The sequence below is a fragment of the Suncus etruscus genome, chromosome 3 (genome assembly GCF_024139225.1).
Source record: "Suncus etruscus isolate mSunEtr1 chromosome 3, mSunEtr1.pri.cur, whole genome shotgun sequence".
Classification (NCBI taxonomy): Eukaryota; Metazoa; Chordata; class Mammalia; order Eulipotyphla; family Soricidae; genus Suncus; species Suncus etruscus.
Window position 1 is genome coordinate 34,030,122 of NC_064850.1, and position 576,716 is coordinate 34,606,837.

The following is a 576,716-nucleotide window of genomic DNA, read 5'->3' on the forward strand; positions in this document are numbered from 1 at the left end:
TTCTTCAGTATACAATGGGAAGTCTAGGTAAGAGTGATAGGGGTTAAAGTGCCCCAGCACTGCATAAAGTCCCTTGAGCATTGCCAGAAATCATCTCTGAGTATCTGAGCACAGAGCTAGGAGTAGGCCCTAAAAACCAAAATCAAAAGAAGCAAAAAAAAGAAAAAGAAATGGAAGAGTATCCTATGACTTTCAGCCTAAAATAAAACCCTCATTGTATAATTGAGGAAGCAGGACATTTTCAGCAAAGAGAAGTGTTGAGATAGGCCAGCAGAGGTTGAGTACAAATAAACTGTAGAGTGGACACTCTGGACAAAATTTCAGGGGCTTTGAAGTCTGTGCAGGTGAAGAGGACATCATGAATAGTTATAAGTCTACTACTTAGACTCTTGCAAGCATGTTAGACCTTATTGGCTAAAAGGACTCACAATGCCTAAGAAGCAAACCCCAATTTTAGAAGGTTCATCACCAGACTTTTATTTCTTGCACAGGTTGCCAGGTAGTAGCCTGCACACAATCCCAGAGGGAGCAAGGAGAGCAAGACTCTGGTCCAAGGGGTGGTGTAGCCCCCAGAGAAACAATTAGTCATGAAAGGAATCATCCTGGTCCCTTTCACCCCATCACACAACTAGGCTTCTTAGTTCCATCATCACAAGTAACTCCTGGAGAGGAAGTACAGCTGTGAGCCCGACCTGGGTTCATTTTCCTATCCCCATCTCAGGCCAACCTGAAGCCAGATTCCTAATCACTTGCCATCAGTTTCTTGATTTATGCTGATGTTGCATTCTTGAGAAGTGACAGGTAATTTAAAAACCTGGAGAGCAAAAACGAATTTTCTCACCAGGCATGAAGGGGAAAGTCAAGCAGGAGAAACGCTCAAGGAGTCTGTAAAAGATTCCAGTCATGTAAATATTTTTGCCATATTGCGTTAATAAGAGCAATAAATAAGCAGTTTATGGGGAAAATTGGATAGATTAAAATTTATTCATGGAACAACAGGAAGAAAAAAATAGCCACTGAGTAATGGAACACAGGCTAACATAGAGTGCGAAGCCAAGCAATCAAGTCTTGATTTTTTTACTTTGGCTCATTACTGGTTTTCAATACTATGGAATCTCTTGGTTTAATTTCACTCATGTTTCTTTATCTACATATGGGATTTTCACTCCTCTACCAGTGCTGACAATTCACCACTAAAAAGACCCCATTGCTCATTCCTCTTAGCCTAGATCCCTCCTCCCTGGAAACCTACAGTTGTCACTGAATGTAGGAGTTGGTTTTGTTGTATTTCACCAGCTTGTTTGCTTTATTAATTTATATTCCACACATGAGCAAAACCTTCCAATAATAGTCTTTTACCTCCTTATTTCACTTAGCATAATGACCTCAGGTTCCATCTGTTTTGCTCCCAAAGGTCCTATTTCATCATTTGAATGGTAGAATTCTATTCCATTGCTATATATATAGACCCTTCACCTCATCACAGAATTAAACATCTTAAATCCATCCAAGTATTTTTTTTGAGTGGTTGTTTTCAAATCCTTGCTAGTGGGTATGCAAATTTCCTTTTCTTTTTCTCCTTTGGTTTTTGGGTCACACCTGGCAGTGCTCAGGGTTACTCCTGGCTTCACGCTCAGAAATTGCTCCTGGCAGGCTTGGGGACCATATGGGATGCCGGGATTCGAACCAATGACCTTCTGCATGCAAGGCAAACATCTTACCTCCATGCTATCTCTCCAGCCCCGCAAGTTTCCTTTAAAAAAATTTTTCAGGACTCTTCATCTCACATCTACAGTGACACCAATTTACTTTCCTACCAATTGTTCCATATTGTAAGAATTCTCTTGTATAAAGTCTCTCATATTTGTTGTGTTCCCAACCAAGCGTGACCTTACTCTTGGTGGCCCTGAATAAAGTTTTTTAACCATTAAAAATGGTTAAACAGAGTAAAGCATACAAAGTCTGTTTTTAATAATTATAATTTTAATAATTATTATTACTGTATTTATTAATTACCAATTAATTATTAATTAATTAACTAATAATTACTAAATAAAAATAACCATCACAAAACAAGTACATATTAAGCACTACCTGAAGGCCCAGCTACAAATATATCCAGAGTATGGATTCGATTCAATTTCATGTTTGCCTGAGAGAAGAAGCCCCTTCCTATTCCCACTTTACAGCTGAGGGAATAGAGAGGCTCTGAAAGATGGCAGTACTTCTTATAATGGTTCCTTTTCTGTGCCAGTTGGTTGAGCTAAGGTGCTCAGATATCTGGCCAGACAATATTCTGGATATTTCTATAAAGGTGTTTGGGATAAGATATACATTTCTCTAGTGGAGTGTGACAAAAGTGGCTGTTCTCCACACAATGAAGAGTCTGAGCCAATTCACATAAGGGCCAAATAGGAAAAAAAAGTCTTGCATCTCCCTGAATAAGAGAAAATTCTACCAATAGACTCTTTTGAGCATTGTCTCTCCCTGGTCCATAGGAAACTGTCTCTGGACTTGAACTGCCACCATTTTCTTGTTTCCAGACTCATCCACCAATATTTGAACTCACCAAATCTCCACAATCACAAAGCCAATTACTTATTTAAAAAATCTCTTTCTCTCTGGTTTTGTCTCTCTAAGGCATTCTGCTTTATATTCCTTTTTGTTGTTGTTTTTTGGATTCAGACTCAGTGGTGCTCAGGACTTACTCCTGGCTCTGTACTCTGGAATCACTCCTTACAGGGCTCTGAGGACCATATGGGATTCTTGGACTAGAACCTGGGTTGATCAAATGCAAAGCAAGCATTCTCTCCACTGTACTATTGCCCTGGCCCTACTTATACTCTTGACTCACTGGTAAATGGTTGAACTAGTTTTCCATCTTGTAGTTTGAGACCAGAATCAATACACTTGATGGTTCTGTCCTTTTCATCTTCTCCAAGCATTCTGAGGCTACAGTGATTATTCTCCCCTCTCCTCCTCCTACTTTTTCATACTGACTGACTGCCCTGGCCCACAATACCAAATACCTTAAATGTCTAGATCCTGCAAAGGTGGCCGTGAGTAGTTTTAACTTCCACAATTGTCTGGAAGTTTTTGCTTAAAAAAAGTGCGGGGGGTGGGGGAGGGCTGGGAGAGAGCACAGAAATTAGGAGCATATGCTTTGCTTTGCATATACCTGACCTCAGTTTAATTCCTACCGTTGTATGACACCTCATCCCCCCAGAAACTGTCATGTAGGACCTAAGCAACAACCCCATACTCAGGCCTGGTTGACCAAGTACAGCAGGAGTGACCCCTGCCTGGTAGGCCCTAACAAACAACATTGAGAACAGATTAAACTGTGTGTTTTAATTTTTCCCCTGAAAATATTTTATGATATCTCTTTAAAGAACCATACTTTAATATTTAAGTGGTATGTGTAGCAATGGACAACCATTCAACTATAGGAAAAGTGAAATCTTGCCTTTTTTTGGGGCAACATAAAAGGGTTATCTATGTGAAATAAAGGAGAAGGATAAAGACAGTGACCAGAGAGTCTCTCTCATATATGGGCTATAAAGAAGCAAAGTAAGGAAATGAAGTCCAATAAAAATAAATCCTTAGGGGCTGAAACAGTGGCACAGGGTGTAATGATATGCCTTACACCCACTAGCCTCGGACAGACCATGTGGTTCAATGCCTTGGCGTCACATATGGTCCCAAGCCAGGGGCAATTTCTGAGTGCATAGCCAGGAGTAACTCCTGAGCATCACCGAGTGTGGCCCCAAAACCAAATAAAATAAAATAAACCCTTAGACTCTGATCATATAGAACTGAGGGGGGCAGGGTGGGGAGTTGGCTGGGGTGTGGCAGGGCCATTGTCTTGGGAAGCTCATATTGGCACTTGAGTGGTGGACAAGGTATAAAACTATATATGCAGTAATAGTCTGTAAACCAACTTACATCAATAAGAAATAGTGAAGATAAGTAAAATGTTCTGAAAGCACACTTTTAGTACTCCTTTTGTGTTTTATTTCATTTATTTATTTTTATTTTCTGGGCCACACTGGTGGTGATCAGGGCTTACTTCTGGCATTGTGTTTCATTCCTGATAGGGCTTAGGAGTCTATCAGGGATGCCAGGGATTGAATCCAGGTCAGCTGCATGCAAGGAAAGCTCCTTAATCCCTGTGCTATCTCTCTGGCTCCTTATTTCAAACTCTTTAAATGAGGAGTTTCATTTAAGAAGCAAATGTACTTACTGAACCAACTCAATATACTGGCTGGACTTTTACACAGTGGTCTCTAAGGAAGAAGGTTGGAGAATAAGTTAGGATAAACTCGTGGAGGCCACAAATGCCTAGACAAGTTGCTTAGATGTTATCCAATGAGAGAGGTCAAGCTCTTGCTCTCTCTGTATTGAACTTGCAGGTTTTATTCTCTGCAGATTAGAGGCTATATTCACCTAAGTAGGCTACATTCACTTGCTCACTCTGAGTGTAAAAATTATTGTTTAAAGTGTCACTTGTGGGTTTTTTATCTCTCCTCCTCCTTCCACACTCACTACCCTATGTAATTTCTTCACTCAAGGCCCAGAATCCTGAATCATATGGCCTCTCTATATGGCACAAACTGAGCCTAGCATCGCATAGAAGAAGCTTTAGGGATTGGGACTATGGTTCAAAGGGCTAGAGCATATGATTTTCCTGAGGGATCCCGCTGGGTTCAATCCCCAGCATACTGTGGTTCCATAAGCACTGCCAGGAGACCCCCCATGCAACTATATGCTGAGAGTTGAACCCGAGTTGAACCTGAGTACCTCTGGGTAGCATCCAAACAAAAGGAGAGAAAATTTAGTACTACATTCTGTTGAAATTCAAAGGATACATAGCCCTCTTCCACACATCTAAGTGCTTTTCAAATTGGTGAAAATAACAACAGTATATTATTTTCTTCTAAACCACAGTTTATCTTAGTAGAAAAAAAGGAATGATGTCTTAAGGTTTCTAATGATTTTTTAAAAAATCAAATACAATATTTTGGAGGAATTCTCACCTTTAATGGTTTAAAAATTGTGCTTTCTAGTTTGGGATTTTTATTTTTCAACTGGTTTTACATCCAAAACAAAAAACAAAAAATGTAGTTATATTTGACATTATTAATTTGCAGGTTTTATGATTGGGTGATCATTTCTCTTTATTATATCTCTTTATTTTTCTCATATCATTAAGAAAACAGCCTGCTAGAATTCTTTATTATCCTTTATAGTTTTTTCTCTGGGGTATTATTTATTATATTTTTTTCATCATCCTATGTCCATCAGGAGTCTCTAGAAATAATAAAATCCTGTTTTTACTGATGGTAAGTAAGGAATACTTTCAAGTTGAGGAACTTACTCCCATCCATGAGCCTGTCACTCAAATCTGTAGCCCAGCAGAGAATACAAATGGCCAGTGACCATGAATTTGGAATACACACATTATCTAAACCTAGGGGTAGCAAGTGTAATGTCATTGCTTCCTTGAGTTACCAAACTGGTGACACTGTGTAAAATAGAAACTATCTGTATGAATGAGAATACATATAAGCATGAGTTTGGTACATGTATTTTCAAGTTCCCCATCACCACATAACAAGCAACCTCAAAACAATGGTTTGAAACAATGACCTTGTTTTTTTCTCCCTCATAGTTAAGAGAATAAATCAAGCTCTGCTAGGTGGTTTTCTTTTAGGGTCTCTACATGGTTGTGGTTGGCATGTGTATGGAGTTGAAATCTTTTTTTTTTTTTTTAATTTTTTGGTTTTTGGGCCACACCCGGTGTTGCTCAGGGGTTACTCCTGGCTGTCTGCTCAGAAATAGCTCCTGGCAGGCACGGGGGACCATATGGGACACTGAGATTCGAACTAACCACCTTTGGTTCTGGATCGGCTGCTTGCAAGGCAAACGCCGCTGTGCTATCTCTCTGGGCCCGAAATCATCTTGAAGGCTTTTTCACACACCCACAACCCACCCACCCACCCATACACACAAACACACACACACACACTCACACACACCTTCTCCTTGGCCTGCAAGTACCCCTCTTGCTGGGGACTGTGACGCACAGATAGCTTTTTAGCTTTTGCTTTCTAGTTCTTTCTTTTTAAACGTTTTAATATGATTTGTGCATTTATTTTTAGGCCACACCTGATGCTACTTGGAATGATTCTTTTCCATCTCTGTGCTCAAGAGTCACCTATGGTAGTGGTGGAGGATCCACTTGAGGCATAAAAATGACCAAGCTACACAGCTTCCCCATTAGTCTTAGGAGGTGCCAAACCAAAGAATCATGACAGAGCTGAAGCTCTTGGAGTATGTGGACACAGGACATCTTCAGATGCCCCAATATTGACATCCCAGTTGGAGCACAGGAAATTAGATGGGAAAGTTAGCATAGAAGCCAACTAATCTCAATTAGGAAAAACATAGAAAATCCAACTAGCAACAAACTGCTCAGTAAATTCTAAATGAATTCAATAACAGTTTTCACAATTTTTTAACTGAACTATTTTTTGATAATTCCATCTGCCATTTTGTTGTAACAAGCAAAATACAATAAATTGTTCTGTGCTCTATTAAGGGGACTGGGTTGGGGATATGTGGAAAAACTAGGGACATTGGCAGAGGGAAGGTCACACAGTGGCATTGGTGTTGGAACATTGAATGGCCCCAAAAAAGTGTATTATGAACAATTTTATAAGCTACATGTTTAAATAAAGTCAGGAAAAAATCGTCCCATGAAAGTTTATAATATGACATGGGTTTCAGACAGCGAATACTTTATTCTAACTTCTGTATAAGTTACATGATAATTTTCCCTAAAACTCAATTTCCTATTTACCACCATACAAGTCTCTTTTAGCTACTCTCTCCATGTGGGGACTTAAATCTAGCCAGACTTCACAATATATATATCAGCCCAGAGCTCAAATAAAGGGGGGGGGGAGAAATAAGGGGGCAGGGAGTTCTACTACACTCTACCATAATCACTTCTATTTGACCGGGTTCTCCAAATGCTCCTTGCTCCTTCTCATGGGTAAGAAACACATCATGCACACATTTGTGATGATTGGATTGGCATAAATGTCATCGTTGGGGTACTGCGTCCTACCACATAGGCTGTGCATGCAGTATAATTGAGCCATATGCTTATAGAACCCCAAGGGGAGTAGCCCCTTCCTTTCCAGCCCTCCCTTAAAGAGCCACTAGGGGGAGTGCATCTTCATCCATTGGCCTAAGTTTCATTTTCAATGGTCTCATTTCCTCTACTCCCTCCTCATTGAGAAAAGAAACTAAATCCTTGATAAGAACAAAGTCAAACTTTTGATTATGGGAAGCCAATGACTGGTCCTTGGGACATGGTGGCCACATTCCTCATGGAGGTTTCCTCGGTGATACTTGTTCTGCAGTTATCTCATGACATGGATGCATAAACAGAAAAATGTGGCCTGGTCAGACCCAACATCCCAGGCCATGAAGGGTCCCATGCAGGGAGGCAGGAACACATGGGTGTCCGTCCTCAGGGAAGGTACCAGTGGGGACACTCGTGTAGACTTCAGCCTTGGACAAGAATTAAGCAGCAGCTGATTTTCTACACCAGGCTGGGGAAAATACATCTCTGTAAAAAAAATAAAGCAAAGCCTGATGGAGTGCAGCTGCCATCCTCCCAATAATTAGATTTGGAGGCTGATTGCTGAGATGGATGGGAGATATCATATGGTCACTGCTAGAAATATGTGCCACCCTTGTCTAACTCTGCTGCTAGACGCTGGACTTCTGAGCAGACGCACACGTGTTTGCTTTTAATTAGAATGTGCTGAAGGCACCCTTAGCTGTGCTGAAATAATGAAGAAAAGCAACACAAGACAAATCAGCTCAATAACTAGTCCAAACATTCTATTTTATACCCTTCAGTTATGTTAATGGAGATTTGCAGTATGTCCCAGTTGTAATAATAATCACGTGGGCACCATTACATAATGATCTAGTAGGTAGATTCAAGTATATTATAATTAATTACAGCAGCAAACCCCCACACACAGGTCAGAGGATTACTAATTCATTTACTCAGTCTTTATTCTAACAAGTATTTTCTAGAGCTTATATGATAGGCCATGTTCACAAGGGTTGATACGTATCATAAACTTTTTCAAGGTTTTCAAATATCAGGTGGGAGAGAGAGAGAGAAAAAGAGAGAGAGAGAGAGAAGACAGGGTTAGCTGCTTGTCATGCATGTAACAGACTTGGGTTTGATCCCCAGTGTCATATATGGTCCCCTGTGAAATACGAGAAATTATTCTTGAGCACAGAAACAGGAGTAAGCCTGAGCACAGGTGGATGCGACTCAAATAGCCCCTCAAAAGTATCCCAAAATGGCAAATATACTTTGTTTTTGTTATGGGGGCCACATCTGGCAACATCCAAGGCCTAGTCCCAGCTTGGTGCTCTGGGGCTTATGCAGTACCAGGTTTTGAACCTTGGCCTCCTGGATACAAAACATGTTTTCCAGTTCATTGAGCAAACTCTCTGATTCCAAGTGTTCATGTTTAAGATAGTATATTCTTTGGTCAGAGTGCATGAAACTCAACAGCAAGTCTTGGAAAGGAAAGTGTATAATTTTAAGTCTTGCAAAATCTACTCCATGTGAAGGCAGAGAATCTGGCCAAGATCTTGACAAATTACATTATTTTTTGGTGCACAAGAAGCAAGCACAGCTGCCTGAAGGAAAATATGTCCTGTGATTGTGTGCACAGACCAAGACCAAAAGGCAGCAATCTCCAAGTAGAACATAAACAGGAGGGTTACTGGCGGGTATGCCAAAGATCATGGCAGAATATCAACTGTGAGATAACCCGAATTCTGGCCAGCACTGGGAGTGATAGGAACTGTCACGTACCTTTAGGTATTCAGGAGAGATTAATCCCTTGGCTGACTAGTCTCTGATGAATGATGAAAAAGAATGCAGACCCAGTCATGGAACAACCTTGGTCTTAACTGGAGGGGCAGGCTCTCAATGAGGTAAATTAACTCCAGTGCACTTCGAGTTTATTTACAACTCAGCTGCAGAGCTCCATCTCATCCATATTCAATCAGAGAAAATTGTGGCACATCCAAGGCAAGATGGGAGCCAAATTTGGGGTGAGGCGAGGGTGACATCATCTAAAAGGGCTGGAAATGAAGTGTAAATTTGAATATCATCTGTCTATAAGTGATAATTAAGGCTGGGAGACTCAATGCACGCCAAGAGAGAAAGTCAATAAAAACGAAAAACAGCAGTGTCCCAAGTCACACGTGTTACTTCCAAAATGGGGATCTAAAATGAGGAACCAGGTGGCGAGGGATCCTGGTGAATGATCACAAAGCAGGCATAGATCACCTGTAAGAAAAACTTGTTCTCAGAAAAGTCACTCAATTACTTGATGGTCGTGCAAAGTAGTGTGTTTCAGCTCAATTCTTCTTCCAAGGAAATACAAAATCACTCGATTGATCCTGGGATATACCATATCACCACCCTCCCCCGCTAACACAAATCCCTGGCTCCCCCAAAATAGATCATGTTAGTAAATAATGAGAAAGAGAATCATCAATTCAAGCTGACATTTGCTTGTCCCTTTCAAGCCTGCTGTTAAATTTGGGCAGGAAATGCAAGTTGCTTTTATCTGGGTGTGGATGATTTCATTCATGCAGTGAAGAAATAGTTTCTCTTTTCTCAGCTGTGTTTGAACACTTTAATGCTGGCATAACTAAAATAAGATGCAACGTAATTCAGCTGAAATGGAGACGAGTTCATAAGGAATTATTCATTGTGAAAAGGGCAGCTTTTGCCCTAATCATCCCTCTGGAGATCTATGACTTCGGGCTCTCCTGCACTTTCTCCTCACCCCCCTTTAGATGAAGAGCTCTCCAGACCCTACAACTTTCCAAAAAAACACCTGTTCCTTAACAGTATGACTAAGCATGGGATGGGTGTTATGTGTCAACCCCCCCAAATTTATATGTCGAAACTCTAACTGTCAGGGCATTAGACTGTGACTGTATTTTTGGAGATAGGTTTTTAAAGAAGTAATTAAAGACCAGAGAGATAGTACAGGGGAAGGGAAAGGCGCTTTGCCTTGCATGCAGGCAGCATGTGGTCAATCTCTGTAGCAATAAGGTTTCCAGAATCTTGCCAGAAATGATCTCTCAGCACAGAGTCAGCTGGGTATGGCACCAAATCGAGAGAGAGAGAGAGAGAGAGAGAGAGAGAGAGAGAGAGAGAGAGAGAGAGAGAGACTGAGGAAGGTAATTATGTTAAAATAAAGTCATTAGCATGGGCCCTTAGCATATTTGCATATTAGACTGTGGCCTTATACAGGAGATAAGAACACAGATACACACACAATGTTCACACAAAGACACAGAGTAAAAAGCACCATGTCTGCAGTCAGAAGAGAGACCTCTGAAAATATCAACCCTTGACCAAAACTGGACCCTTAGAATTGTGAGAAAATGAATTTCTGTCATCTAAACTGCTGGTATGATCCTTGGTTATGGCAGCCCGAATGAGTTAACATGGTGGAATCAAAATAGAGCCAGAATAGATAATTTTCACACAAGATCTTTATCTTGGATTAGTCTGTACTATAATCACCTATACATTGAATTATTCCATTTTCTATTGAGCATCAGCAATGATACATTTTTCATTTACTATTTTAAAAATTGGGAGAAACCATCTTTAATTCTGAGGGTCACAGCAATGCAAATTGAACTTAATTAATAACCAAACTTGTCTTCTGCCTCTGTTCCATTCTCTGTACAACCCTAAAATATAGGAACTCCCACAATTGGCTTTCCTCAAAGTACCCTAATTTGGTTACTCACTATAAGCCTTTGGATGGATTCCTTATTGTTCTCTCTAATTCTGCTTACTAAGATTGAAGAATTTTAAATTCAAATGACAATTATTCAAGGCCTCTGGCAGAGTGCCTGGCACATTAGAGAAGTTCAACAAAGGTTGCCTTCATCCTTCCCCAGGCACGAGCTTGCTTTTAACCCACAAAGAAATGTTTCTTGCATTTGATATTATGTTGACTTATTTATTCATGCCCTTCCTATTCTAAAAGGATTGCAGGAAGCTCCTTAAGATATTTCCAGAATCAATTAGTTGTCATCAGGGAAAAATTGTGTGAGAGTAGCCAGGATCGCTGATCACTTTCCTGTATCAAATTGCCCAGAATATACTGAGGGTAGGTGTCTAACGCATCTCTTAGGTGCATGACCCCAACATGCAGCTAAAAGGGGTGATGACTTGCTAGGGACAAAGAGTTAAGATGTCATCTTCTTTTATGTCCTTTGTGATTTGACTTCGGCCCCCACCCTAAAGGTAGGGTCAAAGTATCTTCAGGAATGAATGAGTAGGTCACGCTGTTGCTGCTTGAAATTGAAAATTTAAAACATACAGGGGAAAAATACAAAGAACATTATAATTAAACCTCCATAGTCTATATTCAGAAATAGAACCCACTCGTTTTTCGTTGTATTTTTTTTCTTTCTTTTTTCAATGTATTTTTTAAGGAAACAAAACACTACAGTTAAAGTCATGTTTTAACTAGCCAAACGTGGAGTTAACTTCTAAAGCATTCGAAGGAAGCTTCTAGAACATGTCAATGTCAATATGCATACCTAAGGCATATGTGAGTCTGTGTGTGTTTCATGTCTGTAGAGAGACCCACATGACATGGTATGAACTTCTGGTATTACTCTCTTCCAATCCTACATTGCTTCCTTTGAAGAGGGCACATTGTTAGGTCAGGGTCTTAGACATTCCTTGGAGATGTCTTGTTATAAAAGGAAGTTTCCCTCCTCACTTCCATGGCCCATTCAAAAATTAAAATATTAACTTCAGTGACTTAGAATGTCACTACACTTTGGGTTAGGGTCACTAAGGAAATCATCTAAACTGAGGCCTCTAGGATGTATCATAATGGCCTATGTACTTACAGAACATTTAAATGAACACAGGGTAAAGACCAGAGAAAAGAAGAGAGACCTCAGGAGAAACTAACTTTACCAACATCTTGCTCTTTATGCTTTTACGCTCCAAAGACAGGAGATAATTCATTTTGTTGTTTACATAAACTGGCCTGTGGATCTTTATAACAGCAGACCTAACAAACAAAAACAGATGACTAAGTCTTCCACAGAAGACAAAAGTCACAATATTTTTAGCCTAATGGTGGACATTTGGCTCACAACTGAGAACATGGCTCTTCCATAGGTACATAGGTACATAGGTCTAAGAAGATCTCTGGAGCAGTAATCCTTAGAAATAAAGCTGCTGTGTTATGGGTGGGGTGTGTGTACATTTTCAAAAATTTAAATTGTTGCCAAATACATAAAAATTACACATAAAATTGTACTCTCAACAACTATGAATGAGAACTCTAGTTTTCCCACTTGCCAAGCAACATTTGATATTCTTGAGCTTTAAAAGTTGTGCCAATGTGACTGGCAAAAACAACAACAAAAGCCAAACGTTTAAATTGCACTTCTATAATTAGATAAAAATAGAATATTTTGTTATTCACATTGCTCCTTCATATTTCCTACCCATTCTCAATTCCTACTCTGTCTGGGTTTCCTCTGGGTCTTTTTCTACTTGATAGGTAAGAATTATATACATCTTCTGACGGGAAGTTATTTTGTAAGTACCTTCCCCAGACTACCTCTTGTCTTTTAATCTTATTCAGAGTATTATTCTCACAAAAGATTTTTAATTAGGTGTAATCAGATGTACCCTATTTATTGTCTCTCTCTTTTTTGTGTCATCTTACTAAAACAAACAAATCAAAACTTCCCTCTCCACAATTCCTAATGGTATTCCCTTTTGTTTTCTTCTAATAGTTTTAGTCATTTCCTCATGCTGAAATCTTCAGCACATCTTTAATTTATTTCTGTGATGGGAGTAGGTAGGAATTTTCTTTTCTTTCCTATTCAAAAGTTAATTGTCCCAACACCACCTACTGAAATATCAAACATTCAAATCATTAGTTAAAAAAAAAAACACACCTCAGTTATCCATCCCCAGACTGTATCATTTTAAGTAGTGTCATTTCCTGGTATATCTTCCAAAATGTATTAGGAGGGAAATGCACTCCTAGATAAGTAAATTAGTTGACCTACATGCGTATTTGGATATAAGCCAAGCAAATGTTAGAGGTTGTCTGCCAGAAAAGTGGCTTTGGTATTGGGAGAGTTGATGTTAAACCCTTCTTCCTGACAGATATGGAATATAAGACTAGGTGTCTTAGAAGGCCTCTCTGAGTTTGTAATGATTAAAACATCAGTGGCTCTAGAAGCCTTGTCCTTTCATTGTCCCTAGCAAGTAGACATCTAATCCATCAGACTAGTACCCCCTGCATGTAAGTGTCTGAAGTGTTTGTGGAGAGGATACACATTTACTGAATTCTTTCCTGCTTTGGTTTTTGACCATATGCATATAATGCCAATTCAGAACAATCATATATTTTTTTAATTTGGCCAGATCTGGCAGTGCTCAGGGGTTACTCTTGACTCTATACTCAGGAATCATACCTGGTGGTGCATAGAGGACCATTTGAGATTTGGGAATCCAATTCCATTGTAAGGCAAACACCCTATCCATTGTACTATTGCTCTGGCTCTTACAATCATGTTTTAAATAAAAAGAAAGCAATATCATGTCACTAAATTATTGATTTAAAGACCAAGAGAAAAACATTTCTGAATTTTTCTGTTTAAAAAAGAAATAGAAATATGAAAGCTTTGGAGAAGTAATTCAAATAAAAATTAGATTTCACCTTACTCAGTCAAAAATGAAGACCATAAAAAATGAAGCCATAGGTTTCAAACATTTCTTAGCCACAAAATACTTTGTTCAGACCTTTCTCAAGAGACCAATGTAAGAGATATGAAAAGAAAGGAATCTTGTTTAAAATGAGAGTCCCCACTGGGAACTTTGAGGGGCTCTGTGGGATGCCCCTACGCAGGCTCCTCAGAGCCCCTTGAAAAGTGTCCTTTCTAGTCTATGGATCTGAGATAAATTATAATGATCTTTCCTGCTTTCCTTATGTAGTAAAATGACTCCACCAATTCTCAGCATCATGGGAGTACCTTGGCCTATAGATGTTCCTAGGGAAACTATGGTTTCTGTGGTTCTAGCAGAATTTGGAAATGGAAGTGGGGAACAGCTGAAAATCAGCCAGGGAGGGTTGTGCAGGAGAGGCCCAAGGAAGCAGGCTGCAGATTAGGGGTGATGGCAGGTGGGGTTCCGTATGCCAGGGCATCTATTGGCAGGAAAAGCATCTGCAGGAGGCAGCAATTATGCACTGACAAGACCTTTCTAAGTTTGGATCTGGGAAGCAGCAATGGAGAGTTTAAGGAGATTTATGTTCTACTGTCTGTGCTTTGGAACCATTACTTGAGCAGAATGAGCATTGGAAGGGCATTTTCAATGGCAGTGAGGCTGAGTGGGAGAAAGTTCCAGATGTCAAAAGAACAGATGAAGATGGACTAGCCTGAAACTACACTACAGAGAAGCAGCAGAAAATTGACTTTGAGTTGGGTGATGTTCAAAGGAGGAAAAGCAGTGTTTGGAGTGGGAATTCTTGGAGTAGAGGTTTGTGCCATTGTGAAGGTTCAGATGACAGATACCACCTCATACAGTTGAAAGAAGGGAGAAGATTTTGGGCATTCATTGATGAGCTCTCTTTGGAAACAGGTTTATTTTATTTATTTATTTTGCTTTTTGAGCCACACCCAGTGACACTCAGGGGTTACTCCTGGCTATGCGCTCAGAAATCACTCCTGGCTTGCAGGACCATATAGGACTACATAGGATACCCGGGGGATTGAACTGTGGTCCATGCTAGGTCAGCTGTGTGCAAGGCAAGGCAAATGCCCTACTGATGCACAACTGCTCCAGCTCTGGAAACAGGTTTATTTTGAAGTACCTGTGAGGTGCCATGCTAGAACCAACTGTGCAGGAGGGATGTCAGGGAGTCAGCAGATAGATCTAGGACTCTCCTTTAAAAATGGAGTTTATCTTTTGGTACAAGGAGTGATCAGAGGGCCTGGCAGGTGACACTCACAGTGATTTTCAGTCAATCGGACCAGCAGTTCAATGAGCAGGTTTGAGGATATTCTTCTATAGCCCTGAAGTGATGGGGACCATTAGGTTACCCCAGAATTGCTTGGAGGATTATGTGAAAGCAGGAATTGAACCAGGGTTAGTTGCATACACAGTAATCCCTGTACTATTTCCCTGGTCTAGATTTATTATTATTAATAATAGCAATTATTATTTTAATGTTAAATAATGAGCCATAGTTTCATGTATGCCCCATAGTATGGGGCCTGGGCTAGGATATTCTATGATTTTCCAATAAAAGTATTAGGGATGTACAACATTATGTTAACTTTAGGTGTCTAATACATAATTCAACATTTGTATATATTGTGAAATGATCACCCTGTGCCCATTTGCCTTTTTTCTCTCACAATTTTCAAATCTGCAGTATATACTTCTTTATTATTTGAGAAACACCCTCAAGTAGTGCCCAGGGAGCCTTGGTCAAGTTGACTGCTCAGTTCAGTGCTACAGGCTACCAGGCCATATATTACAGTGCTTGGGATCCTGCAGGGCTATACCCAGTGGTGAACAGTGTTCCATGTGTCACAAGGGATATAACTCAGGTTCTTGTTCATGCTAAGCATGCCCATCTGACCATTGGGAAATATCTCCAGCTTGCAGCACAATATTGCTGCCTTGTCACCACACAGTCATTATGCTGTGGCATAAATATGTTTTCAACTGCAAGTCTGTAATACTTGATCCATTTTCTGCTCTTTTCAGGAAATATTTTTTTTATTTAAACAACTTTATTACATACATGATTGTGTTTGGGTTTCAGTCATAAAAGGAACACCACCCATCACCAGTGCAACATTCCCATCACCAATGTCCCAAATCTCCCTCCTCCCCACCCAACCCCCACCTGTACTCTAGACAGGCTTTCTATTTCCCTCGTACATTCTCATTATTAGGATAGTTCAAAACGTAGTTATTTCTTTTTTTTTTTTTTTAAATATGGAACGCTTCACGAATTTGCGTGTCATCCTTGCGCAGGGGCCATGCTAATCTTCTCTGTATCGTTCCAATTTTAGTATATGTGCTGCCGAAGCGAGCACAAACGTAGTTATTTCTCTAACTAAACTCATCCCTGTTTGTGGTGAGCTTCATGAGGTGAGCTGGAACTTCCAGCTCTTTTCTCTTTTGTGTCTGAGAGTTATTATTGTAAGAATGTCTTTCATTTTTCTTAAAACCCATAGATGAGTGAGACCATTCTGCATCTCTCTCTCTCTCTCTCTCTTTCTCTCTCTGACTTATTTCACGCAGCATAATAGATTCCATGTACATGCATGTATAGGAAAATTTCATGACTTCATCTCTCCTGACAGCTGCATAATATTCCATTGTGTATATGTACCACAGTTTCTTTAGCCATTCATCTGTTGAAAGGTATCTTGGCTGTTTCCAGAGTCTTGCTATGGTAAATAGTGCTGCGATGAATATAGGCGTAAGAAAGGAATTTTTGTATTGTATTTTTATGTTCCTAGGGTATATTCCTAGGAATGGTATAGCTGGGTTGTATGGGAGCTCAATTTCCAGTTTTTGGAGGAATCTCCATATTGCTTTCCATAAAGGTTAAACTAGACGGCATTCCCACCAGCAGTGGATAAGAGTTCCTTTCTCCCCACATCCCCACCAATACTGCTTGTTCTCATTCTTTGTGATGTGTGTCAATCTCTGAGGTGTGAGTTGTTTTGATTTGCATCTCCCTGATGATTAGTGATGTGGAGCATTTTTTCATGTGTCTTTTGGCCATTTGCATTTCTTCTTTGTCAAAGTGTCTGTCCATTTCTTCTCCCCATTTTTTGATGGGATTAGAAGTTTTTTTCTTGTAAATTTCTGTCAGTGCCTTGTATATTTTGGAGATTAGCTCTTTGTCTGACGGGTATTGGGTGAATAGTTTCTCCCACTCAGTGGGGGGCTTTGTATCCTGGGCGCTATTTCTTTTGAGGTGCAGAAGCTTCTCAGTTTAATATATTCCCATTTGTTAATCTCTGCTTTCACTTGCTTGGAGAGTGCAGTTTCCTCTTTGAAGATGCCTTTAATCCAACGTCCTGGAGTGTTTTATCTATGTGTTGTTCTATATATCTTTTTTTTTTTTAATTTTTGGGCCACACCCGGTAACACTCAGGGGTTACTCCTGGCTATGTGCTCAGAAGTTGCTCCTGGCTTGGGGGACCATATGGGACACCGGGGGGATCGAACCGCGGTCCTTCCAAGGTAGCGCAGGCACCTTACCTTTAGCGCCACCGCCCGGCCCCTGTTCTATATATCTTATATATCTTATGGTGTCAGGTCTTTCATCCATTTGGATTTAACAGTCATACATGATGTTAGCTGGGGGTCTAAGTTCAAGTTTTTGCAAGTGGCTAGCCAGATGTGCCAACACCACTTGGTGAAGAGGCTTTCTTTGCTCCATTTAGGATTCCTTGCTCCTTTATCAAAAATTAGGTGATTGTATGTCTGGGGAACATTCTCTGAGTATTCAAGCCTATTCCACTGATCTGAGGGCCTGTCTTTATTCCAATACCATGCTGTTTTGATAACTATTGCTTTGTAATACAGTTTAAAATTGGGGAAAGTAATTCCTCCCATATTCCTTTTTCCAATGATTGCTTTAATTATTCTAGGGTGTTTATTGTTCCAAATGAATTCCAAAAGTGCCTGATCCACTTCTTTGAAGAATGTCATGGGTATCTTTAGAGGGATCGCATTAAATCTGTACAATGCTTTGGGGAGTGTTGCCATTTTAATGATGTTAATCCTGCCAATCCATGAGCAGGATATGTGCTTCTATTTCCGCGTGTCCTCTCTTATTTCTTGGAGCAGTTTTATAGTTTTCTTTGTATAGGTCCTTCACATTTTTAGTCAAGTTGATTCCAAGATATTTGAGTTTGTGTGGCACTATTGTGAATGGGGTTATTTTCTGAATGTCCACTTCTTCCTTATTACTATTGGTGTATAGAAAGGCCATTGATTTTTGTGTGTTAATTTTGTAGCCTGCCACCTTGCTATATGAGTCTATTGTTTCTAGAAGCTTTTTCATAGAGACTTTAGGGTTTTCTAGGTAGAGTATCATGTCATCTGCAAACAGCGAGAGCTTGAGCTTGACTTCTTCCTTTCCTATCTTTTTCTTGCCTTGATATCTTTTTCTTGCCTAATCACTATAGCAAGTACTTCCAGTGCTATGTTGAATAGGAGTGGTGAGAGAAGACAGCCTTGTCTTGTGTCAGAATTTAGAGAAAAGGCTTTCAGTTTTTCTCCATTGAGGACAATATTTGCCTCTGGCTTGTGGTAGATGGCCTTAATTATATTGAGAAAGGTTCTTTCCATTCCCATCTTGCTGAGAGTTTTGATCAAGAATGGGTGTTGGACCTTATCAAATGCTTTCTCTGCATCTATTGATATGATCATGTGATTTCTATTTTTCTTGTTGTTGATGTTGTGTATTATATTGATAGATTTATGGATGTTAAACCAGCTTTGCATTCTTGGGATGAAACCTACTTGATCATAGTGGATGATCTTCTTAATGAGGCATTGAATCCTATTTGCCAGGATTTTATTGAGGATCTTTGCATCTGTATTTATCAGTGATATTGGTCTGTAATTTTCTTTTTTGGTATCATCTCTGTCTGCTTTAAATATCAAGGTGATGTTGGCTTCATAAAAGCTATTTGGAAGTGTTCCTGTTTTTTAGATTTCATGAAAGAGTCTTGCCAGGATTGGTAGAAGTTCCTCTTGAAAGGTTTGAAAGAATTCATTAGTAAATCTATCTGGGCCTGGACTTTTGTTTTTGGGCAGACATTTGATTACTATCTTAATTTCCTCAATAGTGTTGGGTGTGTTTAGATATGCTACATTCTCTTCATTCAACCGTGGAACATTATAAGAGTCCAAAAATTTATCCATTTCTTCCAGGTTTTTATTTTTAGTGGCATAGAGTTTCTCAAAGTAGTTTCTGATTACCCTTTGGATCTCTATCATATCAGTAGTGATCTCTCCTTTTTCATTCCTAATATGAGTTATCAAGTTTCTCTCTCTCTCTCTCTTTCTTTGTTAGGTTTGCCAGTGGTCTATCAATCTTGTTTATTTTTTCAAAGAACCAACTTCTGCTTTTGTTGATCTTTTGGATTGTTTTTCGGGTTTCCACTTCATTGATTTCTGCTCTCAGCTTTGTTATTTCCTTCTGTCTCCCTATTTTTGGGTCCTTTTTTTGAGTACTTTCTAATTCTATGAGCTGCGTCATTAAGGTATTCAGGTATGCCCTTTCTTCTTTCCTGATGTGTGCTTGCAAAGCTATATATTTTCCTCTCAGTACTGCTTTTGCTGTGTCCCATAGGTTCTGATAGTTTGTGTCTCCATTGTCATTTGTTTCTAGAAAGGTTCTGATTTCCTCTTTGATTTCATCTCAGACCCACTGGTTTTCAGTATTAGGCTGTTTAACTTCCAGGTATTAAAGTTTTTCTTTTGTGTCCCTTTATAGTTCACATATAATTTCAGGGCCTTGTGGCAGCGAATGTAGCCTGCAAAATTTCTATCCTCTTGATATTATGGAGGTATGTTTTATGTGCTAGCATGTAGTCTATCCTGGAAAATGTGCCATGTACATTAGAGAAGAATGTGTATCCAGACTTCTGGGGGTGGAGAGTCCTGTATATATCTACTAGGCCTCTTTCTTTCATTTCTCTTTTCAGGTCTAGTATATTCTGGTTGGGTTTCAGTCTGGTTGACCTGTCAAGTGTTGACAATGCTGTGTTGGGGTCTCCCACAATTATTGTGTTGCTATTGATATTATTCTTCAGATATGTCAACAATTTTATTAAATATTTTGCTGGTCCCTCATTCGGTGCATATATGCTTAGGAAAGTGATTTCTTCCTGCTGTACGTATCCCTTGATTAATACAAAATGTCCATCTTTGTCCCTTACAACTTTCCTAAATATAAAGTTCACATCATCTGATATTAGGTACGCCACTCCAGCTTTTTTATGGGTGTTGTTTGCTTGGATGATTTTCCTCCAGCCTTTTATTTTGAGTCTATGTTTTTTCTGACTATTCAGGTGCGTTTGTTGTAGGCAGCAGAAGGTTGGATTGAGTTTTTTGATCCATTAACCACTGTGTATCTCTTAACTGGTGCATTTAGTCCATTGACATTGAGAGAAAGAATTGTCCTGGGAGTTAGTGCCATCTTTATATCGAAGTTTGGTGTGTCTGTTGGTCAGTCTTGTCTTAAAGTAGGCCATTCAGTTTTTCTTTTAAGAATGGTTTTGAGGGCCCGGAGAGATAGCACTGCTTGCCTTGCAAGCAGCCGATCCAGGATTAAAGGTGGTTGGTTCAAATCCCGGTATCCCATATGATCTTCTGTGCCTTCCAGGAGCTATTTCTGAGCAGACAGCCAGGTGTAACTCCTGAGCACCGCTGGGTATGGCCCAAAAACAAAAACAAAGAATAGTTTTGAGTCTGTAAAGTTTCTGAGCTGTTGTTTGTCTGTGAAACCATGTATTGTTCCTTCAAACCTGAAAGTGAGTTTTGCTGGGTGCAGTATTCTAGGTGAAGCATTTATTTCATTGAGTTTTGTCACTATGTCCCACCACTGCCTTCTGGCCTTAATGTCTCCGGTGACAGGTCTGCAGTAAATCTCAAGGATGTTCCCTTGAATGTAATTTCTCTTTTTGATCTTGCTGCTTTCAGAATTCTGTCTATATCTGTGGGATTTGTCATTGTGACTAGGATGTGTCTTGGGGTGTTTTTTCTGGGGTCTCTTTTAGTTGGTACTCTTCGGGCATGCAGGATTTGATCACATGTATTCATTAGCTCTGGTAGTTTCTCTTTAATGATGTTCTTGACCGTTGATTCTTCCTGGAAATTTTCTTCCTGGGTCTCTGGGACTCCAATGATTCTTAAGTTGTTTCTGTTGAGCTTATTATAGACTTCTGTTTTATCTGTTCCCATTCTTTGAGTAATTTTTCCATTGTTTGATCATTTGCCTTAAGGCTTTTTTCCAATTTCTTCTGTATGGAATTGTTATTCATCTCATCTTCCAGTGTACTAATTCTATCTTCAGCTGCTGTTAACCCATGGGAAAGCTCAACCATGTTTTTCTTCAGTTCATCTACTGAGTTTTTCAGACCTGTTATTTGACCTGAAATTTCAGTTTGGAGTTTTCTGATTTCTATCTTCATATTCTCTTGATTCTTATTAGTGTTCTCTTCTATACTTTCTTTGAGGTCTTTGAACATCTTCCATATTGCGACTCTAAACTCCTTATCTGAGAGACTGACTAGTTGGTTGGTCATGTTTAAGTCATCATAGTTGCCATTGTCATTCTCTATGTCTGGCACTGGCCTGCATTGTTTCCCCATTGTCACACTTGTATTGTGGGTTTTTCTACATGTTGTGGTTGTATTCAATGATGTGCACGGCTGGGAAGCGAAGCTGAGCAGCCGTGCTCCTCTGGCTCCACCCTTTCTGGGCTTGTAAACTCACCTCCAGGGAAGGCTCCGGGGAAGGCGAACTGTCTGCAGATGAGCCACACACAGGATGAAATCAGGCCAAAAATGGAGCACAGCACAGAAGACAGGCAGATAGAGGTGCTGGCATCTGAGTTCCAGCAGAGTTCAGCGGCTTCCCCTTTCTGGGCTTGTAAACTCACCTCCAGAGAAGGCTCCAGGGAAGGCGAGCCGTCTGCAGATGAGCCACACACAGGATGAAATCAGGCTGAAAATGGAGCATAGCACAGAAGACAGGCAGATAGTGATGCTGGCATCTGAGTTCCAGCAGAGTTCAGCGGCTTCCCCTTTCTGGGTGTGTAAGCTCACCTCCAGGGAAGGCTCCAGGGAAGGCGAGCCATTCACTCACTCGCTGGGTAGCTTCAGAATGCAGTTTTTTTTTTTTTGGGGGGGGGGTTTGCTTCCCAGGGCTCTGAGGAGAACTTCAAGGAGTCAGAAAAGACAGAGAAGCACAGGACAGGGCTCCCTTCAGGTCTTCAGTTTCCTCAGAAGAAGCACAGCAGGGCAGAGACTCTGCAGGTGGAGCAATCAGCACTCCACCTGGCAGTCCCCACAGTCAGCCATTTCTTACTCACTCACTCACTCACTCACTCACTCACTCACTGGGTAGCTTCAGAATGCAGTTTTTTGGGGTTTTGCTTCCCAGGGCTCTGAGGAGAGCTTCAAGAATTCAGAAAAGACAGAGAAGCACAGGACAGGGCTCCCTTCAGGTCCTCAGTTTCCTCAGAAGAAGCACAGCAGGGCGGAGACTCTGCAGGTGGAGCAATCAGCACTCCACCTTGCAGTCCCCACAGTCAGCCCTCAGGAAATATTTTTAAGGCTCCATGAGAAGGACACAGCTGGGAGCCACTGTTCCACTTATTCCATATTTTGATCCATAAAAGATTGAAATGGGTGGTTCTGGGAGAAATCATATGATGCTTTAATCCTTCTTACCTGCACAGGGGCAGAGGAGTAAGTAAAGTAAATGGGCCCATTAAAATGGTGTTCTTATCAGTAAAGATGAAGGAACAGGTAAGAAGTCTTCTCCAGGATCCATAACAGTATTGCAAGTATTATATTTCCCTTGCATGCAGTCAACCTGGTTCCTTGACATCCCATTTGGTCTCATGAGCATCACCAAAAATAGTTCCTGAGTGTAGAGCCAGGAGTAGCCCCTGAGCATAGCTGAGTGTGGCCCCCAAACCAAAAATCATATAAAATTAAATTTTAAAAAGGAAGTATTACAGACACATCCCACAACTTCTGCTTTACTAATGGCCCAGTTCTGTTTTTTTCCCTCCTTCTTTAATCTCTGCAGAGACATCTAAACTCTAAATTTTGTGGCTGACAACTCCAGGGACTTTTTGGAAGCAAGGTGGATCACCTACCCATGTGCCTCTGTACTTACAGATGTCCTGGCAGCCATACCCATCATCCAGAGCTAATTGCCATATCTGCCCATTACCCAGTACCATAGACTCATCTAAATCTCAAAAGAGAGGCAAACTAAGCCACAAAAACTCATGGAAATATAGCAGTTATATATATCTAACTGCTGATCAGATTGGGACCCTTAGGAAGGGGAAAGGGCAAGTTTCCTGCTTTGCTTTAGCTTTGCAAACTGCACACATAGACACACCCTACAACTGCTGCCATAATTTCTCACTAATCTCTGTATCGATAACAAATCACCAAAACTCCAGGTATGCTGGTTTTGTGGCTGACAACTCCAGAGAATCTTTGGAGCCAGGGCAGTCTGCCTTACCCCACACCTGCCTTGCCTGTTCAGACATAGTGGTTGACATCATATCCATCATCCTCATCTGCATCATTGTCATTACCATCCTCTAAGGCAGCTGGCTTGATTTAGCTATTTGTACCCTCATTGGCCAGATGGACACTAACATCCCAAAGGATAGAGTCCAGTCCAGCAGTGAAAAACAGAATCCAGGGCCCTGGTAGTCTGGCTGCTTGGAAAACCATTAGACAATCTGAAACCTTGCAAAAACCTATCCCTAAAATTCTCACACTTGTTAGGAAGTTCAGGGATTAAAATTGCTTAGTTAAAATTATAAGGCGATTCCATTCTAAACCCTAAAGAAATCATTCTAAGAACATGGAAAAAGAAAAGGAGAAATGCTTGTTTCCTGAGGGAAGTCACTTCAGATTTGAATCATTTATTTATGTAACAAGCTTTTCTGGGCTGATGAAGAGAGCTGTCAGTCATACTCACCAACCTTCCTCAGGTTCCAGGAAGCCTGTCTTTGCCTCTTGCTTCATGTTTGAGACTCATGACCTCCTATTAGGGTTGGTCTCTTGTAGAACTTGTCCTAGAAAGGAAATCCTCTCATCAAGAACCTACAACTAAGGAGAAACCACAGCACATTCATTTTCATCCCCAGGAGTAACTGTACTTGTCTGAATCTTTGAACAAGATGGGAATGCAAGTGGACAGAGGCATAGTATCTCTCTTTTTCAAACCCTATGTCTCTTCGTGCCCATTTCCATTTCTAGCTATTCCTCACTGGGAATTTACAACCCCTGTTGAGAATGATTTGCCTTCCTGGACTTCTGGGGATCCTCTCTCTCCTCTTAGAAGCCCTCTTATCCCTGCTAATGTTAACAGTCCCACAGAACAATAGACAGTTTCTGATGTTCAGGTTAGTTCCAATCTCCTTTTTCTGGGTTTCACCACAGTTGATTCAGGGGCATTCCTAGGGCTCCGGCAGGAGTATCTATCTACCTTTGTGCTTCATCGTGCACAAGATGGACTGTATTTTAAGTCAATTATTGGTCAGTATTGTAAGTCAATTATTAAAGTCTATCTCACTTTCCCAGGACTCTCAGGGAAATCCAGTGTTGATAAAAAAACAATCCCAAAGCCTTTGTTTAAAAATCTTAGATATAGCTACGCCTGCGATTTTTACCCAGACAACCCTTTTGTTGAGTCAATCTCTTTCTGCATAAGTGCACTTGACTCATGGCCATTGTCATATAAAACCTAAGTGATTGATACACTCACTCAGAAAATGAGCAATACTCTTAAGAAAAAGGAATTTCTGAACATGGAACCTCCAGTTCTTTACTGTTGTTCTTAGATCAGTCACGTGCTGTTGAAACTGATTTCCCTCCTTATTTAGATTGAAGATGGAGGGAAGGGAGAAAAGTTGCGTCATTTCCTATACAGTCTGTGGGTGCCTCTGCCTGCAGGGGGCGCTAGACCACGGAGTCTGTCTAGGTAGGTATGTGTCATGCCAGGCCTATTTTTGGAAGAGCCCAGGCTGATGCCTGACTGTTAATCTCAGTCACACCAGGCATCTGCGAATTAAAGCAACTGAAGTGCCAAGTCCAATTCACATGCAGGCAAGGCTGGCTGGCAGTGAAGCGAGGGAAAAGCCACATACATGGTGGAGAGTACACATGAGCGAAGCTCTAAGGTAAGCTGTGTTGCTTTGTAGTATGTGATCGCAATTTAGCTTGCACGTATATTTCCCAGAATCCCCTTCCATGACACAGTTGAACCCCGGAGAAATTAACATAAGGTTTGAAGGCCATAATGCAGCAGTGAGCAGCCTTTACGCTTGGATGGCTGGACACCCTGTATCCTTTGCCACCGGGCATTGTAATAGGAACCCCAATGTTCACTGCTGTAGAGCCACATACATTCACTGCTATGAAACCCCACACACTCATTGTTACAGGATCCCACACATTCATTGTTATAGGGCCCCAACACTTAGTTCCAGGGTCCTACACATTCACTGCCATAGGGCTCCACACATTATTTTTTGTTAGTTTGTTTTTGTTTTTGTTTTTGCCACACTCTATGGCTCTCAGGGATTACTCCTGGTTCTGTACCCAGAAATCTCTCCTGGCAGGCTCAGAATGCTGGGGATTGAACCTGGGTTGGCTGTGTGTAAGGCAAACGCCCTCATTACTTGTTCTGCTATTGCTCTGGTTCCTCCCACATCTATTGCTATAGTGCCTCAAAATTCATTGGTACAGGCACTTACATGCCACTGCCACGGGCCTAAAAATCCACTGTTATAGGGACCCTATGCACCCATTGCTTTAGGGCCCTGTGAACTACTCCATCTTTCAAGCTTTACAGCTTATATACTGACTCACTTGTTACAGGAGGAGCAGGCAGAGAAAGAGTTTTAGTAGCATTCAGGCCCCAACTCTCTAGACAACCTCACTCCAGTTGTGACAATCACCCAATGACTTTCTTTGTGATCAGAACAAAATTAAACAGAGAATGGGGTTGTTTCTATAAAAACCAAACAGAGTGTAGAGAACTAGCTTCAGGAACCAGATGTCTTTGAGGCAACAGGGGAGAACGAGGCCAAGACCTCTGAGCACCTGATCTATAGTCTCCTTGCTGGGGCAAGAGGCCTGGGAGTGAAATTTTAGGGGACCAGGCAGGAAGAGTGAAATCCAGTTCCCCCTTAAAAGCACATCAAAGAAAACAAAAATGTCTCAAGGTGAAATCACGGGCATGTGTTTTCTATGTGTTTTCCACTAGATTGTTAAGAATCAGATATAAATCATGGCGTGGAATCAGATGGACCAATCCCATAGCTAGCTAGTCCCTACTGGGGATAACTGTTTCTGATTAGCTAGGAGTCAGCTGAAGACCAACAATGGGTGCCTTGCAGGGTCTGGGGAGGACAGGAAATTAAGCCACCTGGCATTTTGCCTATTATTCTTACACTTTCTTCTTGCTATAAATCCATCAACTATGAAATGGGAAAAATATATAAATTGGGCAGAGTGGGAGAAGTTGGGGTGTATGACTTTATTCCATTTTTCCCTCTGTAAGAGTGTCCACAAATGTTCAATATTCACTCCAGAATGAGAACACCTGTTTTATACCAGGTGCTATTTTATAAACAGGCACCACATGCCTGGCGGGAAACTAATGTCACATTTTTCCCTTAGCCAGAGCTTTGCTTTCTTCCATGGCAATGACAAGAAACCTGTTTGAGTTGAACAACCAAACCAAGGGCGGTGGAGTTAAAGATAAATGTTATGAAAGTTGCATAAAACATTATATCAAAACCCTTGGCAGTGTCAAAAAGCAAGATTTCTGAATCCAATGAGTAGCTGAAGAAGAAAATTTAATCCCATTTTTTCACTTTGCCAATTTTATAGCACTTCATTGAAAATGGAATCTCTAAAGAATCCATTCAAATTAGCTTTCCAGTTTCCCCCAAAGAACCTGCTTTAAAATAAATTGAATTGGAGCATGTGACATAATAAATGAGCATAAAATTCATGTTAGCTAGTCTGAAGAAAAAAAACTTCTTGTAATAAAGAAACAAATAATCTCACATGACTGAGATAAAAATAATCTTTAGATTGTCAGAACAAAAATAAGGGGATGTGTTATAAAAGTGATATGGTGCATCTGCCCCTAATGAAAAGGCCTTGAAATTTGTAATAAATGACAGATATAGAATTCTTTAGGCACAAAGATGATACTGGTCAGGAGTTGCCTTCATAAATAATGTGACAGCAATGAAAATTTCTCTCATGGGACCAAGTTTCTGTACAGGGGACCCACCTCGGATGAGGAACAAGGTCAAATGAGCTCATGAGAGGGTCAAAACAACCCTCTGTTCTGTGTAAACATAGTGTTGCCTTCCAGAGAGGCTTAATTTTCTTTTATTTTATTTTGGTTTTGGGTCATACTCATCAATGTACAGGGGTTTCTCCTGGCAGTACTTGGGGGACCATTTTGGGGTGCTGGAAAGTGAACCTGGATCAACCACATACCAGGTAAGTATCCAACTTACTGTACTATCTCTCCAGTTTCCATTGAAATGTTTAATTTTGCTCAAACATATACCTCACAAATATTCATTTCAAATCTCTTTGTAAACTATATTGGGTATTTTAACTATCATGAGTACTAGATTTGATAATCTCCCATACCACATGCTAGAGTTCTCTTAAAGGCCTGAGAGGGAATACAAGAATGAATCAATCAATAGAAAAATGTATTGTTTAAATCAGGTTAAATTTCAATTTACTAATTCTACCTTTAAAAATGATAGTTAAGTTGGAAATTGCTCTTTAATATAAGAGAGGTGTATGGTAATTTTCTTCCCTATGAACTTCAAAAAGAAACAACAGCTTGGTTTGTATTAAGAGGAAGCTTGATGGACTCTTCTGAAGGCCCTGCATGAAAAAGATCATACAAAAATGCATCTTATTAGGATCCCTATATTAGCATTTGTGGTTATATCTATTTGGGGTAGCATTGTTGGGTCACACCCAACTGTTCTCAGCAATAATTCTTGACTTTATGCTCAGGAGTGACCCTTGGCAGTGCTGTAGGGCCCATATGAGGGTGCCAGAAATTGAACTGAGGTCAGTTGCCTGCAAGGTAAGTGCCTCATCCCTGTACTATCTCTTAAGTCTGATTCTTTATGAATAATAATATTTGACTGGATGTTTATTCTATGCCATGTTTTATTACAAGGACTCTGTAGCTTCCTCACTGACTCATCACAATTTATGAAGGATTACTATCATAATCCAGTATTTACATCCAAAACAACCAAGGCAAACTTTGAACCCCAAGAACCTGGCTAGGCAATATCAGTGCTGTGTTATAGACACAGATAGTCTTGGCTATCATTAATGGGAAAAACTCAGCTTCAACAGAGAATGATGTCATGTCAAAGGCTAAAAGAGCATTGCAGAAAAGTACAAGTGTCCTATGTGTGTGTGAAAGGGACATACAACTAAACTGACAGCAGCCAGGAAGACCTTCCTTATGAGGAAGTTACCTGAAGACTCTCAGGCTGATTCACTCTGGGAGGATGAATGATGGACTAGAAGTAGGAAAGTTAGTCAAGCAGATAGGTAGGCAGGCAATAAGGAACAAAGTGTGACCAAGGGACCTGTAGTATCTACTGAGGACAGTCTGATCAAAATTCAACTTGACCTCTCACAGCATTCTTTATTCTAGTGATTGTAATTTTCCCTTCTACTCTTGGAAAGTCAAAAATTCTGGAGTTAAGCTTGGTATCTTCTCCTCTACATCCAATGTCCTTAACCCATACCAAGTTTACTTGCCCAGTGCCCCTACTCTAACCCAACACTCACCACAGATCCTATCTAATTGTTTCCCCATTCTACCCCCTTTCCTGAATCTAAATCGCTGTCATTTCATCTAAGACTTGGCCAGAAGGCACAGCAGAGCCATTATGTATGAATTCAAAGTACTGTCTGATTTATTCAGGCCACCTCTGTCCTCTTTTAAATACCTGGCATGGTCTGCTTTGCTTTGGGGGCAAAAGCAAGATTTTCTGCTTTGGTGTTCAGGCTGACCCTCTTTCTTGATAAATGCAGTATTTGCTTCATGAATTATTCTGCTTATTGCCTGAGCTATTATTACACCTAAATAAAGTGCCACCATCTCCTTTCCCCACAATGCTCAGATGATCCTACTGCCCATGTTTGCTGTCCAACCCCTTGACTGTGGTCAGCCTCTTTTTGGTCTTTTTTACTCACTATGGCCCTCATTCAGGAGGATCTTAGGAATATGCTCTCCCTTCCTTTGAATTTGCCACTCTCCTCTTCATTCATTGAGATTTCAGTTAACCTTTAATTAATCAAACCTTACAAGCCCATTTACCCCATGGATCTGACCTGTCCCCTTTGATTTCTCTGTTCCAGAGACTATTCTTATATGACTACATTGGATTTTCCTCCCCACACACACATTTTATAGCCTTCATCTCAGTACTCTGTATGTAGCTCTCTTTGGAGACAGGGCCTCTAAGGGAACCTCCACTCTGAAGTATGTGATTGTATTTGCAGAGAATATCATTAAAAATAAAAGGTAGAAGGTGGTTAGGATGTGCCCCTAATCCAGTGTCAGTGGTGCCCTACTAAGAGGATGAGATTTGGACACAGACATACAAAGGCATACAGTGGAGACATGAGAAAAAGGGTCTTGGAGAGAATCTAATCTAATACCCTGATCTTCAATGTTCAGCAAGTTCCCTAAAGACAGAAACTAGGTCTGGATTTTTTGTTTTTGTTTTGTTTTTGGGCCACACACATTTGATGCTCAGGGTTTACTCCTGGCTAAGCACTCAGAAATTGCCCCTGGCTTGGGGGGACCATATGGGATGCCGGGGGATCGAACCACAGTCCTTCCTTGGCTAGCACTTGCAAGGCAGACACCTTACCTCTAGCGCCACCTCGCCGGCCCCAGGTCTGGATTTGTTTAATATGATCTCACCAGAGCTCAATTCAGTGCCTAGGTACTTAATAAATACTTGCTGCTTGAATGGTTGAATGAAAGAATAAATGAATGAATGAATTAATGAATAAATAAGTGAAGACATGCCAGTCATCATGCTGTAGTTTCACCTTGAAAACTTTTATTATTTGACCCCAGAGGGCATCCAGAAACAAAAGCACCATGCATTGACTAATGTGGGCATTAGCACACATTCTGCTAGATATAGTGAATTCCTGGAATTTCAAGTGTTTGGTCCCTCAGGTAGACACTGTTCAGTGAAATTTCATCTTGTGGATTTTATTTTAAATAGACATACATTTCTCTTTAGGAGAGACAGAGAGAAATAGAGTGAGAGAGAGTGAGAGAGAGAATTCTAAGACATATAAATCCAACATCCTTGCAATTGGAAGAACATTTTGTTTGTATCCAAGTCCGCTGATGAACTACATGCTTGGTTTAAGCTTGAAAATGTCCTTGCTGCTTTCTGTGGGGACAATGATACACAGATCAGCATGGAACTGTGTCTACGAGGGAGGGATACCCAGAGAAGGTCCCTCAGAGTCTTCAGAGTCCTCCTCCTTTTGGAAAAACTCATTATTCACTTAATTATTCATTCTGTTTATTTACTGTATAGTTATTACACATAAATATGGTGCAAATCCCCAGAATCCTCAAACACCAGATGCCAGTTTCTTTCTGCAGTCCCCAAAGACATAGCCAAGCCATCACTGTGAGAATTAAAACAACAACAACAAAAACCCAATTAAAATTGTGCCAGCATGTTCATTTCCAAAAGAAAAAATCCTGCAAATGAATATGCTTTGAGTCACTCCCCTGTTTCTGTAGAGGAGCAAAAAACACACGCTGAAAATAAAAAATCAACTTAAAAATAAAAACTGGCCTTGATTTTATATTTAAATCATAGCTACAGTGAACTTCGAGTCTGTACAGGAAGGGCATTGGCTGTCAACATGGAGTGTTTCTCCCATTAAACAAATCGAATAAGAGGGGGAAAGAGACATTTTGCTTCTCAGTCTTTTGATGAGTCTGGCATCCAGTGATATGGGGGGGGGGGTGGAAAGAGAAGGCAACATGGTGACGTAATTGTTGAAGTTTTGTAATTCTTGTGTGGCCCAAACTCTTCTTCCTTTTGATCAAAGGTGTTGAAACTAAGGTCTATCTTGCCTTTATGGATATGGGGAGGGAACCCAAAGTGAACCCAAAGGCCATGGTCTTCCTACAAAGTCTCACTCCTGCTGGAAAGAGAGCAGGAGACAAGCTTCCTGCCAGATAGGGCTGGGGAGCCAGAGAAAAGGAAATGTAGTAGGCATAGTCCTGCCCAAAGTGCCAGTTCAGCTGAAGGATGTAGATGTTCAGTGTTGAGGTTCAAAGTCACCATCCAGGCTCAAACCTCAGGTCTTCTATTTACTCCTAAAACTCTTCCTAGGGCCAAAAGGGGATTTCTTCAAGCTCTGTATGTAGGAACCCAGAGTTTACTCCCATATACTCTGGTTCCTCCAAGCTACTTCTCAAAACATAACCCTCCCAAAACAGAAAGACCCTTTCTTTCTCTGCTCTCATCCCACCTCTTGAAAATGACAATGATCTTTTTTTTCACTGTTGGCACCAGAATGAAATGTGACACAAGGGTCTCAAACTCAATTTACCTGCGGGCCGCAGGAGGCAAAGTCAGGGTGATTCTTGAGTGCAAAGTCAGTAGTAAGCCTTGAACATTGGGGTGTGTGACCCAAACAACTAAAACAAACAAAACAAAACAAATTCCTCTAGGGCAGGGTCACAAAATGTTGTACAGAGGGCCGCAAATGGCCCACGGGTCGCGAGTTTGAGACCCCTGCAAGAGCAATGATAGCTGCAGCAGGTGATTATTCTCAGTGCCAGTGAGTACCAGTACATAGGGCTCCACAAGCCCACGCATGACCATGGCGCTGCTTTTGCTATTTTCCATTTCCAAGGTAGCTGAGAGACTACCCTTGAGTCACTAGAATATTGCTCTTCTTTGACACCTCAGGGTTGATTAAATCCATTGTTTCCTATCCCATAATGCCTCACGGTCATTTTGTTACCTGTTGCAAATTTTTCCTGGTCACGTCATCTAATTTGGGGTCCTTTTTGCTGAGAGGACAAAAACCATTTTCTAATCTATCAGGCAACCACATCATAAAGTAGCAGGCTCAAGAAACACAGAAGGTCTTCATTAATAATAGATGGACTCCAAATGCCATATAATATTTTATTATTTCTTTCTGATTAACATAAGATTAATAATCTGTTGCTGCTTTAAGAATTCATGGGCACGAGTGGCTGGGATATTAAGTTATTGCTTCAAGTAGACATGTTAAACAGTGAAACTCAGGCTATCATAAAAAAATGTGGTAAAACTGAGAAAAGCCATTGGAAAGTAAAATAAGATCACTGTCTTAGACTTCAATTTTCAAAGCAGCTTCTCTTTCAGATCAGCACAAATATGATTTTATTCTCAGAGGCCCCCAGTTAAATTGTGCACCTTAGCCCCTTCCTCCTCGGCAGGCATTTCAAGCAATGTTGCTCAAATGCCTTCTTTAGAGCAGAGGAGAGGATACAAGAGGAGATGAAGAAGTGGGAGTGGAGAGTGTGGAAAATTCAGTGCATGACCAAGTCAGGCACCCAGAAAATAAGAAACTAGAGAACCCCCTTTAGATGAACTCAGCAGCCTCTTCCCCAAATATTCAGGTGATTGGAATTTTTTTGTTTGTTTGTTTTTGGGTCACACCCGGCAGTGCTCAGGAGTTACTCCTGGCTCTACGCTCAGAAATCACTCCTGGCAGGCTCGGGGGACCATATGGGATGCCAGGATTCAAACCACCATCCTTCTGCATGCAAGGCAAATGCCTTACCTCCATGCTACCTCTCCAGTCCCAGGTGATTGAATTTTTTAACTTTCAATTTTTATTATAGTTTCGGCAACATGATGATGAGAATAGTGTTAATGTTTTTTTTATTTGAAATGCCTCACGAATTTGCGTGTATTCCTTGAGCAGGGGTCATGTTAATCTTCTCAGTATCATTCCAATTTTAGTATATATGTTGCTGTAAAGAGCATGTGTTAATGTTTTTGATATTGATGTAAGAAGTTGCTGCACCAAAGTGTTCAATACTCTCCTATCCTCTAGTCCATCTCTTTCTCCTTTACTCTCCTTACTGCTTAGTAATATGTTTTGTCACCCACGACCAAGGATTTTATATAATCTATTTCCTTATTTTATTTCACTTAGTGCCAGAGATGAGTGAGACCATTTGGTATTTGTTCTCCTCTCTCTGACTTTTTTCACTTACAATGTGGCCCTCCAGTTCCATCCAAGGCTCAAACTGCACGATTCCCTTTTCTTCCAACTTCATTGTATTCTATTTTTTTGTTTTTGTTTTTGGATCACATCCAGCAGCGCTCAGGGGTTACTCCTAGCTCTACTCTCAGAAATCACTTTTGGCAGGCTCGGGGGAGCATATGGGATGCCGGGATTTGAACCACTGACTTCTACATGCAAGGCAAACATTTTACCTCCATGCTATTTCTCCGGCCCTGAACTTCATGGTATTCTATTGTTATACATGTCACAGCTTCTTTAGTTATCCATCTATACTTGTACATTGGGTTATCTCTATGTCCTGGCTATTGTACTTTGTGTTGCAATGAACATAAGTGTGCATATATCTTTATTGTTGTTGTTGACTTTTGAGCCACACTGGCGGTATTCATGAGTCATTCCTATCAGCTTGACCATATGGGATGCCAGGGATCAAATCCAGGTCAATCACATGCAAGGCAAATGCCCTACCTGCTGTGCTATTGCTCGGCCCCTACATATTTTTTTGAGTTAATTATTTCTTGCAGTTAAAAACAAGAAGTAAAATTTCTGGGTCATATAGAAGCTTTATTCTTAGTGTTAGTGTCTAAAGTCAAAGGACATGAGAAAAACTCCACCCCTATGCATCCACAAACTGCAGAGGCGAGAGCAGGGCTCAGAGATCCCACAAGCCAGGAGTTCGGTTCCTCTTGTACTGGCATGTGGTGGGCACTGGGCTGAACAGCTAGCCAAAGACCCCCCGGACTGACCACATAGTTCGGGGGACAAGATCCCCCACGCCAGAATGGCCTTCATGGCCACACCTGGTAACCTGGGCCCTGGGGGGATGAGTGGGGAGGAAAACTCCACCCCTATGCATCCACAAAGTGCAGAGGCGAGAGCTGGGCTCAGAGACCCACATGCCAGGACAGCTAGCCAAAGGAAAAATCCCTTAATCATACCAGACCTCCTACAGGGGTGTCTTTTCTTACTGATAACCATTTTCTTTTTTTTTTTTTTTTTTTGGTTTTTGGGCCACACCCGGCAGTGCTCAGGGGTTACTCCTGGCTGTCTGCTCAGAAATTGCTCCTGGCAGGCACGGGGGACCATATGGGACACCGGGATTCGAACCAACCACCTTTTGGTCCTGGATCGGCTGCTTGCAAGGCAAACGCCGCTGTGCTATCTCTCCGGGCCCGTGATAACCATTTTCAAAAGCATGCGGGTGCATTTGCGCCCGCACAACAAATACCCTTTTTAACATCATCCAAAAATAGTCCAATTCTTGACTATTTATAGGAAAGCAAATGGAATACTCTGTATATGGAGGATAGCACTCAAATAGATCTCGAAGTCAGTGTATATGTGAACGTTACTTTCTATACAGTGGTCCTCTCTGATTGCCAAGCCTTATCCATAAATAATTCATCTATACAATGTATATAGCCCCTCTGATATATTGCCCCTCCCCCACCCAGAGGCCCTTCTACTCCCTCATCTCCCAACCCGGATTTGTTATCTTCCCCTTATTTAACCCTCTTTACCCTCAGTTCTTAACTCATTAGGCACCAAGACCGACCTCCTGCCCCAACAGACTATCATCCTGCTCCTCAATGAAAGACACCCTCTGTACCCCCCATCTCGTGTCTTGGCAAGAAAGCACAACCAACATGCCTGCTGCCTTAAGCGTTGTGGCCCCTCTCACCCCCATCAAATCGTAGACTGTTGCATGATACTGGAAGAAGCTTCAGCAAAACCCCCAGCTCAAGGACACTACAGGACCCTGAAATGCCGCAAATCATATCTCAAACTCTAGACCAAGGTCTGTGATACAAAAAAGTGCCTTGGCTTTCACTCCCCACAAGAATAGCTCAGAAGACCTAATTGGGAGGCCTATATTATCTATGTAAGCTTAATACCTTTATAATAATGCACCTTAAGATATGTATTCCTAAACATACAGATAGCCTACCCCATCACTTCTTTTCTTCAAATACCTTTTGTTTTTTTCTTTTGTTTTTTTCCTTTTGTTTTTTAATTTACTTTTTAATATCAGTTTTATCTATTTGTTCTATTTTTTATATATACATATTTTCTCTATCCTCACCAGTTTTGGTGCTGCTTGGTACAATAACCAAGAAAATGTCTTGCCTGGGATAAAAGCTCAGACCACACCACAGATACTGTGTGTGTAGCCTGTCATCCTTACCCGGAATAGCACCAGCAATACAAAAGGACACCATATGTTTTTGTATAGGCACAGTAAAGAAGGGGAAATCATAGACACAGAAACAAGATCTTATCTTCTAAGGATAAGAACTCTCACTTTTTATACAAGGGTGCCTCCCATCCTGGAAATATGTCATGTGGATACAACTCAGTCTCAACGAGATCGGACAGTGTTAGTTCATTCTCAAACCCCAGATCCCAGATGTAGAACTGAAACAGATCCCTGCAACACCACCAGGAACTAAGCACCGTTAGGAGATATACTTGTGCCAGTGTTAATATGACAACGAGGACAGCGAGGAAAGTGACAACTTGACCTAAGACCAGGAGGTCCTATCACATCACCTAACACTAAGTGGAAATCAGAAGATGTATCGTCCTTTGAACTATGAAAAATAAGAGAACTAACTACAGAAAACTGACTTTAACAACCGTGACTGGGCAGAACTTACCTTGAGACCATTATGGAAAATCCTACCCTAGGCTGTAGCCCAGGACTCTTACAAAAATCAAGGTTTCTTGGTACAGAGGCCAAATTTTGACAACAGAGACTGAGCAGAACCTTTGGAACCATAATTTCCTAGACTTCGGCTTAGGAAACAAGCAAAAAATTGGAGCACATGATATAGAAAACTGAACACACCAACAATGATGAAACAGAACCTCTAGAACTGTAAGGACTCTGTCCTAGGCCTTGTCCTAGGACCTGCGCAAATACCAAGATTGCTAGCTACAGTGGCCTGATTTCTCATCCACAACTGAGAGAAAAGTTTCCTGACACCACAAAAACAAAACAAACAAACAAAAAGAAACCCCTGGGATATGGCAATGAGTATGAATGCAGCCAGTGGTTATTCCCATGACAATATACTTCAAGAGTGGAGAAACCCCGAATCTCTTAGGGAATTTCCTTCCTTTCCCAATACTTACTGTGCCTATGCAAAAAAAAAGAAAAAAAAAAGTGGGGGGAACACCAAACCCTGCCACTCCAGCATTCCTTTTTCTTGTTTTGTTTTGTTTTTGATATTATTTTCCTTCTCCTTTTTCTTCCACTTTTTTCCTTCTCTTTCACTCTTGTGGATATTATTTGGTGATTTATTTTTTTTAGTAGTTGATAACCAAATTTTTCTTCTCTTTTCCTTAACCTTTTTATCTTCAACAGAATAGCATAACTTGAATCATTCAGCCTCATAAATTGAGGGGGGGAAATGATGATACCAGGACCAGTCATATGCACATGTAGTTCGAATAAAAAATGACCAGACTGGAACACCAAACCCAAAGTCAATGACAAAATAGATACCCAATCTACAACAAGCTGTAAAGTGGAGACCAATTACACTAGTATTCTGGGGGATAAAAGAGGGAGATATGGGAGACATGCTGGGAACAGGAGGGGAGGGAGGACAACATTGGTGGTGGGAATGCCCTTCATTCATTGTCACTCTGTACTGTAAATAATTCTGTGTAATGCACTTCAGTCACAATAAAAAAAAAAAAAGAAAAAAAAAAAAGAAAGTCAAGGGACATGACTATACAATTGAGGTAAAGCAAAGCCAGGCTTTATTCCGTCTACCAACAGCTCTAAACTGACCACTTCTCACAGGAGGCAACCCCAAGTGGGATAGTGGCTAGCTTATATAGGATTGTTACAGGGAAGTTACCATATATGATGACCATTAAACTTATTGGCTAGCATCTAAGGAATTTTCCACAGAGCTAGCATGTGGCCTTGGTAGGTTATCTACCCTCAGAAGATGTCTCAGGGTAGTGTTTGTGGTATCTAACAGCCTTGGGTGTGTGTGTGTGTGTGTGTGTGTGTGTGTGTGTGTGTGTGTGTGTGTTGTGTGTGTTGTGTGTGTCTGTGTGTCTGTCTGTCTATCTGTCTGTCACAGTTGAGAGATGGAAACTTAGCTTTAAATGGAACTTCAGCCTTAAAACAGGAAATGGATCAACAAAATGGAGTACCTTCTGCTCTAGTCTTCACATCTAGCTTTTGAGAAATTTCTATACTGCTTTCCATAGAGGCTGAAATATGTGGTTATTTTCAATCTCTTTGATTGAAACAACTTGTCTTACCTGTTGAGAGAGTATCTGATTTACATTATGATTTACATTTACAGTTCTATCTCTCCATAGTCCTCTATACATGTTTCCATAGTCCATCAAATTGCTACATATCCTATCAATTACTTGAACTGACATACTGGAAATTAACATTTTTAAAGGCTCTACAACCCCATGCCATAAAAGTATAAATTTATTACTATTGTTACGGAGCAGGGATCAAACCTAGGGCCCCACATATACACTGCTCCATATTTAATCTTTGACTAAGTATTTCTATAGCTTCTTTGGGCATGGTAGCCTTGATTTATATAACAAAGTCATAGCGTGACTTTGTTTATTTATGTATAATAGGAATTAAGCAGCTTATTATCTAAGTCAACCTCCTCATTGAAACAAAGAGGAAATTGAGTTTAAAAAAGTGGTTAACTTGCTAATGCACAAGAAGCAGGGATTGAGAGTAAGTAATTGAATGTTCTGATTCTTAGCACAATATCTTTCATAGAAATTCATCTTTTCCATCAATGCATCTAGACACACTATGTGCTCATATAGTGCCAGGCACTAAGGACAGTAGATTTCCAAAAAGGACCTAGGACTTAGTTTGTGGGAAGGTCATGATCAAGATTTGAAGACTGATATGAGAAATGAAGCAATGACTTTGCAACATGGGGAGAGCAATGAAATTTTAGCTGTTGGGGTCCAGAAGAAAGTGTGATTGCTTTCTAAAAGGGTTAGGACAATTGTCATACAGGAAGTAATATCAGCATGGGTCCTTGAGGATCTGCAAGGTATTTTCTGAAGAATATTTATTTAACTCTCAAACTTTATCTAAGAAGTTCTCACAATGGTATTTTTTTTAAGTATGGGCTGATGTTTTCATAATAAGTTGTTATGTTGATGCTAATGGCTTTATTTACCTCATTGGATCAGGATCAGGGTCTCAGAACCCCCAATGTAAAGGTTGGCAGTACCCTACCACTGTCCAGTCAGAATTTGTGCAAAGATAGAAGCACAGTTTAATATGGCAGCACTTATCCTATGGAGTTACTGACAACTTCGAACACGGCTGTTGGCTATGGCTAGTCATTGAAAAGTAAGAATTAATTGAACTTGAATATTGATTAAAGATTACATTTAAACAGCTACCTATGCTGATAGTAATCATGCCAGAGAACAGGTTTTTTTTTTTGGGGGGGGGTGTTCGGGCCACACCCAGTGACGCTCAGGGGTTACTCCTAGCTTTACACTTAGAAACCGTTCTTGACTCATGGGACCACATGGGAGGCTGGGGATCAAACCCAGGTCCGTCCTGGGTCTGCCACGTGCAAGGCAAGTACCCTACCACTGTGCTATCACTCTGGCCCCAAGAAGTGTTTTATTTATATATTGTTCAGGCTCTGTGGTTTACAACACTGTTGATGATAGGGTTTTATGCATGTAACGTTCCAATATCACACCCTCCACCAGTGTCTTCTGCAAGACCCTTAATCCTGTTATGAAAAATTCAGTTCTGTGGACCAGATCTGATTCTGCTGCCTTTGGTCAGATTTATTCCCTGCTATTTCTTCATATCTCACACATAGTAGAGATCATTCTAAATCTGTCCTTACTCTCCATCTGTTGTGATGTTTGCACATAAGCATACCAGAGGCCACAGTCTCAGCTGGGGCACACAATTTGGTACTGTGGTGCTCACAGTTTAGTGGCAATGGTGTTCACATTTGTGCTCACCAGAGTTCACACTTTCTAGCTATCACATTTGTACTTAAACTCTACGTCGTTTGCCTATCTATTATTGGCCACTTCTATTCTTTTCATGGCTTGTCTCTATACTAGTAGGTCTTTTGAGATGTGCCATGAAGACTCTAGGAGCCACACCTAAGGGGTATATGATGCCTTAGCATTTTCTCAGTGCTGTGAAAAATTATGAAGTTCAAAAGAAATATAAAGACTTCCTTTCCAAAGGGTCTAAAACTAAGGGATTTCTTTCCTTGAAATGTATATCGAGAGGAGTATAATAGAAAAGATGGGGTCTTTTCCTTTTGGCTTTTTGAAGGTGCTCCAAATGCAATTTAAAAGCAGGAACTTTAAATTATATGAGGTTTCTTCTTTGTCAGAAACCAACCCAAATCATTTAATAGGCTCTGAACTCACTTCCCTATGGCAAAGGCTTGACCCCAGGGGGCATTCTTGAGAGTTCAGAGAGTCTTATAAAGCTTCCCCAAAGTGATGGTTTTCAAAGAGTTTTGCTAATGTAGACCATAATAAAAGTATGTGTCCCATTTGCCTATTTCTAGATTAACACCTAAACTTTTTGGATATGCTTAAAGAGTGGTCAGGGATAGCCTTTTCTCTCTTCAGTAAGATCTAAAATTTTAAATGCACTTTACATTTTAGGATAATTATGGTTTCACTGGAATATTGTACTGCTAGTACAAATTTCATATACATGTCAAATTCAGGTTCCCTGATTGTTAATATTTTACATTAGTGTAGTACATTTGTTATCACTAATGAACCAATATGCCTACATTACTATCAGCTAAAGGTCATTCTGTATTCAGTTTCCTGGGTTTTTATTTAATAACGTTCTCCTGCTTTAGGATCCCAATCCAACCATCACATTTAATTTAGCTGCTCTCTCCTGAAGGCTGCTATGAGTTTCCCAGATATTTTTTGGTTTTCATGGTTTAGACATCTTTGAGGTGCCCTGGCCAGGTTTTTTTTTTAAAGACTGTCTCTCAGTTGGAATTTATCTGATGTGTTTCTCATGGACAGAGGAAAAAGAATGAAGGAATTATGAGTCTCAGGGAGGAAAACTAGAAAAGTTAACACATTGTAAGACATCAATATGGTAGTTGGTGTCGATGTGATTCATCACTGCTAGTGTTGACCTTAATAGGCTGGCTTAAAGCAATGGTTATAGAAGTTCCTACAGGTCATACTGTACCCCCTTCCTTAGGGTTTGCTTTGGAAGAAGACCCTTAAACAGAGGCTACAGGGTAGAGTTAGAACTTTCTTTGTTCTTTTCTTTGGGGGAGGGAGTATACCTGGTGGTGCTCACAGTTTACTTCTAGTTGTATGCTCAGGGATAATTCCGGGGGTGAGGGGGATTGCGGAACTATACAGGATACCAGAAATTGAACTCAGGTCAGCCACTTGCAAGGCAAGTGTCCTATCTACTGTTTTATTGCTCAAGCCCAGCAAGCACTCTTTTTTTGAGAGTAGAGTACCTACTTCATTCACTATTTGGAATTACTCAACAAGGAAGAGTTTTCTCTCCCCTTCTGTTGATTAATCTAACCCTTTATTTGAATCAGTATGAACTCATGGGAATTTATTTTGTGTTTTGGGTCATACAAAAGCCAATACAACTTTACTGTGTTGTTCAAAGTGTTGACTACACTTGAGTGCATTGGTAGAAGGAAAGAAAGAAGGAAGGAAGGGAGAGAGGGAGGGAGTAAGGAAGGGAGGAAAAGAGAAAAGGAAGGAAGGAGGGAGGGAGGGAGAAAGAGAGGGAGGAAGAAAGGACATAATGAACAAGCCTCATCTCTTGTGTATAATTCAAGTAGCTGGAGGAAAATTTCAGTAAAGAAATTTACTTGAGCAATATTTCTGCCATGTTTGACCTTAGAAATATTATTTAAAATCAAGGTGTGTCTTCATCTTTAAAATAAAGATGAGGAGTAGAGGAGATAACTCAGAGGGCTGAGGATTTGTTTTCTATGTGTGAGGCTCAGGTTTGATAGCCAACAGCTCCTGGCCTACCAGTCACAAGTCGGTGTGAACCTTGAGCACAGAGCCAGGTGTAGGCCCCTAAGACCATTAGGAGCGAACCAAACCCCTCCGTGTGCCAAAAAATAGAATTCTATACTTTTATATAACTTTACATTGCTTTTTAATTTAAAAGCAAAAGGAGGAAAATCCAAACCAGGATTTTTACATTATAGGATTATTATACTAAAATTTAAGAATGTATTTCCATTCACGTAAATCTTGGTTAAATGTTTTACAAAATTTTCTACAAATTATTAAAATCATTTCTTATAGTTATATACTGTACCATGCTGTTTTTCTTTTCTTTGAAGAGTTTCCCCAAGGATTAGTAAGCAAAAAATAGGTTTTCAGTTTGTTTTCATATAAATTAATCTGCATTTTCATGAAGTTAATGTTTTTGTGATTCCGTTTGAGTATTTTACCAATTTAGTCATCTAAGAGAAACTGAAATTGAGGTATCCATATTTATTAAGCTAGATTGTCTTAAGTCATATTTCAATTCATGTGGCCAAGCCAATTAAAAACCGGTTTATAAGAAAGGGACTTTATAAGCTGCTCTTTCTGCTGCCATTAGATTTCAATTCATGTGTGTCGACTCTCTAGTGTTGCATTTCCAAACAAATTTCTCAAGAGCTTTAAGCTAAGAAAAAGGAAAGTGAATAATGACTTGTTTTATTCATCTTTAACTGCAATTCCATAATGAAGCAGGGACAGTGAGTCGTGTGACTCGGCAAAAGCAGTTTAGAAGTTACACAGATTTGTGAGTGCTGCCCAAGGACCATATGCATTTTCGTTTTAGGCCAATTTTGGAGAAGGTAAATTGAGAATTAATATTTAATACCTACTAAATGCTAAATGCCTGATCTTGGGTGGCCAGTGAATCTGGATAATCTTATGTTGTGTAAAAAAAAAACATGTTGGGCCCAGAATAAAATGCAGGGGCTTAGAAAATCTTGCAAGTATGTGGTTACAAGTTCAAATCCCTAGTCCCACAGGCACCAAGAATGCTCCTGGTAGCTCTTCTGTTAGAACCCGGATGTTCTGTTGTCTATCATCCCTGGCTATCTCTAGCCAAGTGTGTGTGTGTGTGTGTGTGTGTGTGTGTGTGTGTGTGTGTGTGTGTGTATGTGTATACCACCAAAAAGAAAGCAACTATAGGCAAACACTACAACTAAAAATGGTGTGAATATTTGGTGAGCATACGAGTGAGCACCAAAGCAACCCCATGATGACCGTAACATGTGCACCCCAACTTAGGGCAAGTGTGCAAGCACTGCAGCTAAGAGAGTGCAACCCTCAGTGAGCACCACGTTGAGCATGCAAGCACTGCATTCTGATGTGTGGCCATTTCCCACTCTAACACATATAGAGGGCACTATGGCCAACAATGTGTGTGTGTGTGTGTGTGTGTGTGTGCGCGCGCGCGCGCGTGCGTGCGCTGCAGCCACGCATACATCTGGCTACTGCTGATGACGACAACAACAACAATGAAAATATCATGACTATCATCACCATCGCCATTAGCATGATAATCAAACACATTGGGGGAAGAGGGACATCAAAGAATAAAAGGAAAAGTGATCTGTACATCTTTTGCTCACCTTTAGATGAAGATATAGAAGAACAAAGGACTAATGGGATGGATTGGAGTGGAGAAAAAGTGTGGGCAGGCATAGAAGCCTTGTGAAAACTTGCCTGATTTTTACTTTCACTGAAATCAGGCAAGTTTTCACAAGGCTTCTATGCCTGCCTTGGTGGCAGAGGGATGGAAGATGGAGATTTGAAATTATTTAAAATCATCTCAGCAGCAAGCAGCTGATTTGAATGACAGCTTGGATCGGGAGGTATGTAGAAGGAGAATAGGGTGATATCATTCATTAAATTAGAAAATACAGAATGAAAAACTCAGTTTAGAAAATCAGAGACAACAATGGGTCTGATCCTAGTTCAATGAGTTTATATGGAAGTGGTATGTCCACAAGCAAGTGAAAACACAGATCTGCTGGGTTGAGCAGAGACTAAGATTAAAGAGAGTTATTAGAATTGGGGACTCCAGAAAGTGGCTCAATAGTAGATACCTGTTTTGCAGACATGAAGACTTGGTCATGAGCCCCAGTACCACCCCACATACAGAATGTGATCTAGGTAAAATTGTTCTTTGGGATTCCCAATGCTACAGTTGAGGGTGCTATCCTCTATCCACTGTGGCCAAGTGTGTCTGAGCACCAGGCTATGAACACAAGCCTGGGGTTGGAGCAATAGCACAGCTGTAGGGTGTTTGCCTTGCATGTGGTCAACCCAGAATTGACTCAGGTTCAATTCCCCGGTATCCCATATGGTCCCCCAAGCCTGCCAGGAATGATTTCTGAGCTCAGAGCCAGGAGTAATCCCTGAGTGCCACTGGGTGTGACTGCAAAACCAAAACCAACCAACAAAAATAATAAAGAACACAAGCCCTGCAGATATGCACATGACCACAACAGAAAAGACAGGAAAGGGGAAGTTGTAAATTTAAAAAAAATCAAACTTTTAAAATGATGTGGAGTCATAAATAAAAGCAACAGGGGCACGAGAGATAGCATGGAGGTAGGGTGTTTGCTTTGCATGCAGATAATGGTGGTTCGATTCCTGGCATCCCATATGGTCCCCGGGCCTGCCAGGAGCGATATCTGAGTGTAGAGCCAGGAGTAATCCCTGAGCACTGCTGGTGTGACCCAAAAACAAACAAAAAAATTTCAAAAATAAAAAAAGAAAGGCAACAGCAACCATTTGGGGAAGTAGATATAACTCATCCTTGAGTATGCATGAATAAAGCATGATCTCAGAAAACATGAACATGTATGATGTCTGCAGAAAGGGAGACTGGAATAAACAGAAACCAGCCCAGAAAAACCAAGCAGCAATGTCAGGGAGGTCGGGAGGGAGGTCTGCAAAGGCAGTTCTCATGCAGACCCAGTGGGGCAGGCTGCTGGCAGCTAGGATCTCTAGATCTGAGGTCCTGATGGGCAAGCTCCTGATGGTCATTGCCATGAAGGGAGACAGGTGTTGATGATCGGAGAGGTCAGTAAGGGCAGGTGACTCTGAGCCAAGGTGGGAAGATAAGTGGAAACAGTTTCCTCTTTCATCTCCAACCACTGTCTTCAATGCTGTCTGCTTGGGGTGGGAGGGGTGGTCACACTCAGCAGTGCTCTGAGTGTATTCCTGTCCCTGTGTGCAGGGATCACTCTTGGCAGGGGTAGAAGAATTATATGGGGTACCAGGGATCAAACAGGTGGGGTACATGCAAAGCAAGAGTCTTACCCGCTTTCCTATCTCTTTTGGTCCTTCAACAATTTCTTGTTGATCTTTATGCTTTTGCTGCCCCAGGGAATGTAAATGTGACCAAAGACTCTGGTCTCTGGTTCTGAGCTTTGAGCACTCAGGGGTCTGGGTCTAGAAGAATAAGAGCCACTCCTTCCAATGCTCCATTGAAAGGGCACAGGATGCCCCTCACAGAACCCAAAGAACACGCACTTCACAGGCTTTCTATGGCTTCATCCTCTTCTCTCTTGAGTGGTTCGGTTCATCTCTGTTCTTGCTGCAAACCCTCACCTTGTTTTTGGGGTGAGAGTGGGAAGAAGTGATGTAACCCTGAGTCAGGCCTCTTCCAACAGCCCTCGGGAGCCTAGCTGAGGGGTGCTAGATCCCACATACACACATGATGTCTTCCCAGCAGACATGGACCCTTCCCACTGCAGACCAACAGGGTCACCTAGCACAGTGTTTTGGGCCTTGGGAACAAGGAAAGGATCTGGGATGGGAGAAGAGGCAAGGATTTGAACTAGGCTGAGAAGAATCGAGGAAGAGAAGGGTTGCCACTCTTTGCCCCTTTTTTTGTGCACCTGGGTGCTCTCTCTCCTTTCAAGATTAGTCTCCAGCCAGAGCAGCCTTCTCACTGGGCAAAAGCATGCCAACCCCACTCACTCAGAAGATCTCCCCCTGGACCCTTGCCCTAGCATACAAGTGCTACCACAAAGTGGGCTGTTCCTGGCCTAGACTTGAGCCTCTTTCTGGGGTTTTTGGACTTGGACATAGAGAACTACTAGGCCAGAATCCTTTTAGAATGGCAGGAGGCTGTCAGAGTCCGAGTACAGTAAGCTTGGTTAACCAGTGGTCCTGGAAACCCAGCTGCCTATGATGCTACTCTTGGTGGATCCCATAAGTTAGACTTTCTGTCTTCTGGAAGTTCCTCTTTCTAAGCTAGTTTTAAATGGTTTCTGCAATTAAGACCCAAGGGAGTCTGAATGAGCCAAGGCTAATAGCTAATCACTGGTCTGGCTCTTTTCTTTCTCATCAATTGGAGGAAGGGACCCCTCTTTACTCTTATTATGTTTCCTGGGAGAAATGATGTCCATCAAATGATTGGAATCTGACACTCAGATATTGGGGCAATTACTGAACTACTAGCATTTTGTTGGTAGATTATTCTTTTTTTTTTTTTTTTTTTTTTTTTTTTTGGTTTTTGGGCCACACCCGGCAGTGCTCAGGTGTTACTCCTGGCTGTCTGCTCAGAAATAGCTCCTGGCAGGCACGGGGGACCATATGGGACACCGGGATTCGAACCAACCACCTTTGGTTCTGGATCAGCTGCCTTGCAAGGCAAACACCACTGTGCTATCTCTCCAGGCCCAGATTATTCTTTACTATTACCACAAAATAGCTGGCAAAACATTCTTATTTATATATGGAGTATAGAATGACTCAACTATTCAGCTGATGATAAAAAATACTTGCCGAACAAAACCCCACTCAAAGCTTTTCATCATCTGGAATAATCTGTACCCAAAAAAAGGACATGGTACTCAATGACACCACTGGGCCACATGACTACTTCCCCACCCCTTCCTGCTCTTCTTGTGGTGTCTGGATCTCACTCACATCTGGCTCTGACACTCATCAGACATGGTGGTTTTTTTTTTTTTTTGGTTGCTAGGGAGGCTTGAGCATCCAGCTTCAGAGCTTGCTGGGCCCTGTGCACCTTAGAGGTGGTGCTCAGAGGCATTCTGGGTGTAGTGATGGCTGGGGTGTGGGTTTATGTGTCACACTTTATGGTTCTGAATCTTTTAGTTACTGTGCATACCAGGGGACACACTCTTTAATTGCAGTACACACACACACACACACACACACACACACACACACGCACACATGCTCCAGATTTCATTAGTCTTTGTGTTTCACTTTGTATCTGTGGCGGTGCTGAAGCTGGAATCCAGAGATCACACATATAAGGCAAGTGCCAGGCCCCTAAGTCACATTCCTGGCTCCTAATGTTACCCTTTACTTAGGGACTCCATCTGGGATACCAAGTCACAGCTGTTACATCTCTTGAGGCATCTCTTGGAACTATTTTAAGTTATGGATTTATACTTATTAACATATTTTATTATACATTTTAATTTCTTTTTTTTTGTTTTTTTGTTTTTTGCTTTTTTGGGGATCACACCCACCTCGCTCCAGGGTTACTCCTGATTCTGTGCCCAGAAATCACTCCTGGCAGGTACGGGGGACCATATGAGACACCGAGATTCAAACCACCATCTATCCTGGATTGGCTGTGGCTACTTGCAAGGCAAAAACACCCTACCACTATGCTATCTCTCCAGCCCCAACATTTTAATTTCTATTTATGTTTGGATGAGCTTTTGTTTAATGTTTTGATTTTTACAAAGCAACATTTTTTACTTTTAAATGCTTAATACTTAAACATTTTGAACTCTAGGAGATGGCCTGTAAATATTGTTAGTGTCATGAACTATGAACATGTATAAACCATTAGTGTTGACATGAGCACTTAAGTAAGTGCTGGACATCTAACATCACAGTTTCTGTTTCAGTAGAGGAGAGCACTCAAAACAGAGCATCCAAGGGTGCCCCGGGGTGGGAAGGCAAAAAATAGACAGTGTTAACACAAGTGGCAGAACCATCTAGAACTAGGGGAGAGGTAGCAAAGGGCAGGTGGGTAGCACTTGGTCATCCAGGTCCTGCCATCCTAAAGGGTCCTGCTAACAAGTGTGCTCCCTGTATCTCTAAACCCCACGGCTGGATATATTCTAGATTGTTGGATCCTCCTTGTGTGCTGTTCCTGAACTGTCTGGCAGACAGAACCTCTTAGAACAATTGTTCCAGGGGATCCTATAAAGCAACAATTCTAGGGATTGTCCTTGAGGTAAAACCTTCAGAGATACTGCTCCAATAATGGGAAAGGACAGTTCAAAGAGGGACATCATCTTCCCATGATCAGTGATTACTAATCAGGCTTGTCTCCAGGCCCTCCCTCCTCCCTCACAGAGATCTCTGTTTAAAGGAGAGGTTACCTATCAACATTGTATTACTTCCCAGGTATCCCGAAGCCCCCATGTTCTCCCTGGTGCCTCACTTCCCCTAGCTAAGCTTCTGCTATGTCCTGTCACCCTGTATGTATGCCAGTTCCATTTGTTCTATATACATATTGTTGGAATGTAATGAAGTATCTCTTGTCATCAGCCTAGGACCCATTCTTTCCCTGTCATCAACTGAGGGGAATGTCCTTGTTCTGAATAAAATGCACTGGGAGATAGAGGCTGACTCTTGCTGATCAACAGGGTTGGCACACCAGATGCTCTATTTTAATCTGGCAGTCAGTACTCTGAGGCCATTTTACAAAGACAATTTTAACTCGATTCCTTTTCTTAAGAGAAGTCTTTGGTTTCTTCTTCCCCTACACCTTTGCTGTGCTCAAAACCAAGGAAACACTCAATAACATGGGGAGAGGGAGGCTATTATATTTCTTCAGCCAAAGTCTACTTCGTGAAGGAAAGTGGTACCATTGGCAGAAACAAGTCACTGTTTCCAGATCTTAGGAACAGATGCAGATTAGGGCATTAAAGGTAGGGATAGGAAGACTATCAAATGAGTGGAGCACCCCAGTCTATAGTATGAAAGGGAATGTGGGGTTTAGAATAAAGAGGAGTATCAGGGAACACTCCAGGTGCAGTCCTGAAAGCCACCTGGAGAAAGACTTCCTGTAAATACGACCACTCAAGTAATTATCAGTACTGGAAACAACGACTAGGAGTTTAATTGCAAGAATGCAACATTGCATCATTAGTGATGCTTGACATCTAAATCATTGCAATCTGCCAGTGATCCCAGGAGTTCACAATAGCTCAGCTTCATTTTGTCCATAGTTCATGGCGTACTCGAAGTCTTTAAAGCTGACATGACCATCTGAGTCCTGATCTACTTCCCTGGAAAAATAAAACAGAGAAACATATATAAGAGCACATAAGAATTATTGCTTCATTATATACCTATGTTAGAGGCACGTTTTTGTTAGTTTTGGGGACACATCTGGTGCTCAGCAGTAACTCCTAGCTTTGTGCTCTGGGGTTACTCATATGATGCCAGGGATCAAACCCAGGCCTTTCATATGCAAAGTATGTATTTGGCCATGGCGCCATCTCTGTCCTTAAGAGGCATCTATTTTTGTTGTTGTTGTTTTATTTTATTTTTAATATTTTTATTTAAACACCTTGATTACAAATATGATTGTAGTTGGGGTTAGTCATATAAAGAACACCCACCTTCACCAGTGCAACATTCCCATCACCAATGTCCCAAATCTCGCTCCTCACGCTCCCCCCCCACCTGTATTTGAGACAGGCTTTCTACTTCCCTCATTCATTCACATTGTTATGCTAGTTGCCTGTGTAGTTATTTCTCTAACTGAACTCACCACTCTTTGTGGTGAGCTTCATATCATGAGCTGGACCTTCCAGCCCTCATCTCTTTTGTTTCTGAGAATTACTGCAAAAATGTCTTTTATTTTTCTTAAAACCCATAGCTGAATGAAACTATTCTGTGTCTAGCTCTCTCTCTCTCTCTCTCTCTCTCTCTCTCTCTCTCTCTCTCTCTCTCTCTCTCTCGCTCTCGGCATCTATTTTAAGGTAAATATTGATATCTATTTCTCTTTTATCTTGATATTACGATGAGAAGGACAAGAAGATATCCATTAAAACCCTCAGAAACCATTCAACACATCTGAAGAATGAAGCCAATTGCACAAGTTATGAAAAGCAGGCTTGATCATTCTGTGATCTGTTGCAAAATAACTGTGCATGACATGACAGAAATGTGTAGCCAACAACATTCAGAGAATAACTAATAGTGATGGGAACACTAATTGCCCTTCTCCACCACACTGACTACATGTTCCTTCTCAGGGAATTTGTGTCTGGAAGCTCCAAGGGCAATTTGCAGACAGAGACAATAAATTTAAAATGTTCATCAGCTTTTCGAGATTTTGTTGGCCAGGTTTGACATTCAAAGCAGGTCATTAAACCTCCAAGCCAGGGCTTCAGTCTGCCCTTTGGACACAGGATGGTGGTAGTGGTGGTGGTGGAGCACATCTAGCCACCCCCAGGTGGCTCACTCCAGCTCCAGAATTTCTCTCTGGCTTCATTCAGAGCCTCAGAAGCTCAGTTAAATCCTCATCAACACTGATTGGCTTTTCGGAGTGGTAAAGATGTGAATTTTAGGCTGGCTGACACAGAGTGGGGGAGGAAGGTGGCATTAGTGGATTGTCCTGGTGTGTCCACAGAATCATTGCGATGGGGCCAGGTTCCTTAGCAGAAAGTGAAGAAATGCACTGGGACCAGGCAACAGAAGAATAAAGTGACATACTTAACTTTTATCAAAGTCATGGTACTTTTAAGGCATATTTATATTTGCTCATTTTTCTATCTCTGCCTCTCAGGGCATTTTCCTTGAGCAAAAAGGAAGCATTCCCACAAATGTACCAGGTGTTCTAACAATTTTTTAAAAAGCTGCCAGACACCCCTTGTTGCAATAACTTGAGATTATTCCCCATTTCTTTCAATATCTTAATCTCATACAAAGTTACATTAAAAAAAAGTTTTAGGGGCTGGAGAGATAGCATAGTGATAGAGCATTTGCCTTGCACGTAGCCTATCCAGGACTGACAGTGGTTCGAAACCTGGCATTCCATATGGTCCTCTGAGCCTACTAGGAGCGATTTCTGAGCTCAGAGCCAGGAATAACCCTTGAGCCGCTGGGTGTGACCTAAACAAAACAAAACAAAACAAAACAAAAACAAAGGTTTTGGATTTTATTTGAAGTAAATTGGGAAAATACAGGGGAGTTTTAATAAGGCAGTAAATTAATCTTATTTGCTTTAAAATATATGATGTGGTTGTTTCATTTCTGACAATAGCTGCAGAATTTATTTCTCTGGAGAAGAAAATCCACAATTATAAGTGCTGAACAAAGCACACCCAATAATTGCATGAACACACTGGAAAGTGCCTCTGAACAGATAGAAGATAAAAAGAAAAAAATAATGTAAGAACAATAAAAAACAAATCACTAAGTATGTTTCATGACTTTCCTGATTTTCCCCAAGGGTTGGCTCCAGTCAGTGCCATGCAGATTAGCTAATACTGACCTAGAGGTCTATAGTCTCGCTGGTTAAAAATGAGTAGAGCAGTCTAGAGAGATAGGTTAGTGAGCTGAAGGTCATGGATTGCAAGTAGGCCAGAAATGACTCCTCAGCACCAAGCCTAAAGCAGTACCTGAATATTGTCAGGGGTGACCCAGAAACACCAAAAATTGAGGAAAAAAGAAGAAGAAGAAGAAAAAAAAAGACATGAGAAGCTATGTGCCTTTTGGTCACGTGAATTTTTTTCTTTGGGGAAATGTCTGTTCATTTCTTCTCTCCATATTTGGATGTTGTTAGATTTTTTTTTCTTGCTAAGCTGTTTCTTGTATATCACAGATGTTAACCCCTTATCATATGAGTATTTGGTAAATGGTTTCTCCCATTCCATGGGAAGTCTTTGTATCTTAGTCACCATTTCCTTCGAGGTGCAGAAGCTTCTTAGTTTATGCTCCATATCATCAAGCATCAGGAAGATGCAAATCAAAACAATGATATATCTTACCCACAGAGATTGGCACACATCACAAAGAACAAGAACAATCAAGTCTAGAGTTAAAAGGGATAGAAAGGAACTCTCATTCACTGCTGGTCGACTGGTCCAGTCGTTTTAGAAAACAATATAGATATTTCTCAAAAAAACAGAAATTGAGCTTCCATATGACCCAGCAATACCACTCACAGAAATACATCCTAGGAGTACAAAAACACCATGTAGAAAAGCGCTCTGCATTCCTATGTTCATTGCAACACTATTCACAATAGCCAGAATCTGGAAACAACCCAAGTAAGTGCCTGAGAACATATGAGTGAGTAAATAAACTTTAGTATATCTACACAACGGAACACTATCTAGCTATTAGGAAAAACAAAGTTATGAAATTTACTTATTCATGAATGGATATGGAAAGTATTATGTTGAGAAAAATGAGTCAGCGGGAGACAGATAAAATAATCTCACTCATTTGTGGGATATAAGAAAAGATAGTATGGTATTAATACCCAGAGACAATAGATGAGGGTCAGGAGGACCAGTCCATGGTAGAAAGCTTGCGACATATAGTAGAGCAGTGCAGTTAGGATAGAGAATGACAATGATTATTGAAAATGATCACTGGACAAGAACTGGTGCTGAAGGAGATAACGTTATAGACATGATACCCCTTCAGCAACAATATTGCAAGCAACAGTGTCTGAAAAAATAGGGGGAGAAAGTTGGGGGAGAGAGACAGAGAAAGAGAAAGGGAAAGAGGAAGAGAGAGAAAGAGAAAGGTGTCTACCAAAGAGGCATGAGGGAGGAAAGTAGAAGGGAAACTGGGGACTTTGGTGGTGGCATTAAATGTGCACTGGTAAGGGTGTTGTACACTGTATGACTGAAAAGCAATCATGAACAACTTTGCCATTCTAAAAAAAACTGTATAATGAACAATCTTGGGGTTTAAATAAAGTGATTAAAATAAAAGAAATGAGAGGTGAGAATTTAAGGCAAGGGGAAAGGAAGGAAGAGGGGTTTTACAAGAAAGCATTCCTAAAGAGAAAACTCAACACTATGCATATAATACTACTCTGATCTTTAAATGACATATAGGTAAAAGACTTAACAGATATTAGTAGGTACCTATTCATCACAGAACAGAGATAACCTGGAGACAAAGCTACATTTTAAAAAAGATTTTATAGGTGTCTGTTGCTGGAAGTTTATTTGCCAGATTTTAATAAATGCTTATAGGAGGACATTAAAAGACATGTTAGTATATAGATCTGAAGGCTGAGTAATCCCAGAGTATGATTCAGGTCAATGAAGAAGAAGAATGGGATAGATGATATAATTTGCTATATTGCTATTCCTCTTCTTCTTCTTCTTCTTCTTCTTTTTTTTTTTTTTTGGTTTCTGGGTCACAGTGGGCAGCGCTCAGGGGTTACTTCGGGCTCTATGCTCAGAAATTGCTCCTGGCAGGCTTGGGGACCATATGGGATGCCAGGTTTTGAACCACCATCCTTCTGCATGCAAGGCAAATACCCTACCTATCTCTCCGGCCCCGTCCGTCTTCATTTTTAACTTTAATTGTATTTATGAAGGACCCACATGGATGCATCTCAGTTGTCCAAACAAAATATTTATTAAAAAAAAAAAAAGGAAAATGTGTTGAACAGGATAATGAACTCCAAGTTACAATTCTTTATGGGGAAGACACAAACTATAGCAACCCATGGCATGCTTTTGTGGACTTCTGTGGTTGATGCGAATCATATTTTGTTGAAACAACAGATGGTATCAACCATGACACAGAGTTTTTTAAAGCAAGAATTGGCCCAAGGAACAGAGCCACTAATCACTATAATAGTTTTAAAGCAGGCTTTTAAAATATTGAATTCTAAAATAAACTTTCTGAATATTTCATGCCCAAGTCTCTGAACTCGGTAATGGTTCTGAATAGAGTGATGATAATTTTTCATTCTTTTGAAGTAGAGAAAATCCCTACTTCTTGGCCCCAGGGCAAAACCATGATGCAGTGTGTTCGTTAGTATGAAATGATTGCAGGCGGCAGAAACCATTCTTCACATTTCTTCTTTTGGTAAAATATACATGACAATTTCATGCTGTACAGGACCCAACACACAATGTCAGATGTCTTTGGAGGGATTAACAATAATCAGCATCACATGTTGCTGATGACAGAAAAGAAATCATCCCTTTTATTCAGTTAGATTATTGATGAGTCTTAATATTGCCTACATATTCCACCCCACCCCCCACCCAAGGAATGGGATTAGATAGTCCTTTTTGCCTTTCCTCTCTGAACTGGTAGGCTTGAACTATAAGTCTCAAAGGGTGAGTTAAGTGGATAACCTTAAAAAGTAATGTTCAGAATACACCACTACCAGGATTTGAGGAGGCAGTATGTTTATTCACTTAGTGAGATGCTGATGCTTACAGAAAAGGGGACCTTTGATTGATTTTCCCAGCAAGTAACCCATATTGTAATTGTATTAACTTCTTTTTTTCTTCCTTGATGTTTTTGCCAGAGCTTTCCATCATAAAAGGGGCACTGTAGAATCAAGATGTATTAAAATGGAAAGGTTGATTTTGGAGGTACAACGTAGCATTTTATTTTTGTCTAGAAAGGGGGGTGTTGTTGTTTTTATTTAGAGTGAAATCTGTCTTCTGTTGGATGCTCTCTGTGATGTTGTTCCTGAACCACCTGGCAGATGGAACCCCTGTAAAGCTATTTGTTGGGGAAGGGGGGACTCCATTGAGCAACAGTTCCAGGGATTCTCCTTGAGGTTAAAAGCTACAGAGACATCACTGCAGCAAAGATGGAGATGGACAGCACAAAAAAGGGTGTCATCACCTCATGATTCTTAATTGGTTTTGTCCTTGGGCCTTCCCTTCTTCCTCCCTCAGAGAGCTCTGATTATAATACCTATCAATACTGCCTTGCTCCAGGGTACTCCTAAGCCCCAGGATTCAAGCTGAGCTTCTCCCAGGCACCTCACATACCTGTTACCCTTCAGATATCTCAGTTCCTCTCTTGTCTCTATAAGCTCTGTTGTAAGAGAATACACTGTCCCTGTCATCAACTTAAGACCTGTTCTTTCCTGTCATAATCGGGGGTGGGAGGATGTCCTTGGTCCCCAAATGCACTGAGAGGAGGAAGTTGACCCTTGCCGGTTGACAGGGTCAGCAGAGTCTTCAATGTCTCTTCATCATCTATGGAGACAGAGGTGTCTCTTAGATCTGGAAGTCTCAGTGGGAGTGAAAGGAAAAGTACATTTCAGAGCCACAACATAAAAAGCAAATGTTCATAGTTTTTCACGGCAGTGGGAATGATCCTGAAAAGAGTGCCTTAGAGCACCAACACTCAAACAAGGAAAGGTACAGTGTTGCCAGAGGTCGGACTGGCTGAGTGCTTGGGTGTTATCCCTATCTCCTATTCTTCATGTGTAAATTTACCTGATGGTAAGACCTGCCCATTTCTGGGAGGGGTCTTTGGAAGGTAAGAAAAGGTTTGCCTCAGGGGCAGGAAGGAGGATTTGGAGGGAGATTCAGCAAGAGAGAAGGAGGAGAGCTGACAGGATGAAGGGAGAAGAAACATGTTGAATGCAGGGCTGATTATGAATCTAGCATAAAAGGTTATGATAGAAGCCACACCTGTTGTCTAGGGCCTTGAATAAAACTAATGTCTCCTGAAACATGACTGCTGTGGATCATTTCCTCACCATTATTCTGAACCCTCAAAACCTCCTGCTGGAGATAGTTGGAGGTGTGTGGCCAGGGCCGGCAGAGAAAGGCCCCTCCATCCATCCCATCATCATCCAGCCCCATCCAGGACTTTTTTTTTTACTACACTTGGGGATGAAGAGTAAGCAGCAGGCTAAAGTTCCCTGTTTCTGGTAACACAGACACTAGAGGGAATAGTTTGGTGTCTCTAAGATAGTTAGTGCTAGAGTATTTCACCACCATTCCTCAGCCCAGTGAGAAAAGGACTTGAAGAGAGTGAAGACTTCCTATTGCTTTTGCCACATCATATGGGCTTCGCCCATAACAGAGTGAAAGAAATTGTGAAATTAGTATTCTGGAGACTGCAGCTGCCATTATGAAATACCTCCTACCTCTAAGGAGGCACCAAAAGTTTGAGGTGGGCACTTAAAAACTTTCTTATCACTGTTTCCACAAAGCCTCACAAATGAACCATAGGAGGGTCTGGGGAATTAGTCCAGAAGACAAGGCTTGCCCTGCAGAGGTGTCATCAACTGCAACCTGGGTTCAAAGCACTGTATCATATACAGTGAACCATCAGTGGCTACTCTTGAGCAGAGCCAGAAATAGCCCTTAAGCACCACTAGGTGTGGTCCCTAAGCTCCCAAACAAATGAAAACTAACTTGAATAAAATTAAAAAAGATACTGAGAAAGCATCACCTGTGGAGGGGAACAATGCCAATAATGGTTTGCCAACACAATGATATTTACTAAACACAGAAAAGGAAAATGAGGCTGAAAGCAACAGGAGTCTAGGACAGGAAGTGCTGCACAGGTAGAACTTGGCTGGGAAAGGCTCTCTCTTGAGTCTAGCTCAGCCTGAGACTGGAGGAAAGCAGAAATGCAGGATGGGGATGCATCTCCAGGCTCTGTCAGCCAGTGAAGTGGGGGCTCCCTAGTAGGCCTGGGAGGAGGTGAGGAAGGCATCTAGTTTTAGAACTGGCATTTCAAGGAATTCGCAAAACCAGTGGAGACACACAGGAGGGAATCACCTGGTTAATTAACCAGGATAGCTGCTGCAGAAACAGGGCTGTGATATGTGGTTTAATCTCTTGGAGGGCAAAGGGAGGCTGGAATGGTGGAAGGACTCAGGATCATCAGGGTGTAAGGTAGGAGTGGATGCAGGAAGAAGGGGCCCTGGTTAGAATGATCCCTAGAACTCTTCCACACAGCTTTCCTCAGTGGAACAGACATCAAAAGTCCATAAATGCACCTTTCTGGTCACAGTAGTGTATTGCCAGCAATCAATTCCCTCATCTCTACTTATTGGGTACAACAGTCAAGGGTTGGAGGTGGGAGTGACTGTCTTAAGTTGGGAGGCTAAAGATGGACTTAGGAACCAGACCTAGTTTGAGAGAGTAAGGACTCAAAGTAGGGTCTTTATTAAAATAGCTGACTTTATTCAGAGAAATGAGAGCTCCGTATGCCACTTTTCCTGAGGGCCAGTTGCTACCTTACACCTTCACTGACCACTCTGTGCACAGTTGTCCCCCTGCTATGGTGCCTATTAAATGCACTTTTCTAAGGAAAATTGTTAAGAAAGATCACTCAGGTGCTCAGGAAAGAGAGATATCCACCATTTCCGGTCTTTTCAAGATTCTCTAAGGACTAGGGCAATTCTCTGTGGAGGAAAGATCTTGGAGCCAAGCTTTGCTGCCCCCCTTCTTATACATACACATACATATGTATACACACTCACGTGCGCGCACGCGCACACATACACACACACACACACACACATATACACACACACATACAACTAGCAGCACCATTCCAATGCACTCTGCCCCAGTAGTTCTTACAGTTTGTGGCTGCCCCAAGGAAAGATCCTTCTTCCCCTGGCCTTGGCTTGCCTTCGTTCTTGGTTCGGCTCTTGCATATAGCACTTAGATTATTTCCCAAACAACCTTTATACAAGACCTCCTGGCAAGCTCTGCTTCCAGAAAGAAACCAGGCAAAGACTTGGTAGAAATCTCCTCTGGAAGTCCTCGCTTAAAGCACCACCAGCCAAAGTCTGTCACACCAAGCTCCCAATCGAAGACCAGGCAGCTCACTGCTTAAACGAGATCAGGGTTTTGTGCCATGTGCATCAGTGATGTTTAGAGCAGATTAAATAATGCCTTTAAAGAAGTGCTCTGAAGCGTGAAGTTGCAGGAGATTGAAATGCCAGAATTATCTGCAAATGAGAGCTACGCTTCCCCTCACTGTTCAATTATACACGCCTTGTTTAGTAATACTGAGTCTGCCGACAATCAGCAGCATTATTAGGCTCTGAGTTCTCCTGCGTGAGGACAATATATTCCTGGATATGAGAGTTCCACGTTAGGGTTGCAGACGAGCAGCTGTGTGCTGTCTGTGAGCAGATGGTGGACTTGGCCTTTTAGGACAGATCTCCCTAGATGCAAGGAGGTTCTAGACCAGGCTTGGGACACAGAAAGACAAAAACCAGAGAGGACTGTAGCCTTCTTAGTGTGATGGGTGCTGCTGGTAACTCCCCTAGTATCTAATCCACCCCCCTCTGCGTGTCAGTGGCTGTATGATTCCAGCCCCCAGCCCCCAGATGCCTCATACCGGATCTGACAGACTTGAGTAGGCAGGTATATGTGGGGGAAGGGTCAGGCACTAAGTTCTCAGGAAGTCATAAAACCAAGATGGTATTTAAAGAAGTTACTCTGTCACTAGTCCTAAAGTAGCCAAAAACATGGCTGGATCCACTTTGTGGCAAAATGGACGCAGGAACTGAGGTCTAATAAAACTAAACTGGAGCCAGTGGGGGCCTGGAAAAAACTGCCTGCCCCTGTCCTCCCACCTGCCACACCTCCTCTGCCCTCCAGAAAGAAGCTCCAGCAGGGACAAAAGGTTGTGGTAAGGCCATGAAGGTAGACACCGAAAGTTTCTCATTTTTCCCTTGACAATGTTATAGCAATAGACCATTCTCCCCATAGCAAGCTCTAAGTGGTGACAGAAAACCTATAAACCAACTCTGCAAAGTCAAGCAGGGTGCTTCCCCATTCTGGGGGTTGGCCCCATCTCCATCTGTGATGTGGACTCTTGCCCCCATGGAGAAGCCTGGATTCTCTCTTGGCACATATCTTTTCCTTTCTCTCCCTTCCTCTCCTCTCCTCTTTCCTTTTCTTTCTCTTTTTCCACCTTCTATCTTTCTCCTTCTCTCTTATTCTCTTTCTTCCTCCCTCCTCCCTCACAATCTCTAAATACAACTATTTACTTCCCTATTCATCTCTTCCTGAAACTCTTTCCTAGAAAGCCTGGGTAATATTTAGGACTGACTTAATTTTCCTCCAAAGAGCAACCCCTCATTCCAGCCTGGATTCCATGGCTCCCCGAGAAATTGGACAACAGGGATCATTTTTCATGGTGGGCAGGCAGAACAAGTGAGACTCAGATGTGGTTTGAGAGCTGCCTCATGGGGCAGGTGTGACGTGAGGTCTAGATCGTGCAGGTGCTCAGAGCAGATGCTCATCAGTCCTAGATTTCCCCAGGTACTGTCCTGGGTGACTGGCGAGGAGAGGAGAAGCAGAGGAAAAAAGAGGGAGAGGGAGAGGAGAAGGGTGAGGGAGAGAGAGGAGAGGGAGAAGGAGAGGAAAGAGAGGGAGAGGGAGAGGAAGTAGAGGGAGAGGAGAGGGAGAGGAGAGGAGAAGAGAAGAGAGGAGAGCAGAGAAGAGAGAAGAGAGGGAGAGGAGAGAAGAGAGGAAGAGGAGAGAAGAGGGAGAGGAGAGGGGAGGGGAGGGGAAGAGAGAAGAAGGGAGAGGAAAGAGGGGAGAGGGGAGAGGAAAGAGGGGAAAGGAGAGAGGAGAGATGAGCGGAGAGAGGGGAGAGAGTGAGAGAAAGAGAGAGAGAGAGAGAGAGAGAGAGAGAGAGAGAGAGAGGATTCCCTTTCGAGGCTTCCACCTCTCCTCCTCACTACACATAAGTCAGTCACAACATGAGCAAATCCCTAGAATCTCACCTTCATCCAATGATTTAAGGCCTAATTGGTCAATGAGTGCATTGGCCTTCCCTGCTCACTACTAATTGGTTAAAGGTCTGGTTCGACCACAACAAATGGCAGGCTCTATTTGAGCCTGGAGAAAGAAACTGCTATCATTGGATAGCTGGGATGTAGAGGTGAGACTTGGTATCACAACAGCACTTTTCCTACCATGAAGCCGTAAACTTCACAACAGCTGATAAGCCAATGCTGCACTGATTCCAAAACGTGGGCATGTGCTTACACTGTCAACAGTGATAGGGCAGGAGAGGTAGTATGGGAGAAAAAGTACTTGGCCTTGTGTGTGACTACTCTGGCATATCCTGGTTTAATCCCTGGCACCACATCTGGTTCCCTGAGCTCTGACCTAGGAATAGGCCCTGAACACCACAGGTAGGGCCAAACCTACCCACCTCCAAATAGAATACATTTTTTCTTTAAGATTAAATACAAACGCCAAATGCCAAAGAAAATTGCTCTCTTTGCACTGAGGAAATGAGGCTGAAGAAGAAGAGTGAGGGAACTGGGACCTCATGGAAACTAGTCTGGAAAGGGCGCAGTATTGAACTTTTAATCCAGCCCAACAATTGCTCTCTTGAGGCAGCCTGGGGTGGCTAATCTGCCTCTCGCATATGAAAGTCTTCACCTGTCAACTCTCCTGTCTGAAACCCTTCCCAAACCATTTGGGATCTAAAACTTGCCAGACAAAGAGAAGACACTGATTATAATGATATTTTTTGAGATAATGGTTCCATTTTGAAAGGAACTCCTCACATATTTCAGCTTTTTTTTCTTTAAGTATTATTCAAGATTCTGGATAAATTCCCACAGTTCTGCATGTGAAAGAAGTTACTCTCGCTGTAGCCAACAGATGTGTGTGGGAGGAGGATCACTAGTCAAGAGTCCCAACTCTGATAATGTGCTGAAAAAGGCTACTGAAGAGGCCAGCAAGGATTTTCCCAGAAAGAGGACCCTGACAGATTCTCCAGCCCAAGAAAAAAAAAAAAGGACAACTGGATTAGAAATGTAGTCCCAGCTGGCAAATGTGATTAACCATAAATAATGACTCACTTTCCTCCACTTTTTTGTTCAGTTTTAAAAGTGAGGAGCCTTATTTAAAGCAAGAAATACTTTAAAAGGCGGGAAGAATGGAGTTTCCATCTGTTTGATTATTGACTCCTTGTGAGCACATGGTAAATGCAATCAACGTGGAGCCCAACGTCTCATTTCCGCCCGGCAAGCAGTTTCATATTCCCTCTCTAGCAAGTGTTCTAACAAACTTGCTAACAAATAGTGACATGATATATATATTTTCCCCCCTCAGTGTGAAATTTCTAGGAGAGAATTGTGATAGAGTGACAAAAGCATAGGCCAGGCAATTTCTGGATGAAGGATAAAAGGTACAATGAGCATCTTTTAAGTCATCCAAAAAAAAAAAATCTGTTCATTCACAGGTCATTTCTACACCCCACACCATATCTAGAGGTCTCCACTGAAATGACCCAGTGCTGACCTTTTATTTCAACCAGGATATTGTCCAGCGGGTGACCTTGGACAAGTCACCTGGGCTGCTATGAATTCAACAGCATCACATGTCAAGTTCACTAATTGGGTTCTCACTGTTCCTGTTCGTTGAAGCTTCAACATGGGGTGAAGCCCTGGAATTATGTTCCTGCTGTTCTTATACACCAAAGGAAGTAAACTAAGTGCAACCCATTATTGTTAGCCATTTTCAGTCTTTTATTTAAAAAAGAAAAGTTTATTTTACCATATATTCCTGCATCTTCCTACAAAACTAAGAAGAAAGGATCAAAGAAAGGCCAAGTGGTCTCGGATGCATTGGCTGGGAAATAAATAAAGACAGAACTAAATATCCAGCCAAAGTCAACAATAATAGAATCAAGGAACCTAAACTTTAACAATCTAACCTTAAGGGGCCTGTTGTACTGGCAGTCCAGAGGGCAAAGGGTGGTGGTATAAGATGCACTCTAGGACCATTGATGGAGGGAGGTTGACACTGGTCTTGGGAAGGGCCCTGACTCATTGTATAACTCAAATTCAACTATGAAGGATTCTGTTGATAATAATTGTTTAAAAAAAAAGTAGTTGATGGGACAGAGATATAATACAGTAGGTAAGGTGCTTGCTTTGCACACAGCTAACCTAGGCACAATCCCCTGCACCCCCTATCGTCACTCCTCTGAGCCCATCAGAAATGATCCCTAAGCATAGAGCCAAGAGTAAGCCCAAGCACTATCAGATATAGCCCTCAAACAAAATTATCATCATAATGAAAATTTTAAAAATAAATAAGTAGTTGGTGTCTGTAAAAACAAAAACAAAACCACAAAAAACCACTGCGGTTGGATAGAGCAGATTTGGTTTCAGAGGGGGACCATGGGCAGAAGCCAGGCTGTTGAACTAAATGCAGGAAACACTTCTTGGAGAGTAATCACGATTCAAGTGCTTAAACCAGGAACAATCTTGGCCCAGTAACCAGAAGGGGAAGCTCCTTGAACTAGAATTCAGGGAGGAAAAAAAGATGAGAACCAGAAATAGGAGGAGACTCTTGCTTCTTTTTCCTTCCTGCAGTGACAATGAGACATGAGAAAGACTCAAAGGTTCAGTGACAGGGCAGATGCAGATGTCAAGGGCCTGATCTCAGGGAACAGACCAACACCCCTGAGGATTCATCAGCCCAGGGCAAAGCCTGGATGCCTTCTCCCACTGGCCCTCTCCCCACTTTCCCAAGCAGACCTGTTTGAGAGTAAGTGGGTTTGGGGGAAGGGACAAGAAGTTGGTTGTCATCTCCATGAGCTCACACCTGAACAAATGTGCTTCCCAACCCCCCCTCCGCAAAACAAAAACAAAAACAAAACAAAACAAAAAAAACCTTCAAAAAACAGGTGTAAAATATTGCAGACATGTAAATAGGGGCAGGAGGAGGTGGCCTTTGACAGATGGAAACAGGAACGGAGATAAAGCCATTTATAGTTCGAATATATAATCAGTTAGGCAGAGACGCCTGGTGTGGTCTTGAACTTGATTAGGAGATAAAAGAAAGGGGACAGAGATGGCCACCACTTAATCTCTTAAGAACAGCTATTCTGAAGAGCTTTTCACAATGCTCAATAGACTTTTAGCAGGTTATGATCTGGCTAGAAAGAAAGCATAATGATGAGGAAAATTATGTTTTCAATAACATGCACTTTCCCAGTGCAAGTCCCTGCACAAAGGAGGCAATAAAATGGACTGTGACCACTCTAAGCGATGGTGTAATGGCTTCGCGCACACATGTGGCCTCCCTGAAAGCAACAAGTTCATCTCCTCAACTGTAGGTTCAGGAATGAACTGAACTTTTAAGGGTAATGCGGGAAGATTGCACACTTCAGGATCAGAAGACTGAGTGGTAGCAGGCTTAGAGATGGGCTGAAAGAATAAAGCTTAATGAGCATCATTTGGTTAATGCAACAGAGAGAGTTGAGGTTGAAATAAGAAATACAAATATGAAGGCATTTGGAGGTCGGAGAGATAGCATGGAGGTAGGGCTTTTGCCATGCATGCAGAAGGACGGTGGTTCAAATCCCGGCATCCCGTATGGTCCCCCGCACCTGCCAGGAGTGATTTCTGAGCATAGAGCCAGGAGTAACTCCTGCTGGGTGTGACCTCCCCCCCCCCCGCCAAAAACCAAAATAAATAAATAAATAAATAAATATGAAGGCATTTATAAATTATCTTCTAATAACATTGTTAGCCACTGTTTGTTAGGAAACTTGCCTTTTACTTTCATAAGCATTTTTCCTTAGAAAAAAACACCAAAAGCCAAATAATGCTTATTTTTCTCTGATAGTATAATGTTTTCAAGTAGCATATATTCCTTTTTTTTTTTTCAAGTAGCCTATGTTGTTAATGTAGGAAAAAAGGAGGCTGGAGATTTTTGGTTTGTCTTTCACTTTTTTTGTCTGTTTTGAGCCATACTTGAGGATGTTCAAGGGTTACTCCTGACTCTGCACTCAGGAATCATTCTAGGTGGTGCTCAGGGAAGCACACGGGATGTCAGGGATTGAACCCAGATTAGCTACATGCAAGGCAAGCACTCTAGCTGATGTACTATTTCTCTGGCCCTCATTTTTTTCTTTTTTAAGGCCCTCTGATCAACTGCATCTAAAATTTTGAAAGGTTAATATAGTAAGAGTCAAATAGTTGGTTAAAATAATAGCAACACAAAATATAAAGGCTCAACCAATAAAACTATGGTTAAAATGAAATTAGTTATAATTAAATGAATGCCTGAGGAAAGTGTGCAGAGCATGTACATAAAGGAGAAAAGAGGCAATTCAAATTGGTGGAGAGGAAACAAGTTGGAAGAAGAGAGTCTTGCTGAAATCAGCCCCCCAGCATGAACAGCAGGCTCTTCTATATGTTCAATGAAATTCTTTTTGTCAGTTCGAAGTGACAGTACAGCAGGTAAAGTGCTTGCCTTGCACATAACTGATAAAGGTTCAATTCCCAGCATCACAAATGGTTCCTTGAGCCCCATCAGGAGTGATCTCTGAGCACAGAGCCATGAGTAAGCCCTGAGCTTCACCAGGATGGTAACAAACAAAACAAAAGGAAACAAAAACCCTCTTCAAATCAAAATAAACCCCAAACTCCAGGAACCAAAACCAAAACAACAAACCTTTCATCTCTTTCTCTCTCCCTGACAATATGGCCAAACTAACTTTATCTGTCCCCTCGGGGAGATGTGACTGATGTTCTGATACTAAGGTAACAAACTGGGAAGGAAGATACGTCAGCTCCATGGCATTGAAGTGCTTACATCCTGGAGTGTATAGGAGATCTCTGTCCCACATCCCCCTCAGGGCCTGCAATCTGGTCCAATCTCAGAGGAGATACTCACTGTAGTTACAGAGACAGGCATACCATCCGTGCCTTGTAGTCAATCCCCAGTGTTAGTTCTTGTCATTCCCTCTTCCATCCCTTTGGTGGGGATGTTATTGCTGAATACAGCTTGATAGTGGTGCTTTTTGGGGCCACACATCAGTGGTGGAGCCTGCACCTTTGCTCACACATTCTCTCCCCTTCGGCTTGGTGCTTGCACACAGATTCAGTGGGGCTTCAGACTCTTGAGACTGGGCACATGAGTGTCGATTATGGTGTCTGCGGTGCTCAATGACTGTGACACTCACACTTCTTTTAAGTTGCGGGGTGCTAGCTGGGGGAAGAGGAGTGTCACACCTCATTTGGTGGTGCTTATACTTCCTGATTGTAGCACGGCAGGAAATCATCAGCCAGGGGTTGCAGACAGCAGAGCTGCAGGCTTGCCCTGAACACATGTGTGACACATATGGGGGTTTGGACTCATGACCACCTGCTTGCCAGGTTGGTGCCCCTGTTTGGAGTTTGGAGACACTAAGTTTCTCCTCCAGAACTAGATATAATCTTAGTTATAGGAGCATTATTTTAAGATTCTATCAGGTAAGGGTTTTTTTTTAATTCTATGAGAATTTTAATTTGGTACAGAGATGCATCAAGATGAAGGCTTCAAACTGTTTATTCTTTAGCTTTAAATAATCCACTTGGGAAATGATGTCTTCATGTCTAGTCAATTTCTCATTGATGGATATCAAAGAGCCAGGAGAGAATTTGGCTTTGGTGCAGTGTAATAATATTAAATTATTGAGGCTTTCATTTATGACATATGCCCAGCCTTTAAAACCTCTTGGTCTATGGACAATAATAAATAATATAAAAAAGAGTAATGTTCATAATGAAAGAATCTCCCTCTTAGCTATTAGTTATATTCTATTAATAAAGTCTTACTGCATAGAATATCCAGGAGTAATTTCAACTTGGCCATTTCAGCTGAAGGAAATGAAGGATCAGAGTGTATGAGATAAATGTTTGGAAAACTGAGAAATGCATTGAGTATGTGAACATACCCAGACTGATCAAATCCCAGGCAAAGACAAGATATCCCATGTGCAAATTCAGACGTGTGTATGTGTGTGTGTGTGTGTGTGTGTGTGTGTGAGTGTGAGAGAGAGATTTTAGGATAGAAACCTGAAAGTGTTCTTTAGATAACAGCAAGAATCTAAGAGTTGGGTTCTGTCCCTAAAATCATTACTAAAGTTAATATGAGTTGAGGGCAAAGGGGAAGAAAGCCATGTTACCATTCTGCTAATAATTCAAAGAACTGAATATAAATCTGGTCAGAAAAGCAATATATAGAAACAGGAACCATTTTGCATATAATAATAAAAAACCTGCCACCAGGTTGGAAACAAAAATATTTAGAATCCCTTGTTCTATGCTAAAATAAACTGCCAATACATTATGGTACTAAATAGTCTTACAAATTCAAACCATAGATTCAAATAAATTTAAAAGATGAAGATAAGGGGCTGAAGTGATAGCACAACAGGTAAGGCTCTTGCCTTGTACACGGCCAACCTGGGTTCGATCCTCGGCATCCCATATGGTCCCCTGAGCCTACCAGGTGTGATTCCTGAATGCAGAGCCAGGAGTAACCCCTGAGCACCACCAGGAGTGGCCCAAAAGACAAAAAAAAAGAAGATAAAAATGAATATTAAAATCAGTTTCTGTTTGCTTGTTTGTTTTGGGGTACTAAACTGAGAATAATCCTGAGAGGTATAAACATTCTGTGCTGAAAGGTGGGGAACACTGAGATAGAGAGGCATCCTGTTGATGTGAAAGTGGGGGTGATGGAGAGTGATCTGAGTGATCAGTATCAGCAGAGCAGCACTGGGGAGAGCAGATGCAGCCACAGCTGGAAAAGAGGTCCTGCTGGAACAAAAAGTAAAACAGGCGTCTTGATGGTGCACTGCTGCCAAAGGGCATGAACACAACACTGACTTGGTGAGTACTGGTGTCTGCCTCACCCACAGGTGACATGGAAAGGAGTAAAGTGAGGGAATGGACAGATTCTGATGGAAAACAGCCCTAAGAGTTTGATGCAAAAGTGAACTGACCAAGGAGTATGTGGGGTAGAAGGGCTGGAGGTCAGGGAATAAAGAAGAGGGGTCCTAAGGACAGAAGTAGAGAAGTATTGGCACTTTAGAGATTGTAGCTCCTAAAACTTAGAACTATATACAAACTTGTAAAAATAATGTGTTCTGGGCCCGGAGAGATAGCACAGCGGTGCTTGCCTTGCAAGCAGCCGATCCAGGACCAAAGGTGGTTGGTTCGAATCCCAGTGTCCCATATGGTCCCCTGTGCCTGCCAGGAGCTATTTCTGAGCAGATAGCCAGGAGTGACCCCTGAGCACTGCCGGGTGAGGCCCAAAAACCAAAAAAGAAAAAATAATAATGTGTTCTTCATTTAGAAAAACAAATTAATTGGGTTCTAAGTTGGGCTAGATTTGAGACTCCTTCTGAACATACAGACACACACATATAAACATGTGTATGAAGCGTCTCTAATGGGTTTCCTTGCCCTAGAGATGAAGATGAGAAGGCTATGAAGACCTCACTGGATCCCCATTGCTGTCAGGAGCTTGTGTCCCTCAAGGCCACCTAAGGGTGGCCCACTCCTCATTCCTCCCTCTGCTCACAACATCATTGTATGTCTGTGCATGGGAAGGTGGGAACTCCCTACCAGAATTTTATTACAATCGTGGGCACCTCTGGGAAAGGACACTGGTGCCTGTAAGGCGACACTCAGTGCTGCAGAGCACTGATACAATGAGGTCTTGAGGTCTCCTGATCTTCAGAGACATCTCTAAAGAGCCAGGCACCCCCATACACCATCAATCTTGGAGACCACTAAGCTGGATGCTGGCGGAAAGCTCAAGAAGTGGGGGAATGCAGAGGTTTCAAGCTGAGAACAGAATGGAGCTCGAAAACCTACAAAATCCTGAAGGAACTTTTGGGATGCTATGCGGGGGGGGGGGGGTCTCCCTAGACCTGGGAAGTAACCAGGCTCTTCCAAAAATAGACAAATAATCACCTATGTCAAGGATTCCAACGCTGGGCTCCTGCTGGCAGAATGACACTTTTTGTGGATTAAATTGTTTTTCCTGCTTCTAGTCAGGGCCACATCATTGATTACTGACTATTTCAGTCACTACAAAAGATCCTGCTCATCTTTAAAGACATTAAGTACTGATCAGGGCTGGCTAAGTGAGTTAAAAGGTTGGTGCCCTCCTAGCAACAACTCAAACAGGCTATGTCAGGATATTTATTAAACAAATTAAGTATTTGCATGATGTTCAAGCATAGACACAAAGTCAGAGAGGAAGCCAGTGTCCAATGATGAAACAGAATTTACACTGGGATGTAAATGCTTTTCTAGTTTTCTACTGGTGGAAGCTGGAGGCACCTAGAAGTGGGAACAGAGCATATTAGTTGTGCCCATGGCAGCAGTGTCTTCATGGCTACTCATACAAATTTGTGTTGCTGTAGCTGAATTACAGTCAGGAAGGAAAGTTCACTTGGATGCCAGATATTCTCTTGCTAGTGGATACAGCAGAAGTCCTAGAAAGCAGTTATGAAAAACTGGGGAAATCATTTAGAAAATCTCCCTCGAAGCCTATCAACTACAGGAAATGCACATATGGTGACTCCTAGAACTACTCCCATTAAAAAATTTTAATGTCATAATAATCGACAGGCCTGACCTAAAAACTATTTCCTTTAGCGTAGGTACATGCTCTGGCAAAGGAAGTCAGGTTTTCTAGAATCTAGGGGTATTCTATGCTGTTGAGTCATTTGGATCACATTATTATTAGTTTTCCTCATCTGGCTGTGCTCTTTAAATTGGCACATTCCATGTGCTCACTGTCATTCTTAGGCCATGGCGTGGATCTAGAATTAGTGGAATTAAATCAGCAAGTGCTGAGTATAAGAAAAATATATAAAGGTAAGTTTGGAGAGAAAGAGCTCTCATTCATCAACCTATCATCTATGTCCAACTACTATGGTCATTTCTGCCCTTTCTTTCTAATTATCATAAGAATAATGAAATTAGTGACATTGAGACTACAGGCATATTCAAGGAGAAAACTGCACTCTTCAAGCAAGTGAAAGCAGAGATTAACAGATGGGAATATATTAAGCTGAGAAGCTTCTGTACCTCAAAGGAAATAGCACCCAGGATACAAGAGCCACCCACTGAGTGGGAGAAACTATTCACCCAATACCCATCAGATAAGGGGCTAATCTCCAAAATACACAAGGCACTGACAGAACTTTATAAGAAAAAAACATCTAATCCCATCAAAAAATGGGGAAAAGAAATGGACAGACACTTTGACAAAGAAGAAATACAAATGGCCAAAAGACACATGAAAAAATGCTCCACATCATTAATCATCAGGGAGATGCAAATCAAAACAACTATGAGGTACCATCTCACACCCCAGAGTTTGGCACACATCACAAAGAATGAGAACAAACAGTGTTGGCAGGGATGTGGAGAGAAAGGAATTCTTATGCACTGCTGGTGTGAATTACGCCTAGTTCAACCTTTATGGAAAGCAATATGGAGATTCCTCCAAAAACTGGAAATCGAGCTCCCATATGATCCAGCTATACCACTCCTAGGAATATACCCTAGGAACACAAAAATACAATACAAAAATCCCTTCCTTACACCTATATTCATCGCAGCACTATTTACCATAGCAAGACTCTGGAAACAACCAAGATGCCCTTCAACAGACGAATGGTTAAAGAAACTGTGGTACATATACACAATGGAATATTATGCAGCTGTCAGGAGAGATGAAGTCATGAAATTTTCCTATACATGCAGGTACATGGAGTCTATTATGCTGAGTGAAATAAGTCAGAGAGAGAGAGAGAGAGATGCAGAATGGCCTCACTCATCTATGGGTTTTAAGAAAAATGAAAGACACCCTTGTAATAATAATTTTCAGACACAAAAGAGAAAAGAGCTGAAGTTCCAACTCACCTCATGAAGCTTACCACAAAGAGTGATGAGTTTAGTTAGAGAAATAACTACATTTTGAACTGCCTAATAATGAGAATGTATGAGGGAAATGGAAAGCCTGTCTAGAGTATAGGTGGGGGTTGAATGGGGAGGAAGGAGATTTGGGACATTGGTGATGGGAATGTTGCACTGGTGATGGGTGGTGTTCTTTACATGACTGAAACCCAAACACAATCATATATGTCATCAAGGTGTTTAAATAAAATAAAATATATTAAAAAAAGAATAATGACAATTAGTATGTACTGCTTTTAATTTTATTATTACTATTCTTTTTTTTATTTTGGCAGGGATTGGCTTTGTGCCCAGGGGTGCTGAGCATTTTGTGCTCCTGGTGGTAGTCAGGGTCCCACATGTGGTACCAGAGATCAAACTGGGTTCAGCAATGTACAAAGTATCTTAAGCACTGCACTATCTTTCCAGGTCCTATCTTGCAATTTTATTTATTAGTTTATTAAAAAATTTGACTTTAAACACTATGGTTTCCGACTCCCAGTGTAGTATGAAAGTCCCTCCACTAATGTCCCTCCCAGTTTGGCACCCATCCCCAAAGCCTGCTTCTTTAGCAGGCTCAAAATAATTTACTTTATATTGCTTGTTAGACAAGATGGCAAATAAAATTATCAAAAAATTGTTCAGAAAAAAAATCAGTGAAAATTGTTATATTTCACAATGGTATATTAAAGTCAGTATCTGAGGATTATTGAGCTATTTGTTGCTAATTGTGCCTTCTGTGTTATCATTTTTGTTTATTGAGCTTAGTTGGTTCCTATACCACCTTCCTATCTCCCCCCCCCAAAAAAAAAAAACCTATGGGGCCGGGCGGTGGCGCTAGAGGTAAGGTGCCTGCCTTGCCTGCGTTAGCCTTGGATGGAGCGCAGTTCGATCCCCTGGCGTCCCATATGGTCCCCCAAGCCAGGAGCAACTTCTGAGCGCATAGCCAGGAGTAACTCCTGAGCGTCACCAGGTGTGGCCCAAACCCCCCACCCCCCCCCAAAAAAAACCACCTTCCTATCTAATTTGCTGTGGTCCTACTGGGCTGTCATTGTAAAATTTGGAGGTGTTGCGTGACTGTATATGTGGCCATGTGTTCCAGGCACTATAAAACTGGGACGAATCAACAGTTTGGTGTTTCTTCTGAGATTAGTTGTGAAGTTGTACAGCTGAGCCATTTATATGTTGGAGGATATGGAGTGTGGGTGGGGTTGCTAGACCTTTCTGAAAAACAGGGTTAGTTGTGAAGCTGAGGTTAGTTATGAAGCTGTGAAGCTGGGCCATTTATATGCCAGAGGATGTGGGTGGGGTTGTGGGGGTTTAGGCAGTGTGGGGACTCAGCCCACTCTTATCCCAAGAATAACCCAGAATTCTCAGCCTGGAGACTAGTCTACATGACAGTTTCATCACTGATGTTTCTTCTGAGATTCCTATCTTGATTTTTGTTGTTGTTGTTGTTGTTTTTTTGGGTCACACTCGGCAGTGCTCAGGGGTCACTCCTGGCTCTACGCTCAGAAATCGCTCCTGGCAGGCTCAGGGACCATATGGGATACTGGGATTTGAACCACCATCCTTTTTTTTGCATGCAAGGCAAACACCCTACCTCTATGTTATCTCTCCGTCCCTATCTTGATATTTTTAACACAATTATTATCCTTCTGTGGTACAGCTTTTATCATCTTCAAATTTTGTGTCAATGCTATCTCCTTTTACTGCTCATTAATTTATAACATTACAGAATTCCAGGGGTACAGTGTAACACCGCTATGTATAGAAAGGGTTCACTGTACCCTTCACTCCAACTTCCAGGGACATACACCACAAGAATTCCCCTCCCCTCAGTCCTTCCCAAATGTGCCGATGAGCACCTTCACTAACAGGACCTTTCCTTAGAAATCATTGCTTGAGTTCATTTACTAATTCGTCAGATATGCAAGGCTTTATTGGTCCTGAGAATGTAGAGGGGAACAGAAAAGAAACAAGGTCCCTTGTAGCTTTTCATTCAGCCAGAGAGAATGAAATAATTTCTTAACTATTCTATGTGGAAAGGAAGTGCTAAGTGCCGGGAGGAGAGAAAGAAGGTGCCAGGAGGGAGCAAGATTAAGGGTCTGTCTATGGAGAGCTGGAACATTGGTCCTTGGGGAAGCAGATTGGGTATTGAGATGTGAAGAATAGCAAGAGGTTCATTAGGACGTGAGGCTGGGGAAAAACTTCTAGGGAGAATAAGCATGTGCAAGGGCCTTGTGGCAGAGAAAGTGAAAGGTACATAAAAGATACCGAGAAGTTTGTGTGGACAGAGCACAGAATGAGCCATGACAGGCAAGAGCACAAGTGATTTGGAACTCTTCTGGATCACAGATGCCACAGAAGAATTCAGGGCTTTATGGAGCAAAGTGCTTCAAAGTAGCTCATGGCTTAGAGGGAGAATTTGGAAGTTCATTTTTGCTGCTTCATTTGAGATAACCATGTTCTAATTCCCAGAACGTGTGGTTTTGTTATGCAGGAATGGAGAAGGTGGGCTGTAGACAGAATCAAGCAGTCAGCTTTTTAAAAGTAGGGAGATGGTCCTAAATTGGCCAGATGGGCACCAATGTCTTCTCAAGGGTCTTTGAAAATGAAGAGGGAAAACTGAAAGACTCAGCCAGAGGGAGAGACAGGAAGATACTAAAGGACTATCTTGGAAAAGGAAGAAGGAGGCCACGAATCAAGAAATGACTCTAGAAGGGGGCTCTAGAAGCTGGAGAAGGTGAGAAAATCAACCCTCCAACCTAAGCCTTTTGACTTAACGGAGGGAGTTCAATATTGGCATTCTCACTCCAGAACTCAAGGTTGGCACATCTGCCTAGTTCTTTATCACTAAGTTGGTATAAACAAGTATTGGCAAGAGTATGGAAGGAAAGGACTCAGTGCCCTGTGTGTAGAATGGACACTTTGAGAACTGATGTGCATATTCCTTACAAAATTAAGATTAAGGGGACCTGAGAGATAACACGGAGGTATGGAATTTGCCTTGCATTCAGAAGAACAGTGGTTCGAATCCCAGCATCCCATATGGTCCCCTGAGCCTGCCAGGAGTGATTTCTGAGCTTAGAGCCAGGAGTAACCTCTGAGTGTTTCTGGGTGTGACTCCCCCCCAAAATGTACTGCAATATTGCTCTTATGCATTTATCAAAAGGTGTGTAAACACTAACCTAATGGTATCAACATCCCTGTGTTCACAGCAACATCCTTCTTTACAGTTAAAATACAGAATCAAGCCTAAATGCCCACAGACACATGATCAAATAAAGAATCCATGACCTATATCCTCATTGGAATATGCCTCTGCCAGTTAAAAAAGAAAAATCTAAAATCAGGCCTTTAAGGACCACATGGACAGACCTAGAGGTGATGATGTGAAGTGAAGTCGTCAGAAAGTGAGAGACAATTACCAGATGGTTTTGCTCCTGTGTGCAGTATAAATAACTGAAGGAAATAAACTTGGGAAGCACAACAAAAATAACTTAAGACTCTGAAAACTGGGGTGATTGTCAGATGGAAAGGAGACAGTTGGGGAGGGGTGAAATGGGAGAATGGGGTCATCTGATAGTGTGACGGTGCTGGGGTGGTGGGAGAAGAGGGATGCATGGAGATCTGAAGCTGTTTCACAGAATTGTCAATGAACAACACATCCAAAACCATGTCCAAAGATCACCGATGTTGGGTGGAGAGATAATACAGTGGTTAGGTAATACAGTGGTTAGGCTAGCATGCCTCTGACCTGGGATCGGTTCCTGCTTACAAGCATCCTGAGGAGTCCCTCAAGCACCACTAGAGTGGCCTGGACATCCCCAGCACTGCAGGACTGGAGCACTATCACAGTCTCAGGCACTTGCTCTGGACTGTTTATTGACCTGTTTGGCCAATAATTATGGGTAGGATCTCCAATCTCCTGACCATGTGATCCAGTCTCTCCAAGAGAGAAAGAGAAGTATTCAAGAGTTTGGTTTGGGATAGTTGTGGTCTGCTTGTTTCTTTGGTTTGAAGGCCACACAGTGTTCAGAGTTTACACTCTGCTCTCTGCTCAAAGATTGCTACTGGTGGGCTATCTGGGGGGGGGTGGGGGGCACATGAGATGCTGGAATTGATCTGAGGCCAGCTGCAAGGCAAGAGCTTTACCTGCTATTATGCTATCTCTTTGGCCCCTAGGATATTTAAGTTTTACATGCCTTTGACAGAAAGAATTGGAAAATAGTTATTTAAGTGGCATTTACCCAACAAGTGACATAATCTTTAAATATATTGGACTTCTCATGACCTCAGTTTTATGACTTATAAAAAGAAAACATGTTTTAAGTTTGATTCTAAATCTGAGTTAGTTATGACTCCTTGAGTTTCTAAGTTTGGAAAGAAGTAAATAAGTTTTTCCCCTCAGGTTTCTGTCAGTATTGGCAATTATTAGGGGAAAAGTGGTATTCAAAAAAAGAGATTAAAATTAAAGGGGTAAAATATTTATTTTTTCCAAATAAAAAGCAACACCAATAATTTAAAAATATCAGAAATACAATTTTGAAATATTATAATAAGAAATATATTGAATTTATATAAAGAAAGCTACAAAATTCCACTGTACATATCAAAAAGTATTTGAAAAATGTAGAGGGATGTACCATACGTGTATTTCTGGATGGAAAGCCTACACATTGTAAAACTGCCAGATTCTTCCCAATTAATTTATAGGTAGAATGCAATTTTCATCAAAACCCCAAGGGAGGGTTTTGGAACTGCACAAAAATGATTTCACCATTCATCTGGAAAATAAAAGGGCAAGAAGAGCAGGGAACAATTTGAAAACAAGAAACCAGGTTTTCGAACATTTTGTAAGAATTAGAGGAAGAAAGTGCATTTCTGGTGGAAGAATAAGAATAAGGAAGCCAAGGAAACAAGAGAAAGAACCTGGGAAACTCTGCTAATATGTCAAAGAATTAAATATGGATCTGGTCATGAAACATTATAAACAGGAACCATTTTGCATGTAATAGTGAAAAAACTGCCACCTAGTTGAAAAACAAAAATATTTAGAATTCCTTGGTCCATGCTAAAATAAAGTGCAAGTACATTAAGGTGCTAAATGGTCTTACAAATTCAAACCAAAAATTAAAATAAATTTAAAAGATGAAGACGAGGAGCCAGAGAGATAGCATGGAGGTAAGGCATTTGCCTTGCATGCAGAAGAATGGTGGTTCGAATCCCGGCATCCCATATGGTCCCCCGGAGTCAGCCAGGAGTGATTTCTGAGCGTAGAGCCAGGAGTCACCCCTGAGCTCTGCTGGGTGTGACCCAAAAACAAAAAACAAAAAGATGAAAATGAATATAAAAATTGGCTTCTGTTTTGGGGTCACACCCAGTGGTGTTCAGGGTTTATTTATGAATCTGGGCTCAGTAATTTCCTGACAAGCTTGGGAATGTTGGGGATAAGATGTAGATTTGTTATATTCAAGGCAAATGCCCTGCCTGCTACTCTTCCTCCAGCCATTAAAACTGGTGTCTTGAAAAGGAAAATGTTCTCTTGAGAGGGCCTCCCAAGTAGTGCTCAAGAAACCTAGGGACCTCATCAGTGATTCTTGGCTGACTAAGCCACTGGTTTGATGCAAAAGTCTGAGGATGCAAGGCTGCTTGGGCCTTCCTGAGCCAGAATATACAGGTCACCCAGAAGTGCTGGACATCTCTGAGGCTTCTGTGGTTCCCCGGGGGCCATGAGGTACTGAAAATTGAAGCTAGGTCAGCTACATGTCAGGCATGATATCTAACTGCTATACTATGTCCCAGCTCTAGAGAAATGCTCTTAATAGAAAAGCCACAGAGGAACTGAGAAAAATGAGAAAGAAGAGAACACAGACTTAAACAGATGAAAACCTAACAGTTTTTTAAGTAAAAAAAAAGCCACAAAAATAAAAGAAAAGCAATAAATTACAGTTAAAATGAAATGGAAATAGGTAAATATTCTCACCAAAGGAAACAGACAAATGATGCAGACAGAAAATTCACAAGCGAATACAAAAAAATTAAAAAACTGGTGAAAATATTCACTGACTACCAAACCTTGAAATAAAACAAAAATTAAAATTATTTCTACCTACCAAGGATTTGGAAATTAAGCAAGAACATGGTAGGAGGGTGGGGGATGATTTGGTAATTAGACGATGTTAAAAAGAACCAGAAGTCAAAAAACGGACAAGGTAATTCAGATTCCTACATCAAGGAACCTCTCCTAAGGAGGTAACTTTGAACGTACAGAGAATAATGTTAATTATAGAGTTATTTAAAAATAAGAGTGGAAATAGCAAAAGTGAGGAAAAATCATGGCATAGAAAGAAAATGCACTTTTCTTCAACAACGAAAACATGGCAGAGAAATAGGAGAGAAAAAATATGCCAAAATATCAACAACAAAATCCTCCTGGTTTGGTAGGAACAGCATGGATTTTATTTTTGATTCCTTTCCTCTTTTTCTAAACGATTCTAGTCAGAACATTTGTTACTTTTGCAACCAGAGACCCCCTCAGTGGAATGGCTGCATGCACTACCACATAGGCACATGCAGACAGAGCTAAATGTTGGAGTTTTAGAGTCCCTCATACACATGTGTGCGCATACACGCTAAATACGCATTCACACAGAGCCAATGCTCAAGTCCAGATCTCCACACATGGACTCACGCGCCACACCTAAAGCAAAATGCATGAGTTTAGATTCTCCTATACATGTTTGTACACACACATCCCACACTCATGTACTCATAGGTATGTTCTGGAATCGGCTCACAGCCTCCTCATCTATTCTGCCAGTTCCCTGTTATATGAAGTTCATGGCTGAGGGGAAAATGCATGTTTGAGAGTGTCAGTCAACACAGAACACTTGAAGGGTTTACACACATTGTGTTTATAAGGAAGGAATGTAAAGGCAGAGGTCACAGACACAATTGTGGTCTCGTCCGTGGTACTAAGTGTTATTCTGGGGGTTGCAGTCGTGTTCTTCGGTGGCAGGTTTCTTAGGTGATCCCTTGGGCTGAATATTCGGCTCATTTGACACTCTTTAGTAATAAATAAATTGAACCATCAATAAAAATGTCACTGGAAACAGAATCCAGAGGAAAACAAAACTTTTCTTTGTTTTAATGGAGGCACATAGATCACAAAAAAAAAAAAGAAGAAGAAGAAAATTGGGGGCCAGAGCAGTGGCGCAGTGGTAGGGCATTTGCCTTGTACGCGGCTGACCTAGGATGGATTGCAGTTCTATCCCCTGGTGTTCCATATGGTCTCCCAAGCCAGGAGCAATTTCTGAGTGCATAGCCAGAAGTAACTCCTGAACGTCTCAGGGTATAGCCCAAAAGCAAATAAACAAACAAACAAATTGAAGTTCCTTCTTGAAGTGACAATCTAGAGCACTGGACAGAAGAAATATACTACATAGGAACTTTCTAGTTCCAGTTCCTTGTTGTTGCTTCTCTGTCTCCTTCCTGCCAATCTGCAGGGAGCCTAAGGGCTCCAGGTCTGCATCTGTCAGTCCCATCACTTTCGGTACATTTGAAGAGGAACCCTTCTAACTTTACCCATCACTTCCAAGACCCCAATATACTCAATGTGGACAGGGCTACCTGGCCTGGTCAGAATTTCCCAAAGCAGATAATACGGCTTATCTTCCCCAGGCTACTGGTATGGTCCAGGAGACTTGGGTAAAACTGGGAAATGTTTTCTGTTTATTCACTTAAAGGAGGTAGATTTCCATGGTGGGGGAGGGTGTCTCAATGATTTTCTTGTCTGTAAAGGTGGGGAGTGATGTAAGCTAAATAAGCTGGGAATCTCAAGGACAAAAACTCTCTCCTCTACTTGTGGTAACTGCTTTGTAGAAACAATAAATATGTTTCAGCTGTTTTGTAGGCCACAGCAATGTCACCTTTTGCCCTTTTACCTTCTAAATACCTAAAAAGGCCTAAGACATGTGTCAAGTTATGGTTTAGGAAAGAATTTCAAAAACAAACATCCTCATAATCATCATTCAGGAAGAAAAAAGGCATGATGACTTTCAGGCCCTCCACCAGTCACAACTCATACCGTATTTTTCAAGGAACAGCCAAGATAGAATTTTCTAGGCTCTCCTTATACCTCCACAAATACTCTCTGAAACAAAGGAAAGAGGAAATAAAAGTGAGCTCTGCTCCTTCCTCCCTTGGACCTAGGCCTGGAGTAAATAAAGCCTTTCTCTCTTTGCTTGGCTTTCTAGTGCCAAGGCACAGGTCCACATCCACCTTTACCATGACAGCAACAAGACTTTTTTTTTTCTTTTCTTTTCAGGGATTTTAGAAACACTCAACCTACACTTTATAGAGGAGAACCCTGAAGCTCAGGCTTTCCAATGATGACCACCTTCTCAAGGGAACATGCCTTTTGTAATGGGTCTCCTTTCCTCTCTCTCCTCTGTCAAAGAGAAGTAGAAAGACAGGAAGAAGTGCAGAGCCCCATTTCCTACTTCCTGGATTCGAAATATTCAGGATACTATAAACCACCCCTTGTCTTTGGCCAGACACATAGCAGCTGTGTGTTAGCTGCCCACTATGTGAGGCTAAACAGATGAGAACCAAGACAGAAACAGAAGCAGCACTCCTTCCTTCCTTTTTTTCTTCCCTCCTTCCTTCCTTCCCTCCCTCCCCTCCCTCTTTTTCTTTCTTCCTTTCCTTCCTTCCTTCCTTCCTTCCTTCCTTCCTTCCTTCCTACCTTCCTTCTTCCTTCCTTCCTTCCTTCCTTCCTTCCTTCCTTCCTTCCTTCCTTCCTTCCTTCCTTCCTTCCTTCCTTCCTTCCTTCCTTCCTTCCTTCCTTCCTTCCTTCCTTCCTTCCTTTCTTCCTTTCTTCCTTCCTTCCTTCATATTTAAGCACCATGGTTACAAAATTGCTCATGGTTGAGTTTCAGTCAAACAATGTACACCTCCCTTCACCTTCACCAGTGCACATTTCCTGTCACCAGTATCCCCAATATCTCTCACAGATTCCCCCCTCCCTGCCTGCTTCTGTAGACATTTCACCTCTCTCTCTCTCTCTGTCTCTCTCTACATATACACATATATACACACACTTTTTTCCCTTACTTTTATGACACTGTGATTTGCACAGTTATTGAAATTATTTGCACTGTTAATGAAGGGGTAAATTTTATCCCCATTTTTTTCCCAGAATCATCAGTTCCAACTATCATTGCATTGTCATAGTGGATTCTTCTCTACTCTAACTGCAATCCCGGCTCTTTGTTGCAAACAGTAGCACTTTGAAAAACACCCTGAATTCTGATGAATGGGAAACCATCATCCTTAGAAACATATTTTGTATAGAAATAAACCTGACCAAACTCAGAAGCATGAAGTAACGACTCAAGTTACATATCTAGTTGGCCACAAAAAGGTTAGAAAACCAGGTCTCTTGATTTATAGCATACTTTGAGGTCCCCTTATGAATAATTCTGTGTTTTCTGAGATCATTAGTACCTTTGTCGAAAATCCAAGTCAAATACATTTCCCCATATAAAATACACTTTACAAAGAAAGAAAAGCAAAGTGTGCAGACAACCACCATCACCTCCAAGCTATGTCTGGAAACGTGGTAGGTAGTTCTAGGAAGAAGATAGCAGAATTCTCATTGCCAACAATAATTTTCCATTCATGTGAGGGATCTGGGGTGTCCTTCAAGGTTGGGTCACTCTGCAGAACCATCAGCCTGAAGCTTTTTGCAGCCACATTCCCTTCTAGGCAGAATGAGGCCTGAAGCTGGATGACCTACTTATGCAGGAGACATCACATGGAGCAGCTCCCCCACAGTGTGACAGAGGAGTACAGGGATCAGTCTCGTGATCTGGGGGTAGGAAAAGAATGAGTCGCATTTCAAAATATTGGTGCTTCATGTTGTGCCGTAAGTGTGCCTCTGAAAATATTCTGTTAATGATGTTTTTCTCCTACAGATGCCAGGTTGTGCTTAAGAAAAGAGCCCTTAGTGAAACTCGAGTTTAATAGAAGCACTGCTATCAGAATTAGAGGAACGTTGTTACAAAATCCTTGTAAAATTAATACTACACAGCTAGCTAGAAACTGGAGTCTTCAGCAATGGTGAGGAAATAAAGCACTAGACAAGAGTGAGTGCTTCAGAAAGAGGCTGAAGATTAGAGCATTGACTGATTTGACAGAGCTTCTACCAAGGAAAAGAGAATCAGTGCAAATTGAGGGGAAACTCAAATGATGAAGAAACAGAGATGAACACAAAGCTTACAGGAGTTTTAAGAACATGATAGTAGAGCTAGTTTCTTTCAAAAGAAAATCTTAGGGGCCAGGGGGGGTGATTAAGTCAGGGAAAGAGCCTGCTTTACCGGGGGGAGGTTGCAAGTTTGATACCCAGTGCTGCAAAAATATACTGAGCTCTACTGTTTGGGAATCCCAGTGCTGCATCTAACAGTGGGACATAATAATATGTGGAAGCATAGCAACTGGACAGACCCATGTGAACACTGCAGCCAAGGTGTGACCCCATTGAACATGAGTGTGAAGAATATCATAACTTAAGTGTGTATCCCCCAGTGCAATACTACAACATACAAGCTCATGGGTACCACCACTAAAAAGTGTCTCCCCTCCAAGACCCCCAAAGAACAAACGGGCAAACACATCAGCTAACTCACCTCTGAATATGTGTGCACAGCAACTTTACATATAGTTCCTGGCAAGCACAACTCTGTGTGTGTGTGTGTGTGTGTGTGTGTGTGTCTGTTCACATGCGAACCACCATCATTGTAATGACAACAATGGGGAGGGAGGAGGAAGAAAGATCATCTTAGAAAACTCAGATCAAAAGATCAAAAAAAATTCATTAGTCAATATTTTCCCCTAGATAGAAAGGGCTCTTGATTATAAGTATATTTCTTTAACAGGACAAACTCATTTTAGTTCAACATTTGCCTGGTATGTTTATTTCTGCTTTTCTGTTCTTCACCAGTGACGCCATCTCACTGAAGCTTCCTTTAATTTCAATACTATTGTGGTGAGCTCTGCCTATATTTTTCTTTAATTTAGACACAGGTTTCCATTCCATTCAGAATCAACCTTTGTGAATGGGGGCAGAAGGAGGTTGAGTTTCATCTATTCTGCATGTGGCTGTCCAGTTTTCCCAACACTATTTGTTCAAGAGGCTCTTCTTGCTACATGTCATACACCCAGCCCCTTGGTCAGGAATTAACTACCCAGACATCTGAGACTTTTCCTCTGGGCTTTTTATTCTATTCCATCAGTCTGAGAGTCTGTTTTCATTCCAGTATCTTGCTGATTTGTAGTATAAAGTCAGAGACTGCAACATCTCCCATCTTTTTCTTAGAATTGCTTTGGCTATTTTGGGAGCTTTATGGTTCCAAATAAATTTCAGAAGTATTTTTCTATGTCCTTGAAGAATACCATGGGAATTTTCACGGAGATTTTGTTGAATCTGTGAGTTGCTTTGGGTAGGATGTTCATTTTAATGGTACTGACTCTTTCAATCCATGAAGAAAGACTATGCTTCTATTTCCTTTTTTCTTTTAGTATTGATTTATAGTTTTCACTAAATAGGGTTTTCACCTCCTTTGTAAATTGATTTCTAGATACTTTTGTACACAGTCATAAATTGAAATATTTTTCTTATATAAGTCTTATGTATAAAAATGTAACAGATTTTTGTGCATTGATTTTGTAGCCAGTTTCTTTACTATATAGGTCTATAGGGGGTTGGAGTGATAGCACAGTCATAGGGCATTGGCCTTGCATAGCTGACCCAGGACAAACCTAGGTTCAACCCCTGGCATCCCATATGGTCCTCCTCATCAGGAGTGATTTCTGAGTGCATAGCCAGGAGTAACACCTGAGCATCACCAGGTGTGGCCCCAAAACAAAACAAAACAAAACAACAAAAAACAAAACCAAAACCCAAAGAAAAACTATATTGGTCTATAGTTTCTAGGAGTTTTAGGGTTTCTATGTACCTTATCGTATCATCTGTGAATAGTGATAATTTGACATTTTTTAAAACAATTTGAATCTCTTTCATTTCTGTTTCTTACCAAGCTGCTATAGCAGTTGAATAACAGCAGAAACAGAGGACTGGAAAATAGTTTAAAGATTTCTCAAAAAAGTAAAATAAGACCAAAAATTCTACATAAATCAACAATCCACTCCTGAGCATCTACCTCAATAATGTGAACATATTTGCACATAAGATATAACCAATGCCTATGCCCATTACAGTATTATTTACAATATTAAGATCTAAAAACTACCCCAATGCCCAAGAATAGTTGAGCAAAGAATTGTAGTGTATATATATATATATAGTGTATATATATATATACACACACATATATATACACACACATATATACTATGGAATACTATTCAGCCATGGGAAAGAGGAAATCTTTCAACTTGCTGCAACTTGAATTAAATTAGAGGTGTTATGCTAAGTGATTTTGAAAGAAAGAGACAAAAACCAAATGATCTTGCTTATATTTGGAATACAAAAAAATAAGACTAATATTAGCAAAGATGCCATGCTGATGAAACTCCCAAGTAGACTGGTCTTCAGGCTGAGATATGTGAGGCCTTTCAGGAGGGGAGCAGGTCACGTTCCTGCCCTGCCAAAGTCCCAGAGGCCTCACACATACTCTATATCTTTTGACATATAACCCATTCAATTTTATAGCTTTATGACTAAACTCAAAGAGATGACAAGCTGGTGAAAATATCAAGTAGAATGGACTCCAGTCTGAGAATCTGGGACCATCTTAAAAGTGGAAGCAGGCAGACTCCTCCCAGCCAGTCCCAACTCATCTATTCTGCCAGAAGGCCTAGCAGCTACACCCACAACCCACATCTTCCAGCATATAAAAGGTACAGCTTCACAACCAGTTGCAAAGAGACACCAAGCCACTTAATCATCCCACTTCCACAGTCCCTGGAGCATGCAACCACATACACAGCTATGCAATACCTCTAAGTTTCATAATATTGATAACCCAATAAGAATACAGAAAATTAGGTGGGAAAGTTGGATAGAAGCTCTCTATGCTTAATGAGCAAAAACAGTAACACAGAAGGTTTAATGAACAACAAACAGTTCAGTAAATCCTCAATGACTTTAATAACATTGTTGTGAAATATAACAACTTTCATGGATTTTGTTTTACTGAAACATTTTTGATAATTACCTTTGCCATTGTATTGTAACAAGTAACAAAAAATAAAATAAATTATTTTGTGCTTTATAAGGGGCAGACTTAGGAGTGAGCAACTGGGGATAATGGTGGAAAGAGGATAGAGGATCACAATGGTGGAGGGACTGATGTTTGAGCATTTAATTCCTAAAAACAACTGTACTATGAAGAACTTTATAAACCACAGCATGTAAATAAAATTTAAAAATAAAAAGGAAATAAGCAAAGGAATATAAGAAAATTCCCAAAAGGAAATAAACTAGGAGATAGGGATAACAGAATAGTAAAAGAAACAACAAAGGTAAGGATGGGTGAGGATAAAGGACTCAGGACAGTGCTGTAGACATACTGATAATCTTGCAGTAGGACTTGTATATTTGTACTGCAAATATAAAACAATAATATTAATGTTATTGTAAATCACAATATTCCAATAAAATAGCTGATTATGAAATAATAATAATAATAAATATAGAGTTCAATGAATGCCAAATTATGAGTCTATTTCCTATTGCATCTGATCCAGCTATACATAAAGAAAAAGGGTTTTCTTTTCTTCTTTTTTGTTTTCTTAGTTTCCACTCAATGAGTCCTAAGACTTTAAGCTTTTTGTGTTTGTGATTTGGATTCTAGGTTCACTGGGCAGCAATTCCCTTCAGCCATCAAGGATGAATAGTGCTTTTTTCTGACTAGACTAAAAATGTGGCTGGAGGTAACCATAAGTGAAATCTTATTTTAAAAAAGAATGTGGTGGTAGACTTTTCATAAGAAATAAAAATCATTTTGAGTCAAAATAGGAAAAATATCCCAAAATGTTCCCATAATCATTCATTAAATCATTCCTAATAGTTTTTGCTTACAGAGAATTTTTGCATATTAAAGGGCAAAAAGATAAATTTTTTTTTTTGGTTTTTGGGCCACACCCATTTGACACTCAGGGGTTCCTCCTGGCTATGTGCTCAGAAGTCGCTCCTGGCTTGGGGGACCATATGGGACGCCGGGGGATCGAACTGCAGTCCGTCCTATGCTAGCGCTTGCAAGGCAGACACCTTACCTCTAGTGCCACCTCTCTGACCCTGAATTTTTTAAAAGGTATCATTTTTCATTTCTAATGACTAAATCAAAGTATAAAATAAAAGTCAATATTGTTATGTCAGAGGAGTGGCATAGTTTTTTAAATATAAAGTCAAAACAAAGATACTCTTATCATATATATTTAACTTGCTACTAGAGAGATTTACCATGGCAATAAGGCAGGAAAAATATTTTAAGATTGTAAATATATTTATATATATAACACAAATAACTACTGAAATTATTATAACCAAAAACTTTAAAGAAATATACTAATGCTTTTAAATACAAAACTAAATAATATTTCTCATAATAATATATTCCAAAAATAACACATTCCTCTGCGCGTGCGTGCGCGCGCGCGCGTGTGTGTGTGTGTGTGTGGTTTTTGGGTCACACCCGGTAGCGCTCAGGGGTTATTCCTGGCTCCAGGCTCAGAAATTGCTCCTGGCAGGCACAGGGGACCATATGGGATGCCGGGATTCGAACCCATGACCTCCTGCATGAAAGGCAAATGCCTGGGGGCCGGGCGGTGGCGCTAAAGGTAAGGTGCCTGCCTTGCCTGCGCTACCCTTGGACGGACCGCGGTTCGATCCCCCGGTGTCCCATATGGTCCCCCAAGCCAGGAGCAACTTCTGAGCGCATAGCCAGGAGTAACCCCGGAGCGTTACCGGGTGTGGCCCAAAAAAACCAAAAAAAAAAAAAAAAAAAAGAAAGGCAAATGCCTTACCTCTATGCTATCTCTCTGGCCCCAATAGCATTCCTTTTTAAACAATAAAAGTTATTGGAAAAACTTGGGCTCATAGAAAAAGTATAGGGATAAAGGAACCGTGCTCGCTTTGGCAGCACATATACTAAAATTGGAATGATGCAGGGATAAAGGAACCTGCCTTACATGTTGCCAAATTCTATGTGATCCCCAGCACTACAGATGGTTCCTGGAGCACTGCTAGAAGTAATCCCTGGGTACAGAGCCAGAAATAGGCCCTGAGCAGTGCCAGGTATGATGCCCTAAAATATTGAAAACTCTTCAAAGAAATTTCTCTTACAAGGATGAAATATAATATCTAATTTATCACATTACATATTCACTTGCTAACTGACTGAAGGTGGAATATATATATATATATTCAGAATATACATATTTTGGTTTTTGGGTCACACCCAGCAGTGCTCAGTGGTTACTCCTGGCTCTATGCTCAGAAATCACTCCTGGCAGGCTCGGGGGACCAGGTGGGATGCCAGGATTCAAACCACCAACCTTCTACATGCAGGGCAAACACTTTACCTCCATGCTATGAAGGTGAAATATATTGATATAATGAAAACAAAACTACTTATAATGACTCCTCTCAATATTTTCCTACTTTATAATGGCATAAAAGTGACAGGCATCCAGTAGAAGACCTATCCCTGTACTTCATATTTTGGACTTTAGTTTTCTGTGAACATTAGTTGGCAAAATACTCAATTGAGATACTGGATGTTCACTCCCAGTCAACAAGCAATTGCTTTATAGAGTGCACTGTGCTGCCTTGTTTCTTGGGTTTTACATTCTGTGGTTCTGTATCCATTGTATCATGTTATAAGCTCTGTGATAATATAGGTTCTGGGAATGACAAAAGGAGACTAAGGCACACAATAGTGTTTGATAGTTCGATAAATCAAATGCACTTTGTACTTTGGAGATTTTAAATGCATGATGGGTTTATCAGCCCAAGAATAAGTCAAGGATGAGATGTATATAATATACTGCAGAATTAGAGTTTAGCAGCTGCCTGAGAAGGAAGAGTAGGTAGGTGGGGAAAGGCAGGAGTGGAACCATGGCAAAGGGATATAAGAAACTTTGATTTCTTAAAAAAAAAAAGGTTTATAATTGGTTCACAATATTAAAGAACTTCAGGGCTATGCTATACATCTCTATAAGAACACAAAAGTCACCACACCTACTACCAAAATTTAAGTGCCCTCCTATCCTGTGAAAGGTCCCCTTTTCCTCCACCCACTTCCTCCTTTCTCTCTGGTAACCAGTACAGTTTTTGCCACATTCAGGAGTGTGTTTTGGTGGGGGGTGGGAGAAAGGGATTGTGTGTGTTACAGTACTTTTTTAAATTTATATTCCATAAAAGTGAAACCATGTGATAATTGTCTATTACTTCATTATTTCACTCAGAAGAAATCCCTCTTTTTTATACCCCCCAAGATGTCAATGTAGTATTCCATTTAGTATACATACTACTATATCTTTCTCAGTTATGTGTCAATAATGGGAATTTTGGTTGATTCCCAGGTCTTTGGGATTGTGAATAGTGCTATGCTGAACGCAGGGGTGCAAACAGCCTTTCAAATCAGTGTTTGCATGCCTTGGCTAATTGCCTAGGGATGGCTTATCTGGAATATCCATTCTTAGTTGTTTTTTTTTAGTAATTTATTTAAGCACATCACAAACATGTTCATGTTGGATTTCAGCCATAAAATGCACATCCCCTACACCAGTGCAACTTGACCACCACCAGTGTCCCCCCATTTTCCTACTCCCCCATCCCCTGCCTGTCTTTGAGACAGTTGTTGTATTCTCTCTCTTTCTCTCTCTCTCTCACTCACTCACTCACTCACTCACTCACTCACTCACTCACTCACTGTCATGTTGTTAGTATAGTTATCTCTAACTGCATTTACTATCCTTTGTGGTAGAGATGAGGGCCAGAAAGACCAGCCCATGATATGAAGCTATTCCTTCTTAGTTTTTAAAGGAATCTCAGTATCATTTATGATAGAGTTGGCACCAAATTATCTTGAGACCAGTATTGAAACAGACTTCATTTCCCCCTATACTCTTGCTACACTTCTTTTTGTTTTGTTTTGTTTTTGTATCATACCTAGCAGTACTCAGGTGTTACTCCTGGCTCTGCACTCAGTACTTACTCCTGTCATTGTTTAGAGGACCAAATGGGATGCTGAGGATCAAACCCAGGTTGGCCAAGTGCAAGGCAAATGCTCTACCCACTGTACTATTGCTCTGGCCCCTTCCTACACTTCCTGATTACAAGTATCTTTGATAGTCTATTATCACCAGTGTAAGATGATATCTCTATGTGATTTTGAACTGCATTTCCTTAATAATAAGTGATATTAAATATTATTTCAAGTTGTCTTGGAACACCTGTTTGTCTTCTTTGAAAAAGTGTCTATATAGGCACTTTGCCCATTTGCACAGAGAAAATTGGTTATTTTTTGTTGTTGTGTGTAGATTCAGGACATCAACCCATTGTCAGATGTATGATGCGCAAATACCTACTTTCAATTGCTAGGTTACTTTTCTGCATGGGGGTAGTTTCTCACCAAGTAAAAGCATTTAAATTTGATGTAGTACTACACAAAGCCTTTGATAGTGATGGTTATCTTCGTTCTCTTTACTTGTGATGAAATTTCATGTGCATGTGCGTCAAAAATTATTAAACTGTATATTTCAAATGCGGGCAGTTTATCTCATTGTCAATTATATTGCAATAAAGTGCTGAAAAAATGCTGTAGGTTAGAAATCATTGATACCATCATCTTTTAGAATCACAAAACCCATTCGAGGAAATGCAAAGGTACAGCGAGAGAAAAATGGCTCTGTAAATGAGGGCTCATCAATTTGCCATAAAGCTTTTCTGTTATTAAACATAATCTATATGAAGGTCATGGAGATAAAACTAATACTCCCCCATAGTAGAATAGGAAATGAAACATGCGACATTATTACAGCTGTACAAAAACCTATGATTAAAGATGGCTAGAGATGGGGAACAGCCACAGGAAAACCCATCACTTGTTATAATCAAGGAAGGAATGATCAGTCTAAGAGCAGAGTTTCTAAGTACATTTTTTTCCAAGAATACTGCTTATTTGTTTATAATTCTATTATTATCATCAGCTGTCTAAAGCTCTCTCCAAAATATATGGGAAGTCCTGCACTAAGGAAACCAACTAAAAGCAATCCAAGAAAATGTTCTGCAATTGAATCTTTCTAATCTCAACATTCCTGGGTATGGATGCTGCAGTTGACCCACTGGCTTGCTCCCTTCCCCGGATACTGTATTGCTCAGGTTCTTGCTTCAATTCTTCATTTTGATGCTGCACACGGAGTTTCAGTCTCTATGCTGCCATAAGACAAATGACACATGGAATTCCCTCAGAAAGGCTGTTAGAAGACTTCCACACTGTTCACATTTAAGTTCATCCAGTCACATGCTATGGGAACCTCTACTTCCATCATTATTGCTTCCTTATCCCCAAACTCTAGCCTCTTATTTGCAGGTCCTCAATTCCTATGCACCAGCCTAGGTTTTGGGGGTATAAATATAAATAGCATTTATATAATATGATTAGAGGGAGAGCCACATCCAGCAATACTCAGAACTTAATCTTAACCCCTGTGCTATCTCTCTAGCCCATGATAATTCATTTAAGTGTCAACTGGGCAGTGCCCAGTCACACATGATCATGCATGGACCTACATGTTGCTGAGAAGGTAGATGTAATCTTTCTTTAAATCAGGAGACTCTGAGTAAGGCCTTCTCCAACCAGAGGAAGAGAGTGAGGTTTCCTCAAGCAGCAGGAATTCTGCCTCAAAAACACCACACAGTCCCCTCCCCTTATTCTCTCGCTTTGCCTTTCCTCCCCAACACAAGAACTAGATATAAACAAGATACACAGGCAGCTCACCCACTCCCTTATTATTTCTATTTTTCTGTAAGACTGAACTGCAGAGAACTCTTATACCACTGCAACTCACAGGCCAATCCAGGGAAAAAGAACAAAAATACATATTTCAACCCACCATGGAGGCCATCACATAGACCTTTCTGCCACAGACAATGAAAAAAAAATTTTAAGACCATAAACATTTAGAGCTTGAACAACAAAGAATAAGAGTCGATAAACAAGGGAGGGTATTGTTTGACTATCCTAGTCAAACTATCTATCTAGGGGAGTGTATCTGAATGGAGGGGTAGGAGAGGGAAATTCAAGCAGGTGTGTGTGTGTGTGTGTGTGTGTGTGTATGTGTGTGTGTGTATGTGTGTGTGTGTTGTATCAGAAGGAAGTCAAAAACCTGAAATAGGGGCCAGAGAATCTAGCATGTAGAACACTGGGACTCCTCTATTTGACAAAATTATTCTTAGCAATAATCAGATAATAATCAGTGAGTTTCTTTCCTTGATTAATTCTCCAGTTTTAAAATAAACCATTAACAATGCAAATATATGTGTGTGTATATGTATGTCACTTTACCAACTGGTATTCACTACTTAGCAAAAATAGCTCAGGGGTAAATGAAAATCAATGCTTCCTAGATAGAAATATGGTGCCTCACGTTCCTACCTGCCACATTTTGAGCACAAATGTTAACTTTAAGAAGGTCACCTAGCATGGTAAGTTAGTAAAGTAAGTCCATCAGAAAGAGGGCAGGCTTAAATCACTCACACAGTTGGTTTTCTTCTTTCTGCTGCTACCACCCTGCTCCTGCTGTCTACACTGAGCCTACATTTTAAATGCAGAAAGTGATGGGAGGCTTTCACATAGCCTCTGATGCCTAGTGCTGATCTCTAAAATGCCTAGCCACTTAATAATGGTTTTGCCTTTAGAATGATTTTTAGAGAAGCATTTACAGTGAAGCCAATATTCAGGATGATCAGTTTACAATAACAGACAGCAGGATAGGATTTGTGTTCAATTTCTTCTTCCCTTATTTGCAGATTTTATTCCCCCAGTAGATCTCTGTAGGGATCAGAACCTCACAATGACTGACCAGAATGGTTTTAGGTCCAACTGTCACTTTCTTGTCAAAAAGAAAATAACTGAGAGGATGACTGGTAGTTTGAAAGACTTTGTAATCCATTCTGTGCAGAGGGAGATGTTTTGAGGAAAAGCCTTATTTATTTTATGCTGAGTCTCACAGGTAATGCTGATTGTTGGTGTGAGACCCTGGATTTGGTGTAGATAGCTAAGACCCACCCATTTCTGGGAGGGGTCTTGGGAACCGGATACTAGGTGTGACCTTACCTGCAAGACCCGGCCCATTCCTGGGAGGGGTCTTGGAATAGGTAGATAAACCCGGAAGCCAGGGGATTTAGGGCTTTTGCCTTTTGGCCCTGATGGGCTCTCGGAAAAAGATGACTGAATTATAAGATGCAGGGCTAAGAATGGCCGAATGCTTAAAAGGTTATGAGATAGGCCACACACACGTGGTGGCTAGGGCCTAAATAAAGATGATTCTTCCTGAAGCCTGACTGTGAGTGAGTGATTTCGCGTTTCACCTGGGCCTGGAACTCGCCGGCTGGATGGGGGATGAAGCCACGTGGCTGGGGCCTAAGCACAAAGGCCTCCATCCATCGCCATCCAGCCACATCGTTAATTATTTCATGCTACACTGATTACTTTCTCTGTGGTAAAGGACCAGCAAAAGAAAAAAGTTCCAGCCTGTTGCAAATGGAAACTTAGAAAATTTATTATTTTGGGGGGCCGGAGAGATAGTATGGAGATAAGGCGTATGCCTTTCATGCAGAAGGTCATCAGTTCGAATCTGGCTTCCTATATGGTCCCCCGTGCCTGCCAGGAGCAATTTCTGAGCATGGAGTCAGAAGTTTCTCCTGAAAACTGCCAGATGTGACCCAAAAACCACACAAAAAAAGCAAAACAAAAATTTATTATTTTTTATTATAATTTTTTCATAATTTATTGAACTAACATGGTTACAGAATATTCATAATTGGGTTTCATAGAATGCACAGCACCTTTCATCAGTACAGCCTTCCTGCCATCAATGTCACCCATTTCTCTCTCTCTCCCTAATCCCCTGTCTCTCAGACAGGCATTCTGCTTTCTCCCTTACTATCATTGTCATAATAGTTCTCATTGTGGTTAGTGCTTTAAATGAACTCACAGCCCTTTGTGGCAAGCTTCATGCCATGAGCTGGTCCTCTGGGCACTCATCTCTCTTGTCTCTGGATATTATTGCCATCCTATCTTTTATTTATCTTATATTCTGCAGATGAGTGAGACTACTCTATTCTATCCCTCTTCCTCTGGCTCATTTCACTCAGTGTAATAGCCTCCAAGTCCATCCATGTAAGGGCAAATTTCACGACTTCATTTTTCCTAACAGCTGCATAATATTCTATTATGTATATGTTCCATAGTTTCTTTAGCCACTTATCTGTTGTTGAGCACCTGGGTTGTTTCCCAACTCTGGCTATTATAGTGTTGTGATGAACATAGGGATGCAGAGGGCATTTCTGTATTGCATTTTTGTGTTTCTAAGGTATATCCCTAGGAGTGGTATTGCTAGATAATATAGCAGCTCAATTTCCAGCTTTTTGAGGAATATCTCTATTGTTTTCCAAAAGAGCTGGACTAGACAGCATTCCCATCAGCAGTGAATGAGAGTTGCTTTTCCCCTGCATCCACACCAGCCCTGGTTGTTCTTGTTCTTTGTGATGTGTGCAAATTTCTGTGGTGTGAGATGATACATCATTGCTGTTTTGCTTTGCATCTCCCTGATGATGAGTGATGTGGAGCATATTTTTATGTGCCTTTTGGCCATCCGTATTTCTTCTTCTCATTTCTTAATTGGATTAGATTTTTTCTATTGGTAACTTGTGAATCTTAAGTATTAGCCTCTTATCAAATAGGTTTTGGATGAATAGTTTCTCTCATTCTGTGGGTGGCCTTTGATTCTAATCACTATTTCCTTTGAAGTTCCTTTGTATGTCTGGGGGTCATTCACGGAATACTCAAGTCTATCCATTGATCTGAGGGTCTGTCTTTATTTCGACACCAGGTTGTTTTAATGATTATTGCTTTGTAATACAATTTAAAATTGGAGAAAGTTATGCTTCCCATCTTCTTTTTCCTAAGGGGTGCTTTAGCTATTTCAGGAGTGTTTGAGCCACTTCTTTGAAGAATGTCATGGGTATCCGTGGGATTGCATTAAATCTGTACAATGCTTTGGGGAGTGTTGCCATTTTAATGATGTTGATTTCCCAATTCAGAAAACTGGATACACATTCTTCTCCAATGCACATTGGTCATTCTCCAAGATAGTGCACATGCTGGCCATAAAACATACCTCCATAAAATCAAGATGATAAAAATTGTACAAACTACTGTTTTAGATCATCATGCACTGAAAATAGAAATGAATCAAAATAGACACACAAAAAAACTTTAAAACCTGGATTTTAAGCAGCTAACTAATGAACAGCCAGTGGATCAGAGACAAAATCAAAGAAGAAATCAAAAGATTCTTGGAAACAAATGTGAATGAAGACATGAAATATCAGAATTTGTAGAATACAGAAAAAGTGGTACTAAGAGGAATATTTATAGCTTTGCAAGCATTCATCAGGAAGAAAAAAGGGGCCTAAATAAATAATTTACTGGGACAGCTTAATATATTGAAAAAAGATTAAAAAATGAACCAAAATAAGCAGGCAGAAAGAAATAATGCAGCTTAGAACAGAAATAAATGAGCTAGAAATACAAAACACAACCCGAAAGATCAATGAAAGCAAGAGTTGATTCATAGAAAAATAAACAAGATCTACAAACCATTATATAAACTCACAAAGGGAGAGAGAGAAATTTAATAGACATAATTAAAAATGAAAATGGGAATATTACTACAGATACTACAGAAATTACTACAGATACTACGGAAAATAATCAGAGATCACTTTTACACATTCTATGCCACAAAAATGAGACTCTGGAAGAAATGAATAAATTCTTGGGCTCCTATAACCTCCCAAGGTTAAACCAAGATGATCTGGCATATCTGAATAGACCTATCACTTTGTAGAAATCAAAATGGTATGTTTGTTGTTGTTGTTGTTTTTTTGTCACACCCAGCAATGCTCAATAGATACTTCTGGCTCTGAGCTCAGAATCACTCCTGACAGGTTTGCCCTACTTGCTATATTATCGCTCTGGCCCCACTTATAAAATTTAATAAAATTACATGAATTTCTAGAAGAACAGAAAGCAAGCTCAAGGGGTTAAATCATAGGTGTTATATGTGAGAGACCTGTGTTGGCTTCCTGGCAGCACATGCTCCAGTAACTGAAGAACTAAACTGAGCGTGACTCTGACTACTGCTCTCACATGTGGCCCAAATATATGGGGCTGAATCATGTAGGAAATTTGCTTTGCATGAGGCCAAAACAGATTTCATCAATGCATCCCAGATAGTTCCCCAAGCACTGCCAGATAGAATATATGAGCATAGAATCAGATAAACAAAAACAAAAACAAAAAATTCTAAACAAATGACACAGGTAGGGGTGAGGGAGGAAAGGGGCATTGATGGTGGGAATGCTGCACTGGTGAAAGGGGGTATTCTGTTTATGACTAAAACCCAACTACAAACATGCTTGTAATCATGGTGCTTAAATAAAGATTTATAAAAAAACAAATGATTCTAAAAGAATAAAAAACATACATGGGGCTGGAGTGATAGCACAGCAGTAGGGCATTTGCCTTGCCTGCTGCCAATCTGGGATGGACCCGGGTTTGATCCCCTGGCATCCAATATGGTCCCATGAGGCTTCCAGGAGAGATTTCTGAGCACAGAGCCAGGAGTCCTGAGTGCTTGCCGGGTGTGACCCCCCAAACAAAACAAAGCAAAAAAAGCATATAAGATAAAAATCATACTTTCATATTATTAGCTTGAATTGGAAATTATATTGTGATAAATATTACCAGTATGGACATATTATAAAGAAAAAAGTATGAAAATTGGGTATGTTGTTTAATTCATTGAAAATTGGTTATAGGCAGCTAATTCATAAGCTCACTTCTAACTTGTATAATTTGAGGGGCTCAGTTTCTACAATAAATGTTCACAGAAACACTTTGAACCAGGGTATGTAAATATACATTATTTTTACTGTGATAAGTTAACTTATTATTTATTTGAAAATTTATCTAATCTAAGTGGGATTTCCAAAAATGTTATTTATAGGACATAATATATGTCTAAACTATTTCTTCATTTTTTTGTTTTTTGTTTGTTTGTGTAAAAAGTAATTGTAACGAGCAAAGAAAACACAGAATGGGAGGGAAAATGTGAGGTTAGAGGCATTTCAGTGAGCTGCATTTATCCACTTTTAAATCTTATCTAAAATGAGCAAACTGTTCCTATGTTTTCCCAGTCTTTTAAACCCTTTCAATAGAAGTCAATTTCAGCAATGTAGCCTATAAGTTATAGTTACATTTAAGTGATCTTACCATGAGAGAAATGGATTCTGGAACCATGAATTTTTTTAGGCACAGCTCTTCTTTAAATGGAAAATAAAATTTTAAATGCCTTCTCAAACTTTAAAGTCTTTTTTGATAGCCTGTCACATCTGCAAAATCATCACCTCTGTTGCTGATATTTGTAGAATCATGGCGCACCTACCACAATGAACTGTAAAAAAACGGCTCCTTCAAGTTTAAAACATTCATTTTCATCCTTTGATCTTAGCACCCATTAAAAATCCTGCCACATTGCTTCCTGGTATGGAAGCATTGAGATCATTACAAACGCTGAGCGATACAGATGCATGTGTAGTCTTGCTGGTCCATTTCAGGCTCTAACAAGCCAGGACCAACCTGCCTTCTGATTTCTGCAGAAACATTAAACGTCCTCTAGATTAGATGTTCCTTTTTCTTGTCCACTCTGCTGTCATTGTAATTTGATGGAACACAGCTGTACAGGTCTGCTTTTACCATCCTCATATAACACATAAGGATGATAACACATAAGGATGATCCAGAATTTGACCATCCAGAATTTAATCCATCTTACTTCATTCATGTTTTTCATTATAATGAATTTGACCATCAGAATTTAATCCATCTTACTTCATTCATGTTTTTCATTACAATGCAAAGTCTACTACGTTTAGAACCAACAACAAATATTGGATTTTCTCTGGTAATAAATGCACATAGATTCATATTCTGGCATAAGTCTCCATACCACCAGAATGTGCTCCTTATACAAAATATAAATGTGTCCAATACATACCTGCAGACAGGGAGCAAGTGCACTGGGATTGGATTCACAGACATGTGTTTTTCTTTTTTGTTCTGTTGGTGGGGATCAGTGGAGAGATATAGTCCCCAGAAGTGCTCTGGCTGCCACTGTGGAGCTCAGGGGTAGCACCTGTCAGTATTTGGGAGACCATGTAGTACATGGAATCGAATGAGGGACTTCCAATGCAAAGAATGTGCTCCTGCCTTTGATCCATCTTTTTTTTTGTTGTTGTTGTTGTTGATAGTATTTTTTTATTAATTTTTTATTTTTAATTATGAGAACAAAGATTCAAAGAAAGATGACAAGGTAAAGTTACAGTGGAAGGACAATCACCCATAAACAGAATTCTCAGTAGTCTCATTGCTGATATCTTAACTTTGAACTTTCAGCCAAAGAACATTAAGAAAAATAAAACAAAACCCATGTACAATTACTTTGTCCCTCAAGTCCCCAGATTGTAGTACATAATATTTCTTAGCAGCACACAAAGCAATCTAAAGCCATAAAACTTATGTAACTCCTTAAACATTGAAGGCAAAGTACTTTTTTACATTTCCATGCACATGCATATTAGTTTAAGTTAACCTCAAAAGTTTAAGTGGGTTGTTTTTCTTAAGGATTAGAGTCAAAGGAGCACAGTAAAAACGGTGTTAGAGTGGCAATTATTGTTTGCATAGGCCCACCAAAATATGAGGGACATGGAAAGGAAAAGCATGGCCTAAATACAAGGAGACCCTACCCCTGAAGTTTCCTGGCATAAGACCAACTCTAGGCTCCAGGCAAACTAGTTTTTCCAATCCAGGTCATTGTCTATAGTGCCAATACACTTTTATTTTCACACAGTCTCTGTTGTTGGTATCATGCTTCTGTATTAAAGATCCTGGAATCTGCATATCCTACACTGCAGTCAGGATGGTGCACAGCGTCCTCTCGTTTTACCTCACAATTAAAGGGCAATGCAGAGAACCCTGTCCTGTAAGCAGGTCATTGTTGTTGCTTTGATCCATCTTTTAATCCAATATTGGTACTTTTGTTCTTGTTTTTGTTTGGGGGGGGGCACACTCAGCCACACTCAGGGCTTACTCCTGGGTCTGAGGTCAGAAATCACTCCTGGCAGGCTCAGGGGACCATTTGGGATGCTGGGAATCAAATCCAGGTCTGTCCTGGGTTGGACACATGCAAGGCAAATGCTCTACTGCTGTGCTATCACTCCAACCCCTATACTTTTCTGTACAAGCAAATATATTAAAACTTATTGAAGGAGGGCCCGGAGAGATAGCACAGCCATCTTGCCTTGCAAGCAGACGATCCAGGACCAAAGGTGGTTGGTTCGAATCCCGGTGTCCCATATGGTCCCCCATGCCTGCCAGGAGCTATTTCTGAGCAGACAGCCAGGAGTAACCCCTGAGCACCGCTGGGTGTGGCCCAAAAACAAAACAAAACAAAACAAAACAAAAAAAAACCCAACTTACTAAAGAAACAAATGGCTTTTTTTGTGTGTGTGGTTTTTGGGTCACACCTGGTAGTGCTCAGGGGTTACTCCTGGCTCCATGCTCAGAAATTGCTCCTGGCAGGCATGGGGGACCATATGAGACGCCAGGATTCAAACTAAAGACCTTCTGCATGAAAGGCAAATGCCTTACCTCCATGCTATCTCTCCGGCCCCAGATGGCTTTTTTTTTTAATGTAACAAAGAAATTTGATTTATTATTTTTGTTTTTAGGCCACAACCAGTATACTCAGGGCTTACTGCTGTGTTTGGAGCTTGAACCAGAATTGTGGCTAAAAGGTCACAATCAAGGCAAGTGCCTTACCTCCTAAACTATCTCCTTGGCCTCTGATGTAACTTTAAGTTAAGGTGTTGATATTTCAGTCTTAGATAAAAATGTTTATGCACAGTTAGTAGGCTATAGTATAGCATAAACTCATCTTTCATACATCCTAGGGAAAATCATGTGACTCGCTTTATTGCAATATTAGCTTTGTTACAGTGATTTGGAACCGAACCCATAAAAATCTCCAAGATGCATCTGCAATCTTTCATAATCATATGCAGTTTAGACAAAGTTGCTTGTCAGCAACAAAGTTGAAAATAATATTCCTTCCTTCATCTTACCTTCATGTTGACATGTCACATAAACAGGAGTGTGAGGGTCACTTATCACTCTGCAATGAAAAAATATGTTGCCAGTTTTCATAGCTCAGATGAGTCTTCCTTGTCATGAGCCAGTTCCTAAACATGCTGAGCTTTGGGGTCTGTGGAACTAGTCCCCTTGTTTTCCCCCATTATAATTTCTTTGTTGCTGTTATTTAATTGTTCTGGGATCACACACTTGGCTATGAAGATCACTCATTTGGGCCAAGTGCTGATTGGGGCCCTACACTTCCACTTAGTGGGCTTCATTCCTTTAGTTGTAGTACATTTTGGGGGCTGCTGTGCGGTTCACACACATGCTCAATGTTGTAGTGCATTTTCTGGCTGTGCTTTTATTGTGGGGTTTGTCAGGGGCTGCATACCTCAGTTGTGTGCTTACACGCACCTGGATGGGGGCTGGAGATGGAAACTTTATCTAGGATATGATATCAAAGACCCTCCAGGATTGTGCTGAACATGTGTGGGTAGCAGGAAGGATCAAACTCAAGGTCCACACACTAGCAAGGCAGGTAATTTAAGTCACCGAGTCACCCTCAAAACTTTAGGTTGGGGCCGGAGAGATAGCATGGAGGGTAAGGTGTTTGCCTTTCATGCAGAAGGTCATCGGTTCAAATCCCGGCGCCCCATATGGTCCCCCCGAGCATGCCAGGAGCGATTTCTGAGCTTAGAGCCAGGAGTAACCCCTGAGTGATGCCGGGTGTGACCCCCCCCCCCCAAAAAAAAAAACTTTAGGCTGACTTCATCCAATATTTCCAAGAAAATACCTTTATTTACCAGTGTCTCTGTAAGTGGACCTGGATTTACATTTTGGAAAATCAGAAAGATATTTATGAATAAGCTTATAAAACTCCACAATCTAGATATGAAATATCAATGAACATTTACTTAAGTCAGCTTATAATTTTTGGTGGGAAGGAGACTTTCAAATGATGCTTGGGTGACCAATGAGGTAATTCTTGGCTAGCTGGGCTGCTAGTCCAATGAGAGGACCAGAGAATCCTGCAGTGTTATGGCTTACACAGGCCATACCTATGGTACTAGGGCATCTCTAAGGGCTTCCCCCACCAATGCTCAGGGGACCATGTGGTGCTAAGATTAAACTGGAGCTGGTTGCATGCAAGGCACATACCCTAACCCCTATACTATCTCTCCAGTCATTCGACCTGCTTTTAAATCCAATATTATTTCTGTTTTTTAGATTTTTGCCTTTTGAATCTGATATTTCTGTTTTTAGATTTTTGCCTTTTGAATCTAATAACAAGACTGAGGTCACCAAGATAAAGGGGTAGAAAAGGGCAAGCAGAGAAGGGGCAGGAAAGGGAAGACAAGGCATAACATAAGGACAATGGCTGAAGGATGTTACTTTGGAGGTTGTGAAGGTGCAGCTAAGTTTTATACCAAAAGAATAAATGTTAACTCTATTATAAAACCCTTCTACCTCAGTAACTATATCTATGTAGTTATTAAGATATATGACACATGTGTCTTTAACTCTAGGCCTTTAATATGTCACCATCAATGGTAGACCCAAACCAATACAGAGCAAGAATGATGAGAGTTCTGTGGGAAACAAACATGAACATCTGGCTGCCATTTAGTTTGTGCTCTTGCTATAGTTAGAAAAGAGAAGTCAGGTTCTAGAGATAGCACAGGGGTTAAGGTGCTTTTGCCTTGCACATAGATTAGATTCCTGGTACCTCAAGCACTACTAAAATATTTTTGAGATAAATCCAGTCATATATTCTAAGCACAGCTAGATATACCCACCCACCCACCCCAAAAAAAACCCACCAAAATTGAAAGAAAAGTCTCTCTTCCTTTTTTTCCCCAAAAGTTAAAAAAAAACTTTTTATAAAGTTTATTTTAGCTTTAGTAAATCAAGGGTGAAAATAACTAACAAAATGATTTTACATATTAACCAAAAATATTCTAAGATCTGAAAAGAAAGATAAGGTTAACTATGGAAGCCTAAAAAAATAAGGTATAAAAATAAGTTTTACATTTCACATATTTTGAATCATTTTTTAGGGTACAACTGGTAAGCTACAGAACAGTATATATGATAAGTTACTATACAATTTGTGTCACCTATAAGCCATCATCTTAACTGTTGATCCTATGATTTGGCCATCAAGACAATTTCAATTGCTATATAAGCTTTGACTGCTTGTTCTGAATTTTTAATACATCACTGATCAAGGGCCAAAAATGAACATCTCATGACCTTTACTACCATGACCTGCAGACCACACTTTGAGGGAATCAGGACAGAGAAAAACCATTGACATTTGCTCATGCATAGCATGAGATACCAGAGTGATGTGGGGAGTAAGCAGAAGAAAGGAAGAATTCAAGGAGGGCATATAAGTCATTCAGAGCTTGAAGCAATGGATGGTTGATGCTGCAAGCTGAAATATGTTGGGATGTGTTAGGTTTCAGACTCAAGAGTTATCCATTTAAATTGAGTCACTCAGTTAGGATGAGAGTAGGTATGTCTGGAACTTAGGGAAAGAACCAGTCCTTCCACAAACAGAGGTGAGAAGAGAAGAGACTAAGCAAAGGGAAAAAAGCTACTTTGCCACAGATGGTTCTGGCATATGCCCACGAGGCTGAGCCTTGGTTTAGTTATTGCAAATGTTCCACCAATAAGCTAAAGCAAGGACTACATCCTCACCTTTGATTCCTTCATGCAAGACCTGCATACAGAAGCACTTGCTACATATGCAATGGATCGATGAATCAAAGACAAGCTAGCTATAAATATTACAGCATTTATTACTCCAGTACTAAGATTTTTGGGGCACTTTAATTTAATGAAATACTTAATGATGATCTGAATGAATAATTTACTTCTTCCGAACGAAGAGTGACACCTTCAGTGAAGAGAGGTTTTAACTGTTTTTGTACCATGGGTCCTTGTGGCAAGTTTGATAGATTTTATGTTAAATACAAAAATAAATCCAAGTGGATTAAAACAGGTATAAAGGCTAGCCAGAAGGTACAGTGAGTAGGGCACTTGTCTTGCATGTGATCAGCCTGGGTTCGATTCCTAGCATTCCAAAATGGTTCCCTGAGTCTACTCAGAGATAATCGTAAATAATGAGTCAGAAATAACCTCTGAATACTCTTGGGTATGATAAAAAAAAAAAACAACCATAAAATGAGGTATAAATGGGTGGGGAGGAGGGAGATTTGGGACATTGGTGATGGGAATGTTGCACTGGTGATGGATGGTGTTCTTTACATGACTGAAATCCAAACACAATCATGTATGTAATAAAGTTGTTTAAATAAAAAAATATATTTTTTAAATTATCAATGATCTAGACAACAAAGGGATAGTTGGTGGGCAAGTTGGATACTTGCCTCAAATGCAGTCAACTTGGATTTGATTTTTGGCATCCCTATGGTTCCCAGAGAACCTTCAGGAATAATTTTTAAAAAATATTTTATGTTTTATTATAGCACGATGATTTACCAAGTTGTTCATAATATAGTTTGTTCAAGCATTAAATGTTCAAACAGTAATCCCACCACTAGTGTGACCTTCCTTTACCAGTGCCCCAATTTCCCACGCACCACTCTACCCTGACTCCTCGTAGGTACAAATTTACTTCATGTTGTTTGTTACAATACACAGGCAAATAGAAATATCAAAACTTTGATCAACAAGGGTCTAGTTGAAATAATTGTTGTATCTCTCCATTGTGCTATTAATGTCTGTGTCTAAGAATTTCCTGAGCCGTGATTGGTGCCAGTTGAGCCTTCTCTATTACTGTGTAGGCGCACTAAGCTTGGCAGATTTCTATGGAACTTTCCCATCAAATTTCCTGTGATACCACTGGGCTGACACTACTAAGAAATAATGAGCTGTTGCACAGCTGCATGGTCCAGGGTCTACAGATCTGAAACAAATTGGGTGGCTTGGCAGCTTGATAAGGTTAACTTGTGGAGCTGGGCCATTTCTGTTGGAGGGGGTGGGTGTGGCTTTGGGCTCCTGTGGTTCACGCAGAAAGGAAAATCTGAGAAGGCCCCAGAGCAGTGCAGACCAGACTACATGGAAAGAGTCCATGACTGTGATTTTATTCTGGAGCTTAGTAGAGAAAATGGGCCCTTCTCTGTCAGGAAGATGGCAAGGGTGAGGGTGAGAGGGATCCTTAGTTGTCCTCTATTTTGAAAAATATACCATGAGTATTTTCTGAGTGCAGAGCCATAAGTAAGCCCGGGGCAACTTTGTCTCAAAACAAAACACATTGCAGCAATGATCTAATATAGGGGTGTATCATGACAATAACTAGCAAGATCAAGGGATCAAGGAAAAAGCCCAAGTGTTGGGGTACATGCCATGCATATGAAAAAACCCAAGTTTAACCCCCCCATTATGATCCCTGAGCACTGCTGAGTATAGGACTATAGACCCCCAGGTACTGCCAAGTTGGGAATCTCTGACTAGGGACCTCTGACACCACTGGTCTGAGCAGTATCACTGGACACTAAAATACTAAGATACTCAGAGCACTGAGTATCATGAGGAGTGGTGCCCAGCACCTCTAAGAACTGGCTAGGAGAACTCTCCCCAACAAAATACAAGATGTAGGAGGACAGACGGCATGGGAGGAGTCAAGGAATGGAACTCACTGCAACTGCGAAGTAATGAAGTAAACTACTCCATACTCCCATGACTTCTACTAGAGATGGAACCCCAGGTGAGTACTTCATTGCTAACATCCTGGCCCTCATATATATTTTCTCTGGCTATTATTACCATACTATATTTTATTTTTCTCATATCCCACAAACAACTGAGATTTTCTAAGTCTATCCCTCTCCCTCTGACTCATCTTACTCAGCAGAATAATCTCCATATCCATACAGGTATAAGCTAATTTCATGACTTCATTATTCCTAATAGCTGTGTAGTATTCCATTGTATAGATGTACCAAAGTTTCTTTAGCCACTCTTCTGTTTTCAGGCACTTGGGTTGTTTCCAGATTCTGGCTATGGTAAACAGTGCTGCAATGAACATAAGAATACAAAGGGCTTTTCTACATGGTATTTTTGGGTTCCTAGGAGTACTAATGCTTGATCATATAGAATCTCAATTTATACCTTTTGAGAAATATCCATATTGTTTTCCAAAAATGCTGTACCCAGTCTACATTCTCTATGGTGTTTCTTTTCTCTTTTAAAAATTATTTTATACAAATACATGCATTGGCGCCTAGTAATACAGCAGATAAACACTTAACATGAAAGAGAAAAACCTAAAAACAGAGCTTGAGGTGTCTTAAGCCATGACAAAGCACTGGGGGGCATAAGGAGGGGAATCTAATAATGTCAGTATCAGACAGAATAGGCAACTGCACCTAACTTCCAAAGCATCACTTTGCCATCAAACTTTGAAGTCCACGGGACACTAAAACCCAATCCTAGCCTAGTTACCATCAAGAACACCACGAATCACTTTACCTTGATAGCATCAGTCAAAGTTCTTTCAAACAACTTATATAACCTCCCTCTTCTGTTTGTTTTTTTTTAAGAACCCCATGTTCACTAGGAATTTGGGCATAAGGCTAGCATAGAACTGACCAAGTTTGAGTCCCAATTCCATATGGTCCCCCAAACATCACAGGGTGCAGTCCTGGAGGCCCCTGAAACTGCCAAGCTAGCCAGGATATCCCCACTACCACCTCCTCAGGCACTTGTGCTGAACTGATGGCCAAATGGGCCAGAATAACACACAGGGCCCTGAAGAGTGCCTAAGGCCTATTCAAAGGCCCCTGCTCCCCAATAAAGCAAAAAGAAAACAAAAAGACATAATAGATGAACATTTTCAAAACAAATCAAGGGTATTCTTGACTCTTTCTCCCAAATTGTAACTTCTTGCTACTGATGCCACAATTTGCTCCAAGCATGCAATAGGGTAGATGGATGCTTACTGCAAACACAGCTGTAGTTCTTGAATGGCCCACTAGATGGCAAGTACTCCTCCAGGGGCAGGAGTTGTATGTGGCAGAGAACAAAGACTCAAATAATAACATGAAAAGTAACACTGATCTTATAATGCACTAGAGAGAAGCAAACTCCAAGGAGGAGCAGAGATACTGAGACCAGGAACAATGGATAAGGCAGACTGAAAGAGCAAGCACTAGGAAGCTCTAGAAAGCAATCCCTGTGCCATCTGGGGGAAGAGCATGGTTGGCAAAGGGTAAAGTACAAGGAGCATACTTGAGTATGTTTGAGGAAAAGTAGGAAGTGTGGTTGAAGCAATGTAAGGAAGCAAGAAAGAAATAAAGGATGTGTATGTGTGTGCATGCATGTGTGTACACACAGATTACCTGAGCCTACTGGCCACTGTAAGAACTTGGGCCATTATAAGTAAGATGAGAGATCCTGGAAGGTTGGGAACATAGAGGGGCCTGACCTAGGTGTATTGGCAAAGAATCCCTCATTCTGAGAACAGAATGCTGACCAATCAAAGCCTTTGATTGGAAGTGTTGGCTGGAAGGTCAAGCTGGCAAAGCCTGAAGAGAGTCCAGTATAGAGACACTGATGTGGTTTTTGAGAGATGGGTAAAAAGCATGTGCCATGATGGCAGGGGTATTAGTGCAAGCACCACACAAGATGGTGTGGCCACTTAATGCAAGTTTGGCCAAGAATATGGGAAGTTTGGCAATTCTGTCTGCCTGGGATGCCCACCAGAGGCCCATTGAGAGAATGAAGTGAGAACCCTCAAAACAGCAGATGAGTTAGAGAACCCACCTTACATGTCACTAATAGCAATGGGTTAAATAAGAGACAAGACATTATAAAACCATGGACAGAAGAGCAACTACATGGAGTTAATCACCATGCTAACAGCCAACATAGCCTGCAATATATGAAAAAGGAAGTTTCAGAATGGATCCATGCATTTTCATGACACTAGTGTGCATCCATCAGCCACACACTTGAGTTTCCTTTCATACTCTTACATACTCTTACACCAATATGGTCTCAAACATGCAGGAAAGGACCAAGAAGACCTGAATTTTCCCCAAGGAAATCTGTACATGTCTCTTCTCACTATCTTCTAGCCAGTCATTGTTCTTTGGCATGCCAGTGGAGAGCAAAGTGGGGTCATTTCATACATTTTATGGCTACAAACCATGAACTGCACCAGCCAACAGACAATAGAAGTTAGACTTTATTGTGACAGCTCATTCTTCTGCATAGGTAATGGGGCTCCCTCCATTGTGGCAGAGTAGCTCTTACAGATAACATGATCCAGATCTCTGTAATGCTAATTTGGCAAGGATAGCTTCCAGACCCAAGAGAACATGAACAGGTGGTCCAGCTGACCGAGTGGGTGTGATGGCAGAGAGAGAACCGAGGGCGGGGGGATGTCACTCAGAAAGTCAGCCTCTCTCTTGTCTGGCATTTTTCCACATGTGAAATAATATCCAGTCTAAAACAATGAACGGTAAGTGGCCATTAACATAATTACTTGTTGGATGAATGATGAATGAATGAGCAAATGAATGTGCTACATGTGGCATCTCTTTATCTCAATGAAAAGGAAATCCTAAGCAGTTCTCTGTGGAATTCTTTGCTTCAAAGCAGGCTGCAAGATCTAATGGTGACCCCTCGGAGGGTGCCTGGCCTTCAAGTGTGTGTTAGGAACACAGGGTGAAGAAAACCTTGGCAAGAAGCGGAAAGCAAAGGCCCTATCTTGACCGAAGGAAACCTCTGAAAAAGGTTGTATTTCCGATCACCATGGGACATACACTGCCTTGTAACGTTTATTTCTTGGAACAGCAGAAATCATTTCATCCAGGAGAACACAGTAGGGCTTAATTATTTTTTTCCCTTTTCTAGATTCTCTGCCAAGTACCACAGAGTAAAACAAAATGACAGTGTGGGGAGACAGCTGCTAAGTAATATCTTTGTTGTATTTCTAGTAAGATAGCTACATCATTTCTGTCGCCAATGTATAGCCATATTAGTTCTGAAATAAGCTATTATGGTTTTTCCCCCCTCAGTGGACTCTGACTGCTATAAGCAATACATCATTTCTAATTGTAAATGTGTTCCTCTTATCCCCCAAAAAAGTTTATTCCTCCTGGGATAAACTTTTAAAGACTTCTGAGCACTGCTACTTGAATTGGAAGCCAGTGGTTTGATGTGTCTTATGAGATTTGAGCTTAATTTGTCCCCTTTTGAGAGGCCAGGTACTACAAAGAAGAAATGAGGAAGGTCTTGGCAGGGGCAAAAAATTTAAGGAGTAAAATGATCACAGGGGGGAGGCAGAGAGAGTTGTTTGGACAGAGCACACAGGTGAAGGGTACGTTTGGAAGGTGATCTCACTAGTGTGATACCAAACAGAAAAATCAATTTGCCCTCTGCACCTTGTAACAGCAAGGTCTTGGCTAGAGCTGATCTTGACGATTTAGCAAATCACTGGGCCAGGAGGAAGAAGAATACAGAGGACCAGAAAGAACCTGGGAATGAGGAGCAGAGCTATGAAGGCAGCTAAAGGCTCAGCTTTAGGACAGGAGTAAGGTAATGGACAATGCAGCCCCATGTTCCATTTCCAACATTCTATCTGGTTACCAGCATTGTTGGAAATTATTCCTGAATACAATATGTTCTGAGCACAGCTGGGTATGGCCCCAAAACAAAATAAATTCTGAGATCTAGACCACATAAAGGGGTGTGGTCAGGTCCACAGCAGGTAGAGGGGGCTGACATCCATTCACAGCTGTGGTAGAAACCGTTGCCTGAGACTGTAGTGGGCGGGAGAACTGCACCATCACCCCTGGGACTAGAGGGAAAGAAAACTACGTTGGGGTACAGTGGTCAGTGACTGAGCAAAATCAGTCCATTCTCCTCCTCCCACAGACCACCACAGCTATAGTAAAGTAGTCCATGGAGCAGGAGACAAATAACACTGTTGCTTAGGTGCTTTCTAGTTTCTGGAGAAATGGGACACTAGGCCATCTACAGAGTATTAAGGAAGAGCTGGGTAGGTTTCTGAGGAAAGAAGCCCACGTCTCAACACGCATCTGCAGGAACCATGAAGGGATGGCTGAGTGGAAGTAGAAGGACTAGGTGGCACAGAGGGCCCATAGACATATACCTGTGTTTGCTGCCCCCGCTGCTTCTGTTGCCAGCAATTAGCAAGCAGGAAGTAAGTGGAGTGTTGAAGGTGGGAGTGATGGAAGAACGGGGGTGGAGGTGGAATGGGAAACTGTGGGTACCTGTTGAGAGGTTGTTAGATCACATGCTCAGTACATAGACCAAGAAGAGAGGTTTTTATCCCTATGCCTGTGTTCCAGATGGCTCTGCTCTTCTGTGGCTCTCTCACTCCATTAAACCAGAAATCTGGCCCAAGAGGATGTCCACTGATGGCTTACACTATTCCCCCAACAACCTTTAGCCCCATTGTGGGTACTCAGGGCCTGTTCTCTGACCACACAGCCTGTTGCCCACCTACAGGCCTGTGCAGTCCTCTTCCTTTTGTGTGCTGAAGACTCGGGATGGACGATGATCAAATATAACGGCTAGCTGTTCACTCATTTCTGTGTGAGGTTCTCCCACCCCTAGGAAGAGCAACGCTAGATATAAGAGGCTGGCATGCCCACATGCAATAATGACACAGGTCCCCTCAGCCAGTTTCAGATTCTAAATCCAGACTTTCCCTTCTCCTAACTGTACTGTCTCTGCCACAGGTGGAAGGCTAAACACAATGGATTTAAAAGGCTGCCTTGACTCTGTGTGTGTGTGTGTGTGTGTGTGTGTGTGTGTGTGTGTGTGTGTTTGCCTTGCACAGGGCCAACCTGGGTTTAATCTCTGGCATCCCATATGGTCCTCAGGCTAGGAGTAATTTCTGAGTGCAGAGTAATTACAGCCAAAAGTAATCTCTGAGTTACACAGAGCCAGGGCTAAGAACTCTTGAGTGCCATCAGGTGTGGCCCCAAAACCAAAACAACTATATAAATAAGGTTTTCCTCAACTCATAATTTGTTTGGTGGTGGTGGTGGTGGTGAGGTTTGCTCAGAGTTTATGCCTGGCTCTGTGCTCAGGGATCACTCCTGGCAGGCTTGGAGGACCAACCTGGCAGATTAAATGCATGCAAGGCAAATGTCCCACCTGCTGTACTATTGTTCCAGCCCCTTGATTCATAATTTTTAAATACGGGATTTGGACAGCCATTGGCACTCTTTCTCCAAGCTGTCCCAGTGGTGGAATGAGTCAGTGAAAAAGATTATGGAAGGTCTATCTGACTTCTAAGTTAACATAGCAAAATAACTGTGTTTGTTAAAAATTTTGGTTGCACTACAAGTGCAACAGCCTTTAGACTCAATCCTACATTAAGTTCCTCCATGATTGAGGAGTTGAAAATAAAAATTTAAATTAAAAAACCCTTTAAGATATTTTCCACAAAACCACCAAAGTATTGGTGTATTTATTCTCTATTTGCATATTCCCGCCATCAATCCATTCTGGACTTTGCCCTACATCCCTCTAAACAACACTGCTTGACCACTGGAAGGCACTTACAAAAGATGATCAGGGAGGGAAGAGAAGATGCAGCCATTTTTTCTTGCTTCCTTCTGCTATGGCTTCCTTAGGCTGCTTCCCTCTAAACTCTCCCCCTACCAAGTGGGCTCTCTCCACAGCACCTCCTGTCCCTCCACTCAGGTAGTAATATTACTCCCTTATTGCTTCAGCACTGGGAAGGCCAACAGTTCCCAAGTTTCCAAGAACCTTAAATGATGTTGTTGGACCTTTTTTAACAAACCTTTTTTAACAAAAGCATATGCTTTTGTTAAAAGTTCTTTCAACTAATACAAATCTTGCTGTTCTGATCTGGTAATAATGAGGACAGGCTAAATATTTGTAATAATAGGATCATGTATGTGTCCCTAGTCCTAAGTCTTTACCTATGTAGGTCTAATCTTATTGCTGGTGACAAATCAAAGCCAAATCAAATCAAAACAAAACAAAATCATTCAATTAAAACCTCTTTGGTTTAAGATTCTAAATAGGATTCTATTATCTGCTAAACTCAGATTGAAAACATTGTCACAAGAAAGAAAGGGAACTCTGTAGGTTAAAAAAAGCATAATAGCTTCCAGGGATAAGTGACTGCCAAGAATCTGTGATTTAGTTGTTGTGAGATTGTAAAACTGAGTGGGACAGGTGCCATAAAATCTGGGGGTGTGAGATTTCTATATGAAGAATTTTAAAAGGGATGGATATGCCCCACAAAAAAAACTAAAAAACAAAAAACAAGGGTGAGATAGGGTGACATTAGTTCCATCTTTTTCAACTCAGGTCAAACCTCAATGGCCTATGACCATAAGGTAGCCTATAAGGATGTCTATACTTGATTAGCATCTGACTTGCTCTGAATGTTGGAATGAGAATTGTTACTTCCAAAAAGGGAGGTACCATGTTCCCTGACTTCAAATTACATTACAAAGTAACAGTGGTTAAGAGAATAAAAACATGTAATCTATGATACAGGAGTAGAGATCATACAATGATGGAGAAAAACATCTTTTCAACAAATAATACTGGACTACTATATAATAATAGTTAATAATAATAATAAAACTAGGCTACTGCTACATGCATAAAAAAGAAACTATTATAAACCAGTTCACACCAGAGCCTTTGCAAGACAGTGACTCGAATTGACCCAGCTCTTGGTGGACTTTAAGGAAAAACTATCAGACCAGGGAGACACCATCCTGTCACCATGAATAAAAAAGACACCAATAAACCAAAAGGCAAAATGTCTCAATACAATGTCTTTGTGCTTGGAAGAGCACAAAAAGCAGCATCCCTACTTGAAGGTCAACTTCATTAAATTCTCCAAGAAATGCTCAGAGAGATAGAAGACTTATTTATAAAGTCAAAGCTTGAAGATATGGCCAAGACTGATAAGTTCCACTATGACAGGAAGGTGAAGAATTACATTCCTTTCAAAGTAGATAAGAAGTAGGCAAGAAGACCCCAATGTTCCAAAAAGGGCCCTATCAGCTTTTGTCCTGTTTTACTATCAATATAGCCCAACTACAAGAAAGAACTCCCTGGCCTGTTCCTGCCAAATAATTGGGAGATATGTGGTCTGGTCTATCAACCAAGGATAAGTAATACTATGACCAGAAATCAGCAAAGCTAAAGGAGAAATATGAAAAAGATATTGCTGCATACTATGTCAAGGGAAAAAGTGAAATGGAAACTCAAATGATAATGCAAACAATAATGTGAATAAATAAATTAGTCTACAGCCAATTAAAATATTTTACACAGTATATAGCACACATACAAGCAATCTAGCAAAATCAAAAGAAGACATATGCACATCATACATTTGGGAAGAAGTTAATATTCAAAATATTTCTATGAGTGGGAAGGTTGCACTCGTGAAGGAGGGTGTTTTTTTTAATTGAAACCCAAATACAAACATGTTTGTAATCATGATGCTTAAATATATTATAAATAAATATTTCTATAAAAAATTGATTGTAAGAAGAAACAATGGAGAAAATCAAACACCTGGAGATTAAACAATATGCTACTCAACAACAGTTGGATCAAAAAGCAACTCAAGGAAGAAATAAAAAGATTCCTTGAGACAAACGATAATGAAAAGACAACTTGTCAAAACTTGTGGGACACAGCGAAAGCAGTAATTAGGGGGAAACTCATAGCAATACAGGCTTATGTTAGAAAAGAGGAAAATAACAAAATCAACAATTTAAAGGATCACCTTATGGAACTAGAACAACTGCAGCAAAAAAATCCAACCACAACGAGAAGTCAAGAAATAATAAAAACCAGAGCAGAAATAAACAACATAGAAACCAAGAAAACAATACAAAAAAATCAATGAGTCCAGGAGTTGGTTTTAGACAAACCACTGGCAAGACTCACCAAAAAAAAAAAGAGGAAAATCACCCAAATTAATAGGATCACAAATGAAAGGGGAGAGATTACAACAGAACCCCAAGAAATACAACATATCATGAGGTCATATTCTGAACAACTATACTCAGTTAGGCTAGAGAACCCAGTAGAAATTGACAGATTCTTGGAAAAATACCAGCTACCGAGACTAGAATCTGAAGATCTAGAAAACCTAAACAGTCCAATCACTTCAGAGGAAATCAAAGATGTAATTAAGAAACTCCCTAAGAACAAAAATCCAGGTCCAGATGGTTTTACAGGTGAATTCTATCAAACATTCTGAGAAGACTTATCCACAGGCTCTTCCAAACCATAGAAAAGACAGGAACCCTCCCCAACTCCTTTTATGAGGCTAATATCACACTCATTCCCAAAGACAGCAAAGACAGCACCAAGAAAGAAAACTACAGACCAATCTCACTAGTGAACATAGATGCAAAAATTCTCAACAAAATTTTAGCAAACCGAATCCAGCACTACATCAGAAAGATTATACACCATGACCAAGTGGGTTTCATCCCAGGGATGCAAGGTTGGTTCAACATATGTAAATCAATCAACATCATACACCACATCAACAACAAGAAAAACAAAAACGACATGATCATATCAATTGATGCAGAGAAAGCATTTGACAAAATTCAACACCCATTCATGTTGAAAACACTCAGCAAAATAGGGTTAGAAGGAACCTTTCTCAAGATAGTTACAGCTATCTATGAAAAGCCCACAGCCAACATTATCCTCAATGGAGAAAATTTGAAAGTATTTTCACTAAGGTCAGGAACTAGGCAAGGCTGTCCACTCTCTCCACTCTTATTCAATATAATCTTAGAAGTCCTAGCAATAGCAATCTGACAAGAGAAGGGAATCAAAGGAATCCAAATTAGGAAAGAGAACTCAAACTATCCCTCTTTGCAGATGATATGATGATATACATAGAAAACCCTTAAGAGTCCACACTAAAACTTCTAGAAATAATTAACCAATGCAGCAAAGTGGCTGGCTACAAAGTGAATACACAAAAGACATTAGCATTTCTCTAAACAAATAATGAAGTAGAGGAGAGAGATTAAGAATTCAATTCCATTTAGAATAGTAACAAAAAACATTAAATACCTAGGGATCAACCTTACAAGGGAAGTGAAGGACTTATATCAGGGAAACTTCAAAACACTTCAGAAAGAAATTGAAGAGGATCTAAGGAAATGGAAGAACATCCCATGCTCATGGGTAGGTAGAATCAACATAGTCAAAATGACTATCCTATCCAAACTCCTATATAGATTTAATGCAATCCCCATCCAAATTCAGACATCATTCTTTAAAGACTTAGAACAATCAATCATAAAATTCATCTGGAACCACAAAAGACCCAGGATAGCCAAACACATACTAAAAATACAAGAAGCTGGGTGGCATCTCGCTTCCTAACCTGAAGCTATACTATAAAGCCATAGTGATCAAAACGGCATGGTACTGATACAAGGACAGAGCCTCAGACCAGTGGGTTAGAAAAGAATTTCCAGACATAAGCCCCCAGACATATAGTCAACTAATATTTGACAAAAGAGCCAAGAACTTGAAATGGGACAAAGAAAGTCTTTTCAACAAATGGTGTTGGTACAACTGGAAAACCACCTGTAAAAAATTGAAAATTGACCCATACCTCACCCCATATACAAAAGTCAACTCAAAATGGATCAAAGACCTCAAAATCAGACCCAAAACCATAAAGTTTATTGAGAAAAATAGGCAGAACATTCAAAGACCTATATATCAAAAAGTCTTTGATGATAGATTGCCAATGGCAAGAACTTTAGCATCAAACATAAACAAATGGGATTACACCAAACTAAAAAGCTTCTGTATGGCAAGAAACCATACTTAACACAAGAAGACAGTTAACTGAATGGGAACAAATCTTTGTACTCAACATGTCCGATAAAGGGCTGATATTCAGAATATACAAAGCACTCAGAAAGATGAGCTCCACAAAACCAAATAAAGCCATAGAAAAATGGGGAGATAAAATGAAAAGACACTTCACCGAAGAAGATCGAAAGATGGCCAACAAACACATGAAAACATGTTCACCTTCACTCATCATTAGGGAAATTCAAATCAAGACAATAATGAGGTACCACCTTACACCAGTGAGGATGGCTCACAACAAAAATAATGGAAACAATCTCTGTTGGCGGGGTTGTGGTATGAAAGGCACTCTCATCCACTGCTGGTGGGAATGCCGCCTAGTCCAACCCCTATAGAGAACAGTCTGGAGAGTGCTCAAGGAACTCAGAATCAAGCTGCCATTTGACCCAGCAATTGCTCTCCTGGGTATCTACCCCCAAGTCGAAAGGACATTCATCCCAAAATATGTGTGCACCCCACTATTTATCGCAGCACTCAGTATAATAGCCAAGTCTTGGAACCAACCTCGATGCCCAACAACAGATGAGTGGATCATTAAGATGTGGTATCTATCTATACACAATGGAATACTACATGGCAGTCAGAAATGATTCAATCACAGACTTTGCAGCAACATGGATGGACCTATAACATATTATGTTAAACGAAGTAAGCCAGAAGATGAAAGATAAACACAGAATGATAGCACTATTCTGAAGCACCTAGAAACTACACCATATATACAACTAATATTCAAAGATCAAATAACAGGACTTAACAGGGTAGAAACTCCAAACACTGTAACATCACACATATACTGGGCAGAAGTGCCCAAAACACATGAAAGAGGAACAACATAAACTCTCAACCACACATTAAACCATAAAGAAACCAGCAACTGCAGAAACAGCAGCGTAGAGAGAACAGGTATGTAACCAACCTGTTACTGCAAAGGCTCATAATAATCTTTTAGGGATCTTATACAAGATTACATGTAAAGATTACCATGGGAAATCACTGACTCCAATGAAGGTATTTCAAAATAATAGGTGTTAATGCCTTAAGCTTAATATATTTAAAGTAACCTCTCAGCTTTTCTGTCCACAGGCGTTCTTGGATACAAAGGATGGACAACCTAAGATGGCATCTCAGAGCTAAGCCACACGAGATACCATACCCAGGTTGCATTACAAAATTGTCTCGATAAAACTTTTTAACATACCCTTTCTCTCTAGGGTATACCTTCTTTTAGGACCTGAAGCATGTGACCAGCCAGACCACTGAAGCAGCAACTGTGACCTGCAGACTTATACTACAGTGCTTACTTGTTGTGTATGTAAATATTTTGGGGGATTACTATGTTGCTCACCCTAATCTGTGCCCTACCCTAGGGTGTGACCTGGCATTCTGGCATCAAACATATTCAAGCAAAATAACATACCCCCACTCTTTTCACCTCTCTTCTCACTACTCCTTCCTTTTTTTTCTATTTAATCTTATTTTCCCCTTTCTTCTTCTGCCCCTTCCAAATACTCTCCCCTATCCCCCTTTCAGGAATCCGACTATCCCTTCACCCCTCAATCCCATCCAGATTTTACAACTTATTAAAACTCTTCACCCTCAGTTCTTAATCTATTAGGCATCAAAACTGACCTCCTACCCCAATGAACCAGTACCCAGCACCCAAGCGAAGGGACATCCACTCAAACCCACACCTCGTTCCCGGCAGGAAAAGACAACCAACACCCCTGCTGACTCATGCTGTGTGGCCCTCCCTACCAACTTATCCTAACGTGGATACTGGACTTAGCCCTTAAAGGACTCCCAATGCAAGAACTTTACACAAGACCCCCCTCCGTCAAATCTTTTACCAATCTCAAGAAGGGCAGGGTGTGCGATGAAAAGGCACCTGGGAACCCACACCCCACAAGAAAATCTCAAAAGGCAATGGGGAAACCTATACTTTTATCATAAGTATAAGACCTGTATAACACTACCTCCTTATTTTTATTTCATTTTACTTAAAAACATTTTTCACTATACATATGTGAGCAAATATATTTTTTTATTTTTATTTTTATGTTTTTTTGGGTATGTGACTTGTTTCTCTGTTCTTTTCACCCCCAAATGCACTGGCAATATAATGAAGCACTATTTCTTCCTCCAAAGGCACACTAAAAAAGGGGAAATCTCACGTATATAAACAAGCTTTTATCTACTAGGGATAAGAACTCATACTTATTTACAATACAGGGAAATCTCCCACCTTGAAAATATGTCATGTGGATCCATCTTAGACTCCAGGAAATTAGACACCGACCATCCAGACTTGAATCCTGAACGTTAGACATAGAATGACACAGTTCTTCACAACAGCTACAGGAACCAAAGCCCATCTGGGACATCCTGAATACTATTCGGAACTCCAACATGTGCCAGTTCTAATATGATATCCTGACAATGAGAAAATTGGGAACAAATGGACACAAAAACAGGTTATCCTACCTTACCAACTAATGATAAAACAAAATCAGAAGACTTATCACACTATGGGCCATGCAAAAGCCAAGAACGTGATCTACAGATGACTGGCTGATAGAACCATGGCCGGGCAGTATGTATTCTGGGATCAACAAGAAAGCCCTAGTCTAGGGTTTGGTCTACGTCCTGCACAACAATCATGACCTCTAATTCCAGAGATCTGACTGAGGCAATTCCAACGGAATGGGTCTTCTGGAAACATAATGAAAGACAATATCCCAGGCTCCATCCGAGTTTCAGCGCAAGGGCCAAGACCACTAACCACAAAAGACAGATTAAACTGACATCGAAGAAACAGAACTTCTAAAATCACAAAGAAAGTCTTCATCATAAGTTCCACTCCTTGACCTGTGCACAGACTGAGATCTCTAGATTTAAGGTCTGTTTTTATCATCCAAATTGGAGCAGAAGTCTTCCATACGCCACAAAAATACCAAGGGGAGAGTAAATGAACATGAAAGGAGTCTATAGATAATCCCATGACAATATATTCCAAGGGTAGAGAAACCCTGTATCTCTTAGGCCAAGGGGATTCCTGTTTCAGATGACCCCAATATTTACTGTGCCTATGCGGGGGGGGGGGGGGGGGGGGGGAGACAAAAAAACACTAAATAATCCTTTTTTTAATCTTGTTTTTGTCGATTTCTTTGTTTTGGGGTGGATATTGAAGTAGTTGTCCATTTTTTTATTTATATATTTACTTTTTCTTTTTTTTCTCTTCTTCCTTTTCGCGCCTTGTCATATTTCCTATCTCTGAACCATGGCAACTATGTGGTGCATATTTTTATTGCTGCAGTGCTCACTGGATATCTTATTTGATTCCTCTTTTTGAACTGTTGTGGTGTCTCACCTTCTTTTTTTCCCCTTCGTCCTTCAAACCAAGGATGAGAGCCTCTAGAATGACTCTGCTCATAGTTGGCGTAGTCGATTTTTACCCCATAATATTACTTTTCTCTTCCTCAAACAAAACCACATAACTTGAACTTTCTAGTCCCGCCTCCCAATTAGAGGGGGCAGTAATGGAGGCACCAAGACCAAACAGTTATAAGACCACTAAGTAATAAACTAGACACAGAAGGGACCACGCATTCTAGCAGCCCCTGGGGGGAGAGTGGAGGATATGGGAGGCAGGATGGGAGCGGGTGTGGGAGGACAATTCGGTGGTGGGAATTCCCCTGATTCAATGTAAATATGTACTTGGAATATTACTGTGAACGATATGTAAGCCACTATAATTAAAATAAAAATTATATTAAAAAAGAAACACAAAAATCTCCATGTCCATGTCCTGAAAGCATTAACATGGTAAAAATGACTATCCCCCTAAGTTTCATAAAAACTAAATGCAAGTCATACCAAAATTCCAAATGCAATCATTAAGGACATGGAAAAAATATGACACAAATTTGAAAAGAACCACAAATCTCCCATTCCAAATAACCACAGAAATCCTGAGAATAGAAGATGAGAGGCATTGCTTGACTTTCTTGACTTTCAATTATTTTACAAAGTTGTTGGGCCTGAGTGGTAGGGCGTTTGCCTTGCACACAGCTGACCCAGGACGAACATGGGTTCAATTCCCGGCATCCATAGGGTCCCCCCAGGAGCAATTTCTGAGCACAAAGCCAGGAGTAACCCCTGAGCGCCACCTGTGTGCCCCCCAAAATAACAAAACAAACAAACAAAAAAAAAACCCACACTACAATTATTTTACAAAGTTGTATTAACCAAAACATTGTGGCTCTGAAGTAAAATCAGACTTTCAGATACATAGAATAGAATCGATAGACTACAAATATATATGTATGTTTATTGTATATAAATATACAGATATGAAGACAGTTCAAGACAAAGGAGTCAAGAGTATAATGTAAAAAATGAAAAACCTCTTAAACAAATAATGAAGAAAAACCTGGTTAGAAAAGAAAGGTGATCTGTACTTCACACCATATACAATAGTTAACTGAAAATGGATTAAAGACAGATGTTATCCTCAAATCCATAAAACACATTAGGAAAAAAGGCAAAAAATTCCATGACAGTTACTTCTAAAGTGACTCCACTGACTAATAAAACCAAAGTGAAAAAATAAATGAACAAGCTACAGTAGGCTAAAACTTCACTAAAACTACTTGAAGTAAAAAGACATCTTATTCAGTGTGAGACTTTGGGAAGGAGAGCAGCTGTTCTCAGAGCTTACTCCTAAATGATTCCTGAGTGCAGAGTCAGGAGAAACACCTGAATCACCTTGCACTGCTACACTAGGAGTCACTCCTGGTGAGGCTTGGTAGGGTGCTGGGGATAGAACTTGGGTCAGCTGCATGCCAGACAAATATCCTACCTGCTGTACTATCACTCTGGCCTCTCTGGGAGAAAATATTTTCACCATACATCTGACAAAGGGCAAATGATTTAGATGGCAGAAGATGCAAAGAGCAGCATCTGGCATAGGGTGGAAAATGATGACTTCCAAACTGTTTTTGTGCTTCTGAATCTGGGTTCTCTCAGTAGACAAACAGAGTAATGCTCACAGGTATAGTCAAAGAAGTATTACCCTCTTATCGAATTAAAGGTATAGAAAAGTTGCTTATTAAAGATAAGGACTTTTCAGATATATTCCTGGAAAGTTAGAGAGAGGGGAAGTATGGAGTATAAGTCAAAAGAAATGAAGACCCAAGCGTAAGGGAGAGAGAAAGTCTGTGAGCACTAGAGACAAGTTCTCCCAATCAAAGCCTGCATATGAATAGAAGAAACTATCTTAAACATTAAGAAATAGAGCGCACTGGGTCAGAGATAGTACAGAAGCTAAGGTGCTTGCTTTTCATGTGGCTAACCCTGGTTCGATCCCCAAAACTTCATGTGACTGCTGAGCACTTAGCCAGGAGTGAGCTCTGAGCACAGCTAGCTGTGGGTTTAAAACCAGAAGGAAAATAAGTATGAGTACAGAGTCTCTATTGGGTTACAAATGGGATAGAGCTAAAAAAGAAGCTCTGCCCTTCAGATCAGATTGGTCAGTCCCCTGAGTGCTGACTCTGGCCTACAATGACACACATTCAACACAGCATATTCATTCTGATCAATAGTAGACATCTTGGGAATATGTCACCAAAGAATTATATCTGGAACAAACACCAGAACATCTATCATAGAGGGCTTTAGAATTTGAAATCAGAAAATGATGGGCTAGCAACTTCATATACTGGGTACTTGAGATATTTTATTTCAAGGAAGGATTTTTAAGGGGATGCATTTTGTTATAATATGTTTAAATGTAATAAGAAAATATTTATTTTTCACAATCCTTATAAAATGTTTCATATAATTGACATAGTTGATCATAATATTTTTTATTCCAGATAAGTAAAAGCAAAGTTATTGAAAAATGAAAAGATAAAAAGAAAATGGAAGAGAAGAGGAAAAAAGAAAGAAAAAAAGAAAAAGCATAGGAGCAAGCTCATTTGGGAAAATTATTGTATCACCAATGAAGTCATTAATACAATGGCAGAAGGTTTAGTAAGCTATTGTTGTTATATATGCAATCTTTTAAATTGGGGAGTCAGGAAGGATTATTTCTTTCCCTTTGCATAATTCACTTCAGAGGCATTGGTTTTGGAAGCCAACCTCTCTGCTGTCCATTTAGCTGCCCTCTGTCTGCCCCCTCCAAAGCAACTGTCCCCATTACATCTGCCTTACTATTTCCCCTGACACTGAACACAGCGTGGGGAAGTCTTTGGAAGCCTCCCTTTCCAGAAGGAACAAGTATCAATGCAAGCAAGGACTGGCATCTGTTAGCCTGTGAATCTGGACTGTTAATTATGTAAGACAAACACGATGCATTCAAGAAAATAGTACCCATTCATCCGCCTTTTTCAAAATGAAAAAGCACTACATTTAATTTGTGGTTCTCTGCATTTTAAATAGGCAACTCAATGAAGCAATAAATGTGTTCATAATGAATAGATTTTTCTGCATTGGGAACTCTTAATGGCAGTAACATAGCTGAAGATTTAACCTGGTGAACATCAAAGTAAACAACAGAAACACATAAGGATAATTTGAATTGGCCAGAAAATGATGTTTTGGTAAGGGAAAAAAATCCCTATTGTTGAGAATAATTTTTAGTTATGATATAAATGAATCATTGTGTAGAAAGACCAGACTGGTTTAATTAAATTGCCAATATCTAAGATGTGATCCAGCTCTTGGTACCTTCTGCTCACCTCCTAGTCTAATTGCCATTCCTGGTCTCTCAGGGCTCCCTCTGGCCTTCTACTCACCCCGCCTTTGACTTCACACTGCCCTCTCTTTTTTCACCCTCAATCCAAATTATCATCATTCTTCTCCTTCTAGATTTTTTTTTCAAGCACCATAGCAACTTCCATTTCTGACTGAATCATCCTACATCTTCAACTTCTTCCATACTCTCTCCATGTCTCTCATCTGAATTGGAACTCATTTCTCTGCCAGAGAGAGACCTTCCCTTATCTATTTCCCAAATTACCTTCTTTTCTTCCAAAACCTCACTCTGTTGATATTTCCTTCCATTTGTTTCATCAGCCTTCTGTCTCTCTCAGGTTACTTAAGCAGGAATTATAGTAATATCTCAACTTCCTTCTTCTGATTCTCCTTTCTCTCACTTTCCTCTTCTCTTCAAGTAACTGGGACCAACTACTTAACCAACATTTTCTAGATAGAGACCATGACTCAACAAAATCCTCCTGGTTGCAAAAATGAAGATTCCCAATCTTTACCTGATGGAAAAGAACCCCAATCTTCACTGTATTTGATATATTGACATTGTTGGTCACCTCTGGTTTTGGAACATTAGTAACTTGGTTTCCACAGCCACATTTTCTGGGGTCTCTCTGGACACTCCTTTCTACTATCTTGCACTCTCTTTTTTCCTCTTCTCTCCTTCCTCTCCCCTTTCTTTCACTTCCCTCTTTCTCTCCTCACTCCATGGGTACACTCCATGGGTCTCACTTAGGCTTCCCTTCTCAGAGAAATCCTGAGTGAGTCAGAGCTCTTTCACTCAGACCATACCTTCAGCTATTCTGCTTCTATACAGATGACTCCCAAATCTGTGTTTAAACCAATCTTCCTGCTTAGCTCCCGAAGCAGCCAACCAAATATTGATGGTGTGTCACCTCATGGACAGGTCAGATGGGACCCAAATGGAATTCATCGTCCTTTCCTTTCTTCTTTTCTTTTCTTTCTTTTTTTCTTTCTTCATTTCTTTCTTTTTTGTTTTTTGGGCCACACCTGGTGATGCTCAGAAATCTAGACACACCTGGCCAGATGCTCAGAAGTCATTCCTGGCTTGGGGGACAGTATGGGACACTGGGAATCGAACCCGGATCCATCCTGTATCAGCCACATGCAAAGCAAATGCTCTACCACTGTGCTATTGCTCCAGCCCCTTGTCATCCTTTTCAAACCCGCACTCCATGGACTTCCTTTGGGGGTGATTATTATCTCTACTCTGTGGTTGGATTTTCCTTCTTTGGTCTCAACTAATTATCTAATTACTTAGAACTGTGCACTTCTCTATTCTGGCATGTCTTACATACACTCACAGCTGTCTCCACTACACAAGTCAAGGTTCCATCAGCTCTGTGACCCAGACCAGTCCTGCTACTAGCCATCTCCTCTTGATCGCCCTACAGAGATTTGTCAGATGCACTGCGTCCTTTTTATGCCTTTCAATCCCCCAAAGGAAGAACTTTAAGTACTGACTGCCAAAAAACCCTCAGTAGTCAATACTTCAGCCCCCACCCTGTTTTACATTCTAATTGTGTTCTCCTTTTGTGTTTGCTTTTTCATATACTCAAGGCCTTCAGCCTCTTTTCATTGCCTTCACCTTCAAGATTCAGCAAAAGAGAGAGCTCAACAGGCTAAGAACATAGTTTACCTGTGGGAGGCCTGGGTCTGATCCTTGGCATCACTAGGGATGGCCCCTGAACACAGAATGAGCCCCAGAATACTGATCAATGTGGTTCCTAAAACAGCAAAAACCATCTTTCTTCAAAGAGAACCAATAGAGACATACATTGTTCTTAATGTCTTTCCTGAACAGGGCCAGGGGAGTGTGCAATGTCTTCTATATTATATGACGCTTTGACCATACTCCAGAAAGAAGGTCCGCTTAACCAATTTAAGGTTAAGTGCTATTAGCTTGGGAACAGCCCAGGCCTACCACATTCCCCCTGTACCAGCATGAGCCTAGGATCTTCTGGCACTCTCTCCAAGAACTAGGTCAATGTTTCTAACTTCTGGGCTTCAAAATTCCAAGGCACTCTTAAATATTAAGGACACTAAATCTGTTCATGTGGGCAATATCTATTGATATTGGACATGCTAGAAATTAAAATAACTTTCTATTCTTCCAAAAACAACAATAAGCTGGAAAGGGCTCTGTGGCTTAAAATACTTGCCCTGAAGCCTGAAGCCACAAGCTTAAATTCTGGTGTGCTCATGTGTATCTTAGCAATCCTAAGAATTTTGCATAGAAATGGGCCTGGAAAAAGGATTTGGGGCTAAAAAGTGCCCAGGGCCTCATGGAGTCTTGTCTGTGCTACTGAATGCTCAGAAGTGAGCCTGACATAACCATGGTCTGGCATCCCCAAAGGGGAAAAAATAAATAAAAATAACAATAAATCTATCAGCCCATCATATCATCACACAAACAATATATTTTAGTGAAGTCTAAAATTTCCCAACCCCTCTCCCTCCAAAATAATGAAAATAGATTTTTATCATATTTTTCAAGTCTTTTAAATGCATTGATTAATAAATTACAGTTAGATTCTCATATCTGCGGTTAAATTTCCTCGGAGGCGATATGGTTGTAGACATAAAGAAAAATACAGCCTCTCACAGATAATGTAGTAGAAAGGGGAGGAGTAATTTAATAGTCTTTTCACATAATTGTAGATAGTCCTTTCTGATAGTGCATTATAACTCAGTAAGTGGTAGTTTCTTAAAGACTAGCTGCAATGTAGAATTAGAAACCATATCAATTAACTTTTCATACTTTGTTATATTAAAATCCATTGGTGTGTCTTGTACTTTCAATGGATCTTTTACCCAAGCATGATTTTGCAACACATATACTGGTTCTCTGAAAATTGTTAATTCAATGAGCAGTACAGATTTTTTAAATGTTAACACCTTCTCACTGGGCTTTATTAAAAGGAAACTACATTTGTTAATATCATCACTGAATTCACTGGGATTGAGAAATGGTCAAGATCTAGGTGGTGCATACAAGTTTCTCAGATTCCAATTTTCACTTGAAAGCTTGAATGTTCTCAGTGGCGACAAATTCTGTCATTGGTTTCCTTGAAATGACAGCCTCCCTGCATTCACTTCTGAGAAAATGTTGACCAAATATTCCCATCTGCATAACGGCAGTTTGTCATTCATTCTTTCAAACAAAAAATGTGTTCCACTAAGACAGCAGCCAGTTCAGTCTTCAAAGTGGGAAGATGAGACAAATGCTTCTCCTGATGTCCAATGAACAAAAACAGGAGAGCCAAATGGCAGGGATGCTGCCTGGAATATGAAAAAGTGGGACTGGGGCTGGGCAGACAGTAAGGGGCTAAGACACTTGCCTTGAACATGAGCAAACCCGGTTTGATCCCCAGCACCACATATGGTTCCCCAGCATGGCTAGAAATAATCCCTGAGTACTACGGGGTATGGTCCCAAAATTTAAAAGAAAAAAAAAAGGGACACTTGAGTATTGAGGTTTCATTAAAGTTCTTTTTACTAATTCATAAAAGATATTCTTTAGTGAACTGGACTTTAACTGTAAGAATACCATGATTTCTAATACTATTTGGCCTGGATTCATGCTAAAACAAACAAAACATGTCAATGATTCATGTGATTTTATCTACAACATTTGCATCATCAAGGCAAATGCCAACAGAGTGAAGTAAGTCAAACCATAAAACTATGAAAAGTTGTGACCTCCTTGAATCACTGAGAAGAGCTAAAGGTAGATGACCATATACAAGGAATGGGACCACAAGCCAGCTTGAGAGCCCCAATATGAAACCCCCAACCACTGGGAGGCAGGGAAATGTGGAGTCAAAGAACCTAGATTTGAAAAAGCAGGCTCTATTATATCCCTTCCACCCTCTCCCCAGTAACTTATTGACCCCTTAGAATTTTTGTCCATCAATATGAAGGAGGAACTACATCCAACTTATAGACATGACAAGGCTGGAAAGATATGGGCTCTATCAAATGGTAAGCACACTATATGTGACTGGCAGGGAACATGCACTTCATCCACAACAGACAGCTACTCCCATCATTAAAGTCATTCTTCTGTAAGCATCAGTTGAAAGAGAAGAAAGGAATCCAGGACCTGGTGTTCTTCCTCTGCCTACCCCAGAAATGAGACTGAGACAAAGTGGAATTCCATCATATTTCATAGGCATCCGTGAAAGATTGTTGCTGTAACTGAAAAATTCCTACCCTACTTGCAAGGGACTATTTAGGCATAATTGCAAATCACATTATGGCAAATGGCAATGGCATAATTGCAGTTACATTATGGCAAAATCGAGTCATAGTAGAAAATGATGTCATCCTGAGATGGATATAGAAGAGAGCAGGCCAGGGTCTATGCTTGGAGTCCCTTCACCTCCAATTCTTCTGCAAAAATTGGCCTTCAATGCCTAAAGCAGCGCCATGTCAACACCCCCAAGAACTTCTCATCTGAAGTGTTTGGTGACAGGACCTATTTGCCAGGCCAACTCCTTACTCTCAAAATTCTACTACTCGTTTATGCTCCAGCTACTCTGAGAACCCCAGGAACCTGACAACTCCATAAATTCCTGCCCAGTTTGCCCTCTTCAGTTAGAATGGCCATTTTTCTCAGTTCTGTTTCCTTTTGCTTTCTTTACAGCACATCACAAAGCCCAAACCTGGATCCATCCAGCATCAAGTTTTCAAACCAGGTTTTACCCCATTCCTCTCTTCAGGACTCAGCTCCTCCAACCATTTACCTTGGCCTTTGCTTTGACTCTTTCTTCCCCACACAGGTATGGTGTTAAATATGTGTTTGAAGTCCAAGAAACTTCTTCAGCATTTTCATCTTTTTAAAGTTTACAGTAGTTCTTTCTACTTTATTTTTATGTATGTATGTATGTATGTATGTATGTATTTATTTATTATTTATTTTGTGGTTTTTGGGTCATACCCAGCAGTGCTCAGGGGTTATTCCTGGCTCTAGGCTCAGAAATTGCTCCTGGTAGGCACGGGGGACCATATGGGATGCCGGGATTCAAACCGATGACCTCCTGCATGAAAGGCAAATGCCTTACCTCCATGCTATCTCTCCAGCCCCAGTTCTTTCTACTTTATTAACTCTTTAACAGATCAACCATCTGCCTTATCTTATCCAATGAATTGGTTAAGATTATCAGTGTTGGGCTGGAAGGTAAGACGTTTGCCTGGCATGCAGAAGGACTGTGGTTCAAATCCTGGCATCCCATATGGTCCTCCGAGCTTGCCAGGAGTGACCCCTGAGCACTGCTGGGTGTGACCCAAACCCCCTCCCCAAAAGAAGATTATCAGTGTTTCCTTAATCCCATCCAAAAATGGGGAGAAAAAAACAAACATTTCCTCAAAGAAGAAATATAGATGGCCAAAAGGCACATGAAAAAAATCACTAATCATCATGGAGATGCAAATCAAAATAATGAGATATCTCAGACCACAGAGACTGGCAAATGTCACAAACAACAAGAATTACCAGTACTGGCATGACTGTGAGAAGAAAAAGACTCTCATTCACTGCTTGTGGGAATGTCAATTGGTCCAGCCTTTTTTGAAAACAATATGGGTAATTCTCAAAAACTAGAAATTGAGCTTCCATATGATCCAGCAATAGCACAAATATCTATATGTACTATTGATCCATATGATTCAGCAATAGCACATATGTCCTATGGATATAACCTAGGAACCCAAAAACACAATACAAAATGTTCTCCACACTCCTTTGTTCATCACAGCACTATTCACAATAACCAAAATCTGGAAACAACCCAAGTGCCTGAGACCATATGAGTGGATAAGGAAACTCTGGTACATCTACACAATAGAATACTATGCAGCTATTAGAAAAATTTGCTTATATAGAGATGGATCTGGAGGTTATTATGAGTCAGAGGGAGAGGAACATAGAATAATCTTACTTATTTGTGGGATATAATAAAAAAGTATATAATAATAAATATAATTTATATATAAATATATAATATATAAATATATTATATATTTATATATATTTATATATAAATTATATGATAAATATATAATATATAATTTAAATATAATATAAAATATAAATATATAATATAATAAATAAAATAAATAATAAAAAAGGATATAATTTTAAAAAAAAGTATGTTAATAAAATCCAGAGACCACAGAGATGAAGACCAAGAGGAACAATCCATGCTAGGAAACTTGCCATATATACTGGGAGAGTGTGGTTAGGGCAGAGAAGGGACCTCTATGACAATGATAGTTAAACTGATTGCTCTGGACAATTACTGGGTGTTGAAAAGGAATAAAGTGATATGCACAAGGTACCCCTTCATTAACAATAGTTTAAACCAAAGTTTTTAAGCGGGGGAGAGAAAGAGAAAGGAGGGGGGATAAGATGCCTGCAGACAGGAGATGGGTTGGTGGAAGGAAAATGGGACACATTGGTGGTAGGAAATGTTCATGGATGAAGGGTTGCTGTTCACTGTAAGATTGAAACTCAATCATGAACAACTTTGTAATCACAGTGTTTCATTTAAAAAAATAAAAACAAAAGTATAGAAGATAAAATAAAATAAAAAAAAATAAAAAGGGGTCAGAGAGATAGCACAGTGGTATTTGCCTTACATGTGGCTGACACATGACAGACAGGCCTCGGTTCGATCCCCGGCGTCCATATGGTTCCCCAAGCCAGGAGCGATTTCTGAGTGCATGCCAGGAGTAACCCCTGAGCGCCACCAAGTGTGGCCCAAACAAAAGATTATTCATGTTTTTCATATGACTAAAACCAAGGCTTCCTTTAAAATTCTCAACTTATCAGTGTAGTACTTAAAATTGTCTGACTCTTCTTTCCTTCACTAAACCAGTGAAGGTTTTCTTTTCAACTCTTTTCAATTGCTGGCCTATGGTTGTAAAAAAAAAAAAAAAAAAAGGTTGAAAAACACTGGATCTAAAACTATCTTGTTCTTAGCTTGACTTTTGTTCAGGGAGCCACACTCAGCAATGCTCAGGAACTACTCCTGCTGTCATGTTTTTTGGGGGGGTGGGGGGGAATCATGCTGTTCATGAGACTCTAACTGGCCTTCTGCAAGCAAATCATGCACATTAGCCCTTTGATCCAGCTCCCTGGCCCCATCCTGTCTTTTAAGCTCCAGGCTGCACCCTGGCTCTCTACTCTTTTCTCTGTATGGAGCCTTCCCACAAATGACCTCATTCAACCTACTATTTAAGCCAAATGAATCATGAACTGATACCATCTCACTTAAGATGCCTCTGCTGAGCTGAGACACCACATGGACAGAAGACTCTCAGTTCAGACAGAGCTGTATTCCAAATTCTGCCCCTGCACTTAGCAGCTATATCGTTAGGAGATACTTCACTTAATCCTGTCTCCTTTGCCATCCCATGGGGAGAATCATATCACTGGTGTCTAGCTCTTGAGTTCTTTGGAGATCAATTGAAACAATACATACGGAAGCACAAGTTAACACTCAGTGAAGTCAGTTACTGTCGTTATTACTTCCTGAAGCTCCCAAAGCAAGTCAGAGATTTAAAACAAAACAAAACAAAACTAACAACATATTGATGACCTCATGCTCTTCCATACAAGAATAGTCAAAGCAGCTCTTATCTCTTAATGACTGATTCTTAAACTCAGTCTGAAAGTCAAAGAGTAGTGACCCCACATCATATAAGAAAACAGGTTTAGAGGATTTTATTACTCTGCTGCAAATGGCAGGAAAATGACGTCATTTCAAATCCTGGTCCTTCCGGATTCAGAGGTGTCTGACTTCTGGGTTCAAGTCCCAAGATTAAATCCACAACATTTATTCTGAACTTCTATGATGTGCCAGGGAACTGGCACCTGTATGGAAAGTACAGCCAGATGCCGGATTCATTGCCCTTGTTATCTTCATGCTACCAAGATTATATTCCTGGATACCCAGTGGGCATTGGGCATAGCTGGCTGGTGAGTCTATGAGTCAGCTTCCCATAGATAAGGCACCATTAAGTCCCTGATCTGGATACATGACTAAAGCCAACTCCTAAGTCCAATTTGGTCAAAATTAAGCAGGTAAAAGCACCAGTATGTGATAGACTTCATAAGGCTGGGAACATCTCTGTTTGCCGGTTTTTTGTGTTTTTTTGTTTTGTTTTGTTTTGGCTTTTTTTTTTTTTTTTTTTGGTTTTTGGGCCACACCCGGCCATGCTCAGGGGTTACTCCTGGCTATCTGCTCAGAAATAGCTCCTGGCAGGCACGGGGGACCATATGGGACACCGGGATTCGAACCAACCACCTTTGGTCCTGGATCGGCTGCTTGCAAGGCAAACACCGCTGTGCTATCTCTCCGGGCCCTGTTTTGGCTTTTTTTGTCCAATGCTCTGGGGTGGGAAGACTTCAGAGATACAGAAGAAAAAAAATATGCAGAGATACAGCAAAAAAAACCTAGAAAGTTCATCTTTAGGGATTTTTTTTTTGCAGTGATTTTCTAAATAAGGGATCAGATTATGAGAGTTTTTTGATCTGCAGTTTCTGTAATTATCATGCATAGCTTTTGCAATACAAAAAGCTATTCTTGTAAGACACTTTCATTGTTAATGATTGCTCATGTCTTTGTACTCCAATTGTTCACTGTTGTAAACAGTTCTGGACAAGAATGGTTGCCTCTTCACTGGAGAGAAAAAGAACTGGGAAAATAATGGGAGTGGGGAGAAAGGGTAAAATTTAAGAGCATGTAAATCACCACAGAGTACAAAATATTTCCCGGTTCTGAAGGAGCCAGACACCAGAGAGTGGAGTCAACTACAGTGGGTTTCATCAAGATGACTGGATAAACTAGATTATATTTGCCCAATTCTATGTGATCATTAACTCAACCTCCTTGAGATCTCTTGTGAATTAGGAACTTTTCTCTTTCACTTTGTTACCAGTGAGAAAAGCAATCCAATTCCCAAGGATTCTTGAAGATCAGCATTCAACCTAGTTCCTGGTATCTTTCCTACCAGGCCCTCTTCCTTCTTTCCCTGAAACCCCCAGGCCAGTCATAAGTTTTTTGCTCCAGGAATGCAAACTCCATGGCCCTGAGCATGGCGGATCTGTGCACACTCCAGGTTGCCTGTGTGCTGTGCTTTCTGAAATGTCTTTTAGCACACAGTGGGATTCACTGGCTCCCACTCTGGGCAATCATTCTAAGCTTCCATTCTTGCAGATGTGACTGTGTCCTCTTCTCTGGCACTCTGAGCCTCCTACCTCTTCACATCAGGAGTGTCAGTGTGAACAGTGAGCACGTTTTTAGAGCCCAGCATAGCAATTAAATCAGAAACTGGGGAAGGAGCACAGGCAGAGAGTCAATCAAATTTTCCAGATGACTTTCAGGCACCAAATACTGGAGAAGCAGCTGCTTTAGGGCACTACGAATGTTGGCAAGAATTGAAAAATGGTTAGAAAATTGGGTTTCTCCTTAACATGTTTTTTAAATAATCTAACTCCATTCCAAGCTTTTGCTTGCATATATGTCAACCCAGATATATGCATGCCCATATGCATAAGCCAATAAATAATTAATTTCCTTTAAGTGGCTGATGACATCATATTTAATTATTCTTGTTCTGATTTTATTGTTTTGGATACACCTGGTACTCCTCAGGGTTTACTCTTGGTCCTCAGCTCAGGGATCACTTCTGGAGGAAGTTCACAGAGGGGAACTTGTGCAGTGCTGGGAATCGAACCCTATCAGCTGTGTGCAAGGCAAAGTGCCTTAGCTTCTGCGCATCTATCTGGTTCCAGGGCTCTCTTCTTATTAGTGAGGTGTTTAGTAGCTAAATTTACACCGAAGTTCTGGGTTTATTGTGGAGAAGTATAATAACCCTAGAAGTCAAAAGCAGTGTCTGGCCATGGGCCAGGCAGCTATTTAGAGAAAGTCCACTATGGCAGGAGGCTCTCTCTATGCTCAGGTAAGTCACATTCATTAACTCTGTTTAGAGACCCTAAGAGTTTATGACCATACTTAGTATTGAAGTTCAGGCATTGAAATGTGCAAAGGTCTCTACCCTTGACCTGTTCAGTCCCTAAAGCACATTCCTATCAGCCCAGCAGTGATTTGTTGGTGTTATGATATAGGCTTCTTTTTTTTTTTTTATTTAATCTCTCCATGGCTGTTGAAATCTTGGCTTGCACCCAAATGCCCCACTTGGGTTTTGTTCAGGCAAGATTTCTTCCAGCTGCTTTATTTGTTTCATGATTACAAGTATGAGCTTCCAGAATGTACAAGATTGCAAGTCGAATGAAAGGCTTCGGTTCCCAGTTCGCGTAAAGAGATAAAATTTGAAACCAAGGAAACAACGAAACATGGCTCGATGAAGGGCTTCAGAGAAGTGAGACTAAATAGGGTCCCTACTGAAAGGGTGGCTCGGGCCAAAATGCGAGAGGAAAGAGATGGTGTAGGGTAATCACGGTAATCATGGGACCTCTGCGCTATATTTACAGTGACATTTGCAAAGGGACTTAGACTTCCACGAATGGCAGGCCAAGCAAGCTGATAAACAGAAAAATAAGTCTGTACTTAAAAATTAGAAAAAGTGGAGGCCAGAGCAATAGCATAGTGGATAGAGCATTTGCCTTGCATGTAGCTGACCTGAGTTCCATTTCCTCCATCCCATATGGTTCCTGGAGCCTGAGAGGAGTAATTTCTGAGTCCAGAGCCAAGAGTAACCTGTGTGCCACTGGGTGCAGCCCAAAAACAAAAACAAAACAACAAAACCACACACACACACACACACACACACACACACACACACACACACAAACTCAAAGAGCAAAAGCATACACAGCTATCTGCAACACAAAGCCAAAGAGTAGAAGCAGACAAAGGTCCTTTGGCAAATGTAGTCTGGTTAGTACGAGAATTACTGTTGGAGTCTTACTTTGCCTTTAAAAGGAAGAAAATCCTGAAACAGGAAGTGGACATAGTTGAGAACTTAAAGCTAAGTAAAATACAATGCACAAAGCATAAATACTGTAGGGTCTTACTTCAAGTACCTTGGATAGCAAATTAATAGAAATAATAAATTCCTATTATTAAATTTAATTATTAATAAATTAATTATTGGTTAATCTAGTAATTAATTCCTATTATTAAAAGGTTAAATGGTGGCTGCCAGATGCTTAGACCAGGGAAGAATGGGGTATAACTATTTAAAAGGCAGAGAATTTCCATTTTGAAGAGAAAGTTCTAGAGATTGATTGTAAAAAATATGTGAATATAGTTGACACTACTACTATTTAAGGTAGACTTAAATAGTTTAAGGTAGTATATATATATATATAAATTAAAAAACACACAACCACAACCCCATAATCCAGCTACTGTTGTAAGAATCAACTGAGTATATCTAAAAAAATGTTGGCAACTTGACGACTGGTCCTCATTCAAGCTTAGGGAGCAATTAGGATCCCCAGGGGTAGGTATGAAGGGAAAATGCTAATGGAATGAAGGTAGTGGCCAGATGAAAGGAAAATGAGACTTCAGAGGAGACTGAAGATATTTAGGTCAGAAGGCCAGAGAGTATATAGTGCAGCACTGTTGAGTTTCAGCCACCAATCACTACTCTCTCTCAAATCATCAAATGTTAAAATGGTCTAGAAATTTAAGTAGTCAAAATTCTAAATCGCAAAAATACATGGCTAGTATTTTAAAAAGGCTAGATCCCTAATCTCCGTAGAGCTGCAAACATGTTTGCCCTGAATGTTTGGTAGGATGAAAGGTAGGATGAAGCCATGTAACCAAGTGAGCTCATGACTGAGCCCAGAGCTATGAGGCAGGTACAAAAGCAAGTGCAAGCAATGGTCAGATCAGAAGCAAGCTAGACTCTGCAGTAACTGTGTTGCAGGGGATACCATGGAATACCAAGGAATCCCATTCAAAATATAAGACCTCATGAATTTCCTCCTCTTCCCAGAGATCCTTCCACCCCCAATGCCTGGGCAATGAGGGGCTTATGTACAAACCACTGCCTAGACCCAGTGCTCCCAGCACTGTTGACAGAGCCTATCTAGGTTATGGAATTCACCTGTTACCCAAGAGACCCTAACAAGTCTGCAAATGAACCCCCCTCACTGCCTGCTTACTGGAGCTCAATCTATAGACACTTGCCCACTTCAGACACCTAATTTGAAAATGCAGCATAAGCATAAATGGTAATTAACACACAAACAGAATATTCTCCGCCATTAGCATCTCTGCTGTGGAGAACTGGCTCAATGATAGGCAAACTTTGTCTGTCTTCTTCCTATTACGCTGTCTGAAATGCAGGGTCTGATTTCCTAGTTTGTTCTACTAAAAAGACAAAAATGAAATATCCCCAGAAAACAATCTCATGAAGGAATCCTTCTAGATTTTAAATTCTTCCCCTCCCTATGAACCCCAGCTATCATTAGCTTTTGTCTCATCCATAGCTTAGGCAGCAGATTTTAATTTTTTGACCTGGAATCAAGCACACAGAAGAGAAGAATATTCAGATATACCTATATATCTGAAAGGCACAAAAAAGGAGATGACTTTTAGTATAGGACCCCTCCCATCCTGCCCCTGAAGGCTCAAATGCCAAATAGAACTGGAAATTTAAGAAGGACAAAGGTGAGCTTTCAGAGCTTTGTTTTTCACTGCCAATGCCATTTTCAAGTAACAAGGCAGCGTCATGAAATGTGGTCATACCCCTGGCCGCCACACTCCATCTATCTTTGGAACTCTGTTCATCTAGCAACACTGAAACTCTCTCTCCATTAAGGCTACTTTCCCTTCAGCTCCTAAAACCCCCAATTCAACTTTTTGTTTTATGAAAAAATCTACTTTAATACTTTCATTTCATGAAACTTTCATTTCATGATACTTTTTTGATACTTTCATTTATTTACAATGTGGTGAGTTTTTAAAAATCTAATTTGGGGGGCCGAAGAGATAGCATTGAGGTAATGTATTTGACTTGTGTGCAGAAGGATGGTGGTTCAAATCCCGGAATCCCATATGGTCCCCCAAGCCTGCCTGGAGCAATTTCTGAGCATACAGCCAGGAGTAACCCCTGAGTGCTGTCAGGTGTGACCCAAAAACCAAAAAAATAAAAAATTTATAGGGGCCAGAGAGATAGCACAGCAGTAGGGCATTTGCCTTGCATGCGGCCAACCTGGGAAGAATGTGGTTCGATTCCAGGCATCCTATATAATTCCCCAGCCTTCCAGGGGCAATCTCATTTTTCTTTATTGCTTTTCTTTCTTTTCTTTTCTTTTCTTTTCTTTTCTTTTCTTTTCTTTTCTTTTCTTTCTCTCTCTCTCTCTTTCTTTCTTTTTTTCTTTCTTTCCTTTCTTTTATTTTTTATTTTTTTTGGATTTTGGGTCACACCCGGCAGTGCTCCGGGGTTACTCCTGGCTGTCTGCTCAGAAATAGCTCTTGGCAGGCACGGGGGACCATATGGGACACCAGGATTCGAATCAACCACCTTAGGTTCTGGATTGGCTGCTTGAAAGGCAAACACCACTGTGCTATTTCTCCGGGCCCCAGGGGCAATTTCTGAGTGCAGAGCCAGGAATAACTCCTGAGCACCACCAGGTGTGGCCCCCAAAACAATCAAGTTTAAAAATCTAATTTGTATATATATATATATATATATATATATATATATATATATATATATATAAACAAGCAGTTACTCATGGGGTCAAAGTGATAGCACAGAGGGAAGGATGTTTGTCTTGCATGCAACCAACATATGGTTGCATCCCATATGGTCCCCAAGTCTGCCAGGAGCAGGCCATAGAGCCAGGAGCAACCTCTGAGCACTGCCGGTATGCATCCTCCACAAAAAAAAAAAAAAAAGCTCTTTTTTATTTGCTTTGTTTGCTTATTTGCTTGTTTGCTTTTTGGTGATCATACCCAGAAATACTCTGGAGTTACTACTAGCTCTGTACACAGAGATCACTCCTGGTGTGCTGTGGATAGAACCAGGGTCATCTGTGTGCAAGGCAAATGCTCTAATTGCTGTACTAGTGCTCTGGCCCCAGCAGCTGCCTTTTTGTACTTAAGATTTCATTTGTTTGCCTGATATTTAATTAAATTACATAATTACAATAACAAGCTCCTAAATGGGCTTGGAAACAAACTCAAATACCATAAGCAGGTTGGGGAACAAACGTCTCTCAGTGCATTGCAGAAGGCACTTGCCAGCTTGCTGGAAGCTGGTGACCCAGTTAAGAGCTGTTTCGGCTATAGAAAGATACTGCTCGCAGTTACTGGGCACCTACTATGCATCAGGCAGGGTGCTAAGCACAGAATCACCTCATCTCCAGCATCCCCAAGGCCTTTGTCATTTTATGTTCAGAACAAGGAGTCCCAGAGAGACTCTGGCCTTGGCTCCCCATCCCAGCTAAGAAGGGTTGAGAGCTTCAAGTCCATGCGAATCCAAAGCAGGTTCTCTCTTCACCTGCCACACAAGCACTTCAAAGGCATATTAGATAAAAGGTGAAGACAAGAATAAAGACTCAGCAGTGAGTCTTTGTTTTCAACTGCAGCATACAAAGTGACAAAATATGCTACATCTGTTTTTTTTTTAAGACTCTAATTTTACAAACAAGGGATGCACTTAACTCCTCACAGAAAAGGAATATAGGTAGCACAATCTGCGATTGTTATTTGTTTACATAGAAATGATTTCTGTTGATTCGAGACAGAAGAGTTAGGCAGAATTTGTAAGGAGAGAACGGAAGTCAGACGGTTTAATTATGCTATTGGATTAGCACAAAAAAAGAGAGAGAGAAAGGAAGCTGAAAAGTTTATAGAATATAATAAAAGCTAAGTGTGTTATGTCTCCAGATAACTCTTTGAATTAAAAGAGATCAAGCTGGCACATCTAAAATAATGCAGCATGAGATAGTAAGTGGCTAATCAAAGGGGTCTCATTACAACACCCACACACTAAAAGCAAACTACAGTTCCATTCAAAGTGTTTCCCCCCAAAAAATAAAGGATGAATTTGTGGTTGTCTATTAGAAAAGAGAAATGATGGGGCCGGGCGGTGGCGCTCGAGGTAAGGTGCCTGCCTTACCTGCGCTAGCCTAGGAGACGGACCGCGGTTCGATCCCCCGGCATCCCATATGGTCCCCCAAGCCAGGAGCGACTTCTGAGCGCATAGTCAGGAGTAACCCCTGAGCGTCACCGGGTGTGGCCCAAAAACCAAAAAAAAAAAAAAAAAAAAAAGAAAAGAGAAATGAGTGACATTTCAGAGGCAATACAGACAACTGTGAAAACAATCCCCCACTCAATAGGAGGTATTTAAGATTCCCAAATTCGAATAAGAAGCATGGAGCTCCATGGAACGGCTTTGGGAGACCTGCCTGGTGCTCTTCACGTTCCTACAGAGAAGAGGTCACTCAGGGGTCCCCTCAACTCAACCAGAATGGTGGCAGCTCAACTATTGCTCTAGCCCTCAGGGATGCTGTTTGGGCCTCCTTCATAGAACTCACTGAGAAGCCACCCTGCTATATAAAATATACACCTGGCATTCACCCCCAAACTCCTGGTATTTACTAACTGCTGGGCACAAGCTAGGGGGTCTAGTTAAGTTACACAATCCTCCCAAGTATGATCCCTGAAGATAATGGTATTTGATTGTAAATAAGGCTGATGATCAACATACACTATTGATCATCTTGGTAATGGGAGGAAGAGCTCATTGCTGCTCTCTTGACTGGCCTTGAATGATGAGACTGATGGAGACATGTGAGAACACAGAGTAAGATGTTCTAGTATCAGGCTAGAACAGAAGCATGAGAAAGTACCAGAAGGAGGAAAGTGGGAAAACATGAAAAATGATAAAAAAAAAAAACTTATCAGAAATGAGAGAACTACATGGAAACATGGGAGCCTACTAACAGGGTCATTTGCTAAATGCCTGGGGATTGTTGTTTTTCATTCTCCATTTGGGCTCTTATTAACCCGACCTTTTCTATGACAAGAAAAAGTTCACATAGCAAGTCAGCCACAACCACTGGGCCTGCATTGCTTTCTGGAGACATCTGGTGCCATTGTCTGAGGCTTCTCTAAGGTCTGTTATCTCAGGCACTTGCTCTGCTAATCTTTCTAACCAAGTGCATGGGAAGGGGAACTCACAAGTTCCTCTGGAAATTGGGCAGGATTCTTCCACTTCTTCCTCCTCCATTAAAGTCCTAGGAAGACAATATCCTGAATCGCATGTGAGAGGTGGGGGGTACAGGCTGGAGTGTAGAGCATAGAGAGAGCGCTTTTGATTCTAACACTTCACTGGAAATAATGATGTGGAATCCAGGAATCCTGAGAGCCAACTTCTGTTCATGGCTAAGAAATGAAATAAAAAACCTGGATCACAGGTTATTTCAGACCAGGGACAATGCATCAAAGGCAGCAGGCAGTGTTTTATGTTACAGGCAATGGTGGTTGGGTAATATGTTCACTGATTCTTTCATCTTCCTCTCTTAGAGGGGCTGTGCCTGTGAGCCTTGTTTTCAGCCAGTGGGTCCCTGGGCTCCCTCCATTCTCTCCCTCTCCCAGATCACTTATTTTGCCAAAAGAGAGGTGCCATGTTGTGAAGATACACAAGTAACTTGACTTCCAACTTCCAGGACTCAGAGGGAAAGAATTTGGTGAGATGTGGTAAGAAACAGAGGTCTCTGGTAAATGAAGTTATTACCACTGAGGTGGGAACGTCAGGGGGTTTCTTGAAGCAAATATGCAGCTCAAGTCAAGTCTTTCAGTGCCAGTGGCGTAGGCCATAGACCCCAGTGATCTCCCTCCCAGGTGGGTGTTAGCTAGAATCACAGGTGATGTAACTTCTGAAAATGGATATGAAAGTGAGATACCAGACTGTCACTGCATTTATACCTCATGCTACTTAGAGGATACTCGTGATTTTGAACTCAGGGATCACTTCTGGCATGCTCAGATGACTATATGAGGTAATGTAAAGTTAATACCCTACCTGTTGTGCTGTTACTCCAGCCCAATGGTCTCTGTTTTGGCGCTATCAGTGCCATGAGAATTTGTGACTCAGAAATAGATGTGTGAGCATCAGTCAGTCAGTTATTTAGTGACAAGTAAGGTCTTGGTCTCCAGAATAGCAACTTTTCTTAGTTAAAAAATTCTAGCTCTTTTTACTGGAGCATATATGTCTAAAGGTGGTTGTGATGCAATCTGACTTTTCAGCCCCTACCTTAAAAAAAAACCTATAGTCAAAAACACAAGAATTACACAACAATGAAAAAAAAGGAGGCGGGATTGTTACTTAGATAATAAAAACAAAAACGAAGAATAGAGCAAGTGTATAACAATGAAATCAAATGTCTTCTTGCAAAATTATAGGAATTGGGAAAACAAAGCATGTGTTTGGAATTTTATCACAGTGGGTATCTGTGGGAACTTAATGATTTATTCATTTAAAATGGTAAGTTTGGAGCAATAGTACAGTGCATAGGGCACTTGTCTTGCATGTGGTTGAGTCGGATTTGATCCCCAATGTCCCAGATAGCCCCCTGAGCCCTGCCAGGAGTGATTCCTAAGTGCATAAGCAGGAGTAATTCCTGAGCTCCTCCAAAAGTGGCTACAAAACAAAAAATTTTATGTCCAGCATGAACTAACATTTAAAGCTTCAAGAAACTATTTCTGAAATACAGATAATGGATACTGAATCCTTATTATGGGCTATTTTTCTCAAAAGTGAGACCCATCTATTCACATTTTCTATATTCTAGGACCCAGGAACAGAGTCTGTGCCCTGCAAGAGCTCACAGAAGATTCTAGATGAGGATTGCTGCTGTGTGTTGTGACACATGGCAGATATTCTGGACTCTGCTCTGCTATTCTGTATCCTGGACTTTGATCCTCTTCATCCATTGTTCCCTGAGGGCACTTCTTCAGATGTGAGCTGCCCCACTCACAAAGGGTAGGGCCAGAGGAGCCAGGCCTCTCTGCTTTGCTCTGCATGCATCTTCTAGTCCACGAAACACCCCCCCCCCCCCGCACAACACATAGTAAAAATCACACTACAAGCCTGTCAATAGGGAAACAATGTAGGCTAACACCATGCATAGAGAATGAAGATGGCAGCTCTGATGACCCAAAAACTGCCAACCACCTAGTTAGTATCTCAGATAAGGAGTTCAGAGAAGAAATATGGAGGATGCTCATAGAACTCAAAGAAAGCATAGATCAAGTTGAATGGGCCACAAATAAAAATCAAGAGGATATGAAGATAGAAATTAGGAAACTTCAAACTGAAATAACAAGTCTGAAAAACTCAATAGACAAAATGAAAACCTCAATGGAAAGCCTTCCCAATAGGGTAACAGCAGCTGAGGACAGAATCAGTGAGCTGGAAGATGAGATGCATAACAACTTCATACAACAGAAGAGATTGGAAAAGAGCCTTAAAACAAATGATCAAACAGTGGAAAATTTACTCAAAGAATGTGGACAGATGAGAAGATTCTAGACAAAAGGTTCCTGAGTAGGATCTCAAGGACAATTTCAAAATATGGCACACAGCCCCATTCCTAGAAACTCAAACGAACACCATAACAGAGGAGCAGGGTACAGAGAGTGAGGGTGCTGTGTGTTTAAACACCAAACTGGGTCTGAGATTTCACCTGCTGCTGGCTCTCTCCCACCTGGAAGCACAATAATCCCATAGAGCTGGTTTGTTCCCTTGGTAAAATGGTTTCCAATCCCCAGACCTGTTAAGAGGTCTGGAGGCCTCCCCACAAAAAGAAGACATGAGGACAGAAGAAGGGCAGGTGACCATCACAGGCAAAACAGGAGGAAGGGTCACTGAGAATTTAGATGGGAGCGGGGGAGGTCATAGTGCATGGCTGTGGGGCATCTAATTTACAGAGGAAGTGGCTTAGGAGCCAGGACACAGGACAGAAGTTCATGCCTCACATGTACCTGACTTAGGGTCAATTCTGAGCACTACATGGTCTACCCAAGCATCACCAGGGCCAGTTCTGGAGGCTCCCAGCACCACCAACATGACTTGACTATCCCCAACATCATGGGGTCCAGTTATATCACATCCTTAGGGGTGCATGTGCACACACACACACACACACACACACACACACACACACACACACACACACACACGAGAAAATAGCTTATTCAATACTCAGGAACTTTAAAGAGGCCTAAATGGCCCTCTTAATTCACTTCTCCCCCTTCACAGCCAGAGCAACTCTAAAATTTAACTTTTTCAAGGTCAGGCCACCAGAACGGGTACAGAGCGAAGGTGCTGGGTTCAGTTTTGAAAGCCATTATCTTCTGTTGGAGTCCTTGGGGGGAGTCAAGGACACATCTACATGAACCACAGCGAGTCGAAATCAAATTTCTGAATGCTAAAAAGCTTGCGTTATTACTATTGCTACACTATTCTGGAAGCTATCAATCTGGGCTTTTTTTTTTTTTTTGAAAGGATACAATCAACTAAGGAAAGACAGGGTAGAAGTAAAATAAATAAATAAATAAAAACCTATCTTGGAATCTATTTCAGTTGCTACTGTTGGGGGGGAAGAAGTCTGAATATAAACTCTGGCAGGCATAAAATAAGCTTATAGAAAACACTAGTTGTGAAATCTGAATCAATGACCTAGAAATAAATCTCCGAGAGGGAGAAGCGAAATTTTGAAAGAGTAGAATCAAAGAAAATAAAAATGCTCTTTCCAAATGGCTTGTAAAAATAATGTTTGGGGGTTACATTGTGGAAATAGGTACATTTTAAATCTCCAGGTATTAATCACAGACTGGCATTTCGATGCACCACACTAGTCAGGGAAGGAGGCAACTTCCCTCTGCAGCATCTCCAAAGAAATCTGGCTGGAACTCGCTCTTCCCCTTCCCTTGTCCTTGTCCCTTGTCTAACCCCAATGTCGTCTCTTACCTGTGGCAACGCAGAGGTCAACACTTGGTACTATGGTATGAAAATCAAGCTTGGCCCTTTCTATTTCTCACTTCTCTTTTCATCTCTTTTTTTCTCCCCTTGATTTTTAATTTATTTTTTATTGAGGTAAAATTGGCTTTGAGGTGTTAATGTTTAGAAGTATAAATGCTTGTGTTTTAGGGGAACACCAGGCCCATTACCAAAAGAACCTGTGTCAATTCCACCTTCACCACTTCAGTTCTGTGGTGGGAGTATCTGGGCTTGTCTTCACCAGACACTGTCTTTCCCTCTGCTGTGTTTCTTTTTGTCTTGCTTAGGAGGAAGAGCACCTCATATTTGGTTTTTTTTTCCCTCTAACTTTGGTTTCTTTGCATGTTTGTTTGTTTGGGGGCCATGTGGCTACACTCAGGGCTTACTTCTGGCTCTATGTTCAGGGATCATCCCATGTCATGTTCAGGGGACTACATGGTGACAAGGCTCAAACCAGAATTGGCCTCGAGCAAGACAAAGTGCCTTCACTCCTGTACAATTTTCCATCCCTCCTCTGACTTAATTTGTTTTGCATGAGCTCTTCTTGTTCCATCCCTGTTGCAGAAAAGACAAGATTTTATATTTTTTCTTATAGCTGAGTAATATCCATTGAGTATATATATCACAACTTTTTTTTATCCACTCACCTATTATTGTTGGATACTTGGGTTGTGTCTAGATGTAGTTTTTGTAAACAGAACTCTATGAGCATAGGTGTGCAAATTGCTCTTCAAATTAGCATTTTGTTGGGTTTTTAATAGAATAAACAGTAGGAATAAAATTGCTGAATCCTAAGTTCCATTTTACATTTTTTTTTAATTTTCATTTTCCATGCTGCTCTCCAAAGAGGTTGGACTAATGTATATTTCCATCAACAATGGATAAGTCCCATGTCCTTGGAAAACTGTCTTCCTTTCATTACAATAAAACTAAAAGCCACTGGCTCTCCTCTGACCATTTGTCATCTGACTTCCCTTTTACCTAAGGCATATACACAGGCTTTGCCTGGACCACTTCCCTTTCTAACCTTCTATTACTACTAACATGACACCATGTTACCTAGGCACACCATGGTATTCCAGCTCTGGGATCTGACCCTGAGAGTTCTCTGTGCACTGATTCCCAATCCCAATGAGTTTTGTGTCTATCATATTCTTTCTGAGTAATAGTTCTAAGATTTCACTTTCCTTCACATGTCCATCTCCTTTATCCATGATATATTAATACAGGGGTGGCGAACAAATTTAACATAAAGAGCCAAAATTTTAAACTGAGAGAGTCAGAGAACCACACCACGTAGTGACCTGCCAAAACAGACAAACACTTACACAAAAGCATCTAATTTTAACAATAATCTATTAAACACATATTGCATTTTGTCATTTTGAGTGAGGGTGAAAATCCTGCAGTGATGGTGCAGGTGTTCTGCGTCCTCCACACTAAGAACCAAATGGCAAGATGTGACACAACATGTGACACACGGGTCCCCCGCTCGCTGGCATACAGCCTGGGGGCGGGACTCTGTGCTAGGAGATCTCTCTTCAGAGGTCCCTCCTCAGAAGCAGCAGAACAAAATCCAAACTTGGCAAAGAGCCACAGCATACAAAATAATAAGAGGCAAAGAGCCACAGTATACAAAAGAATGATAAGAGGCAAAGAGCCGCATTCATTTTGGCCAGGAGCTGCATGCGACTCGAGAACTGCATGTTCACCACCCCTGCATTAATGTATCCAGGATACATTAATCCTTACTAATTTAAGCTTAGTCCATTACAATGGCTTCCTATAAATCAATCTCCCTATTCTGGTACACTCTATACCCTGTACTCAAGTGAAGACATTTCTCATCATGTCCCTTTCCTTTTTCTTTTCCAAGACATCTCCTGCTGAATTCAACCTGAGTGGTCTTTACCTGAGCAACTTTCCCCTTTGCAAGTGAAATCTAATACATTCTCTAAGATTCAACATAACATTCTCAGATATGCCTTCCCTACCTAATCCCATGCCCTAGTGAATTTTAATTTCCTCGCCAGTCATGTGTGGATCACACCCTTCCATAACTGGCTTATTGCAACTAAAGAGTAGTTCTTGTAGAGACAGAACTACTAACTGGGATGGGGGTGAGAGCATCAAGTGGACTCCAAAGATATTTGCCAAATTTAACTAAATTATATCACAGTGAATTATATCACTGTGAATTATATCACAGTTCTGACAAAGCATGATTTTAATTATATGAATATTGAGGGGCAATAGAGCATGTGTTGCTTCAACTGCAACCATTATTTAATTTCTTAAACTATAATAGCAGAAATGGATATACACTAAAACATTTTTATTAGAAAAATCACTGGAGTACAAAACTGTTAACCATTTTTAGTTTTCTCTCCTCTGACATTATAGATAGAAATTATCACTATGAATAGTAAGGTGTCTTTGGGCATCTGAGGAGTTAAGGACTGATGGCCATGGCAAGACATGAAGGATGAAGTGTCCACAAACCTTGGGTCAGAGACAAAGTTTCCAAGTGTAAAATGAAGGAAGCTTGAAAAATCAGTAATTATAATCAAATTTTAGTTGTGTTGATTAATCTGAAATACACATAGAAATCTACAATACATACACTGGAAAAGGAATTATATAGAAGGAACAGCTAAAGGTCTTTTAAAATTTGAACAATCACATCCTCCAACATGTTAACTACATCACAGAGTGTCTCTCTTACAATATAAAGGATGCTCTGAAGAGCTTTGCTTATATATTGTAACTGCCTTCCTTTCATGCAACCAGCTATCAAAATAAATGATGGTTCTGGGGAGAGTAAACTAGAAGGAAGTTGTTATTGTAAGAGGTAATGCTCCAAAGTCACCTACAAAAATTAAATTAAAATCAGACCTTCCTAACTTGGATTTGATAGCCTCTGCTTTCCTTCTTCCTATTTATGTGAATACTGTTTTCTATTCGCTCACTGAGTAATTATTGAGCACTGTCCAGAGCCCCTGGGGTACACTGATCCTTGTCCACAGGGAACGTTGGGGGGTGGCTCACAGGTGTGGTGTAAAGAAATGAAGAATGAAGGACAGAAAAAATTATAAGGGAAAAAAGAGCATATGTAGAAATGTTTTAACCTCTTCCTACATTTATGAAATGCAGAATAATCCAACAACATAGTGCTAAAATAAAATCCACTACCAATTCTGTCAATGTGATCATGGGCTGGATTCAGTATTCTAAAGTCTGAATTTGTGTTCTGATATTTACTAAAATAGCAAATTTGATCAAATCTATTGACAAAATAGAGTTGGAAAAGCAGGTATGACCTGGGATAAACATTTTAAAATATTCTCCATTTTGCCTTCTTTGGAAACATCTGAAGAACTCAACAGAGTTTTGTATCACTGAGATAAGCCCACATGGAAAAGAAATGAAACCTTTCCCATTAGAAGGGGGAAGCGCCTTCATTGTGCATCTCAACAGCTCTTTCCAGGTAAGATATTGATGGAACACAAGACCATCAGACCTTTCAGCAACTGAGATCTCTTATTTGTAGCAGTGTCCCTGCCAGACTCCAGATTATATGTGAATCTAATACATTTAACACCATTCCAATATTTTTCATAAAGACTCGCTTCTAAACCACACAAAGAGCACTTAGTGTCTACAGCTTCCTTCACCCCATCACAGTTGCAAACTTCGTATCATAGATGACCACTTAAATGTCTATGGCATAAAAGGGTCAGAGACAAAAACTGAAAATCAAACCCTCAACAACCCCCATGTTAAGGACTGACTATCAGGAGACAAAGGGCTGGCTTGTGGGGGAGGTTAACGTTGGGGGGGGGCTTTCAGATGGTCCCACTGTCTGATCTTTAAACAATTCCTTTCCCATCATCTACTGATGCCTACACATCTCTGTAGCACTGGCCAGTGGCTGTGATTCCAATTTGGTTTTCTGTTGTTGTTTTTGTTTTAAGCCACACCCAATGGTGCTACATGAGCACCCTGCCCCCAAGGCTGACATCCAGGAAAAAGCTGGAACAAAGTTCCTCCAAGTGTGCAGGAAATGCCTTTTCAACTAAGGGATCCACAGAACAATTTGGCCACTAGACCTTCCCAAGCAGACACTCAAGAAAAAGAAAGGCTCCTTCCCAGACTGGAGCAACTGCACAGCAGGAAGGGTGTTTGTCTTGCAAACAGCCAACCTGGGTTTGATCCTTGGCACCTTATACAGTCCTCTGAGTACCACCAGGAGTACTTCCTAAGTGCAGAGCCAGAAATAACTCCTGAGTATCATCTGGTATAGAACCAAAACAAACAAAAAGAAAGTTTCCTTCCCAATTGCCTTCCAAGGCCTCATGGGATCTGCAAGTTAGGCTACTCTGTACCTCACAGGACACAATAAAAAACTATTTTAGGGGGGTGTCACACCAGCAGTGCTCAGGTCTCATTTCTAACTCTTCAGTCAGGAATCACTCCTGGCAGACTCCGAGGACCATATGTGGTGCCAGAGATTGAGCCCAGTTCAGCCTCATGTAATGGATAAAACAATAAGAAGCTCATGGCCAAGAACCTGAGTGTGAGAATCTGCAGGACTGAGGCCACCTCCTCTTCCTCCAGCCACAGTAACATGAACAGCATGAACAGTCATATCGATCACTGAAAGCAGAAAGTGACACAACATGGGTGGGGTGGGGGAGCAGGTAGCCTCCAGCATTTTAAACATTATTTTAAATGAGGGATTGGATGGTGCAGTTCTTTTAAACTATAGGTGGACCAATGGTGCCAGGGACCAAATGCACACATTGCACTGATCACTGGCACCACATGACCTCCTGAGCATTGCTGAGTGTGGCCCTGGGGGCCCCAAGCACTACAGGGCAAACACTAATGGTACTTGGCTCCACAGAACCTGAGCAGCACTGCATTCTTGGCTCCAGCCTGATGGGCCAGAAATCACTGGGATTAGACCCACGACCCACTGAGAACTGCTGGGAGACCCAAAAGCCAACATGAATGTAAAATGATAATATCTTGTGAGAGTGACAGAACTGGGGCTTCTATCGCCCTCAGAAGGCTCATGCTGGAAGGAAAGTCAGAAGTCCCAAATCCTGCTGAAGGGCTTCCTGGGCTCAACTGGCAACCTTGAGATAGTCAGAGAGTCCCACTCTGGACCTTATTACTCTTCCTCCTGTGGAGCAACTGAGAGTATTTGATGAGGGGCACTGTGTGGTCTGGAGAAGACATCATCCTCTATCCCACAAAGGTCCCACGAATGCTGGGGCACTTGCAGAGACCGGATCAAGCTAAATGACTTTCCACAACAATGTCTGAAGTCATAGAAGATGCTCCTGGCACAGAGTCTGTATAGGAAGAGACTGTGAACAACTTCTAACATTGTGAGCCGAGCCACAACTTCAGAACTGCAAAGTCATCAATATTCTCTCAGTCACCCACATACATTCCTTCCTGTGTTCATCTGTGGGAGTAATCCCTCATCCTGAATTCCTTAATTCTCTTATTTTTCAGCTTTCTTTGCCCAACTGAAACCTCTCAGTAACTATTATTAAGTATAGCCAAACTCTAAAGAACACTAGAGTCTTCATTCTTTGAAGGGGTCTAAGATTAACCCTATAGTTTAGGGGGAGGCCCTGGGAGGATGGTGGTAGAATTCTCTGTGGCAGTTCAGGGGCCCTTTCTTTTCATTTGCATAAAGATAGTAAAGGGAATAAGCCTCTTGCTTTGTACACCAGAGACCTGGTTTGACAACTGCAGGAGTGACCCCTGAGCTCAGTGCCAAGAGTAATCCCTAAGTATGGAGTCAAGAGCATAGAATCAGGAGATGGTCTTCAGTATAGATGCAAAAGTAGTCTCTGAGTACAGAACCAGGAGAAAACCCTAAATATAGAGCCAAGAATAGTCCCTGGAATAGTCCTTGAGCACAGAACCAGATTAAGTCTTGAGTACTGAGTTAAGAGTAGTCTTTAAGCACCACTAGGTATGGCCCAGTCCCCCTCCCCAGCTATAGTAGATTTTCAGAGGAGCATTCAGTAACATTTTTTCCTGAAAAAGCAATGCGGAGCCTGTGGTATTGGAAGAGTGGAGGCAATATCTGGGTAAGCACTGCCCTTTTTTCTTAACAGCTGCTGTGTGTCATGCCATCTCCCAAAAGTACTAGACAATTTTCTATTGATTTTTTTGGCTTCTATCCATAGTGGCCCTACATTTATCCTCATTCTCAGTAACATCTACATTGTAGTCATCTTAAATAGCTAAACTTTGGGCCCACCCATTGGGCTGCCTTCACATTGTCTTTAAAAACAACCATTTCCTCACCCTTCTTCCAGAAAGCATGGCACAGGTAGCACCCCTATCTGGTTGCCAAAACCATGAAGAGCCATAAAGGCCATGTGAATCCAGTGTCCTCACAATCATGTCTGCCACAGACTCCTGGAAGTGGCCCAGGACCACTAGCTCACAGACAAAGTGCTTCATTCCTCACAGTATATCAAGTAGTGTAAGTGTTAGCACATTTGTGTCAATTCTTCTGACCCACCGATTCTATAGGGAAAATGCACACATGCCTAGTGAAATGACTGACAACACAGAAGACTGTGTTATAGCAAAAACAAACAAACAAACAAAAACAAACAAAAAACTTAAGTCTCAAAGAGCCTGGGGCCTTTAAAAATGATCAGTAAGTATACCCAACTTTTGTTCTGGAGGGATACACTAATGCGAATTTCTAAAGCTGTTCACTCTCTGTAACACCTCTACAAAATATTCTGGGACAAAGGGCAGTCTGGGATTCACTTCCAAAATGTACAGAAACAAGTAGGTCCATACAATAATCAGAATTTCCATGTTATTTAGTACACTTTAATTAAATTTTTAAATTTTATTTGAGGGAGTCTTCTGGGGGACATTCCTGGCTGTGCTCAGGACTTACTCTTGGCTCTATGCTCAGGGATCATTCTTGGTAGAGTTTGGGGGGAATTCTATGTAGTTCTGAAGATCAAACCCAGGTCGGCCACAAGCAAGGCCAACTGTCTTATCTGCTGTACTATCTTTTTAGTCATTTTGTTTATATTTTTAATGTTAAAAAATGTTTTTTTTATTTTGAAAAATTTAAACAAAATATATCAAAGGATTGAAAGAAAATTTGATTACACTCTTGATCCCTTTTTATCTTTCATTTTCTCAACCCACATACTTGCACATACTGTAACTTCTTTTTTTTTCTTTACTTAAACATCTTGATTACAAATATGATTGTGATTAGGTTTCAGTCATGTAAAGAATACCCCCCTTCACCAGTGCAACATTCCCACCACCAATGTCCCAAATCTCCCTCCATCCCACCCCACCCCCACCTGTACTCTAGATAGGCTTTCCACTTCCCTCATTCTACCATGATTATGGTAGTTCTCAGTGTAGTTATTTCTATAATTGCACTCACCACTCTTTGTGGTGAGCTTCATGAAGTGAGCTGGAAGTTCCAGCCCTCCTCTCATTGTCTCTGAGGATTGTTGCAAAAATGACTTTTATTTTTCTCAAAACCCATAGATGAGTGAGACTATTCTGCGTCTCTCTCTCCCTCTGACTTATTTCACTCAGCATGATAGACTCCATGTACATCCATGTATAGGAAACTTTCATGACTTCATCTCTCCTGATGGCTGCATAATATTCCATTGTGTATATGTACCACAGTTTCTTTAGCCATTCGTCTGTTGAAGGGCATCTTGGTTGTTTCCAGAGCCTGGCTATTGTGAATATAAAATGGTTTTAAATTCTATCTAGAATCCAGAATCTATGTTGGGATATGTTGGGAGCAGAGGCTCAATCATACCCCAAAAGGAAGAAGCTCATTGAGTCTGACAAATAAAAAGTTCAGGCATTCTGAAAGTGGGTATAAGTACAGCAGATTTTTCTGACTGTTCTTAATTGATTTGGAGATTGATAATCTTGCTCTGTAATAGGAGCTTGAATTTAACCAATAATTCTAAAAGGGGTCTGTTTGGTTGGAGAGCCATCTTGATATGGTACAAGCTTATCTTCCAAGCAAGGCATTACATTATCCAACAATCTGCACCATTTTCTTCCCAATCAGCCAGTTTCCCTATGTTAACAATACACTGGTCTCATCCTTTTATGACCCTATAATTTATCTCTTTCCTTTAAGTCCATTATATTCTGCACATTACAAAGGAATCACCCATATTCTATCACCACCTGCATTTTCTTGCAATTCATACTTTCTCCCCTTGACTCTTTTTTTTTTTTCTGTTAAGGAAAAAGAAAGATTGGGCAGTGCCTTGAGTGTCTAGAGCTAAAGAAATGATGGAGAGATGGCTGCTTTGTTCTCCACTAATTCACCCCTGGGACAGGCTTCCTGTAACAGGAAGAAATTCAGTGATCATGAGCTGAGTTCCCAAGCTGAGGGCTAAGTAAATACTGCAAAAGAAGAAATGAATGTTCTTATCTGTCCCTAAAGACGTTTCAGGGGCTCCATAGGATGAAAAAAAAGTCTCAAATAATGAACTTAGTTTAATTTAAGGTGTGAGATAACAACTTTTGCAGTGTTCCTATGAAACAGATGCTTTTCCCAGTTTAGTCATTTCCATTTGGACTGTAGCTACTGACCATCTGTCTCCTGATGACTGAAGTCAGAGGGCCAAGGAATGCACTCTCTGCACTGAGTCCCTATAGGTTGGAGTTGGTGAGATGAAGGGAAGAAGCAGAGACAACCCCAGAGACAAACAACTGCAGCTACAGGAGTTGTGGGTCTAACACCATAAGGAACTTCAAAGAGTCCAGAACAGCTGGAGCATCAGCTGAGTCAACTCTTCAGACAAAGCAGACTGGTAAAGGGGAAACACTCAGAAGGTACCTACAAATAAGCTCTGAGAGGATGAAGACACCCACAAGGAGAGAGGGTAACAGGCACTGTCTCAGATACAGATGGGAGTGGGCCTCAGGAGTGCCAGCTGAGAAGAAGTCCAAGGCTAAAGAGCCTCCAAGAAAATGGACCAGCAGATTATTACTGGTGAACCTAGGAAAAGATCCAGTAGCACAGTATAGGCTAGAAGGCTGCTGTGAGTTGGAAAATGAGGAGATTTAGGTGGGTGGTAGGAAAGAAAACCATGAGCAGAGCCCAGAAGGGATCCTTGACTATTGCTAGTTCTCTCAGGTGGGGGAGCTGGCGTGTGTGGGAAGGGGGTGGAGAAAACAGGAATGAGGAGACAAGGTGATAGCGGTCACAGCTGTCTCACAGGATGCTGGATCTTTGACATGTTCTCTCTGGGAGTTGTGGGCCTGCTCCTGCTAAGGAGGCTTATGCTGGAGAATAGTGTCTATCTGGAGTAGGCATGTGCATGCAGGTCACCTATGTGGGGCTGGCTCCTGGTGGTTTCCCCAGAAAACTACAGATTATCCTCATATTGCCACATTTAATGTTACTAAACTGGGGTACAGAAGGTACAGTAAACTGAGGCAAAGAGGAATGGAAAATCAAGGAAGTGGTGTGAGACTCTCTTTCCTAAGCAGTACCACTGACTGGTTGGCAGAAATCAGGGGAATTTCTCATCTCAATGTGCACATCAATGATTTTACACAAACACACACACACACACATGCAGCATCATGTGAGGGCATAACTGGTACACCTTTATGGCACTGAGCACCTGAAGTGAGCAAAGAAAGATGAGGAAAAATGCCACCAGGTCTCTGTTGAGATCATGACCCAGAGTCAATGTCTTCGGGCACTGATGTGCAGGTTCTGCTCCAAGGCAAAGAACTCAGAACAATTTCCATCTCATGTCAACACTGTCATGAGAACAGGATGAGGAGGAAAGGGTGAGTAACTGAGGGCAGATGACCAAAGTGAAACTAGAGAGAAGCCAGGGTTTAGGGAAATAGAATCAAAAGAGAAAAAGAGAGCAGATGGGGATTACAGTTCATGACTGAACTTTAAAGGCAATTTATAGGAAGTGGACGGTGATATGTTGGTTGGTTTGAGAGCAAAGCTCTACATTATTGGGCTGGTGAAGGACTCAGAAGCAGAGCTCTTGGCTTCTATGTGCGAGGCCCTGGTTATATATTCTGTACTACAAGAACAATGACAGCAACAGGGTACATTATCTTGGGGCTGGGGATCTAGGTCAAAGGATCAGAGCGCATGATTAGATACCTGAGGTCCCCCACCATTGCAGGGTGTAGCCCCCACTGTACCTGTATAGCACTTCATTGATTAGATCACTGAACAATTTGGCCAACACAGCGGCAAAAATTAGGAGTGGCCCTTGGGTTAAATGAGCACTGCCTGAGAGCCCTCAACCCCCTACTCCACTCAAAGGTGCATAGGAGCTTATTTTACAGATTCTCAGGACGCCTTTGCCCACAAGTTAAGATATCTAAAATAGCAAATATATGTTATAATCATTAGTGTCTTAACATTATGTCCCAGCTTCACGGACAGGGTTTCTTCATTCATTACTAGTGCAGCCTCTGATGGTGTCTTTGAATCAATGGGATCTGAGCCTTAACGAGATGGTGCTCTCTCTGAAAGGTGGGGCAGTGGCTGAGTTCTGCTGCTTTAATTAAAAGTGCTCAGCTTTAGCAATGAGCACACTCTAAGTACTATCTCAAAAGCCAAGTGTCTCAAAGGTACCTCTCAGTATATTAAGACACCAAGTAACTATTTTGAGAGCCAACTGTGCATTTTAATTTACCATTCTCCAAACAGTGAGCAGTAAGAACTCTAATAGGCAGCAAGAGCTATTATGCTCTATCATGAGTGATGACATTCGAGTCCCCAAACTAAATACTCAAAATGAGACGAACTATTACCAATTTTTCTTTAATTGTTCCTGCGTTTGTAATTAATTCTGTGCTTTCTCTCGAAAACTATAGCATATTTATCACCTGCCAATGGGTAGAGATAGTGGATGATGGGTGAGATTCCAGAAGCCAAAAAAAAAAGACAGAAAAAGATGGAGGATATTAGCTTGCAGCTGGGTCCCCGCTATAGAGGATTTTGAGACAATAATCTTTCACCAGATGAACTCTGTGGTAACTGTGATATTTGGACTTTGTATTGCTTTCAGGGTTTACAAGGTCAAATCTAAATTCATATACTGGAAATGGGTTCTATTTTCACTGCTGAGTATGGGATGAATCGATTTATTTACTTATTTTTAAATGCGTCTACTGGCCTTTAGAAGCTATTATTTACATAAAGGTACTTTTGAACTTTACAAACATGTTGGATGCTACATACTATACAAATACCTTAAATAAAGGTATTAGAGATATACAAAGGCAACCATCTCTACCCAAAGAAAATTAATGGCAGAATTCATTACTAACGGCCTTCCTAAATCAGTTTTTTTTTAAAAATGATCATTTTCCCAGATTTGTTTTTATCATACTAAGTCAAAATACATTTTCTAAAAATATTAAATCACTTCAGTACCTCAACATTTTCACTGCTTTTTATAGAGTCTGAAGTACATTTTTATAGTAATCAATATGTCTAGATTGGTAGTAGTTATTTTCATGGTTATTACCACTCAATGTTTAACTATCTCTTTTAAATTGACCTACGAGAATAGTTAACAAATGAGAATATTTATTTTAACCTTCTTTGAGGTTTAAATTCACTTTTCATCTTGGCTTTTCTCATTTTCACCTTGGACATGATTACTTTATAAGACATATGTCTCTTTCTTCCTTTAATTGCTTTTTGTACTTCCTCTTAAGTTCTCCTTTTTTTAATGTTGGTTGCTAAGCAATGTGCATAACATTAGGCTAGACACTTAGTACCATTGGACATTGTCTCCTTGGTATTATTTTCATTATTTTCATCTATTTCTTGACTTCATTAGGGATTGACCTAAATTGTAACTTCTACTTTCTTTGACATTTCTTTTTACCAAAACCTGTTCTATCTTATGTCCTTTGATCACTACTCAATAGCTTTTGTGTTCAATATTTAGCGTCCCACATCCTCATGAACAGACTCCCTATGACTGTTTTCCTTTAATTCTATTCCCTTTGTCTTCTTTCATTTGTATTTAAAGACATCCAAAAGACACCTCTTTTTTTTTATTCCACCCAAGGAGTATACCATTCCTGGAGGTACTGCAATACCAGGTCATGCATGAAATGGATGGAGCAAGCGCTTATTTCATATCCCAGTGCCAAAAATCCACTTACTATATTGTAGTTGGATAGACAATGTATCAGATATTAAACTGATAAGAACAAATACTACACTTGATCTTAGCCAAAAGGCCAAGAAGTGATCAAAAGACACCTTTTCTTTCAAGAAATGCAGATCACTTCCTCTTACTGTCTTTTCGTCATATTTTGCTGTTCTGGATGCTGTTTCCTACTGGTGCCAAAGCACCTGTTATTGTTCTTTCCTCATGTCACTTAGTTACTTTTGTAATACATAAGAATGGTTCTGGCCTCATTTTATAAATTACATCAGTCACTCAACATGGTTTGTTTTGCAATAAGCTACAATGCATTTAATTTATCTGGCTGCCAAAAGAGTCCCCTAAAATTCAAACAAGAACACCAAATACTATTTCAATTACATACATCACTTCTTTTACAAATACATCAGAATGCATATTTCAAAAGATACAAAGAACACGTTTACCCAAACCTTCTTTAGAGACTTCCACAAGTGGGTTCACAGAGACTCTTGCTCCTGATATTATTCTTGAAGACAATGATTTTTAAGCAGGTTGAGAAAGGGGTTTATGGTTCAGTTCTGGGCATAACCTTATAAGCACAAATCCTTATAAAAAGAGAAAAGTTGGGGCTGAGGATGTACAGCTCAGGGGTACAGCATTAGCTTTTCTTGTAGAACATGCTGCATTCAACTCCTGATACTAAAAGGGCAAATAAATAAGATAAATTGGACTTTGTCAAAATAAAATTTTCCTCTCTTCAAAAGTAAAATGTTAATAAACTGGAATTTGTGTCTGGAATATGTAAACATCCTACAACTCACATGTTAAAATATAAAATAAAATTTAGAAACCTGGGAAAATATGTGAACATTCACTTCAGTACCAAAAAATATGCCAAATGAGGCAGGATGCCATTGGAATCATGTCATTAGTCACTCTGGATGTTAAGTACAGTGAGGTAATATTGTACAGCCCTTTTAGAAAGGGCTTAAAACAAAAGAAAAATGCAAAATGATCAAGTGCTAGCAGCAACAAGAACATCTAACATTTCCATAGCTTGCTAGTGAGAATACAAGAAGTACAGTCACTTCATAAAACAGCTGCCACTTTCTTATACAACTAAGACAGAGTTAGTACAGTAGCTAAGGCATTAATTTTTCTGCAACAGACCTGGGTTCAATCCCTGGGACCCCGTATGGTCCTCCCAGCCCAACTAAGAGGGACCCCTGAGTCATTAATAAGTTCTGAGTACTGCCAAGTGTGACCCCAAAAGCAAGAAGTAAATAAAACACACACCAACCACATGCTCAGAAATCACATTTAGTAATCCAAAAGAAATGAAGTCAAAAGTCCAAATCAATGTCTGAACACAAATATTTATGGCAATATGATTGATAATTGCAACAAATGAGGGGGATGACCCAAATATCAATGGGAATGGAAAAATAAAGGGTGCTGAACCCTCTAGTAGGCTGTGACTTAATAATAAAAGGAACCAACCATGGACACGGGAAGCCACAGGGATGGATTTCATATGCATTATGGGAAGTAAAAGAGGCCTGATACAAAAGATTATTAGACTCTATGATTCCATTTCATGACAATGGAACAGGAAATAATAGAGGGGCACAAATAAAATCAGGTGCAGACACTGGAAATAGAGGGAGGAAATTGAAAAGAACAGAAATATTTTACAGGTCAATTGTGATGCTGCTTATGAAACCATATACGTATATCTATCAGTGGAAAATTGTACAATCTGTAAATTATGCATTAATAAACTTGATTTTAAAATGTTGGCTGACAGTTTTAAAAAGTGAACAAAATATTACATTAGAATAAAACTGAATCAGGGAAAAAAAGATAAATAGGGCTTTTAAGAGAGAGTATAAATCTTAGAATTGTTAAAGAACTTGCTCACATAATGTTCAATGCTTGTTCAGACATTTTTTTAGAGAAAAAAATTTAAGTATCAAATCCCTATGACATTTTGGTTCTACTACATTCATTTAAAAGAATGATATTGTAGTTTAATTTTTAAATGCCAGCATTTACAACACTCAGGGAATTACATAAGTTGCAGCCATTAAACTTTGAGAACCAGGTATGTGGCTCAACGGGACACTCGCCTCGAGTTTCCCAGGAAAACATGCTGGAGATCTGGGTTCAACCAAGCCCCAGAAACACAATACAGAACAAAACAAAACACTTGCTTTGAAGAATTTTAGCCATCAATCTAAAACAAAAACAAAACCATGGTAAGAAATCTGTTTTAAGAATCATTTGAGGAGGGGGGATGACTCAAAGGGTTGGAGGAGCACTTACCTAAATGTGCTTTAGTAAGCACTCTCATTATTATTATTATTATTATTATTATTATTATTATTATTATTATTATTATTATTATTTGCTTTGGGGTTACACCCGGTGATATTCAGGATCACCCCTGGATATGTGCTAGAAATTGCTCCTGGCTTGTGGGACCATATGGAACACGGGGGGGGGGGGGGGGATAGAACCATGGTTTGTCCTGGGTCAGCCACATGCAAGACAAACGCCCTACCACTGCACTCTCATTTCTTGCCAATTGAATTACTTTATGTCTTGGTGTTGGCCTGTTAGGGTCTATCTTTTTTGCCTCCTGGATTAGTACAGGTGTCTCTTTCCAGAGGGTGGGAAAATTCTCTGCTATTATTTCCCTCACTATTTGTTTTTCTCCTTTCCTCCCCCTCTTTTCTGGTAGGGTATTTATTTTATCTCTGTTCATTTCTTACAATGTTTCGTCCATGATTTCTTATTAAATTCTTTGTCATTGTTGTTTTGTAGTTTTTCTTCAAGTTCCTCTATGCATTCTTTTAACTGTGTAATTCTGCTATTATGGCTTGCTAACATACTTTTTATTTGCCTTAGTTCCATTTGTATGGATTCTTTCATCTTCTGTAAAAGTTCTTCTTTGAGCTGGTTGAATCTTTCATCTATAGATTTCTTAATTTCACAGGCTAGTGATTCCTAGATTTCCATTGCTAAGACATTCATTGTTGCTTTTAGATTCTCATCTATTGGGCTCGTGCATTTTTGTGGACTTGGAAACTTGATAGAATTTCTATCCATTTCCCCAACTGCTAGAGTCTTCCTTAGTTGTTTTGAATGTTGAGTTTTTGGGTTGTTTAATAAAGTGGTCTGCTATACTAACTGGATTAGAGATGATTAAAGGTATAGCTGATTTTGAGTTTATTTTTCCATAGCCAGGTGAGCTTGTCTATGTATGATAGGGGTATTACAAGCTACTTCAGTATTTTGTTATCCTGTTTTATGAGTTGTGGATTATCTGAGAAAATTAAGTGTTTGGTCTAAGCTGACTAGAACTATATGGAATAAGTTAGACTATCTTCGCGGGTCTGGCAGAAAGGGGCGGGGGATTTCCAAACCTGGAAAACAGGAAAGAGGTTGCATGTGCCTGAACAGGGGCTTGAACCTAGACCCTCAGATGCTCTACATACTGAGCTATCCAGACCCACTCTACCACTCTCATTTATTATTATTATTATTATTATTATTATTATTATTATTTGGTTTTTGGGTCATACCCAGCCATGCTCAGGGATTACTCCTGGCTCTATGCTCAGAAATCACTCCTGGCAGTCTCGGGGGACCATATGGGATGCTGGGATTCGTTTGCAAGACAAGTGCCCTACCTCCATGCTATCTCTCCAGCATCAGCACTCTCATTTTTATAAGAAAAATAAGATGAAGAATTCTGTAAGGCACTATCCTGGAGAAATTATTGCATATGCACACGCAAAAAAGATACATGTATTCACTAAAAAACAATAAATAACTAAAAACCACTTAAATGATCACCTATAGGTGACTCAGAGAGAGCGCATGCTGAATCATCTGTCATTGATATTTTACAAAGAGTGACAATGACTGAAGTACACAGTTGCATATGTTATTACAGTTGCATCTCAAAAACTTGAGGTTGAGTTAAAAATCAAGGTACTTTGATTTTTGAATACTATACAGCTATAAGCAAAGACAACATATTGCATTTCACTATCACTTGTATGAAACCAGAGGGCATCATGCTATGAGAAGTGTCAGAAGAAGAAAGACAAGTTCCAAATGATCTCACTCATATCAACTTTAAAGAAACAAGGCTCAGGAATAGACGGTGGCCAATGAAAACAAAACTCTGAGATGCTGCCAATAGAACTAAGGAAGCCAACTGGGGGAGACACATATGGAAAGCAGGGATGAGGAGGGATGTAGGGAAATGATAGAGGGATATTGGCACACTGAGGGGGTGTAGTAGAGTAGCACTAAAAACACAGAACATGAATATGAATATTATGGTAAGCCATGATACTGCAGTATGAAATTTGGATTAAAAACAAATACTCTTATCAGCTAAAAATATGCATTAATGATTGTGGCAAATGTTAAGTCTGAATAAAGCTAGATATTTAAGATGCAAGCATTACATTATGTTACTTGCAAAGCTTTTCTGTTTAAACTATTTACACTGAGCACAAAAAGGGAAAAGTACATATTTGATATCTGAAATTTGGCAGGCGTCTTGGTTTACTGTGAAAATTGACAACATATAGCAAATACAGAATTCCCAGAGCCTAAAATTCAGGAAAGTCAACCAAGTCTGGAGATTAAATATACACCCCAATAACTCTTCAGTTAATTTTTGAATCTTCATCCTAAGGTCATTTTGGATACCATCTTCAAGTTTTAAGAACTGCTAAGAATAAAAAGTATGAAATCTATCACATTTCTAACAGATTCTTTTTGAAGTATTTAATAAATTAATCCATCAACTGTGTTAATAAAAAGGCAACTATCCATGTTTTTGTGCATCCTGAACATACTCTGAGGTAATCAGAACAGGAAGAATTGCTGCCCTGGAGTTTCACCATCAAACATGAGAAACAGACAATAATCAAATGAGTCAAGAGCAGAGACAGTGGGATGCATGGCATGAAGCTATGTAGAGGAGGTGGACATGGGTGAAGCCATGTAGGATAGGTAAGACCTCTCTGATAACACAGCACTTAAAAGGGGACCTGAGCCCGAGACCAGGAACAAAAGGTGGCCAATAGAGTCAAGCACCCGATGAATGTGACCACCTGAACACAATGAATTAGATTCCAGATTCCTGAGCCTCTGAGAATATGAGGGCATTCATTCTCATACAGTTGTTCAAATGATGGAATTTATTTTATTGTATTGTATTTATTTTATTTTTATTTATTTATTTTGGTTTTTCAGTCACACCTGGTGATGCTCAGGGGTTACTCCTGGCTATGCACTCAGAAATCGTTCCTGGCTTGGGGGACCATATGGAATACTGGGGTATTAAACCGAGGTCCGTCCTAGGCTAGCATGCGCAAGGCAGATGCCTTACCGTTTATGCCACCGCTCTGGCCCTCTTTTATTTTTTTTAAGGTAAAATGAAGAAGTGATTTGGGGTCTACCCCTGAACATTTAAATAAGAACCATCCTTCAGACACAGTGCATCACTTCTCATATGTTAAGTAAAAACAGTATAATGAAGGCCATGAAGGTAGCACAAAAGGCTGAAATCCACGCTTGGACTATTGGAGGCTGAGGTTTGATCCTGCATTACATAGTCCTGCAAGAACCACCTAGAGGAACATGACCCTCAGGCCCCCAGCAAAAGATAAGTATTGTGGTACTACACTCAAATATATAAGGAATCTTTAATGTATTTAACTGTTAAATGACAAGTAATGACACCATTAAAAACCAACATGTCTCTGAATTCTGTATCATTTTGAAAAGACAATGGATGGGTTATATATCTTTAGGAAAGGTATTATGGAATGAGTTTAGGCAGAGATCTAAAAAGCAGGGACTAGTAGGCCTTGAGTGACAGCACAGCAGTGAGGGTATTTGCCTTGCATACAGCCAACCCAGGTTCCATTCTCCGGCATCCTCTAATGCCCCCTAAGCCTGCCAGGAATAATTTCTGAGTGGAGAGCCACTATTTTCTGGCAATGTATAAGGCAAGAGAAGCTTATTTTAATCAGAAATCATGTATATTCTTACAGTGAAGCAAACTCTGTCAGTTATATTAATTATCATCTATATCCCAAGTGATAAATCTTTGGGACATTTAAATCTATGTCCTAAAGTTACTGTCCAATAGACAAAGGCAGACAATATGGTCTACACAATGATAAAAAAATTGAAGGAAAGAAATAAAATCAAAAGTGATGTCTTTATTTATATTTATCTTTATTTTTAATAAATAATTTTCATAACAATTAATAATAATTTAATATGTTATTTATATTCATCTTTATAAAGCATGATGCAGAAATAGCTCCTCTGTGGTCCCAGTGTTACCACCTTAGAAGATACTAATAGGCAGTCTAAAAAGACGAGGACCACAGCAACCTTTAAATCCTCCAGTCTAGAAGAAACAGGAAGGAGGAAAGCTTATGAGATCAGAAAAAGATTTACATATAATCATTCCGATGTTTTTTTCGAATTTAAGAACTAAAAGCAACACAAAAAAATATTGAAGTTGAAAAGAGACTTAGGAAGACAAGGTAGGGGGCTGGAGTGATAGCATAGAGAAGGCACAAGCATTTGCCTTGCACACAGTCGGCCCTGGACAGACCTAGATTCAATTCCTGGCATCCTGTACGGTCCCTGGAGCCTGCCAGGAGCAGTTTCTGAGCATAGAGCCAGGAGTAAACCCTGAGTACCGCTGGGTGTGCCCTTCCCCCCAAATCCTAAAAACCCAAACAAACAAAAAAAGACAAGGCATTTTCATTATATTTTTACAGAAATTGAGGAAGCATCTTTGTTACCCATGATATAGAACAAAAGGAAAAATAGAACAAGGGGGAAAAAAAACCACTCAATGAAGATGAGACGTTTACTAAATCACATCCAGAAGATGGAATCCTTCTTTAGTGCTGATTAGTGATGGAACCCTGAACAAGATTCCTTTTTAGAGAGTGTTGGGAGGGTGTTCATGTAATCCTCAGGGGGGTTGTAAACCACTTCTGGCAAACCCAACTAACTGATCCAGAAAGTTCAATCTTTGGCCTAGCTGAATATCAGGTCAACCTTGGCTGTGCTTGGGAACTTCCAGGTCCACAGCCTATGGTACCAGGGACTCTTAGGCCTTACCCAGTGGTGCATGCTCAAGTCCAAGCAAGCAGTGCTAAAGTTTAAACTCAAGTCGCACCTCTGAATTCTACACTATATATCCCCAGTCCCAGACAAGTTTCTCCATTCTTCTGTATCTCTTTGCCTCAATCTGTAAGTGGTGGAGTGAGAGAGTAGCGAATCCAGAGTGGGGTCTCTTACATGGGGTTCCCCTAGCCCCTTTCCCTGTTTTCTGGTGTTGCTGTGATATATAGGGATCACAGACTTAGTTGTGGTACTGGCCTATTTGATCAGAGTATTCCAGACATTGCATACTTGTTCCAGCCCTGGTGATCACAGGGGCAGAGTCACTGGGAATCACAGTCATGAGGCTATGTCACATGTAGCATCACATGTCACATGTAGCATCACACCAATAAGACCACATTCCCAGATCTGTGGTATGAGTTTATAAAAACCTTTGGCAACAGGGGCCGGAGCAGTGGCGCAGAGCAGTAAAGCATCTGCCTTGCCGGCACTAGCCTAGGATGGACTGTAGTTCTATCCCTGGCATCCCATATGGTCACCCAGGAGCGATTTCTGAGCACATAACCAGGAGTAACCCCTGAGCATCACCGGGTGTGGCCCAAAAACCAAAAAAAGAAAAAAAATACCTTTGGCAACAATATGCTGGGAACTTGGAGTTCAAGGGAGGTTCCTAATCCCAGTAGCTGATAGAAGAGATTCACTAGACTTAAGTGTTTTTTTTTTTTCTAATATCTTTAAGCACCATAATTACAAACATGTTTGTAGTTGGGTTTAAGTCATAAAAAAAAAGAACACCCTGGGGCTGGAGAGATAGAACAGAGGTTAGGTGTTTGCCTTAGACGCAGAACGACGGTGGTTCAAATCCCGGCATCCCATATAGTCCCCCGAGCCTGCCAGGAGTGATTTCTGAGCATAGAGCCAGGAGTAACTCCTGAGTGCTGCCAGGTGTGACCCAAAAACCGAAAAAAAAAAAAAAGAACACCCCCTTTCACCAGTGCAACATTCCCACCACCAGTGCCCCCCATCTCCCTCCTTCCCCACCCCCTGCCTGTATTCAAGACAGGCATTCTACTTATCTCACTCATTAATATTGTCATTATATTTGTTAGTGTAGTTATTTCTCTGTCTTAAAAGTATTTAGTACTACAATCTGGTTTATGCTCAATGCCTGCCTTCATACTGAGAATCTGGCATATTGGTACATGCCGAGCAGTGATGGCCTACATGATTACCCAGAAATAAAAGATTTGGACACTAAATCTAATATACTTCGCTGGTTGGCAGCATTTCAAACGTGTTGTCACAACTTGTTGGGGGAAATTAAGTTTGTCCCATGTGATGTCGCAGGGAGTGTGGACTCTTGGATGCTGACACCTGGTTTTCCCCTGGTCTTTCCTCCATGTGTTTTTCCCTCTGCTAATTTTTGCTTTTTATCTTTTCACTGTAAAAATAAAAACAAACTCTAGAAAAAATGTATTTTCATAAATCTTAAAGGCAAGTTCAAGAAAAGTGCTGGGCAAATGTAATATTGTGGTGAAAACCACACTGTGATGCTTCTTCTCCTAAAAAACAGATGAGAAAAGCATAGAGGTTCAACAGCATGTTCATTAATGCACATCACTATTTCCTGGAAATATGCTTTAATGCCACATGGAAAATATTTAACTTACATACCCTAAATAATATTTCTGATAACAGCAGTAAGTGGTCAGAAATACACAGGTATGTCATTCAAATAACAATAGAAGACAAAGCATAACTTAAATGTCAAGATCAAGCCTGAAGATATAGGTATGGAGATAAGCACTTGACTTTCATGCAGTCAACTCCAGTTCAACCCCAAGTGTTCACTCAGCACAGAAGCTAGGAGTAGCATGTAAACATCACCAGCTGTGATCACCAGCAAACAAATGAAAACAGATTTCTTTTTTAAAAATAATAAAATGCTAGGATGAATAAACATTGGCAGTGCATCATGGATTATTTTTATTATTTTTTTTTTATTTTCTAGCACTTCAATCTGCTGTTCTGCCCAATAAATTAATATTTGGAAAAGAATTTAAAAGTAATATTTGAGAGAAAAATGACATACTTTATGATATAATTTATAGTTTCTTTCTTTGGATAGTCAGATCAAATTGCTCCATGGGCAGTGGTGGGAGGATGAGGAGTGGCGAATATAAAGTGCTAAGAGAGATACTAAAATAGGAAACGGTGTTAGACTATATTAATGTCAACTCAAACTCAAAGAAGCTAGTAGAAAGCTACCATCACAATGACCCTTTCACCTGATAACAAATTGGTTCATATCAGGACTTTGGTTTGGTGATGTTGTGGATTAAAAGGCCAGCAGACAAGAGCCAGGGCTTCTGGTCCACGTGGTATTACTAATGAATTCTGTCTACCAAATAATATATAATTACCAATTGTCCATCCCTCTTGAGTTTTGTTCTTGGAGAGAAAACATTTGAAGAAATAGGGATTTTTCCAAACACACCCTAAGAGGACAATATTACCCTGATACCAAAATTTGGCATCACACACCTAAAGAAAACTACTATCCCTGAAGAATATAAATGGAAATATTCTCAGCAAAATCTTGAACCAAATTCAACAATTTATTAAAAGAATCATATAGCATGACTAGGTGGGATTCATTCAAGGGAGGCAAGAAAGGTCCAACATATACAAATCAGTTCATGTAATACACCACCTCAACAAGAGGGAATATTCAAATTCTCTGAAAATATCAAGATGTAAGAAAAATGGTTTTTTTTGGAGGGCTGGAACACCAGCTCACTCCATGAAGCTCACCACAAAAAGTGGTGAGCACAGTTATAGAAATAACTACACTGAGAACTACCATAATCAAGTGAATGAATGAGGGAACTGGAAAGCCTGTCTGGAGTACAGGTGGGGGTGGGGTGGGATGGAGGGAGATTTGGGACATTGGTGGCGGGAATGTTGCACTGGTGAAGAGGGGAGTTCTTTATATGACTGAAACCTTATCACAATCATTTATGTAATCAAGATATTCAAATAAAGAGAAAAAATTAAAAAAAAGAAAAATGTTTTGACAAGGCTCAACATCCATTTATTAGCAAATCACTCAATAAAAACAGGATAAAAGGAAGATGCCCCTATATAGAAAAAGCCATAGGCAACAAACCTGCACCCAACATCATACACATAGAAAAAAAAAAAAAACCACAAAAAAAATCTTCCTAAAAATCAGGGATAAGATAAGGATCTCCACTTTCACCCACATATTATTCAATGTAACAGTAGCAGTTACAGTATTTAAACAAAAAAAGGAAAGAAAGACACTAAAAAGACCCAATTTAGAAAAGAGATCAAACTATTTGCTAAGAACACAGTAATATACACACACTATCCTAAAGACACAATTTAAAAAATATATAAGAAAACAATAAAATAACAGGCTACAAAAATAAAAATCCAAAAATCAGTTCCATCTTCAGAACCAGAGAGATAGTTCAGAAAGACCAACGCTTGGGCCATGAATATCTGAGGCACTGAGTTTGATCTCCAGCTCTGCAAACTTCCTGAATACTGCCAGGTGTGGAGCCAGTGGTTGTCAGTTCTTGCCCAGTTTGTTGATATGAATGGCAAATGTGGACAACATGTCAAGACAATAAACCAATGATCATGGCACAGAATCTTGGACCTTTAATCACAGGTTAAAATTTTAAGTCTGTACTTTGCAGCACTAGTAAATTTTCTCAAGTGTAATATTTCAACAGTAAATGCACAGATCAATAACTAATGTGTTCATGCCAGACTGGAAAAAGCTGACATAAAGAAATAAATGATGTACATAAATTAAGACTATTCTTCTTCATGGATATACACAAACATTCCATACATCTCAGCTCACGCCAAATACAATTTACCAATAAATGCTTTTGAAGTAATACCAGCACTTGATTTTTTTAAGTGAGCTCACATAATGGCTGCACCTTTTTTTCCTCCCACACACAAAACATTAGGCATGAAATCCTCGAGGATTATAAAATAACAGTCTGGATATTTTAGTAATTGAATTTAGTGTGGTAACATTGTACTCAAGTATGAAAAACTTTATGAGTGAAAACGAACATCACTTCAATCAAAAATAATTTTTTAAAAGAATTGGAACTTGCCCAAAATGGATCATTTCAAAGGATGACACTTGTACCTCAGTAGTCTGATATCCAAAGGGCTATGCATATGTTTTCCAGAGCAAAGTGAGAGAAAAATGACAAGGAAGCTCTTAGGCATCATGACTGCACACAACATGCTACTGGGAGCTCAGCGATCTTTGAGAGCTCAGAAATTTTAGTCTATGCCTAGTTCCAATGGGTCCTGTCCTGAGAAAGGGCTCTACCTAGTCACACACAAATATCCTATAAAGAATATTAGAAGACTGAACCCATGTGTGTGTAAAAAATGATAACAGCACAAACAAATAAACTTACATTAAAGATATTGATAATTAACCCAATAACAAATATTTTAAAATACCATTGTCTCAATAAAGAAAAAACTATATTGTAATTTTAGCCCCATTTTTGCATTAAAATAATTTTTGTTTGTTTGTTTTTGGGCCACACACAGTGATGCTCAGGGGTTAGTCCTGGTTATATGCTCAGAAACGTCTCCTGGCTCAGGGGACTGACCATATGGGATGCAGGGGATCAAACCCAGGTCTGTCCTGGGTCAGCCAAGTGCAAGGCAAATGCCCTACTGCTGTGCTATCACTCCGGCCCCAGCATTAAAAGAATTTAATGTGGGGCCGGGCGGTGGCGCTGGAGGTAAGGTGCCTGCCTTACCTGCGCTAGCCTAGGAGACGGACCGCGGTTCGATCCCCCGGCGTCCCATATGGTCCCCCAAGCCAGGAGCGACTTCTGAGCGCATAGCCAGGAGTAACCCCTGAGCGTTACCGGGTGTGGCCCAAAAACCAAAAAAAAAAAAAAAAAAGAATTTAATGTGAGAGGAGGGGAGAACTTAATGTACTAAATGAGGTGAGAACATGGGAACTTTTAAACCTAATTTAGTGGCTGAAGAGATAGCACAGTGACTAGGGCATTAGCTTTGCACGCTGCCAACCCAGGTTTGATCCTGTCACCCCATATGATCCCAGAGTCCACCAAGAGTGATTCCTGAGGGCAGAGGTGGGAGCAAGCCTTGAGCACATCTGAGTGTGACCCAAATGCCAAAACCAAAAACAACAAAAGCAATACAATCTATATAATACTAACAACAAAATACTCACAACTCCAATTAAGAGATAAAATGTTGAAGCATTTTCCTTGAATTTGAGAATAACATCACCAATGTTCAGGCAGTACAACAATTAAATTAAAAGCATGAAAGTTGAAAACTAAAAAAAAAAAAATCCAACCTTCTGCTGCCTACACCTGAATAATCAGAATAAACATAGACTCAAAATCAAAGGCTGGAGGAAAATCACCCAAGCAAACAGCACCCTTAAAAAAGCTCGGGTGGCCATATTAATATCTGATAACACCAACTTTATACTCAGAAAAGAGGTAAGGGACAAAGATGGACACTTTGTACTAAGCAAGGGATATGTGCAACAGGAAGAAATCAGACTATTAAACATATATGCACCCAATGAGAGACCAGCAAATTATCTAATACAATTATTGACAAATCTCAAAGAAGACATCAATAATAACAAAATAATTGTGGGAGGCCTCAACACGGCCCTGTCAACACTTGATAGATCAACCAGACTTAAACCCAACAAAAACATACTATCCATGAAAAGAGAAATGGAAGAAAAAGGTCTAGTAGACATATATAGGACATTCCACCCCAAAAAACCTGGATACACATTCTTCTCCAATGTACATGGGTCATTCTCCAGGATAGACCACATGCTGACACATAAAACATACCTTCATAAAATCAAGAGGATAGAAATCTTGCAGGCTACCTTTGCTGACCACAAGGCTCTGAAATTAGATGTGAACTACAAAGGGACACAAAAGAAAACTTTAACAATTGGAAATTAAACACCCTGCTACTGAACAACCAGTGGATCTGAGATACCCAATACCCATAAGATAAGGGGCTAATCTCCAAAATATACAGGGCACTGACAGAACTTTACAAGAAAAAAAATCTAATCCCATCAAAAAATGGGGAGAAGAAATGAACAGACACTTTGATAAAAAGAAATACAAATGGCCAAAAGGCACATGAAAAAATGCTCCTCATCACTCACTAATCATAAGGGAGATGCAAATCAAAACAACAATGAGATACCATCTCACACCACAGAGATTGGCACACATCACAAAGAACAATCAATGCTGGCGGGGATGTGGAGAGAAAGGAACTTTTATCCACTGCTGGTGGGAATGCTGTCTAGTCCAACCTCTATGAAAAGCGATATGGAGATTCCTCCAAAAACTGGAAATTGAGCTCCCATTCGACCCAGCTATTCCACTCCTAGGGATATACCCTAGGAACACAAGAATACAATATAGAAACCCCTTCCTCACACCTATAATTATTGCAGCACTGTTCACAATAGCCAGGCCCTGGAAACAACCAAGATGCCCTTCAACAGATGAATGGCTAAAGAAACTGTGGTACATATACACAATGAAATATTATGCAGCCGTCAGGAGAGATGAAGTCACGAAATTTTCCTATACATGGATGTATATAAAATCTATCATGCTGAGTGAAATAAGTCAGAGGGAGAGAAAGACACAGAATAGTCTCACTCATCTATGGGTTTTAAGAAAAATAAAAGTCATTTTTGCAACAATCCTTAGAGACAATGAGAGGAGGGCTGGAACTTCCAGCTCACTTCATGAAGCTCACCACAAAGAGTGGTGAGTGCAGTTATAGAAATAACTACACTGAGCACTACCATAACGATGTGAATGAATGAGGGAACTGGAAAGCCTGTCTAGAGTACAGGTGGGGGTGGGGTGGGATGGAGGGAAATTTGGGACATTGGTTGTGGGAATGTTGCACTGGTGAAGGGGGGTGTTCTTTACATGGCTGAAACCTAATCACAATCATATTTCTAATCAAGATGCTTAAATAAAGATATTATATAAAAAAGAAACTAAAAAATAACATGGCACCATTTTTGCTGTTAAAATTATACACATAGTTATTTATGGATAATAAAAAAGATACACAGCTGACTAAACTCAAGCTCCTGGGATAGTTGGAGGATTGAAATAACCAAAATCTAGCCTTTTATTTCTTTTAACCAATTGAAAGGCTCAATTTTAGTCCTAAGTATTCTTATTGCACTGTATACCAGATTGATTATAAAATACTTTTTAAAAAGTTAAATCTAACCATTGACTTTGTCAATCATCATGTGATGCAATCTAAATTATTTTTGCTTGAAAAACAAACATTTAGAACCTCCAGGTAACTTTTTAAGTCTTGTTTAGCTTTGTGGGTGGTATTTTCATGCAAATAGGTAAGAGTGGGTTTTATATTTTGTAGAAGTTTTTGTTCCTATTTTAATGCTTTTTGAATAGCAGTATATATATACACATATATAGTGTTAAATTCATCAAAATTCTCCTTTAAAACTTTTAAGTTAATACTTTTGTGCAATTGTGTTTTAAATAAAGCCAGGACAGTGTTAAAAAATCATCTGCATAGAAATACTCAAAATTCTATAAATTTCAAAAGGTTGCCAGATGTAAGATCAATATACAAAAGTTATATTTCTCTGTGATTATTTCTATAGCAAGTAATTTTTAAAAACCATGATTTTCAAATGCTACATTAAACAGCATCAAATGCCACAGAATACCTTATTATATTTTTTCATTTTCTAACTTTATTTAAAAAATGTAGTTGACACAGTTGAACATAATATATTTGTTTCCATATAAATGAGAGAAACATTATTGAAAAAATAGAAAGGAAAAGAAAAAGGAAGAGAAGAAAGTTTTAAAAAAAAATAAAAAGTACAGTAGTAAGCATATGACAGTGATAGTGAGAGAGAGAAGATAGAATGTTTATGAGACAGATAAGGGTTTAGGGTAGGGGGGAGGAGGAGAACATTGGTGGCACAAAGATCGGCACTCGTGAAAAGTAGTGCACATTCTGTAACTGAAACCTAAGTATGAACATTTCTATAACTAACTACAGTGTTTAAATAAAGAAATTAAAAAAAATGTTGAGAGATGAAAATTCAATCTCAATCTCACAATAAAAATAATTATGACAGATGCTAGCACCCCTATCTGCCTGTCTTCTGAACTGTGCTCCATTTTCGGACTGATTTCATCCTGTGTGTGGCTCATCTGCGTTTGGCTCCCCTTCCCTGGAGCCTTCTCTGGAGCTGACCTTACACGCCCAGAAAGGGGAAGCCGCTGAACTCTGCTGGAACTCAGATGCCAGCACCCCTATCTGCCTGTCTTCCCTGCTGTGCTCCATTTTCGGCCTAATTTCATCCTGTGTGTGGCTCATCTGCGGACACTCGCCTTACCTGGAGCCTTTTCTGGAGGTAAGCTTACATGCCCAGAAAGGGGAAGCCGCTGAACTCTGCTGGAACTCAATTGCCAGCACCCCTACCTGCCTGTCTTCTGAGCTGTGCTCCATTTTCGGCCTGATGTCATCCTGTGTGTGGCTCGTCTTCGGACAGCTCGCCTTCCCTGGAGATGAGCTTACACGCCCAGAAAGGGTGGAGCCAGAGGAGCACGGCCACTCTGCTTTGCTTCCCGGCCCTGCACATCATTTAGCCAATGAATACAACCACAACATGTAGAAAAACCCACAATACAAGTGTGACAATGGGGAAACAATGCTGGCCAGCGCCAGACATAGCGAATGACAATGGCAACTCTGATGACTTGAACATGACCAACCAACTAATCAGTCTCTCAGATAAGGAGTTTAGCGTCGCAATATGCAAGATGTTCAAAGAACTCAAAGAAAGTATAGAAGAGAACACTAATAAGAATCAAGAGAATATGAAGATAGAAATCAGAAAACTCCAAACTGAAATTTCAGGTCAAATAACAGGTCTGAAAAACTCAGTAGATGAATTGAAGAAAAACATGGTTCAGCTTTCCCAAGGGTTAACAGCAGCTGAGGATAGAATTAGTACACTGGAAGATGAGATGAATAACAACTCCATACAGCAGAAAAAATTGGAAAAAAGCCTTAAAGCAAATGATCAAACAATGAAAAAAGTACTCAAAGAATGGGAACAGATAAAAATAGAAGTCTATGATAAGCTCAACAAAAACAACTTAAGAATCATTGGTATCCCAGAGACCCAGGAAGAAAATCTCCAGGAAGAATCAACGGTCAAGAACATCATTAAAGAGAAACTACCAGAGCTAATGAATACATGTGATCAAATCCTGCATGCCCAAAGAGTACCAACTAAAAGAAACCCCAGAAAAAACACCGCAAGACACATCCTAGTCACAATGACGAATCCCACAGATAGAGACAGAATTCTGAAAGCAGCAAGATCGAAAAGAGAAATTACATTCAAGGGAACATCCTTGAGATTTACTGCAGACCTGTCACCGGAAACACTCAAGGCCAGAGACAGTGGTGGGACATAGTGACAAAACTCAATGAAATAAATGCTTCGCCTAGATTACTGCACCCAGCAAAACTCACTTTCAGGTTTGAAGGAACAATACATGGTTTCACAGACAAACAACAGCTCAGAAACTATACAGACTCAAAACCATTCTTAAAAGAAAAACTGAATGGCCTACTTTAAGACAAGACTGACCAACAGACACACCAAACTTCAATATAAAGATGGCACTAACTCCCAGGACAATTCTTTCTCTCAATGTCAATGGACTAAATGCACCAGTTAAGAGACACAGAGTGGGGCTGGGAAGGTGGCGCTAGAGGTAAGGTGTCTGCCTTGCAAGCGCTAGCCAAGGAAGGACCGCGGTTCGATCCCCCAGCGTCCCATATGGTCCCCCCAAGCCAGGGGCAATTTCTGAGCGCATAGCCAGGAGTAACCCCTGAGCGTCAAACGGGTGTGGCCCAAAAAAAAAAAAAAAAGAGACACAGAGTGGCTAAATGGATCAAAAAACTCAATCCAACCTTCTGCTGCCTACAAGAAATGCACCTGAATAGTCAGAACAAACATAGACTCAAAATAAAAGGCTGGAGGAAAATCATCCAAGTAAGCAACACCCATAAAAAGCTGGAGTGACCTATCTAATATCAGATGATGGAAACTTAATACTTAGTAAAGTTGTAAGGGACAAATATGGACATTTTATATTAATCAAGGGTATGTAGACCAGGAAGAAATCACTCTCCTAAACATATATGCACCAAATGAGGGGCTAGCAAAATATTTAATAAAATTGTTGACAAATCTGAAAAATAATATCAATAACAGCACAATAATTCTGGGAGACCTCAACATGGCATTGTCAACACTTGACAGGTAAACCAGACTGAAACCCAACAAGAATATACTAGACCTGAAAAGAGAAATGGAAAAAAGAGACCTAGTAGATATATACAGGACACTCTACCCCCAGAAGCCTAGATACACATTCTTCTCTAATATACATGGGACATTCTCCAGGAAAGACTACATGCTAGCACATAAAACATACCTCCATAATATCAAGAGGATAGAAATTTTGCAGGCTACCTTTGCTGACCACAGGCCCTGAAATTATATGTGAACTACAAAGGGACACAGAAGAAAAACTTTAATACCTGAAACTTAAACAGACTAATACTGAATAATCAATGGGTCCGCGATGAAATCAAAGAGGTAATCAAAACCTTCCTAGAAACAAATGACAATGGAGACACAAACTATCAGAACCTATGGGACACAGCAAAAGTGGTACTGAGAGGAAAATTTATATAGCTTTGCAAGCACACATCAGGAAAGAAGGGGCATACCTGAATAGCTTAATGATGCAGCTCATAGAATTAGAAAGTACTCAACAAAAGGACCCAAAATTAGGGAGACAGAGGAAATAACAAAGCTGAGAGCAAAAATCAATGAAGTGGAAACCCGAAAAACAATCCAAAAGATCAACGAAAGCAGAAGTTGGTTCTTTGAAAAAATAAACAAGATTGATATACCACTGGCAAAACTAACAAAGAAAGAGAGAGAGAGAAACTTGATAACTCGTAGTAGGAATGAAAAAGGAGAGATCACTACTGATATGGTAGAGATCCAAAGGGTAATCAGAAACTACTTTGAGAAATTCTATGCCATTAAAAATGAAAACCTGGAAGAAATAGATAAATTCTTGGACTCATAATCTTCCACGGGTGAATGAAGAGGATGTAGCATATCTAAACACACCCATCACTATTGAGGAAATTAAGACAGTAATCAAATGTCTGCCCAAAAACAAAAGTCCAGGCCCAGATGGATTTACTAATGAATTCTTTCAAAACTTTCAAGAGGAACTTCTACCAATCCTGGCAAGACTCTTTCATGAAATTGAAAAAACAGGAATACTGCCAAATAGCTTTTATGAAGCCAACATCACCTTGATACCAAAACCAGACAGAGATGCTACCAAAAAAGTAGATTACAGACCAATATCGCTGATGAATACAGATGCAAAGATCCTCAACAAAATCCTGGCAAATAGGATCCAATGCCTGATTAAGAAGATTATCCACTATCATCAAGTAGGTTTCCTCCCAGGAATGCAAGGCTGGTTTAACATCCATAAATCTAGCAACATAATATACAACATCAACAACAAGAAAAATAAAAATCACATGATCATATCAATAAACGCAGAGAAAGCATTTGATAAGGTCCAACACCCATTCTTGATCAAAACTCTCAGCAAGATGGGAATGGAAGGAACCTTTCTCAATTTAGTTAAGGCCATCTACCACAAGCCAGAGGCAAATATTGTCCTCAATGGAGAAAAACTGAAAGCCTTTCCTCTAAATTCTGGCACAAGACAAGGCTGTCCTCTCTCACCACTCCTATTCAACATAGCACTGGAAGTACTTGCTATAGTGATTAGGCAAGAAAAAGATATCAAGGGAATCCAGATAGGAAAGGAAGAAGTCAAGCTCTTGCTGTTTGCAGATGACATGATAGTCTACCTAGAAAACCCTAAAGTCTCTACGAAAAAGCTTCTAGAAATAATAAACTCATATAGCAAGGTGGCAGGCTACAAAATTAACACACAAAAATCAATGGCCTTTCTATACACCAATAGTAATAAGGAAGAAATGAACATTAAGAAAACAACCCCATTCAAAATAGTGCCACACAAACTCAAATATCTTAGAATCAACTTGACTAAAAATGTGAAGGACCTATAGAAAGAAAACTATAAAACTCTTCTCCAAGAAATAAGAGAGGACATGCGGAAATGGAAGCACATACCATGCTCATGGATTGGCAGGATTAACATCATTAAAATGGCAATACTCCCCAAAGCATTATACAGATTTAATGCAATCCCTGTAAAGATACCCACAACATTCTTCAAAGAAGTGGGTCAGGCACTTTTGAAATTCCTTTGGAACAATAAACACCCTAGAATAGCTAAAGCAATCATTGGGAGAAAGAATATGGGAGGAATTACTTTCCCCAACTTTAAACTGTACTACAAAGCAATAGCTATCAAAACAGCATGGTATTGGAATCAAGACAGGCCCTCAGATCAGTGGAATAGGCTTGAATACTCAGAGAATGTTCCCCAGACATACAATCACCTAATTTTTGATAAAGGTGCAAGCATTCCTAAATGGAGCAAAGAAAGCCTCTTCAACAAGTGGTATTGGCACAACTGGCTAGCCACTTGCAAAAAATTGAACTTAGACCCCCAGCTAACATCATGTACGAAGGTTAAATCCAAATGGATGAAAGACCTCGATATCAGACCCAAAACCATAAGATATATAGAACAACACATAGGCAAAACACTCCAGGACATTGAGTCTACAGGCATATTCAAGGAGGAAACTGCACTCTCCAAGCAAGTGAAAGCAGAGATTAACAGATGGGAATATATTAAGCTGAGAAGCTTCTGCACCTCAAAAGAAATAGCGTCCAGGATACAAAAGCCCCCCACTGAGTGGGAGAAACTAATACCCATCAGATAAGGGGCTAATCTCCAAAATATACAAAGTACTGACAGAAATTTACAAGAAAAAACAAACATCTAATCCCATCAAAAAATGGGGAGAAGAAATGGACAAACATTTTGACAAAGAAGAAATACAAATGGCCAAAAGACACGTGAAAAAATGCTCCACATCACTAATCATCAGGGAGATGCAAATCAAAACAACTATGAGGTACCAACTCACACCCCAGAGATTGGCACACATCACAAAGAATGAGAACGGGGATGTGGAGAGAAAGGAATTCTTATCCACTGCTGGTGGGAATGCCGTCTAGTTCAACCTTTATAGAAAGCAATATGGAGATTCCTTTAAAAACTGGAAATCGAGCTCCCATACGACCCAGCTATACCACTCCTAGGAATATACCCTAGGAACACAAAAATACAATACAAAAATCCCTTCCTTACACCTATATTCACTGCAGCTCTATTTACCATAGCAAGACTCTGGAAACAGCCAAGATACCCTTCAACAGATGAATGGCTAAATAAACTGTGGTACATATACACAATGGAATATTATGCAGCCATCAGGAGAGATGAAGTCATGAAATTTTCCTATACATGGTTGTACACGGAATCTATTATGCTGAGTGAAATAAGTCAGAGAGAGAGAAAGAAAGACGCAGAATGGTCTCACTCATCTATGGGTTTTAAGAAAAATGAAAGACATTCTTGCAATAATAACTTTCAGACACAAAAGAGATAAGAGCTGAAAGTTCCAGCTCACCTCATGAAGCTCACGACAAACAGGGATGAGTTTAGTTAGAGAAATAACTACGTTTTGAACTATCCTAATAATGAGAATGTATGAGGGAAATGGAAAGCCTGTCTAGAGTACAGGCGGGGGTTGGGTGGAGAGGAGGGAGATTTGGGACATTGGTGATGGGAATGTTGCACTGGTGATGGGTGGTGTTCTTTACATGACTGAAACCCAAACACAATCATGCATGTAATAAAGTTGTTTAAATAAAAAAAATTAAAAGAGAAAAAATAATTATGATATGATAAAGGTGATTTTTAATGTCATGGTGGTATTTATATAACATCATACAATGTATCTAATCTACACTGTCTACCTTAAACATATATCTCAATTAAAATACTTTACATGTTTATATAAATGCATTTAAGCTATACATATGATATATAATATACTTGATGTATGTATACATACATACATATGCATTTCCTGTGAAATATATAAAAATAAGCCCAACAGAAAAAGAGAAAAGTTTGTTTGCAATTCATAGTAATAATTAAACACACAAATGCTATAACCAGGCACTTTGGATTTAAACACTAACTTGGCCATTTGTATGAAATATTAAGTCAATGAATTGACTTCTATACATTTCTGTTTCCTATGTAAAAATACCTGATAATTTAGGACTGGCATCACAACAAAATTTAAAAAGGCATAATAAGTTCTAGGGATGCTGATTCCATTCTCAATGCAATGTTAAATTAAAATGTGAGCAGTAACTTTAGCTTTTAACAAGCCTGTCCCATAATTATAATGGAAATAAATAAAGACTGATTAAAATAAATTCAGTGGCTTAAGAAAAAAGTAAAAAAGAGAGACTTGGTCTACTGACATTCGTACTTTATGAGGTCAGGCCGTATTGGTGCAGCACCAAATAAAAAACCAATAGAAGAGAGCAGAAACTTTAAAAATGGTAAACTTTTTTCTATGACTGAAAACCTACTACAAGCATGTTTGTAATTATGGTGCTTAAATAAAGATATTATTAAAAAAAATTTTTTTTTGGCTTTTGGTTTTTGGGCCACACCCAGCGGTGCTCAGGGGTTACTCCTGGCTGTCTGCTCAGAAATAGCTCCTGGCAAGCACGGGGGACCATATGGGACACCGGGATTCGAACCAACCACCTTTGGTCTTGGATCGGCTGCTTGCAAGGGAAACGCTGCTGTGCTATCTCTCCGGGCCCTAATAATTTTTTAAATAAAAATAAATGATAAACTTTGAAAATGGTAGGAATGCCATCTAGTTGCAGCCTTTATGGAAAACAATATAGAGATTCCTCAAAAACTGGAAATTGAGCTCCCATATGATCCAGCTATACCACTCCTAGGGATATACTCTAGGAACATAAAAATACAATTCAAAAAATCCCTTCCTCACACCTATATTCATTGTAGTGCTATTTACAATAGCCAGACTCTGGAAATAACCAAGATGCCTTTCAATAGATGAATGGCTAAAGGAACCGTGATACATATACAGAATGGAATATTATGCAGCCATCAGGAGAGATGAAATCATGAAATTTTCCTATACATGAATGCATATGAAATCTATTATGCTGAGTGAAATAAGTTAGAGGGAGTGAGATAGACACAGAATAGTCTCAGTCATCTAGGGGGTTTAAGAAAAATTAAAGACATTCTTGTAATAATGCTCAGAGACAATAGAGATGAGGGCTGGAAGGACTGGCTCACAATATGAAGTTCACCACAAAGAGTGGTGTGTGCAGTTAGCAAAATAACTGCACTAACAATTATCATAACAATCTTAGTGAGAAAGAGAAATAGAATGCCTGCCTGTCTCGAATACAGGCAGGGTTGGGGAAGGAGACAGGGGGGCATTGGTGGTGGAAATTATGCACTGGTGAAGGGGGGGGGTGTTCTGTTTATGAATGAAACTACAATCATGTTTGTAATCATGGTGTTTAAATAAAGATTTTATTTAAAAACTGGTAAACACATGGAAAATCCACAGAGAAAAGACAGCAGTGGATTAAAAAAGGCTGAAAGTATTAATCACCCATTCATGAAAAGGTGAGATTATGTTCTCATATAGTATGCTATGATAAAGAATCATCATTAGAGAAATTATTTACTTTTCAAGAGCAGAATTTGAAATGTATAGAGAAAATATGGTTTGCTCTTTCTTTGGAATAAGGGTTACTTACTAAGAAACAATCATTCCACTACCAAAAAAAAAATCCATTAATTTTAGCCATTTTGTTTCACATTTCAAAATATACCTAAAGAGAGTAAAAATGTAGAGGTAGGGGTCAGAGAAATAGTAATCTCTGACACAACATATAGTCTCCTAAACCCTGCCAGGACTAACCTCTGAGCACAGAGACAGGAATAATCTCAGAGCACAGCCAGGAAGATATTTACTAAATGACAAAATGTCATTTAAACCACGACAGCAGAAATTTGGGTAAAAACCATGAGAGATAAATAAGCAATGAGACCAGTAAACATCTGAAGATACTACAATTGGGTTCAGGGTGAATCGGTGAATACAAATGAAGCCCAAAACGAGATACTAAGCAGTTCGATAAACCATCAAGTCTGCTATCCTACCAGGAGATCTGACATAAGACATTCATATGGAATTGCTAGAAATAAGAATAGAAATGGGGGTCTAAAATGCCTATCGATAGCACCCCAGATGAGCCCCACCAGAGTTATCCCTGAGCTCAGAGCCAGGAGAAATCCCTGAGCACTGCTAGGTGTACTCCTCTCCTCCAAAAAATGTCCAAAATGTCCATCAGGGGAGAAGAGATAAAAGATTAAGTGACATGAATAAATGTTATGCACATTTTTAATTATTAATAAGGATAAATATTAGAAAGATATTAAGTAAGAAAAAGAAACAAAATAACATACATTTGACATTTCATTTGGATTTTAAATGAAGAGAAAATGTTAGGGAAGTGCATGGGACTTATGAATATACATACATATATGTACATATACACATGTGTATACTTGTATTTTTATAGAGATGAATAATAAATACCTGATGGGAACATTAGTTCTAAAGAAGGAAAGGCTAAAAGACAGGATAAAAGAGCATATAATATATTGAGTTAATGGAAATATTTTAAATCTTGGGTTGAATGTGCTAACATTATATTTAAATACTTACTTAAAATTAATCATGTATTGAAAAATTATACTTAATAAAAACTACACCCATTGCAAATTTACATATTGTCAACTTTTACCCCCAATGACTTCACCATTAAATTTAAGCAAACTCATGGGACCAGAGAGATAGTACAGAGAATATGGTACTTGCCTTGCATACAGTTGGTCTGTGTTGGATACCCAACAACCTCATGTGGTCCTCCAAGCACAACCATGAGTAATCCCTGAGCACAGAGCCAGAAGTAAACCTTGAGTACCTCTGGGTGTAGCCAAAAGTTAAAAATAAATAAATGTATGCATACTTTTAGTATGACATTTTGGAATAATCTGCCACAACCGTTAATTTATTTATATGGCCTGATGGAAAGACTTGCATGAAAACACCAGTCAGAAATAGGTAGAAAAGCAGTCTGCAGCACTTTCATGATGCCAATTTAAGAAACTACAATCATCAGTTCTTTGGTACAAAGGTGAAAGATATGAGAAAAATGCCAGCACAGGAAGCTACTGTAAAAAAATAAATTCCAAATTTATCAGGTATTTTTATATAGGAAACAGAAATGAATAGAAGTCAATTCATTGACTTACCATCTCATACAATTGGAAGAAATTGAAGAAATCTTCCATTTATTATCTCTGGTTACAAATGGAGAGCACATCCTCTCCAAATTGGGATGTTAACACCAACATTCAAAGGAATAGGACTTTGGAAGATGACTAGGTCATGAAAATGGACCCTTAGGATGGGATCTGTGTTCTTATTTATAAAGATCTAAAAACCCAGGCATTTATTAAGGCATTTGCCTTGCCTCCCTCCAATCACAGTTGAAATCTTTAGCACCATATATGGAACCACCAGGGGTCACTCCTGAACAAAGAGACAGTAATAACTCCTGAGTACCACCAAAGGGCTTTTCTGAGCAGAGAGAATGGGATAGCTAAGTCCAGAGTTCTCCTGAGCAGAGACAGGAGTAACTAACTCCTGAGTACCACCATGGGGCACTCCTAAGCACAAAGCTAGGAACAGCCTCTAAAAGCTAACGGACTGGGTATAGTGCCGCATTCCTTGGCCCCCACCACCAATGGAAGTTCCCAACTCCATCTACTATATAGATGACAAATGAAAAGAGCAGGGGGCAGGCCCATACTATGCCCATACTATCTTCCAGGATCAAGATTTTGTATGTCTTATTGCCAGAGCAGTAGGGAATAACATCTGGGGTTCACTCAACCCAGATTTTGGCTCCATGATAGCATCTGTGTGGATTCTGAGAACACTCCATGCATGGGTGGACAGACCTATGTTCCAATCCTGACCCACCAAAGTATCTGACCTTGAGTGGGTTTCTACACATCCATGTGTAAAACAAGAGACTGTGCACTGTGTGCTCTTTAAAGAACTTTGTTTTAGAGAGAGTCTGCAGCCAGCTAAGAAACAATTCTCATCAATTTCAACAAAACCATGATGTAATTTCCTTTCACCTAGCATCATGATACAGAAACTAGTACTCAAGACTGTGGACAATGACAATATCTGAAGCTCTAAGGCAGTGGTCCTCAAACTGGCCCGCGGGCCACATATTGTATTTGTATCTGTTTTGTTTCTTCATTGCAAAATAAGATATATGCAGTGTGCATAAGAATTCGTTCATAAGTTTTGTTTTTACTATAGTCAGACCCTCCAATGGTCTGAGGGACAGTGAACTGGCCCCCTGTTTAAAAAGTTTGAGGACCCCTGCAAGGAGAAGTGTTAATATGGGACTTCCACGTTATTTGCTTACATGTAAAGACACACATGGGTGAACAAACCCCCCAAAAAGCATAATTTCTGCATTAAGATTTAAACAATAAAAAATTTAAATAACAAATTTTAAATGTAATGCAAAAGAATATGAAAGGAAATTAAAGTCTTGCAGAAACATTGACCATGCCACATAAGGTGATTTTAATTTAGGAAAATTAAAGAAAAATTAGCAAAATAAAAAAGAGACAGTACAGGGGTTAAGACTTGCTCTTGCATGTGGCTGATTCTCGGTTTAATACATGGCACCACATGGATTCTGGAGTACCACTAGATGCATCTGGAGGCCTCTGATTATGCCCTGGAAGTCTCTATACTGCCACAGGATGTGGCCTAGGTTATCCCCAAGCAGCACCACATCATCCTCAAACACAGGTGTTTAGGCACTGTTCTGGTCGGCCAGGAATGACCAGGAGAGTTCCCTGGGCCTTCTGAGCTTAAAACACAACATCCCTCCCCACAGTAAAAAAGACTGGTCATTATTACAGATAAACTACAGGCAGAGTTGGAGGAGCACACCAACACATGCTCAAGTGTTGACACACATAGACCTCCTTAATCTAATCCTAGTGTTTGGACAAGACAGAGTCTTGCACTTTCTTTTCTTTAAATTCCTTTTAAAATCTGCAAAGGATTCCCCCACTAGCCAGGGGCTATTTCTGAGCGCTTAGCCAGGAGTAACCCCTGAGCATCAAATGGGTGTGGCCCCAAAAACCAAAAATTTAAAAAAAAACTGCAAAGAAAAAAAAAACCACATATCCTAAATATATATCCAAAGAGATCCTATTCACCAAAAAAAGAGAAGACAACAGGTAAAGATTTTGTGTGATTCATTAATGAAAAAGTATTCTCATCCAGAACATGTAAAGAATTTCTATAAATCAATAGAAGAAAAGACAACTCAATAATTTTTATGTGAGCAATAACACGAATAGGAAATTGACAAAACAAGGAACCCCCTGCAGCTAGCAGACGTGATGCTCCATGTTACACTAGTAATGTGGAAAATGAAAACTACAGTGCCGCGCCTTTTCGCACCCACCAAACTGGGAGAACATGAAGGCCACTTAGAAAGCAAGTCACTGTGCATTCCTGCTGGACTCTGATCCTGCCATTTCACAGCTAGACACAAGGGCCCACTTGTCTCCCACAGGTGGAAGAGGATGGTTACTACAGCACTATTTGTAGTAACAGTAAAAGAATCCACCAATATTTGTAGTAACAGTAAAAGAATCCACCAATTGGGGCCCGGAGAGATAGCACAGCGGCGTTTGCCTTGCAAGCAGCCCATCCGGGACCAAAGGTGGTTGGTTCGAATCCCGGTGTCCCATATGGTCCCCCGAGCCTGCCAGGAGCTATTTCTGAGCAGACAGCCAGGAGTAACCCCTGAGCACTGCCGGGTGTGGCCCAAAAACCAAAAACCAAAAAAAAAAAAAAAAGAATCCACCAATTGGAAGATGATATGTAAACCAGGGGATACTTAGAGAATGGGAAAGATATTTGGGGGTGAGGTGGGGAGGACTTGACTTTCCCAGTCATGACAGTTCTGTGCATCCCCAGACGCCCTCTACTCCCCTCATTCGTTCCTCTGTTGACTTGTCTAATCGGTGACCATCTCTCTCTGCAGGTGTTAGGAGCACAGAGTTCCCTGCACCCCAATGCAACAAGGGCAGTAGACAGTCCTAGGGTAATTACAGCACCTGTGAGAGAAATGGAAAATGTTCCAGTCTCTGGCTATGCTCTAGCAGCCCAGCCCTCCTGTGCAACTATATGATAAAGAAAAGGTGATGGTTTTACTGATGACTCTCTAACACTCATGTCTATTTCTCTCTGTATTCTAGATGACAAAAGAAGGTTGCTCATTATTGTAAAATCTCAAGAAAATACTATCCACCATGGAAAATACATGAAAGATACAGATATTGATGTGGATGCATCTTAAAAACCAAGTGATGAGAGGGGGAAAAAAGGAAGGTAAGGTGTAATAAGAAAGAAAAGAATTCTAAGAAGGATATAAAATAGATGAATATGGACTGAGAAGAGAATACAGCAGGGAAGGTGTCTGACTTGCAGATCACCAACCTGGGTTTGTTCTCCAGCAGTGTCTATGGTCCCACAGCACTGCCAGGAGTGATCCCTGATTACAGGAAGAGGAGTAAGTTCTGAAAAAATCCAGGAGAGACCCCAAAGACAGAAAAGCATGAACCAACAAAATCAAGAGAGATAGTCAAGGAGGTAAAAGTAATAAGACTCCCCATGCTCTTCCATGAGTCAGGAATAGCTTTGAAGCACTATTGAATATGGCCCAAACACCCTTCCCCACCAATGAATACATTGATCTTTGTTACAAAATACAAAGACACAGACGAATATCATAAAACATAAAGACACATTGTATGATTTGGAAATTTCAGGGTCCTGATTATCTTTGTGGCAGGGGAAGGAAAACAAATCCACAGGGCACTTCAATCATGCCTGGAATGCCATATGTGGGTTCTTACTCTCAGAGGGACCTATGTGGGTTTTTCTTGAGGGCACACACCCAAGCAATGCTCAGGAGGCACAGGGCCCCTCTCGGGAATCCATAGCCATCTGGGCTGGCAATAAGTGGGAGGACTTGAGAACCCAATGCTACACAGGTACTTCCTATAATGCTCAGAGGACCAGGTGCTTGCTTGGCATATGCCTTAACCCTTTAGCCCCTGTAGTACTATTCTGGGCCCATATATGGATTGTTTTTCTTGCTTAGATATTTTATATGTGTGTACACATACATTCATACACACAGCCCATATGTAGAACTCTGAGAATAAGTAGAGATAAAATATGCCTAAATAGCAAGTGGAGAGAGAGGTTGGCCATGCCTGGAGAGAGATGACATACAGCAATAACCTTTTACAGTTTCATGCTAAGCAGGAGGGAAATCTATTAGGTCACAGAATCAGGAAGAGTTAGGGGAGGATAAAGCAGATAAGCATCCAAGGAGTAGAATGCTAGCAGCAAATCACAGAAAGCCTTCTAAAACTTACTTTCCTTGCCATAATGGAGTCTAAGCAACTGCCTTTTTTTGAAAAGAAAAAAAGAGCAACATCCTTTTATTAATTTTCTGATGGAAGATTCTACCAACTGCTCTTAGTCATTCCTTTGAATGTTGTATGAATCACTTGAGAGTTAAGTAGAAAATCTGTCCATATAAGTACAACTACATATGGTGGGAAGACATAAGAAAAGGAAGAATTTGAATCATTTCCTGGTGCCCTGATCTCAATCAGACACCCTGGATTACAATCACGATAACAGAACTGTCTACAAAGCTGTGCCATGTGTGTGCTTAGAATGATAAGTTTACAATGTTCTTGGGTTTCATTCAATGATGACTTTTCACATCGTTGTGATGTGAAGAAAAGAAAACTAACTTCTTCCAGGACACAAGTATTCAGAGAATACTGTACAGATCAGTGTCTACACTGGGCCACCAAATTGTGTTTCCAACGAAGAGGAACAGATGAAAACAAAGTGAACACATCAAATATCACTGGCATTTAAATGAGCTGTTGCCACTTTCCTGTCAGGAAACAATTTGGAACCTTGGTATAAAGAAGTTGGAAATGGCAGCTGCCTGCAGGCTGAAACCACGGCTCTAACCCAGGAAAGTTGCTTCCTAGAGAAAGTCTATTACATTTTCTGCTGCAAGGGCCTGTAAGAGCCCTGTGGACTTACCAGCTTCTCATGCCTGACAAGGACTCAAAAAGTGTCTGTTAACTGGATTTAACCGATAATTGGAAAGAAACCCGGAAAGATGTGGGGACCTAAGAGGCACCTCTGCAACAGCCTAGCATGACTTTGCATACTGGGCATGCTCAGGAAACCACACAGCTTGTGAAGGCCAATGACTTAACTCTTCATCCCCCTGTTCACAAGATTTACAAAAAGAAACAATTTTTTTTGTATGAATAGGACTAACAGAAGTAGTCTGAGACAGAGGTGATACAATACAACACACCTATGGCCTGTTGCAGCCATCCATGGGGTGGCACCAATGAAGACTCTGCCATCTTGCCCCATCTCTCAAAGCACACCATAGCTCCCCCTCATCGTTACAGACACTCTAGGTTCTTTCCGCCTCTCCACCCTGCCAGGCAGTATCAAACAAGTTCAAAACCCTTTTGGTTGTTTTCTGGATGGCTCTTATTCCAGGTGGTGATTAATCTGTTCATCATTTAGGTTACTTCAAAGGTTGCTTCTCAAAATACACCTTGTGGGCTGGAGCGATAGCACAGTGGGGTAGAATGTTTGCCTTCCATGAGTCGACCTGAGTTTAATCCCTAGTATGCCATATGGTCCCCCTGAGCCCACAGGAATGATTTCTGAGTACAGAACCAGGAGTAACCCCTGCACACCACCAGGAAGGGCCCAAAAAACAAACAAACAAAAAAAAATACATACCTTCTGGGAGCCAGAAAGATAGCTCAAAGGTATAGAGGTCATGCATCACCTATGAGAGCCCTACGTTTGATCCCAAGCACCCCATAGTCTCCCCATACACTAGAGGGTGTGGCCAACGTAAAATAACCTTCTCTGACTTCCTATCAAACACTCCCCAAGATAAAAAAAAGAAATATATAAACACACACATACATATATATCACATATACATACATTATCTTTCACTTTCCTTACCTTAATTAGCTTGTTTTTGTCAGTAACAATTTACCTCTTTACCCACAGAACTAAAACTTTTTGTTGTTGTTTTGTGTTTCTAGTTTGGGGGGCCACACCCAGTGGTTCTCAGGGCTTACTCCTGGCTCTGTGGTCTGATATACCTGGTAGGGCTCGGGAGACCACATAGGGTGATGAAGGATAAAACTGAATTCTTTAGAGCAGAGGCATAGTCTGCTCTGTTTGGGACTCCCACCACTGCAGCTGGAAAGACACGAAACAACCAAGTGTGCTTTTTATTGTGGACTGAAAAGACTCAGAAATTCCCACTCAATTCAAACCTCCCACCCAAAGATTTCTAAGACTTCTAAGAACACAACAAATATAATCCCCATTTTACCAAACTCACCACTGTAAACATTGTGGGTTTATTTATTTTGGATTTGGGGGGCACACCCAGTAGTGCTCTGGGGTTACTCATGGTTCTGCACTCAAAAATCGCTCCTGGCAGGCTCGGAGGACCATATGGGATGCTAGGGATCAAACCTGGGTCTGTCCAGGTTGGCCACATGCCAGGCAAAGCCCTACTGCTGTGCTATCTCTCCAGCCCTGTGGATTTATTTTTGTTTGCTTGTTTCAGGGTCATACACTGCAGTGCCCAGGAGTTACGTTGAACTTTATACTCAGGTATCACTGCTGGCAGGCTAAGGGGACTATCTGGGATGCCAAGGATCAAATCTGGGTCAGCTGTGTGCAAGGCAAGTGCTAGCCACTGTACTATCCCTCAGATCCCACTAGGTTTACTTTTAAATATTGGCTGGAGGAAGAGGTTAGAATAGGGAATACACAGGATGAATATCAGAGAAAGAGAGAGAAAGGGAGGGAAAGAGAGAGAGACCACAACAGAAGTGAAAGTTGTTTTCTAATTTGGGGGGGGGGTCACACCGGCAGAGCTCAGGCTCTAGGCTCAGAAATCACTCCTGGCAGGCTCAGGGGACCATATGGGATACTGGGATTCGAACCACCGTCCTTCTACATGCAAAGCATAGGCCTTACCTCCATGCTATCTCTCGGGTCCCTAATCTACTTATTTTAACCACACAGATCTGATCCATTAAAAACTAAAAATGGGAGCCAGAGTGATGATAGTACAGTGGATAAGGCGCTTACATGCGACCAACCTGGGTTCAATCTCATCACCCAATATGGTCTCCAGAGCCCAGCCAGGAGTGATTCCTGAGTGCAGAGCATGGAGTCAGCCATAAACAAAGTTAAGTGTAGCCCCAACCTCACCACCAGCCACACACACCCATAACAAAACTTTAAAAAAATAAACCGTCTCCCTATTTTTATGGCAGGCACTAATTTATGAAAGTGATATGTACATTCTTTTTTGACCTAAATTATGACAAGCTCATCTAGAATGGCAAGAATGATCTCAGTTGGGTTACGGAGTATTCTGGTCATTTGAGAAATTGGAAGCAGTGCAATACAATATGAACATCAACCTGAATGACATTTTTTATAACATCTGATTTCTTCTTCCAGCCAGGAAAAGGACACATGACACCTGAAGTGGGTCATTAGGAGTGAAAGTCCCGTGGACAATGCTGAGTGCAGATGCAATCCTGTCTCAGTAACCCAAATCCCCTAGTACAGGCATCACTGGTGTTCCCTGTACGTGCATTTAAAGGAGAAAGTGCTTCCTTTAAAAACAAACTCAGGAATCCCTCAAGCACCATACTACTGGCTCAGTTTCAGAATCCAACCATGGTGAGTTATTTTGTCTAAGTTAAATCTAAAACATTACCCTCGTTTTTCAAGCAGATCTGTTATCACTAATAGGTTTTAAAATAATGAAAAGTCACAGAAGCATAAAAAAAAAAAACTCCTATAAAACCAAAGACCATTCTGTCTGTGATGAAGTTTCATTTTGAAAACTTCATGCATTTGAGAACAAAAATAACCATAGATTCCTGGAAGTAACGGCCATTTTCCATGAACAAAACATTCCCAGGACATGGCAGCAGCTGAGAAATGACAGAGACACGGTCAAATAGAAGCTACTCTGCTATTTGGCAGATAAAACCCTTTTCCATAAAATGAGAAAAAGAAGAAAAGGGGAGGAGAGATTCCAGGTGCTTGCAAATGAAGAACACAAGGGTTTTTTGTTGTGTGTGTGTTTTTCTAAACTTTAGGCTTGTGAAAATATTAGCAGTTTTTAAATCAATGTTAGCTTTGGATTACACTCAGGAAAATGCAAGAGACGAAACAACTATCATATTAGGACAACATAGACAATCACAATTTATTGTCTACTTTTCAGATCCTTTCTAAGGAATTGTAAAATCCATTCAAAATCACACCCCTTCAGATGTGCACAAGTGGGAGCAGACTCTTGAAAGCTAAACGCAGGAGCAAAAGGTGCAGCTTTGGGGCAGAAGCCATAGCACAGTAGGGAGGGCATTTGCCTTGCAACAGCTGATCCAGGTTCAATCTCCAGCATCTCATATGATTCCCTGAGTCTGGCAGGAGTAGTTTCTGAGCACAGAGCCAGGAATAACCCCTGAGCACCACTGGGTGTGAGCTCCCCCAAAATGTGTGGCTTTATGGCATTCTTAATAATGAGGGACCTGGGGGGGGTCCCAGAGGTACCATCAGGTTTAATAATTGGAGAGTTTTTTGGTTGGTTTTATTGTAGCGGGGCATATCTGGCAGTGCTCAGGGATTACTCCTGACTCTGTGCTCAAGGATCTCTCCTGACAGGCTCAGGATGGATGGCAGGGATTGAATCTGGATTGGCCACATTAATGGCAAGTTGCCATCCCTACCTGTTGTACTATTGCTCCAATCCTAACTGGCCACCTCAGCAGTGTCCTTTGGTCAGGGTACGTCAGAGGATGAGCTGAGACTCAGAGTGGAGAAACAGATGTGCCTTTATGAAGGAGTGATGTCCATGTGCAAAGGGATATAACCAGAGGGACTGGGGACAGGAAGTTAAAGTCTGAGGTTTCTGCCCAGAAGGAGAAGATGTGGCAATGGAACATAAGATCTCCTGATGCAGTGGTTTCCAGGAGAGAGATTTACTAGAGCCACCGGGAAAATCCTCACCCGCACCCAGAGTGGCTTGCATGAGTGTCACCACAGGGCAGATGTCCATGAGATCTCCAGTCCTCACTCTGCATCCCTGAGTCACAGATTGCATGCTGTAGGAACTGGAAGAGCAGGCACAAAGTAAACTATATCCCTGCACTGTCAAAAAGACAAAGTCATGGACAATGAACTAACCAGATCACAGAGGAGAGAACCTCACCCACAGGAAAGGCAGGGATCATGGAGCAGGGTACAGTGGAAGGAACATTCCAAAAAGGTACGTCATCATAGGCAATGGGGTAATATGCAAGAAAGCAGAAGTGCTGGAGTCTGGGATCTCAGGGAAAAATGTTAGAAGGATTGCAGAGGGTAGCAGGCAGCCAAAGGCAAGCAGCCTGGCTAGCGGGGCAAGTTCGTTAGCATGTATGCTGAGGCAAGAGCCTGACACCTCTGGACTCTGAAGAAGGGCAGACAGTTGACAGCAGAAAGACAGTGAAAAAGCCAAGGGACTTGCTGATTGAATGGATTGAGAGCAAAGAGAGAAAAGGAAAAAATCAATGATGACTGTAAGAATGAATCTGAGAAAACCATGGTGTCGCTGACAGAAACAGAAGAGCGAGCTTGGCTTGAGGACGAGGAAAAATAATGACTTTCACTCTAAACAGGATGGACTAAAGGTGATGACAATCAGGGCAAAACATTCTCAGCCATTTATATTAGCTGTGACTTTGGGGACACACTTTAACCTCACTGCACTCAGTTTTCTTACCTGTAAAATAGGAAGACGTCGAGCACCCAGCTCATTAGGGTACAATGAGGAGTGAAGGAAGTAATGATGATGCTCAGCACTCATTAAAGCTCTCAAACAATGATGGGCCCGCCATCATCATTATTCAGTTTATCATTTGACAAATAACCCAATAACTCTTTTTTGTCACATGAAGTCATGACTATCTGATACACCGCTTATCAGGGTTTTTTTTAATTTTTCTTTCTCCCGATACAACTGAGATCATTTAAAACATTCCAGTCCTTGTAAATGTTCCATGGCATTTGGGCCTAAGCAATTTATAACCTACGGTAGGCTCAATTCTGTGACAAATTCATCACTGCAAACCATTAAAACTGGTATGTCAGCGGGCTCATCTGGATTAGATGTGAGCTTTTGATGCCCATGGCTTTCCTAGAAAGCAGAACCCAGTGGGCTTAAATAGAGCTTCTTCACGCTGAAAAAAAAAATGGTATATATTTTAGATATATCACATAACTTAATACTAATTTGCAGCATGCTAAGGATCCCTTTGAGATAGCCCATGAAAGATCACCTCAAAGACTTCTGGCTTGCTTTGTCTGTTTGAGTTATAAGAAAGTCAAATTAAAAGGGCCGGAGCAATAGTGCTATAGGTAGGACTCTTGTCTTGTATGTGGCCAGCCTGGGTTCAATCCCTGGAGTCTTATATGGTCCCCTAAGCACCAGGGTGATTTCTGTACAAAAAATCAGGAATAATATTTTAGCACCACTGGGTGTCACCCAATAACAACAACAACAACAACAACAACAAAATCTGATGAAAGAGACTAAAATTCTAAAGTAATAACATGGACACAATGGAAACATCAGCAGGGTGAAAATTGAGGAAAGGTGAATCTCAAACAAGCCTGAGAACTTCGCATCAGAATTATTAGTAGTAGCAGGAAGTAGAACACAAATATTTATCAAGCACAGAATAGGTAATGCTAATAAAATTGATAGAGCGATGAAAATGATGAGCAAATTAATTGCTTTTTCCCATCTTTATTTTTTGCCATATTATCTAACTGTACTATTAGTTTTAATGTTCTCCAAGAATAGGCAAATATATATGTTATATGTATATGTCTTATATCAGTCATTCATGCCAATGATACATAGATTGGGATCAGGATGCGGTGTGAGGAAGAGAGAACCAAGTTATTTAAAGGTCAAAGTATTCCAGGAAAGGAATCTAAAGTCCAAAGAGCAGACCGTATTGGCCTATGTCTGTTTCCCCCTTAAATAGGCTCCAAATTTGAAGAACTGACAGTTCTAGACAATCCCACACAATAGAAACATTTCATAATGGAAAAGGAAATGGTACGGAGAGACTCAAGCCAGTCAATCCTGTGATTTGTTTGAAGGTCTAGCAAAAGGTCGAGATGGGTAGATGGATTCTGAGAAACATGCACTTCAATTATTTAAGCCATAAATGTTTCCCATTATGATGTTTAAACAGTTCCTGGCCATCTAAAATACAGGTGCTTTTTTTTTTTTTTTTTACCAATAATGCTGTTGTAGCTTACAATGTTGCAGTCTAAGGTTTTTGATATTTCATCAAAAGATTTTATGATCAAATTGCCACAAATCAGAGACTTTTATAAAAAGGCTGTAACCGTTCAGCTGAAGTGTTTTCATATAACCACAGGCTTAGACCTATGAAAGGGCTGCAGCCATAGATTACATTGCTCTGTTTTTGACTGAAAATTTATGGGCTGTCCGGATCTTTATTCTATTGAAATTGAACTGGAATGGGCCCTTAAATAAAATGATTCCTTCAGAATCTTGAGGCGGGAGTTGATTTAATTGATACAGCGGTTCCAAATCCCTTCCCAGGGTGCCTGTGAGGCAAGAGATGGAAAGAGATTTGGAAAGTCTCCCTAGCAGGCTTGCAGAGCAGGGAGGCGGTTCTGGTGTCTCCATTCTGGAGCCAGGTTGGTGGGGTCAAAGCCGCATTCCTTTGTTTGTGTGCCTTTAGCCAAGTCTCTCAGCCCACCATGCCTCAGTGAACTCATCTGTCCAATGAAAGGAAGGAGTTTCTGTATCCCCTTACAAAACCACTGCAGCAAAGGAGAAAAGGCAGCTCCAGCAAGCAGGGCATTTGGGTGTGGCCTGAAATCCTCCTGAAAGCCCTCACTCGATGTCTGCTCCCCTCTTACATCCTCATGCTGATGTCTGATGGCACTTTCTAGCCTCCTGGTCTCTGTCCCTTCATCCAGGTTTTACTATGCTGTTCTTTTGCCCCAGTGCCTCGATTCCTGGGGAATCTTCCAACCATGAATCTTGTGCTAAGTTCCTTGAGGGTTCTCACCAGGATTGTGTGACCTTTCCCCTCTCCCAGGCAGAACCCACTTTTATCTCACTTATTGCTGGAAAGATTGAGTCCTGGCCGATATGTTCTTGCAGCCTGCACTCCTACCCCCCTCCCAGTCCCCTTCCCTGTGCACAGCATACAACATGTTCAAAAACCATCTGAGTAATGGTGCAAAGAGAGTCACCTTCTCTTGCCATATCACTGAGTAGCTCTTCTCACCACTATTTCTTGTCCTTTCTTTTTTTTTCTTTATTTAAGCACCATGATTACATACATGATTGTAATTGGGTTTCAGTCATAAAAAGAACATCCCCAGTGCCCAGGATGCAAGAGCCACCCACTGAGTGGGAGAAACTATTCACCCAATACCCATCAGATAAGGGGCTAATCTCCAAAATACACAGGGCACTGACAGAACTTTACAAGAAAAAAAACATCTAATCCAATCAAAAAATGGGGAGAAGAAATGAACAGACACTTTGATAAAAAAGAAATACAAATGGCCAAAAGGCACATGAAAAAAATGCTCCTCATCACTAATCATCAGGGAGATGCAAATTAAAACAACAATGAGATACCATCTCACACCACAGAGATTGGCACACATCACAAAGAACGAGAACAATCAGTGCTGGCAGGGATGTGGAGAGAAAGGAACTGTTATTCACTGCTGGTGGGAATGCCATCTAGTCCACCCTCTATGGAAAGCGATATGGAGATTCCTCCAAAATCTGGAAATTGAGCTCCCATTCGACCCAGCTATTCCACTCCTAGGGATATACCCTAGGAACACAAGAATACAATACAAAAACCCCTTCCTCACACCTATATTTATTGCAGCATTATTCACAAAAGCCAGGCCCTGGAAACAACCAAGATGCCCTTCAACAGATGAATGGCTAAAGAAACTGTGGTACATATACACAATGGAATATTATGCAGCCATCAGGAGAGATGAAGTCATGAAAGTTTCCTATACATAGATGTACATGGAGTATATCATGCTGAGTGAAATAAGTCAGAGGGAGAGAGAGAGAGAGAGAGAGAGAGAGAGAGAGAGAGAGAGAGAGAGACGCAGAATAGTCTCACTCATCTATGGGTTTTAAGAAAAATAAAAATCATTTTTGCAACAATCCTGAGACAATGAGAGGAGGGCTGGAATTTCCAGCTCACTTCATGAAGCTCACCACAAAGAGTGTTGAGTGCAGTTATAGAAATAACTACAATGAGGGGCCAGAGAGATAGCATGGAGGTAAGGTGTTTACCTTTCATGCAGAAGGTCATTGGTTCAAATCCCGGCGTCCCATATGGTCCCCGCGCCTGCCAGGAGCAATTTCTGAGCACGGAGCCAGGAAAAAACCCTGAGCACTGCCGGGTGTGACCCAAAAACCACAGAAAGAAAGAAAGAAAGAAAGAAAGAAAGAAAGAAAGAAAGAAAGAAAGAAAGAAAGAAAGAAAGAAAGAAAGAAAGAAAGAAAGAAAGAAAGAAAGAAAGAAAGAAAGAAAGAAAGAAAGAAAGAAAGAAAGAAAGAAAGAAAGAAAGAAAGAAAGAAAGAAAGAAAGAAAGAAAGAACTACACTGAGAACTACCATAACCATGTGAATGAATGAGGGAAGTGGAAAGCCTATCTAGAGTACAGGTGGGGGTGGGGTGGAATGGAGAGAGATTTGGGACATTGGTAGTGGGAATGTTGCACTGATGAAGGGGGATGTTCTTTACATGACTGAAACCTAATCACAATCATATTTGTAATCGAGGTGCTTAAATAAAGATATTATAAATAAAAAAAGAACACCCCCCCTTCACCAGAGCAACTTTCCACCACCAAGGCCCCCCATCTCCCTCCTTCCCCACCCCCTGCCTATATTCGAGACAGGATTCTATTTGTCTCACTTATTAACATTGCCATAATAGTTAGTGTAGTCATCTCTCTAACTAAACTCACCACTCTATGTGGTGAGTTTCACAGTGAGAGCCATTCCTTCCAGCCCTCATCTCTGTTGTCTCTGGGCATTATTACAATAATGTCTTTTGTTTTTCTTAAAACCCATAGATGGGTAAAACTATTCCATCTCACCACTATTGTTAAGGAGGAATATGAGAATTGTCTGTACTATTCACCATCATGGCTACCCTCTGGAATAAAGTGTGATTTCTGAAATGCAAAATCCACATAATATCATGAGATATTATATGAGAATGCCTGTAATGTTATAAGAGAATGCTGTAACAAATGGTGAAAGTAAATTTTAGATCTAAAATGGAACCGACCAATCAGTACTCCCAGTGGGGCAGGATGTCTCCTACCACCATCATCTTTCTCCATCAAGGAAGGCACAAATGAGCATCTCCAGGTTATGCTCACTTGTCCATGAGGAATTATTCCTGGAGGTAGCCCAAAACATATAGGTTCTACCTCTTTCTCTAGGATAGTGGAGACAACTTCAGAAAAATATGAATAAGCAATGAGAGTGCCTACCATGGGCCAGATTGAAGGATTGGATAAGCATTTACTCATTTAATCCCTAAACAACTCTATGATGTTGACTCTCTTAATAGCTGAGATGTATGGATGAGAAAGCGGAGGAACAGAGAAGCTTAGCCAGATCCCAGAGTCTACTGTTGTAAGCATGACTAATGTGAACTCATCTTCCCACATGAACCATCCTACTCAGGGGTGCAAGAGAGCTTTGCTTGAGTGCTTGGGATGCTCAACTGCTAGAGAAGAAAAGAGGGTAACAAAATTCTCCTGGCTACAGGTCTAGCAGGGTCCAGCTCAGCAGAGAGAACTGAGCATGTGAAGTGAAATTTCAGGGTCAAAAGGAGCTCAATGAACTCACACTTGATATGCACTGTCTCCCCCCACCCCCACCCAATCCTAAGGGTTTCAAGTTAATAGTAATTAAGTCTCTGGGCATCGGTAATAGAGGAATCCAGAGAATGTCCCAGAAGATAATTTCATTACAGAGCAAAAGACAGCCAGAATATTGGGAATCATGGCAGAATCCTGACGAGAGAAAAGAAAGAAGAGAAGGAAAAGAAGAGGGAGAGGAAAGAGGAATGAGGAGAGGAGAATAAAGAGAAGAAGAGAGAGGAGAGTAAAGAGGACAGGAGGGGAGAAGAGGGGAAAAGAGTAGGAGAGGGAAAAGGAGAAAACAGGGGAGAGGGAGAGAGACAGAGAGACAGAGAGAGAAAAAAGAGAGAGAAGTGGGAGTTTGGAACAATTTTCATGTGGATCATGAAAGAGACACTATGCTGAATCACACAGTGTAGAGGTTGAGGACCCAAACACACAGGTGTCCTCTTGGCACCCCAGTCTGGCTCCCCAGTGCTCTCAGGATAGAGGTCCAACTTTTCAGCTCTCACTAGGCCCTCCTAGCCTGGTTCCTGCCTTCCTCTTCAGGCTCCTCAATTGACTTGCACCCTTCTGGGTCTCCAAAGTAAAACAGACTCGCCACATCAGACAACCCTTCTTCCTCTCAGATACACCCTGCCTGGGATACCCTCATTCTTTAGCCTTTGGCTGGCCACTATCATTTCAGGGTTCAACCAGCTTCCATCACCTCTAAAGTCAGCTTCAGCGCCTGTCCCCAGCCTACCTCACACATCTAATCTGCCTGTTCCCCCAACCCCACCACAGATCAAGTATCTTGGACCTAACCCTCCACCCAAGACTCAAACCCCTCAGAGGTCAGCCAGCGCCTGCTTGGTCATTGTCCGTGTCTTGGCAATGCAGTCAACTTTCACACATGCCTGTTCTACAAACCAAGCTACTATCTGAGATTAGACGAGCATGGAGCAGGCTCTGCCCTGAGTGATGGGCATGGAGAGAAGCAGAGATAGATACAGAGGGCACTAAAGAGAGGTGAAGGCCACATGTACCACTTGGGATCCAGGGAAAGTTAGAGACATCCCCAAGTATCTAAAATTCTTCTCTGACTTCAAAGCTAGACCAGCATGCCCTATAGTCATTCCTGCTGAGTGGTGCCTATTCATGTCACTTCAACAGGCCATGGGGATTCATGAGTCCAACTCCACAGTGCCTCTGTCATGGTAAGAGGCAGAGGGTTGGGCAAAGCGTCTCTCTTTCTATCTCTCTTTTTCTCTCTCTCTCTTTCTCTCTCTCCCTCCCTCCTCTCTCCACCATATCATATGATATATCATCATATATCGGAGAGAAATGGAATAGCTCAACAAGATGAGGGCACATTGGCATGGTATCAGAGGTGGCAATGATGAGAAAGATGCTCCCATAAGGTTATTTTGTTTTCATCGTTAACAAAACTGAACCTAGGTCACATGCTGGGAAGCCGGCTGGGGTGTTGGAGTGAGGGGGGTTGGGAAACAAATTAATCTAAGGCTCCTCATTTTGTAAAAAGCTCAAAAGCAAACAGCTTTTAGCCTGCTAGTAAAATAAATAAAAGTGAAGTCCAAGGAATTCAAACACACACACACACACACACACACACACACACACACACACATCAGTGAGGGGAGGGAGTGGACGACCAGGGAAAGCACTGCTCAAAGCCAAACAGAAGAAATACAAGGCTGACCAAACAAAAGCTAAATCAAACAAATAGGCATTGCCGGGTGCCCTGGAGGATTGCCAAGGAGAGAAAATTTCAACAAAGAACCTGTCCACCACCCGTTTGGAAAAACTTCACTTCCAGAAAGACTGAGAGTAGGGAGTGAGGGGGAGGGGAGCAGAGGGATGTGAAGAGGAAGCAGTTTTCATGCTATTTGGGAGTTCTCCCACTAACCCAAGAACAGGCCCCAAACCAGACACAATATGGCAGCCTCTGCCCGTCGATGCAAGTCTGGGCCATAAAGGAAAAGCGTGTGATGCTGTAGCCACCCACAGCCTTCAGGATTGGCAGTGAGAAAGAGCTATAAAGACTCTTGGACCATGCTGAAGTCTGGGTGAAAGGAGGCCACAAGGCCCAAATAGAACAGCTGGAGCGACCAGCTATAAATTTGCTGCAAGCAATGGGTCTCATTCCCTGTAGGAGATTAAAAATTTTCCCTCTGGAGTCTCACCATAGGGCAGTAACCCCACACTGACCCAGTTCTACCTCTCCTGTGCCAAGCACAGACCTAGGCCCTGAGAAAGAACTGTCCTGATAATCCTCTCAACCACCCATGATCCTCTTGGCTTTAGAGCTGCTCAGTCTCCAGTGAGGGAAGATCTTGATCCAAAGTATCAGAGCCACATAGCGAAGAAGTTGGGGATTCAGACTCACCAAGGTTACTCTAGTCTAGAATAAACTCTTCACCAACAGACTTGTCCCAAAGCCCAACAGGAGGAAGCAGAGAATCAATGAGCTCCTTTGAATTGTGGATAAGGTTTGTGCTAGAAAAGATGCCAAGTAAACCCGGGGGGAAGGCGGTTTCTTTAAAAACAAATTCTAGACTAATGTGAATTTCTTCCACTTATTAAAAAAAAGTCTTGAACTTTTATTAGCCTTGAAAGAAAAAAAGGTTGGAGCAGTGTATGACTGAAACTCAGTCATCAACAACTTTTTAACTCTGTTACTCATAGTGGTGCAATTAAATTTAAAAAGAAAAGAAAAAAAAGAAAAAAAGTATCCTGGCTCTTTAACAGCTACCATATCTGTCCAACAACTATTTAGGTCGTTCAAACCCAGAAGGAGACTCACAAAATAAAGGGAGAGCTGATAATATATAGCTCAGGCGGTTCTGGGGATTGGCATTATCCCAAATGCAGGCTTCCTGAGCCTAAAGTCTGAGAGACTTGAAACTCTTAAATTTCCTTAAGATTTCTCCAGCATAGCATGGCATCCCTTCCAATTCCTATATCGCTCACTTTATTGAGATTTCTGTACATTAATATGTGCTTCCCCCCCCCACATGACCTATTTTTCCAATGGGATTGAGAGGGAGGGAAAAAAATCACAAATGCATATTTCAAGCCGCAAGCATATTTAAATCCACCTTATTTTGTCATCTATTTTTCAGCCTTTCTATTCGAGATGAAAGATAAAAACTTGTGTGCATGATTAATTGTGATGATGAAAGAATGCTAGGCAGTTGCTTAAGAAACGAGCACAACAAAGGCATAAACTACTGCAGGCATCACCAGGACTGGAATGACACCACTCTGTGTACTCCGTTTCCACGGCAACCGGCAAGGGGAAGATGAATGTTTCATAGTCACTCTGCTCTGCAGTACACGTCTATAAATCACACTTGCATAAAGAGCACAAGATTTCTGCTCTGGGCTCTCCTTAGAGCTGGTTTATTTTCCTGTTACTGTATAATTAAGGAAAAGCAGCACAAAACAATGAGGTCATTTTTAGTGGAGAACAAAACTCAGAAATTACGAATATACCTGCGGCATGGGATGCCATTCATCCAGCGGGGAACGGAGCAGGTTGGGCTGCCCGAGAATCCGAAAAGCATCTTTCTGCAGATGACAGACACGGGATTCCGGATTCAGTGCTGGGGTGAGAACGTGGTCTACACTCCCAGGCCCACTTGCACCACCACCACCACCACCCCACTGCTGGGCTTGCAGAAGTGCTGAGGGGCCCCATTCACAAACTGCCTTGGTTACCGTGGAAGTTTGCAACTTAATTGTGCAGAAATGAAACTCCAGATTACTGCCAAAGTTTATTGAGGCTGAACAAGCAGACACTTGTTTTTATTTGCACTGAAAATAATTCATCACATGGAAGTTAGGATGGAAAAATAACACACTGGAGTGGGGAAGCAAGAGACCTGAGCTGTGATCGAGGTCTTAAGTTTGCCACCTGATGCCTTTTCTGGCAGCCTCTCAGCATGAAGATGAGAACAATGATGTAAGTGCTTCTTCGAAGGCTCTGCCACCGCAATTCTGTCATTCATCAGTCTCAGAGGTCTGAGTGTACACTCTGACCTAACCAATGATGCTGCTTGTGCAGCCTCTTCAAACAAACAAATACATAAACATACATGCACAGTTATACTTTCAAATTCAACATTGGCTGAAGTATCAAAATAAGAGTGTTGTCAAGCCCCGTGGCCTGACATGCATTGTGGCTCAGTGAAGAGTGAATAAATGCTGCTGCTGTGTAGGCCCTGGGTTCAATGGGGAGGGAGAGTGGAGAGATAGCACAATGGGAGAGCGACTGCCTTGCAAGCAGCTGAGAGAGGGGGGGGGGGGAGAGAGAGTTTGTATATCTGTCTGCAGTTGTCTGTGACAGAGATGGAGAATGTGAACAGAGAGAATGTGTGTATATATGAGAGAGTGAGTTTATGTATTGAGAGACGTATGTCTATGTATGTGTGGATATATATGTGAGAGATACAAAGAACATGGAACATTTGGAACTTAAGCACCACACTGAGATCTTCCTCCAATTTTCTTTCAAACACAAAGTAGCAGGAAACTGTTAGGGTTTTAAATAACAACATGAAAAAATAGAGGGAAAGACAACCCTGTACCTGGAACTTATGATTAAACAAAGGCCATTCTTGCTGAAACACTTTCTATTCCACAGATGGTACTGCTTCCTTCCTCGGTGGGCTTGCTCAGGGTACCAGAGTACCCAGCTGTGCAGCAACCAACTCCACCATTAGTGAATGAAGGAACTTTGCCACCTACCTGGACCACGCCTCTGGGCAATCTACTCCTTTTCTGCATCCTGGGTATCCCAGCAGATGCATACCAGCACAGGAGCATCTCAGGGCAAGCCTGCGGGGAGGGCAAGGCTTCTAGCTCCGTCCTAGGAATCTGGTGGGTTTCAGGACCACTGAGGAAGCTTCAGTTCCCTTATCATCACCCTCCAGGTATGGCCTCTGGGGTTCCACCTGACTCCAGGGATTCCACCAAGACTAGGTTAATTCGTGAAAGGAAGAATAGAAGGAAGTAAGAACCTAGTGCATTTATGGAGCAATTCCACCCCACATGCCTCCCGGGGCTGCTACACTCTAGATATCTCACTAGTGGGGCAGCAAGTTTATAATACCCTCTTGGAACTTCCTAGTCTAAAAAAGCTCTGTGGAGTGGAGCAGGTGGGTCACTAACCCCCCAAGCCCCTCAAACCCATTTGTCACCATCTGAGGAGGGCAAGGAAAATAGCACTTCCTTACACCAGCTCTGGGGAAATGCTATCATCTCCATTTTACAAGGCTGGAAAACAGAAATTTCTCTCCAGGACCAAAGCACAGTTCTGAACCGCCCAGGGAAAGCCAAGCTTGCTCTCTGCTGGTGAGGCCTCTGAGTATCTGGGTAGGACATGTTCAAGGCATTTGTCCTACTGGAAGTTCGAACAAAATGGGGGAGGTGTTCAAAAAAGAATTCAGGGGTTGGAGAAATAGCACAGTGGTAGGGTGTTTGCCTTGCACGCAGCCGACCCAGAGCAGACAGTGGTTCGAATCCCAGCATCCCATATGGTCCCCTGAGCCTGCCAGGGGCGACTTCTGAGTGCAGAGCCAGGAGCAACCCCTGAGCATCGCCGGGTGTGACCCAAAACACAAAACATAGAAAGAGAGAATTCATTCAATAACACTGAACCCCCTAAAGTGAGCTAAAGTGCTCACTGAGAGGACAAATACAAACACTGACACACATTTCAAATATTCTTGACATTGAAAATCAGTGCCTGCAGTAGAACAGAGAAAACATCTCTGGCATTCACCCTAGTTGGCACCTCCACTTCCCAGACAGCAGGCAAAAGGCTCTCTCCAGACCCAGTTCCCCAAACCATGAGGCAATACCATGGGGACCAATTCCTTCTTTGCAAGCAGCAGCTGAACATCCATCATCCTCTCCTTCCGCGAGATTTTGGTTTTGGCTACTAAGTTTAAAAGGAGCAATCATTTGGACAGATATTTCCAAAACTAATAAAATAACACTGGGAATGGGGTTCAGCTTAAGCTCACCTTCCAATTAGTTTCTTGTCAGAGTTTATTGCGCCACCAACTGGTTAAGGGGTTCAACTACAAGTGTGCTTGGCTCGCAACTGGCTTTGTTCATTAGGAGGGATCATACATTTATTTCACATTTAATTTCTGGCAAAGTAATTTATTTCAATCACTAAATAAAATTAGAAATGCTTTTCCTTCTCAGTCAAATAAATAATAATCCACTTTGGCTTTTTAACATAAGAAGGTATACCTTGGTTAGTAAAAGGCATTAGAGAAAATGAGATATATTCACTTAAAAATAAAGCTAATTTGATTTATTTTACCATAACCTCACTCTGAAAGCAGACTAAGAACTAGAAAGAAAGTTAAACATTGTGAGACAAAAAACTAAATAGCACTGAATCTGATACTAGCCCACAGTATTTATATCAGATACTCGCTTAACTGAAAATAATTCGGGAGACAATTTCACGTTTTAAAAATTCTGAGCTTTGGGGATCAAAGAGATATCACAGTGGGTAGGGAACTTGCCTTGCATGTGGCAAACCTGAGTTTAAATTCTAGGATCCCATATGTTCCCCCAAGCACCACGCAGGAGTAATTCTTCAGAGCAGAGCCAGAGGTAAGCCCTAAGTGTGGCTGGGTGTGGCCCCCAAAACTTTAAAAATTAAAAATAAATAGATTAAACTCTGAGTTTTTTGTCAATTCAAGATGGACGCTGCTCTAAGCAATTTCACCATTTCCTTTTGCTTTGTTTAACTGAACCACATATATCAATTGATACTGCTATCAGACAGCACAACTATTGAATTAGTCCATAAAATTAAGTATCTCTGAAGAACTAAGTCCACTTCCCCACCACATCCACCATCACCAAAGCATATAAGGTATGGTTACCTGTTTCGATGGAAGGTGAATCCTGCCACTTGTTGCTATGGAAAATGTGTAACCAAAAAAAATTTGTCTACTAAAGAGTACAAAAGATAAAGATGAAGAAAGTTCCATCCAATTAACTGTGCTTTATGGTAGAGTTAAAAGCTTTCTGATAGTTTGAAATTACCATAATAATTTTACAATGAGATTTTAAATCTTTATATAAAGTGAGAGTTCAGTTCCTACTTTGTAAAGCCTCTGAGTTTAAATCTTCCATTGTAAGTCCAATATAGAAGACAATAAACACAGATAAAATGAAGAGAAAATCAAATAAACAGAGATAAAATGAAGGGTACCTGCTATGTCAAATTTAGCACATAATTTTGACTTGCTACACCTGAAATGTTACTTCCATTAAAAAATTAAAATGTAATGAGTAAACTCTGCATGTAAAGTAAGCATGTATAAACTTTGATCAACTTCACCCTATTCATTTCATTCTGACTTGCTTATTTACTTATTCAAGTACTCACGTATTGCCTCAATACTCTTTAACAAACAGTTAAATACCTATAAAATAGGGATCAAGAGTGAGGCTGTCTATTACAATACCACTCTTAGTGATATAACCTAGGAACACAAAAACACAATGCAAAAAATGTCCTCTGCAAACCTATGTTCATTCAGCACTATTTACAATAGCCATAATCTGAAAACAACCCAGATGCCCAACAGATGAGTGGCTAAAGAAACTGTGGTACATATACACAATGAAATACTATGCAGCCATCAGGAGAGATGAAGTCATGAAATTTTCCTACATATGGATGGACATGGAAACTATTGTGCTGAGTGAAATAAATAAGAGGGAGATTGATAGACAGAACAGTCTCACTCATCTGTGGGATTTAAGAAAAATAAAAGACATTATTGGGCCAGCCCACAATATGTACTTACCACAAAGAGTAGTGAGTGTAGTTAGAGAAATAACTACACTAAACTATCATGACAATGGTAGTGAGTGAGAGAAATAAAATGCCTGTCTGGAAGATAGGCAGGAGGTAGGGGAGAAGGGAAATGGGAGCCATTGGTAGCGGGAAGGTTGTACTGGTGAAGGGTGATATACTTTTTATGACTGAAACCCAACTATAAACATGTTTGTAACCAGGGTGTTTAAATAAAGATATTATTATTATAATAAACAAATAAATAATAACCAGAAGATAAAAATATAATATTATGAAATCTCAAAAATATGTAAGTAGAATTTAATCAAATTAAAAAAAAAAAGAGTGAGAATGTCTTACAGTTCCTTCCTCTTCTACTCTCCTCGGTTGGGGACCTTGATTGCCATCTCCAAGGCAAAGAAGACTCTGATTTGAAATCAGGAAAGGTTGATGGGGAAACATTACAAAAAAAATCTTCGGTTAAGACAAGCATCTGGTATGGGGCTGAAAGAAGGCTCATGGAGTTGGCACACATGCTCTGTGTGAGGGAGTCCTGGGTTAGAACTCCAGCAGTGCATGGTTCCCCAAACAATGCTAAGTGTAGGGGGGAAAAGCATCTTCACTTTATTTATTTATTTGTTTGTTTGTTTATTTTGGTTTTGGGGTCACACCCGGCAGTGCTCAGGGGTTACTCAGAAATCGCTCCTGGGAAACTCAGGAGACCATATGGGATGCCGGGATTCCAACCAATGACCTTCTGCATGAAAGGCAAACGCCTTATCTCCATGTTATCTCCGGCCCCGCATCTTCACTTTTGTTTCCAAATATGTCCTTGGAGCTAGGGCTGTGAGTCAAATGCAAGCAACTGGTTTTGGGTTCATTCCCAGAACTTCCAGGACCACCCTTTCAGTTCTATGAACTGTAGCCCTGGTTAGCCTTGAAATGATAATAAACAGCTGAATGTGTGTATTCTAAAACATGGCTCTTGTATGAGACAATGCTAAGTGCCTTCAGAGATTTTTTTACCTCAACTGTAAATTCTCTGTGGTGAATTCAGATACTGGTATTCACATAGCAAAAACACCTGGCCTTGGGTATTATTCTCATACTATGTGTTTTTTTTTTTTAATATCCTGCAGAGAAGTGTGATTACCATGTCTTTCCTAATTCCACTGATTCATTTCACTCGGTATACAATTCTCCATTGTCTATCCAGGATAAGCAAATTTCATGACTTCATTTTTCCTAACAACTATATAGTATTCCATTGTACAGATGTGCCATAGTTTCTTTATACAAACAATAAAAATGATGGCTGAGAAGAGCAATTTAAATAGAGAAGAGGCCATTATGACAATAGTAGTAGAAAATAATTACTCTGTTTTTTATTTTGTTTTGTTTTGTTTTGTTTTGGGGGGCCACACCCAGTGACACTCAGGAGTTACTCCTGGCTTTGCACTCAGAAATCGCTCCTAGCTTGGGGGACCATATGGGATGCCGGGTGATCGAACCACAGTCTGTCCTAGGTCAGAAGCAGTGCAAGGCAAACACCCTACTGCTGCGCCACTGCTCCTGAAAATGATTATTCTGGACAAAAGCTGGGAATTGAAAGGAAGTAAAGTGATATATGCATGATGCCCTTTCAATAATAGTAATGCAAACCATGTTGCCTAAAAGGAAAAGGAAAATAAAAAATAGAGAGAGAGAAATGTCTGATATAGAGTCAGGCTGGGGGTAGAGATAGTTGGCAGGAAATAGACACTGATAAATGGATGCATGTTGGATCACTGTATGACTAAAACTCATCTATCAACAACTTTTAACTGCATCTCATGGTGACTTAATTTTAAAAAATTTAAAAATACTGGCCTTAACAAGTATCAACAACATGACTGCCATTGGATCAAAAATGTTGACGAGGATATGATTGGGATATGGCTCAGTGGTAGAGCATGTTCCTCAAAAAAAATTTTTAAATAATCTTCTGGTTTCCTGACTTTTCTTTTTTAATATAAAGATAAAATAACGGAAAATGAAGTTCTGTATGTCTCGAAATTAGCACCATGAGTTCAACATTTCTGTACTGAGATGTATATACAGGCAGTTTCATTCAGTAAGTGCTGTCGGTTGTTGCTGCCTTGGGCCCTGGGATGACCCAAGCAGAAGACAGAGCCATGGCAGAGCCAGGTCAAGGAGAAGGTTCAGGCAGACACTGCAGCAGACAGGAAGGTAACTTGAGAAAAAGGACAACACTCAATCTGGAGGGCCAGAGCCAGGAACAGCTTTCTAGGCTGCTGATACGAATCTGTCTGCAAGCAGAGGCCAGAAACAAGGAGGGCAAACACCAGAGGAAGGTTTTGGAGCAGAAGCAGCAGTGGGATGAAAGCAGAACAAAGGAGAAGATTCAGGAAGAAAGGAAAAAGAAGTGGCAGGTTCTTGAAAACAGAATGGGAGAAAACAGGAGATGAAGTAGAAAGCAAGGTCACTGCAGACCAAGCAGGAGAGGAGCAGGTCCTATGTCAAGGGCCTTTTTTAATTTTAATTTTTTATTATTATTATTTTGCTTTTGGGGCTACACTCGGTGACACTTAGAGGTTACTCCTGGCGATGTACTCAGAAATTGCTCCTGGCTTGGGGGATCATATGGGATGCCAGCAATTGAACAGAGGCCCGTCCTGGTTCAGCCACGTGCAAAGCAAATGCCCTACTGCTTGAACCACCACTCCAGCCCCTACTTTTATTTTTTTTGGTATTTCTGTGCTCAGGAGTTACTCTTTGCTCTGTACTCAGTGATCATTCCTGGCAGGTTTGGGGGACCAGATGTTGTCCAGGGATCAACCCTGAGTGAGGCAAGTGCCCTACCCACTGTACTATCCCTTCCAGTCCTGCCAGAATCCTCTTAAGAACACAGATTCTTGCTTACAGGACTGCAGGGAGACCAGAACCCAGGAGCCTTGGACACTGGCCCTGCCCAAGCCTGAGTTCTAAGTGAAGATAAAGAGAAGATGCTAACATTCTGAGGACTAATAGTGCAGCTAAAGAAAATAATGGTGAGGCAGCTAGAAAGGCAGAACAGTTGCCTACAGTTGACCTGGGTTTGATCCCCACTCAGTCCTGCTAGGAGTGATACCTGAACACTAATGTGAGTGAGTGTGTGTGTGTGTGTGTATGTGTGTGTGTGTGTGTGTGAGAGAGAGAGAGAGAGAGAGAGAGAGAGAGAGAGAGAGAGAGAGAGAGAGAGAGAGAAGAGAAAAGAGAAAGGGAAATGGAGAAGTAGAGAAGTGAGTGGAGAGAAGGGAGAGAAGGAAGAAAATATAGATGGGGTGCAAAACAGCTCAGAAGGCAGAAAGTTGATGGGGCCCCCACAGAAGAGAATTCAGCAGCTATGTTTATCCATCAGTGCCAGGGTAGTAAAAATACTAAGTTTCATGGGTGGAAAGTGTGGGGGGGAAGAGGTGAGTGATCACAGGCTCTGTGGCTGTTCTGGCTCTCCTGGGATTAGAAGAAAGATTAGGAAGGAAGGCAGGCAGAGGTGAGGACAGAGCAGCTCACAGCAGTACATACCACACATCACACTGCATACAGACACACATTTCTCCAAAAGTGGGTGGCAACACAGCAGGGCAGAAGAAAAAGAGCTAATGGGGTGACATAAGATGAGGAGTGGGGGATGAGAAAATAAAGCAGGACTCACAACAGTGGTCGAAAGAATCTCCAAAATGAAGGAACATTGAATCCTATCTGATAAAGAATCAATGTGAAGTGAGTTGAACACTCAGCTCAGTTAAAATATTTAAATCCAATCTGCATACACACACACACACACACACACACACACACACACACACACACACATATATATATCTGTATAATACATAGACTTAGATGATCTGTTTTGTAATTTGTTGTGATATTTTTTTTTTTTGGCTTTTGGGCCACACCCAGAGTGCTCAAGGGTTAGTCCTGGTTCTGTGCTCAGAAATCACTCCTGGCAGGCTCATGAGACCATATGGGATGAGGGAATCAAATCCAAGTCAGTCACATGCAAGGCAAATAAATGCCTTACCCGCTGTACTATCACTCTGCACCCCGATGATCTGTTTGTTCAAATATTTTACTCCTGTGATGCGAGGGTGTAAAGAGACATCATGTAGAGGCTTCTGAGAGTATCTCCAAGTGGATGGACTGCAGCAATTAATTCCCTTTTGAGTGTTTTTGTAAACAGTTTACTTGTTTACATTCAGATAATCAAAGAAAATCTGAAGTGAAACAATCCAAACCAAACCAGCTCACACAAATGGGAAAACCTAGATCACTACACAAGCAATTACCTAAAATATTCTGGGGGCAGGGAGTCATAGTACAGTGTGTAGAGCATTTGCCTTGCACATGGTCAACCCAATTTCAATCTCTGGCACCACAAAAGGTCCTGGAGCACTGACAGGAGTACAGAGTACAGAGTCAGGAGTAAATCCTGAACAACAACCAGTGTGGCCACTCCCCCCACCTCAACCCCACACACACAAAAGGAAAATTATGCCTTGCCTTTCTCACATCTGTGGTTGAAATCAGGAGAGGATAAAGGCAGATTTCCTCCCCTAGGATATATTTTGCCTAAAAGAGATGAGGTGGGGTCAGCATCAACAATTCAGAGCACAGACTCCTAAGTCCACTTGGCTCAGGGGTCATGACCAGTCCTGGACTGCTCCAACCTTGCCCACTCTGCAAAATGGGAAAAGAGCCTGATTTTTGAGTTTCTGGCAATCGTTTCTTCATCAGTTTCTGGAGCACAGTAAATACTCCGCTAATGCTGGTTGCCAGTGATATTGTGGTTCTACAATTAGATCCATCAATATGGCGCGTGCTATAAATGTTCCATGGGAGAAAAAGTATGGTGGACTGAGAGAAGTGAAGGCTACGTGGAAAGAGTTCAGTAAAATCAGGAATTAACATTTCAAAGTAAAGCTAAATTACCTTCATCATCCATATTTTACCTCGAAGGGTAAATTAGTGATTTTCACACTTTAATGTGAAAATTGATTACTCTGGGATTCAATTAAAAGATATACTTTTTGTTTGTTTGTTTGCTTGTTTTGGAGGGTCACACCCAACAGTGCTCAGAGGTTACTCCTGGATCTATACTCAGAAATTGCTCCTGGCAGGCTTGGGGGACCAAATGGGATGCCAGGATTTGAACCACTGACCTCCTGCATGCAAGGCAAACACCTTACCTCCATGCTATCTCTCCAGCCCTTAAAGGATAAACTTTTGATTTGGAATATGGGGCTGGGATCAGGCACTGCAAGTAAATTGACCACTTCTGATTCATAGTCTTTGGAGCACTCTGAGAATAGCAAAGATGTATCTGTTAAGGTTCTTCCATGGAGAAGAACGACTGGATGTGGGAAGAGAGGCTGGGAAATACAGGGATTTCTGCAAGCTGGCCTTAAATATAAAAGAATGTCTCAGTTCAGAAACTTGTGTTCCCTGCTATTATGAGTGCAGAATGAGCTAAGAGAAAGTCATCTAGGTCAAACAACCTGTCCTTACAACCTGTCTAAGCTAGCAGTGCCATAAGCATTGCAACCACTATCTTTACATATTTCCTGGTTTAATGATGCCATGAGCATTGTAACCACTAGCTTTGTATAGCATCTGAATCAATAATGCCGTGTACCTTGTGACCAATGTCTCCACATACTTTCTGGTTGCTGTAATGCCTACCCACATTCTGTTTTCCACCCAAAGTTTGCCCTTAAAAGCCTTGTCTATTGCTCTGACAATGCTTCCCTGTGAGTGGTCTGTGGCTCGAAGTCTTTCCTCCTTTTCCCAGTTCAGTCTCAGAGGCTACGGGCTGGAAGAGACCTTACCCGCCCAAGCATTGGCTAGAGACCCACATAGGATAGGAACCAGGAACCAGGAACCAGATAGCTGACACAGGTAGCAAATTCACTGAACAGCATGCTACGGATAAAAACACAATATTGAAAAATCCTGAATTTTGTCTGTAGGTTATTTGACTTCAGACAACACAAAGCTTGATGTGTAACTTTTCATTCTGAGCCTATTTGTTGCATGGCATCTTGAAAATCATGCTAATTTAGCTATCTTGTGTATAAAAATGTTCCTATTAAAGTACTACGTTTTTCTTATTTTATGTGTACAACATGAGATGTTATTATAATGCTCACCCAGAAGTTGGCTACCTGCTACTAAAGGAAAAAAAACATAAGTAACTGATTCCTTCTGCCATAAAGGAAAATGGCATGAATGTATTCATGATGTGCAACTATTAATAACTTCAAGGATGACTGAGAGGGTGAGCAACATTTGGTCCGAAGAGAGAAACCACGACAGCAGTTTCTTATGTGACAGCTGGATTCAAAGAAAAAATGGCCCTAAACAGCAGATTCGACCCTATATGTAGATGAGAAATCAGATGCATTGGCCATAGCACTTGTTCCGGTGACAACTCAAAAACTAAACCCAGGGTTGGGTAGCTGTCAAGCCCGGTAATTTCCTCTGGAGCGTAGTCTATGTCATCCTGACAGACCACATCTGTATTCAGGTGGGAGTGGATTCTGAATAATATCTGTGAGAACCCAAGAAAATAAAGGAGACTGCCTTGCCACTCTTCATGACAGATGACCCACCAGTCTACTCAGGAATGAGCAGACGGTTGCCAGACCCCATAACACAACAGTCTCCTCTGTGAGATGAGGCATGTGGAAGCTGGAGAGGTAGAGTGACTTGTAGAAAGTTGTGGAAGCGACAGAGCTGAGACCAGAACTCGTCTCCTGATTCTTAGTCCCTGGGGTCTGAGGGCACTCAGGCAACCTTTTTATGGTATGGAGGACAAAACCACCAAACAAAAAAGTCAATGTAGGAAAATGCCTGTTTACTTCATAAATCATTCATTTACATCAAAGAAGTAAACATTCATTTGTATAAGTCACAGTCAGCTAACTTAACAAAACTGTACAGGGCAATGGGGAGTCAGAAGGGATTTAACTTGCTGTGTCTATTCACATTCTACCACTGGTAGTAAGAATTATTTACACATTGCTATGCATAAGCATAAAGAAGAAAGTGATTTATGATGAGGTGTGTAAAGCAAAATGTGAAGACAAGATCCTTTTGGGGTTTGGGAGATGGTACATAGGGCCTGACATCAGGCCACTTTGTTAGAACGAGAAGTTTCTTTGGTAGTGAGGGTCAGGCCACAACCTGTGGTGTTCAGAGGCTACTCCTGCTGTCTCTGTGCCTACAAGTGAGCCCGGGCAGTGCTTGGGAAACCATAAGTGGTGTCAAGCATTGTGCCTAAATCCTTGTGCTACCTCTCTGGATTAAGACAAGAAACATCGTAACTATTGGGCTTTGATAAATGGCCAAAAGGCACTTTTGGATGGGCTTGACAGTAGAAAGAATTGGTATTTATTTCTACATTCTGGATGTATAGCCTTCTTTTTTTTTTTAAGCCACGTCTGGTGATGTTCAGTGATTATTCCTGGCTCTGCACGTAAGAATTATTCCTGATGATGCTGAGGGACCATATAAGATGCTGAGGATCAAAGCCAAGTCAGCAATATGCAAGAAAAATGCCCCACCTGTTGTACTATCACTTTGGCCTCACAATTGTATATAGTCTTATTGACAAGAATTCCATTAAACTGAAGCAACCAAAATAATGTACTGCATTAAAAAAATCAACATAAAAATCAGCAGTTTCTTTCCTTTCATAGTGGGCCAGCTCCTAAGCTTCAATTTCTGTGTTACTAGTTTTAAAGTTTTTATTGCTTAAAGGCCAGCCTCATATGCAAGGATGTAATTTCTGTCCATGGAGCAAAATCGATGAAAAACCCTCTGGAAAAAAAAAAACTTGGCACTTTCTTAAAATGATTAGAATATAATTACTTCAATAACTAGAGTTTAAAAGTACAGCTGTATTCAATATATTATATGTTAAAGTCCCCAGAGGGAAGAATTGCTGAGGTCAATTTTTTAAAAAAACTGACAAATATTCTGACTTCCTGTTCAGTAGTCACCTGCAAGAGACTAATAAGAAAATGGATTTCTATACTAACCAAATTGGGAAACCAAAAAATTGAGAGAGCAAAATAAAACAAGCACATTACCATTGCAGAGAAGAGTCAGAAACTGAACAAAAACTGTGAAGTCAAGAGGTCTACTTCTTTAGCCACTACACTTAAGCACCAGGTTTATCCAGTAATAGTTACCTAGTGTGGTTGCAAAAAAATTCGATGTGATTTATAGTCTTTTTTCCTATTTTCCCACATGCAGAAGCATGTTGATGCTTACAGACCAATCCTCACGTTGACCAAAGTTGAAATCATCCTGGTAGACACATGTGTTCTTGCTGAGGTCACAGGACATAAAGAGAAACATTCTGGAGCACAAATGGGAAACTTTTCTTAATAGAAAGTATTCAAGGGTCAGAGCCAAATACAATAGAGAAGGCACTTACCTTGCACACGGCTGACCCAGGTTCAATCCCAAGAACCTCATATGGTACAAGCATCACCAGGAGTGATCTTTGAGTGCAGAGCTAGGAATGATCCCTGAGCATTGCTGGATATTATCCAATCCCCCACAAAATGTATCCAAGAAAGGGCTATATAACAAATTGGGTCTAGCAGATAGGAAGTATAGAACTCAGGAAGGATTTTTCAAAGGGGATGCAAATGATCTTGATATGGGGAAGCCTATCTTGAGTCTCTCCTTTAGATCCCTTGATTCTGTCTCTCTTTCATTCACCAGGGCAGAAGAGTTTCTCAGTCTACTTTGATGATGAGTCTGCCCTCTGTCAAAGCTCTGACAGAAAACAGGTGTGAGCCTTCTGCCAAAAGAGTATCCATCACTCCTTTTTAAATTGCTTTCCTAAGCCCTGATCCCCACTGCACTCTGACATCAAAATATATTAAACTACAAGGCATAGTGCCTTATTTTCAACTTATTTTTTAATATCTAAAAATGAGAGTTAGCTATAGTCTTGTCTTTTTGTTTGGTGAGTTTTTGAGCCACACTGGGTGGCACTCTGAAATCACTTCTGGCAGTGAGCAGTGCTGGGGACTGAATCAGGCTGGGCCACAGCAAGGCAAATGCCTGATCCCCAGTACTATCTCTTCAGCTCCTGTGTTGTTTTTCAGAACCACTCAAGCTGTGCTCAGGAGAACCCAGGGCACCACTAGCACTTCTTGGCCAACTGGGCAGGTAGCCCATGGGATAATCTCAGGAGACAATTTTCTCTGAACTCTACAGTGGCAGGGATATAAAAGCCACCCCAATGGTGCTAGGGGTACCCAGGCTGTACCTGGCAATGCTTGAGAAACTATAAAATGTTGGGAATCAAACAGGATCAGGAGCATACTCGGCATGCACCCTAACCTATCTCCTGGCCCCTGTTTTGCCTTTTGCTCTGTCCAATTTAATGTTCTTATCCCAAGAAGAGTAAGTCTAATCTGAAGAGTCTCCATGGTCATAGCCATGGAGAGGAGCAGGTGATGATAAGCTCATGTACTCAGAATCTTGGGTGCCATGTATGGTGTGACCTTCTGAAAATCTCTGTTGCCTTTCTCAGCCAGAAAGCAGCAACTTCCCCCAGGCATCTGGCCAGCCAGCAGGTAGGGGACATGGGCAAAGTTGGGGGCACCCAGGAGGTGGAGAAGGTGCCTCAGTCTGGAGAAAGGAAGAGGCTCCTGCATAGAAAAGGTGGCCAAAAACAGCCAGAGACACTGCCAGGTACTGAAGGTAGGCAAAGTCCAGATAGAGCCAGCTCAGGTGCCCTCGGGAGCTGTCACTGTGCCTCAAATCCAGCAAACTCATTTAGAAAAAAAGTACATGCAGAAGAGGGGAAGTCAGAAGGTAAAGTCACACATGTTTGTAAAGCTCCTAGCTGCATTTTAAAATGCTCTTTTCTGGCTTAAAGAAATAAACTGCAAAGAAAACTGGAAGTGAATAATGTTCTGTTATGGGTATTTGGGGAGAATGACAAAGGAGCAACAAGGATAAAGTAAGTGCAAAGCCTAAGGTAACACAGCAATAGAGACGTTTGTGAACTCCAGAACTTGTGGTGACAATACTAATGACTATATTTTGTTTATCAAGTAATTGGAAAAAAACACACACAGGTATCATCAAAGTTTAGAAAAAGAAGAGGCAATTGTTCAGTGTAAACAGAGAAAGAGCACTTTATAGAGCAGGATCTTGAAACATAGACCTCGACCAGACAGGAAGGCAGGCGGGGAAAGGCATTATGAGCAGGGAAAACCCAATGAAGCATAAATATACAGGCCATGTTCAAAGGGACAAGCACTCTGCCAAGGGAAACAGAGAAATTGGGGCCTAATGAAAGAAGAGTGAGGAAAAGGCCTCCAGATGTGAGCGCAAGGGGAAATACTTTCAACTTCACCCCTCAGCATCATGGAAGAGTTTGAGCAAAAGAGAGAAATAAAGAAGAAAAGAATTGCTGGGCTCCCAGGGTTGGCTCAGTGGCAAAAGGTCTTGTGAGTTTGAGGTCACACCTTTGATCCCTGGGGCCACCACCAAGAGTAGATCTTTGAGGCCCTGCAGCCAGGCATGTGTGAGCAGAGCAACTACGGTATGTGTCAGCATCACCACAAAAAAGGTAAGTACTACAGTGACTCCCAGCAAGTGCTACAGGCACCAGGAGCAAGTGAATGAATTTACAATAGCAGAGGACTGGGGCTGGAGTGACAGCAGGAATATTCTTGTAAGTGGCTAATCTGGGTTCAACCCCAGCATCCCATATGGTCCCCAATCTGCCAGGAGTGATTCCTGAGCTCAGAGGCAGGACTAAGCACCAAGCATGGCCAGGTGTGGCCTCCAAACAAAAACAAACAAACAATAGCAGAAGGGCTGGAGAGCTAGTGCAAAGGGATTAAGGACTTTGCTCACAGCTGACCTGGGCTCCATCATCAGCACCATTGGGGTGACCCATGAGTAGAGAGCCAGGAGTAAGCCTTGAGCACTGCCAGGTACAGACAAACAATCAGAAACAAAAGAAGCAGAAGGGAAGGGAAAAGAGAAGGACTGCACTGAACCTTTCCCTTAATCTCCATTAGTAAAGAAAAAGGAAGGTATTTTAACAGTTATTGCTAGAAACAGCTTATCCTCTCCAAACGCAGTGCTCGTCTGCTCAAATGTCTCTTTATCTTCTGCCAGGGGTAGTGAGAGGGGAACAAAGGTCTCCAAGGAAAGAACTTCCAAAGAACTTCTGATGAAACCTTATCTTTGATTGAGTCTCAGTTACTTCCGTTCACAAAATGCACAAATCATGACTTTGCTCACAAGGAGAAAGCAAAGTTGTTACTTCAAGCACTTAAAGGAATCTCAACTTTTGGGATTCAAATTCTAAACATGATCTTTAGAGATAAAATATTTTAGCATCATGGGGCCGGTGAGGTGGCGCTAGATCTGCCTTGCAAGCGCTAGCCAAGGAAGGACCAGGGTTCAATCCCCCCGGTGTCCCACAGGAGTAACCCCTGAGCATCAAATAGGTGTGGCCGATAAAAACAAACAAACAAAAATTTTAGCATCAATTATTTTGCTTTTTTTTTAACAGAATATATATCTTTTTATTTTTTTAATTAACTTATTTATTTGGGGGCCACCTGCAGTGGTGCTCAGGGCTGACTCCTGGCTCTGTATTCAGGTACACTCATGGAGGGCTTGAGGGACCATATGGGAGGCCAGCGATTGAACCCAGCTAGGCTGCTGCAAGGCAAATACCCTCCCCATTGTACTATTGCTCCAGCTCCAGAATATATCATCTCAAGTGAAGAAAGAAATTTGTTCTTCAAATCCCTTCTCTCAAAAAAAAAAAAACAACTTTGGTCTTTTCCTTTAAAATAAACACTTTTAAGGATTCACATTTGTTTGTTTTTATATTTTTATATATTTTGCTTTCTAGTGCCAGGGATAGAGATGTGGGTCTCATATACAAGGTATGCATTTGACCTTTGAATGACATCCTCAGGACCCAAGCAAACAAGAGAGAAAAGTAATTCTTTTTTTTTTTTTTTTGGAGGGGGGTCACACCTGGCAATGCTCAAGGGTACTCCTGGCTCGATGCTCAGAAATCGCTCCTGCAGGCTCGGGGTACCATATGGGATGCTGGGATTTGAACCACATCCCTCTGCATGCAAGGCAAACTCCCTACCTCCATGCTATGTGTCCAGCCCCAGAGAAAAGTAATTCTAAAAAGGCTGAGGGAGCATGCCAGAATGGTGGTGCAAGTGGTAGGGCAATTGCCTCGCATGCACTAACCTAGGACAGACTGCGGTTAGACACCCCCCCCTCTTATAACGGTCCCCCAAGCCAGGAGTGATTTCTGAGAGCATAGCCAGGAATAAGTCAGCAGGTGTGGCCAAAAAAAAAAAGAAAAAATGGGGCTGAAGAGATAGCACGGAGGTAGGGTGTTTGCCTTGCATGCAGAAGGACAGTAGTTAGAATCCCAGCATCCCATATGGTCCCCCAAGTCTGCCAGGAGTGATTTCTGAGCAGGAGTAACCTGCTCAGAGTAACCTCAGGATTTAAAGCCAGGAGTAACCTCTGAGTGCCACTGGGTATGACCCAAAAACAAAAAACAAAAACAAAACAAAAAAGGCTGAGGGAGGTACTATAAAATATGTTAAAATAACAAAAGAAAACAGATCACCAGCAGATAATAGCTTAAGGAGGAATTGTAAGTAAAAAAAAAAAAAAAAAAAAAAAACATAAGAAAAAAAAATCCTCATCAAATGCAGCACCAAAGAGAATGGGCCCTGCTGAAAAGATACTAAGATGTGGTGAGCAACATAAGCAAATGCAATAGAGCTTCACAGAAAATTGAAAAGGACTTCCAAGGAAAGCATGATCAGCATTCTCAAAGAAGAAAGTGCCTCAACCATGTTAGCACTCAATCCATTATATATTTCAAGTTGAGGACAATGGCCCACATACATATTTTTGAAACAGGTAGACAGCTCAAAATAGCAAGATCTATAATCCCTACTAGTGGATAAGTTTCAACTCAGCAGAAAATATGGCTCTAAGTTTAGAGAAATCTTTGATTCCATGTAACTCTAAGAATTAAGACTGAAACCCCAAAAAATGAGGACTGAAGGGATGGTGGGATATGAACATTGTGAATGCAGAAGAGATTTTCCTAGAAATCACCTTGCCTTTACGCATAATAAAATGGCAATCAGAACATTTAGGCAACAATTCACAAGCCTTCTGTGCCCTCAGATTTTATGACTTTACACCTGCATTTCTATCCAACAGTTATGAGACAAAGTAGTTCTTGGGTGCTGTACCCCCAAGTCTGCCTATGTAGGCTGTTGAGGTTGTTTGGACGGTTTTATTGCTATGGTGGGTGGATTTGTCTAATAAAATGAAAGAAGTAACATGAACTAGTCAGTGCTTCAGGGCAAGACAGCTCTCGATCTTTAGAATCTTCTTTGGAGGGAGAATCTGCCAATGATGAATTTAAGGATAGGGAAAACACCTTCAGTCATTCAAACAACAGGTCCCACTGGACCTTTCCCTTTCTCATTGCCTGCTTATAAATAAGTGGGCCTGACATATCAGCTTCTTTCTGGATGATTGTGGGCCTGCACAATGAACTTCCTTCTTGGCCAAATACTATGCAAGCCTTTTCAAAAGTGAGAGGCTTGTCTGAGCATTGTTATTATACCTGCACACCTCTAAAAGCCTCAGCAGTTGACCTTCCTTTCCTTTGTTTTGGGGAAGAGATTTCCACACTGCACAGAAGGCAGTGTGCAGGTTAAGCACTGCTGTTTCCTTGCCTCACTTTATACTTAAACTCAGAGAAAAAGAAAAAGAAAAAACAAAATAAAACAAAAAAACCAACCTAGTCTTTTCTCCAGTTTTAAAAAATCATTTCACAATCATGTATCCTTCATTCTGATTTAGGCATGATGGTGCTAGCAACCCAACACAGATGGGAATTTAATGAGGGCAGGTTTAATCATCCTACCTCAGAAGTATAAGAATTGTGAGCACCTAAACATATTCATTGACAGAGTAAAAATAAGTATGACTTGGTCAGCCTATGAGGTGCTACATTTTAAAGCACTTTGTGGAAATTCTTAAGGATTGAAGATACAAATTATTAATGGGCAAATGAGCTTTTGCTATGACTAGAAATTATTAACCGTATTTAATAAGAACAGTGAGATTTAATATGCGTTATTATCTCTGAACATCTCTGCTTCATCCCTAGTGGCTGAGCAATGTAAAGTTCAGCTTGTTTTAATACTTGGTTTTAGTGACTGTCAGAATCTTCACGAGGACATGCAAATGCAGATGGGGAGGGAATCACAGCCCCAAGTCTCATGGTCTTTTTTTTATCCCAATAAGAAAAAGGTTTGGGGATGGGAGGTTTTGAAAAAGTCTTATTGTATTGCTACTGCTAACTACAATTAAACTAACAAATGCCCTTCTCTCTTGATAGGTTTCACTTGAAAGTTTATTCAAGTGAATAAAATGATATATTTTAAAAATAAAGTGTGATTGGAGCAATAGTACAGTACAGTAGCATTTGCCTTATACACAGCCAACCTGGGTTTTAGCCCTGGCATCCTATATGGTTCTCCAAGCCCACCAGGAGTAATTTCTGAGTACAGAACCACTAGTAAGCCCTGAGCACCCCTGTGAGAGCCCCAAACAAATAACAACTAAATAAAAAAAAAACAGTGATCTAAAGCCACTAAAATTTGGTAGGAATTTTTTTTCTCACCAGGTTAAGATCTTCTAGGGTTAATTTATGGCACATGTAGACGAAACAGATTTTACTAAGTGTCACATATAATTGTCATTTTATTTATTTGGGGGGTGGAGATGGGTCATATTTGGTGATACTCAGGGGCTATTCCAACTCTGAGCTCAGGAGTGCCCCCTGGCAGTGCTGTGGGGACCATATGAAGGAATCAAACTAGGGTTGGCAGGATATAAAGAAAAAAGCTTTAATTCCCTGCACTCTCTCCCCAAGGCATCACTTTCTAAAAGGAATCACATTTCTAAACATCTTTTTTTCTAAAAAAATGATCACCTGGTGGTACTGGATTCTTTACCAAAGCAGTTACTTTCCTTCTTCCTGTTAAATCGTTGCTTCTACCCTAAAGAGCAACATTTAAGTGTATTTTCCCAAACTCTGCAACAGAGCAAGCACTTGCTAAAACGGTTATACTCTTCAAGGTCAGAAAATGGGGTCATTTACCTTTGTGTAAAAAGGAAAGTGGTCACAAAATTCTTCCTCCTCCTGTTTAAGACAATCCAAGGGATAGAAAACAGGGACTCATGTGCTTCAGTCCAACGTTGCTGTTTTGAATGACTTACAGGTCACAGAATGACTGAATGCCCTCAGATGTGCCTAAATTTACCTTCTCTGCCCAAGCGGCCTCCTCAATAACTTGTTTATGAATGATGCAGCAGAGGAATTTTGAAAACCTTGCTGTTTGTATTAGTGAGTGCACTTCCTCCTTTAAATATGGAGTCATTTTCAGGGGGGGTAGAATGATAGTATAGTGGGTAGGGTACTTGCCTTGCACAGGACCAATCAAGGTTGGATTTTCTGTATTCCCTATCCATGTGGTCCCCTGAACTCACCAGGAGTGACCCCTGAGATCAGCAGGTGTGGAGAGAGAGAGAAGGAGGGAGGGAGATAAGGAGGGAGGGAAAGAGACGGAAGGAAGGAAGGAAGGAAGGAAGGAAGGAAGGAAGGAAGGAAGGAAGGAAGGAAGGAAGGAAGGAAGGGAGGGAGGGAGGGAGGGAGGGAGGGAGGGAGGGAGGGAGGGAGGGAGGGAAGGAGGGAGGGAAGGAAGAAAGGAAGGAAGGAAGGAAGGAAGGAAGGAAGGAAGGAAGGAAGGAAGGAAGGAAGGAAGGAAGGAAGGAAGGAAGGAAGGAAGGAAGGAAGGTTGGTTGGTTTTTATTTAATTTCCATTAAAACAGTGTTAGCTTCTGGACAATTTCCATGAAATTCCTTTTTCCCCAAATGAGAATATCTTCCTTGGGAATTAATAGAGATCAATGGCTTTGTTTTTTATTTAAAAAGTAAATGATATTAAAATTAAAATAACACCCCTCCTTCCTCCTCAGTCTGAGAAGCAATAAGGAGGGCACCTGACTGCCCAGAACAAAGAAACCCTTTCTCAGTACCTCTCACTTGTACACAAGCCCTGGGAAGGAAGTTCTGATCACTGGAAAATAAGTGTAAATAATAAAAAGAAAAGAAGGGACTGGCTTCCCTTCCTCCACAACAAGCTGAAATTCAGACTTGGTGTCTGCAGCTTAAGCCACCAGGCCTCAGCAGAGGGGGAAACCAAGTGTTGGGGTGGCCAGAAGGAGAATACAGAAGGGCCTGTTTCAGAGTCCTTAATGGTCCTGGCTGGCTAACCATCCTTGTTATGGTGCTACTTTTTCTGGCTGCTATAAGGAACCTGTCTTCAGACACCTGAATGTCAAGGATGAGGAGCTTAAACCAAGGCAGCCAGAGAAGAGTCATTTCTGCCTTTTCCTCCTGCAAGCCTTGGGGCTACAGTGTACATAGAAACTTTGATCCCATTTGGGTCAGGGTTCTACAAAATCAGCCTGCCACAGATTCCAAGATGCATGGCTGCCAGCCCATGTTGTTGTTGTTATGTTTTTGGTTTTGGTTTTTGGTTTTTGAGTCACACCCGGCAGCACTCAGGGGTTACTCCTGGCTCCATGCTCAGAAATCACTCCTTGCATGCTCAGGGGACCATATGGGATACCAGGATTCAAACCAATGACCTTCTGCATGAAAGGCAAACACCTTACCTCCATGCTATCTCTCCAGCCCCTGTTGTTGTTTTTTTCAGCTGTCAAAACAAATTGCCTTGATATTTATTTGTCTTAATCATATACTGTTACAACATATACTGTTGTTGGGAATATGTAAATCTCAAAATCAAGAAAGCCAAAGCTCAAATTAGATTTCTTCACCTCCCTGAGGCAGATCGAGGATTATAGTTTTCTGGGATTTAGGAAAAATAACTTCTTAATTCCAGTCACTTCAAATAAAAACTCTTCAGATTTGGTGGTATTCAGAGGCTAATCCTGGCTCTCTGCTTAAGGGTCACTCCCTGTGATGCTCAGGGGACTCAGCTCCCCAGCAGGAAAATATGCTCTCAACCTCTTAACTTTTCTCTCTGGCAGAAGAGATACCAGAAACATGAAGGTGGTTTTTCCAGAATGAGGCCTATCCATTGCACTCCAGATGCATAGACCCCTGTGATTTCTCTAAATATGGGAAACTTGACTGCATAATTTGCAGTATTAGAGGTCTGCATTAATGCTCTCCCCTAAAATAAAATTGTAGTTGCCATACTAAAAACCACTTGCTTGGATCTAACCCAAGTTTTATCTCTGCATCCTATATTATCCCCTTTGACTGACAGGAGTGATTCCTAAGCACAGAGCTAAGAGTAACTCCTGAGCATCGCCAGATATTGCCCGTGAAGTATTCTGGCATAAGAACAACTCCAGGCTCCAGGCATAATAGGTTGTCCAACCCCAAAGTCTTTCTCTCAGCCCACAACTTTGAAAGCCAACAAACAATAAAGCAGCATTGTGAGAAGATCCCAGTTCTGAACCCCAGACAAAAAACCACGGAACACTGTGCTGGAGAAAAGGCAGGGCTGGGTATATCACTGTGTCCACACCACACCTGTCTTGGTTCTGATCTGCCAGAGGCACACAGACCTGAAGATGACCTGTCCCCCTTTCTTCCTCTTCCCAGCCCACTGACATCTTTACATGCCTCTCAGGGGTCCGGCCCTCTGTCCACTCTCCAAGCCACTGTTCATTTTCTCTCTAGAATTTCTCTCACTAAAATGTTCTCTCCAACATCACGATAACAGGCTACCAGGAACAGAATGTGCAAAATCAGGAGTGAGTGATCATCAGGGCAGCAAGCAGAAAACCAAGAGAGTTGAGGGGTGCAAAGGGTCAAGATTATAGAGTCTTACCTGAACACCTCAATCACCACCCTCTTTGGCAACTTGGGAGCTACCAGTTCAAATGCTTTTTCGAAATCTTCCAAAGTTAAGTAGCCACGATCTATTTGAGACATAAGGTGGTGGGAAATATACACTGGTGAAGAAATGGATGTTGGAATATTGTATAACAAAATTTAAGAAAATGTTTTTTTTTTTAAATTAACTTTCTTCTAAAGACCCTACAGCCTGAATTCCAGTCATAATACTATGGGGGAAATTTTAGCAAGTATAATTATATAAATAACAATTTATAAACAATTGTAATAATTATTTAGAAGAACAGAGATTAACACTTGAATTTTGTCTGTCAATGGCAATTTGAGAAAAATAGAATCTAAAATCTAGTGGCTGGAGTAGAGCTGGGATATGGCTTTGAGGACTGAGCAGGCTCTGCATGAGGAAGACTATATGATACCCTGAGTACCACCAGAGGTGACCCTGAATCAAGAGTTGCGCCAACAAATAGCCTGGTGAGGCCTAAAACCCAAAACAAAGAATGGAATTAATGACATAGGGAGACAGGGCAAAGGCCTGGAACACGGGCTTTACAAGTAGGAGCTCCAGCACTCTGTGGCCCCCTAGCACCTCCAAGAACAACCTCTGGGCACAGAGCTGGGAGAAGCCACCCAGCACCACCATATGTGACCCAAAAAACAACACAACAAGGGCCTGGAATGATGGCACAACAGGGAGGGCCATCTGCCTTGCATGTAGCCAACAACCCTGATACAATGCCTGAGACCCCAAATGGCCACCTAAGCACTGCCATGAGTTGTGCCTGAGTGCAGAAGCAGGAGTAAGCACCGAGTATGGCCTAAAAATTGGAAGAGAAAAAAAGAGCAAAGAAAAAACTAGTCATGCTCTTCTTCAACACAGCCCTGCTGAGCATAAAAGATGATTTCAGCTTTATCACTGGCTGATGCTGAGTTCCAGGGAAAGACTATCAAGCCATATGCTCCAGATGACAGAGCTCAAGGTTTGGTAAAGTCCCAACACAATTTCTCCCTTGAAATCCACTTTAATTTTGACTTGCTATTAGAACTATATTATCATTTGGGGAACCAGAGTAGCCACTAAGCCACTGAGGCTGGACTCCAGGGTCTTTCCATCCTGGGAAGTGCTCTTTAGGGGTCTGCAGCCCCTTCTCTCTGCCACAGCCAAGGCAGAAAACACTGGGATCCAGTCAGGCAAGGGTCAATTCAGTTCTGGGGGAACAGGAACCCCAATAACACCCACCTTAGTTAATGGCTCATGACTAAAGCCTTACATGACAGTCTTTTGGCTGTCCCTTAGAATGCAGCCATATCATTGCAAACAATCTTGAATGTCAATAATTTAAGACAATGACTAAAGCAATTCATACAGACATCTAAGGTTAAACAGCTTCTGTAACATGATCCTCCAGGTATTCAGATGTACTGTATATATTGTCCCATTCACAGTTCTTTAACAGTCGTTTTTCATACCCAAACACTCAAAAGACACTTACAATGCCTGTCAAAAGCTGTGAAAATGTGTCTTATTTCATTCCGGAAGATTTGAGCTTCCTTCTTTTTCCTTATGATATTTAAAAACTCCTGAAGTGGTAGACCTGAAAGTTAAGTACAAGCACGCAAACATTTTTTTTTTACAAAACCTTTTCTCCTTACATAAAAAAAAACAAACATAAATCCAAAAATGGTAAATAGTACACTAAATTCCTTTGACCTTCATTTTGTTGAGCAATATTTACTCCTAAAAAATAAACCTCTGAAAGGCAGGGAGAGCTAGTACAGCTGGTAAGACACCTGCACACGGGCAGTCTGGGTTCAATCCCTGGCACTATAGATGGTCCCTGAGTCTGGCCAAGACTGATCTCTGAGTACAGAACCAGGAGTAAGCCCTAAGCACTACTGGATGTGGCACCCCAAAACAAAAGCAACAAATATATAAAGTAGGAAAGATTTTTGCTAACTGCTAAGTAGACTCAACATTAGAAACCAATCGCCCAACAGACAAACACTGGTGAAGTTCACTGAGCTTTTCCAGGGGAGAAAGAAATGGTGACCTCAAAAAAGTGCTATGCTCTTCACTCTCCTAGATCTAACATGCCTGAAGCGACTTATTAAACCAGGTCTCATCATGTTTCTTGCCTTCTGTTTCTTTGATCCCTTTTTTCCTACCCAGATGTCATTTCAGCGGGTTTCTTTTCCAACTGGGAGATCCGGGTGAAGAAGTAGTTTCTCAAAAGTCAATACCAATTGCACACCGCAGATAAAGGGCAAGAGAATATTCCATAAACAATGGAGCTGGCAGCGTCCCCAGTCCTGGGTCCACCCCACGACTGTTCTGCAGCCTCAGGCTCTGCTTCCTGTGAGTTTCCTAATAAAAAAGCCCAGCAGGATCATGAGATTGGAGACTCTGCTTACAATGTCTATTAAAATGGATTCTAATGTGATCTTTCTGATAGGTTTAACGTGCGGAGCCAAGAATTTAAACGTTTTCAGTGAACTGAGCCCTAAATCTATAAAAAGAGCGGCTCATTTTTAGAACTCAGGGTTTCTGTGAGAAAAAATGTATCCGTGTTTTAAAAATAGGCCTTTTATCATACAAGAACCATGTGCTAATGGTTAAGAACTTTCACCCTTTTTGTTTTGGTGTGATTACACTGAGCTGTACACCTTTCCTAAAAATAAACCTGGTGGTTTAAAACAAAGGGAATCATTTTCTTCATGTTCCAGGAATTTTCTCATTTGTAGCTAAAGACTTAAAAATGTAGAGATTGAGAAGTAGTAATTCAATGAGCCAAACACATGCTTTGCATGAGAGGGGCCTAAAGTTCGACCTCCAGCCCCACAATGCACTCCTGAGCATTCCTTGGTTACTAGGAAGAACCCCTAAGCAGCAACCCCAAGTACCACTAGATGTAGCCTTCCCACCACTAAGAAAGAAAAGTTTAGACGTTTCAAAAAGTCAGATCTGGGGCCCGAAGAGGTAGCACAGCAGTGTTTGCCTTGAAAGCAGCCGATCCAGGACCAAAGGTGGTTGGTTCGAATCCCGGTGTCCCATATGATTCCCCCATGCCTGCCAGGAGCTATTTCTGAGCAGATAGCCAGGAGTAACCCCTGAGCATAGCCGGGTGTGGCCCAAAATCCAAAAACCAAAAAAAAAAAAAAAAAAAAAAAGTCAGATCTGTATGTTTGTCGATTATCCTTTTGCAACTTCTAAGGACCTACTGTATTCGAGGCACCATAAGAAGTTCTGAAAAAAAAGGGGTGAATGGAGAAGAGACATGATTTCAGTTCCAAGAGAGTTGGGGTGTCCAGCAAGAGAGGAGGTCACCATGCAGGTTCATGTGGCAATGAAACCAAGGACATGGTCACCACACAGGCTATGAACACTAAGGAGCCAATGAACACTAAGGGAGGTGGTTACCACGCAGGCTAGGCTACCAATGAACACCGAGGAAGGAGTTCACCACACAGGCTAAGCAGCCAATAAACACAGAGGAAGGTGGTCAACACACAGCCTCAGAAGCCAATGAACATAGTGGCAGGGAGGGAACAGGGAAGCAATGCTGGCTGCTGCCAGGGCAGCGATGTCCCTACCCCAGAGGAGCTGGGAGTATGTATGGGGCAACTTTTAGAGGAGTAATCTATGAGCTAAGGCCCAGACAAGACAAAACTCCAATGACTAGAGGATGGCAGTGGGAACCCTGGTGCTAGGTCATGGGAACAGGAAATGGGAGAAAAGACAAAAGATCACTATGGTTGGAATAGAGTGAGACTAGACAGGATGATGAGAGAGCTGGAAAGCTTCTTGCTTATGTGGCCACAGAAAGTGAGCAAAGGGGTTGAAGGAAGGGGAAGCAGTGGAGGAGGGCAGCACTTGTCTGACTTGGAGATCCCATTTGTCATCCAGCCATAGCCTCACTCCCATCCAAGTATGCATGCCTTTAGGTTGTCTTCATCACACATGGCCAGGCATTACTCCATCCAAGTCCCCTTTCCCAGGACCAAGAGGTCAGTATTCAGCTGGGTCTTTACATAGTGCAACCACTGCCTAATTGCCTACCTATAAGGTCCAAAACCACCCGTGGCTATATCCATTTCTCTGCTCTTTCAGAGGCTCCAAAAGAGTTCTCACTGTAGCTCCACCTGCTGTCCCAATATCCAAACCTTAAATTACCACCTCACAAAGACCATCCGATTTCATACCCAATGAGAAAGGCACTGCCTGTGTCCACCCCTGGGGTGAAGGAATATGTTCAGAAAATTCTAATTTCAAACCATGTTGGGTCTCATGTGTGCGCTGCTCTGCTAATGACAGTTATCAAAACACTTGGCCATGGTCACACATGGAGATCTGGACAATATCAGGAAGCACGTGGGCCTCTGTGCCTACCTGTGTTGAATTTTCATAGCTTCTATGAAAGAGGCACCACAGATGCCTGGGCATAGCAAGTAGATGAGTCATTAGGAGACTTTTTCATTAGCTGTAGAAAAGTTTCTGCTCCCTAGCACTTCCTTCCTTTTGCTGGTGGTACTGGTGCCACGTCCCAGGATCTCGCACACCGGGGTGCTCACACACAAGCTGGCCTGGGCTCACACTCTGGACTAATGGTTTTCACACATACTTCACAGGAGTCTGTCTGCTCACAAGTATTTGGCTGCTTGCAGGAAGGCATCTGCAGTAGCAACCAGGAACCATGCTCTGTACATGTTGGGGGCACCAGGAATCAAACTCAAGGTCTCCTGCACACAGGGCAGGTGTTTTTAGCCCCAGTGGAAGGTTCTGCTTTCGAAAACAGGAAGGTGTGGTGTGTGGGAATAAAGGATGAGATATTCAGCTTGGCAGGAAGTGGGCTCCCCATTCTTCCCAGTCCAGCAGTGCCCTGGAAATATACCCTAAGAACTGAGGGTTGGGCCTTTTAAGACCACTGGGACCAACAGATCCCTCCATCCTTGATGAGGCGCACCATTTTCTAGACCAGCGGAAATAGTTTCCTCTGATTCATAAACCATCCTTGGCCAAGAGGCCTCTTTTATGTTCTATAATGAGTATCTCTATATTTTTTACTTTCCAAAGTACTTAAGACGTGTGATATAGATATGTCACAGAGAAAGACAGGCCGGGAATGTGTTCTTTCCCACTTGCTTTGTTTTGTTTTTAAGCAGTTCCCTCAGAGGGTAATCATCTTTCACCATGGGGTGGATATATTCAAAGGGCTAACAAAACTATAGAGAATTTTTTTTTCCTTGAAAGTTTCATTATGTATATATTTTTTTATGGTTCACAGTTCTGAGCTTCAGGGTCAGTGCACAGAGAGAAAATCCTCTCGAAAATGAAGTCATCTCGTTTCTGGCCATCACGGGGAGCTTAAATTAGAAACCGCAATAAAAGCTGGGGAAAGTGAAGGAGAAAACAATAAAAATGCCAAGTTATTTAGACTCGAAGTCTGGGCCTGAATTTAGTAGAAAAGGGAGGGTTCATATTCAGTGAGTCACATATTAATATGCCCAGGGATTGAAAATGCCGAGAAATGAGGGTCTCTGAAAGGATTAAAGTGGCCTTTTAAAAGCTACAACACAAGCTTTCTCTACTTTGGGAAATCAAATCCAGATTACGACTTCTAGAGGCCACAGGGGTGGGAGTGGGGAGCAAAACTTCGAGGACTGGAGGTGAAGGGACCCCACCATGGAGACTGTCACAGAAGCTGAGGACAGGGCAGAGTCAGAGGACTACTAAGCTTTAGATATATAAACTTTTTCTTTAACTTTAGCTCTGTTACTGAAGAAAAACATAAACAGTTTATAGTGGAACAGAGAAATCGGAACCATGGTAAACACTTATGTCTATTAAACATGGCCAGAAATTGTTGCTTTTTAAAGTAGGTGCATATCCCACAAGTAACCTTTCAAAGATTCCTCAGTGTTTATATTTTCAAAGCCCATATGTCTGAATCTAGAAAGGTTTTTTATTTTATTTTTTTTTCTTTGAAGGAAAGGGGCTCCTAGACAATGTTTATGATGCTTCCAAGTTTCCAAGACTACTCCAGCAGCTCAAGGAGAAAAAGGGCCCTTGAGGGCTTGGATTTAAGATCTAGGCCACTGTGTTGAACTGTGTATGCCCAGACAGCAGGGCTTTTTCCCCAGGCCAATTCCAGAATTGAAAACTCCCTTCCAGGCAAAATGGTCCTCAGTCCCCTCCCTAGCTCTCAGCCTCTCGACATCCCAGCAGCGCCCTCGTCTGGACACATTCGACAAGAGCTGTACAAAAGGACGCTTTTTGCGGACACCCAGACAGGGTGTCCCAGGAGGACTCAAGTAATGTTGACAGCTTTGCAGATGCAAACGCAGCAACCAGGGGGCTCAAACTCAATTTACCTGGAGGCCGCAGGAGGCAAAGTCGGGGTGATCCTTGAGTGCAAAGTCAGTAGTAAGCCTTGAACATTGGGGGGGGGGTGACCCAAACAACTAAAACAAAAAAAGATTCCTTTAGGGCAGGGCCACAAAATGTTGTACAGAGAGCTGCAAACGGCCCCGCGGGCCACGAGTTTGAGACTCCTGCAGGCAAATTCAGGGTAAAGAGAGGGCTGGTGGAGGGGCAGAGAGACAGTACAGTGGGGAGGGCACTGGCCTTGCACAAGGCTGACCTAGTTCAATTCCCAGAACTACATGTGGCCACCAGGAGATATCCCTGAGCACAAAGCCATGAGTAAAAGCCTGAGCAGCACTAGGTGTGGCCCCCAAATCAAACCAAAACAAAAGAGGAAGTAAGAAGAAATTCAACTATTTGTGGTGGGCAGTAGGTATGTGTATGGGCAGATGAGAACCCCTCCCAGGGTGTGGCATGCAGAGAGCCCTTAGGTGAAGGCACCCAGCTGCTGTGCCAGAGGAGAGTGAAAGCCTTCTCTTTGTTCTCCCAATTTGTAAAGTCCTCAAGGTCTGGTACCCAGGAGAGCTGCATTTCCAGGGGAGAGAAGAGGGCAGCAGGGTAAGTGGTGCCTGGGGCTAAGTTCCACAGTCAAAACTGGCACAGCCAGGCAGAGGCCCATGGCTGCTGCCTGCTGGATCAGTGCTAGTATACACGCTGCACACTGCACAGCCCCTGCACAACGGGGCTGTGGCGGCCTCTCTGAGCCCTGGAGGGTTTCTTCTGAAAGCTTCTGACATCTGCCTGCTGAGTGGCCCCCAATCCCCTTCCACTTGTTACTTCAGAACAGCTCAAGGTCTGAGTCTCTGTTTCCTGTCCTTTCCCATCACTCCACAAAATGTAACCCACAGCCCTTGGAAGGAAATATTTATCTGTGGATGTAGAAACCACCGGGTGCCATGATGAGCATTTCCAGCTACGAGAACGTCCATGGGAAGGCAGCTTTCTGGTTAAAGAAAAGAATAAGTAGGGGGTCAACGGAAACATGAACTCATGAAACAAAACCCTGCTATACCCCCTGGACCAGGTGGTACCCAAACTTACCTAATGTGCAGTCCCCCTTTCACAAAAAGTTGCTCAGCACCCCTGAAATTACACCTTCTTGAAGTGAACAAGCAGAAAGTACCCCATCCCAACTGCTACTTCTCCCCTCTTCCCCCATATATCACTCTGGCAACAAAAAGGAGCATTGCCCACTTGGGGAAAACTGCTAGAGGACCATGGTCCTAGCTGCTTAGGTGGGAGCAGAAAACATCTCTACTAGGTATTTACACTAGAACCAAAAGACTAGAAAAACCAGGGCTGGAGTGATAGTAAGCATAAGATAAGGCATTTGCAAGTGGTTAACCGGCTTTGATCCCTCACATCCTATATGGTCTCTATGAGCCAGAAGTAATTCATAAGTGCAGACCAGGATTCTCCCGAGTACCCCCAGGTGTGGCCAACCACCCCAAAAAAAGACTAGGAAAATCAGCAATTTTCAAGTCTAGAACCCTAGATAACGCAATAGCAAAAGTAGCTTTGCAAGCCTGAGGCTATATGATTCTTAAAATCGCCCACATGCATTATATGTGCAGCTCCACTGTCTGTGGTCACCCAAAGTTGCAACACGGAGGGTTATGAGTGTTCTTGGAGCAAAGGAAACAGCCATGTGCAAGCATACTCAGGTGTGAGACCCTTCATCCCTTTCAGCAAGTCTGCTTGGGACAGGAACGTCCTTGGCCCGTACTCATGTACTGGCAAACAGTAACCCCAATAGGGAATAGAATCAGAATATGCATGAGCACAACTAACAGTGTACAGCCCCAGCAAGCATGTATGTGAGCACTGCAGCCCACCCCTGTGAGCACTACAACAAATTTTGTGGGAGGAAGATCCATTTTGTTGTACAACAGAGGGGGAGAATAAAATGAAATAAATGGACAATTCCATTTAACTTCAGGAGAATGTTTTTATTTTTTAAATTTGTGCTTTTGGGGGCCACACTGGCAATGCTCCAGGATTACTCCTGGCTCTGCACTCAAGAATCACTCCTGAGGAGTCAGAGAGATAACACAGTGTTAGAGCATTTGCCTTGCATGCAGTCAATCCAGGATGGACGGTGGTTCGATTCTCTGCATCTCATATGGTCCACCACGCCTGCCAGGGGCAATTTCTAAGCAGAGCCATGAGGAACCCCTGAGCATCACCAGGTGTGACCCAAAAACCAAAAAAAAAAAAATCGATCCTGAGAGATAGATTAAATTCACCCCCTCAACCCTTTCTTAGAAAAATCTAATATTATCCCATGGAGGGAAAATATAAAATGTAATTCCCCTCAAGTTAAAATAAAAAAACTAAACAGACAATGAGGGGAAAAAAAAGAATCACTCCTGGGAGTGCTTGGGGGACCATAGAGGGTGCTAGGGATTGAATTTAGGTAGATTATGTGCAAGGCAAATGCACTACCCACTGTCCTGGCCCCTAGGAGAAGGTGTTTTTAATAGTAAACCTTCTGGTTTCCAATCTATCAGACCAGAGAGCAATAAAGGAGAGCAGAACCAACTGGTCCTTAACCTCATCACCCACAAATTATTTTCCAACAGAACTGACACTGGCTAGTACAACTGAGTTAAACCATCCATCATTATCCTTATAGAAAAATCAGTCTCTTCCATTTTTCTATCAAAGTTGAAGGTGAAAGGTAAGTTCCTAGAGGGCTTTTTCTTTTTTAAGTACGAGGATGAAATATATTGATTCTTTTGGAAGACAATAATATAAGGACGTAAAAGGAAGGCAGTGCCATCGAATCGCCCAGAGAAAGCAAGATCCCGCTGTGCTTTACTGGAGTTTCCTCCCTAAGTGTATTTTATAGGAGTCTAGAAGGAATTTGCCAACAGCTGCCTGAGGTCCAGGTGGTGGTCTTAGTCATGGTGTTTGGCAAACAGAAAGCAAAGGACCCATTGCTAGGAAATGCTCTACAGTGAGGCCAGGTGTCCCAAGATAGCACACAGGGACTTTGTATGAAAAGTAACATGTACATTCTGGCATTAGCTCACTGGCCTCTGGAGAAGTGGAGACACAGCCTTCTAGCAGTTCCTGAGGGATTTACTCAAGAGTTAGTGGGCATGTCAACTCATCTGTCTCTCCTCACTAGGATCTGGGTAAGAAATAGCCCAGAGGGAGAAAAAAAAAAAAAACTCTGGAGACCAGGATGTTCTATGGTATGGCTGCTTAGCTGTGATTCCTTATTTGCTCCAGAACCACATGTGGCATTGAACTCTAAGATCTCTCTAAGATCTATACAAAACTTGCCTTTTATGTACTAACTCAATGTGACTTGAATTCCATCAAATTCCTAGGGAAAAACACTGGCCTCCACTCTGTCTCTGATGTCAGTGCTGCATATCAGTACTGCAATTTGTGTTTATTAAACCATATTCAAGTATGAGCCACTGGTGGTATATGTCAGTGTCAACCTATTTGAAAGTCAAGGCGAGGGGCCCAAGCAGTAGCCCTGGAGGTAAGGCATCTGCCTTACAAGAGCTAGCCTAGGACGGACCTCAGCTCAATCCTCCAGCGTCCCAAATGGTCCCCCTAAGCCAGGAGCGATTTCTGAGTGTATAGCCAGGAGTAACCCCTGAGTGTCAACGGATGTGCCCCCCCCCCAAAAAAAAGTAAGGCAAGGTTTATTTTATCAATGGTTAAGGGGGAAAACTTGGAAGTGAGAACATTGTGGCCTACTAGTGACCAGCTAGCAGAAAGGCTCTGGGCAAATTACTAACTTCTCTGAGCTTCAGAAGTGTTTAAATTTGGGTGTTTATTTTTTGTTTTTGGTTTTTTTTTTTTTTTTTTTGGTTTTGGTTTTTGGGTCACACCCGGCAGTGCTCAGGGGTTACTCCTGGCTCTATGCTCAGAAATCGCTCCTGGCAGGCTCGGGGGACCAAATGGGAAGCCAGGATTTGAACCATGGTCCTTCTGCATGTGAGGCAAACACCTGCCCCCATTCTATCTCTCCAGTCCCAGAAGTGCCTGAATTTGAAAGCGTTCAAATGATATGTCAGGGCTGTATTATATTTAACAGTCTATAAAGCGCCACATCGCAAAGTCTTCACATGGAAAGTGTTCAAAAAGTCACAGCTGTGATTATCCATAATATTAGCAAAGACAGCAACACAGATAAAAGGGATTTTGCAAATAACTAAAGAACCATCAAATTCCAGAATTAATATTTTTTCAGTCTTCTCTGGTCTGGCCTCCTCATTTCAAAAGAGGGAAGAAGTCTCAAAGAGAAGCCACAGTGGAACTGAACCTGGTAAGTCTGATCTCCAGGCTCATCACTGGAGCCTTCTTGAGAGGGAGCAAGCTGAGCCCCTTTCCTATATGAGGGTCCAGTGCTCCACTACACACAACCACTTCCACTCCCATTTAAATTCCCAGCCTCATGACTGAACTTAGAAGCCACAGCTGCACTGAACCTGGTAGGCCCAAGGTGCCAAGCTGCTGAATTCCTAGTGTTGCAGCTGCTGAGCACATGGTCACATATGCAGCTGTATGATATCTCCAAATTTCATAGTATTGACAGCCCAGTAGGAACACAGAAAATTAGATGGGAACATTGAGTAGAAGCCCAGTACAATAGTATAATAGCACAGAAGGCTTAACTAGCATCTCACAGCCCAGCAAATCTTTGGAAAATAACATCAGTAGCACCAAGTTTTGTTTTGTTTTGTTTTGTTTTGTTTTGTTTTGTTTTGTTTTGTTTGGGGGCCATAGCCAGTGGGACTCAGGGTCAAGCCTGGCTCCGTGCTCAAAAATCACTCCTGCCAGTCTTGGGGGACAGTATGGGATGCCGGGAATTAAACCCAGGACAGCTGCATGCAAGGCAAAAGCTCTACTCACTGTGCTATCGCTCCAGGCCAGCCATTATATTTGTGCAATTTATTTTGTGCCTACTGAGGTGGCAGACTGGGGAGTGGGGTATTGGGAAACTTGAAGCACTGGTTGAAATAAGGTCACATTGGTGGTGGGATTTGTGTTGGACTACTGAGTACCTGAGATCACTATTCTGTACCACTTTGTAAACTATAGTGTTTAAAGTTTCAAATGGAAAAAATTAAATAAATATCAGCCAAAATATAAAAGGGAAGAGTTCGAGGGATATAGTCCAGTGGTAGAGTCTATTCTTGAATTGTGTGAGACCCTTTGTTTGAGTCCTGGCATCATCATCATCATCATCATTTTATTTTTTTGGTATGGGGACCATGCTGAGAAATTACTTCTGGCTATACTTGGGGGACCATATGAGATGACAGGATCAAACCCAGGTTCGCTGAGTGCAAGGCAAACAACCTCTCTGCTGTACTATTACTCCAACCCCCCATTATAATTTTAAATAGAAGGGGTTACAAGTTTTTAGGTCTCTTTTGGTTGTAAACTGCAAATATTCCTTGTACTTAGAGAAGATATGAAATGCATCACAGAAAACAAAGTTTATGATTAAAAAAAAACATTTCAAGAGGAGGAATAATTGTGAGCTGGTCAAAGTTCTGGTGTTAAGGTGGCTGTTTCTCATTCTGCCAACTGGTTTAATTTCCAACACTGCATATGGACAACTGAAAAATAGAGTTCCAAACTCCCCCTTTGAAAAAAAAAGGGGGTGGGAGAAATGATGTAGACTGAAACAACCCAAACTGGGATAGTCTGTTTCTTAAACAAATGGTTTCACTATTCTCCTGCCATCAACATTGTTCCTAGTACCTAAACAACTTTAGCTAATAATCACTTGCTGCTTAAGTTACAGACATTTAAAATGGCATTAAGTACAGATGAAAACACAAAAGACATTTTTCCTGGACTTTGACGTCCAGATGTACTTGGGTCCCCAATAACCAGGGGGAAAAAAGCAAGTACCACCAAATGGAGCAGCAATAAATATCCTACTTGTACATAGTGGGACCAGAGAGATAGTACAGAGGGCAGGTGCCTTGCACACAGCTGACCTGGGTTTCATCCCAGCACCTTTCATATAATTCCCTAAGACCCTTTAGGAGTAAAACCTGAGTGCAGAGTCAGGTATCAGCAATTAAGTGTGGGCCCCAAACTGATAATAAATGATCACAATAACCAAGTTATATGCATTAAAAGAAATTACCACAAAACTAAAAAGACAAATTTTTGACGTGCCCTCCTCCCAAAAGAATAAACAGATGCCCATGTACTCATGATAAAAGACAAAAACTGGAAATTCCAAAGGATCCAGCAAGACCACTTTCAGGTCTTTAGCCAAAAAATATGAATGAACACACTAATTAGAAAATACATCTGGGGGCCGGGAAGGTGGTGCTAGAGGTAAGGTGTCTGCCTTGCAAGCGCTTGCGTAGGACGGACCGCGGTTCGATTCCCCCGGTGTCCCATATGGTCCCCCCAAGCCAGGGGCGATTTCTGAGCGTATAACCAGGAGTAACCCCTGAGCGTCAAACGGGTGTGGCCCAAAAACCAAAACCAAAAAAAAAAGAAAATACATCTGCAGCCCTGGCCCACAGGAGCATTATTCACAATAACAAACCAGGCTTCCACTGTCAAGCCCACGTCACTGAGAACTGGATGAAGGACTGTGATATCTGGCTGCTCTGTGGACCCATATGAGTATATGTCCTTTGCAACAATATGGATAAAACTGGTTATGCCGAGTGAATTAAGTCAGGCATGACCAGACGGTTTTGCTAAGATGTGGACAACAAATAACCAAAGCAAACCACCTGGAGGAAAAAAAAAAAACAAAAACAAAAATAGAAACACAGTTCTGAGAGTCTGCAAACTCTTTTGGCTAAAGGTGGGTGACAGGATGGAAAAGAACGTGGTTCCTTTGACAGCTTGGGCTCGCTGAGATGTGTTTATTTAGAAAGGTGAGAAGCTGTAGTCTGAAGTTCTGCAGCGCTGTAAATCAATGCTCAGCCAATAAAACTGGACTGAAAACATAAATAAGATGAAAACACTATTGACACTTTTCACTGCTCCTTCTGCCTGCTCTCAAGTCTCGTCGTTCCCCCGCCCCTGCCCCTCCTGGTGCATTTATCCTGGGCAACCCTGTGGTCCATTCCTATCATAATGGCTTTGACTCTAAGTTCTCACTCTGCCTTTCCTCAAGGAACCTCTGACACAGGCGCTCAGCATTTGGGGGCTGCTACTCACTGGAAGGGTAGTCAGTGCATCCCAACTAAGTCAATCAGACTCTTAAGTCTGGACTTCACCAAGGCTTTGGCCAGTGAATGCTGGGAACGGCCAGCTGGCGCCCTCTCATGGCCTTGTCTGGAAGTCATAAGGTCCTAGCTCAGCCTTTTTGTATCTTTTTTACACCTGCAAGCTACTATCTGTCCCGAGTATTGGGCCCACCTGCAAGCCAGTATCTGTCCTGGATACTGAGCCACAGGCCAGTGAGAAGCAAAGCATGGCACATCAGTCCTCTTCAACCTTTCTATGCCTGAAAACTGGCACCAGTTCGCAGACTGGTGGGTTCAAACTACTGCTCTGGCCAGCAAGAGAATTCCCAAAGCAGTCAGTCTCCCAGAACTTTGGGAATTAATCCTAGTAAGCAGCTTCTCCAAAGCCACTGCCTGCGTTTTAGTTCTTCAAGCTCAAAACAGAAGGAGCTAGGGAGAGGGCTCAGGGGACTGAAGTTTGTGCTTTGCATATGGAGCCCTGGATTCACCTCTAGCACTGCTATTCTCCCACCTCCCCAATGCCCCCCTTCAGCACTCTTGAAAACCATCTAAATCAGAAATAACCTCCAAGCAGATGTGGCTCCCTCCCCCGTCCCCCCAAATCTAAGCATAAAAAAACATGGAAAGAAATTGCATCTGCATTGATCTTCCTTCAAGCAAATGAATGAGCAAATATTAATTATATCAGTAAATAGGAGAAAAGATGCTGGCATGGAACCAGCTCAATGTTGAATGGCTCTAACAGGAAAAAGATGTGACCAGAGAGATCAGGGCTGGCAGTGATTCTGCTCAACAGTTGTGTCACTTTTCTCCAGGACGTTTGTGGTCTTGGGTCCTGCCTTCCTCCCACCCCTTTATGGAAACAAAGCTGAAGCTAGCTGGAGAGTTAGTCCCTTGGCTCTACATCTATTTCTTTAATCGCAGAGAAAGTGCTGCTTTGATAGTGAGTTTACGACTGCTGTCAAGACTAGAAGAAGGTAAATGACTGGGAGCTTGTAGATGACAGAATCCCTTCAGTCTTGTCAGAGCAAAGGCAGAGCACCTGTCCCTCTGAGCTCATTCCTCCAACCCACTTCCTCCTCCCCCCCCCCATAGGTCCCTGGAATCTCTCTGATGACTAATTTACTTCGTAACCCTTTGAAATATTTTGTAATGAATTATTAGCTGAAGAGGCTGTGAAAAGCAGCATGCTAATGATTTGATTGAGAAGTGCATATGAATGTAGGTGTCATATCCTTGCAAGGAAATGTAAACCAGAGCCGGGTCAGGGGCCCATCACCAAACGTAGGAAGTTTTACTCATGGGGAAGAGTATTTTCAGTACGGGGGGGGGGGAATAAATTTAGGACTGACGTAAATCCTCAAAAGACGATGAATTTGCAGAAAGGAAAAGTTTCGTGATAAATCAAGTCTTTGTTACAGAGGAGCACTCTGGCATGAGAGAAACCCCAGATATAAATGAATGTAGAGGAACTTGAGTCCAAAACGCACAGCTGTGATATACCACAGCACTCATGTCAAAAGGGAATTTTGGTATTATTGTCATCCAGCAACAAACATGATAAATGCTGGTGCCTGAAGTCAAAACTCAAGAATTGAAGGAGCCAGGAAGGAGAGATTTCGTAAATCTTGTGAATCTATCTTCAGCCACCAGTCAGTGCTCAGAAGGAAGGAAAATGCAGGGAGGAAACTGGGCTGGAAGCAGCCTGTAGGTATCAATCATAGCACCCTCCCCAAGAGAATCTCTGGGAAGTGGTAACTTGAAGGAGTAGTATTTACCCTTCACTGCATCAAATTAGCCAGATGGAAGAGCATCCCTATGAATGTAATACATCTGAGAAAACTTTCTCTGAAGCTGAATTTTAAATGTGAAGCAATTCCCCTGGGATAGGGACTGTAGGGGTGGAGTGGGGAAACACTGATTTGTTTATTTTTATTTTTATTTATTTATTTATTTGGTTTTTGGGCCACACCCGGCAGTGCTCAGGGGTTACTCCTGGCTGTCTGCTCAGAAATAGCTCCTGGCAGGCTCAGGGGACCACATGGGACACTGGGATTCGAACCAATCACCTTTGGTCCTGGATCAGCTGCTTGCAAGGCAAACGCCGCTGTGCTATCTCTCCAGGCCCGAAACACTAATTTATTACACAAGAAATTTCTGTTGGAAGTCAACCTTTGTTCCCCATCAGACAACTCACTCTATGTGGACAGATGGTGGGGACCTGCCTTCAAGGCTAGAGAGTTGACTCCATCAAGAGCACTTCCTGGAGGAAAGAAGCAAAGATGTATTGAGGAAGACTCAGGATACATGAAAACAGAGCAGGCCAATCAAATGAAAACACAGGTCAATAGGGCAGATGTGTATGAGGTACTCAGTCACTGCTAAAGGGTACAGGGTTTGGGGAAGAGGCAGAGGCAGTGATAAAAAACGCAAAGGAAGGGTCCAGAGTGTTAGCACAGCAGTAGGACGTTTGCCTTGCACACGGCCAATTCCCGCATCCCATATGGTCCTCCAAGTCTGCCAGGAGCAATTTCTGAACACAGAGCCAGGAGTAACCCCTGCACACCGCCAGATGTGACCCAAAACCCCCAAAAATGCAAAGGAAAAAATGGGGGGGATCTCAGTAGTCAGAGACACATGCCTTGCATGCACCAGGACTCAAATACGATCCCTAGTTCCACATGACATAATTCTCAAGCATTGCTAAGGAGGAGAATCCTGGTGGTTCCTAACACCAACAGGTCTTGGTTGATCAAGAATCACAGAAGGAAGCCATGGTACAGTGAGGAGGGCGCTTGCTTTGAATGTGGCCCACACAAGTTTGATCCCCAGCATACCATAAATGGGGTCTCCTGAACACCACCAGGACTGAGTCCTGACTGCAGAGCCAGGAGTAAATCCTGAGCACTGCTGGGTATGATTCCTTCTAATACAAAGAATCACTGGAAGTGATCCCCAAGCTCTCATCATGTTGGTTGGGGTCCCTCCCAAAAAAGAAGGCAACCAGAGTAAAATGTAAACAAAAGGTGACTTTTCACAAAGCCAACCCAGCTTGTTGTGGACTACTGGCCCTCCAACAGTGAGCATCCACCACTCTTATCTTCTTTCTCCCTCTTCACAGACCATTCTATGATGTACTAAGCTGAGAAACATGCTCTCCCCTCTGCCAGTAAACACAGAAGAGCTCAATAGTCCCAACACTCAATTCACCTGAAAGGCCTGTCTACTCACACACTCGCACTTTCTCACATTTCATTTCTACTTCCACCCCTGCCCATGTTACGCACTAAAACTGTTCTTGCTCCAGTCAACACACACCCAAGGGCTAGTGACGCCAATGAACCTTTCATTCTCAGCTTCTGGACTTTCCCATGCAGGGGGCGGTCCAGCTGCTGCACTTGGCTCAGGCTCAAACAGTGGCTTCTCCTCCTGTCCCTCAGCTCTTGCCTTGTCTGCTCTCAACTCACACAGTTCCTGTGGGGTCACAGTGCCCTGGGAAAAGGGGGGTCCATCTCATTTATGACCTTATATGTATACCTCCCATGTGGATTTCTTTGGTGTAGTGCTAGCCAGTAGATCCCAGAAGCCCCTCTTCTTCCCACTCAAGTCCCCCAAACTTCACATGTTCAGAGCTAAGATCTGAGTCTCCCTAACATTCCAAACCTTCTCCCCCATTCTCCCCCTCTTAGCCACATTTCCCTCCACTCCATGGCTCAAGGCAGAAGACCCAGAATCAAATATTAGGGGAAAAAATTCTAAATAATAGTTTTCCCATATGTTGTTCAACCATTTACATTTTTTCTACAATAAAAACACCTTTGTAAATATATTCTTTACTTTTTAAAAAGAGCTGAAACACTTTAAGAAACAAAAAACAAGAGAAATATGTGCTTAGCTCTTAGTACAATAGCCAGGCTATGGAAGCAATCTAAGTGTTCCGCCAACAGATGAATGAAGAAATTGCACATATACACAATGGAATACTATATAGGCAGAAGAAAATAATGAAGTCATGCAATTCATGGCAACTTGAGTATTGCTAGGTTTTGTGCTGATAAAATCATCCAGAGGCAAAATAGACATAGGATGATCTCGCTTGAGGAACAAATAAAAGGTATGGACAATAGTAACTGATAATAAACTTTTAATACTGGATTATGGACTTGAGGGTGCCAATTTTGGGGAGGTGGGGTCAGGGGAATGACTGGGTTGACTAGATAGAGGGTCTGGAGCACGAGAGGGTGCTAAGGGAGGTTACAAGATATACCCAAACTGGAACTATCAATCAATAAAATATGAGGGGCTGGGAGAAAAGCAATGTTGGACTGGAAGTGACATGAGGCAGGGGCAGAAAGTCAATGAGCACTTCAGAAACAGTTATGTTATTTCTGTTCCACATCCAGCCATGATCATCATTTACTCATGTACATAAAACCATATACTCAAACACCGTTATAACCTTATTTCCTAAAATATAAATTTTTGTAAACATGCTTAAACACAATGCCTTTTGTCTTTATTGTTCACATTCACTTCAGTTTTAGGAATTTTTAGACAAAAGTACTAAAACGATAAGAAATTTTATATTACCGGAAGTGCCTGAAGTTACTGAAGACATCACAGAATTGGTTTCTACCTAGGAAAAAGAAGAAAAATTCATTTCATCCAATGTTTTACATAGTACCAATCCTTGCTTTTCAGTGTATGAGGAAACTGAGAAGCCAACTTTACTGAATCCAGCAGATCAGTAATATTGACTAGAACAGGCACATCATTCTTCCATCTAGGTTTGTAAACTATGGAGAGAATCTGCTACCAACTGCTACCTCTTCCCAAACTTTATTCCACTAATGACAACAATGGGAAACTAGGAAGTCAACTTAACAGTGATATATGCAACATAATTAGTTCCTTGCAGTAAAAGTCACATGAACTTGAAACCATGAACATATTAAAATTACAGAGAAAAAAAATAACAACTGTGGAACACCATTATTAACCTTTTGGCCCAGAGAGGTTCATACTTTTGCACTGTCACATTTCAAAACATGCCACACACACAGTCTAGAGACCTGCATTCATCCCATACTAAAAAATAAACTTCTGAGGGTCAGAGCAATGATACAGCCAGGAAGGCAATTGCCTTGCATGCAAAAAACCCAGGTCCAATCCCCAGCATGCCATATGGTACCCCAAGCACTGCCAGGTAAGGTCCAAAACAAAAAAATATATGAATATTCCCCCACCTGGTGACCAGAACTTTATAAACATTACAGAATGGTCAGAGAGGCCCACAGCAAACCTGCCTCATTGGTTTGAGTTTCTCAGTCTAAGTAGAAAATCAGTTAAAATGAGCATCCCAGGTTCTCTGTCACCCTCCCCTTTACCCTGTGTGGGTCAGGGAGGCAAGGCACTGACTGTTGTACTCAGTGTCTATGAGGGGCAGGGATCTGAGCTCATGTCCCTCACAACCTATACCTCCTGACTTTTCTTAATTTTCAGAACCACAAGGACTATCTTAGCTTGGGGTTACGTTCCTATGTTCCCAACACCACTGTTCACCAAGGCCCAACTTGGACACCATGAGGGTTCCCAGGACTCTACATCCCAGCAGTACCACCGGTGTCTGGGCCCCTAGACACTTACTCTAACTCCCACTGGTACAAGCCCACCCCCCTTGTTTTCTCTTCTGTTCTAGGTTAGTTTTGATCACAGTGTTCTGCAACCCTCTCTACAGAACTGAACTGCTTCCAAGTAGGGTCCAGGCTAGAATAGATCACAACAGCAAAGGCATTAGTTATGCAAAGGACCAACCTGGGTTTAATTTTTAACACTGCATAGCTTGAGTACTTTGGGGTGTGGCCCCTAAAAATACTCCAAATCAAAAAACTACTAAATCCCCAAATTTTTACCAATAATAAATAAATTTTGCAGTGTGCATGTACTTATGTGATGCATTGTTATATTAGTTTCTTATTGATTTCTATTCTAAAATTAAAATCAAAACAATCAGGTTCAAGATTGGAAAATGCTAGGTGAGACCAGATATCTCAGTTACTCAATAAATGCTTCTAAGTTTAGAGTTCGTCTAGCTGACCTGACTTAAATTCCAGCTGAGCTCTGATTCAGCATCTCAGTAACTAACCCTCCATGGATAGTGGAAACACCCAGAACCCACATGGGCTGTGCATGAGCTCTATTTGTGTTTGCAGAGTATAGTCATTGTAAAGCTGTGATGCAGTTGAGCGTAATGAAGGATAGTGGAGGGAATCACGTGCCTCCTTGGCTTCCCTGGGGTTGCAATCTGATACAAAACGCTGCAGCTGGGCCAGAGGGATTGCCAAGCTATTGGCCTAATGAGGGCATGAGAGGACTATGCAGGCGGCACTGGCTCTCTGCTTGACAACTGCATGGAATTTCTCAAACCTGGACAAGCTCTTGGCTTTGATGGCCCCTAATTCAGCAGCTTAGTGAGAGGATTTGTCTCTGGATTGGAGGTAACAGGAAGGGAGTTACACAGGGAGTGGGTGGAGGATGAGAACCAATCCTGGGTTAGGCGATCTATCCATCCAGGAGTTTCCAAATTTACCTGGTTTACAGCCCCCTTTAGAGACAAACAATGATTACTCATATCTCTGAAAATTACCTTCTTTAAACAATCAAGCTGAAAGTTCTTACCAATGGCACTCCAAGGTATCACCATGCCCCTGAATTTTTTTCTGGTGCCCCCACAATTTGGTGAAGCAATATTGCCAACTTTGGAATGGAATGGCCTGCTTTTGTGATTTGAAAATAAATAATACTTGGAAGTGGTTTTCTTTTTTATTATTTCAGGGTGTTTGCAGGGTACCCTGAGCAATGCTCAGGGACTCAATACTTGGAAGTTACTCATGGAGTTGTTTGGCTCAGCTCAGTTTTCAGGATAGTGAGTAATCCTGAAGCACAATACTAATGCCACTTCAGAGGTGCCTAAAGCCCATTATTTTCAAATATCTACTCCACAGATCTATGTATACGTGCACAAGTGCAGAAACAAAAGAATGCTCATTGCAGTACTTTTTGTAGGAATGAAAAATCATGGAAACAATCTAAAAGAACCAAAAGTAAAAAATGTTTACAGAGATCACTATGCAACTTTAAAAAGAAATGAAGTAGTATATGCTTTTGTTCATGTATTGCTATGTGTAAAAAGCTAGATAACATTGTAATACAATGCACCCATTTACATTTTCAGCAAAATGCTTTGATAAAATATAAATCTATTAAAAGAATAGGTTGCTTTTGTGACTTGGAAATAAATAATATTTGGAGGTAGTTTTCTTTTTTATTATTTCAGGGTGTTTGCATTACCCTGGGCAATGCTCAGGGACTCAATATTTGGAAGTTACCCGTGGAGTTGTTTGGGGGACTGTGGGGTTCATGTAATTGAATCCTGTTCTCACAAATGCAAGAAAATAACATGTTAAAAGGGAAAATACTTAAATGCTACTTCCTCTGTGAAGTACCATTCTTGCTTTCCTTCTTGAAAGCTCTTTATCATCTCATATATCTTATAATTTTTAGCAACCTGCAATGGGACACGTTCCATGGTTCTTACTAGAGAAAATTTGAATCCTTCCTGAGATTCTTTAGGAGAAGGACCCCAATTCATCATGTCATGAGACATCTCTAAAAATGGGTATAGGGCAGCATTTTGCTTTAGAAACACCAGAGCTCATTCACCAGTGGACTAGTTGGTCCCATCCCCAAATAAAGAAAAGCTCTACCTGGGAAGGCTTATATCCAAACAGCATTACAACAGCAACCTTAAAGTCCTCTCTGCTTAGATAGCCTTTGTTATCTTCATCACATGCTTTAAATACCTAGGGAAGTTAAAATAATCTTGTGAATCCTATAGAAACTATTTGCTCTAGTGTTTTTTCATTACTAGCTCATATTGGGATTGTAAGCATCCCAAATCTAAAACTCAATACAACAGTAGGGGTCATAAATAGGAGTTTTATTATATTTATATATAAATATTACATATATTTATTCTATTTATATTTATATTATTGATTTATAAAAACTTTATTAATGTCAAATAAATAGAACTAATATTATAGCCTTTATATGGCCGACTGCTACACCAGCCCAACAGCCAGAATGCCTGGGATCCTTCCCACCATTATTTTAGTTCTCAAGAATTAAACTGATAAAAAAACAAAATACAAAAAGAAAAAAGAAAAAGAAAAAGGGGCCGGAGAGGTGGCGCTAGAGGTAAGGTGTCTGCCTTGCAAGCGCTAGCCAAGGAAGGACCGCGGTTCGATCCCCCGGGGTCCCATACGGTTCCCCCAAGCCAGGGGCAATTTCTGAGCACTTAGCCAGGAGTAACCCCTGAGCATCAAACGGGTGTGGCCCAAAAAAACAAACAAAAGAAAATGAAAGAATTAAACTAATAAATGCTCTCCAAAAGTATTTATAACAAGTGCAAACGATCATACTTCCACCCATTTCTTGTGTTCTGCGGCACTGGCCTCCCTAGTCCACGGACGGGCTCTGGACTCAGAGGAAAACATCGCCCCTTACTGGAAACCCAACCAGCCACCTAGCACAGAGTAGAACCTGGCGGCAAAAGGCAAGTAGTTAGTTTCCCGGGCACTTCCGGATTCTGACATCTGTGATTGGGCGTGTAAGTCAACGTCTGCCCCTATTGGACAGCGTCGTTGATCCTACGAGTCTATTGGCTAGAGGTTTTGTTTACTAACGTTTCCTTGGAACAGCCAATGGCCAAGCGACACTTAGACCCACCCCCAAACTTGGTCACGCCCCGCTTCTACCCATAACCCCTTGCGCGCCGTGAGGAATCCTGCTGATCTAAGTTATTTTTAATATGTTCTTCATGACTTTATTTTTTCCCTTCTTCCTTCCTCTTGCAAGTAATTACCTTTTTTGGTGGTTGAAATGTTACACTGTATTCAGTTTTTTAATTATTTTTATTTAAGCACCATAATGACAAGCATGATTGTAGTAGTCCTAAACAGAACACACCCCCTTCACCAGTGCAACCTTTCTTTTTGCAACCACTTTTGGTGCTATCCAAATCCTGCAGTCATGTGTAGATCAAGAACTTGGGGCGTGGGAGTCGAGTTCTCTCCAGCATCAATAATCCCAGCATCTAGCAGGCGAAGCCCCTTTGCAGAAGGACTTTCTCTGCAGGAAGTTTGGCTCCAAGCAGACGATCACTGAACGAATACAGTGTTACCCGCTAGGTAACATTACTTTTCTTCTCTCGCTTTCTAGGAGAAAAATGCCCAAAGGCGAGTTGAAAAGGTCCAGATGTGTCTTCCTCCAGCAGCTGTACAGAAACCAAAGGGCTTTAGGACCCAGCGGCGAGCGGCCCCGGAAGGGAAAGAACTGGGCCGCACGGGAGGGGGGCGGGTTTAAACTGCGCGCAGGCGCACTAGCGCCATTGAGGCCGCCGAGGGGCGGGATTCGAGCTGGTGGCGGGCTGGGAACCTCGGCTGTGAGCTGGGCTGCGACGGGAGCCGCGACCGCCTGGCATCCGACTCTTTCACCCCCAGCGAATTCGTGAGTCCCTGGCTTTGGCAGGTGGTCTCGGTGCCTTGTGCAACTCTGCCTTTTCCGGGGTGTGTGGCACTCAGGGTAGTCCTGGCCAGCTTGAGTTTCAACCGGAGTCAGGGCACCCAAAAGTCAGCAGCTACTATCTTCCCCGCGTACCCCAGTTTCACTCCATCCAGCCCTTCCGTTCTCATCGTCTCCTGGGCCCCCTTTGCTGGCACGAGTCTCTGCACTTCCAGGTTTTCTCTGCAGTTCTAGAGCGCGTCCTATCTTTTATTATTTTATTTTATTGTATTGTATTTCATTTTATTTTTTTACATTTGATTTATTTTAATTTTATTTTATTATTTTATCTTACATTTTATTTTTTGATTTAATTTGCTTTATTATTTTTTATTTTATTTTACATTTTATTTCATTTCTATTTAATTTTATGTTTTATACTTTAATTTATTTTAATCTTAATTTTGCTTTTTGGGCCACACCCGGTGACTCTCAGGGGTTACTCCTGGCTCTGCGCTCAGAAATTGCTCCTGGCTCACATGGGACGCCAGGGGGAATCTAACTGCAGATCATCCTAGGTTAGTACAGACGTCCTACCGCTTGCACCACTGCTCGGACCTAGGTACTTGCCTGGTTTGTAAAGTGCTGGGGGGAGAGGGCATTATTTTCTCTGCCTCCACCCACCCACCCAACACACCAATTATCCCTGCACTCTGTCCTTCTTTCCATCCCAGCATACATCTGCACCTCCGGAACTTAACAAGTGGGGTTTGCTCCATTTTGCAAATAACCCTTCACTCACTCTTCTGTTTCCTCTTGGACGGTCACTTTTCAGCTTCATTCTCATTTAAATGTTTCTGTGCTGAGAGTCTTCCTAAGCACAACCCTCATCTTTAGGCCCCTAAGCACTGCAGTTGGTTTGTCTTTTGCATTTTGTTTGTGTTGGTTCCCATCCCTCCCCGAGTCAATTCTTTTTAGGGAGAAATGTTTCTACTCTTTCAGTACTTTGCATTCCAAATTAGCTGCTCAATATTTGTCACTTCAGTGAACTGCCACCCATTTAACAGATAGGAAACTGTGGTTCAGGTGTTAAGAAGTCTGTGGAAATAGACCCCCCCCCATGACCTAATTTGGAATTGGGGAGGGGGGCATATTTTACTCACTGTTGGCCACTCTTCTGCTTAGAAACCTGAATTTCAGTAAGGAGCAACTGGAAGTATGGAAGAAACCACTCCTTATTAAGTCCTTAATACTGATATTTGTTGGGAGAATTTCTACTTTTTCTTGCACCTTGACCAAATAGCTAATGCATTATTTCTATCATATAAATATATATATAGATATAGATATCAGTCCTTCCTCCCCAGGACTTAGCTTATTAATGCAAACACCTATGCTGATATTTGCTAAGCAGTTTTTTGTTGATTGGTTTTGGCCAAACTCACTGATGCTTAGGGCGTATTCCTAGCGCTGTGCTCAGCAACCACCCCTGATGGTGCTCTAAGGACATATGGGATGTCTGGAGGTTGAACGTGGGTCAACTGCAAGTGTCTTACCTGGTATTCTGAACATTTTTATGTGAATTTTCTTTCTTCCATAGGGAATGTGTATGAGAAAGATTGTTTTGTAAATATAGCAGAATCCCACCTGCCTTCTGTAGATTGTCAGCAGATGGGTGGCTGACACCTTTCTACTTAGCAACGTTTCAGCAGTGAAATTTGAAAACCTCTCTCCAGGACACTCAGGGTGAGGTTGGCACCTACGTGGGCTGCCACTTTCCAAAGGGATTGTTGATTTGGTATCAAATCCCAGACCCTCCACTCTCAGACCTGGCAGAGTGTCAAGCCCATTGCATTGTCATCCTCAACTCTGATGTCAGTAGAATATGACATTGGACTTTAAACGACGAAAGAAAACCTCTGGGTTTCGAACCTTATCCCAAAGGGGCTTGGGAGGGGGAGGACCCAGGATGGAGGGGAAAGAAATTCCAGCCCTGCCACTGGTCACCAGACTTGGTTCTTGAGATCAGGTCAGATCCTGAATGATCTCTGCTTTACCTGCACTTCCTCCATGGATTAAGGGTCCTGATTTCCTAAAGAGGCTGGAATCCTGATAGGCTTAACCACCCATCCACCTGCTATAATTTGATGATAGTGTATTCCCCAGAAGGTTTAGTAAATGGTTTTGAGGGTTTTTTTTGGATATTGTTTTGACTTCAATAGATGAACAACTCTTCTCCTATTTGGGATGTGGTGTTGAGCCACTCCCAGTAATGTTCAGGTGCTAGGCCTTCTCCCTTCTCAGGATTGACCCCTTGATGTGCTGGGCTGTGCCGAGTATCCAGGGATGGAACTAGGATTGGTAGCATGCAAGGTTAGTGTTTTCATCTCTCTCAGGCCCTCATTCCTGTTTTTGAATGTGAGCTGCTCCAGAACTAAAAGTAGAAAGAGAGCAGACAAGAAAATATTTGGGGCTAGAGTGATAGCACTGTGGGTAGGGTCTTTGCCTTGTAAGCAACAGATCCAGGTTTGATTTCCAGCATCCCATATGGTCCCCTAAGCACCACTATGAGTAATTCCTCAGTGTAGAGCCAGGAGTAACCCCTAAGCTCTGCTGAATGTGGCCCAAAACCAGAAGCAAAGGGGAGGGGAGGGGTGGGGAGAGGAAGGAGGGGAGGGAAGAGAAGGGAAGGGAAGGGAGACTTGATTTTCTTTGTAAAAAGTATCTTTACTTTTTCTTTCTACTTCCTACAAGGGCGTGTGTAGGGGGAGGGATAATTTTCATAACCCCAGCCTCACCTCATTGTGTTGTTCTAGAAATGTCCGAATGATGAAACTGACAGCTCTTAGAGACTTGCTAATCAATGTGTTGAGAATGATGAAACTGACAACTCTTAGAGATTTGCTAATCAGTTTGGGTTCCTCCAGGTTTTTTAATTTTATTTTAGTTATATATAATTTATCTAAGGAAGATTATTATGGCCTGAAACCATCAACCTGTAGCTCCTTTTTCTCAGGCTGAGAGACCTCTGAGCCCCATGGGGATAAAATGGCCAATGGCCATACCCACGAGGGTTCTATTATTGCCCAGCACCCCTTCCTTAACTGCAGTTTCAGTTAACTGCTAGTTTCCCTAGCACTGCAGGTGCTAGTGCTCAGTTTTCAGATTAGATTTCCCTAAGGGGTGGGATAGGGCTGGGGTTCTTCTCTTGTTCTTATTTTACTGTTGTGTTTTGGGGAGGCCACAGTCTACTGTGCTGGGGGTTACTCTGGGCTCTGCACTTAGCAATCATTCCTGGCAGTGCTTAGGGGACCCTATGGGAGTCCCCTGAGGCTCAAAACCAGGTGGGCCCAGTGCAAGAACTCCCTACCCCCTGTACTGTTGCCCCTGCCCCATAATTCACTTTTTTTTCTTTTTTTGTCACCTGTTGCTTACAAGCTGTTGCTTGTTTGAAGAATCTTTTCTCTAAAGTGAATTATGATCTCTCAGATTTCTATTTAGCAGTCCCTGAAATCTAGAAGAACCTAAGGGTTTTTAGGATAGTTTTGTTCTGTTTTGGTTGGTATGTACTTAAAAGAAAAAGTAAAAATCTGATCTGTCAAAGTAGGTGTCTTTCTGAAACAAGGCAATCTCTTTACACCTCGAAGCGCTCAGGGGCTACTCCTGGCTCTATGCTCAAAAATTGCCCCTGGCAGGCTCGGGTGACCATCCTTCCTTCTGCATGAAAGGCAAATGCCTTACCTCCACGCTATCTCTCCGGCCCCGGCAATCTCTTTTTTGACAATTTCTTTCTTGGCCCTGTTGACTACAATTCCGTATTTGGGGGTTTCGTTTCTTCGTTTTGGATCACTCCTGATGTGTTTTGGGGTTCACTCCTAGCTCTGCACTCAGGGGCTACTCCTAGTGAGTTCAGAGACTCCTGCTACCCAAGACTGCTCACCACAGCAGCTCCCTGCATTGCTGAAGATGGACACCCTGGGTTTCTCCTCTTTCCTTTTTAAGATACTGATAAACACATATGGTGTGTTCTCTCATCTTTGGTTTTGTTTTGCTCAGTAGCTTACTCTTGACTATGGGTTGGGGGTTTCCCCCCCATTGGTGCTTGGGGGACCAGGTGGTGCCTTGTAGAGATGAACCTGAGCCTCTGCATGCTCTGCCCATGTGCCTTGCCCACTGTGCTCTCTCTCCGGCCCCCCAACTTTTCTGTTCTCTTTCTTGTTGATACAGCAGTGCTGATGGGATTGTGCACACCTGACTGTGGTGCGCCCACATTTCTGCTATGCAGCTCTCAGGCGAGGCCCTCAGTTCACATTGCTCCAGTGCATGACTGTGGTGCTCCCTGTAGTTGGTGCTCCCAGTAGTTGTTGCTTATGCATATGCTATGCCATCCCCTGGCATGAAGTTTTAGTGGAAACTCACAAGTTCTGGTGCGGTGCTCATGGCCAGAGGTGCTCTTCCCAGCCAGGGAGCTCATAGACCTTTCTAGTCGCAGTGTTTGCTGGAGATTGTGCCCTTATTTTGTGGTGCTCACCTCCCCCCCCCCCCCAGGAAGCTGGACACTCCTTTAGGCACGTGTGCTACACCAGGGCTTTGAACTCATGGCCACATGCTTGCAAGGAAGATACCCTAAGCCACTGCACTATTCCTCTGTCTAATCTTTTTTCTTACTCTTTTTTTACAAATGAGAAACAATTTAGGAGGAAAAGAGCTACTTGAAGTCTGCCCACCCATCGAAGAACAATTTCAGAAATGTTCTTTCATGAACCACTTTCAAGTTGGAGCTCTGGGACAGTGTCCTCTCCACGGAGCTAACACCACCCTCTGCCCTATGGGGGTGTCAGGTTGTTGTCTTGGTGCCTTCTGCTCACAGACTCCTTGAAATGTGTTGTTAACTGCAGACAAATGGGAAGAAGAAGGTTAGGGGGAATGGTGAGATGTGATAGAAACGATCAATTTTTAGCCCAAGACAAACGACTGTGTGTGAGGTCTATGCAGACCCCATAGTGTGGGACTAGGTGCTTCCCTGTATCTGGGGTTGACATCCAGCAAGCAGAATGCTGTTTTCTTTCTTGTTATTGTTAACCCACTCAAAATACGGCTCACTCATTCTCCTTAAAAGAGATTAAATATTGGAGTCAGAGCAATAGCACAGCAGGTTTGCTTTGCACTTGGCAGACTTGGGTTGATTCCCCCGGAATCCCATATGGTCCCCCAAGCCTGTCAGGAGTTATTCTTGAGCACAGAGCCAGGAGTAACTCCTGAGCACTGCCAAAAACTCAAAAACCCAAAACCCCAAAATAAATAAGGGGGTGGGGGCTGAGAGGCCCTAGAGCACTTAAGGAGCAAAACTTATATGCAAAACTGACCTTGGTTCCATCCCTGGCTCCACAGTTGCTGGGTGCAGTCTCAGTAGCCTGACAGCACTGCAGGGATCCCTGGCACCATAGGGCCTGCACATCACTACATCCTCTAGGCCTTGCATAGAAATATTTACCTGATTTGTTAGAACTGTGAGGACCCCTGGAGCATGGCATGGGAGACATGTCTTCCTTTGTCCCTCAAAAAGAGATCAAAATAGTGTAAACACATTTTTGGGGGGTCACACCCAGTGATGCTCAGAAGTTACTCCTGGCTCTGTGCTCAAGAGGTCTGCAGGCATTTACCTGCTCTTGGCAGGCTCGGGGGATTATATGGGATACCGGGATTCAAACCGGGGTCCATCCTGTGTTGGCCACATGCAAGGCAAACGCCTCACCACTGTGCTATAGCTCAGTTCTCAATTTAAACACTCTTAATCTTAGCATGGGCTTATTGGGAAAGACTTTGGGGCCACACTTGGCAGTGCTCAGGGATTAATCCCAGTTGTGATCAGGAGACCATATGTGGTGCTTGGGATCTAGTTAGAAGCATCTACTTATGAGCCCAGAGCCTTATTCCCTGTGCTGTCTCTCTAACCTTAAATTCAAGCTCTTAGTGGAATTCTTTCCATTTCCCCCCAAAAACACTTATCTGAAGTCCTGCTGACTGCTCTGCAGGTATCTGGAAAATCTTAGCACTTCATCTTGTTTGGGATCTCCCGATGTTCCATGTCTAGTCCTCACACTGTTCCATACTGATCCACACTATCTTTTAAAGTCCACCATTGATTGGTCATGGCATATCTCAGATGTTCTGTCATCTGTACCTGATGCTTGTTGGTCTGTCCCTGGACTGTCTTACCTCTCAAGAGCCTATGGCCCAGTGGCTAGGGTTCAAGTATGGAGTCAGAGAACTGCCCAGCTGGGAGGGAGGGGTGTCCCCCTTTCATTTCTTACTTTTTCCCCCTCCTAGCCATCCACATCATCCTGTCCTACTAAATTGTTTTTCAAGAGATTCAAAAGGACCAATGAACTAGTTGACCTGACATCCCTCTCCTTCACTGACTCCGAACTATCCCCAACACTGCCTCAGTAAGCCCTGAGCCAGGAGTAGGACCTGAGCACCTCCGGCTGTGGTCCTCACCCACACACATCTACCACCACTCCAAAAACATATTTTTTGTTGTTGTTTTGGCTTCAAACAAATTGTTGTGCCTCCTGTCTGAGGGCATCTCAGGACAGGGTTGGACGAGGGACCTAGGGAGAGGACTACCAGCCTTGTGCTGGCACTTCCTGCAACAGAGCCTGGAGATGTGCCCCCACTTTTGTTGGTGCCCATGTGGCTGCAGGTACTCTTGCAGAGCTCCAGGGCTCATGGGGTGGACCTACTAGTGAGCAGGGATGGGGAGTCACCCCCTTTACCTTCTTGGTTTGCAGTGGCAGTGGGATGTCTCAGGAAGGCAGCTATGGGCGATGGACAATATCCAGCAGCGAGGAGGAAGAAGAGGAGAAGCCAAAACCCCTCAAGACCTCTCCGTCTGTCCCACCATCTGTCCCAATACCCGTTGAGGCTGGGGCAGCACGTGAACCCCCCTACACATGCTCTGAGGCCCGGAGAGCTGCACACAAGCAGAAGCTGTCACCTCTGAAATTTAAGCAGCCTCCAGCCACCACAGAAGCAACAGCTCCCAAAAGGCAGAAGTCCAGTGGGTCTCAGGAAGACACGGGCTGGTGTCTCTCCAGCAGTGATGATGATGATGATAATGAATCATCCTCTGACACAAAGTTGCCACAGGCCAGACCCGGAGCAGCGGCTAACCAGGAAGGAGCCGCCTCACTTCCCAAGGTCGAGGCGGCCCATACAGCTGGACACCACCATCCCCCCAAGAAGGAGGAGGACAGGGATGAGTATGAGACCTCAGGGGAAGGCCAGGACATTTGGGACCTTCTAGACCCAGCGAACCCTTTCCAGTTCTACCTCACCAGAGTGACTGGCATTAAGGCCAAGTATAACTCGGGGGCTCTCCACATTAAAGGTGAGTGGAGGATTTTTTTGGGGTGTGTGTGTCCAGGAGCTGCCAGAAATGAGTGGGGACCCCTAGGGAAACTCAATTGGACAAGTGAGTGAGTGCATCTATTTGAGGAGCTTGTTTCCTGCAGGTAGAATTGGAAAGCAGAACCATGAGCAAGAAACGCCAAATACCCCTGAAGGGTTATTTCGCAGTTCAGCTATGGTTGAAACTTGGTGGGTCACACTTGATCAAAACCCACCTGATTTGGAACCCAGCTCCCTGTGCCCTGCGAAAATGGTGGTGCCAGGACAAGAGTGATAGGACAGTTGGTAGGTTATTTGTCTTGCACATAGCCAACCTGGGTTCGATCCCTGGCCTCCCATATGGTTCCCTGAGCACTGCCAGGAATGACCCCAGAGCATTACTGGATGTGGTCCAAAACAAAAGAAATGGTGGTGCCAACATGTTGTTGGTGACCCATCGTCACTCCAGCTAGGCTTTGGAAGTGGGGCCCACAGTTAGTTCTGACAAGTTCTTGTGGGGTTCAGCTACCCAGTTGGCTTCAGGTAGGTTCTGATGCCTATTGCTTAAAAACTTCACTTTGGTTCCTCTGGAGGCAAAGGGAAGGAGAGTCGTGGCCTGGGAGACGGTTCAGCTCAAATCAAAGTGTGGCTTATGGGTGCTCAATTCCCCTGAAGCCCCAAGTTCTCTTGTGAAATTTGGGTTCATTCCAGGTGCTGGGAACAAGGGGCCGGGGGACCCCCGATACCTGGACCTTGGAACTATGTCGTACTGACAGGGAGGCACTTGATTATAGGCTGGCACGCTTACTTACCTCACCTTGTTGGTGGCAGTTAAGCATCAAGTCAGGGTGAGGCCTGGGTAACCCACACCATCTATACCCATGGCAGAGAAGCAGCATCAGTGCTCATCTTATTTCGGGGGAACCTTGTTTTCTGTCCCGCCACCACACAGTTCAGAGTCACTGAAACCCTCGAATTTTGCCTTTCTTCTATAGGTGTGTGTTGGTGGTGTTTTTTGTTTGTTCGTTTGTTTTTCATGGCAGCTGCAGAGCATTTGGCTCTGTGTGTGGGTTGGTTCTTAATAAGATTATTGGGGTTCCGGCACCATAGCACAGTGGTAGGGCATTTGCCTTGCACTCGGCCAATCCAGGACAGACCTTGGTTCAATTTCCAGCATCCCTTATGGTCCCCCAAGCCAGGAGCAATTTCTGAGTGCTTAGCCAGGAGTAACCCCTGAGCATCAAATGGGTGTGGCCCAAAAAACCAAAAAAAAAAAATCTCTCCTGATAGGCTCATGGCGATGTCGGAGATCAAACCTGAGTCAGCCACATGCAAGGCAAATACCCTACCCACTGTGCTACTGCTCTGACCTCCATTTATTATGACTCTTGATTAGGAGCTTTGAATCTAAGGTTGATTTGAGAACAATGGGCACAGGGAATAGTCAATAAAGGATGGTGCAGCATTAGCAAAGGGTAATAGCAAGAGAAAGACAATTCTCATCTCCCAGCAATTAAGGACCCATTAGAGCCCGAACACAGGCTGCTAGAACCATCTGGGGTCTGGACTGTGCCCCTCCTCACTGGGTTCGGTGACAGTGTATCTGTGGGGACTGGAGGTTCAGCAAGTTATTCAGGGGTGAGCAAGCTGGGGCCCACAGTAGTGGTCCCATCTGCTGGACACAATGCCACAAGCTGTGCCATAGACTCTGAGACATGGTGGGCAGAGAGTGTTCAAGCACTGTGGGTTCAGTGCTGGAGCCTAAGGACAAAGTGCTCCTGGGATCTTTGGTTCTAGGGCTTGGAGATCACTGGAGCCACCTCAGCGATGTTCAAAGGCCTCGAGGACCATAATCATGGGGGGTACCATGTGGTGCCAAGTATTGAATTGGGCATGCACTCTAACCAGTCCTATCTCCCCTCCCTGATCTTGTTAACTCTATGGTCCCCGGCATCTTGCTCCCAGTCTGGCAGATGGAGGCACTCAGGAAACAGCACGGGACCCAGTGGGCCTGCTCTGCATGAAAAGCAAGAACCCAGGTCCTGGCCTGACCTATCCTTGCTTTGCAGCTAGGGTGACCTCATCAGGAGTATTCTGTGCACAGGCTGGGATGAATGAACCCTGCTTGGGCTGAGCTCTCACCCTTGTGAAGGCACATGGAATGGGTGGAGGGGCCAGAGATAGATGGCTCTCCCTTTCTGGAGCCAGTGTACCCAGACCCAGAGAACAACTGCTAAGTTGGTGGTAAAGCCTAGAGAGGGAGTTTGAGCACTTGAAGGAGGAAACATGAATAAAAATGGGGCCGGTGAGATGGTTCAGTGGTCAGAGACCCGAGTTAGACCCCGGTAGTGCCAAGGTAGTCCTGGCACTGTGAGACCTGAGCATCACACTTAGGCCCCTGGGTCCCCCATTACTGATCCTGCCTAAGCATGTGCATGCGCGCGCGCGCGCACACACACACACACACACACACACACATAAACACACAAACAGCATCATTACCTTACTGACAATTTCTAAGTTGGCCTCATGCTGAAGAAGTAAGTTTTAATTTTACATTGTATTCTGTGGAACAAAGCATGTTGCATATTATTAAATATTCCAGGGAAATGTCTCTCCTGAACTTTATGGGACCTAGTTAAAAGTCCGGGTTGTGGGACAGGATAATGCAGGGGTTAAGGTACACTTGCTTTGCACATGGGGCTGACAGACCCGGGTTTAATCCATCACCATGTATGATCCCCTGAGCACTGCTGAGTAGGGCCCAAAAACAAATAGCTTTATGGAAAAAAACTGTTTTTGTCTTCTCAGATATTTTATCTCCTCTATTTGGGACCCTTGTCTCTTCAGCACAGGTGAGTTTTCCATTGTTTTTTTCCTTTGAGAGAAAGGATAAATACATTCCATCAGGGCATAAAGACATCTCATAAAGAAATACAGGGTTGGGGTTGGGGGGAAGATGTTTTGTCTTTGACAGGGCCCCAAATGAGTAAGTTACAGCTCCTGTTTGTTCCCACCTGGCCAAACTGGAATCTCTGTCTTCACACATCCCATGAATGCTTCCCTAAATCAAACAAAGGGGTCCCCACATTCCTAAAGAAAACCACTTCCCAGGGGCAACCTGTTAAGCTGCTGTCCAGCCTCGAGGTGCCCCTGACAAAGAGTGTCTCCCTGTGTCCAAGAGGAGTGTCCAGGATCACCTACGTGGGGATCAATACCCCATGGCAAGCCCAGCCCCACCCATCTGGACAAGACCTGGGCACTGCTGGGAGCCTTGTGCCTGCCCAGTCCCAGAAATTGGTCCCACCAGTGAGGGCTGTTAGAAATGTGATCTGAGCTGTGTAGGCTGCACTGTCCCCAGAACCCATATCCTCCTCTGGATTCAGTTCATCACTGCATTGTTGCAGGGACACCGTGTGTTCATGAACGATTCGTTGGGTACAGCAGCAGTTTCTAGAGTCTTCCTTATGATCAGACAGTTGTCCTCAATGGCATGAGGCTGCATACCTGACTCGGTCCTTTTTCTCCCCTGTCTAGTTTAACTACTGTTTTGATGTGGACTGGCTCATCCGACAGTACCCACCAGAGTTCAGGTGAGTGCTAACTGTGCAGGGCCTGGGAGGGAACCCTGCAGGCAGATGTGCTCAGGGAGCCTCTGCTGAGACCAGGGTGTGAACTTGGGCCTCCATGGTGTCCCTGCACCCTCAGCACTGCCAAGTGTAGTTAGTAGCCTGTAGGTCCCAAGCACCTCTGTGTGTCAGAGCAGTACCATATCTCAGGCTCTTGTAGAAATCACCTGGCCTGGCCCCGCCCCCTATGATCTCTGAACATTACTTGGGAGCCCCTTTATTTATTTAGAAATGACAAAATCGGGGCTGGAGCAGTAGCACAGCAGTAGGGCATTTGCCTTGCAAGCGGCTGACTCAGGACGGACCTTGGTTCAGTCCCGGGCATCCCATATGGTCCCCCAAGCCAGGAGCAATTTCTGAGCACATAGCCAGGAGTAACCGCTAAGCGTCACTGGATGTGGCCCAAAATTTAAAAAAAATGAAATCACAGAGCTCCATGGGGAAAACATGGAGTTTTCTTTTTTTTATCTTTTTGATTGAGTCACCATTAGATACAGTTACAGAGTTATTGGTGGGTAAGTTTCAGTTGCACAATGTTCTGATGCCCATCCTTTCACTAGTGTCCACTTTCCACCACCAATGTCCAACATTTTAGCTCTTGTCTTTCATGAATACTTGAGACATTTTCCTCTTTGCTCTGTCCAGAGGGAGATGAAGGCCACAGAGAACCTGAGGCAACGGCAATGCCCTGTTGGCTGCCCTGACATCTCTGCTGCTGACTTTTCTGTGTCTCAGGCTCTTCTTCCCTGAGGCATTGAGCAGGGATTTTGGAGCTTTCTGGGTAGCAGGACTCAGGCCAGGGAGTCTCAGATGTCTCAGTCTTAGAAGTCTCCAGCTTCTGCAGCCCCTCTGCTGCTCAGTCTAAGCTGTGGTAGCCTCCCACGTCGAGTCTCCTCACAGCCTGTCTGTCTCTCTCCTTCTCTCTTTCACGCACAAACACAACAACATTCCTCAGTTTGGCGTGCACACACACACATTCTCACACATATTTTCTTACACACACACTTTCTGTCTCACATACATATACTCTCACACACACTTTCTCTTTCCCACACATATATACTTTATTTCTTTCTCATTTTCTCTCGCTCTCTTACACACACACACACACACACACACACACACACACACACACACACACACACACACACACACACACACACACACGGAAGGGCCTTTGCCTTACCTGACCTCTAAATTCTGTATTTAACCAGAAACACCATCAGACACTCGCCAAATAGGGTCTTGTCTTGGTCCCCTTGGCCTACTCCAGTAGGCTGCAAGCTAACTTTCTGCGATATTTTAGACATCCAGAAATAATGAGGAAACTAATGAGGAATTTGGCTTTCACCAATGACTTATGACTTTTGATTTCTCAAAAAGTCCCAATGGCCCAGTCAGACCCTTTGTCACCAGTGAGAGATGCCTCAGTATGTCTAGCATCGTTCTCTGTTCAGAAGTCTCTGCAATTTGAACGAAATGAGCGTGCCCTTGTTTTATTTTTCCTAATCTGTTAGAGTAGTATAGGGGTTGGGGGCCCATTGGGATAGGCATTAAAACCCACTGAGCCTTTTCTAAAATAGAATGGTGCTTTGGAGCCAAGCCTGGTTCCAGCGTGTAAGGCAGAGATTCCTTCTGCAGCGAGATTGATAAATGTGGAAATGGCTACTGGTTCATCCTGTCTGATTGCTTGTTGAAGAGGAAAAAAATCCAATTTTGGTTTTGTCAGGCGAGCTTGTAAAGATATATTGATTTCCCAGGATTATCTTGCTTTGATTTAACTGAAGAAGATTATGGTTCCCTTAAAAGCTCTTTTAATCTATTGCCAAAGAGTGGGTTTTTTTTTTTTTTTTTTTTTGGCCTTTTGGATTTAAAAAAAAAAGAAAAAGATCTAGCATTATCCCAGGAGCTGGGGCTCTGTTGAATTAGTGGCATCGTGTCTCATCTGAGTAAGGTTTTATTGGCGAATAAGCATCTGCTAGTGAGTCAGCCTCATGCCATCATAGGCCAGGGCCTGTGTTCCATGTGACACGGAGGCCCAGTGTGTTTCTAAAACCTACTAAGAGCTCAGAAATGAGGCATGGTGAGGACCATCTCTGAAGCTGGTCTGAAAGAAAGGATGGGGAGAGCTCTGAGCTATACCTCTATGCATCCTGAACTGATTCTGAACTTGAACCTACATTGAAACACAGGTGCTCCCACAAGCCCTTTTGCACCCAAGAGGGACATTCCAGCATTTCGAAGTGACAGCCCGGATCTTTTTTTTTTTTTAAATAAAATCTTTATTTAAGCACCATGATTACAAGCGTGATTGTAGTTGGTTTTCAGTCATAAACAGAACACCACCCTTCATCAGTGCCGCATTCCCACCACTAGTGCCCCCTCCCACCTTCCCCACCCCTGCCTGTACTTTTTTACAGTTGCTTTATTAGATGTGAGTATGCATAAGTATATCACATATTTTTATACATACAGATATATATGAATTCATAAAAGAGCATGGCCATGAGATCATTTGGGATCATATCTAGGCATTGAGATATATAGGTCATCTGCTCTACAAATTGAATCACATCCTTAGCCTCCTGTCTTAATTTTTCTTCTCTTCTTTTTCTTCTTCCTCTTCCTCTTCTTCCTCTTTCTTTCTCTTCTTCCCCTTCTTACTATTCTTCACCTTCTTACTCTCCTTCCTCCTCTTCTTTTTCTTCTTTTCATCTTCCCCCTCTTATTATTCTACACAATATTCTTCTTACTCTTTTTCACTTTATTCTTACTCTTCTTTGCCTTATTTTTCTTACTCTTCTTCTTCACCTTATTCTTCTTAAAATTCTTCTTCCTCCTCTTCCTCCTCTCACTGTTCCTCCAACTCCTCTTATCATTCTTGTTCTGGGCTTCTGGGACTTCATTGATTCCTATGTTGTTTCTGTTGAGTTTATCAAAGACTTCTATTTTCATCCGGACATTGTCTTATTATTTGCTTTAAGGTTCTCTTCCAATCTTTTCTGTGTATGGAGTTATTCTGCATCTCATCCTCTGGCTCACTGACCCTTTTGCAGCTGCCGTTACTCCAGTGGAGAGGCTTTCTATTGAGGTTTTCAGTTCATAAACCGAGTTTTTCAGACCTATTATTTCAGTATAGAACTTTCTAATTTCAATCGTCAAATCCTCTTGATTCTTATTTGTGTTCCATTCAAGTCTGTCGATGTTTTCTTTGAGCACTATGAACATCTTCCATAATTCTTCTCTAAACATCTTATTTGAGAGGATACCTAACTGTTTGGTACTTTTTGGATCATCAGAGCAGCCATCTTGATTCTCTATACATGGGGTTGTACTGCAAAATTTCCACATTGTGAAGCTTGTAGTGTGCTTTTTACTATGGACTGAAGTGGGGTTCAGGGGTTAAAAGATGTGCAGGGCCACGGAGCGAAGCGGAGCAGCCGCACTCCTGGGGTGTGGTTTCTGGAGAGATTATGTTCCTTGGTGTCTTCTGGGCTGCCTCCCGCAGAAAAGGACAGCCCGAATCTTATCTCCACTTAGGACCCCAGACCCCATGATGGAGGTCACTATTAATGGAGATTTATTGCTAGAGCAATAACACCATGGATAGGGCATTTATTTACCTTGATGTAACACAACAGGTTCAATCCTGCCATCCCATAAGGTCCCTCAAGCTCACCAGGAGTGATCCCTGAGCACAGAGCCAGAAGTGACCCCTAAGCATTGCCAGGTGTGGCCCCAAATCAAAAATGAAAAGAATTAAAGGATTTAGAAGACGTCAAATATATACATTATTCTCAGTTGACTCTGTAGACAGAAAGCGTGTCTGGTATGCAGGAAGCTGGGGTGTGCCTGAGGCATGGTGGATGTAACCTGCCTGGATTCTCTGCAGGGGGAGGCCCATCCTGTTGGTGCATGGTGATAAGCGGGAAGCCAAGGCTCGCCTGCAAGCCGAGGCCAAGCCCTACAGGAACGTGTCCCTCTGCCAGGTAAGCTGTGCTGCTATTGCTGTGAGAGCCGGTGGCTCCTGATATCTGTCTGGAGGGGAATCCAGACCTTGAATCTTTCCCCCTTTCTGCATGGGGAGTCTCTCTAATCCAAGTCATCACTGTCAATCTAGCCTGTGCAGGGATCGCCCTGAGTCTGAGAATTCCTTGCACGGATTTTGTAAAAGGTAGAATCTAAGCCTATGTATGTCCATGAATATTTGTATCCAGAATTCAAATGATCGAGGGGCCAGAGAGAGAGAGTAGGTAGGGTGCTTGCATTGCGTGAGGCAGATTCAGATTTGGTCTCCAGCACCTCACATGGTCCTCTGAGCACCACCAGGTGAGTCCTCCCACAAACAAATTACCAGCTGCTCTTGCATTTCTGATGAGTTCTCCAGCTGTGGGACTGGCAGGCAGACTGGCCAGAGACCTCAAGCTCTGTTAACTGCAGCTCAGTTCCCAAGACATCAACCGAAGGCCCTGGGGGCGGGGGGGGGGGGGGGGAAAGAACCGGGTCTTTCCACTCAATGCCCTCCAACTGTCGGACTGCTCACCCACATAACACAGGGACTTTGCTTATGCATCTGCAGATGTTAATCTCACCTGAAAAATAACTGAGTATTGCAGCCTCATCAGGTATGCCCCTCTGCCAGGTGCCTTCCTGCTCTTGATTCTGATTCAGTGCTTCTTGCCCAGGTCGCCTGCACTTCCTATTCACCCCTTAATGCCCATGCACCTTCTGCTGGCCTGGCTGCCTAGTGGATTCCATCTTTCTTTCACCTGCTTGTCTTTCTGGTTGCATCCAGTATTTTTCTAGGTGGCCCTCTGGGAACCCAAGTCTCAGGGTCAGACCCATTCAGATGCACTTGGAGGCCTGTTCCTTTGTGAATTTTTTTTTGTCTGTTTCTGTTGCTCTCAGTAGCCAGCACTGCAGACTTTACTGGCCCTGACTGCGCTGAGTCCCAACCCAGGTTATTCTGGGGGCCCAGTGTAAGATTTTGTCTTAGCAGGTGGGCCACAGTGGGACCCTCCAATGTTCACTTCACAGGTGAATCAACTTGTATTGGGACCAAAACAAATCACAACTTCTTTTTAATATCTTCATAAATGTGTCCTTGTACTTTACTTCGGAGCACAGCAGAGCTTAAGGCTTGTGTGTAGTGCCAGCGCCCTGGACTGTGTTTCAGCAAGAAGTCAGTAGACCCAGGGGAGAGAAGGACTTAAGAAGACTCTGCTATTCAGATCCATTTTTGTTCACCTTCCTGTGGGACTGAAGCAGGGCTGCCCTTTAGTTCTCTGCTGCCACAACAAAGCGCCACCTGCTGGCCGTGCCAGAAATTTCTTCCCAGCTCTTGCTCAAGGGAGCCTTCATGAAATGGCATCAAGACATGTGTATTATTACCTAGAACCTGGATTCTTTTCCTTTTTTCCTTCCACTAACATTTTTTCTTACCTGATTCATAACAAGATAACCGTATTTTTCTCGTAATCATCACACTGTGCTGTTTTGAGGTTGTTTTTCTGTTAGGTTTTTTAAAGCTTCTGTGTGTATTTTTGTTGGTAATGATTTTTTGTTTGGTTTTGTTGTTCACACCCAAGGGTACTCAGGGGTTACTCTTCGTTCTGTGCTCAGGAATCACTCCTGTTGAGGTTAGAGGACAATAGGGATGCAGGGGATCGAAGCTGGGTCTGCCACGTGCAAGGCAAACACTATCCCCTGTACTGTCACACTGGCCCCAAGTGTGTATATTTTTTAAAAGTCAAACAAATCTCAGTGTGCTGTTTTAGATGCATGGCAAAAGTTTTCTCTGATAGAACCCACTGCATTGAGCTGGAGTTTCAAAACATTTCTTCCCTTTGCCAGCAGCTCCTTTCACTTCAAACCCATAGAACAAGCTTTAGTATCCATAGTACGACTTTAAGCAATTGCCCCAAATCCACCTATAAAATCCTTTTTCTTTGCTTTTATCTCTAAAAACAAGAGGTCAGACTGCCTTAGTAGTTCTCATCAGATATCCAAGGGACAAAAAGTAAAGTAACAACTGAAACCCTGAAACTCAGGGATTAAGTTTGTCATCTACTAACTTGCTACCTGTGAAAGTTGAGACTGGCCTTCCCGTTATTGCCGAAGGCCTGCCACAAGGGGGCGCGATGAGCTCTGGTTTCCAGATCTGTGCAAAGGGCTATTTTGTCTGCTGCTCTCCAAGCATTGCAGGATTGTGACCTCCATTTGGTTCTGTTGAAATAACACTTCTTGGGTCTCCTGAGTTTTTGAGTCTCTTGGAGTTTATTTTTCAGCCACATAATGTCATTTGACTTAGCTCAGATACTTCAGTCAGAATTGATAGCTGGTGATGTACTTAACCATTTTGTACTTCCTGGGAATGTGGGCCCGGGGCAGGGCTTCCTGGGAGGGACGGTTCAGGCTGCTGGGATCTGTCTTAGCTCTCAGCCCTGTTTCTTCATCCTGCAAATGAATCGTTCATTCTGCTCTCTATCCTTTTTAGTGTGTTTACAAAGCACATGATTCTTTTTGACAGCCCCAAAGTGCACCACATTAAAGCAGAACCAACCAAGCACAGAAGCCAAGTCTTTGGGTCCTTGCTTTCTGGATATCAGTTTACACTGTGGACTAATGCTGACATTTTACTGAGTGGAAAGGCAGTCCCCCACTGCTTCATGACCAGATCACACTCTTGTGGCATGCGATCTGTGTCTCCCCAATACTGCATTAAAGATAATTGTGTTCTGGGCTGCCTGTCCGAGCAGCCCCCAAATGGACTCCTCAGCTCACCCTTATGCTCCCATTCATTGTCCCTTCACTGCATCCCACAGACAAGCTGAGTGGGGTAGGTGGTAGGATGCCTGTACTAGGAACCTGAGAGACCCAGCTCAGGCTGTTTCCCTTCATGAGTCCTCTGTCTTCCACACACTTCTCTCCTCACCTCCTCACAACCCATGACATTTTTGAGAGGGCCATGATGAGACTTAGAGATTCGAGTCTTTGCTAACCATTTTCAGAGTCGTGGCCTGTAAAGGCTCCACATACTGTATCCCACCTCTGGGAAACGGGTCTGGAATATGGGTTGCTTCAGGACATAATTCAAACCAGGCTGAGAGGGTGAATCATGTGTGGTTGGGTAGCTTTCTGCCTTGTAGAGAGAGAGAGAGCTGTCTGCCAGAACTGTAGTTTTTATGGAGTACAGAGACCACCCCTGGGTGGGGAGCTAAGGACAAGAGTTTATCCTGAGCCAGTCCTGCCCAGGTATGCTTGAGACAGGCAAAACAAGATGGCAAGTAGGAAAGTCTGTTTGGGGTGAAACCAAGTTATAAACAAACAGATACAGGGGCCAGAGAGATAGCACAGCAGTAGGGTGTTTGCTGTGCATACGGCTGACAGGGAGGGGTATAGGGGGATGGGGATGGGGGGGGTGTTCCATTCCCAGCATCCTATATGGTCCCCCAGCCTGCCATGTGTGATTTCTGAGTGCAGAGCCAGGGTGCTGCCCAAAAACCAATAAATACATAAATACATAAATAAATAAAGTTTAGAAACAAAACTACATCGTAAGCAAACAGATACAAAGATACAAAGAAATCAGGGTTGATCTTGGTTTTGGGTAAAACCAAGTTGTAAATTGTGAACCAACATGGCTTATACACTTTTCCTGACCTGTTTTAACTATATTTCTTCCATTTCACGCACACATGAGCTGCACTCCTTACTCTATAAACAGGAGTTAAAGTGTTTTCTGCTTCTCTACCACCTTTCCCATGGTTTTGTAAAGGAAGTTTTTAAACCTGAAAATGGATTCAATGTCTTTTTTAACCAATTTTATTTAGATGCTGAGATTTATAATATATCACTTGACTCTTCATGCATCCTTCATTCCAACACCATAGCCACCACCCGACACCCTCACTTTCCTCCACCAGTGTCCAGGGACCCCTCCACTCACCACCCTCTCATGTAAACTCAGTTCAGTGGACAAAAATCTTCTCATGACTTGTTCCCCTACTATGTTTCTTTTTTATCTCATATTTGGGATCTCTCTCTTTCTTTTAATTGTAGAAGTGGTACACATAGGCTAATCTGGAATTCCACACGATTGTAAATGAGTGATAAATGGGTAAAGTAAAACCATTTATCAACAACTCGGGGCCGGAGAAATAGCATGGCGATAAGGCGTGCCTTGCACGCAGAAGGTTGGTGGTTCTAATCCTGGCATCCCATATGGTCCCCCAGCCTGCTAGGGGTGATTTCTGAGCGTAGAGCCAGGAGGAACCCCTGAGCGATGCAGGGTGTGACCCCCCCCCAAAGAAAACAAAAAAACAAAAAAATAATTTATCAACAACTGTACCTTTTTTACAGGCATATACATTTTAAAAATTAATGTGAATAATTCTGTGCTAATGCATTTTAAGATTAGGTTAACTAGAGAAATCCTACCAATGTAAACTTAGTAAGAGTAAGTAAGGGGAGAATCTGAATTATGCCTCTAGTACTAGGATAAAAGTATATTTTATGGGACTCATAAGACAATGAATCGGGCATTTACCTTACACGTGGCCAACCCAGGCTCGATCTCCCAACACCTCATAAGGACCTCTGAGCACTGCCAGCAATGACCCTTGAGTGCAGACCCAGGACCCAGCCCTGCTGGATAGATGTGGCCCCCAAACAAAAAGGTGTGTTTTATTGCCTCTATGTTAGAACATTGACATGCCACTTAAGTGCCTGCATTAATAAGTATAAAGTTATAATAAAACTATCTCTGGATTTTTTTTGAAAGCCTGATAAGATATGTAACAGTTTATCTAAATTTTGTAGGAGGGGTGGGTCTCAGTTGGTGGTGCTCAGGGGTTACTCCTGGCTCTGTGCTCAGAAATCGCTCCTGGAAGGCTCAGGTGACCATCTGGGTTTCCAGGAATCAAACTGTGGTCTGTCCGGGATTGGATATTTTTAAGGCAGATTCCCAACTACTGTGCTAGCGCTCTGATAGTATCTGTGTTAGCTCACAGATACAAATGTATAAAATCCCTTAGGACTTGGCAGACCTTCCTTTATGAAGGATAGTTGTATGCACCACAAGTAAGCACCAGTGCTAGGTGCTAAGGAGTTGTTTTGTCTGGAAAAAACAGCTCCTTTAATGCTGGTTTCAAGACTTAATTCCCTAAGCTGTTGCCTGTCCCAGAAGCTCTGCAGCATTCCTGAAAATCCAGTGCTTATCTGGACAGAGTATTCTTGGTAACATGTTCATTTCATTTGAGTTTTGGTACTATCTCTATCCTCTCTGGCTCATAGAGGCTCATTGGATTTGTGAGTCTTAGACTTCCCTTCATATAATACATTTCCTTTCTTGTGTATGTGTGTGTGTGTGTGTGTGTGTGTTGGGGAAGGGGTCAGCCACTTGCAAGGCAAGCACCCTGCCCCGTGCCATCTCTCCATCCCCAATACTAATACTTTCTCTTTACTATCGATTCTTTGAGCTCATTTTAAACATCCTCTCCACAGTGTTGCTAAAGTCCTTTTCTGATGTTCTACTGCATCAGTTGGTGCTAGTTGAGGCCTCTGTGCTCTTGGTTTTTCTCATTGAGCTGGCCAGGCTTCCATACATCTTCCCCATCACCATTTGCTGTGCTGAGGTTGAATCTGGCCTCCCCGGGACTGAGGAATCTAGGCTGGGAATTGGTTTTTTCCTTTCCTGCCCATCATTACCCAGTTATGGGATAGATAACTGCAAACTCTGAAATCTGAGGAGCTTCCTGTGACTGTGTATGTGGTCATGGTGCTTCATGGGAGGTGGGGACTGGGCCCTTGGACTGTTCAGTGTATTATCTTTTCAGCTCTTGCCATGAGAATAACATATGGAGCTTTCATTATAGCTTAATAATTCTTTCTGTTGTCGCCACAGTGTTTCTTATGTGCCCTGAGAACTTTCTGCACAGATTAATTTCTGTATAAACTAAGTATCTAATTTAAAACCTTAGCATCAAGTCTCATTTGTTTTCATTAGCTTTTGACAACTGAAGAAATTAGGTCTCACACTTCTAACTACTGAAATTAAACGTGTTGCGCTGTGTATTGAATCATTCTGGAGGACTATTTTCTAAAAATAACTGAGTCCTTTTTTCTTTTTTTATGAGTCTCACTAAGCTGTTATAAAAGTTTTTTGTCCTTTAGCAGCTGGTCCACCAGAGGGCAGCAAAATCAATTAAAATTTTATTTTCAGCCTGCGCTGGCTTTTCTAATGTCATTCACGATAACAAGGATGCTGAGTTTTTTCTGCACTAAAATGACTTCTTTTTCATCCTAGGCCAAGTTGGATATTGCATTTGGAACACACCACACGTAAGCCATTTTTCTGCTCTAGGGGGATAGAAGGTTTGAGAGATCAAAGGATGCTCCCCGTGGATAGTTGTTCTTGTGAAGTTTTTGCTGGGGGCGTGGGGTGGTGGGCAGAGACTGTGGAAAGGAAGGTAAGGGCAGTCTGGCTTTGTGACCACCATGTGACAAAGGTGTGGGATTGTACTTCTCAGCAGGAAAGTCAGGATTTGCTCAGTGGATTCTACTTCCTGTTCAGGACGTTGGTCAGATCCCAGAATCTGGAGGTGGAGATCAGGGTGGATATGAGTGTGAGTCATAGGGAGCAGAATTCAATACTTTAGAGACAGGCTGAGGCTTTTTTTTTTTTTTTATAAGACTTCGAAAAGCCAAAACGCACAGGATTTTAGCAAAGCAGCCCTGTTCCGATGGAGAAAGAGCTTTCAGAGCAAAAGGACGGAGCCAGCTCAGGACATGGCAGGAGTTTCTCCCTGAAAACTTTGCAAGCCCCAGACAGCCAAAGCAGCAGCCACTTCCAGCATGGTGCTGAGCCCTTGTTCCGCACACAGCCTCCACAATAAAATATTTCCTCATGAAGGGTTTTCAGGCTGTTGGTTCAGTAATGTGAAGAGTAAGAGCTGATTTGCCTGTACCCCTTTTTGTGGATTGTCATTTTCCAGAAGAAATTTGCTGGTAGCTGTGGCAATGCCTCCTTTTCTGGCTACAGCATCATTCTCCCCCTTTTCACCCCTGGCCTGCATGTGGTCCATGGCCTGGAAATTCTAACCCAGTGGCAATAACCAGCAGATTCCAGCAACCCTGCATTTATAGACAGCACAGTCCAGGGAGTGGCAGATGGAGACCACTGTCTTCGGCCAGAGTGGACATGGGGGACTCTCTCAGGACTCTTTTTGCAGCATGGAGGGTAAGCAGGGGAGTCTGTTCACCCTGAAACTGGCTGGAAAACTGGATGGAAAACTCATCTGAAATGAGGATCTCCATTGTCTGAGCCTCAGGCCTTGAAAACTGCTCATTGGCCAACCCGGGTTCTATCTCTGGCACCCCATATGATCCCAGAGCACTGTCAGGAGTAATCCCTGAGTATAGAGCCGATAGTAATTCCTAAGCACTACTGGGTATAGCCGCCCAAAATAATAAAATAGCATGGTCAGAGGTCTGTTTTAACTGGAAACCAGAATAGGAAGAGTCACACTGATTCACAAGAGACTGTTCACTGACTATCTGATACCTGGTTGTCACTGTTCTTTGGGGACCTTCAGAAACAGCCAGCCAGACTGGACAGTTTGATGCTGAGCTCCATGGGGGCTCAGGAGCCTTCAGACCTGCACCCAGTGATGTTTCGGCCATGCAATATAGGATTCAACTCAGGCCCTTTCACATGCAAGGCAGCTGTCCCTGATCACCCAGCAACCTTCTGGTTTCGGACATTCCAGAGTCACTGTTGCATCTTTTACTGACCAGCTCTTTGGCCAAGGATGTTTGACAATGAACTTCCCCAGTACTGGTACTACAATGTCCACGGGATGCAGATGTCAATGGGGACACCAGATGGCACTGGCTGTGGCACCTCAGAGGCTTGGACTCCACTGCCTACATGTCAGGAGACGCTGTAGGCGACATTGAGGGTCATGCCCAAGCAGACATGCTTCGGTAATGGTAACCTCAGAGGATTCCCATCCACACCTGCACTGAGCATTATGCCAGCCTGAAATGCATTGGGCAAGCCTGTACCCTGTGACTCTAAGCACATCTATAGAACCCACTGTTCTGCCAGATGCTCACAGATGCCACATCAGCAGTGCACACACAGCCCCTGAATACTCCCACAAGCAGCTTGCATCTTGGTCCCGGGAGGGCTGTTGAGCCAGGCTGGCCAGAGAGCACAGGCCCTGCTCTAAGCCCAAGGATCATACCTCAGGTTACTGAGTCAGTCCTCCAGCATCTGAGTACATGAGCCACTCCTCCAGGACACTTGCCAACAGCACTAGAACCCACTGAGGTTTGGGGTATTTTTGTTTTGGTTTGGTTTATTTTGGGTCATCAATGTGCAAAGCAAGCACCCTCCCTGCTGTACTATACCTACTCCCTGCTCATCCAACCAGCCAACTGGGAACCAGCCTATCCTAACCACTGTGGTGATTGGGAGCTGACCTAATAGACTGGCTGGGCCTGAGTAACAGAGCCAGAACTGGCACACTTGCTCCCTCCCTGTGCCCATGTACGTCCACCCTGTGTGACCTGAGTAGAACGACATTAGGGTGCACTTTCCATTTCCACCCCCTTTCTCGGAGCATCTTCCACCCAGGGATTCTTCCCCTTTGCTGTCCCCCCATAACTTAATACATCAGAGCCAATTTTTGGAAACCTCCTAGCCACCTTTTCCTTTTCATCCATTTTTTTACTCATCTCACTTGCTTGGACTCTTTTTGTCTATGAAAGATGCTCTGGCTCCCTTGGATTAGTTCATGTCCAGGAAGGGGGGGGATCACAACATTAGTGCACGGTTCCCCCAGTCATAGCCGCCTGGGTTAAGGGGACCCTTTGTGATACTCCCATCATACACATGATTTACTCTTAGTTCAAACTCTCCACAACTGTGGCTGTGGATGTCGTTTTGCCCTAGTTTTAAGGAGCACACTTCATACATAGGAAGACCAAGTATGCCCAGCTATTGATCTGGCAAAGAACGGAATCTCATCCCCCTTCTCACATTCGCTCATGTACCTCTTAAGCCAGGTCCCCTGGCCATCCTCTCTAAATAGTGTCTGTGGTGTTGCTCACTAGGGAGAACTGGCTGCTCATTGTCAAACTCTTCTGAGCAGTGCACCCTTGACTTGTTGGCCTGGGAGCGGGCTGTCAGAGTCTCTGCGTGGGAGTGAGCCTGCAGTTGTGGGAGAGATGGAAGGTTCCTGAAACAATGAGAAAGAAAACCATGAGAGGCCAGAGAGCTTCCCACGGAGAGCAACAAAGCTAGCAGGGTGCAGATAGACAAGCGTGTTTGCTGCCCAGCTACGTTTCATCCACAGCAATTCTGCCAAGAAAAGAGATTGATCTGGATCTGGGGACACTGAGTGACAGCAATCCTGCCAGGGTCCCTAGCTTCCCGCTGTAGGTTGAGCATCCTGTGGGGAAGATCTGGCTTCTTTCCTGCCTCCCACTCCTGAGAGCGCCAAGAAGGGGACATCATGTAACAGTCGGGGGAGGAGTAGGGACAGTTAGGAATCCAGGGGAGGCCTCATGTTGCTTTTTTTTTTTTTTTGGCTGATGAAAAAGTTGAGGCCATGCTTTGCTAGCAAAGGTGCCCGTAGCTGACAGGGCAGCTCTGAAGGCATGGACAAGATCAGTCATCAGAAATGGGACAAGCTGCGGTTTTCACCGAGACACCCGCCTCATTCTTCTGTGAGGAAAGACAACACCAGGGAATACAAAACTGAGAGTTCCAATTAGTGGAGGGAGTTTTGGGGGGGGGGGGCAGGGTTGAAGATCAGGCTAGAAGTGACCCAGGGGCAAAACTGAAGGTCTTAGGCATTTGAGTGTGATGAGGGAAAGAGTATCGATACTATAAGCCATATATTGCCTAAATTACAATTTTTTTTTTTTTTGGTTTTTGGGGTCACACCTGGCAGCGCTCAGGGGTTACTCCTGGCTCTATGCTCAGAAATCATCCCTGGCAGGCACGCGGACCATATGGGATGCCGGGATTTGAACTACCGTCCTTCTGCATGAAAGGCAAATGCCTTACCTCCATGCTATCTCTCCGTCCCCTAAATTACAAATTTTAATTACCTTAAAAAAAAAAGAAATAGAAATTTATATCTTGGCCTTTCCCACCTGCCCATGCCTGCCCTGAAGCATGTTTGTTATTAACCAATATTTCATTATAAGTTTGTATTTCTAGGTTTGTCTTAATCTATAGAAAATTTTGCTAGTTGTTTTGAGTGTGCAAGGTCACCCCTTATTCCTTAGTGGTCACCAAGGAAACAAGTGAGAGGTCTGGTCCCTTTGGTGTGGCTGCTTTACTGAGACCAGATCCAGGATTTCCTGGGCATCCCATTGAGATGACGCTGACAGCCTGGGGACCAGGTGTGGGCATTCTGGGTAATAGGACCACTGAGCAGATTTTCTGAGAATTGCTGGAAGCTCTCAGACATCCCCTTTCTGTGTTTTCTAGGAAAATGATGCTGCTGCACTATGAGGAAGGCCTCCGCGTGGTCATCCACACTTCCAACCTCATCCATGAAGACTGGCACCAGAAGACCCAGGGGTGGGTACCAGGCACTTTGCCCAGCATCTGGGCTGCATGGGCAGGTGTGCTGAAATTTTCCCTCCCTCATTTTTTTTTTGCTTGCCTGGCCGAGAAAGTCCCCCATCTCACCCCAGCACTATTGTCCTTATCCTCCCATAGCTCAGAGCCATTTGTATATGGTGGTTCCTGGTTCTTAGAAGAGGGACTTGTTCCCACACTTGGGGCCACTTCAAAACAGCATGTGCCTGGTAACCGTCGGAAATTGGGATGTGGCAGGAAAGGTCTTATGCCACCCGCCCCCCAGCCCAAAGCAACCCTGCTTGACTGGCTTGTGCTCTTTTTTTTTTTTTTTTTTTTAATTTAAACACCTTGATTACATGCATGATTGTGTTTGGGTTTCAGTCATGTAAAGAACACCACCCATCACCAGTGCAACGTTCCCATCACCAATGTCCCAAATCTCCCTCTTCCCCACCCGACCCCCGCCTGTACTCTAGACAGGCTTTCCATTTCCCTCATACATTCTCATTATTAGGACAGTTCAAAATGTAGTTATTTCTCTAACTAAACTCATCACTCTTTGTGGTGAGCTTCCTAAGGTGAGCTGTAACTTCCAGTTCTTTTCTCTTTTGTGTCTGAAAATTATTATTTCGAGAATGTCTTTCATTTTTCTTAAAACCCATAGATGAGTGAGACCATTTTGCGTTTTTCTTTCTCTCTCTCTGACTTACTTCACTCAGCATAATAGATTCCGTGTACATCCATGTATAGGAAAATTTCATGACTTTATCTCTCCTGAGACTGGCTTGTGCTTTTACCCACCACATCCACCAGGACATGGAAGGAAAGTTTGAGGTCTAGCCAGTGCAGAAATTTCCACCATCATCCTGTCCCTCTATTTTCACATGAAACACATCTCAGCTGGTGTTTTGTTCCCAGCCTTTATCCTGAGACTCAGGAAGACTTAGTGCTGTCCTTCAGTGCTGTGACCTCGTCTCTGGTACACACATCCTCGGCACAATATCGTATAGAATTTTGTCTGTTTATTTTGAGGAAGGGGAGGCACTCCTGAAAGTGTTGGGGACTGTGAGGGTCCAGAATCTACCCCAAGACTCTTGGCATTCAAAGTGGGCACTCCTGTCCCTCCATCTAACATTTCACAGGAAAGATGGGTTTATTTTTAGGAGTTCACTTTCTTGGCATCCATTCGTAGGCCTGCCTTCTGGCCAGCTACCCATTGTGGTCAGCTTCTACTTCCCTTTCATGAGTGATCTCTCCCTTCTGGGGAAGTGGCTCTAATTGGCAGCTTTCACGATTGAAACATCTGCCATGCCAGCCTTCCTGCCCTGCATCGTGACCCAGACAGGCTCTTGCTCTTCATTGGGACATGCCAACTCTGAGCCCCAGTCCCATATGTCAGCCTCACCCCAGTGGCGGCCCCTGCATGACTGTTGGACAGCATAACCATATCCTGCTCTGGGAGGCCTTTCAGAGCCTGAAGGCCAGTCTTGGCCCTGAGAACTTGGCTTCCATCACACATCACACATGGTCCAAGGCTGCCACCATGACCTCCTTTGCTTGGGTTCTCAGAGGCAGGCAAGTCTCCTAGCTGCTCTGGGTGATGGAATTGAGGGAATTCTTTATTTTGTTTAGTTTGTTTGTTTGTGGACCACACCTGACAGTGCTCTTGGCCTTGTGCTCAGAAGTCTTTTCTGGCAAGCATAGGAACTATATGGAAAGCTGAGGATTGAACTCGAATTGTCCATATGCAAGGCAAACGCCCTATCCACTATGCTGTCACTTCAGCCCTGTAAAAGACGTCCTTTTTACTCCTTAAAAAAATACATTGAACGAGAAAGTGGTAGGATGCTTGCCTTGTACATGCAGACCAGGGTTCTATTCCCAGCATCCCCTTTTTCCGCCAAGCCCACCAGGAATGATCCCTGAGTACAGAGCCTGGAGTAAGCCTTGAGCATCGCCAGGTGTGGCCCAGAAACAAAATTTAAAAATCCTTTGACGGAAGATTTTCTCATCTTTTGTTCAGTGTTAGATGTTTTGTGTCTCCGCCTAATCTAGAGAATCACCCAGCAAACTTGTTTACACACACACACACACACACACACACACACACACACACACACACACACACACACACACACACACACCATCGCCGCCACCACCACCACCCCTGCAAACTGCAGCTGTGGAGGAGCTTCACATTCACCTGGCATGGTGCAGGCACCACACTGGCGGGCCATCAGGCCTTCATGCTTGCTGCTCCAGGCAAGTCACTCCTGTTAGCTTTGCGTGGGGGATTCTATGGGACGGTGCTGACCAAGGTGGAAGATGCCAACCAGCCAGGGACCCCGCTGGGAAATTCTATTTTTGTTTTCTTGGGGGCCATACCTGGCAATTTTGGAGATTACTACTGGCTTTGCACTCAGGAATCATTCCTGGTGGGCTCAAGGGACCATATGGGAGGCCAGGGATTGAATCTTAGTGAGCTGCATGCATTGCAGCATACTATCTCTCACCCCCAAACCTTCTTAAATGTGGTATTTCTCATACCTGGCCCCAGATATTATATATATAGGTGACATAAGTTCGTTTCACTGTGCTGTCAGGGCATGATATCTCACAGAAATAAACTTGATGGATTGGAAATATGTTTGTACACTTTCCTTATAGACAAGTGTACACCTGGCTAGATGAAGAACTAAATATGCTGACTGGGGCCTTTTCTGAGGTCACTGCAGATGGTGTGGATTTGCTGTATTGGTTCAGAGTAGAATTGTTGGTATTTGAGGCCGCAGAGCCAGGTGTGGGGAGCAGAAGACAAGGAAGGTGTGGTAAGTGAATGAGGGTGCACTGATAAAGGGAAGCAAAAGCCTTCAGTCTTCAATTCATGTCAAGGCATTCAAACACAGTACTGCAGAAGCCCTTGGCATGCTATGATGGAATCCAGATTTTGGGGTACACACACTCACTCTCTTCTCCCCTGGGAACTCACCTCATCCTGAGCAAGGATACCCTGATGGGCGCAGAGATCTCACAGTGATGGTCACGTGCCTGGTTGCTGAAGATGAGCTTTATTTTTTTCTCTTCCAGCATCTGGCTGAGCCCTTTGTACCCACGGCTGGCCCAGGGGAGTGCGGGGTCCGGAGAGTCCCCGACCCACTTTAAAGCGGATCTCATCAGCTACCTGACAGCCTACAACATGCCCCAGCTCAAGGAGTGGGCCGACCTCATCCAGGAGCATGACCTCTCGGAAACCAAGTGCGTTTCCCCCATCAGTGTGGATTATAGGCATTACCTGGCACAGAAGTGGCTGTGGACTGAGGCAAAGGCAGCAGGATGGGAAAGGTGGCAGCATCTTGGAGGGGCTGCATGGGGGTTTCTTCTCACTGCATGGGGCGAGGGAGAGTGTCTCAGATCCCAAGGCAGAACCTCCATAAGCTCTCACTTCTCCGCTTTTTCTACTGACCTTCCCTAACCCAGGGAAGTAGCTGGTTCTCAGGACATTTCACAGGGACATTTGTTTTTCTGGGTGCCTTGGGATTTGGTTGGGGGAATCACATCTCGGGAACCTCTAACCTAGGTTTTCTCTCTCTTTAGAGTGTACCTTATTGGCTCAACCCCAGGACGCTTTCAGGGAAGTCAGAAAGATCATTGGGGACATTTCAGACTCAGGCAGGTAACAACAGACTCTTAACTTGTTTTTGCCTTTTTGTTTGTTTGTTTGTTTGTTTGTTTGGGGACCATACCCAGAAGCTCTCAGGAATTATTTCTAGCAGCCTCAGGGAATTATAATGGGATGCCGGGGATCAAACCTGGGTTGGCCACCTGCAGGGCAAATGGCCCTCTCCACTGTGCTATCACTCTAGCTCCTGTTTTTTGCCTTTAAAAAAAATGGTTTTTTCCTCCAATTGCAGTGTCTGTTCTCCAACTTTTTCCTTCATAATTGTACATTTTGATGGTTGTTCTGGGCAGTCTGGCCTCCTAGCTAATTGGACCTCAGACAGCTTTGCCATAAAAGAGAAAAACAGCATAAAAGCAAATGGGGATGTTCAAAGGGACGCCAAAAGAAGATTGTTCTCGAATGTGTGGGATCGATGACTGCTCTCCACGGGGAGCTGGTTTCCTTTTCGTGGTAAAAGAACAAAAAAAAAAAAAAAAAAGAGAGAGAGAGAGCAAAGAGGGACATTCAGAAGGACGTGAAACACCAGTAACATAATGTAGAACATTCCAGTAGAACCAGGAACCCACCGGGATTGAGTATTGAGGGTGTAATTCAGAGGCGAGCACCCCCCTCACCTCACAGACAGCCACAAAAACCAACATCCCAGTTTGTGGTCAAGTGTGAGGTTCCCAGCCAGCCGATTTTCTTTGGGTCCTACCTGAGCACTTGTCCCTGAGTCTTGTTGTTGTTGTTGTTGCTATTCATGGGACCACAGGTTTAAGGGTAACTTTTAGTGACAAAACTTGCAGAGCATGTGCCACAGAGCTGGGATGCAGGCTGGAAGGGATCTCACATCAGTACTGAGACCCAGACTACTGGCAGCTCATCACAGCCCTGCAACTAGTCAGCCACAGAGGCTGCTGCCTCTCTGGGGTGCCAAGACCATGCCCTGTCCCTACTTCCACATGGTGGGAATCAGAGAGGCCTCAGGGCAGGGTACTCTTGGTGATACTGTTGAGTTGAAGACACTTGGTAAATCTAAGGTCTAAGTCTCACTTTCACTAATTGCTTGACTCTGTTTGTTGTTGTTGTTGTTGTTTTTATTACTTTGGGGGTTTTTTTGGAGTGGGGACATCTTGCTTGGCAGTGCTCTGACTGCTCCCAGCTCAATGCTGGAGGGTGGGGAGTTCATTCCTGGCAGTGCTTATCGAACTCAAGCTTCCTGCATGCAAAACATACACTTGTTCCTTCAGCACTCCCTCCAGCCCCAGGCTGGACTTGGGTTTTCTGTTTTCCTTTTTGGCATGTGGGGAGGCCTCCCAGGTGGTGATACTCTGCCAATCAAGTGGTTCAGTGTTGGGGACACATGGACACTTTATTAGTGACCACCAGGGTAACCTGGCAGTACTCGGGCCTCCAGGACTAATGGCAATGCTGGGTGCCATGTGGTGCCAGGGGTGCAACCCAGGTCAGGCCTTCAGTAACCATTGTACTATCTCCTGGCCCCAAGGGCCTAACTGTAGGTCTAGGGTGGATGGTTCTGAAGCACAAAACATACAGACTTGGATTGGCTTTTCTTGTCTGTAAGAGATAAGAGAGTGCTCATTCCTCCAGGCAGTGTACCTTTTGATGACCCAGCATATATATATATATTTTTTTTCAATGTGTGAATGCAACAGAGAGTATGGTATTTAGTCTAGACAGTCCGTGAGCTGTCAAATATTTGGGCTATTACTCCACCATCACTCACAAGGAATGTCTAATGATCCAATGACTTTCTGCTCTGATGGAAATGAGCACATATAGGTCTTGAGCAAAAGGAAAACAGCCAGGAGGCTGCAGATGAAAGTGCTTCTCATCTGTTTGGGATACAGTGCATCTAGCTTACTGACTTTTTTTAAAAAGAACTCTCCTTTTTCTGCGTTAGTTTCTAGTTTTTTAAGAGTTTACCCCCTTTGGGTCAGAGCGAAGGGTGCTTACCTTACGTGCAACTGACCTAGGTTTGATTCCTGGCACCATAGATGGTCCCTGAGTCCCTCCAGGAGAAATCCTTGAGTGCAGAGTAAGTCCTGAGCACTGCAGAATGTGAGCTCCCCCAAAATAAAAGAATTCCCTTCTTGATTCATGAAAATTTTAATGCCTTATTTTTGACATGAATCACTTACTAAAAGCAGGTAGGAGTCCAGAGGCAGCCTCTGTGTTTTAGCCCTTTGTTGTTGTTGTTGTTGTTTGTTTTATTTTCCCCCTTTAGTATTTGGGCCAGACCCATTGATGATCAGTGGTTACTCTAGGCTCTGCACTCAAGAATTATTCCTGGTGGGACTCAGAACCATATGGGATACCAGGGACCGAGTCTGGTTTGGGCTTGTCCCAAAGCAAGTGCCTTACCTTCTGTGCTATGACTCCAGCCTTCAGCACTGGCTCTTGGCAATGAAGTTGATTTTTTTGATTTGGAAACCACACACTAAAGTACAAGGCTTACTCCTGGCTTTGCACTTAGGAGTCATCTCTGTTGGGGTTTGGGGACCATGTGGGATGCTGGAGATTGGACCTAGCTAGCTGTATGCGAAGCAAGCGCTCTATCCTCTGATCTCTCCATGTTCTGCTTTGAGGCAGCTACCCAGGCCTGGGTGGGACCTGTCTTATTATTTACATGTGACATGACCACAGCACCAGCCTCATCCTTGCTGTACCAGAACAATGATAGCCCCCCTCCCCCCGCCCTGCGGTATGAGGCTTCATGGAGTAACACTGTCGTGGTGCAGAGTGCCCCGATCTGTGTGGTTAGTGGTCTGGAATCCCCCCATGATGATACTATTCTAATAGCACTGCATAGTCTTGTTCCAAGGAAACATCAGACCCCTTCACAGCTCCTCAGTGCGGGGTGAGTAAGTGCAGCCACCTTCTAACGACAGGATGGGGAAACCCTGGCTGAACTGCAGGACATGGAAGCCCAGGACCCCACTTTTCATCCCACAGCCAAGCAGGGGCCCTGAGCTGTGGGATAGAAACAGATAGTAGGTTGTTGGTTCAATCCTGTTTCTCACCCTGCCAGACCCCACTTGGTGGAAATGGGCATGAGCGTATCACTAATGCTTATCCCTAAGGTGTATTAAGGAAAACTGTGCCTGGGACCCACAGCAGATGACAAACAGGCCTGGGATGGGAGCCCTGGGCCCTCCCTGGCTCTCCCACCAGGTAGCACATACCCCAGCCCACTGTTTAGTCGGTGGAATTTCTGATTGGTTTCTTCAGCTCTGTTTTATCACCTAGAACAATGCAGACAGGTCTTTAGTAGGACTTCAGGTGCATACATATGTGACCGTGGGGTTTTTTTTTTCATGGTCTCCCATGCTCTGACTCACAGAGTCCATGAGAGGAATTAAAATACAGTCGTAATTTCTGTGCTATTTGGAATATTCAACAATTGATTTCAAGACATAAAACTTACTTCCTAAGAAGTGGTTTCTTTTTTTCTTTTTCTTTTTTTTTTTTTTTGGGTCACACCCAGCATCACTCAAGGATCACTCCTGACTCTACACTCAGAAATTGCTCCTGGCAGGCTTGGGGGACCATAGGGGATGCTGGGCTTCGAACCACCATCCTTCTGCATCTAAGACAAATGCCCTACCACTGTGTTATCTCTCCATCTGCAGTCCCTCAGATTTTTGATGTGGCCCTGTTAACCAAGGATTCCCGGGGGCTGGCAATCACATTCTGAGTTGCTCCAACCTTTGTCTTCTTTCCCAGCTTCTGAGAGCCCACGCCTCCACCCAGCCCAGAGCTGAGACATGGCCCATCGTCGGCCAGTTTTCCAGCATCGGTTCCATGGGTGCCGATGAATCCAAGTGGCTGTTCTCTGAGTTTAAAGAGAGCTTGGCGACCCTGGGCCGGGATGGCAGGCCACTTGGGAGCAGTGCTGCCCCTCTGCATCTGGTGAGTCGCCTTCTCGAGTTCCTGGCTTTTTCCTTTCTGTTACTCCTTCGAGGACCAGGTGGCTCCACAGTGGGTTTTGTGGCCCAAAGCACCGTACAGCAGCAGCAGCCTGCAGTGCCATCGCATGGTCCCTTTATCCTGGCTGCTGGGGTTGACTTCCGACTTCCGCGCCCCTCCTACCCCCCCACTGCAGAGCAACCTGCTTTGTGTCATTCCTGTCTGGAGGGTGGTCATCGAGCCCAGGCAGGCTTTTCAGTAATATGCTGCCCACAGAATCACACGGTGATTAATTCCTCAGAGTCCTTCAAGTTAATGATTCATTTTGCCATTTAATTCCATGTTGATTTAGCTTTCCTGGGGAGTAGGAATAGGGAAATCAAGCATATTCATCTGATGTAACTATGCTTCCTATAGTTTAATGAATCAGGGTTTGGGGTTTTCTTTAAGTGATATTTAGGAGTTTTTTTTTTATCATTTTTGAAAGCACATTTCCCCAGTCTCAAAGTGCTTTTATTTGAAATGCTTAATTTCTAAGAAGCTATTATCTTTAAAAGATTAAAAAAAATAATCTCACCCCCACCTTAATCTCTTTTTTCCTTACCCGCTTTCTCAGTTGGCCTTCATTCCATTCATATTTACTAGTAATACTTTGTTTTGCTTATTTGTCACTTGTTTTCCCTTGTATTCCACACAGAGGTGAAATTATCCAATACTTTTCTTTTTCTTTTTTTTTTTTTTTTTTTTGGTTTTTGGGCCACACACGGTGGTGCTCAGGGGTTACTCCTGGCTGTCTGCTCAGAAATAGCTCCTGGCAGGCACGGGGACCATATAGGACACCGGGATTCGAACCAACCACCTTTGGTCCTGGATCGGCTGCTTGCAAGGCAAACGCCGCTGTGCTATCTCTCCGGGCCCCTTTCTTTATCTTTCTAATGTGTTATTTTTTTCATGGAATCCCACTAGTGCCTTTCCTTTTTATAGCTATATAGTATTTCATATGTGTATCTGTTAAGCCCCCTCTTCTCTAAGAATTTATCGGTGGGCACTGGGTCATTCCCATAATCTCACTGTTGAAAACTACTGGGCTATGGTTTATATTTGGATGGTTATAAAGTTACACATTTAGAGGTTTTACTCTTTGAATAGAGACCTGGAATTGAGATTGCAGAGTCATTGGGTAGTTCTGTTTTTCACTTCTTGAGGAAGTTTCTTCACATTTCAGCATGGTTGCACCAAGGTATAATGCCACTTAGGAGTGTAAAAAAAAAAAATGGGGGTTGGGAGGGTCCAGGATTATTTATTGCTCAGGTAGCAAAGCACATACCTAGCGTATATGAACCTTGAGTTTTATTCCCGATCAAACATGTCCCTTACCCCTTGCCCAGCACTGCCAGGAGTGCCCTGGTTGGAACCAATATAAAATGCAAATGAAAAAATGAAAAAAAATTTTTTTAACAAACAGTTCTTTCAACTTGGAACACACCGAGTTTCATTGCTTTGCTTTCCTTTATAGATCTATCCTTCTGTGGAGAACGTGCGGACAAGCTTAGAAGGCTATCCAGGTAATGGGGGCCAGGCAGATTGTATGGTCTTGAATATCTCACAGATGTCCTGGCAAGTTTGTCACCGTGAAAATGAATTTGTTCCTGAGTGGGTCTTTGAGAGAAGTGTACAAGTGTAAAACTGCAGGTGTTCATGAAGCTGTAGTTACCAATGTGACAACTGTAGAGGGTGGGTAGATCTAAAGTTGGATCCCCCTGGCTTCCCACTGCTTTCTGTATTCCCGGTGCTTGTTTCAGTCTTGTCTCTCTCTGGCTCAACTCTGTCACTTACGCTCCCGAGTCTTGTCTTTGGGTCTCAACACCTTCCTCACTATTGCCCAGCAGGACTTTGATCCTTGGTTCTTTGGCCATGGTCACATGTACAGGAATGAGAACTATCATTGCCCTGTAGGGTTCAGGGATTGAGGAGGTTGCCTGGCTGGAGTCCTCCTTTTTCTCCTCATCTCCCTGGCATCCCATTCGCTAATTGGCTGCCTTGTCACAGATTGGATTAAAAGTGACTGGTAGTTAGGGACCAGAATGATAGGGTGCTTGCCTTGCACATGGCCAACCCAGGTACAATTTCTAGCTTCCTGTATAGTTCCCCAAGCTCTACCAGGAGTGATTCCTGAGTACAGAGCCAGGAAGAAGCCCTGAGCATTGCTGGATGTGGCCCAAAATAAATAAATAAATATGACCAGCTTAATTGACTAGATTACTTGGCACTGCCATTCACACCTCCATCATAACCTGTTCTAAGGGAGAGACTAAGGATACCTTCCTGGGGCTGGAACGCTAGCTGGTACAGCAGGCAGGGCATTTGCCTTGTATGAGACTGGCCCTGGGTTAGCGTTCAAACCCCAGCATCCCATGTGGTCCCCTAAATGTGATTGAAAATTAAAAAAAGAAAAAGAAAAAAACACATTTTTTTTTATCAATTCGAAAAGTGGCACTGAGTTTCAGGTGATTTTCCCTTCACTGGAGAGAGGTGGTGAGGCAGGCTTTGGGCCCAGCTGTGCTTGGGAGGTGAGCGGCACTCCCAGATGCTCTCACAGATTTGCCTCAGCCTTAGCAATGCCCTCTTGGGAACTTTCCCTGTCTTCCCAGGAGGCTCCTTCTCAGCTCTGCACAACAGGTTGGCAGTCCAGACAGGAGGCTTAGATAAAACCAGCTCCCCCGTTGCATGCCTCCCACAGTGCAGGTGCTTCTCACCACCTCTTCCTCCTCTCTCGCCACATCTGCTTGCCTGTGTCTAAAGCACAGTATTCTTCTCAGTGTTCAAGTCAGAGACATGTCAGCACCAGAACTCTGTTTTATTTTGTTTTAGAGCCACACCCAGCAGTGCTCAGAGCTACCTCCTGGCTCTGAGTTCAAGGATCACTCCTGGCAGTGCTTTGGGGTAGACTCTGTAGGATGCCTGGGATGGAACTTGGGTCGACTGCATGCAAGGCCAGTGCCCTCCAGACTATACTGTTACTCCAGCCCCAATCCCTCCAGGAGCCTTGCTTAGAGCCAGGTTGAATTGTCTGTTCTTGTGGGACCTTCTTTTTCGTTTTATTTTTGTTCTGGGGGCCACACCCAGCAGTGCTCAGAGGTTTCTCCTGGCTCTGCACTCAGAAATTGCTCCTTGCTCGGGGGGACCATATGGAATGGCAGGGATTGAACCCTTGTCCGTCCTGGGTCAGCTGCATGCAAGGCAAATGCCCTATCACTGTGCTATCACTCCGGCCCCTTGTAGGACCTTCTGTAAATGCCCAGGGTCCTCTTGCCAAGGTGTTTCTACATCAGACCAATGCTTTCATGTGGAACTCTGTAGCATCCAGGAGAGATACTCAGGAACTCTTAACCAAAGCATGGATAATGTGTCTGCCTCTGGAAAAGGAGAAGGCTAGCTGGCAATTGCTGAGTGCTGGAAGCAAAATGCTCCAAATTAGACTAATGTAGCCATTGTCTTTGCTTGTCTGGCTAAATGTGGCCCTGCTTAGAGCTGACTAATATAGTTGGGCATGTACTAAACCATTTGTTGCTTTCAGAGGCAAAATCACATTTCTCTGAGATGTAGTGACATGGGAAAGTTGATTTTGTTTTCTTTGTTTTGGGGCCACACCCAACTGCTTCTTGCTTTGAGCTCAGGGTTTACTCCCGGCGCAGCTCAGGAGACCATACATGGTGTCTAGGACCATAATTGGCCTTGTTCAAAGCATCAATCTATCCCTTGTATATAGTTCTGGCCCTGTTGAGATTGTATTGTTGTTTATGCTACTCCTCTTTATTTTGTATTTCTAATAGAATGGAGTTATTTAAAGCACACTTTAGATACAACACATAAATATATATATGTGTATATATATATATATGTGTGTATACACACAGTATATACTTTTGCATCACCATTAGCTACAGGGTTACAAGGTTGTTAATAGTGGAGATTTGGGCATACATTGTGTCAACACCCATCTTTTTGATGGCAGAAGAACATGGTTATTTTTAGTAGTTATTATATAAACTTGTCCTGAAACCCTGGAGGTATTTTTACTTCCTTGTAGTAGAGATATTATTGCTTTCGTAAGTCAGAAAAAATTCAAAGCCCTCCTAAAATATAGATGACAGAAATTTCATTATGTGTTTGGAAAGGTCCTAACCAAGCTCTAGTGAAATTTCCCTTTTCTAAAGGGGAGCAAGGGCCAGGACATGATGCCCTGTGAAGAACTCAGGCCCTTACCTGCGAGGCCCCAAGTCCTATTCTCAACACTGCATAGAAAAAAAAAAATGGGAATTGGCTTCTAAAAGTGTTTCTATTGGCAAATGTGTTAAATCTCCTCAGAGGAACAGGGCTTTTAGAACTTCATTGCCCACTCAGCTACACATTCAGTTCCGTTAGTGGGAATTTGGTTAGCAGGCACAGAGTGTGACAGGATCTCCAGAGGTGATAGAGGCAGGAACCGAGCTCTCTCCACCCTCTTTCCTGGTCTTTGGTCTTGGCAAAGTGTGAGTGTTGCATTTCACCTGTGTGAGGACAGCAGGAGTGGCCAGACTCTCCCTGCACTGTTCTGCCACTTTAGATCTGTGCTCTTAAAGATGTTCCAGGGCCAACCCTTTTTCTCTCCAGATAGTTTCTCTTTAATCTCCATCTCCAAAAGGGGTACCTCCATTGAAAGAAATACCCAATGCAAATGTAGACATGCTTTTCCCAAGATCTGATGCCCCCATCCACCAGATGTGAGCAGATGCTTCACATGGTCCCTTTTGCATTTCCACCGTTTTAATAGTTTCTCCTTAATGAAGGTGTTTCCAGTTACACTCCATAGTTTTCACTCGCTGTATTTTCTTGTTCTTCTTTTGAAAGCTGGAGGCTCTCTTCCCTACAGCATCCAGACAGCTGAGAAGCAGAATTGGCTTCATTCCTATTTTCAGTAAGTAATCGGTTGGTTTAAATGCTGCTGTTGCTTCTTTAAGAATCAGAATGTTTATGTCAGTCTGGTGTTGAGTTTCTTTTTTTTTTTTCCTCTTTCTCCCAAAGAATCTTACATAATAGAGCTATATTTTCCATCTACATGTGTTAGTGGTAAAAATAACTTCAAACAAGGGTTTTGAACTTGGGAAGATAGAAGGGGGGAAATAGGTTTTTAATACCAAAGGGAATGCTTTTTTCTCCATGCAGTTTCCATTTATATGTTGGCATGCAAAGCCAAGATCAAGAAAAGAGCATGTTGGGTAGGTTTGAATGTACAGAAGCAGCATTTCCGTTCCTATTTCCAGGATCCAGAAAGCCACCATTCTGTCTGTGGTACCTCAGGTGACTCCAGGCTTGCAGAGCAAAGAGCCAGCCTCTGTGTCTCTGGGGTGCTGGGTGGCATTCGTTTTGCTCTAGGGGTCCAATAATGGGGGATTGGCCACATTGACTTATGCCCTTCCTCCTCTTCTCCTCCTCTTCTTTGCTCTATTTGTCTCCTGCCCTGTATGTCCAAGGCTCTCCCCCACCTCATGCTTCCATGGGCCTCCCTTTGGTCTGCCAGACCACACAGAGGCAGACAGCTTGCCTCTCCATAGCCCTTGCTCTAATTCAGCCTCATCTCTCTGTGACCCTCACTCTAATTCTGCCTCTACTCTCCATGGCCCTCACTCTAATCATGTCTTGCTTCTAAGGGGCCCTCACTCTTAACTCAGCCTTACTTCCCCATGGCCTCAGTTTAATTTAGCGCTGTGTCCTTTCTTTAATCCCAGTGCTCAGGAAGATGTAGAGTGCTGTGGATCAAACTGGGCCTTCCATGTGCAGGCAGCCATGTCCTTTGACCCTTAAGCTGCTTCCTCACCCTGCCTCTTCATTCTTTAGCAGGAGGCTATTTCCTAAGGATGAGGACACATTCATTTCTATAGTATCTTGGTTCATGTGACTTTAGTAATCTGACAGTGATGCTGCCTGACCCTGATTCTCTTAGGGGCTATCAGCTCTGCTGAGGAGGCTCCTTTCAGACTCATGAGAAAGGACCCAGGTGTTTTCTCCCCACAGCACCTTCCTTCCATCATATTATAAACCAGATTCAAATATGCGAATATTAGCATTGGACTCTAATATTTCTGAGTGATCCCCTTGCATTAAAATTTGAAGTATTGAAGCCGGAGCGATAGCACAGAAGGTAGGGCGTTTGCCTTGCATGAGCTGACCTGAGTTGGATTCCCGGCATCACATATGGTCCCCCGAGGGGCCGGGCGGTGGCGCTAAAGGTAAGGTGCCTGCCTTACCTGCGCTAGCCTAGGACGGACCGAGGTTCGATCCCCCGGCGTCCCATATGGTCCCCCAAGCCAGGAACGACTTCTGAGTGCATAGCCAGGAGTAACCCCTGAGCGTCACCAGGTGTGGCCCAAAAAACCAAAAAAAAAAAAATATATATGGTCCCCCGAGCCCTTTAGGAGTGATTCCTGAGCACAGAGCCAGGAGTAACCCCTGGTATACATACCTCCAGGTATGGCCCCAAACCAACAACAACAAAATATGAATGTTGTTATCAAATGGAGAGAATGGGGGTGGGGCATAGGGAGTCTCCCAAGCAGTGCTCAGGAGTCCCCCCAGGATTATCCTCAGCTGAACAGGCTGGAGTCCTATGCAAGGGCCCAAGGTTGTGCTGTTCCAGGCCTGTGGTGCCAAAGATTGCTGGGGCCTCACCAATGATACTCTTCGGGCTCTGTGGTGTCAGGGACCAACCAGGGTCTGCCATTTGCCTTGCAAACACCTTAGCTAACTCTGCACTATCTCACCTGCCTTGAATCATTTCTTTTCCATTTTGGCTGTTTCTTTTGTTCCATTTTAGTTTTGTTTCCCCAGTGAGCTTTTACTGAGCTTGTGCATATTGTGGTAACATGATTCCTGCCTTTGTGCAGCTCCTAGTCAAGGAAGGAGACTTGATGTCACATGCAATTAAAAGCATTGCACAAATAGATTCATGTATGCGTGTGCGCGCATGTTTTTGTGCATGTGTGCATGCGACAGAGGTGACACATATTTGCCCACAGCTCTGAAAGTGGCTTTTTGTGGGTGGTGGTGCATTTTCCCAGCATATCCCTACCTACTTTTTGAAGTGAAGGCCTTGTTTCACTTCAGAAAGTGTGTGACTTCATTTCAGCAAAAACCACTTATACTTATGGCCAAAGGGCTGTTTGTGGTTTGATTATAGAATTTAGCTTTTCCTACAATTACATCATGTCAGAATGAGGGTTGGTTTGTATCTTCTGATTAGCCATTTGTGTCCTTCCTGTCCCCAGCAAGTGGACAGCTGAGACGTCAGGCCGCAGCAATGCCATGCCGCATATCAAGACTTACATGAGGCTCTCTCCAGATTTCAGCCAGATGGCGTGGTTCCTTGTCACAAGGTAAGTCCTTTGATTACTGATGGGATGAATTTGGGTGGGTGGGGGCCATATCAGTTTGTGCTGGAGACGCTAATCTAGGCTTTGTGATGCCAGAATTGAACCAGAGTCAACCATATACAAAGCAAGGCCTTAACCACTATACTTTCTCCATTGATGTTAAGGAGCTAATCCTGGAGTGAGCCCTGACAGTACTCAGGGACATATGTGATACCAGAGGTGGAGCCTGGTTAGTCACCAGCAAGGCAAGCACCTTACCCCTTGTACTCTCTCCATGACCTCGTCCCCAAGATGTTTTTAATGTATTTTTGATTCCTGCTTTGAATTCATTTTTATTCTGGTTTAGGAGCCACTCCTGGCTTCAGGGTTTAGTCCTGAATCTGTGTTCAGAGATCACGTCTGTCAGAATTTATGGAACCAGATGTGGTTTTGCCTTGAACTTTGATTATTACCAATCCCAGATCCATATTTGAAATGAACCCTGACCTTTTTGTTTTGTTTTGGTTTTTTGGTTTAGAGGGCCACATCTGGTGGTTGGCCAGAATCTACACTTGACACTGCTCAAAACTCACTCCTGTCAGTGCTGGTGCTCAGGGGACCATATGTGGTGCTGGGGATCAAGTCAGTCAGCCACCTGTAAGATAAATGCCTTGACCCCCATACATTCACTCTCTCCAGCCTCCTGAACTGCAAAAGTTTTCTTTAATGCACAAAATATATTCTCCAGAAAAAATAATCATCATCATAGTGCTGCACAAGCTCAATAAGCAGTATGAATTTTGACTCTAGCTGACATTGTGACTAAAATAAATTATATCTGATTATCGCAAGATTTTAGAACTTTCAGATCTGTACCCACCAGCAGTCATTTGCACCCCAAGTCTAGCACTGTGATCTTATGGGGATCCATCCTGCAGTATGAACTGATGTGGCACATTCATAAAAACTTTTTTCATGAATGCACTACTGTTGGGGGTTGGAGTCTTTTGGCTGGGTAGTAAGTGACAACACTTCTGACAACTTAGATTGTTGTCAGGTGGGTCAGCAGCAAGAACAGAGATCTCAGGGTTGATCATGGCTCACCTGCATGCCCACCTCTGGGGCTCCACCCTTGCTGCAAGCACACAGATCGGCTGCAGAATCTGCTGGCTCATATCTATAGGACTGAAGTCTGAACTTTCTTGGTAACTGTCCAGCCAGGAGCCATTCTCAGGCCCTGAGTAGTGCCTCCTGGGCCTGTTGGGGGACAGGTCACAGCATCTCTTCCCAGGAAGGAAGACCGACCGTGTTTCCACCAGAGGTGGGGCAGAAATCAGGAGTGGGGAAAACAGCTGCCATTTCTACCTTCCATATGCCTTCTGGGTATTTATTCCCTAGAATCATTCACCCATCTCATTTGCTAGCCTTGATTTGAAGTCAGTCATTACTGTTCTCAGGACTTTGAGGCTTGTTTTCTATAGTGAAGCAAAAAATCCTGATTTACTTAAAAGACTGCACAGATGCAGGAGTGAGTTTCGATGGTTGGAGTTAAAGGCAACAGCTATGGGCAGGAGGAGAAGCCCTGAGCTCCGTTATTTTGTAGAACACTATTCACTTTGCTGTGAGTAGTGTTCAAGATAATCATTCCTGGGCCAGAGAGATAGTATAGTGTGTATTGTGCTTGCCTTGAACAGAGCCAGCCCAGGTTTCAATCCCAGCACCCCAAATGTAAGCACTGTTGGTTTGGTGTGTACACTGCGTGCGTGCACGCAGGCACACACGTGCGCGTGCGCACACACACACACACACACACACACACACACACGCACACGCACACACAGTCTTATAAATGATAGAGGGTCTCAAAGATCTAGCTCCTAGTCTTACAAAACCTCAGGTTTCAATCCCGCCACCCCAAATGCAGCTCCGCCAAGAGTAATCTTTGAGCATAGTGCTAAGAAGTAAGTACTATGGAGTTTGGTGCACGCACACATACACATCTTATAAATGATAGAGGGTCTAAAGATCTATCTCCTAATCTTAAAAAGCTTATAACTTGTGCCAGAGAGAGAGTACAGTGAGTATGGCATTTTTCATGCATGCGCTGACTTGGGTTCCATCTCTGGCATCTCCTATAATCCCCTGAATACTACCAGTAGTCATTCCTGAGTGCAGAGCCAGTAGTAAGCCCTGAGCATTGCCAAATGTGGCCCCCAAACTAAACCAAACTCATAACATCAGAAGTGTGCTACTCAGTTTCCTGCAGTAAGTCTGCAGCGTCTTAGGAGCTGCTGTCATAAGTAGCTAGTTTATGGTCATGTCACAGATGACAAGATTTTACCCAGCTGATCTTTTGCAGATGTGGAACTTGACTGCTGAAGGCCAGGGGTTGAAATCAGATCAACTACAACATTAGGGCTGTTTGTTTTTGTTTTTTAATCTTGCATTGTCTTTATCTTTTACAATGCAAATATTTCACCAAGTTTTTCGTTTCCTCTCTTTCATGATGGGTTGATATGCAGGGGAGTCCAACTGGAAACTTTTCTCACAGGTCTTAGATTACACTGGCATGTTGGTTGCCACAGTTATTGTGTCGCCTAGATTTGTCACGTCTGCACTCTAAAACCATTTATTTTATTTTCCTCCAAATTTATTTTTTATCTTTATTTACAAATATGACTGTAGTTGGATTTTAGTCACAAAAAGAACACCCGCTTTCACCAGTGCAACATTTCCACCACTAATGCACCCCATATCCCTCCACCCACACTTCCTGTCTGTATTCAAGACAGGCATTCTACTTCTCTCACTCATTAATATTGTCATGGTACTAGTTAGTGTTCTAACTTCACTCACTCCTCTTTGTGGTGAGATTCATATTGTGAGCCGGTCCTTTCAGCCCTCATCTCTGGGCATTATTACAGTAATGTCTTTTATTTTTCTTAAAACCCATAGACAAGTGAGACTATTCTGTGTCTCCCTCCCTCTGACTTATTTCACTCAGCATAATAGATTCCATGTACATCCATAGGAAAATGTCATGACTTCATCTCTCCTGACGGCTGCATAATATTCCATTGTGCATATGTACCACAATTCATTCTGTTGAAGGGTATCTTGGTTGTTCCCAGAATCTGACTATTGTAAATAGTGCTGCAATGAATATAGGTGTGAGGAAGGGATTTTTGTATTGGATTTTTGTGTTTCTAGGGTTTATCCCTAGGAGTGGTATAGCTGGATCATATAGGAGCTCAATTTCCAGCTTTTTGAGGAATCTCCATATTGTTTAAGGGCTGGACTAGATGGCATTCACACCAGCAGTGAATGAGAGTTCCTTTCTCCCCATATCCCCACCACCACTTACTGTTCTTGGTCTTTGTGATGTGTGCCAGTCTCTGTGGCATGCAATGGTACCTCATTGTTGTCTTGATTTGCATTTTCCTGATAATTAGTGATGTGAAGCATTTTTCAGGTGCTTTTTGGCCATTTGTATTTCTTCTTTGTTGAATTGTTCATTTCTTCTCCCCATTTTTTGATGGACTTATATTTTTTTGTTGTTGTAAAGTTCTGTCAGTAACTTGTATATCTTAGATATTAGTGAATAGTTTCTCTTAATCTGTGGGTGGCTTTTGTATCCTAGACACTATTTTCTTTGAAGTACAGAAGCTTCATAGCTTAATATAGTCCCATCTGTTTATCTGTTTCCACTTGTATGGAGAGTGCTGTTTTTACCTTGAAGATGCCTTTAGTCTCAATGTCATGGAGTGTTTTACCTACGTGTTGTTCAGTATACCTTATGATTTTGGGTCTGATATTCAGGTCTTTAATCCATTTGAATTTGACCTTTGTGCATGGTGTTAGATGGAGGTCTGAGTTCGCTTTTTTGCAAGTGGCTTACCAGTTGCTCCAGCACCACTTGTTGAAGAGGCTTTCCTTGCTTCATTTTGCATTTCTTGCCCCTTTATCAAAGATTAATTCATTGTATATCTGGGGCACATTCTCTGAATGCTGTAGTCTATTCTACTGATCTGAAGGTCTGTCTTTATTCCAGTACCAAGCTGTTTTAATGACTATAGCTTTGTAATACAACTTAAAGTTTGGAAAAGTGATGCCTCCCATACTCCTTTTTCCAAGGGTATCTCTAGCTATTCGTGGGTGTCTATTGTTCCAAATGAATTTAAGGAGTGTTTGATCCACTTCTTTGAAGAATGTCATGGGTATCCTTAGAGGGATTGCATTAAATCCATACAATGCTTTGGGGGAGTATTGCCATTTTAATGATGTTAATCCTGCCAATCCATGAGCAGGGTATGTGTCTCCATTCCTTGTGTTCTCTTTCATTTCTTGAAGCAGAGTTTTATAGTCTAAAACCATTTTTAATGAATTTTCAGCTTAGCCAACTGTCTGCATGAGGAAGAAATTTTGTTTTGCTTGAAGGGAGAATGCGTTTATAATTCCCACACTTCTCTTCCTACCCAACTGCTTCCCCAAATAAAGGATTGGTGTGATATCCACATTTCTTTCCTAGCAACAAATGCCCACGTGCCTAGCACAGTGCCCAATTCTCATCCAGAATGATTATGGTGTTGCTTGGCTGGTTTTTAAATGCTATTGTTGAGTCCATACTCAGCAGCGAGTGAGGGAAGAGATCAAGAACCTAGACCCATGCCAGCCTGTGTGCTACCACTTGAGCCATAATCCAAATGGTTTGGTTTGGTTTGGGGGCACATCCAGCAGTGCTCAGGGCTTACTCCTGGCTCTGCACTCAGTGAACACTCATGGTAGGCTCAAGAGATGGGATACTGGAACCTGGGTCAGCTGTGTGTAAGGCCAGTGTCCTATTTGCCTGTTCTATGACTCTGACCCAACCTTCTTCTTAACACCTTATCTCTGATGCTCCCTTGTGAGATTTTTTTCCTAACTCAGCTGATAAAATTTACTGTTTTTCCCTTTGTGCTTTGGAACAATTTTGCTGGGCCCCTCTCATATTATCTTCATGGGTTCACTTTGGTCTTTTGCTTTCATACATGATTAACTACTGGAGGATTGAAGCTGATGTTGCCCATCTTTAGTCCTTACCATCATCATGCCCGGTCTATGGACCAACACCAAAACAGTCTGAACCCAGTGGCCTTCAGAAAAATTCCTAGTCACATAGGCAGAGAGGCACAAAATAGGGAAAGAGGGGCAAGTGCTCGTTTGTCTTCCCTCACTGTATGCCCAGCCAGTCTGCTCATCTACCTCAAACCTCCACAGAGTCTCTTGGCTTCAGAGCTGTAGCCCCCTTTCACCCTCAGTAGCCTCATGTAGTGATACCCTGACCGTTCTTGGGAGAATTGTGCTGAGATCCTAGCCTGGTCCTAATCTGGGACCTTCTACATTTTAGCCACTTAAGTTTTGTAAAAGTCACTCATAATTGAGGTGTTGCTCTTCCAAATGTTGTGCACTAAGATTGATCGAAAGTGGAGGTGGTGGCTGCCTGCTGAAGTGTGTGACAGTGGAGTTGGTGATGTAAAGCCCAAATTCATGTGCCTGGAAGGGTTCCAGAAGGCAGCTTTCTCTGTTCCATTGATAATGGTATTTTATACCAGCACACTGGCTAAACTGGGAGAGTTTGCAGGTTAAGTAGACATTTTTTAAGTTAATTTATAATAGCAAATTTGTATATTTTTCTGTGTCTTATAAAATGGAACCATTAGGGCTGGAAAAGTAGTACAGAGGGCATAATATTTACCTTGCACGCAGCCAACCTAGCTAAGTTCAATCCTGACAATTTACCTTGCACGCAGCCAACCTAGCTAAGTCAATCCTGACATCCATATTTCCCAATCCCTACCAGGCGTGATCCCTGAAGGATCCCTGAACACTGCCTGGTGTGGCCCCCAATATTTTTTGGATGAAATTATTACCAGGTGTGTATCATGTGGTTCTAACTTTTTTGGTGAGTAGTCACCCATCCGTGGACTGGCAGTTGAAAACCACTGGTTTATATACAGTGATAAATAACAAGTGACCTAAGGATTCATCTGTCTCTGACCTTTTCTAAATTCAATATGCAGCTTGTTGAAGACAGTCCAAGTGACATGAGATAACGAGGAACTTTATTTGTGTCCATGTCCAAAGAAACTTCAGATCAGCATTTGTGCTTGATCTGGGTTAGCACGTAAATCCTGGTGGGCAATTTCCTCTTTCATCAGGTTGCATTTCTGGAAAACCATATAGTCTTCAATCCTGAAATCCAAGATCCTGATGGATGAAATTTATCCATGAAATCCTGATCCATGAAATCATCTTGTATATGTGAGGGGGAACCTGTTGTTATAAAAATGCCAGAGACACGGTGAAAAATCTCGTGTTTAAATTTGATACCCCCAATCCTAGCTCCCCCCACCAAGAGGCAGGCACATGGAATTTGAGGCAAAGATCTCACCTCGGCATAATTGGCAAACCCAGCGAGAACAATTATGAAAGCTGTGCATTGTGGGTGGGCAGTCGGCAGCCGCAGATCTGGTTGCCTAGCAACTGACAGGCATTGCAGGAGAGCTGGGGATGAGCAGGAATGTTGGTGCTGCCACTTTGGGGGGGGGAGTAGACAAGTGCTTGACTATAGCACTGCCACAGCTTTCTGAGGGGACATGGAAGAGTGGCCTGATTCTCTGCTTTTCCGTATCTCTGCAAACCTCAGCTCCTGTCTTTTGCTTTGATTGTAAAACAAAGTCTCTTTTGCCACTCCTTGCCTCCCTCGACCCAAACACACAAAGTACACCTTGTCTACACTTTTTGTCGGAAATGAAATTGGATCACACACACTCAAGTATGTTGGTGGCCTTGGGTAGGACTTGGTTCTGGCCATCACCACTTCAAAACAAGGCAATGTCATTGTGCTAGTGAGGCTGCTGTTCTTTGCTGCATATCTTACTTGAACTCCTTTTTCTGTTAGAGATGACTCAAGGCCATGGCCACCCTTGCGTTCTTGAAGGCCAGTTCAGATAGATCAGAGACAGTTCACCCCTTACAGGTGGAACAGCTCTGTGCAGCACTGTCCCTCACCTGAAGAAGTTGAAGACGAGTGGAACTTCCACATGCCTTGACCCTTTGCACAATGACCTTCCTAGTCAGTAGGCATCCCTGTGGATTAGAGAGAGTTTGGTCAACACCTACTGAGCACATGTATGCACAGTGACCTAAGATGGGGTTCCTCAGGAGGCCAGTCTTTGGGGAGGGAAGTTTCCATCTAACTCTCTCTTGTGTCATGAAGCCTCCCAGTGAGGAGACAGAGTAACCTCTGCATCTTGGAAATGTGAAAACTAAAGCGCAGGTCTGGAAATAGTCTGCTGATTGACTCAGCTAGCGAGGCAATAAAGCTGGGATTCAAACCCAGATTGCCTGAGGAGTGAATATCCTGTGCGTTAATAACAGAGCTGCATGTGACTCTGGGATGAACACAGAAAGCCTGGGCACTGCCCATGAGGATTCTATAGTTGATGTGGATCTGTGATCTTTGTATTTTGGGGCCAACACTGCTGGGGAAGCTACCCAGGTCAAAAAATCAGCTGTGGAGGGCCAGAGAGATAGCACAGCGGTAGGGCATTTGCCTTGCACACTTCTAACCCAGGACAGAAGGTGGTTCAAATCCCAGCATCCCATATAGTCCCCTGTGCCTGCATTTCTGAGGATAGAGCCAGAAGTACAGCCAGATGTGTCCTCCCTCCCCCAAGCCCCCCAAAATATCAACTGTGGGGCTGGGGCGAAAGCACACAGGGAGGGCATTTTCCTTGCACGTGGCCAACCCAGGTTTGATCTCTGGCATCCCATATGGTCTCCTGAGAGCCTGCCAGGAGTAACCCCTGAACATAGCTGGGTGTGACCCAAAAATCAAATCAAAACAAAAAATCAACTGTGGTTCCTAACTTCTTAAAGAAGTGACTTATCTGGTCTTGTTTATTTCCCATGAGCAACCTCTGTCATTTCTGAGCCAGACATTTCCTGCCCAGTTTATGTACACACACACACACACACACACACACACACACACACACACACACGCACGCGCACACACACACACACACACACACACACACACACACACACACAGCCCATGTGTCCTGCCTCTGCTAATTCATGAAGTTTACGAAGGGTTTACCAAGCATGGGTTTGTTTCATGCTTTTTTTTTTTTTTCTTTCATGCTTAAAACCTCAGGACTCTCATAAAACACTTAATCAAGAGTGCTTCCCTCTTGGTAGATAGCAACATCTTTGCCCAGGGTGGAAACAGGGCTTCACACAGGTGCAACCAGGTCTAGACTGCTGAGCCCCAGTAACTGTATCTTGAGCATCTGACACTTCCATGTTCAGCCTGTCCGTCTATTCGGACACGACCCAGCACTTTCTAGAGTGGGGAGTGCCTACCCGGGCCTGTGTCTTCTTTATGTGGCAGTTGTCTTGTGAGGCTTTTCAGTACCATGTCACCACTCACTCTTTAACTCTGCCCTGCCCAGCACACATGCAATGTCTCTTCCTGACAGCATGGGGAGCCTTGAGCCTGCCTGGAGTATTTCTAGATAGGTCTGCTGATAGGGACAGGAAAGCTAATTGACCGAGTAGTGTTTCCAGAGAAGCTTAAACTCTATTTGATAAGAGCTTCCAAGAGTTTTTATAGTAACAGCAGTATAGTAAGGAACATGGGCAGGCAAGTTGTGTTCTAGTAGTAAAGGGACCCAGGTGTATGAATGCATGTGTAGTTAAGGACAGAGCTCATAGTAAAGGGCTCTTGTGTGTGTAAGAAGTTAGGGAACCCCAAAAGACACTAGGAATGAGACAGGTGGGGTTCTGTGAGGAAAGCGATCGCCTTTGTGTACAGGAAACAGAAAACTAGGAGCAGCCTTAGAAGGGGTTCTGGGATTGCTCTGCCTGGAGGGCCTCTCAGGTGGAGGAAATTGTGGCCTTGATGACCAGGTGCAGGTATGGGGGAGATGGCCACAACATCCCTTGGACTGGGAAGCTGGGCCAGCAGAGTCCTTTGGCCTTTCCTAGTGTGACCCCCCCAGGCTCCCACACCTCATGTGATATTGAGTACAGAAGTACATTTGACACATGCCCATCACGGGTGAAGCCATGGTTCTATGTTATGCTGTTTTCATGACCCTGTTCTCAGGTGCCATCTGAGTGAAGTGGAGCAGGTGGGTGTGGGGTGAGTTTTGGCAGACTCCACCTTGTACCCTGATCTTCCCCTTCTCCTGCATGTCCTCTTCACTGATTGATTATATTAATATATTTCTGGTTTTAAACCATGCCCAGAGATGCTCAGGACTTATTCCTGGCTCTGTGCTCAAGGCTGACTCCTGGCATTGATTGGAGAAATCTTGGGCAGTGCAGAGGATTGAACCCAGGTCAGCCACATGCAAAGCAAATGCTCTATCCACTGTACTTTAACACCTGTATCTGTTTATTGAATATTTGTTTTTAGTTTGGGGGTTATTCCTGGCTCAGTGTTCAGGGGTTCATATAGTGACAGATATCAAAGCAGGCATGATTCCACCTAGGGACAGTGGAATGGAAAAAGTAAACAGTGGAGCCAGAGCAAAAGTAGTGGGTAAGACACTTATCTTACCCAGATTTGATCTCCAGCATTTCTTATGGTCTCCCAAGTCCCACCAGGAAGTGATCCCTGAGCACAGCCAAGAATAAGCATTGTCAGGTGTGATCCCAAACCCATAGAACAGTAGATGTATGTGCATTCTTAGACACAATTGCCGAAAATCTTTAAGGAATGGGGGGAGCAGGAAGACAGCTGGAGAAAGCAGCCAGTATTGAGTCCGGGGGCTCGGCTCCAGTTTAGTCTGGGTCTGATGGAACTGTGTCCTTGCGTCTGTTCTACGTGGCAAAGGTCAGTGTTTCTGGGAAGGTCCATGGATCATGAACATTGTGGGTTGTGGAGGAACTCAGGGAAATAGTCACAGACCTGGCTGGCACAGATGTTGCGGGGGGGTGGGGGGGCAGCATTATCTGACAACTTTTTGGGTGTCTTTGGGAGGCCCACCAAGCCCATGGCCCTGGTTTACCTCTTAGTCTCGCCTGATTCAGCAGCCGCTCTCACCTTCACTTCTAACAGTACTCCCCCTCCAGATCATTTCCCCAAAGAAGAAGCAGATCGGGTCCCTCCATGGTTTACAGGCTAAGCTCCTTGATACCTTTTAGGCTTCCTGGGCAAGGTTCAGATGCTCTTTGGAACAAAGGACCACCCAGATATAAAGCAGGTTCTGAAAAGACTAGTAAGAAGCCAGGACTAAGGGCTGGACTAGCCCACATGCTGGTGCTAGCTTCTGCTTCACACAGTCCCCAAGGTCTGCCCTGCCCCAAAATAAAACCATAGGCAGGAAGATCACCTACAGGGCAGAAACACATGTCTTGCATGCAGAGACCCCAAATTTGCTGCACACTTTGCTCCACCCAGCACTCTGCACTAAACCATGTGCAGCCAGAAAGAGTGGCCTCAAGAGAGGCTGTCAGGTCCTTAAGCAGCGCAAGGCTCCCCAAACCCCCAAAACAATAAGAATGTCAGCATCCTTCACCAAACACATGTGACAGACATGTGCGCTCAAAGTATTCCCAATTTGACCCTGGTGCTAGACTTTAGGGCTAAAGCACTTCCACCAAGGTTTGTTCTTGTTATTGTTGTTGTTTGTTTGTTTTTTGGGCCACACCCGTTTGATGATCAGGGGTTACTTCTGTCTAAGAGCTCAGAAATTGCCCCTGGCTTGGGGGGACCATATGGAATGCCGGGGAATCGAACCGAAGTTCTTCCTTTGCTAGCGCTTGCAAGGCAGACACCTTACCTCTAGTGCCACCTCACCTGCCCCAAGGTTTGTTCTTTGTAGATAGAAAAGTAGATGCTGTGAGACCCATGTTACCTGGGGATAAGTTGTTACCCACAAGAGAAGACCCACCCACCCCCAATAGTTGGCCAAGACTAGAACCTGGTCCAGAACTAGAACTAGGTCCTGGGCATCTCCCCCTCATTTCAAGACCTCTCATGGCCTTTCTGCCAGCCTAGAGCATGGGTCAGCCGTGCTGTCTTCTTGGTTACTGAGTAGCACAAGCCCAAATCCTGTGACTGATGTCTGTCCCAGGTTGGCCATGTTCAAGGCAAATGCCCTACTGCTGTGCTATCAGTCTGGTTCAGGTGTAATTCTTGAGTGCAGAACCAGGAGTAAATTCTCAGCACCACCAGGTGTGACCCCAAACCAAAACACTAAAAACCAGATATTGGCATAAGCATAGGTCAGTTGATCAGTGGAATGAAATAGAATTGGCTAAAATTTTGTGATTAAAATGAAAGTGAAATACAATGAGGAAAAGGATATTATTTTTACTGAATGGTACTATAAAGGCCAAAAAGATAGTACAGCAGGTAAGGTACCTGCCTTGCAGGCATCTGACCCAGGTTCAATCTCTCTCGCTTCCCGTTGAGACCCCTGAACCCTGCCAGGAGTGAGCACAAAGCGTAGAGCCAGGAGTAAGCCCTGAACACTGCCAGCTGTACACCTCCTTCCCCTAGTGGTGCTAAAGATTGTTTATCTATGCAGGATGGATGGTTGATTGGATTAATGAGATATGCTTGGCCACCTACCTCAGACCATGAACAAAAGTAATTTTAGGGGGCCAGAGAGATAGCATAGCAGTAAGGCATTTGCCTTGTACACAACCGATCCAGGACAGATGGTGATTCAAATCTCAGCTTCCCATATGGTACCCCATGATTTCTGAGCACAAAGCCAGGAGTAACCCCTGAGTGCCGCCAGGTGTGACCCAAACACCAAAAAAAAAAAAAAAAGTTAATTTTAGGGTAGATAACAGATCTAAGTCAGAAACTCTGAAACTCCAAAATAATATTCCCTTGGCAGTTAGAAAAGGTAGCAATTCAGTAGGAAGTCGCAGATGCATCAGACCATCAAAGACAAATAAAAAAAATTTGGGGGGTGTTTAAACTATTTCAGATGTTCAGAAATTATAATTATGTGACCAGAGAGCTAATACAGGGGGTAAAAGTGCTTGTCTTGCTCGCAACCAACCCCAGTTCTATTCCTGGTACCACCTATGTTTTCCCCAAGAGACCTTGAAGCACAGAGCCAGGAGGAAGCACTGAGCACTGCTGGTTGTGGCACCAAAACTAAATAGTAAACTGGAAAATAAAACAAATTGGAAAAAGTCAAGCAAACAGACCCTTCCCTAGAACCCTGAAGAATCACAACCTTCTAGCACCTTCTGTCAGCCCTCAAGACCCAGGTCAGGCTTGGTTGAATTATAAGACACTAAATGGATGAAGTTTTTAGCCACTGGGTGACAGTCTATTCCCAAAGGAAAATGAAACAGATTGCATGTCAATAGAAATATCACAGGGCCCGGAGAGATAGCACAGCGGCGTTTGCCTTGCAAACAGCCGATCCATGACCAAAGGTGGTTGGTTCGAATCCCGGTGTCCCATATGGTCCCCCGTGCCTGCCAGGATCTATTTCTGAGCAGGCAGCCAGGAGTAACCCCTGAGCAACACCGGGTGTGGCCCAAAAACCAAAAAAAAAAAAAAAAAAACCAAAAAAAAAATATATATCACTATAAAGAATAATTTATAGTTGAGGAACATCTGGCCAATACTGAGCATGAAGAGTCATTAGAGAGATCAAAATAAAATCTCTATTAGATTAGCAGAATTTCAGCAGAATTTTTCTGATACTGTTGGTTGATGGTTTATATTGAGAGGCAGGAGGATATTGACAAAAATCATTCCAGATGTACAATTAGAGCCCAATATATGTTTGTACATACAACTATAATCTTTGGTGGGAGATGCCTCCCAAACCATGCTCAGGGTGTCAGGGCTTTCTCAGGCTCTTCTTACCCACTCGATTTCATGTTAGGCCTAGTCTGGGGGCCACAGGAACTGGTGCATCACTCAGGAACTAAGAGCTGGAGGCCTTTCACATGCAGAACCTGCCATCCCAGGTCCTGAGCCAATATTCCAGACTTACAGGAACAAGTTTCTTCCTCTTGCAACCCTGGGAGAAGACCACAGCTAGGCAGGAAGGACAAGACCTTACAATGTCGGCATGTGCTTATGTGATGATGCAGTGGATGCTGTGGGATGTGGGACAGTGGCTTTCTTTGGGGTGACTCATTTTTCCCTCCCAGCCGTCCCAGCTGTTCCGTCTGCAGCTTGTCTCACATCTGCTGTCAGCCTTCTATTACTGCATCCATGAATGTGGCTGCTTCGCCCCCGCCGCTCCACTCGGAGGTACGGCCCTGGGCTGCAGCTTAGCCCCTTCTGTGCTCTGAGCCCTCTGTGCCACCTACCTGGCTCCCAACTCCTATCCTGAGTCGCTTTGCCCCAACCCTGATTGGAACAGTTGCAGTAGATGCAGATGCAGATGCCACTGTCCACTGGCCTCTCCTCCATGGCCACATCCGCTATCAGCATGCACAACAGGGAGGGAGCTTTCAGGTTATCTTAGACCGTGTGTGGATGTGGTCATGTGGTCTGTGGTCTGGGTGGGGAACTGTAGCCTCAAGTGCCCAAAGACCTCAGGTGGAGCTCAGAGGCCAAGGCCCAGGAGAGAGCCCCATCCTGATTGGGACTGTTACTGAAGGAACTGTGCCAGCTCATGCCCAGAGATGACACTCAGGACCCAAATGCAGGACATGTGCATTTGAGCGACAGTTCTTGGTCCAGCCTTTCTTAGTGGGTATCAGCTTTGTACCCCTGTGGCTCAGGACAGCACACAGAGCAGTAGTGACCACTTTTTTATGCAGTGTCCATGCATTCTCTTTAAGGGACCTTGTGCCATTTTTTTTATTTATTAATATCTTTATTTAAACACCTTGATTACAAATACAATTGTAGTTGGGTTTCAGTCATGTAAAGAAAACCCCCCTTCACCAGTGCAACATTCCCATCACCAATGTCCCAATTCTCCCTCCTCCCCACCCCAACCCCACCTGCACTTGAGACAGGCTTTCTACTTCCCTCATACATTCACATTGTTATGATAGTTCTCAATGTAGTTATTTCTCTAACTGCACTCAACTCATCACTCTTTTTCAACTCTGCCCTTAGGCTTGGGGACAAAGTTTCCATGTCACAGACAGAGATCTGGTTTTTAAAGAGCAGCCGCTTTTACAAATAAGATCCTCTACCATTGGGAAAAACAGTGGGGACCCTGCTATAAAGTGGTGGTGGTGGTGTCCTAGGAAGTCAAGAAAGTAGAGGCTGCTGTGGCACTGAGAAATGCCATGACCCTTGTGCTGGAGTCAGACTCTAGGATTTGTGCAGGGCACCCCCACACAGCTGCCCTGGATAGCAGTGATCCAAGGCATATTCAGAGAATAGCACATTGTCTCTGCTGCTCCAGGCAATGCTGCCTCCTGTCATCTTTAGCCCAACTACTGGCAAGGCTTCCAGCTTCGTCATGGGGGATTCTGTTTGAGCTGGCAAACCAGAGGGCCAGGAGGGAAGCTGAGTGGGACATGCTCATGAAGGTCTGAAATTGTATCATGTTGAGGGGAGAATGAGAAAAAGTTTTCTAGAAGGTATCTCAGTGGCGCTGGACTAGCATGGTCAAGGCAGTACCAGGATGGTAAGAACATTGGACATGGGAAGTTCCCACGGAGTCCACTGCCCTGTGCTATGTTGTCATGTTCACATATCACGTTATGACCATTGTCTCTGATGCTGCTCAGGCAGTGAGGTTCCAGATGATTGTGGCTTCCAAGAAAGGGACCTTGCTCTCAACCTGGGCCTTGGAAGAAGGCAGAGTCTTTTTCATTTGTTTTTTGTTTTGGAGTCATGCCCAGCAGTGCTCAGGGCTTACTCCTGGTTCTGCTCTTCGAAATCACTCTTGGCAGGCTTGGGGAACCATAGGGATGCCAGGGATTGAACCTGGTTCCTTTCTGGGTCAGCCATGTGCAAGGCAAATGCTCTACAGCTGTGCTATCACTCCAGCCCCACAAGGCAGAGTCTTAAGGCTTTTTTTTTTTTTTTTTTTTTTTCAGAAAGCCCCAGTGTTCGTGTCTTGATTAAGCTTTTTGGCATGAATCATGTCCTCTTCTCTGGTTTCTAGTTCTAGTCTGTTGCCTTGGGCCTGAGCTCAGAGGCTTCATCTTGCTCTCCCCCCTACCCCCACCCTCGTAACTGTTTTGTCTGAAGCTCTGATCCGGCCACTAAGTGCAGAGGACTTGATGCTGCAGGGAGTGAACATGGAAATATTTTCTTGCCTACTGAGTCAGACTAGTGGAGTCCGAAAGACTGGGGTTTTACTCTTGACTTCTGAAAATGAAACAATAATGGGTGCATCTACTGGGGAGAAAAGTTGCCAGTGGGTTTGCCTTCACTCCTGGGTAGGCAGAGCCTCAGGCCAGACTACTGCAGAGCTCACAAATCAGAGAGACACTTCAGGGCTCAGTGTTCACTGCTTCCCGTCTGCTCAGCAGCTGAGCCTGGTGACTGCTTCCTCCCCTGTGGCTCTTGGTCTTGAGCCACTTCCACTACCATCAGGCTTTGTCCATATGAAACCGGATTGCAAGTGTTTTCTGGAAAGCAGTGCCAGCCTCATGCCCTCAGAGCTGCTTCCTTCCCGTAGAAAGTAGAAATTAGCACAGTTGGTTTTCCTACCACCTCCCTGCAAAGCAGAAAGAATGTGAAACTTAAGACCCAGCTAATGGGCTTGACCGAGTGGGCAGGACTTGAAAGTTACCTACCTTGTACCTGGTAGACCCTGGTTTGATCCCATGGACTGCATATGATCCCCTGAACACTTGTGGTTATGGCTCAAATCCTCCTACACCAAAATGTATAGGGGCACCAGAGCTATATGTAGTGTGGAAGGCACTTGCCTTGCACACCACTGACCTGGGTTCAATCCTTGACATCCCATATGTTCCTGAAGCCACACCAGGAGTGAAATCTGAGTGCAGAATCAGGAGTAAGTCCTGAGCACTGCTGTGTATAATCTCAAAACCAAAAAAGAAAATGATAGTGCTGTACAAAGGGGCAGGAAGATGATTCAATGGGCTGAGCTCAATCTCTGTATGCAGGAGACCCATTTTAGGTACTGTTTGGGCCCCCCATGATCAAACCAGGAGAAGCCCAAGTCCTGCTGGATGTGCGCCCCCCCCCCTGAGAAAATATAAGTACTGCCTGACTTTATATTTCCATTGTTTGAAAATACTCCCATTAGACTCAGCAAAACCAGAGGTTCTGGCTATACCCGAGTCATGAAAAGCCCAGGGTTGTGCCCCAAAATGATCTGCAACAGGCAGTCTCTTGGCTGCCCCTTGGAGAAATGGCTGATGCCAGCTCAGTTGTCCCAAGCTAGCAGTTAGATAAATCCAGAGGCTCCCACACAGCAGGATTTGAATGCCATTTCTGTAGGCACACAGCACGGCCAGGCACCAAGTGAAGTGACCGAGGGTGCATGAACGTGAGGTGCGCCCCAGCTCGCCCCACACCCACGCTCCTCCCTAATTCGGCCCTCTATGCATGCTTGTCTCACAGCGCAAACCTGTCCAAGGCAGCGTGGGGAGCTCTGGAGAGGAACGGCGCCCAGCTGATGATCCGCTCCTACGAGCTTGGGGTCCTCTTCCTGCCCTCTGCATTCGTAAGTTCAGGCCTGGGCTGGGTGGGTGTGGAAGTGTTGTGTGTGTGCTGGGTCCTTTCCCATCTTCTCCCACATGTGCTGCAGGGGTCAGGGGGCTCCCAGGGTGGACTGTGGGCAGCTCCGAGCCCTGTGTGAATAGTGCCTGGTGTGACATAGAAGGATTGACCAAGAACCAGTGAGTGACAGGTCACTGAGGAAACGGGCATGGCAGCTGAGGCTGAGAGTGTCAGGGCGCACATTTGGAAGCAGGAGTTTAGTAGTGATATAAGTTTAAGAATTTGGGTCTACCAAGAGAATTGTGGAGGGAAGTGGCACAAGCACAAGTCGGGAGGAAGGGTGTTCAGGGGTTCCCCCAAGCACATGCCGGGAGCCCTGGTCAGTCCATGTGTTTGTGTTTGTGTGTGTGTTATAAGTTTTGGGAGCCACCACCAGACCAACCAAGTGGCTGCTGTTTGTGTGAGAACTAGCACAGCTTGGGGGTCTCTAAACCAGGGCTACCCAACCTCATTTATCCTTTTTAGAAAGAAGTCACTCAGTGTGTCCTGAAAAATCCTTGTTCTCTAAACACATTCCTTTCTGTTGCACCCAGTGCAGCCCCCCCCCCCCATTATTCTGTACCCCTAGGAGACGGTATTGTGCACAGCTCAAAAAACCCAGGCCCACACTTGAAGTCTTCATGAGAGGCACCTGGGACTCTGACTCTCTCTCTCTCTCCCTCTCCCTCTCCCTCTCCCCCTCCCTCTCCCTCTCCTTCTCCCCCTCTCTCCCCCTCTCTCCCCCTCTCACCTCCCTCCTCGACTCTCTCCTCCCTCCCTTCCCCTCTCTCTCTCCTCCCTTCCTCCCTCTCTCCCTCCCCCTCCCCTTCTCTCTCTCCCTCCTCCCCCACCTCTCTCTTTTTCCTCTTTCTCTCCTCACTCTCTCCTCTCTCTTCTGACCCTTGAGTACCAGCAAGGCCAGTATTGCCTCCCTGGTACAGCTCCTCCCAGCTTCTGCCCAGACCCTGCCCTACACCTCTCTGTCTCTGTATGGAGAGACAGCAGTTCTTCCTGCTTCTCTATCTCTCTCGCAGTGAGGTAGCAGACCTTCCTGCATCTCTTCTCAGCCTCCACAGCCTTTTAAATGGTTACCCTATTTTCCGTACATTCAGGCTCAACACCCCTGATTCCAAGGCCCTTGTACCTCAGTCTCTGGTCCCACCTGTGATTTCTGCTTGGCCTGAAGGAAGCGATGGACCCAGAGTTATGCATTAGGGCGGTTCAGAGATTGGTATGATTACAGTGACTGGTTAGGATTTGTGGTGAGTGGAGGGAAATGAGTTTTTGCCTTTTGTTTTTGTTTGGGGCTCATACCTGGGTAGCTCAGGGCTTACTTCTGGCTTTGTGCTCCTGGCAGGCGTGGGGAGCATATGGGATGTTGGGAATTGAACCCAGGTCAGCCACATGCAAGGGCAAGCTCCTACCTCCTCCAGCCCCATTTTACATTATTTTATAGTCTGTGTTGTCCTTTAGACTTCTGTTTCCTCAAGCATGGGACTACCCAACATGCAATTCTCTAAGATGATTTGACTAGTCTGTTTGACTATCAAATTTCAACAAATTACCTGCACATAAATACATGTTTTTATGTCAACTGGAGCAGCTGGGTGTATATTATGCTCCTGTGTCCTTACACATTTCCTTAGATACACAGCCTCCTGCCTTCTTCAACCTAACTACTTTCATCTTATCTTTTTTTTTTCTGAGGACTCCTCAGGGTGTATTTCAGGTTCTGCACTCAAGGATTACTCCTGGCAGTACTCTGGGTGACCAACTGTGGTACTGACTTGGCCACGTGCAACACCCTCTCCACTGTCCTATCACTCTGGTCCTTCCATCCTAGCTTGAAGCAAGATGCTAGGAATGGGGGAGGTCTCCCTCTGCTTGGGCCTCAAGGTTGTGTCATTTGTGTCCCTTTTGTGTGACTTTTGTTGTCAACATTTGCAAAATTCTAGTCACATAGAAGTAGTCTCTGGGGAGAGTTGCTGGGCTCACTCCAAGGACAGGTGCTGACCCTATGCTGGTCCGGCAGCAGCCACTGACTTTCAGGGGCATCCAGGTGGAACCTCTCTGGCCCTCACGTTGGGTTGTTGTAGAATTTCTACCCAACCTGGCTGGGCAAAACCACTCACATCCTCCCAAAGCTTTAGAAGCAGGATTTCTTTCTTCCAGGATCCCAGCCAAATTCACGCTTCGTCTTGGCCTCCTGAACAAAGACAAAGTCAAGAACATTCACTCAGTCCTACTGAGAGGATGGGATGTTCCCAAAAAGCAAAGTTAAAGGCCTGAGAGATGCCCAGGCCAGAGATAAAGGGTTGAGCTGATAAAAGAAGCAAATGGGGGCCGGGCGGTGGCGCTGGAGGTAAGGTGCCTGCCTTACCTGCGCTAGCCTAGGAGACGGACCGCGGTTCGATCCCCCGGCGTCCCATATGGTCCCCCAAGCCAGGAGCGACTTCTGAGCGCATAGCCAGGAGTAACCCCTGAGCGTTACCGGGTGTGGCCCAAAAAAAAAAAAAAAAAAGAAGCAAATGACTTGAAGCATACAAGAAGGGATGTGGTGAGGAGGCCCTGACCAAAGACTCTTGGCAGGATATTCCTTCAGGGAATATCTGGCCCACAAATGTCCCTGATTTGACCACTTCCCTGCCACAGGGAGGCCGCATTTTCCTGTGGAGGAAGTGCAACTACCTCTCTCACGGCCCTGGCCACCTGAGACCTTTTCCTTCTTCTCTAGAACACCCACCCTGTCACCTGCTTCCCAGGTTCACGGTCCTTCTCCCACCCTGTGAATGTTTCATTCATGGGTCAGCTCCCTGTACTGTGCAAGCCAAGACCTCGGCATGCGTCATAGAGAAGGTTTTGCCTCTTGGGTTCACCTAGGAAAAAATATTCTGTCCTGGTAGGAGAGCATCTATATTTCTGGGCTGATTGAGTTGAGCTTCTGAACCTAGTCTGTCCTGGCGACACCTTGTGCTTTCATACTCCAAGCAAGTAAAAGGAAAAGGCCGTGATTTCTTGCACACTGCGTGTCCACCCTCTCACCTGGTGTTTTGTCAACATATTGTCTAAACTGTCTTGTAAGGCCCTGTGCCTGGGAAAGTGCCTTCCTCTGTTTTGGAAAATGCCAAGTTATTCCTCTGTGACAGATAAATAATGATAATTAGAAGACAGCCTCACATTATTTGACAGCCAGATTGAAGGGAAAAGTGGTACTTTTTTTTTTTAATACGTACACAGTACCCTAGAATTTGGATCACATGTGGCATTCAAGGAATAAAAAAATCTATATTCCTGTTAGTGATGGAAGGCTCAAGCCACCTTTCCCATGAAGTCAGATACCACAGAACAGGCAGCACCTCGGGCATCTGATCTGGGTCCAGGCCAGAGTGGGACCCAGAGTCACAGCAGCAGTGTTTGTTTTCTTGACTGGGAAGCATCAGCCAGGAGCTAAGGAAGAGAAAGTGACTTTCCTCTTAAATCTCATAAAGCAGTGATCACACCACACACACACACACACACACACACACACACACACACACACACTTTTTAGAGTGGGTCTCTGAGCCAAAGAGACATGCATAGACTACACATTCTTCATTCAGTTCATACACACACACACACACCTCTTCTTTGTAGATAGGGTCTCTGAACCAAGAAGACATGCATTGAATACACATGACTGACATTCAATTCCTAGCACCACTTGGTTCCCTGAGCGTCACTTGGTATGATCTGGTATGGTCCAGGTACCTTGGTGTCCTTGACTCTGGCATAGAATCACCAGTCTGGGCCCCTGGAATTAATGACCACTACTTGGGAAACCTCCCTGGGAAATCAGAGGATCTTGGGCTGAGCACATGCACATTACCATGCAAGAATCCCATGCACCATGTGGTACCCCTAGCACTGAGCTTGGTGTAGCCTTAAAAGCAAAGCAAAAAATGAAAAAAGTTCTTAGTATGGAAAGTAAGGTGTTTGCCTTGAATGCAGCCAAGCACTCCATTTCTCCCTCTGAGCCCTGCCAGGAGTAAGCCATGAGCACTGCTGAGTATAGCCCAAAAACCAAAACTAACCGCCCCCCAAGAAGAGGGTCTCTAATACTCAGTTGCTTCCTTCTTGGCCTTTCATAATTGCTGCCTCTGAATTTATAGAAACTCCTCATTTCTGTGAACAGATGTAAGGCCATTTGATAAAGAAAGGAACGTGGGACCCAGAGTCACAACAGCAGTGTTTGTTTTCAACCTTGCCACATAATAACTGTGTGATCAAGGCCACTGACTCTGGCCTCCCCACACCAACCCTCCTATGAGAGATGGATGTAAGCACAGGGCAGAGAATTCCTGGAATGTACTTCAGGTGCTCCTGTCTTATAACCCGGCCAGGCGCTGCTCCAGATACCTCTTTCCCAATAAGGAAGCCCAGGCCCAGAAAGGTTGAGTAACTTACTTAGACTCACACTGCAAAAAGCTTGCATACAGGTCCGTGATGAAGATGGTTGAGGGGGGTGGGTGAAACCAGTGGGGTTAGAATGTACAAACGCCAAGTCCTACAGAAAAGTCCTGTGATGCAACCCATTCAGCATAGGGACTGGTTAACAGCACTGTGGCCTGCTTGGAAGTAGCTAAGAAAGTGTGGGTTAGAGGCCAAAGCTATAGAACAACGGGGAGGATGTTTATCTTGTATGTGGCCAACCCAGGTTCAATCCTTGGCTCTGCATATGATCCCCCACGCAGCACCAGTAGTGATTCGATGCAGAGCCAGGAGTAACCTTTGAGCACTATCAGGTGTGGCCTCCCCAAACAAACAAAACATAGCAACAACAACAAAAAGAAGTGGATTATTGGGTAGGGAAGAAGCTTGGGGACCTCACCTGGGGATCTCACTTGGCAGTTTTTGGGGTTCCACGCAGTACAAAGAACAGATGAAACACTAGCCATGCATGTGGCTGATTTGGTTGCAGTTTACTCATTATTGTCCCTGGAGAGCTCTTGGTCTCATGGCTCTGAGCCTGCCCATTCCCAGGCAATGTGTCCTATTTGTGGGATTTTTTTGCAGCTCCCCATCAGCTACAGCAATGAAGACTGTACAGTTCTACCATGGGCTGATCACCAGTGCCATGATGCCAAGAAATGAGCAGGCAAGACCAGGCTGAGTCCAGAACTGTGCTTCATCTCAGACTCACCTCTGTTTGATAGATGCAGATTCGAGTACATGAGCTCCAAGCAAAGAGACAGTCTCTGCCTTGACCCCTCCCTGGTGTAATCCCGGGATGAGTCTGGTTACACAGTACAAGCCACAGAGATCCATAGTTTCTGGCAACCATGCTCTAGTGCAGCTCTTCGCCATGACCTCCTTCTCTTTCTGAGTTTTCGCTTACCAGTACCCGAGGTGCATACTTGTACCTCTTGGGTGATGGTGATCTTCCCTCAATCTTTAAGCCAGAAAGGTAGTAAAGCAGGTAAAGCAGGTGCATGCCTTGCACCTATTTGGGATCCCAGGCACATGGTCTACTCAGCACCGCCAGGGGTCACTCCTGAGCACTGAGCCAGAAATAGACCCAGCACTTCTGGGTTGGGCCCAAACCCGCACTCCCCCCAAAAGTAATAATAAGGCAAAAATCACTAGTTTTACAAGACCCAGTTACAGTTGTCTATAGAGTTAGCAGGGATGGGTCCTTGACAACTCAACGTTGGTGCAACCCCAGCCCATCCCAAGATACATGCTCATTCAGTACTGACGAGAGAAACACTGGGTTCCAGGACACTTGGTTCACAGTTGGACCAGTGAGGAAACTGAGGTCTGAGGTGGGCCTGGTATCCTACTGGTGTCTTTCCCCACTCCCCCTCCTAGGACATCCTGGCTCTTTGTCCCCTCAGGGCTTGGGCTGGTATTGCCCCACCTCCAAGAGTGTCCTTTCCACGGTCACCTGATTAAACCCGACTCATCCAGTGATTAAGAACAATGTGACTGTTTGGGGGAGGCTTCTCCTCCCTCTAGCCCCCTTTGAACCCAGGCCTATATTCTCTCTTTTCCTCATCCTGTTCTCCCTTTATAGCACTTAGAACAGTAGTCATTTTCCCTTTTGTCTGCCTCCTTGTCTAATGTTTCTGCCCTCAACAGGGATAGTGGCATCTATGGTGACTCCTGCAGACGTAGCACTGGCCCCAGGAGAGGAGGGGCTTGCAGTTACATGTTGAATGAGTGGATGTAAAACCCCAGCCTTTTTCACAGTACAAAGTTCCAAAACAATATGGACAGTGTTGCTGGGCAAAATGAGTCAGAGGGAGAAGGGTTAGACATAGAGTGATTGCATTCATTTGTGCGATATTTAAAAAATGATAATATGGTTTTAATACCCAGTGACAATAGAGATGAGGGCCAGGAGGACCAGTCAATGGTAGAAAACTTGTCACAAAGAGTGGGGGGAGTGCAGTTAGGGCAGGAAGGGACCACTAGAACAATGAGAGTTAGAAATGATCACTCTGGACAAATGTAAAATAACCCCATGCACGGTATTTCAAATCCCAGGTGAATGACATGAAGAATTAATAAACCAAGCCAGTCAGGGGAGAATTGTGGAGTCAGTTGGCTTCTGGCCTTGTGGGTCCCACTCCACCTGCCAAGTCAAACTGAAAACCTCTTTATTACTAATCCAGAGTGGGAGGGTCCAGTGAGTGACAAAAGTACTACCTACATCTAGCTACAAGCTACTCTAGTCTAGGTAACATTTACATATCAAAGGAATAGGTGAAAAGGAAAGAGGAAGTTGGGGGAAACACCTTTGTTTTGCATAAAAGCAGGGAATGATCTAACAAACAAGAACTGGGTGCTGAAAGGGGATAAAGTGATAAGCATTATACTTCTTCATAGGTGATTTAAAGGAAAAAAGGGAAGAGAGAAAGAAGAAAAAAGTGCTAGAACAAAGGCTGGCACTGCTGTGGCTTAAATCGCCCAGATCATCCCACATCTCTGTCATCAGCCTCCCCTACAAAGCCTTGGCCTTTGTCCTTTGCCAGGGTTCCTCTGACACTGGCACTGCCTGACAGGATTGTGTGATGAGGAGTGGACAGAGGAATGGGGATTAGCTTTCAAATTAGGTGCTGGCTAGACAGCAGAGGGGCACAGAAATGAACTGAAGCCACACGTGACTAATCTCATCAACCTAGTAGAAACCAGACTAGGCACTTGGGAGGGGTCCCAAGTGGTAGAGCCAGGTAAGGAGTGGGTGTGGGTTGATCCCCAGTACCAGATGTGGTCCTCAGGACTCCTTCCTCAAAATAGCAAATTAAAATAAAACAAATACTTTATTATGAATTCTTGAGATAAACTTTCCACTTGAGTGGCTCTTTATGTTCCCATCACATTATATATCAGAACATTTGCGTGACCCCTGAAAGCAGCTGAGAGTCCTCATAAGACTGAGCAGGCTACCAAGAGTGCTATTGAAGATATCTGGAGGCGTTTAGATTCAGTATTTTGCCCACTTTTGCAGGTTACTTAGACATGGTGGGCACAGAGTGGTCTTCCTTCCCTCCCTCCCACTTTCTTCCCTCCCTCCCACTTCCCTCCCTCTCTCCCTCCATCTCTCTCTCCCTTTCCCTTCCCTTCTCTTCTTTCTCTTTCCCTTCTTTCCTTCCTTTTTTCTCTCTTCTCCTTCCCTCCTTCCTTCTATCTGTCCTTCCACAAACCTGACCCTCTGTTCCCAGAATTGGAAAGCTTCCAGCAGAGATTCATGTTGGGGAAGTCTTAAATGAATCCAACCCAGCCATCGGACTGTACCACATTGGTCATGAATGTCCTAACCTTTCTGTGAACCACAGAGAGATAATTACCTCTCGAGATGCCTGTTTTGGGAGTCAGGTGTCAACCTCCATTTCATTATGTGTCTGCAGGGCCTGGACAGCTTCAAAGTGAAACAGAAATTCTTCTCAGCGGGTCAGGACTCAGCTGCCTCATTTCCTGTGCCCTACGATCTGCCTCCAGAACAATACGGCTGCAAAGGTGAGACATTGCCCCCATCTTACAGTCTCTTGCACAGAGAAAGAAGACCTGGCCCCAGCATCTCAGTGGGAGCCTAGCTTGTGGAACATTTTGGAAACATAATTGTAGAGTTTCCTAGGCATCCCTGAGACATAGGAATCATAATTCTCAAACCAATTTATCTTGGAACTCCTCTGCACTATTAAGCTTATTTGATGGGTTTTTTGTTTGTTTGGTGTTTTGGTTTTGGTTTTTGAGTCACACCCGACAATGCTCAGGGGTTACTCCTGGCTCCAAGCTCAGAAATTGCTCCTGGCAGGCTTGGGGGATCATGTGGGTTGCCAGGATTCGAACCACCGTCCTACTGCATGCAAAGCAAATGCCTTACCTCCATGCTATCTCTCTGGCCCTTATTTGATGTGTTTTAAAATAAGTTATGACCCTTATATAATATGTATTTGGGAGTGGGGGCCACACCCATCCTGCTCCAGGCTTGCTCCTGGCAGTGCTTAGGGATCCTTATATGATGCTAGGGATCGAACCCAGGCCAGCCGTGTGCTGATCGTAATCCATGCACGATCTCCTCAGCACTCATGGCATTATCTTCTAGCTAGTTCCTTAAAGGAATCCACAACCTGGTGCTGTTGATGAATATTGCAAACCTTTTGTTTTTTTTAGGGTTTTTTTGGTTTTGGGGTTGGGACTACACTCAGCCATGCTCAGGGGCCACTCCTGGCTCTGCGCTCAGAAAGCACTCCTGGCAAGCTCGGGGGACCATATGGGATGTCGGGAATTGAGCACAGGTCAGCCACATGCAAGGCAAATGCCCTACATGATGTGTTATCACTCCAGCCCTATTTTACTAGCCAGGTCCAGGAAAGATTCTGCCAGTTTACAGCAGCTGTTCTGTTGTGAGTCCCTAGGACCTGGCGTGAGGAACTCGGAGTGACACATGGTGACTTGTTATTTAGAGAGAAAAATCAAGCCTTTCCACATCTACCACACCCTCAAAGGGAGGACCCACCCATTATACCAGTCAATGACAGTAGCCCAGGAATTTTCCCACTAGATACCCCAGTGTGTGGGTTCCAGTTAATAATTTTGGGAGGATGACTTGGGAGTCTGTCTGCCTCTATCATCCCCCCTCATTCCAGGCTCTTCTCCCAACCCTAATGTCTGTCTGTGGGGCGACTTTAGTGCACGTGCGCGCGCACACACACACACACACACACACACACACACACACACACACACACACGATGCAGAACCACAAAATACTTCTTTCTTTCCAGTGCCACAAGCTCCTGTCCTTGTAACCAGCAGATTCCCCAGTACAAAGCATTGTCTGATCCATGCAGCCAAGTTGGCATCCTCAAATCTCAGAGCAAGTGCTAAATCTGAACAGGAAACCTGGGACTTGGATTTGGGAAGCTTTAAAGGCATCTTCCACCAGTATCCTGGGTTTGTTTTTCTTTATTTGAAGAGGGGAGGGTCACAGCCAACATGACTCAAAGCTTACTCCTCCTGGCTCTGCTCTCAGGAATCACTCCTGGTAGGGCTCAGGGGACCATATGTGGTGCTAGGGATGCAATCGGGGCTGGTTGTTTGCAAGGCAAGCACCTTAGCTGCTGTTTTCACACTTCAGCCCAGTCTTCCAGAACCTTGATCCCTTAACCAGCAGTCTGGCCTTGGTCCCTACTTCGTACCTCCCACTTTCTTCTGTCCCCTGAACCTTCTTGGCTCTCAGACAAGTGTCCAGATAAGCTCTGGCATGAGGGGCCATAGGTTCTGTCCTCCCAGGCTATCAACTTTTTGTGTGTGGGGGGACAATCTTTATCTGTCCAGCCTCCTAGGACAGAATGTGGCCACCTTTCCTCCTCCATTCTGGTTTTGAGTCGTCCCTTTATCTTGGCTCCCTTGGTCTGTTCTTTGTGTTCCTTTTTTATCTTCATCTTGAACCTGCATGCAGAACAAGCATGCTGGGGGCAGACTGGCTGTGGGTGCCTTTGGGTCAGACTCTGGGGGTCTGGCCTTGGCCCTGTAACTTGCAGCACCATGGCTGGAATTCTGCTTCTCTCCTCTTCCGTCCAGATCAACAGAGGGCTGTGGAATCCAGACTAGCAGGAAGAGGAGAGCCTTTTATTTTTAAAACAAAACAAAACAAAACTGAAATCCCTTCAATTCCATAGAAATAGCATTCCTAGGAGCTTAACTTTGCAATAGGACCATTGCTTGGGCCAGAGAATGCTAAATCTTGTAGTTAACCAACTCGCAGAATGCTTCCCTGATTGGTAGAGTGTTCTGGATTTTAAGCATTTATTTCCTTTGAATGATGCCTCCAAGGGGCTGGAGCCTTGGGTTTTGGTCAGACCTCATTAGCCTCCTGTACCACCTAGTCGCCTTCAGTAGTGGCTCTAGCCTGTGATTTAGGCATCCGCCATTCCAGGGAGCATCTACCTTTAAGGGGTTCGGGAACTGGGGCCTGAGGGATGATCTAACTTCTGCCTCGCTTGTGAAATCTGGCTCCATGTTGTTTAAAATCAGGAGCCATGCACATGACTGAGCATTGAAGTCTACAGCTAGCACCAAGTTACAGTTCATCCTGAGACCTGAAAACTGTCCAGAAATAAGCCTGATTCTCCCTTGCTGCAGACATAACTTGTTTCTTTGTCCCAGTTCATACACAGAACCAGGCAGTGGGTACTGTCTTGATGCTCAGAAAGGAGTAGTGAAAGAGACAGTACTAACCTCGCCTCCTCAAGATGACTTCATTATAGCCAATCGCAGATTACCAATTGAAATTACAGTTTTCAAAGAAGATTTTGATAAAGCAAAACCACCAGCATTTAATGTTTGAATTAAACAAAATATTTTCATGAAGCCAGAGTGGATAGTTCAGCAAGTTGAACATTTGCCTTTTACGCAACCAACCTGGATTCAATCCCTGGCATCCCATATGGTCTCTGAGCATTGTCAGGAGTAATTCCTAAATGTAGAACTATGAGTAACCTCTGAGCATTGCCAGTGTGGCCCAAAATCAAACAAAAAAGAAACAATTTTTTAAAAAACTTTTATTTCCAGATATCCCACTTCCTGTCAACACAAAGAGAGAGTGAAATAAATATGTGATGTTTTCTGGGTTCCAAACCAAGTTTAACCTTTCATATTATATTATCTGCTATGCTATTGATATTGGATAAATTAGTTACATGTTACCTCAAACTTTGCCAAGTCACAGTTATATTCTGTTGTTTCCTTTTCCATTTTCTAATAATACAGGTGGAATATGTATAATATTGCTTTTCATTAATATTTTTTCTAACTGAGTGTTTTTTTAACTTAGACCTGCCAGTTTCAGATAAACTCCCCAAATATTATGTCAGTATGTCATGACATTTGCATAAACCTTCACTTCCTCCCTCCCCTGTTCTCTGTCCTATTAACTTTTTTTTCTGACCCATTTGTGAGTAAATTGCAAACTTTTTGTTTGTTTGTTTTTTTGTTTTGTTTTGTTTTGGGGCCACACCCAGCGTTGCTCAGGGGTTACTCCTGGCTGTCTGCTCAGAAATAGCTCCTGGCAGGCACGGGGGACCATATGGGACACCAGGATTCGAACCAACCACCTTTGGTCCTGGATCGGCTGCTTGCAAGGCAAACACCGCTGTGCTATCTCTCCAGGCCCGTAAATTACAAACTTAATTTGTTCTTATCCATAAAATACTCCAATACCATATTTCCTGAAAATAGACTCTCTTACTCTCCTATTAGAATAGAAATAATTCAGTCCTATCATCTGCAGAATTTTTCCAATTTTGGAGGTTGCCTTTAGTGCTAAAGAGAAGTTTCAGATGGCATATATTATGGTCTCCCTGTGTCTTTAGTCATCAGTATAATTAATATATTTTTATTTCCTAGTGAAGCATATGTATTTTAAATTTTTTCTTTAAATACTTTGGTTTACAGATTTGCTCATAATACAATTATTTCTGACACTCTGTTCCAGCACCAATCCCACCAACAGTGTTACATTCCCTCCACCTTTGTAATAGTTTTCCCCTTGGCATGTACAAATGATTTACTTAATATTGCTTGGTACAACTTGGTAATGGAATCAGGAAAAACTTCATTAAAAGAAAATTTATGAAAATTGTCCTATCTTGCAATGGGGCTGTTATGTATGTCATTGTCTGAAAGTTTACTACGTTGTTTATGGCTAGTTGAGAATTCTATTCGTTTTTGGTTTTGAGCTTATATGACTTCTGTGATAATTTACATTTCATTTGGTATATTCCTACTGGAAAGTCGGTATTAAAAATTTTGGGGGTGGTCTGGAGCCATAGCACAGCAGAAAGGTGTTTTTGCCTTGCACGCAGCCAACCCCAGACAAACCATGGTTTGATTCCCGGCATCCCATATGGTCCCCTAAGCCTGCCAGGAGTAATTTCTGAGCACAGAGTCAGGAGTAACCCTTGAGCACCACCGGGTATGACCCCAAAAACTCAAAAAAATATTATGGGAGTGTCATGGGTTCAGAACTTTGAGGATCTGGGGAGGTAGGCCATCAGCTCATATGGTAACAGTGGTAATTCATGGGCTGCTGGAAGTACAGACTTGGGAGAAGGGGCATTCCTGGCTCCAAACAGTCCCTGGAGATGTCAGTCACAAAACCAGCCTACCTGGAGTTTTGGGCAGCTAGGAGTCTCTGCAGAGATGAGTGGAAAAGAGGTGAAGCTGAACCATTGGCCTGGCAGCAGTTGTAGGATAGGTCTGTGTGCTGTTGCCACGGCTTCAGTAGGGTGGAGGACTTGCCTTGTCCCCCTTGGGATTAGTTGTGAGGCTGGTGTGTCCATGAGTTCTTTCTTCTAGTTGGGCCTCTGTTTTCAAGAATTATATGAGTCTATGGCAGTGGCCACTTGCACAGACGTGGCAGTTGGCTCAGACCTACAGATTTTGTTTTAAGATACCTGCCCGTGGTTGAGCGCTTACCAGTTGTTTCATAGACCCAGGGGTACTTTTGACACCAAGTTCATACACTGTTTATTTATAATTAAATTCAGACTATGAACTTCCACATACTAACTCCACAAACTCCACCAGGAATGGGATGTTGGTTGCATCTTATCTGGTTTTGTTTTTTTTTTTTTTTTACATCACACACAGCAGTGTTCAGGGCTCATTCCTGGTTCTGAGATCAAGAATCATCTCCTTGTGGCTTTGGGGTACCCTATAATACTGGGTCAGCTGCATTTAGGACCAGTTCCTTAATCCTTATTCCCATTTCCCATCATGCACTTCTGAGATGTCACATGATTTTAATAAGCCTGGTTGTTGGTGACATTGACTTTTGAAGAACTGTGTGGTATCTGCTTGTGCACACACAGTATAGTTCAGCACATATGTAGTGTATATAAACTTTTTTTTTTTTTTGATTTTTTGGGCCACACCCGGCGTTGCTCAGGGGTTACTCCTGGCTGTCTCTCAGAAATCGCTCCTGGCAGGCACGGGGGACCATATGGGACATCGGGATTCGAACCAACCACCTTTGGTCCTGGATCTGCTGCTTGCAAGGCAAACACCACTGTGCTAGCTCTCCGGGCCCGTAGATAAACTTCTAATATGCATTACATTAAAATCATTGGTTCCCAAATGGATTTACCATTCTTCCACCACCACCACCATATTCACTTAAAATGATTTCTTGGGGCCGGAGAGATAGCAAGGAAGTAAGGCTTTTGCCTTGCATGCAGGACGGTGGTTCGAGTCCCAGCATTTCATATGGTCCCCTGAGCCTGCCAGGAGCGATTTCTGAGCGTAGAGCCAGGAGTAACCCCTGAGTGTTGCCGGGTGTGACCCAAAAATCAAAAAATAAAATAAAATAAAAGTATTTCTTGTATTTTGATCATATGGTGATAAACTTTAGTCTAGACCATCAGCATTATCACCATGTAGTAGAGGCCAGATTCTTGAAGTATTTTTGTGAAGGAAACAAACATAATTATTTTTTTCTGATCCAAAGAAAATGTGAAAAAAAGGGGCTGGAGAGATGGCATGGAGGTAAGGTGGTTGCCTTGCATGCAGAAGGACAGTGGTTCGAATCCCAGCATCCCATATGGTCCCCCAAGCCTGCCAGGAGCGATTTCTGAGCATAGAGCCAGGAGTAGCTCCTAAGCACTGCTGGTGTGAATCAAAAACCAAACAAAAAAAAAAAAAAAAGAAAGAATATGCGAGAAAAGGCTTAGGGAGGGGGTCTGGACTTTGATCCCTGGCACCATGTAACTCTCCAAGTTCTCAGCCCTGTCTAGCCAACCCTCGTACCAGTGGGGGTGGCCCTGGACACATACCCTATAATAATAATTGGGGGGAGGGACTGTAGAGTTGCACAGCAAGGAGGGCATTTTCCTTGCATGTGCCCTTCCTAGGTTTGCTCCCCGCATCCCATGGTCCCCTGAGTGTGCCAGGTATAATTTCTGAGCACAAAACCAGGAGTAACCCTGAAGTTCTTCAAGTGTGACCCCCAAAAAACATAATAATAATCGGGGGGGTGTCCCTTTAAATGCAGATAAATCTCCTAATAGATACTCCAGGTAACTTACTTCGAAACAGTTGCAGAACTGTTATAAGAACCCCTCAGCTGGATCTGTGATGGTGGCTGTTTTCTTTTGGAATTTTCTCCTGGATGCTGGCTGGATTTCCAGAACAATTTCACTGGAAGGACTGTTTACTGGACTAGTGATTTCTGCTATAAGGTCCCTGGCTTCCCTGTCCCATCAGTTCCCTATTAAAGTCTGTCTGAGAAAAACCCCTGTCCAGCCAGAGTCAGTTTCAGGCTAGAAGGCAGTTCTTGATGCAGTTCTTGACAGAGGGGATAGAAAAATACAAGAGATGGAGGTCAGTTTCATTTTCATTTTTAAGGATTCACTTTTAAAAAAATGTTACAAGCAAAGGTACTTTAGACAGGATCTTGAGCATTTTCTTGAAACCAAATCTTTATAGATTTGATTGTAGAAAGGTTAAATTTAAACTGACAGGAGTAAACTTACAACTGTTTATAAAAATTGCTTTGTCTTTCAAAGGAATTCTAGAACTATCCACAGTAATGAAGGGTAAATTATCCTTTACCTTGAAATCAATAAGAGCTCGTATTTGGGAGGTTTGTCATATTTTTTTCCCTCAAACTTCATTCTGTTCTGCCATAGAGACAGGAAGTAGAGAGGCCTCCGTGGGGTGGGGTTGCAGATGAATGGCAGATATCAGGGGCCTTACACGTAACTGCCTTTCTCTAAGACAGATGTCCCAGTGTCAAGCACTGGGCTTCTTTCCCTGGAATTGTATGCTGGCACACCTGAAATATCTTACATTCCTTGATGTCAGAGAAAACTAACATGGCAGTGAAATCTTTAGACAGAAGCATGCTTGTTTTCTCTGTTTCTCTCTGTCTCTCTGTCTCTCTCTGTCTCTCTCTCTGTCTCTCTGCCTGTCTGTCTCTCTCTCATTGTGATACTCAGATATCAAGCCCATCTAGAGGGAAGACAGTGGGAAATATCAGCCACACTTAGCAATTAGGACCAAGTTCTTGGGCCTCCAGGGCAGCCCCTACTCTCAGGTTAGGTGGGGATGGAGCAGGAGATCGAAGAGGCTCAGAGTCCACGACCCAAGAATGGCTGCAGAAAAACGCTGAGATAAAACACTATCCGATCCCATGGGTGGAAGCCTCACAGTGAGGGTGTTGTCTCATCATCCTCCCCCATCCCACCTCGCTGACACCCCTGTGCTCATCACTCCCCTGCCTTAAACCCCCTTCCATCATGTTCCAGAAGAAAACATAGCTCTGGTCCCCTTGGGTCTCAGACTCTTGTTGTGTTGGGTCATCTTGTAAATGTGGGAGAGGGATGCCCTGACAGGCTTCTCCCAGACCAACTAACCAGCTCTTTGGGGGCACCTCATTAGAGACCTTGGACTCACAGGGTCCAGTCAAGGGTTCCAAGAAGGGCACCCCTTCTTGTCTGCCTGGAGACTAGGGTGAGAGGGCACCTTCCAAGTTGGTGTGCACTGGCCCCTTCTCTGTGAAGCACCTCGTGAAGATCCTGGCATCTCCCCAACATACAGCAGAGGTTCAAAGCCATGTCATGCTCCCTCTGCCTTAGAGACTGTTTAGAACAGGCCTTGATCCCAGCAGCCATCAGTAGAGCTAGTTTCCAGTGGGTGGAGTCATAGACCTGGCCCTTTTGCTGCTCAGCCTTTGGGAGGTGGTCACCTTTTGGTGTCAGTGCACTCAGGTCATGCATGACCAGCAGCTGCAGGCACCATGGAAAATGCAGCTCTTTGCGATAGGTTCCTTTCAGTCTCTGCATAGCCCAAATGGCTTTGAGGGGGTAAATTCAGGGTGTTCTTTATCTGCCAAAGTTAGCAGCCACAAGTCTTGTATTGAATAATCTCTGCACCATTAAGATAGCCAGAATCTGGGTGTCCTTTTTGCTGGGGTGAAACAGCCAAGGTTACCCCGCTGAGCGTTTGCAGGAAAAAGGCAGATAGAGAGGGACCAGCCGCAGGCTTCTTCCACCTGAGGAGTGCTACCCTCCTGAGGCAGGTGTGCAGTTGAAGGGTACTTCTCCACCAAACCCTGGTGTTGCATGAAACAAGCAGGAATGAGCCACGATGACTTCCTGCTTTCAGCCTTCTCAAGGCCAGAGGGAGAGTTCAGGCTTGATAACTTGTTACCATCCTTGGCATTCTTGCCCTGTGGCTACTGCACTTGTGGCTTTCTCACTGACTTCACTAACACTCTCCATTGACTTTCCTATATCTGGAAAGAGTGGCAGATCCCCAGGGCAGCTCTCCAGTGTGTGCAAGAGTACTGCGCCACTGCCTCCCCTGAGATCGGAGCAGACCCACTACAAGCATCTCTCTGCACTCAGCCCAGCAGGATCTCGACGTGCTCCAAATAAAGGAGGGTATTAGCCCGGGAATTGCGTTGTTTGAATCCTGCAGTCCTGCCTTTATACCCTCCCATAGTCTGGGGATTATTTGGCATTTGTGTGATGCAAGCAGCTGAATATAAGTGATGGTTCTTTTTTTCTGAAATCTGGATTTCCTGGAGAGAGGCATTTGCATTTATGGCATCCCAAGCATGTGGCAGGGCCCTAGGCTTACACACTGTTCCCTTACTTACATGCTGTCAGCCGTGAGGTCATTCATGCCTGTATGGTATTACAGAACCACACGCTGCCATGTCCCTTCCATACTGGATGTCTGGGTGACTGCTCATTCCACCTCAGTGATGCAGACCACCCACAGGAGAAGGAGCCCACTGTCATGACCACTAAGGATTGTATCTTCTTAGAATGGAAATATCTGCCCTCTGTCCTTCTGGCACGGCACAGGTTTGATTGCAGGATCAGGAGACAGGCCAGAGTGATAGCACAACAGGTCTGGTGCTTACCTTGCACACAGCCTACCTGGGTTCTAGCCCTGGCAGCCCTGGCCCTGCCATGAGTGATGCCTGAACACAGATATGAGTAAGTCCTGAGCACTACCAGGTATGGCCCCATTAAAGGAGCTGTCTTGGAGGAACAGGGTCCAAGCAGGCAGAAAGCACCCCAGATACCTGTACACCTGCTTCCCCACACACCCCTCATCCCATTTCCTGGGCTTTGACACACATACTCAAGCCACTTCGGCAACACCAGCTCACACACAGAAGACTTGGGCCTTTGCAGTGAGGTTTCATTTCACCATCCAGTCCAAGAAAGCTTCATGTGTGTCTGTGCTATGCTTCCCCCGCAGATCGCCCATGGATTTGGAACATTCCTTACGTGAAGGCTCCAGATACTCACGGAAACATGTGGGTTCCCTCCTGAGGACTGCAGAGCACCCGAAAGTGTTCCCCCAGCCTCCCAACACTGAACCACCAGCAGCCAGCATTCCTGCTCGAGGAAGGGTCAGCTGAACTCCACAAAACTTGCCAAGGCCCATCCTTTGATCATGGTCATTGCACATTAAACTGACCTTGTCATAGTTCTTGCTTTCTTTAAACAAAAACAACCCCCAAAAATTATTTTTTAAATTCACTGTCCTATTAAAGTTCATGCTGGAAAAAGATGCAGGAGTACAACTGTCTGCCAGGCGAAGTTGGTGGCAGATTCTGTTCTGAGTTGTGCACCTATCCATTGTATCCAAACACTCACCACCCCACCCTAGCATACAGGCACATCTCAGAGACCTTGAACTGCAGATGTTCAGGTATCTACCTTTGACACAAGTCCCACAGCCTTCGGCCTCGGCTTCTCTGTTTCCTGTTTTCTGAAACCAAGCCTGGGGTACCACCCCACCCGATGACCAGGGAGACAGTTCACAGAATCATGCCTGTGTCTAAAAGAGGCACTGAGCTGACATGAGCACGTCAGAGAGAACAGGGGGACCTACAAAGGTGGAGGATATGACATTGGCTGAAGTCAACAGTTGAGAGCACAGAAATGGCATTTTCCCCCTCGTCTTTAAAAAAAAAAAAAACTGGCAGAATTACCCAGCATGCTCCCCAAAAAGCTTCTCAGCTCATTCCTGTTAATCGTGAGGTAAGTGCCCCAATATCCTCAGGTTCCCACACAAAAAACTTCATTTCTACTTTGTCTATCAGAAGCTGTCTGCAGCCTCATTTGCTCCTCACATCCCAGAATACCCAGTGAGGATATAGCTCTCTACCCATGGGCAGCCTCCTGCCTAATGACCTACCCTCCAGAGATAAGAGGCCTCCTCTGAAGAGTGCTGGAGGCCCACATTTGATCCCTAGCACAAAGCCAGAAGTAGCCCCTTAGAACTGCAGTGAGACCCCAAAATGACAGAAATGTTGGAGATGTTGGGGGAAGTGCACTATCAGCCCTGACACAGGACTGTGAAGAAGCCAACACTGCCATTTTTCCAAAAGACCATGACCTCCCCTTCCTGCACCTTTTTTGTTTGTTTGTTTTTTACTTTTTTGGGTCACACCAGCAGCGCTCAGGGGTTACTCCTGGCTCTACACTCAGAAATCACTCCTGAAATTATTCACCCAACACCTATCAGATAAAGGACTAATATCCAAGATATACAAGGTACTGACAGAACTTTACAAGAAAAAAACAAAACATCTAACACCATCAAAATGGGGAGAAGAAATGAACAGACACTTTGTAGAAGAAGAAATGCAAATGGCAAAAAGACACATGAAAAGATGCTCCACATCACTAATTGTCAGATGCAAATCAAAACAACTATGAGGTACCATCTCACGCCACTGCTGGTGGGAATGCCATCTAGTCCAACCTTTATGGAAAGCGATATGGAGATTCCTCCAAAAACTGGAAATTGAGCTCCCATACGATCCAGCTATACCACTCCTAGGAATATACCCTAAGAACACAAAAATACAATACAAAAATCCTTTCCTTACACCTATATTCATGCAGCACTTTTTATCATAGCAAGACTCTGGAAACAACCAAAATACCCTTCAAGAGATTTTTTTTTTTTTTTGGTTTTTGGTTTTTGGGCCACACCCAGTGATGCTCAGGGTTACTCCTGGCTGTGCGCTCAGAAGTCACTCCTGGCTTGGGGGACCATATGGGACGCTGGGGGATCAAACCGCAATCCGTCCTAGGCTAGCGCTGGCAAGGCAGATACCTTAATTCTAGCGCCACCACGCTGGCCCCGCCCTTCAACAGATGAATGGCTAAAGAAACTGTGGTACGTATACACAATGGAATATTATGCAGCCATCAGGAGAGATGAAGTCATGAAATTTTCTTATACATGGATGTACATGGAATCTATTATGCTGAGTGAAATAAGTCAAAGAGAGAAAGATGCAGAATGGTCTCACTCATCTATGGGTTTTAAGAAAAATGAAAGACACTCTTGCAATAATTTTCAGAGACACAAGAGAGGAGAGCTGGAAGATGCAGCTCACGACATGAAGCTCACCACATAGTGATGAGTGCTGTTAGAGAAATAACTACATCGAGAACTATCCTAACAATGTGAATGAATGAGGGAATTAGAAAGCCTGTCTTAAGTATAGGTGTGGGTGGGGCGAGGTGGTGTGAGGGATATTTGGGACATTGGTGGTGGGGATGTTGCACTAGTGAAGTGGGAGTATTTTTTACATGGCTGAAATCATACAATTGCTATCATACTTGTAATCACGGTGTTTAAATAAAGATAAAAAAAAAAAAAAGAAATCGCTCCTGGCAGGCTCGTTGGACCATATGAGATGCCGGGATTCAAACTGCCATCCTTCTGCATGCAAGGCAAACGCCTTTACATTCATGCTATCTCTCCAGCCCCCTTCCTGCACCTTTTGTGAAATGGAGGGAGCAGTGGGTACCCCCAGAATCTTGGGGCCAGGTTAGAAAGGTTTTTTTTTTTTTTTTTTTTTTTTTTGAACACAGCCTGTGGTAAGAATTGGGAGGCCTTATTTTATCTTTTATTTATTTTTTTTTCTTCAGGGCAAACTAAAGTTGTTTTTTTTTTTTTTAAGTAAGAATTCATTTAAAGGACAAAATTGATTAACCTAATAAGGTAAACTAACATAATATAGTGACATAACATAACATATAATATAATTAATATAATAATAATACATGTAAGTCAAAGAAAGTTTCTGACTAAAAACACAATTTTTTTTTCCATAATGGCTTACATATCCCTCACTGTAGTATTTTGGGTACATATTCACATTAAATCAGGGGAATACCCATCACCTAATATGTCCTCTTCTCAATCAAAAATCAAATATACTGAAAATAGGCAGAGTCCTGTCTAGAGGCTTCCAACCTCAGTTTGAGAGAGGATGTGAAAAAAGTAATTAAAATACCACAACAATACACACACACACACAAAAAAAAAATATCGAATTAAATAACCGATAAGCACCACAACAATAAAGACAGGCACCACACAATAATCTCGGTTCTGAAATCAAATCATACTCAAGTGCAAAAAAGAAAGAGAAAGACAAAACAAAATAAAATAAAATAATATTGGAGACATCAACCGTAATCTCCACACCAAAATAAAGACGTCAAAAAAATAGATCATTTATTCTCCTCTTGCTGCTTTCGTGGTATGTGGAAGACTTCTACTTTATCTTGGATGGTAAAATCAGACCTGTTTCTAGAGATCTTGGTGGCTGTGCAGATCAGGGAATGGAGTTTATGGAGTCTTTCTTTGTGGTTCTAGCAGTTATGCTTCTTCAATGTCCTTTTTTTGTTTTTTATGTATTCTAGGTGTTTCAGAATAGTGCTACCATTCTGTGTTTTTCTTTTGTCTTCTGACTTACAACCTTTGTTGGAGAGGATGTGGTATGAAAGGAACTCTCATTCATTGCTGGTGGGAATGCCCCTTGGTCCAACATCTATGGAGAAAAGTCTGGAGAGTGCTCAAAGAACTCAGAATTGAGCTGCCATTTGACCCAGCAATTGCTCTCCTAGGCATATATCCCCAAGATGGAAGGACATTCATTCCAAAATACATATGCACCCCACTATTTATTGCAGCACTCAGTATAATAGCCAAATCTTGGAACCAACCTCGATGTCCAACAACAGATGAATGGATCATTAAGATGTGGTACATATATACAATGGAATATTACATGGCAGTTAGAAATGATACAATCACAGACTTTGCAGCAACGTGGATGGACCTAGATCATGTTATGTTAGAAAGGTTTTTAAGTGGAGTTTTGATTATGTTCTTGATGATGGCAACCTGTTTTTTCTCTGTTTGACCAGAACCCACATCCATGTTTGTTGCTTGGGAGGGAGGAGCACCCATCTTTTCACATAGCAAAATCGAGAGCCCACAGTATCCTGAGCTGGCACCTGTGTCGGCCTCCCGCTGGACAACAGCCACACAGACCCCAGAAAGCAACTGAATTGAGCTATGTCTCCCTGAATTCTTGGATAGAAATTCCTGGGATCCTTAATAGAAACTGTGGCATGACTTTTCAAAAGCAGAATGCCCTATGAGTCCCACGCCAAGTGCTTAAAATAAGAGTGTTGGCTCGGATTTTAGCGCGTGCACACACACACCCCCGCATGGAATTAAACATTCACTTTCTAGGGAAATGCCATCTTACATTATTAGAGTTATTATGAGACTATTTTTGGAACATCGAGATGTTTATTTCATTCAGACTTCGGCACATTAGGGTGTTTTTATTCCACCCCTCCTCTTCACTCAGAGAAATAGATCTCCATGATTAGAAATAGAACTCAGTGAACTGAGCACACTTGCAAGAGGCCCAAGGTTGACCCCCAATAGCACATGGTCCAGGAGTGAGTCCCTCTTTCAAGCACAGAACCAGAGTTAGTCTCAGCATTGCATGGGTGACCAAAAAATCAAAAAGAACAAAAGAATTAGAGCTACAGCCTTTAAAAAAAATGTTAAGCAGGGGCCGGTGAGGTGGCACTAGAGGTAAGATGTCTGCCTTGCAAGCGCTAGCCAAGGAAGGACCTTGGTTTGATCCCCCGGCGTCCCATATAGTCCCCCCAAGCCAGGGGCAATTTCTGAGTGCTTAGCCAGGAGTGACCCCTGAGCATCAAATGGGTGTGGCCCGAAAAACCAAAAAAATAAAAAAATGTTAAGCAAATTTCAAACTTTAGAGTACTTGCTTTTAATCAATGGATCCCTCCCAGTAAAAAGATCAGATAGTCATTATCTACACTTATAAAACAGCATTGTTTTGATGATGGAATTATAGGTATTATTGCTGCTCTTGGGGGCCATATCCCCCAAGGTATTCAGGACTTACTCTTGGCTGTGTGCTCAAGGGAACAGGAATGTCTGACAGTAAAGTGAACCAGGATGAATGATATTAATTGCAATGACAGTGTGATTGAAAAAAAATCAGGGCAGAAAATGAATGATTGGCAGAAGTTCAAAATTAAACATATAGAATCAAATCTACAGTTCTATAACTGATATTACAACAGCATGTGTTAGATCCCCAAATAAAAATTTCCAGAAGATTTTCTAAGTCTAGGAGTCCACTTCCTCGAACAAATGAGCATCCCAAACCAAACTGCACCTAGTGTATTGCTGTCAGCCAGTCAGTTGCTGTAAGTGGTCCCATGCTATTACAGGCGCTGAGGAACAGGAGTCATTCACATGTTGAAGGACTCAGCAGCTTGCACAAGCAGGAGCCTTAGGAAGTGAATGAGCAGCCCCAAATCCAGTCAGTTGTGCACTAAGGAATGACATGGCCAGACAAGTACTTCTCTGCCTGTCTCATACATGTTCATTTCATCATACTTCAACCAAAGATGCATTGATAGGCCCCATTTTACAGATGGGGAGGCTGAGTCCCCATCTAACAGCAGGTACATAGCAGAACTGGGATTGGAACTTAGTGGAACAGCTGAAGAACCAGGTGTGCTTCTGTCCACATCATAGCAGACTAGTGCCAAAATGGAACTACGCAACAGCAACTGCAGCATACATGGGCAGGATTACTCTATGGGTCCTTAGTGCTGGTGCCAGGGAAGGAAGTAGGGTCCAACAGGAAGCACAGAGAGCTGGAAAATGCCAGGCATTTTCTCTCCTCAAGTTCCCCTACTGAAGCCCACAAGCAAAGTGATCAATGGGGAAAAGAGAGGTGTGCAAGAAATGGGGTGCTTGGATTTGATGGAACAAGGCAATGGGGTGAGCAGGGGAACTAAGGCTTTCAGTTCTGGGTGGGATGGACTGTAATCGTGAGTCCCAAATCCAAGCACGTCTGACTCAGCAAAATCCAGCTATTCCCTCTTTAGTTCCAAGCTGGTCTCCAGGCAGCACCTTCCCTGCAGAACCCAGTGCCTGTGTCCATCCCTGAAGCTGCCCACTGACCAGTGTCCATTCCTACTGTTTCCACTAACCAGTGATCATCCCTGCAGCTGCCTGCTGACCAGTGTGCATGGACGGATGAGACACTTGGCCTTGTTCCCTTCAAGGAAGGAAGAGAGGGAGAGAAGCTTGCTGTCCTTGTTTTGATAACAAATTTACAGATATAAGAAGTTTTGTGTAAGTGTAACACAATTAATGACAAAGCCTGCTTTACTAAAGACCAGATTTAGAGAGAAAATTTTAGAAAGCAAACGAGATTGAACATCAATTCTGATGACTTCATCTCCCACTGTAGACGCTACAGCTAAAAAGAGTCAACTCTGTAATCTATAGCCAGAGGAGATGTCCCCCCCCAAATAGTACAGACTTCTATTCTAAGGAATACTGAAAGGAAAGTAGATCAGAAAGGAAGATGAGTATTCAGGAAGGAAGGGAAGCCACTGGAAATAAGGAAGGTCAGGAAAAGTAGGAAGACTACTTTTTTTCTTCTCTCAACTATAAGGTAATGTTCAACAATGAAAAACTGTTTCACGGGATTTGAGCATAGGAAGAGGTAATCTGGGTGACACTCAAGGATAGCAGATGTTGGGGAGAAAGCAGGAAAGGAAGTGACACAGTCGTCTGATTTCTATGTTTTAGGCAAATTCATGCAAGGTTAATTCTTAGAGTGCTGTAAAATATTAATGCCAAAAAATAGTAAAATATTGCACAGAGAATGAAAAAGTCAGTAAATAAAGTTGAATTCAAGAAAAATATTCAATCCAGAGAAGGGAGAGGAAAAGAGGAACCAGTAGACTAAGGTTAAGGCACTTGCTTTGCATGTTGCTCCATGTTGCTGAACTTGGTTCTATCCCCAGCACTGTAGCTGGCCTCCTAAGCCCAATAGGAGTAATCCCTGAGCACAGAGCTAGGAGTAATCCCTGAACATTGCCAATTGTGTCTCAAAATCCATGAAATTTAAAATATGCCATCAATTACATTGACCTAATTGAGCTTTATAGAACACCCCAAAACTGCACAATGCATACTCTTTTCAAATGTATATTGTATATTCACTAAGATAGAAAATTTTAAAAATGGTTCACTGATCACCTTAAAATGTTAGAAATAATTTTCAGGCCCGATCCAATCATCTGAATTGAAACCTGGGTATAGCCAAGATACCAGCCTACCACTCCTCTCATGCACCCTGACACAAAATTCATTGGGAACATGGCTCTGCTGCCCATCAGAAGTCAGTTCAAAGGGCCTTCTCCACGAGAGACAAAATATACAGAGATAAAAGATACAGATATTGTAGATGAAGCTATCTATTACATCAAAACTAATCTCTCCTTCAAAACCTATAAAATTCAGAGCAAAGCTGATAGAACCTTGAGATAGATAGATAGATAGATAGATAGATAGATAGATAGATAGATAGATAGATAGATAGATAGATAGATAACTCTTCTATATTTCTGAGTGCCTGAAGAAACTCCAGAAGTGCAATTCCAAAAGCCAAGGTAAGAAAGAAATGGGCACCCTGGGAATCACTAATTTCCCCCATTCCTGGAGAACCTGGCTTCCCATTAAATGCAATTTATGCCAAACCAGCAAACAAACAAGAAGATGAAGCAATGAAGGCCTCCCTATAGCAGCTAAAGCAAGAGATGGGTCTGTGATTATGTGAAAAAGTTTTTGATCCTCATAATGGTAAATCCAGTAAGTGGTAAATTTGCTTTGTGAAGAGAGTTCATGAACAAGAGTCTTTCAGGACCTGGTCAGTAAAGGGAACATGGCATGAACTGTCTCCACAGTCTGAACAGCATTTTACAACAAGATGTACACATCCCACATCTTTGCCTTTATCTCACTTTTGGGGGAGAGTTTGGGCCACACCCGATGACGCTCAGAAATCACTTGGGGGACCATATGGGACGCCGGGGGATTGAACTGCGTTCTGTCCTAGGTTAGCATGTGTAAAGCAAATTCCCTTACCGCTCTCACCACCACCTCTCTGGCCCCTATCTCACCAAGTTTTATAGAGAAGAGAGCATGTCTTTACTTTAAAAATCACTTTATCCAGAATTGGGGGAAGGAAAATAGAGTCAAAGAGTGATTTAAAATTTTCTGGTGCTTAATAAAGGACAATAAAGAAATTTCTAATATTCCATGTCAAAATAAAAAAGGAAGAAATAATTTTCAAAAACAGTTGGGGAAAATTAAGCAGCATACTTGTGAATAATTCTTAGGTCAATGAAGAAAAGATGAGGAAATGCTTTGAATCAAAATGATACAAAGTTAACATGACAATTTTTCAGGAGTATCTGACACAGGACTAGTGGAAATATACACCTTTCAAACGCTAACACTGAAAAAGAAGAAAGACTTCAACTTAAAAATAAACATCTAAGCATCTATCTCAAGAAACTGCAAAACAAGAAGCAACGTTAGCTCAAAAGATAGCATGAGTTTCCTTACCATGTCACCCATATTTTGGTGGGCCTATGCAAACAATAATTGCCACTCTAACACCGTTTTTACTTTGCTCCTATGACTCTAAACCTTAAATAAAAAAACTACTTAAACTTTTGAGGTTAACATAAACTAATATGCACATGCATGGAAATGTAAAAAATACTATACCTTCAATGTTTCAGGAGTTACACAAATCATGGCTTTAAGTTGCTTTGTGTACCCCTAAGAAATGTTATAATATATATCTGGAGACTTGAGGGACAAAGTAATTGTACATGGGTTCTGTTTTATTTCTTCTTCTTTTTTTTTTGTTTGTTTTTTTTTGTTTGTTTTTTTGGGCCACACCTGTTTGACGCTCAGGGGTTATTCCTGGCTATGCGCTCAGAAATCACCCCTGGCTTGGAGGGACCATATGGGACACGGGGGGATTGAACCAAGGTCCATCCGCTTGCAAGGCAGACACCTAACTTGTAGCGCCACCTTCCCGGCCTTTATTTCTTCTTAATGTTCCTTGACTTTATGTTCAAAATTAAGGTGTCAGTAAGGGGATTTCTTCTGAGAACTCTGTTTATTGCTGATTGTACTTCCACGGTAACTTTACCCTGTCCTCTTTCTTTGCATCATTGTTTTCATAATTAAAATAAATAAATAAGTAGTTATTTATTTATTTATAGCATGAGTGAACATAAGGGGGCCAGAGAGATAGCATGGAGGTAAAGCGTTTGCCTTTCATGCAAAAGGTCATTGATTCAAATCCCGGCATCCCATATGGTCCCCTGAGCCCTCCAGGAGCGATTTCTGAGCATGGAGCCAGGAGTAACCCCTGAGTGCTGCTGGGTATGACCCCAAAATAAAAAGAGTGAATATAAGAGCGGAAATTCTGAGGGGGATTTTTTCTCAGATCAGCAAGATTGGCATAATCATTTAAAAAAATAAATTAAATCTCATATATTAATAATTAATTAAACTTTAGGGCTGAAGAGATAGACAGCTCATGGAACCTTGCATGCTGCCAACTTGGGTTCAATTCCTAGTACCATATAGCCCCCAGATCCCCTCCAGGAGTAATCCCTGAGCAGAGAGCCAGGAGTAAGTTCTGAGCACTGCCAGTGTGGGGCCAGAGAGAGAGTACCACAGGAAAAGCACTTTACCTTGCAAGCAGCCAACTCGGGTTTAACTCATATATCCCATATGTTTTTCTGAGCATTGCCAAGAGTGATCCCTAAGCACTGAAGCAGGAGTAATGCTTGAGGAACCAAGATCTAAAAACAATAACTGAGCACTTCCAGGTGTGTCCCCAAACCAAACCAAAAAAAAATGTATATAATAACAGAAGAGAATTTATATAACAACCATAATATATGCAGAGAAGGCATCTGGCAGGGGCCAGAGAGATAGCACAGTGGCATTTGCCTTGCAAGCAGCCAATCCAGGACCTAAGATGGTTGGTTTGAATCCGGTGTTCCATATGGTCCCCCATGCCTGCCAGGAGCGATTTCTGAGCAGATGGCCAGGAGTAACCCCTGAGTGCTGCCGGGTGTGACCCAAAAACCAAAACAAACAAACAAACAAACAACAAAATGAAACAAAAACATATAATAAAAATAAATAAAAAACACAAAAAGGAAACTGTCTCAATCTGATAAAAAAAAAAAAAGTTCAGTACCCTTCTTAATGATGAGGAGGAAGAAGAGGAGAAGGAGGAGAGGGAGGAAAGAAACAGACTTTCCCTCAAGATGGCTCTGGTAGAAAAAAATGTGCAAGATACCTATCTGAGAAGAGATTTATTAAATATTAAAAATTCCTAGATTTGGAGCAATAGAACAGCAGGTAGGGTGTTTGCCTTGCACATGGCCAATCCAGCTTTGATCCCCAACATCCCATATAACTCCCTGGGCCTGCCAGAATTCCTGAGTTCCAGGAGTATCCTTTGAGCATTATTAGTGTGATCAGAAAACAAATCAACCAAAAAAAAATGTTAAAGGGGTTAGAGAGATGGTATGGGGACAAAGGATTTGCCTTGCATGTAGCCAAGCACTGCTATGGTCCTCTGAGCACCACTAGGGTTTAGAAATAGTCCATAAACACATGAAAAGGAAGGACCAAAGAAATATCCCAGCAGCTTGGAAAACAAGCTTTGCACTCAGGAGCCCCAGGTTCTCTCCCCCGGCATGACATGGCCTCTGAGAAGCCATGACACATAATTCTGACACTGGAGTCATTCCTGAGTACAAAACTGGAAGTGGTCCCCAAATACTACCAGATGTGAGTCCCCAAAAACCATTTTTATAAAGTAGGAACAAATAAGGCAATTTCAAATATTTAACAGATGATTTACAAAGAAAGATATAGGAATGGCCAGCAAGCACTTTATCATCAGGGAAATGCAAATTGAACCACACTGTGTGAACCCCACACAGCCACCACAGAGTATGTTTAAAATTAAAATGCTGCCAGTGGGCCAAAGCAATAGAACAGCAATTAGTGTGTTTGCTTTGCATGCAATCAAGTCGGGCTCAATCCTAACTTGTCCCCTCAACTCTATTGGAAGTAGTTCCTGAGTGCAGAGCCAGAAGTAACCCCTGAGCATCACTGAGTGTGACCAAAATAATAATAAAAAAAAGTATCTGCTAGATATCACCTAGAGGTGGATAGTCTGAAATCAGTAGTCAGTGGTTGGTAGGGTTAGCTAGGTTTTATTTAGAAAAATCAAACACTGCCAATGGCCCTAGTTTCTATCAATAGGAGGAAAATGAGTAAATTATAGTATATTCAAACACTTGAAACCCTAACACTTTTATAAAAGAACAAATTGTGAGGGTATATAATCGCATGAATAGAACTCAGAAATGCAATGCTCATACGAATCAATAATCTTTAATTCTGTTTATATCAAGATCTCCAAAAAGCTGGGCTAAATTCTGCAAAGTCAAAATGTACTTGCTGAACTATTCAAAAGAGTGATTTGTCCTGGAGGTATGCAGTGGGATTTACTGCGCAGGGTCGTGTGCAAATTCTGACCTGTGAGTGATACTTGGTTGATTGAGTAAGTCAGTGTTTAATTTGCAGAGGTGCATGCATTTGGAAGAACTCAATTGTACCCTTAAGATGTACACGCTTGGAGCCGGAGAGATAGCATGGAGGTAGGGTGTTTGCCCTGCATGCAGAAAGACGGTGGTTCAAATCCCGGCATCCCATATGGTCCCCGGTAACTGCCAGGAATGATTTCTGAGCATAGAGCCAGGAGTAACCCCTGAGCGCCACCGGGTGTGACCCAAAAACCAAAAACCAAAAGAGAAAAAATAAAAAAAAAGAAAAGAAAAGAAAAATTCACACACTTCACAAAATATGTAAATATTTCACCTTTTAAAAAAAGCTATAAATAAAATAATAAACTCCAGTAAATTATATACAAGAAGAAGGATGGGCAGGGTAAGGAAAGGGTATGTACACTGATGTCACTACTTATTTCTGGTCACAGACCAAATTAGAGGCACTATTGATGGAAAGAGCGTGTAAACATATGTAATAATATATTACTTTTATATGTATGTATATATCACAAATGTCGTTGCAGAATCTAAGCGGCATATACACAGAGGTGTTCATATATACAAGTCACACAGCCTTCTGTATGTTTGGGAAAAAAATTTATTTTTGCTTTTTGGTTTTGGGATCTCACACGGCGGTGCTCAGGCTCAGGCTGGCTCTGAACTGAGAAATCACTCTGTTGGTGCTAGGAACCATATGGATGCCCATGATCGAACCCAGGTCGGCCACATGCAAAGCACACGCGTTGATAGCTGTACTAGCTCTCCAACATTGTTAGAAAATTTTCATAATAAAACTGCAAGACTCGTCCACATGCTTTCATATGTGTGACTCCGATCGTTCTTGTGCTACATTCTCCCCTACTCTGCCCTCATAAGCTGGTTCATTTGGGGGGAAATTTGGGAGTTGAAAAGGGGCATTTGAACGACGCACAATTCGCGACATCACCCCAGTTTGGAACACCACTTTGGAACCCAGAAGTGGTGCGTGCTACTTCTCTGCTCCTGGGGACAGGAGTGGAGTTGGGTAGTCTTTGAGCGGGGACCATGGTCTCTGGAGACCAGGAGGTGCTAAATCCCAAGATGCTGCCCAAATCTGTTCCCTAGCCCGGGGAGAGCGCGTGTGAAGGGGCGTAGCGCCCTCTTCGGGCCAGGGAAGGCTCACGCTCCCAGCCTCGGGAAGGCCCGTTACACACCCGCTGCGCCCGCCCCTTGGAGCACCCACTCTCCTGATCTGCGATCCCGCGTGGGATCCACGCAACTCGGGGTGAGCCAGCCGGGATCGAGGGACCGTGGCCAGCTCCGGGGGGCGGCTCCTCGCGTCTGGGAGTCAGGGGACCGACAAGGTAGCGGGGCAGCCGCTTGGTTCCACCTGTTGCAGCGTGGGCGCACGCGGGCGCAGCAGAGCGGGGCACGGACACCTCTGCAGGGCAGGACCGTGGGTGTGTGCATTGGGGGTGGGTTCAATTCCCGACAGCGCGGTGCTGAAAGGGACCCCCAATCTCCATCCCAGGATAGGTAAGACTGGATCCCCGCTGCGGGCTTCCCCAAAGGTGGGTTTTCTAAAGCGGGGTTTGGCGATCAGGGGGGAAGGAGGACGTGGGCAGTGGACAAACTCTACACCCAGCAGAATGGGCGCAAAAAATAAATGTCCAGAGAGCAGCCAAGGCCAGATGGAGGGGGCTGAAAGCTGTGCCACCCACTCCCGCCCCCAAGCAGAGCCACGCGCGGCCGGCCGACACGTGGGGGGCGGAAGACGCTCCCTCGCGGGACCCCCGAGGCCAAGAACGTTCTGATCCGGGGAAGGCGAGGAGGAGTCCGCTGGGCGGGTTGGGGGGCGGGAGGCTAACTTCCTTCCTCGCCCCCCAACTCCCTCTCCGGTCTCCTCCTTCCAGTCCGCCCTCTGGATGCCGCGCCTCCCGGGGGCCCCTCGGAAAGTGGGAGCCCCGGGGCGCGCTTCTTGGCACGGACTCTCGGTGTCTGCGCGCGCCCCGGATCGGCTCCAGGCTCCCGGCTCGGCGAACCGGGGAAGTGAGCCGGGAGGCCGCCCCTGCAATCTAGAGACACCCTTTTCAAAGCCTTGGGCCCCCAACCCACCGCGCGTGATTTCTCCACCGCGAGGAAAAGCCAAGATATCCAAGAGGAGACGCAGCGGGTCGGTGTCTTCCATCATTTCCAGGTGCCCAGATCTGGGCTGGGGAGGAGATTCGAGTCTGCCCGGGCTGGCCTTGGCCACCCCGCCACGCCCCCTCCTGCCCGGGAGTGGGCTTGGAGACACCTCGGCGGCAGCAGCCGGGCGCGGAGCTACACACTTCGGGGCGCGCTGCCCCTCCGATCTCGGGCACTCCGGAGCACCCCAAGCAGACCGAGATGACAGCGCGCTGGCGGCTTTGAAAGCAAGAGTCGAGGCTCACCCCGGGAGCTGGAGCGCCGGAGCGCTGGAAGCCGAGGCCGAGAAAGCGCCCAACGGTCATGGGCACGGCGGCCCGGGCGCATCCCGGGGTTGGGTGAGCGCCCCGTCGAGCCCCGATGCCCGCGCCAGTGGTCACTCTCGGGGGGCCGGCTCCGGCGGGGCTCCTCGAGGACCGAGACCCGCCATGGCCGGCCGTGGGCACGGCTGCGGCTGCTTCCCGGGCCACCTGAACGAGGACAACTCGAGGTTCCTGCTGCTCATCGTGCTGCTCATGCTCTACCTGCTCGGGGGCGCCGCGGTGTTCTGTGCGCTGGAGCGCGCGCCCGAACGCCTGGCCCAGCACAACTGGGGCAGGCGGCTCACCAACTTCAGCCGCCACTACAACGTGAGCGTCGACGAGATCAAGAACTTTCTGCGCCTCTACGAGAAGGCCACCATGGCCGGCATCCACGTGGACAGCGTGCGACAGCGCTGGGACTTAATGGGCGCCTTCTATTTCGTGGCCACCGTCGTGACCACCATAGGTGAGCGGGCAGACTTGTATTTTTCAGCCTGGGGGTCACCGCCCATCACTTCCTCTTACCCACCTACCCACCCACCCACCCACCCACCACCCACATATTGCAGGGCGCAGAGGGTTGCTGTGGGCCGAGCCACAGGTGCCCATGCATGGTGCTTCTGTGTAAGTTGTTTTTATGCGGTATCTTCGCATTCCTCAGTCACAGTCTGTCCCTCTGAGGAAAGTCGGGGTACACCTACTCACAGAGATCTCCACCACCTTCCCCACTGGAATGGGCCTTAAATTCGAAACGCTCGGTTCTGCTAGCCATTCCACTTAGTTCAGCATCCTGCTGGAGTTAGTGAGGCTTTAAGGAGAGAGGCTTGAAAATCCTAGACCCGTGTGTTAATTCTGTTATGGAACAGCAGAAAGTGCAGTGGGAAGGGGGGAATGTGAGGATGACACAAAGTTTAAAGGACAGTGTGCTTGGTATAAGATTCATGGAGAGAACGTGCAACAGTGGCTTGGCTTCACTATCAGGACATAGAATGGCTTGAGATTGAAAAACTGGGTACCAAGTGGAGTCGGGGGTGGGGGAGAGAGCTTCAGGTCTGGTTTAGGTTTGGAAACAAAAGCTCTGCACTCTGGAGGAGGACATGGTGTTGGAGGGAGCTGCGTCTCTTGAACTATCCAGAGTCCTTGAAAGGAAGGCCAGGAATGGCTCCAGATAATGGAAAGGAGCTCTGCCATCAGCCTGGCACTTGAGCCCCTGAATTTTGTAAGCAGGCAGAGGTCAGGGCCCTCAGAGGCCCACCTTTATACCTGCAGACAGAAAGAGATGGGGGTGTCCCTGTCCCATACTCCTGAGCACAAGGGCTCAGGAGCAATGTAGACGTTCTGAGGACAGTAGAGAACCCGTAAAGAGGAAAAGATCCTGGACACCTCGCAAAGGAGAGCTGCTCCCAGCAGCCTCAGTGCCAGGAGCAGCAAGAGGCCTTGCTCTGTGCCCAGGTCCCTGTCCAGAGCTGTTTCATGAGGTCGGTCATGAGCTCAGTTCTTCCAGGCACCCATGTCTGGGGCCTGCGGGGGGCGCTGTCAGAAGGAATAAGGTGTGTCGTGGAGGTGGGCCACGGGCCAAGAAACACTCCCCAAGGCTAGGATTGAAGCTCTGTGAGGGACTAATAGCCTGCGTGGCTCACATGCCCCTGGCCTCTGGTCCTTACAGGTGGCCCATAGACACCATGACACTATTATGGTCCTCAAACTCTTTAAATAGGGGGCTAGTTCATTGTCCCTCAGACCGTTGGAGGATCGGACTATAGTAAAAACAAAAATTATGAACAAATTCCTATGCACACTGCGTATATCTTATTTTGAAGTGAAGAAACAAAACTGGAACAAATATAATATGTGGCCCATGTGCCATAGTTTGAGGACCATTGTACGGGTGGGGGCCCTAAACAGCATGGAGGAGAGTCAAACCCAACCTGGCTGAACCTTTCCCTTTGCCTTAAGGGAGAGCCACCCCTATTGTGTCAAAAGCAAGTTAGTTCTAGGTGTTTTCCTGTGTCAGGAGGACTTAAAGAGACTAGGAAGTGGGACTTGGGGAGACCAGTGAAGTGGAACCTACCACCACAGATCTGCTTTGATCTGCCTGTGTTGTAGTTTTATCTGGTTGAATTCTTTCTCTGTGATGGTTTTGGAAAATTATTTGGGGGCTAACTCTCCCACACCACAAATGTCCCAAGATGGAACATTGGGATGTAGACCATGTCACAGATAGATGGAGTGAAAGATTCCCCCAGAGTGGCTGGGCTGAGGGGTCATAGCTGTGTCTCACTTGGCCACATCTGTGCTTTCTTTAGCCGGTTCAGTTTTGGTTTGGGGGCCACACATGGTAAAATTCAGGGCCTACTCCCAGATCCATGCTTAGAAATTACTCTCGGTTGGGCCCGAGAGATAGCACAGCAGCATTTGCCTTGCAAGCTGCTGATCCAGGACCAAAGGTGGTTGGTTCGAATCCCGGTGTCCCATATGGTCCCCCGTGCCTGCCAGGAGCTATTTCTGAGCAGACAGCCAGGAGTAACCCCTGAGCACCACCGCATGTGACCCAAAAACAAAAAAAAAAAAAAAAAAAACAAAAAAAAAAAAAGAAATTACTCTCGGTAGTTTCTTGAGGAGACCATGTAGTATTGGATCAAACCAGGGCCTTCCACATGCAAAGCCTGTGCGCCAGCCTAGCCAGGTTATTTTGTTTAATTTGTTTGGGGAACCACACCTGGTAGTTCTCAGGGGTTACTTCTGGCTCTGTGCTCAGGAATTACTTCTGATGGGTTAAGATGAACTATATGGGGTGCCTAGGACTGAACCTGGGTTGGCAGCATGCAAAGCAAATGCTCTACTTGTTGGAACATCACTCTGGCTTCTTGGTCAGATTTATTTTTTTTCAGTGTTCTGAGGCCCAACCTCCTCCTCTAAGATGTCAACAAAGTGCCTATCTTGGTGTCTGGTATAGTGGAGCTGCTTAATCAGCTCCATCTCCTGCCTACCTCTTCCTAATAATTCTGCCCCCTGTTCAGAGTTTGTGGTGAATCAACGGGCACAAGGAAGTGAATGTCCTTTAAAAAGTACAAAGACTGCTTTCTCTTTCTTTCTCCTTCCTAATGTTTTCTTTTAAATGTTCTGATATCTGGCTGTCAGGATAGCAGCTCTTGCTACCCTTTCTTCGGCACTGATCAGGGACACACTGTGAGTACATGATGATAACTTGATGCAGCGAGCTGCTGCCTTTCCACACTCAAGTCCATCCACTCCTTGGGATAGCTGAGAATATTTGTTTTTTTAAGGGAGGGAACCAGCTTCATGGTCCTTTGTAACAGTTTAAGGAAAGCTGCACCATCTGTCATGCTATTACTTCTGGTTAACCGCTGTTGACATTTCGGTGTATTTCTTTCTATTCTTTTCTCCATTTGCAGATAGCTATTGCATATGAATTACAAAATGTGCATATATATTTCAAAAATAGGGGAAATATATAAACTATATGTCTGCTCAGGAGTTACTCCTGGTTCTGCACTCAGAAATTACTCTTGGCAGAATCGGGCGACCATATGGGACACTGAGGATAGAACTGGGTTGGGTTGACTTGTGCAAGGCAAATGCCCAACCCACTGTGCTATCACTTTGGCCCCTATTCTTTGTATTATAATTCTGACATGGCATGTTAGTTTCCCCTCTAAAAAACAAAGTTAGTTGATCTATTCTTTGTTCTCCTTTGGAGAACAACAACCCAAAAACCACAGCAACAAAAGCATATATGTATGCTTTAAAAACACATATCAAATATGCAAACCAAACTTTAGAACCAGGGTTAAGAAGAAGGGAAATTTGCAAGAGAGGAGCTCTGTCAGAGCTGAGTTGTGCCAGAAGCCGCAGTCGCACAGAAACCAGGGATTTGTGCACAAGCAGTTGATGCGAGCAATGCAGGTAATGAAGAAGGAAATGGTACAAGAAAAGGACATGAGTTCAGGCGCACTGGGAGGCAGAAACCATCGTATTTGCAGTTCAGCTGGTCCCAACCAGTACCGATTCCATTTCAAGTGGAAGCCTGAAATCAATGTAAAGCTTGTGATTCAGAGGAAGACCAGGCAAGGGAGCACAGATGTCAGAACAAATGCCCGCCATGTGAAGCAGTTGATTCTGTACCTCTTATCACAATGTCCCCTAACTCTACCCCCAAGCTGCCACATCCCTCCCCCGCATGTCTTCTGCAAATGACCTCAAATCCCATTTGCACAGAGCAAAATGTGTATAGGCCAGCTCAGAAATTAATTCGCCACTAAAGTCTCTTTGAGAGACTGGGGAGATCGTTCCATGGGCTGGAGCATAAGCTTTGCCCGGAGAGGCCCAGTTTTGAGCCCCAGCATTGCATGGTCCCCAGACCACCAAGAAAAGCCACCATAGTTTGCTTCTCTCCATAATTTACATAATTCTTATTTCTTTCAGAACCAGTACTCTGTCTTGATGTTTTAAATTATGGTAAATGGACATTTTCCTGCTATTTGATAATCCAATGGAACTGGGATGTTTATATATCCAAACTGCTCAGTAATGAGTTAGAACTCTGCTAGGGTGCAGCTGGAGTGATAGCACAGCAGTAGGGCGTTTGCCTTGCACACATCCAACCTGGGTTTGACCCCCCAGCATCCCATATGATTCCCCAAGCGATTTCTGAGCACAGAGCCAGGAGTAACCCCTGAGTTTCACCGAATGTGGCCCAAAAGGAAAAAAAAAACCTGCTTGGAAATAAGAAAACAGAGAAATACAATGTGGGGTTTTATTGTTTGGGGGAATGAAGAATCACATCTGGTGGTACCCAGGGACTACTTCTGGACAGACTGACTACTCAGGGGACCATGAATGGCTGGAACTCAAAACTGGGTTTCTTGCAGGCAAGCCATGTGCTCAGTCCTTTGAGCCATCACCCAAGCAGAAGAAAATAATTCTCAGGGATTTCTGTTTGAGTTTTTAATTTTATTTTTTAATTTTGTGGTAACATCCTGCAGTGGAAATTCCTGGCTTTATATTCAGGAATCACTCCACGTGGTATGCCAGGGAACATATGGGATGCCGGAGATTGAGCCCAAGTTGGCCTCATATAAGGCAAATGCCCTGTCTGCTGTACTATTCACTCTGGTCCCTAACTGGGGATAATTTTTTTGACAGTTTAAAGGTATACTACTGACAGAGAGGTAGACATGGCCCTGAGGATTCAGATCAGAGTGCCCAGAAATGACCACGGCAGCCAAGGTTGTGTGTGGGCAAAGCACCCATTGTGACTGTTTCACTTCAGATGTTGTTGAAAGCTTCATGGCAGAAAGATGTGGCCCATATTAGAATTTTTATTGCCATAAAGAGAAGCACTGGAGCTGGAGAGACAGTCCAAAAGTTAGGGTCTTTAACTAATGTGGCTGCTGCTGCAGTCCCGGTTCAGTTCCCGGCATAGCTTATGTTTCTTCCAAGTATCACCAAGCATGGATCCTCGTCTACACCATCGACTGTGACCTCCAGACAGAGAGAGTGTGAGAGAGTTACCAATATCATTGAACTTCGGGGGTTGTTCACAAGCAATATTCTCCTAGACAGACACAACAAGATGGCTTCATGCACCTGTTGTCTGAGTCCTTTGGTTTAAAAGTTACCGGAGTGGAAAACTTGTTGGCAGCATCTCAAAAGATCGAACACAGAATTCTCCTATGACCCCGTAACTCTGCTCTTAATGTCCACAGGAGAATGGAAATCAAACAGGCTTGTATGCATCACTCACCGCTGCAAAGAATCGACAAACTGTAGAAAAATAATGCCATAATATTATTTCTGCATTAAAACGACTAAAAAAAATGATGTCTGTTAAGTGTGAAAGCCATGAAACTCATTATACATAGAGAAGGAAGCCAGGATGAAGATTACTTTTTTTTTTACTTATGGTGGAGACACCTAGAACAGGGAAATAACACAGAATAGGCAAGTAGAATGGAGGTTATTAGGGACTGGGAGAAAAAAGAGGAAATATTCATTGTGTAATGAATATGAAAATTTTGTTGAGGATAATTAAAGTATTTGGAGTGTAAATGGTGGTAGAGATGATAAAATGTTGTGATTGTATTCAATACTGTGAATTAGACTTAAGAAAGTTCTTACACATCATTAAAATGGAAGTAAAGAAAGAGTACACGTACGTAGGTCACTTGCCTTTTATGAGGTGAATCCTGCTTTGATCCTTTTCACACACCATGGCTCTCTGAGCACTGCTAAGAGTAGCCCCTGAGCACTGCTGGGAATGGCCTTTAGGCCAAATAAAATAAGTTTAAAATAAGAATCATTTAAAGGGTAAATATTATAAGCACGCCCTCACACACATACAAGAATGGTTCTATTTGATATGATTTGGTAGGTTTTTGAGGGGTGGTTTAGGAATGCTTATTTTCCCATACAAATTAGTAGTAATATCATTCCCAGACACCTCCCAAATAACCTAGCAAACCATGCCTAATAGGAACAGTCTGTTCTCAGATACCAAGGAGAGACTTCTAAGTGCATTTTACCACCATTTAAAGTCACGACACTATTGATTTTGGAAGTGGTTTCTGAGAAGTAAAAAAATTATGTAAAGTTTGTAGAGGGGTAGATTATGATGGCCACTCCAGATGGTGCTCTGAGGGCCATCAGTGCTGAGATCCAACCTGGGGCCTCTCCAAGACAAAGCTTTTGCTCTAGTCTATGGCACCATCTTCCCTGTCTCTAAAGTAGATCTTTCTGTAACATTTATTCCTGGGCTGCTCTGTGGACTGGCCCTCAACCTCTGTGAAAAGAGGATTTGCAGAGGATGTGGTGATTGGTGATTATAGCATGTAGGGAATCGTGTGATAAGTGACTCCAGAATGAGCTGCTTTACTTGGTGGGAGTTTGCTTAGACTCCTGCCAAGCCCTCTGTGGAAAAACTCTGAAGCATTTGTCCTCTATGTGATGTCCCTGGACCAGGCCTCTCTATTTTGCCCTTCTGTCCTTTAGCTGATTCTCTAGAACTTCTCCAGAAGAGAAAGAAAAAACTGAAGAAAGTCCTTGAGTGACCAGTGGCTGCCTCATGTGATAGCATCTCCTGACAACACCCAACATCAAGAACTTGAGAAAACTCCCTCCTAGTTCCCAGAATGGCTGGAAGTGGGCCACTGAGATAGTTCAGTAGTTAGGGTGAGTGCAAAGCAAATGCCTCTACCCCTGTACTATTTCTCTGGCCTTTCATGCGGCCAACTCCAGTTCAATTTCTCCACTATATCCAATCCCCTGAGCACCTCTGGATATGTACAAACCTTCTCTCAATGAAAAACAAAATGGTTCAAACCTGATATTGGGGACCAGCAGAGATGCTTGCCTCCTTATCACCTGTGTACTATGTCATGGAAATGGATACCTGGGGTTGAAAACACCAGAAAACCTGAGGAAAGAAGACACGGACAAACAGATTCTTCAGAAAGATTTCTCTGAAGAATCCACATCATTTTACAAGTGAGCTCTGGTTTGGCTGCAAGTGTGCCAGTTGTTAAAATAAAGAGGCAAAGACAGCCACTTTGTGGCTTCCTTCTTCCAGGCTGGCTGCTTGGAACATGGCCAGCATTTTTAGACGTGAAGAAAAATTTCTCCTATAGATGGATACAAAGGGGACAAGATGATGTGGTGAGTCATTTCTTTACAGCAGCTGGGGCCCTACATGGAGTGGGCGCTGCACATTCCTGAGAGGCTTTGTGTCCCCAAGACCCATGACCCAGCCATGTGGGCACAAGTGCTGCCCCTGACATCTCCTCAGAAGGTCTCAGATTCCGCTACAGCTGGTTCCCCAGACTAGGGGTTCATAAGAACTCACCTGAGAAACTACCTCCTTGCATAGTGTTTTTCTTCTTTATTTTAGTAACATTATTATTAAATAAATTATTTAATTGAATCATCATGACATACACAGTTACAAAGTTGGTTATGATTGAATTTCAGCCATATAGTGTCCAACACCCTTCACTAGTGAACATTTCTCACCACCAGTGTTCCCAGTTTCTTTCCCACATGCCCCTCTGCCTGTTTCTATGGCAGACATATTCTCTCTCTCTCTTTCTCTTTCTCTCTTTCTCTCTCTCATCTCTCCTTTTATTTTTTTTTAGACACTGGTTCTTTGCAGAGCTTTGATGCATTTAATTTAGTTTAAGGAGGTACACTCAGCAATGCTCTTGATTCTGTGCTTAGAGATCACTCCCGGAGGTGCTGGAGAGACCCTGTGTGGTGCCAAGGGATCGAACTAGAAGGTTGACTGAGTGCTAAGTTCATGCGTCCACCCTATACTATCTCTCTGACCCAGTAGACTGACTTTTTAAGAAATTCTCTAGGGGCTGGGAGATAGTACAAGGGCCCAGAGTACATGCCTAGCATGTGTCCAGCATGGGTTCGATCCTTGGCTCTATGCACTCCCTGAGCATCACAAAGTACTGTCTTGGACATCAGGCTGACCCAGATAGCAGGAGAATCAAATTCAGAATTATGCCGAGGAATTACCGTTGGGACTCCTAAGCCTCTTAATCACTGCTTGGGAGTCCCTTTTCTCCCCCCGAACAAAAAACCCTTCAAATTCCACTGATGGGGGCACCCTCCAGGTAAAATGGGATCCCCACCATCCTTACCATCACCCCAAATAGCCAGTGAACAGCAAAACACTCCCAAGTAACTTGTAGAAACCCAAATCTCAGACTTTCCCCAAAGCATCTGAATCAGAATCTGCATTTTCACAAGGTCTCAGGATGTGTCAGAGCACAGTATGAGATTTGAGGGTTTGTGGGGGTGCTGAGCTGGGTAGGCCCCTTGTCCACACAGATAAGATAGCGGCCACACAGGAATGACAAGGAGGTGAGGTGATGAGATAGAGGGGAACAAATAGGTCCACACAACTCTAGCCCCCTGGGCTCCCTGGTTTCGTGGGGCCAAGCTCCTCCAACTAGATGGTCTCTGCAAGCTCCATTCATTTATTCTCCAACTAGATGGTCTCCAACTAGATGGTCTCTGCAACTAGATGGTCTCTGCAAGCTCCATTCATTTATTCTCATTAAGCAGCGCGTTAGGCTGGGACACTCTATTCCAGGTATTGCTTGTGATTATTAATAAATGGTGGCAGAAAAGGATAATTTGTGTTTGTATATGGTTTGGTTTCCACATTTGGCTGTGCTTACTGACTGTGTGGCAGGTTCAGGGGACCATCTGTGGTGTTGGGTTCAATTCCAGGATGACTGTTTAAGGCAAGCATCCTGCCTCCATTAAAAAAAAAAAATCCTGCCTGCAGTACTATTGCTTCAGCCCTAGGAAAAATAATTCATGCAGAGACAAATAAGAACATATTAGCACCTGAAGAAGTCCCTGAGGCCCTGACTATGTAGAAAAGCACTGTATTGGCCAAATGGACTCATTCATTTGGCTGGAATCTTGTCCTGTCGTGGTGTGTGTGTGTGTGTGTGTGTGTGTGTGTGTGTGTGTGTGTGTGTGTTTTGGTTTTTGGGTCACACCCGGCAGTGCTCAGGGGTTACTCCTGGCTCTATGCTCAGAAATTGCCCCTGGCAGGCACGGGGGACCATATGGGATGTCGGGATTTGAACCACCATCTTTCTGCATGAAAGGCAAACGCCTTACCTCCATGCTATCTCTCCGGTCCCGTTTGTGTGTTTTTAACAAAAGTTTAGGTTCTCTCTAGAACAGAGATAAATATTCTCATTGTTTCTCTTTAACTTAAAGGCTATCCAAAAAGGCTGCTTTTAAAAAATGACTCCATGTTTGGCTATATAATTATGCTTTGATTTATTTCTAAAATAATATAATAATTTGAGAATGCAATCATGTTGTTGGTTTGGAGTCACATAGAGCAAGGCTCAGGGGCTGTTCCTGGCTCTGTGCTCAGGAGTGGCCCCTGGTGGTGTTTTTTGTGAGGAGGGGGCACATGCAGAACTGGGAATGAATTAAGGAATCTCTGCAAGCAAGTGCTCTAACCCCTGTACTTTCTGGCCCTCAAATTATCCTTCCCTCCAGCGAGGGTGAGAGTTTCTCTTCTGCCTTGCTTCCCTCCAAACCTGAGCTACATCATCTCCCCGCTGGAGCTTGTGTTATTATATCCCTTAGCCTCGAAGTGAGAAAACGAGCTCTGAGCGATGCACCACTGGCTGTTCCCATGTCATAAGACAGGAAAGAGACAGGTGTTACTCCTGGCTCTGAACTCAGAAATTGCTCCTGGCAGGCTCAGGGGACCATATGGAATGCCAGGGATTGAACCCAGGTCAGCACATGCTAGGCAATCACTCTACCCATTGTGCTATCACTCCAGCCCCTCCTCTTGGATCCAGAATTAATGTGATTGATAAATATTTATTTGCAAGTAGTTGCTTACAGCAAGTAGGTTGCAGGCATAATGCTGCTATCTCTTCCTTCTCCCCCTCCTGCCTCCCTAGATCACTACAACACACATCTCCTCAAACACCAATTACACATCTATTCCTGATGGAGTTCACAGAGCCCCACCCAGCCTGACTATTTTGTTCTTATCTTACCTGGATACTGGGTAATGCAGAGGCTGAAGAACATGGAAGAGAGAATTATTTCAACCTTAGATGTTCACCAGCCTCAGATGTCTGGCATTTCCTTCCTTAGGAAGCAGGGTCAGAGAGGGCACACAGAACTGAGGCACTAATGTCCAGCCCTGGTTTGGTGCCCAGCTCTGCATGGCACCACCAGTACAACTGAGTACAGCCCTGAAGCTCCCGAGCATTGAAACCGCAGGGCCTAAGCACTAGGGCCCCTGGCCTGGGTAGCTAAGAGTCATGGGAGTGGCTCTAGGCTCATTAAGTGCTGCATAGGAGCTTCTCCCCCCAACAAAAGGAGGGCTACCCCAGAAGGAGTAAGGGCAACCTCATCACAAATGAAATCAAGATTTTTTTCCCCCTCTATTATAGTTTTATTTTCTTTGTGGGCCACATGTGGTGATGTTCAGTGAGGGATATTCTGATCTGTGCTCAGGGATCACTCTTGGTGGATTCAGGGAACATGTAGGGTGCCAGGGACCAAACCGGGTTGGTTGCATGCAAGGTAATTACACTACCTGCTATAGTATTGCTTTGGCCCTATTCCTCTTTATTTTGTTTTGTTTTGTTTTGGAGAATCCCGCCCCCCACATGTGTTTAGAGGTACTCTTAGTAAGCTTTGGCCAACCAGGCCAACAAGTCCACTGGTCGGGCCTGACAATGTGGTGATGTGGTGTGGATCTAGTCCTGCGGGGACAGTGATCCAAATTGGGGCCTGAGCTCTGTGGCTTCATAACCAGCCTCATACTAGGTGGATACACAGGGCTCCGGTTGCTGCTTCTGTCAGCAGGTGCACTGGTTCCATCCACTATACTATCACTCTGCCTGCAGAAAGTACCATGGAACAGAAAGCAGGAACTGAGAGCCAGACCACAGTTAGACTGAAAGATACACAGGGTAACCCAGAAATCACAACTGTGCAGGGCGGTTCCCAAGCTGCTCAAAAATGAGCTTTAAACCCTGGTGTTGCTCAATCCATCAGCACCTCATTCTTTTTTTTTTTTTTTTTTTTTGCTGCTGCTATTGGTAATTCAGAGGACATTTCAAGTTATCATGAAGTCTAGGACCATTGTAGAAAATGTAAATAGCCTTGCCTGCCCAGGGCAGAGGGAAGGAGCACGCATTAGGATGACCTAGTCAGGGAGAGGCCCAGGAATACACCATAGCCTTTGCTCAGACCAGCTCTTGACCTCTGCAACCTCAGCTGGTTTCCACTTCCCTAGGCACTCCTTCCAGCCCCCTCCACCGTGACCCCGGTTTCACTCCTCCTCTTCATCCTAAAGACTGAAGTGTGGGAGATTTGGGGGTTTTTTTGTTTGGTTTTGGGGGTCACCAAAAGTTATTCTGGCATTCCTCAGGAATTACTTCTCCTGCCTCTGCCCTCAGAAATCACTCCTGGTGGTGCTGGGGTGGGGTGCATATGGGATGCTGGAGATTGAACCCAGGTCAACCACATGCAAGGCAAACAAACACCCTCTCCACTGTACTTATCTTTCCCTCTGGAAGACTTTGAGGGGTGGGAACATCCCAAGCAGTGCTCCAGGGTGCTTAGAGAACCAGGTGGCTGGTTCAATGCTAGAGACTCATGACACAGAGTGGCTGTGGATCATCAAGACATAGCTCATGTGGCTGGGATTGAGGTCCAATCTCTGTGTCATTTGCATGACACACATGTGGCATGTGGCATGACCCCTGAGCTATCTCCCTGCCTCCTACATTACTGATTTTTCAATATGTAATGCTTTTTCATGATCTTGGGGGACTAAGGGGACATGCTTGATTCAACCTACAGATGGTAATTGACAGTAACACTTTAACAACCAGCTTAAAACATGTACGTGAGGCCGGAGAGATAGCATGGAGGTAAGGCATTTGCCTTGCATGCAGAAGGGCTTTGGTTCGAATCCCTGCATCCCATATTGTCCCCCAAGCCTGCTGGGGACAATTTCTGAGCATAGAGCCAGGGTGTGACCGAAAAAAACAAAAAACAAAGAAACAAACAAAAAATACATGTACGTGCACACATACTGTCAGGCATCAGGGCTGAAGCCTGAGGAACTAGAATTGAACAGCACTTGAGCCATATATCCACCTAATTGGGGGGCCAGAAGGGGTACTTTCCTAGGCCTGACCTCTGAGACTTCTCCCTACTTAGGCCCATTTTATGCAAGCTGTGACTACTTTGGCTAGTGCCAACCCAATATCCTGTTCGTTCCCACAGTGGATGAATCTGGGCAGTGTTTGGGACGAGTTACAGGAGAGTGGAGTGAGCTTGGATGCTATAATTTTATTTTTGGGGGGGCCCACACCCAGCAGTGCTCAGGGGTTATTCCTGTGCTCAGAAATTGCTCCTGGCAGGCTTGGGGACCATATGGAATGCCAGGGTTTGAACCTGGGTTCATTCTGGATCATCATGCAAGGCAAATGCCCTTCCACTATGATATTGCTCTGGCCCCTAGGTGCTGTGATTTAAAGATTTCCTGCACCCCCAGCAGCACTCTGGCTGGGCACTTGAAATAAGAGAAGTGGTATATGTTTGGCTGCAGCTCTGTGAGCCTAGGGCTGGGTATTTCTGTTTGAGGTTTTCTACAGGCCTCCCTTGTTCTTGGGGCCCAGCAGAGAATGAGCTGTCAGGCTCAGTACAGTGAGTTCTTCCCTCACCCCAAATCCTGTTTCCCAGATGATGCCATAGTCTCCTGGCCCCTGTCTGGGGCTTTAGGCCAGAGCTTCATGATCGGAACTTTGGAAGCATCCTAAACCTTTTGTTGTATCTGTGAACATGCTTATTCTATAACTTCTTTTGTGTTTAGCATTTGGAAATTATTATTTTTAAGTCATTAACTTTGACTATCAAACATTTTTACATGACATTGGTGCATGCATCCGTGTGTGTTTGTGGGGTTGTAATTACTTTCCCCTTCTGGTCATTTCTTTCATTAAGTCAGATCCCTTCACTTTTTTTTTTTTCTTTTTTCTTTTTGGACCACATATGGCAGTGCTCACAGATTACTCCTGGCTCTACTGGTTACTCCTGGCTCTACGCTCAGGAATCATTCCTAGCTAGTTTGGTGAACCATGTAGGATGTTGGGGATCAAACCTGGATCAGCCGCATGCAAGGCAGACGCCCTCCCCGTGCACTATGGCTACCACCAAAATGCCCTCGTTTCTGCCTCTTCAGTCTCCTCCACAGAAAGGGTGCTGTCCCCCAGGAATCTTGCTGTCTTCATGGAACTATGAATCTCACGTCCATCCACTCGCTTCTGCATGTTCGTGCCGTGCTCAGTGCCTGGCACACAACAATTCCTCAGAAGCGCTCATGGAGTTCATAAAAAATTAGAATCTGAGGCCGGTGAGATGGCACTAGAGGTAAGGTGTCTACCTTGCAAGCTCTAGCCAAGGAAGGACTGCAGTTCGATCCCCCAGCATCCCATATGGTCCCCCCAGCCAGGGGCAATTTCTGAGCATTTAGCCAGGAGTAACCCCTGAGCATCAAACAGGTGTGGCCCAAAAAAAACAAACAAAAAAAATTTAGAATCTGGAGGCTAGAGAGAGTACAGTGAGGAGGGCATTTGCCTTGTACGTGGTCAACCCAGGTTCAATCTCTGGCATCCCAAATAGTCTCACAAGCATTGCCAGGAGTAATTCCTGAGTGTAGATTCAGAAGTAACCCTGAACACTATTGGATGTGACCCAAAAACCAAGATAAAAGAAGTGGACTCTAGGGGCCAGAGTGATAGTGCAGTGAGTAGGTCACTTGTCTGTGTTCAATCCTTGGCACCCCAAACACCACCAGGAGTGATTCCTGAATGCAGAGCCAAGAGCAGTAAGCCCTGAACATTGCTGAGTATGGTACAAATGGACAGAAAGAAGTGAATTCTTTTCATGTGTCTGCCATCATCTCAGTATGTCTTTGCTTATGAGTCACCATTGGCTGCAACCCAGGCCACTGCTGGTAGTGACCACTGCTTCTACTGCCAGTGACTCATAACTCTGGCCACCATTCCTGGTGGCTCTATTGAGTGACTAGAGGTGATCAACTGTATTGTGGCTAACGACTATAAAACCAGTTCTGTTTCTCGTCAGCATGAGAGGAAGTGCCAGAGTAAGGAATTCTTGCTTAATCCACTTTCTGTTCCTGCATCTTCACCAGAAGAACAAGTCCTGAGCCCCATCAGGAGCAGGATTGCTGAGAAGCATGTGTCCTGCCATGTTACCAAGTCTTAGCAGCATTGGGGGAGACAGACAGTGGTACCTTAGCCATGATTTCTCTGTAGAATTAAGTTGACTCTCAAAATGTGTCTGATCCCTCATTCATCTATATATTTGATTTTTGGGCCACAACCATGGGTACTCAGGGGTGTATATCTATGCTAGGAATCACTCCTGGCAGGCTCGGGGAACCTTATAGAATGACGGGCATCAAACCTGAGTTGTCCACATGCAAGGCAAATGCCTTACCTGCTGTGCTATCACTCCAGCCTCAATATATATACATTTACATATATAATTTTTTTTATGAATGGAAACCTTTTGAGTTGAAGCTAGTTTGGATCTTGGAGGCTCATGACTGTGAGCAGGATCCCAGTAACTGTGCCAAACTGGAAAGGACTATTGTGCTCTGCAGGGAGCATCATCGTGTCCTACAGTGCTCAACCTTGACAGGCCCAGGTTCATCTGAGATTTGAAACTTGAAGCTGACTGAGGCTCATCGGATCTCAGAAAGTCAAGCACAATCCCTAAGATTGTGCTGGGAGTAGCCACCTTGCCCAGAACCACCAGGGATGAGCCAAAAACAAACAAACAAACAAATAAAATTAACGGAGGGGCTTTAGTGCCATCTGTAGGGCAATAATGGCAGGAACATGCCTGAGTCTCTCTCTCTCTGCCCTTTGCCTCAGGCAACTTGTCTGTTGAGAAAGAAGTTTGGGGCCAAATAAGATGGCCGCTCTAAGAAAAAACAGGTTGTGGCTTCCATATGCATTTTCTCCTCTTCTTCCTCCACTTTCTCCTCATCCTTTTCCTCCTTTTTTTCCTTCTCTTCTTTCTCCTTCATCTCTTCCCCTCTTCTTCTTCAAAGTGCAGCACATCTATTGGTGTTTTAGGAACCACTTAGTATTGGATATCATCTTGGGATCCCTGTTAGAGCATGTATTCCAGCCCTCTGAGCCATTCCCCAAATAATTGACCTATTTTGCGGGCGAAAAGACAAACAGAAATAAGATATAGGGACACTGGGGCCGGACATGTGTTCTGAAGAATTTTTCTTACCATTTCTTTCTGCAAAAGCAGTTGTAATATATTTACTGCTTCTGACATGAGAGTTTCTGTCTCTAAGCATAGCAATATCATGTAGGTTGTTCCTTTAAAATCGCAGTTTGAAAGCCCTTCTTTTTTCAGGTGATCTTTTCTTCTGTAATTAAGTGACTCTTTCTAACACAAGTGCATTCAGATCTGGTAGTAGACTTTTTAAAAAGGCATATTATGAACCAGAGAGCTGGTTCCTGTGTAAGTGCCACTGGTGAGGCACTTGCTTTGCATAGAGCTGATCCATGTTCAGTCCCTGGTACCCCCATATGGTCTCCTGAGCCACACCAGGAGTACAGAGCCAGGAGTAAGGCCCGAGTACTGCTGGATGTGACCCCCCCCCAAACTAAAAAATATGTGTATTAGGATCACTGAGTGAGTGGATATATGGTTCCAAGGGTTCAACACTGTATATCCAACAGAACCAGCCATAAATTAAGTGTCACAAGTCATGTCACCATTCCAGATGAGAGAATCCACCATCTCCCATCTGTGCACTGAGTAATCTCAGGAAATTGCACACAGCATACCTAGCATGCAAGGAGGGCTCGGACAAGGATAAAGATATTTGCCTCGCTAAAGATATTTGCCTCACATGCAGCAAACCCTGGTTAGATCTCCAGCACCATGTTTGGTGTGCAGGGGAGCAGTACCAGGAGTGTTCCCGAGCACCAATAAGTGTAAGCCAATCTTACATACACACACACACACACACACACACACACACACACACACACACACTTACATATATATTGAAAATACAACAAGACAGAAAAGTGTAAACTTTTCTTTAGAAAAAGAAATGAGAAGAGGCCGGAGCGATAGCACATTGGTAAGTGTTTGCTTTGCATGCTGCAGATCTACGACAGATCTTGGTTTGATCCCTCAGCATCCCATATGGTCCCCTGAGCCAGGAGCAATTTCTGAGCACATAACCAGGAGTAACCCCTAAGCGTCACTGGGTGTGGCTCAAAAAGAAAAAAAAGAGAAAAGGATAAAGGAAATAAAAACAAATAGAACCAATTTGAGAGAGAGACAGAGAGAGAGAGAGAGAGAGAGAGAGAGAGAGAGAGAGAGAGAGAGAGAGAGAGAGAGAGACTAAAGGTAGAAACCCCAACCCCCCTAGTATTGGGTCCGGTTGATTATTCCCAGTTTGTTAGTCACAGTATGTTGAGATCCAGAGAGAGGGAAGTGAAACCTTCATTGTTTATTTGGTTTATGTTTTTTGGGGGGAACCTACCAGCAGTGCTCTGGGTCTCCTGGCAATACTCAGCTCTGCGTGCAAGGCTGATAGTCAGGTTGATGCTTGTTCTCATTGCTTAAGAGAAATTTGAGAGTTTTAAGAGCAGCTGTTTGTTTAATTGATTGTTGGTTTCTTTGGTGCCAGGGATCAAACTGGGGATCTCATACACTTGAGGCATGCGTCCTACAACTGAATGACATCTCCCGACCCTAAGCTATTTGTTTCACAGTGTTAGGTCCATGAGTACCTCAGCGGAGTCTCAGCTTGGCCAACATAGAGCAAAGCACTCCTGAGGATCCAGTAATCTGCCCCCAGACTGCTCTGGGAATGGTATTGGCTCATTGATTGATTTCTTCTGTCATCACAAAGCACAAGGATATTACTTTGAATCTATAGAACAGGTTTCTTATTTACTTTTGAAATTTAAGAATGTGTTGCTTTATTAGGTAGACATACTCCTTCTTTGGGGGGGGGTGTTACTAAACACCATGTGTCTGATAATAACATATCCAGAAAGTGGGGAGCAATTATTACAGTGCACAGGGCCTTTGTCTTGCAAGTGGCCAACCTGGGTTCAATCCCCAGCATTCCAAGTGGTCTCCCAAGTACCACCAGGAGTAATTTCTCAGTGTAGATAGAGTAAACCTTGAGCATGATTGGGTGTGGGTTTCCTTCCAACAAACCCCAGAGATCATAAGAAATCATTGAAAATTACTGATTCGCTTTACTAAATTCAGGAAACTCATTTTTCTGTGTGGGTGACTTGTATCAGAGGATTTTCGGGCATCTTTTTGGTATAAAAGTTTGGGCCAATGCTCAGGTTATTTCTAGCTCTGCACTCAGGAATCACTTCTGGTAGAATCAGGAGATAATATGGGATGCTGGGGATAGAACCTGGATTGACTGCATACAAGACAAACGCCCTACCTTTTATACTGTCATTTTGGCCTCTGTCTTGGCATCATTGTTACCTCTAACTTTGTTCTCAACAACTGAAAGAGTAAAGGGTGTCAGGAATGGAATTCTCACCATCCTTTTTACAAGTTATTACTTTCTAATTCTCTTGTTAATGGTTCCCTTTTCCTAGACCTCAAATATATTGGAAACTTCAAGAGAAACCACGGGTCCATTAGTTGGGTTCTAGGAAACTGAGGGTTGATTGAGCTATATGGTTGATGAGAAGGATGGTTTCTGGCTCAACATTTGACTCTGTATGGAGTTTATGTCAAGAGAGAGCAAATTGCTGTCTGTGGGTACCAGTTTGGAGGACTTAGGCTAAGAGGCTATTGCTCTTCCAGTGCCAGAAATGCCCAGAAATCAAAGCACCAAGCCCACCAATACCATCCAGCAGTGTAAAAATGGCACAATTTTCCTAGAATTATTTAGAATGGTTTGGAACATTTGCTTAATGGAGAAAGTCCTGGAGCCAGATAATTTCCCTGTCCAAATAACTCTACTTTTCAGCCTGGGCATTAATCCTGAAATTGTGTGTTTGCCTATGACTTGCAGAATAGCTTCTTCCTCTGAGTTGTGCCTCAGAGTTCCAAGCACTTCTGAATTTCCTGGAGCTTCTATTCCATAGTATTGAAGGCTCAGGTTCCTCTAGCCCAGTGCTTCTCAATTATTTTCTGTCATGCCCCCCTAGGAAGTAAAATATTTTTCGCACCCCCCACACGACTGTAAGTAGTATCTTTATTAAAAAAAAAACTTTAACCTGCAAAACAAAAATATATAAAATAATTTTGGCTGATTTTTTAATCAGAGGTAATGTCTGGATTAATGGCTACAATGAGCACGTTTTGCAATGCATAGCTTTTCGAAGCGGGGTTTGAAGCAGAACCCAGCAACTCTCAGCTCCAGAGACATACAGAGACATAAACACGGGGCTTAGCTTGTTATGATAGTGTTTGCTGAGGTTACAAAACATCGAGTACCCCCCGTGGGGGGGGCGCCCCACTATTTGAGAAGCACTGCGCTAGCTTTTCTCTTCACAAAGCAATATTCAAAGTAATCTTTTTCTACTTAGGGGCTTGAGAAAGGGTTTTTTTGGAGTTGGTCCCTCTATGATGTAAATAGTATCTAGCCTGTATATTGAGAAATTAGCCATTTTTTAAAAAAAATTTTAAAAGAGCAATAACGGGGCCAAAGAGTTGGCCCAAGCAGTAGGGCATTTGCCTTGCACAAGTTAACCTAGGACAACTGTGGTTCGATCCCCCAGTGTCTCATATGGTCCCCCAAGCCAGGAGTGATTTCTGAGGGCATAGCCAGGAGTAACCCCTGAGTATCACAGGGTGTGGCCCCAAAAAAAACAAAAACAAAGCAAAACAAAAAAGCAGTAACAAAGAATCTTCTTCCTTTTAGTCTTAAATTTTTTTTTAATTGAAACACTGAATTACAAATTTCAAAAATATTTGTGATTGAGTTTCAGGCATACAATGTCCCAACACCAATCCCTTCACCACTGGCCACTTTCCTCCATCAATGTCCCCAGTTTCCCTCCCACCTCCCAGCCTGTCTCTGTGGTAGGCACAACTTCATGATTTTCTTAGGACTAAGAATTTAGGACTAAGCTTCTGCATCGCAAAAGAAGCAATGACTAGAATAAAAAGACACTCCACAGATTAGGAGTCAATAGTTGCCAACCTCTCATCTGAGGATGGGTTGGTATCTAAGATACTTGTAACATTAACAACAACAATTACCAAAAAAAAGCCTAAAATTTGGGAGGAGAGGTAAATAGACACTTCTTTAAAGAAGATATACAGATGACCAAAAGTTATGTGAAAAAAAATGCTCTTCATCACTTATCATCAGGGAAATGCAAATCAGAACAATAATGAAATATTACCCCACACCAGTGAGATTGGCACACAAGATCAATGTTGGTGAAAATGTGGGGTACAAATACTTCCTGTGGGAATGTGGGAAGTCATGGTAGATATGTCAATATGTTCAGCCTCTTTGGAAAACAAAATGGATACTTCTCAGATAATAAAGAATTAGCTTCTATATGACACAGAAATCCCATTTTGTGGCATCTCCTCAAAAGACCCTCCAACACTATTTCAAAAGAGTTTTTTATGCCTGTATTATTGCAAACTAATTCACAATTGCCCAAAAGTGGAAATAGCCCAAATGCTCTGAACAGATGACTAGATAAAGAAACTATGATCTATAGACATAATGGATAGGACTCAGCTTTGGGATGTAAAGAAACAATAAGGGGTAACTATGGCCAAAGGCAACAGAACCTGAGAATCACCTACAGGACTGAGCTTTCCTAAGCTGTGTGTGGGTCAGGAGTGGAGGTCTTGAGAGGACCCTGGAAAAATGCTAGAGGGTTGCAAACACATTGAGCAAGGTAGAAGGTTGGAACATTGCGTACCTGGAACTCTATCATGAATAGTAGAGTATTGTATCACAGTACATAAACAACAATAACAAACTAAAAAAAGCTTTGCCTGATGCAAAGGAGTGAGTTCACTTTCCAGCTGCAAATCCATAATCAGATTCTGGATTAGTGCTTTTGTGACTTGGAGCGTCGTCCCCCAATGGTTCTCATCAATGCTTGCTCCTCGGTGGCACCCAAAATCCCAAGGAAGAAGCCTTTTGAACAACATCAGTGACTGGCACTGTTTCTTAGCATGAACATTGGCTCCCTTGTGGAAGATTAGTCCTAATCAGCCTTACAGCCCTGGGGAAGTTCCTGGGTGGGAAAATAGGAGCTGAACAAAGATAAATAGCAGTTTTATCAAGTTCCAAGTGATTTGTTTTCACAGCTTTGAGCTGCCCTCATGATGCAGTGGAACACTGTTGGAAAAGTTAGTCTGAAAAGCTGCTGCTTTCAGAAACTCATTTGCTTTTCCAAGTTACATCTTCAACCCAAGAAAAGGTGTTAGAATTCTTTTTGTTTGTTTGTTTTTGTTTGGGGGCCAGCACCTTGGTGCTCAAGGTTTACTCCTGACTCTTCGATCAGGGATCACACCTGGCAGGCTTGAAGAAACATATGGGATGCTGGGGATTGAATTTGAGTTGACAGCATATAAGTCCCCACTGTACTATTGCTCTGGCCCCATGCCTTGGAATTCTTTGTACTTATTTGGCTGCAGCTTCTTGATGGACTTAACCCCTTGCAGTCAGTTACTCACCTATGTCTGGAACAGGGGAGAATACTAACCCCCTTGAAAGATGTCCTGGGGAGGGAATGAAGTACAGGGGCTGGCAAGGCAGTGCATGATCTTTATGTGCTCCTCATTAGGCTCCCTGCTCTAGCTGAAATCACTCCCAGCTCATAATAACTTTCTGCAGTGTCCGTCAGAGGGCACAGTGTATCTTTGCTCTGATAGCCTGTCCTGGATCAGAGATCTCAAGGGGGGGTGTCTGATCTGGCTTTCACATGATAAAGCCAGGGAAGGTTGCAGGGTTTCATCATAGGGAGGGCCTGCCATGTAGTCCCTATCTGACTGGAATCCCCATCCTTTCTACAAAACATGCTGTGTATGATGGCCAAGTGTACTGAGCACTGCCCCTGGAGGGAGCTCCTGGACCCCAGGCTCAACAAGAAAGTTCTTGTTTCTGTTCAGGTTTCTGCTGAAACCTGACACTTTTGTCCCTTAAGCCAGGCTACTTCTTTGGGAACAACTTTTAATTTTTAACATTGAATCTTGGTCCGTGAACAGGGCATGTCAGCATGTTATGCTTTTTTTTTTTTAGTTCTCTGGCTGTAGTTATCATGACCATATAGTTTTCAATATGCAGATCTGTATGTGTTTCGTTAGACTTTCTAGCTAAGAATTTCCATTAGATAAAACATGGCAGTGTTGTGTATTTGTTGGGGTTACGTCTAGCATTGCTGGAGGCTACACTTAATTATCTGCTGGAGAGTCACTCCGAGTAGACCATGCAGTGCTGGGGATGGAACCCAGGACTAGTGCATAAAAATTACACACATCAGCCCATTGAACTAGCTCCTTGACCTGGTATATATTTTTAATCTGGGTACCACACTCACATTGTCATGGAAATCAAACTCTTAAAAAATGTTGTTTCTTAATTCTTAGTTTTCCCCTTTACTAGAACCTGTTCCTATATGAATGTGAAAACATGTTAATTGAAACTCTTGTGTGTAGATGTGCTCAAAAGTCTGGTGACAAAAGCACAACTCAGTCCTGGATGGTAGAGCCTTAGAATTTGTAATCTCAGCCCTTCCCTACATAGACTCACTCAGATCTCTTCCCTGCCCCTGTCAATGGGGTCCTGGGGCCACCAGCACCATCTCTCCATGGTCTGCCTGTGCTTCACCTCCCTTCTACCCCACACACACAGTCCAGGGAACCAGACCCTTCCCTGGAGCTTCTCTCTCCCACTGCACATTTTTTTGGAAGCTTACTTGAATCTCTACCTGTAGTTGCTGTATTCCAGTAAGAGTGGAAAGCTTTAGTGTAAGGTGTTAGTATTGGAGGAATTTGGTTTTTATTAACCTTTTGGAAATGTTACAGACAGATGAATATTTCATATAAGAGGCTTTCCAGTGAAGACTTCTTTGTTCTTTTTGGTTGGGGTGGTAATATCTATCTTTTTGGTTGGGGTGGTGTTCAGGACTTATTCCTATCTCTGCACTCAAATACACTACTGGTGGGACTGGAAGGACCACATAGAATGCCAGGGATTGATCCCAGGTCAGTCACATGCAAGACAATCGCCCTCCATGTCGTGCTATAACTCTGGCACTGAAGGATGGCTCTTACCCAAATGATTGCAGCCTGACATCATATCTTGGAGGTCTCTGCAGTGGTGCTCAAGAGGCCCAGTGGCCTCTTCCAGTGATTCTTGTACAACTGGGCCCAATGTACAGGTCAATGTACAGGTCCTGAATGAGATATTGTACAGGCCCTGCAGTGCTTGTGGATCCCCCAAAACCTGCCACTTAGGGTGCTCAGGGATCTCCAGGGCTACTCAGCAGGTGATGCTCTATGGACCATATGCAGGGGATCAAACTGGGGTCAGCCGCATGCAACACATATGCCTTACTTCCTCCTCAGTTCTTCACCTTCTCTATCATTCTTATTCTTGGCTCCTTTTAGGCTCCCAGCTTGCCTCTGCCCGCTTTCTCTCACCATCCTTTTCCCTCTTTGTCAACTCCTTGGGAGGTAGTGGAACAAAAGTCTTGCTCAGCCCTTGGGGCTTCTTCCTCCTTGACCCCTTTTGCACAATCCTGTTTTCTCCTGTGGTGCTAGAAACCCACTCATTTCTGAGCTTGCTTTCTGCACCCTTCTCTCCCTGTAAGCAACAACCTGTTTTTTGTTTTGTTTTGTTTTGTTTTAATTTCTTGGTAGAGACAATTTCAGAATCACAATTCTTCAGGCCTTTTGTGATGTGGTTCGGACTCATGACAAACACAGTTCTCTACAGCCCTTCGACTGATTCAGTGCACTCTCAACTGGTGACAGAACAGGCAACCTTGTCACACATGCTTGTCCCCACTCCTTTGATGCAGGTGATCACTGTCTTTATTTTGGTTGTTTTGATTTTTTTTTAAGTCTGTGCGCTGTCATTTGCCAGAATCCTCTCGGGACTGTGTCTCCTTCTCCCTGTCTCTCCCTGGTCCTGAGTCCTGGGAATGACTGAGCAGGTGACACCCAAGGATGGCGCTGTCTGATTCAAGTTTGATAGAGGAAGTTGGAAAGCACCTGAGGACCCCTTTCCTTGGGAGATGGAGTCCTATGTTGGGGCAAACGACTTTCCAGTACCTGTTTATAAATAAAGGGTGGCAGGGTCTCACCTAGCTGTCCCACATTTCCCCCCTCCCTTATGCACCACATCCTCTTCTCCAAACCCTCCCTGATTTCTCTGTCTCTGCCCATTGGGTTCACTTTTCCTTCTCTCCCCTTCACACAGAAGAGTCATCATTCTCCAGCCCATACTGAAATGGGAGAATTTCCCCCTTCTGTGTGTAACCCGCTTTCACTGCCATCTCTCAAAACCCTCTCAAAACCACTGCAGGTGAGGGCCAGAGAGATGCACAGTGGGTAAGGCGCATGCACTGTGCACTGCCAGAATTCGTCTCTGAGAACAGAGCTACGAGTGAGCTCTGAACATCACTGGGTGTGGCCCCCAAAGAAAACCAAGAAAAATGCTGCAAATTTAGAGGCAATAGCTCTCACGTGATTTTCAGAGGCCAAAGGAATAGTCAGAACCCCCAGAGCTTGGGCAGCTCACACACTCCGGTGCTTGGTGGGAAGGTGTTGTCTGTAAGGGGTCTGGGGTCTGGCCTAAATTACACAAGTGGGTGGTGATTTAAGGAGTTTAGAAGCTCAGACTTCCATCTTCAACTCTCAAATTGGTGCTTTTCCAAGATCAAGAATATTACAATATTTTTTCCTTTTTTTTTAGTAGTTGTTGTTGTTTTCCTTTTGTTTTTATCTTTGCTTTTATTGGGAAGGAGCTTGAAGGTCCCATCCACCATACCAGGGTCTGGGTAGTATGTGGAATTCAGCACATGCAAGGGACATGCTCTCCACCTTGAGCCATGTTCTTGGCCCACATTTGTGTTTGAGGCCCTTGAGTCCAAGTGCAAGTAGACTAAGTCAGGAGGACAGATAGTAGTTTGTATGCAAAAAGAACCAATCACAAAGGCATCTTATTTTGGAGGAATCCATACCCAGTGGTGCTCAGGGATCACTCCTGGCTCTGCACTCAGAAATTACTCCTGCAAGCTCAGGGGACCATATGGGATGCCAGAGATCAAATCGAGTCAGCAGAGTGCAAAGCAAACTCTCTCCCTGCAGCGCTATCTCTCTGGCTCAAAGACCCCATTTGCTTTCTAACAAGTGTGTCATTTCATTGTGTTTAAGGAAGAGATTCTGGGGGTAAGAAGAAAGCTGGGGATGAGTGTCCATCTGAGGTTTTGTGCTTCCTGTGACATAGGGACGTTTATTTGACCTCATTGTCCACCCTCAGCAAAAACAGGGACAAGAAAGGAGGTTTTCAGGAAAGACAAGACATTCAGACTCTGGACAGACTGTGCTGGAGAGGGGGCAGAGGTCAGGCTTGGATTTACGGGACTAGTTCTGCAATAGCCTGTGCAGTTTCCCTGATTGGCTGCTCTTGTCTCTCTGGATTTGAGATCTTAAGCTTGAGAAATGGAGGTGATTTCATCAGAGCAGTTCTCAGCTCAATTGACTAAGTCTGGGGATTTTTTTTTTTTTGATGATGATGATATTCGGATGAAACTTTGTGGAAAAGATACTCCCTTCAGATATGGGGGGCATTGGTGGTGGGAAGGTTGCACTGGTAGGAGGGTATTCTTTTCATAACTGAAACCCAACTACAAACATGTTTGTAATCATGGTGCTTAAATAAAGCTATTATTTTTTTAAATAAATAATGCTATTACCATCTAAAAAAACTTCATAATTTAAAGGAGTAAAGTATTCATTAGGGAAAGTTTTTTTTGACAGTTCCTTTTAATTCGAGCAGGATTGTAGCCTAAACTATACAAATTTATTGTCCATTGACTTGAAAATTCTATGTTGGCATTGCTAAATCACATATCCTTTGAATAGTATTCTGTACTTTGTCTATTGCTCTATATGCAGAAAGATTCATGGAAAATATTAGTTCTTTTTTTTTTTAATATACTCCCTTGCTGGGGCCTGAGCAATAATACAGCAGGTAGGGAGCTTGTCAAATAACTCATCATCATTGGGGTCTTCTTAGATCTCTGGGTCGTGGATCGCTATTTGAGCACCAGTTGTAAAAATCACCCCATTTGCCATATCTCGAACCCCAGTTGAATGAGTCTAACACAGAGTTGCTACACTAAATAATTCAGACCAGGCTGAGGATTAAATATATGTAGTCTGGCAATCTTCTATTTTGTATGGAGAGTGAGCTACCTGCCAGAACTATGGTTTTTATTGAGTACAGATAGGTCAGGCTATCCTGAGCCAGTCCCACACAGTTTTACATGTAAGATGATCTGTTTTCATTAAAATCAAGTTGTAAACAGTAGATACAAAGGGACCAGGAATAATCTTTGTTTTGAGTAAAGTAAGGTATAACTTATACCTTATAAGGTATAACTCAGGGATAATTCCTGGATCTATGCTTTGGGATCACTAGTAGTGGGCTCAGGAGACCATACAGGGTGCAAGGAATCAAACCAGGTCAGCTGCATGCATGGCAAGCTCCCGTCCCTATTGTACTCCCACCCCTCAATGAGTGTCTTTAGTTCCCTCACAAGTGGGTAACAAGAAGAGTCATTTATCAGTAACGTCCTTTCTGCACCTTTCCCCTGGACTCTTGCACTTACATTTTAATCATTTCCTGAGCATCTCCACAAGCCACCAACATTGAAAGCCCCTGAGCTGTGTGTCCATGTCCCTGTGTGCTGAGGTGCTTTGAGGAATGAAACTGTGTTCTCCCGATGGGTAGAGCAAACACAACATCCTGGGGCATCAGGATGGACCATCACCCCCTCCTCTGAGGTTCTGATAATTTGGTTTCTTGAGGGGGTGGTGGTGCCCGGGATTGTTTGTCTTTATCTTCCTTCAGAAGAACCCTCTTCCCAGTTAAATAGCTGTAGCTAATGAGCCCAGGGCAAGCCAGAGGGGATTGTTCTGACCTCCCAAGATCCATCATCCTTTTCTTCTCGACAGTGCTAGCATGTTTGATGTTCCATCTGTTTGATGCTGCCAGGCATGCAGGGCAGGAGGAGTTGTGGATGTTTCCTTTTGTTGTCCCAAGACCAAACAGAAGATGGTGGCCTGCCCCACTTTGCAGAATACCCTCTGGGGTCATCCGGAGAAGGGACTCAATTTCTCTTCCCCCCAGGGGTACACAATACCCTGCTTCTCAGCACAGCAGCCCAGTCTCAGCAGGAAAGCTCTCTCCAGGCAGCAGATTCCCACAAGAGTATTAGTTCTTGCTCTGCCAGCTCATGGCACGTGAAGTGAGCACAAGGATTTAGAGCTCTTGGCTGATCCACAAGGTAGACTGAGCCCAGATAGCAGAGGGTTCCTGGAAGACCTCAGAAGAATCTGTGACTCTTCTATGATTTTTCTTAAAAGGTCCAAATGACCTGGCTTTGATCCAGATTGTCAGTAAAGATTATAGACTAACATAACCAGTGAACAGCACACACAAAGCATTGATCACCAATAAGACAAGAATGAAAGGAAGCTTGTTGAGTGAGACTACAAAATGCAACAGTTGGGAACTGAGAAAAATTAGGTGTGATGAAAAGAAACCCCCTGACAGGGGAATAAGCACATGAAAGGTGGATTTTTTTAATCAGTGAAAATCAGATGGTCTGATAAAAGTGTCAGATGATGTGTCATGTCTGACCCAGGAGAATTGATCTGGAGAAACGTGGGCATCAGAGAAAATTTAGAAGGTTGAAAACCATGATGAATAAGCTTTCATAGAAATGAAGAACAGCTTGTGAACTATAAAGTTTGGGTCATTATTTTTACCAAAAACATCCCATTGAAAGAAATTTTTAAATGGGAAAAGCATGGTAATAGGTGAACCCCACAGAGATGAGGCAATTCTTGAGGGATTCAAGTGGCTTACAATGAAATTCACTGACAAGTTTTCCCAATGAAATGACTCCAGGGGTTGGTTAAAAAATCAATGAAAAATGTAGGTATTCACTACAATTATGAAAAATAAAAAAGTGTTTACTGAGGTCAAATTGTCTTTAGGAATGGCTAAGAAAATGGGATACAAAGACTGGAAATTCTTTTGGTTTTGTTGCTAATTTTAGTTTGAGGGGACTTGAGGCCATAACTAGCACTGTTCAGGGCTTCCTCTTGGTTTTGTGCTCAGGGATCACTCCTGGGAGTGCTGGGAGGATTGAACTAGGGTCTGTCACATGCAAAACAATCACCTTGACCCTTTTGAAAGCTCTCCAGTCCCCAACCACCACTTTCTATTGGATCCTGGAAGAGGAAGACCTCTGCGCACAGCTCTTCCTCGGTTCCTAATCCTTCTGTGCTCATTTTGCCTGGATTGGATTCCCATGGTGTAGATGAGGGAATGAAAACTCATCTGCATATTGGAATCATCTGAGAAGCTTGAACCACCCATCACAGTTGTTTTCAATCTCAGAGTAGTCTGGGGAATGACATTGGATATTATACACTTCTAGGATTAAGGAAAAGCACAACAACCAGAGGCCAGGCTCTATTACTCATGGTCCCCTAATCCCAGAGTCAGAATAGCTCAAACTCTGCCAAGACCCTACAAATAAAAACTGGGATGAAGAGATAGTTCAGAGCTTAAGGAAATTGCCTTGCACGTGGCTGAACCTGGTTCAATCCCCAGTTCCACATATGGTTCCCAGGGCACTGCCAGGAGTGATTCCTGAGCACAGAACCTGAAGTAAATAATCCCTGAGCACTGATAGGTATGCCCCAAAATAAATACAAGATATTAAATATTTCATCATTGGGATTGCCCTGGTGACTCCTTACTGTATGTCCTACATATATTTATATGTATCCCCTCCCCTCAAATATGTTCATTAAGCACCTTGCATGCTGCTGTTTCCACTGACTGGAGATGCCTTTTCCTTATTCAGAGGCTGGTCTGAGACAGGAGTCAGTAACCTGAGCTGCTAAACTGAATCCCTCTCCTGCCTTCTGTCAGCAGTTACCCTCCTCTAGCCACTTACCTGTGCAGTGTGGGCACTTTGAGGTGCCCTCGGAGTGTGACCTGGCAGGACATGCTCACTTGTTTGCCCTTTTGGCACAGCAGAATCAGACAACTTCCTCCATCTGCCTAGGGGTAACCGCCTTTGGAGTATTGGATTGTACCCCTTCCTACTCTCTTCTCCTCCTTAAATGCCAATATTCCAAACAGAGACATGAATTGGGACCTTGGTGCTGTTTGTTTGAAGAGTAGGGCTAGATGGACCCTGCCCTGCTTCCTTTTTTGGGAATGGTGATGCTGAGAACATGAACTTGACAAAGTTCTTCTAAAGATGTTCAAGAAGCCAGCTTACAGTTACTGGCTGCTGGGAACCCCTGAAAACTGTATTACTTCAGAGTTTCAAGGACACTAGCTCATAACTTGGGGTTCCCATAGAAATCTCCTGTAAATACTTAACAAAAGCATCATTCCCAAGGGCTGGGAGATCGTTTAGAATTTTTATATTAGCAACCACCAATCTTCTTTATAGCTCTGTGAATTTATCCAAGATGTTTCAGATCATGGAAATATATATCTGTGACCTTTCTGGTCTGGCTTATGTCACTTGACCTCCTGATTTTGAGGTCCAGCTACATTGTAATGCTAACTGAGACTTTCTTGTTGATTGGCCTTATGAAGCTGTTTCGGCAATTTGACAAACACTGCTTTAAACGTTTGGAAACCAGTAGTTGAGGACTTGTTTTCAGTTGAGGGGCACATTTCTAGGGGTGGAATTATTGGGTTACACAGTAAGTCTGCTTAACTTTTGCAGGACCCATAATACTTTTTTTGTTTTGTTTTGTTTTTGGTTTTTGGGCCACACCTGGCTGTGCTCAGGGGTTACTACTGGCTCTGTGCTTAGAAATTGCTCCTGGCAGGCTTGAGGGACCATATAGGTGCCAGAGATCGAACCCAGGTCCATTCTGGCTTGCTCCATGTAAGGATAACACTTTACCACTGTGCTATCACTCTGGACCCTATTTTCAGCTTTTTTTAAAAAAATATTTTAACTGTAGTACTGGCATATATACATGGGTGTTATTGTGTTTTTTTTTTTGGTTTTTTTTTTTTTTTTTGGTTTTTGGGCCACACCCGTTTGACGCTCAGGGGTTACTCCTGGCTATGTGCTCAGAAATCGCCCCTGGCTTGGGGGGACCATATGGGACGCCGGGGGATCGAACCGCGGTCCTTCCTTGGCTAGCGCTTGCAAGGCAGACACCTTACCTCCAGCGCCACCTACCCGGCCCCTGTTATTGTGGTTTTAGTTTGCATTTCTCTCCTGAACAATGAGGTTGAATATCTTTTCATATGCCTAATGTCACCTGTGTATTTTTTTTTTTTTGAGGTTGTCTGTCTTTTTAGTTGTTGAGCTGTAAGATCCATTCTGTGTTTGGGATAGAAAACCAATCACTAAAGCCTGATCATTACTTGATAATGTCCTTTGATGTGTTCCAGTTTTAAATTCTGATGGCACGCAATGTATCTATTTTTTCCTGTTCCACTCCTGATTTTGACGTCATATCTAAGATCCAAATTCTAGATAATAAGACCAATTGTGCCCTGCTGCTGAGTTGTTTTGGAGATCATTCTAGACCAAAGCTGTGAATACCTTTTGCTCAGAAGATATGCAGAAACTTTGGACTTTTCATCTCCTAATAGGCCTATATCTACATAGGCAGAAATAAGAGAGGGAGGTGAAAAGAGTCCTCATACTTGCATGGGAACTGAATCTGAGTGTCACAGAGAAAGATGTTTTTTCTTTGTTGAGCCCATCTCCTTTCCAGCATAGACTGGCTTAAATTGAGGGATCCGTTTCTGGCACTTGATGAATTTTGAGCCATGAATATGGTGATGAGCTGCTATGAACTATTCTCCTGTTTCCTAAATTCATGAATAACAGCTGGCTGGAACTGGGTCAGACTGTTATAAAATTACCCCCAGGCCCCCCACCCAGATAATTCACAAACCCAGCAACTGGTGAACTTCGGTCTTCAGAATTCTAGATAGAGTCAGCTTGGATTCAGAAGACCCCTGTTTCCTGGCACATTCCCTCCTGCTTTCTGGATTGTGTTTTATTTCTCTTAGAGAAACTGCTCAACTAGTTTTGTCTTCTACAATGTGGGTAGGCGTTTTCTGAGTTAGCACAGCATGTATGGATTTTATCTCTACTATGTGCTCAGAACCTTGGGTGGGTGAGTTTGTTTCCTGGTTTCCAGTCTGCTCATTCTTCCAGTTTGTTGGGGGGTGAGGATGGAGTGGTAAGGGCAGCAAAGGGGGAGCAAGTACATACCAATCGATTGAAGACACCAAATAATCCCCTTTGAGAGTTTCCTAGAAGGTTTGTCTATTTACTATTTACTCTAAATTTACTATTTACTATTTACCCTAAAGTATCACCTTATAAGAGCAATTATAAAGGTAATATTTATTTTCATACTTATAAAATGCATCCCCATAATCTAACTGTATTACACCCTGAGTCTAGCTTTGTTTTCTGGATTCACTGTGGCAATACTTATATTCATCTCTGTTGCAGTTTCTCATCAGAACCTGCAGAATAAAATATTGTTGTGTGAGGTCTCCCTTGGCACGGCCCTTTGACCCTCAGGTCTGGTGGCGAAGGGTAACAGTGGAGAAATAATTCACAAGCAGTCAGCTAAAGTTTCATCAGAATCAGCTCTCTTTATTTTATTGCTTTTCTCTGCCATTTGCATTTCCTCACTTGTGCTTCTCTAGTAAGCTTTCTTTGCTTTCTGCTCCCTTTGCCAAGAAGCTCCTCGCTGCTTCTCTTCTGACTCTCTGCCTTTTGCTGCTCCCCTCATGTGCCCCCTTAGGCAGACCTTTTATTCTTTATTTAAAAATAGCCCATCCCATCATATGTGAGGGCAGGTCTGACGATCCAGGTGGGCTTTTACATACTAAAAGAAGAGATTGGGGAAATAGGAAGTTGGGCGAATGGTTGCAAGAACTTAGCATTTGAAGCCATGAAGAATTCTCATCCTGTATCCAAGCACTCTGTGTTGGCCACCAGAGTGTGGGGTTCATTACAAACAGAGGTCCCTGGCTGGGCAGGGGCGGGAAGAGAATGAGGGCACTGGTGGGTGGAGAGTCTGCCTATCTTTTTTGGGGGGGCCACACCCGGTGGTGCCAGGGTTTACTCCTGGCTATCTGCTCAAAAATAGCTCCTGTCAGGCACAGGGGACCATATGGGACACCTGGATTCGAAACCTACCACCTTAGGTCCTGGATCTTCTGCTTGCAAGGCAAACACCGCTGTGCTATCTCTCCAGCCCCAAGCCTGCCTATCTTTTCTTGCCTTTCCCCATCCAGTCCCCTCCCTTTCCTCCTGTGATTGCACTTATTAAGGTCTCACACTTATTTTTTTTAAATAAATTTTTAATTGAATCACCATGAGATATAGTTACAAAATTATTCATAACTGAGTTTCAGTCCTACAATATCCAACACCTGACCCTTCTCCAGTGTACATTTTCTGCCACCAATGTCCTGTTTTCCTCTCATTCTCTCCCTTGCCCTCCCCACTTCTGACAAATATTTCCTTTTTCTTCTCCTCCTCTTTCTCCTCCTTCCATTTCAATATCTGAGCTGATCTAGTGGTCCCCCTATTCTTGACCGGGGTCTCCGTGGTGCTGTGCACAACATGCTCACTAGGGGTCTCACTCCTGCCTACAGCAATTGCACGTCATAAGTTGTGCTTGCCTGATATCACACAATTTTACGTATGCTCACAAACCCCTGAATCAGAGGTCATATTCTTGCTTGTGGCTGGGATCTCAGACAGCAGAGATTCTGGAATCATTCTTGGTGTGTATGGGTAGCACTAAGGATCAAACTCTGGATCTTATGCTTGTGAGACAAGTTTTGTAGTCACTGAACCATCCTCAGGGCCTCACTTATTCTGATCAAGCTGGCATAACTTGATTGAGAGGTGTCCGTGTGCTTCCAGGCACCTACAGCTCATCACTGTGGTCTACAGGATGGCTGTGTACCTGAGCAGCCAACCCCATCAACAGTTCTCTCAGACATTCTTTTCTTATCATAACCTAAGAGGACTTTGGAAAAATACTTGTTTTTATGTTAATATGTAGAATTGGTTCTATAAATGTGTAAACAGTTGATAAAGATGGATTTTATATACATTATGAACATTGAGATTTAAAGCAAAGCTACCAAATTCTTCTTCTAATAGTACCCAAGAAATTTAAAATTTTACAGCAATTTGCTACCTACCACCCAACACCTAGTTCCAAACATGTGAAGGAGGTCAGGGATGGCTTAGTAGTAGAGTACTTTGTCTTGGGAGGCCCTGTTTTCAATCCTCAGCTAATAGTGAGAGAGAAAGAGAGAGAGAGAGAAAGAGAGAACAGAGATATAGTGCCAAGAGGTTTAGCAGTAGAGCACTTGTCTTGATTGTAAAGGCCTTGGTTTTAATCCTCAACTGAGATAGATAAATGATCGATAGATAGATAGATAGATAGATAGATAGATAGATAGATGATAGATAGAACACCATAGCACAATGACAACAAAAGAAATAAGCAACGTTTTCTTGAGCAGTTAGTTTTCTTTTTACTATTTTTTTTTTTTTTGGATTCTGTGTGTCCTTTCTACTTGGCCTAAGGAAATTTATCCTAGAACATTTTATTCCAAAGTCTTTCCTTGGTCATCCTTCTCCTACAACAAAATTATGCACATAAATTAAAAAGTATTTTTTAATTTCCTGTGATTATAGGGTTTACAATTATGTAAAATTTAATTCCTGTATCATTCTGTAATTTTTCATAGTGCACAATCAAAATTGCATTAGAATATTATATGTTTCTAAATCATTATTCAACATAAAAAGTGAAATTTTACTGGAAATTCATTGTTAAATGTGGTAAATAAAGCTTTGCAATTTGTCTTACTTTGTGTATCAGCAAATGAACATTACTTATTTGAAAATAATTAAGTTTAGAAAACATTCATTTCTATTTTTATTTTAATGTAAGTGCCCAAAAAGCCTTTTACATGTAAATAGGTAAATTAGATACAAGATCTTATTTAGTAATGCCACTCAATTCTTTGAATGCTTTTTTAATTAAATATTTTAAAAAATCACACATTTATTTTCATCAAAAATTATATTTAAAAATTGGAGAGATAACAGAGATAATACAGAAGTTAGGATACTTGCCTTGCAAATGGCTGAAACATTTTTTTTAATTATAATACTGTGATTTACCAAGCTGTTCACAATACAGTTGTTTCAGGCATTCAATGTTCAAACACCTATCTCACCACCAGTGTAACTTTCCCTCTATTAGTGTCCCCATTTCCCACCCACCACCCTCACCTGCCCCTTGCAGGCACAAAAAAAAAAAAAAAAAAGACTTCATATTGTTTATTACAATACAAAAGCAAGTGGAATAATCAAAACTGAAATCAATAAGGGGCAATTTGAAATTTTGTGTGTGTGTGGTTTTTGGGTCACACCCGGCAGTGCTCAGGGGTTATTCCTGGCTCCAGGCTCAGAAATTGCTCCTGGCAGGCACGGGGGACCATATGGGGCATCGGGATTCGAACTGATGACCTCCTGCATGAAAGGCAAACGCCTTTCCTCCATGCTATCTCTCCGACCCCCAAAACAATTTGAAATATTGTTCTATCTCTCCAGGGTGTTACTAAAGTCAGTATCTAAGAATTTCCTGGGCTGTGGTTGGTGCTAATTGAGCCTTCTGTTACTGTCTAGCCTCACTGAGTTTAGTCGATTTCTATGGAACTTTCCCCATCAGATTTTTTGTGTACTACTAGGTTAACACTAATAGAAAATTTTGAGGTGTCCGGATCTATAGAAAGATCTGGGGCCCGGAGAGATAGCACAGCAGCGTTTGCCTTGAAAGCAGCCGATCCAGGACCAAAGGTGGTTGGTTCGAATCCCGGTGTCCCATATGGTCCCCCGTGCCTGCCAGGAGCTATTTCTGAGCAGACAGCCAGGAGTAACCCCTGAGCACCACTGGGTGTGGCCCAAAAAACAAAACAAAACAAAACAAAAAAAAGATCTGGAACAAATTTTGTGAGTTGGCAGTTTAATAAGGTTAAACTGTGGACTTTTTCTGTTGGAGGATGTCAAGGTTAGCTGTGGGCTACTGTGCCTTCAGCTAGAAAGGGGAATCTGCTTTCATTTCAGGCCAGACTACCTGGGAAGAGTTGGCAATCATCATTTCTTTTGGAGCTTAGTAAAGGAGCTAGGTATGGCTACAAGCTTAACCCTGACTTGAATCTAGCACCACATATGGCTCCTCAAGCAACAGCAAGTGTGACCCCCAGAGCACAGAACCAGGAGTGACCCCGGGCCATAGAGCCAGGTGAAGCCCTGAGCAATACTGTATTGTATTTGGCTAAAGAATGTACCCCACCCCCACGGCTCCATATCCTAATCCCCGGGACCAATGTGTTCTTAAATAGGAGAAGGGCCTGTGCTGATATGACAGATAAAGCATCTTAAAATAGGGAGATGATCTGGGATCACCCCCATGGACCTTTATCATCCTGTGGGCCGCTGGTAAAATGTGGGAGGAGTTTCCCAAGGAGGAGGAGAAGGGATTTGAAGAACAAGGTGGGGGCCTTCTGCTAGCAGGAACATTGGAGAGTAAATCTGGGTATGGTGACTTGTCAGCTTCACTGAAGGAAGCGCAAATGCTGAGTTTCAAGGCTGTGAAGGGAGAGATGGTGCTGGCCTGGCCACGAGGTAAGGGCGGCAAGGTAAGGTTTTGTTTTTGTTTGGGGTTTGTCGTCCAGAGGACTTGAAGGATCAGTGACTCCCTGAAAGGCTAAGCATCACTCCTCAGATATTTGTTTACAGGACCAACTGGAGCGCTGGCTTGAACAGAGATTAGATTACTGAAGAAAGTTCTTTTTTCTTCCTTCCTTCCTTCCTTCCTTCCTTCCTTCCTTCCTTCCTTCCTTCCTTCCTTCCTTCCTTCCTTCCTTCCTTCCTTCTTCCTTCCTTCCTTCCTTCCTTCCTTCCTTCCTCCTTCCTCCTTCCTTCCTTCCTTCCTTCCTTTTTTCTTCCTTCCTTCCTTCCTTCCTTCCTTCCTTCCTTCCTTCCTTTCTTTCTTTCTTTCTTTCTTCCTTCCTTCCTTCCTTCCTTTCTTTCTTTCTTTCTTTCTTTCTTTCTTTCTTTCTTTCTTTCTTTCTTTCTTTCTTTCTTTCTTTCTTTCTTTCTTTCTTTCTTTCTTTCTTTCTTTCTTTCTTTCTTTCTTTCTTTCTTTCTTTCTTTCCTTCCTTCTTTCCTTTCTTTCTTTCCTTCTTTTTCTTTTTTCTTTCTCTTTCTTTTCTTCTTTCTTCCCCTTTCCTTCTTTCTTTATTTTTCTTTTTCTTTTCTTTCTTCTTTCCTTCCTTCCTTCTTTCCTTCTTTCTTTCTTTCTTTCTTTCTTTCTTTCTTTCTTTCTTTCTTTCTTTCTTTCTTTTCTTCTTCCTTCCTTCCTTCTTTCTTTCTTTCTTTCTTTCTTTCTTTCTTTCTTTCTTTCTTTCTTTCTTTCTTTCTTTCTTTCTTTCTTTCTTTCTTTCTTTCTTTCTTTCTTTCTTTCTTCTTTCACTTTTTGGGTCATCACATCTGATGATGCTCAGAGCTTACTCCTGATTCTGCACTCAATGACAAACATATGAGATGCTGAGAATTGAACCCAAATCAGCAATGTGCAAGGCAAGCACCTTGCCCACTGGCACCATTTTAAAAACTCTTTTCTTCTCTGAACAACACAAGTGAAATTTCTGAATAATAATAATAATAATAATAATAATAATAATAATAATAATAATTTGAGTCTTTTGATAACTTGCCTTTCCATTAGGTCACCATTTCTGTAAAATTGGAAGGTCTCATTGGAACATGAAAGTCATACACTGGCCCTGGACATTCAAGAAATGTGGCAAAAGGGAGGAACTGTAAAATTGAGGAAACCAATGTTGAGACCCAGTTTTTAAAATCATCTGAGGAGTTCAAGAGATAGTATATTGGTAGGGTGTTTGCCTAGCATACAGCTGACTCAACTTTGATCCCCAGAAATCTATCTCATTCCCTGAGCACCACCAGGAATGATTCCTGAGAACAGAACAAGGAGTAAGCTTGAAGCACTACTGGGTGTGGCCACCCAAAGCAAAACAAAACAAAAATAAATAAACAAAAAATATAGTAGCTGATTTCTCTTGTTTCCAAAGAAACAGAGTACCTGGGTATGCTTCATGCCAGTCAGGAAACAGCCCATCAGACCTACCACCACAAGGAAGTGTGTTCTGGAAACCACCTGAACGAGCAAGGAAAACACTCTCTCTGGGAGGCCCAGCTTGGGGGTGGGGGGGACTGCAGACACACCAGGCTTCATTGTGCTGCATCGCAGGCTGGACTTCTGACCTCCTAAGATTGGAATCATTCGTTAGTACGGCAAGAGTGACATGCCTAGTGAACAGGATACTGAAGGTTGAAACCATACCACATTTTTGCTATTTGTCATGGAACTTAACAAATCCAATGTAGAAAATTTATAAAAGGAGAAATAATGAAGTTTTGAGTAACTCATATTTTAGGTTAAGTACGGAGTTGAAATCTAAAGTTCTGCCATTAGGTGATACTTGTGACTCAAATTTCTATTTTGTTATGGAAGCTCCAGCTAAAGTACACAGAAAATTATTATTAACAGATTGAAGGAAAAGGGACATTTTCAGTGGTTCCATGCAAGGGCCTGAGGATGTGGTGCTGGTCAGGTAGCTTGGAGGTACTGGGGTCTCCAGGATAGCATCCAGTAATGCTCAGGACCAGGTGTTATGGAGATTAAACTGGGGTCAGCAGCATGCAAGGTGTTACCTTAACCAGCCCAAAAGAAACATGTGAAGGGTGACCAAGAAGAAAGTCTAGGCGTTCTATAAAGAGAATAATAGTAGGATCTGGGAGATAGCACAATGGGTAGGCCTAGCAAGCACCAGCCCAGGTTAAGTTCACCCTGATCACAGAGGCTGGAGTAAGCCCTGAGCACCACTGGGTGGGCCCTCAAAAATAACTGAAAATAAATCAAATTTGGCAACAGCCATCAATTATTTTTAGCTACATGCCCAGCACAGTGAATCTCCACTGGCAGAAGTCACGCTCCCACACTGTGCCTTGATGCCAGGGACTTTGCTAGAACCCAAAGATGTGAGCCTGAAGAACTGGAATCTTCTTAGGATCAGAGCTTGGTTTCCCAGGTGCCTGGCAGGTCTCTTAGCTGTGAGTCTAGAGAAGATGCTGGGGAGAAAGGGACATATCAGGGCAAGATTTCTTTTCTGAAATCTGTCTTGAGGGGTCAGTTTCCTGCTCATCAGTATAACAATGAAATGTGTATAAAAGAACTTGAAGAGGGACCAGTGTGATAGCACAGTGGGGAGTGTGTTTGCCTTGCACACAGCTGATCCACGTTTGATCCCCTGCATTATATAAAGTCCCCCTAGCCTGCCGTGAGTGATTTCTTAGCATAGAGTCAGGAATAACCTCTGAATGCCCTCAGGTGTGGCCCAAAAATAAACAAAAAAAGAACATGAAGTTCAAAGCCGTTTATTTTACTTCTGGGGGTGGATTTTAGTTTTAGGATCATACTTGGCTGTGCTCAGGGCTTACTCTGGGCTCTGTGCTCACGGGTCACTCCTGGTAGTGCTTGGGGGACCATATTTGGTACCAGGGATTTGAACCAGTTTAGCCATATGTAAAGCAAGCATGTTAACTTCTGTATTATCACCATCTCTCACTTGACTTTTTATTTATGTACCTTTATAAAGTCCCATTATAATTATATTCCTCCCATACAAGTCTTAGGAACTTTCTGTCTAGGACTGGGGAGTATCTCAGATGTAGGACAAGTATTTTACTTGTGTTCAGTTCATAGCTCCAAAGATACCCAAACCCACAACCCCTTGTATTTTTCCTTGGAAAAATCCAAGTGGAAATTCCATATGCTCCAGTACTAACTACCCTAGCCCTTTCTCACAGGCATTTCTGAGAAGGACATGAAGAACCAATTCAAAGAGATTTTTGAACCCCAAGTTCCTAGCAGTTTGATTTACAGCAGCTGAAGGAACATAGGCTCGGCATAAATTGGATGACTGGATAAAGAATTAACGGAACACTGCTCTGCTCTGCCAGAAAAGCTGCACTTGAGGCCTCTGGGACAAAGGAAAGGGACATGTAGGGACAGTGCTCAGTGAAACAAGGAGGTGAAAAGCAATTACTGGGTGATTTCACCCAGTATAGAAATCGAATAGAAATAGCTAAAAAAAAAAAAACTAACTGAAAAAAAAAACACCCAATAGCAAAACTACCTCCTAGACAGGGTGAAAAGTATGTTAGCAGAGGAGTTGTGGAAGAGAAATGGCAGAAGGGTCCCTGAGTTGGGGGGGGGGGCACTGGTCTTTCTCAGGTGAGAACAGTGAACCCTATCACACCTTCCCCAACACACACCTACAGAGGTGTGAAATGAAACTTCTGAAATTCTATAGTATTTGAATCAAAGATGGATCAGTAAAAATGGAGTAAAAACTAGTCTCTTCATGCTGATTTTTCCAGAAATATATCATATGTGTTACTGATTTTGCTTTCCTTTTTTGCCTTTTTTTGGGGGGATGAGGGAGTATTAGGCCATATCTAATGATGCTTAGGGATCACTCCTGGCTCTGTACTCCAGAATCACTCCTGGCACTGTTTGGAGGACCAGATGGGATGCCAGAGATTGAACCCAGGGCAGATTTGTATGAGCCAAGTGCCCTCTACTGTACTCTCTCCAGAACCAGATTTCTCTTTTTCTTTTTTGAATGTTAATTTTCATTACATATTGAATTCTCATAACTTTCTTTTCTTTCCTCAATATGTGAGTGTCCTTTGGGTGAAACAGTGTGATATATGCCTATGTGCATAGCACCGGCACATGGTTAGGACCTGGCTGGCCAGGATCTGTCTCTTCTGAGAGAACTGGAGGTCTGGTTTCCAGAGACCCCCTTCCCTTACCATCCCTCCCTGGGTGATTGAGTCTGTATAAAATGTCCAAGAAAGTGACAGGAGAGATAATACAGCAAGTACAGAGGTTTGATCCCCGGTATCCCTTATGGTCCCCTGAGTACTTCCAGGAGTGATCCCTGAGTACAAAGCCAGGAGTAATTCCTGAATATTGCCAGAGATGCTCTCCCTAAACAAAACAAAATTATTTGAGCTCAGATTGTGTGTTATATTAGGATTCACATTCATGATCTTAGTGCACAGTTATCTCACCACTGCCAAAGTGTTAAGATCCCCTCCCATGCCCCTGTGTCTCCTAGATTCCTCCTTACCCCCACTTCCCGAGTCTGGTATTCTCATTCTATTCTCCAGTGCCTAAGGTGGGTTCTCAGTTGTTGCTGTCTATCCCCTGGGTTGTTTCCTCTACATCTCCTATGTTAACTCACCTGGTGCTCCTCTCCCGCCCTCTCCTGTATCTCACTCAGCCTGATGGTCGCCAGCTTCATGCCAGCATCCGTGCTCTGTTTGGTTTTATCTGTTCTTAAAAAATGACGGTTCCCCACAGTGTTAACACATTACAACTTCATTATCCATGAGTCAAACTGTACGTTCTCCATTCCCAGGACAGAGTTTGGTGGATCATCTGCACCTCAACCTGAGATGTGCCTTTACTGTCTCTTATTTTTATAGGGTACCCTATCTCTCTTCACAGGAGAAGCCCAAGATCTCTATTAAATGTGTGTTTCTTCCCCCACCCCAGTCTTTTATTTTCCTAAGTAAAGCTGTTTTGCTTCAGAAAAAAATAAATCACTGATCACTCAGAGCATGAAAAGCAACGTAATGATGAAGCCTAGATTCTGGGTATCATAGGGGGTTCAGCGTAGCTTCCAGAGGGCCTGGCAGCACTGGGCCTGGTGAGTGGGGAGGTGGCCTGAGTAGAAAGCTGAGCCTCTAGCCATTCTGTCGATTTGGGAGCCAGAGAGACTAATGTGAGCACTAGATGGCAAAGATCACAAGAGGGTCCTGCCTGGGGTGCATGGAGAGTCCCTTAAGTAAGAGTGTCTAGGCTCCCCCTACAATAAAAACTTGGGAGACCTGCTCCTTTATTCTGTTTCTTGAAGACTAACCTCCAATTAAGAATGTTCTTGACACAGGGAACTTCGGTAGCCAAAGTAATAGTACAGCAGGTCAGGCACTTGCCTTGCACAGAGACAACCCAGGTTGGATCCCTGGCATCCCATTTGATCCCCTGAGCGCACCAGGAGTGATCTGAGCCAGGAATCAGTTTTGATCACCTTCTAGGTGTGTCCTCAAAATAAAAGGAAAAGAACGTAGGGGGCAGTCAAAACTATACCCCACAAATAGTCGCCATGTCTGCATTCGGCCAGCTCCAGAGACTCACTCTGTTCTTGAAAGGAATGTAAACCAATCCTCAAAAAATCATGGGTACACCAGCCATGTAGTAAAAGCTGGCAATGTCAGGGGGAGAGGGTGGGCCAAGATTTTGCCCTGCTGAAGCCTCGCCAAGCCACACCCACCACCCACAATCACTGCTTCACCACTTAACAATGGATCTCTGCAGAGATGCCAAATTATCCAAAACTGCACTCCACAAAAGCCACAGTGTTAGCCACAGATTTTGGAATTCCTCAATGCAAATTTTTCAGTACTATCATTCCAGTAAGAAACACCAATTTATTTAAAAAAAAACTTTTTTTAATTTATTAATTAATTTTATTTATTTAGTTTGATTTTTGGGCCACAGCTGGCAGCCCTCAGACTCTGCATCCAGAAATGGCTCCTGGCAGACTTGGGGATAATATGGGATGCTAGGGCTTGAATTTGAGTCCGTCCCGAGTCAGCTGCGTGCAAGGCAAATGCCTTGCAAATGTGTTATCACTCCAGCCCAGAAACACCAATTTAGACATCAACATGAATTCAAACTCACCTAATTTATGTTCGGAAACAAAACAAATAATAGATCAACTAGCAACAATAAACTTCTATTGGTCCATAGTGGGAGGCTGGGCTCATGAGACCTGATCCCACCCAGGCCGCCCCCTTCCACTCCAGACAGAAATCTGGTGCTAAAAGTCCTCATGCCTTTTAAGAAACCACCGGAGCCCATCTTGCCAGAGAGCCACTCCCATGACAATCCCATGGGACCCTTGAGGAGTACACATGATATTGGTTGGGGCAGGTCTGGGGGTGGGGGCAGAGACTGGTAGGAGCAGGAAGGATATGGGCCAACAACTTCTGTGAGTTTTGGTTCCAGAATGAGAAGCAACAGTTTGAAATTTCTTGCCTTCTTGGGGCAATGAATATTTTACTATCATTTTTCTGACCACTGCTGGTCCAGCTCCCAAGTTTCCTGAAGAATAAACAAATAACAGTACAGCAGTATCATAAACCCTTGGGGAGGACGGCTTGAACTTGTAGCTTCTCTCTGCTCACATGGTGAATTAGTTGGGGTTGGGGTCAGGCTAGAAGATATAGGATTTTTCAGGGCACCAATTCAAGCCCCTGCCAAGAACTTCAGATATCCATGAACCCCAACCATGCCCTCCCTAGAAGATTGGGTCTTTTTTCAGACTTCTCATCTTCACCAGGGAAAAAAGTACAGAAATTCAGCCCTGTAAGCAACCCAGAACCTTCTTTCTCTGTCACTGTAGATTGCATCATCTTGGATGATGGTCCTGATGCAAATGTTCAAGGACTCTCAGCATTGCCAGCCAGGGTTCTGTAGCACAATCAGAGAGCTATTGACTTTACACTGGAGCTTGTGTCTTTTGCAGCCTTACTGAAATAGAGTTGGCATGCAGCAGCCTGCAGTATTGAAGGGGAGCAGTTTGATGAGTTTTGATTAGGGGTGCATCTGTGAAACCATCTGAACAATTTAGATAATGAGCATATCCATCCTTCCCAAACGTCTCCTCAAGCCCTTTGTAACTCGTCCCTCCCTTCCCTGCCCCATGGATTCATGTCACTATGAACTATCTTGATAGCCCTTTCTGGCTCTCTATATAAATCGAGTGGTACACTGGCTGCTCTTCTTTTGAATAGCTTCTTTCAGCATAATCACTCTGATTTATCCACATTACCACGTGTCAATAATTCCTTCCTTTTTATTGGCAGTTCCATTTTTCTAGCATCATTTATTACCAGTTTAATTTTTGAATAAATGGTCTTGGCTCCTTTGCAAACAATCTGCTGACCATAAATGCATATATCTATTTCCAGACTCTACTCTCATTGATATACTATATTTACACTCCTATAAATATATATATTTATTGACATGGACATAGTTATACTAATACCACATTGTCTAAATTATTGTAGCTATATAAATTTTGACCATAGGTGGAATAAGTCTCTAAAATTCTCCTTTTAAAGGATCTTTGGCTAAGTACGGGAAAATAGAGGCCATGGGTACAGGACCCTAGCTGGATCCTCAACACCATGCACTTCAGGCATAGCCCTTAGAGGCCATCTGAGCACTGCCACATATGACTGTGTGGCCCCTGGCATCCCAGGCCCAAACAGCACTGTGCCCTTAGCACTGTCATTGAGCTATCTGGCCTGCTTGGTCTGAGAATTGCCAGTAGCTGCCCTGGGACCCTGAGCACTACAAAAGAGCCCCTTCCAAGAAAAAATAAAGGTGCAGCCAGAGTGACTGCACAATGGGGGTGGAGGACTTGCCTTACATGGAGCCAACCCAGATTCAATTCCCAACATCTCATAAGGTCTCCTGAACACTGCTAGGAGTGATTTATGAGTGCAGAGCCAAGAGTGATAAATGGCCCTGAGTATTGCTGGATGTGGCCCTCCAAAAATTAAAGTTATGTTAGTTGTTTGCATTTTTTTCTTTTTACTTTTTTATTTAAACCATTGTAATTTACAAAGTTGTTCATAGTTGGATAGAATATTTAGTTCTGTCCTGTCTTTTCTTTTTAATTTTTTATTTTTAATTATGAGAACAAAGATGCAAAGAAAGAGGACAAGGTAAAGTTACAGTGGAAGGACAATCACCCATAACATAATTCTCAGAAGAAGTCCCCTTGCTGATATCTTAACTTTGAACTTTCAGCCAAAGAACATTAAGATAAATAAAACAGAATCCATGTACAATTACTTTGTCCCTCAAGTCCCCAGATTGTAACACATTATAATATTTCTTAACAGCACACAAGGCAATCTAAAGCCATAAAACTTATGTAACTCCTTAAACATTAGAGGCATAGTAATTTTTACATTTCCATGTACATGCATATTAGCTTAAGTTAACCTCAAATTTTAAGTGGATTTTTTTTAAGGATTAGAGTCAAAGGAGCACAGCAAAAACGGTGTTAGAGTGGCAATTGTTGTTTGCATAGGCCCACCAAAATATGAGGGCATGGAAAGGAATAACCTTGGCCTAAATACAAAGAGACCCTACCCCTGAAGTTTCCTGGCATAAGACCAACTCTAGGCTCCAGGCAAGCTAGATCGTCCAATCCAAGACATTGTCCATAGTGCCAACACACTTTTCACACAGTCTCTGTTGTTGGTATCATGTTTCTGTATTAAAGATCCTAGAATCTGCATATCCTACATTGAAGTCAGGATGTGGAGCGTCCTCTCGTTTCACCTCACCATTAAAGGACAAAGCAGGAAGCCCTGTCCTGTAAGCAGATCGTTGTTGTTAAGTCTTCTCAGTGTTAAGGGAAGTCTCTTTTGAGCAGGTCGATGTCCGAGCAGTGGTAGGGTCTTCCGTGGTAGAGGATTGCTTCCAGGTGATGTTATGTTGTCTGCATTTTTATGTACATTTCTCTGTACATATGGGATGCTGGGGATTGAACTCAGGTCAACTGTGTGCAAGCTAAATGGCTCACCAACTATGCTATTGCACCAGCCCCTCTGTACATTTTTAAACTAACTTGTCAACCACAGACACAAAATGTTGCTAGGATTTTGATTAATATTACATGGAATCTATACCATCTAATATGGTATAGATAAATCCTGGGGAAATTGATATTTTAACAGTATCAAGTCTCCTTAACCAAAACCACACATTGCCTTTGATTTTTTTTCTCAGTATTGCTTCGTAGTTTTCTGTGTATAGTCCTTGTGCCTCTGTTGCCAATTTCTCCCTAGTTCTTTTTGTATTTTTGATGTTATTATAGGTAGCATTTTAATGTCACCTTTATTGTTGATAGCTAGAATATGGAAATACAGTTGTGCTTAAAATATACAACTTTGTTATGTTTGTAGCTCTAGTTCTGCACTATTAAAAAGCTCCCTGATATTCTGGTTGTAGCCTGGAGAATCAGTGCACTTAGTGTTCTCAGGCAAGATGATCTGGACAGGGGGATGGCGGTAAACTAGAGAGAGGTTCTAGTGTTGGAATGGATGGCATGTGAAGAATGACCAGATAATGGGAGAGAGCAGTCATGTTAATTCTGAAGGTTCTGACTTGAGCTAATGGTGATACTCTCTTATTTGTTTGGGGGCTATTTCTCATGATGCTGAGAGATTATTCCTGGCTCTGCATTTAGAAATCGCCCTTGTTAGTGCTTGAGGAGCCATATAGAATGCCAGGAATCAATTCTGCATCAGCTGTGGGCAATGCAAATGCTTACCCACGGTACTATCACTTTTACCCTATGTGATATTCTTTAGAAAAAAATGTATTGAGATCCCATGGTTTATACTGCTATTAATAATGGTTTTTCATGCACATAATTCTAACACCTCACCCATTGCCAGTGGACTCTTTCCCTCTCCAAGTGCCATAGCAATCCTCCCTCCAAGTCCCACAAACTAAATTGTGTTCTAAATTAGTTCTAAATTAGAACTAAATTAATTCTCCCATTCTGTTGCTTTGGACCTTGGTTACTTCCTTGCTCTGTATCTTTAAAGGTCCACATGTGAGTGAGCTTATTCTGTATCTGTCCCTTTCCATTCGACTGACTTCACTCACCACAATACTCCTTAATTCCATTCATGCTGCTGCAAATTGCATGGTTTCATTCTTTCTTAAAGCTCTATCATATTCCATTGACTACATTTTTGGTCTATTTATATGTAGTAGGGCATTTGGGTTGTTTCCATATCTTGGCTATTACTATTACACTTAGTGCAGTGATAAACATAGGTGGTCATATTTTGCATAATATTTTTGTCTTTGGGGAACAGATTAATGGTGATACATACTTTTTATCCAAGTGGAAAAGGACAGGGTTAGGGGTAAAAAGATGATCACTAGTTGGAGAAGGTTGAATTTGAGATAAATACATTACTTTATCTTCTTGATAATGATCCCCTTTTAACCTTGCTTCCTTCCTCTGCCCATCCCTATTCTATCATTTGCCTCTCTAGACTCATGGTCATCATCCCCCATTTATGTATCTTTCACTTATGGCCTCCTCAGACTATATCAGGGGTCATCTCTGGGGAATCATGTGACCCTCAGCTGAGAAACAGCTCTAGAGGTAGCATTCTTCAGCCTTATATTTTTTATAAAAGGTCATTTAGGTTGAAGAGACTGAACAGTGGGTCAGGCACTTACCTTGCATACAGCTGGCCTGGATTCAATCCTTGACACCCATCTGGTCTCCCCAGTTATCACTGAGAACTGCTGGATGTGGCCCCCACAAGAAATGTTGAGGTATCCTGATCATGCTACGGGTCATGCATACAGTGTTCCAACCCTACAGCCTCTTCCAGAGCCTCCTCATCATTATGCTTCTCCAATAGAAACACCCTTTCCGTTTCCCTTCCATGGTAAACTCAGTCCTATAGGCCAGTTCTCAGGTTCTGTTGCCTTTGGTCACTAGTTATTCCCATTACTATGAATCTCTATGTTCCATACATGAGAGACATAATTCTGTGTCTGTCACTCTCTTTGACTCACCATTCACCCTACAAGTTGAAGTGCTTCAAATTGAGTTGTTTGATCGTTTTTTATAACATAGTAGTATTCCATTACACACATAGTTTCTTTATTCACTCCTCTGTTCTTGGAGACTTGAGTTGTTTCCAGATTTTGGCTCTTGTGAATAGTGCTGCAATAAACAGAGGAGCATAAATAACTTTTTAGAATAGTTTTGGGGGCCCTGAGGGAAAGTCCCAGAAGTGGAATTGCTGGATCATATAGAAACTCAATCCTTGGGGCCCGGCGAGATAGCACAGTGGCGTTTGCCTTGCAAGCAGCCACTCCAGGACCAAAGGTGGTTGGTTCAAATCCTGGTGTCCCATATGGTCCCCCGTGACTGCCAGGAGCTATTTCTGAGCAGACAGCCAGGAGTAACCTCTGAGTACCGCTGGGTATGGCCCCAAAACAAAACAAAACAAACAAAAAAAACCTCAATTCTTAAGGGTTTTTTTTGGGGGGGGGGATTTCTTAATTGTTTTCCAAGAGGTTGAACAAGCTGACAATCCCAGCAGTAATGAATGAGGATCCCTTTCCTCCCATATTCCCACCAGCATTATTTGCTTTTTTGTTCTTTGTGAGTCATGTCAGTCTCACTGCTATGAGGAAAGAGCTCACTGTGGCTTGGCTTTACATTTCCCTGATGTGGAGCATTTTTCTGGCATATAAGATGACTTTTTTTTTTTTTTTTTGGTTTTTGGGCCACACCCGGCAGTGCTCAGGGGTTACTCCTGGCTGTCTGCTCAGAAATAGCTCCTGGCAGGCACGGGGGACCATATGGGACACCGGGATTTGAACCAACCACCTTTGGTCCTGGATCGGCTGTTTGCAAGGCAAATGCCGCTGTGCTATCTCTCCGGGCCCATAAGATGACTTTTTAACCCATGATAAACTTCTTAAAAGTTGAGGGTCTGGGGCCAGAGTGGTGGCGCACGCTGTAAGGAGTCTGCCTTGCACGCACTAACCTAGGGCAGACCATGATCCTCCAGCATCCCATATGGTCCCCCAAGACAGGAGCTACTTATGAGCGCATAGCCAAGAGTAACCCCTGAGCATCACTGGGTGTGGCCCCAAAACAAAACAAACAAACAAATAAAGTTGGGGGGGGTCATCTTATCACCAGTATACAGCATGCTGAAACTTACTCCAGTTTCAGAGACAAGTGATCCACCCCCCTCTTACCACCACATCCCATCCAGCTGCCATGCGTCATCATTCAGTCCTCTGCTTGTCCTGATTTATCTTTCAGGCACACAGAGGAGTGCTGCATCCCATCCAGCCACCCTGTGTCATTGCTGGCATGCTGCTTTCTGATGCTCAGTCCTCTGTTCAGCTTTGATGAGACACAGAGGAGACACTCTGTCTCCCTAGTAGCTGTTCTATTAATCACTGCACCCCAGCCAGCTGCTCTTGGAGGAGCCCCTTCTCCCTGCTCTCAATGTAGATCACAATTAGAAAAGCACAGTCACTCACTCCAAATGACAAATGTGAAATGATCGTTGGTACTCCAAAGTCTAGCTTTATTAAACATTTACTGTTAACCTTTGAGGGTTCTACTCTTTTTCTTTTACATTTTTTAATTTCCATTTGGTGTGCATTAAGAGAGGTAGTCTTATACAGAGAATTTAGCCCAAATTCTTTATTTTAATAGGAAAAGTAGGGCATTGTCTTATACACCCAGCCATCTTATACACCGGAGAATATGGTATATATTAAATGTTGTATTTCTTCTTTGAGGAACAAAATTTAGGAAAGGACTAGAGATGAGTGGACATTCACAAAAGACCCAGAAACATGTGGAAAATGTATGCAATGAAGCAGAAAATGGGGAGGCAGGGAATGGCTGCTCTGACTGAATGAATTGAAGGCCAAGAGAGGAGCTGTCCGGCAGCTCAGTACCAACACATGGCAAATGTTTATAAACATTGATTGAATTGAGAACATAGTGATGGCCAAGGACAGGCACACTTGGATTCATGCTGGAAAGAAGCATGTAAGTATAGAACTGTTGAAGGAGGAAAGAGCAAGTTAGATCAGGATTTTACCATTTGAATAGCAAAACCCTCATGATGTCAACAAGGAATCTTGTTGGTATCTCCTCACAAAAAATCTCCAGTTAGAGCAGAGGTGAAGGGGGGAGTCTTACCCATCTTGCAGATAATCTGGGGTTTAGGCCATGCTCTACAATGCCTCTCTCCTGTCAGTTCTCAACTGCTCATTGAGACTCCCTCCATTTCCTGGGGGGTAAGCATAGCTCTCCTCTTTCCCAGTCTCTCTTTGCCTCCAAAATGAACCCCATATCACTGAGACAGTGTGGTTGACAAGAAGTGCATTGGATTCCCTGGAAACCCAGGTTGTAACTAGACTGGGTGCCTCTGGCTCTTCCTTTTGCAGAACCATGTTTTAAAGTTAATTCTAGGTTTGCTTTCTTGGATCTGTGTTGAACATGTACTTTTCTTCTTCTTCTTCTTCTTCTTCTTCTTCTTCTTCTTCTTCTTCTTCTTCTTCTTCTTCTTCTTCTTCTTCTTCTTCTTCTCCTCCTCCTCCTCTTCTTCCTCTTTCTTTTTTTATTACAACCACAACTTATGAACTTGTTGTTCATAACACAGCTGTTTCAGGCATTAAATATTCAAACACCAATCCCATCACCAGTGTGACCTTCTCTTCACCAGTGTATCCCCAGTTTCCCAACCACCACTGTAGCCTGCCCCTTGTATACACAAACAAATTTACTTCATATCCTTTGGTATAATACAAAGGCAAATGGAATGATCACCACGTAAATCAATAGAAGTCAATTTGCAGTGATTGTTAGGTCTCACAATGGTTTTACTAAAGTCATTGAGGATTTACAGACTGTGATTGGTGTAGTTGAGCCTTCCATGTTATTGTGCTTATTGTTATCAGCTCATACAGCTTGTTAATCTTCAAGTTCAATGCTTTAACCATTTGACCATCACAGGCCATCACTGTTAGTCTTCTATGCAATTTTCCAATTAGCTTTGCCGTGATCATATTAGGCTGACAATACTAAAATTTAGAGTAATTATACTAGGCTGACAGTGCTATGAAATTCAGAGGTGTAGAGCTATAGAACTGAAACAATTTTGTGGCTTGGCAGTTTGATGAGGTTCAGGTATGGAGCTGGGCTTTTTCTGTTAGAGGGTGTCGGATATGGTTGCAGGCTTCTGTTCCTTCAGGCAGAAAGGGGAATCTTTCAGTTCTCATTCTGAGAAGGGTCCAGAATTGTCAGTCTGGACCAAGTTACTGGAAAGATTCAGTGACATCATGCTTTCTTCTGTTAGTTAATGAACTGGGATTTTTCTTGGCCAAACATGTATTTTTTTATATTGCTTTGTTTTCCCTTCCAACCTATACTCTCTCTCCCTTGAATAAATATTTCTTTCTCCTCCTCCAGGCATATCTTAAGTAAGTTTTGTTCAATCTAAATTATCTTGATTCACTAAAATAAATAAAGTCGATGTCTACAGATTCTTGCTTTGAGATAAGTCTGCAATTGATGGGCGGTATTTGTCTGTGGTGTCTGTTCCCAAGAGGAAAGAGAAGTCCTAATGAATCAGCCCTTCCTTTCCTCATGACTAGCTGAGGTATCATTGTGGTGTATTTTCAAACACTTCCTCTGGCACTTAAATTATTACATGCCACTCAGTTTCATTTCACTGGTGTCAGAATATTTCTGAAATGCATTCTCTCTCAGCTTTTGGCAAAAGAAAGTTACACCTGCTTTCTGGATTAATAATAGCAAAATGGAATTTTAAATGAAATGTTAAGAAAAGGCCACAATAGAAGCCCCTCAAAGAGTGGTTTATTACAGAGCAATGATTTATTCAGATAGCACCCCTAGGAGGAGCTGCAAAAAAGGACAGGATTTAAGTTGTGAGTTTCTATGTGTCCTTTAAAGAACTGGAAGGAGGTATAATAGTAAAGAAGAAAAGAAAACTTACTTTTCAGTAGGGATATTTCGTTCCCTAAAAATAATTTTCACAGCAATCATGGGTATATTCACCAAATGTTTCTAGGAAATTCTAGGTAATGCATGGTACATAATGGAATGATGGGAACATACTGACTTAGTTCAGCCTGATATACAAAAGCCCACTGGCTGGGTAGCTAATAAACAACAGAAATGTATCTCACACTTCTGGAAATTAGGGAAACACACTTCCGGGATTGACATGACTGACTTCTTGTTCATAGCCAAGGTCTCATCCAATCCTGTTCCCTCTCCAAAGTCCCGCCTTCTAATATAAGGTTCTAATATATGAGGTTCAATATAGGCATGACAGGAGGGAAATGAACCTTGAACCTTTAATACCACATATAAAATTTCATGAACTTATAAAGGAATCAACTGATGGGAGGAAACCATTATCATGATAGTATAAATTAAAATTTTATTTTTATTGTTGGGGTCACATTTGGTGGATCTTATTGCCCACCAGAGGGCCACACCCAGTGATGCTGGGTTGAGGGGACATGCTTTGAGAAGGATGGAATTAAGGTCCTCACATAAGCAAGACTTGTGCTTTACCCCTTGACCACATCCCCCACACCCCCCCTCCACACACGCACACACACACACACACACACACACACACCTGCTTTAGTTAGTCTTCTGTGTTGTATGCCTGAGCCACATTTTACTCACATTACATCCTATGTCTATGCAAGAACATGAGAGATGAGAAAGACCATTTTCAGCAGGGGTGGGGGAACTGCTTTGGGTTGAGAATGAGCCTGAAATGATTCAGGTAGCTTTATAGGCTACCAGCACTTCTCTCTCTCCCTCTCTCTCTCTCTCTCTCTCTCTCCCTCTCTCTATCTCTCTCTCCCTCTCTCTCTCCCTCTCTCTCTCTCCCTCCCTCTCTCAACCTCTCTCCCTCTCTCTCTCTCTCTCTCTCTCTCTCTCTCTCTCTCTCTCTCTCTCTCTCTCTCTCTCTCTCCCACCCCCCTCTCTCTCCTGGGAGAACCAGGCTTTAACTTTTTTTTAAAATTTTTTTGTTTTTGAGTCACACCTGGCTATGCTCAGGGATTACTTCTGCCCCTGCACTGAGGAATTACTCCTATCAGTGCTCAGGGTACCATATGATGTGCCAAGAATCAAACCCAAGTCAGCTGTGTGCACGGCAAATGCTTTCTCCACTGTACTGTCTCCCAAGCCCCTGAAGGAGACATTTTGAGGTTGGCAGACTTACTTGTTCTTTACCCAGATGTCTATCAAAATAAAAGATAATGGTTTTATAATTCCCCCAAATGTCTTGGAATCAGTTCTCTTTCATCGGTTACGCGCCCTGCATTCTACTTAAGGGAACCATTTTCTGCCTGATCCGGGGGAGGGCAATTTTGCCTCAGAGAACATAATGACAGGTGCTTGCTTTTAAGGAGTAGTTTTAGCCATTTACAACTTAAGAAGCCCTGGAATGGGGACACATAGTTGATAAAAGTAAATCAAATACTTTTTCTCCCTATAAATGAGGGTATGATCAGTAAAAAAAAAAAAATGACAGTGTCGATGCCAGCAGTCAGATGAGCTAAATGTTTGTTAGGAGGAAAGAGGCTGGAGAAAGGCTCCAACTCAGAGCTAAATGCTTCAGTGATTCAGTATGTCTCTCTGGGAAATGAAATTGGTAAAAATTCCTCTTCGAGACTGACATGTCCTGATTCCTATGAGGTCAGTTTTTGTTACCTGGTAAGCCCAGAAATGTCTATGACATCTAGTTATGCAAGGATCTGCATCATAGATCTACTTGTCACACCCTTACTTTTGACGTTGATGGTTAGGATAACAGTCATTTATTTTGAGGGATCAGCTACTTCTAGCCTAGGAGCCTCCAAATGATTTGGAAAATAGTTTAATATTTACTTCCTCCAGAGCAGGTCATTATTGTCTAAGTTGTTTTACTGTTGACATAAGCAGAGTAATAACTCTCAGGATCACCCACAAAGTCCCCTTAGCTTGTGGAGACAACCCTAATTTCTGTGACTACACCCCATTTCTGACAGTGTCTTCATGGCACAGCAATAGCCTGTGTCTCTTGGTGGCAGAAAATGTGATCCAGGGCAAAGACTGCCAGAGCAGGGCTAGAGATTCATCTGGCTGATCTGTAGAAGCAGAGCTAGGGATTCTCAATTTGAGCTTTCCCCAGAATCTCTAGGGTGACTGAATGCATGATGGTGCTGGGTTCAGGCCCCACACACTGACATCAGAGAATTGTGGAACACAGAGAGCTGACAGCTAATCTAGGCCACTTTCTTCATTCTCTCAGAGGTGCCATCGTATTGTATGGTAACCAGGTTTACCCTTAGCTTATTAGACTAATGCTAGTCCTGACTTCCTAGCTAGCTGTGTAAATTTGAGCAAGTTTCTTTTTTGATTTTGGAGTTATACCTGGCTGTGCTAAGGAGTTACTCTTGTTTCTGCACTCAGGAATGACTCCTAGTAGGCTTGGTGGACCATTTGGATTGCTGAGAATTGTACCAGGGTTAGCCATATGCAAAGTATATGCCCTACTAACATTGTACTAACATTCTGGTCCCATTGAGCAAGTTTCTTTTCTTTTCTTTTCTTTTTACATTCTTTTATTGAGATCATTGAGAACTACAAATCCTTCAGAGTTGGATTTCAGGCATACAGGGACAGTGAATTAGGGCCATTTCCACCACCCGTGTTGACCTCCCTCCACCATGCATGCATTTCATACCTGGCCTACCAGTGTAACAGGTCCATTTTTAAGTTTAGATTGTTATATTTTGGGTCTCTTGATTCTTTTGTCATTGACTTTGGCTTGCATATTTAGTTCTAACCTTTTTTATTCTCCACCAATGTACCTGAGACCACTTGGTCCCTGGGCCCCATCCTTTTTATTTTTCCTTTCTCAATTTGTAGAAAGATGCAGAAATATGAGTTAAACAAAGTAATTCATGTCTCAAAGGTTCTATGAAAAAGGCAGGAGCCCCTATCTAGAATATACAAATAAATATTTTTTTAAAAGGGGGTGGCAGTTGTTTTTGCATAGGTGCAGCAGACATTGGGGAAATTAGAAAGTAAATACCCTTGGCCTAAAAAAAACAAGTTATCTTTACCCAGGAAGCATACTGTCATAAGACTGAATACAGGTTTCAGGTATACTAACTGTCCAACCCCAAGGTCTTTCTTTATGGTTCCAGAAAAAGTTCTACGCAATTGCAATGGTCGTAGTCAGGTGTCTTTAATTAGAGACCTTGGTTTTTGCACAGATCCTATGTCAAAGCCGAGCATCTTCTGATTTTGTCTCACCATTAGGTGGAGAAGGAAGGAAATCTGTCCTGAAAGCAAGTTGTTACTGTTTCCTGGTTTTTCAGGGTGTCATATGAACCTGCCCTGGAGCCAGTTGGTGCCAGGGCGGCATTAGGACCTCCCTAGATGGAAGTTTGATTCCTGGTGCTGGTGCAGAAAACCATGCCAGTTCCAAGGAAGATATCCAAGGTTTGGAGTTGTACAGTCAAAGTCAATGTCCAATCAACTGAGGCCTAAGTCAAGTCACTATGACAAATGTTCAGGGTGAAAGATGCCCCTGCACTATAAAATTTGAGTTCCTATCCCTATTAGATTCAAAAAAGAATGGGGAAAGCTACTTCTACATGTGTAAATATACACTAAGAATTATAACTATTAAGAAAATGCATCTAGAAAAATATACAAAGGAAATATAGATATCCCCTTTAAGTCTTTTTTAAATAGTCAGGTGTGGGGGATAAAATTCAGAAAACATTTTTATCCTGTGCAGTGGTCTTGAGGAGTCTGTGAAATGGTTCACAAAAGTCAGGGATCATATAGTGTCCCAAGCTGAAGGTCTCTCCAGAGCTGAATTCGGTAACAAGCAATGTCCACAGTGAGGGGAAGTAAGAGAAAAGAGGCCCAGAGGATGAATCAGCAGGAACGGTGGTAGCAGCTTCTTCCCAGGCCAAAACAAAGTGGGATGGGATGCTGTCTTTTTGCTTTGGCAGCTTTCTGGCAGCTTGCTGGTGCAGGAGGAAGGTTTCAGTTCTTGAGGCATTAAGAACTGTGGGAAAAGAGATAATGGATCAGAGTTGAGAGGATGAGAGGATAGAGATTTGTAAGGCGGAAAGCAAGGGAGTGGGAAAAGAAGGGGTTATATATAACAGGGTCTATATACAACATAGGTGGGCATTATGTACAAAACAGATTGGACAGACATAAAGGTATCCACCATAAACACACTTACATACACCCACAGACAGACCTATTCATAGGTTGCAGTTGAAGAAATGATCCTTGTGGAATGAATGGTCAGAGTGCTTAAAACATGAGGTTTAAAAATCAGGGGGAAAGTTTTTCCAGTTTCCAGGCAAATCATCCTTGGTGAGGGTAAACTTTGCTAAATAAAAGCTTCTGGGGTTAGATTGTGCATGGAGCATTCTTAGGAAAATCATAATTTTCACATCTAGAATACTAAGAAATATGATAGTGAGCATTGTAATAGGAAGTATTACCCCATGAAGTATCCTGGGGTTTTGAGTGGCCTGTAGACATAACATTAGGTCATAATAGCAAGTCTGATCAAATGAAAAATGGATATTTTCCAAGACATTTGTCAAGACATTACCATATTGAGCACTGTATTTGGAGTATAATATGATATAGCATTGAAATGTGAAACCAGGGCAACCAACCTATATCTCCAAGAACCAAAAGTAGTTAAAGAGTTGTTTAGACATATTAAAATTAAGACCCTAAAACAGTCTAATAATGAGCACTGTAGTGGTGTTCCCTGGCTTCCAAATGCATTCTGCACCTGTTTTTGTGGATAAAAGCATTAAAACATTATTATAGACCTCTATAAAGAACAGTTGATTGAATATCTATTCCATCTAAAGAGTTGTATCCTTCGCTGCAGGTTTCTTTGATGTATAAGAGAATAATGTTTTTTGTATTTCTTCTCTTTCACTCAATTTTTTTCCTTCTCCTTGCTATACCCTGGCACCTATGGTGTTCAAGATATCTACCATTTGAACCATTGTATTTCTTCATGCAATTATTCTAAATACCACAAATGAGTGATAACATTCTGTATTTATCTTTTTTCTAGCTTGCTTCATTTAACATAATATCTTCTAGTTCCATCCACATTGCTGCAAATTGCATGATAGCATCATTCCTTACAGCTATGTAGTATTCCATACATCTATGTATATACCGCATCTTCATGATCTATTCATTTGTTATTGGACACCTAGATTTATTCTAAGTCTTAGCTATTATACTGCTGCAATGAATAGCAGTGTGCATACATTCTTTTGGATGAATTTTTTCTGTCCTGGGGATAGATACCAAAGAGAGGGATTGCTGGGTCATATGGCAGCTCAATTTTGAATTTAGTGAGAACCCTCCATAATGTTTTTCATGGGGGTTGGATCAGGCAGCATTCCCACCACCAGTGGATGATAGTTCATTTCTCACCACATACCTACCAACAGAGATTGTTTCCATTTTTGATATGTGCCATCGTCACTGGTATAAGATGATATCTCATTGTCTTGATTTAGATTTCCATAATGATAAGTGATGATGAATACTTTTTCATGTGTCTATTGGCCATCTGTTGGTCTTCCTCAGATAAGCATCAGTTCATTTCCTCTCCCTGTTTTTTGATGGTTTTTTTTTTAGGTTTTGTGGAGCTAACCTTTGTGAGTACCTTATATATCCTAGATATCAAACCTTTATCTGATGTGTTGAGTCCAAAAATTTTCTCACAATGTTAGCTCTCTTCTAGTTTTAGCCCATGTTTCTTTTGCCACACAGAAACATTTTAGTTTAATATAGTCCATTTATTTAGGTTTGATGCTATAGTTGAGCAAGTCTCTTAACCTCTCAGATTTCTCCGGGGTAAGAGGAGGGCAGCTGAGAGTCCTATCTCTAGGGTTGCATGAAGAGAGAAATGGGTCTGTCTGCCTCTAAAGGCAGGGGCATTGCTTTGCATGGTGGGTTTCCAGGCCTGATCCCTAATGCTCTAGCCATTCATAGGAAACCCAGTGGCCCCAGCACTGAACTAGAAGCAGCCCTGAAGCTGTAAAAGTGGTCCTAACAGATGCAAAATCCCACAATTTAGCTCAGTGAATAAAATACCGTCATTTCTTATCATTGTTACTGATCTGTGACTCTGTGGAATGAACATTCAGACATATAGGTCCCTTGGGAGATATAACACTTGGGCAGAGTGCATGACTCAGTAGATCATGAACGCAATGATGGAATTCCTAAAATCAACCCATTTAAACTGTCTCACCACTTGACTAGAAATCCACTGTATAACTGTAAATACAAGTGTTATTTGCAACTTGTTAAAGACAGGAAGTTATATGCAGTCCTCCTTTGGCACTAGTGAATCATCCAGAATGAAAAATTGTAGAACAGTGATTCTCTAACTCCAGGGTGCTGTTCAGGCAGGCAGCTGAGCTCTGTGATTCTATGTCTGAGAAGCTCCTTGGATATTTCTGGTGGTAATGTTTCAGGAACCAGCACGGGATACAAAACCCAGACCCAGCACTTCTAAGAGGTGGGCCGCCCGGCCATTCTGCAAGTACCCAAGCAGAAAGTCCACTGAGAAGGGGCCAGAGCAATATCACAGTAGGTAGGGTGTTTGCCTTGTATGCAGCTGGTCCAGATTCAATCCCTGGCATCCCATATGATAACCTGAACCCACCAGGAGAGATTCTTGAGCATAGAGCAAGGAGTAAGCTCTAGGTATTGCCAGGTATGGCCTCCCAAGGCCCTCTGAGAATCAACACTCTCCAGGATCCCTAGGCACCCCCCTATATCTCCCCTCCCCCAATAATCCCAAATCTCATGAACAACTTTGAACAAGGAACAGCACCATCTAGGTCCCATCCAAGAAGATGGTTCTGGTGGAAAGAACCATTCCTTCTCTTCTTACCCTTGCTCACCAGAGGTAATGTGAGTGTAGAAAGTTCTAGAAGTCTCTGGAAGTCATTTCAACCCAGAGGAAAGCAAAGCAAAGTGGCCACTATCATACCTGCCATAAGCCCTATAGTTAAGCCAGTGAACTTCAGGCAATGACACATTTTGGGCATATGTGCCTCTGAAAAGTTCCCTGTGCACAACATTTATGCACAGAAGGAATGGGGGGCTTCCTTTCCCCCCAAAACCCCTGGATACTATTTCCTTCATTGGGTTTGGCCAGGCAACTTGAGCAGTTGGATTGTCCCTATGTTAGAATCTTCATGAGGCAAATAGGACTTTGTGTTGTTGGGATGGTGGGGACAGGCAGGGGAGCAGCTTGGGGGCCATGTGGGTTTTGAGTATTGAACCTGGGTTGTGTGCATGCAAGGTAAATGCCCTACTTGCTGTGCTATTCCAGACCCACAAGTACATAACCTTTCTACATTGTTCTCCTGCCCCAGCTCATGGCATTTGCTGAATGGAGTCTTTAGCTCTTGTGCCAAAGTCCAACACAATTTACACACAGGATTTCTGACACCACCCTTCAACCTCTTGAATCTAACTCTTGTGGGGTAGGCACAAAAAATCCCCCAAATTTTGGAAATAAATAATTATCAGGCCTAAACAGCAAACCCAAAGTCAACGGCAACAGAATCAAGGTCTACAACAAGTTCTATACAAAGGGGACTGGTTACACTAGTAGTCCAGGTGGCAAAGGGGGAAATATGGGATGCATGCTGGAAACGGGGGGTGAAGGGAGGTCAACACTGGTGGTCGGGAATTGTCCTAATTCACTGTCACTATGTACTTTAAATATAACTGTAAAAGACTTGTAATTCACATGGGTTTCAATAAAAATTATTTAAAAAAAAGAAAGAAAGAAAATCCCCAAGATTTAACCAAGTCCACAGAGACTTTTTATTTCTTCTACGATTTCACATAAGTTTCAGCCTTTGGTCCTAAGACCTTAGTCAAGTCTCAGCATCTTGCTGAAGTTTCAGCCTTTGGTCCTTAGTCAAGTCTCAGCATCTTGCTGTTTGGCAAACAAAGATATTAGCAGAACTTGCACTTTCTTGAAACTCCACTGAGGGTCCCATCCTTCCTTTTGGCCCAGGGCAGGTGATTTCAGAGAGGAGTTTGCAATTTCCCAGGTTTGGCCTCCAGTGCTTTTACCTCCAGACCAGGTTTGGGACACCTGGAGACAGAAATGTCCTCCCCACCCACTCATGCTCCTTGTGTGGGATCAAAGGCTTTGGGAAATGCTTTCTAATCTGATGGTCTTGTTCACCGAGGCACACTGCTTCCTCTTCCACAAGAAATACCCCAAAAGGAAGCAAGTGTTGATCTTGAACTCTTGACCTTAACTTGGAAGCTCTATAAGCCTTTTCTTGAGAAGAGTCCTAAACTTTACCACAGACAAGCTTTTGATGGGCTGTGAAAAAGTTAGAATTCCCCCAGCTCTTTATTTAAGGGACTGACCTCCAGCCTCTCCTCCTTACTAACAAATCCTACTGGCTTGCCATACTCTGTTAGGAACCTTGGTTTTTTTTTTTTTTTTTTAATTTATTTATTTGGTTTTTTTTATTTTTAAAGAGTCTCAAAACTACTCTGCCACTCTATGCGTCTGTTTGGTTTGTTGAGGACTGTCCCTGGTGGACTTTAAGGGTTACTCCTGACTCTTTAATGATGGATCATAGCTTTCTAGCCCAGTTTGTTTCTGTAATGGCTCACATGTCTATTTCCTTTCTCGAATGGGACAACGATCAATATCTAGCCATTTTACACTTCAAGTTTTGATCCATTGGACATCCAGCAACATCTAATTAACTAGAGAATATCCTTCCAGCTTCATTCTGAATAAATAGGCCAGTGCCTGGATGACATGGAAGGGGCTGCTGTGGCTCCATCCCCCATTGGTAACTTTCCTGTAGGATAGGTCCCCAGAGACACCCATCAATGTTCCATACCCTCTCCCCTCCCAAGGGTAGGTAGTGAAGGTAAAATTGTACCAAAAAGAAACCTTTTTGGCTGACTTCAATAATTAAACATGTGGCTTTGAGGGTTTGATTTCTGGAAAGAAGATGCTGGGACACATATGTGATTCAGGATGAAGGCCCTGCAACCAATAAATGAGTTTCTGGGGATCGGCTGAATCCCAATTTTGTAGAGTTCAGCAATGTTGGGGATGACAATGGGGCAGTGGCATGATAAGGTCTTTCCGACGTCTTCAAACAGGTCTTGGAATCTTCAGCTTGTCTCTTTGCCTTGGATTCCCTGGTGCACAGGAGTTATTTCCAGTGTGAAGTGAAAGGAAATGGTTCATTTTCCATGAAAGGCCTTGGCACAAGGTGCCCTCCTACGGCTTCCAGTTATGGGCTCCATTCCCTGCCTTGTCAGATGTAAATCCTGACAGCTTGTGAACACGAACATTTTTTGGTGTTATGATAAATTGTCTGAGCATATCACACTGATCATCTACAGTAAACAATCATATTTCATTTCACTTTAATTTTACTTTCCATCTTTCTGAGTAGGCCTTGGAGCCTCATTCAGCAAAACTCAAGGGTTATTCCTAAGTGACCTTTGGCAGTGCTCAGGGGACTAGAGATGGTGTCAGAGGTTGGACCAAGGACAGCCACATATGAAGTAAATGCTTTAAAACTTGTACTATCTTGCTGGTCCAACTTTATGTCATAGAAATAATTCAACAATGGAAGAGTCTATTCAGGAATCCAACCTCAAGGGGTAGCTCTTCAGCACTATAAACATTTGTTATCAAACGCTACGCCATCTGGAGTATTGGCTAGCATGAAAAATGTGAGAAGTATTTCTCTGCCAAAGAGAGAGTGCCATGCAAGCATAAGGTTGGCCTAACAGAATGCATGGAACCAGTGCCCTGGCATGAATGAAACAGTCAGTTTCTGCTTTGATACCAAGCAAACCTGGCAGCTTTCAAGCCAGACTTCATGCCTCAAGTTTTATTATTTCTCTGTCACCTAAAATTCAACAAGAAAAAAAAATAAGACAGTGAGGAAAATCATTAAATAGACACTAACGAGGCTGCCCAGTTAACCGTAGAGCAGATGAAGATGATTGGCATAGATGGGCAGGAAATGCTAATTGAGACGACTTTGCACCCACCGGAAAGGCTCAAATGAGTATTGGCAAGAATCAGAAGGAACTAGAATTCTCAGATGTTGGTGAGGGCAGGGTAAATCAGTACCTCCACTCTGCTGAGCACCAACATCCTGTGATTCATGAATTCCACTCCTCCTAAGTATACGTATCCAAGAGAAATGTGAGCATATGTTCCCCCAAAAGACAGACACCAGAATGTTTATAGAAACATAACTCATAACATTTCCAAATTGAGAACCACCCAAGTATGGATGGAGAGTTAAATGCCCTTCTTCAGCCCACTCACTCTGGGGCCCTTTTCAGGGGCCTAGTTCTTAATATCAAACAGGTCACAATTCATTTGATTTACTGGTGGTTGTTTCTATTAGACTCCAGATCCCCTGCTTGCCTCATCTTGAAGCTTCTTTGATTCCTGCTAACCCGGTGAGCCATGGAGAATGGAGGAAAGAGTGCAGGAGAGAGCAGAAGTGGCCAGTTGAAAAGATGGAACTAGAGAGAAACATCTTATCTGTTGCTTTGTTGTCCTCCTGCAATTAGTGATTTAATAACCATGGACATTTCTTACCATATGGTGGGGGTAAGCATCTCTGGGGAAGGGAATTCTCTCTGGCTCTGTGTTCTATGACTGCAACCTACAAGAGCTTGTCAGAGAAAGGAATATTTGAGAAGGCTTTCATCAGGTAATGGTTGAGACCCTCCCTCTGGCTGAGCAATCACGTGTCTTGGGGGGGGTCTGAAGAGAAAACTCAAAACTGCTAATAGTGTCCTATGAGCTCATTGTGTCTGCCCTGGAACAGCCCACATTTCTGCCGTATTCTGCTGGTAGAGCATTGAGCTCATCGCAGATCCATGTTGAGTTTATCTGAGACCCAAAAGGGAGGGATAGCTTATACTTGTGTGCATGTTTTTTGTGAGTGAGTGAGTGAGTGAGTGAGTGAGTGAGTGAGTGAGTGAGTGTGGGAGGGTGCTGGGACCACATGCTGGTGATGCTCAGGGCTTATTTCTGACTCTGTGCCCAAGTGTCACTCCTAAGGGTTCGGTGGGGACCTTATATGGTGCTGGGGATCCAACTAGGGTCAGCTGCATACAAGGCAAATATCTTTTTTTTTAATTATGACAACAAAGATGCAAAGAAAGAGGACAGGGTAAAGTTACAGTGGAAGCACAATCATCCATAAACAGAAATCTCGGTAGTCCCATCGATGATATCCCAGCCTTGAACTTTCAGCCAAAGAACATTAAGAAAAACAAAACTGAACCCATGTACAATACAATTACTTTGTCCCTCAAATCCCCAGTTGTAGTACATACTATTTCTTAGCAGTACACAATATAATCTAAAGACATTAGACTTATGTAACTCCTTAAACATTGAGGGCAAAGTACATTTATCTAGTTCCATGCACATGCTTACTAGTTTAAGTTAACCTCAAAAGTTTTAGTGGGTTGTTTTTCTTAAGGATTGGAGTCAAGGGAACATAGTAAAAAACAGTGTTAGAGTGGCATTTGTTTGCATAGGCCCACCAAAATATAAGGGACATGGAAAGAAAAATTATGGTCTAAATACAAGGAGACCCTACCCCTGAAGTTTCCTGGCACAGGACTGACTCTAGGCTCCAGGCAAACTAGTTTGTCCAATCCAAGTCATAGTCTGTAGTGGCAATACACCTCCATTCCTCACATAGTCTCTGTTGTTGGTATCATGCTTCTGTATTAAAGATCCTGGAGTCTGCATATCCCATATTGCAGTCAGGATGGTACAGAGGATCCTCTCATTTCACCTCACACTTAAGGGGCAATAGAGAGAACCATGTCCTGTAGAGCAGGTCATTGTTGTTGTCAAGTCTTCTCAGTGTAAACGGAAGTCTCTTTTTAGGAGGTCGATGTCAGACCCTTGGTAGTGTCTTTCCTGGTAGAGGACTGCTTCCAGCTGTTGCTATAAAAGACCTTGGATGTTTCGTAGATAGCTTGCCTGGTTCCGGCGTGAATGGAGGATGCCCATTCTTCTGAGGCCTGTGCCAGGTCATTATATCAATGTTCAGGGTGTAAGGTACATTGTACTGAGATTTTTAGATAAGAACTTATCTGTATGTATAGTGTTTTCCCATTTTAATGTGTCTATGCAAACAAGGATCAATGCCATGAAGCGTGATTGGGGTCATTATATCAATGTTCAGGGTGTAAGGTACATTGTACTGAGATTTTTAGATAAGAACTTATCTGTATGTATATTGTTTTCCCATTTTAATGTGTCTATGCAAACAAGGATCAATGCCATGAAGCGTGATTGGCGCATCTGGAGGCAATAGGAACAAGACCAGCAATTTCCATGACATAGTTCAATCATAGGCATCAGACTGAGGGACAGTTCCACCAACAATCCTTACTGAACAGCTTACAAAGAAAAGACAAGATGAAAAGTGGATAGAAACATCATGGTAGAAGAATATATAGAGAGTTACAGCAGTTAAAGAAAATACACATAAAATATTCAAAAGATATATGTGTTCAATATGTGTTCAATTTATGTCCTTCTAAATAGTTCTGGGATTGTTAGATCCACTGTATGTCTTTGGTCAGAGATTAGAACTGTGTGTTACTGAAGTTAAGAAGGGTAAATCTGAGGTACTGATGGTTGGGAGGAATATATGTTCGCGCGGGGGCGCTAGCCCCCAAGCGGTTTGCAAAATGTAGACTGGTATGAAATTGCCAGTGACAGCCTGAGTATAGCTGAGCAGCTATCTGCCACCCCCCAGATCAAACTCCACCCCCTAAGCCAACCTCTGGAGCAGGCCTGGGAGTGGGGAAAACCCAGGGTTCCCCATCAGCTCCTCCCAGGAACCCACCTGGAGATCCGGAGGAGAGAGGGAGAGGGGGGTCGGGTGACCCAGGTCCGGGCCCCCCCCACCCTAGGCCGGGCCAAGAGGCCCCTGGCACGTACGGAGGTCTGCCAGGTGCCCGCCTGAAGGCAAATATCTTAACCCCTGTACTATCTCCCAAGTCCAGATTCCATCTTTCATTGGGTGGATTTTTTATTGGGGATGGTGGGATGAGACAGTGTGTACTTATTGCACAGGCTCAGTTTTCTTGGTGAAAAGAAAGTACCACAGGCCACAGGATGGAGAACCCCAGGTTCGTGCCACTCAGGAAGGTTACCTGGCTTAGCAGTACCCAGTTTCTCTGCTGGTAATGCAAAAACGATTGCACAGGAAGGCTGAGAGAGCCTCTTGGCTCTACTAATGGTCACAGAACACTGTGAATCAAGGTGTAGCTGCCCTGAACCTCTAAGATTTTATTAGGATCCCTTTCCTAGTGCCCGTATCCCCCTCCAGGAATAATCCCTGGCTCTGTTCCAACTCCTTTTTTCATCACAATGGATATTGAAGAATCTCTTTAAAAAAAGAAAAAGAAAAACACCCACAACCTTCTAAGTAGTTTCCTCCCACACAAAGAGGCTTAAAATTTCCCAATCTAAAAATTTATGAAAAAGTTTGTGCACAGCAAACTTTGATTTCTGGGTGCATTGAGAAGGCAGAAACAAGAGGGCTGAGTTGCTTACCCTGCTATTTTTATTGACAAATTATTTTATTGACAAATTACAAAAATAATTCACCTGAGGGGCAGGCTGAATGTAATTAAGGGTACTTATGATAATTAAACCTAAGTGGATCTCTAGTCAAGCCTGGGTGGGTTTTACAACTGAAAAGGAATGTGAGGAGGAAAGGTAAAGCAGGAAGTGGTCTAAGCATCAAATACAGGTATGTACAGTTGGGCATGAATATCCCTGTACATGTGGCATCCTGGGTTCAGTTCTTCGTACTTAATGGCCCCCAAGAACCACAGGGTGTAGCTCCATTATAGCTCTCTGAGCTCCACCAGGAGTGACCCCAATAATAGCAATCCCCAATTTTGTGGTTTCTTTTTCTTTGCATTATTTCTGTGTAGGGAATGTTTGTGGCAGGCACATTTGTTACTGGCCCCGTGTCTTTCTCAAGCCCAGTTAGGAAACCATATCTCTTACAGATCTGTGGGCCTATTGCCTGAGCAATAGGAAATGGAGATTGGCCACAGGGTACTAGAAAGGAGTCTCAACTCTAACAAGAATAGGACAGGACTGGACTCCACAGTCTGGGACAGGGACATTGGTGTCTGAGGAGGAGAGACTGGCAGCTGTTTGCAGGAGGGAACTGGGCCTCTGTGTTGATGGGGCTAGAACTAGAATGGTGAGAGCTAGAATGAGATGGTAGAGGAAACTCTCCCCTAGAGCTGCCTTACCTCTTCAACCCTGTATTTTATAGGTTGGTGTATTCTTGTTTGTCTTTCAGTCTGTCTCTCATGACTTCCTCTGGCCTACATCCAAAAGTATCTTTTCTCTTTTTACTTGTAGTTAAAGTAATATGGTCTCAATAATAACTATATCAATGCTCTCAGTATGCGTAACTGTTACTTCTCTCTTCACTGCCACCAAGGCGTCCAGAACTCTCCACCACTGTCCTGTATCCTTCTGCATGGCCCCTTTCATTGCTCCCTGAGTGCAGGGCTTGTTGCAGTGCCAGCAGTTCATTACCTTGCTTTAGTCCACTCTATACCAGTGGTAAGTCAGATCATTTGATATTTATTCTTCTCTCCTGGTTTATTTCTCTTAGCCTGGCCCCATCAGATTCAAAAAGCAAGATTTTGTCTTTTCTTAGAATTCCATAGTACTCCTTTGTGTTGATCTATATTCCAACTTCCTTATCTGATTATCTGTCATTGGACATGGGGTTGCTTCCATGTGCAGGCAATTGTACTCAGCTCTGCGGTGACTATAGGTGTGCACGTGTCTTTTTGAGTTATTTTTGTGTCAATGGGGTAAATGTCAAAGAATAGAATTGCTGGACCTTATGGGAGTTCTATTTTTAATTTTTCAAACAAAAAAATCTCCATACAATGTTCCAAAGAAGCCAAACTTCATATTAATTCCCACTAAGAGTGTGGGGTTGTTCCTTTGTAACTCTCTCTGCACCACCAATGGCTGTTTCTGTTCCTTTGGGTAATTCCATTTCCACTAGTGTAAGACAATAGATATCTCATTGTTTCACTCCCCTGAGAGTAAGTGATGATAAACAAACTTTTCATATGCCCACTAGTCACTCATAAATCTTCTTCGGGAGCACCTGTTTATTGGGTCCCATTTTTTGATGAGGTTGTTCATTTTGTTGCTGAGCTTTGCACGTGCTATAGAGAGGTTGTCCATGAGTATATTGACTGCTATAATATATTAGTGAATAAACATTTTCTCTGTTCTTCAACATATATTCCACAAGACTGGTCGACAATAAATGTACTCATGCTGCAGGCCCTCCTAGCTCTGCTTCTGCAGAGCTCCAGCCATTAGAATGCTTCTGTATCTAACGCAAGGGCTCTGTGTTAATGGCTTGTTAGTCATTCCCCTATTTGGTGACATTTGAGTTGCTAATAAAAGTCAGCACATGCTGAATACCAATGTAGATAATTAGTTGCATTTCTGATAATGGGGATTCAGAGGTAAAATCCTAAAAGCAAAAACAAATAGCTTAAGTCATCTAACTGCCTTCGAGAGAATCTGGCAGCTTATGACACTCTCATAATGTACTTTCATTTGTTTAGGGGCACACCTGAGTGGGTTCAGGGGCTACTCCCAGCTCTGTAACAGTTGCTTCTGGCAGTGTTTGGAGAAATATGTGGTGCTGGTTATGGAACCTGGGCCTCCAGCATGCAAAATGTGTGCTCTGCCCACTCAACTATCTTTCCAATCCCATAATATACCTTTTCACCATATGTTTCTTATAAAAGCTGTGCTTGGATATAAAATCACCCCACGTGCCATATTTCTAATACCAGGTGAACGAGTTTGAATCAAGGTTGTGCATAAAATAATCCATACCAGGTTGAGGGTGAAACACGTATAGTCTGGCAATCTTCTCCCTCATATGGAGAGCTAGTTGCCTGCCAGAACTGCTGTTTTTATTGAGTATAGAGGCCACTCCCAGGTGGGAAGTAAGGACAGAGTAAGGGCAGATAGCACAGGCTATCCTGAGCCTGTCCCACCAGGTTCACATATAAGATCATCTGTTTTGGTGTAAAACCAAGTTGTAAACAGATACAAGAAACCAGAGATGATCTTTGTTTTGAGTAAAATAAGGTATAATCTAATAATTGACTGTTTTCTTTAAATTTTTTTAAATTAATTTATTTTGGTTTTAGGGCCACACTTGGCAGTGCTCAGGGTTTACTCCTGCTTCTATACATAGGGATCACTTCTGGAGCTCAGGGAATAATATCAGATGCCAAGGATTGAACCTGAGTTGGCTGCATGCAAGGCAAGCACACTACCTGCTATACCATTGCTCTGGCTCCTGTGATTAAAGTTTTCAAGATTCGGGGCCACAGCGGTGGTGTGAGCCATAAGGCATCTGCCTTGGGGACCCTAGCCTAAGATGGACCGCGGTTGGATTCCCCAGAGTCCCATACGGTCCCCCAAGCCAGGAGCCTTTTCTGAGTATGTAGCCAAGAGTAACCCCTGAGTGTCTCTGGGTGTGGCCGAAAAACCAAAATAAAAATAGAGAAGTGTTCTAAATGACTTTAAATCATAGTAATTTGACTGTCTATTTCTAATGGAATATAATCTAAGAAAAAGAAATGCAAAAAAATTAAACTGTTTCCAATAATCAAAAAAAAAGTTTTCAAGATGCATTTACCCAACAAATGAATGACCTAAAAATGTGTAGAGTATCTAATAAATAAGGTACAGAAAGATGTTAAATAGGCTAGTGGACTTGAGGTCTTTGTTAGGATTCTGATTCCTGCAGACATCTGTAAAAATATTTTTTAGAATAGCTCAAAGGGCTAATGTGCATGCTTTTACTGGAAGGAATCTCAAATTTGATCCCCAATGCCGCATAGTCTCCGGAGCACCACTAAGCGTGAAACCCATCCTGGTTTATAATTGGAAGAGTAAACCCAAGAACCACTGGGTTTGTTTATGACTCAAGAGCCCTCCCCTCAAAAAAAAAAAAAAAGCAAGCTAGAGAGGTAGTACAGGGGTTAATGCACTTGCCTCGCATGCTGTCATATACTTCAAATTCTGGCACTTTGGTCCCCTGAGCACTTGCATGAGTGATCCCTGAGCAAGAGTAACTCCTAAGAATTGTCAAATATGGCCCAAAATGGCCCAAAGAAATTGTGTTTTGAGACTGGAGGACATTAGGTGCTGTTAAGGGTTTGATGCTAGAGTATGTTTGAAGACTATAGTACAGAGATTTTACATTTTCAACTTGGTGAATAGGAACTATGGCCAAAGGTGCTCCAGACCCAAGAGAACCTGGGACTATTCATGGATGCCTGACTCAGGTGGCAGATACCAGAGGTACCAGGTGTCCAGTTTAGGGGCTGACACCTGCCAGGCATATACTACATCTCTGACCTCAGTCCCTGGCCTTGAAATTTGGTAGGAAACGGAAGGATGAATCACATCCATTTGTGCTCAGGAAGTTGCCCCTGGGATTGACTTGGAGGACTTTGTGGTGGTTAGACTCAAACCCAGACCTTCTGTAGGCAAAATGCCTCCCAACCCATTGTACTATTTCTCCAGCACTTCCTTTTTATTTTTTTTTAATATCTTTAAGGGACAAGGAAATGGCTCAAAGGGTGGATGCATTCCAGTCACTTCACCTGGAGTACGAATCACCAGGAGAACTCAACTTTTTCTCCAGCACTTCCTTAATTCCTATTTTGAAGTGTCTGTAGTAGAGTGTGTGTGTGTGTGTGTGTGTGTGTGTGTGCGTGTGTGCTTCCTGCCTTCACCCTGTCCATTCCCAGTTACTTCCCATTCCTAGGGACCCCATGATTCAGTCCCCAGAGCTGGACCAAGGGTTAGAGTCACAGTAAGGCAGATCTGAACTATATTCCAGGGAGCTAGGCTGAAAGGGACTTCTTGAACTCCCTTAGCCTCCCTTCCAGACTTGAGTGCTCTGGGTCTCCTACTAGCCACTCATCTGCTCTCAGACAAAACAAATGACCTCGGACTTGAAGCACAGTGACTGAATTGTGGATTGGAAAGCACTCAATGCAATCAGTCTCTCTGATGTGCCTGTGAAATATAGGGAAGCTGAAATGCACAGGGCTTAACGGATTTTAAAAACCAACTTAATGGTATAATTTGTTGCAAGGGACACACATAAACTCCAAATGTGTGCTTTAGCTTATGGAGAGTTACAGAAGAGCGTTGTTTCTGATGCCAGCCAGTTCCCTGATTTGGACATCAAATTGGTCAGCCTGGTGGTACGGATTTTTGTGTAACCCATGAAATGACAAAATCTTGGTCAATCTCTCTCCTTTACTTCTTTTTTTTTTTTTTTTTTTTTTTTTGGTTTTTGGTTTTTGGTTTTTGGGTCACACCCGGCAGCACTCAGGGGTTCCTCCTGGCTCTACGCTCAAAATCGCTCCTGGCAAGCTTGGGGGACCATATGGGATGCCGGGGTTCGAACCACCGTCCTTCTGCATGCAAGGCAAATGCCTTACCTCCAAGCTGTCTCTCCAGCCTCGCCTTCACTTCTTAATAGGTATACACTTGGCCCCTAATAGTGACTGAGATTCACCCTTGTCAGGCAGGAGCTCAGGCTAGGGGCTGAGAGCTGGCTCAGTAACTAATGCAGCAGTCTTGCAAGTATCAGATGGTGAGTTCAGTCCCTGGTACAACTGTAAAAACCAACATTATCCCAGCCTCTCTACTATCTGTGCCCTCAGATCTCAGGCATCACAGCCAGATGTGTGCAAATGCCTCAGTGACAGGGTGCCCCAGGAAGTATTAGGGTGAAAAGAACTGGGCAAGCACTGTAACTAGGTGCGTGTGTGAACACCATTTCCTGTGAGTTCAAATGCCACAGCTAGAGTGGGACCCAGCAAGCACAAGTGCAAAGGCTCCAGTAAGAAGGTGGAGCCCCAGACCTTGTAGTAAGAGACAGAGAAAGGCACTGGCCTGGGAGGCAAGAAAAACCCATCTTGAGAGTCTGGCTTTGTGACTTTTGGAGTGTTGCTTCTTCCCTCCCCTCCTCTCCCCTTCCTCTCTCCTTCCCTCCCCTTCCCTCTTCTTGTCCTCCCTCTCTCCTTTCCCCCTCACCTTTCCTTCCTCTCCCCTCCCCTCACCACCTCTTATCTCTCCTCCTCTCTCCTCCCCTCTCCTTCCCCTCCCCTCTTCCCCTCCCTTTCCTCCCCTTCCCCTCCCCTTCCCTTCTCCTCCCCTTCTATTTCCCTCCTCTCCCATCTCTTCCCCTCCCCTTTCCCTCCTTCCCCTTCCCTCACCTCCCCTGATCACCCCTTCCCTCCCCTCCTCTTCATTACCTTTCATTCTCCTCCCCTCCACTCCCCTCTACACCTCTTTCCTCCCTCCTCTCCCCTTCTCTCCCCTCCACTCGACTATTCTCCCTCTGCGCTCCACTTCTCTTTTTTTTTTTTTTTTTTTTTTTTTTTGGTTTTTGGGTCACACCTGGCGGTGCTCAGGGGTTACTCCTGGCTGTCTGCTCAGAAATAGCTCCTGGCAGGCACGGGGGACCATGTGGAACACCGGGATTCGAACCAATCACCTTTGGTCCTGGATCAGCTGCTTGCAAGGCAAACACCGCTGTGCTATCTCTCCGGGCCCTCCACTTCTCTTCTCTCCACTTCTTTCCCCTCCCCTTCTCTCCTCTCTCCTCATGTTCCCTCCCTTCCCCTCTCGTCCCCTCCCTTCTTTTCCCCTCCTCTCCCTTCCCCTCCTCTCTCCTATCCACTCCTTTCCCTTCTCTTCTCTTCCACCCCCTCTTTTCTCCTTTTCTCCCCTTTCCTCCCCTTTTCCCCCTTCTCTATCTTTTCTTCCATCCCTTTTCTTTGCTTTCCTTCCCTTTCCTTCTCTTTTCTTCTGTCCAATGGTAGCTTCAACTACCCAACACAAATTAGAGGACTTGATGACACCTGACAGGGTACAGGGTTTATTAATCTCTATGTCCTGGTCTCCCTGCCCAGGAGAGGACCCTGAGGCTTATGTACTGTCCCTTCAGCTCTCAGAGCAGGGATAGTGCGAAGACATTTCACATTGAGATCCTCACCTTCCTCAACACATTTTTCATGTGCTGATGGGAAAGGTGAAGTGACTGATCAAACCAGTAGGGGGCCAGAGAGATGCTTAATAGGTTGAGCACAGACTTACCTGCAGGAAACCTGGTTCAGTCCCCAGCACTTCATGGTGTGGCCCTGAAAACAGAAATAAGCAAACGAAGCCAGAGAGATAGTATAGTAGTTGGGGTGCTTACATACAGTTGTCTTGCATACAATTGATCCAAGTTTGATTCTCGGCCCCATCTATAGTTCTTTTTTTTTTGTTTGTTTGTTTTGTTTTTTTTGGGTCACACCCGGTGGTGCTCAGGGGTTACTCCTGGCTGTCTGCTCAGAAATAGCTCCTGGCAGGCACGGGGGACCATATGGGACACCGGGATTCGAACCTACCACCTTTGGTCCTGGATCGGCTGCTTGCAAGGCAAATGCCACTGTGCTCTCTCCGGGCCCCCATCTACAGTTCTTGAAGAATGCTGAGTGCAAGGTCCAGAATGATCCCTGAACTCTGCCAAGTGTGGGTCCCCCACCTCAAAAGGGGGGGGCAAATGATAAAACAATGGCAACAATAACAAAACATGTCATCAGATTGAGGGATTAACCTCTCACCAACCCCATATCATTTTTGGTTTTTGTTCTGTTGGGGATCTACCTAGGTCATTGCCACTGATCCTCATCCATGCTCAAACCAAATAAATGAGACTCCAGAAGTGTAAAATCTCACTCACTCCTCACACAGGAAGCTGCAGTGAGATCCTGACTCTAGGCTAGCTCTGTGGTATCTGATTTGGACCTTGACTCTGGGATCTTGTTGGGGGAAATCGGTGGACTGTGTCAGCCAGGAGATGGGGCTCCCTTTCTTTAGGATCCAGGTCCTCTTTTGTGGCCTCTTCGATTTAACAGCTCTTCAGCTACTCCTCCAACCCCAGCTGCAGGACCTGTTGGGCAGATGCGGGAGAGGAAATATACTGCCCCACTGGATCCTGAGCTCATTCTCAGCAGATCGTTGCAGAGTCTCTGCCTCTTCCCCAATCCCAACCCTCTCCTTCCTTTGTGTCTTCCTCATTCTTCAGTTTCTGGAACACTGTCAAGTCCATGAAAGGCCCCCAAGAGATATTTATCCTCTTTTTTATTTTATTTATTTATTTATTTATTTATTTTTGTCTCCTTGGTTCGACTTTCAGAGAAAGGGATAGTCAAGAGGGAAGTCTTTCTCTCTGGCCTGACAGCTTTGGGGCACAGTCTCCAACTTCTGTTTTCCCTTGATATTGTACCCTTGGCAGGTTTCAAGGCTTAGTGAGCCAGAGATAGTGGCTGCTGCATCCTTAGTCAGGGTCTAATTACCTGATGTCTCTGTTCCACCACATTCTTTGGACTAAGAAAAAAAATACATTGCTCTCGACTCAGTCCTTCAGCTCAGAGAAAACCCCATTTTTCTTCACTTTTCTCTACTTTGCCTTTTCAGCTGAGATGATGTTGTCAGGAAAGATGATGGTGGTGAGATCTACAGTTTCCAGTAATTGGGTGGTAGGAGCAAGCAGAACTTGGTAAGATACTGAAACAAGCCTAGAGCACCCAGTGATCGGGTCCCAGGAACAAACCGAACTTGGTAACTGTAAATAGGGGGGTTGATCAGAATGGAAAGCAGGAGCCAGGGTGCAGAACCGTGTTTACATCATGAGTGTTTCTATCCAGGCGCAGTTACTCATCCCTTCCACAAACCTCACTTTCTCTAGATATGGGATCTCTGGCTGCAGGGGCCCAGTGTCCCTTAAAGAAAGGCATAGAGTAGAAAGCAGGGCTCTATTCTACTCTTTCTTTTCCTGAATGGTTCACATTGTCCCACAGCTAATGTTCTTAGTGGCATGTATGTATGGGTGTGTATGAGTGAATGGAAAGGTCTAGAAGCTGAGGGTTGGAAGAAGACAAGGCAACACAAAAACACATTCTACTTTTTCCCAAAATCCGACAACCAACACCTCACGTTTCATTTCCAACTGAGGTGTATGTTTGAAGAATTTTGTTTTTGTTTAGCAGATGAAAACTTCTTTTTGTTTTGTTTTGTTTTGTTTTGAGGTCATACCCAATAGCATTCAGGAGTTACTCCTGGCTCTCCACTCAGAAATTACTCCTGGCAGGCTAAGGGTACCATATGGAATGCTGGGAATCAAACCAGTTGGCCTTGTGCAAAGCAACTGCCTTACCTGCTGTGCTATCGCTCTAGACAGAAGCTGAGAATTTCTTAAGGACATTTCTCATTTCTACATTTGCTGTCACTAATGTTTCTCTGTCCAGAGCAATTGCATATACATACAACCCCACGCATGCTCACACCCATAGACTCTCACCCACTCACACCCATGCATGTTCATCCACAATCACACATACACATATGTATAGTTGTGTGTACAGACACAGATACAAACCCACACATGCACACATATACACAAATGCATGCACACATTCATACATTACAACACATACACAATTGCATGCTTGTGCCACACACACACACACCTCTTACATATCTCCTTTTTTTAATTTTATTTCTTGGATTTTTTTAAGGCTACACCTGGTGGTGCTCAAGGATTACTTCTGGCTCTGAGCTCAGGGATAACTCCTGAAGGAACCCGGGGATCATATGTGTTGCTAGGTGTCATATGTGGTCTGTATGAGCAAGGCAAGTGCCCAGCTCCCCCCCCCACTTCTCTTTAGCTTTCAAATCTCTTCCTTTATCTTCACAGAGCATCAGATCTGACTGAGAGGGTTTTCCTTCTTACACAACTTAGGGCTTCCATGGCCATCCATGAGGAAAGCGACCATATATGTCTTTCCCACAGCACCAGCCCCTGTTCCAGGAATAGCACTTAGCTGCTTTTTGAATAAATGTACTCTGACCTTTGTCTGTGTAAACTTGTCTGTTGATCATGGCTGCTCAGCCATGCACTGTACCAGGGGACTGTACAGAAATGTAGCCCACCTGCTTACCACCGTGCCACTGTAGCACTGACTTACCTGAACAACAAGACACCCCTCAGTGGCCGTGCTCTGGAAAAGTGTCTTCCAAAAGAAACAGGAGACTCCCACTCCCACCCCAATCCTCCACCCTATCCACCTTCATTTCTAGGAAGAGTACTTTCCACTGAGTACTTTCATGAAACTGTTTCTGTAGGTTCTTGGCCAATGATCAAAGCCAAGACCAGCAGGAGCTTGCCAACAGCACAGACCACCCCCTCACCTCCTCTCCTCTGATTTCTGTCTCCTGCAGGGTTTGGGATGACAACTCCCACGACAATACCAGGGAAAATTTTTCTGATCTTTTATGGCCTCGTGGGCTGTGCAAGTACCATCTTGTTCTTCAACATCTTCCTGGAGCGTCTGGTCACCCTCATAGCCTACACCATGAAGTTGTGCTACCAGCGGAAGCTGCAGAGACAAAGGACTTTGCCCCAGGAGGACACCACAAAGTCGAGCACACACTTAGATAGCCTGAGTGACTGGAAGCCTTCGGTGTACCATGTCATGCTAATCCTGTTTCTGGCCTCCCTCCTCATCTCCTGCTGTGCCTCACTCATGTACACCTCCTTTGAAGGCTGGACCTACTTGGACTCACTTTACTTCTGCTTTGTGGCCTTCAGCACCATTGGCTTTGGGGACCTGGTCAGCAGCCAGCGTGCCAAGTACGACAGCCATGGCCTCTACGGCTTCGCCAACTTTTTCTTCATCCTCATGGGAGTCTGCTGCATTTACTCCTTGTTCACCCTCATTGCCATTCTCATCAAAAATCTAGTAAACTGGATTCTACAGAAGTTGAAAAGAAGGTGCAGCTGTCAGGTCAGGCCCAGGTTCCTAGAAAAACGCAGAAACGCCGTGATGCCGGGTCACGTCCAGAACCGTAGTAGCATCTCCATCGACTCAGACGGTGTCCTGGAGAGTGACGCAAGCAGGTGGCGGCTCTCGGGAGAGATGAGCTCCATGGATTTCCTGAACTACAAGAGCTCTCTGACCATACGGCAGAAGCAGTCCCACAGCATAGCCAGCCACTTGCAGCACCAGGCCGGCTCAGGGTTAGAGGATGAGTTCTCAGGAGGGGTAGGAGCCCTGGCCATTATGAACAACAGGCTGGCAGAGACCAGTGGGGACAGGTAAACCAAGGGTTCCGTGCTGGGGCATGGAGATATGGAGATCTCTGTGGGGTTGGCCAGCGAGGGCAGATCCTCCAACTCCACTTGGCAGCCTGACTCTGTGTTTTGAACCTCCAGTTCAGCTTTAGAAAATTCATCTCCTTGGCTGTAGCCAAGAGTGGGTCACCTTCCAGGGCATGCGCCCGAGGCTTCCATGCCTGTCTCTTCCTCTCTGTTTTTTTCCACTTAAATTCAGTCTTTTCACCAGAATCACAAAAGCACCGGGCTTTGCTCGCTTGTCTTATTCCAGAGTTCTGACTGTTAGATTGATGCCTCACAGTTCTGTTCTTCACTGGAAAGCAAAACCCCAAAGGCTGTTTTCCTCCTGGAACTCTGAATGGGTCAAGCCCCTCTTCCAAAGAAACCAAAGCAGGGTGGTGCTTGATGCTGCATGTAGACTCGCTTTTTGCTGGGCTTTTTGGGAAGACACTTGTCTGTGATGCCTTGCAGGGAAGCCATCTGTTCTCTGCATCTTGCTTTCCTTTCTTACGTTTCTAAGATCCAGGTGTCCCCTGGGATCACAAAGTGGCAAGAAAACAAAACCCACTGCAGACTCTTAAATCTCAACCAGGTAGTAGGGGAGATTAACTTTTGTAACCTAAAGAAGAATTTGGTCACAAAGATGGTCATTTTGACCCCTCTTTGACAATGGCTATTTATTTGAATAGAACATTAAATAAATGTTCATTTTATTGACTAAGTCTACCTGACTGCTCATTGTGTGTGTGTGTGTGTGTGTGTGTGTGTTATTAGTCAAGCATTTAATGTGATCCGAGAACAAGAAGGACCAGTTAGCCTATATTTTCAACTTGAAACCCAAAAATCCAGGAATCTTGTGAGTATTGTTTTGGTTCTGGGCGGAAGGAACATTCTCAACCATGACATTTGACTTCTCTTGTCCAATAATTCATTTTGTTTGGCCTTCTGGGAGTGCAGTAAGTAAAGTTACATAACCTCCAGAGCTGTTAAGCTGCTGCTTGTGTGGGGGAGAGAAGTCTGGGGTGGGAGAGGGAAAGCCAAGTTAAAATGGGATCACTCACTGCCGTGAGTGGTGTAAACATAGCACTCGCAAAAATGATGAGGGAAGCCAGATTCAATAAAGGAGATAAAGCAGAAAAGCTCTGCCTGCTGACACTGATAGGAGGAGCAGAAAGCAGAAAGCCTGGAAGACCTTCTAAAATCTTTCCATCCACTCCTTTTCCTGGGGGACCCTTGGGGAAACCCCCTAGCACCAACTAGTCTCTTATGCCAGAGATAGAAGACAGAAGGACTTTGCCTTCTCTGAGCTCCCAGGGCTGGTAGGAGCTGAGAAATCCTTCTCCCACACTCCATTCTCCCTCACAGCCTCCCTCAGTAGCTTCCACTGTGGACTTATTTGCACTTTTCTGTGAAGGGGGCCACCTTGCAAGCTTGTCTGGGAAGGGAGTGGCATAGATTAGATAGTTCAATGCTCAGGCACAGCGGTGCTCAGAAAACTAAACTTTGGGTCTTGTGGATGCAAAATAAATGCTCCAGTCCTTCAAGCCTTCTTCCCTCAGGTGACGTTTTGGTTCTCAACGATTTCCTTTTTTTCAATTTTTTTATTTTTGAGTCACACCTAGCAGCACTCAGGGCTTACTCCTGGCTCTGAGCTCAGAAACTGCTCCTGGCAGGCATGGGGGTGGGAGGCATATGGGATGCCAGGATTTGAACCACCATCTGCCCTGGATAGGCTGAGTGCAAGGCAAACGTCCTACCACTGTGTTATCTCTCCGGCCCCCAACTATTTCCTTTGCAAGATCAGAAGTCCAACTGTCCATTAAACAGGGTGTTTGGTTTTGCAGGCTCCAAAGTTAGAGGTGTTAAGGTTGATATAAGTCTTTGCCTTGTACACCCTCTAAAGGGTAGAAAACCTCAGAAACCCATGGTCACAGACTGAACCCCCAGGAGTTCCATCCTGAACTTGCCACTGTTGTGGGGGAGAGAAGGATCTTGTCTCTGGGGAAGGGGGCTTGATCTCTGTATTTCTGGTGAAAACAAAGCAGGCCCCAGAATATCTAACTTAGTTCCCTAGAGGCCTTGAAATGAGCCTGGAGGCAGAAGAACACTGGTATGAAGCAAGGTTTGTCTTCCTAGAAGGTTGGTCTTACTGAATAGTTTTTTCAGGGGGATGTGATGTCAAAACACACCAAGTGGAATCTAAAATTGCTATTTTGTTTGTTTGATCACACCCAGCAACTCCCAGAAGTTACTCCTGACTCTACACTCAGAAATTGCTCCTGGCAGACTTGGGGGACCATATAAGATGCTAGGATTTGAACCACCATCCTGCATGTGAGGCAAATGCTTTACCTCCATGCTATGTCTCCAGCCCCACTATTTTATTTTTTAAGCCAAAAAATACAATTAAGCTTATGAACTTCCTTAGGACTCCTCTTAGGGTCACAGAAAAAGAATTCATTCTCTTCTGAACTGGGTATTTTCTTTCTGAGAACATGTATTCACTAATACAGGGAGAGGTGTGCAGTACTTGGGAGTGGGTGGGTGGATGGATGGATGATTGGGTGGGTAGGTGGGTGTTGAATAGATGGACTAATAAATAGATGCACAGGTGAACATCTGGATGGAGAGATGGATGGTTGAATGGATGATGGAAGAAAGGACTGAGAAATGGAATGAAGGATTAATAGATGTGGTTGTGTATAGATGGTAGGGAGAAAAAATGGACAGAAGGAAGAATGGATAAGTGGAAGAATAAATGGAATGGAGGAAAGATAAATAAGTGAATGTGTGGGTAGAAAAAAGGATGGATATAAGAATATATGCCCCAAATTCCAAATTTATGAATTACTGATGAATTTAGTCTGTTGTAACTTTCAGAATGAGTAAGGACTGTTGCCCTCAGCATGAATTGGTCCATAGGAGAATTAGTAAATATTAGCACCATAACTAAGCTCAAAGCGGGAAAGCCAGAGTCCCCACTACTATTACATGTTTACAAACAGGATGAGGGCAGCCTGTGGGCATGCAGGTGCATTTTCCTGGGGAATGCACTACCTGTTCTTTGCCACATGTCCTCTTCTCTGCCCTCCAGTGTACATGTTTACTGCTCTGTCCTCATGTCACCTTAGTCCCCTCAGTGCAGGATTCTAGCCTTCCTTGCCAGTTCTTTAATCTGGCCCTCTCTGAACTATCTCTCCATCAGAAAACTTCATTCTCAATGGCAGCCTGCTGTCCTGTGAAGAGAGTAAGAGCAAAGGCTTTGACTGAGGCGGTGATGGTCTAGACATTCCCCAGATGCTAGAGGGGCCCATAGACAAGATTCGAGAAGTTGATGTCACCATCTATGACTGGGCTCACAGATCTGTGAGATTAGGAAGATGAAATGGTCTTTAGGGCAGAGGCTTCAAAAATTAGATGATTTCACATAGCTGTATTACATGAAATCGTAGCATTTGCATGAATTGTTTGTATTGTATTTTTGGCTTGGGTGGTGGGGTCTTGAACCATCACACACTTAACAGATCTCAGAACTTAGTCCTGCCTCTGTGCTCAGAGATGACTCTTGGCAGTGTTCAGAGGACCCTTGTGCTGGGGATCAAACTAGGTCTGTAGTATTCCAAGTAAGTGAAGTGTCTTAACCCCTGTACTATGTCTCCAAACCTGGGTGACATTTTTATACTAAACCAAAGGGTCTGTAGCCAGATGTATATGAGCACTGCTGCAAAAGAGGGAGCACCCCTTGAACCCCACAAGAAACCATGTGTGAACAGCACAGCAAGCCCCAGTGAGCACTCCAAACAGAATGTGTGTGAGCACAGTCCAAGAATACAGCTCCTCCTTGAGCATGTGAGTGTACACCACAATCAAACAGCACAAGTCCTAGAGAGCATCACTGCTGAGTGTGGGACCTTCACAAACTGGTGCATAAAGTCCAGAAAGTCTCACAGTTTCATGTGCAAGCCCCATAGCCAGGTGTCTTTGAACTCCCATAACTGGTTGATCTCCAGCACCACATACCATCATCCCCTGAGCATCATCAGGAGTGACCCTTGAGGGCCCGGAGAGATAGCACAGCAGTGTTTGCCTTGCAAGCAGCCGATCCAGGACCAAAGGTGGTTGGTTCGAATCCCGGTGTCCCATATGGTCCCCTGTGCTTGCCAGGAGCTATTTCTGAGCAGACAGCCAGGAGTAACCCCTGAGCACCACCGGGTGTGGCCCAAAAAAAAAACAAAAAACAAAAAAACAAACAAACAAAAAAAGGAGTGACCCTTGAGCACAAAGCCAAGAGTAAGACTATATACTTACATCAAGTAGAATGCTAAATTCTTATTTCTATTGTTTGCAGGGCTCTCTCTAGTGGTACTCAGAGGGTCATTTGATATTGAGGATCAAACTTGAGGTCCTTCTGCACCCTATCCAAGTCATTTCAACTATCTCCAGCCACATACAGAGCTGATTTTAAGGAATTATTGTTGTAGGACCAGAGAGATAGCTCCAAGAACTGAGAGCAAGCTTGGGATGTGAAGATGGGGGAGGCCCCATTTGATTCCCAGAACCACATGGTCCCCCAAACAGATGGAAAATAAATGCAATGTGGGATCTTGAGTTAATCCATGTAACATGAAATATATCTATGGAGAAACTGGTTTAATCCAGTAGACATCATAGCCGAGTTAGTAGTATGATACCAACTTCAACTCCTTCATTTTGAGAATTGTTCTATAACCTTCTAAAAAGTAATATAAGATGTAAGCTTAGGTAAAATTTTGGTACAGGTGTATGAAACTTTTTGTCCTATTTTTACAACTCTAGTAGAAGTTTAAAATTATCTCCAAGGAAAAACTGAAAAGGAAACATCTAGAATTTCTCATGACTGCCCAGTCAGTCACACCCAGAGAGACATAGACATGCTGCTCTGGTTCTTTTCTCACATCCAAGCTGTGAGAATTTAGATCCCAGATCCCAGAAGCAGCATAAACTGCACACTGAAAGACAATGAGAACTTCCCTGCTGTAAGCTGAGTGAGAGAGAAGCTCTGTGAACAGGGTCCCACCACCTGGCATGCATAAATTCCCTGTGGGCCATTTCCCATAAAGAATGTTTCTCTGGGGAAACATTTAAACTGTATTACAAATTTATAGTCATTCAAACAGCATGATATTAGAATAAAGACAGACCCTCAGATCAGTGGAATAGACTATAGAGTATTCAGAGAATGTCCCCCAGACATACAATCAATTAATCTTTTATAAAGGGGCAAAACATGCAAAATGGAGCAAGGAAAACCTCTTCAACAAGTTGTGTTGGGACAACTGTTCAGCCACTTGCAATAAAATGAACTCAGATCTCCATCTAACACCCTCACAAAGTTAAAATGCAAATGGATTAAAGACCTTGATATCAGACCTGAAACCATAAGGTATATAGAATAACACGTTGGTAAAACACTCCAAGATATTAAAACTAAAGGCATCTTCAAGGAGGAAACAGCACTCTCCAAATAAGCTGAAGCAGAGATAAACAGATGGGACTATAATAAGTTGACAAGCTTCTGCACCTCAAAGGAAATAATGCCTAGGATACAAAAGCCACCCACAGAATGGGAGAAGCTATTCACTCAGTATCCATCAGATAAGGGGGTAATATCTAAGATATATTATGTACTGACAGGACTTTACAAGAAATAAAATCTAACCCCATCAAAAAAATGAGAAGAAATGAATAGACAATTTCTCAAAGAAGAAATACAAAAGGCCAAAAAGCACATGAAAAACATGTTCCAAATCACTAATCATCAGGAAGATGCAAATCAAAACAACAATGAGGTACTATCTCTCACCACAGAGACTGGCACACATCACAAAGAACAAGAACAATCAGTTCTGGAGGGGATATGGGGAGAAAGGAACTCTCATTCACTGCTGATGGGAATGGCATCTAGTCCAGCCCTTATGGAAAACAATATGGAGATTCCTCAAAAAACTGGAAATTAGGCCTGAGTGATAGCACAGCAGTAGGGTGTTTGCCTTGCATGCAGCTGACCCAGGACAGTCCTGGGTTTGATCCCCAGTGTCCCATATGGTCCCCTGAATTAGGAGTGATTTCTGAGCACATAGCCAAAAGTAACCCCTGGTTTTGAGCATCAACTGGTGTGACCCCAAAACAAAACAACAACAAAAAAATCTGAAAATTGAGCTCCCATATGATCCAGCTATACCACTCCTAGGGATATACCCCAGGAACACAAAAACGAAATATAAAACTCCCTTCCTCACACCTATATTCATTGCAGCACTATTTACAATAGCCAAAAGCTGGAAACAACCAAGATGCCCTTCAACAGATGAATGGCTAAAGAAACTGTGGTACAGAGTAATAAGTGCAATTAGAAAATAACTACGTTGAAAACTATCATAACATGAATGAGGGAAGTAGAAAGCCTGTCTTGAGTACAGGCGGGGGTGGGGTGGGGAGGAGGGAGATTTGGCACATTGGTGATAGGAATGTTGCACTGGTAGGGAGGGGTATTCTTTACATGACTGAAACCCAACCACAATCATGTTTGTAATCAAGGTATTTAAATAAAGATATTAATTAAAAAAGAAACTGTGGTACATCTACACAATGGAATATTATGTAGCTGTCAGGAGAGATGAAGTCATGAATTTTTCCTATAAATGGATGTACATGGATGGGGCCGGAAAGATAGTATGGAGGTAGGGCGTTTGCCTTGCATGTGGAAGGACAGTGGTTCAAATCCCGGCATCCCACATGGTCCCCCAAGCCTTCCAGGATCATAGAGCCAGGAGTAACCCCTGAGCGCTGCCAGGTGTGACCCAAAATGGATGTACATGGAATCTATTGTGCTAAATGAAATAAGTAAGAGGGAGAAAGACATAGAATAGGCTCACTTAACTATGGGTTTTAAGAAAAATAAAAGACATTATAGTAATAATGACCAGAGACAATAGAGATGAGGGCTGGAAGGAACCGCTCACGATATGAAGCTCGACCACAAGAGTGGTGAGTGCAGTTAGATAAATAACTACACTGAGAGCTATCATAACATTGTCAATGAGTGAGAGAAGTAGAAAGCCTGTCTCAAATACAGGTGGGGTGGAGAGGGTGATGGGGCATTGGGGATGGGAATGTTGCACTAGTGAAGGAGGTTTTCTTTTTATAACTAAAACCCAACTATAATATGTTTTTAATCACAGTGTTTAAATAAAGATATTATTAGATTAATAAAAAGAATATTTCCCTGAGTGTGAACCACTTAGGCCAGGAAAAAGACCCCAAGTTCCAGCCTGCCTCTCCATGAAGCTCCACCATTATTTTCTGATCCCAGTGTCCACCCCAGAAATGAAGCACTTGTCTCTATCTCACGACTGACTGTTGTCTAATGATCTCGAGTTGCCTAGACACCCACATAACTGCTCTGAAAACTGTAGCTCCCGCCAGTTCTTAGAAGAAGGTCATGAGTTAGCCTCCTGGACTTACACAGAAAGTGGTGGTTCATTATTTTTTAAAGGACTCTTGGAAAGAAAAACTAAGTAAGCTTGATCTCATGTTTGTTTTTCGGTAGAATTTTTGCTTATTCCTAGGGCATCTGCTGATTAAATTGTGTTCAGTCTTCAGCAACTGCCCCTGGAATTAGAAACATTACAAGATCATCTGTCAGGGATATAAATTCATGGTCATCAGCTTTCTGAAAAGCAGTACAATTGGGACTGCAGAGAGAACTCCATAGTAACAACATATGTGTTGCTCACAAGAGACTCAGATTTGATTCCCAGCACCACATAGTCCCTGAGCACAGAGCCAGGAGTAGGTCCTAAACACCACCACCTAGTGTGGTCCCCAAGCAAAAGCAAACAAAATTGATACCCAAGCCTGGCTCATGGTTTGGAAAGACCATTATAAGTAGTGCTAGAGCATCCTGTGATGCTCTAGGACTATTATTCCCATCTCTTTGCTCAGGAGCACCCCATGGAGGTGCTCAGAGACCATATGGAATATGGGAGATTTGAACTAAGGTTATGGCTACAGCAGACACACTCAAAATAATTGCCTCACCTCTCTGGCACCTTATGAGCTATTGTTTTTGTTTTGGAAGTTCAGGATTTACTCCTGGCTCTGTGTTTAGAAATCACTCCTGACAGAGATTGGGGGGCTACCTGGGGTGCAAGGAATTGAACCCAGATAAGTTGCATGCAAGGCAGGTGCCCTACCCACTGTGCTATATTTTCAGACCCTCCAAGTTATTTGTAATAATTTCAACAATTATAATGAGATTTTCATGAGGAGCTAAATTTATGCTGTACTACTATATAGCTTTGTGTGTATGTTTGTGTGTGTTTTTTATTTTCCTCAGCTATGTTTTAGATTTGTTTTGAGAGTTATAGCCTAGATCAGAAAAGAGATGTTTTTGCCTACAGAATAGGGTGTGATGGAGACTCAGATTGAACAGTTCTCCCTAGCCTTCTGCAGTGAGCTACACTGGGCTCTCTCATTGGTTCCATATGACATAATAGATTCCTTTTTTCTTTTCTTTTCTTTTCTTTTCTTTTCTTTTCTTTTCTTTTCTTTTCTTTTCTTTTCTTTTCTCTTCATCCCTTTTCCTTTCCTCTTTTTTCAGAGCCTACCCAGAGGCACTCAGGGCTTACTCCTAGCTCTGCACTCAGGGATCACTCCTGGAAGTAGTCAAGTGACTATTTGGGGTGCCAAAGATCAAGCCCAGTTTTGCTTATATACAAAGCAAATTCTTTACCCACTATATTATCACTCCAGCCCCAAGTTACAACAAGTCAAAATCCTAATTCTTTTTATTTGTTGTCAGGATACACTCTGGCTTACTCCTGACTACAGTGATGAATCACTCCCTTTTTTTTTTAATTTTTGGGCCACACCCATTTGATGCTCAGAGGTTATTCCTGGCTGAGCGCTCAGAAATTGCCCCTGGCTTGGGAGGACCATGTGGGATGCTGGGGGATTGAACCACGGTCCTTCCTTAGCTAGCGCTTGCAAGACAGATACCTTACCTCTAGCGCCACCTTGCCGGCCCCCAAAATCCTAATTCTTAACAAATGCATGGTGAGCAAAATTGAAAGGATACATGAACCCAGTGAGAGAACAGAGATGAAAGTAAGGGATGGCAAATCTACTTCAAAGAATGATAGAATACATATAAGGCATGTGCGTGGATACATACACACACACACACACACACACACACACACACACACACCATTGTAAAAGAAGGGATGCTGGGGAGATATTGCTACAAAGTTGGGAAAGGCTAACATATGTAAACACAATATTCAGACTAATTACATAATATACATTTTCCTCAAATGCACATAGACCATCCTCCTCGATCAATTATATGTCAGGTCATAAATATATTTTCAGGGCTAGAAATGTGGTGGAGCATGTGCATGCAAGGTTCTGACTTATTTCTGATCCCTGACATTTGCCTAAGCACCAGTGCAAGCCCCCATAGTGATGGTGGCTGAAAGAGGGGGAACAAAATCAAAGAGTCTGACAATAAAAGTTGAAATCATTCAGAATACCTTTCCATTCACAATAAGATGAATCTAGAAATGAATAGCAAAAAAAAATTTTTAATTTATCATCTGTGAAAATTAATCAATAGATCCTTAGACAACATTAATTGAGAGAAGAAATGGGCATAAAATTTGGAATTATCTGGAGACAAATAAAATCATTATAACATACCAAAATTTATGGAGCACAGTGCAAGCAGTGTTTCTGTGTTTGTATTATCTTTAAATGTTTACATTTAAGAAGAAAGTCTAAATTTATAACCTAACTTTAAACCTTCAGGACACTAAAAAAAAGAATAAACTACAAACAATTTCTCAGAAGGAAACAAATAATAAAGCAGAGAGAAATAAAAAAAGAGAATACAACCAAATAAAGAATAATAAGCAAACCAACTGGAGATAGTACAGTAGGTAGGATAATTCCTTTGCACATGGCCAACTTGGATTTAATCCCTGGCATCCCATAGGGTCCCCTGAGCCTGCCAGGTGTAATTCCTAAGTGAAGAGCCAGGAGTAATTCCTGAGCATCACCAAGTGTGCCCCCCAAAAGAATTAAAAATATCATAAAATTAAAATTAATACAATTAATCAATACAATAATACTTGTTCACCAGCAAATTGGATTCAGAAATAACCAAATTATTTGGCCTACCATCACTTTTCAGATAGAAAAAGAATCACACCAGGTGCTCCTCCTCCAAAATCTATAATCTTTAAATTAACAAATATCAAGTGTCCCCGATTCCCCCAGAGACTACTACCAGCCCCCTGAATTATTCCAGAACCCCTAGGGGTATATATTGCCTACTTTGGGAAGCACTGAGCTAGATGAAAAGTATGCACTTCTAGAATTGTACAGAAAGAGAAATTTGAATAGACCTGTAAGGAACTAAAATATAGCAATCAAAACCCTCCCCAAAATAGACCCTGTGCCAGATGAGTCTACTGGTGAACATTATTCAATCTAAAGATGAACACTAATCTGTATCAAAACTCTTCCCAAATATAGAAGAAGGGATAAGTTACTAACATACTTATTCTATGGAATCACCTGCTGGTCCCACGGCTAAATACAAAAAATAAATTGCAAGAAAACCATGAAAATTGATGTTAAGGGCCCGGAGAGATAGCACAGTGGCATTTGCCTTGTGAGCAGCCGATCGAGGACCAAAGGTGGTTGGTTCGAATCCCGGTGTCCCATATGGTCCCCCCGTGCCTGCCAGGAGCTATTTCTGAGCAGACAGCCAGGAGTAACCCCTGAGCACCGCCAGGTGTGACCCAAAAACCAAAAAAAAAAAAAAAAAAGAAAATTGATGTTAAAAATCCTCAACAAGATGTTATTAAACTGTATTCAGTAGCATTTTCTCTTTTGAGGCCACACTTGATGGTGCTCAGGGCTTACTCCTGGCTCTGCTCTAAGAAGTTACATCTGGCAGTGTTCCAGTATCCCATGGGATGCTAGAGCTAGCACCCAGGTTTGCTGCATACAAAGCTAGCACCCCACCCACTGTACTATTATTATAGCTTCTTCAGTGGGATATTGAAAGGATTATATACCATGACCAAGTAGGATTTATTCCTGGAAGGCAAGAATGGTTCAACACAAAGATTAGTCTAGCTAATCAACAATATCAGCATGAAGGGGCATAAATGTGGTCAGCTTCATTGCTGTAGAAAAAGCATTTGACTAAATTCAACACTATTTAATCATAAAATATCATTGGAAATAGAAGAAAATTCCTCCATATAACCCTATATAAGAACAAACTACAGGGGCCGGCACGGTGGCGCTAGAGGTAAGGTGTCTGCCTTGCCAGTGCTAGCCTAGGACGGACCGCAGTTAGATCTCCCAGCATCCCATAAGGTTCCCCAAGCCAGGATCGACTTCTGAGCACATAGCCAGGAGTAACCCCTGAGCATCACCGGGTGTGGCCCAAAAACAAAAAACAAAACAAAACAAAAAAAGAACAAACTACAGCCTATATCATACTCAATGGCAAAATACTAAAAACACTGTATCTAAGATTAGGAACAAGACAAGAATGGCTCTTTCAGCTAATTCTGTTCAACATAGTATCATAAATCCTAAAATAATTAAGCAAAAAAGTGTTTATCAATTTGGGGGCTTATCCCTGGTTATGTGCTCAAGAACCTCTCCTGATAAGGCTGTGGAAACCATTTAAGGTGCTGGGATCAAACCCAGGTCAACAACATGCAAGAAAACTGCCAACCTGCTGTACTATCTCTCCAGCCCCCTGTTCATCTATTTAAATCATAAGAGTCATGCTTTATTTAAAAACATTTCAGTCTATATCCAAAAACATCTTACATGATGTGACCTCGGTAAGTTAGATTGTAGAAGGCTATGCTGTCTAGCTTTGTGCAGTTTTTCTGTGATATGCACACAATGGAATAGTCTAATTATATATTTCTAGAGTCTATATCCATCATTAATTAACACATAACCAAGTGCTTATCTTTCATGGGGTTTCTTCAGAATAGCTTTTGAACAGAAGCAACATGATTTGAAATGTAATGATTGTGTCTATTTCTTTTTGATTATTCCTCCAAATAGTTTCAAATCAAATTAAACCGAATTGCCATTTTTACCTCTTTTCTTGGTTTATGGCTATCCATCACATCATCTTCACATGGCATGCCTCTGTTCATTGCACTGCTTGTCTTATTTTCTTGTTGTGCCGGGGATCAAATTCAGGTCTTTTGACCGCAAAGCAAATGTTTTGCTGCAGATCTATATCCCCAGCTCAACTATTTGAGGATGAGAGATGAAGGCCACTGCTGGAGATCAAAATGGGGTCCACCACTTGCAAGGCAAGTACCATATACTCTTTACTATCTCTCAGGTCCTGTCCAGTTGCTCAAATGGTAAGCAGAGCTGCATCGTATTCACTAGAGGCATAAGGAGCAATTTTTGTTTTCTGCCAAACTCAGCCATTGTCCATGTGTGCAAATGAACCCTTTAAAAGACCATGTGTATCTTTTGGACCAATCACTGGAAGGATGAGTGGAGATCACCATTTGGTAGTCAATGTAGATATTCTGCACCTATTTTTGGAACTCTAATGCATGTGGGAACAAAATGGGAACTTATACAACACAAACAGTTGTCAGAGCTTTTGAGAGCTGGGTACTACAAATCCCTCGGTAGATCTGAGGATCTTTCCCTGGCAGAGCTGCCAAGTAACATGAAAGCCACACAGAATCTTCCCTCACAAATTCAATTTCGTAAGTCTATATATTGCAACATTATAATAAATTTCTTCCAGTGTGATATTTTAACCATAATGTGCATATCATTAACAACTAATGGGTTAGTTTTTAAAAATGTGCACTAAACTGTTAAAAAGAAAAGATGTGTGTTGATTTTAACTGATGGATTTTAACATATATTTGCTTATAATCCATACATTTCAATCTTGTGCCAGAGACAGTTTAGTAATAAATCATCCCTAAGTAACATTGACATAGCTTTTTAAAGCATGACATAGTGGTGATGCTCCACTTCTTTATATTTTTTTTGCTAAAAATTATAATAAAATCTTTGATGGGGTCTAGAGCAATATAAGAACACTTGCCTTGCATATGACCAACACAAGTCGTCCCATATGTCAACCCTGCATCCCATATGCACCCCCTTGTACTGGCAGAGTAATTCCTGAGCATTGTTGTATCTAACAAACCTCCCCCAAATGTGTGACAATTCTGTGGCAATATGCGGTGGATTATACCTGTCATCTACAAATCTACCTCTTTCTGCAATAGCTTTCTTTTCTACATCTCTCTATTTATGTAATGGTGTCTAAAGGTTGTCTGAAAGACTTTCACTTAATATTAATGATGTTTATCTCTGGATTTTAGAAGGTAGGACAATTTTTTTTATGAATTAAGTAAGAGGGACTTATCTTTTTATGAATAAGTAAGAGGGACTTATCTTGAGACAAAAAGAAACAAAACCCCGGAAATAGATATACTAAGATAATAACAACATGTCTGGGTTATAATATGATTTATTCTTAATTGTTTATTTATAACATTGAGGTACAAACAAAAGAAATCAGCCCATAGCCCTTTGGGTAGCAGATCAGACATGATAATAAAATATAAGCTATTGATAACATATTTACCTCTGTGTACCTAGAAAAAAAAGATGGAAATCAGCTACTTCTTATTTCAGATGTAGCAAAAATGAAGGTTGCAGAGATAAAGAGGAAATATTGACAGTGTTCACGGCAAGATGTGGTGCTCAGACAAAGAAGATGAAATCGTCCCCCAGAACAGTGGGGGAGGTGACCCAGAAATATCATTTTCCAAAGTAGCCTCACCCTCTCCTGAAATAACCTTTGCCCAAAACTTTTTTTGAGGGGTGCTAGATTTTTCTGTGTGTGATATATGGCACTAGAATAAAATTACAGAAAATAAAGTAACTGATCCTAAAGGAATGTCTAGGTGCTTGTCTTAATGTGCGCTGTGTTTTCCATTGCTTGAAGAATTGTCTGTGTCATTTATGAATGAGTTGTGAGTGCCAACTGTAAGCTGGTACACTTGGAATCATGGTCAGATCTCATAATGCACTAAGTGGTCCATGATAATGGAAAACCAGGAACTTCACACACACTTCCATTGTTTTTCTTTTTCTTTTTAATTTTTGGTCCCTGGCAGCACTCAGAAATTCCTCCTGGCTTTACATTCAGAAATCGTTCTTGGTAGGCTCAGGGGATCATACGGGATGTCAGGGATCAAACCCAGGTCCATCCCAGGTCAGCTACATGCAAGGCAAACACACCCTACTGCTGTGCTATCACTCCAATCCTGGGTCTGTTTTCAATTCAGCCCTAGATGACACCTATGGAAAAAAGAATTCTATTAACTCACTTCCTACAAACTTTTGACAGTCTGAACCTACAGGATACAGATATATACATCTTAGCTGGATGTGATTGGCTAGAATTTCATCTCTTTTGCTACCAGGAAGATAATTGAATATGGGTTCGGGTGATAGATTTTAAGTCTCCTACAATTGCTATCTTTCTGCAGTTTCCTGTTTTAGAGATTCAACATTTGAAATGAAAATATTGTGGGGTCAGTATTAGGTAGTGGAAAAAATAAAAATATTTTATTTGAATATTAACCCATTTGTTTATTTCTTCAACCATCTCTTTCCTCGTCTATGAATGAAATCTAATTCACAAACATCACATCTGAGTTTTTCATCCTGAAAAAAAGAAAGTCCAGAAGTTGACCAAAAGTTTCTGGTCAGAAGTCCGTGCTTACTAAAACAAACAAACAAACAAATTTGTGTGCTGTCTCCTTGCTGCTTTATGATGAACTGGGATCTCACACCTCTATATATGTGCACTTGGAACCATTCCCAGCACCAACAAAGCCCTCTACTTCTCTAGCCAACTTCACACCCATCTTTTCCGTTCACTCCCAAAGTTTTTATGAAGTCTAAGAGTTCATTCATTCTAGTGTTTCCTTTGCTTTAGTAACTCACTTCCCACAGAAGAGTGGAACTATGTGCTGATGGTCCTCCACTTCTGGAGCAAAGTGTCTCAGTCCTCTGAACTTTCCCTTCCTTCTTTCTTCTGACTTCAGATCCAACCTGCTAAAAGCACTGGGTTTGTTCCTGGTCTTGAAAATTCTGGCTTCATTTGCCAATGTACTCCTGTCCTTCTCCTGTTTTCGAAGAGGTGTTCTGGAATTTGGGTCTTCTTCAATTGTTGCCTATGGGACCAGCCAGTCTTCACTGCCTCTCCCAGTCAGTGCTCCTAAAATAGACATGTAAATGTGTTCTCAATGATTTATTGATAGGAATTTAATGAAGTCCAAAGAAGATCTAAGCAAGACGGACTGGTTCTCCTGTGGTGAGATGTCTAGCCATTATTTCAAGTCACATGGGTGCACTGCTGTGCTCATGAAGTCGTTCTTTTAACGACTAGCAAGCAATTATAGTGTATCAGCTACCTACCATGTAGAAAAGTGACTCTGTCACAGTAGAGAGACTGAGACTTGATTCCACAGTTGGAAACTTGTCATATGCTCTGCACTATGTAAATGTGGCTTTGCTTGCCCTTTACAGGGACAGTCAGGTTTGTTCTATCCCTAAGAATGCTGGGAATCTGGGGTCACTGTGACTTACATGAAGTCATTATCTCTGATATTCTTGGTTTGCTAGTGGTTTTTAAATATATCCTTAAACGCTTCCTTGTGATCCACACATGGTAGCTGTTATCTGTTCCCCCGCAAGCGCATATGCACCATTCCTTAGACTTTGCCCTCCCCCTTCTTTTCAATGAAGATTCATTTTATGTGTCAATTAGATTGAGTCTGGGATGCCCAGGTATCTGTTTAAACATTTCTGGATATATCTGGGAGGGTGTTTCTGGAAGAGATTAGCACTGGGCTCGGTAGACTGTATCAAGCAGATGCCTCCTCGGGAGAGGGAAGAAAGGAAGCTCATCTTATTGACTGTTGCCTTTACAGAGCAGAAAGGTTAGTGTGCTGAGTTCACTAAGAATCTAAAAGTTTGAACGGGATCACTAGGGAGCTTCTAATTTCTCATGCCTTCAAATTCCACTACTGAAGCCAGTGTGTTAGCACAGTGGGTCAGACACTTGCCTTACATATACTTAACCCAAGTTTGATTCTTAGAATCCCATATGGTCCCCAGATCCATGCCAGGAGTAAGTCCAGAGCACCTCTAAGTTTGCCCCAGCCCCCAAAAAATAAAAAAAAAGAAGTCAGAGAGATGTTAAAGTGGATAAAGGACTTAATTTGATACCACCAACCAAAATTCAATCACTGACACCCCAGGTTCCCTGAGCTCTGCCAAGAGTGATCCCTGAGCACAGAGCCAAGAGTAAGCCAAGAGCACTGGCATCATGAACCAACAAAAACAATAAAGCAAAGAAACAGCATCTGGGTCTTCAGTGTTCAGACAGTTTCTGAAGGGACTTCTCAGCCTGCATTGCCACTAGAGATTATTGTGGTAAATCTCTCACCCATATGTCTTAATTTGTCTTTCCTCTGTCTCTTGTCTACTGACTTCTTCCCAGCTCCTCGAGATTGTATTTATTTGCAACATCCCTTCCAATGCATTTCCACCTCACTCTCATCCTCTCCTGGGTTATTCTGGGCGAGCTCTGAGTTCTTCTTGCCTTTTATGAAATGTTGTAATAGAGATTTAATGAGAGATTTTAATTTCATCGTGGTCCTTGCCTCTTGAATTAGACCCCTTCGATGACAAAAAAAAATCCTACTGCTATATCTAATAAAGAGCTCTAATTAGCTTTAGAAAGAAAAAAACATACGTTTTAAAGCATGGTTCTGTTTTTAAATTCTTGGTGGTATGGAAAGCACAGTTCTATTTTCAAAGCCTTACCTAAGAGAACCCTTAATCAGAAGTTTTCACTATACTATGACTAGATAACTCTAGTCTAGGAAATCTTGGCTCATGAGTAGGCATCAGGAAAAAGTGTCAGTAGTTATGCCAGGGTCACATTCATTTCAGTAAGTTGGCTGCATTTCAGCCAGTGAGCCAATAAGTGGCTTTTGTCTATGCCCACTACCCCCCAGGAGATATATCTGATTTGTGGAAATTTACTAATTTTCCATACCTAAGCTTGTTATTTCCTTCCTTAGATCAGTTTGAGTTCTCTCCTTTACCTTTTCATAATTGCCTGGTCCTCGTCTTTACAGAACCTAGTTCTGAGCTCTCTGAAACCTGATATGATTGACCTTTACAGTTCTTTAGCTCTCTCTCCTATGAATCCATGACCAGGAAGGACTCGGAGAGGAAGAAGTCTGTCAAGACCAATCAAAAAACGAAAGGAGAAGGAGGATGGGTGTAAATGAGACTGGTATGGTCAAAAGCCAAGATGTAGAGTCACTGGCAAGGTCAGAGTCGCTGGATATAGAAGTCACTGGTGAGATCAAATCTCAGACAAGTAGAGCACTCACAAAAAAGCATCCACCAGCCACTTCAAGAGAGTAACTCAGTTAATTGTAGATGAAAAATGAATATTTATATTAGGGGAGAGTAGGGTGTGGACTATGTCAGCCAATCAGGCAGGATGTGAAAGGGGGTTAAAACAGGGTATGTGCTTTTGTGTTAGGGTAGACAGGGTAAGGGAAATTAGGATGTATTAAAACAAAACTCTGGGGGTACAGGGGCAGCTTGGGTCTCATCAAGAGTGCTACAGGCCAGGTGCTGAGCCACCCAATTTGACTGGGTACTCTTTATCCAGGTGGTCCCTTGAACACTTGACTTTAATGTCATGCTAACATCAGGATCTTTGTTTTTCAGGGAAGTCCCTGGAGTCACACTGGGCTTCTTGAAGGCCTAAAATTGACATGTCTGCACAAGTGGAACTGCATATAACTGGGCTTCAATTTCCAGGCCTTTAGGGAACTATTGGGGGTACATAAACAAGGAGGTTATTATTGGGGTGTGGGAAGGGATCCTTGGAGAGAAAGTGCCTTACCTGTTGCCCCATCTCTCTGATTCTGTCCTCACTATTTTGAGGATGTTAAGAACCCTTGGCCTAGAACGCTGGGAGAAGAGCCCTGAGAAGGACCCATCATCTGTTTTCTTTTCCACCACTCAGTCTCTGTGGTCACTCCTATACCTTCCACAGATGCCACCTCTAAAAATACAGAGCCATCTTCTTCCACCCAGCAATCCCAGGGGTGCCCTTCTGTGACTATACTACTTTGATGCACAGGTTGCTGTCATAGAGGACACCTGTCTCTTTTAAATGGGGGTAACCTTTTCCTTGGGTACAGAGGGCATTGAAGTAGGGCAAAGCTGCTGGCCTTCGTAGCAAGGGTGACTGCATGGGTGACTCCCAGCTTTGTCTTCAAAGGTATCTGTGAGGCTCATAGTCCTTTTGACACCAGATCCATCTCCCCTTAGTAGAGAAAATTCTGAAAACGCTTGCTTTCAGAGGAACTCTAGAATTACAGGATTCTTCCCTGTACCTCATACTCAGAAGATCTATGTTTGTAGAATAAAATTGCTGCCCTGCCCTGCCCCATATTCCCGAATCTTGGGTTGCACTTCAGAAATAAGAAATTATTGGTCAGGTTTTAAGAAGGGGGGGAGGGAAAGAGGGAGGGAGAGAGGGAGGAAGGAAGGAAGGAAGGAAGGAAGGAAGGAAGGAAGGGAGGGAGGGAGGGAGGGAGGGTGGGAGGGAGGGAGGGAGGGAGGGAGGGTGGGAGGGAGGGAGGGAGGGAGGGAGGGAGGAAGGAAGGAGGAAGGGAGGGAGGGAGGGAGGGAGGGAGGGAGGAAGGGAGGGAGGAAGGGAGGGAGGGAGGGAGGAAGGAAGGAAGGAAGGAAGGAAGGAAGGAAGGAAGGAAGGAAGGAAGGAAGGAAGGAAGGAAGGGAGGGAGGGAGGGAGGGAGGGAGGGAGGGAGGGAGGGAGGGAGGGAAGGGAGGAAGGAGAGAGGGAAAAAATAAAAGAAGGAAGGTTTAAGGGAAGGATGGAGGGAAGGAAGAAAAGAAGAAAGGAGGGAGGGGAGAGAGGAAAGAAGGGAGGAAAGAAGGGAAAAGTAAGAAGAAAAGAAAAGATGAAAGGCAGAGCCTGGCTGCTTCTCTCCATTCCATGGCTGCACACATCTCCTAGTCAATGAACAACAGCACAACATGTAGAAAACACATTGTAAGCATGAAATGGGGAAACAACTCAGGCCTCCACCATGCATAGAGAATAAAGATGGGGCCCGGAGAGATAGCACAGCAGCATTTGCCTTGCAAGCAGCCGATACAGGATCTAAGATGGTTGGTTCAAACCCCGGTGTCCCATATGGTCCCCCGTGCCTGCCAGGAGCTATTCCTGAGCAGACAGCCAGGAGTAACCCCTGAGCACTGCCGGGTGTGGCCCAAAAACAAAAAAAAAGAGAGAGAGAGAGAATAAAGATGGCAGCTCTGATGACCCAAAAAGTGCCGACCACTTATTTAGTCTCTCAGTTTAGAGAAGAAATACGGAGTATCCTCATAGAACTCAAAGAAAGTATAGAACTGAAAGAACCACAAATAAGAATCAAAAGGATATGAAAATAGAAATAAGAAAACTCCGAACTGAAATAACAGGACTGAAAAACTAGGTAGGCAAAATGAAAACCTCACTGAAAAGCCTCTCCAACAGAGTAACAGCAGCTGAGGACAGAATTAGTGAGCTGGAAGATGAAATGCATAACAACTCCGTACAACAGAAGAGATTGGAAAAGGATCAGACAATGGAAGATATACAAGGTACTGACAGACCTTAAAAGAAAAAACAATCTAATCCCATCAAAAAATGGGGAGAAGAAATGAACAGAAACTTCCTCAGAGAAGAAATACAGATGGCCAAAAGGCACATGACAAAATGTTCCACATCACTAATATTCAGAGAAATTTAACTCAAAACAACAATGAGGTACCATCTCACACCACAGAGACTGACACACATCACAAAGAACAAGAACAATCAGTACTGGCAGGAATGTGGGGAGAAAAGAACTTTTATTTACTGCTGATGGGAATGTTGTCTAGTCCAGCCTTTCTGGAAAATAGTATGGGCATTTCTCAAAAAACTGGAAATTGAGATCCCCATATGATCCAGTAATACTTCTAAGGGATATACCCGATGACCACAAAACACAATACAAAAATGTCCTCTGCACGCCTATATTTATTGCAGTGCTATTTACAATAGCCAGAATCTGGAAACAACCCAGATGCCCAACAACAGAAGAGTGGTGAAAGAAACTATAGTACATATATACAATGGAATACTATGCAACCATTAGAAAAAATAAAATCATATGGAAACTTTTATGCTGAGTGAAATAAGTCAGAGGGAGAGAGATAGACAAGAATAGTCTCACTCATCTGTGGGATTTGATAAAAATTAAAGACAGTATGCTAATAATACCCAGAGACAATAGAGATGAGATGGGTAAGGATCAGCCCATGATATAAAGCTTACCAAAAAGGTTGGTGAGTGTGGTTAGATAAATAACCACAACAACTACCACAACTATCATGACAATGGTAGTGAGTGAGAGAAATAGAATGCCTGTCTCAAATACAGGCAGGGGATGGGGAGGAGGGAGATGGAGAGCACTGGTGGTGGAAAGGTTGCATCAGTGAAGGGGGGTGTACTTTTTATGACTGAACCCTAACTACAAACATGTTTGTAATCATGGTGCTAAATAAAGATATTATCATAAAAAAAACCTTCGATTGCATTTATGATTCCTGGGGTGGGGAGGGAAGAAAGAGAAATCATGACTGTGACCCATCATAAATGACCTTTATTTCTGTTCTACCCTAGTCCTGAAAGAGAGTGTTTGCTGTTTTCTGGTAGGCATAGAGGCCCCATCACCACCCCACTCCTTAGTGCAAACTACTGAAATTCTGCTTTCAGCTATTTCTGGATTAAAGTAACTGAAGCTTGCAGCTCCCGTGGAGTGAATGTTTATTAGCCAAGCTCCCTATGAGCGGGAAAGAAAACAGCTGGAGAGCCCTGGAGGATGAGCCGTACCCCAGGTTCAGCAAGAGTGGTTGAAGCAGAGCAAGCTAAGGGCTGGACTTGACAATGATGCTTTCATTAGCATCTCTGGGACCCACACTGTGCTTCTTATCAGTCGGGTTAGTCATACATGGCAGAAAAAAAGTGGACTAATAGGCTAAATGGATAACTGAGCTAACAGCAGAAATGAAATGAAAGGCAGAGCTCCAATATTTAGAGGAAGAAGCAAATGACTGTAGATATAGGACAGGACAGGCACAACCTACATTACAAGTTTCCCTGCATAGGGAAGGACAAAAATTACTCACCTAATACACACAACAGGACAATGGGAGGGCAGAGTAGACCAACTATAGAGCTCCAGGAACATCATCTATGGAGAGGTGACTTTGAAAAAAGATTTGAGTGATGTGTAGGAGTTCACCAGATCAAAACTCATTGTGAGATAGTGATAGAGCACAGGATTGAAGTCAAACAGCCTGAAGTTCCAGCCCATCTCTGTTCTAGCTATCCAGGTGGCCAGAAACAGGTTAGTTAGCCTCTTTGAGACCTAGTTCTTTTATTTATGAGTTTCTTAGCATGAGGACTTCTTGAAAGGCTTGAAAGTATGAATATACACCAAGTGTGAGAGTGGAACTTTGTGAAGTCATCACTAGTAGAGGTGCAATAGAGGACGAGCAGTCAGAGCTTGAATCAAACAAAAGTTGGTGAAGGTGGGGGCCAGAGACATAGCACAGTGGGCAGGGCTCTTTCTTTGCATGCAGCTGCTCAGGGTTTGGTCCTCAGCATCCTATATGGTCCCCTAAGCACCACCAGAAGTGATTCCTTAGCACAGAACCAGGAGTAAGTCTGAGCATCACCAAGTGTGGCCCAAACATCAAACAAATAACAACTTAAAAAAAAAAAAGGTTGTTGGGAGACTTGGAGACCAGGATGCCAGGGTTTTTATTTTCTAGTTCTTTTTTGCTTTTGTATTTTGAGGGTCACACCCAGAGGAGCTCATAGGTTACTCCTGACTTTGCACTCAGAAATCACATTAGGAGGCTTGTGGAACCATGTGGAATTCAGGGATAAACCCTGGTGGGCTGTGTTCAAAGCAAACACCTTCCCCACTGTGCTATTGCTCCAGCCCACCAGTTCCTTTTTCTATTGAGAAGTGTGGAAGAAATGGGACTGAGCTGGGTCACACCCACCTATGTTCAGGACTTTCTCTTGGCTCTATGTGCAGGGTTCATTTTTTCCCCTTTTAGACACTAGAGTTTGCAATATTGTTACTGAAGAGATATAATACATATCTATTTATCTCGTTTCAACACCCAGTTCTTATTCAGAGTGATCATTTTCAATTATCATTGTCATAATGCTCCCTTCTCTGTCCTGACTGCACTCCCCTGCTATTTGTGGCAAGCATCCTACTATAGACTGGTCCTCCTGGACCTTGTCTCTATTGTCTCTGGATATTATTACCATACTATATTTTTATATCCCCAAAATAAGTGTAATCATTCTATTCTATCTCCCTCTGACTCATTTTGCTCAGTATAATCCTCTCCATATCCATCACGTATAACATAAACACTTTTTCAAAGTAGTATTATGGTGAAGGTGGAGGGAGGAGGCGAGGGCAGCAGGTTACTTAGAAAAAATAATTGGTACCTTGAAACTTTTCCAATGGCATTTTATGGCTGAAACCCAATTACAAACATGTTTGTAACCATGGTGCTAAATAAAGAAATTATTTATTTAAAAAAATAAGAAAGAGGAGTCTAGCAGGAGGAGGTTTGGCAGGCCCCCGCCATGCCGGAGGCCTGCTTGGCCAGGCCTAGGGGGGGTGCGGGACTTGGGTAACCCCAGCACCCCTCTGCCGCCTTGCTCCAGATCTCCAGGGCTTCCCCGGGCCACACGCCTGGGCAGGCCGGTGAGTCGGGTCCCTTGGTGGAGCTTGAAGGTACCCTAGACCTCCCCCCACCATCCATGCGGCTCCTTAGGGAGGGTCCGGGTGGGGCTCTGAGCTTCTGGTCTCCCAGCTTCTTGAAGGATCTCTCCTTCCTGGGAGCCGGGAGTCTAGCAGGAGGAGGTTTGGCAGGCCCCCGCCATGCCGGAGGCCTGCTTGGCCAGGCCTAGGGGGGGTGCGGGACTTGGGTAACCCCAGCACCCCTCTGCCGCCTTGCTCCAGATCTCCAGGGCTTCCCCGGGCCACACGCCTGGGCAGGCCGGTGAGTCGGGTCCCTTGGTGGAGCTTGAAGGTACCCTTGACCTCCCCCCACCATCCATGCGGCTCCTTAGGGAGGGTCCGGGTGGGGCTCTGAGCTTCTGGTCTCCCAGCTTCTTGAAGGATCTCTCCTTCCTGGGAGCCGGGAGTCTAGCAGGAGGAGGTTTGGCAGGCCCCCGCCATGCCGGAGGCCTGCTTGGCCAGGCCTAGGGGGGGTGCGGTAAAAAAAAAATAAAAATAAAAAAAAAAAAATAAGAAAGAAAACTCCCCAACAGGAAGTGTCACTGTTCACTGTTCATATCATGGAAACCCAGCTAAGAGCTCAACACAGGACAAGGAAAGCAAAGAGCCAAAGAACAGTTGAAAGGGGCAGCAGATCATCAGGGACAGAGCACATGGGAGCCTCAAACTTTGGGGGACAGACCCAGGGAGACCAGCATGGAACATCAACAGGCAAAAGCAGCAAGGAACCAGCAAGAAACTATTGAGAGGTTTGGGCATAGGATGTCAGGGACCACACAAAACCTTTTTTTTGGGGGGGGTCAATTTTGGGGTCATACCCATTGTTGCTCAGGGGTTACTCCTGGCTATGTGCTCAGAAATCACTCCTGGCTTGGGGGACCATATGGGATGCCGGGGATAGAACTCAGGTCCGTCCTGGGTCAGCTGCATGCAAGGCAAATGCCCTACCACTGTGCTATCACTCTGGCTCCACACAAGATCTTTTCTAAGTGTCTTTATTTTTCTTTTTTTGTTTGTTTGTTTTTGGCTACACCCACCAGTGTTCAGGATATTATTGCCATACTCTCTTTTTATATCCCCAAAATAAGTGTGATCATTCTATTCTCTCCCTCTGACTCATTTTTCTCAGCATAATCCTCTCCATATCCATCCACATATAACATAAACACTTTTTCAAGGTAGTATCATGATGACGGTGGAGGAAGGAGGTGAGGGCAGCAGAAATAGCTCCTGGCAGGCTCAAGAGACCATATGGGATGAAGCTGGGTCTGCCACATGCAAGACAATACCCACTGTGCTATAACTCCAGCCCACACACACAACTTTCTTAAATCAATTAATGAGTCATTAGAGCACCATAATCAGCTGGATTTGGCATGCCAGTTTTACATACAATAACTCAAGGACCCACTTCGGAGCAATACAGTTTCATGATAACACTGGCATCAAAAGTGATGGGCTTTTAAGTAAAAATATAACATAAGTACAGAGCCTGGTCCTAATTGTGCTTTCTAATTCATTACACTTTTTTTAAGTTTTTCTTGTTTTTGTTTTTGTTTTTTGGGTCACACCTGACAGCACTCAGGGGTTACTCCTGGCTCTATGCTCAGAAATCGCTCCTGACAGACTCGGGGGAACCATATGGGATGCCGAAATTCGAACCACTGACCTTCTGCATGCAAGGCAAACACCTTACTTCCATGCTATCTCTCCAACCCCGAAAAGGGTATTTCTTTAAATCCCAAGCACTGGAGCCAACTAAAGTAATAGATTTCTGACATTAATGATGCAGCAAGAAAACAATAAAACCAGAGCCACATAACACCTGTACAGTTCTAATAGCTTTGGTCTGCCTTCTAACATTGGCTTTTATTTTCTAAATGCTGTTTTTCAAGCTATTATATATTTGGGTTACAGAGTAATTTGTAAGATGAAGATGTTTTTAATGTGCATTAATAAAAAATTTTCTGGGTAAATCTAATTGCTACCTTTATTAAGGAGGCTTGCTTTGTGTCCACCAAGCAGAGTAAAATAAAATCACCTACTGCAATCTTAACTGTGTGGCCTTTGCAGATCAGAAGAGTTGGCATTGCTTAAGATTCAACTTAAATTGCAGTATTAGATATTTTCATTTCAACTCAATTTGTATTATTTGTGCAATTTATAGTTGATCAGCTTTCTTCCAACCAAGGTCTAGATGTTTTCTATTTTCTCACTCCAATAATTTCTCATTCCCCTGTTTTTCTTGGTTTTATTTTTCACAATTATTTCCTTTATGTTATGTTTTTAGTTTACAGTTTACTGTTTTTCTTGAATTACATTAGTTTGTTACATATTTATATAAATCTGTCAAAATGTCATCTTGTCCTTGTGACTAAAATATTTGTATGTTAGGTACTTGTAACTTGTTGTACTTGTAACTAAAATACTATCTGAGAACTACAATCCCAGATCTACTGCCTAAATGTTAGGAGAAACAGATGATAAACAAAGTGGCTTGTATGACCATTGTGTCTGTTAGTCTGTCATTACCTCCTGTTCTGTGTAACTAATGTTTCATGAGTGGAAAATAATTCCTTGAGTTGTCTGATTTCTTTTCTCTTTCTAAACATACTCTCCCTGGGATGATGTCTATGAAGTCAAATACTGTTAAATGGATTAGGACTTAATAAAAAATGATAAAGACTTAATAAAAATTGTGAAACCTTAAAAATAAGAAACAGGAGATTATTAAACAGAAATATATGCTGGTGTTTGCAGAATACTTCTGCGTATGATTACACTTGCTGAGTTCTCATGGACCATAAAACTTCCCCAGAGTGGAGATTTATATGGGAGGGTTTACTCCTGGGAATAGATCTCTAAAGAGGGAATCTATAGCCGCGTCATTTCCCAGGAGTTGCTGCTTTTAGTCAGATAAGAGAAGCTTCTAGAAGGGCTTCGTTCTGCATCTGCTGAATCTCAAATGCCTTCAGCCTAATAATAATCTTCAAAGCGACTCTGAGTGGGTCCCACGGTGCTTACCAAAGATGTTGGACTGGAGAAAATCAGGCAGAGGCAGTGCGCACCCAGCGGTAGGAAGAGGCATTGCAATTGGATGCACAGTTTTGGAATTTGAGCTGGAAAAGGTTCATCAACCTAGACCCAGACCTTGAAAGTAGAGTCTGGGATCCTGAAAAGCTAAATAGGACTTGTGGCCTCCTGCGACTCGTTAAATGCAATCTCCTTTACAGTCATTTCTGGAAAGTTTCTGGAGCCCGAGTGTGAGTAGTCAGCCAGAGGGACGCAGCTGAAGTCAGCCAGATAGCAGAGTCACACCTGGAGAGGAAAATAGGCCCTTTAATGTCCACTGTTTCCAGGTAATGCACAAAAATACTGTCCTTGACTCTGAGCAGCAAAAATAAGAGTTCTAGAGGCCAGAGCGATAGCACAACGGGTATGGCGTTTGTCATGCAAGCAGCTGACCTGGGTTCGGTCCCCAGCATCCCATATGGTCCCCAGAGTACCACCAGGAATGACCCCTAAGCACAGAGCCAGGAGTAACCCCTGAGCACCACTGAGTGTGGCCTAAAAATAAAAAAGGGGGGGAGAAAGAAAGAAAGAAAGAAAGAAAGAAAGAAAGAAAGAAAGAAAGAAAGAAAGAAAGAAAGAAAGAAAGAAAGAAAGAAAGAAAGAAAGAAAGAAAGAAAGAAAGAAAGAAAGAAAGAAAGAAAGAAAGAAAGAAAGAAAGAAGAAAGAAAGAAAGAAAGAAAAAGGAGTGAGATGTGGGTCAGGGACTTTACTGGCTAGAACTGGGGTGCCATTGATGCACATGGAAGGCCAGTCTATCTCTGGCCTCAGTTTGTTTATGCAGCAGATGGAGTTTCTTTAGCATGGGAAAACAGTGCAAAACAGATGTTGGGGTGTCCTGACTCCGGAGTGTGGGGGCATGGCCAAGTGGGGATTCTGGAATGTCCCTTTGATGAGCTGCCTCCTTTCAGAGGCTGGTATAAAATGCTTCCTTCTTGATAGGATGTACTTGGAGCAGAAAGCAAATAAAGAACTCTTTGAAACCTGTCTGGGAACCTGGAGAGATGCTTCAGTGACTTTCATGTGGGAGGCCTTGGCATGAACCCTCATTTTCCATGGTTCTCAGAGCACTGCTGGAAGCAACCCCTGAATACCAGGCTGGGAGTAGTCCCTGATCACTGCCAAGTATTTCCCTAAAGCCTAATAAACTCATACTAGTTCATGAAGCACAATAAAAATACAACCAAGAAGAGTGAAATATTGGTGTGTGACAATCTCTCCAGTAGGATTTTAGAGTCTCTGGGCCACTCAGGCATCCAAGCTGCCATCCATAAAACAAAAACCCACAGATCAAACCTTTATAGATTCAGTGTATTATTCAATGAGGTCACAAAAATCCACTTTTCCTAGTCACTTGCTGCATTTATCCCAAATATTGTCAACCCTGCTCTTTTTCTCTGTGTTAATATCTTTATAATTTTATTTTCTTAAAAATTAAAACTAGTTATTAAAAATACACTTATCAGGACTGGACAGGTAGAAAACTTGCCTTGTATACAGTCACTCTGTTTTTTATTAATATCTTTATTTAAACACCTTGATTACAAATATAATTGTAGTTGGGTTTTAGTCATGTAAAGAACACCCCCTTCATCAGTGCAACATTCCCACCACCAATGTCCCAAATCTCCCTCCTTCCCACACAACCTCTGCCTGTACTCTAGACAGGCTTTCCATTTCCCTCATTCATTCACATTGTATGATAGTTCTCAGTGTAGTTATTTCTCTAACTGCACTCATCACTCTTTGTGTTGAGCTTCATGTCATGAGCTGGACCTTCCAGCCCTCCTCTCTTTGTCTCTAAGGATTATTGCAAAAGTTTCTTTTATGTTTCTTAAAACCCATAGCTGAGTGAGACTAGTCTGGTTCTATCTCTCTCCCTCTGACTTATTTCACTCAGCATAATAGATTCCATGTACATCCATGTATAGGAAAATTTCATGACTTCATCTCTCCTGATGGCTGCATAATATTCCACTGTGTATATGTTCCACAGTTTCTTTAGCCATTCATCTACACAGTCACTCTAGATGCCATACTTGGCACCCAATATGGTTCCTAACTCCTGCTAGGATAAACCATGAACACCACAAATATAGTCAAAATAAGCAAAAGCAAAAAAAATTGAGTTAAAGGGAGAGGGGGGGAGAGAGAGACAGAGAGAGAGAGAAAGAGAGAGAGAGAGAGAGAGAGAGAGAGAGAGAGAGAGATCATCCAGTGGGATGTGCACATACTTTGCATGTAAAAGAACTGAGTTCAATCCCTGAACTTTGCTCACAGAGTCGCTGAACCCTTGAGCAGTATCAGATGCATCCCCCAAAATAAATATATATCTTATTTTATTGTAAAGTGGACAATAAATTTTATAAAGTTATTTCAATTCCAGAGAAACAGCTTTTCACTCTTTTGTCACTCTTTTGTCTTGAAAGGTAGTCTATAACTTATGTCTCAGCAGTTTAAAAAATATTTCCTGAATCACGTTTTAGGAGGATTATATAATTAAAAACTGAAGTCACATTATTTTGACAAGTAATAATCTGCAGTGATGAATGGCTGGAAGCTGAGTTCTATTTGCCAGTTGGATATTTTCCATGAGAAGAGAATATTCTAATTTGCTGCTGCTGCTGCTGCTGCAATGGTTGCATAGTTTTGACAAAATATATTTCAAAGAGACTATAGGATTTAAATAATCTCAGAAAAAAATCTTTTACAGTATTCCACAAGCAAAAATGAAATGAATGGCATTAACTTTTCCTCCAAAGCTTTTTGAGACTAGTAGTTTAAACATAAAACTGTGTGCAGGAGTCTCCTAGATAATAAATAATCTTTTACTAGTGTTGATAAAAATGTTGAGATCATTTACCAGAAACAGAGCAAAGGACTGACCCTATCAAAAGAATAAATTCTTCTGCACCTCTGCTATTTTCTTATCCTGGCAATCAAGTAGAAGAAAGACAAATCAGCTTCTTCTCAGAATATTTTGTGGACTTGAGACAATGAAATCATAAAATATCTGAGGTTCATATTATTTGGTGGCAGAGGATAATTATTTTTTGAAGCCACACTTGGTAGTGCTCAGGGATTACTTTTTTTTTTTTTTTTTTTTTTTTTTTTTTTTGTTTTTTGGTTTTTTGGGCCACACCCGGTGTTGCTCAGGGGTTACTCCTGGCTGTCTGCTCAGAAATAGCTCCTGGCAGGCACGGGGGACCATATGGGACACCGGGATTCGAACCAACCACCTTTGGTCCTGGATCGGCTGCTTGCAAGGCAAATGCTGCTATGCTATCTCTCCGGGCCCAGGGATTACTTTTGAGTCAGGGTTCTGGGGACATTCCTCAGAGTTCTTGAGGGACATTGGTACTGGGGATCAAAGATAGGTCTCCTAAAAATAATGCCTGCATTTGAGCCCTTTCCCCAAACCTGATATGCTATTATTATCCCCTTTTGAGGACGAGGAAACTGAGGCATCAAAGAGGTGACAGAGTTAGTATATGGCAAAATAAAGACCCTCTATCTGTCCCAAGATGTGCAAACTTGTGAAACTTGTAGCTATATTAGGTTATGTGATAAGGAGGAACTGAGGTTGAAGGTGGTACCTCAAGGTTGTCCTTAAGATAGGGACCCTCCATCTCCCAACTCTAAAACAATGGCCAGTCCTTAAAAGTAGAAGAGGAAGACAGAAGAGCAGTCGACCTAGGAATATACCCTAGGAGCCCAAGAGCACAATTCAGGAAGGGTCTCTGCACTCCTATGTTTACTGCAGTGCTATTGCAATAGCCAGAATCTGAAAACAATACAGGAACAGATGAGTGGATAAGAAACTGTGGTATGGGCCCAGAGAGATAGCATAGCGGCGTTTGCCTTGCAAGCAGCCGATCCAGGACCAAAGGTGGTTGGTTTGAGTCCCGGTGTCCCATATGGTCCCCCGTGCCTGCCAGGAGCTATTTCTGAGCAAACAGCCAGGAGTAACTCCTGAGCACCGCTGGGTGTGGCCCCCCCCCCCAAAAAAAAAGAAACTGTGGTACACAGGAAAATTAAAGTCATGAAATTTGCTTATACATGGCTGGATATGGAGAGTATTATGCTGAGTGAAATGAGTCAGAGAGAGAAATAGACATAGAATGATCACACTCATTTTTGGAATATCAAAACAGATATTATGGTAGGAAACTTGCCACAAATAGTAGAAGAATGTAGTTAGGGCGGAGAAAGGACCACTATGACAATGATAATTGGAAAAAAATTTTCTGGACAAGAACTAGGAGCTAAAAAAAAAAAAAAAAAAAGAACTAGGAGCTGAAAGGAGTTGAAATGATATGCATGATACCCCTTGGCAACAATATTGCAAACTATAGTGTCTAAAAGGGGAATAAATAAGGAGAGAGAGAGAGAGAGAGAGAGAGAGAGAGAGAGAGAGAGAGAGAGAGAGGGAGGGAGAGAGAGGGAGGGAGGGAGGGAGAGAAAGAGAGGGAGGGAGAGAGAGGAAGGGAGGGAGGGAGGGAGGAAGAGCATAAAAATGTCTGCCACAGGGAAATTGGGGACATTGGAGGTGACAAATAAGCACTGGTGAAAGGTGTTGGACATCGTATGACTAAAAACTCAATCATGAACAATTTCGTAACTGTGGGGGAAAATACTAACTATATTATGAATAACCTGGTTAATCACGGTGTTTAAAAAGTTTTTAAATTTAAGAAAAAAGGGAAAAGGAAAGAAGAGGAGTCAGGAAGACAGCAATAGGCTGAAACGGAGCTGAGGAGAAAAAGGAAGGAAGGTGCTCCTAAATCTTAGTCTGCAGAGGTCTCGGGGACCTGCAAATGTCAAGTTCTCCCCTTGAAGGGAGATGGGGGCACAGCCAGACCATGTTGAGCTTCTAACCCAGAGAGCCAGGCTATGGCAGGTGTGCATGGCTTTTGTTTTGTGTTTTTATTTGTTTGTTTGTCAGTTCTCGGGGCTTACTCCTGGCTCTGTGCTCAGGGATCATTCCTGGTGAGGCTCAGGAGATACCCCCCACTCAGCCTCCCGACTCTGTGAAGAACAGGGGCACAATGCCCGGAGCCCTAGCACTCATCCTCCACCAAGACTGCACAAGTCTGCACCAAGACTGCAAGTCGTGCATGCCCCATTTCCCTGAAGAGTTGGAGCCAGGGTCTGAGCAAGGAGCAATCCACCTGCTGATTTGTCTCCAAGCGAGATTCAGGAGCCTCGTGGGCTGACAGTGTCGCAGTGGGACTCCTGAGCTGTGTGTGCTGCGCCCCCTACCGGGAGAACCTATATTACATTGCTCCCAAGGATGGACCCCAAGGGGAGCAGCTTTCACATGAAAACAATAGGAGGAGTGCTCCCCCAAAATGCTTCCGGGCCTCAAGTCCACAGTCTTCGTTTCTGTCTTTGTCTCTACCCCGCTCTCTCTTCTCTATGCATTCTCTCTTCTTCTTTCTTCTCTATTTCTAGGGATCGAACTCAAGTCCCCACATATGTGATGTGCTCCACCACTGAGCCACATTTCTAGTCCCAATAATTTTAAATAAATTTGAAATCCAAGTCTGTCTATATTCAGTTAGCAAGATACCCTATGTGGTGCTGGAAACTGAAGGTAAGACAATCTTGCCTTCTTTGGACTTTATTTCTGTCCCCAGGGCAAATGCCTTGACCTCTGTACTATCTCTCTGGCCCAAGAAGAGGAATTTTAGACAACATTTGGCATCATCATGAATCACAATTATAAAACAAATATTCCAGACTGGGAAGGTAATGCAGGGCCTATAGTACATGGTCCAAGCATTATGTCATGTGATAAGGCTCCCAGAGAATTACTGGGTGTATCTCTGGAGACCCCAAGTATCACTGAGTGGGGGTCTTAAGGCCCTGATACCACTGGAGCACCATAAAACTCCATCACAGAATGTAACAAGATGCTGCCTCCCTTCCTGCACCACTTGGGGAGGGGTTCCTCATAAATAACTTAAGGGATTTTTTGAATAAATACTCTCAGATAACCAATTTGATTCTAGAGATCAACTAATTCCTTAAATATTGATTTAAGGAAACAGGGGTGGAGGGAGGACAGCACTGGGGATGGGAGTGCCCCTCATTCATTGTCACTATAAATAAACTATAAATTCGTTGAACCATAAATAATTGTGTGGAAAAAAAAAACTGTAGTAGAATGCCTGTCTCGAATACAGGCAGGGGATGGGAAGAGGGGAGGGGGGAATGTTACACTGGTGAAGGGGGGTGTTCTGTTTGTGACTGTAACCCAACTATGATCATGTTACTTAAATAAAAAATACATTTAAAAAATATTGATTCGAAAGTAAATTACCTTCACGGTTTCAAGTGCTCCAAATTTTGAAGACATAAGTCAAGTTCTTCCCAGGTATGACTTTTGCTTGTTTGTTAGAAATGATATGTATTTATGTACAAAAAGAAGAGACACAATTCAGTAGATTTGCTTCATGTCTCGCTAGAAAAATACCAATTCAGGCCCACACCCAAATGTGATTCTATATTTAATCTGTGCACCCTTTTGAATCATCGTCTAAATAGTTTGTATTTTCCTTGGGGGGGGGGCAACACCCAAGGCTGTTCGGGGTGGGGGGAGAATACACGTCCCTCTGTGCTTAAGAGATCACTCGCGGTGATGCAAGGTCCTGAATCCATCTTCTGCCCAAGAGACCAATACTTAAAAAAATATTTTAAAAAACTCTGAACCATCTCTCCTGCCACAAGCCTTGGTTTTGACAGTCTCGGGCACTGTCTGGTTGGGAAATACTTAATAACCTCGAGAAAAGCTTTCTTGTAAGTCAAACAGCGTGGATGCCATCGCTTATTAAATTGCCTTCTTCCTATACATTCCGGCCCTAGCTTGGGGCGCGCGGAGCGTTCGTTCCGCGCGAGATTTGGCTCCTACGGGCTCCCGTAGAGTTCCGGGCGACTTCCGCCCCGACGGGCCCCGTCACGGCCGCACTTCCGGCGGCGGCAGCTGGAGCCGAAGCAAGATGGTGAGCGAGCGGGCGGGCGGGTGACTCAGGGTTTCTGTGGCCGGGTGGTCGCGGAGGGGCGGCGGGAGGCGAGAGGGCGGCACGGCCAGGCCGAGGCGCTGGGCTCCTGCCTCGGGGACTGAGGCGCGGGCTGGGGCTGGGGCTGGGCCCGGGCGGACGGACGGACAGACGGACGGACCGAACGAACGACCCGGCCTGCGGGAGGGCTTTGCTCTCGGGCCCTCCTGAAGTCGCACCGAGGGAAGGGTGGGGTGGCGGCGGCGGGGTGGGGGGCGCGATGTGTGTGCGGGCCTGTGTGTGTGCGCGCCCCAAGTGGCACAGCAGAGGAGGTGTGTGGGGTGTCCCAAGTGGCACAGCAGAGGAGTATGTGTTTGTGTGTATGGCCCTTGCTTGGACCAAAGAGTGTGTGTGTGTGTGTGTGTGTGTGTGTGTCTGTCTGTCTGTCTGTCTCTGTCTGTCTGTCTGTCCATCCATCCCAAGGTGGCACAGCAGAGGAGGGGTGTGGGGTGCCCCAAGTGGCACAGCAGAGGAGTGTGTGTTTGTGTGTATGGCCCTTGTTTGAGCCAAAGTGTGTGTGTGTGTGTGTGTGTGTGTGTGTGTGTGTGTGTGTGTCTGTCTGTCCATCCATCCATCCCAAGGTGGCACAGCAGAGAGGGGGTGTGGGGGTGCCCCAAGGTGGCACAGCAGAGGAGGGGCTGTGAGGGTGTGTGTGTGTGTGTGTGTGTGTGTGTGTGTGTGTGTGTATGTGTGTATGGCCCTTGCTTGGGCCAAAGTGTGTGTGTGTGTGTGTGTGTGTATCTATCTATCCGTCTATCTGTCTGTCCATCCGTTCCAAGGTGGCACAGCAGAGGAGGGGGTGTGGGGGTGTGCCCCAAGTGGCACAGCAGAGAAGTGTGTGTTTTGTGTATGGCCCTTGCTTGGGCCAACGTGTGTGTCTGTCTGTCCATCTGTCCCAAGGTGGCACGGCAGAGGAGGGGGTGTTTGTGTGCACATAATGTATGTATATATGTGCACTCGCATGCACCACTGCCCCGAATGCCCTCCTATGGAACTGAAATGAGGGCTGTGGGACCCCCTGTCGCCTGGTATGCCCTGGACCTTCTGCCTGGCAGAGGTTTGCCTGAATTGGAAACCCAAAGGAGAGGGCACATTGCAGGACTTGGGGTGACTCGTGGTCGTGGTTGTAGAAACAGGTGTCCCTACACTTGGCCAGCAGTTTCTCATTTCCCTGTTGGCCCCTGCAGGTAACTGTGACCCTGATGCGGATCACCCACCTTTTAGTAGTGGGAGTAATGGGAGTCACAGCAGGTGGCCATACTTGCTTGAGTTCTGGCCCGGTTGCCCCGGCAGCCAGAGAAGAGGCCTGGGAGGGACCCCCCCCCCCCCAAATCCACACAGTTGGTCTCAATATGCTCATGCACCGAAATGATTTACCTCCCCAACTTGTTATTTGAGACCGAGAGGTACTTAGAGTATCCCCTTCCCCCTAAATATTAGGCACCCATTCAGGCAAGCCTCTTCTCTTAAGGCCTGGCTTGCTCATAATGGAAGAGGTAGACAAAAAGCCTGGGAAGGTTTAAGACAGACGGTTTGGTGAGAGCCTGGGTTGCTCACTGCAGCGTTTTAGACAATTATGCAGTGGAGCCATGGATGGTTCTCCGAGAGAAGAAGGAAATTCTTCTGCTGTCATCTTCTGGATTAGGGAACAGAGAAACTGGGGCTGGGGTCATGGGTTGAAAGACTGGGCTCCAAGTAAAGATCCTGGGACCTAAACCAAGACAAACAGGCATCAGGTGTTTCTCTGAGGGGCCTTTAAAGGGATCATGGGCCTTGCTTGTAATGGGGAGGAAGCACCCAGTTAGAATGGCTGGGCAGATTCAAATCAGGGCTGCCCATTATGTCTGGACACTTTATTCCCTATCCAAGAACAATATTCTGTTGTTGCCAGTTTCAGTGAGTTAAAACGCTGAGTGGCTCATGTGTGTGTCTGTCCTTGGGAGCAGGGAAGAGGAATTAGTTAGCTTCTTCGTTCTGAGCTGGACCCCTCGACTCTGCAAGATTCTGGACCTCCCCAGGGCTGCAGAGCCTCTCTGTGGTAGAACATTCCATCTGTGTTCTCATGTCAGTTCCTTACCTGGAGGGGGTGGGAGGTTGTGTGTAGTATTTAATGAGATTATCCAGGACCCTGTTAGGAGGGTGTGGGCTCATAATAAGCTCTTCCCAATATTAGCAGCTACTCCAGGCATTCAATTTCCTTCGAGATAGTAAGCAATTTTCACAGGCCCATAACTTGGGGAGCCTGTTTCAGTGTGACATTATGTTCCCCAAAGTTTCTCAAAGCTCTTCAAAAGAAATCATAAAGAAACTTGCTATGCTTACCTGGCAGGGGAGATACCATGATCACGAAGGTGGATTCCCCAGGGCGAGGCTCACCCATTGTACTCCGGGTGTGCTGACCCCTGCGATTTCCCCAAATGTGGGAAACTTGACTGCATAATTTGTGGTAGTGGGGGACTGCGTTCTCGCTCTCCCCTGGGGGGGGGGGGGAAGAAACTTGCTAATGGGCAAATGTATTTGACCTCTATTCTTCAAGTAACATGATCTTTCATTTTTGGATCATAATCTGGTGCTGCTCAGGACTTACTCCTTGTTCTGTGCCCTGGCATCACCTCCAGTTGTGTCTGGGTGACCCTATGCAGTGCTGGGGATTGAACTAGGTTGGCAAGCACCTTACCTGCTGTGTGAAGCAGAGGCTGCTGCTTCAGCTTTACTATCTCTCAGGTCCTGAAAGCATGACGTTCTAAATTTGACGTGTCTGTGGAAAGTATTGGAAGTAACTAAGAGGACCCGGTCTACTCTGGTATCTGTTCCTTATGTTGAAAAACTCCCTCATTTCTGAGGCATTGTGCTAAGCAGTATCCTATAGATAACAAGTCTATTTCAGACTCAGATTCCCTTTAAGATGTTAATAATGCTTTTAAAAAATAAATGGCATTAGCAGTTTAAGATTCACAATCTAATGATGGGATAACTATGTACAGTACTGCAGAATGATCACACTAAGCCAAATATATAAATATATCAGTTATCACACATAGTTTAATTATTTCTCTTTTGGAAAAGGTGATGAGCATCATCACTAAGCAGTGCTCAAGGGTTGCTCCTGGTGGGCTCAGGTGAACATATGGGATGCTGAGGACTGAACCCAGGTTATCCACATGCTAGACAAGTGCCCGACCTGATCCCCTTTCTCACCCTGATTTCTTTTCTTCTGATGAGAAATTTGAAGATCTGTTGGTAACTTTCAAATATGCAATACAGTACTGGTGACTGTAGTCATCAGGCTATACTAGATTTATCTTATCCCCAGAAGTTTGTTCCTTTCCACTAATTCCACTGTTTGCCACCTCTCCTGGCAACTTCCAATCTGTTCTCTTTATCTGTGAGCTGTTTAGAGGCTTGTTTTGAAAAGTCCACAGATAAGTGAATGATACAGTATTTGGTTTTTTTCTGCCCCTCCATGTTGCTGTAAGCGCCAGGATTTTCTACTTTTTGTTTTGTTTTGGAGCCACACTCCCTGGCGCTCAGGGGTTACTCCTGGTTCTGTGCTCAGAAATTATTCCTAGGAGGCTCAGAGGACCGTGAGGGATACCAGGGATCGAACCTGGATTGTCCACATGCAAGGCAGACACCCTACCCGCTGTGCTATTGGTCGGGCTCCCAGGATTTCCTGCTTTTTAATGACGTGGTCTCAGTGTGTTCGTGTGTATTAATGTTGTGGCACATTTCCTTATCCGGCTCGCCACTGGTGGACATGTTTCTGTATCTGCTGCTGTGAAGAATGTCACAGTGAGCAAGCACATAACTATTAATTAATTGGTCTCTTGTTTTCACATAAACAAAGTGGAATTTTAGGGGCCAGAGAGATAGCATGGAGGTAAGACATTTGCCTTGCATGCAGAAGGTAGGTGGTTTGAATCCTGGCATCCCATATGGTCCTCTGAGCCAGCCAGGAGCGATTTCTGAGCATAATGCCAGGAGTAACCCCTGAGCACTGCCTGGTGTGACCCAAAACCCCCCCAAAAAAAACCCCGAAGTGGAATTTTAGTTTTTTGAGGCCCTTCCCTACTGCTTTTCCTGGTGTTTGTTTGCATCCTTTTGTGTTGCCATCTGTACTACATAACAGTTGTGTTATCTCCATATCCAACATCCACTTGTTTCTTATATTTTGGACTACAGGTATCAAAGTGAGATGGTAGTCATTGTGGTTATACTTTGCATAAATTCTTTTATTATTTTAATTTTGTGTGTGTGTGTGTGATTTTTTGTTTTTGGTTTTTTTGGGTTTTGGGCCACACCCGGCAGTGCTCAGGAGTTACTCCTGGCTCTATGCTCAGAAATCGCTCCTGGCAGACTCAGGGGACCGTATTTGATGCCGGGATTCGAACCACCTACCTTCTGCATGCAAGGCAAACGCCTTACCTCCATGCTATCTCTCCAGCCAACATCTTTTTTTTTTAATTTTTAAATTTTATATTTGGGGCCACACCCAGTGATGCTCAGAGATTACTCGTGGCTCAGCACTCAGATTATTCCTGGCAGGCATGGGAAACCTTATAGGATGCCAGGGATTGAATTCGGCTCAGCCACGTGCAAGGCAAACGCCCTACCCGCTGTACTGTCACTCCAGCCCCAATAAATTCTTAAATCCTTCAGGCAGTTCACCTCCTTGGGTTGTGGAGAAACGGCTACCAAAGAGGGCTAAAATGATAATACAGGAGCTAAAAGATGTTTTCCTTGGGTTTGAGCCCCAGCACCTCATATGATCCCCTCAGTACCACCAGGAGTGATCCCTAAGGATAGAGTCAGAACTGAGCCTGAAGCATCTCTAGTTGTGACCCAGACAACAACATCAACATCACCCCCATAAATAAATAAAAATGACCAGAAGGTGATGAGAAGTATATAAGTTGCTGCTGAAAGAAATTTCTGAATCTCAATAAGGAAAATTGTAAACAACAGTGAAATATGTGAAATGCTTTAGCTTTATTTTAAAAAACGTTTTAATACCATGATTTACCAAGTTGTTCATAACACAGTTGCTTCAGGCATAAACTGTTAAACACCAATCCCACCACCAGTGATCTTCTCTTCACTAGTGTCCCCCAATTTCCCACCCACCACCCACCAGAGTTTGCCCTCGGGTAGGCACAGATATATTGTTTATTAAACAATTTTTTATTAAAGTTATTTATTATTTTTTATTAAAGTTCTGATAACTCAGAACTTTGATCAAACAGGTCAATTTGAAATCTTGGTTCCATCTCTCCATGGTGTTCCTAAAGTCTGCGTCTGAGGATTTCTTGGGCTGTGGTTGGAGCTGGTTGAGCCTCTGTGTTTCTGTTTAGGTTCACTGAGCTTGGTAGATTTCCGTGGAACTTGCCTGTCAGGTTTCCTGTGATACTGTGGGGCTAACACTGCCATGAAATTCTGAGTGTTGTGAACCTGTATGTGGCTACGCAATCCAGGATCTATGTTGATCTATTGATCTGGAGCAAATTGGGTCGCTTGGCAGTTCGATAAGGTAAAGTCCTGGAGCTGGGCCGTTTCTATGGGATGGTATCAGGTGGCTGTGGTCTGCTGTGGCTTCAGGCAGAAAGAGGAATCTGCCTGTACCCATTTTGAGAAGACCCCAGAGATATCAGCCCAGTCCAGGCCCACCAGAGATGGGGCAGCCATCCTTTTCCCTTGGTAGAGGAGCTGAGCTGTTTTTCTGCTGGGAAGGTAGCAGGAGTGAGCAGAGGCTGCTGCTTTAGCTTTTTTGCCCTAATTCCATCAAATCTATTATTGGTGGTCTTAGTGAAATAGTTTTATGTCAGAGAACATCAGGCTTTACCTCCCTCATGGAGAGAGGATAGGGTGGGGGCCAAGGCATGGTGGTCCTACTGATAGTGCTGTGGGGGTCAGGGCCAACCACTGACAACTGTGTCACTTGGCCTGGCCTGCCATTGCTGGGGCAGGGGCCATGTAGGGGCCAGGAATCAGACTCAGGGCCTCATACATGTCAGGCATGTGCTCTCTCCCTCCCTAGAGCTGTCTCCCTGCCCCCTGCAAGGTGCCTTTTGATTTTGAGTTCAAAAAATGAGGAGGGATGTTGGTGTCTTAAAAACACAGAGAGTGAGTGATGCTTCTGAATTGATCTCTCCTATTTCTTCTTCAGGGTCAAAGTCAAAGCGGTGGACATGGCCCTGGAGGTGGCAAGAAGGATGACAAGGTAAGTATGCCCAATATATAAAAAAAGGACTGAAGGAGGAGTGATCTCAAGGGCTGAGCATGAGCGGGCCTTAGATGCCTTCACAGCATTCTGTGGCCCTGAGCACCACTAGGAATGACCCCTGAGCAGAGCTGAGAGTAACCCCTCAACACTGCCAGGTTGGCACCTCACCCGAAATAAATTTTATTTATAGGGGCCAGAGATAGGAGATAGGGGCCTGAGCGATGGTGCAAGCAGTAGGGCGTCTACCTTGCCCACGCTAGCCTAGAATGGACCGCAGTTTGATTCTCTGGAGTCTCATATGGTCCTTCAAGTCAGGAGCAGTTTCCAAGCACGTAGCCATGAGTACCTGTGAGCATCACCAGGTGTAGCCCAAAAAGCAAAATAAAATAAAAATAATAAAGGGGCCAGAGAGATAGTAGTGATAGCAGGAAGGGTGCTATGTACCGACCTGGATTTGATCTCTTGGAATAATCTATCATTATATAGTTTTTAAAAGTCACACTACAAAGTAATGCTTTAGTAATATAAGCCCTAATTTTTTAAAAAAGAAAATAAAGTTTTGCATCTTGAAAGAGAAATTATTTCAGTCGAAAATAGTTGGTTGTTTTACAGAAATAAGTTTGCTTTATAATAGGATTTTCATTTCATTGATATTTTTCCCTCTCCTGTTCTAAAACTCCTAGGACAAGAAAAAGAAATATGAGCCTCCAGTACCAACACGAGTGGGGAAAAAGAAGAAGAAAACAAAGGGACCAGATGCTGCCAGCAAACTGCCACTAGGTAACCCTCTTCCTCTGCCACTTTAGTTTCCTGATGCAGAGACAGGAGATAAGGAATATGTGAAACTCCTTTCTAGCCCTTCTCCCTGAATTGTGAGCCTCTCTCCTCTAGGTTAATTTGTAGGTTTTTTGTTTGGTTGGTTGGTTTTGGTTTTTGGGCTACACCCATTTGACACTCAGGGGTTACTCCTGACTATGCGCTCAGAAATCAGCCCTGGCTTGGGGGAACCATATGGGACGCATGCTAGCACTTGCAAGGCAGACACCTTACCTCTATTGCCACCTTCCCGGCCCCCAAATTTGTAGGCTTTAATTGTGGACAGTATATATAATATCTCACTTTAAGAAAGTCTATTAATTGCTTCTTTTGGGGGTGGTTGTTTTTTTTGTTTGTTTGTTTGTTTGTTTTTGGGTTTTGGGCCACACCCGATGACGCTCAGGGGTTACTCATGGCTATGCGTTCAGAAGTCGCTCCTGGCTTGGGGGGCCATAAGGGATGCCGGGGGATCGAACCGGGGTCCATCCAAGGATAGCGCAGGCAAGGCAGGCACCTTACCTCTAGCGCCACCACCCGGCCCCTATTAATTGCTTTTAAATAGAATATTAGAAGTTGGAGAGATAGTACAAAGATTGCTTTGCACAAGACTGACCCAAGTTCAATTCCCAGCATCCCATATGGTGTCTGAGTCTGCCAGGAGTGATCTCTGAGTGCAGAGCCAAGAGTAAGTCCCAAGGCCCACCAGGAATGGTTCCAAGACCAAACTAAACAAAGTTCAGTGTTAGATTTGAAAACTCCTTCAGCTTGAATAACTTAGCATTTATATCATGAGCACATGGGATATTCTTGTATCAGAATTTACATCAGGCCATTTCTAAATGTCAAGTTCTGGCCTCCACCCTCCCATTTCCATCACTGTCACTGCCCTGCCTTAGGTTCTTGGACTTTTCTGCTTATGGGCCTTTGCTCACAGGGCTCTCTCCAAGTTCATCATGCTTGTGCTCAGACACCTTTCTTATTCCCATCTAACCAAGGTCCTGTTAGCTTAGTTGAAAATGTTGCTTGGTTAAGAATGGACTCAGGCAGGGGATGCTGGAGCAGTAGTACAGCAGGGAGGGCTCTTGCTTTGCACATGGCTAACCCAGATCAGAGCCTTAGCATTAGGTCCCCCAAGTCCCGTCAGGAGTAATTCCCAATTGCAGAACCGGGAAGGAGTAACCCCTGAGCATTACTGGGTATGACTCAAAAACCCAAAAGAAAGGGCCCGGAGAGATAGCACAGTGGCGTTTGCCTTACAAGCAGCCGATCCAAGACCAAAGGTGGTTGGTTCGAATCCCGGTGTCCCATATGGTCCCCTGTGCCTGCCAGGAGCTATTTCTGAACAGACAGCCAGGAGTAACCCCTGAGCACCGCCGGGTGTGACCCAAAAACTAAAAAAACAAAAACAAAAACAGAAAAAAACCAAAAGAAAAAAAAATTGACTTGGGCAGTTAAGTTCTATTTATCAGGGCTGGAGAGGTGGCACAAGTGGTAGGGCATTTGCCTTGCACACGCTGACGTAGGATGGACCTCGGTTCTATCCCCTATATCCCATATGCTCCCTCAAGCCAGGAGTGATTTCTGAGCACAGAGCAGAAGTCCCATTTACTGACTATTGAATAGATCAAATTGTGGAATGCCAGGGATCTAATCCATCAGCAGGACAAGCACCCTTCCCTCAGTACTGTCACTTTGGCCATCATCTTCATTTTGACAAGTTTATAACTTATCCCTGTCCCTTTTGTAGTTAGCTGCTGCTTTATGTAGGGACACCAAAATAAGAGTTCTATCTGTTCATTAAAGTAAGCCTATTTTTGAGTCTTGACTTTTTTTCTTTCCTATTTGTGAATTAACCAAAACTTCAGCAATGGACTTTGTGTTTTCCTCACAGTGACACCTCATACTCAGTGCCGGTTAAAATTACTGAAGTTAGAGAGAATCAAAGACTACCTTCTCATGGAGGAAGAGTTCATTAGAAATCAGGAACAGATGAAACCTTTAGAAGAAAAACAAGAGGTAAACCGAGATATTACTGTAGTTTTCCCTTTCACACATTGAATCCTGCTAACTGAAACTCAGTGAACGGTGGAACCTACTAGTCAAGCCTCTTCAGTTTACCAGACATGCTTCTTTTACAAAGCATCATTTGTTGCACTGGGGTTATAACTTGGAACATTCCAAGCCTGACACATTCCCAGCTCTGGGTCTGATCCCAGCACAGCATGGTCCCTAGGATACCACCAGGTGCAACCAACCAGAACACCAGCTGTCAGGACCGTGTAGCCAAGAAGGCTTCAAGGCCTCCAGGCACCTCTTGGTGTGAGCCTGTTAAAAAAAAAAGTCTCATTAAGTTTTGTTTGTTTGTTTGTTTTACCCCCCTCCCCCATATCATTAAGTTTTAAGTCCCATCAGGTGGTAGAGCCATCTCCTTTGGTCTGATCTGTGGTTTTTGCTTGGTGTGGCCTTCTATAGGAAGAGAGATCAAAGGTGGATGACCTGCGAGGGACCCCGATGTCCGTGGGAACCTTGGAGGAAATCATCGATGACAACCACGCCATCGTATCTACGTCTGTGGGGTCAGAACACTATGTCAGCATTCTCTCCTTTGTGGACAAGGACCTACTGGAGCCAGGTTGCTCCGTGCTGCTGAACCACAAGGTCAGTGCACGGTCCCCCCCCTCAGACATGTCCTCATGCCTGGTGCCACCAAGACAGGCACCCCAACCCTGGTGGGGGTAGAGAGCCCTAAGAATCAGTGAGAGCACCCTGTCTCCTGTAGGTGCATGCTGTGATCGGGGTGCTGATGGACGACACTGACCCCTTAGTCACTGTGATGAAGGTGGAGAAGGCACCCCAGGAGACCTATGCTGATATTGGGGGCTTGGACAACCAGATCCAGGAAATAAAGGTTAGTCTAAGCCAACACTGGGTTTCTTCCTGCTTCTCGTTTGTTAGTGGGCTTGTTTCAGCTCCCATGGCAGTTCTGTTGAGGTCAGAGCAACTGTCTCAGTGTTTGCCTGATTTGTTGCTTGTATTGGGGAATGCTGGTAGGCAATAGGAATTGGAAATGGAGTCATTACAGTGGCCTTAGCTCAGCTACACACAGTACTTAATAACTCCCTGTGTGGGACCTACGGCGCTACCGTAGGACGGACTGCGGTTCGATCCCCCGGCGTCCCATATGGTCCCCCCAAGCCAGGAGCAATTTCTGAGCACATAGCCAGGAGTAACCCCTGAGTATCAAACGGGTGTGGCCCCCCCCAAAAAAATAATAACTCCCTGTGTGATGGATGTCGATAACCAGCTGGGTCATCTGGAAAGCTCTCGGGCCATGTGGGGTGCCTGAGGGCCCACTGCTCATGGTCGCTGTGGCCTGCTCTCTGCTGGGTCTTATCTCAGCAGGAATCTTTTCAGAATTGTCCCAGGTCTCTGCTGGTGATGCACCAAGCCAGGACACAACCATCATGTACCATGCGCATGGTACAGTGATCCAGAACTTTCCCCAGCCCATCTTTAGTGGAACTGAAGTGCATTTGCTTGTGCTGTTGCTTGTTCATCAAGGCTGACGTGTCCAGGGTGCTTAGAGAACAGGGGTGCTACAACCTTTTCATGTTGTCGCCCTGCCACTGGGGGACAAGCCTCTGCCCTGGAAATGGCCACTTTCCTTTTCACTTTTAGCTGAAACTGAGATACCCTCAGAGCAACAGAGAGTGGAGTTGATGATCTTCCATTTTTTAACCAGAGCCTGTTTTCTGTAGGAATCTGTGGAGCTTCCTCTCACTCACCCTGAGTACTATGAAGAGATGGGTATCAAGCCCCCTAAGGGAGTGATCCTCTATGGTCCCCCTGGCACAGGTATGGATGGTTTGTATTGGACAAATTAAGCACGTAGCTCATGGCTAGTTGTACTAACTGCTGGGTGAGGGGCCACAGTTCCTCAGCAGGTGAGATACGGAGCTATGAGACCCTGTTGTGCTCACACCCTCAGCAGTTCCCACCTGAGACCTGGGCTCAGGTCCCTCAAGCTTCCATATAGCCTCACGCAGAGTCTCATTGGAGTTGAATTTGGTTCTCTAATCCTGATCTAGATGGATCTCTTTAAAACTACGTAATTTTGAACAACCAATAAAAATTATTTTTTATACGTTATAGTGAAGTAGTATCAAGCAAATTATGTCCATAGATTTGAAAACAGTTCCTCTCACTATGAAAAACAATGTCCAAATGCTGCTTGACTGTAAAGTTCTGGGGCTGGGGTGCTGCTCAGCTGTAGAATTCCTCCTTTCTATGTGTGAGGTGCTGGTGTACTCCAGGACCACGGAGGTAAAGTGAAAACACACCAGAACATGATGGGCATTTTTCATTACAGGGATCTGCCCTATCTTAAAGTGTAAGGACAGAGTTTTAAGTGTAAACCCTTTTTCTCTGTCTTTCTCTTTTCTAAAATAGGTAAGACCTTATTAGCCAAAGCAGTTGCAAATCAGACCTCGGCCACTTTCCTTCGGGTGGTCGGCTCGGAGCTCATCCAGAAGTACCTTGGGGATGGGCCCAAGCTCGTGCGGGAGCTGTTTCGAGTGGCTGAAGAGCACGCGCCGTCCATTGTGTTCATTGATGAAATTGATGCCATTGGGACTAAAAGGTAAACATGCTCTGACCTGCCTCAGGTTGTTACAAGGTTTAACCGGATCGCTGCTCTCCCCACTCGTACCACTGGGCACATTCCAATTGAACTGGCTATGTGTGGAAGCTTTAGGTTGTGCTCTGCTGAGCACCAGAGTAACTGCCCTGAGCCTGTGGCTGCAAATAGATTGGTCAGATCCCAGTCCTTGGGCACCTCCTCTGAGCCAAGCACCAAACACACTTGTGAGCAAGGCAGTCTGGCTCAGACATCAAGCACCAAATGTGGGGACCCAAGAAGTGAGTTTCAGATAAGGAAAGTGGTAATTTGTGCTGCGAGACAAATCCTGTGGTGTGTACCTGGCCCACAAGGGTCTATGATGCTGGTGTGTCCCTAAAACTGGAGGGAATAACAGTCAGGTGAGGGTGAGTGGGGTCTAGGGAGAGATTGCGACAGAGCACATGTCTAGCATGTGAGGCTGAGTTCTCTTCCCAATACCTCGAGGTCTCCCCACGCATGGCCAGGGCCAGCCTGGTGGATACTGAGCACCACAATGCTGGGGTGGAGCACCGGGTGTTAGGCCTCACCTAACTGGAGGTGGCCCATACCCCAAGCTCCCTCTGGGGGGTGGCTCAGTTGAAGGGTCACAGCCACACTTTAGTAAATTGTCTTCACCCCTATTTCTCCTATTCTCTTCCGAAGATATGACTCCAATTCTGGAGGTGAAAGAGAAATTCAGAGAACCATGTTGGAACTCTTGAACCAGCTGGATGGATTTGACTCAAGAGGGGATGTGAAAGTTATCATGGCTACAAACCGAATAGAAACTTTGGATCCAGCACTTATCAGGCCAGGTAAGACTTTATTTTGCCATGGAGAATGATGCATCCTTTGATGGGATCCTAAAATAATACATTTTATATTATAAAAGTAAATAATATATAAAAACTTAGAATGATTTACAAAGGTCTGTGTCCCTGAGATTACAGTTTAAGATATCGTGGGGTCCTTTGAATTTCAGCCAGATGTCATGATCTTTTCCTTCCCAATAAGGATTCCCTTTAACCTCAACAACTATATTTCCTAGATAAACTTGCATGGGACCAGGGATGTGGTAGAGCATATGCCATGTACAATGTGTGAGGCCTTGGGCTTGGTCTCACTCAGGACTGAGTGCACCCACAGAGAATTAAAAAATACTTTTGGAAAAAAAAAATACTTATGGAGCTTAGTGGGCTAAGCATGCTTTGCACTGGATTTGATCTTGGGCACCACATGGTTCCTGAGCACTGAGCCAGGAGTAGTAACCGCTCAGTAGCACCAGAGATAGCCTGGCCTAAAACTTATACACAAAAAGTATGAGCGACCAGAATGATAGTACAGCATGTAGGGCATTTGCCTTGCACACAGCTGACCCAGGTTTGATTCACAGCACCCCGTGTTGTTCCTAGAGACTGTCTGAGAACAACCAGACATGGTCTAACCCTCCCTCCCCCAAATATAATAGATTTAAAAAATGAGTGTGATAGTTCAGGCTCAACTTGGTAGAAAATGATGGGCCTGAGCAGTGGCGCAAGTGGTAGGGTGTTTGCCCTGCATTCAGCTAACCTAGGACAAACTGTGGTTTAATCCCCCAGCGTCCCATATGGTCCCATTAGCCAGGGGCAATTTCTGAGTGCATAGCCAGGAGTAACCCCTAAGCGTCACAGGATGTGACCCAAAAACAAAACAAAAAAAAAAAAACAAAAAATAAACTTTGGTAGAAAATGTTAACTAATTTGTTTTCTAAACTAAAATTTTTATGCCCTTTGCTATTTGGGAACTTTTCGTTTATTTCTGGCATTTCCAAAGCAAATAAGTCCTATTTATTTGGGATGAATTGAAATGTAGAAATTTAGAAACCGTGGGGCCAGAGAGATAGCACAGTGGTGTTTGCCTTGCAAGCAGCCGATCCAGGACCTAAGGTGGTTGGTTTGAATCCCGGGGTCCATATGGTCCCCTGTGCCTGCCAGGAGCTATTTCTGAGCAGATAGCCAGGAGTAACCCCTGAGCGCCCCCGGGTATGGCCCAAAAACAAAAAAAGGAAAGAAATTTAGAAACCGAACCCAGCATTTTGGGCATAAGTGATCACTGAACTGCCAGGACCATGTGCTCTACGTGCAGAAAGCATAGGGTCAGGCCCTGGCACTCCAAAGTCTCCTGACCAAGAATAGCCCCATAGCAGATCCCAGGGTGTGGCTGCACCAAAAATTTAATAAAGGAAAACACTTCATGTTTAAGGTTTTCACAGCCTCGCCATTAGATGCTTATATGCAGGAGGGGCTGAAGCTTGTGGGACCACCTAGTGGGGACTGACCCTCTCATGCCCACAGGCCGCATTGACCGGAAGATCGAGTTCCCCCTGCCTGATGAGAAGACCAAGAAGCGCATCTTCCAGATCCACACGAGCAGGATGACACTAGCCGATGATGTCACCCTGGATGACTTGATCATGGCTAAAGATGACCTCTCTGGGGCCGACATCAAGGTGAGGGTTGTGCTGGGCACCAGGGTGGCTGGGCCTCACCTTTGGGGGTCCTGTTGTAGGAGGTTCACTTTTCCATGAATTTTTTAAGAGACACCATAGACTAGCAGCAGGCCTGGGTGAGTGAGGAGTCTTGGTCCCAGATCAGGAGACTTAAGAGTCAACTAGACAACCCACCTTAGTGGTGTGGGGCAGGGGATCGCCATTTCTACTCCTGGCTGGTTCACACATTTGTGTATCCCTATGCCTCTTGCCAGGCAGCCAGAATTTAGAGCAAGTGTGGCCTGAACACAATAAGTGTAAGCCCATGTGTTGTTTGCCTGTGGGCCTGAGTCAGACCCAGGAGGGGTGGCTGGGGCAGGACTAGCTCAGACACCTGCCCCGGGATGCAGAAGCACTCTCTGTGCTGCTGATCCTTTGATGGCTTTGACCAAATAGAAACACCGGTGCTGGAATAAACCATGTTTTTATTTATGTTGCCCGAGTTATTTTAATTTGGCAAGAAAATAAATACTGGAACATGTTCTCAGATGAAGTTCAGTGACACAAACTTGTGCTCTGTGTGGCCTCAGATTTCATCTGTTACTTTTACTCCCTGTAATGAAATGGAACTGCAAATTCAATGACCTATGAAGTGACCCAGGCCCACAGCTGTTTAGACCTTATGTTCTCTGTCCTCCATCTACCATATTCTTCACAGTTGGAATGCAAGAACGTTGAATATGGCCAGAGACAGAGGACAGTGGGGAGGGCGCTTTCGTGCCTTGACCTAGTTCAGTTCCCAGCACCACATCTAGCTCAACAAGAGTATCCTTGAGCCAGGAGTAAGCCCCTTATCACAGACAGATATGACCCAAAAACAAAAAAAAAGGCAAAAAAGTTAAAGAATTAATTAATTAATCTTTTCCCCAGATGGCTTCAGCAGTCTGTGTATAGTTGGTTGTCTAAGATTATCTCAAAATAGTTCTCTGAATTGCTTAGAATAAAAACTTAAAAAGTATCTCACTCTCTGAACATACTGTTCTTTCTTCCAGGCAATCTGTACAGAAGCTGGTCTGATGGCCCTGAGGGAGCGGAGAATGAAAGTAACAAATGAAGATTTCAAAAAGTCAAAAGAAAATGTTCTTTATAAAAAGCAAGAAGGCACCCCTGAGGGGCTGTATCTCTAATTGACCCAGAATGGCCTTCCAGTAGGCGGGCTGACAGGCTGGCTTCAAGGGTGGGGGTGGGTGGAGGTGGGCATGATTGGGAAGGCTGCCCAGAGGGACCCATAGTCCACTTTATCTTTAGGAGCAAAACCGCCTGCGCACCATCTGAGCATGACTGCCAAAGCCTATGTCCCACTCACCCATGGGGCACGCGCAGTACGATTGCAATAAAGTGTCTTTCTCAAACTGGTCATGGATTTATACACACGTTTGCACGTGCACACCAAAATTCTTGAAGAGGCACTATTCCCATCTAGGGCAGGGAAGTGTAGTTGCTGCCAAGAGACAGTTCATGGGGTCATCCTCAAGGTCAGGATGCAGAATCCAGACCCTTCGAAGGCCCCCTTCCTGTTTCTTCCACTACCTTTTCCTTCCTTAGAAACATGGGACAGACACAGGTGCACATACATGGCTGAATGGCCACTTCCTTGGTGACCTGAGATGCTACCCTGGAAATGCTAGAACTATGTGCCCTTCCTTTTTGGCCAGTGGTCCAGGTTTCCAGCCAAAAGTCTGTTTCCTAACAGTGGCTTTTCTGGACAAGGTGCCTGTGAGACTTGTCTCCAGCAGTTCCCAAGATGCTGGTCTTGTTGTAGAGCTCAGACCCAGAGTGCACAGGCTCAGTAGTGCTGAACTTGAATTTGGTCCTCATGCAATACTTGGGCCACACCTGGTGGCGCTCAAGTTACTCCTGGCAGGCACAGAGAACATAGGGGATGCTGGGGACCGAACCTGGGCTGGTCGAATGCAAGGCAAATATCCTACTTGCTGTGCTATCGGCTCTGGCCCCATGACTTGTTTTTAATCTGCTAAGTCATACAAGGCCCTGGACTGTGACAGGACAGATATGCAGGCATGGCCATGAATGAGGCTGTAAACATCTGAATGGTCCTGGGATGGTCCCCTCGTGAAGTACTAGGGCAGGAAGGCCAGTGAGGTTTCTACCAAATTTTAGATGAGAACCCCGAACCCTCCCCCCACCCCCGTTCCCCACATATGAAAACCAGGACAAATGAGTAAGTGCCAGCCCCAAGGAGGGAGAGCTAATCTGTAAAAAGCTTGTGTATCCAGTGGCTGTAGACCTGAATGGTGATGGCAAGACCTGGAGGCTGTGACAGGATGTCAGCCAAAGGGTCCTAGGCATGGGGCATGTGTGGCTGGACAGGGGAGAAAAGATACGAACTCATCAGGCGCAAACAGTTTGGTATCATATGGCATTACATATATAATATGTAAAACAGAATTTGTGTCATTTATACATTCACAAAATGTGTAAAAGGCAAGAGACTTGCCACCCGGACACATGTGACCAAGAGTAGCTGGGGCAACAGGCAGAGGCCTCCAGGACCCCATCTGCCCATCTCTCTGTCTTGTCTCATCTGCAGCTGCACTGCACTCCAGCCTGCTACCTAGTCCTCAAGCAGGAGATCCAGTTCCTCCAGTGGCAGGCGCACCCGGAGCTCCTTCTCGGTCATCAGGTCTAGGATTTCCTGTATCTCATCCGGGAAGTACTCCACTGCGTCCATGTACAGTGCCTGGTAGAGAAAGCCAGGCCCATCAGCAACCACTCCCTGCCCGAGCCTGCCTGCCACCCGTCAAGCATAAAGCCCATGCAGGGTCTGGCACGGCAAGGCCTTGGGAGGTGCCAGGGTTGCTGGGAAAGGCAGCCCTACAGTCCAGGCTCTGGCTCCATGGGGCACAGAGTCACAAGGAAAAAATGCCGCTGATGGGCCCGGAGAGATAGCACAGCGGCATTTGCCTTGCAAGCAGCTGATCCAGGACCAAAGGTGGTTGGTTCGAATCCCGGTGTCCCATATGGTCCCCCGTGCCTACCAGGAGCTATTTCTGAGCAGACAGCCAGGAGTAACCCCTGAGCACCGCCGGGTGTGACCCAAAACCCCCCCCAAAAAAAAAATGCCGCTGATACGGGCAGAGCAGGCCAGGACAGAGGGTCTGTGGGAATCTAAAGATCCCACCTAGAGGCAGGAGCTATGGCACAAGCGGTAGAGCATCTGCCGTGCACACACTAACCTAGGACGAACCATGGTTAGATCCCGCAACGTCCCATATGGTCCCCCAAGTCAGAAGCGATTTCTGAGCACATAGCCAGGAGAAGCCCCTGAGTGTCACCAGGTATGGCCAAAAAAACCAAACCCCCCCCCAAATAAAAACAAAAACAAAAAAAAGGTCCCACCTAGAATTTCAGCACTTACCTTCGCCCATGGGCAGTTCTGAAGTGCCTTGTAGAACACACCTTTGCTCCTTTCCTTATTTCCTAAGGAAACCTGCAGCAGGAATAAGCATGGAAAGCACAAGTGAAAAACAGCACACAGGCCACTCAAAAGCCATCAGAGCGGCCAGTCAGTTTGCAAATGATGCCCAGCAGAGCTCAGCAAACCTAGGATCACCAGTGTCACACCCAGCAGTGGTGGCCAGTGAAGCCACAGAGCTGAATGGTTTGGGGGCCGGCTGCTGGTTTTCTCCTCCCCTCTTCCTGATGCCTTAGAAGACAGCAACAAACCAGCAAAGCTGCAGGTCACCTGGCAGAAATCATGACCCCCATAACACACACACACACACACACACACAAACACACACACACCACACCACACCACACCACCCCAGTCTCAGTTCTCCAAGCACACAAGGCCATTCCCTCAACAGGCATGAGTACAACTCTGGGCTGTTGCTGGCTTTGGGGATACCCAGCTCGTGCCAGCCCAGGCTCCTTCATCCCCTGCAGCCTCTGCAGGCAGCTTGGTGTCTGGGGCCGCCTGCCTTTCCTACCTCTGGGAAAGCGTCCTCCAAGAGCATGGCTTTGCAAAGACTTTCCTTCCTTGAAAGGGAAGAAAGAAAACTGGACACAAACTGTCTGGACCCCAGACGAGTGTCATATGAGGTTAAGAAGCCTGACTGCAGAGCTCGCAGAAATTCCTCTCCAGCAGCATACAAGCCTGCACTGTGTCTGGATGCCAGACTACGGTGCCACGTCCATGTCTCCCCTCTCAGGACAAAGTCTGGGACTGGGAAAGTCCACGAGCATGAGTGGCTCTCACCCTGACTCCAGAAAAATCCCCGAAGTCTGGCAGGCACCCAGGGACATCCGGCAAGAAGGTGACAAAATGGGAGAAACTAGAGGGCTTGACTAGCATTACAGGCCTCCGAGGACAGGAGACACAGGGCAGTGACGACTCCTGTGAAGGCCACGGTGAGAGGTGGAGGTGACTCTCCCCACCGGCTTGGAAATGCCCTTGCTGGGGAAGGGCCGCATAGACCCCATCCTTACCAGGAACTTCAGATACATCCTCCACAGCAGGGGACACTGCTCGCCATCCTCGCTCTGTACAGCGCTCTCGAAAAGGCCCCTGATGCGGTGCGTCAGGCCGCTCTCTGGGAGTGTGGCGTGGACCTCTCTGCCATCCACCCTGCAAGGCACACACGCTGCACTTCAGGGAATGAGGGACACCAGGGGGTCAGGTAGGGCTGTGTTGGGAGGGGGGTCATGGGGCCAAGGGAGAAGAGGGTGGGTCAAGCTGTGGTCTCTGATGAGCCCTACCCACCAGCACTCCTGCTCTGCTCGGAAAGAAAACCTGCCCTGCTCTACCTTGCCCTGCCCTCCCCTCTCCAGCAGGAGGCAGACTCCCCTGGAAGAGGAAAAATGAGTCCGGGGATGCCAGAATAGATTCCTGAGAGATCAAATTGCTCTTGGCATGTCAGCTCCCTTGGGGCGGGCTGGGAGAACCCTGCTAGTGGCTCTGGTGTCCAAAGAGGCCCATCCTGGCCTCCTGTGAATTTCTACCCAATAAAAATGCCCCCAAGATTAAGCAGAGAGCCAGAGAATGGACTGGAGTGGGGTGCCAGATCTACCAGCCACTGCAGGGACACCTCCAGATGTGGTGTGGCACTGTAGGGCTGGCACTGGCCCGTAGCACTCCTGGGAAGCTGCGAGGTCCATGCTCCCGTGTGGTCCTCACAGGAGGGGCCACAAAGGGTGCAGGCCATGGCCAGGTCGCCCAGCCCATCAGTGAGAAGAGCCTGTCCTCAGCCTCTCAGACGCCCACCCCAGGATCCATGGTCCTCACACTCGGGATTGCGAGCAGCAGCACATACAGTGACTCGGCCATAGGGCTGACTCCTCCCGACCTGGGCAGCCCCTGATCATCCCTGAGCCTGACAGGGTGGGGCACAGGGCAGGTGCCAGCTTCCCCTTCCTCCCCAAGGTCTGGAAGGAAACGGGCAGTAAGTACCTCTGCACGGTTTCCACCAGCCTCTTCCTCATCTTCTCAGCTTCAATCGCGAACAGCCAGGGCTCCAAGGACTTGGTGGATCTGGCAACGGCATCGAAGAATCTCCTGGTCTTGTTGGCACTGTGGGACTTATTCTGAACCTGGACGTAGGCCCGCCAAAGGGCCTGGTTGTCCGGGAAGAGTTTCAGGGCCTCGGAGAGCGCCTGGCGCAGGGGGCCCAGTGGGTACGTGCTGACCTTCATGTGGAACCGCAGCAGGTTCGTGTGCATCAGTGCCAGCACCTCCAGCACAGGGCTCGGGTGTGAGGAACTGCACCTGTCCTTTAGGCCTGCACCAGCAGGGGACCCCGCACCCCTCAGCTGGGCTGCTACCTGGTCGTGGAGCCTCACGGCCGCCTCAATGCCCACAGTCAGGTACTGGAAGAGCATGAAGCATTTGGCCACACTGGCCAGGCGGTCCAGGGCATGGGGAGTGGACGCAGGGGCACCAGCCTCCCCAAGGCAGGCCTGCAGTGCGTGCTCATAGGCCTTTCGTGCCTTCAGCACGGGCACAGCAGACACCGGGCTGGGGGAGGGCGTACTGGGCCCTGTCTCGGTGAGTCTGGTGAGGATCTGGACCGCACGGGCTGTGGCTGCCCCATGTGAGTCGGGCTCCGGCGCCAGCCCCAGCTCCAGCTCCAGCTCAGCGTACAGCAGACCGAGTTCGCAGAGGCCGCCGTCCTGTAGGGCCCGGCCACCGGCCGCCGTGCCCAGGGCCACCTCAAACACCTTGCGGGCATCATCTGTGTTGCCCAGCAGCCACTCTAGGTGCGCGTAGAGACGCCATAGGCAGAAATTGCTGCCGTTTTCTGGCTCCTTGAGGAGACTCTTGGCTACTTTCTTGCAGTTCTTCCCGCGAGACTTCAGCCTCTTCTTGTTCTTTGTGTGCAGGCACCAGAGGACCTAGAGAGCAGGGGAGAGTCTGAATGAATTCAGAGCTGGCCCTGCCTGCAGGATATCCCATGAGCTTCAGAGAGGCACTGCCAGAAGCTCCATCAGGCAAACATGCTGGGGTTCACTGAGCCCCGCCAAGTGTCCCTAAAGATTGCTCTGGTGCTCACAGGGACCCACCCTAGGCTGAGCCTCCCTGGCATTGTTCTCTACAGCAAGAGGCCAGGTTTCCACATACTGTTGGTTAACGCAGCCCCACGAATGCGGCCTGGGTTCAGGAAGCCCCAGAGCTGGGCTAGTAAGAGCTTAAGAGTGAGGTGGCTGGCTTGGGGGATACGGGCAAAGCCCAGCTGCTAAGAAACTGGGCAGCGGCATCAGCCTCCTTCCTCTGGAGGCCCCCAAAGCCTCCAAACCTGCATCATCAGAAGAAAGTGCTTGACTGCAGCCCTGATTAGATACCCTGATCACACATGGATGGGGCCCCTCAATGCAAGTGCCCTTGGGGGAGGGGTCCTCTGCAAGAAGCAACAATCTGCTCTCCCCAAATATTCCCCCACATCACCTCACAGGCCGAAGCGCCTAGAGGGAAGCAGGTGGTTACCTTGGCAACCTCAAAGCGCAGCCAGGAAAGGCAGAGTTGTGCCCGCTCTGGGCCGGCAAACAGTGGCAGCAGAAGGTGCAAGAGGTTACGGATGAAATCTTCACCCTCACGACTGTGGCCCCGGGTCCCCCGCCGGCTGCCCAACGGGTCCATGCGGCCCACATAGCCGACACCTGAGAAGGGCGGGTATGGCGCCGAGAGCGGCTGCTCATCGGAGAAGCCGCCGTCAAAGAGGCCGCCATCATCCAGAGCCAGGTAGAAACAGGCGGCAGGTGGGCGGGCGGTACAAGGCAGGCCCAGGAACTGCAGGAAGGCGGCGACCAGCTGGAAGCGCAGCTCGGGCTGGGTCAGGCGGATCAGAGACTGACCAATGTCATCAAACAATACCTGCAGTGGAGAACAGGCTGGTAAGGCTGGTGGCGTGTTCTGGCCACCAGGCAGAGCAGAGACACCTCTGGACAGCCCCATATGCGGCACACAGAGGTGCTGCCTAGGCAGACATGATCCCATACAGACACCTCGGGCAGGGTTGCACAGTTTCTGCCAGACACAGGAAGAATCTCCATGGGGCCACTGGCATCTCCCAACCTGGTCAGCAGCTGAAGTCCAGAGCTCTCAGCTTTGCCCACCAAGACTCAGATCCCAGACTCAGGCCCCGCAGTGCCCATTCAGAGGCGCGTAGTTTAGCTCTGGTCTTGGACGATGTTAAGTCAAAGATGGAAGGTAACTCCTATTGTGTGCTTTCTCAGCACAAAATTGCTGCAGAAAATAGGGCATGGAGAGATAGCACAGCGGCGTTTGCCTTGCAAGCAGCCGATCCAGGACCAAAGGTGGTTGGTTCGAATCCCAGTGTCCCATATGGTCCCCCATGCCTGCCAGGAGCTATTTCTGAGCAGACAGCCAGGAGTAACCCCTGAGCACCGCCGGGTGTGGCCCAAAAACCAAAAAAAAAAAAAAAAAAAAAAAGAAAAGAAAAGAAAAGAAAAGAAAAGAAAAAACATGCTCCAGGAGAAATGGCAGGTAAGGTGGGAGCATTAGGAGCAGTGGGCGGTATTCAGAGCAATGAACTGGTTAGGTCAGAGCCTAACCAGGGCACACAGAGGTTGCAACCCGTTCTTCGCAGCCCTGCATCTCCTGCCACTGCTGATCAGCAGCTCCTGGAGGCCTCAACCGGGAGGAAAGACACATCTGAGTAAAACTGGGATTTGACTGAATTAATCAAACTGAATAAACCTGGGCTTCAATTCGGACAAATCCGTCCGAGAGCTTCTCTCCCCAGGCTCTGATGGCCTGAGAGGAGAAGTGACAGGAAACTCCTCACAATGGTGCCTGGACCTGAAATCCAAAGGCAATTCTGAGCCTCAAGGGGCCTCTCTTTCCACCCCCCTTATGCCCGCCAACAGCACAACATCACAAGAATCCAAGGCAGAAACTGTGCCTGCAGCACCTACTTCAGGTGAAAGATGCTGCAGAGGGGGGGCTCTGAAGGAGTGCTGGCCCCTGGTCCATTCTAGCAGTCCTGACACTCCTACCTGCTATTGGTGCCCAGGGGCAGCAGGAGGAGCCAGCATGCTATCACTCAGGCCAGGGTACCTCCCAGTCCTATCACAGAGACTGGGCTTGGGGGAACTGGCTATGGGAAGACAGGGGGCAGGTCAGTCTACTGTCCCTCCCAGGGGATGGGCACCCACGTGCCTGCCTCTCTGGATCCTCGCAGTCCTCCTCAGTTTGCTTCTTGTTCTTCTCAGGGCGCCATGGCCGCCAGTGTCTCTGGTCCCGGGAGCGCTCAGCTGCAAGCCAGATCTGCCACCGGGGCAGAGTTCGGTCCCGAATCTCCTGGTCATCATCGTCCGCCTCGTCATCTTCCTCATCTGGGCATAAAGGGCACAGGGTAGTTCAGAACCAGTGCCAAGCTGGTTCAGGCCAGCTCTGTGAGGGCTCCTGGGCTGCCATGAGTGAGCCCTGAGACCCACCATTGGATCATCTACCTGGCTTAGGACCCCTGTAGACTCAGACAAGCTTCTGGCTTTTTAGTACTATGAGGACCACTGAGACAGGAAGGTCTTTTGTTTGTTTGTTTGTTTTGTTTTGTTTGAGGGCCATACCTGGCAGTGCTCGGGTTACTTCTGATTCTGTGCTCAGAAATCACAGGAGATCATATGGGATGTCAGGCAAATGCCCTACTGTTGTGTATCACTCTGGCCCTGGAAAGTCATATTTTAAAAGGCTTTGTTCAAGAGACCCTTCTGCAGTGAAGGGAATGTTCCTGATCCAGAAGTCCATTATAGGAGCCAGAGTGATAGTACAGTGGGTTAAACATTTATCTGACATGCAGCTGACCTGGGGTTCTATCCCCAGCATCCCATATGGTTTCCTGATCCCTTCCAGGAGTAACCCCTGAGTGCAGAGCCAGGATGAAGCCCTGAGTGCTTGTTTGATAGCATTTCTGAAAGGGACACTCTCCAAGGCTCCTGCTCAGAAACCTCCAGACAATCTTTTTTTTTTTTTTTTTTTTTGGGGGGGGGGCCACACCTGGCGATGCTCAGGGGTTACTCCTGGCTGTCTGCTCAGAAATTGCTCCTGGCAGGCACGGGGGACCATATGGGATACCGGGATTCGAACCAACCACCTTTGGTCCTGGATCGGCTGCTTGCAAGGCAAACGCCACTGTGCTATCTCTCCCGGCCCCCCAACCTCCAGACAATCTTGCACATACAAAATGAGGCACAGGGGATGAGGAACAGGCCATGGCACCTTCTCAGAAATCCCAGGGAAGGAAAGGGGGCATGCAATAACAGTCCTTGGAAAACATTTCTGATTTTTCTAGAATATTTCTAGAATATTCTACTACTACTGAATTCAGACCCATCACCTGTCCAGCAGGGGGCACCTTACCAGGCGTCACAATCACCCAGCCACCACGCTCCTGCTGGTGCATCCATGCCTTCCAGCCTCGGGCACCCTTCTCACCAGCTCTGGGCTCGCCACTGTCCCAAAAGGGCTCAAAGAACTCCACCTGCATGGGGAGAGATGGGGATTAGTTTGGGGGCAGGTGGAAGAGGGGCCTCTGAACCCTGATCCTGTGATCCCCAGGGCAAGAAGACCTAGACCTATTCTCAGGCCCTTCTCTGCACACAGAGAATGGGCAGGGCCCTTCCAGGGGGACACAGCCAATCCCCCAGTGCCTCTAGGCCCTATAATGCCTCAAGTCCTGCTTCTCTTTAGCCTGCTGTGGGGAGGGGGCTCAAACCTAGCAGTGCTCAGCGTTTATTCCTGAGTCTGTACTCAGGTATCACTCCTGGAAGTGATATGATCAGAGAACCATAGAGGATGCCAAGGATTAAACCCAAGTCAGCCCCCTGCAAGCCAAGTGCCCTCCCCTCTGTGCTATCATCTGTGGAACCACTCTTGGTTCTGCTGCTCTGCAGGCAGTCAGGATGCAAGAAGTGCTTGCGGGGCCTGACTGGCACCCCAGGAATGGACTTAGCATCCTGTAGCCTATGAAACTGAGGACTGCACCCCATTTCCCACCCCTCAATGGCTCTTGGAGTACCAGGTGTATGGCGTGTGTGGCAGCCAGCCAACGGGCAATGACTCAGCTCCCAGAGCACCAGGGAAGTGTGGTGGCCAGTAGGAAAGCACTGAGTGACCTGGTGATGAGAAACTTCAGTGGGAGCCAGGAGCTCACCCAGCGAAGCCTGTGGAAGAAACCTTCCCTGGAGGCCAGCAAGCCTTGGACAGCCATGCATCCTGACATCCTAGTCCCTACACTGAGGGGGTGTATCTGGGAAGAGAGAACAATCCCAACACTGTCTACTCTGGCCCTGGGTCTGACCCCCAGCACTGCTGGTCATGACACGCACAGCAGTAACAACATATATGGCAAACAGAAGTCTGTGAACATTCCACCCAACTGACTTCCTCTACAGAACATAGCAGTGGGTTATGTAATCATGGCGCTTAAATAAAGATATTATATAAAAAAAAAGACAAAAGCAAAAAAATTAAATTAAAAATAAATCTTGGAGCTAGATAGCACACTGGGGAGTTTGCCTTGCATGCAGCCAAACTGGGTTCGATTCCCGGCATCCCTATGGTCCCCTGAGCCCTATCAGGAGTGATTCCTGAGTGCAGAGCCAGGAGCATCACTAGATATAACCCCTAAAGCCCAAAATCTAATTAAGTACAAAGAAATGAAAAGGAAATCTCAAAAGTGAGGACCAGGCTCTTTTTACTGAGATAAGGTTCCGATGAGCCTCAGTCCCTGTGGGCCATTCACCTCCAAGCCCTGTGCTGTGATCACACCCAGAGGAGCTAGGAGATCAGGACATTCTAATGCCTGTCTCCTATTGTACCCTTCATGCCTTAATGTCTCTGCTAAGAAATACTTTTGAGGCACAGAAAATGTCTTTAAGTAGCTTGGCTTTTTGGCATGAACAATGAGTTATTTATCGACCAATAATCTACCGAATCTTGTCTGGGAAGTCGGAGAAAATCCATGATGCTTCTATGTACATTGGCCTAAATGCAAGTATTTGCACTTCCTGAACCGTCCTCTAGGTGGCAATGGTGGCCCATGTGGAAAGGGAAAGGAGTGAAGGAGGGGACAGGGAAGGAAGAGAACGTCAAGTTCTCTGTCAACTTCCCTGTGGCCAGGGAGGCCCTGTGGGGTCTGGCACGTGCCTCACATATGGCGCATCTCCACTTATCCCTCGTGCTACACCACCACCCTCAAGCACCACAGGGGACCGCGGCACTGCCAATTGACCCTGGAGACCCCCCACTACCACCAAGGTGGCCTGAGCCACCCCCAGATCACTCTATCACTCACATGGATCCTCTGGCCTGGTTGGACAAGAACCACCAGGAGGAGACCCTAGGCCCTTCAGTAGCATTGGAAGACCCTCTACCCTAGGAAAGGCCTTCGTGACTGTGGAATACAGCCTAAATGGGGGATTTGATCAGTGAAAAGGGGCTGGGTGAATCTGTCTTTATGTCTTGGAGGGGAAAAATCCTCCCGCATTGTCCCAAGCTGGGGCAGAGCAGGATTGAGAGAAGGGACCCCCAGATCGGTGTGAAGGTACCCCTAAGACCAGGGGAGAGCAGCAGACGTACCTGTCCCTTGGTGGGCAGCTCCCGCACGCTGTCGGGCTTAAAGAAGGTGAAATCTACCATGGCCTGGAACAGAGACACAGCCTTCTCGGTGTGGCCAGCCTGCCGCAGGAAGTGGCACTGCTGAAGAAAGAGAGCTGGGGGAGGAGAGACAAGGGGAGTGGGGAAGGGGATCTCGGCTTAGCTGAGTCTGTGAGCCACACACATACATTTGCAAGTTCATAAACACATACGTGTGTGCTCACACAGCCACTCATGCATACACAAACACATTCACACGAGTACTCACCCATGCACACATGCTCATAAAACACACAAAATTACACACAAACATATTCACAGTTTTTTTTGTTGTTAGTTGGTTGGTTTTGGTTTGGGGACCACACCCAGCGGTGCTCAGGGGTTATTTCTGGCTCCGTGCTCAGAAATCGCTCCTGGCAGGTTTGGGGGACCATATAGGATGCTGGGGATTGAATCTGGGTCTGCCCCAGGTTGTCTGCATGCAAGGCAAACGCCCTACAGATGTGCTATCACTCAGGCCCCACACTCACAGTTTAAAACACACACATATACACACACAGCCTGGTTCTCAGGACTCACAGCAGTGCCATACTATACTCATTGAATAGTCCTTTCATTATCCTTTTATAGGAATCCCAAAAAAAGACACATATTAGCACCAAAAGCAAGCTATGAAACATGGAGAGGAGGTAAGAGGCTGGTCGGAACCGAGTAAGGCAAAGATCAAAGATGGCAGAAAACTCAGCAGGCAAAGCGAAGCGCTGCAGGAGGCCGACCACTAGGTGGCACTGCTCACCTGCAGTTTTCAGCCTTTGCTCTGCAGCTTCTAGAAACAGGAAAGGTTTCTTCAACGCTTGGAACATTTTGATTCATAGCCCAACTCCATTTACTAATAAGAAGCTATAGGGCATGTCACAAATATCAAGTATGAAACTCCCACGGTTAAAAATGCTTATTTCTAGAGCAATGAATTCAAGTTTTTAAAAGGTAAGAAAAGGCTCAATAGCAGGGTTTTGAATAAAACGAAGTCTGCCTTGTCCTATATGCCCAACATGATTCTGGGATCACCTCTCATAAGATTGGGAGCACGGAAAGTCTGACATGCTGCTGAGGGGACACTTTGGGTTTGAATGGCTGGGCCAAGGCATCTTTCCAGGATCACAGAAGAAGCAGCAAAGGCAACTCCCGGAGTCCAGCCTGGAGTGAGCGAGGCCGGAGAGAGCATCACAGGGTGAACACAGGCTGTGGGCAGGACACCTGGGATCAGTCCCAGCTCTGCATGATCCCTGGACCGCAAGGCTGGGCCCAGTGTCAAGCATCAAGGGCCAGCGGTGCTCCAACCCATGGGGTTTTGTCCCTTTGGCCCCAAACAGCAAAAACAAACGAAAGGCCTATTCTTCCTTGAATAGCTCATGACCGGACAGGACCTATACTCTGGGGGTGAGGGAAAGAGGCAGCTCATATAGGGATGTCTGCACTCTGCTTCTGCACAGGGGCAGCCAGCGAGTTGTGGAATGCCAACCACACACACACACACACACACACACACACACACACACACACACACGCATACACCATACAATGTATACACACAAACTCAATAACAAATACACCTACACACAAACATATAAACACATGCACACAAATGCCATGTACAAACACAAACACCCACGTACACACACCAGGCTTATGCACATGCCTATGGGACCTTGTGCCTCAGTGTCGGGAAGGCGGCTCAGGACACCATCAGAAAGACTATCGGGGACACCATGTGGGCCTGCTGGGGTACAGCTGGGTCTCCCCACGTCTTTTGTGGCCCCTCCCTGCCCTGCACAGGCCCCAAGGGAGAAGCCTCACCAAGGGGCAGTAAAAGACCAGCCGCCCCCACAGAGGTTCTCCTGACCCCAACTCAAAGCTAGTCTTCACTCCAGGAGAAGGCATCTCCCCGCCCTCCTCCCGGGCAAGTAGGGTCGGGGTCCCCCTTACCAAAGAGAGCCTGCTCGGTGCCAGGCAGGGCAGGGTGTGACAGGATGCTCCCATCTTGCACAGCTGACAGGGTGCTCAGGCACTTGCCGTACAGGCCCTGCAGCTTGGACACGGAGAAGGTGCTGAACTGGCTCTGAGAGAACCGCAGGTACTTCTGCCAGAGGGCAGCGTCATTGGGGTGCAGGAAGATGAGCTTCTGCCACTCTTTGGCGAGTGCGCCGGGCTCCTGGAGCTCTGCGCAGAGGTGCAGGCGGGCCAGCTGCAGCTCCACGCTGCCCTGGTTGCTTTCCAGCGCCCGCTCCACGATCGCCAGCTTCTTCTCCACCAGCATCCGCAGGGACGCCCGACGGCGAGGCTCCTCATCCACCTGCAGCGTGTACAGGCCGGGGCGCCGCATCACCTCATCCTGGACACACAGACACCCACTCAGCACTGCGCCCATAGGGAACACCCACAGCGCATAATTCCCCCTCCAACCTGGAGCGGGCTTTGATCCTGGCTGTGTTACTCCAAGGGCTCATGAAACGACACCCCAGAAGCCTCTTCCAGGTGTCCCATGTGGGATACACAAGTGTTACCACCTGTGTGAGTGGTACGAGGCGGGATGTGGGACTCACATGCACATGGTCCCACGAACACCAGCAGGGGCAGGGCACCACCTGCATTCTCCTCCTGGGGACACCTGCTCCAGAAGCCAGGCCTTGTCTCCAACCCCCACATTCTGATTTTCAGGTGTCACCCCACCCCCCACCCCAGATGGCCTGTGGTCCCCAGAGAGACCCATTGAGCTCAGGGCAAGGCCAGGGCCCCTGCACATGCCCAGGGCAGCAGCACTTACCTGGAAAGCCACGAAGTCCATCCAGAGTTGCACGTCATGCGGGCTCTCCCGCACCCTGCGGTTGAAGTCCTCCACCTTGGCCCTGAGGAGGGCGCTCTCAGGGTCGGGCTGGGTGTCAGGCTCCTGAGAGTCCTTCGCCGGGGGCCCCTGGCCCTGCAGCCACTGCGTGGTGGCCTGATCGTAGATCCCCAGAGGATTCAGCCAGCTGGTCACAGGAGGGGAGGCCTCTTCCAGGCCTGCCAAAGGGATGAAGGTGGCCGGGGCGGGAGGCTGGCCAGGCGGGCTCAGGGCGACACCATCTATGCTTAGCAGGCTGACGTTCTTCCTAGAGAAGTAGCGCTCGCTGCTGTGCTTGTGTGCCGGCTTCTTCTCACGGGGGGTCCCCTCCCAGGAAACGCACTGCTTCTTGGGGTTCAGGCCCAGGCATGAGCTGCCTTTCCTCTTGTACCTGCCGGGAACAGAGAGACATGGCGGTTGAGGGTTGGCATGGCCCAGCTCTGCCACCCGAGACTCAGGACACCTTAGCCCCAGTGAGAGCAGGGATCGGCATGCCACAGTCCCTCCTTGAAACTATTTGGCCTTCTGGAGTCCAGGAGGCCATCACTTCTGTTTCTAGGCAGCTCTACTGTCACACAAGTCACACATGTTGTGTCACATGCACGCTCACCGCACCTGAGCGGGGTCAGGAAATCACCCCCTTTTAGGAGACTGTAGGGGATACCACTAACCAGGAAGGTCCCAGTGTTCCCACTGGAAAAAGCATCCTATAGGAGGTTGAAAATGTCCTTTTTCGGGCCGGGAGAGATAGCACAGCGGTGTTTGCCTTGCAAGCAGCCGATCCAGGACCAAAGGTGGTTGGTTCGAATCCCGGTGTCCCATATGGTCCCCTGTGCCTGCCAGGAGCTATTTCTGAGCAGACAGCCAGGAGTAACCCCTGAGCACCGCCGGGTGTGGCCCAAAAACAAAAACAAAAACAAACAAACAAACAAAAAAACAGAAAATGTCCTTTTCCTCTCTTTTCTCTAACCCTAACACAAAGTAGGCCCATCAGAATTACTCTGAGTGATTTTCTATTCCAGAGGAAACAGGGTTCACAAGTAACTGTCTGGAGTCTGTAGGCAGCCCCCAAACTGCAGATAGGAATGATCCCTCCATCCAGAAGGGGGCCAACAGCCTGGCTCAAGACCTGACCAGAGACACTGTGAAGGGCCAGTGCGCCCAGGAAAATGCCATTGGCATCATTAATCACTGGGAAGGTGCAAATGACACCACAGCCCAGCCAGAGCAGTCAGACAGCGGAGTGTGGGCAGCCACTTGCTGGGGGGGCAGAAACCACCAGGACGGTCAGTTTGGGGAAAACTCTGCCAGTTTCCTTAAAATAAGAAAGAAGACACTAAACTTAGAGCATGCCTCTGAGCCAGCGAATCTATTCCAAGGTATTTACTCAGGAGCAGGGAAACCGTCTATCTGCTAGGACCTAGGTAAGACATCCTCAGAGATGCCTGCCCAGCAGCAGGAGATAGGGAAGCAGAGTCCACCAATGGAAAGGGTGACAGCAGGATAAAGAGGAGACTCCTGAGCAATGCCACAGCACAGGGGGTCCCCGAACCTATGCTGAGGAACTGCTCTTCCCTCACAACTGACACTTCAGTGCCCGGCAGGGGATATGTAGGAAGCTGCCTACAGGAGGGGGTTTCAGGGTAGCTTCTATTTTCTGCAACATTCTGGGCTAGACTGGTGCACCCAGAGTGGAAACTTGACCCAGAAGGGCTGTGGGCCACAAGCACCACATTTTAAACCAAGAGAGAACATGAAGGCCATGCTGTGCTCCAGGGGCAGTGCACTGAGAACTGCGGGTTCCACACGGTTGAGACATGGCAGGACATAGGACAGGAGGGTGAGGAGGTAGGTAGAGCATATGAACGGCAGGTAGGCATAGAGTAGGCATTGTCCACATCCTTCAGCTTCTGCAGAATCTGGCAATTCTCATCACAATCTCTTGTGGACTAGAGGACCCACAGCACAGGGAGCCCCACACGTCGGGACGGGTTCTTCCACTGACAGCTTCTCTCTGCATCCTCTCTCTTCCAATCTGTCCACATCACCCTGGGAGGAACCTCAGTTTCGCTTCAGAGGCAAAAGCAACTTCAGTCATGGAGTGATATGGGGAAGTAGGGTGACAAGGGACCTACAATGCGTTGAGTATGAGACAGTCATGTCTGACTGTTCTGCTCATTAAGAAATAAATCTAAGCAAAACAAAAAAAAACAAAAAAATCTAGTCTCTGGCTTCAAAGTGGTGTTTATCAAATGACCTTCACAGAAGGTTTCTAGAACCGATGACACAAAAGTCTCTGGATCTGAGCTTTCTGGGTCCAATTTTTTTTTTTTTTTTTTTTTTTTTTTGGTTTTTGGGCCGTACCCGGTGGTGCTCAGGGGTTACTCCTGGCTGTCTGCTCAGAAATAGCTCCTGGCAGGCACGGGGGACCATATGGGACACCGGGATTCGAACCAACCACCTTTGGTCCTGGATCAGCTGCTTTCGAGGCAAATGCCGCTGTGCTATCTCTCCGGGCCCATGGGTCCAAATTTCAACCACACCATTGATGGGTGACCGTGAACAAGTTTCTTCCCAGGTCACAGGAATGGGTCCTTCTGGATGGCCTGGCCAGCCCCAACACAGAGAAGCGTCTCATGCGAGCAGGTATACTCTCATGTCTATGCATCCTGTCAAAACATACAGGCCCCAAAGCCTTGGGCTTTCTGCCCTCCCTCAAGCATCTCTCTCCACCATTAGTCTGAGAAAATATGACTTGGGGGCTAGAAAGATAGTACAGCAGGCAAGACACTAGCATGCTGAAGTGACATTACCCTAGTCCACCAGGAACAAGCCCCGAGCACAGAGCCAGGAGTAACCCCCAAGCACTATCATGAGTGATCCCTGAGCACTGCCAGGAGTAAACCCTGCACACAGAGCCAGGAATGAGCCCTGAGCACCACCACGAGGGAGTCCTGAGCACTGCCAAAAGTGAGCCCTAAATGTGGAGCCAGGAGTAAACCCTGAACACAGAACCAGAAGGAACCCATAAGCACTGCCAAGCGTGAGCCCTGAGTACAGCCAGGTGCGGACCCCTCAAAAGCACTTTTAAGACAAAGAAAATACAATTTTTGTTCTCTAGGAGAAGTGCCACCGTTTATTAAGCCACTTTCCCGCTGTTAGGTTGCAGCTGCTTTATCATTCACCGCAACATTTCGATACCCAGATAAGATCTAGGAAGGAAGGAAGGGAGGGAGGAAGGAAGGAAGGGAGGGAGGAAGGGAGGGAGGGAGGGAGGGAGGGAGGGAGGGAGGGAGGGAGGGAGGGAGGGAGGGAGGGAGGAAGGGGCAAGCACTCTGGAGCACGGGGTTCGATAAACCCAAGGCCCCAGCCTCTGCTACCTTCTCCTTCAAAGTTTAAACCCAGCTGCAGATTTCTCTCCTTTCTCTCCCCCTCGCCATTTTCCTCACCACAGGACTCTCCCCAGTCAAGTTGCCTGTGCCCAGCTCCCAACCCACCATTGACTAGTGTTTTACAGTCAAAGAAAAAAAAGAGAAAAAAATCCCAGCCTGGACCTCGACCTCCTCATCTGTAAAATGGGTACAACAGCAATAGCTCTGCCAGGCTTCCTAGGAGATCCAAAGGGTTTACAGAGAGTCTTTATTTAAAAAAGAACATTTATCTCTGTGCAATCCTTCACCACCGAGTCAGAGCTAGATAAGTTTAAATTATTATTATTTTATCAAACTTGGCTCCGAGCACAAGCCAACTATTTCATCTGGTGAACAGCCAAGGAGACAACACTCCACTCCAAAAATGGAGAAAAAACCCAGCCGGCTGAACTCGCAGCTGATCCGCAGGAATTTCCCAAAGGTAACCAACTCTGCTGCACCCCAACTTTAGAACCTGCCCCACCAACAGGCGCTCCCCATTTGCAGGAGATCCGCTTTTAGAAACACCCGCCACACAGGTCTTCCTGGGATAGCCACTTGCTGGCTCTCCTTCTACCTGCCCAAGGCCCACAGCCTCTGTCTGCCACCTTCTCCCTCAAAGTAGGTCCCACAAGGCACCTCAGACAATGGCTCTTATCTCCCTAGAGAGTGGCCAGCTCCCCCAAACATGCTGCTGGTTCAGCTACCTGCACCTTCCACATTGCCTGCTTCCCGCTGTCTCGTGCCAAGTAAGACTCAGTCCCTGCCACGACAGTCCTGCAGTGTCCGGGAATAACCCTTCCCAGGCACCGACGCCCAGAGCACCACTGAGCCAGACAAGACTGTGCCCTTGGCCTGCGCCAGGAGTGCCTTTGGGCTTGTCTCTCCTCACCCTCCTCCACCATGAGGCCTTGAGGGCCAAGTGTGCTGGCTATGGCTCCTTTTGTGCCCCAAGATTAAGAGCCCCGAGGGCTATGCACCCCCGGCTCCATACCACATAGGCCTGACGTTTGAGGGTGAGGCATGGAGGGAGATGTGATTCCTAACTCAGATGGGGAGACATTCTGCAACTGGCCTGGGCTGGTTTTTTCAGCAACACCACCAGTTCTTCTATACCAGTGGCCGCCTCTCTGTGTGTTTTAAATAATTCAGAGAATGTTTTGGGAGCGCAGCAACAAAGGCTCCGCTCGGCCCCTGCTGCTGGTTGGGCGCACAGTCTAAGCTCCGAGACTCTTTCCACTGAGGAAATGAAACTGCCCAGTTCCCACAGAGGAGGTGAGGCGACCCAACAGGCTAACGGATGTGAGGGAAGGAATCCAAAGGCTGAGGTGGTCACTCAGTGGGAGGCACTTGCTGCATGGCATGTGTGAGGCCCAGGATCGAACCCCAACACTGCCAAGTAAAAAAAAAGGCTGCACGTGGGGTTACCGGGCAGTCCATACTCTATGGGCCTTGCTGGCTTCCCTGTTGCCCAAGAGTACTCAGCTCTTCTGTGGGACTGCATGGAGGAGGCATAGAAAACCCACAACATTTTTTTTTTTTTGGTTTTTGGGCCACACCCAGAGTGCTCAAGGGTTACTCCTGACTCTGCACTCAGAAATTACACCTGGCAAGCTTAAAGGACCATATGGGATGCTGGGATTTGAACCTAGGTCCATCTGGGTCAACCACGTGCAAAGCAAATGCTCTACCACTGTGTTATCATTCTGACCCCATTTGATTTGTTTGTTTGTTTGTTTTCCACAACAAAATTTTAAAGAGTATTGATATATTTTAGAGATAGGGCTGGAGAGATAGTATAGCTGATAGGGAGCTGCTTTGCTCATGGCCGATCTGGGTTCAATTCCTAGCACTGCAGCAGCCCTCTGAGTACTGCCAGGAGTGATTCCTGAGAACAGTGTCAAGAGTAAGCCCTGAGGGACCTGAGTGGTAGCGCAAAGGGGTAAGGCAACTGTCTGCCTTGCACGCACTAACCTAGGATGGACCGCAGTTCGATCCCCCAGAGTCCCATATGGTCCCCCAAGCCAGGAGCAATTTCTGAGCACATAGCCAAGAGTAACAAGAGTAACTCCTGAGCATCATTGGGTATGGCCCAAAAAACAAAAAACAAAAAAAAGGAGTAAGCCCTGAGCACTGCCAGGTGTGACTTAAAACCTAAAATATATGTAAGTGAGAGAGCATGATATGCCTTGCTCTCCAGCGCCCTCCCTGGCACCACCACCAGGCTAGATGTGATCTGGCAGCCCCTAAGGCCACAACTAAAACACGTGACCCCTGGTGAGTACAGCCACTGGGACCCCGTTACAGCAAAGGATCACAAGCGAAACAAGCCATATGCAGTGAGTCACCAGGGGATTTCAGTGGGAACTGCATATGCGACGAGTGAGGTCATGATTAGTGAAAACAGAATTAAAATTTGTGGAAGTTCAGCATGGCACTGAAAAGTGGGGTGCAGTTTAAGAAATAATTCGCCTATAAAAAAATGATAACATGAGGCTGGAGCCACAGCACAGCCATTAGGGTGCTTGCCTTGCATGTAGCTAACCCAGGTTCAATCCCTGGCATCCCATCTGGTCCCCTGAGCCTGCCAGGAGTAGTTTCTGAGTGCAGAGCCAGGAGTAATGCCTGAGTGCCACTGAGTTTGACTCACAAGGAGGGAAAGAGAGAGAGAGAGAGAGAGAGAGAGAGAGAGAGAGAGAGAGAGAGAGAGAGAGAGAGAGAGAGAGAGAGAGAGAGAGAGAACAAGAAATTGGAGAGATGTTACAAGAGGTCAAAATACTGCTCTGCATGTGTTGGAGGTGGCATGTGGTCCTCTGAGCACCACCAGGTGTGCCTATATCCTGCCCACTCTCCAGGAAAAAAATAGAATGTGACTGACATTCAAGTTCCCCTTTAACTCTTCTGTTCCAAGACCCTGAACCTCTCATGTTCACTACTTGACAGTTATTCAAGAGGACTGATTGTATTATTGCTCCTGATAGCCCTATAGTGGCTGACAAAGCACTTAGCACCTAAAGGAATTAAAAAAAAAGAAAGCCACGTTGGGCCAGCTTTTAGTACAGCAGAGACGAGGCTTGCCTTCCACACCATTGACCCAGGTTTGATCTCCTGAACCCCATATGGTCCCCTAAGCCTGCCAGGAGTGATTCCTGAGTACAGAGCCAGGAGTAACCCCTGAGCACCGCCAGGCGTGGCTCCAAAATAAAACAATAAAAGGTATCCAAATCATTCTGATTGACACATCAGAAGAGAAAGTTTAAACTCATTGTTGAAGTAAATATCATCTCGACTTTTATGATTAACTGGTGATGTGTGCTGGAAACGTTATCATTTAAAGTCCTTTTTAAATGCATTCATGAGGTGGGTGGGGTGTAAATAAAGGTTTCATAACTTTCTTAAATGGCATGCAGATTAATCCAAATGGCTTCCAGATAATGTGTCACAAATGAATGACTTCAAGGTATTTTTAGACTCACTCATTCAACAAGCATTAACCGACCGCCTACTGAGCAGGGTGCTGAGGCCCTGAATAAATAACATTAATCTGATCTGGACCCTCGTGTCAAGTAAAACTTTTCAGTTCTGAATGGGAGTTCAGACGCTTCCTCAAAGAGAGAGAGAAACCGGGAGAATCTAGGGGGGCAAAGGGTACAGAGCGGGTGTGAGGGAGAAGCCTCTCCCCAGGGTGGGCCAGCGGCTATACCTTGCGATGTCGCCTCGGTAGAGGGACTTGTACTCCCAGTTGGCACGGTCTGGCTTCTTATCCAGGCGGAAGGTCTCTCCAGTCAGGGCCTGAGCATCCTCCAGCCACACGAGGCGCCCACTGGGATGGGTGGCCGCAGTATCTCCCAGGCTGCAAGATGAGAGGAGGGGAAGTCATAAGGAGAGGCCTTAGGAAGCATCGTCCCTGCAGCAAGTTCCACCTAAATCTCAAAATAAACAAGGGCACAGGTGTGCTGTCAATGGAGGGGACAGGGGCTGGAGGCACTGCGGAGACCCAACTAAGCCAGCAGAGATGAGCACTGGCCCCAGGGAGCCAATTGTCCTGCCGGAGTAATTCAGAATCAGGGGTCCTCAAACTTTTTAAACAGGGGGCCAGTTCACTGTCCTTCAGACTGTTGGAGGGCCAGGTTATAGTAAAAACAAAAATTATGAACAAATTTCTATGCACACTGCATATATCTTATTTAGAAGTGAAGAAACAAAATGGGAATAAATACAATATGTGGCCTGCGGGCCATAGTTTGAGGACCATTGAAATGTTTGGGGCCTTCTTAGCTCAAGGTCACTTCAAGACTCTTAGAAAGTAAGTTCAGGCATGGCAGACAGAGATCCCCATACTTTCAAAGTAAGTGCAGCCTCTCTCTCTCTCTCTCTCTCTCTCTCTCTCTCTCTCTCTCTCTCTCTCTCTCTCTCTCTCTCTCTCTGACACGTTCAAACACACTTCGCATTCAAACACACCTACATTCACACACACACTTATACACTCTCAGTTTCACACACACTTCACCTTCACTCAAACTCACGTACAGTCATACACACAATCTCACATTCACTCAGACATGCTCACACATACTTCCCAAATACACTCATACTCACATAATATACACAGTCACACACTCATTCACACAGATTGCACACTCACACACACACACACACACATACACACACACACACACACTCAAACAAGAGGGCTGCTTAGAGTCCCCAGAGCCAACCTAATAGTGACCAGGTCACCGAGTTGAGCTGGCAGAGAAGGAAAAGGCCAGAGCCCCAGACGGCTCCATCCTGGACCCCCAGATCAGTCTCCTGTTCACAGAGCCAGCTCAGGACAGTTTCACCTCTAGGAGCACCTTCCCGTAAAGGGCAGAGTGGCCCCTGCAGAACAAAGCCATGCATCCCTCTGTACACTTCTGGCCTTCCATTCAGCCCCACTGCCACTGCAACCACCTCCTGAGGGGTCAAAGGAGCTTGTCAGGCATCTAATACCTTCCTCCCTCCCAAGAAAATCAGCTTCGAAAACTGAAGACCCAGAGCTGCCAAAGCAGCCCGAAAGGCCATTAACTGTTGCTCCATCTTTGCCTATTTGGCTCTGTCCAGACAGAAATAAAGGTTCTGGAAGCTTCTAAATCATTCTTGGCTGGGACTACAAGGCATTGGCATTTCTGGGACACAAAGCTGCTACTCAATAAATATTTGTTGAGTGATGCATCTCAGGTTAAAATATAGGGTATTTTTTTTAACAGAGTTCCTTTAGAGAAACAGTGGAAAGTTTCCTGTCAATAAAAAATTGTGCAGGGTGCAAATGAGTTTGGGTGATCCACAGAGAAAGGAAAGCTGGACAGGGAGGGGAATGGGGCTCCTTGTAGGCTGAGTGGGGAGTGAGTCCTGCTCCCTCCCCTGTTGGGCACTGAGGTACAAAAGCAAGATGGAGTATTGGCAACGAAGGCGAAATGGAGCTCATCCAGGAAAGATGGTCAATGATGACTGCTGTGCAACTCAGGAGAAACTGTCCCTAGATCACCCCTAAATAGCCCCATATAATGATAGATCCTCATGAAGCCACTTTCCTGACAGAACAGAAGGAGTTTTACGATGCCCTAATATCTTGGTCCTGTATCTATAGAAGACATCTCAGGGGTCACCTTCCTAGGAAGTCTAGAAAAGTGAATGGTGAGGATGCAGGAGGGAAACAAAGACCAAGCCAATGGCTCATATGGGAGAAAGTCTGCAAAATACCAACAGGCTTCAAAAAGGCCATCTGGGTGCCACAGAACTATGACCATAAAGATAGCTTCTGACACGATGAAGCATGGGCTAGTAAGAATCATCTTTCTGGTTCCAATAGCAGATCCAGAGGGGATTCGGGAAAGCTTTGAAAATTCATTGTCTCTCAGCTATTAAAAAAAAAGCCATGGGGCCGGAGAGGAAGCATGGAGGTAAGGCATTTGCCTTGCATGCAGAAGGGTAGAGGTTTGAATCCTGGCACCCCATATGGTCCCCCAAGCCTGCCAGGAGCGATTTCTGAACATAGAGCCAGGAGTAACTCCTGAGCGCTGCTGGGTGTAACCCAAACCCCCCTCCAAATAAAAAAGGAAAAAAGTTAGCTAGGAATGTTTCAAGTCATTCCACTTTGCCCCCCTGTCCCACCTTCCCAGTGGAGGGTGTCAGGACAAGCAAGAGGAGAGGCAAAGCCAACATCAAGGGTCACTGCTTGGAGCCTTTTGTGGCATGACCAGAACACACGAGGCTGAGAGCAGAGTGAAGGCAGGGAAAGAATAGATACCAAGCTGGGAGAGGGCACCACGGCCATGATGTCCCATACTTGACACATGGCAGCTCTAAACCAACATGTGCTACAGAACAGAAGCCAATGCTGGAAAAATGGGTTGTCCAGAAACCCACACACCCCAGGCTGCTGGTTGAGGGCAGTGAATGGATGGTAATCACATCCTAGCAGCAAGGATCTGTCTTGTGCTGAGTGTGCATCTTTGAGCTCTCACCTTTTGGAATAAAGCTGTGGTCCTGGTGATATCTTCAGGGGACTGTTTCTTTTCCTTCCTTTTTGTCACTAGTCCAAATGAAAAGTCTCCCCCCAAACTTCCCAACTCTAAGCTGGCTCCGTTTGAGTAGAATGTCTCAACAGTCATTCAAATGCCTAACAGATGACAACCAGGGAGAACAATCCCAGGTTTAAATCAAAGGTAGAGGGTGGGAGGTGGCAGAGGGTTACTAAGCCAACGGTGGAAGGCACAGGCCTGAAAGTGTGGACAGGGAACAGTACTGGAAATCATGGTGCCTTGGGGGGGGGGGGGGGGATGAAAACAAATAAATAAGACATCTATAGAGTGAAGACATACCTGGTGTTTTCGGGGGCCTGGACGTCAGTGCCACCACTGCGGCAAAAGACATCCTTCCCAGAGTCACTGTCAGGCTCAGACCCGCTGCTGCAGGATGAGCTGTGCCTTCTCCGGGTTTTCTTCTGGTGCTGATGCTTCTTCTTTCTCTTCTTCTCTTTCTTCCTTTTCTTGCTTGTTTGTTTGTGCTTTTTATTAATGTCACTTTCATCCGCCGACTCTGATATCAGAGGACTTCTGTTAGGGGAACAGGAAAGGGAGAATCAGAAGCAACATTAAGAATCTTCTTCAGGGGCTGGAGAGATAGCATGGAGGTAAGGTGTTTGCCTTGCATGTAGAAGGACGGTGGTTCGAATCCCAGCATCCCATATGGTCCCCCAAGCCTGCCAGGGGTGATTTCTGAGCCTAGAGCCAGGAACAATCCCTGGGTGCTACTGGGTGTGTCCCAAAAATATAAAAGAATGCTCTTCAGGGGCCAGAGTGATAGCGCAGTGATAGGGTGTTTGCTTTGCATGCAGCTGACCCAGGATGGACCTCAGTTTGATCTCTGACATCTCATATGCCCCCCTCCCCAAGTCAGGAGTGATTTCTGAGCACATAGCCAGGTGTAACCCCTGAGCATCACCGAGTGTGGCCCAAAAACAAACAAATGAAAAAAAATTCTCTTCACTTAGGGAAGAGAGGATGGAGAGTATTTAGCAAATACAGACCAGTAAAAGGATATTTGTTAAGGGCCCACACAGGCATAATATTCTACCATGTATTTGATATACTATTAAGCCTTCCTGGATTTTTGCTTTTCACCTTAAAGGCTTCAGAGTTAGGACCTGAGAGATAGTACAGGGAATAAGGTGCTTGCCTTGCACACAACAACCCTGGTTCAATTCTCAGCACCCATATGGTCCTCTAAACACTACTGGGTATAGTCCCAAGACAAAAAAAAAAAAAAGGAAAAAAATTCTAATTTCCATAGCTATGCATTCTTACCAATTCATGGGGATAAGAGGGCAGAGGAGAGAGTATACCCAGAGGTGCTCAGGGTCTATTTGTGGGTCTGTCTTAGGAGTGATCCCTGGCAGTGCTAGAAGTAACAGGGATTTGAACCTGGGTTGGTGGCCTGCAAGGCATGTGCCTGGACCCTTATACTTCTGCCCCCCTTGTTCTTCTGGTCCCCTTAATATATATTTGAAATGAAGTAATCAGAGAGCTGGCAAAACGGTTCTAAAGGCTGGAGCAATGCAAGCAAGATGCTGGGGTGCAATGCCAGCACCACCCAATATCCTGAGCACCACCAGGAGTGATCTCTGAGCAACATGCCAGGTGAAACCCCCGAGGCTTACCAATTATGACTCCCAAAGCCAAAAAATAAAATAAATTCATTTGTCCTTTTACCAGATATATTTCTGGAGCAACAGTATAAAAAGAGTTATTTTCAGTAATATTAGATCAGTATGTCCTTATTGCAAAACTAAAAAAGCTTATGGGTTTTTTTGGGGGGGTGGATTTGAGATCTGGTGGGCCACCTTTGATATAGTGATGGGGTCATTCCTGGCATGCTCTAGGGATAAAACCAGCTTATGCAAAACATTAAGCTCCAGCATGCCGAGCAATCTCTAGACCCCACTCTCCTTACTTTCAGTAGATAAACTGAGCATTTCATCATTAGTCAAACAACCACCAACAACTCCCCTCATGCACCACTGACTATTCCTCATTTCCAGAGGCATCTTAAGATTTTTGACTATATGACTCCTCAGAATCCATCAAATTAATGAGGCCATCTCATCGTCTTTGCAAAAGCTCATTTTTCAAGTCAATGATCTATAGCAAAGTTCTTTCAAAGCTGGGCAGAGGGGTGCTTGTTGTCTTGCTTTCCCCAAAGTCTTTGTGAAATTTCGTCCTATGTCATCTTCTGTCTACGAGCTCCCTTTAGTTTTGCATAAGTGTGAAACGCAACTAGAGAAATACCTACATTAGAAGATTCTACGGGTCACTAATGAGTTTGGTAAAGTTGCAGAAGCACAATGACACCATTTCCCTTGTGGCCTCATTACTAGCAGTAAACGTGTCACAGACTTGCCACAGCAATGCAAAAGGGGGAAAAAAGGAACCATCCATAAGAGTGAGGTAAGGGAAACTAGTCAGAGATAGCCTCATTAAATCAAGGGGAGTTTTATTTAGCTCCTCAAGCACAGGTGGTGCTAAGGACCATGATTCAAAATAAGTGACAAACAGGACAACAGACCAAGATCACAGATCCAGCTCGAAAAACTACCTGGTGGCTGGCGATCTGTCTGAAGCAGCGGCTGTGGCCTCTCCAGTTTGGCTCTGAGACGTGGAGCTTCCAACACAGAAGCTTGGGTTATTCAGCCAGTCCAACTCTGAGCATAGAGAGAGAGAGAAGAGATCAATGAAATGGGCTCAACACAATTTCTCAAGCAGAAAATCCATCTTATCAGCGGACATAGGCACTCACAGCCATGTCAGCCAGATCCTCCTAGGAATCCACAGGACCAAAGGGAACCCATGAAAATTTTATTTCACGGGGCCTGGGTTTTAACACATGCTACGATATTTAAGACCTAAATCCCCTGGTGTTAGCAGGGCTACAGCTTAAACAGCTAGTGTGGACACAAAGACCACCTGACCTCTTGCATTCCACATGCCCACTCCTTACCAAAATGAGCATGAACTAGTCCCTCCCTTCACAAGCCTCGGGCTCCCATGACCTCAAATTTGACTTAGACAATTCCAAAAAGTTAACACACTAAATCGTGTGTAAGAGCTTACAGTGTTGGATATAATTACAGCAGATGAAGACACTTTTTTTAAACATCATCTAAGCTTAATGTCTTAGTATAGTAACCAGAAAATCTTTCGTTGAAACCATGGTCCTCTTTGTCTTTAACCTTGTCTTTAAGGTAAGGTGTCAGCTTTTCTGATTAATGCTGGCGTTACATACACTATCTATTAAATTCTAAATCTTCTGTCATCAACTACTTCCAAAAGACTTATTGTCTAGCTTTTCAGAGCTTCAGCTGGGAAAGAAAGAAATAAAACTTGGATGGATATGAAGAAAGAAAGCCCAAGGAATCTTCTGTCTTGTTTGGTTTGGGAACGGAGGCCAAAACATATTCCTATGCTAAGAAACCACCAATTATAGGGCTGAAGGGAAGAGAAGATTAGATTAAATGTACTTTGTTTGGGCTGGAGAGATAGCATGGAGGTAAAGCGTTTGCCTTTCATGCAAGAGGTCATCGGTTCGAATCCCAGCGTCCCATATGGTCCCCTGTGCCTGCCAGGAGCAATTTCTGAGCATGGAGCCAGGAGTAACCCCTGAGCACTGCCGGGTGTGACCCAAAAAAACCACAAAAAAAAAAAAAAAAAAAATGTACTTTGTTTGTTTGTTTTTGGGCCACACCGGTTGATGCTCAGGGATTATTCCTGGCTATGCACTCAGAAATTGCTCCTGGTTTGGGAGACCATCTCCCGTAGTCCATCCTAGGCAAGCGCCGACAAGGCAGATGCTTTACCGCTTCATGCCACTGCTCCAGCCCTAACTGTCCTTTTAAACTGTTGAGATCATTTATATGCTATTGGCTTAAACCACACATTCCAATGATTTTCAGTATGTTTAGCATGTGAACTATCACCATCATCTTCATCCTCTCCAAGTAAATCCCAGACCTTAGCAATCACATGCCCTGCTCTCCACCCTCACTCCTAGGCCCAAACAACACCTGTCTCCTTCCCAGCTCTATAGATTTGCCTACTGGAGACATGTATAGGAAACAGTCATGCAATATGGCCTCGCAAGCTGGGTCCTTTCACCCGGCATGTTCCCCATGTTGCATTCAAGTGACAGCATGTTATTAGTATTTCAATTGCTTTGTTAATGCTGAGTAATCTCCACTTTGTGGTTATGCCACATTTTCTCCTTTCATCAGCTACTGAACACTTGAGTGGTTTCCATTCTTTGACTACTATGAATAATGCCACAATGAACATCTATGTATATGTTTTTATAGGAACAGAAGTTCAAACGTTTTTTGGGGAGGAGACCAAAGAACAGAAATGTTAGGTCTGATGGTTACATATGTGTAACATTTTGAGGAAACTCAGGTCTGTCAGTTGGTTTTCTATATCTGTGGTACCAAATTAGTCCTCATCACCATTGTTTGAGGATTCTATGTCCTTGACACCTTTTTACTTTTTTTTTTTTTTTTAGTATTATTCTTAATGGATCACACCTTGTGGTGCTCAGAGATTATTCCTGGCTCTGCACTCAGAAATTGCCCCTGGCAGGCTCAGGGGACCATATGGGATGCTGGAAATCAAACCACCGCCTGTCCTGGGTTGGCCACATGCAAGACAAATGCCCTACTGCTGTGCTATCTTTCCAGCTGCATCCTATTTACTTGTCTTTAAGGTTACAATCATCCTGAGTATGCCATGTTTTCTCACTGTGCTTTTGATTTCATTTCCCTGGTGACTGGCTAATGATGTTGGACACTATAAAATAAATCCCACGTTGTAAAATCACCCCCACACACCATATCTCCAACCCCAGGCAGATGGGTCTGACTTAGGTAGGATAGCCATGAAGGATTAATAAACCAAGCCAGTCAGGAGAGAGTCATGGAGTCAGTCTGCTTTCACCTCATGGTATCTCTGAGTGCTCCAAGCCAAAACTGACTCTTATTAATCAATACCATTCAATCAGGTGGGGCAGGGTGGGGTAAAATGTAGGTGGACTTTTACATACCAGAGGGCTAGGTAAAAAGGAAAGAAGATGGGGGGATGCCTTTGTTTCTGGGTTAAAAGCTGGGTGTCATCTGTGAGTTTGCTGGCCAGTCACATATTAAATCGCTATTTAAATACTTTATCATATTTGGGCTGGAGCAATGTACAACAGGTAGGGCACTTACCAAAACAAAAAGGAAAAGGGAAAAAAACAACTTTGCCATGTCTTAAACCATGCTGTCACTCTAATATTGAGTTTCGACCTCTTTATACATCTGTATTCTTGACCCTGAATGAGAACCTCCTATAAGAGATGTTGGAATGCACAGCCCACAGAGACAAGTCACAGTGACTTTACTCACTTAGTACCCCTGATACTAAGAAAGAAAGCTGGGGTACCTCAGAAAGAGTTCAAAAAACAATTGTGGGAAAGAAGGCAGGAAGGCAGGAGGGAAATATCATGTGGAGGAAAGGGAAAGGGGAAAGAAAAGGATTCAGGCTTACCCACCAAGCATCAGGGTGAGCTCCAGATGTCCCACCCCATCCCATCCATTCTCTAATTCTCACAGCAAAGTGTAAGGGAGTTGCCAGGCTCCTCAGGGCAAGAGAGTGGGAGCCAAGGCTCAGAGGTGTGAGACCTGGTATCAGGTCACAGCTACAGAAGTGAACCCACTGCTCCCTCACCAATTCCTCATACCTGGGAAGACTAGAGCCCCAGAACTGTCAACAAAATAGCCAGGCAAGACCCTTCTGTAACCCCTGATGTCTACAGACCCTGGTTTCCTCCACCTCTCAGTTCCAGTTTCCAACTCTCCCCCATCAACTCCATTCCAGAGACTCTTCACCCTGACTCAGGGCTCCCATGGGGGTGAAGCAGGGGAGTTGCCCAGAGTCCCCATTGGGGGAGATCCTACTAGAACAATCACCTGGAGAGATCCCAAACTGTCCTTCCCAGGACCTTCTGCCCAGCAGCTCTGGAGTAGGGCATTCACAGGGAGGGGACTATTGTAGGAACCATTTCCACTGCCTAGGCCTGGGCTCTATGAAGGTGGCCTTGTTTCTGGAGGGGCAGACCAGGCCAGGACCAAACTCAACAAGAGGAGCAATGAGCTAGCTGTCCACAGGTAGTGACTCTCAACACCAGGGAGGATGGGCTAGGGAGACCACATGGTGGGAAGAACAGGTTACAGAGACCTAATGGTGAGGAAGGGCACAGAGGTAGCACCTATGAGAAATCAGGTAGCCAGACACAGGTTTCAGAACAAAGTTGGATTTACTGAGAAAAGCCCATGTCCTTGGGAAACTAGTATCATGTCATTTTCCTTCTTAACTAGACAAATGAACCAAAGGGTCGACTGTACACAGTAAATATAATTATTTTGGAGAGGAGGTAAGATGGAAATCATCTTTCTTACATACATTTTCTTCTACTACATTCATTTTTTCCTTTTGAAAAGGTTGGCTCCCTCCCCTTGGGCCTAATTCTTGGCAAGAGGTTGTGAAAATAGCTCCTGTTGCTCCCTGAGGCCACAGTTATTTCCACAATAATAGGAATCTATTCTGTCTTGCACAAAGGAAAAGTGGTGGTGGTGGTGGTAGGGGATGTGTGTGTCTGTGTCTATATGTGTGTGTAGCATATACTATATTAGATTATCTCAAACAATCCCAGTGTAATTTTACATAACTATTCTGAATAGTGATGACAGCTTGAAGAAAAATGTAAAAAAAATACAGGTCTAAAACAACATAAAACATATGACTCTGCTTCAGAAGGTACAAGAAGGTCAAGAAAGTAGCTCAGCATAGATCACAGTTCCTGCATGGGGTAAGGCCCTAGGTTCCATATGTTCCCCAACATCCACCTAGTGTGATTGACAACCATAGATAAGATTTCTTCTATGGATGCAGCCAAGATTTGGCCATAGAAGGCCACTATAATAAAAAGAGAGAAATTCATAAAAGACTAACTCTTAAGTTTTGACCTCAAACCATCCATTTACTCTCTATGACCTATGTCTAAATCAAATGACCTTTAGTCAGGGCAACAGCATTTTCATCTGACAAGTTGTTTCAGCTTTTCTTCTTTGTATATCACGTTAGCAGTGAACATACAAGGGCTATTAGAATAAATAAGGGATGTGAGGCCTACAGGAATTTTAGAGATCATCTAGTACGGGCACAGTCAGTTTTTAGCGAATGAACTCACTATTCAAACAAAATATTTCAGAGAAGTTCAACATGGAGAACAGGAAAAAATAGGGATGTTCTTATTAGGATTCCAAGGGAGGGAGTAGGTTTTAAGAATCCAGTCTGGAGGTCACACCCTCACTCATTGTCCAATAGCTGGAGGCCACAACCTCACTCACTCAAGGTTCAATAGCTGGAGGTCATGCTCTCATCCACTGTCCAATAGCTGGAGGCCACACCCTTATTCACTGCCCAATAGCTGGGGGCCACGCCCTCACTCACTATATAATAGTTGAAAGTCAAGCCCTGATTCACAGTCCAATAGCTGGAAGGTCAAGTCCTAGAGAAAAATGGTACTTCTCCACTTTTCTCCATATTGGGGTGTTTCTCTCCCATTCTTTTTTTTTTTTTTTTTTTTTTTTTTTTTGGTTTTTGGGCCACACCCGGCGGTGTTCAGGGGCTACTCCTGGCTGTCTGCTCAGAAATAGCTCCTGGCAGGCACGGGGGACCATATGGGACACCGGGATTCGAACCAACCACCTATTTAATAATTTTTCCATTACATTCTAAAGCAAAGTACACTTTAAAAGTTACAGGAATCAGATTAATATTGATCATTGCCACATTATTATTTTTAAAAAATTTGAATCATGAGTCAGATAGGTAGGATGTTGGCCTTCAACGTGGCCAACTCAGGTTAGATCCCTGATACTGCATATGGTCCCCCACATACAGTAGGAGTGATCCTTGAGAGCAGTCAGGAGTAAGTCCTGATCACCACTGGTATGGCCCCAAAACAAAACAAAAATTGTGTATCTTTGTTTCCTCTGAATGACAAGAATATGAGACAATCAAAAGCATGCTATTATTGAAATAGAAAGAAAAACTTCCTCGGCCTTCATCGCAAATGCATATTTTTATTGTTAAAAACTAAAGTAGGAGGCAGAGAGAGAACAACAGGCAGGGCCCTTGCCCTACATACAGTCAACCCAGTTCGATTCCCCATATCTCAGATGCTACTGGAATCTGCCCCCAGGAGTAATCCCTGTCCAGAGCCAAAAGTAGGCCTAAGCACCATGAGGGGTGGTTCAAAAACAAACAACAACCAAAAACTCCACGAAAATGCCAAAAAACTTAACTCTGCTGGCACAGCACTGGGCTTTGAGGGTTCAATTCAACCAGTGAGGCAGGTCTCTGTTGACATCACATTGCTCACATTTATTTAATCAGAACCTTAACTATTCACGTCATAAATGTCATCTGTGAAATAAAATTGAAGTCAGCCAGTTATCTGGCATTTAAGGCAGTTTTCTGTATTAGACTGTCCTTTCCTCTATTTACTAACATCCTCATAATATACAGGTGCCTGATAGAAGTCAAATATGGCTTTGGGTGACTGTGTCAACACTAAGCAGGATACCACTATTATCCAGAAGACTAGCAGGATTCTATAGGCCAAGGGTTGTACTGGCAGACAAAGCTTGGTCAGTAAAAAAAGCACAGATTTAAACTTGCTTAGAAGCTGCTACACACACACAGACACACCTATCTAAGAGGAGTAGGGAGAATCACACACACACACACACACACACACATACACACGAAAGGAAGTAATAGGGGAGAATCAAAAAGAAAGACCAACTTAAAATTATGCCTAAGAAAATCCAGACCAGTATCTGAAAGGACAATCAAGTGTCTAATTCCACAAAAAATAATATAAATATGATGCATATAAGTTCTATCTATAAATAAGATATCCCTGAATACATAGAGCTGAAATGCTCTCTGTGAGCAGCTTATTAGGCACCTATTCTCTCCACTAATGAACATGCTTACGTTCAATTCCTCTGTGGATAGAGAAGATTCATGGTATAAACTTTAAAAATAAATTTTGAGGTACATGTAGATAAGATATCCAAGTTCTACACTTACTGACCCGTCAGTCATAAAATAGGACTGAGAATTGTTTAAGAGAACTCAGTGATGAGCACATTCATTCAAAAGACACTTCTAGGGCTAACTGTACAAATAAATTAGAATTATCTCTAAGAACGGAGCTACTCCCTAACGCCAAGCTCTTCCTTTTGTGAGACCCTTTCAAGACCTGACTCGAAAATAGCAGGGACTCAATCTCCAGACCACTGAACTCAAGTGTATCATACATATTCCTTTGTTCTCCAGTGCACAGAAAATAATGTTTACACTCTAGTAAGTGTGTAAGAGCAAATGTCTCCAGAGAAACTGTACATACCTTAATTTTAAAATCAGGCCCAGAGCAATAATACAAAGGGTAGGGTGTTTGCTTTGCACATGGCTGACCTGAGTTCAATCCCAGAATACTACATGATGTGATCCCTGAAGGCAGAGCCAGGTATAACCTGAATACTGCCAGGTGTGACCAGAACAAAAACAAAACAACTAATCAACATCAGAGCCTCAGCAAGTTATCATCTTTAGGTGGAAATAAATATACCATAGGCAAAATATAAGAGAGTAGGAGCAATCAGATGAGATATGCCTATCTTTCCAGACAAAGTGCCTCTGTGGACCCTAACTCAAACCAAGTGCCCTGAAGGACATTACTAATGTGGAAGATGGGGCTAAAGCGATAGCACAGCAGTAGGGAATTTGCCTTGCACATAGCCAACCAGGGACCAACATCCCATATAGTTCCCCCAAGGCTGCCTGGAGCAATTTCTGAGCGCAGAGCCAGAAGTAACCCCAGAGTGCTGCACGGTGTGGCCCCAAAACAAAGAAACAAACAAACAAAAAAAGTGGAGGATGGAAGATTCCCAGAATTAGCCTACAGTGGGGAAGGACCCTAAGGATCCCAAAGATAATGTGCAAGCAGTCAAGAGCCTAGCATTCTAACATCCTTTCTGTAGGATTTACCACCCAGGTTCTTCAGGCTTCAACAATGGCACTGCTACTTAGTAGCTGCACGGTGGCAGGGACAGGGGAGGACACAGCATAGCATGGTCAACTGTACTCTGTGCCTGGGGCGGGAGGGGGGTTACTCCAGGCCATGTTCAGAGCACCATGTAGTGCCAGGAAACCAACTTGAGCTCCTGCCTGCAAATCATATGCTCAGCTCTTTTGAGTTATTCCTCTGGCTCCCAGTTGTGCAATCTGAACAAAGCATTTCAGCTGAGTCTCTTTCATTCTGTTTCTGGGAATCTTTTCTCTTTTTTTAAAAGATAAAAGGAGAGGAGAGGAGGGAGAGGAAGAGAGACAGAAACATAGAGGCACAGAGACTTTTTTTTTTTTTTTTTTTTTTTTTTGGTTTTTGGTTTTTGGGTCACACCTGGTGGCACTCAGGAGTTACTCCTGGTTCTGTGCTCAGAAGTCTCTCCTGGCAGGCTCGGGGGACCATAAGCATGCCAAGATTCAAACTGGGATCTGTCCTGTGTTGGCCGTGTACAAGGCAAATGCCTTACCACTGTGCCTTACCATATGTGCTCCAGCCCATATCTGAGAATCTTTTTTGTCTTGGTTTTGTTCCAGCCTGCCCCCAAATGCTGTCATGAGGATTAAATGAATTGATACAACATCCTCAATCTCAGCTCTGCCTATATAATTGACTTCAAAGAACAAGGTTTTATATAGTACACAATTCTAGAAAACAATTTGTTGATTAGGAAAGGTCAAGAGTTAAAGAGATAGTGAGCTGAAGCAAAAGCACAGCTGTAGGGCATTTGCCTTGCATGAAGCCAACCCAGGACCGACCCAGGTTTGATTCCCAGTATTCAATATGGTCCCCCTGAGCCAGCCAGGAGTAGTAGTAATTCCTGAATGCAGAGCCAGGAGCAACTCCTGAGCACAACTGAGTGTTCCTCTCCCTACACCCCCCAAAAAACTCTCATCATTTCATATTGACAAACAGGAGGGAGGGGAGCACCTCACTGATCACCTCTAAAGATTTCAAGGACTCTGTTCAGGATTCTTTGAAAGAGGGAAAATTCCCCACACCAACCAGCAGGGTATGGTAAAAGTCAACTCAATTCTGATGCCGCCACACTCAAACAATGTCAGACTCCACCAGCTGGGTCAGGACTTCATGGGCCAGACCATCCTCTCATTCAGATGCCAATTACAAGGTCACAGCATACCTGTGTCTCTAGGCAAGAAGCTACAGATGAAGGGTTCCCACAGCCCTGCCTGTTTCAAGTCATTTGCTCCAAAGATTCAGAACTTGGGAAACCCTTTCCTCACTAGATCACCAATTTCTTTGGTTCTGTGCTCCGCAATGTGTTGTCCCCAAGGAAAACAAAAAACTAAGAAACAGCTGTCTGTCAAAAGCACTTTACCAATATTATGGGTTACCCAGAGGATCTCTAGTAAGCCTAAGATCAACAATGAGAGCAAGCAATGTACTCTGTGAAACTTCCATCTTGCTCCACAAATAGCTGGAAAACTCCAAAGCCAGGACCTATTTATTGAGTCCCTTCTCCCAGTGCCAGTCTCCACTGTGTCTCCTAGACCCTCTGCATTGCCAGAATAAGTCTATTCTGCATGGCTACCCTACAAAGAGATTTTGGGCTTTCTTCTCTGCCTGCCACTGACAATACTGCAAAGTTCTTCCTATGTCTCTGTCCAAACTTGTCCTTTTGTTTTGTTTCATTGGGGGGGGGGGGGGGCATATCCAGCTGTGCTCAGTGGCTCAGTGCTTACTTACTCCTGGCTCTTCACTCAGAAATCACTAACTCCTAGGGGAAGGGGGATAGATCCCAGGTTGGCCACTTGCAAGAGAAGCAAAAGGTGTGTAGCAAAAGGTTGCTACACCCAATCTGACTCCCTAATTCGTCCGCCTTGAGACCCATCCACCAAATCAGCTCCAATGTGTAACAGACTTATAAACAAGTAACTATGCATTCATTTCCCTCACGCGATCTCGCACATCCTATCACCCACGTGCTGTTACTAATTTATTGTTTGCAAAGTACCTATTACAAATGGTCTGTGGCTACAACAATCATTTGGTGAACACCTAGTACTTATTTTTGGACATCTCTTCTGCCCAAAGCATGCTCCATGACTAGGAGTGAAGTTATAGTCTGTTAAAGGATGGGAACCAATTACACAGATAAGTTATCACAATGATAACAAGTCACCACATTAGAGAGGGGTATGCAAGCGCCATTGAGGGGACAATAAGACTCTGCCACTTAAGCTATATGACTTAGAATTACTTTAAATGACAACATTGCCCCTCAATTTTAATAGTGTTGGGCAAGTTGGAAGCTTAAATACAGGATGGTATAAGCAGGCACCGTGTAAGGACTCAACCTATGAAATTGTAAACTCATTTCTCCTACAGCTGTGCCTGTCTGTGTTGAATTCCACTTTGGGACCTTAGCACCTAGTCCTTGGTAGCTGTGAGCACACTCAACAGTGCAGAAAATGCAAAAAAGGGGGGGGGGGGCAGGTAGATATTACAAGAACTCCAGGCAATTGCATCAGGAGTCTCTTTTCGCAGGTGAGGTCACCGAGGTTGGGAGAAAGAATGGGGTTCCACTAGACACACTGCGAACCACGTAGGGGCGGTGCAAGGTCCCCACCCCTCTGCTCAATTCCTGCAAAAACCAGGGGTAGGCCAGAGTCCTTCCCAGAAGGCTTTGCGGCGCCGCGGAGAACTCTGGGAATCCCAGCGGCTAGACAAACGCAAGGCGCAGGCTGAGATCGGGCCCAAAAAACAAAGCCTTCTCCATCCATCCTGTGTGCTTACCTTTCCTGGAATTCCCACCGTCGGGAGCCTCACTAAGGGCCGCAAAGGCCGGGAATAGCGCCATGGTGACAGGCCGCACCGCGGTAGCCCCGCGCGGAAATGTCGTCGGCGAAGGGGGACCCCGAGGCAGAGGCATCCGTGTCGCGCTGAACTCTGGGAAATGTAGTTTTCGGTGACTCGCCCGGTCCTGGACTCGGAGCTGTCGGCCTAGCGGTCCTGACACTCTCGGGCCTACTGCCTATCAAATCACCCTAGAACTGGGAGCAGAAAGGTGCTCGGTAGTTGGGGTTACCATCGGAACTTTGAAATCTCTCCGTCATTCCTCTAGGTCAAATAAACCGATCTGGCTAAACTTCCCTTTTCCTCGTACAAAATGTTGCCAGATTAAAATGAACGGAGACTTAGCAACATGCCTGGCCTGTAGAAAGCTCTTAAGTGTGCAATGATGGGGCAAGGGGGGAGTGAGCATTTAAAAAGGCTGAAGGGTGGGTCCCGGAAACCAAAAGAAATAGGGAGTGGCTCCCAGGAAAGAGTGGATTAAATGAAAGGTCAACTCATTCACGTGAGATCCTCCTTTGCCACCAAAAGTATTCGAAGAACACAAAATGCAAGATCCAGGGGTGATACTACATAGTACAGCCTGTAGGACGCTTGCCTGCCTTGCATTCTGCTGACCAGAATTAGATCCTCAAGGCATCATCCCCTGTGGTTCTTACAGGCAACACCTGGAGTAACTATGATTCTAGCTAAAAGTACCTGAGCATCGTCAGGTGTACGCGCCTCTCACCCCTCACCAAATACGAGATCCTTTCAAGTTCAAAAGATACTGCTAACGTTGAAAGGATACCTGCCTGGAAGGTACTGAGGACTTAAAAATAAAAGTCTGAATCTTGTCAGCCTGCTATCAGAAATACATGTATAAAATGATCCAAAGAGTTGGGTTTTTTTTTTTGTTTTTGGGTCACACCCGGCGATGCTCAGGGGTTACTCCTGGCTGTCTGCTCAGAAATAGCTCCTGGCAGGCACGGGGGACCATATGGGACACCAGGATTTGAACCAACCACCTTTGGTACTGGATCGGCTACTTGCAAGCAAACGCCGCTGTGCTATCTCTTCGGGCTCATGATCCAAAGAGTTTTTACCACTGAGAAGTGCAGAAACAATCAGTCCATCACAAATATGAGGAGTTACAGAAAACAACTGTTTTTTCAATAAATAAGTGGCTTGGGGAGTGGGGGGGGGGAATAAATAAGTGACTTAGAAACATGCCATCCAAAGGCTCTATCTATCCCATCACTGAAAACATTGATGGTCCGTGTTAGAAGATAGCAAGTACTTCTTGTGATTCCCTAGCTGGGCTGATGACATTGAGTTTATTTTGCAAGATTCTTATGCCAGTGAGAAACACCCTAGACATGTTCTCTAAAATTTGATGGAGAAATTGATACATAAAAATAATCTCTCTGGATAGCAAGGCCTTTATGGGGTGTGAATATTCAGGATGAAAAGTACAGAGGATAGGTGCTTCCTTTGTATATGGTTCAATTTGAATGGATTCAGGGCACCATGTATAACCCCTGAGCAACACCAGAAATTACCCCTGATCACAGAGCTAGGAGCACAGCTGAGTGTCTACCCAGCCCCCCTCAATGCATCAGGGTTGGAATTTTGTTTCAAGGGCTGAGCACATACTTTGCATTCAGGATTATGGGTTTGGTCATAGGTATCACAAGGTTCTTGAGCATCCATCACTACAGGTGTAACACAAAACATAACCGAAAAGGAGGTCTAGAGTAACAGCCCAATGAGCTTGGTGCATGTTTTTGCAGTCTGGAGGCCTGGGTTACATTCAGCACCACTGTCAGGAATAACCCGGGAGTACCATCCCTCTAGTGTGACCACCAAACTAATAAAATGTACATGAGAAATGAAAGAGGTATAAATCTAATCAAGAGTAGATGGAAATCTTTTTCAGGATTTTGGGCCACATTCAGTGATTTTTTTAGGAGTTACTCCTGGCTCAGGAATTTCAGGCTGTGCTCAGGGGAACCATATGGTATGCTGGGGATGGAACCCAGGTTACGTGCATGCAAGGCAAGTACTCTACCCACTTACTGTATTACCTCTCCAGCCCAAGGATGACTAGACTCATGTGGAAAATTGCATACTGCATTCTTCTATGAGTCCAAAGTGAATCCCCTTAAAGCCCAGTTATCCTCTATTCAGAAGGTGCTTAGTTTGATGATAGGAACTGAAATACACTGCAATTTTACCCCCAGAATTTAGGTCCTATTTGAACTCTGGCTCTAAGTTACATCAGGTAATGAAACAGCACCTGCTCCCTTTCTCAAGTCTTCTATAGAAGGATGAGATTTCATTGACTTCTTTAATTCTTTAGTATTTCCCTAATTCAGAATGATGATAATGTCAGAGAAAGGAGAATTAGATCCTTACTAGACATGTTTCTGCAATATAAAGGAAGCTGGGCATATTGGATGTTTTCTGTACTATGAACATATACAAATAATCTGGCTTTAGATATATATGCCGTAGGAGAACAATTTAAAGTGTAAAGTCAAGGTCAGAGAAATAAATCAAGGGATTGAGCATATGTTGAGTTACCTCCTCCCTCAATAAAAGAACTACAGGGCTAGAGCGATAGTACAGCGGTAGGGCATTTCCTTTGCATGCGGCCAACCCAGGACAGACCCGGTTTCAATCCCCAGCATCCCATATGGTCCCCTGAGCCTGCCAGGAGTGATTTCTGAGCACAGAGCCAGGAACAACCCCTGAGTACCGACAGGTGTGGCCCAAAACTCAAAAATAAATAAGTAAATAAAAGAACTACTGAACTTAAAATTAGTGATAGCTGATCTAAATCTGTACTTTTGAGTTGAAATTTGGTGAGGTTTAGCAGTTTCAGAACATCTAGGAGAATTTAAAATTTAGCATATTACAGAATAGTTTATTAACTTTATTTTTATTATTTTTTTATATTTTTTATTTTTAAAATTAAGTCTTAAAGATCAGTATATTGTCAGGTAGTTGAAGTGTCTGGAAAAAAAAAAGAAAATATATTAAATTTATAGGAAATGTATAAAGACTGAACAGAAGTCGTCATCCTTTCATAAAAGGCCAGAGAGTAAATATTTCACACTTTGTAGAAGAGAGGGACTTTGCCAAACTAATGTGATGCTACCATTGTATTGAGAAAGCAGATATAGATAAGGTCCATAGATGTATCTTAGTGGTAGAGCATTTGCTTTGCATGTGTGTGTCACTGCTTTAGATTCCCAGTACCATAAAAAGAAAAGAAAAAAAAAAAACATAGATGAAACCTTTGCAACAAAACAAACATAGCTTTGTTTTAATAAAACTTTATTTACAAAACAGGTAGTAGATTTAAAGACCATAGTTTGCCAAGGTCACAAATTACATAGGACGGTGTTTAATTAATTACCTTGTAAGATGATGCAAGCGTTTCTTAAGAACACTTACAAATTGTTACCAGGGGGCTGGAGCCAATAGAGCAGCGGTAGGGTGTTTGCCTTGCATGTAGCGGACCCAAGACTGACCTTGGTTCCATCCCCATCATCCCATATGACCCCCCAAGCCAGGAGCGATTTCTGAGCGCAGAGCCAGGAGTAACCCCTGAGCATCACCGGGTGTGGCCCCCCAAAAAAAAATTGTTACCAGGGCCATGAATGTGACTCAGCTGTAGAGCATTTGCCTTGCATGTGCAAGGTCCTGGTTTTTACCTGAAACAGCTAAAAAAAAAAAATCGCAAAAATTTAGTAGACATATTAAAATTAAATTTGTAGATTTAAATAGAGCATTTAAGAATATAATTTTTCAATTGGGGTTAGAATCACAGTTTAGCAGGTAGGGTGCTTGTCTTAAACGCAACCAGCCTATGTTTGATCCTGGCATTCCATATGGTCCCCAGAGCATCGCCAATTGTTCTGAAACTGCTAAACCTCACCAATTCCTGAGTGCAGAGCCAGGACTAACCCCTGAGTATCACCGGGTGTGTCCATAAATCAAAAATTTTGTTTGTTTGTTTGTTTGCTTGTTTTTGTTTTGAGGCAACTCAGAAATCGCTCCCAGCAGGCTCAGGGGACCATATGGGATGCCGGGATTTGAACCACTGTCCTTCTGCATGCAAGGCAAATGCCTTATCTCCATGCTATCTCTCTGGCCTCCCACAAAACCAAATTTATGTCTATTTCTTCAATTAAAATATTTATTACTTTTGGGGATTGGAGTGATAACACAGTGGGTAGAGCATTTGCCTTGCACACAGCTGACCAGGGTTTGATTCCCAGCATCCCATATGGTCCCTCAAGCACTGCCAGGAATGACCCCTGAGGGCAGACTAGAAGTAACCTGATCATTGCTGGGTGTAGCCTAAAAACAAGCAAAAAAAAAAAAAAAAAAAGTGTATTACTTTCTAGCCAGTAGCTAGTTTTCAGGAAATGAAAAAGACAGGAAATTATTATTCTCCACCAAGGGATATAATCAGTAAAGTCCTGATTGTAGCAAAACTGTAGAACAAAGTACTTGATTTATTCAACAAATAAAGTGCAACAAGGGGAAAAAATTAAACAAGAGGGCTAAAAGGAATAAATAGTATCTGTCTTGCATGTGGCTGATCTGGCACCTTATAAGGTCCTCCAACCCCTGCCAGGAATGATTCTTGAGCACTGCCAGGTGTACAGTAAAAACAAACCAAAAAAGAAGGTCAATTTCTAAGGGTTTGTGAGTGGTCCCCCCACCCCAACTCCCTGGGAAGGAGGCAGTGACTGTTCCAGCACCTTTTTTATTCTCCTGCACAGTTCCATTTAGAATGTGTCTACCTGGTGTTTCTAATCATCTGTGACCCTGCCAGCATAAACTTTCCCCTGGAGCTGGCAGAAGAGAAGATGCATGAAGAGAACAACAACATATACAAGAGACCAGTGTGGAAAGGGACTCAGTTGTCGTTGCAGAGGTGTTAGATGCGAGATCTGTACAGTTCTGATATCAGAGAGCAACCACAGACTTCATGAAAAGTGAAGATGAGGTGGGCATGAGTTGGAACTTAAACTATCAAAAACAGCCAAGAAACAATGTGATTGCAGGTACATCGAGACAACTAAACACAGATCAAGTGGATGCAACATTAGTCATGCTCTGTAGGATAAAGAATAGGAGGTCAACATCTTTGCTTCCTAAACAGCACTGGCCTTTCTGAATTGACTTGGCACTCAAGTTAGCACAAAGTGGTCATATTGAATAGCTGGTCCCTCTGATTGATCTGGGTGAATATCTGATCTAATTCAGGCAAATCATTTCTTGGTAAGTACTGACCCCATTATAAATTAGGCATAATTTGACTAGACTTGACTAGACTAAGTCCAGTTCTTTCCTAAGAATTTTGGAACTGGAACCGAGAGAGAAACTGGTCTTTCTTTGTTTGACCAGAAGACAAGCTCTAGATCATAAAATGGCCAAGAAAACTTTATATATGGGGGAAAGAGAGAGAGAAGAGAATTGGGGGGGGGAGAAAGTTGATGGTTTGGAGAGAGAGGGACCACAGATTGGGAACTTTTATTCTAGTTGTTCCTAAAATCCATTCCTCTACTTGGATTCTTGGATTCTGCTTGGATCCTAACGCATTTCCCATTTCAGCTAAACAGATTCCTTAGCTTTCTGTTACAACCTAAATAAAGAACCATCAATAAGTGAATGAGTAAGCAAATAATTTTATTTCCATCCTCACAGTCAAAATCCCAGAGCCAGAGGTGCTCCAAATAGTTTTAACTATATAGAAAATGTTTAAACCGGTTCATCCAGAACTTGCAAAAGCAAACTCCTTCCATCTTAGGGAGGAAAAAATTCCTCATTCACTCACTCAAGCAAACTGGAGAAACAAGTCAATCGACTCATTCACTCTTCAGGGATGTTTCTGTTAGCTCCTATAAAGTAAAAGAAAACGTGCCTTTGGTCACCAAAGCTATCAATAAGAAAATATAAGAACCTTGCCATTTCCGGTTATTTTTTTTGTTTTGTTTTGTTTTGTTTTGTTTTTGTTTTTGGATCACACCCGGCAGCGCTCAGGGGTTACTCCTGGCTCTATGCTCAGAAATCGCCCCTGCAGGCTCATATGGGATGCTGGGATTTGAACCACTGACGTTCTGCATGAAAGGAAAACACCTTACCTCCATGCTATGACCCCTATTCCGGGGTCGGGTGGGGAGAAGGGAGACTTGGGACATTGGTGATGGGAACGTTGCACTGGTGATGGGTGGTGTTCTTTACATGACTGAAACCCAAACACAATCATGTATGTAATTAAGGTGTTTAAATAAATTTTAAAAAATAATAAAAAAATACAAAAATTTATGTTCGCTCCATATTTATTGCAACATTATTTACAATAACTAAATTGTGGAGGCAACCAAGTGCCTGTTGAAAGAGAATTGAAAAGAAAGTGTTGCAACAACACAATGTGGGTTCAACAATGAAATATAGGTTCTGCAGTTTTTTAAATTAAATTTTGTCCTTTGTAGCATGATGCAAGAAACTTTAAGGAATTATGCAAAGGATAATAATAAGTCAGAAGGAAAAATACAAGTACCAGATTATTTCATCCATGTGTGCAATCTATGCATTGATGAACACACAAAACAGAAATAAAGAGAAACCAAAGAACACTAACAATATAACTCAGGTTTCCTGAAGAGAAGAAGGTGGGAACAGGAGAAAAGATGGGGACTGAGCTATGTAAGGATGGGCAAAGGACTTTATTGGCAAAATATAAAACTAATTAAGTAAAGCCAAGTCGTTGCAAGCAAACAGGGATCATCATTTGCAAACAGAGGAAAGAATGTAGTGTGATCAGACTCACAGGCTCACACACTGGAGTGAAAACACCAGGGTGTGAAACCCAGCCACACTGTTTACTGGCTAGTTTCCAGTCGGAAAAATGAAGATCAACAAGATTGCCTGCCTCCCAGGGTTATTGCTAAGATAAAAAGAAATAGTCTCAGTCCTTGGAGACACAGCCAACAGTCAGTTAATGTAAGCTAGTAAAAATGATACTAGAACTTGCTGTTCTCCAGGCAGAATTAAACGCAGTTTGGACCTGACCTGGCCTGACCTTTCCATGTCCCCCAACACCTCCCCATCCCTCCCCTCTCCCTTTTCCTTTCTTCCTCCTTTCCCTGCTTCTCCTCTCCTCTTCCTTTTCCTTTCTTTTTCCTTTCTACCTCCCCTTCCCTTTCCTTCCTTTCCCTCTCTTCCCTCCTCTTTTCTTCCCTCCCCTTCCTTCCCCTTCCCTTGTCTTTCTTCCCATTTCCCTTCCCTCTCCTTCCATTTTCTTTCCTTTCCCCTTCCCCTTCCCCTTCCCCTTCCTTCCCTTTTATTTCTCCTTCCCCTTCCTTCACCTTCCCTTCCTTTCCTTCCCCTTCCCTTTCCTCCCTTTCCCTTTCCTTTCTTCCCCTTTCTTTCCCTCTCCTTCCCTTTCCTTCCCTCCTCTCTCCCCTTCCTTCCTCCCTTTCCCTCACCTTCCCTTCCTTCCCCTTCTCTTTCCTTCCTTTCCTTTCCCTTTCTTCCCCTTCCTTTCCCTTTTCCTTTCCCCTTCCCTTTCCTTCCCTTTCACTTCTCCCCCTTCCCTCACCTTCCCTTCCCCTTCCCTCACCTTCCCTTGCCTTTCTTCTCCTTCCCTTTCCTCTCTTTCCCTTCCCTTTCTTCCCCTTCCCTTTCTTCCCCTTTCGTTCCCTTTCCTTCCCTCCTCTTTTCTCCCCTTTCTTCCTTCCTTTCCCTCACCTTCCCTTCCATTCCTTCCCCTTCCTCCCTTTCCTTTCCCTTTCTTCTCCTTCCTTTCCCTATCCTTCCCATTCTATCCTTCCTCTTTCTCCCCTTCCTTTCTCCCTTTCCCTTCCCTCACCTTCCTTTTCCCTTCCCTCACCTTTGCTTCCCCTTCCTTTTCCTCTCCTTCCTTTCCCTTCCTTCACCTCTCCTCCCCTTCCTCACTGGACAGTGTTCAAGGCTTACCCCTGGCAGGGAATCATATTCAGTGCCAGGGATCAAACCTAAGTCAGCAGCATGCAAGGAAAGCAACTTTCCTCTTGCACTAGCTCTCTGGCTCACATTTAATATTATACCTATTTCTCAAAACTACCTTTACAAAGTTGATACCATTTTTTTCATGCCATAGAAAAGGGTGACTATCTAGGTCAGTGTAGGGATCAGGTTCACTCCATGTAAGCTGATTCTAAGAATCTGTGTAATTATCTCTCTCTGAGGGGAGGGGTGCTGCCCAAATGGGTCTGACGGGGTCCAGGGTCAGTCCCTGTGATCAGATCACCAAGTTGGAGTGCTGAATGGAAGGGTCTGTAGTTACTGCTCAGCTGATGGTGCTAGGGACTACCAAGGCCACACCAGTGATGCTGGGAGAGGGTAGGAGGTACTGGGCAAAAACTCAACTGCACTCCAGCCCTCTGAAAAAGCTCCTCAGCTCCTGACCCTGTGTATTTCCATTGGCGAAAGAGAACTGGAGTCACTTGGTTTTAGCAGATCCACTTCATTTGGAGAGAAAGGGAATAGCTTAGCTGAGAAATGCCTCATGGGGTAGACACGTCTGAGCAACAGCTCTTTAGTCACAGCCCAACCAGTCTACTAATGCCCAGTCATCGTTCACACACTCATGAGTCTGTCTCCACACTTCTGGAAAGTTCCAGGAACCAAGCAGAAGCGCAGGAGGATGGAAGTTCCAGAGTTCAGTAGTTATGCTCTGACTCAGAATAGACACTGGTCTATTCTGTGGTAGGTCACTTAGCTTTTCTCTCCTCTCAGGGGCAGGGTGAGGTCAGGGGGAGACTATTTCCTTGTGAAAAAAGTGACTTCAACTAGAGTTTTAGAAGGTTGAATGAAGACTAGAGAGATAGTATAGGAGGTAAAGCATTTGCCTTGCTTTTGACTGACCCCCAGTTCAAATACTCAGCACTACATATGGTTTCATGAGCACCTGGCAATTCTGGGGAGAATAGGGGTTTCTTCTGCTGGTGCTGGGGAACATGTGGTACAGAAACCAAACCCTGGCCTCCCATACATGCAAAGCTCAGGTATCCACTGCATTAGGTACCAGAAACATGTACAGAACATCTCAACAAGTAATTCTGACTCCAAGAACTAAGTGAAAGGCTGAATATGTGACTCAAATGGTAGTGCACAGGCCTTAAATGTGTAATGCTGTGGGTTTGATTTTCTGCATCACTTGCCTCTGCAGTGCCACTGAGAGTGGGAGACAGAGAGAGAGAGAGAGAGAGAGAGAGAGAGAGAGAGAGAGAGAGAGAGAGAAGTATAAATGGTAGGCTCTACAAACTGGAATCCCACCCTGGGGAAAGCAGGTCAGGAGCAAGACTTGCCACAGGAAGTAATCTAAACCAAGCTGAGGGTGAAACACATGTGGTCCAGGAGCCTTCTATCTCGTGGCATGTGAGAGAGCAAAAGGGTCACCAAAACTAATTATTTTTATTAGGAACCAAGACCACCCCTATGGGTGGAGGAGTGAAGACAAAGGGCCTTTCTGGAGTTTGTACTGTCTAGGTGAGTCTTTGACATGTAAAGAGGAAGCCATCTTTGTTCAGGGTAAAAACCCAATATTAACTCAACAGTAAATGAACAAAGATTACCAGAAGTACCTGGGAGATTCAGATGAACTCTGCCCAGGAAGGCCCCAAGAAGCAGAAATGTTGGGAGCCAGATGAGTCAGTGTATGAGTTGTTGAGTTCAGTTCCCAGTGTGTCAAGAACAAGACTGGTAGCTCTGTTCTCTGTGAGTTCCAATATCACAAGCAATTGCCAGCCATGCTATAGCCAGGCATACATGACCATTACAGCTCAAGAAGACTGACCTCACTGGGACAAGTGTTAAAACTGTGGATAAAGAGAACATCAGTGACACAACCAGATGTGTGAGTCACACACATCACAACACAGTAAAATGTGCTAGTCTCACAACCCAGTGTACCCATGAACCCCCTGGACATCACCACAACAGGAGAGAAGGTGGGAGGGGAAGGAAGAAAATTACTTGAGACTTGACAAGCAACTGACCAGATGAAGGAGAAAGCAAATAGAACATGGAGAACAGAGCATCAGTGGGATTCAAGATCTTAAGTACCCATGGTCATCAGCCAGGTCTGGTTGGATAATCCTGAATTATGACAAGACTAGGGTCACGTCCCGAATGACTGTTTGTCTAGTCCTCATACCTAACTCTTCCTCACAAATGCAAACCCCTTAGAATTTTCTAAGCTGTTGTTATTACAGTCCTTGCAAGATGACTCAAGAGGAGAACCTGTCAGGTTGAATAGGTCAACCAGGTGATTAAAAGGCTGGGATGTCTGTTCCTAAAACAGGGGCCATAGCAAGATGGCATCTGGATAGCACACAGGATATTCCAAGGGGAACACAGGTTAAAACTGAGTAAGTGCTTGGTCATGACATGAGACTTGGGCGTGGGGACAACAGGAAGAAAATGAGATCCAGAGGAAGGAAACCAGCTCCACAGAAAATAAACCAGATCCTAGGAAGGAATGAGGTCAACAGGAAAGAAGGAAGATCTACAGGAAGGAAGTGAGGCCCACAGGAAAGAAATAAGAACCACAAGAAGTGAGGTCCACAAAGAGGAAATGAGATCCACAGGGAGGAAATGGGTCCACAGGGAAGAAATGAGATCCACAGGGAGAATGAATTCACAGGGAGGAATTGAGGTCCACAAGGAGGAAACGAGGTTGTGAAGGACCATGGTGGAAGAGAGTTGACAGATGCTGTTCTAGGCATGGAGGGGGAACACAAGGAGCAAGGTTCTCTGGCATCTCACTCTCTAGGTCTCTTCCCTGGCAGGCCCAGCTTTCTGTATCCTTTATAAGGTAAGTGTGTTCTGCATTGTGGCATTTCTCTGAGTTCTATGAGATATTCCAGCAAATGAGCAAAACAAGGTATTGAGGAGATCCCTGCATTGGGGGCCAGTCATAAGACATGGGGCATACTGGGGCTCCTAGCCCAGTGCTGGCCTCTACGTAGAGTCCTCTGGTCTGGGAGAGTGCCTGTAAGCTGCACCTATGCCAGCCAGATGACTGGCAGAAGAATCACATGGCCCCATTGCAATCTGACTAAGGAATCTAGATCTTATTGTGAAAGATTTGATGTAATCAAGTTTTTTGTGTCTTAGGAAAGTCACTGCTTGGCAAAAAGGTTTTGTTAGATGGAGAAGAAGCTTGGAGAGTTACCTAGCATTTCTTCCCAAGCACGCATCAAAGAGTGCCCTCCCCAGGATTGGTTCTGCCAAGGTGGGGCCAGGCTCGTGAGCAAGTCAGCCATTTTCTAGAAATCACCACTTTCACTTAGCAGCAGGCTAAACTATTGGTATCTTTTTTAAATTTTTTTTAAATTTTGTTTAGGGTTCTCTTAGAGATTATAAAGATACAGAATAGGACTAGGAAGTGATACAGGAGAGAGACATTTGCGTTGCATGTGGCCACTTCCACCACCCTGACACCATACAGGGTTCCCTGAGCATCCCCAGGAGTGATCCCTGAGCATAGAGACAAAAGTAAGCCCTGGGGCCGGAGAGATAGCATGGAGGAAAGGTGTTTGCCTTTCATGCAGGAGGTCATCGGTTGGAATCCCAGCGTCCCATATGGTCCCCCGTGCCTGCCAGGAGCAATTTCTGAGCTTGGAGCCAGAAATAACCCCTGAGCACTGCCGGTTGTGACCCAAAAACCACAAAAAAAAAAAAAGAAAAAGAAAAAGTAAGCCCTGATCATCACTGGGTGTGGCCCAACAAACAAACAAGATGATGTGTTGGGACACTGAGAGAGTAACTGTAGCAGAGGATCAAATCCCCTTCCCCAATAAATAAATAAAAATATAGAACAATATAGCAACTTATGATGTACACACACTCTACCCTAATATAACATCTGTGACTCCTCTCTCGATTTGTTCGTTTTTTTAAAAATTATTTTATTTAAACATTGTGGTTACAAGGTTCTTCATAATACAGTTGGTTCCCCCCCCCCCCAGTTAAAGTTGTTCATGATTGAGTTACAGTCAGACAATGTATAATACCCTTCACCAGTGGACATTTTCTGCCACCAATGTCCTCAGTTTCCCTTTCATTCATCCTCCCCCACCTGCCGCTAGGGCAGGCATTTTTTTCTTGATACTATGGTTTGCATTATTGGTAATGAGGGGTATCATGTAAATCATTTTATCCCTTTCAATACCCAGTTCCTGTCCAAAGTGATCAGTTTCCTACCATCACTGTCACTGTGAACTATTCACTACACTGGAAGTGATATCCTTGGATATTATTACCATACTAATTATTTTTTATACCTCACAAATGAGTGAGATTATTCTATGTCAATCCCTCTCCACTTGACTCATTTAAGCCAGCATAATAATCTCTACATGCATCCATTCATAAGAAAATTTCATGACTTCATTTTTCCTAATAGCTGAGTAGTATTCCATTATGTAGATGCACCAGTTTCTTTAACAAGCTTTTCTTTTCTTTTCTTTTCTTTTTTTTTTTTTTTTTTTGGTTTTGGTTTTGGTTTTGGTTTTGGTTTTGGTTTTTGGGTCACACCCGACAGCGCTCAGGGGTTACTCCTGGCTCCACACTCAGAAATCGCTCCTGGCAGGGTCGGAGGACCATATGGGATGCCCAGATTCGAACCACCGTCCTTCTGCATGAAAGGCAAATGCCTTACCTCCATGCTATCTCTCCGGCCCCTAACTAACTTTTCTTTCTTTCTTTTGGAATCAGTGGTTCTCCATGTGAGTAAAGAAGTAATCAAGTTTCTCTGCCCATGGACTCCTAGCAATGTTTGGGGTATCTTGACCTGTCCAGGGAGTGCTGTGGGCAGTAGGTCAATTGTTGAGATGCTGCCACATAGGAAAGGACAGCCCCTAAATTCCTGCTAAAACCAGGCCAGTTCCAAATAGCAGAAGTGCTGAGGTGGAGAAACCCAGATCTAAATGAAGTAGATCAGATACTGTAGATCAGATCTACAAGTAACTTCCTGTTACTTGACCCTACACAAGCCCACTTACATCCCCTTCTACTCCCCTAAGGTTATGACCCTCACCATGAATTTCATAAAAGGGAAGAGCTTGTGGGAAATTTAGAGTGACTTTTGTTTTGTTTTGGCAACTTCTTTTTTGCTGAGTTCTTAGGGGTTCGATCTTTGAAATTTATTTTTTTTTTATTTTATTGAAACCATTGTGATTTACAAAGTCCTTCATCATTGGGTTTCAGACATACAATGAATGAGGGCCAATTCCACTACTAGTGTTGACCTTCCATCACCAATGTTTCCCAGTGCATCCCAAACTACCCCTTTTCCCCCCTAAGCCTACCAGTATATAGGCCCCTTTTAAGTTTAGGTTGTTAAAGTTTGGGTCTCTTTATTTCATTGTTGCTTTTGACTTGGATATTTAGTTCTGCCCTTTTTTTAATACCAGTAATGCACCTGAGACTGCTTGGCTCCGGGCCCCCATCCTTTCATATTTGTTTTTCCTCTTCCATTCAGTTTCTTTCTTTCTCCTCACTATACTCTGGAGTCAATTGTGTGAATTCTTTACTTAATTATCAGTTTCTCCTCCAAGAATAAAATTACCTAACACAAACACTTCTGTCCACATCAGAGAAAGGAGAGTTCACCATGGAAAATCATTGCCAGAAATGAGATTAGGCACAGTACTAGGTAAGTTTTAGCAAGATCTGACCTAAACACCAATAAACGCACATTTCCTCCCTTATTCATTCTCTGTAACACTGGCCCCAGTTCTCATCCTGCAGAACTAAGTGACTTATGAGTCTTCTACCCATGACAGTGTGAGTTTAATGACATCTGTTAAAACAAGATCACCAGAAGAAGGCTTATGAAGCAAAGAGGATCTGAAATTCAAACCACTGGGTGTCTGGGAGGGGCCTTTGGGAAATTGGTGGAGGGAAGTGGGCACTCTGGTGATGGGTGTAGTGTTGGGACACTGTGTGCATAAAACTATCATGAGGGGCCACAGTGATAATACAGCAGATAAAGCGCTTGCCTTGCATGCTGCTTGCCCCAGGTTCAATCCTTAGCATCCCATATAGTCCCCCAAGCACCTCCAGGAGTGATTCCTGAATGCAGGGGCAGGAGTAATCTCTGACTACTATTGGGCATCACTCCCAAACAAAAAACCTGTCACAAACAACATTTTAAACCAAAGGTCTCAATAAAAATGGGGGGGGGGGATAAAATAAAACTGAGGCCATATTCACATCCTTCACTCTCCAAAAATATGGCACTTTCAGATGTGAGGACATCTGAATTAGTTACTACTAATTAATATGGGAAATGTGCATATTCTCATATCCCAGATATAACCTCTGAAATCATAACAAATGGGAATGCTCTACTTACAGGGGGGAGACCTGCTTTCCAAACACCTTACAAAAGAGAAGTGTGGGCAACACCTCAAATTTGAAAAATTTTAGGTTCATTAACCAAAGGATTTGGGGGTTAACACTGAGAGAATGCTTTGATGCCAAAGAAATGTTTTTAATTAACTAAAATAACTGAAAAAAAAAACTACAAAACAGATGGTAAGCAAAAAATTAGCTCCCTTTTGAAGAAAGGGAAGGAAGGAAGGAAGGAAGGAAAGAAGGAAGGAAGGAAGGAAGGAAGGAAGGAAGGAAGGAAGGAAGGAAGGAAGGAAGAAGGAAGGAAGGAAGAAAGGAAGGGAGGAAGGGAGGGAGGGAGGGAGGGAGGAAGGGAGGGAGGGAGGGAGGGAGGGAGGGAGAAAGGAAGGGAGGGAGGGAGGGAAGGAGGAAGGAAGGAAGGGAGGAAGGAGGAAGGAAGGAAGGGAGGGAGGGAAGGAGGAAGGAAGGGAGGGAGGGAGGAAGGAAGGAAGGAAGGAAGGAAGGAAGGAAGAGAAAGAAAGAAAGAAAGAAAGAAAGAAAGAAAGAAAGAAAGAAAGAAAGAAAGAAGAAAGAAAGAAAGAAAGAAAAGAAAGAAGAAAGAAAGAAAGAAAGAAAGAAAGAAAGAAAAGAAAGAAAGAAGAAAGAAAGAAAGAAAGAAGAGGAAGGAAGGAGAGAGAAAGAAAGAAAGAAAGAAAGAAAGAAAGAAAGAAAGAAAGAAAGAAAGAAAGAAAAGAAAGAAAGAAAGAAAGAAAGAAGAAAGAGAAAGAAAGAAAGAAAAGAAAGAAAGAAAGAAGAAAGAAAGAAAGAAAGAAAGAAAGAAGAAGAAAGAAAGAAAGAAAGAAAGAAGAAAGAAAGAAAAAGAAAGAAAAGAAGAAAGAAAGAAGAAAGAAAGAAGAAAGAAAGAAGAAAGAAAGAAAGAAAAGAAAGAAAGAAAGAAAGAAAGAAAGAAAGAAAGAAGAAAAGAAAGAAAGAAAGAAAGAAAGAAAGAAAGAAAGAAAGAAAGAAAGAAAGAAAGAGAAAGAAAGAAAGAAAGAAAGAAAGAAGAGAAAGAAAAGAAAAGAAAGAAAGAAAGAAAGAAAGAAAGAAAGAAAGAAAGAAAGAAAGAAAGAAAGAAAGAAAGAAAGAAAGAAAGAAAGAAAGAAAGAAAGAAAGAAAGAGAAATAATGGACACCAGTACAAATTGGGTACAAATGATAAAATAACATCTCCAGGGAAGGTACATGTGACTGAGGAATCTCCAAAGGATTTCTCAGAAACTGGAAGAGGAAATAAACACATTACGTGGTGGCTGGGGCCGAGGAGATAGTACAGTAGATAGAAGGTTTGCCTTGTGTGTGGCTGAGGAGGGTTCAATCCTGGCCTTCCATGTGGGGCCTGCCTCCCACTCCCACAGCCCTCCAGGAATGATTTCTAAGCGCAGAGCCTGGAGTAACCCCATAGTACTGCTGGGTGTAGCTCAAAAAACAAACAAAATAAAAAAATTAGTACAAGTGCTTCTTATAGAAGTATAAAATAATGTTTTAATGCTTTTATTCACAGAAACAGGTACAGAATATGTTTGAAAGCCATGGACTCCCACTGCAGTGCCCATTATAAAATGTTTTAATGTCTTAATCTTAAAATGTCTATAATAACTCTTTAACTTTCTTTTTGTTCACAATGGTTCTTGGAGATAGAGATTGGTTGCCCTAGCTTTGCTCTACAGTGCTATCTTATATTTTAGACTCCAAATACCCATTTGGTAGTGTCTTGACAAAATACTCTAACTTATTCATTTCCCATGTGATGATGCCTGCTAATATGATCTAATGTATATTTCCACAGATATCATTGGAATAGGCAACTAAACACCATAGACGCTTGCTACAGTGCTTGTTTATTGAGTACATTGATGCAACTTTTATTTTCAATTCAAGCTAGTTTACTATTATATCACAATGCCCATGCCTGCAGTTTGCTTTCAGGAAAGGAACATGGATGCTTGGGACCTAGTAGACGATACCGAATGGGGTAGAGTCCTCTTGCAGTGCTCATTACCATACTGCTTAATATTCTAGACTTGAAAATTATGATTATTTTGAGAATGCTCCATGCACTATCTAATAACCCCGGAAACCTTTCTTCAGCAAAGTTTAGCCTCATCAATGATGATTTGCCTAGGAACTGAAAAACCTTTCCCCCTGATTTGCTGGCCTCATATCTTTTTTTTTTTAATATTTTTTTTATTTAAGTAACATGATCATAGTTGGGTTACAGTCATAAACAGTGTAACATTCCCCCTCCCCGCTTCCCATTCCCTGCCTGTATTTGAGACAGGCATTCTACTACAGTTATTTGCTTTTAAGTTCAGTAAATTGTATTTTTTTTCTTAAAGGATAAGAGTAAAAAAATATAGTAAAGGTGTGATAGTGGCAATCGTTGTTGTTTGCATAGGTCCAGAAAAATGGGGAAAATGGAAAAAAAATCCTTGACCTGATTACAAAAAGGCCTCACCCCAGAAGTTTATTGGCATAAGACCGACTCTGGATTCCAGGCATATCAGTCTGTCCAACCCGAGTCATTCTCTGTGGTCCCGGTGAAACTTTTTCACACTTTAGCTATTGTTGGTATCATATTCTTTTTTTTTTTTTTTTTTTTTTTTGGGCCACACCCGGCGGTGCTCAGGGGTTACTCCTGGCTGTCTGCTCAGAAATAGCTCCTGGCAGGCACAGGGGACCATATGGGACACCGGGATTCGAACCAACCACCTTTGGTCCTGGATCGGCTGCTTGCAAGGCAAACACCGCTGTGCTATCTCTCCGGGCCTGGTATCATATTCTTATATTTAAAGACTCTGGATTCTGTGCATTTCTTTCATCAATGTCAGGCTGATGTAGAGCATCCTTTAGTTTCAGCATACCATTAAATGCGGAGCGATCTGCCCTGCATGCAGACTGTTGCTGAGTTGTCTGGGTGTTGGGAGCACTCTTTGGAGTAAGTCAATGCCAAAGCAGTGGTAGGTCTTCCCTGGTAGAGACTTGGATCCTGGTAATGTTATAGACAATTGTGGTTGTTTCCATAGTTGGTATCCATTGTTCATGTGTGTGTGGGTGATGCCCATTCTTCTGATGGCCGCATATCTTTTAAGCGCTCTGATCCATTGCACATGGGTTAGTTCTTCAACTGCAACCTATGAATTGAACTTCAATGTCTGTATATGTGTGAGTGTGTGTGAATGTGTATGTGGTGGACACTCTATGTCTATCTAATCTATATTGTACATAATATATGTACATAATGTATGTATATTTACATTATATATGCCTGTCTATGTTGTATATAGTCCCAGTTACATATAACTCTTTTATTTAATTTTATTTTTCTTAGAACCCATAGATGAGTGACACTATTCTACGTCTCTCTCTCTCTCTCTGACTTACTTCATTCAGCTAAATAGACTCAATGTACATTCGTGTATAGGAAAATTTCATGACTTCATCTCTCCTGACAGCTGCATAATATTTCACTGTGTATATGTACCACAGTTTCTTTAGCCATTCATCTGTTGAAGGGCATCTTGGCTATTGTTAATAGCACTGCAATGAATATCGGTGTGAGGAAGGGATTTTTGAATTGTATTTTTATGTTCCTAGGGTATATCCCTAGGAGTGGTATATCTAGCTTGTTATTTTTTACCCCCATATACACCATAGTATTATGTGACATTGTTCCTTTTTGTATAGGCACGTTAAATTGGGTAAATATTACATATAAAATGTTCTTATCTAATGAGGATAGATACTCATAAATTTTATAATTCAGGGATGCTTTTCACCATGAACATTTGTCATAGTGACTAGACTTAGGCCTCAGTTGATCAGACATCAACCATCCCACCTGAAACCTTGGATTCCATCCTTGGAACTGGTACCAGCATCAGAAATCAAATTTCTACATGGGGAGGCCCTAATGCCACCCTGGCACCACGTTGCTCTAGAGTGGGCTCATATTACACCCTGATGAAGAAGACACAACGACAATTTGCTTTCAGGGTAGGATTCCCTGCCTCACCACCTAACAGTGAGATGAAACCAGAAGATGCTCGTGATACCCCAGCTTTGACATATGATCTGTGCAAAGATCAGGATCTCTAATTATAGAAGCCAGGGACAGAGTGGTAGGGCGGTAGGGCTATGAGCTAACCTAGGACTGACCGCGGTTCAATCCTCCGGAGTCCCATATGGTCCCCCAAGTGATTTCTGAACACATAGCCAGGAGTATCCCCTGAATGTCACTGGGTGTGGCCCAAAAAACAAGAACAACAAAAATTACAGAAGCCTTACTGCAACAACTATGATTTAAGAAAACTTTTCCTGGGAACTTGAAGAAATACCTTGGACTTGGATAATTAGTATGCCCAGAGCCTGTAGTTGGTTGAGTTTCAGTTATACAGTGTTCCAAAACTCATCTATCCCTTCAGTGTCCACTTTCTGCCACCAGTTTCCCTTCCTCACCTCCAGCCTGAATGGCAAACACTTTTCTTGCCTCTCTTCCCCACCTTTTCTCTTTTTAGCCATCATGGTTTATAATACTGTTGATAAAAGGGTATTATGAGTATCATTTTACCTCCTTTCAGCATCTTATTCTTATCCAAAGGCATCATTTTCGACTATCATTGTCATAGTCTAATTGCACTCCCTCCAAACCCTCAAATATTTGAAGCAAATCTTTGATCCTCCTGTCCCTCTTTCTATTATCTTTAGGTATCATTCTAATACTATGTTTTTTCTTTTTTCCTTTTTTTTTTTTTTTGGTTTTTGGGCCACACCCGATGATGCTCAGGGGTTACTCTCCTGTTTTGGGGGACCATAAGGGACACCAGGGATCAAACACCAGGGATCAAGGTCTGTCCTGGGTCAACCGCATGAAAGGTAAATGCCCTACTGCTGCACTATCACTCGACCCACTATGTTTTTTAATTAATTAATTTTCTTCTTAATATCAATATTGGACCAATAATCTAATTTTTGCTTTACATTTTTCTCAGCTCATTTTCTATTGATCTTGCAAATATTTTATTTGTATCCAACCTTATGCCAAGACTGTACAACTGTATGTATGTTCTACAACTGTATGTTGTAGGCATAGGATATGTTCTTGTGAATAAAACAGATCCAGAGCCTGTCCTGTGGGCTGGAGAGAGCACAAAAGGGAAGGCTGCAATGGCCAGGTCTGAATCCTCAGAACCATGTGTGGTCAGCATCTACAGAGCCAGGAATAGCTCCCAAGTACCACTGTGTGGCCCCAGTGCTTATGTACACCACACACACACACACACACACACACACACACACACACACACACACACTAAATGTAAAAAAAAAAAAATTAATATCCTTCCCTGAGAGTATTTCCTTTCTAGCAGAGAAGTCAGGCACCATCCAAGTAAATAAACAAATTACCCTGAGGCCCTAGGCATTCTACAGAGAATAAAAATAAAGCAAGGGAGAGACAATCTTTTTAAATAAAAACTTGATTGAAAATGCATCTTAAAGTTGTTTTTAATCTAAAATAAGACCTTTCTAAACATGACAAAGTGCTAGAAATTCTAAATAGAAAATGTTGATGGATTTTACCAGATTAAAATAAAAAGCTTCAAAACTAAGGAAATCTGTCAAAAGCCGTCTGAAAATATAGAACAACGCATAAGGTACAGTCAATACGGGTTCAATCCCTGGCATCCTATATGGTCCACCAAGCACTGCCAGAAGGAATTCCTGAGTGCAAAGCTGAGTATGGCCCCAAAACAAAACAAAACAAAGAAATCTGTCCAAAGCAAATATAAAAAGTTAAGCATCAACCATCAATAACAACAAAAATATAAAACACTTACACCATCTGGACTTTTCTTCTTTTTTTAAATGGCAGTGCTGAGGGAGAATGGATCAGGCAGTACCTAGGATTGACCCAGATTCTCATGTTACACACATTAGAAGCTCCAACCCTTTGACCTAGCTCTCTAACCATCTTGTTCTTGTTAGTAATCCAACAAACACATGTTTCACTTTGTAACAAAGACTTAAAAAACTACATGTTCAGAAAGCAAAGCTTTTTGTATGTAGTGGTTCAAGAAAAAAAAAAAAACAGGTAGAAATCTTCTGAATGAAAATTTGATAACAAGTGGAAAAAGTCAAAAGAGGTTGAGGGGGAAGGCAGGCAGCAAGCAAAAAGAGAAGGGATTGGAGGGCCTAGTAAATCCTTTTCTAGAATGTTCTAGAATATATCAATTTATGCCTATAATAATTTGTCTTAAACAGCAAAAATTAATGTTGTGGCAGCAGGAAGTTCAAGATCAAGGTGTCTCCAGGGATAGCTTCTCAAGGGGCCTTTCTCTTGGGCTTGTATATAGTCACCTACTCCTGTGTCTTTATGTGGCCTTTCCCAAGGCATCTCTTCCTTGTTAGGGAAGGGCACCACTCACCCTGGGTTGAGGCCCCACCCTAATGACCTCATTTAAACCCAGTGGTGTCCTTCAGAAGCCTTGTTTCCTCATAAAGATTTGGGGGCTGGAATTCCATTCATATGTAATAGTGAAGTATTAATAAACAAGGGAGACTGTAAAATAAAATGTATACAGCCTTACTAGTGAAAAAACTCCACTTCTGTTTTTGAACAGGAAGGCTGCCAACATCCGTATTTCTATAAAAGTTTATTTGGTTTTATTTTATTTCTTTGGTAATCATGCAGTGCTGGGCATAGAACCTGAGGTTGTTGCAGAAAAAGCCTGAGCTCTAGTTCTTGAGCCCCACTACCCTGGCCCCAAGAAGGGTTTTATTTATTTTTATATTATATTATATATTTGGGTTTTTTTTTTTGTTTTGTTTTGTTTTGGGTCACACCCAGCGCCGCTCAGGGGTTACTCCTGGCTCTGCACTCAGAAGTCGCTCCTGGCAGGAACAGGGGGACCATATGGGATGCTGGGATTCGAACCACCATCTGTTTGAATCAGCTTCGTAAAAGGCAAACGTCCTACTGTTGTGCTATCTCTCCTGCCCCATTATTTGTTTTATATTTTAATTTTTTATACTATTTCTGCACTCCAGGATTACTCCTGGTGAAACTTAGGGGACCATTAGGGGACAATGGGAATACTGGGAATCAAACCCTGTTCTGCTGTGTGCAAGAAAAGTATACTATCTGCTGTACTATCTCTCCATCCTACAAAGGTTTGTAGACCATAGGTTTAGTGTGACCACATTTGGAGGGAAAATATATATGTATATTTGTAAAATAAAATTTATGCTCTCTAAAGGCACAAAACAATGTCTGGGTAATGGAGTTATAGAAAATGCACATTTCAATTATATAACCTTATAAATAACATAAAATAGTGGATTTTACCTTGTTTTGTTTTGTTTTGTTTTGGGGTCACATTCGGCAGCACTCAGGGGTTACTCCTGGCTCTATGCTTAGAAATCGCCCCTGGCAGGCTCGGGGGACCATATGGGATGCCAGGATTTGAACCACCGTCCTTCTGCATGCAAGGCAATTACCTCCATGCAATTTCTCTGGCCTCTGAGTTTTTATAAAAATATTTTTAAAGTGTTCCAAGGGGCTGGGGAGATATATAGTGGGTAGGGCACTTGCCTTCCAATGGCTGGCCTTAGTTTAATCCTTAGCCCTGACAAGAATGGTCTTTGAGCACAGAGACAGGAGGAAGTCCTGAGTACTGTCAGGCACAGCCCCCAAACCAAAATAACAACAAAAACAACAATAATAGGATCATTTAGGAACCAGAGCAATAGTCCATCGAGTAGGGCACTTTCCTTAAATATGACTGACCCAGAGTTCAGGCCCAGCATCTCCTATGGTCCCTTGTGCAGTGCCAGGAGTAATTTCTGAGTGCAGAGCCAGGAGTACTCTGAGCACCTCTAAGTGTGAACCAAGAAACAAAACAAAACAAAACAAAAAAGAGGACAGTTTTGGGGCCAGAGAGATAGCACAGTGGTTTGCCTTGCAAGCAGCTGACCCGGGACCTAAGGTGGTTGGTTCATATCCCTGCTTCCCATATGGTCCCCCATGCCTGCCAGGAGCTATTTCTGAGCAGATAGCCAGGAGTAACCCCTGAGCACCACCGGGTGTGGCCCAAAACAAACAAACAAACAAAAACAAACAAAAACAAAACAAAAAAAAATGAAAACAAAGGAGAAAAGTTTAGATTTGAATTTCCTTCTTTAAAGATTGTTTAATTTTCAACTTTTACTTGCTGCTTCTTTGCCTAAATAATTGCAAGCAATGAGGCAAAGTGGCCCTACAGGATGCAATAGCAAAGAGGCGATTACAATCTTAACTAGAAGTGATTCATTTGTAGGAAAATTGTGAACCTAAACAAATAGTAAGCACTATGTTGATTTCATCATTATAACCAGTTAAACTGGGTGACTTAAGCTAAAAGCCCAGGTTAGAGTGGCCAAGTGCACTGACATGTCTCAAAGATAATAAAACTTTTAAAGCAGTTTGGAATCCTGTTTGCAATTTCAACTCCTCTCAAATGAATAAACCTGCTTTATACTATAGGAAAACCAACAACACAGTAGCAGATTTATCAACTGATTCCCTCCTTCTCTTCCCAGAGACACAACTCCTTCCCTTTAGTGATCAGGGATCACTCCTAGAGGTGCTCTGCCTGGTATCAAACTTGGGTCGGTCTTATGCAAGGCAAGCACCTTGACTCCTGTACTATATACCTGGCCCTGCAGTTTATTATTGTATTTTTAACAGGCAGCCAAAAGCACAACCCTGAAAGCAGTCACCATGTCTACATACAACCAGCTCCATAGACTCTATTCTCAAAAGAGATGTAAACCAAGCTGTGACAAATTATGGGCTCACTGGCCACACAGTTGAAGCTGAAAACTGATGGTTTCAGGAGGAGGGGCAAGTCCCCGTACTGCATCTCAGCTGCACCCACCATTCGCAATTGCTGTTTCGCCATAACCCAGCTTCACCACTCATCAATAACTCTATAGAAAGATGTCAATACCTGGTCAAAACTCCAGGTATGCTGGTATTTGCTCTGACATCATCAGAACTTTTTTGGAGTGATTGTGAGCACCTTCCTGTCTTCTCCTACTTCCAGAAGGCCTGGTAGCCAAAACCATGCCCATAAAAGCTTCACTATCAGTCACAGTGCTTAGAATCCCTGAACAACACAGCTGCATATGTGGTCAACAATTCTAAATCTTATTTAATATCGTCATTCTTGTAGATTTAAATACCAATATGTATTTAAAGGCACCCATTGTTTAGAAACAAAAGAAGAAACAGAAAGATCAACTAGCAACAAGAATTTAGTATAGGGGCTGGGCGGTGGCGCTAAAGGTAAGGTGCCTGCCTTGCCTGCGCTAGCCTTGGACGGACTGCGGTTCGATCCCCCGGTGTCCCATATGGTCCCCCAAGCCAGGAGCAACTTCTGAGCACATAGCCAGGAGTAACCCCTGAGCGTTACCGGGTGTGGCCCAAAAACCAAAAAAAAAAAAAAAAAAAGAATTTAGTATATCTTTCCAACAATGACTTAATGGCCTTAATTCCAAATGCAATAATTTCCACAAATGTTCTTGTTGCTGTACATTTTTCTTCTTTATTTTTCTTTCTTTCTTCTTTCTTTCTTCCTTCCTTTCTTTCTTTTCTTTCTTCTTTCATTTTATTTCGCAGTTCTTCTGGCATTATTTATTTTAAAATTTAAAAAATCCATTATTTAAAAATGCATTGTTTACTTCTTTCTTCTTTTTTTCTTTCTTTTTTCTTCTTTCTCTTCCTTCCTTCCTTCCCTCCTTCCTTCTTTCCTTCCTTCCCTTCTCTTCCCTTTCCTTTTTCCTTTCCTTTCCTTTCCTTCCCTTCCCTTTCCTTTTCCCCTTCCCTTCCCTTTTTCCCTTCCCTTCCCTTTTTCCCTTCCCTTCCCTTCCCTTTTTCCCTTCCCTTCCCTTTTTTTCCTTCTCTTCCCTTCCCTTTTTCCCTTCCCTTTTTCTGTTCCCTTCCCTTCCCTTTTTCCCTTCCCTTCCCTTCCCTTTTCCCTTCCTTCCCTTCCCTTCTTCCCTTCCCTTCCCTCCTTCCCTTCCTCCCTTCCCTTCCCTCCTTCCCTTCCTCCCTTCCCTTCCCTCCTTCCCTTCTCTTCCCTTCCCTTCCCTTCCCTTCTTCCCTTCCCTTCCCTTCCCTTCTTCCCTTCTCTTCCCTTCCCTTCCCTTCCCTTCTTCCCTTCCCTTCCCTTCCCTTCCCTTCTTCCCTTCCCTTCCCTTCCCTTCCCTTCTTCCCTTCCCTTTCCTTCCCTTTCCTTCCCTTTCCTTTTTCCCTTCCCTTTTTCCCTTCCCTTCCCTTCTTGGGCATCCTATGTGGTCCTTTGAGCCTGCCAAGAGTGATTCCTGAGTGCAGAGCCAAGCATAATCCTTAAGCATCACCACTGTGGTCCCAAAACAAAACAAACAAACAAGTCAACAGACAAGAACTGGGTAGATAGCTCCAAGGGTTGGTTGGAGTGCTGCTTTCTATCTGGGAGCCCTGGGTTTGATACCAGACATCATATCATCCTCTGAACACTACCAGGTGTGGTTCCCATCTAACTCACTCCCGCCAAAATAATCAAAGTTGAAGGAAATCCCCTCAACTTCTGAGACCTGAGCTGCAGAATACAACCTTGTGGTGACCTTCATTAGACTCAGCAGTTGAAGGAGAGACTTCCCTTCCCACTGTGCTCAGGACAGACCTTCTCAAGAAGTGCCAATTTGCACATGGATTATTTTGAGATGAGGTCACTCAAGTCCCTGCAAACTCTTGAAGGCCTTATTCCTTTACCTATCTAGAAATAAAATTGAGGATCTGGTTCCACAGATGAGTTTTTACCAGAAAAAAACTTTTCTAGGGGCCGGTGAGGTGGCGCTAGAGGTAAGGTGTCTGCCTTGCAAGCATTAGCCAAGGAAGGACCACAGTTCGATCTCCCGGCATCCCATATGGTCCCCCCAAGCCAGGGGCAATTTCTGAGCACATAGCCAGGAGTAACCCCTGAGCATCAAACAGGTGTGGCCCAAAAAAACAAAACAAAACAAAACAAAAACAAATAAAAACTTTTCTATTGAAAAAATCCTTTCTCTCTGACAAGGCAAACATGAAATGACAGCACATGTGGGCTTAATTGGTGTCTCTTCTCTTCTCTCCCTGAAGGCCATGCCCTCTTCCATCCCTCAACTCAGAGGAGAGATATACACCTTTGTCTTGCATTAGAATTCACATCGAGAAGATTCTCCTAAATAGATAAGCAATCAAATTTGTTATTTCCCCCTACAAATCTGTCAGATATTCATTTGACTGCTCAGCACTTTTTCAAAATCCTGGGGTAGGAGTGGGGGCTTGGGAGAAGGAAATTTCCTTTCTGCCAACCCAGTCTCCCAAGAGTGTTCTTTACTCTGCATCCCTAATGATGCTTGTAGTGTAGATAGATCTCTACTTTGGGTCAGGCTTGCTGAAAGGGAGACCTAGTGCTTTTTCCAAGAGACTGGAAGGACCTCAAGGACAGAAATTCATGGCCCGATTTCCCACCTCTTCGAATGTTTTGAGAACTAACTCATCAGAACAAGTGAGGGCATAATGTCTCTCACACTTTCCAGATCATCATGTACCCGACCATCACTTTTCCTCCCCTCCAGCATAGGGACTCTGTAATCTCGGGGGGGGGGGGCAGGGGGGTTCCACAGACTACTGAGAATGGCTTCCACCTTGACACTCCAGCTCATTATCACTATTGACTCAAAAAACTGGGGGAAAAATACATTGCTTAATTTGTTCATGAATTGGTGGTTTCATAAATGCCAGCACATAGACTACGTTGTGTTAATGTTTAATATGTTTTTTTTGAGCAGTGAAAAGTGTATTAAATATTCAAGTAAAATTAATTCCCACTCTCCCGTGCTTACACAGTAGGTAGGGTTATTTTATACTGTGGTATATAGTGGGCTCCAAATTGACATTCAGTGCTTTGAATTAATGAACTTTGTGATTTATTTACTGCCTGGGGTGCTATTCATTACTTTTTCAATTACTGTAAAACTTTATACATCACGGCATGAGACCCTGAGCAATCAGAGGAACAGGACTTGGGAGTTTTTCTTTTCAATGGAATCATGGAATCAAGGCAGAAGACCAAATTAGCATCTCTAATATGCCAGCCAGCAGCACTGAGCACTGGGGCCTTGTGAATAATCTTACCACTTGAACCTTTCAGAATGTTCCAGAAAACCTGTTTTCCTGTCCCTGAGTAACTGGGGCAAACCTTCACCATCTTCAGCGCTCAAAAGCAAAAATCTACAGAATGCAGTGTGGTAGCAGAAAGCACTTGAGATTTGGAAAGTACAGACATATTGTGTGCCTGAGTTTGAGATTTCTTGGACTTTTCCATTCAGAGCCCTGAACCCAAGAGAATCTACCCAGGGCTCTTCAGGCTGAGGGGACAGAACAGAATAGAGAGAACATTCTCCAGGGGCAGCTTTTCTGGGCTATGTGTGTGTGGTATGTGGTGGTGGTGGTGGTGGTGGTGGTGGTGGTGGTGGTGGTGGTGGTGGTGGTGGTGTGTACTGTGTGTATGTGTGTGTGTGTGTGTGTGTGTGTGCATGCACATGTGTGTGCCAAACTATTGACCCTGGACAGTCAAAACTGCAGCAGACAATTGTCTTGGTAAATAATTCACTCTGGGGGTGAGAAGACATGGCTTAAAAAGCTGGATCATGTGAATAAAGCCCCAAGTTCGAGCCCTGGTACCATATGACCCTCTGAGAATTGTCCAGTAGCATCTCTCTGCACCATTAGGCCAATGTGGCACATACCAGTCCTAAGGCCCTAAGCATTGATTGCTGTGTCCAAAGCAAAGCATTGAACCATCAAGTCCAGCTGACTGAGCCCCACAGGAAGTTACCCCACTCCCAGGTCCCTGAGCATTTTATATGGATACACAAACAAACAAATAAAAAGGAAGGTGGATTGTATCAGAGAAATAGCTCCAGTGGTAGACCACATGTCTAGGATATTTTATTTATTTATTTATTTATTTATTTGTTTTTTGGGTCACACCCGGCTGTGCTCAGGGGTTACTCCTGGCTGTCTGCTCAGAAATAGCTCCTGGCAGGCACGGGGAACCATATGGGACACCGGGATTCGAACCAACCACCTTTGGTCCTGGATTGGCTGCTTGCAAGGCAAACGCCACTGTGCTATCTCTCCGGGCCCATGTCTAAGATATTAAGCACAGCCCTGGGCTTGGTCCCCAACACTGTGTACTTCCCCAGTACTTCTGATGCCAAGCACCTGACTTTCTGCTCTGGATGACCCCCACATTTAAAGAGCAAGTGAGTTACTCCCTTAGTGCTTGCATCAAACAGTTTGTTTTGAGGGGACAAAGGAGAGTTGGGCTCAGAGCTTACTCCTGGCTTTAGACACAAGGGGTCACTGCTGGTAGTATTTGTGAACCCCTATATGGTGCTAGGGATGAAACTGGGGTCAGCTGAATGCCAGGATGAAACTGCAATCAGTTGAGTGCCAGGCAAGCACCCTGCACCCTGTACTTTCTCTCTGCATCTCCCATGCATTAAACATGGTTATTAAAATAAAAAGCATTACAGAGGCCGAGCAGTTTAATCTCAGAGTCAGCTGTCAAGGTTTTGGGTACATGTAAAATAAGCAACTTTCTGTAATGCTTTTCATAGATAAGATAATGAAGTAAATCAGAGGAGAAAGAAATAAAATATACCTTGCATTAATAATCAGTAGTCATCTTGGGCCTTTGTTTAATTACTGTTACCTTTGCAGTGAAGCCCTGGCATAATTATGTAGGAAAGAATTCTGGGCTGCTTAGTAACGCTTCTAAACCAACACTGTAGGGCTCTGTGGAGCAGAGTCTGCACTAAGCAAGATGTTTCAGATAATGAGTCCTTTTGATTGTTGTTTTTGTTTTTGTTTTGTTTTGTGTTGTGTTGGTTTGTTTGGTTTGGTTTGGTTACTGAGTGGTGCTGGGGACACTCTCAGCTTGGTATTCAAGAGGTTGCTCCTGTTGGTGTCAGGGGACCATGGGGTGCCAGGGATTGAACCCCCATATGCAAAGCTGGCACTCGGCCCTCTGATCTATCTCCCCACCCCCAAAGAGTTAGTATTAAATGTGGGGCTAAGATATCACTAACAAGGGCCAGGCTGTGTAGACTTGCCGTGTTTGCTGTTTTGCAGGCAGATGTGAGTTGCCTAATTAGATGTTACTGAACCAAGCTGCAAGCTCCACGAGGCTCAGCGAGTAGGGTTTGCTCTTTTTGGGGTCAAGAATGGTCCCCAGTATTGGCAGGAAATGAACATTGGTGAAAGGAACATTGTATGACCCAACTCAAATCAACAACTTTGTAACTCTGTCTCTCAGTGATTTTTATTAAAAATAGCCAACCAACCAATCAAACACTCCCCCACCAAAGAAAAACCAGAAAAATACAAACAACAACAACAACAAAATATTGCTGGGACTGGAGCAGTGGTGCAAGTGGTAAAGCGCCTGCCTTGCCCACACTAGCTTAGGACAGACCGAGGTTTGATCCCCTGTGTCCCATATGGTCCCCCAAGCCAGAAGCGATTTCTGAGAGGAGTAACCCCTGCGCATCACTGGGTGTGGCCCGAACCCCCTCCCCAAAATAGTGCTCCCTAATATTCTGAGTTCCAGCCCTGAGTTCTGATTCGTGTCAAGAGCTGGCAAATGCAGAGTCCCGCATCTAGCCCAGAGCTCCCATGGAGGCAGGCCTCCATCTAACCATCCATCCTCCCCATTCCCAATGCACAAGTTTCCCTTGGGATCTAGCCGTACCTTCCGGCCAGAGCCCTGTAACCACCTTTAGCTAAACTCTAGAGAGCTCCTCCAAACTGTCAAAGTTGCTAGCCTACACTCCACCTGCTCACACCACGCTGAGCTCCAAACCCAGATGACAATTTCCCAGTGGGAGATTGTCACTTCCTTGACAGCTCTCTTCCCTCCTTAAACCAGTTGGTGCTGAAACAGAGGAGTGGAAATTCAGAGTTGGTCCAAGGTGGCCTGGTTTGTGGCAAGGTGAGGAATGTCAACTGTTTTCCCCACAGCAGCCAGTCCTGCTGCTCTCAATTCTCCCAGTTGTCAGTGATGTTGGGATGGCAAACCCAAGCGGAGTTTAGGGAGCTAGAATGGGAACTCTGAAGAGTAGCGAGCTCTGGGACTTTGAGCACTAAGAGCAAGGCATTGCTCTAGCTGGCTGAAATCTTCATGCAGCCTTTGCCAAACTTTTCCCATGCCCACCTTTGAAAATAGTCTAGATATAGGTCCCAGCTTGGGCATGGGGATTCCTGCCCACAAGGTTCATGTAAGTGTAGCAAGCATAGGCAATGAGTCAGAGCTGAAGCCAGATAAAAAGCTGGGTAAAGGGGTGAAAAATCTTGTATTGCATGTGGTAATCCTGGTTCATTCTTGGGCATCACATAAGGTGACCTGAACACTGTCAAGAGTGATCCCTGAGCACAGAGCCAGGAGTAAGCCCTGAGTACTGCTAACTGTGGCTCCTAAGAAAGGGGAAAAAAAGGAAGGAAGGAAGGAAGGAAGGAAGGAAGGAAGGAAGGAAGGAAGGAAGGAAGGAAGGAAGGAAGGAAGGAAGGAAGGAAGGAAGGAAGGAAAAGGAAAGACAGACAAATAGGGGCTTTTATGATGCAGGTAGTAGGCAAATCCTTGAAACCTGCAAACTGCTCAAGGTGCTCATGAAAGGACCTGGACACTCCCTGGTTCCATTCACCCTCACTCTTTGGTTGAGATCAAAGGCCCAATTTGTCAGCAGCTGCAGCTCAGAGACTCTGAGCTAAACTGCCTCATTTAGGAACAGTGCTTCCTCCTGGAGATCTCCCATTCATTTACCAACCGGAGCAATTATTTGCGGGCTGACAATTGTAATTATGTTTTTCTGCAGGCAGGTAACTGTTCCAGAAGCCAGGCTAATAGGATTACTGGTTTCTGAAGGGCTTTGGGAGCAAGTTGTTTTCAAATAGTCAGCACAGCATGTCCAATGAACTCCCCCACACCCTCTCCCAGGGCGCTTTCCTTCCTCAGCAGCCTCCTGTGGCAGGAAGGCAGACGTGGGCACCAGGGTGGTGGTGGGTGGTGGGGTACCTTTTGAAATGAAGGGGCCTTTTCCTTTCACATTCCTTTGTTTGAAAATGACGCCTGAGCATAGAAGCTTGGAGATATTTCATATGCTTGCACCTAATCAATCATTCTTTTCGTGTTCAACTGGAAGTTGGCATTGCATTCTATCCACCAGGCAACCTTTTAGCCAGCAATGGCGGATCAGTTGTGGGGAGCCACAGTAATTAATCCCTTCCTGCCACCCATTTTAATGTGCTTTGGTTTTGTTGGGGGGCCAGAGATAATAGTATCTAAGGCTACTCCTGGCCTGATGCTTGGTGATAGCTGGGGTGACTGTGTGGCACTGGGAAAGAAACCCAGTCCTCCGGCATCAGCATCCATGCTCCAACCAATTGCATGTATGCTCCTTGGTCAAGGTTTATTTATTTATATATGTATTTATTTATTTATTTTCCTTTTGGTTTTTAGGTCATGCACAGCTGCACTCAGAGGTTATTCCTTTTTCTATACTCAGAAATTACTCCTAGCAAGTTCAGGGGATCATATGGGATGCCAGGGATTGAACACAGGTTGGCCATGCACAAGGCAAATGCCCTACCCACAGTGCTATTGCTTCGGCCCTTTGGTCAAGACTTCTAACAAGTTGGCCAACTTTTGCTGCCTATTAAAAATGATTTTTCATTGATTTCTCTCATGACTAGGAGAGGCCCTTTGGAATGCTTGATATCTGGTCCTACCTGAAAAGCCTTGTGAGGTAGTTTTGCTGTTTCTGCTGCTGCTAGTATGGTTGCATTAGACATTCCCTGCCCTCCCCTTGCCATCCACTGCTTGGTCACACACTGGTCCGGAGTGAGTCATAACTGTTCTCTTGGTGTCCTCGGGCTGTGGCACCAGTTCCAGAAGAAACAGCAGCTGCTACATTGTCTGGCTGGGAGCAGACGGGGCCTGATGTGGGTGGATGGCACGTCGCAGGAAGGGATGGGGCTGATGGGCAATGGAGGAGAGCAAAATTGTTGAGAACAGAAGAGGCTGTGTTGGGTGAGACAGCTGATGACTGACAGGGAGCTATGATGGGCAGCACAGCAGGGACATGAGCTGCATGAAAAAAAGGCCAGTCCACTCACCCTCTACAAAACCATCACCCCCTGAGTCTGCCATGCCACCTCCCATGGCTCCCTTTATTCTCGCTCAGGCTACTGAGACCATCCCAGATCTGCCCTTTCAGTCCGGGTCCCCTGTCTGCCACAGGACCCCTGACAGATGCCAACAGCTTCCTTTCCAACTCTGTCCAGTGCTCCTCTCTGACTCACTGACCTTTACATGGTATATGGACATGGCAGGCTAGATAGTGGCTGTGCCAGTGGTGATGCCCCAGGAGGGAAGCTGGGCCTGGCATGGAGAAGGATACGAGGGAGGAAGGAGAGCAGGGGTCAGGAGATACAGCAACACAGGAGCACAAGGCCTTCTTCATGCAGTCCTGCATGCACCCCGGTTCAGTCCTGCTGGTCCTCATGAAGTCAGGCGCAGGGTGCTGGGGTGCAGGGAAGTCAGCAGAGAAGCATGGGGTCAGAGACTGAAGAGGGGTGTGGGTAGATCAACTGCCCAACTCCTTCCCCAGCACCATTTCTCCCTCCCTCTCTGACCCTTCCATGTCTCATGATAAATTGGTCTCTTCTCTCTCAGCCCTCTGGACCTTTCCAGGAGCCTGAGACCCGCCCCCCTGACTGAGCCCCAATCTCAGGTGCCTCAGACTTCCTGTTGGGAAGTGGTGCATGGTTCTGGGCACAGCCTGGTGGATTCCCTATCCTGTGACTCCCCTCAACCCCACCTGGCCTTCTCTTTGCCCAGAATAGACCCAAAATTCTACCTTGCCCCCATCAGTCTTGCCTTTGGCCCAAAGGCTTTGGGAAACCAACTTTTCTCCAGGCTCTATGCCTGTTTCCTGATCTCAAGGGCTCCAAGCTCCAGGTACATGAGATTTTCTCCTGCCTGACCTTGAGGGTTTGGGGGTTCCATTTTTGACCTTGATTATATGCCTGGGGACATAGACTTCTTGCCCATCAGGATACCATGCTCTTTTAGTTTTCTAGACCTAAATAAATGATATATAGGTAAGAGTTAAATATAGGCATAAGTGATAGACTTATAGACTATATAGAGATTATATATACACACAAATATATATACATATATATGTATATATACATATATATATATATGTTGGGGATCACATCTAGTGTATACATACTTATGGCATCCCTCACAGCAGAGCTGAGGAAATCAGAGTAGTAGAGAAGTTGAACCTGGGGTCAGTCCCATGCAAGGCAAGAGCCTTAACTCCTAAACTACCTCTTTGAACCAAAGAAATGAGATTTAAAGTCAAAGTAAACCAGGGCTGGAAAGATTGCTCAACATTGGGAATAATACCCAATTTATTAGAAATGCCTCCACACATAAAAATAATGAAATAAGAGCAAAGCTAAACAACAACAAAAGATCTACCCTTTTAGCAACTTCCAAGGCAGTGGTCCAGAACTGTTAACTACAGCCTTGGGGATACATCAGGCCCCAAGAACTAAGATCCCTCTTCTAACAGAAAATCAATTCTCAGACCAGTGTCTCCTTCCTGCCTTTCTGATGTGGCTTTTTCAGGCGCCACCTAAAATCGGGGTTTTTCAGGATTTATCTTTCTCTGTCTTTCTTAGACTCCTTGACATATGGCTAGTATGGAGACATGTACAAATCCATTACAAACTATGCGTGCTTTCTGGTAAGGTTCTCAGTAGTATCTGGGATCCCCAGAAAAGAAACTTACCCAAAGTGCGGGGTAGGAGAGATAGTATAGTGGCTAAAGCACTTGCCTTGCATACAACCTACCTGGTTCAATCCTTGGAACCCCATATAATCCTTCAAGAACTGAAAGGCGTAACCCCTGAATATTGTTGTTTTTGTGGCCCCAAAACAAAAGAAAAAAAATAAATTATTATCCCACAGAAAATTTTTTTTGCCTATCTTAGAAAAAAAATTTTTTTTTATTTTTATAGGTACCCGGCGAAAGTGGTGGTACTGGGAATTGAACTCTGGGCTTCTCGCATGCAGAACATCCCAGGACTAAATTTCACCTTGAGTTTTATGCCACTTTAACAATTATCACAGTCTTTTCGGGTTATTTTTTACATATTGTGGTTTTAAAAGTTGTTCTTGCTGTTGTTTCAGGCTTTCAGTGTCTCAACACTAATCTCAGCACCAATGAGAGCTTCCCTCCACCGTTGTCCCCACTTTCCCACCCACTACCCTAAGCCTGCCCTTTGACAGACACAAAATAATTTTGTTGTTGTTGGAGTCAGCTCACTTTATTCCCTCACAGCTTTTCTCCACCATGAGTCTCTGCACAATGTTTGCCTAACTCAGTGCTTCTCAATTATTTTCTGTCATGCCCCCCTAGGAAGAAGAAAACATTTTCGCGCCTCCCTGCGCAACTGTAAATAGTAACTTTATTAAAAAAAAAAAACTTCAACCAGCAAAATATATATAATATAGTATATATATAATATATAATATAATTTGAGCTGATTTTTTAATCAGAGATGATATCTGGATTAATGGCTACTGTTGGGGTGCGGGGATCAGTCCCCCCTCTCTCGAACGGCGTCTCCGGCGTCTCGAGAGTTTCAAGGAGAGTCGGAAGCCATGCAAATTTGCAAAGGGTGATTTATTTTTCTGGTGCCAGGGTGACACCAGGGTCAGTGCTCAGGGATGAACCCCAGAGCAAAGACCCCGAACCATTACTTAAGCAGTGTTTTTATAGAGCACTTTTCCAAAGGGACAGCACATGTCACGGAAGTAGTATTCCGTTTGTTACATATTACTTAGGAATACAGCACAACTCGGTTAAAAGAAAGAGATATTTAGCAAACAAAGAAACAATCAATCGTTAAAGCCTAACAGACCACCACTAAAAGTTACACAGAGACAATTGCTAAAACTTAACAGACCACCACTAAAAGTTACATTTTTATCCTACTGAAAAATATTAAACTTAAGGTCACATTTCTTTACCTTAAAGGCTGGAGGTGGGGGTGGCCGCTTTACTCCACCTTACTAAAAGTTTTGCAAGCAAAGATAACAGAAAGCATGAGCAAATTGAGCGTATACTGCCCTCTTTGAGTAGAACCATATTCTTATTTCTTTCGGTCAATGCTAGCCTGTGGCTCTGAAGGTCACGAAACAGGACGCCTTGTAAGCTTAGGGAAACTTCAAACTTAAACTATACACATTTGGGCCCGGAGAGATAGCACAGCAGCGTTTGCCTTGCAAGCAGCCGATCCAGGACCAAAGGTGGTTGGTTGGAATCCTGATGTCCCATATGGTCCTTCGTGCCTGCCAGGAGCTACTTCTGAGCAGACAGCCAGGAGTAACCCCTGAGCAACACCGGGTGTGGCCCAAAAACAAAAAAAAACAAAAACAAAAACAACAACAACAGCAAAAAAAACAAAAAACTATATGCATTTATGAAAAGCAAAACCTTCTTGTCCTTTTCACTACAATGAACACGTTTTGCAATGCGTAGCTTTTCGAAGAGGGGTTTGAAGCAGGACACAGCAACTCTTAGCTCCAGAAACATACAGAGACATAAACACGGAGCTTAGCTTGTTGTGACAGTGTTTGTGGAGGTCAAACGCGCCTCCCTTTACGGAGCCTCGTACCCCCACCCCGGGGGGCGCGCCCACTATTTGAGAACCACTGGCCTAACTAACTCATGTCTCTCTGTGTGTCACCCATGCTGCTTCTCTGCTAAACTTTCTGTGCAGCTTCTCGCTGCTTCTCTTCTGGCTCTCACCCTTTTTCTGCTTCTCCTGCCTCTCACCAGACAGACTCTCTTTCTTTATCTAAAATAGCCCACTCCATCCCAAGTGAGGGTGGGTCTGATTCTCCAGGTGGGATTAGCATCTCAAAAGAAGAAGTTAGGGAAACAGGAGATACACAAACTCATTCCTTGGGAGCACATTAATTCCTCCAGAAACATACTCCTTCCTCCAGACTCAAGGAATAGAGTCCTTTCTATAGGAGTACACTCCATCCTTTGGGCCTTCTTGAACTCGGCTGAGAGTGCAGAGCCCATCACCAGAACATCGGTACACGTGGTGCCTCTTCTGAAAAATAATTTGTTTTATTATTTTGCTTGTTTCAATAAAATGGAATAATAAAATGTTTTGTGAAATTGTTATATTTCATAACGACTTTATTATTACTGAGTTATTTGTCGCTAGTTGGACCTGTGTTATTGTTTTTTGTTTTTTGTTTTTTTTACTTATTGAACTTATTTGGCTTCTATATAACTTTCCCATCTGATTTTCTGTGCTCTTACTGGGATATCAGTATTGTGGAATTTGGAGATGTTGTATGACAACAAATGTGGCCATGTATTCCAGGAACTCCAGGGCCTGTGTACCTGGGAGTTTCATCATCTTGGCTTATCTTCAGAGATTAGTTGTGAAGCAGTGCAGTTGAGCCATTTGTATGGCGGTAACTGTGGGATGTGGGCACAGCTGCTGGGGCTTCACCAAGACAATGACTGAGCCTACCCAATCTTTTTTTTTTTTTTCTGGGCCACACCCGGCGGTGCTCAGGGGTTACTCCTGGCTGTCTGCTCAGAAATAGCTCCTGGCAGGCACGGGGGACCAAATGGGACACCGGGATTTGAACCAACCACCTTAGGTCCTGGATCAGCTGCTTGCAAGGGCCTGAGCCTGCCCAATCTTAAGAAACCCCCAGAGTTTTTTAGCCTGAAGATTGGTATAACCATGAGTTTAAGTGGCTTGGTTTGCATCTCCCCTAAGATTATTCATGTAGATGTGAAGCTGGGCTCATTACATGCTGGTGCCTGGGAGAAGTGAATGTAGTTATTGGGGCTCCTGGCAGTTCAGAGCCAGGAAGAGGCTGCCTACCCCAACTCAGAAGATTCCAGAGTTTTCTGCCTGAAATTTTGTGTACCTGGAATTTTGTCAAATTAATGTCTCCTTGCAAGTCTATATATGGGGCTCTTTGGTCACCCTCCATAGTAAGACCTCAAAGTAGTCAAGTTTTCAAATAGAGAGAGTATGAGGCAAAGCAGATGTATGGCATCAAAGGGTCTGAGTCCTCCTGCACACAGCCATACCTACCTTGCCCAAGCAGTGAAAGGAGGCATAAAGCAAATGTCTCACCATGATTATCCTGATAGACCCTGTTTCCTTCAATGATGTGTGTTTCTCAAATTTCTAAACAAAGGTACACCACTGGCTCATGAAACCTTTATGAAAGATCTATCTTTCTGGGTACTGAGAGAGTCTAAGATACCCACCAGATCTATCTGTATCACAAAAGGTCTGTCTGATCACTGACCACAAAGTGTCTCCCTAGGCCAAGGCTTTACACCATTAAGAGCACATGTTTGGGGGTCAAAGCAGTGGTATAAGTGGTAGGGCATTACCTTGCACACGCTGACCTAGGGTGACTATGGTTTGATCCCTCAGCATCCCTCAGCTTGGTCCCCCAAGCCAGGAGTGATTTCTGAGTGCATAGCCAGGAGCAACCCCTGAGTGTCAATGGGTGTGGCGCCCCCAAAAAGGGAACACTTTATGTTTAGTGGGGTCGAGTGATAGCACAGTGGTAGGGTGTTTGCCTTGCATGTGACTGATCCAGGACAGACTTCAGTTTGATCCCTAGCATCCCATATGGCCACCCGAGCCAGGAGCAGTTTCTGAGTGCATAGTCAGAAGTGACCCCTGAGCATCACAGGCCCCAAAAGACAAAAAAACATGTTTGAGAGCTGGAGTGATAGCACAGTGGTAGAGCATTTGCCTTGCATGCAACCAAACTGGGATAGACCCCAGTTCAGTCTGCAGCATCCCATATGGTTCCTCAAGCCTGCAGGAGTGATTTTTGAATACAAAGCCGGGAGTAACCCCAGAGCACCGCCATTGTAACCCAAAACAAAACAAAACAAAAAGAACCTGTTGAAAGAACAAGTTACTTGGAGTGATAGTGAAGGGTTGCAGGCCGAAGTCCTCGATTCAATCCCCAATACCACATGACTCCCTGATCACTACAAGTGATCTCCAGCATACTGAGTGTGCACCCCCAAAACAATTCAAACAAATAAATGAGTATCTGGTTTCTGGGCTAACAGAGGACAGGCAGCTGGGTGGGTACCCATCTTCTAGAGATTCACAGTATAACCTTAAAAGGTGTGCTTCCCTTCAGGCAAAATTGTGAGGGTTCCATGTATCCTAAGGCTTAGGGTGCAAGTTTCTGTAGCTCCACCATGAAGATAAAGCCTCTAAAGCAGAAGAAAATAGGGGTCTTGGGGTCATCTGCTTCAATTTGCTACCCAGAATCATTCATATGATTCCCCTCCACTGCCAGAGACTCAAGAAAAGGATGAGGGGTGAGTCCTGAATATTGGTGAGTGTAAATGCTTCCACTTACCCCTCCCCCACCGAATCCACATTTTTCAACCCCCAGGTGCTGAAATTCAAGATCAACCTTTACAAGTCTGTATTAGTCTACTGGCCAGGGTCCTGGGGGGGAGGGGATGACAAATTGGAATAATGGAGAGTTTCAGAATAAAATACCTGACTCAGGAGGAAAAATTCAAAGGGTTGAATACCCTGGGTTGGGTCCCCATGACCACTAACAGTGTGTTGGGAGTAGCCCTCAGGCACTGCCACATGTGACACAAATACACACAAATACAACAATACAAAACACATCATGTATAACACACATATGCATCAGACACACAATACACACCATGTACAGCATACAACATACATGTATACACAGCCTAGGACCTAGGATGAACTCCTGTTCAATGCCCCGGCATCCCATATGGTCCCCCAAGCCAGGAGTGATTTCTGAGCACATAGCCAGGAGTAAATCCTGAGCATTACCGGGTGTGGTCCAAAAACCAAAAAAAAAAAAAAAAAAAAAGTTGGGGAAGAAACTAATCTTTTACCATTCTAGGCCCATAGGCTGGAAGTTCACTAAATATTACACAAAAGAGCTTCCTATGAAGAAAGACAGGCTTGAATTATGTGCTCCTGGAAGCCTATATAGAGAAAAATGATGCCTTCATTCTAGTTGTTTTGGTGTGGTTTCTAGAAAATTAGAATGAAATTTGGGAGGAAAGGACAGAGCGTTGCATTGGATATAAAAAAAGAAAATTTGGGGCTGGAGAGATTGAACTAGATAGGGTGCTTGCCTTACCCGTGGCTGATTTAGGTTCAATCCCATACACCCATCTGGATTGCTGAGTCTGCCAGGAGTAATTCCCTAGCATCTCTGGGTGTGGCCCCAAACCCAAAATAAATAAATAAATAAAATAAAAAGAAGAAATCTTGAATTGGAAGAAAATAGCTCAAACAGGACAAACATATGATTTGCAGTCTGGAGGTGAATGACCCCAGCACTTAGGGGAGTGTCCCCAAGCCCAATCACTGAGGAAATAGACAGAATGCATTTAGCTGGCTTTCTCTGCATCCCAAACCCTGACAAGTTTCAGACAGTGTAATGTCTCTCACCTAAAATCCACCAAGAGGATTCATTTTCTACTTTTAGAGAGATAATTGACCAAAATGTCATTCTCGAATTCTCTGGGGTTGTTTTTTTTTTTTTTTTTTTACTTGCCTTCTATTCAAAATAATCTGTATGTCTCTGGCTCTTTGGACACAGCCTATCTTCTGTTCAGACAGAGAAGCAAGGGATGCTCTCCTCTGTTCCAACCTCCTTTCCAGAGTTTCACCAAACCCAAGATCATCAACTCATTAAAACTCACTGTTCATCCAGAGAGATGCGGTGGTTTTTCTTCAAAAGGCTTGATGAGCAAATCTTCTTCACTGGAAACCATTTTCTACGGCTCAGATCAAAGACAAAACTCTGGGGTGGAGCGGAACGCCGCGTTCGCAGTGTCTGAGTGATGCTGTTTTGCAAGAAGAGCTTCGCTTTAGTTTGCAGGAAAACAATTTTGCGTAAAGTCAAGTGAATTAAAAATAAACCGCATGAATGAGCTAATTTTCAGTTCGAGAAGTGCTAACTACAAAAAGTAATATCATTTTCCCTAACTTGCGATAGATATATGGGAGAAGGGAGTGGTTAATATTTGTTCTTTTCCCGAATATAGTCTAAAATCTCCAGCCACACAAAATAAAGCTTGAGTCAGAAATAACTTTAAAATTATTCTAGTTATATTTTGTGGACTACTTTTTTATACAGTGTGTTTTATCTCTTAAGTCATAAAGCTCTTTCACGTAATAATGAGTCCTTTTATTTTTTATTTAGGGATTTAGACCCCAGCACTATCTCTCTAGTCCTTCAAAATGATGATAGCGCTATATTGGTTCAAATTTTAAACTTCTAAGTCTATTCTGTTTTGCTTTTGTTTGGGGGAGCCTAACAAACAAGACAGGATTGGGGGTCACTCTAAGCTCAGTGTGCAGGGGTCACTCTCAGCAGTGCTGTGGGACCATCTAATACTGGAGATCAAACCAGGGCCTCCAGCGGTGTTTGCCTTGTAAACAGCCGATCCAGGACCAAAGGTGGTTGGTTCGAATCCCGGTGTCCCATATGGTCCCCCGTGCCTGCCAGGAGCTATTTCTGAGCAGACAGCCAGGAGTCACCCCTGAGCAGCGCCGAGTGTGGCCCAAAAGCCAAAAAGAAAAAAGAAAAAAAAAAAAGAAATACATGGCCGGACCCAGAGAGATAGCTTGCCTTGCAAGCAGCCGATCCAGAACCAAAGGTGGTTGGTTCGCATCCCAGTGTCCCATATGGTCCCCCGTGCCTGCCAGGAGCTATTTCTGAGCAGAGAGCCAGGAGTAACCCCTGAGCACTGCCGGGTGTGACCCAAAAAACAAAAAACAAAAAAACAAAAAACAAAAAAAACACACACCAAACCAGGGCCTCCTGACCAGTCCATGGTAGGAAGCTTGTTCACAGAGTGGGGGAGTGCAGTTAGGGTAGAGAAGGGACCACTGTGACAATAATAATTAGTTGGAAATGATCACTCTGGACAAAAACTGGGTGCTGAAAGAGGAAAAGTGATAGACATGATACCCCTTCAATTACAACATCATGAAGCACAGTGTCTAAAAGAAAAAAAAGGTTGAGAGAGAGAAAGAGAGAGAGAGAGAGACAGAGAGAGAGAGAGAGAGAGACAGAGACAGAGAGAGAGAGAGAGAGAGAGAGAGAAATCTGCCATATTGGAGGGAAGGAAGGAAATGGGGTCATTGATGGCTGGAATTGTGCATTGGTGAAGGGAGGGTGTTGGACATTGTAATACTGAAACTCAATCATGAACAACTTTGTAACTACATATGTCATTAGTGATTCAATTACAGAATTTATTTAAAAATCAAAAATAAAAGTTGAAAAAAGGGAAACATATTTTCTCTGTTATTTTCCTCCAAATAAAGTAATACTTAATTCTACCTTTTCCTTTATAGCTTTTTTTTTTTAAATAAAATTGAGGTTTTGTTAGAAAAAAAAACAAAAACAAAAAAAAACAAACCCTGGGCTCCTGATTACAAAGCATGTGCCCAGCCCTTTGAGTTACTTGCCAAGCCCTAATCTGGGTAAAAATATATTGATTTGGGGAATACACCCAGTGATGCCCAGGGCTTATACCTAGTTCTTTGTCCAGGAATCACCCCTAGAAGTGCTTGGGGGCCTATACAGGGTGCCAGGGATTGAACCCAAGTCGGTCGCATGCAAGACTTTACCCACTGAATTATTTTTCTGGCCCTTCTTTCATGCTTTTTTTTTTTTTTTTTGGCCACACCCGGCGGTGCTCAGGGGTTACTTCTGGCTGTCTGCTCAGAAATAGCTCCTGGCAGGCACGAGGGACCATATGGGACACTGGGATTCGAACCAACCACCTTTGGTCCTGGATCGGCTGCTTGCAAGGCAAACGCTGATGTGTTATCTCTCCAGGCTCTTCTTTCATGCTTTTATGATGAAAAAAATATAGGACTTAGTATCTATCCTCACTAAAGGCTTTCACAATTGACAACCCCCTCTCCCCACATAGAAAAAAGTCTACCAAAGGGATAACGTGCTACTCTGGAGTCTCAGGGAAGAGAAGAAATATCCCTCCTCCTGTATGAATGCTGAGCTGGTAAAAAAACAATCCAGTCCACATCAAATTAATAAGAAGAAAGAGCATGTTATCACATACACGTGGATTCCTAAACCAAAGGGACAGAATGTGGCTGTGCATCCTGAGCCAAGGGGTGGGTTGGGAGCCTGGGCTTCATGAGGAAAGGAAGGACAGTAGCATGACAAAGAGCAGATGATCTGTCTAGGTGATTCTCCTGCTGTATAAACATTTTCTCTGATTGAAATGTCCCTACTGGTAAGAAAAAAAAAACAAACAATGAATCCCAGTGCCAATGTTCATTGTTTTCAACTAGCAGTCCAGGAAACAGTAAAGGTGTCTTATGCAGTAATGGTTTCTTATTTTGAGCTGAGCTCAAAATCATTCCTCCAGGACATGAGATGGGAGAAAACCCAGCAAGTAGATGCATGTAGATGTTGCATGAAGCCCAAGTTAAACCCCAGCACCGAAATGTTTCCCCCCTCACACCAGTAGTAGTAACCTCCAAGCAAGGAGCTGGGAGTAGCCCTGAAGGATTGTCAGGTGTGGCCTCCAAACAAAACCCACAGAGCACATATGTCATAGTGACCATCTTGAGGATGCCTATCTGAATATGTTGGGGAGCCCCTGTACCCTCAGAGATAAACTGAAATGATGAGAGGTCAATGTGTTACGAACAGTATGTGAGACATATGAATGTCTTTTGAAATGCTATATACGTGTGTATATTTATGTGTGTATATATACATGTGTATACATAGGTACAATGTATAATATATATACAATTAAGCAAAGACAAGGAAGAGCCTATGTAAGGTTAGGAGCTGCGTAGGTGACTTGGCAATCCAACCACCATATTTCTTCCCAAGAGTATAGGAAATGAAACTGGAGAGATAGTATAGGAAGTACCTTGAGTTGGGGGCCGGAGAGATAGCTTGGAGGTAAGACATTTTCCTTGCATGCAGAAGGATGGTGGTTTGAATCCCGGCATCTCATATGGTCCCCTGAACCTGCCAGGAGCGATTTTTGAGTGTAAAGCCAGGAGTAACCCCTGAGCGCTGCTGGGTGTGACAAAAAAAAAAAGAAAAGAAAAAGAAGAAAGAAAGAAAGAAAGAAAGAAAGAAAGAAAGAAAGAAAGAAAGAAAGAAAGAAAGAAAGAAAGAAAGAAAGAAAGAAAGAAAGAAAGAAAGAAAGAAAGAAAGAAAGAAAGAAAGAAAGAAAGAAAGAAAGAAAGAAAGAAAGAAAAAAGAAAGAAAGAAGAAAGAAGAAAAAGAAGAAAGAAAGAAAGAAAGAAAGAAAAGAAAGAAAAAGAAAATGGCTGACCCAGGTTTGATCCCCAACATTACAATTTCCCCTGAGCACAACGAGGGGTCACTCACGAGTAAAGAACCAGGAATAGTCCCTGAGTAGCATCAAATTCAAACAAAGTCATAGAATAATAATGAGGTTATGCTTTTGCTAAGATCAAATAAATGCACACTGAAATATATATACAAATCTAATTCTATATAAAATGTGCATATGTGTAAATACTAATATAAGTACTAAAATACATGTCACAAATTGGAGCTTTTAGGTATGTGTTTCAGAAAAGGTGTTGAAACTATTCAAATGCTGTTCAGAAATGGGGGGAGTGGAACTGATGGGGCAGTGACGGGAAAAGAGAGAGCAGGAAAAAACAACAACTTTTTCCTGTCTTGTGCAAAAGATTTATACACGTGAAAATCTTTCACACAAATAATATTTTCAGAAAGCGCTTATGCAATCTTTTAAAAAGACAAACAGGCACGTCTAAAAAAAAAGGAAGATTGTCACGGAAATCCTGAACCCACTTAACCAAGGACATAACTGCCTCCTGAGTGGCCCTTTTCTGGGGGTACAGCCTTCCCTTATCTGGCACATTAGACTCCACAGGAGCAGCTGAGGGAGGCTCACTGAGGGAGGCTCGCCCAGTGAGAAGAGCAGTGGAAGAGTTTAAACAGGAAAACAGCGGAGTCCCAAGGATGCTTATATTAAGAGCCAGTTGCATCCCACATTTTAGAATATAAAAGAAGTCGGAAATGATGAGTCTAACAGCGTGAGTCATCACCCAGACAAGTGTGGCCTCCATGGACTTGTTTCTGGCTTGGACCTGATTACCACGGCATGAAAAAATTATTATATAACTTTTTTTTTTTTTACTCCCTCAGGGAAGGAATAAAAGAGAAGTGCCTTGAAGTGCCAGAAACTTCATTTTATTTTTAAGTCATCGTCTGTTTGCTACTTTGGCATATCTTACTGATTAGATCCCCAAAACTGATCTAAAGACTCACCCTTTGGCTCCTACTGTATTTCTAGAAGCTGCCAGATCAGAAAATGAAGCAGGAATGAAATACACGTGAAATCCACCTGCTCAGGCCTGCCTAGACTGTGACTATTCAGAGCATCCCATGAGGCCAAATATGTGCCTGATACTGAGAAGGAAGGCCCAGCCTATCTCCAGCCAAACACTCCCCACTTCCGGGGACTCAAAGGTCAGGTTTATGCTAGAGAGGAGGAGGGAGAAGTGGATGAGAGTGGAGAGGAAGACAGTGGGGGAGGACTTTTCTTCTCCCTCTTTTCCTCGAAAGCATTCTTTTATTTCCCACTTCCCCACCTTTACCTACCCAGGAGTAAGTCAGTAGTCAGTCCAAAAAATAATTTGCTTTGATACTTTTTGATAGGGGTGAGTTTTTAGCAACACCAGAGGGGTGCTCAGGGTCTAATCCTGGTTCTAGGGTCAGGAATGAGCCCTGGCTGTGTGCAGGAGACCACATGTGGTGACATAATAGAATCTGGGTCACCCGCATGCCTTAACCTCTATCCTACCTCTCTAGTCCCTGGCTAAGAGTCTTCTTTGCTTTTTTGGTTATTTTGTTTTTGTTTTTGTTTGGGGGCCATGGCCGACAACACTCATAGGTTACTCCTGATAGGCTGGGGACACAGGGTAACAAACCCGGGTATGCTGCGTGTAAGGCAAATGTCCTACCCACTGTGCTATCACTTTGGCCCATGGCCACAGAGTCTTTACAGGTCTTAATAGTATGAAACCACTAGGTTGGGCCCTCTCAATAGGATTGATGCTCTTTGAGGCAACTGGGCACAGAGACAGCTATGGACAGAGGAAAGATGATGTAAAGATACATGGGGAAGTTGCGCACGTAAAGGGAGTGAAGCAACAACAAGGCAACACCTGAATGGCCAGGAAATACCAGGAACTAGAATGACAAGTTGCTTCTCAGGATCATCAAAGGGAATGAAGCTCCTGAAACACCAGAATTTTTCTGGCTCCAAAACAAAGAACAGAAGTTTATATATGGGGCCAGAGAGATAGCATGGAAGTAAGGCATTTGCCTTTCATGCAGAAGGTCGGTGATTCGAATCCTGGCATCCCATATGGTCCCCTGAGCCTGCCAGGAGCGATTTCTGAGCATGGAGCCAGGAGTAACCACTGAGTGCTGCCGGGTGTGACCCAAAAACCAATAAATAAGAAGTTTTTTTTTTGGGGGGGCCACACCCGGCGTTGCTCAGGGGTTACTCCTGGCTGTCTGCTCAGAAATAGCTCCTGGCAGGCATGGGGGACCATATGGGACACCGGGATTCGAACCAACCACCTTTGGTCCTGGATCGGCTGCTTGCAAGGCAAACACCTCTGTGCTATCTCTCCGGGCCCAAATAATAAGAAGTTTATATATCCATTAGCCCAAATGTTGGTACTTTGTCATCAGAATCCTGGGAAGCCAAGATCTCCCATCATCCCTGCTATCTTTTCATTTATTGATTTGTTTTAAGTTTTGGCCATACCTGGAGGTGTTCAGGGCTAATTTATGGCTCAGGATCCAGGGATCACTCCTGACAGTGCTCAGAAGACCAAACGCAGAGCTAGGGATCGGATCCTGCTCAGCTACATGCTAGGCAAACACCAGACTTGCTGAATCAGCTCTCTAGTTTCTCCTCCATCTCTAACTTTCAGTTGATTCCATCAAAATTATGTTTATTTGTTTGGGGACCATACCCAGTGGTGAACAGGGCTTACTCCTGGCTCTGCTCTTACTCAAGAATTATTCCTAGCAGGACTCAGGAGACTATATATGTTGCTGGATTGGCCTTGTGCAAGGCAAACACTCTACCTCCAGTAATACTTCTCCAGCCCTGGTTATGGTTAACTTTTCCCCCTAGCCAATTTACTCATAAGCCATTTTATTTCACAAAAATTTAATGTATATCTTATAGAAACCCTTCTATGAACAGTTGATGCGATTTAAATTTTAGTACATTGTTAAGATAAAAACATTTTATTTGCATATTACAGGAAAAGAAACAGAGTTGGCAATGATTTCATTTTGGGGATTTATAACCACTAGAATAATCCTGTTGCAATTGTGAAAGTAAATTAAAGTTTACAACTTAATATTTTGTATGTTTGCTTATTTTTTTTGTTTTTGTTTTTGAGGCCACACCCGTTTGATGCTCAGGGGTTACTCGTGGCTAAGCGCTCAGAAATTGCTCCTGGCTTGGGGGGACCATATGGGACCCCAGGGGATCGCAGTCCTTCCTTGGCTAGCGCTTGCAAGGCAGACACCTTACCTTTAGCGCCACCTCGCTGGCCCCGTATGTTTGCTTTTTAAAAACATTTTTGTGTGTGGTTCTAGAGATTTAATGTAGGGCCTCACATCACCAAGGCAAATTATATTCCCAGCCCTTAAATATTTAAATCTGAAAGATAACTATATTCTTCTGCTTCATTTTAGTCTCTTCCCCAAATTCTGGTTTTAGCATTAGAATTATTCAAACTTTACCCTTTTCTTTTTTAGTGAAACTTTAAATCACATAAAATTCTTTTTGTTTGTTATATTTTCTACAGTTATTTTTTGGCAAGTAGTCTGTCTATAAAACATATTACTAGCACTTGGTACAATCATTTTATTTTGAAATGATATTTTTAGAGTAAAGCCAGCATACCTAATTAGAATGTTTTAAATATAAATCAAGGACCAAAAAGAAAGTAAAATAGATAAGGTGTTTACCTTACATGGGGCCCATCTAGGTTTGGTCCCGACATCACATACAGTCCCCTGAGCCATGCCAGTAGTGTGAACTCAGATTCCCCCACCCCCAAAAAGAAAAAAAATTGGTTTAAACTCCTTTATAGTTCTCTGATGGCTATGTACTGCTGTACTTGAATCTAGTTATAAAGATTCATCCTGGTGAAAATTAGTTATAGCAAATGCAGTTCCAAATGACTTCTTCTACTATTTGGCCCACAATAATCACATTTCAACTTAAAAGGAATGAAAGCCTCTGTAAATACTGAAGCATACTGAAAATAAATTGAAAATCAGTAGCAAAGAGAACATGATTTTAGAAATTTCATGAGGGAGCTGGAGCTATAGCACAGCAGTAGGGTGTTTGCCTTGCATGCAGCCACCCTGGGATGGACCAGGGTTCAATCCTTGGCATTCCGAGTTCTGAGTGCAGAGCCAGGAATAACCCTTGAGCACTGCTGGGTGTGGCCCAAAAACCAAAAAGGAAATAAAAAAGAAATTTCATGAAATCAACACACTGATAAAGAAGAAACTCTACTTTTTCTGCAGATCAAATTTCAGAATGTCCTCCAAAGCAATCCTTAGACTATTTCAAGGTCTTAAATTTATATTACTGGAAGGGAAACAAAGGATTGTATTTAGATTCGTTTTGGACCAAACATTTAAAGACAATTCCATGATTCCCAGGGCATCAACATATTTTGTCCAGAATTCTTGACTTGCAATGCTTTCAAGTTGCAGTTTTTAAAAAGTTAAAACTAGTTTACCTGTTGTCTGTGAACTTCACTTTTGCTTTTAGGGTCATTTAAGTAGTGGAGAGAAATTCCAGTGGGAGATGAAGCCTTGAGGTGTGTCCATTGGGACTGATCACATTAGATGCAATGGAAAAAAAAAAACCTCAATTCACACCATTTGTCTAAAAATAAAGAGGAATAAAAGAAGAGTGTTCTAACACAGTAATGGATGAGAAGCTGATCACAACTTCCGAGAAACACCCATGACAGCCCTTCCACAAAATCGCCTTTTTCCTGCCTACAATTGATCTCAGAAGTAAAGAATCTACCTGCTGTCACTTAGAAAATAAAATGTGAAGTTGCCTCGAAAATAATTAAAATCATAGTGAGGGCATTTGAGATGTCCTTAGGGGTTGTTGTTGTTGTTGTTGTTGTTTTTTACCACTTTTTTCTAGAAAATTCAAATGAAGAACTGTCGTAGGAAAACAAATTTCAAAATGCCGGGCAAAATGCCTATGGAAATAAGTTACCTAAACATAAGCCGATATCCTGTTACTTTGTGTAAAAAATGATCCTCAGCTACTAACAGACCCCGTTACATGAGTAGTACCATGCAGGCACCATCAGATGGCAGACCTAGATTTCTCCATGATAGCCTGAAATGTGGAAATATACTGGTTGCTTTGCAATAATGCGGCTGCGTGTGGCTGGTAATGATATTAAAGGCAGCTAGGAGGTGAAATGTGGAAGTTATAAAACATGAGAGTGATTCACAGGCGAACACCTTCTGTTATTCTTGCAGGAACCCCCACATTTGCTAGCCGGCAGGAGAGCTACCAGCATCTCTTCCAGGTCCTCTCCCTAAAGAAGAAAGCCAGATTGTCATGCTCGGTCCAGGATGACAAGGCAAAGGCAGGAGCAAAGAACCAGCTTCTTGCTCCCCACCTACTTCCTTGCATCGTTCTCTGCAATTCTCCAACTCCTCCTGCTGGCATCAGCGTCCTTAGGCCTTAGAGTTTGTTCTTTTGTACTTCGCCTGTTTCCACTGACTGCCTTTCCTCCACAAGGGTTACCACACTCGTTGCATCTAGTCTCCAAGCCTGCCTTTCCACCACTCTCTGCATCAATGGGTGCCCAGACTGGGGGTTGATGAAGGATAGGGTTCTTTGAAGCAGGTCTTTTGAACCAGAAAAAAAAAAATCCCTGACTCTTTGGATCATTTGTGGGTTGAGACTGAAACTCTTTAAAATTAAAACAAAAAGTTATATATGTATATAAATCTGAAGCATGAACTACAATAGGTAGTTTGGGATACTTCCTGCAGGACTAAGTCTCTTTGGTCCCTTAGACTGTCAGAGACACTTTGGTGAAAGCTTATAATAGCACTTGGCTGGAAAGTTCAACTCCCGGGGCTGATATGTAGCTGGTAATCGAGCACTTGTATGAGGCCTAGGGTTTGATCCCTAGCACGCATATCTCTCTCTCTTTCTCTCTCTCTCTTCTCTCTCTCTCTCTCTCTCTCTCTCTCTCTCTCTCTCTCTCTCTCTCTCTCTCACACACACACACACACACACACACACACACACTCCTCCAAAAGATATTCTTCTAAGCACAGAGCCCAGTACTGAAGATACTTAGCAAATGATGTTACACTTATATTCCAAAGAGTCATAAGATAAATTGAATTTCCATAGAAGTCAAGAATTTCTTTAAGGGACTAGAGTGATGGCACAGCAGGTAGGGCATATGCCTTGCACTCAACTGACTCAGGTTCCATCTCAACATCCCATGTGGTCTCCTGAGCCTGCCAGGAGTAATTTCTGAGCACAGAGCCAGGAGTAATTTCTGAGTGCAGCAGGATGTGACCCCAAAAAACTTCTTTAAAATTCTATTCAAAATAAAATATGACCTATTTTACATGGCAAATATGTTTTTTTTGGGTTTTTTTTTGTGGTTTTTGAGTCACACCCGGCAGTGCTCAGGGGTTATTTCTGGTTCCAGGCTCAGAAATTGCTCCTGGCAGGCACAGGGGACCATATGGGGCACCGGGATTCGAACCGATGACCTCCTGCATGAAAGGAAAACGCCTTACCTCCATGCTATCTCTCCGGCCCCACATGGCAAATATGTAACATACAAAATCAACCAATAAGAGAGAGTTTTTATTTGTTTTATTTTTGGATTACACCCAGTGGTGCTCAGAGGTTACTCCTGGCTCTGCACTCAGGAATTACTCCTGACAGTGCTTAGGAGGGGGATGGGGAAAACTATATGGGATTCTGGGGACCAAAACCATGTTGGCCATGTGCAAGTCAAAAGCCCTACCTACTGTATATCACTCAGACCAAGTAAGTGGAAACCAAGGGCAAACCAAACACAGGAGGAGGAATTAATTAACAAGAATAAAGCAGTGTGGGCCAGAGAGAGAGAGCCTCAGACTTCACTCTGTATGCTCTCCAGAGCATTGCCAGTGGGGACCCCCAAGCACAGAGATGGGAGTTGGCCCTGAGCACCATTAGATATGTTCCCAAATCCCCAAACAAAAGAATCAACGACTGGGGGAATTTTTGAAATTTTTCCCTTTTAGCATAATACTAAAAAAAAGTGCGAAAATTTGGGGAGCAGGAGAATGGGAGGCACCCGCTGAATCATCGAACCTCTCTTGGTCTGTTTCTACTATTTTCTCTTCTGTGAGAAGGAGATTGGGTTGGGTTAATAAGGGGGGCAGTCTAGAATTCTAAATTGTTGTTTTCTCGCCCTTTAACCCGTTCTTTGGTAGACTTTTTAATGACTATAACAGATGATAATTAGCACCTAAACCTTTTCCTGCGTATCTTGACAGTGATTAATTCCGTTACTTGAAATATGCTTACTTCCTTTAAAAAAAATCTCAGCACATTGACAAGTTAGAAGTCAGCAAAATCATCAGTGTTGTCAAAAACAGACAAAGGAAGGATTGCAGCTGAAAGGAGATTAGAGACATGCACCTAAACACAATACAGGACCTAGGACTTTATTTCACTATGGAGACAATATTGGGCTCCTCTGTAAAACTCAGTCAAGGACAGTAGATGGAACAGTAGCACATAATAGAATAATGTCCATTTTTCTGGTTTGACGACTGCATCAGAGTTAGGGAATAAAATTGCCTCTTTCGGGGCTGGAGAGATAGCATGGAGGTAAGGCGTTTGCCTTTCATGCAAGAGGTCATCGGTTCGAATCCCAGCGTCCCATATGGTCCCCCGTGCCTGCCAGGAGCAATTTCTGAGCATGGAGCCAGGAGTAACCCCTGAGCACTGCCGGGTGTGACCCAAAAACCACAAAAAAAAAAATTGCCTCTTTCTGGAATCACATGCTGATCAAAGTAGGGACTCAGAGGCCGTGGTGGGTAGAGGGGTCATATGAACCATGAAAGGAGAGCAGCATGGAAAAGGTGACACTTGGGCAATATGGGAGATAGGTACAGTTCTTTGGGCTACTTGTATCATTTTCCTGTAATTCAGAATGTCAAAATTCAAAAGGAAACAGAAAGACACTTGCTGGGTATACTATATATGGAATCAAAGTGGGTATAGGGAGATAAACAAAAAGACAACGCTGTTCACCAAAGGAACCATGTTTATTTACACCAGTATGTTTCCCTTACACTGAATGGGTTTAGAACATTAGGTACAATACACCAACCTGTGTGCTGTAGGAAGGATGTGCTGGTAGAAGAGCACATGGGCATAAGGACTTCTGCTCTTTTTCGTTTCGGTGTCACATCTAGTGGTGTTTGGTGGTAGCTTGCTCTTGGCTACGTTCATGGGGCCATGCAGTGCCTTGGATTGAACTTGGGTTCCCTGGGTGTGTTTCCCTGGGAACAATCACTGGTTTATGTTGTAAGAATTCTTTATCTTATTTTGAGATATTCCCAGCAGTGCTCAGGGGATCTTATGGTGCTGCAGATAGAACCTGGGCCTTCTCTATGCAAAGCATGTCCTTCAGCCCATTGAGTTATCTCTCTGGCCCCATGATATATGAATTCTGTGTGTGTGTGTGTGTGTGTGTGTGTGTGTGTGTGTGTTGTTTGGGGGACTATACTAGTCAGTGCTAACAGATCACTTCTAGCATGGTTCAGGAGACTTACTCCTTTAGGTGCTCAGGAGAACCATATGGGATGCCAGAGATCGATCCTGGGTTGGCCATATGCAAGGCAAGTGCCCTACCAGATGTACTTTTGCTCCAGCCTGAATCCTGGGGCTCAGTTGGCTGAGAATGGTCAATAGAACACCTGCCTCCTGAGCACTGCGTGGGAGCACCTCAATTGTGCTTGATCATTTATATTTACTACTTTTATCATGGTTCTGTATCACATGCCCTTGAAAGCACCCAAGATAATATTCATTTTTCTTAAAGCTACAAGAAGGGGACTGGAAAAATTGTACATACAGTAGGTAGGGCACTTGCCTTTCATTCAATCAACCCAAGTTTAATCCCCAGCACCTTATATGGTATTCCCATCCCCTCCAGGAGTGATCTCTGAGCACACAGTCAGGAATAAGCCCTAAGCACAATTGGCTGTGATCCCAAAACAAAACAACATATAAAAGCTACATTAGGGCCTGGAGCAATAGTACAGGTAATAAATTACTTGCCTTTTATGGGGCAGGCCTAAATTCAATCCTTGCACCCTGTAAGATCTCCTGAGTACAAAGTAAGTAAGTACTGAGCACCACAGTTTGTGACCCCGAAGGAAAATAAGAACAATTATAATAGTAAATAAAAGCTACATTACTTACAAAATAGCAGTGTTCCCTCTTTCATCAAACTCTTTCCAGCTATTTTGATTTGACTCAGATGTTCAACACATGGTTTTACACGTGGTTGTGAGCACTGAGGTTCTAAGCAATTATGAGCATAACAAACCCAACACAAATAAAATTAAGGTTTTTGCCCTCTTGTAGCTCACTGGCTAGTCATGGACACTTGATGCTCAAAGTTCGCTCAGTCTTTTGGGGTGCAGGACCTCACAGAGGGCCTGGCCTGCATGTGAGCTTCAGTAAAGGATGTGATGTTTGAAGCATCCACAGGGCTTTGAGAGAGAAAAGAAAAAGTCTCTTTTTTTATTCTGGCCAGTGGTGCCAGAGAGCTAGGTCAGCTCTTTGCCCAGGCTGGAGCATGTTGTACCGCTTGAGCTATTCTCCAGGCCCAGGGGAGAAATTCCTGACAGTGGAATCAAATCACTTTGCTGATTAAAATGCACTTCCTTGACTCAATTAAGAAATCTGTCACATTGGATTCCTAGGAGATTTTTTGCTACTCGCCCTCTTGAGGGGGAACTCTCCATAGCCTTTGCTTACTAGACTCATAATAATTGCAACCCATTTTTCAGGTCAAGGGAAGTCGCAGTGGACAATGGCAAGCTTGGTGTTGTGTCCTGTCATCTCACTGCTAATTGATCACAGACAAGAAAACCTCAGCTTTTCTGTATTCTCAGAGAAGAAATGAGTTGTGTTTTTTTTTTATTTACATTTCCTTTACAATTTTTTTTTTTGTATATTTGTTTTTTGTGTTTGGGCCACACCTAAAGGTGCTTCGGAGTTATTCCTGGCTCTGTGCTCAGGGATCACTCCTGACAGGGCAGAAGGAACCATATGGGATGATGGGAATTGACCTGGGTTGGCTGCATGCAACCTATCAGTTCGACTGTCACTTCAGCCCCCCTAACATACATGTTTTATACAAATTCATTGACCGAGAGTCATAGGAATAGGGTTTCTTTTCTGGAATAAAATCTAGCAATAGCACAAGGAAAAGAATACCGAGAAACCTAGTGACAAGCTGTTCTGAAAATCACTTATGTAGTCACTACTCATTCTCATCAAAGAAAGGACTTTTTCAAGACAGCAAACATTAATTGAAACATCAGTAGGCCTAATCTCATGGGGAAATGTTCTGTGAAAAATATCACTTCTCTACTTCAGCTCCAGGTTGAATTTAATTTTACATAATTAAGGCACAAAAATTGAAGAAAGCCAAGAATTTTTAAATTTCCAAGACTTGGCTTACCAACGTGACACCTTACCATTGAAAACATGCTTTCATCGGTGAACAATTAGAATGTTTACCTAAATAAAAAACCTGTACTAGGAGGTAATTTGCAGTCCAAATTCTCAGAAAGATAAAAGAAAGAAATTGGTAGAAACAAACAAAAAAAAGGAACTTCATTTTTTTTCAGTCTCAGAATTAAAAAACAAACAATTCAAATATTCATTCATTGTTCAATGTATTACTGAACATCTTTTTTTTTTTTTTTTTTTTTTTTTGTGGTTTTTGGGTCACACCCGGCAGTGCTCAGGGGTTATTCCTGGCTCCAGGCTCAGAAATTGCTCCTGGCAGGCACGGGAGGACCATATATGGGACGCCGGGATTCGAACCGATGACCTCCTGCATGAGAGGCAAACGCCTTACCTCCATGCTATCTCTCCGGCCCCATTACTGAACATCTTAATGTCTTCAGAGATAATGTTGATCTGGGGCCGGAGAGTCAGCATGGAGGTAGGGCGTTTGCCTTGCATTCAGAAGGACAGTGGTTCGAATCCCTGCATCCCATATGGTTCCTCAAGCCTGCCAGGAGAGTTCTGAGTGTAGAGCCAGGAGTAGTTCCTGAGCGCTGCTGTGTGTGACCCCCCCAAAAAATAAAACAGAGATAATGTTGATCAGAAAAGATACTAACATAGTAACTACTTCTGCAAGACAATGACAGAGCAAGAATTGTTTGGCTTTTTTTTGGGGGGGGGTCAAACCCTGTGTTGCTTAGGGGTTACAGGGGTTACTCCTGGCTCTGCACTCAGAAGTCACTCCTGGCAGGCTCGAGAGACCATATTGGGGGATGCAGGGATTTAAACTGGAGTCTATCCTGCGTTGGCCACGTGCAAGGTAAATTCCTTACTGTTGTGCTATGGCTCTGGCCTGTTTGGCTTGTTTTCGTGGGTTTTAGGGAGAGGGTCACAAACTGTGATGCTCAAGGGTTCTTCTAACTTTGCACTCAGGAATCACTTCTGGGAGTGCTCAGGGGACCATATGGGATGCAGAGGTTCAAACCTGGGTTGATCATGCGCAAGATGACTATACTATTAGTCTGGTCCCAGTAGTAGAATTTTTTTTAAAGGAATTTGTTTTGAGTGAACTTTTGACCGAGTCAGAATGTTAAAACATGCTGGAGCGATAGCACAGCAGTAGGGCATTTGCCTAGCACGCAGCTGCCCAGGACGGATCTTGATCTGATCCCTGGCATCCCATATGGTTCTTCAAGCCAGGAGCAATTTCTGCACGTAAAGCCAGGAGTAACCCCTGAGTGTCACTGGGTGTGGCCCAAAAACCACACCAAAAAAAAAAAAAAAAAAAAGAATGTTAAAACATACAAAATGAGTTGTTGCTGTAATGTCTAAACTGTATTACCCATATTCTGTTTCCTGCCTAAAGTTTACCCTTAAAAGCCTTGTCCCTACCCTCAATAAACAAAGTCCACTGCTCTGGAAAAAAAAACATACAAAATGAGGTGTGAATATTAGCAAAGGGGTGTGGGTGGATGACACATTAGGAAATATATTGGTGGGTGACAAAGAAGGAAGGGCCTGACTTAGGATATTTGACATATGCATGAGGCTATTTTTCCACTACAATCAGAAAAAGATGGAAGAAAAAAAATGAGAGAACTAGAAAGGAGTGATTGGAGTGAGTGGATCTTTCCTGTCCCTGCTCCTTGTTTTACAACTAGTCTTGGGTTTTAGGGAGACCATAACTAGGGGACACAGAACCCAATACCTCCGGAAGGACACAGTCATTGATTTACCCTTCTTATGCTACTTTGATGAAAGAAAGATAGGAAAAGCATTGCTGATCTCATTCCCAGGGCCCTGCAGGAATAAACATCATCATGTTGGGGCTATTCCTGTCTTTATGCTCAGATCTGACTCTTGGCAATGTTGGAGTGAGAGTGAGAGGTGAGAGGAAGCCTTTGTGTGGTTACCAGGACCTTAAGGGATTCAGGATTAGCCCCTTAACCCCTGCACTATCCTCTGGTCCTCCAATTAAACATCTTCACACAGGTCCCAGCCCTAGAAGGAACTTCCACCCACAGGCAAGAGCCTTGAAAACTTCCACTTCCTATTTAAGAAGGATCACCAGAATGAATATTTACAGAACTTGGTATACCTTCAAGTCACTTTATTTGGGGGCAAGGGTTTTCCCAGGAGAAGGCCAAGCCCAATTGGCATCAGTAAACTTTTCTCATTTGAATAGGAAGAATTTCCATTGAATGAACAAACTAGTACCATAACGTTATTGACTGGTATCTTTTTTTTTTTTTTTTTTGGTTTTTTTTTTTAGGTCACACCTGGCAGTGCTCAGGGATTACTCCTGGGTGTCTGCTCAGAAATAGCTCCTGGCAGGCACGGGGGACCATATGGGACACCGGGATTCGAACCAACCACCTTTGGTCCTGGATCGGCTGCTTGCAAGGCAAACGCCGCTGTGCTATCTCTCCGGGCCTATTGACTGGTATCTTAATTATTATAGGAAAGTATACGAGAGGTACTTGATGAGACCAATACTGGAGAATTTGGTCAAGAAATTTAGTCCAGGGGCTGGAGCGATTGCAGAGTGGTAGAGCGTTTGCCTTGCATGAGGCAGAACCAGGACAGACCTTGGTTCGATTCCCAGCGTCCCATATGGTCCCCTGAGCCAGGAGCGATTTCTGAGCGAATAGCCAGGAGTAACCCCTGAGTGTCACAGGGTGCCCAAAGAGAAAAAAATAAAAAAGAAAAGAAAAAAGAAAAAGAAATTTAGTCCAAGAACTGGATATTCCTTCACCTCAATCATAATGTTCTAAATGCCAACACTTCAATCATAATGTACTAAATGCCAACACTTAAGAATTTGAGGGGGGGCCCGGAGAGATAGCACAGCGGTGTTTGCCTTGCAAGCAGCCGATCCAGGACCAAAGGTGGTTGGTTCGAATCCGGTGTCCCATATGGTCCCCCATGCCTGCCAGGAGCTATTTCTGAGCAGACATCCAGGAATAACCCCTGAGCACTGCCGGGTGTGGCCCAAAAACCAAAAACCAAAAAAAAAAAAAAAAAAAAGAGTTTGAGGGGGCTAGAACAGTGGGAAGAGAATTTGCCTTGGATGCAGCCATCCCAGGTTCAAATCCCACAATCCACATGGTCCCCTGAGCTGCCAGCAAGATTCCTGATTACAGAACCAGGCCTGTGCATAGTCAGGTGTGGCCCATAAACAAAACAGCAACAAAAAGAGTAATCTTCTCTGCAGACCAGAAGTGAGTCTGCCTTCCAGCTCTGTCTCTAGGAGTGACATCTGGGTAAATCTGAGCAACTTTTTAATCCTTTCTAGGTTTAATGTGGAAAAGAGTAAATGCAGAATGTTTGTGAGTCAGTGATGCATAGCATTTTGTAAGTAGTCAATAAATATTAGCATTAGTCGACTTATTATTTTCATCAGTCTTCCTGTCTACACATCTCTATCCTTAAAATGCACTCCTCTGTCCAACCACATAATTATTTTCAAATAACCTTAGTTTCTTTTTCAGTCTCTTCTCTAAAATTTCCAATGAATTCTGTGCATGCAGGATAGATATTATTACCCTCTTCATCTTGCCTAGTTCATGAGACCATTCCCAAGCAAAACTTTTTGAGCCTCACCTGGTGACACACAGGGGTTATTGCTGGCTATGCGCTCAGAAATCGCTCCTGGCTTGGGGGACCATATGGGACGCCGGGGAACAAACCGAGGTCCATCCTGGGTCAGCCGCATGCAAGGCAAATGCCCTACTGCTGCAATATTGGTCCGCCCCCCACCAAGCAAAACTTCTGAAAGTGGGGCTTGGCAAGGACCATGGTTCTTTGTTTTTATACCACAGCCCGTTGTGCTTAGGAATCACTCCAGGCAGGACTTCAGAAATCACATGCAGTGCCCAGGGTTCTCATATGGTGCCAGGAGACCAAATCAGGGTTTGTCGCATTGCAAATGCCTTACCCACTGTGCTATTTCTTTAGCCCTCTCAAAAACCTTAACCAACCTATAACCAGTCTATTCTTTCCTGATGCTCCTTAGTAATACACCAAATGTATTTCTCTTTCCCCAACATGTTTTGACTTTTTTTTTTTTTTTTTTTTGGTTTTTGGGTCACACCCGGCAGTGCTCAGGGGTTACTCCTGGCTGTCTGCTCAGAAATAGCTCCTGGCAGGACGGGGGACCATATGGGACACCGGGTTTCAAACCAACCACCTTTGGTCCTGGATCAGCTGCTTGCAAGGCAAACGCCACTGTGCTATCTCTCCAGGCCCCATGCCTTGACTTTTTAGCTTTTTTGCTACGTTACTGACATGTTCTCTAGACAATGTGTTCTCCATGAACAGCCACATGGACCACTCTCTGCCCAGCTAGCACAGGTGTCATCTGTTTCACAAACCCCTCTGCTCCCTCTGGCTGCACAGGATTTCCCAAATGGGGTGATAGTACCTTGGAGAAGGGCAGTAATAACCTTGAAATTTGGTGTACTTGGGGTATGTTTCCTATTAGTTCACTTAAAGAAGGCAGATTTCCAGAGGGTGCTGGATAATTTTTTTTCCTCAAAGAGGGCAGAGAGCAAAGTAAGTTTGAGACTGTTTGCTCTAACAGACTGAAAGCTCCCTGTGGACTCCGAACCATCAATGGCATTTTATTCTGTCTTGAAAATTGTTACTTAGGTCCATCTTTTCTTCCAACCTAAAATATAAACCCTTTAAAAATCAAGACACAGGACTGGAGAGAGGACAAAGAGCACTTGTCTTGAATGAGGCTGGCCCCAATTGGATCCCTGGCACCACTTATGATAGATGTCCTGAGCACAACCAGGAGTAATCCCAGAGCAAAGAGCCAGGAATAAACCCTAAGCACAGCCACCTGTGGCCCCAAAACCAAAATCAAACTAATCAAAGTACTGGGCATAATAAAGTAAAGGAGGAATTTGTGTTGTTGAAAATGTGTGTATGCGGGGCCGGAGAGATAGTATAGAGGTAAGATGTTTGCCTTTCATGCAGAAGTATGGTGGTTCGAATCCTGGCATCCCATAAGTTCCCCCATGCCTGCCGGGGGCGATTTTATGAGCGTGATACCAGGAGTAGCCCCTGAGCGCTGCCGGGTGTGACCCAACCTCCCCCCCCCCCAAAAAAAAAAAAAGAGAAGAAAATGTGTGTATGCAAAACTACCAATTGAAAATCAGAGGGTCCTACCGATAATAGTGACATTACAGTGCGTCAGGCATTTATTTACCTTGCATGCAGCTAACCCCAGGTTCAATTTCTGGCACCCTATATTTTCCCCCAAGTCTGCTAGAAGTGATCCCTGAGAACTGTTGGGTATGGCCCCAACACAAAACATAAGACAGAATTGTAAATCATAGAACTTCAATCCAAAAAAAAAAAAGTTACCAAAGATTAGCATAGAAAAGTATAGTGTATTCACACACACACACACACACACACACACACACACACACACACATTTATTCCAGGAGTTGTGCTTCCTTAGTTGTGGTGTTTGCAGCTTCCAAGCCAGAGGCCACACTCCTTCTTGACACAATGCTTCCAATGTTCATTCCAGCTGCAGTGCTTTCTGGTTCTGCACACGTTAGTTGCAAGACTCACAAACACCTGGTTGAGGTGTGGCCAGAAACCACGTGCAAAGGTGGCAGACTGCCAGGACTGTACTTGGTACTTCCAGGCATCAGGCTCCTGGTCTCAGGCATCCAGGCCCCCGAAAAATAAACTTGGGGCCAGAGAGATAAGTCAAGGGTTATGATGCTTGTTTCTGGCTCCCAAATATATACACATATACAAACACATATATATATACTTGTGTACGGATATGAAAATGTATTTGCATTCATGCATCAATGTGTTTTATATTATATATATGTGTATGGCATGTTTGTATATGTCATATACATGTTATATAATATGTACAGTATGTGTGCATATGAATAATATGTAGGTATATTTGGGAGTCAAATACATAGTGATTATATATTTAGTTATATAGACATGCATATTTTATGTATGTAAATCCTGGTATGAGGACTGAAAGAACAATAAAGCTGGAGAAAAAAATCCCCTTGGGGCAGTGAGACAGCACAGGAAAGGCGCTTGCCTTGGATGCGGCAGATCCTTGGCACTGCATCTGGTACCCAGCACACTGCCAGGATGATCCCTGAACAGAGCTGGGCATGGCCCAACTCCCGAGTCCACCCCAGCTCATCTTTGCTCAGGATGAGTTTCAGGTGTCAGGACACCATTTCCTTGTAGCTGGGGCTGCAGGAACACTTAATCTCCACAGAGCAGGAATCTCCATTTCCCCATCTGCTCGCCTGTGCACCATCCCTGCTTATGGCACTGAAAACATCCCACGGGTGACCAACTGTCCTGGTTTGCTGTGACAGAGGGGCTTTCTAGGACATGAGCTTTTGAGGGCTTAAACCAGGGAAGATCAGGGCAAATTGATGAGCTGAGAACCCAGTAAATTCTCCCCGCCCCATCTGACACTGCATTTTAAGGCTATTTTAATACTAAGTTTTGAATTAAGAAAACATTCTGCTCTTTAAGGGCTTGATTTTTAGACCTGAGTTTGTCTCTCTGTTCTTCCTACCAAATAGAAAACCTCTTTCTCACAAGGGAGAGGGCATAATTGTGGGTAACCAAAAAAAAAAAAAAAGCTTTAGGGGCAGAAGGCCATTTTTCTCTAGACTGGGCCATTTACACAGGGCTGCCCGCTCGCTCATGCTCTCATGCAGTCCTGGAGTCAGCTCTGCAAGCAAGACTGGATTCTCTTCTACAGAAGGAATCCGGGCTCTGGAAGCATTCCTCCTCTGCTTTTCGTCGGACAGTAAAGTGGCCAGCCAACTCCTTGCAGCGCAGCTGCGAAAGAACACTGAATCTCTGTGTTCCGCACGGGCCAGAGTGGTGGTTTGTTATTGCTACATGGAGATTATGCAAAACTGCACTTTTCTTTCTCATGCAATGTCCATGAACTCTGGGCTTGGGCGTTGTTTCTATGATACACAGTAAAATGGAGGGCTCATCTAAAGCAGAATGCACCCCAAGGTACAGTGGGCGGTGTGTTTGGGAAAAGACAGAAGACCCAATCATGAAATATCCCAAACTGGCAAAGGTCGGGCAGGAAGAAGCCCTAACTCAGGAATCAGCATGCATGCACGGAAACTAGTGCAAAAACAATGCTTCCTCGTGTGAAAGCCACTCGAGGTCGGGAATCTCTGCCCACACAATAGACAGATCACCGGGGCCGTTGTGTGCCTGTATCGATCAGTTCAGGAATTTTGGCCGCCTTAGCTGGGAGAGGTGAAAGCCAGGATACAAAACACTAAGGCAGTCATTTGCTAAGTGAGGTTTCCTACATCCAGGGCTTGGGTTTGGCCGCTGAAACTCGCCAAACTCTCCCGGTAGCCATGGCAACGTCCACACCTAGGCAGCTCCGGGGCTACTCTGCATCTATCTCCAGCACCCCGGGAACTTGCACAATTGCAGTTCAAATACAACAAAGGCCTCTTCCCGTTGAACCCAGATAACCCTGCTCCCCCTCCCCCAATATCCTTCTCTAACTCGGCCTGGGAACAAGTCTGTCTGTCTGCCTGTCTTTCCGCCCATATCCGCTGCAGGAGGGTGCGTTCTGAACTTGCAGCGCTTTCAACACACGTGTATAGAAGGATGTAAGATAACAGGAAGATTGTATGTATGTGTGTGTGTGTGTGTGTGTGCTGGGCGGGGAAGGGGGGGCACATCAGGAAAACCTCATCCACACACAAACATCACAGTTGCCTAAAAAGGCAAATCAAGCTGATAGGATCAGGATGATTTTTTTTCCAGCCAAGTCTCACTCTCAGCATGTCTATCAGGCAAGCTCAATTTTTGTCCCCATGCAAGGCCACGGCCTTTGCAACCGAAAAAAAAAAAATAAGTTTCCGAATCTCCGGCTGTTTGATTTCTACTTCTAAAACCCCCAAACACGAGACAATACCAAAAAAAAAAAAAAATGCATTCCATGCGGCGCAGCGTGAGCTTCTGAGAAGCCATGACGTCTGCGAGAGAGCTTTCCAGAATTGCTTGCCAGCGCAAAACTGCCCAGAAGGCAAAATGAAAATAATAATAATAATAATAATAATTTGCAAATAAATTTTTTTTGCAACTTCGAAAAATCCAGAAGCATTCAGACGCCCGCCAAGTGCACGCCTCAAAAGATGCAAAACCAGGCAAAGGCTTGGCTTGGCTTTCTTTCTGCAGGCGGCAATTGAACCGCTGGAGCCAATTTCTTCCCGGGTGGTTCCCTTTCCCCCCGCCCGGGCTCCAGCCCCCATCACATCCCGGGGAACCAGCAACCAAGCGAACACACCCACCCCAACACCACTCCTGTTGCAGAGTTACTTGCTGGTGGCCAAAGAAAGGCCGAGATTCAAAACAAAACAGAAATGCAAAGTCCCAAAAAATACCAAAAAACTCTGCTCCAGGGTCGCCCTCGTTTGCCCTTAATAAAGATGGCGGCCAGAGGCGGAGCCGCTCCCAGCCGCAGGCTCCGCCCCTTCCCGCGGAGCCCTCCACGCCCCGCCGCGGCTTGACGCATTGCAGGTGCAGCTCAGCCAATCAGAAGACTCGGCTCCTTCCGGCCAACCACTGCAGGGTCGCGCTGGCCAATCACAGCGTCCCGGTCGTGAACGAGGAAAGAAGCGCTCGGCAGCGCCAACGAAGCAACCGGCTACCGAGGAACGTGCGGCTGACACCACCTTGTGCTCCTCCGCCGGGAAATATAGTGCCCGTGCCCCGCCCCGGGCGCGCGCGCTTGAAAGGCTCCGACGCTAGGCGGGCGCGTTCTCCGAGGCTCCAGAGGCATGGTAGTTCTAACGTTTGATGTGAACACAACGCCTAGTTCTTCTGGGGCAGCCTCCGCGGTCCTCCAAGCTCAGATCAGCCAGCCTTCCCCTGCCCATCCCCATTCCCCAGATCTGGCTCCTAGAGGCCTCTTCTCCTTCAGCCCCTTTTGTCAAAATGCTGCAGGCATGGAAAGCAAAATGTCTATCTCGCAGCTCCACTCCTAGCTGATCCTAACTCTGCAAAGGCAGAGCAAGGACTCAGGTGCATTCCTGGGGAACCCTGGTGATGGAAGAGCCAGGGCCAGTTTCCTCCTGGGCAAGTCCCTTGGCTCCCTATGGTGGGAAAGGACTTCTGGGCCTGAGCCCCAGGCTGCAGGGGACCTTGACTCAGCTTTCTGGTGGACCATGGGATCCCCTTGGAAAGCCCCCCGGTTGGTTTGCAGTGGGAGGCTGGGGTGACTGGCTGGGGCAGGTAGCATGGAAGGGCAAGGCATGGAGTTCCACCCAGCCCAAGCTAAGTCCTGGGAAGTGCATGAACGCGCCTTCATTGCAGAGCCACTTGGCAGCAAAATCCTGGCACAAATCTAGGCTGTTTTGTCTCCCAAATTCTTAAAGAAAAAAAATAAATTTCCTCCCCCTCACTATAGTAACACTCCATCTTTCTAGAGTTGACATTAAAGTCGTGGCATGGCTGGGGGAAGGGGGTTGATGGACAAAGAAAAAAAGAAAAAAAAAAGAAAAGGAAATTTTGCTACTGAGAAAGTAGCAAAGAAATGTCACTTGGAGATTTTCACTAGTCTAGGGATCAGAGGGAAGGAAGTGAAGTCTTGGGGGACTTTTTAGAAGTGTGCTTTTCTGGTATCTGGTCTGCCATGACTTAGGCACCACGTGGCTTGGGTGAGCTGGTGGATTCTATGAGCAATTTTGGGTTCACTTTGTTTCTATGATGATGCCAGAATGGTTTCTCCAGAAGTTTTACAAACACCAGTGGTCTCTGCACCATGACTAGGTAAAGGGGGCCCTTTGATCTGAAGCTGTTTATCGCTGCTTCCTAGATTTGGGCTGTTCAAAGGACAGAGGAGGTTTTCTTTCTCTAGGTAGGAGTGAGTCCATCCCCCAAAGATGTCTGCCAAGTGTGCAAATAGCTGAAATTCCAAATGAGCATCTCACCATAAAAACTCCTTTCCCAGAAGCAACACACCATTTCTTTTGCAATGTAAATGGTGTGGGAAGTATGCGCCCTGACTTCTTTTTATCAAGTCAGATCTCAGTGTGAGAGAAGAGATCTCACAGTGGGGTTGTGCCACTGGCCAATTGAGAATTCTTGGGTAAGCCCCTTTGCTGTTGAGAAGTTGGTGTTCTGTTCTGTGGCCTGAGAGGGACGATGATAACTGAGAGAAGGAAATTTCCAGATTTCCTTCCAGCTTTGATACTTGATTCTGCTGTGAAGACATTGCACCATAACTTAATTGTGTTATATTTAAGTTTACCTGCTGAAGTCTTTTTAGGTCATTTTTACACTGATTTTCACATTTAATCTCCTAAATAGATCTGGAAGGAAAGATTCATTTACTAAATTAGGTTTTGGTTTTATTGTTTGAGGGCCACACCCGACACCATTTAGGGATTACTCCTGCACCCTGCACCCTGTTGGTGCTCAAGGGAATATATGGGATGCTGAGGATCAAACCCTGATTGGCCACATTCAAAGCAAGATCTTTATCCACTGTACTATCTCTTCAGCCCCCCAAAACTTAGATTTTATTGTAAAGTCTTTTGCAGTTTTACTGATATTTTGAGGAGGGGAGAAAACGCATCCAGTCAAGTCAGGCTCAGGGGCTACTCTTCATGCTGGGGACCCACCCACCTGGTGATGCTTGAAGGGGCAATGTGGTGCCAGGGATCAAACTTGGGGCTCTCATACGCAAACCATTTATTCTAGCCTTTTGGATTTCTTTCCTGGAGTTTATCTGGTAGCTGGAAGTGTAGCTCAGCAGTAAACCACTTGTCCCTATGAGGGTTTAAATCCCAGCACTGCAAAAATAAATTAAAAATAAACAAATAAACAAAAGTTGTAGGTATTTTAATTCAGTACCAAACCTACAGCTTCTTGGTGGTTAATAAACTAGTTTAATAGAGAGCTCTGTAAGAATAGGTTGTATCCAATTCATCCATTCTTTATTTCCTCACCACCCACACACCCAACTATCTGGGGGTTACACAAATGTTGGGTTGTTGCTTTTTGGTTATTGGCTGCAATGTTTGCACACATCTGGCTATGATATGCTGGAGATTGCCTGCCTTGGGGTGCTCTTGGGGTGGGGGTCCCAAATAGAGCCTCTGAGGCATCACTTGGATATGCGGACAGCACAGGGGATCCAACTCAAGCCTCACACTTGCAAGACAGCTCATTTGCCACCAAGCCACCCCAGTTTAATGACTTTTGTACCACACTGAGGGGCTCAATAAAGATGTGTTGAAGGGGACCAGGGAGAGAGCTCGATAGGCTGGATCACATGCTTGACTTGTACAAGACCCATAGTTAGAACTCCAGCAGGTTAACTCAGGTACCCCAGTACCCTACAGAATTGCTGGGGAGAGCCTCCCAAAAATATATGTTGAAGGAATGGAGAACAGTGATTGGGGACAGTGGTAGAAGCAACTAGATGTGGAAGAATCTCCTGAGTTCCAAGAGAAGCAATCAAGCAATAATTATTGAGGCTATAATGGAGCAAGAATGATTTCTGTTCCCCTCACCATACTTTTTCACTTTTCTCCACTCTTTAAAGTTAAGGAAATGTCATCATTATGGGACATTAATATCTTCTTAAATATCAGGGCTTATCCAAGTTTGCCTTTGCATGTATCTGCTACATTCTTTGAAGAATACAAAGATTTGGAAGGAAAAAAAGATTTTTTTTTCATCAAAAATCTGACTCACTCAAAATTGCTCATTTTCTCCTCCTATTGTTGCTTTTCTGGTCTTTGTAAAGAGCTAATGTCCTCTCACCAGCTTTTGAGCTTTTGTAGCAATTTCTGGGAATAAATGTCAGGTTTGATCAGTCAGTTCGAGTGGGCATGGTCTTGTCTGTTCTGTTTTTAATAGAGTATCATTCAACAAAGTAGGAATTTTATAATGATCTTAACTTTCGCTGCTTACAAAAATGATGTAAGTCTGGAAATGCAAATCGCCTCATAACCTAAGCTCTCTTTATAACCACATCTCCGGTGGTGTTCAAATTACTTGGGAATTCTGCACACATTCCTTACAAAATTCACAAGTCAACTATCAGATATCATAAAATTTGAAACCCAGAAGGAACCTGAGAAAATCCATCTACTCCCCCATTTTTCAAGAAGAAACCTTGTTTGGGGAGATGGATCAGAGCTGTGGTGCACGCTTTGCATGTGGGGGTTCCTGCCTTGAACCCCTGGACAGCTTGGGTTCCCCAGCACTGTGTAGACTAACCTCCTCCATTCCCAGCACTGTAGGTGTGGTTCTAAATACAAAGCAAAGCTAAGTTTTAAGAAGTAAGTAGTGGGCCCGGAGAGATAACACAGTGGCGTTTGCCTTGCAAGCAGCCGATCCAGGACCAAAGGTGGTTGGTTCGAATCCCGGTGTCCCATATGGTCCCCCGTGCCTGCCAGCAGCTATTTCTGAGCGGACAGCCAGGAGTAACCTCTGAGCAACGCCGGGTGTGGTCCAAAAATAAAAATAAAAAAAAAAAAAGAAGTAAGTAGTTAGGGCAGTGTAGGTTTAGACATATTACTAGAATTCTCTTCAATCGACCTTTGAAAGCATTTCAGTCAAAGTCTGAGTAGAGCAGAGGAATGTTATCACTTCCATGGCCTCCCAGTGATTGGAAAGTCTTGAGATGACTTACTTTGGACTTTGTTATTTCACTTAGGGACTGGCTGTCCTGAATTGTTCCCCAAGCTAGTCCTTATCTATATAGCTTGTTTGAAATCTTCGTCCTTCATTTAAACTGCTGACACTTTCTGAAGGTTAAACTTACCTTGCTTTCTTGTCTTGCCCCTTCTTCAAGCTAGCTGTGTTTTCCTTTGACAGTCCCAAAAGTGCTCAGAAAAGCCAACTTTTTGACAAGGGTAATAAAGGGTAAAACCTGTAGCTCTATAATTATAAGGAAAAGCATTTGCTAGGGGTTGCAAAAGTGCTAATAAAAGAGTCATTATGCAGGGCTGGAGAGATAACACAGCAGGTAAGGAACTTATCTTGTACATTTTGCCAACCAGGGTTCAATTCTTGATACCACATATGATCAGGATTGATCCCTGAACACAAAGCTAGGAGTTAACCCTGAGCATATCTAGTTGTGCCCCCAAAACCAAACATCAAGGACAAATATTTTTTAAAGGCACCATGATTATATCTTCATTTTTCACTATGCAACTTTTAGGCTACTTCTTAAATTTTTGTTTCTCTAACTGATTAAAATAGTTATTGAGGCTGAAGAGATAATATAGTGGATAGGGCACTTGCCTTGCACACAACCAACCCAGGTTTGATCCCCAGCATCCCATATAGTCTCCCATGCAATGCCAGGAATAATTCTGAGTAATCCCTGAGCACCACTGAGTGTGACCCAAAAACCAAAAATAGATAAAAAAAAAAAAAAAAAGACTAGACTGGTCTAGTCTAGAGCATGGCAGACCTGCTCCATGGCTCCAGCAGCACAGAAACTGAATATTCACTTAGATGATGGCCTAGCAATAGTTCACCAGCACAGTGAAATCAGAAAGTTAGGAATAAAAACCTATGGTATGAGCACACAAGACTCACAGGCTGCAGCCCGTGATCAAACCTTGCAGTCCTCTGAGTCAGCGTCCCCACGGGTACAAAGCATGGAAGAGCTTTTGTAAATTCTCCTCCTTTGTATGGGACCTACCTGCAAAAAAAAAAAAAGTCTCGGCTAGATTCATTCTATTTAATAGGCCATCTACAATCCCGCACATGCATTTTGCTGCAGTGTGATTTTGAGTTCCTTTGCTGGATTTCACACTGTGAGTTTGACAGGTGCAACTGTGAAACACTGTGTCAGAGAAGAGGCGGGCATAGAAACCTGAACCAAGAAATCACTTTTCAGAGAAACAGATCTCGAAGGCTGCTCCTGAAGATGGTGATAATTCAGCAGCATTTGCAGACCTGGTGGAGGGAATGAGATTGCAAAAGGCTTGTTGCTGGGCACCAGCCTGCTGGGGGCACTAACCATGCTAGACCTTCCGGGTCCTTTCCCCCTTAGCTGTCTGTGGCACTGGCTGCCTCAGATTCCCAGACAGGCTTTCAACTGATTTCTGACCCTGTCTTTACTATATTTATCAGACTGGAAACCAAAAAGATTTTAAGAAGCCACATCTTCTGTATTTATCTAAGATTTATGGGTTTTCAAAAAGAATGCATCAGTGAATTTTTCTCAGGGAACACACAGGCCCTTAGGGTATGTTGCTGTTCTATCCATTGTACAGATGAGAGTTGAGTTTGTGAGGCAAAGTAGGCACTGGATCAGCCATTCAACCCAGCAGGTGTCCTATAGTATCAGCCTCATCTTGGGAACTAGCCATTTTCTTTTTTTTTTTTTTATTTTTGGGCCACACACAGTAATGCTCAGGGGTTACTCCTGGCTATGTGCTCAGAAGTTGCTCCTGGCTTGGGGGACCATATGGGACACCGGGGGATCGAACCGCTGTCCATCCTCGGCTAGCGCAGGCAAGGCAGGCACCTTACCTTTAGCGCCACCGCCCGGCCCCGGGAACTAGCCATTTTCTTTCCCCAAACAAGATTAAGAAATAGAAGTTCCTTAGAACAAGACAAAAATGTCTACTCTTCTGTTAACAGAAAAGCCATTGAAAAAGAAGCAGGACACAGCAATGTTCGGCTGAAGGTCTTGAAAACTCTCTTACATGCAAATCCCTGACCAAGAATCCAGTCATCCTGCTGTGATCCCTCGAGCTGGTTTATAAGTGACTCAGAGTCTCTACTTAGAATAAATAAAATTGTAGAAGCATCTTCCCTAGATTTAAGCACAGTCACAATTTTTTTATCCAAGGACAGCTTACCTTGGTGGATGTTTTCTTCATTACAGGAAGCAGGAAATGGATCCAGTTACGTGAAAAAGAGGGGAGACAATTGCTGAAGATCAGCCTAGGTAGCACCTCAGGAGGAGACATACAGGTCAGAACCAAAGCCGACACAGCCCAGTGTGTCCCTGAGGAGGTGTGACTCGCCACCAAATCCAGGGAGACTGGTTTCCAAGTGGTGGTTCAGCATTCAAGCGAAGAATTTATTTTTCTCTCTCTCCTTTTGGAAATTCATATCTAATTTTCTCCATCCCAGGACTGAGCTAACCACCACATTCAGTGATTTAATAATCTGTATTCACTGAGTCATCTACTGGGCTGAGGTCAGAGTATAGAATGATGCCTCTGCTTCTGTGTGGTCAAGGGAAAAAAAATGTGGGAAGAGCACTAGAGTTAGAACTGGTTAAGAGCTACAGGATTGCCGGAGAGATGAAAATATTTGGAAACTAGGAGGGTCAGTAAAATTTGAGTTGAAAAGGCGGGGATTTGACCACCTGGTGCCAGCACCTACCACTGCTGGTTCACATTTAACTGTGGTTTCATTAACACAAATTGCAGTGTGTTAAACAAGGCATAAAGGAGCTGCAAGTATTGAAAAGTGTTAAGTGGGGAGACAGGCACCAGGGCATGAAAAGACAGTGGCTAACAGGCACATTCTGGACTAGGAGACAGATTACAAGCTGCCTGAAGCAGAAACGATGTACCAGTAGTTGTGCCCGGTACTGAAAGTAATGTCAGAAAAGCGGAGCAAACTCTTGAAGGCTTTGGGTGCCAAGCAAAAGAGCAGCATTTTCTCTCCAATAGGCATGAAGAAGACATAGAAGCTTTTCAACAGAGAAGTGATGCCTTGAGAGTGACTTGAGTTTGGGCTGGAGCGGGAAGGATGCTTGTTTTGCATGCAGCCAATCCTGGTTTGATCCTCAGCATTCCATGTGGTCTCTCAATCCCTTCAGGAGTTATTCCTGAGCTCAGAGTCAGAAATGAACCCTGGTGTGGTACTAAAAAAAAAAAAAAAAAAAAAAAAAAGAGGGGGGGAGCGCAAAAAAAGAGGACGGGGGAAGAAGAGGAAGAGGAGGAGGAAGAGGAGAAAGAAAGAAAGAAAAGAAAGAAAGAAAAGAAAGAAAGAAGAAAGAAGAGAAAGAAAGAAAGAAAGAAAGAAAGAAAGAAAGAAAGAAAGAAAGAATGAAAGAAAGAAAGAAAGAAAGAAAGAAATAAGAAAGAATAAAGAAAGAAAGAAAGAAGAGAGAGAAAGAAGAGAGAGAAAGAGAGAAAGAAAGAAGAAAGCTTAAGTTCCATCTCCAGCACCCTGTATGGTCCCCTGAACCCACCAGGAGTGAACCCTGAGTCCTGAGCATGGCCAGGTCTAGCCCAAAAGAAAAAGAAAACACAAATAAAGAGAAAAAAAAAGAACATACTCATTGGGATGAACAAAAAAGGTACAGATGTACTATTAAAATATTAAGATTGTTGGGAGTTCAGCTGCTTGATCAGGCAAACATGGATGTATTATGCACTTTTGAAAACTAGACTGGTTCTGTCTAGTGGGATTTTTGTTTTGTTTTTGTTTTGGGGTCACACTCGGAGGCGCTCAGGGGTTACTCTTGGCTCTGTGCTCAGAAATCGTTCCTGGCAGGAGAGAGGACCATATGGGATGCAGGGTTTCGAACCACCATCTGTCCTGAATCGGCTGCGTACAAGGCAAATGCCCTACAACTGTGCTATCTCTCCAGCCCTTCTAGTGGGATTTTTTGAATGAAGGAAATGTTCTATGCTGGGATGTCCTAGTCCTTTGGGGCTATTAAATACTTAAGTTCAAGTACTAGAAAAGCAGTACAGCTAGGGAAGCACTTACCTTGCACATAGCTGACACAGATTCAGACTCAGCACTGCATATGATCCCCTAGCATTCCCAGGAGTGATCCCTGAGCACAGAACCAGGAGTAAGACTTGAGATCTGTTAAGTGTGGATCCCTAGAAAACAAAGTTGTTGCCTTTTTTAAGGACTTGAATTTTGCTAATCAAAACGAGACACTAAATTTCTTTGGTTTGTTTGTTTGTTTGTTTGTTTGTTTTTTGGGTCACACCCAGCACCCAACAGAGCTCAGGGGTTCCTCCTGGCTACTAATGCTCAGAAATCACTCCTGGCAGACTCAAGGGACCACCTGGGATGCAGGATTTGAACCAATGTACTTCTGCATGCAAGGCAAATGCCCTACCTCCATGGTATCTCTCTGGCCCCTAGATTTTTTTATTTTAAAATAAAGCCAGAAAAACTGGCAATGTTCAGGGATTACCTCTGGCTCTGTGCTCAGAAATGACTTCTACCAGGCTTAGAGAACTATATGGGATGCCAGGGATTGAACCCACACTGGCTGAATGCAAAGCAAATGGCCTTTCCACTCTGGACCTAGAAGTTCTTAAATTTTAACTAAAACTTTTTACTATAGTTTAGGTAATATGATTACAAAGTGTTGTAATTTATAATATTGATATGAACAATTATTGCAACCCCCATAGTTTTTGTCTCTGGCCCTCTAACAACACTGTCACCTGTGATCTGACCTTCATTCCCATCTATTCCTAATTTTCATTAAATTTGACTTAAGTCAAGTTTGAAGACTAGAGAGAGAGTACAGGGATAAAACATTGCCTTATATTCAGCCAATCCTGGTTTAATTCAAAGCACTAAGTATGTACTGCCTCTCTCCCACCCCAGTATGGCCAAGAGTCATTCATTCCTGAGCACAGTACTAGGAGTAGTTTCTGAGCACCTCTGGGAATAATACCATATCTACTCCCCCCCCAACCCTGATGCAGCTAGTAGCTACTAATGGATTGAATAGCACAGACCCAGAAGACTGGCCAAAAACTATTAATTATGATTCAAAGCCAAACTTTCACAATTACCAAACTAGATTTTTAAGTCTGTTGAAATTGGTGAGGCCAATTGGTTGGTATCCAAAATCAGCACTAATTTATCTAGCTTATCATTAGAATACAATGTCATTGCTGATTCTTCTTTTCAGACAAACTGAGTAGCCCTAAAACCTGTCATTCCAGCTTTCCATTATGGCCACCTGTCCCTTAACTGAATAGTAGTTCAACTATTTTTTTTTGTAGTGTGTGGGTTTTTTGGGTCACACCTGGCAGTGCTCAGGGGTTATTCCTGGCTCCGTGCTCAGAAATTACTTCTGGCAGGCACCGGGGGACCATATGGGACACCGGGGATTCGAACTGATGACCTTCTGCATGATAAGGCAAATGCCTTACCTCAATGCTATCTCTCCGGCCCCAGTAGTTCAACTATTTGGAAGCTGATAAACACCAACTACGGATAAATCTACCTTCCTTCCTTCCTTGCCTTCCTTCTCCTTCCTTCCTTCCTTCCTTCCTTCTTCCTTCCCTTCCTTCCTTCCTCCTTCCTTCCTTCCTTCCTTCCTTCCTTCCTTCCCTCCCTCCCTCCTCCCTTTCTCCCTCCCCTCCCTCTCTCCCTTCCTCCCTTCCTCCCTTATTTCTTCCATCCTTCCTACTTCCTTCCTTCCTCCCTCCCCTCCCCTCCCTCTCTTCCTCCCTCCCTTCCTCCCTCCCTCTTCCTCCCTCCCTTCCTCCCTCCTCCCTCCCTCCCTTCTTTCCTTCCTCCCTCCCTCCCTCCCTTCCTTCCTTCCTTCCTTCCTTCCTTCCTTCCTTCCTTCCTTCCTTCCTTCCTTTCCTTCCTTCCTTCCTTCCTTCCTTCCTTCCTTCCTTCCTTCCTTCCTTCCTTCCTTCTACAGTTTTGGGGCCAAACCCAATAATGCTCAGGGTTTACTTCTGGCTCCGTGCTTCAGAATCACTTCTAGTTGTGCTTGGAGACCATATGAGACGCCAGAGATCAAAACTGGGTCAGTCTCATACAAGGCAAGCCTACCCACTATTCTATCTCTCCAGCCCCAGCATGAATAAATTTTAGAGCTGCTCTATGGTTTCTTCTTAGACTAGTGCATGTGATAGAAATAAAAAGTTGCTGGTTATCATTTGCATGTTGATTAAAGTAATTTTTGCACTTGATTTTTGGGTGAGGTGGTATCTAAAGAATTCCCAAGAGGGGCAAGAGGGATAGCACAGCGGTAAGGCATTTGCCTCGCACGTAGCCAATCCAGGACAGACAGTGGTTTGAATCCTGGCATCCCATATGGTTCCCTGAGCCTGACAGGAGCAATTTCTGTGCACAGAGCTAGGAGTAACTTCTGAGCTCCGCGTGGTGTGACCCCCCCCCCCACCAAATAATATCCCGAAGGGCCAGAGAGATATTATAGTACACACAGTCAACTCTGATTCAATCTCAGTCTGGAGCCATCTAGAATCCCGAATTCCAGCCAGGAGTGGATTCCCTTGCAGGGGTCCTCAAACTTTTTAAACAGGGGGCCAGTTCACTGTCCTTCAGACTGTTGGAGGGCCAGATTATAGTAAAAAACAAAAATTATGAACAAATTTCTATACACACTGCATATATCTTATTTAGAAGTGAAGAAACAGGGGCTGGAGAGATAGCATGGAGGTAAGGCGTTTGCCTTTCATGCAGGAGGTCATCGGTTCAAATCCCAGCGTCCCATATGGTCCCCTGTGCCTGCCAGGAGCAATTTCTGAGCATGAAGCCAGGAGTAACACCCTTTTTTTGGGTGTGACCCAAAAAAAAAAAAAAAAAAGAAGTGAAGAAACAAAATGGGAATAAATACAATATGTGGCCCGCGGGCCGTAGTTTGAGGACCATTGGTAGAGTCTGGAGTAAGTCCTGAGGACTGCTAGGTTTAGCGAGAAAACAAAATCTAAACCAAAAAAAAAAATGTCCAATTATAAGTCTTAAACAACTTTCTCTGTAGGTTAATCATATTAAATTAAATCAGCTTGAACTTGGTGTAAACAACTAAAGTCCCTGAACTATCATTTGACCCCATTGGACAGTTTTGAATTCGAATATTCACACACTTGGTCCTTGAGTCAGTATACCTGTTGATGTTATGACTTCAGAGCTCAGTTGGGTAAAGCACAAAGCTAGTAAGGCCTAGTCCTGGGTCCAGTTTCATTAATGACCCTGATTTTACTCCCTTCTCTCTCCCTGATCCTGGCTTGCTGTGTTGCATATTCATGTCCTTGGTCACAGGGTAGACCCGGCCAGAGAGGGAAGAGTGCAAATCCATCACCACAGCTACTAGCAAAACAAGCACAAGCAAGCCTGCGAGTGAAAGGCATGTGTCCTCACTACACAAAGGAAAGCATTTTTTAGAAAAAGAATTGGGGCACACATGCAGGAGGAGTGGCGCTGTTTGAAAATGTCATGTTTTAGATCATTAGCTATATTGATAGACACAGCCAGCTGAAACATTTAGCAGGACACTCAGTCTAGCTACAAGGCACATCAATGTATGGATGCTTTAAAGAAACCCAGAAATGCAATGAGATAGTCAATAGATAGTCAATAGAACAGAGGAATCTGTGAGTGTTAGGGGAGTAGGGGCGGGGCACCCAGAGGAACTAGGGACAATGTGGGGAGATCCTGGCTAGTCTGGGGATGAGCATGGGGAACCACACTGCATATAGAATAGTAATATTGGTACCATTGGAAAAATAAAAAAAAAACATATCTATATGAATACTAAATAGAGTCACTGTGTTCAACATCAAGTTGGTGATGTTTATCCTAAGGATCCAAGCTGAGGCTTGCTTTTATGTAATTGTTTTGTTTGTTTTGTTTTTGTAAGCTCTCAGGGTTTACTTCTGCCTCTGCACTCAGAAGTCTCTCCTGGCAGGTTCGAGGGGCCATATGGGATGCCAGGGATCAAACCTGGGTTGTCCAAGTGCAAGGCAAGCACTCTATGTGTTGTTATATCTCTCCACTCCTGCTTTTATGTTATGCTGGTAACATTTTTAAAATTAAATGCAATAGAATTCTCTATTTTTGTTTTATTTATTCACTTATTTTGGTTTGGGGCTGTACCTAGGCAGTGCTTGGAGTCTACTCCAGGTTTGGTGCTCAGTGGTTGCTCCCAGTGGCGTTCTAAGGATATGCGGTACTAGGGATCAAACCCAGGGTTCCTGTGTGCAAAGCTTGTGCCCCAGATCTTTAAATTCTTCCCCAAACCTTCTTGGAACTTGGCTAGTAGTGCTCAAGTGTCATGGGGCCATGCCCAGTGATATTTGGGGCCAGCAGGATCATATAATTCAATCTAAGGCCCAAAGATGTAGTATTCTTTGGGCCCTGAGGTTTCAGGGACTTCCAGAGACACCCCAGTGTTCTGGCGACAGACGCCAGGACTACATCTGCAGTTCTGAGGGGAATGGATGGCGCCTGGGACTGAACTGGGCCCTATGCAATCTTCTGAACCTTCTTGTGCTACTCTTTCCCTTTGAGTTATTTGAAGATAATAGTTTAAAAAAAAGGCAAAAAAAAGAAAATTTTAATTTTTTATTTTGTTTGTTTGTTTTTGAGTTTTGGGGCACATCCAGAGGTGCTCAGGGCTTACTTCTAGCTCTGTGCTCAGGATCATTCCTGACAGGCCTCAGGACGATCCATATAGAGTGCCAGGGATGGAATTCCTGTCAGCTATATGTGAGGCAAGTACCCTACCCGCTGTGGTCAGGGCTCACTCCTGGTGGGGCTTAGAAGACTAACCATATGTGGGGCCAGAGAGCAAACCCATGTCGCTTGTGTGCAAGCCAAGCACGTTTACCTTTATACTCTCTTTCTGGCCCAGACAGTAGAACTTTTACACTAATTCTGAATAATGTTTATTTGATGAACTGCAAAGATACATGAACACCAAAATCTATTATCGGCTCTTGGAGTGGTTGTGACGGGAGAGTGGCAACTCTCAGGGAATCTCAGAGTGTGGGACAGAGAAAGCGGGGGTGGGGGTGAGGGGTGGGGGGGCTGGGATGGACTGGGAGGAGAGGTTTCTTTCTCTTCAGAGATCAGAAAAGGAACTCCATATTGGGCTACAGATGTCTTAAAAATCTCTAAATAGGGGCTGTACTTTGCATGGAGGCAACTTGCTGCAATCCCTAGCAGTGCATGGTCCTCCAAGCACTGCAACGAGCAACCCTCCAACACAGAGTCAAGTATGGCCCCAGAATCAAAATTCAAATTAAATAGAATGAAAAATAAAAGAAAGTTGTCTAACTAGTTAATTTGTTTAATTATAGTTATATGCAGTGAATGCATTTTAGACTAGTTATTCTCAGTGCTGGGCCAACTCTGTCTGTGCTCAGCAGTCATTCCTGGCAATGCTCTTGGGATTATGCCATTGAGGACTTGGATTCAAACTTGGCTCCCTTGCATGCAAAATGTACACTCGGTCTGTTGAGCTAATCTCTCCAGCCCTGCAAATTTATTCAGAATATGCTAGTAAATATAAGGGTGACATTTCTGATTTTCATTCACTGATGTCTTAAATTCAGAGTTTTCAATGGAGACCAATCTGAAAATGAAACAAGAAAACAAAATAAAATAAAATAAGCCATTTCAAATCAGTATGGCTGGGCATCCTGCTTGGAACAGGAGTGGCATGCTAGTATCCTTGGTCCTCTTCCTCCGAACCAGCAACTCAACTGCAGCTTGATGCAAGCAAGCCCCCTCACCTCCTTAGTTTCTCCTGCAAAATGGGAAGTGTTCTCCAGCCAGGAAGCATCTCAAAGGAAATGTTTTACTCCCCTCCCCACCCACGAACACTCTGCTTCCTGTGTTGGAGGTCACAAATCTGCACTCCTGTGACCTTATTTCAATTTAAAATCCTTGGGCACAGATGATAGTGATAAGGCACATACATTTATTTATTATATTTGTTTGAGGGTCACTGCAACAGTACAGTTGGGGTGATGGATGAAACTCAAGGCTGTACATTTAAAGCAGATGTGCCAGCCTTTGAGCCATCTTCCCAGAACCCCACATATGCCACACCCAGCACTGTTCACTTCAGATCCTGGTACTAGATCACTTATGCTAGGGTTCTTGGGGCTATATGGGATACTGTGGGGGGATTGAACCCAGGTTGGTCATGTGCAACTACCCTACCCACTGGTCTATCTCTCTGGCCCATTTCAGTTAGTTTTAAATTCATAAAATGTAAATTAATGTAATTGTAAATTAAGCTAGGTGTATGCTTTATTTTTGGTTTTTCTTTCTGCTCAGGTCTGTGCTCAGAGATCATTGCCAGGTAAATGCTCTACTTGTTGTATTATCACTCTTCTCCCCGCAACACATTTTAATCTTACTCCTTGCACCTAACCCCATTAAAATTAAGCTTAAAAAAATACCTGAGACTCAGACAGAGGATTTTTATTAATTTATTTATTTATGGTGTTCTTGGGCCACACCCAATGGTGCTTAGGGGTCACTCCTGATTCTGTGCTCAGAAATCGATCCTGGCAGGCTCTGGAGACCATATGGGATGCTGGGGATTGAACTCAGGTCAGTCCTGTGTCAGCAGCATGCAAGGCAAAAGCCTTACAGCTGTGCTATCACTCCGGCCCTTAAACTAAATTTTTTGTTTGTTTTTGGGTCACACCCAATAGCACTCAGGGGTCACTCCCGGCAGGCACAGGAGACCATATAGGATGCTGGGATTTGAACCACCATTCATCCTGGATCAGCTGCGTTCAAGGCAAATGCCCTACCACTGTGCTAACTCTCTGGCCCCTAAACTAAAATTTTTAATAAATAAAAAAAATCTACTTATAATATTGAGTGCTGAAAAACTTGGTCAGGGGTGTGTATGTTTTGGGCTCTACCATTTAAAATAGGCAAATCACCAAATCCTTCACTACTCTAGTTTCCACACTGGGATAATGATGTAGATGGTAATAAGGTGGCTGCCTTACAGGATGGGCAGGAGGACAAAATAGGGCATTGATCATAAGGCCTGGTCATATCAATACTCAATAACAATGTTATTTTATTTGTTGGGTTTTGGGTTTGGACCACACTTGAGGTACTCAGGAGCTATTCCTGGCTCAGGGCACAGGGGTGTGCTGGAGTGCACTGACCCCTTTTACTATCTCTCTGTCCAAGCAACTGTTATTTTTATTCTATTTGTATTATCCTCCTCATCGTCAAGATGTGTATATTTGCATGCATACATGTTTGTCATCTACATGAATAATTTATTATATAAATTAGGATATTAGGATTTATTTTGTTTGTATTTGGGCCATAGCTGGTGATGCTCAGAGGTTCCTCCTGGCTCTACACTTAGGAATCACTCGTGGCAGTGTTCAGGGGAATCATATGTGATACCACGGATTGAATCCTGGCGGATTGTATGCAAGGCAAGCACCTTACCCTCTGTACTATCTCCGGCCCCAGAATCTCAGGGTTCTACAGCTGGAAGAAATTTCTAGTTTAAGTTCAAAGATCTTGTTTTGCATATGAACACATGCAATCCCTAAATATTCTTTCTGTCAGGGTACGGTGGGTGATCAGGTGAGGGACAGAAATGATGATCAAACTTGAGGTTTCTAAGTTAGGCTTGTTTTCTGCCTTTCTTCTGTTTAACATAATTTTATTGAAATCATTTATTTTCAATATTTTGAACTATTCCATCATCTTTTGGTTCTCTGTGAATTATGATATCACAATAATAGGGTTTATCTTCCTGGCTGCTGATCTTTTCCATCAACTAGGAAGTTTATCTAATAAAAAAAAAAGACTATTTGAGGGTCACGGGAATTGCTTCACTGGTAGGGACAGGCCTGGTATATGCAAGAACCTGAGTTCCATCTAGATCACCAGAGAACCCTGGCTACCGCCATCAGATATGGCCTGTTTGTCTTCTGTTGCTTTGTTTTTCAAGTCCATTTAAATTTAGTGAAAATCCAGAGGTCATCAAAATAAGAGTAGAAGAATCTGATTTGTAAAATAGGTGAATTCTTCCTATATGCACTTAAACATTTCAGGTATTAGGTTGGGGCTGTGTCTTGGTGGTTGAATGTACACCTCATTGGGTGTAAAGCCTACCTTGGAGTGCCAGCACCCCAAAAGTAAAGTTTAGATATTGATTCCACTGATATATAATCTAATATTAGAGCCCCTGAGTCAGGACTTGTGCTCTATTTTATACTCCCATCACTGACTCACGGTAAGATCTTGGGCAAGTCACTTGACCTTCTTATATTTCAGTGTGTCAAACTACTCATAAAACTTAGCAAAGCATGACCTCATTATAAGACCAATAGACTTGAAAGTGAAGATGTTCTTTGATACATCAAAGAATTGCCCTAAAAGAATATAGATGGTGAAATATGAAGAACCAGAAAGTCTATTTTAATATAAATAAAATGATTCCAAAATGCAGCCTCAAGCAAGTAAAGTCATAAAAAATTTTTTTTATCTGGGTAAAATTGGTTAAATAATAGTAAAGATTATCATACAGAATGCCTGGCTTTCAAAAGCACAGATCCTAGCAACCTAACTAAAATACATTTAAGGAATAGAAACTATCAAATGCTAATGAACCCTTTTTGAGGGAAGAGGGGGTTGGGCCACACGCAGTGGTGCTCAGGGCTTACTCCTGACTCTGCTGAGATCACTCCTGGCAGTGCTCAGGGGAACCATATGCAATACATGGTATTGATCAAGACTAGCTATGTACAAGGCAAAAGCGCTTTAACTCTTGTATAATCTCTCCTATCAATAATGAATCTTTAATAATTTAACATATGTCATTACCAAGCCTTTATTTCTCCCTACTTACATAACATATACTATATATATATATATATATATATATATATATTTTTTTTTTTTTGCTTGTTTGTTTTGGGACCATACTTAGTGTGCTAGGAGAATGGTGATACCCTGTGCTTGAAAGGTGAAAGGATACCTAGGACTGAACCCAGACTTCCTACATGCAAAGCTTGTGCTCAGCCCTTTGAGCTTTAAAATGCATTTAACTAACTAATCTTAGAGGAAGATTGACAAAAGAATATAAATTCCTGGAACTGGAGTGATAGCACAATGGCAGGGCATTTGCCTTGCATGTGGCCTGGTCTCGGTTCAATCCCTGGCATCTCATATGATTCCCCCAAGTCTGCTAGGAGCAATTTCTGAGTGCAAAGCCAGGAGTAACTCCTGAGCACCGCCAGGTGTGATCCCCCCCAAAAAATGAATATAAATTCCTTTAGTAATGGAGCCTTTTTTTTTTTTTCACCAGATCTGGCGGGGCTTGGAGGACCATGCAGGTGTGGGTGATGCCAAGAATTAAACCCCAGTCTTCAGCACACAAAATACAAGTTCCAATCTGTCTTCTCCTCCCAAAGGATGCGGCATCTCCATGCATTTGGCCAGACACATAACTCAGAATTATGAAAACTGACTGAATAAATATAGTCCCTCTTCCTCTATTTTCTTATCCAACTTGGTCATTCCTGTTCGCTGTAGCGACAGTGGCAATGATTTTGAGTGACAGTGATGGTGGTGACTCGCAAATTTGCCAAGTAAAGCCTTTCCTCCAATCTGCAGAGGGAGAAGGCGGTGCCATTCTCTGGCTAGCTGAGGTAGCCTTTTATTGTTGCTGTAATGTATGATTAATGTTTGGGGGTCCCCCCTGGTGGACTCAGCGTTGTTGGTGGACTCAGCGTTGTTGAGTTCTGCAGGGGCGGAGAGAGGGATGCTGCGGGGGCGGAGTGGGGGGGGAGGAATGCTGTGATGGCGATTGTGCCTGATGCTTGGGAGACCAAGGGGTTCTGGGGTCTGGGGCATGCAAAGCAAGCACTCAGGAGACTGAACTACCTCTCTGGCCCTGTAGCTACGTTTGCAATGGAAGCTCAGACACGGCCTTTCTGCAGCATTCCAGGAACATCAGAGTAGTTGCACAGATTGCTTGTCTGTGGTGCTCCTAGCAGTCCTCTGGCATCTGCAACGTGCTTGAACATTTCCCATACTTTGAAAAACATCTTTGAGAGAAAAAAACAACAACAAACCAACATCCTTTTTGCAGACTTCATGAGAGCCAGAAACTTGTATAACCAAGCAAAACCTTTTTGGAGCAGAGCTGTCAATCTCACGGCCACAATCCCAGGAGGGGTAAGCGAGTGATAACTTGGCACTGTTGTCCAGACGCTGTAAACAAAAGATCAAATTCTGTATTCAGCTTTGGCCAGAGAAGAAACTGAAGCATTTTTTTAAAGAAAAAAAATTTTTTTTATAAAAGCTCGTTTGGGATGGGACTGGGGCCAGAGCAATAGCACAGTGGTGGGGCGTTTGCCTTGCACGTGGCTGCCCAGGATGAACCTAGCCCTGGCTTCCCATATGGTCCCCCAAGAAAGAAAGGAAAGGAAAGGAAGAAAGGAAGGAAGGATAAAAGGAAGGAAGTAAGAAAAAGAAGCCAACACCCAGTAAATTTAAGGAAAACGAAATGCTACCTAATTTAGGGGTAACAGACTAGAGAGTGAGTTAAGTGATGGTTGGATTGGCTGTGTGCTCAGATATCCTAGAGTTTCTGTTTGCAAGGATTTCTAAATTGAGATCTGATCAATCAGAACCAGGAATATTCAAGAAGAAATTTCGAAAAAAAAAAAAAAAGAGAGAAGATGCACGAATACACCAATTTCAGTTAAAATTGGGATCAGAATTAATAGCACTTTCCCTAAGAAGAAAAGGAAAAAAAAAAAAACAGTGTGTGTGTGTGGGGGGGGAGTTACTAGACAGGCACCTCAAAACACTAAACTCTTCCCTAGGAACATAAAAACCATGCAACAGTGGCAGAAGTGGCAGCCGAGCACCAATGGAGAGACGAAGGAAGGAAGGAAGGAAGGAAGGAAGGAAGGAAGGAAGGAAGGGAGGGAGGGAGGGAGGGAGGGAGGGAGGGAGGAAGGAAGGAAGGAAGGAAGGAAGGAAGGAAGGAAGGAAAGGAGGGAGGAAAAGGAGAAAGGAAAGAAAAAAGGAAGGAAGCGAAAGAAGGAAAAAGAAAAAGGAAGAAACAAAAAGAAATAAGAGAAAAGGAAGGCGAGAAAGAAAAAAAGAAAAAGGAAGAAAGGAAAGGAGGGAGAGAAAGAAGAAATAAGAAAAAAGGAAGGGAGAGAAAGAAAAGAAATAAAGAAGAAAAAATAAAAAAGAAATAAGAAAAAAAAGAAAGGGAGAGAAAGAAGAAAAGAAAGGAAGGAGAGAGAGAAAGATGAAAGAGAGAGAGAGAAAGAGAGAAAGGCTCTTTCACGAGGCAACCTCGGGCCCCTTCCAGAGCCTTCCTCGTCTGCCAGCTTGCCGCAGCAGGCTCAGGGCGGACAATGCGGCCTCCCGCCTTCGCTCCAGCAGCCTTGCGGCAGAAGCGTCCGTGAGGAGGGGGCGAGCTACTCGCTCGGCGCACCTGGCCCGCGCGCTCTCGGGCCGACCGAGCGTGCTCACGGCGGGCGGTGGGGGGGGGGGCGGGGCGGCGCGTCTGAGGTCTAACCGCCGGGCCCCGCCGAAGCGCGCTGGGCAGGCGTGAGGCGTGGGGCGCGCGGCGCGCGAGGGGCGGCGAGAGAGAGAGAGAGCGAGAGAGAGAGAAAGAGAGCGCGCGAGAAGCCGCTGAGCGCGCGCGCGCTGCCCCGGGGGGGCGTGGCCGAGCGAACGAGATCCGGCTCGGGCAGAGCCGCTGCGCGCGCGGCGGCCGCGGAGGGATACGCCGCGCCTTATATATAGCGCGCGGCGCAGGCTCGCGCTTCGCACAGTGGCGCTGAGAGGCTCGCGTGCGCGGCGCCGTTTCTTCGCAGTGGACAGGGAGCCGGAGCGCGGGCGGCAGCGGCGGCAACAGCCTCAACAGCCACAGCGGCGGAAGCGGCGGCAGCGGCTCCAGGAGCGGCAGCGGCGGCCCGGCGTGGTTGCGTGCGCACCCCGCGCCTGAGCAGCGGCAGCGGTAGCGGCCCCTCGGCCCGTCAGCCCCGCCGCGGAGGAGGAGGCCTCCCCGGCAGCCCCGATCGCCGCAGCCCGGCAGCCGCCACTCCTCGCCTCGCCTCGCCTCGCCCTCCGCCCGCCCGCCCGCCCGCCCGCACCATGGTAGGTCGGTCGGGAGTGGCCAGAGAAGCTGTCTCCTCCGAACTGCTCTCTTGATGCACGCGTCGCTGAGGCTGGCGGGGGGACGATCCGCCTCGGAGTTTTGACTTTTTCCATGAATTTTTTTCACTTCGGGGTGTGGGTGGGGAAGAAAGGCGCAGCGATGATAAACGATTTAGCATTAGGTATTTTTTTTCCGCGTCTTGCGCAGCAGCGCTTGAAGCGGGGAGGAAGGAGAGGAAGAAGGATGGACGCGTCTGCCTCCTCGCAGTCGCCCCAGTTTTTAAGCTTTTTTGGCTTTTGCACGCACTCGCCCGCGCGGGCCTTCCCCGCAGCCACCCCCTTCCCCCTCCTCCCGGCCCCAGCACCCCGCCGCCCGCAGCGCGGGGCCCCGGGGGTGGGAGAGGAGAGGAACGGGGTGCGGGGCAGGCAGCCGGGCGGGGCCGGGCTCGGCATCTCTTTCCACGCACACAGGCATCCATGCATTCATCCATCCATCCATCCATCCATGCTCCTTTTCCCCACTTGCGTACGCGCACATACACACACAGATGTCGCCTGCACCTTTTCTCTTTCCTCGGTTTGCTTAGGCGGCCGCCCTGCAGAATGAATGGGGCCCCGCGAGGCGAGGCGAGGCGAGGCTGTGGCGCACGTTGCTCGCGCCCTCCCCCACCAGCCCTGCGGTTGTGTGTGTGTGTGGGGGGCTCGCTAGTGAAGCCTCCCCCCCTTTTTCCCTTAGCCTCCCAGGCAGGTCTGCTCGCAGCCCCGCTCCCCTTCTCCCACCCGGGAGCATGGGCTAGGGAGGAAAGGGAAGGATACGAGAGGAGAGGAAGGGTGGGGTGGGGTGGGGTGAGGGCAGGAAGGCGAGGAGGGGTGAAGGGGAGAGGGCGGAAGCTGCGGGACGGGTGGGGCTCTTCGGGCTGGCCTGGGGTGGGTGCGCGGCGTGTCCCCTTCCCCTCCCCTCCTCCCCGATCGGTTTTTGCACCCCCGGCCGCCCCCTCTTCCTCCCCTTCCCTTCCCTTCCCTTCCCGCGGGAGGCGCTCTCTCTCTCTCTCTCTCTCTCTCTCTCTCTCTCTCTCTCTCTCTCTCTCTCTCTCTCTCTCTCTCTCTCTCTCTCTCTCTCTCTCTCTCTCTCTCTCTCTCTCTCGGCCCGCGCTAATTGGGGCGGGCGGGGGAGGGAGCTGGCGCGCGCCTCGGTTTCCATTAGAGACGCGAAGTTTCTGCTGCTGCTCCGGGAGGAGGAGGAGGAGGAGGAGGCGGCGGCGGGCGCGGCGCCTGCGGGAGCTGCAGCAAGCAGCAGCCTCTGCGGGTGGGAGGCGCGGGGCGGGGACCCTCTGGAGTTTGGGGGGGGGGGAAAGGGGCTGACTTCCCTCTGTCCCCCGGGAAAGGGGAGAGGGGAGAGGTCGGTCCTCCCTCCCTCCACTCCTCGTTTCCGCCTTCTCCGCAGCCTGCGCTCGCTCGCCAGATGCGCCTGTGCTGTGCTGTGCGTCCCGATGGGCGTGTTGGCCGCGGCCCCTTCCTCCCGCTGCGCAGCAGCAGCGCAGCTCCGGGCTGAGGCTGACATCACCCTCGGGCTTGGTTTGGCTTGGCCTGGCCCGGCCCGGCCCCGGCGGGGCAGGCTGGCGAGATGGTTCCCAAGCACCTTTGTCCGTCCCCAGGAATGGCTTTTTCTTCGGGTGCGGGGTGGGGGGGTGGTGGTGGTGGTGGAGGGGCTGTTTCCTCCTTCCAGTCCATCCAAGTGCGAAGGAGAGTTTGGGGGTGAGGTGGGTCTGAATTCGCATACAGTTTTCTCTCCTGCAAGGTGTGGCCGCGCTTCCTGTTGTACCAGACAGACGACAGAGCCCCGGCATTACATAAATCCCCCTCGTGTCGCCTTCTTTTACTTGGCATAGGAAAGAAGGGAGCCCAGTTCGGTTTGAAAAAATGCTTACGTTTCCCCCCCCACCCCCAATAAGAGCAGTCCCCCTCCCAGTCAACATAGCAGAACCCTGTCCTTATGACGGAAAGTTTTCACTTAGGAATCGCACTAGACTTAAAGTGGATCGTTTTCTATTAATTGTGTAACTGGCTTCATTAGGCGTCCTTTATTAAAGTAAAAATACATGTTAGCGCTCCTTGAGCGCCGAATTCCCCAGGCTGGAGGCACAAGGTTGAGTGTTGCTGAGACCAAATAATGCAAGTGAGAATTGCCGCTTTCAGGGAAGCCTGCTTATTAGGAGCAACTCTTATGTCATCCTAAAGATGAGGAGAGTAAATATTTTCCAGGCTCATTTTTCTTTCCAGAAGAGAGGTTAGGATCTTAGGATCTCGATCTCGTGCTGGGTTTATTTGTGCCCTTAGTTTTCTGCGGATTTTTTAAAACAGTTTCTGAATCCTGAATCACAGAATAATTTGATTGAGAGCATTAGCTATTGTAATGGTAGGCTTCTAACAAATAGCTACCTCACTTAGATGATTGGAAAGTCTTCATTACATCAAAATGAAGTGGGTAGGATGACCCATTACCATATTTATCTTTACCACCTAATTGTATCTGGTAAAATGGATGTAAAAGCCCGTTAATCCAACCCAGTGTCATTATGTAACTCCACTTTGGAGATTTGGAGCACCCGCATTGGCAGCAATGCGCAAGGTGCGGTGAGGTGCGGTAAAAGTCGGCCCCTGGACTCGATCCTGCCTGCTGTTGGCTGCGGTGACAGCCCAGTCTGGCTGGAGCACTTGGATGGAAGGTGGTGCTGTGGGCTCTGTGGCCCAGCAGGTGGCGCTCTTCCTTCCTGCGTCTGATACTGCAGATGCCGATGCTGTGGCCTCTTAGCCACTAGAGGAGCCATTTTTCAAATTATGTCTCCCCCTTCCTCATTGGACCGGAGGGCCCAGGAAAGTGTTATCCTTTGTCTCCACAATGTCACCAAGGGCTCATCATTCTGATTGCTGTCTGTGTAAGTGACAGTGGAAAGTTTTCGAAGGCTTGCTACATAGTGTAACTGGAGAAGAAACTATGGACCCTCAGTCAAGGTGTCTCAGATTGAATTGTCCTCTTCTCTCTCTCCTGTAGGCTGATCAGCTGACTGAAGAGCAGATTGCTGGTAAGTCATCGATGAGGCTCTTCTGTACCCAGAATGAGATGGGGCTTGGTTTTGGCAATTCATGAAAGCTGAACAGTGGTCGAAGGGTTTACTTCAGTGGAAACTGTAAGCAGAAATATTGAGGTCAGATATTGCCAGGAATTTGAAGATTCTGTAAAGGAAAAATGTGGAGCCAAGAAAAGAACCATTAGTTGCATTCTGGAGTGTTTGTATAGGTCAGTATGGTTCTTTGCAAATAAGCAGACTCAGTCAAGCCTTCTTCAGCTCAAAGAACTCTCCTGTCCCTAGTCTTGTGCAGATCCACCCTAAAAGAATGGTAAAAGTGAGTTGGTCAGATTTAGGAAGGGAGTTAGTTTAGGGCTTAGATGTTCTGCTTTGGGGCCACATTCTGCAGTATTTAGGCTTAATCTGGCTCTGCACTTAGAAATTGCCCAACTCGGGAATGTGGAGGGACCCATCTGTGGTTCCTGGGTCAGCCATATGTCACGCAAGTGCTTGAACTCATGCTATCTCTTTGGTGCCCTCGGTTTTAGCTTTTAATATTCTCTGGGCTTTTTTCCCCCCCTTGGAGATGGTTTCTCTTGAGGAAACAAGGAATACCTTTGAGATATTCTGAGTGCCGTGGAGAGATCCTCCTCATGTTGCTATGAAACCGGGCGTTTTTGTGGCTATAGACATCCAACAAGAAGGGGCCTTCGGGGAATATGTGGGCCAGTCTTCGTTCCTCGGGTGGGGTTCAGTGCTAATTCAGGCTTAGGCTCCTTTTTAAAGAAAAAAACAACACAATATTGTGGTTTTATGAGGGCAGTTGCCAGGAGTGGTGTGTTTACTTGATGGCCTGTGCTCACGGAGACTGGTTTTAGGGAGGATTGTGGTCTTCAGTGGCTAAAGACCACAGTGGTGTTCTTGGATTGCACAACTTAACTGGTTTGGGCAGGTCCCCGGGAAGTGTGTCTAGCGGCACTGGGCTGGCTGGATCAACGCCAATTTATTCTCAAAGGTGAACTCTCTCGTTTTCAGAATTCAAGGAAGCTTTCTCCCTATTTGACAAGGATGGCGATGGCACCATCACAACCAAGGAGCTTGGGACTGTCATGAGGTCACTGGGTCAGAACCCAACAGAAGCTGAGCTGCAGGATATGATCAATGAGGTGGATGCCGACGGTAAGGCTTTTAGAGCGACGATGCTCTTGGCTATGGTGTAATTCAAGTTTAGACTTGTTCTAGGCTAAGCTTTCAAGAGAGCAAAGCAAACAGGCAGAGGTCCTGTTTTCTTTCAGTTGTTTTTGGGCCATAGCCAGCAGTGCTCAAGGCTTAGACTCAGGGCCCAGCACTCTGAAATTATTCCTTTTGGTGCTCAGGGGAATCCTTTGGGATGCCAGGGACCTAACCTGAGTTTTCCACATGCAAGGCAGATAGACTACCCATTGTACTATCTCTCTGGCCCTGAGAGGCCCTTTTCTTTGCTTGACAATTGAAGTACTTCTTAGAAGTTAGCAGTTAGGGACTGGGGAGATGGCTCAGAGCCCTACTCAGTTTGTTCCTAAGAAAAAGATAAGAATTGAGGACTGAAGAAAGGGAGAGTGAGAGTGGTATGGAGCTACATATCAGTCTGCTGATTGTAGGGAATGACAAAGAAGGTAACAGCCTAGGAAGAGGTGATGGGCGGAGCCTGAAGGAGGGAGCAGTCTCCAGCCATCTGCTACCCATCTCCCTGGACAATAGGCCTTTTGTTGCTCACTTCCTTCCAAGAGCAGCTTTTGAGCAACTCCCCACCCCCACCCAAGTTGTGTGTGTGCACTAACATTGTGTGGATACTACAAGTCGTCGTCCGTCCCCCCCAGCCTAATGCATCTGAAAAGGTGGTGCTGAGAAAAGATTGGGCTTAGGTTACTTTGGGATGGTTGCCCTGACATTAGCCACTTGAGAAGATAGTGTGTGCGCTCATTAAACATCTAGCCCTGGACATTTATTTAGAAGCAGGGGTTTTGGGGAAGCACTTAGAAGTTCAGCATATTGGCACTCAGTACTGTGTTTGGGAACTTGGGGTGGTCATAAGTCAAGTTTGTGGAGATGCCTGGCTGCCTAAGCCCAGAGGGACATCCTCTGGCCAGTGTGAACCCAAGGGCCTGACTTGCTTTTAGGATATCCATGTAGGCAGCAAGAGGCATTAGGGTACCTTACAGAGGAAGGATTTGTTGTGGATCATCATGGATGTGTTGCTTCATGACTGA

The 576,716-nt window shown here is 43.5% G+C and overlaps 6 protein-coding genes, 6 non-coding genes and 1 pseudogene across 12 annotated transcripts in view; 8 read left to right on the plus strand and 5 right to left on the minus strand.

Annotated features, from left to right (window-relative positions):
* Positions 1 to 16,123: 16,123 nt before the first annotated feature.
* Positions 16,124 to 16,230, minus strand: LOC126005556 (U6 spliceosomal RNA). The gene has a single exon (XR_007494605.1). It is a non-coding gene; the product is annotated as a U6 spliceosomal RNA (small nuclear RNA).
* A 16,692-nt stretch (positions 16,231 to 32,922) lies between these two features.
* On the minus strand, positions 32,923 to 33,029 carry LOC126004827 (U6 spliceosomal RNA). The gene has a single exon (XR_007494073.1). It is a non-coding gene; the product is annotated as a U6 spliceosomal RNA (small nuclear RNA).
* A 15,399-nt stretch (positions 33,030 to 48,428) lies between these two features.
* On the minus strand, positions 48,429 to 238,329 carry EFCAB11 (EF-hand calcium binding domain 11). The gene is made up of 6 exons (XM_049769903.1): positions 238,204 to 238,329; positions 237,487 to 237,582; positions 234,311 to 234,356; positions 217,594 to 217,695; positions 216,075 to 216,165; positions 48,429 to 48,614 (listed from the first exon to the last, which is right to left on the minus strand). Exons 1-6 carry the CDS (start codon positions 238,276 to 238,278, stop codon positions 48,524 to 48,526), a joined length of 501 nt encoding a protein of 166 aa, XP_049625860.1. The 5' UTR covers positions 238,279 to 238,329; the 3' UTR covers positions 48,429 to 48,523.
* Positions 107,415 to 107,544, plus strand: LOC126004965 (small nucleolar RNA SNORA72). The gene has a single exon (XR_007494165.1). It is a non-coding gene; the product is annotated as a small nucleolar RNA SNORA72 (small nucleolar RNA).
* Positions 150,384 to 150,573, minus strand: LOC126005411 (U2 spliceosomal RNA). Its single transcript, XR_007494513.1, has one exon. It is a non-coding gene; the product is annotated as a U2 spliceosomal RNA (small nuclear RNA).
* LOC126005379 (U1 spliceosomal RNA) lies at positions 215,248 to 215,411 on the plus strand. Its single transcript, XR_007494490.1, has one exon. It is a non-coding gene; the product is annotated as a U1 spliceosomal RNA (small nuclear RNA).
* A 907-nt stretch (positions 238,330 to 239,236) lies between the features above and the next one.
* Positions 239,237 to 314,588, plus strand: TDP1 (tyrosyl-DNA phosphodiesterase 1). The gene is made up of 16 exons (XM_049769814.1): positions 239,237 to 239,290; positions 246,079 to 246,677; positions 249,488 to 249,531; positions 250,214 to 250,269; positions 254,198 to 254,294; positions 260,612 to 260,646; positions 264,812 to 264,904; positions 267,995 to 268,162; positions 268,502 to 268,580; positions 272,316 to 272,501; positions 274,015 to 274,063; positions 277,389 to 277,455; positions 279,803 to 279,910; positions 296,430 to 296,532; positions 304,460 to 304,568; positions 314,331 to 314,588. Exons 2-16 carry the CDS (start codon positions 246,089 to 246,091, stop codon positions 314,402 to 314,404), a joined length of 1,857 nt encoding a protein of 618 aa, XP_049625771.1. The 5' UTR covers positions 239,237 to 239,290; positions 246,079 to 246,088; the 3' UTR covers positions 314,405 to 314,588.
* A 6,983-nt stretch (positions 314,589 to 321,571) lies between these two features.
* On the plus strand, positions 321,572 to 322,175 carry LOC126003627 (actin-related protein 2/3 complex subunit 3-like; annotated as a pseudogene).
* A 6,337-nt stretch (positions 322,176 to 328,512) lies between these two features.
* Positions 328,513 to 403,537, plus strand: KCNK13 (potassium two pore domain channel subfamily K member 13). Its single transcript, XM_049769861.1, has 2 exons — positions 328,513 to 328,852; positions 402,657 to 403,537. The coding sequence occupies exons 1-2, from the start codon at positions 328,513 to 328,515 to the stop codon at positions 403,535 to 403,537; spliced, it is 1,221 nt and encodes a 406-aa protein (XP_049625818.1).
* A 33,106-nt stretch (positions 403,538 to 436,643) lies between these two features.
* Positions 436,644 to 452,318, plus strand: PSMC1 (proteasome 26S subunit, ATPase 1). The gene is made up of 11 exons (XM_049769846.1): positions 436,644 to 436,684; positions 442,905 to 442,958; positions 443,645 to 443,741; positions 445,669 to 445,793; positions 446,250 to 446,435; positions 446,557 to 446,685; positions 447,536 to 447,632; positions 448,227 to 448,416; positions 449,098 to 449,249; positions 450,768 to 450,922; positions 451,954 to 452,318. The coding sequence occupies exons 1-11, from the start codon at positions 436,682 to 436,684 to the stop codon at positions 452,086 to 452,088; spliced, it is 1,323 nt and encodes a 440-aa protein (XP_049625803.1). The 5' UTR covers positions 436,644 to 436,681; the 3' UTR covers positions 452,089 to 452,318.
* LOC126005758 (U1 spliceosomal RNA) lies at positions 439,056 to 439,219 on the plus strand. The gene has a single exon (XR_007494794.1). It is a non-coding gene; the product is annotated as a U1 spliceosomal RNA (small nuclear RNA).
* A 1,153-nt stretch (positions 452,319 to 453,471) lies between the features above and the next one.
* On the minus strand, positions 453,472 to 488,928 carry NRDE2 (NRDE-2, necessary for RNA interference, domain containing). The gene is made up of 14 exons (XM_049769918.1): positions 488,841 to 488,928; positions 478,461 to 478,566; positions 476,189 to 476,422; positions 473,032 to 473,181; positions 465,862 to 466,309; positions 465,024 to 465,429; positions 463,020 to 463,153; positions 460,800 to 460,920; positions 459,600 to 459,775; positions 457,905 to 458,291; positions 456,375 to 457,315; positions 455,414 to 455,552; positions 454,341 to 454,412; positions 453,472 to 453,662 (listed from the first exon to the last, which is right to left on the minus strand). Exons 1-14 carry the CDS (start codon positions 488,902 to 488,904, stop codon positions 453,537 to 453,539), a joined length of 3,504 nt encoding a protein of 1,167 aa, XP_049625875.1. The 5' UTR covers positions 488,905 to 488,928; the 3' UTR covers positions 453,472 to 453,536.
* Positions 488,929 to 574,435: 85,507 nt separating this feature from the next.
* The window catches only part of CALM1 (calmodulin 1), a 5,338-nt gene continuing 3,057 nt past the window's right edge, over positions 574,436 to 576,716 (plus strand). The window contains exons 1-2 of the mRNA XM_049769909.1: positions 574,436 to 574,482; positions 575,503 to 575,646. Of these exons, the coding sequence (XP_049625866.1) occupies positions 575,577 to 575,646 (70 nt within the window). The 5' untranslated portion in view covers positions 574,436 to 574,482; positions 575,503 to 575,576. The remainder of the gene's footprint in view (positions 574,483 to 575,502; positions 575,647 to 576,716) is intronic.

What these genes read in the sequence shown, in the direction of transcription:
- KCNK13 (XM_049769861.1), top strand. Translation starts at nt 328,513, where the DNA reads ATGGCCGGCCGTGGGCACGGCTGCGGCTGCTTCCCGGGCCACCTGAAC. An exon ending in CACCGTCGTGACCACCATAG is followed by an intron (nt 328,853 to 402,656) that starts GTGAGCGGGCAG and finishes TGTCTCCTGCAG; the next exon opens with GGTTTGGGATGACAACTCCC.
- PSMC1 (XM_049769846.1), top strand. An exon ending in TGCCAGCAAACTGCCACTAG is followed by an intron (nt 443,742 to 445,668) that starts GTAACCCTCTTC and finishes TTTTCCTCACAG; the next exon opens with TGACACCTCATACTCAGTGC. An exon ending in TCTCTGGGGCCGACATCAAG is followed by an intron (nt 450,923 to 451,953) that starts GTGAGGGTTGTG and finishes TCTTTCTTCCAG; the next exon opens with GCAATCTGTACAGAAGCTGG.
- TDP1 (XM_049769814.1), top strand. Translation starts at nt 246,089, where the DNA reads ATGTCTCAGGAAGGCAGCTATGGGCGATGGACAATATCCAGCAGCGAG. An exon ending in GCATTTGGAACACACCACAC is followed by an intron (nt 260,647 to 264,811) that starts GTAAGCCATTTT and finishes TGTGTTTTCTAG; the next exon opens with GAAAATGATGCTGCTGCACT. An exon ending in TGGCACCAGAAGACCCAGGG is followed by an intron (nt 264,905 to 267,994) that starts GTGGGTACCAGG and finishes TTTCTCTTCCAG; the next exon opens with CATCTGGCTGAGCCCTTTGT.
- NRDE2 (XM_049769918.1), bottom strand. Translation starts at nt 488,904, where the DNA reads ATGGCGCTATTCCCGGCCTTTGCGGCCCTTAGTGAGGCTCCCGACGGT. An exon ending in CACCGAGCAGGCTCTCTTTG is followed by an intron (nt 463,154 to 465,023) that starts GTAAGGGGGACC and finishes CTCCTCCCCCAG; the next exon opens with CTCTCTTTCTTCAGCAGTGC. An exon ending in CTGGTGGAAACCGTGCAGAG is followed by an intron (nt 455,553 to 456,374) that starts GTACTTACTGCC and finishes TGTGCCTTGCAG; the next exon opens with GGTGGATGGCAGAGAGGTCC.
- EFCAB11 (XM_049769903.1), bottom strand. Translation starts at nt 238,278, where the DNA reads ATGTTTTCCTCTGAGTCCAGAGCCCGTCCGTGGACTAGGGAGGCCAGT. An exon ending in AACACAAGAAATGGGTGGAA is followed by an intron (nt 237,583 to 238,203) that starts GTATGATCGTTT and finishes TAACTTCCCTAG; the next exon opens with GTATTTAAAGCATGTGATGA. An exon ending in GTGGTGATTGAGGTGTTCAG is followed by an intron (nt 48,615 to 216,074) that starts GTAAGACTCTAT and finishes TTATTTTTCCAG; the next exon opens with GGAAGTAGATCAGGACTCAG.